Source organism: Muscardinus avellanarius, assembly GCF_963383645.1.
Source record: "Muscardinus avellanarius genome assembly, chromosome: 8".
Taxonomy (NCBI): domain Eukaryota; kingdom Metazoa; phylum Chordata; class Mammalia; order Rodentia; family Gliridae; genus Muscardinus; species Muscardinus avellanarius.
Window position 1 is genome coordinate 54,783,671 of NC_137794.1, and position 576,716 is coordinate 55,360,386.

At 36.4% G+C, this 576,716-nt stretch overlaps 2 protein-coding genes and 1 pseudogene across 3 annotated transcripts; all 3 read right to left on the reverse strand.

The window, feature by feature from the left end:
* Nucleotides 1-3,212: 3,212 nt before the first annotated feature.
* On the reverse strand, nt 3,213-79,383 carry SIM1 (SIM bHLH transcription factor 1; the record flags this gene model as incomplete). Its single annotated transcript, XM_080700198.1, has 11 exons — nt 3,213-3,943; nt 6,192-6,594; nt 32,063-32,231; nt 63,776-63,923; nt 64,970-65,076; nt 65,252-65,451; nt 66,099-66,184; nt 66,281-66,389; nt 66,896-66,985; nt 70,332-70,414; nt 79,209-79,383. The coding sequence occupies 11 exons, from the start codon at nt 79,381-79,383 to the stop codon at nt 3,213-3,215; spliced, it is 2,301 nt and encodes a 766-aa protein (XP_080556324.1).
* Nucleotides 79,384-127,218: 47,835 nt separating this feature from the next.
* On the reverse strand, nt 127,219-449,190 carry ASCC3 (activating signal cointegrator 1 complex subunit 3; the record flags this gene model as incomplete). The annotated part of the gene is made up of 41 exons (XM_080700024.1): nt 449,046-449,190; nt 445,707-445,857; nt 429,044-429,603; nt 411,428-411,545; nt 407,718-407,919; nt 406,717-406,855; nt 405,987-406,112; nt 378,974-379,174; nt 378,377-378,517; nt 348,362-348,526; nt 339,676-339,852; nt 336,693-336,764; nt 295,852-295,986; nt 281,150-281,341; nt 280,619-280,843; nt 274,307-274,426; nt 270,396-270,560; nt 269,064-269,150; nt 268,043-268,219; nt 264,783-265,008; nt 262,993-263,147; nt 259,985-260,083; nt 258,740-258,908; nt 255,756-255,976; nt 253,460-253,545; nt 251,625-251,791; nt 250,758-250,903; nt 248,869-248,989; nt 246,481-246,623; nt 225,966-226,103; nt 225,766-225,886; nt 223,697-223,829; nt 222,614-222,739; nt 209,021-209,132; nt 208,693-208,827; nt 158,133-158,357; nt 135,865-136,016; nt 133,749-133,896; nt 130,073-130,282; nt 127,460-127,635; nt 127,219-127,366 (listed from the first exon to the last, which is right to left on the reverse strand). The coding sequence occupies exons 1-41, from the start codon at nt 449,133-449,135 to the stop codon at nt 127,219-127,221; spliced, it is 6,600 nt and encodes a 2,199-aa protein (XP_080556150.1). The 5' UTR covers nt 449,136-449,190.
* On the reverse strand, nt 368,511-369,893 carry LOC308266529 (elongation factor 1-alpha 1-like; annotated as a pseudogene). Its single transcript has one exon. The product of its transcript is annotated as an elongation factor 1-alpha 1-like (transcript).
* Nucleotides 449,191-576,716: the final 127,526 nt, after the last annotated feature.

A 576,716-nucleotide genomic window follows, 5' to 3' on the forward strand; every position in this document is an offset into this window, starting at 1 on the left:
TGGCCTGTAATGTCTGGGCCCTTAACATTATGCATCCAAAAATAACACTTCAAATCTTTATTCTCAATAATAGTTTTAACAGAATTTTCCCAAGAAGTATTGTGAAGATGTTCATTTGTCTCTTTGGTTATCCAAATGGTTTAACTGGGTAAAGCAGGTACAATGAGCAATAAAGATATTCTTACTATTACTATAAAGCGTGATCTCTGAGTAAGCTAATGAACCGGTACCTATTGTAACAATATAATTGGATATAAGAATCCCAAGGAGATATTTTTTTTTAAAAAATCATACTTCTCTACTATGATCAAGTTATGGTTTTCAGCATTATAGCAAAGTTATAGAAATCAAGGATTAAAACTAAAATCAATTTGTTTAATTATAACTGGTTAAAATTATGGGGAACATATTTATTTTATATCCCATATTTTCAAAACAACACAGATGACATCTTCTGTATGAATAAATATGCTCCTGCACACAACAAAATAATGTAGATTATAAATACATTTTATACACCTATGTGAGTAGTAAGAAGTTGCCTGGTCATAAAATATCAACTTACTTTAGATCACTCTGTAATAATCATGACATATTATAAAAAGAAATATAAGCCATATAATTCTGTGAGCCTATAGGACATCATATCTAATGGAATAAAATTGCTACCATAAAATTGTTGTCATCCAATAAATTAAATAAGTGGTTATATATTTAAAACTGTGTCAATCTACCAGAATTTTTAATTGGTGTATAATTTAGTTAATTTTGTCTTCCTTTAAAAATAACAGTCATAATCTTTTAAGGAGCATAATCCCTCCTGATTACTCCCTATCTGTAAAGTTCAAATTTATTCCTTCTACTAAGTAACTATTTTTCACATAAAAATTCCACTGAAATCTCCTTAATGCCAATATTTTCTTTAGTATCAGTTCATTTTCCTTGGTTCTTAAGTTTCCATTTCTCTCATAATATCTGTCCCTGACATGTTTGGTAGAATACATAACCACAGAATATCTGTACAGATTTCCCTTACAAAACACACAATATTTGCCAGATATCTGTGTCTTTGAAACATTTGATCATCTACAAAATCTTTCACATTCCCAAAATCTTACTTCATGTTTCAAATTTATCAAAATTCATTTTAAATATTCCAGGGAGTTCTCACAAATATTTTTTTCAAAATTAATGAATCCTTTCCTGTATAGTTAAAAATTTAGTTTTTATTATACTTTTAAAATTTTTAAAGTAAATATGATAACTACTACTTCTCACTTTTGCCTTTGTTTGCATTTAGAGTGGCCACTGTTGCTCTGTCATACCCAAGAAACAGTTTAATGTAGCTTTCTCTCTCATGTACAAACAACCCAGTATTTATCTCTCAGATTATCATACAGATTGTCACCAACCTATGAACTGCCAAATAACTGCCTTAAATGGTGAAAGTATAGTACTAATCCCTGAGTGTCCATTGTTATGTTCTGTTTTCAAAATGGCAAATTGAGTTCGTTCAGTATATTCCCCTCCTTGAATATAGCAAGAGATACAGGTATGAGACTCCTATGAAAGATTATCTATGAAACTTCTCTATCACTTATGTCATTTTGCTTTGATTACTAGAGAATATAGTGCATTAAGTGAATCTTACTATGTTTCCTCTCTCTCATAAATTTCTACCATCTACCTTTTGGCTGCATCTAAGAGAAAGTTGACTATAACTATACCTCCTAAAAGAGCCCTACATACCTGCTGAAGTTACAAAGCTTCTATCCCTCTGCATGTGTGCAGAAAAACTGGAACAAGTAGATTTGACCGCTCAGGGCTGAAAGTTAACTGCTTCAGCAGTTCAGTTCTGTTGCGCCAATGGACCACAGAACCATGGAAGAGTGGAGCCGCCTCGCAGAACGGGGAAGTGAGGCTTAGGCACAGTGACGATACGTGTGTGGTCACAAAATTTTTACAGGCAGGGTCAGAACGTAAACCCAGAGATCTCAGCATCTGGTCTACTTCTTTTCCCAGTACACGGATGTAAGAGAAAGCTTGTTGTTTTTGTTATTTATAAACAATAGGGAAAGTGAACATTTTGCCTGTTCCTTCAACCAGATTACTCCACTGTCCCTTTAACCATGAGTCGATTTGCCTCTGCTTTCATCTTAGACTCTCTCTTGAGGCTTTCCACACACTGGCACGTTGGCACATCTGTCTTTGAATTGTTTAAAGCACTTACACTGCTGTCACGTAGCACTTCACTGGTTTTCCTTAGTTATCTTTGCACTTACTCTTTTTTCTCGGTGAATGGGTTTTAATTTTCCTTATTTGGTTACAGTTACAAACAAGCTCCAAAGATGTGGTTTACCTGTTCTGAGCCTTAAACTGTTTTGAGATATAATTTTATTCTACTCTGCCTCTGGCACCTCCATCTTCACTAAACTACTTCCGATTGAGCACACCAAGTTTTTGATGTGCCTTCCAACATCTCAATGCGGTTACTTAGAAAACCCTTACTATTAATGTCAGTGCAATTCTGGTCCTTGTCTAGCCCAAAAGTAAGGTGAAAAATCACCTCTTCCTGATTGCTTATAATGGATGCCAAGTGAGACTCATTCTTGCCCCATACCCAGAGCGATTCCTCTAATTTATGCCTGAAACAAATGAGCTGACTGGTCTCAAAACACGAAGAAATCAGTTTAGGAGGCATGAGATTTATCTCTCTATTCCTTAGTTATTTGGGGAACATAAATTTCTTTAAGAAGCTTAATATGATATAGTTAAGAAAGGGTGCCCATTTGGGGTATACTTATGATTTATAGTCTCTATTTCTGCATGTAGAATGCACACAGAAGTTTGTGGATATTGTTCTGTGTGTATGAGTTTCACTGGGTCCTCACAATGCAATGTTGATGTTCATCAGCCTTTCCATTGTAAATATATGCTTACTGGATTTACATGAGTGTTTGTCAATTCAAAATGCATCTATTCTCAGTGTCATATAATTCGAGGGGCAATATTTGTGTTCACTTTAGTTCCATTATCTGTGGATAGCCCTGAATGCTAGTGCTATTTTTTCTTTAACTTCACAGAAATACATTATACTCAGTAACTTAAATTATCCTCTGTAACAATCTGCGGCATAGTAGATGCTGGTAATTAAACTATAAATATGTTTCAGAGACCCTTGAAGAACAAAATATTTTAGAAAAAAAAAAACATCAGCTTCCATTGGTTATTATAACAGATGTTCCCTTGTGTCCTTGTGCCGGATCTGGCTGCATCCTTAGATGGGAGGTTACATCAAAGTGTGAGCCATTACAGCCCAAGGAATAGTTTCTAATGGTTTCACTGTCATATAAGTGCTCCAGGGCATATCCAGTTAATGTGTAAGCATGCTTATCAAAATACTGCCTGTGAGAGCCAAAGCAGTTTGGAGAGACAGCAGGATGGTCTCCTGCTGTCTGATGAGGAGACATATCCGAATGTAGATAGTCTTTAGCTAGGATCAAACTGGATTTTGAAATGCGATCAGAATTGGGACTACTTATCCGAGACAGTGCAGTGGGACTGTTGTCATAGTCATTTTCATGGGGGCTCAGCATCTTTCCCTCTCTCTGCTGGATGTGGTCACATGGAGAAGTGTTGGCAAGAGCCGAGCCATGGCAAGCTTCACCTGCCGGTGGGGGCTGTTGATAGTTTGCAAAACAGAGGGAGTGTTTTTTCCCAGCTCCATTAATGGAAGCCAGTTGGTCTGGGGGTACTTTCCGTAGCTGCAATCTGTTCTCCTCTTCTTTAATCATTTGCTGAGTGGCTCTTATCAGAGTTTCAATTTTGCTAGGTTCATGTGGGCTACTTTGATACTGTTCAGTGCGATATCGGTCACCCGATTCACTGGCTGACCCAGGGTCTGGGGAGCTGACCACACTATCTTCATCCCAATGACCTCGCCCTAGAAATCAAAAACAGTAAAAGAGAGTAAGTAGTCTTTGAGTTAATCAAAACAAAAATAAAACTTAAGTGTATTTATTTTCCTATTTCAAGAAATTCTGTGGCCTGCATTTTAAATATACGTACCAATATTTGAACCAAGGCATTGACTTAGTGCATCAGAATTCACATGTGTATGAAATTAATATAAAATCAGTGGATTTAAAGTGTAGACAAAGTTTATAATAAGTTTCTTAGAAGATAAATCTTATTTGTGGGTAGTAAACACCAGTTAATAAAATAATAGTGTGTTTATATCCATTTATACATGTTATTAGACCTGCCCAACTGCAAATAATAAAAGGAAGGTGCATAGAATTTAGCTTATGCTATTTACTGGAGTATTGTCATGTTTGATTAATACTTATAAAATTCTTTCCATTGAGATTGAAGAAGATAGTAACATAAGATGAATTATTCTCAATTCTAAATAAATCAGCAAAAAATGTTAATATTATCCAGTTTATCTTAAGTAGGATTACAATAAAGCTCTAATGTCTGTTTTTAGACAACTGAAGGTCAATATATATATAGTTCACATATATGTTTATATATGTATATGTCTATATGCATGCATGGATGAATATAGTTGTAGCTATATCTTGTCCTAATCATACATATAAATACTGTTTTATCAAACAGGAAGTAAGTATCTCAGCATCAGAGGTAATCAAACAGAAACTCAAGCCAATTGTTTCTGAAATAAGGTAAAGAACAAATAAATATTAACAATGCTGACAGCAACCTGCTCTGAACCAAGGACAGAGATACAATATGGAGGCACAGCGCATCCAGACTATATCCCATAAACTAAATTATTCTCACAATAGTCTGAAGACAGTATAAAAGGCAAGAAGAAAAATAGGAACATATGAAAGCTGCAAACTGTTTAATGCTACAGAGAAGCCCTGGATCACACTGCTCACATGCTTTCATCTTCTCTCTTCTTATTATTTTATTTCTAATATTTTCTTCCAGACTGTGTAGGTTAAGCCAGGATTTTCACTTCACTCCTTTGGTAAGCAATTGCCCTTTGCCCTGGGTTTCCATTACCAGAGTACTGAAATGTTCCTTGGTTCAGCACAGGTTGTTTACTCAAAGTAAAGAAAAAAAAAAAAACAAGCAAAAATTGAAGCAAATTAAAAATATTCATAAAAGGCCATCGGTGTCTGGGTGGTATCTGACAGCAGACTCTGTGGATGGGGACAACACTGTCTAGCACCTTTCTCACCCTAAAGACAAGAAGAGTAATATCAGGGCCTTCAGATCAATCCTAATGCCACTGACTTTTAATGAAATATTGAGTTTCAATGCCCTGCCCAAACCCAAGATCAGAAGTTCTCTTTAGCCAGTTTACTTTGAAATGAACATTAAAATAGTATTAGCAATGGTCAAAGTTTTAACTGCAGTGCTCATGTCTGCATGCTCATAAAGCTATGTAACAATCCAAGGTTAAAAACCTCAGAGGTTTCTATGTGTGACTCCATTCTCTCAAACGGGGGGCATTATGGTGCCATAATGATGAGGTAAGACTAGCATTTAATGTCCAGAGAGGCTAAACCTATGATATGAGTGACCATCTATGAAACAGACTGGCCTCTCCAACTTGAATAGCACCCACGTTGGGAAACTCTGGCCTAACTGAATAAACCCACTCACTAGTCACGTTTGCTTTTGAAGATGGGGATACAGAAAAGAATACATATGAAATTTAAATGTGTATACAAATAGATTTAGTAATTTCCCTTAACCTCTATTCTTTTTCTCTCTCTTTTTTATTTATGTGTTTGTTTGTTTGTTTGTTTGTTTGTTTGTTTGTTTTGTACTGCAGATTGAACCCAAGGGCATTTTACCTCCAAGTCACACCCCTATCCCTTTTCATTTGAAACAGGGTCTTGCTAAATTGTTAAGGCTGGCCTTGAACCCTCAATCCTCCAGTCTCAGCCTCCCAAGTACTTGGATTACAGGCATGCATGCACCACTGTGCCCGGCTATGAGTTTTTAAATGGAAATTATTTTTTCTCATCTGCCATAAATATATTCTGCAAACATTACCTAAATCAATACACTTAAACTGAGTGGACCACTTGGTGTGTTTCTGGTTTGTAAGTCAAAGAAGGAAACATTTGGGTGAGCCACTCCAATTGCATATAGCATGCTCTAAACCTACCCCGGTGCTGTGTTCGAAGTCCTTCCGCCCTCCCTCTTACCGTGTATTCTGTGGACAGAAGCGATGTGCGGCATGCTGTTTTCGTAGGCTTCTCTGCTTTCGGGGGAGGCCTTGGTCAGCGGCAAGGATGCCCGAGAGCCCCACCAGGGCTCCCTCCCCGCCTGCGGGGCTCCCAGGAAGTACCTGCCTGCCTCGCACCTGCCCCCCTCGCAGGCCTGGGTGTGGAAGTGCCGCTCCTCCATCAGCCTGGAGTGGTCCAGCGCGAAGCCATAGCAGAGCGAGCCGCGGTCGGAGAACTGTCTGTAGGCGCACGCGGCATCGTGCTGGGAGCCCGGCCGGTCCGCGGGGTCCAGCAACTGCGGGGAGGCCGTGTCAGTCAGGGGGCTGCCGCCCCACTGGCTGTCATGATCCGATTCTGATCTCTCCGTTGGAAAGCCCGAGTACTGCCACAAAGAGAGGGAGAGAGGGCCATTTGAAAGTAAATAAATTCGCTCTCAATAAACAAATACAGCCTTTATTCTGAGGCTGGGCACACTAACTTGGAATCGGCTAAGTGATGCCCCTTATACACTGTTGGTGGGATTGTAAGTTAGTGGGTATCAGTGTGGAAGTTCCTTAGAAGACTAGAAACAGAACCACCATATGACCCAGCTATACCACTCCTGAGCATCTTTCTGAAGGAACTGAAATCAGAATATGATGTTACATGCATATCCATGTTGATAGCAACACAATTCACAATAGCCAAATTATGGAACTAACCTGTGCATCTTATCAAAAGAAAAATGGAAACTGTGGTATATCCACACAATATAATTTTATTCAGCTATAAAGAAGAACAAATTATGTCATTTGCAGAAAAATGGAAGAACTGGAGAATAGTAGGCTGAGATTTGATAGTCTCAGAAAGTAAAGAGTTGAGCTGGGCAAGCTCATCATAATCCCAGCATTTGGGAGGCTGAGACGGGAGGATCACAGTTGCGGCCAGCCTCAGCTACTTAGTGAGGCCCTATGCAACTTAGAGAGACCTGTTTCAAAAACAAAAAATAGGGCTGGGAATTTAGCTTGGCAGTAGAACACCCCTGGGTTCCATCCCCAGTACTGCAACAACAACAGCCAAAAAGTAAAGAGTTGTATGTTTTTTCTCATATGTGGGAGCTATAGAGAAATAGAAAACATAAGGGACTGTGGATAAAAGAGGAGAAACTTCAGTGGAGAGATGGAGGGGGTCGTAAGGAGGCAGGGTAGAGGCGACTTGATGAAGGAAACAGTTAAAACAATTCTACGTACATACACAGAATTATCAGTGCCAAGCTCCGTACCATGTAAGGGGAGAGGGAGAGCAGGATGGGATCAGGGAGGAAATGCACCCAAGTTCTAGGTGCATGCATGTTCCAATCACTCTAAACTCATTACGACGGATAGCTACAGTGCACACATAGAAGTATGTTTAAAAATGATGCCCCCACAGAAATACTTTTGGCTGTTGAAAGGAGATTTAAAACACATAGTAAAAAACATTTGCTGAAGCGCTAGGCACAGAATGAGGTGCTTCATATGAATATACCAGGTCGTTTCTAGGAAACCATTAACAGATACAGTAACGCTAACCACCTCGCCCTTGTAGGGTAGCAAAACTAAGAATCAATAAGGGGACATGATTTTACAGGGCTAGCAGGTAATGGAACCAAAATTCAAACCCAAGCTCTTCATCACTACCCAAAATGATATTGCCAGAAAAGGATTCCAAGAAAGCGCCATCATTTATTTCAATTTACTTTCTATATTACTCTTTTGTTTGTTGTGGCTTGATTTTCATTTTTTATTATCAGTATGTTATGGTCATATATAATAATGGGATTTCATACATATTTGTACATGCACATACATAGTTTCTTCATTAGAAAAACAAAACAAAAATTAAGGCTTAAAGCACTAACCTGCTGAACTTTAATCTTTTTTTTTTTTTTTTTGGTGGTACTGAGGATGGAATCCTTCTACATCCAGGCTATACTCCCAGACCTATTTTATATTTTTTATTTGGAAACAGGGTCTCTTAAGCCAGTGAGGCTGGCTTCAAACCTGCGCGATCCTCCTGTCTCCGCGTGGATTACAAGCGTGTGACACCACGCCTGGCTTGAATCTTAATCTTTATATTGGCTGTTAACTCCAAATGCCATACTGGGTACATGGCAGAATAGTTAATATTTGCCTGATTAAATTGCAATATAATTTAAAGTCTTGCACCATATGAGGTGGGTTTATTCACTAGGACATGCTCCTCTCTAAAATGAAACTTCAATTACTCACAGGATCATGGAGGTAGGCGGGACAAGCCACAGCCCTGGTGTCTTAGAATTACACTGCTCCTCCACTCCCTAAATATTTGGTCCCATGTGAGAGGAAAATGGAAAATGCTCTGCAGATCTCTCTGAGAACTATACTCATTTTGAGGGCCCTCATATGAGCCACTAAACTTGGTAATAGAATAATTTCTACAATTTTGGTTTCCTAATGCCAAACACAGTGCTGGGTAATACACAGAGGTTATCCACCATGAGATGCCATTTACTGAGAGCTTACTGTGCACCTGGTGATATTCTGTTTTGTATGTATTAGATAGTTTAATCATAACTTATCTAATTGGGGGTTCCAATGTTAAAGAGACATACAGTTAAGGAACAACAATTTCTTTACAGTCCCTGGAACCAACACATAAAAGTCCACTGTACATTTTCTTTCTTAGCTCAGAAGAAAGAGGAGCAGGTGTATGTGGTGTATCAGGGCTAATGTCCTGCCTTCCTCATATGCTGGTTGAGCAAATTTTATTGGTGCTGAGACCTTGGCGGGACAAGGCAAACTCCCCAAATCCTACTATGCCCATCCTGAGCAGGAGAAAGAACCCTGATTCTTCCCACCTCAATGCAAACAGGCAACTGAGCCTCAAACTCTTAGTAATGAGTTGCAGGGGTACTTCTTAGACAGCCCCAAAGTATGATGATGAATGTAGCTGGCTTTGGACAAAATTCTGTATAAATTCCAGGTTCAAAATTTCCCCATCACCATTTTTAATCATTAATTATTTTTGAAATGTACATACATACTATCAGCATATTCCATCAAAAAAAAAAAAAAAACAAATAGGAACTCCAACTTTCCTTCCAGGGGGACTGTAGGATGGAAAACAGTGACGCACCCTGAGTTCTAACTCCTCGTACCATACCTTCCACATGCTACCAGCCTTTTCTCCCAGTGAACAGCAGCCTCTTCTCAGACAAAGCCTTCACTTTATCAGAGCAAGAGCTGCCCCCCTGCCCACCTCATTGACTGGGGATCCGAGTGCTATGCATATGTCCATCGGTGGCACCATCTATCAGAGAAACTCAGACCATCAGTGTTGTTCCAAGATAGGAGTTGCCCACACTCTGCTTGTTTTTATAAAAGTATAAATCAGACCTATTTCTGAAGTACTCCAGTCAAGACTTTTGAGCCCTGTTGAGAGGGGAAAAAAGCTTTGCCTGAGTGTATATGGGCAAGTGTTATTGGCGCAGCGGAGAAGAACATTCTGTCCTTCACTTACAAAGAAAATTCAACACAAGGCAACCCTGGCATATATGCGGTACATGTTTCAAGAGTACCCAAAGAAGAATTTGAAGGATAAAGCTCTTGTCAATAGCCTGGAAACTACAAGAGTAAGTACAGGGCCCCGAGATACTCGATCAGGCAGAAGTTGCTGGGACAGTTAAACCAAGACCTTGAACTGCTCTGAAGTTCCAGATAAAAAGCCTAGCAATAAATTTGTGTTTTCTTAAAAAAAACTATAAGTTTTCACCAATGTGTACCATCAAAATTGAATGAGTTGCATTCAGTCCTTTAAAAAATATAAACTTCTTTTGGTGCATTGTAATCTCACATCATACCGAAGTTCAGAGTGATAGGGACATACAAGCACAGCACACATGGAGCTTCCCCCGGCTCCCTCCCCACTCCCTCCCCTTCTCTGTGCATGCTACTGAGATTGGCATTAGTTATTTCCTATATGTACACAGTATCAGTGGAAGGGCTTCCTTCATCAAGTCTTCCCCCTTCCGCCTCCCTTATCTGGAATCCCTCTTGTATCCCGTTTTCTATGTAGCGTCCACATAAGAGAGAAAACATGACCCTACACTTTTGTGATTGTGTACTCTCACTTAGCATAATATTCTCTAATAGCATCCATTTTCCTACAAATGACATAATTTTGTTCTTCTTTATGGCTGAGTAAAATTCTCGTGTGTATATATTCCATAATTTCATAATCCATTTATCTGTTGAAGGACGTCTAGACTGGCTGATTCTATAAGTTGGCTATCATGAATTGTTCTCCTATACACATGGATTTGGATATGTTACTATAATATTTTTATTGTAATCCCTTTAGAAAGACACCCAGGAGTGATATAGCTGGATCATATGGTGGTTCCATTCCCAGTTTTCTGAGGAATCTTCACACTGATCTCCATAGCAACTGCACCAATTTGCAATCCCACCAACAGTGTATAAGGTTCCTATTTTTCCCACGTCCTTGTTTAAAATGAACCATCCAGGGTGTAAATTCTGTTGAGAACACTAAAACCCCATTATTCAATTTAAAATAATTTAAGTGTTCATTAAATATTTGAGAAAAGAAAAGAAGCCAGCCAACCAATATATACAGTGAACGCAGCATAATGAATGACCACTGCCTAAGAAGGCTTCCATCCTCCTTACACTAACGCCAGGTACTCATTCCACCTCTTAGGCAAATGACTTTATTTCTTTTAACAGGGAAATGGAGGGATAATACCAACCAACCAAAGGCTGAACCAGAAGTGGAGCTATGTGATGAAAGAAAGAGCCAGGACAACTTACAGTAACCTTGGGTAAATTACTTCATCTCTTTTAGACTCATCTGTAAAATTCAATATTGGGTTAAATTAGACTTTCTCTAACTTTTCCTGCAGTTCCATTATTCTATGTGTTATGGAAATTATTTGATATCCTTTTCAGTGTTGAAACATATCATTTCTATACTTTTTCCTATGTTTCACCTATTTAAATAAGATTATTGAGGATAAACCAAGCCCAATAATTTTTACTGCCGTGGTTATAAGAAGAAAGTTGTAATTTTAGTATAATACCAATTTTCCTCCAAGTATTCCATATGACACAAGTTTATTAGGAATTACATGATGCCTTTAGATCAATAAAATATAGCATTATGGAATCCAAAATATATTTTATGGAGTATGAAGGATGATGGCAACCATTTGAATCTGAATTTCTCCACAAATCCTTCTTTCAAAATCTATGAATTCATTGAAAAGCACAAATTACATCACACATGACCAACATCATCATCAAAGGGGACAGAAAATATGACTAATTTCAAATGGCTTTCATGTTTGAAAATAAATTACAAGTCCAACAGTAGTTACTATGAACCTGCAAATGTAGTTGGAAAGAGAAGAGTTAAGACTTTAAAAACATAAAGAGTTTAGGACATAGACAAAGCATTAGACAAAATCACTCTCAGAAAAAGTACATCAAATGCCAAAATATGAATAGAAGTCAGTGGGGGTCACAGCACTGGCCACAGCAAAGGACCTCAAAAGTGTGCAAAGTCTCAAGTAGCAGCCCCCCAAAAATGAGTCATTTCCATAAGGGAAGAGTATAGATTGAGAAATGGGCTTGCTCCTCAGAGACTTAACAGTAAAAAGAAAGAGGAGGGAGAAAATCAGGAATCAGTAGACCTGGAAAAAAAAATACACCACGAGGCAGGTTAAACCCATCCTCGCACCTTCTCCTCCACCACATTCACCACACTGTCATCCACTCAAGAAACTGTATTTTACAAACTGAAAGGAAAGGGTGCCCTTGAAATAATATCATATCCCATGAAATGCCAAGGAATAGGGAAAAATTAAACTTCATATAAAACCCCCTATAGGAAGAAAACACACACATAGAAATTCAAAGACCTCAGTTAGTAAATATTCTCATCAAATAACTAACCATTAAAAAGAAAATTGAATTAAATATTCTAACAAGCATTTGGAGATATACATATACCTAAACACATATATGCACACATCAGTGCATAACTGGAAATGGGAATCAGAAGTTTAAAAAAAAAACAGGCTATAAACCAAAAAGATAAAAAAGAAAAAGAAAAAAAGAACCACCACGGGGCTGGGGATGTACTCAGTGGTAGAGCACTTGCCTAGCATGTGCAAAGCCCTTGGGTTGACTGTTAGTACTGCAAAAGACAAACAAACAATGCCAGGCGTGGTGACACACTCCTCTAATCCCAATATTTGGGAGACTGAGACAGAGAGATTGGAAGTTCATGGCTAGCCTCAGCAACTTAGCAAGACACTGTCTCAAAATAAAAAATTAAAAGGGTTAAAGGTGTGGTTCAGTAATAGAACACCCCTTGGTTCAATCCCCACTACCACAACAAACAAACAAAACCCCACCAAAAAAGAACAAGTGCAACAAAACTGACCAAACCCAAAGAAAGCAAATAACTGAAGAATTAATTGCAAGTTTTAAATAAAATAATTTCTCTGAAAATTTAATAAGAGAAGTTGAAACAAGGCTAGAAAACATCTAAAAGAACATAATTACAGAAATTACAATGTTCAGAGAGAAAATGGTAAAGAGAAGATTTTTTTAAAGTTTTGATATACGCACATTTATATTAAAAGCAAAGGCACTGGAATTGTTAAGACAATTTTCAAAAGAAGAATAAACTAAGAGGATCTATCTACCCAACTTTGTGAGTTATTATGTAGCTGTATAATGAAGATGATATTGTAGTTATGGACAGAGATAGGCAGATCAATATAACAGAATAGAGAAGCCAAAAGAGAAACTCACAAAAATCATCCCAGTCTATTTTTGACAATTTAATGAAGGAAAGTTGAGCTTCTCAAGAAATGGTTTCAGAATAATTGGATATTCATAAGCAAAAAACAAATGGACCTCAACCTAAGTGGTCCATTAATGGTTATTTAAAAAATAATAATACAAAATAGAAAAAATCTGATAAATTGGACTTGATTAAAATTGTGAATTTTTGTTTTGCAAAAGACCCTGTTCAAAGAATAAAAAAAAAAAAGCAACAGACAGGGAGAAAACATTTACAAACCATATATTTGGCAAAGAATTAAATATCGAGAATACATAAAGAACTCCTAAAACTCAACAATAAAAAATGGGTAAAAGATATGAAGTGGAATTTATCAGATAGGACATACAGATGGCAAATAATCACATGAAAAGATGTTCAACAACATGAGTGACTCGGGAGATGCAAAAGAAAACCACAGTGAAAAATCACAACACGCCCAACAAGCTGACTAAAATAAAAAATAGTTACACCGTCCAATGCTGACAAAGATGCAAGGAAACTAGATCATTCACACAATGCTGGTGGGAATGTTAAAGGGTACAGCCACTCTGGAACGTTTTCCAGCTTCTTAAAAATGTGCAATTACCATATGCAATCCATATGAGCTGTCATGTGGCTTTTCATAGTATCTGTATCACTTTACATTCCTGCCAACACGACACAAAGGTTCGAATTTCTCTGCACCCTCATTGCAGCACTTATTTTCTCAGTGAGTGAGTGAGTCTATGTTCATGTGTGTTTTTAGCGGCCGTGCTAATGGGTGTGAGATGGTGTCTCATTGTGGATTTTATTTGTATTTTCATAATGATTAGTGACCTTGAGGATCTTCTCATAAATTTATAGCCATTTGTATGTGTTATTTGAATAAATGTTTATTGAAGTCTTTTGCCCAATTTTCACAATAATTTGTATTTGTTGTTGAGTTGTTACCGGTGATGTGTGTGTGTGTGTGTGTGTGTGTGTGTGTGTGTGTGTGTGTGTGTGTGGTACTGGTGCTAGGCAAGTGCTTTAACACTGAGCTAAGCCCTTCACTCAGCTTTATTTTTAATATCCTCAAACTAGAAACTACCCAGATGTCTTTCAAAATGTGAAAGGTTAAATAAAATGTGGCATATTCATACTATGGAACACGACACAACAATAAAAATAAGGAAGTATTGATCCATGCAACAACCTGGATAAATTATTAGAGAATTATGCTGAGTGGAGGGGAGAAGCCAACCCTTAAAGTTTGTATGATTCCATTTTATAACATTCTTGATGACAGACCAAAGATAAAGAAAACAGATAAGTGCTTGCTTGCTAGGGGTGAACAAAAGTAGGCACAGGAAGTTTTGAAAAAGGCATGGCTATTAAAATACAACATAATGATGGAGCGCAATGATGAAATTGTTCTGACTCTTGACAGTAACAATAACATATCATAGTTTAATCCTGTCCTGAAGCTTTGCAAGATGTTATCATTGGAAGAAACCAGTTAAAAGAGTATGTGGGATTGCCCTACTGTGTGTAAATTTATAACTTAATCAAATAGTATGCTAAAACTGCATATTCATTTATAATTATAGCAAAATTAAAAATTCAAAAAATAGCAAAGAACATAAATCAGTAAAACAAGCCAGATCTGGTTGCACATACCTGTAATCACGGTGCTTGATAGGCTGAGACAGGAGGAACACAGGTTGGAGGCCAGCCTCAGCAAATTAGTGAGGTCCTCAACAATTTAGTAAGACCCTGTTTCAAATTAAAAAATAAAATAGGAGTGAGGGGTGCAGCTTGGAGGTAGAATGCCCCCGGGTTCAATCCCTAATACCACAAAAAATTAAATAAAAACATTCTTAAAAGTCAATCGGTCAAATTTTATGGCTACATACTTTACATACTGATAATAAAGACTACTACTGGGTGGACAGATCTAATTACCAAAACTGACCACATGTTAGGTCATAAAGAAAACTTTAGTAAATATCATGAAACAGAAACATTATAAACAAAGCACTCCAAAAGTTGTGTGCATGTGTGTTTCTCTCACTCTGTACCCCTATATGATGTATAATTACAATGCACCAAATTAAAAAGAAATGTTATAAGCAACACTATCTAATAACAATGAAGAAAAATGGAAATTAAAAAAATTTTAAGCCCTCTTCCACCTGAAAATAAAAAATAACTATTAAATAGTTCTTGGGGAAAATAGGCAAACACAATTTACATAAACAAAATTACAGAATATCTAGGAAAACAAGAATGAAAATGCTGTATATTCAGACCTATGGCATATATAGCTTTAAACATGTAAATCAACAAAAATAAAATAAAAAATGAATTCTCAATTCGAAAATCTTAAAAATTAATCAAAATAAATTACCATGAAAAATCTTCAAATATATAGACTCACTAGTCATAAGAAATATAAAATTAGCTATTAAACATGTTTCAAAGTATTTAATTAAGAAATATGCAAACTAAAACAATATCGAAATGCCATTATTCAGCCATCAGATCTGCAAAAATTCATATATATTGTTTGGCATGTATGGAAAAACAGGTATTCCTATATATAGTTAATGGAAATACAAACTCATATAACCAATTTGGAAGAGAATTTGACAATACCAAACAAAAGCACATTCATACTTTGATTAAGGAGTTTCCTACTTCTAAGAAGTTATTCCCAAAATGTACCTCTAATAATAGAAAATAACTATATGTAAGATACTTCATTGTAGCAACATTTATAGCTACAAAATATTAGAAATCGCCCCAAAGTTCAAACACAAGATATTAGTTGAATAAACTTAGTATATACACAGAATGGAGTAGTAGGCAATTGTTGTTGCTGTTTTTTTTAAAAGAGAATATACACCAAGAAAAGAAAACTAAGAATACAGAGGAATATATATATATATATATATATATATATATATATATATTCCTCTGTATATATAATATAATATAATATATAATATATAATATATAATATATAATATATAATATATAATATATATAAAATATATAAAATATAATATACAATATATATAATATATAATATATATAATATATATAATATATAATATATAATATATAATATATAATATATAATATATATAATGCTGCATTTCCTGTAAATAAATGGGAAGTAAAACCTACTTTTGCAAAAAAAATAAACACAAGAAGGATAAACCAGAAAACAAACAAATTGATTACCTAAGTGAGAAGTGAGGGTAGAAAGTGGGCCAAAAGGAAGCCAGAAGTGGTGGTGCACCTTTATAATCCCAGCGCTTGGGAAGCTGAGACAGGAGGATCACACAGCTTCAAAGCCAGCTTCAGCTACTTAGTGAGGCTCTCAGCAACTCAGTGAGGCCCTGTTTCCAAATAAAATATAAAATAGGTCTGGAAGTATAGCCCAGAGGTAGAAAAGTCTCTGGGTTCCACCCCCAGTACCAGTACAAAAAAAAAAGAAAGAGAAAGAAAAGAAAAGAAAGAGAGAAATATGAAAAAAACAGAAGAGAGAAATATGAACATACTTTCTAGTCCTATCTGCTGAAAGGAACTAGAAGGAATTACATGCCCGTGGTAAAAACAAACTTAATATATGGATCTTTGTTTCCAGATACCATTCTTCATTAAAAAGAACAAGAGCTCCTTGGAGAAATACTAATCCCAGGGACAGGGCAAGGAAGATACAATGAGAGCCTGAAACATCTGGGTGAGCCAAGGAGTAAGAAAGTGCTCAAAAATGATGGGAATATGTCAAAAGACGTATATAGGAGTCAACCTGAAGGAATTCTGACTGGCCAAGTATGGGAAACCTCAGCACAAGTAAATAAGAACAGCAGTGAATAATGTGCTAAACAAAATAAAAATGCAGGAATCCATGCTGATAAATGAACTGATAACTGGGAGAGAAGAGAGGGACCTCCCTCACCGTAGAGTATCACTGATAAGGGTAGAGGGAGTAGTTACGGAGTAAACATTCTGCAATCATTCTAATAAAGATTTCTTTGAGCACAAATTATCATGCAGACAGGTTCAGAGGCAGGACATGGCCTTAGCAACTGTATCTGTCCCTGGATGGTCAGTCAGTCTCTGTCTGTCTGTCTGTCTGTCTGTCTCTCTTCGTACCACAATGAGTTGAGCACTGTGCTTCTGCCATGCCTAGCCAAGGTGGTTCCTGCCCTTGGAGACTGTTGACTATGGACTAAATCTCTGACACCTGTGACCTTATGAACCGTAAATCTCCCTCTGAGTTGTGCTTGTCAGGTGTTCTGGTCACAGCAACAAAAAAGCTGAGTAAAATGTGGCTGCTCCCATGGTCTTAAAGAATCTCTACTTTGGATTACTTTTCAATTGAAATAAAAAAGAACAATAATTACACAGTAAACAAACAAACCCAGATGACACCTTGACCAAGTAATCAAAATTAATCTCTCCAGTCAATTCAGAACACATGGACACCATGCTCCTCTGGATGGGACAGATACTCTGAAGAGACAATCTTGCTCACAAAGCATTCCAAAAAATCAGGTATAATCAGAATTTAGCCGGGAGGAAGCTGCACACAAACTTAAATAAAAATCTATAAAATATCTGGACTGTATTCTTTAAAAATGACAATGATGTGAAAGAATTAGTAAAGATAAAGAAGTATCCAGATTAAAGGAAACTAAAGAGACATGATAGCTAAGTGCAATATAAAATTTTGATTGGATCCTGCTCTGGAGGGGAAACGACAAATATTATAAGAGATATCACACCAGGGAAATCTTACATCTAGGTGGTAAAATGAGATTAGAAGCCAGGCATAATGGCATACACATGTAATTCCAATACATGGAAGCCGGAGACAGGAGGATCACAGGTTCAAGGACAACTGCAACAAGCAGTGAGACTCTCATCAATCTAGTGAGACCTTGTTCCAAAATAAAAATAAAATAGGGCCAGGCATGGTGGCACACGCTTCTAATCCCCGCGCTTGGGAGGCGGAGACAGGAGGATTGTGCAGGTTTGAAGCCAGCCTTGCTGGCTTAAGAGACCCTGTTTCAAAAAAAAAAAAAAAAATATATATATATATATATATATATATTAGGTCTGGGAGTGTAGCCTGGAGGTTGAAGGGTTTCCAGGAACCCCAATACCACCAAAAATAAATAAATAAATAAATAAATAAATAAATAAATAAAATAGGGCTGGGGGTGTATCTCAGAGGTAGGATACCCCTAAATTCAATCCCCAGTACCACACACACACACACAAAAAAAAAAAAAAAGAAAAAAGAGTAGTATGTTTTTTTCTCATATTGGGGAAGCTAGAGAAACAATAGAAACCAAAAGAGATTTCAAATAAATGAGGATAGAGATCAGTAAGATAGTGGAAGGGATCGGGGGAGAGAGAATTGATGAAGGAAATAGTTCAAAAAAATATGCTTGGAGCTGGGCGTGGTAGCACACGCTTGTAATCCCCGCTCTTGGGAGGATGAGACAGGAGGATCGCACAGGTTCGAAGCCAGTCTCAGCTACTTAGTGAGGCTCTCAGCAACTTAGTGAGACCCTGTTTCCAAAAAAAGTATAAAATAGGTCTGGGAGTATAGGCTGGAGGTAGAAAGCCTCTGGGTTCCACCCCCAGTACCACACAAAAAAAATATGCTCATATATATATGAAGATATCACCACAAATAAGGTCTGGTGGGATCTGGAGGGAAACACACCATGTGTTTGCAAGGTTATGTTTGTATCACTTTGAACCTCACTATGATATATAATTACAGTACATCAATAAAAGCATTTTTAAAAGAAACTATTAAATAGATTAAGAAATATTGTATGATTTGAACCACATTTCATTTTTAAGAACTGCTTTGGATTATATTTTAAGCCATTTCTTACTGAGGACTGGATTTTCCTATTTTTTTTCTTTTGTGGCTACCAACAAAGTCTTAGAGAACAATAAATTTTAGTTTAATTTCTCTTCATTATTATCCACTTCATCATTCAAATTAAAAACTTAAAAATTTGGCCGGGCGTGGTGGCGCACGCTTGTAATCCTCGCGCTTGAGGCAGAGACAGGAGGATTGTGCAGGTTCGAAGCCAGCCTTGCTGGCTTAAGAGACCCTGTTTCCAAATATAAAATAGATCTGGGAGTATAGCCTGGAGATAGAAGGGTTCCATCCCCAATACCACACACACACACACAAAAAAAAAAAAACTTAAAAATTTAAGACAAAGCCCTTTGTAAAAATGACATTTTTTCTAAAGAAATAGAAACTTCTCTAATACAGATATAATTTGATTGTTCAAATATCTTTTTTCTTTTTTTCTTTTTTCTTTTTTGCAGTACTGGGGATAGAACTCAGAGGCATTCTACCTCCAAGCTACTCCCCCCACCATTCCTGTTTCTTTATTCTTTATTTTTGAAACAGGGTCTCACTGAGTTGCAAAAGGGCCTCACTAAGCAGTTGAGGCTGTTCATGAACCACGATCCTCCTGTCTCAGCCTTCTGAATGCTGGGATTACAAGTTTGAGCCACCATCCTCGGCTTGTTTTTGTTTCTAATTGTTAAAATTTTACATGTAAAATTTTAATTCAAAGTTACCAAAGGGATTACAGTAGAAACAAGCACTGTACTTAGATATAAGAAGACCCTGATCTACTAACTTTCAATGTGATTTCTACAAAAGATCCCTATCCATGAGCCTGGGTTTTATCATTTAAGAAAAGCAACAGACTATTTTACAGGATCCCAATAAGAACCAAATAATACATATCACGCACTCTTAAAAATGCAAACATGTCACAGATGCATATAGCATGTAAAGGTCCTTGATTAAGCTCTTTCACTTAAACAAACAGGAATGGTTACCATAAAGCCATCCTGTAAAAGCGATGTTTTCCCCTAGACTGTATTATCTGGGGGCCATATTATCTGCTCAGTCTTAAAGACATGTACAAGGTAATATATATTAAAGGCTAAAGAAATCAGTATTCCCCACTACAAAAATAAGACCACTAGCCCCATGTAATCATGAAGATCTTTTCTTACAAATATTCCAATTGTCCAATGTAGAATGGACTTTTGTTGCCAATGTTTCTTTTTGCTTACACTTTGATAAAACCTAAGCATACATTATTAGGACAGAGAGGAGGGAGAATCATGGTGGTTTACGTCCTGTGCAAGCCTGTAGATAACTCTACTGACCATTCTTGGCAGTTATACTATTTTCGAGAAAAATAAGCTTGTGTTTTATGATCTTTGGGGCACTGCTCTTCTTCCTTTGAAAAGTAAGCAGTTCAAATGATTCTATGGCAGTATGTGGAGGTATCAGAACCAGGGTGACACGTGGAGGGAAATACACTTGTATATGTATGTTTGTATCACATTGAACCTCACTATAATGTACAAATTGCCATGTAAAATAAGATCATCCAAAAATAAACAATTTTTAAAAAATAAAAAGTAATATTTTCTCCTGTATTTAAAAGTGAGAAATGGAATGATTTAATAGCCTCTTTTAATTCGTTTATATACATCAAATCAAGTTCACTAAAAGTTAATTTTCGATTAATGTTGCTGAAACCTCTGCTTTACTTTCTTAGAAAATCTATTGTCATTCTGAGTTCTCTGTACTTTAATTAACCCCAATTTCTCATTTAAAATTCAATTTTCAAAACAAGCATACATGTTTGCAAATGTTTGCAAATTTAAAGGTGAGTCAGATGAAGACTGCCCTGATTCTCATAGGACATGAAACTAAATGCCACCCACCAGCTCCCCTTTGGGATTTATCTCATGAAGGAGTCATTCCTTCTAGAAAAGACTGATACCTCATCAGGTTAAAGGTCTGAGACACCAGTTGGGGCTTAATGTGCATCCAACGGGAACTATGTGCAATGATTCATTCTAATACTTCTTAAGCTTCTATGATTTCCAAGGTAGCGGGCTACAGATAAGAAAAACACAGCCCCGCCATCAAGTGGTCACACTACGTGGGGCATAAATAATGCACAGAATGTAACTGAAATGCAAGTTAGAAAATGGTGAGAACTTGAAAGAAAAGCAAGATAATTCAGTAGTTCAAAGTAGGGAAATGTTATTCCCTCTTTTAACACATTAAGTTGTTCAGGAATCAGAAATAAAATACAACTAAGAGGCAATTACTCTATGATTTGCACATGCTAAATAATACCTATAACCATAACCTTAGTTATCCTTATGAAATACCTCCTCGTTGTTACTCACTATGCTGAAATACCACAGACATTATTTTACTAAATGCTAACAACATTTTAAAAGTGTTAAGTCTCTTTACAATCAGAATAAATGTGGCTTAAAAAAAACACTCAATGTCTCATGATTATAAAGTTTAGGAGGGAAATATGCAATTCCAGAACCCTTGCTCTTTCCACTCTCCCATAGTGAGATCTGTTTAGAAAACGAAGGCAGAATCCTTCCTCTACGCAGTGAGGACCCCAGGTCCCCCAACCATGTTTTTACAAAGAGAACTTTCTAGCCTCTCCACCTCTGTGAGCTGTCTCCACCCATCCTTGGGTGGCGTCCTTTAATCACCAAAGCAGCCTTCTAACACAGTCACACCCATAGACATTCCTCTTTTGATAATCATCCTAAGATTCCTTCCTGTTTTAATAGCATGTTCCAGACAGGTGCTCTGCATTCATCTGGATATGGCAGCAGCGATGAGCTCGGGAAAGATGCCAGATGTTCCAACAATAGATGGTACAGTTATCTGTTTTTATTCTGGCAGCTCGTTGAGGTTTTTATCATTTTTAGCTGTAAAATATATAAAGAGACCCTCTTATGGTAAGGTCCTGTTTTCTATGAAAAACTTTCACTCTATCAGGCGTGAGCAGCTTTGCTCTTGATTTGTGTCTGAACCATGAGAAAAAACATCACAGATGCGGACTGCCTTGTACCAAGAACATATGCATGCTTTTAAATCACTTTTATCTTACTTTTTACTAATGTAACCCTGAAACATAAAATATGTTCTTTTTTTCATTCACTGTTATGGGAAGCACAGATGGCAAAAGAGTTAGATTAAAGTAATACAGCATGTCCATTAAGTAACCCCCACTTCTGGGGATCTTCCCTCAAACAGGAGCCATGTTTACTATAAGAAATGGCTTTGGCTGACACACACTAGAAACTGCCAGCGGGTTCTTGAGGATAAACACAAGGATCAGAGAAAAACTAATGTCAAAATCAAATGTGTTTTAAAATGGCAATAATGCAAGTTATTTTGCTAATCTGAGAGGCTGACTGAAACCATGTGCCTATGATAATGTAATGGAACAGCAGACAAATAAAAAAAAGTTCATTTCTAACTTCAAAACTTTAAGACCTAAAAAGCATAATTAACTGAAACTAGAAAGATAATATAGCGCAGAAATTGTTTTCTCTTTTCCTTTACTCCTACTAGTAATACATAGAGATGATCGGCTTCTACTTCATCTCTAATTTGTTGTCTTATTAATAAACTACAAGAATAATTCTGTATCTGTTCCACATTAAGAAATGCTAAATCTAATATTTCTACACAAGCCTCAGAAATATTTCACCTTGGAAAAGAACTCTCATGAGATGTACTTATGAAATTTGGTTTAATTATACATAGTGGCAAAAGAGTAAATATTTTTTAAAGAACTTCAAGCCAGGCACGGTAGTGCGTGCCTATATTCCCTACTTGGGAGGATGAGACAGGAGGATCACAGGTTTGAGACCAGCCTCGGCAATTTAATGAGACTCAGCAAACTATTTTGAGACCCTGTTTCAAAATAGAAAATAAAAAGTTCAGGATGTAGTTAAAAAGTAGAATGTTCCTGGATTCAATCTCTAGTACCACAAAATAAAATAAATTTTAAGGCAAATTATAAAATATATTTTAAAAGAAAAATATATCAATCCTGAGTTACATTTCAGAGATGAGGATGATTTACAAGAGAAATTGAGCAGTAAATATATCCATCTATTCTAAATAATTAGAAAGCAAATGCTGAAAGCAAAATTCAATTGTTAGACATTTTAAATATGTTCTTCCATTTTAGAAAATAGTATAAATTATCAGCTTCCCAAAATCAATATTTAAAAATATGTTCACAGCCGAGCATGGTGGCACACACTTGTAATCCCAGCGCATGGGAGACTGAGACAGGAGGATCGTGTAGGTTTGAATCCAGCCTCAGCTACTTAGTGAGGCTTTCAGCAATTTACTGAGACTCTGTTTCCAAATAAAAGGTGTAGGAGTATAGCCTGGAGGTAGAAAAGCCTCTGGGTTCTACCCCCAGTACCACAAAAAAATATGGTCACAAAATTTTAACTCATTATTTTATTATTTTATCCATTTAAAGTATAATCTATTATTTACTGGACATTGTGTTTAAACCATATTCCAGTTATTTTAGCTAAAATACACTGTTAAAAAATCTTCATATCTGTAAATTCCCTGATCTACTTCACAAAATAGAAACAGGGTCAGTTTTTTTTTTAAATATGCCTCAACTGTGATTTGAAATGTCATAAGCCTTCTCTTAATCCACCCCCCACAATCACAAAAGATGTTCCTGGGTCAGTTCACTCATTTTCTCACAGAAAAGTAACCACAGTCGACATCTCATTAGCTGTCATAGTGATATGCAGCTGGAAAGGAATCAGCGCACCATACCAGGGGCCAGGTTTCCTCCAGTGTAATTCTATAAGGAATCTCCTATAAGGTTCCATATGGAGAGAGCTGTTCCCAGACCATGAAATCCATGAAATTCTTAACCCATCACTTTTGTAAATCCCAAGGTGAAGTCCTAAAGACTCAGGAATTTTCATTGCACTGAAGATTTTAAACAGATAATAACAAACATGGAATAAAACAAATCTTTTACGTCTTAGCATCTATCACTATAAATAATCAAGAATATTCTAACTTGCATAGATAATACAGAAATAGCTCTAGCCCATTTGGATAAGTATTGGGTTTCCAGTAGCACTAATTTTAATGATAATCCTCTTCCACGATGGGCTTCGGGCATGAGCCAGAACCACTTCGATCCTTCCACTGATGCTCTGACTGGCTTTCTGATTTTCCGCATATAAGTGGCAGATTAAATGGGCTTGAATTAGATGGGTACAGGTGGTGCCACCTGCTCCAACCCCTTGCTGCAGCTTTGTTTGGTCTCTACTGCTTTATTCTGGATCTGAACAAAGGACAGGCCACCCACAGTGCTTTTGCATTGTCTTAGAACCGGACTGACATATTCCTGCCCTTCCACAGGCTGAAAGAGAAAGGCTATCCAATTTTTAATTTAAAAAATAAGATAAAACTGAAACTTGAAGGTCTTCTACCAGGTTAATTCATTTCAGAGTGATAGCTGTAAGTGGAACAGTGATAGGCCTACCTTTTGTTTAAGCAAAGCATGGTAAAATGAGGAAAATTAAAAAGGTATAAACTATGTATCAAAGAATATACCTTAGAACCTTTTTAAAAAAGAAAGGAAGACCTCTCTCTTAATCCCAGCTTTATTGAGATATAATTATCAAATAAAACTGCTATATGATTAATGTGTTCAACATAACAATTTGGCATAAGTATACATTGCAAAAGTATTACCACAATCTAGTTAATACATCCATCACTGTCAAGAATGTGTGTGTGTGTGTGTGTGTGTGTGTGTGTGTGTGTGTGTGTTGAAATTTAAGATTGCTTTCAGCATTTCTGAAGTGCGCTCATAGTATTATTGCCTATGGTCACCATGCTCTTCATTAGATTCCCAGAACTGACCCATCTTGTAATAGAAATTTTTTGACAAATATCTCTCCATTCCCCTCACCCTCCAGCCAGAAGCAACCACCATCACACTCTATTTCTATAAGCTTGGCATAGTTTTCCTAGTGTGATAAACTATAAGCGCATCTACTTTGTCAAAATAGCAATATTTTCTTATAATGGATCATTGATATTCCATTAAATATATTTTCTTTATTGATTCACCTATCGATAGACACTCAGGCTATTTCAATAGTGCTTCAATGAATATGGGAGTACAGACATCTCTTCTCTTTGAGATATTGACTTCATTTCCTTCATGTATATACCAAGAAATGGGACTGCTACATCTTATTGTAGTTCCATTTTAACTTTTTGAAGAGCTCCCATACTATTTTCCATAATGGCTATACCAATTTATATTCTACTAACAGCACAGAAGGGTGCTCTTTTCTCCACATCTTCACCAACATTCATTCTGTCTTGTCTTTTATAACTGTCTTCCTAAAAGATGTGAGCTTTAATTAGCATTTCTCTGATAATTAGTGATGTTGACTATCTTTCCATGTGCCTGTTTGCCACGTTTAAGTCTTCTCTGGGGGAAAAAAAAGTCCATTGAGGTCCTTTGATTTATTTTTTCAAGTGAGTTGTATGAATTCCTTATATATTTTGAATATCAACTCCCTTATTAACTATATGGTTTGCGAATCTTTTCTCCCATTCCAAAGGTTACCTTTTCATTATATTGAATGTTTCCTTTGCTGCGCAAAAGCATTTAGGTTGATAGAGTCCTACTTCCTTATTTCTGCTTTGGTGCCCGTGCTTTTGGTCATATATCTATATATCTACACATCTACATATTTCTGTGGTAACTTCTCCTTTACTTCTAATTTTATTTGTGTCATTTCTTTTGGTTAGCCAACTAAATGTTTGTCAATTCTGTTGATAGTTTCAAAAAATGTTGTTTTATTTTCACTATTATTTTCTATTCTCTATTTTGTTTACTTCTGCTCTAACCTGTATTATCTCCTCCTTTCTGCTAACTTTGTACTTGGTTGACTCTTTGTTTTATAATCCCTTTAGATGTAAAGGTAGACTGTGTGGGTTGTCTGTGTTGATTTTCATTCGTGTAGCACTGAGCCTCAAACCCAGTGGCAAGCACTCTACTCCTGAGGTGTACCCCTACCCCTTATTTCCTTTTCTTAAAATGCTTACATTTATATGTTTTGCTTTTAAAGTTGTTTTTGCTGCATCTCATAAGTTTTGGTATGTTGTGTTTTCATTTTCATTTGTCTGAAGATTTTTTTCCCTTTTATTTTTACTTTGACCTACTGGTTAAAAAGGAGTGTGTTGTTTAATTTCCACATATTTGTGAATTTTTCCATGTTCCTCCTGTTACTAATTTTTAGCTTCATACCACTGTGGCAAAAAAAGATGCTTGATATAGTTCCAACCTTCTTGGATTTATTAAGGGAAGAAGGGGTAAAAGCCAACACCCGCTGGATACCACTGTCTTCTCCTCCCCCTGACCATTTGCCAAGGAAGTGAGAAGCCAGAAGCTGTGGCCTTGAGGCCCCATGACCTTATAATTTCTCTCTAAAAGGTTGGTTTTGCCTCCCCACTAGACTATGGTATGGTTCCTTTAGTACTCATCTGTAGCACTTTATTGCACATCAGACATAAACACAAGAGTTACTAAAAACCAAAGCACAAACCTAAAACACAACAGTCTCACTTTACTGAGCAAAATGTTTTCTAAAATACTCAGAGGTTCATATATGAAGATAATATAAAGCAATCAAAGGTATGTACTCTAATTATCTCCTGCTGTTTCTATGGAAATCCTGGATGCTTTAAGACTTCCTGGGAAGGTAGTGATTTTTTTTTTTTTTTGCAGAATGCATCAAAAATTTGTTACAAGTGGTCAAGCATTACATGTTTTCCTGTTACATAAAATGAAAGTACTATGTGTGGCAAAGGGACAACTTGGCTTGAGAAATTATTGATCCTTCTTTTCTCTGTAAGTTAAAAAGTCAGGTTCTCAGTTTAGTGGCCACTGATGTATTTTGGAAGCCAGAAAAAAAGTTTCTACCTTCACCAAAAGGAAACCAGATTGCTGGCAATGGAAATTAAGAGGGTTCTGTGGGATCCTTTAAGGTAACAGATGTGGAAGTGTATCTGTAGCAAGCGATTAAATACTTTCAGATTTCAGAAGCATGCAGAGCCTTATGCAAGCACTGTTACTAGGGAATGATCACTGTATTGTTTACAACTGATTAGGGGAAATGCAAGAGGAGAACAGGATGATAAATGCAATGAGACGGCATGTACTGTATCATTAAATAGAACTATAAGCACAGCGACATAAGGAATTTTAAAAGAAACTCTGAAATCAGGAGGCAATTTATTCATGATTGACATGACTAAACCATACCAAGATAACTTCCAAATGGCATTACAGTAGTCATGACGACTTGCATAAAAATAGGTGAAAAATATTATAGCAATCTCTAGTAGATAAGGACTGAAAAATAAATTCTACAAACTCAACACTTCTAATTCAATGGAGCTATAAAAAATACATTGCTATTTTCATGAATATAAACCCAGGAGCAATAAAATACAGGGGTCATCATGGTAAGACAGCTGCTGTACAGCAGCCCAGTAACTATGTGCAAAATCTTTAAAAAATAACTATGATATTTCTTGTAACAATTTTTCCCAAACCATTCAAAACAATTCTATTTTGACCTCTTCTGTCTTGAGTAATACAGAGAGATGTTCAAAGGAGACTGAGTCATTCATTAAGTGGCCCTAATACAATCAAGTGTAAAATCATTCCCAGGGGCATCATACCAAGAAGGGACCTGAGGGTTCATCTACCATTCCAGATAAACTGGGTGGTAGTAGTGATTATAATTTGTGCAGATCTCCAATGTTCATACAAGACTGCATAAATAATTCCAAAAAGCATTGTCGCTGTTTGTCATTCATCAGACATCTGCTAGAAATTTCTAGATGTGCCTAATATACAATAGAACAAAGAACATAATGAAATATTGTTAGAATCATTAAATCTCCATTTATTAAATAATAATGGTCATAAGATGTTACCATATGAACTCAGTTTTTCTTGGGGAACTTTTGAAAAATATCTATGAGCATTCACATGTTAAAACATGTAAATATAAAAACAACAGAAAACATTACTTTGGAAAAATGGGGCAGAGGTATTTAAAATCAAATATAGTTAAAGTCCTCATCATTCAGTTATTATAAGGGAATGTATATTACCTATATTAATACATAAGGGGAATTCAATATGTTTGTCTTTCACTACTGAAAGTAAGCCTTAAAAGTAGACTTTCAAAGTAAACCTATAATGGTCAAAACATATCTATAACAAGAAGCCACGTAAGAAGAAGCCAAGGATAAAAAGAATTCCATTCATCTTTTCCTAGAATACCCTTTACTTCAGTACTGAAGTAGTTAGTATCTTCATAGACTCACATTAAAACTACAAAATTAGTCCTTAAACAGTTTCCCTTGCTTTAACCATATTAATTTTCTCATTCAAAAACCTTCATTAGTTCTCTCATTCATAAACATTATTTGTCTTTATAAGAAAAACTCTCAAGGCCTTGGCCTAGCCTATTTTTGGCACATCTATATTTCCAAACTTACCACTCCCAGTCCTCATTCAGAGATCAACCCTGTCCTACTTCACCTCAGGCCCAATCATAATAACATTGTGTCCCTGTATTACTTCATATTTTTTTTTTAGGTACTGGGGATGGAACTCAGGAGAATTCCTCTGAGTTATACTCCCAGCTTTATTTTTATTCTTTATTTTGAAATAGGGTCTTACTAAGTTGCAAAGGGCTCGCTAAGTAGCTGAGGCTGGCCAAGAACCACAATCCTTCTGTCTCAGCCTCCCAAATCCTGGGATTACAAGCGTGTGCCACCCTCCCCAGCTCTTCATAATCTTAACCTTCCTAAAGTCCCCTGTATTTTCCCTTACTCCCATATGTCTGAATCCTACCCTCAAAGCCAGGAAAGCTCTAACAGTCTCCAACAGAGTCCATGTACCTGGCACCATTCACAAAGCTCTCTGAACATATCATCTCTTAACTCTCCTTATTCTATGATATAGTTTACCACTTTGACTGTACTGCACTTTTTTATATTCTAGCACATTTTGCTCGACCCATATCAGTCAGCTCTCACAATGACCATCGTAACATCTATGAATGGATTTCTAAGTTGTTTTCTTCCAGGAGAAACAGTGGTGAGTTTGCCAGGGAGGCCATACTTTTCCAATGCACCCCCAGAGGACACGCGCAAACCATGACGATTCACTGCAAATGCCAGTTCGATTGTCTATCTTTGGCAGTGGTTTCTCAAAAGCAAAGAAAGTGTGTTCCATTTCTGATCTGTGTATGTTAGCAACCCACATAGTAGAACTCAGTCAATGACTGATCTAATGCCATAATTATCTAAAGTAAACTCAACTGAAGAATAACTTTTACTAGTCATATAACTGTTAAGTAAGCTCAATTTGTGACTATAATTTATTGAATGAGGTATATGGTCAAAATTCTACATATTGTTAACTATAGCGTTAACTATAAAAATGTTATTTTTGTTAGTTAAATGTTATCTTTATAGTTAACACAACAAAAATGAATAACGTGAAAAACTTAAAGGAGGCAAGATTTGTTTTGGCATCTGGTTTCAGAGGTTTCGGTTCATGGTTAGCTGGCTCCAATGCTTTGGTATGGAGATGAGGCAGAGCATCATGGCATAGCAGCATGGAAGAGGAAAGTGTCTCAGCTCAAGGAGCTAGGGAGCAGAGAAAACACAAGGGACTGGGGAGAAGAGACAGTCCCCAAGCAATGCACCAGGACCCACTGCCTTCAACTGGATTCCTCCTTCTGGCTTCCATCACCTCCCATGAGTTCCCTCAGTTTATGTACTCATCAGTGCATTAATCTATAGATAAGATCGGTGTCCTCATAATCCAATTCACTTCTCCAAATCCCCACCTCCGAACACTGCTCGCTGGGTCAAGCCTTCAGCATGTGTGCATTTGGAGGATATTCTAGATCCAAACCATGATAAACTTCAAAGAGAAACCCTAAGTGAACACAGGCATGCGTGTGTGTGACTTTTATACATGATTATATATATGACTTAATCAATTTAAAGTATTCATTATCACAATCACTTCACTGAATGAAAGATACTGCTAATTTTGATGTATATCTTTCTGCATCTGTATACATGCAAACAGTAGAATGTTGTAGATGACATAATTTTTTTTTTTTTGGTGGTACTGGGGTTCCTGGAATCCCTTCTACCTCCAGGCTACACTCCCAGACCTATTTTATACTTTTTATTTGGAAACGGGGTCTCTTAAGCCAACGAGGCTGGCTCCGAACCAGCGCGATCCTCCTGTCTCCACCTCCCAAGCGCGGGGATTACAAGCGTGCGCCACCACGCCCGGCTAGATGACATAATTTTGATGAAGGAAAAATGATAAAGAGGAATTGTATTCTTTCCATGCTTCTATATTGTTGGTTTCTTCCTTAAACTACAGAACATGTGTAACTTTCAAATTCACTCTTTCCATACACACACACACACACACACAGTAGTGTAGTGGCATTAAAACATTTCTTTCAAATGAGCAGTCCACTGTCAGAGTGAACTAATACAAATGTGTACCTCGAGAGCTGAGCATGAGCACTGCTGTTTTGGATATTCAGCAGACAGACTTGTTGCTGTGGTTTTGATTTTTGTATAACAAAGAGCAAACTCCTCCTTAGCTTCATGTTTTCTAATTGCAACTCCCGTTTCTCGTGTGTATCAAAAAATCCTTTATAGGAAGGAATAGAACTACACAAAGGCATAATCTAGCCTTCCAAATAGTAAAAGGGGACAGTAAAATTCTCTTCCCAAGATACAAGATGGTAAGGAGAAAAGCTTCTTATTAGATGTTCTGTAGAAAGAAGCAGCCGCCCCTCTACAGTGACTTTGACTGTGTCTTTCTTAAAGTGCTCAGCACTCTTAACAGAAGAAAACTGAAAGCCATCCAGTCCTCACACAGGTATCCTTGTTGTCAGAGTAAGGACATATGGTCTTCTGTGGAAGATTTCAAACCTTGGGAAGTAAGTCTCTTTGGAGACGAAGATTTGCACATACTTACCCATTCAAGTAATCTAGCCAATAACAGCTTTTCAGTGACCGTTGGGACAATTAACGTTTCCTCAAACAGTAGATACACTTGTAGATAACAGGATAACACAGACTTAACAAGTTTTATACCTCCTGAATTACCATTTTTACTTTAAAAATCAAAACACAAATGATAGACTTCGAGAAATAAATGAATCCAAAGCCACTTTGGTTGTCCACTATCCCAGTAAAGTGCCCAGAGTTCGATATGGTGCTCTTAAGAAGAAATGTGGAGATGAGGCAGCCACAGAACACTGGGAGTGGGAAGCCCCCAACCCTGTCCTACTTCCTGTAGCCCAGAAGAGCCACACATACCCCGACACAATGCAGTCTCTATATCTCTGCAATTAATCATAAAAAAAATCTTTTTCCTTCCAAGAACCAGAATTCTCCTTTGTATTCCAATGCTCTTGGAATAGCTGCTTTGGGTGCCATCATCTCTGCACATCAGCAAGATGAGAAGAGAGTGGCTTTTCCTACCATCACTGCCATCTGGACAGTCCTTTCTATTTCATTTGTCCATATAAGTCATCATTGTGTGTTAAAGTTGAAATGCACCCTTCATCTTTTGTCTCTACCTCGTAATTCTCTTTTTCAGTCTCAGTCCTAAGATTCAATTTTCTATATCTAGGTCTTATTTTCCATATTTTGTTATCCTGGATGTATCTTTCTAGTTAATCATTGTGAGGGAAAATTTTAAGATCAAGATTCTTAAAACAATGGAGAACTTATGATTCTGACCATGAGACTCTCATGACCTTTATATAAATGCAGTAAACCATAAAATCACTTCAAAATTTTTACTAGCACAGTTGTTTTAAAGGAAGAAGAAGATAGTTTAGAAACCCTTCTAGGTTTATAGAAGTTTTAAAGTTATTAAACCCAGATGATTAATTCCAAACAAGTTTTAATACTTCTTCAAGATCAAACCAAGTCACAAGAACAGAAGGCTGCAAAACAGCAATGCACTTACCTGAGGGTACGGCGATGTCCTGGATTTGGACTTTGAGCTGGACAGTCGGGACTTGGCCCCCTTCCTGCCGTCAGTCATGGTGGGGGTGGAGCTGCTGGCATAGGAGAAGGCTGGCTTGGAGGCTGAGATCTGATCCAGGGAGAGCTGCAGCCCTTTGTACTCAGTGTCTCTGAAGAGTGGGAGAACAAAGCCCTTAATCAGCACCAAAGGCAAAGGATTCATGCATTTTCTCATCAGGAATGGCAGTAACCCACATGTGGAAAAGAAAGCAATTCAAATAATGTTATGTACAGATACAAAGTTATCAAAACCAACCTCAATAATATGCAAGGTGGGATGGGGTGGTATCCAGAGGGAAAGCAACCAAGTGCCCTGTACATGTTTCTGTCACTCTAAACCTTAATGTGATGCATAATTACAGTGTGCCAATAAAAGTATATTTTTAAAAGTTAATCATATAACTGGTTTCCACAAACAGTTGGACTACCCAGAAAAGGCTAACATTAACTAATGTGTGTGAATGTGGTTGCCACAGATACCATAGTCAAATTATATGACATGCTCGTAAAAATTTATTAATTTTTCTTTTTTGATATTAGTTAAGTAGAAAATAAAACCATAATTAAATTATCTGATCTTTCATGTCTCATTGGTGAAATATATATTTTAAAGCATTCTCTGAAGATTTCTTATGTGGGGTGAACTCAACAGACAACCAACCAACTGATGCTGCCTGATTATTGGCAAGAATGTCTCCTATCAGCTGTTATATGATCAATCATTTTGGAAAACATTGTAAACATTTTGATAGCTAGCTAACTAGTGTAATCAGGCTTATAAATAGCTAAAAATTCCTTTCAACAGACTAATTCAATTTCCTGAGGGTACATGTTACCAAAAGTTCTTTCCATTTCTTCTTTTATTCAATAAATATTTATTGAGCTTTTAAAATATAGCACACTTTGTACTGTGGAGGGAAATGTGAGAATAAATGTCTAGAACTTTTACCCTGAATAGATTCTATTTGAGAAAAGAAACAGTAAACAAATAAATATGCATAATAACTGAAGACCGTGACATGAAAGAATGAGGCGTTTGTGTTAGGAAGTTCATGACAAGGTGTTGCTTGGATTTTAGGGGCTAAAGATAACAACCTTGGCTGGGCCCCCATCTAGAGGTACAATCTCAGCTCCCTTCTAGGCAGCAGTGGACTCTTAACTGAAACCCCAAGTTTTCTTAAAAGGATATCAACCTTTCCTGCTGGCCACCAAAATAGAATGTTTCCTCCTTGGCACTAAAAGTAAAAAATCCTTGAGCCCCAAGTCTACCTTGCAATCACCTGTAACAAGTATACAAAGTCCTCATGACAAGCATTTCTCCAACAAACTCCACCAGTTTCCAGTATCTTTCTAATCTTATATTTCCTTTCCTCTAATACTCTAGTGAGTTCACCTTTTCAAAAAAATTCTATGCCTTTTAATACTATTTGGAATAAGGTGGGTATGTATAACAATAAATTATTGAAATCTTTGCATAAAAGTAACTGGCACATTTCATAAATAAGCAAATATTCATCAAACACATAGTTGTTCACCTTTTTCTTTTCCTTTTAATTTTAATAGCAATATCAGACAAAAAGAAAAATATAATTCAGAACTCTAAAATTGCTAAGAAAGTAATTTTAAGTGTTCTTACCACAGAAAAAAATTATAATTGCATATGCTAAATAACTTGATTTAGGTATGGTACAATGTGTGTGTATATACATATATATATATACACACACATTGTATACACACACATATATATGTTAAATACATACATATGTTATGTATCCATTAACATATACAATTTTAATAATCAATTTAAAAGAGAAAAATATGTAATTCTTGAAGGGAGTCCCTCAAGTGTGCAGGAACAGAAAACAGATAAAGCGGTTCCAATATCATTGTCACTAACTATACTGCAGTGACATACATGGCCAAACCAGAACAGCTTTGTATCAAATTCAGTTGGCATCCTTATCTCCAGGTTCCACATCTGTGCATTCAATCAACCTTGGATTGAAAATAGTTTTTAAAATTGCATCTGTACTGAACATGGACAGACTTTGCTTTTTGTCATTATCCCCTAAATAATACAACTATTTACCCTGGATTTTCATTGTTTTAGGTATTGGATGTTTCTGGAGATTATTTAAAGTATATGGGAGAACATATGTAGGTTCTGTGGAAATACTATGTCATTTTATATAAGGAACTTCAGATTTGGGTATCCATGGGAATGGAGGTCCTGGAACCAATCCTCTACAGATGGAAAGAAATGACAATATTGCCTTTATTCAGTTCAAGTTGTTATTTTTTTAAGTCTTCTACAAGAGTATAAAAAAAGAAAGAAAGAAATTGGAAAATGGACCACACTCCCTGTCTCACAGTCATGGGAAGTCTGACCACATCACCTGTCTGCTTCACTGTTCTAGTCACCTGTTGCTGAGACAAGACCGTGGGCACTTCTCAGTTAGAAAGGCAACCCCTCCTATCATGTAGCTCCTACCTGTTTTCTTGATAATTTCTCAAAATTTGCCTTCATCATCCCCTCACTTTATCTAAATAGTATATCCCAAACTGATCTTGGCTCTCTCCCTCCTCAAACTGATCCCAAACTGATCTTATACTTCCTAGGCTCTCTCCCTCCTCAAATACATACCTATAAACACTCCTCTTCTAAAGAACCAGGGGCATTCTACCTCCAACCTATATCCTAGCCCTATTTTTTATTCTTTATTTTGAAACAGGTCTCGCTGAGTTGCAAAGAGCCTCACTAAGTAGCTGAGGCTGTCCGAGAACTGCGATCCTCCTGTCTCAGCTTCCCAAATGCTTAGATGACAAGTGTGAGCTACCAAGCCCAGCTCTAAAGAACCATCTTAAACCTCAGATGCCTCAATGGAGCTGTTCCTGGTTGCTAACATCAGGACTCCATTCAATTTGTGTTTACTGAGCATCTCATCAGTGTGGGCTAAGAAGACATTAGTGAAGAGGAAGTCTAAGTCTCTTTCTTACTCTGAAGAAAGCATCAGAGTGCCTCCCTCTCAGAGTGCTAGTTACTCCTCAAACAGAGAACTAAAATCTAGAATATATAAGGAACTCAAAAAACTTAACATCAAAAAATAATTTAAAATGGAAAATTGTTTTTAAAGAGAAAAAAGTTTAATGTCTGAATACATTCAGATATAATATTAGTAATAATTAAAGAAATATGCATAACCTTTACAGAGATACTACTCATCTGTCAACTTAATTAAAAAATTATAAATTTCTTACTTCAAGCAACTTAAGCAACCAATATAAAATTATAAAAATGGTGAGAGACCCATGTAATGATATTACCTATTAAAAGATTTAAGTTATTGACCCAAGAAAATATTTAGAAAAATGTTAACAGAAAAGAGAGAATAAACGTCATTCACAAGAAGATGGAAAGACCTGGAGAGCATTATGTTAAGTGAGATCAGCCAAGTACAGAAAGAGAAGGGACATATGTTTTCTCTAATGTGCCCAAACTAGGGAGCATTGGGGATACCAGAGGGACTCTAGCTAATGGAAGGGAAATCTCAGCAAAGTTTGAATGGAAGGATAGGAGAGGAAGAAGGCTGAGCTTGATTAATGAGGGGCTACATCCAAATACGTGTAAAAGTATGAACATAGCACGGTTACCCTGGACACTCATTGTTGGGAGGTGGGAGGGAAGACAGGTGTGGGGGGTAGAGGGCACCAAGCACAGTGTAAATGTATACCATTTATTCAATAAAGAGAGATTAATATATATGCATATATATGTGTGTATGTATACATGAGCTTACATATGTAAAACAAAATGTATAGAAAAAAGAAAAGAAAAATACAAACTTCTAGGTATAGAAATTTAGTTATTTCCATCTTCCCATTTAGATTTTTCTTTGATAATTGAAGCTTTTATAGTTAGAATTTTACAATGATCAAATGGATTTATCATAACTCAAAAATTTATCAAAAATTAAATATAGAGCCAGACGGCCTCACCAAGTAGCTGAGGCTGGCTGCAATGTGCAATCCTCTTGTCTCAGCTTCCCAAGCACTGTGACTGTGGGCATACACCACCATGTCCAGCTACATTTTTTATAATAAAATGTTTTATTACAAACATTTTTTTAAATACCAGCTAATCTTTTGAGAAGCAACAGCCTGAAACCATGCTAGGTAAGTGAGAAAAAAAATTACTGAGATCCTTTTTAAAAATAAATAAAAGTTGTCTGTAAAACAAAACAAAAACCAAAAACTCAAGATGATTATGATTACATCAAGAAAACGCATAAGGCACTATACCTGAACTGAACAGACACTTCTCAAAAGAACAAATACAAATGGCCAATGAATGAAATAATGTTCAACACCATTAGCAATCAGGGAAATACAAATGAAAACTGCCCTGAGATTCCCTCTAACTTCAATTAAGATGGCAATCATCAAAAACACAAGCAATAACAAATGTTGGTGAGAAAGTGGAGAAGTAGGAACTCTTACACACTGTTGGTGGGATTTTAAATTAGTATAACTAGCCGGGCGTGGTGGCGCATGCTTGTAATCCCCGCGCTTGGGAGGCAGAGACAGGAGGATCGCTCAGGTTCGAAGCCAGCCGCGCGCGCGCTGGTTTAGGAGACCCTGTTTCCAAATAAAAATGTAAAAATAGGTCTGGGAGTGTAGTCCGGAGATAGAAGGGCTTCCAGGAACCCCAGTACCACCAAAAAAATAAAAAATAAAAAAAAATAAATTAGTATAACTACTATGGAGATCAGTGTGGAGGTTCCTCAAAAGACTGAGAAGGTAACCACCATATGACCCAGCTATACACTTTTCGGTATCTTTCCAAATGAACTAAAGTTAGAATCCTATAGTAGTACATGCATACCCAAGATTATAGCAGCACAATTCACAATAGCCAAATTATGGAGTCTAGATGTCCATCAACAGATGGATGTAAAAGTAAAATGTGGAGCCAGGAGCGGTGGCGCACGCTTGTAATCCCAGCATTTGGGAGGCTAAGACAGGAAGATTGCGGTTTGTGGACAGCCTCAGCTACTTAGCGAGGCCCTTTGCAACTCAGTAAGACCCTGTTTCAAAATAAAGAATAAAAAATAGGGCTAGTAGTATAGCTCAGAAATAGAATGCCCCTGGATTCCATCCCCAGCACCACAAAAAAAAAGAAAAGAAAAGAAAAGAAAAGAAAAGAAAAGAAAAGGAAAGGAAAGGAAATGTGGTACGTACACACAATGGAATTTTTATGCAGTCATTTTGTTCAAAGAGTAATAAAATTATGTCACTTGCAAGAAAATGGTTGAACAAAACAGTAAAGGTCTATGTGAGATTAGCCAGTCTCAGAAAATGAAGGGTTACATTATCTCTCTTAAGTGGAAGCTAGAGAAGAAAACAGGAAACAAAAGAGACTTCAATTAAATGAGAAGAGAGATTAGTAGAATAATAATGGGTGCATGTCTGTCTCTACCATCTTTTATCCCATTAAGATGTATGACTACAATGCACCAATAAAAATTTAAAAAATAAAAAATAAAAAGTAAAAAGTAAAAGAGTAAGAGGGAAGAAGAATAATGGAAGACGATTGGGAAAGGGAAGTGGGCAGAAAAAATTAGGATTGAGGAAGGGAATAATTCAAGTAATATTATGTCTATATATGAAAGTATCACTAAGAATCTAACCAATATGTATGGGGAGAGACCAAAGGGAGGGAGTGAGATGGAGGGACATACACAAGGGCTGTGTGCATGTATAAATGTATCACTTTGGATCTCACTATGATGTGTAACTGCTGGGCACCAATAAAATTATTTTTCCAAGGAAGGAAACTATTACAAACACATACTATGAAGCTATCATTATCCTTGTTCCAAAATCAGAAAGAGAAACAACAACAAAAAGAAACTGCAGCCAATAACACTGATAAGCATAAATGTAGACATACATACATTGACTCTAACTTCACATCAAAAAGATCATACATCATGATCAAATGGGATTTATTTCAAGGATACAAGTATGGTTGAATAAATATAATACATCACAGAATGAAGGACAAAAACCATACAATCATCTCAGTCATGCAGAAAAAGAGCATTTGATAAGATTAAATACTGCTTCATTTAAAAACCTCTTAACTAGGTAGAGAAGAACTATCCTCAATACATGGGCTACATATGACAAACCTACGGCCAGTATCATACTGATGGGCAAAAAGTAGAAGGCATTTTCTCTAAGATACAGAACAAGGCAATGATGTCCACTTTCACCACTCTTAATTCAGTACAGTAGTAGGAGTCTTATCCAGAACAATAGGCAAGGAAAAGAAATAAAAAGCATAAAGAGGGAAGGAGAAAGTTAAATTATTCCTATTTGTAGACCATATGATTCCACCCAGAGACGAATAGAACTGATAAGTGAATTCAGTAAAGTTGCAGAATACAAAACTGGTCATTTTACTCAAAAATAATGAACTTGCTGAAAAGGAAATCAAGAACTCAATTTCATTCACAATAGTTAAGTAAAGTAAAATATCTAGGAATAAATTTAACCAGAGAAGAGAAGGGCCTTCACAATGAAAAGTATAAAATACTGATAAAAGAAACTGAGGACATACATACAAAATGAAAAGACCTTCCATGTTCATAGATTGAGATAATTAATAGTTTTAATTTTTTTCTGTTTCTCTGAAGAATGCCATTTCTATCAAAATACCAATGGCATTCTTCAGAGAAACAGAAAAAAATCCTATAACTCAAAAAGCCAAATCAATCTTGATCAAAAAGAACAAAGCTAAAAGCACCACAATACCTTACCTCCAGATGTGCTACAGGGCTGTAGCAATTAAGACAGCATGGTACTGATACAAATTCAACTCATACACCAATGGAACAGAACAGAGAGCCTAGAAGCAAAGCCATGCATCTATAGCCAACTGATTTTCAACAAAAAGGCAGGTAACATGTTGGCCCACTCTTGTAAACCCTGCTACTCAGGGAGCTGAGGCAGTCTCCTGCAAGACTGAGGCCAGCCTGAGCAAGTTAGCAAGACCATGTCTAAAAAAATAATAATAAATAAAAGGGCTGTCGGGAATTTGGCTCAATGTTAGAGCACTTGTCAGGCATGGTTGAGGTCCTGGGTTCAATCCCTGGTACTGAAAAAAATGCTAAGAACATGCATTGGAGAAAGAACAGCTTCTTCAATAAATAGTTCTGGGAAAACCAGATATCCATGTGCAGAAAGTTGAAATAAAGCCTCCTATCTCTCACCATATACAAATATCAGTTAAAAGTACATCAGAGACCTAAAACTATTAGAAGAACACATAGAAGAAATGCTTAAGCAGCAGAATGAGCAATTTTTTTAAAAGATCCCAAAAGCACAGGTGGCAGAAGCAAAAATAAATAAATAGAATTATATCCAACTAAGAAGTTTTTGCTCAGGAAAGAAAACTATCAACATAATGAAGAGACAACATACAGAATGGGAGAAAATATTTGCAAATTATTTATGCGACAGGGTTCAATGCCTAGAATATATGGGGAATTCAAAAACTTAACAAAAATCCAAAATAATCCAATTTAAAAATGGGCCAATGAGCCGGGTGTGGTGGCGCATGCTTGTAATCCCCATGTTTGGGAGGCAGAGACAGGAGGATCGTGCAAGTTTGAAGCCAGCCTCGCTGGCTTAAGAGACCCTGTTTCCAAATTTTAAAAAAATATATAAAATAGGTCTGGGAATGTAGCCCAAGAAGGGTTCCATCTCCAGTACCACCAAAAAAAAAGGGGGGGGGGGCCAATGATCTGAACAGACACTTCTCAAAAGAAGAAAGACAAATGGCCATAAGTCACATTTTTTTTTGTGTGTGTGTGGTACTAGGGGTGGAACCCAGGAGCTTTTCTACCTCAGATCTATACTCCCAGACCTATTTTGTATATTTTATTTGGAAACAGGGCCTCATAAAGTTGCTGAGAGCCTCGCTAAATAGCTGAGGCTGGCTTTGAACCTGTGCGATCCTCCTGTCTCAGCCTCCCAAGCGCTGGGATTACAAGCATGTGCCACCACGCCCAGCCATAAATCACATTTTAAAATGTTCAACATCACTAGCCCTCAGGGAAATGCAAATCAAAGTCACCATATGATGTCATCTAACCATGGTCAGAATGGGTATTATGTAAAAAGCAAAAACAGAAATGCTACTGAGCATGTGGAGGAAAGAGAATTGTCCAATGCAAATAGGGTAGCCATTGAGAAGAACAGTATGGAGGCTCCACAAAAAACTAAAAGGAGATCAACCTTATAACACAGCTAACCCACTTCTGAGTGTAGATCCAAAGCAAATGAAATCAGCACAAAGAAATACTTGGCTCCTGTTTACTGAAGCACTACTCAGAGTATCTGAGCTGTGGAAATAACGTAGGTGTGAGTCCACAGAGGAATGTGTAAGGAAAATGTGACAGACATCCATATGTGTGTGTGCATGTGTACATGTGTGTGTGATATACATATACGTGTGTGGCACGTTATACATATATGTGGTATATTATCTATGTGGCACATTATATATGGGATATTTTCAGCCATAAGAAAGAGTAAAATCAGCCGGGCGTGGTGGCGCACGCTTGTAATCCCTGCGCTTGGGAGGCTGAGACAGGAGGATCGCACAGGTTCAAAGCCAGCCTCAGCTATTTAGCGAGGCTTTCAGCAACTTACTGAGACCCTGTTTCCAAATAAAATATAAAATGGGTCTGGGAGTATAGCCCAGAGGTAGAAAAGCCCCTGGGTTCCACCCCCAGTACCACCAAAAAAAAAGAGAAGAAAGAAAGAAAGAAAGAAAGAAAGAAAGAAAGAAAGAAGGAAGGAAGGAAGGAAGGAAGGAAGGAAGGAAGGAAGGAAGGAGAGAAAGAGTAAATCTCCTTGTGGCAACTTGCATTAAACTGAAAGATGCTACAAGGAAAACAAGCTAGACACAGAAAGACAAATACCACATGTTCTCTCTCATATGTGGAATTTTTTAAATTTTTATTTCACAGTAGAAGAGAGTAGAATAGTTATTACTCAGGTCTAGGAAGAGGAAGGAGGAGTGGAATAAAAGGGAGATAACAGGTACTAAATTACAGTTAGTAGGAGGAGTAAGTTCTAGGGTTGGGTAGCACAGCAAGGTGACTACAGTTGATTAAAAAAAAAAAACACTTTTATGACCTGGAAAAGAAGAGCTAGTTCAAAGGATCCAAACATAAGGAAATCATAAGGAGATATAATTCCTAATTACTATGATTTGGTCATTGCATATTTTATCTATGTATTGAAATGTCACATTGTAGCCCGTAAATATTTGCAATTATTACATGTTAATGGAAAAGAGAAAAATAGTACTTCTAAAACTTTATATGGTTTCCAGTAACAGTAATAGTACAAATTAATTGATTAATTAATAAGTCTAAATGGCATGCTAAAGCCAATAAAATATTTAAATCCTATATATTCACGTGAAAATTCTGTTAACTATAAGAATAGTTGCACAGAATGAAATTGACCAAATTATGAATGTGCATGTCCAAATATTTAACAATGAATCCCATTACCATGTGCAATCATAATGTACCAATAAAAATCCTGATAAAAAGTTACAGAAATCCTCATGATAAAGTAATAAAATTGTTAATGTACACGTCAAAAACGTTTAAAAATCTACCAAAATTTTGCAGACCATGAAATCAGAAGTCAGATAGATAGATAGATAGATAGATAGATAGATAGATAGATAGATAGACAGAATCTCTGCCTCTTACTGTTAAACCATCCGTCTAGGCTTCCATCTCAGTTTTGTAACTCTTGAAGAGAGATTTTGAGGACATAATATGTAAAAACGTCTCATAGCACGGTGGCTAGAACATGATAAATATTCAATAAACGGTACTGTTTCTTAGCTTTCAAACTAGGGCATTTTTTATAAAAGAGTCTCCTGATTTCCCCAGGACAATAGTTTCACTTTGGCAGCCATTAGAATACTTTTCAATATAAACACCTCCTCGTGCTGTATTTCTTTCCTTTTTCCCCAAACTAATTTCCATTTGCTCTGTTATTTTTTTAGCTTCTAAACTCTAAAGCAATGTGGTCAAGTAGTTATTAAGGTAAGTTCTGTATCGCACAGTCAGCAAATGGGGACCTCAGAGCAGCAAGCCACTCAGAGGAATTTTGCCTTTCTGTTTCTCTGTTCAAAACTCCAAACACTCAAAAGATGTGTGAGGATGAAAAGCACAATAAAAAATACCCACTTAAAGACATTTCAAGTGTGGTTGATGTGCTGCCAAGAGCAGCTCCAAATGGCAGATTCACTGAGAACAAAGCATTTGTTTTACTTTTAGAATTCTATGAAATTGAGCATTTCGTTTGTATAGCTTAAAGGGCGATATGCTGATGGGAATCACATTACGAGTTCCATTTCCCTCTTCCACGCTCAGACACAAAGTCTGGCTCTGCTTCTCTCTGCCTTTCCTTTGGCAAGGCACATTCTAGTATCACATGTGCCCTCAAAGTCACACGCATGCTTAGTGAAGCCATATATTTAATATCTCCCCCATGAAGTGGGACAAAATAAAATACTCAGACTTGGACTCTGAAATGAGGGCAGTAAGTAACCTAACCTGGCAGATTTTAATAAATAAAAGCATACAACATGGGTCTACCTCTGAAGCTTTCTTGAGCATTGCCACATAGACCTGATTTAGGGCTCTATAACTAACCTTTGTAAGGGCGAGGAAAACTATGGCATATGCCATTTGGCATATCCTTCAAAAGGCAATTGAGAATGATTTACATTTAGTTTTCTCTCCTTTTAATGATTTGTACAAGAGCTACAGACATCCTCAGGTACCTCAGCTCTGAAAGCAATATGAGATGGGTAATTTGCAATCACTAGGACTAGCAGCATGTCAATCTCACCTATATTTGCACAGACCAAAGTAATCCTCTTATTCCATTGTGGACAGTCAGAAGCCATTCAATTTGCAGAATTAACCATCTGAGTCTACTTTAAACTTTATAATAGTCATGTACATATTTGGAATAACTCAAATTCCAATAGAAAAAAATGGGGCCATTCTTGCATCCATTGGCCTTCCCCAGCCTTCCCTTAAACAATATGCCACACCACTCAGAGGTCAATGCCAGCGTGCCGTATGAAAAGCTCAGTGTAATACCCCTGCAAAGCTCATGGAATAAAAGAGTTTTCGCCACCAGAAGGTACTGTCGGCTTCAGAGAAACACATTAGTATCATTTCTATCATTTCATCGGGAAGATGGGGCCTTCTGAATGCCAACATCCACACTAACATATTTATAACCTTCAAGAATTGGGAATGCAGGTACTGAGAAGCAGTCGACAGTATTTTATCAGTTTGTGTGGTTTAAAGGTTCTTTGTAAGAATCTATCTTGTCCACACCACACTCCATTCCACTTTCATTTTAGACAACTGGATTTTGGCTTGTTGTGTCAGTTGGGGATCTGCTGGTCACTCCAGAGCTTCTTTGCAGATATTACGTTATGTGGCTCTTCTTCGAAGATGTTTGCCAGATTTCCCAACTGAGCTATTTTTTTAAACAGCTGAAGATGATCAAATTACAGAGGCAAAACGTGGAAACAAAGACATACAACTGATTTGGCTCCAGAGGCACTGATTGAAATAAGCGGAGGATTGCATTAAACCGTGATCGGATTAAGTGGGGATGGCTGTGCCTTACGCTAAACTTTTTAATTGGATTCTAGAGTCACTGTTACATGAAGTGCATGACCTTCTTTATATTCTGGCAGAGTTACCACCTAGCCACTGGGTAAACCTCGGCAGCAGAGAGACCTACTTTATGTTTCATTTTCAGGCTTCTATGGAGCCCAGCAGAGAAAGATGATAAGGAGGGTTCCATACCGTGAGGAACTCACAGACTAAGACAATCTGCTGGGAAATTAGGCTAAGGCTCCCTTGGAGATGTAATAGTCTCATACTAATAAGTGGATTTGCGTTGGCTCCTTCTAGTTGTCCCCCACCCCGCTTTTTTTTTATCTTACATAAACAATGCCTATGCCTAAAAACCACCTTTGTCCTCCATTTTGAAGGTCTCACCCAACATGCTATGGAGGGGATGCTATGGAGGGGATGCTATGGAGTGAGTGCACCACCAGAGTAAGAAATGGCTTAGGCACAACATTTACTATCACGTTGTGATTTCAAGAAGGAAAGACATGAGTGTAATCAGTAGGCAAACAATGACAACCAAAAAGTAAAGCCAAAAAAAAAAAAAAAACTATAGTGTGTGGATAAAAGGAGTCCTCACCACGGAGATTAGATCATTCCTTCTTATCAGTCTATGAAGCCAGCTGGAATATAGCTAAATCCAGATCTGCCACCACTGCTTTGCGTTTGTTCCCATCCCCTGCAGGTGGCAGTGATTCCTCCCTGCTCCTTCCTCTGAGGGCATTCTCTGCCTCTTCACTCATTGGTTCCCCTCGCAGTATGGTGAAAGCTTATCTTGACAACCTTCTCCTATAACAGCTTTTGTTATAGATGCTGTGACTAGAACAGATGCTCCTTTGCAAGTGATTAACAAAATAATTCTGATTGCAATAAACTTATACTCGTCTCAAATCCAAAAGAACAAAAACAAAAAAAAAACCTGTCAAACCTTTTTTATACAAATGAGAAAGAGATCTACTTAGTAAGCAAGGTTATATGAGAGCTTTTTTTTCAAATTCACAAATTAATAATTATTTTAGCATCTCTGAATTTCTGCAAGATCCTAGGTCAAAGAAGCAAAACAGTTTATTATTTTTGTGTTACGCAAATTAATAAAAGTGCACTTATTTATCAAATTTAATTCAGACACAGAATATGTGATAGGCAAATTAGAATACTAAATTAATTTCATCCTTAACCACTTATTAGGAACAATAGCCACTGTATTGAAGGAGTTAGTAAGGACAGTGTTTTAAACCCCTAGAGAAATAGCCTCTGAAAATCAATAATGAAAACAGTATCTCCACAGTACAAAAATAAGGAAAGGATGTGAACAACTCACAAATTGCTGAGAAATAGTTTTAAAAGATTTAGCCTCGTGAGTAATAATCTATATGAATTAAAGCAGCTAAGAAATGTCATTTCTGAATTTCAGACTGGCAGAGATTTTTTTTAATGACAATAAATATCAGTGAGATACATTCAAATAAATGAGCCTTTATATGTGCTACTGATGGGAGAGAAAAACCATATTTTTATCAGAAGAGTTAAGAATGTGCATATTCTAAATTCAGTTAATTCTACTTCTAGGAATATAAAAACACTCCTAGAAAATAGAAAATAATTTTATAAAAACAATCAAAGATAAGCATAAAAATCTGTATCCCATGGTGCTTATTAGTATCATTTCTTATTTTTAACTAAAAATCATGAAATAAAAAAACAAAAATAAAGAAATTACTAAGTTATATAAATAATATTAATGTGATAAAATGCTATACATAAATTAGATATTTTAGCCTGTAAAAGAGATTACAGATGTCTTTTACCTTCTTTTTATATGCCTCTGCATTACCTTTTTTTTTCTATAATTTTATAATCAGGAAAAAATATTTCCATTAAAAAACACTAATTGAGGCAAATTTCAGGCATCCCCACCTCATACTGAAATGGTTCTCCAACTTCTTATCTCCAGGGTTTCTTCTTTGCATATAGTCAATGCACAAAAGAAAGCAATAAGGAATTTCTTTCCTCACAGGTTCAATTTTTCAGGCATACTATTTATAATTTTCAAATGTCCAAATGTCCATATGCGTTCTTGGTGCCTATACATTTCACTTACATTCCGATCTATTTTCCACCCTTACTACTGCATAGAATTGTCTGTCTCTGAGGCATTCAAATGAATGAAAATATGACTTTATATCTAGTCATTGAAGAATAAAATTTAAATTATTACTTGTAGTTCAAAAAAAGAAACTCCATGTGGTTTCTTAAAATAATTCAAGTTCATGTGAGTTTAAAATGGTATGTTAAATCATTGCTCAAATAAAGTCTTAAGGGCTACAGTTCACAGTCTAAGAAACTTCATTTTTGTGCTCAAAAACATTCTGTATTTAGCTACCAAAGTTTTAAATATATTTGTGAATCCTTAAGATCTAGGTTATCCTATTTCTTATTTGGGGGGAGATAAAAGAGGATTTTGGTCACTAAAAGTCATATCAAGTGTGGGGGGGCACCCGCTTGTAATCCCCGCACCTGGGAGGCAGAAACAGGAGGATGGTGTAGGCTTTAAGCCAGCCTCGCTGGCTTAAGAGACCCTGTTTCCAAATAAAAATATAAAATAGGTCTGGGAGTGTAGCCCAGAGGTAGAAGGGCTTCCAGGAACCCCAGTACCACATACACACACAAAAAAAAGTCAGATCAGAACAACTTAAGCACAAAATATGCTGCCTCTTCCAAAAAAAATGGGGGATATATTAAAAACCATTATTCTCCTTTTTCATAATCTGAAACCCTAACTTAACCCCATTCTAGAAAGGAGTCAAATACCAAGAAAAAGTAATAATAACATCAATCAAGTATGGCTTACTTTTTAAATTATTTTCAACAGAGTAAGCAAAATGTATGTACAGTATTGTCCCTTCTTCTCCATCTTCTTCCATCCCTTCCCAGCCACCCATCCTTTGTGTCCATCCATCACAACAGTACTTCCCAGTCATTTATTAAGCTAATGTTTTTCAAGCATATGTGCTCTTTATTATTCTTTCAATACCTGAGAGATAAAATGGGGGATCCCATCACTTAATAGCCTTTATTTGGTTGAGGCTCTAGTCTCACAGGAATGGCTTTCTTACCTAGTTCTCCTGATCCTCAGGAAAGCTGATTTCTAAACACTAAAAATATCCTCTGGCAGGGTGTGTAAAAGTAACACACCTTTTATTTTCAGCTTCGTACAAACTTCAGAAACAAGAAAGCTATCTGTAATTAAAATGAAGTAATAGTCTACACTGGGAATTTGGGCCTGATATTCAAGACCACAGTGCCCCCAAATTCCCCAGGGCCTGACTGGGGGAGATACCACAAAGCCAAACCTCATGACACTGTTGGAGGCTCTGTCCTTTACTGCAGGATAGAAATGCACTAGGACTTCTATAGATTATAGGCAAGTGAAATCTGAGACTTTGAACTCCCTGGGAAAAAGCACAGCAAAACTGATGTCCTGATGCATGTTTTCAAACGCACAAGTCTTCATTTGTTTAACTTAAATATTTTAAAATATATCCTATAACATTTGTTCTTGATTAAACCTCTTCTGGATAGTTAATCATTAATGGTTTCTTTACAGTTGCTATGCAAACAGTTCATTCATATCTATGACATATCAAATCTCAGAGACATGCTCTTTAATTGGATTCATTTATTTCTAATCTCCTTAAGCCCGTACTACTGTAATGCTTGACTAAATATACACTAAACTCTATTATTTAAATAGCTAAAATAAATTTGAGATGTATTTTATGAATAAAAATTTAGCACTCAACAATGTTCTGCCATCATTATTATTATTATGCGCCTCAGGCATTATTTAAAATTGCCTGGTATATAAGTTGTGTTAACATTGCCTGGTAGGTAAGCAAAATAAGTTCTGAAGAGTCATTAAAGATATTGGATTGCCTAATAAAATGTCAAATTTTTCATTGTGTCTACAGCTGGGGTCAGAGAGCTTTTTCTATACTATATGAAATACATAGTTATCAACAGATCCCATCACCTAAGAAAGGACAGATAGCTGTTGGGTATAATACCCAGCATATACTACCGTAATATGGTAGGACGTGAGAACCTTCTCTGGCCCCATGAAAATGTGTCAATAGCATCTGCTGGTTGAGGTTTAACAATTTATTTATTTCTTTGCCTTTAGATAGTTGTCCCAGAAAGCAGTAAAAGCTATGCCTCAAACCTCATCTTTCCTTGACTCAGTTAAGCAATTCCTTTCCCCAAAGCACTGGATCCCATTCTACAGCAGCATCAGGAGCACAGCTTGCTGGGCTCACCCTTTAGCATTGCCCTTTTGTAGGTCTAAGGTAGAGCCCAAAGTTTGCATTTTTAACAAGCTCCCAGGAAGTACTGGTACTGCCAATCAAGAGGCCATATTTTGACAACTAGAACAGGTGTTATCCAAGGTGAGAAAAAACAAAGGAATCAGATGAAAGAAAGGGGACCACAGAGAAGATGGGAACCCACTGAAAAAGGACGGAACATTCCAAAGACAAAAGTCAAGCTCCAGGCTTTCTTCAAAACCCAACCACACCACATGGCCTTCACTGAACTACTCCCCGACTCCAACTGCACCCTCTCAACCTCCTGTCCCTGCAGGCCCCGAACCACTGAAGAGCTGCAGGGGCTCCGTCTTTAGGCTGCTTCTCTTCTCTCTTAACACCCTGTCTCTGATTATCTCACCCACTTCGATAGCTTTAAATTCCTACACTGATGACCTTTATCACTAGCCAGACCTTCCCACTCCACAGACACTCAAGTCCAGCCTCCGTGTGACATTTCCACTTTAACCAATGACAGTAATCTCAAAGCCAGACATATCCATACACAAGCTGAATCCTGCCACAGCATGCAAAGCTGCTTTCTCCACCACTGGCCCAAGTTGCTCAGGCTAAAATTCTATGCGCTGTTCTTGACTTTTCTCATTTCTCACACCCCTATACCCAACCTTTCTGCAAACCCCACTGAGTCTCCCTTCAAAATGAACTCTGAATCTGATCTTCACACTGTGTCCCTTTTTCAAGCCATCCTCTTTTCTTACCTCGGCGATTATAATTGTTCACCTATTCTTCCTGCCTCCACTGTCTACCCTTCCCAAAGCTTATTCTCCACACCAGCCAGAAAGCTCTTCATGTTATACATTAGGCCATGCTATGTCTTTGCTCTGAATTGATGGATGGCTTCCCAAAGCCTTCAGGACCCAATGTGATCTGACCCTGACTATTCTTCTAGCATCCTTCCCTTCTACTCTCTTCCACCCCATACTCTGTGACAGCCCCAGTGACCTTTACTTTTCCTCAACATGCCAACCGGGTTTCTACCTAATGACCTTTCGTGTGCTTTAGAAATGCTCTTCCTTAGTCGGGCGTGGTGATGCATACTTGTAATCCCAGTACTTGGGAGGCTGAGACAGGAGGATCACACAGGTTTGAAGCCAGCCTCAGCTACTTAGTGAGGCTCTCAGCAACTTAGTGAGACCCTGTTTCAAAATGAAATATAAAATAGGCCGGGGGCGTAGCCTGGAGGTAGAGGTTCCATTCTCAGGATCACAAAAACAAAAAAGAAAAAAAGAAATTTTCCTGCAGGTCTGACCACGGCTGGTTCCCATCCTTCATTCTTGAGTCTCTGAGAAACCTCTTACTCCCATCTCACTGACCTCCTTGATTCTTTTCTATTACTTCCTAATACTAAATGACATTTTATTTGCTTGTAAATACTATCTATTTCTTACCACTAAAATAGATGCTCCATTAGGGCAAGAACTTTGTCTCCCTTGGCCACACTGTAACCCAACCACAAAGTCTGACACACAGAAAGCACTGGGGAAGCAGTTGCTGATTGGACTCACCAATCATTACTGGCTTGCCATAAAGAAGACTACACTCTAAAACATTTCTTATCATCCCCTTAATTATTGCAACAGAAATTAAGCTGATTCTAATGATGGAAAATTTGTTTATAATGAAAGTCCTATTGAGTTAACGTAGAAGACACAGAAACAGAAAAAAAGATTATGTTGTAAAATGCCACGTAATGTCTCTAAATATTTCCCCTTGGTTTTCAATTAGCCTTCACAATAAAATGCTACCCTGCACTTGACTATTAATCTTTAACTGTTCTAATTGGAGGAATAAAATTGACACCCAGTCTGCCCTCCCCTTTGTGGGCTTCAATCTTTCAGCATTCCTGAGCCGTTGCCCTGCAGGGGTCCATTACACAAATACAGCGCTGCAAATGCTTTACTGTGCCAGGACTGTAGTCAGATTTCCACAGTGAATATCAATGTTGTCACTTCCAACCTATCGGTCCCTTAATGGCTTGTAAAAATTAAAATAAAGAGCTTTGAGTTGAATTTTGTGCAATGGGGGGGTGGCTCTTCCCTGCTGCATATTTGGACAGTGATATCAATTAATGCAGGGTGTGGAAAGAAGTGCATCTCCTGGGTCCTTACCTTCAGTCACCAGAACATATTATAGTCATCCAGAGCTTGGGGAGTAAAATGAATAACTGAAGAGAGCAGCAAGCCACAAACCCCTAGGAATGCTCAAGACTAAGGATTCTGCTTTTGTGATGGTTTTCAGTAGGAGAAGATAGATGGAAGCCAGCACATGCTAAGGTTGCATTACCAGAGAATGTTGCTATTCTTGGCAAGATGTTTTTTTGTAAAAAAGTGGCAAGGGACTTGGGTTTAAAAGTACAAACACAGAGAGAATCCCACCTTAATGGGTACCATTATGACATCCAGTTCAATATAATGAGGCTATTTCCAAGATCTGGCCAGAAGCCCATATTAGCACGGCTTTACTGATGTGGATACAACAAATTTTGTTTGAACAAGAAATCCCCGGGAAAAAAAAAGATCCTTTCACAGGCTCTATCCATTTAGCAATCAATCAAAGGAGGAAAAAAAAAGGTCCTTCTGGTAAAGACAGCAGCTCCCATTTGAATCCTGGTAAAATATTAGATGTTCTAAATAAAATAACGTTCACTGGGACATACTTATTGATTGCTATTTTATGAAAAGGCTATACTGTTGGTGCTTAAACTGATAAAGGGGAGATGGGATCAGATATAGGGGACAAGGATATCACTGAATGAGAGATGACCAGGTCCCAAGAACATTCAAATTGTGAAGAAATTGGTCACTTTGTGGAGAACCCATATTAAACAGGGGGATAAACTAGTTGGGAACCTTTGCAAAATTTCTGCAAGATGTTATGAATTACTTCATAAATGTTATATAGAGCCAAATTTTCTGACACACGCCTAAAATCACAGTGACACAGGAGGCTAAAGCAGTAGGGTCACAAGTTTGAGGCCAGCCTGGGAAACTTAGCAAGACCCTGTCTCAAAATAAATAAAAAGGGCTGAGATGTTGTTCCATGGTATAGCACTCATGGGTTCAATCCCCAGTATTGCAATTAAATAATAGGGGGAATCCTATGAAATTCCCAATATTGGACTGTTTTACCATACGGAAATAGCAGTTTGTATAGTTCACCTTAAGGTAACAGCACTGTTTTAAAGAGAACGTGTCAAAGAGGACTTGGTGAGCACTGGAGTCCAGGCCCTGGGTTGGTATGCCTGCTGGACCACTCACTAGTTGAATCGCATTGGCTAAGTCATTCAAGTCACTTGGGTGTTCTCATACACAAGGCAGCAGCCTCTCAAATGCAAGTCCTTCTTATGACGCCACCTTCTTAGGCACAATGAGCAGAGCAACCTGCCACCCCTCCTTCAAATTAGTTGACAGTCATCCTCCAGTCTCTCCAGACATAGCAGCAATGCCTGGGAATCACCCAAAAAAAAATAAGTTTGTAAACAAGCAAACAAAAAATATCATCAACACCTAAAAATTACATTTTAAATGTAATAAATCTACAAAGGCTATTTTGAATCTAGAATGACTCTTAATTTAAAAATTCACTGAGAGTCTTAATCCTATCCAATCATGCAAATATTAGAAAAAAATCTCATTAAAAGCAGAACAACATAAATGAACTCAGCATCACTGTAACAAGACAAAAATCAACTCAGGTATAACTGGTCTTTGTGAGGTGATGAGATTCACAGGTACCACCATGAGCAACATCCCATGAGAGTTAAAGTTGGAGTCTCTAGCTTGTAGCCAGTTAGTTTTTTGTCAATTATAAAATCCCTTACAATACACACACTCACACACACATACATACACACTCACACATACTTCAGAGAGGAGTGTGACCATACCCGTGAACTAGAGGTAACCCACCTTCATGGTGCCAGAGGCACTCTGGGCTCTCGACCTTCTTTCTAATTGTGAATGGAAGAACTTCCCCCCAATGAAAGTATCTTAGTCATCAGCAAACCTACAGGGAAATCAAGCCAGGACAGAGCCTGGACTTAGGTTTATTTCTTTTTCCTACAGAAATGGTCATTCATTTTGATGTCCCTCAAATTTGGCACAGCACCTACACCATAATAGGTGCTCAATAAATTTTTATGAGTGCTTAAAGACCTATTGATCCTGAACAACTGAAGGAGGACCCAACGGTCACTTCCCGATATGTCAGAATGACTGCTGGCTTCTTATTCTTGGGAAAACACCTGTCTTCCTAAGTCTCTTGCTTTCCCTCCTTTAGCCCAGAGACTCACACATTTTTATTTTGTGCTTAGAATTTGCCAGCTAAAAATTACTTCATTTAATTTCACTAAAATAACCAGGCTAATAGTTAAATTTACTCAATGTTTCTTTGTGCTGGGCACAGTGCCAAAGAACCTCATATGTTATTTCACTTAATATTCATGATGACTCTATGAGACAGAATCTGTTATTATCTGCATTTTACAGATTAGAAAAAGGTCAAGTAAGGTCAAGCAATTTTCCCATAGTCACAGAGATAGTGAGTGGCAGCACTAGTAATAGTCAATAGAGTCTTAACTAATGTGTTATGTTGCATGATAATATGCAGTGACCTTTCATAACAGATATTCTTCAGATATCTTATAATGCTTCCTATGTTGTTCAGGGTTTGAAATGTCTAAGAAGCCTATAGTTTGGCTGGGCATGATGGTACACACCTATAATCTCAGCAACTAGAGAGATTGAGGTAGGAATCACATGTTCAAGGCTAGCTTGGGCAACTTAGATTCTGAGTCAAAATTTTTAAAACAAGAACTGGGGATGTGCTCAGTGGTAATGGTAGAGTGCTTGCCTATCATATGTCAAGTCTTGCGTTCAATGCCCCATATCAAAAATTTTTTAAAAAAAGCCTAGGGATTAGAGTGAATCATATTCTAATAGCAGCATCATCGCAATGTCAAATGAGGCCAACTGACCCTGCAGATCTGGAAAAAGTCATGTAGAGACTCCACACTTCTCTACCCTCCAATCTGCTGTTTGCTATCCTAATAGAGACTAGACATTTTTGTTCTGAAAATAATTTTAAAAATACAAATATTACACATGTGGTAATACTACATATTCATTTCAATAAGGTTTATATTCAATTTAGAATACTGATATCCCTAAAAGCTTTTTATATTGTGTTCTATGCATAAGCACTAAATTTTTATTACTAAAATCAGGCGAACATTTATTTATTTATTTATTTATTTATTTATTTATTTTTGGAGGCTGGGGATGGAATCCAGGGGCAATTGACCTCTGAGCTACACCTCCTGCCCTGTTTTTTATTCTTTATTTTGAAACAGGGTCTCACTAAGCTGCAGAGGGCCTCACTAGGTAGCTAAGGCTGTTCATGAACTGCGATCCTCCGGGTCTCAGCCTCCCAAATGCTGGAATTACAAGCGTGTGCCACCATGCCTAGCTCAGGTGAACATTTTATGGATACACCGGTCATAATTTGAGGAAGGCAAGAACATTGAGGAAAATAGTTCCCAGTCCTGGTAAAACATTCTCAATTCCAACAACAGAGTTCTGAGAGAAAAAAGTAAAGGAAGGAAAGAAAACCCCACTCATTGAGAGTGGTGGGACAAACACTATCAAATCTAAGGAGTCGGGGGAATGCTTCCTGGGAAAAGAACAACGTGGCAAATGGGCAGACCACTGGCCTGTTCAAAGATCCCACCTCTGCTTCCACCTTAAATCCCATTCCTGTCCTGAGAGCTCCCCACGGCCTCACTTTCGGCTCCTAGAATTTTCTGTGCCATTAGCAAACAGTGCAAGGACATCATATCATTTCAAACTGGGTTGACCTGATTTCTTATTTATTTATAAAAGGATCCAAGGGGAATTCTACCTCTTAGATACACCCCCAGTCCTATTTTTTTATTCTTTATTTTGAAGCAGGGTCTCACTGAGTTGCAAAGGGCCTCACTAAGTAGTTCAGGCTGGCTGCGAACCACAATTCTCCTGTCTCAGACTCCCAAATGCTGGGATTACAAGTGTGCACCACCACACCCGGCTGATTTCCATATATTTAAATGGGGCTCTTCTACTTTGCCAACTCAACTGTAAAACTGCTTGAGAGAGGCCAAGATTTCTGCTTCATATATCCTAGTAATTAATCACTGCAATCTGCCATACCCTGTGGGACAGTGGTAATATAGCTATGCCCACTCCACAAAGAACAATGAGAAGTATGGGAATGACTCCACCACACACCACTGAAAAGGCCAATGTTTCCTGTTGAATGCACTTTACATTATAGAATTAAAGATTTGGTGGAAGCTTTGCTTCTTAGAAACTTTTTTTCCACTGGGAAAGTAACCTACATAAATAAAGCGCTTCCAATGTCCCTGGAACAAAGAAGCAGTTGATAAATTCTAACTATCTCCTTCCAAGCAGAATTCTCTGCTCCCCTTAAAGTATCTGCAGGCAGCAGCAAAACACAGGTTGAGCCTAACCCAACTGCAGAAACCACCCCACACACTCACAAACAGCATGATACATGGAGTCTTGGGTACCGCAGGAGCAGGGAAGAAGAAAATAAACACTTAAATTTGTGAAGTGGAAGATTTAGCAATTCAAGTTAAAGAGGAACTCATTTCTTTCAAAGTATTTTAGTTAATGTCACATAATTAGAAAAATCTAATCACAATAGCTCTTTTGCCAGATTCTCTGCTCTGTTCTCTCATCTAATCCTCCCAAAATCTCTAAAAGATGGATACAAATACCCCCACTTCACAGATATGAAGACAGGGAGTTAAATGTGTTCACGTGGGATGGAGCCTGGGTTCTCTCCCAGACCTGCCTGACTCTGAGGCTCCTGGCTTTCCTGCACAAATTGCTTAAAATGATAGTATGGGTCTTTATGAAAAGGAAATCACAATCACACTGCAGTATCACCACCTGGAATAAAAGTCATAGAGGGTAAACAGATGGCCCAACCTCAGTAAACCCCAAATATGAATGTTCTAAATAGGGAGTTTCCTTTTGTGCCTCTCAGCTCTGCCATCACCATGAACAAGTCCTCTCTGCCACCAGCTCCCTGCACCTCAGAGTAACTGAGCTAAGAGAAATGGAGCTGAGGTGGTACATCACTAATCCAGGCAAGGCAGAATGTTAATGTCTCCATTAATATCTACTCAAGTATCCCAGGTTTTGTCTAAATTCCAGCCAATCATTTTTGCATGATAGCTTAAGCACAGACACTAGCACTTTAACCCAATGAACTTTCTAATATCACCTGCTCCTCTGGAACAACATCACAAGCCCATGAAAAAAGAATAGAAGGAAGACACTGCATAAGGGAAAAGCAGCTGTAGCAGCCTATTACTGTTTGGATGTAGCATGGCCCCAGGAAAAGCTCATGCATGACAATACAACAATGTTCATAAGTGAGAGGATTGGATCATAAGAGTCTAAACTCTTCAGTGGATGCGTACCTGGATGGACAAATGGATTTATTGGGTGGTAATGAAAGCAGGTAGGGTGTGGCTGGAAGGGGAGAGTGACTCGAGCCCTGGCCTTGGGGATTGTATATGTCCTTCAACCCTGCACCCCCCTCTCTGCTTCCTGCCTCCATACCCTGAGCTCCATTGACGTGACTCAATCTAAAATGGACTGAAATCTCCAGAACTGTGAGCAAATAGATCTTCCTTCCTATAAATTGGTATTGTCAAGTATTTTGGATCACAGTGGTGAGAGTGCTGACTGAACTACAACCTTTTATTAAAATTATCAAGCTATGCACAGCTTCCTCCACTACAAACACATACACACACACACACACACACACACACACACAATCTTATTTCAAACATAACATAATAGCATTCCTCAAATGAGTAAACTAAATCAGAAGAAAAAACATACTTTTCTAGAGTTCAAGTAAACCTTGACTGAATTTTCCCATACACTCATAGCACACAAGTCCCTGTCTTCAATTAAGGCAATGATCCTTGATGTCCATGATGTAACAAAGACCAAAATCCTTTTCTCCTCACAGTCAGACTAATAAAAAACCATAGAAAGATGGTCAGACTGGTCCACCTAGCACATACCAAATGGCCAACACCCAGGAGCAATGGGGAAGGTTCTGTGAGACAGTGGCCTTTAGGTCAGGGCAGCAACAAAGAAAGAAATGAAGGCCAGAGAAACCTGGGGAGGAGGAAGCAGACAAGCAGTAGTGTCAAAAGGCAGACAACTACATGTCAGCCAGAGGATGCTGGGGAGTTATCATTTCTACAAATATCTGAACAAAAAAAATGTTCATCATCTTTAGCTATCTAATACAAATTAAAATTACAATGAGATTCCATCTCACTCCAGATAGGATGGCAATCACCAGGAACACAAATAATAATAAATATTGGTGAGGATATGGGGAAATAGAAACACCATTACACTGTTGGTGGGACTGGAAACTAGTACAGCTGCTTCAGAAATCAGTGTGGAGGTTTCTCAGAAGATTGGGAATAAAACTATCATATGACCCAGCAATAGCACTCATGGGTATCTCTCCAAAGGAAGTGGCATTAGAATATTAAAATCATACATGCATATTCTTGTTCATAGAAACATAATCTACAATAGCCAAACTATGGAATCAGCCATCAGTCCATCAATGGATGAATGGATCACAAAACTTTGATATATACACAGTGGAATTTTACTCAATCATAAAGAACAAAATCACACCATTTGCAAGAAAGTGATTTAAATTCAAGAATATTATACTGAGAACACCCAGTCCCAAAGAATGAGTAGATGTATGTTCTCTCTTATATGTGAAAGCTAGACTGATATTCAGGAATAAGAGTAACATCAGATAGATGAGTAGAGACTCCAGGAGAATGATGGGGGGGGGTGATTAAGGAGAGATGAAGTCATAAAGAATGAATAGTAGAAGTAATTCCATGAACAATTACAAAATTGCCAATTCCAATCTCAAAGACTTGAGGGGGAGGAAGGAGAGACCCAGTGGGGAGGACTACAAGAGTTGTGTGCATTTGTATGCATGTATTTTTCTAATACTCTGTACCTCGATATGATGTTAAATTACAATGCACTCAGTAAAAAAGAACCCCAGGAAGCAACCCCTGCTGCCATCAAATTTGTTCATTTTCCCTCAAAGACAAAAAATGGCCAACACACACACACACACACACACACACACACTAGGAAATACTCCACTGCCACAGCAGGCAATTTATGTCAAATATAATCAAAATATTGACTCTACTTACCAATCCACTGACATTTGGTTTAACATTTCTGTTTAACAAGAACATAAAATGTTAAGCCTGGTTGCAGAAATATAATAATTAGTAATATAAGTAATGTATCTGAATAATCTAGAGGCAATTATCAATTAAAAACTAAAATGTATACATGCCATATTTTTCCATAGAAAATAAAAAGGTCCTGAATAAGATTTGTGGAGAAAATTTATATATTCTTAATTAAATGTCATGGAAAAGATATTACTGATAAATTTTAGTCTGTAAAATGTCAGTATCTGAACACACTTGTGAAGCGGCAGTGTTAAAGCAGCTTTCTAATCTTTCCCTCATAAATTTAAAGCAAAGCCCATCTTGAAGCAGGGTGGGCTGAACACTACAGGCCTCACTCACTTAAATCTAGCCCTCTGTCCCTGACCCTTTCCTCAAACCACCCTCATCCACAGAGAAGGGCAGGATGCCCTAACTGACACATCAGCCTCTAACTCTGGCTTCAGGAGGAACAGAGAGATGAGGACATGTTAGTCTACCAATGCATATATAGTTACAATTGGGATGAAGGAGTAAGTTTTGATGTTTTATTATACAATAGTCATAGTATAATACATATTTCAAAAAAACTAGAAGAAGGGATTTCAAATGGTCTCAGCATGAAAAAATGGTGAATGTTTGAGGTGATGGATACCCTGATTACCCTGATTTGATCATTGCATAATATATACATGCACTAAAGCAACACAGTATACCTCTTAAATATATACAATTATGTGTCCATCATAAAAAAAATTCCTGGCATCATTACATACTCGGTATATCTGAGCCTCAGTTTCTTCACCTAGAAAATGAGATGTGTGATTCCAGACCCAAACACAGAACTGTCAAAAAGCACACCAGGCAAATAAGGTGATGGTGCTTGAAAAGAAATGGGCATTTGGCATTTGTTTTTTCAAACACCAAGTTTGTGGTGTATAAAAGATGAATTCAAACCAAATAAAAACTATTTTAATTAATAAACTATAATAAATATTGTATGAGAATAAGACTAAATTGAGTACTGATGCTGTGTATGTCAAAAGAAGCTAAATTCCTAGCTCTTTTAATAAAGTGTCATAGTAGTTAAAAGTTACTATTAATACAAATATGTCTCAAATTTTTTCTATAATCATTAAGGGTACACAAAATATCATCTAAAAAGGAAAACTGGAACTTTGATATTCAATATTATCCTGATAATGATTTAAAACAATTAAGGATTGAATATAATTTATTGGTACACATTAGTGCGTGGTTTTCTTTTTGCAATGTTGGAAATGGATTCTTATTTTAAATTATCAAAAAGATTAAATAAATACAGTAAGTGTTCCACAGGTCTGAGGCATGAAAGTAAGTTATGTTATAGTTTTTGTTTCTTGGTATGTCAAAAGATGTTTCATTTGATATCATTTGTAATAGAAGAGAGTAATTTTGTCAACCAGGAAAAGGAATCTATTTATTATAATTTATATTATTGACCAATTTTTAACATATTTTCTAAAATTTACTACTAATAATAGTGTCACTGGCCTCTAAATAAATTCTAACAAATTTAAATTTGAACATACATGAAAAAAGAAGCCAATATAAGCACTTTAGTGTTTGCTGCTTATGGTGAGAATGTGTAAAGTTTTATCATTACCGAATATGCTAACATTTTTAAATCCTCTTTAATTGTAAAAACTACAAAGGTTCTTAAACTGGAGAACTGTGGTTAACTGTAAAAACATACACTAGTGTGCAAACAAAAATAAAAAGTAGGGGACCTTCCATGATTATGATGTAGAGGTCTCCTTCTCTTTTTGACCTGAAGAAAGTATATTTCCTTTGGTATGTGCCCTATCTTTTCCACCCATATAAAAGGATATTTCATATAGTGAATGTTATACACACAACTAATATATATTTTCTCTATTTGTTTGGATTTTAGTAACACATAAATAATTTTTTTTTTGGTGGTACTGGAGTTCCTGGAAGCCCTTCTACCTCGGGGCTACACTCCCAGACCTATTTTTACATTTTCATTTTGGAAACAGGGTCTCCTAAGCCAGCGCGCGGCTGGCTTCGAACCTGAGCGATCCTCCTGTCTCCGCCTCCCAAGCGCAGGGATTACAAGCGTGCGCCACCACGCCCGGCCACATAAATAAAAATTTTCACACAGAAAAACTATTTCTTCCTATATGCTCTGTAAATCACTCTAAAACATCATATGAGATTTTCCACTAAAGCTGTGTTCCATCCTAAACTTAGTAAATAAGCACAAAAAATGCTTGAAAATATTAAATCTGTCTGATTCCACACTTACCAAATCACTCATTAATTCTCTTTACTTTCCAGGCACAATATCAAAGTATCATTAGCTAATGCTAAGAAATCTAGTTAAAGATATGTTAACATTTTGAGCTACATTCTACCAAAATCCCCTCATAAAAGTAGCATCTCAAAATCAGCCAAACTGAGGTCATACAGCAATGAGTATTTCATGAATATTAGTGATAGATTGTTTTTAATGGCACCAGTAAACTAGCTCTCATTTATATTTTTGCAAGTTTCTAAACACAGTAATTTTGAACACTATAAACAAGTCATAAATTGCACAGTTGCTAGGTAGGAGAATGCTATGTAAGGATGAATTATCTTAATCTCTGTAGCTTACATTAAAATTATTTAGCATGAAAAAACAAAAATAAAAAATAGACATACATGTAAGTAGAGAGAAATATCAAGTGAATAAGAAAATGTTAGCATTTGCTAAATCTAAATGATGTACATGCGGATATTCATTGTACTATAATTTCAATTTTTATAATTGAAAAGTTTATAAGTTTAAGATATTTTTAATGGAATTATATTTCATTGGTTTATCCTTAAAAGTAAAAGTATATTTCTTGAGTTTTTAAATATATAAAATCTGAAAACATAAGGAGAACCAAATACTCTTCATTTTCATAGAAATTACTTTCATGGTTTATTGGGTATTTCATATTTTCAATTCTCTTCACATCAAGTACTAACTGATTTGAAAAATTGCTGTAACCAATTAAACTCAAGGAAAAATGAGTTCAGGAGAGTCACTCAAATCTGTGCATAGTATATGTTCTGTTTACTCTTCATAGTCTCTGGACTTTTTCCAATATTCACTATTACTAGTCACTTTCCCCATTCACCTCAAAAATAAGAGCAGGCCCTATCATACTTAACATTTATTTAAAAGCCTATGGGCACTCATAATTTATAAGAAATATTTTAATGTGGAAGATAAAGATACTAGAATATATAGGTTTATAGAAAATTATGAACTGGTCAGTTTTTGTTTTATGTTTTTGGGGCTAAGCACTAATGAAGAACTATAGAAGCATCATTGAACCTCAGAGGCCAGAGAAACTAAGAGAATTAAAAAAAATTATTCATAGTCTTGTCACTCTCCACTCCAGATTTTCAAAATACATAGTGGTCATACATGGTTGTCAAAAGCCACTGAAAAGCACCAGGACATTTATCACCTGCCTCTAAAATCGTCCCATTTTGCTACATGCACTATAGTAGGTGCTTATTAAAACAGATGAATCTTTCCATTTACTGTTACTTTTGTTAGATAATAATGACTGATTTCTCTAGGTATACTTAAACTTCAACAATAAAAATACCAGAAGAAAATTAGAAAAACAGAGCCTCTCATTAGTTTCTCTTCAAATATCACACTTCCGTTTGATCAAAGCTTACTTTAAATCCTCTCTACTTTCATGACACGAAAATTCCTTCAAAATACATACTATTAAAATGTTTACATTTTGAAGCTATCTTGCTCATCAAATTATTTGGGAGGTTCCAGTTTTCAGTCCATTGTTTTAGGTGATGTATTTGGAAAGAATTTGCTTATCATTCTTCAGCTCCATGGAGAAGTATCCCTAAAAACAAATGTATGTGGTAGTTCACTACGACCATGGAGAATCAATAGCCATCTATTTAATTTGCTAAGACAATGTAAATTAGTAACTTCCAGCCAGATGTGTGATATACACATCAAACAAACTGCAACCTGTTCATTATGAAAATCCTGTCAACACACAGGAAGCCACTTGATGACATCTGATCTAAGGCAGTTTCTACGTTTGCAGCTATAAAAAAAATTGTTCTAAGAATTTTTATACAAGGAACTGGAGCTGAGGCTCATAAAAAGGTAATCAATTTCAGCTTCTCATCTTGTGTGCTTGTGTATACATGCTTCTGTGTGTTTATTTCTAATTTCATTTGGAAGTACAAAATGTTCAAAAATGTGTTTTGTGCTATTTTTCCTTCTATAAATTGTTTATTTAACTTTGTTACATCTTTTTTAATCTGATATAAAGTTGATTGTATAATCCTGCAGCTCTGAAGAAATGTGTAAAGAATAACATAGTCTATAGAAGAAAAAGAACACTTACACACTGGAAAACAAAACAGAATATTTCAAAATGACTTCAAACATAAATTAAGTTTACCCATTGGGAGGTCTAACTTGCATTCAGATCATTTATAGGGGTCTGTGTGACTATAGACCCTGCTGTTTGATAAAGAATGATTACTAACCACAGGTACCCACCAGAGAACAGAGTGTATGTATAATGCTTGTGATGTCTCAGACATACAAAGCACCTTCTTAAAGAATGTCCGTTTCCATTCCATGGAAAGCAGACATAATTTTTCACCCTTTAATACTCCTGCTACATGGAGTGGCTTATTTTATGAGTAATGCTTTGCCATTTTCTCCTATGTTTGTTTTAACAATATGAAAAACTGCAGTCATAAAATAGATGGTTTGTTTCATATATCCAAAACAGTGGTGTGTTTTCTGCTGTGTATCAAAATACTCAGCCTCCTTGCTATACAAAAACCTAACAATATTTATTGTATGCTCTTTACTAAAATGAGGGTAATTAAAAGATTCTTCTTAATAACCAGGTACTATTATTGAACACTGAATCCTCACCTAAACTGAATTCATTTTTCTAAATCTATTGAATTAACTTTTCTTATTAAACAGGGAACAGAGTAAATAGCCTTATTGCCAAGCATAATATCTCCAACTACTACATTTTTAATATGGCAATTTAAAACTATGTGGAATGAAAAAATCCTTTCTGATTGAATTCCAAGGAGCACCCATTAACCAACTTCCTAATGGCAAACCAGCATATCTACTGTATGGTATGTCAATGCTTTCAAAGTAAATAGCTTCTGAGTTCCCCCGAAATCTCAAGAATGTCGAATGTCGATGTCTACAAAACAAAACAAACAACAACAAAAAAAGAGCCCGGCAACAGCGCACACTGCTGAACGCTTTTAAAAAGGTTCAGCCTTACTCCACTGAACTTCCACAAACATTATAAGAATTGGACCTAGCTTTCTTCACCAGTGGCACCCCAGGCCATGTGATCTGACGGCGGGGCAAGCAGAAAGGATTATGGTTTGCAGAAATAAAAAGACTCAAATGTGGCTGCTGCAGCCGCCCAGTCGGTGGTGCCCGGAGCTTGGACCTCACCTAGTAAGGAGGCCCTGAGAGTAGGTAGGGCTCAGGCCAAGACCTGCAGCTTTGCTTGGGTCCCTTTGCTTACTGACGGTCAGTGTCAGATCCTCCTGGTCACTTAAGCCCCTTTTGTGGTTCAGGGAGAGAAACACTCTCTCAGAACTCTTAACTTTGATTGGAGATTCTGTTTAAAATTAAGAACTTCAAACCCCAGATCTGAAAAAGTGAAACAGATGTCCTGTTTGTTAACCATAAATAGCTCCGTAAGTTGGATCCTCCTTGCTAGCACTCGCTCCCGCTCTTGCGCTAGTGTGCTCTCTCTCTCTCTCTCTCTCTCTCTCTCTCTCTCTCTCTCTCTCTCTCTCACTCTCTCCCTCTCCCTCCCTCTCTCTCTCCTCTCCAGCATTAAATTTTATTTAATCCAGAGTTCACTTAAAAGGTTGAAAGAGAAAAGAAAGCAAATATGGGCTGTGATGGGAAAACTTCTAAGTCTTTTTCTAGAATATAAGGAAGAAAGTACTCCACTGGCCTATTTCTACCTCAGCTAGCACTTGGGATTCAAGCCTGCATCCCCAGTGCACCGTAGCTTCAGCTTCGCCTAACAAGGTGGTGCCCACCACTCGCATCCTCCCCGAGACCAGGAGACCAGAGGTTCCCGATGCGGGCGAAGGGGTCCCAGGCTGGCACTCACGTGAGGACATAGTTGACGCTGACTATGCAGTGCGGCCTGGAGGAGCGGCTGTTGTGCACGATGGTCGCGTAACTCTGTACCCATACCCAGCCGCCATGCTTCGCCAGGAACCTATAGTACTTGGTGGTCACCTGGCCCTTCACCAGCACTGATGGAGAGAACAGAAGCAGTTCGTGGTGAATCAGCCTGCCCCCAGACTAGTCCCATGCCTGGTGATGGGAATGTGACCCCCTGAGGGCCCTCATAACTGAGCCAGGCAGGAGGGAGAAACAGGCAAAGTCCCAATCCAGTTGATTACCCTTTCAAATTGTTGAGAGTCCTGTGGTTCCCCTTATAGGAACGCTAATTGGGATAGGCCCTCTCTGGGCCAGGTTTTCACCAATAGCAATGTGCATGGGGGAAGGGAGACACCTAAAGTTGGGGATTTCCCTCCAGATTTGCTTTTATAACCACCTAAGGAAGTGTCTGGACACCTGAAGTTTGGGTTCAAATGCCCAGTCTTGGGAGACTGGGCTTCCAAACATAGCTATATAAAAAGTGTGTAAACTGGGTACGGTGGTGCACTTGTAATCCCAGTTTACACACCCAAAAATAAAAAGGGCTAGGGGAGTAGCTTGGAGGTAGTGCACCCCTGGATTCAATCTCCAGTACCACATACACCAAGACATGTTTAGGTGGGGATTGGGGATGTAGCTTAGTTTGTAAAGTGGTAAAGCATTTGCCTAGAGTGCTGAGCCCCCCCTCTGTTCTTTCCATCCCCTGCATCTGGGAGGAGAAGGAGGGGGAGGGGAGGGGAAGAAGGGGGAGGGAAGGAGGGGAAGGGGAAGGAGGGGAGGGGAGGGGAGAGGGAGCAGCCAAAGTAAGTTGGTGCACATTATTAAAGTTGAATCTCAGTTTTGTTAGCATCTTTATTGAGGTTTGCAAGTGGGAAAGCATAGCAATAGAGAATAAAACCCCTCTGGGGGGGGGATTTCATCCAGAAATGCCCCTCCACCAGTATTATTGGGCCTGTAAGAGAAGCCAAATGGGGTGGAGTTTGGGAGCTCTCCCCCCTACCCAGGGTAGGCTGACCTTTCACCAGTGCCACCACCCTGCTTCCAAGGGCCCCATCGGTTTGCTCAGGTGGACTTAAATCCCCCTCCCCCGCCATCCCAGAGGCGCGCCCAGCTCTGTGAGGGCAGGGAGGTGCCTTACACAGGTGGTGCGCGCAGCGTAGGTGGAAGGTGTCGCAGCCATGCACATGGTGGTACAGGGTCTTCTCTATCAGGTCCTGAGGTTCATACCCCGTCAGCTCCGCCACCCTGAGGAGAGGAATGTGGACGGGATGAGCGCCCCATTCCCACCTGGGTGCCTGCCCGCACTTCACAGAACCTGGCCAGCTCCCTCCTCTAGCCAAATGGGCTCTTAAGGGAGAAGGGCTCCTGCGCTGAGCTGGGCCATTACCTAGGAGCAGCCATCTCCACCCTGCACACCCACCTGGAGTCCAGGAAGATGAGCTTCATGTCCAGGCTGGCGCGGAACATGAACATGTTGCTGTGCAGCTTGATCTCCGTGACGGCGCTGGGGGGCAGAGAGTGGCCCACGGCCACCAGGCCCACGTTCTGGTAGCAGCCATCGAAGGGGGACATGTCCAGGCTGTACTGGCGGATCTTCAGGTAGCCACTACAGTGAATGACCTGTGTGTGGCAGAGTTGGAGAAGGTGAGAGCCTGCCCCTTGCAGTCAGGAAGTGCCCCCCAAAAAAGATGGGGAAGGGGTTGACACTACAATTGCTGTGCGGCTCACATCCCTCCAAGAGGTCCAGGTTTACTGGGTGCTCTAAGGTGTTTCAGAAGAGCAACGGCACCTTCACAGTGAACTTGCCTGGGAGCTTGTAAAAATGCAGGTGCCTGGACCCCACCTATCCTATTTCATCTCTGGAACCTGCTTTTTAACAGCATTCAATAGCATTCAACTTGAAGTCCGCTGCTTCCAATTAAAGCTCTGGTTCTTACCCTCCGGGGAGATGGGTCAAACTCTGACGTTCTGACTTACTCCTAGGAATCCTCCAGTCACCCGCCACGTTAGAGGTTTAACTGGCTCCCCAACCCAATGGCTCAGAGATCTGGCCAGGCAGTGCCAGGGACCTCGTCTGATTCGGTCTTTATGTATAGTCCCCACGTTTAAACAAAATTCAGTGAGGGGGAAGTGTGGCCCTGAGGGCTTTGCGGCATCCTGCAGGTGAGTTTCTGCGGGAAGACCCTCGTTCTGCAGAAGCCTGGCGTCTGGCCTCTGGGAAGCCACACAGCTGCTGCTCACTCTGACCTTCCAGCTCCACCACGCACCTTGTATCCTCCGCAGGTGAGGCCGGCATTCCGCTTAGCTAAGACGCACTTCATCCTCAGGAAGAAGGAGCGCTCGATCTCGTACTCTGGGGAATAGAAGTGAGTGGAGGGAGACTCAGAAAAACCTCAAACTGCATGTCACCGGCCCCGGTGTCAGTGTCGCAGGCACGCGTCCGCCTTACCCTGTACGAAGTGAGAGTGGTAGGGCTGGTGGGCGGTGAGTACAGCGGTCATCTCGTCATGGTCTGCGGGATGGATGTACTCGTAAATGCTATTTCCGGTCAGCTCTACCTGTAAAGAAGAGAGTATCAGCGACTCTGAGGCAGTAGAATGCCCCATACAGGAGCTGCAAGTTTGACCAGGGGGTCTGTGGAACTGTGAGGACAGGAGCTGGAAACGTCCGAGTTTTAATTCCACCTCAGGGTCCTCATCTAAACCACATCTTCCTTATCTGTGAAATAATAATGGTAGTATTATTTGGTACCATAGTAATGGTTCCCTGGCAATGTTCTGGTAAGGACATCATATGTATGTAATCCCCACAGTTCTACCTTGGTTAGGACTCAAAGACCAAAACCAAAAAAAAAAAAAAAAAAAAGCAATTTCTTGGCTCTAGGGTGGAAACTAAAGAGAAAGGAAGCCCAAGAATGGGCAGATCCATACCTGTTAAACACTCCTCTTGCCCAATGAGAGTTTTCCAGCCCCAGAAATCCGGATATAAAGGGATTGGGTAAGCTCCGCCCCCTCCTGCTTCCAGCTCTGGCTGTAAACACTGCCGGCTGGAAGTGTGGACCTACCTGAGAAAGACCCAGGTGAACGGAGGCTGTCTCTGAGATGTACATGATCTTCCCATCTGGGGCCACCACGAAGATGAAGCCATCCAGGGTCTGGGGAGGCAGAAATAGAGTGAATGGAGAAGCCTCTGAGGCCTCTGAAGAAATGGAGGAAGGGGACAAAAGTTAGACTTTCAGCCAGAAGTGCAGAGAGTGAAGTAGAGAGAGATCTTTAGGAAACAGGACACAGAACCAGCCACAAGAGTCCCCCTCTTCTATTCATTCCAATTTTGTAAGCATCTGGGGCATATTAGCACACTGGGAGAGATCCAGAGGAAGTGGCATCCAAGGCCAATGCCCTATAAGACTTGGGATCCAACAAAATGGACATAGAAGACACATCAGGAATAGACATACACAGATGCTGTAGGAGGGTGACAGCCTCCGATAAGAGGTAGGCTAGGTTCGTGGGGTGCTGGTTCCCAGGTCAGTCTTGAAGGGCTCAAAGTGGCATGAAGGGTATTCAGAGGGTTGGGAAAGACTCAGTACAATAGGCAGGCACTGGTCAAAATGAAGAACTAGCAGTCTGAAGTTTATAGAGAGAATCAAGCTGACCTGTGGCTCTGGAAAGGGTCCAGAAAAGGAGGATTTATGAGATAAGAGGCTTTGAGAGCAACTATTATGTTAAAATACATTTATGTATGTTTATGTTCATACCACAGACTGACAGGCTGTTCATGAAGGAAAGTCTTGACCTTTTCCCTGTACCTTTATTTTTTGTGAGTGAGTCCTCAGCCTGGGCAATGAAGACCTAGGAGGATTCAAATTCTGCTCTCAAAGAGCTGGATGTTCTACATGGGGCAGTTGGCCTGAGGGTAGTTATAATGGCCACACAACTGAATCTGCAGTGCTGGAGAAGCAGAAGTCTCAAATCTGAGCAACCAGAGGCCCTAAAGAAATTTTAGTAGGCTTGGAGAAGAAGCTTGGACTGGACGAGGGAGGAAGAGCATTTTAGGCAGAAGGAATAATGTTTGTTGCAAAGGCCAGGGACTTTGGGTGAGAATGAATTTGATGTCATCAAAGGTGATGAGTTTGATGTGCCAGAGATGGAACTGAGGAAATACATCCACAGTGGCTCTTGGGAATTTTGAATGTCAGTCTGAGGAGAAATCTGGAGTTGTTCCTGTACACTTTAGAGTTCCAACAAAGATTTCTAAGCAGGAAAATAGCATCCTTAGCTTTTTGGAGTTTTGTTTTGTTTTTCCTGGCAGAATGTGCACAGTGACCTATAAGAAGAAGTAAGGCTGAGGTAGGCAGCTGCAGCAGAGATAGTCAAGCCTGGAACAGGTGGTCATAAAAGGGATGAAGAAAGGTAAGTTTCTAATTAAAGAATAATGCAAGCTATGGACAAGATGCTAATTGGTGGTAAAGAAAGTAGTTAAGGATGACTTCCAGGTTTCAGTAAAACCATTAAGCGGAGGTTTACATTATTAACCAAGAGTTAAAATTTGGAGAAACATAGTGAAATTACAAGTCTGGGTAAGGACAATAATGCGTTCTTATCTTGAAGATGGTCTATGTGGGGTACATGCAGAGTTCCAGTTAGATGTGTCCTGTTGGCAGTGAGAAATAAAGTGGTACTCAAGAGAGAATCTAGACTGGAGAAAACAACTGGGACCATGTGGAGAAAAGAGGTGAGGTGAGGGTGTTCCCTGAGATGACCTAGGATTCCTTGGAGCTTTGAGAGAAGGACCAGAGCTAGAAGCTCCTGCTAGTCATCTGCAGAACAGCCTGTAGTGGAAAAATCAAAGAGGAATATGCAGCGAAGGGGAACAATTTGGGAAACAGTGTATTTTAGAAACAGAAGAAAGAGGAAAATGTTAAGCCATCAGTAGTACTTCTTTCCAGTCTTTGCCCAAACATCATGTACTCAATGAGTTCCTTTGAATCCATCTCCACTTTTAATTACAGCACCGAAGAGGACTCCCCATCCCCCCTTCTCATTTTCTTCCTACTATGTGTGCCACCTGATATACCATGCATTGCACTTGTGAAGGCTTCTAAGGCTCCTCTCCTTAGAATGTAAACATTATGAGGGCAGAGCTTTCTATCTGACATACAACTGACCCTCCTTTATTTGTGGGATGAACAAGGTGCAGTCGGATATGAGAAGAGTGTCCATTTCTTGATATCAAAATGTGGTGGAGCTGGAGCCAAACACCAATGGTGGAAGAGATGGCAGAATGCAAGGATGTGGAAGTGCATAGGGAGGAGTGGTAGCCACTGAAATTAGTGATGTATATCTGTTTGGTGATATAAAAGAAAAAGTTATAAAAAAAGAAGTTTGGGGATATAAAAGAAAATATTCTGGGCAAGAACTAGAAGGTATATAAGATTGTTTGGGGGCTTTTCTCTTGTTTACATTGCTATAAGAGATTAGTTGGGAATATGGAAGGATGGGTTGGGGGCATCAAAAAGTCATCTGCTGGAAGGCAGTTTAGTAACAGAGTCAAAGAAATTCAAAAGTATGGAGGCCAGGTCAATAAGGAAATTCTCACCCACACCCTTTCTTTGTTCTGAGAAACTAAAATCCCTGGTCTCCGGGAGGAAGAGAACAGGTGCCAACAGGACATGAAAGCTGGTTTCCATGTGCCTCTTAATTTCCAAGCTGCTATCAAGGAGCTGCCAGTAGAGTTGATGATTACAAGGAGGGTGCAGGGTGCCGAACAAGTGTCAACCCTAAAAATGCCACTGGGAGTTTTACTATTTAAAATATTTGTTCTGTGACTGAAGGCCGTTAACAGGCAATCTAAAATGGTGTGCACTGCAAACAACAAGGTAATGGGCACCTCACATTGGTTAAACTCATTACCTGTGGGTGTGTATGTGTGTACCCCAGGGTTTGTTCAGAGCCTGGGCTGGTCTGGGGTGAGGGGCATGTGCGGAAAGAGGAGAGAGGCTGGAAACTACAGGGAAGACATGAAATGAGTTGCAGATGCAGCTGGATCTGGAATGTGTGGATTTAAAGCCCTGACGGGCATTTCTACCAGATTCCTGTTGTTTCCTTTTCAATCCTTCCTTTCAGGTGGTTCTTTGGCTGCCTGGCCCGGGTTTTTCCAGTGCTCTCAGCCTAAAGATGAGGAATGGCGCCAGGGACCTGATGGGGTCTTATGCAGCTATTTTACAGACACAAAGTCCTAGTTGTCATTTTGCCTCTTTCTTGACCAGACATGATTGGTCTGTTCTGCACCAATCAAAGAACTAAAGTTTTGACTTTGGAGGATCTGTCAGGCTTTAGGGAGAGCCACACATCCAGGTGGGGTCCCTCCACTTTATTTTTTTTCTGAGAAACGAAAAGCCTGGTGAAGCCCCCCACCCACCCACCCAGCCTCCCTGCCAGGCCAGGCACCTCTATAGGAGACCTGGACAGAAGAGAACTACGGGGGACCTGTGGCTGTACCTGGAGAAGGTGGGAGCCCAGCTCTCGGCCTACATTGTCCAGTGGGCTGGTCCGACTCGAGTGGCCCCATGCCTCACCCAACCCTGTGGAGACACAGAAACAGCCTTGAGCTAACAACCCAGAGCTGGCAGTTTAGCACCAGTGTGTGGTTATCATTTGTTACACACAGAGTAAGCACCACAGACACCCTCTCCTGGTCACCCTCCACAAAGGGGGCTATTTTGCTCCTGCTCCCTTATCTTCCTAGCAGAAATCAAACTCTGTCCCTAACCACCACCAAACCCAGTTTCTCAGAGAGGACAGGACCCTCCTCCAGGACCCTCCTAGCATCAACCAAGTGGCCTCTGGTTAGAGAAGTCCCCCACACCACATTCCGCTATAACTGTGGATTGGGTTCACTAGTATTTTTATGGCATTGCAGAGCACTTTTTTGAGGCTGAACTTTTCAAGGTCTTCCTCACCAAAAGGCAGAGAATATCTCATCCCCAGAGCGATCTTGAGTCAACTGGCAGGGTCAACCAGGTTCCTGACAGACTTTCTGATTGGCTGCAGGGCTTTCTAAACATTCTCCACCCCTCCACCACTGACTTTAATCCCCTCCATAGGAAAAATCCCTTCCCTTGCAGTCGACTTCACCCTCAGCCCACCAGCATCCCTGTGCAACCTTTTTTCCTGTCCCCTTCCCGTCGTAGCCCCAGCCTTTCACATCCCTTGCACTCTCAATTTCTTAGCAACACTTTTGTTCTGTACTGTACATAGAGAATCACTCTGTTTCTCCACCTGTCAGGCACCATCTCTTATTAACAATCATAGTCCAGTCATCTTGAAATTTCCACTTGATTTCTAGGCTTGGCCAAAATAATAAAAGAAAAGAAGATTCTCATGTAGATATATAGTCTGCTGTATTACCCGAGTACAGAAAGAAAATAAAAATAAAGCAGAAGGAACCTGCGCCAACCTTTGTTAAACTATTTATGAGTAATATGTTTTAACAGTGCTGCTGGTAGAATAATTTCAGCTAGCTAAGTGGTTTCATTCTTACACCATTGAACTAGGTTTAACATGGTGTGTGTGTGTGTGTGTGTGTGTGTGTGTGTGTGCGCGCAAAGACACCTTAGAGCACACAACTACAAATGCAGGGACTTTGTACCATGGGGCCAGACCAGGAAGAACCTTCCACAATACAACATGGGGTTAGACTTCTTAAAGGTGTTGGTCAGAAGCTGCTTCCTAAGCAAGCGATCAAGCCCCTGGCAAGGAGTAACAGTGATCCCCTTAAGCTCCTATAGGGTCTTTCAGGGTGTTTGCACATCTAAATAAATCTAACGATTTCCCCACTGCTCTGCAAACAGTGATGCTTCCCACCTGCCACTGGACTCCTCTCTCTCCCTAGCTTGACTGGTAGCCCGCCCCAGCTTCCCTCCCTCCCTGCAGCGAACCCACTGTCGTCCTCCTGAACAGGTCCAGGAGGTCCCCATCACAGCCACCTGTAAACACTCCTCCATGTTGTCACCTGCCCTTCGCTCCTGATTCGGCCAACCAATATGCCTTGTTTTCTAGCACTATATGTTCATTTTTAAAGAATCTCGCTTCAGACACACCCACCCAGCACGACCAAAGGGAGATTCTGGCTGCACCAGAGAAAAGGGAAAGGGTCTCTGCTGAGAGTGCCCTTGACGTCCTTGGGCCCAGCGGAGAACTGAAACCCCAAAGCTCCAGAGCCTCTGGCCTTGACAGTGTGTCCCGAGTGGACTGAGGCTGCCTGGGTCGGGAGACCCGTGTCCTCTCAGCCCCAGACAATGTGAGAAACCTTCGCTGGGGGCCAACAAAGGTCTTTAAGCTTTAGGGTCTCCTGGGAAGGCCACCTAGCCCAAATCATCTGAAAACTGCCTGGGCTCAACTCGGAAAAATACTGGTTCAGAAATCCGAGCGCCAGCCTCGACTGCTCCTGGTGTCGGGTTGCGGCCTTATTAGTCAGAGCCTACCAGAAAAATAAGACTTCCCCGCAGGTTAATCAACAGCCCGTCCGCGGCGGGCTAACAGGGCCTCCCTCGCCCTCCTCCGCCCCCCACCTTTTAAGGAACCTTTTACTTTCACGGAGCGCTGCCTTCTCTCTTTCTTCCCGGTTGAAATCTCCGTCACACGGTTGGATCTGGGTTAATATTCTATAAGGAACCGGCTGCCCCTTGTCTACCTGTCGGGCTTGCCTGGTGTAATGCCCGGGGTGAGCTCGCCCTTCGGGGTGCCAAGAACACCACCGTAGCCCGCCTGCATCAGGGGTCCCCCATCCCCAACGTCTCCCAGTGGGCCGGAAACCTCTCTCCCCGGACCTCCTCCCGCCTGGCCTTCGGGGACGCTCAGCACCCGATTTCAGTGGCGGGGGTAAGCAGGAGATTTCGTTTCTGCACTTGACCTACCGCAGAACATTCGCAAATCCTTTGATTGTCTGTTTAAAATGAGGAGGAAACCGGCTCCCTTTGCGGCGGGATTACAGTGGGAACAAGATCTAAAGATTCTCTTGCAATTCGGTGAGGCCGAGGGAATGGGGTTTTGCAAAAGAAAAAAAAAAAAAAGGAGCTCTGTGAGGGAGGCGATAACTAAATCGGGTTTTAGACAAAAGGATTTTTTTTCCCAGCTAAAGTGGCCGAAGACAAAGGAAAACATAATCTATTTTGGAAGATTTCCAAGATATGCCACATTAACCTTAGCAGATAAATTTTGCTTCTCCCAGCCCCCCCCTCTTCCCTTAAAGTCTGGTTTATCATATTTACATAAGTAGCATTAGAAGGGATGTATCTATTATGGATCTAAAGGGCTAGCTCACATTTCATGTGAGAACCCGGGGAAGTTTCACTGTTGCTTTACCCTCGGTGCACGGTGGAGCCATTTCCATTTAAATACCCCCTGACCCAAGGATTACCTCAATGGACTGACTGCATGGGTTTTGTAATTTCCTGAAAATGAGATTTCGATTTATAAAACAAGAAACCAATTAGTAACCAAATGAGGCGAAGTAGATCCACTAAAATTGACCTAATCCCACAGGCACCATTTAGGCCCGTTCTTGGCGAATGAATGATGAGCCTCGGTCTAGCGTGAGCTCAAAGCATCATCCAGCTGTGTTATTGCAAGCAGCAAAAATAAATTGATCGAGCTTTTCCTTTAGAATGAATTTCATACCCTTGACAAAATATAGATTACAGATCCGGCACCCGGGCCTCCTTCACTTAGCAGGAGGAGGGAGAGAAAGGCGTGTTCTATCGCTCCTTTCTCTTAACCTGTAAATATTGTATCTCAAAAAAAAAAAAAATGCCTTCATGTGGTCCTTCCCCGGACCATTATCTCCTCCAGCGATCAAGATTCGCCTTTTCGGCAACCCGGGAGGCGGAAGCTGGAGACGGTGCCGCTAGACTCGACCACAACTCGGAGACTGAGGCGGGAAAAGTCCTAGTTGGCCCAGCTCCTTCCTAACTTCGGGTCCTGGAGCGGCTCGTCCCAGCTGCCTGCGTCTCTCGTGGGCCGAGGGTGTAGGGGAGGAGGCTGGCTCGGGGAAGTGATCCCGAAACCCTGCTCCCCACGCAGGGCCTGCCTGCGGCTGCGTAACCTTCAGCGCCCGGGCGGCCATCCGAGGCGCCCCGCGCCCTGCGCCCACCTCCCTGGGGAAGACGGGGACGGAGACTGGGCGCTTCCCGTAGGGATCCAGCCCCCGGCGGAGTCGGAGAGCCGGAGGCCGCTGGGGCGTCTCGGGCCGCCCGGCGAGTGTGGCCGAGCTCTCCAGGGTGTCCGCCCGCGCCCGGCCAGGCCCGGTCCCTCCGCTCCGCGGGGGCCCCAGGGCGTGCGCCCGCCCTCTGCGCGGGAGTCCGCTACGCTTAGCGTAAATCTGGGACGGAGCCCAATGGTCACAGCGCTGACCCTGTCGGTGTCCTCGTGGGGTGCGCGCGGCTCCGGAGTCGAGGTTCCCCGTTGGGGGCCAAGCCTGCCAGCCAAGCTATCGACGCGCGCCCGACCCCGCTGCGAACCAGGGAGAACAGGGCAGGACCGGGTTCCACCCCACCACGTCCAACTAAAACTCTGGACAAATGCACGGGCCGGGGGAGTGTGTCCCGCAGGGCGGCAGAAAAGTGTCCAGCGACGCTGCCCAGGATCTGGGGGCTCGGAGCGCGGCCGGGATTTGGTGATGCCGCCTCCCCACGGAAGGGGAGCCCGCAACCGCGCCGAGCCTTCACCCCGGGAGTGGACAGGTGTGGCCCGATCTGGGCTTGAGGTGTAGACAAACGCGGGTCCTGGGAGCCGCGGAGGGAGCGGCCGGGCGCTCAGCGGCGCCGCCTGGGGTCTGCGCTCCAGGTGGCCGGGGCGGCCTGGAGGTCCGGAGCCCAGGGCAGGTGCGGCCGAGGTCCGGAGGCTTACAGTCCGGCCTGGCCTCAGCGACGTCGCAGGGAAGCCCGCCGTGTGGGAGGGTCTGGGGGAGAAAGTTCGCCCTACCCTAGACACTATTTAGCATTCTCAGAGAAGCAGGGCCATTCCTAAATAATCAGACCCCCTCCCTTACTCACGACAAATTTAAAATTCAACGAATCAGAAACTGGCACCGGGTGACCCTCTAAAATTATCATTATTGCAGCCCAAACCTCTTTTTCTTCGAAAAATACCTGGGCCGACGGACAACTGCGGCAAGATGCCCTGAGCTTCTATTTTGTGTTCCTATATTTGTCAATTAAAACTCCAACTGCCTAGGCTCTCCTAGAATGGATGAATGACTCTCCTAGAAATAGGTTTGTCTTCTGCAAATTTGGACTGGTTTTAGCTTAAGGCGAGTGACTGTACCCTGCCTGAAAGCATCTACCACAGCTTATGATATCTGGTTTTGATTTTTTATTATTATTTTTATTAGTGCTCCTCTTTACAGAAAAAAAGTATTTTTCGTTGATCAGATCTACAATTTCAGCACATAAATCCTTGCAAACGCTCTGAACAGAATTTAGCTCTGCACTCCACACTTTAGGTCAACATCAAAACTGGAATTAAACAGAGGAAACCAGCGTGGAGCGTAAACTGTGCTTAAAGGCTTTTAAATGAGAAAAACTTCTGTAAGAAAATAAACAGGGAAACCTAATGCTCAATCATTTCCCCGAGCAGCAAGGAAAACAGCCTTAAATCACCAGTGCACGTGGGAAATGAGGCTCTTTCAGTTCTCTGTACATATACGCACGCATATATGTGTGTCTATGTATGTGTGTATATTAAGGATTTCAATCTGGAGGTGATTATTAAGGAAGGGTCTGAGGAGGTTTGTTTAATCACCCTCAACTTTTGTAGAGACTCTGAGAAGTTACTATTTTTAATTCTGCGATTACTTTTATTTTCCTAGGACATCTTGACAATGAAATAGCAGGGCAGTGTGACCAAATTCTGAGCAGCTATAAACTTAAGAACATGCCGGATCCTTTCAAAGTTTATTCTGCATGCCTCTATAGCCCCAGCCAAAACCAAATTATAGCTGGCTAACAAATATGCATTTCTTTTTAGCTGAATTTGTCCTATTTTGTACACAAATAAGACTATGCCGTCTCTTTGTTAATCCTGTTTTCCTAGTTTTGATAGCACCAAAGATGTATATATGTCTACATACTTTAACCTTTCCTCTGCAAGACTATTTTGGAATAAACTATATTATCAATCAGGAGATGTGCAGTTTTGATGGCTTTGCAGAATCTTACCTGATTCGTTTTCACTTGCTTGTCTCACTATCAAATCTCAAACCCACTGCCAATCTAATACTTATTCTTAAGTATTCTTGATACCATATACCATTCCTTCACTTGCAGGCTCTCCCACCCTCCCTCTCTCTCCCTCTCCCTTTCTCTCTCTCTCTCTCCTTTCTCCCTCAACAGTTCAATATTAACTACTTGGGTAAAATAAATTTAAAAGCCGAAGCATGCCCCCTGGACACAAGCCACTAGATTCTGGAGGGGGAAACTATTCAGCAAGTAAGATACTAAAGGAAAGGACCTACAATTTAGTGTTTTCCCCCCTTCTTTCAAATATAAGTATGGACAAATTTCTTTTTTTAATTCATTAATTAAATTTAGTATCATGGGGTAGTATAGATATTATGTCTATAGCTATGTCACTAGATTTACAATTACTTGACAATACATGTCTTGTAAAAATCCATGATAAATGTGACAGGATATTTACCATAATAAAAGGCCTCTCCTTAGAATAAAATTTTATTGAAGACCTACTATGTGCTAGGATGGTTTCAAGATAGGTATAAGGATGGATTTCATCTTCTGATTCCATTTAGCATCACTAAAATATACATCCATATAAAGTACTCAACACACCCCCCACTGCCTTGGACCCCCAGTCTTGTCCACCCGCTGCCTTGAGTCAAGGCTGAGCCCAAATTTTGCGCCCCCTGGAGGTTGAGCCTGCCTCTGAGGCTCGTCGCTCCTTTCGAGTGTTTCTTTGGGAACTATTTTTGTTTGTTGTTATTGTTGGGCTTGTTGATAATGTTTCCTGATAGGTTAGAAGTTTTTAAAGCTCACACATTCTCAAAATTAAAGCTTCATCCCTAGGAGCCAACTGTTCCGATGACCCTGTCTAACTCATCGGGTGGAGGCGGCTGGTGAGTTATGATCTCGACAGTAGCGGGAGAAATAAATGATGTGCCCAGAGTTCACACATCGTCCATCCCCATCCCTCCCCCCACAAACTCACACTCACCCGGAGAGGAAGGGAGCGGTGGGAGGGGCCCTAGGCTCAGGAAGGTGGGGGTAGTGGTGGCTGCAGAAAGCACAATTGCCCTTTAAAGTAGCCAGCAGGGACTGGCCTGGCCACCAAGCCCACTCCGGTGCTCTCTTACAAAATAAGTTGGCTATGAGAGTTTACTTTTTGTTCTTCCTGTTTCCTTATAATGCATTTTATATCTGTAGAGATAGGACTTAATTAACCAAGGAAGGTTGCTCTCTTCAAAAACAGAAACAAAAAACAGCATCAGAAGAGGAGGACAAATCCTGCCCAGTTCCTCCGTGCCGGCCTGTCCTGCCCCGGCTGTGCACTGAGCGGACCAGCGTCTCTGGGCCCCGGCTCCCCGGCCCTCCACCAGCGTCGTCGCCCTGCCCGGGAAGGCCGACCCGCTATTCTTCTCCTGCGATTACTCGAAGCCCCACTAGCAGCACCATATGCTGCTTTTGATCAAACAGCCAGCGACATCGGCATTGATAATTGACGAGACCGGCTAGAAATCACGCAGAAAGGGAGCCCACTGAGACCGCAGGGGCTGACAAATCACTGCTAATAATCCTGTTAGGAATAGCACGGCCAGCGGAGTTCGCAATAGCTTTGGTTTTATAAAGTAGGCGCTGACAGTATAAAAGACAACAGGATCTCTCTTTTTTAAATAGAAAGCAGTGTAGCATAATGGTCATTTTCCCATCAGCAATGCTAGGTGACGTTGGAATGGGAAATGTGGCTTTGGGCATATAGGTCCTTTCTTTTCTCTCTTAAAAATAAATACAGGTACTTTAAGCTTTGATACTCTCCTCTGTGGTGTCCAGGGTCACAAGAGGAGAATTGTTCAAGGGACCCCTTTAAGAGGAACTAACTACAATGCCACTTGTAATTTGAAAATAGAGTTGAACTTTAATTTGGAAGTTTCCCTGTAGTGCCTCTGACAAATGTGGGGCGTGCTTTGCAAGCTTTTACGCCAGGCTCAAGCAAAGTGAAACTCCAACCCCATAATGACTACTTCCTCTCCCCCACCCACCATTTCTTTAAAGTAACAAACCCCAAACATACAAAACACCAAAAACATAAATCTCTACAGGTTAAACAATACATTTTCATTTGTAAATAAACAGGGGCTCTTTCTCTCATATTTGTGTTTGCATGTCTAATATCTCATCTTTTACATTTCCAACTCTTTCTTTTCCAGCAAAAACATGTCTAAAATATTTTTAAAACCTGTTTATTGTTTGAATGCCAGTAAAGGAAGTATGGGTACATGGAAGAGAGAAGTGTCTTTTCCCTAGTGAGTCTAAGTAGTTTTAAAGGACAGTGTTTTCTATGAAGACTGCTCTGTTTTTACACAGTGAATTTTGATCATCTAAAATCTGAGGTTTAAATCATTCAACACCCGATTTATTCTAACTTTTAGGCCTTATAAGACAATTTTCCCAGGATTTGTTTGCCAGCCTGACACTTAGAAGATATTTTTTAAAGTGGACTAGTTTAATCATTTATATTTGGGGAGCAGATTAGTATCTTACAGATAATATCTGGGCAGAGTTGCAAATCACCAAGTCCCAGAATGTTTCATACTCAGAATATCTTGAGAACTCAGAACCAATTTGTTATATGCGACCAAGAGATTCTGCAAATTTAGGACACATTTGATCATGAATACACCTGCTCCTCACTTGTTGAAACACAGAGATATAGAGAAATTGTTATCTGGCTTAGCTAGCTAGCTCTGTGTACCTGGGTCTACCCATACCTAGCAAAAATACGGAATCAGCAGTGCTCCTGTTTTCTACTGGACACAATTCAAACAAGAGGAATAAAAAAGAAAGTCATGTTTGGATTAGTAGTACTTTCAATTGAGCCCAGTATCTGAAGTGTTGACAAAAGCCTGTTGGGCTGCTTCCCAACCAAACATATCGGATGGACTGAAGGGAAACTATTCATGGGCAAGAAAGAGGAGCCGAGAAAAGGAAACAGGGATTCCGAGCTCAGAAAGAACCTCCTCAAGCCGTGAACTAACCTTCCCTTTGCAGCCAGTATATATGAAAATGGGTACGTCCCTGCTCGCTGGGGTAGGCTTTCTGCCCTTCCCTCACGGCTTTGACATTCCATCCAGGCAAAGTCACTCACCTTCTGGAAACACCACTCTCATTTTGAGATAGCTGGTCGTGAGTCTGATTATAGATGCTTTGTCCAGCTGCGAGGTGATAGCCGAGGGCAAAGGCAGTAATTTAGCCAGTTCATAAAACTCGCTGTTTTCCTTCTCCCTCCTAGTCCGGGCAGCATTTTTGGACTTTTCTTTCATTGTGTCTCGTTCCCCTTTTCTTCTTACAACGTAAGCTCCAGAGATTCATCCAAAACCAGAAATTAACTTTCAATCGGAGATCATATTTGGCGAAAACACGAAGCGCACTTGGCACCAAGAGGACGGTACGCGGACCCGTGCAGCGAACAGAAGAGATTTTCTTTGAAATTGCAGGATGCAAGTACAGGAAAGTTGATCTGGGCCAATGAAGACAATCTTGGCGGCTCCTAGGTATCAAATACTGGCGGGACCCCTAACGAGTCAGCCTTTTCTTCTATTCGGCGCGGCGAACCCGGTTCCTCGGAAAATCGGCATAATAATCCCCGACGTCTGTTCCTGGGATTCCGCGTCACCCGAGCCTCCTCCGAGCCCCTCTGAGCGGAACAGCAAATCGGGGTAACTCTCTCAGACCACTGCGAAGACAACCGCATCAGACATAAGAAATCTGGGGCTCCACCAACACTCGCACCCTCGCCCCGCCACGAAAATCGAAAAACGTCTGAAAAGGGCCTCTGCTTTCCTCGAAAGGACCCGAGTGTCCGGTTTGTTTGTGGTTTTTTTTTTTTATTTTTATTTTTATGATTTTTTTACGATGGGGAGAAATCTGTGGGACTGAGCCCCCTGGAAATACTGTTCTCATTCCAGCACCCACGCCAGCCACATCCTCCAGCCCCCTGGGCAGCCGCCCCACGCGACGCGTAGAGTCGAAGACCCCCCAGGAGACCTGGGGGGGGGGGGTGCCGGCGGACGCCCGGCCCGGACCGCAGGTTCCCGCAGGTGAGACTTTCTCCACCGCGCCCGCTGCGGGCTCCTTTCGGCCCGGACCTAGGCGGAGCCCGGGTCCCCCCAGCGGGAGCCTCCGTCTGCGGGCGTCCTCGGAAGGCGCGGACACCCCGGCCCCGCCGAGCCGGCTCCCCGCGGGGGCGCAGCGCCGGGTTAACAGGTGGCGCCTCCGCCGCAGCCGGCGCCGGCCTCACCTACCTTCGCCCCTCGCGGGCTGCCGAGGGTGCGCGGACGCCCACCGCCCGCCCGCACGCATCCCAGCGCCCCCTAACCGCGCGGCTCCCCGCTCCCGCCGCCGGAGGAGACGCGCCGGTCCTCGGCCCGCGGTGCCCGGGCCGGTGCGAGGCCGGAGAGCAGGAGGAGGAGGAGGAGGATGCGGGCTTGGGACGGGGAGGTGGTTTAGAGTCCTTCTCCCGAGTTGCTACGGAGCCAGTATTATTCCTAATTGGAAGCCGAAGGCGCCCCCCCCCCCCTGCTCTTAACTTCTTTACGGCTTACGGGGTTCAGCTTCAACTTCACTCCCGGGCTCCCTTTCGCCCGCCCTCCCTCAATGCCACTCACCGGTCTGCCCGCCTCCTATTGGCCCCACGCGCCCCGCGGCGCGGCGCTCATTGGCCAATCCGGGTGAGTGACGGGAGTCCGCCCCGCCCCCGCCCTGGGCCTGCGGTCCTACTACCCGCGCGGCCGCCGCGCTCCTCCCGGGGTCCGCATTTCGGGGCCGTGGTGTGCGGCGCTCCCGGGTCCTGGGCTGGCCAGGCCGGGCTCGTGCGGGCCGGGCTGCAGTCCCCGGGCCCTAGCCGACCCGACGGCGAGCACAAGGCCTCCGCAGGGTTAGATTTTTTCCTTCTTGTTTCTCTGAAACCAAACTGACGCCGATTCTGTTGCTAGAGGAGATAAATACAGTATGTCTTTTATTCCAATACGAGAGAGTCCTTTTCGAAATGGGACGGGTGTGGGGCTGATTTGTTCACCATGGATAGCTCGGCTGAGGACATTTTCCTTTGACAAGCACCGAGTGGACACTAGGGGAAAGAGGTTATATCTGGGGCCAGAATAGAATGATTGGTATACAGATAGCGCACAGTGATCCGTTATCTGAAACTTCAGCCGAGACTTTGTTAGTTTTTGTTTCAGGAAACAAACGAAAAATCCAGCATGAATATTCTTTACAAAAAGGATACAGTTTGCAAGATCGAACTCACGTTTGAATTTCCCACTAGTTTTTTTTTTTTCCTAACGAACGCTCGCAAGTATGATTATAGAGACCCTCTGATTTGAATCGCCCTCTCTTTCTGTCATCTGAGGAAAGCAAGGATATAGCAAATAGAAAAATATGAAGTTGTCCGGAAGACTATTTCTGCTCACAAATCACCCCCTACTGACGTAATTCCTTGCTCGGTTTTGGTTCTACGCCTAGAGGTGTATTTGGAGGCGGTTGCTTCCTCAACCATAAAAGTCAGTAAGAACTCCAATAGCGGAGCACTGGCCCTCTAGCTCTGGTGCTAATTTCCCAAGAAAATAAATACTCTAAAGAGGTTTTGCCGATATTCGGAACGCCTTTAAAAGTGCTCAAAAATACATCTGCCATCTCCCTGCCACCTGACTGCAGTGGGTTCTCAAGGCAGTGAGTTATTTACATATCTGGGCGACACCTGTCAAGAGGAGGTGAACATTTTCGAGAGAAAGAAAAAGAGAAAAGAACTAAACAGAGGTGTTGTAGGTGTTTCAAAGCTGGAGCTAGCCCATGGGCTCTTATCAGGAAGGAGAGGTCATTTCCCCAGTGGCTGGAGCCACTTAGAGACCCGGCTGCGGGAGCGTTCAGACCAGAGAAAGACACACCAAGAGGTGGGCGGGAAGACAGAGATGCGCTTCCCTGGGCTGACACACTAGATCCCAGAAAGACCAGGTAAAGCTCGGACAGTCAGCTCGGACATGTAAGGTCAGGGGGAGAGCAAGAACTTGAAATGATCTCTCCTGACCCTCTTCTCTCGGCCAGTGTAGACTGATCTCGGGCAAAGACAGGTAAGCAATGGCATTTTAGGATTAAGAAGCAGTTTCTAATCTGTGTTCTAGAAAACCCCTTCTCTACTTCAGACAACACGCAGGTGTAGATGTGCCTTTCTGGGATCTGAAATCCGTGTCCACTACAGAGACTCTCTGGGTTAAGGATGAAGGATTGGGAGGGGTGTCCGACTTTTGGTACATACAGGGTGTGCTTTAAGCAGAAGAAATGGAGTGTTTTTTGCCCTCAGAAGCAAGCATGGAAGTCCTCACACCAAAGGGCGTTGTCCTTGGGGGACCCGGCGGGCTATTCTTACGCCCCCCAGGAATCTCAGTTGTCTGTCGATGGATCGAGTAGATGTCCTTTAATAAGCAAAGTGGGTGCACAGGCCTGACTGATCACCCCTCGCTAAGTCCTCGGCACACAACTCTCTGCGCCGCGTTTACCCAGCGAGTGAATTAGCACCGCGACGCAACACCTGTTTTTCTAATCTTTGAACTCAGGTTGGCGCCTGAACTGGGCTCCTCCACCCCGCCCGGCCCAGCGCTGGCCGCACCCACCCCCCACCCCGCCGACCCCGCCCGCGGGCAGGGCGCGGGCCGCGAACCCCTGCTCAGGTGCCTCCCACGTGTTCCAAGAATTCGCCATCGCCTCTAGCGTGGGGACTTTTAAATAAGTTTCTTGATGCAGGGAGGCTAACCCTGCCCAGGTGTGTGCCAACGTAAGAGTAATGGAAAGTGACGGGCACCCAGGAGCCACCGACACCGAGCAGGGACCAGTACTGTCGATCCGCCGCCCTCTTGCGCCAGTGTATTTCAATTTACCCTTCTGGCCCCAGAGCACAGTCTACAACGCCCCCGATCGCGATCCGATTGCGTGAGTAAAGGGATGCTGGTCTGTCTATACACACACATTTCCTTCCTTCCCCGACCAAGGAAGAGAAACGGCCTTGAAGGATGACGCTAGTGTTTCGCTGAGCGCCCCCTCTGCTCTGCTCGGGGGCGACCTCGGTGCTGCCCCCGGGAGCCTGGAGGCCGCCTTCGTCCCGGCACAGACAGAGGCCCGTCGGGGCCCGGGCCCGGTGGGCGCCGCCAGCTCCCGGAGGCGGATTCGGGAACTAAAACGCCCAGCAAGAGGAGGCGGGCTTCGAAGGCTGTCTTCCAAGTGACATTTCCCGACCTTAGGGGAAGCCCGGACTGAAGATGCTGAACCTTGGGCTGTAAATGCACAAGTGAACCCGAGCAGAATCCAGCACAAACTGCCAAGCGAGTCTCAATGCAGTGCCACGGACCTGGGTGCATCGCGGTGCGGACCCCTGCTCCAGCGTAGACCTCCACCCTTCCTTCGAAGTCCTCTCGGCTTCTGGCTATTCGAGGGTTTTGTAAAGGCGAGAGTGATTTCCGCCCTTTCTCTCCTTTTAAGACCACCAGAGTGGCATACACACACGTTTACGCGTTCAAACATCACATATGCACAGGTGTAGAAAAAACACAAGAGATTTTACTCACTAGCCAAACTCAGGATTAAGGGTATATATATTTATAATCAAGATGTGGAAACCAAAGCACCTTAGTATTACTGAATAGTGCAACTTAAGGAAACATTAAGGTCTTAGAAAAATTAACATTTTTCTTCCGTGTATAAAAGTCAATGTAGGGTTTTCATGTTCTTTTTGTTTGTTTGTTTGTGCTGTGCTGGGGATTAAACCTAACAAGTTAATGTTAATTTTGTCGCAGACCCAATTTATAACTATATTCAGACTTTGACATCTTTTGTGAGGTTGTGACATTGACGCAAAAACAAGGACCCCTTGCAACTTAGACAGCCTGGAGTGAGCCTGCCAGAAAACCAAGGGTAGGAGAAACCTAGAAACACATGGGTCATATTTAGTATTTTATACACTACTGTAAATTCAATTCTCTGATCAGAACGTTTTAGGAAGTATATTTTATGCAAAAAGAAAAATGTACACACTTTTCTGGGGTACTGTTTCTCAGTCTGCCTGAATCAATGACTCTTGAAATATTAAAAAAGGATTAGCTCTAGTGACCTCATACTGAAAATGACAGTGATGAGTACAAGTAAGAATTTTCTAGTTTCTCTAAATTTTCTGGGCAATATTTCCCATTCAGATTTTGAAACCAGGGTCTTTAACATAACCTTGAATTGGCTGCTGAGAAATGAGTGCTTCTTAAATTGTACATTACTGTATTGGCTGACACAATTTTTTTTTTTTTTTGGCAGTCCTGGGAATGGAACCCAGGGGCATTCTACCTCTGAACTACACCCTCAGCCCCAGTTTTTAGTCTTTTTTTTTAATTTTTAAACAGGGTCTCACTGAGTTACCAAGGGCCTCGCTAAGTAGCTGAGGCTGTCCATGAGCCAAGATCCTCTGGTCTCAGCCTCCTGAATGCTGGGATTACAAGTGTGGGCCACCATACCTGGCCCACAAATTTTAATTAAAATACAACATAGTTATTAAAAATAGCAGTAGCTGCAAAGAAAACTCTGATTCTGTGCACTCCAAAAATGGAAGTCGGTAGGCATCTGTCGCTCTGTGGGGGTGGGCCCTTTTCACATTTCTTCCCAGTAATCGAGAGTGAGGAATGAATGATGTGTGCACATAATTCAAAAAAGCTGGACACAGGAACGCTACTGGGATGTTCAGAAGCTGATGGGTATTGGCTACCAACTTCTGATTGAAAGACTCTTTGGTTACTAAATTGGTTCCTGAATTTCAGGGCATGCCATACTCTTAATAAAAGTGTCCGGCGCAGAGCCCTGGTAGGCAACCAGGGAGAACTGAGCAAGGTCTGTGTCCTCAAAAAGGATGAGGGCTTTGAAAATGGCCTGGATCCTGGAAGGCATGTGTCTAATTATCTCCAGGTCCCTAACAGGAACCCTCACCCCCTCTGGCTTGTGGTACAGGGGATGGAACCCAGGGTATTTTACACCCCTAGCCTTATTTTTTTAGTCTTTTTATTTTTTGAAACCGGTTCTCACTGAGTTGCAAAGGGCCTCATCAAGTAGCTGAAGCTGTCAGTGAACTGAGATCCTCCGGTCTCCACCTCCCAAATGCTGGGATTACAAGCATACGCCACCATGCCTGGCCTTGGGGAAACTTTTGACTAGGTTTCAAGAGGATTTTCTTCTTCTTTGAGCATCAGCTTTCTTCTAGCTTCTGGCACCAGCACACCCTCAAACTCTGTCTCCAGCACCCCTTAAAGTGGGTAGGGAATTCTGGTGAGGTGAGTCCCTTTAATCCATAAACAGATGGCCCATTTCCAGACCTGGCAGATTCTTGGGATCACTTGGGATGGAGTGGGGGGAAAAGGGAGGCTTTTAAAATCTGGGCCTTCAGGTCAGGCCCTGACTTAGGAATCAGAAATCTGGAATCTATAAGGTGGGAAGGTAGGATGTCAGAGGAATTTGCCCTCGAGGCAGCTCCATTTGTCCAGGAAGCTGGAGAAAAGGGTGATAGCTCCAGGCCACCAGTGGCTCAGTGAGGAGGCAGGGACCTTCTGGAGTCTCTGAGATCCTAGCAGCCTAACCTGACTAGGACCCATCCCAACCAAGCACCTTGTATCCCCAGGCCCAGAGCCCAAGTAGCTACTGACCCCATGGCCCTTGTGGTGTCACCCAGGGGCCCTAGGGAAGCACCTCTGAGCTCACCCAGGTGTGGGATGGAGTGCCTAGGGTTGAGGAGCACATGTCTGGGTCTACCTTCCACTCTTCACCTCTGGTCCGGAAGGTAGGATTATTTGCTCTTGAAAACCTGGGCACTTAGCACCATAGCTTGAAACTATCCTGTGAGTCACTGGAGGGTTGGTTTAGTCAGTTAAAATAGAGATTGCTGGGCCCCACATCTGAGTTTAAGATACAGTAGGTCAGCCAGGAGGCATGGTGATGCACACTTGTCATCTCAGTACTTGTGAAGCTGAGACAGGAGGATCTCAGGTTCACAGCCAGCCATAGCTACATAGGCCCTCCAAAACTTAGTGAGAACTTGTTTCAAAATAAAAAGGGATAGAGGCATAGCTAAGAGGTAGAATGTGCCTAGGTTTAATCTCCAGTACCACACACACACAAAAAAAAAAAAAAAAAAAAAAAAAGGATTCAGAAGATCTAGTGTGGAATCCAAGGATTGGCATTTTCCAGGTACTGCTGCTACTGGTATGGGAACCACACATCAATAGCTATTTTGTAAGCCCTGCACAGTGGCACACACTTGTAATCCCAGTACTTGGGAGGCTGAGACTAAAGGATTGTACAGGTTCAAAGCCAGCCTCAGCTACTTAGTGAGGCTCTCAACAACTAAGTGAAACCTTGTCTCCAAATAAAATATAAAATAGGTCTGAGAGTATAGCTTGGAGGTAGAAAGCCCCTGGGTTGCACCCCAAGTACCACAATAAAAGAGCTATTTTATTTTGAAACAGTTTCTAAGTTGTGGCATGCTGCTGGCTTCCTGGGATCCTCCTGTCTCAGCCTCCCAAGTACTGAGATTACATATGTGCACCATCCTGCCTGGCTGGCTTGAAGGAACCTTTTACAATTGTCCATTCTTGACTTCTTAGGAAAGGGGGTGACTCAAGATGACAGACAGGTAACTGGGACTTCTGTGGGGAATTAGGTCTCAGGAAAGCAGAAAGGTGCTCAGCACCTGGAGAATGGGCCAGGGTACAGAGTTCAGCTACGTTGCAAGGATGAACGTCAGAGATTTAGGGGCAGGACTGGGCACACACTGCAAAGATAGTGGATAGACACTGATTAGCCTATTGGCCTCAATTCTGTTCCTGGGTTAAAAAATTTAAATATTTTATGTGTGGCATTTATAATATTTAAATATTTAAATGTGTGGCACTGTGTTGGTGCTGGGATCTGTAGAGAGGAAGAGGCCACCTGGGTGCTGTGGTCCTAGGAGGTCTAGGCCTGCCTGGAGGTGAGTGCTCTCCCAGTGCTTGGCCACAGTGGGAAGTGGGTAGGTCAGCATTGCTCCTGGGCATACCTGGACAGATGGGGATACAGATGAGGATACAGATGGCCAAACATGCCTCTTTCCATCTATGGCTCCTAAGCTTCTTCAGGAAATCTAGAGAAGAGTTTGGGATCAGGGTATCTGTCACACTCTACTCCTGGTATGAAACTGGCTGGTGTCTCAGTTCATTCCTACAGGATCCCTTAATCCTAAAACCTGGTGGAAAATCCAGCCAAATTAGTCACCAGCATCATTTCTTAGCACCTTGCCTGCTTCATCTGTTTTCCTTTTCTGAGAATCCAGATTATTAAGTGAAATCCAATTTTGAAATAGTTAGCAAACCAAGTAAGTGCATCTTTTGGGCTCTCAGTTCTGTGTCTGCTGCTATTCAACTTCTTATCTTCTTAATATCTTTCTGGAGATTTATTTATTTATTTATTTATTTATTTATTTATTTATTTATTTATTGTGCTGGGGATAGAACTCAGAGGCATTATACCTCCAATCTACACTCCCAGCCCTATTTTTCATTCTTTATTTTGAAACAGGGTCTCTCTAAGTTTTGGAGGGCCTCACTAAGTAACTGAGGCTGGCCACAAATTTGTGATCCTCCTGCCTCAGCCTCCCAAGTAAGTACTGGAATTACAAATTTGCACCACCACACCTGGTTTGGAGTCTCTTTAAAAAAAAATTAAGATTGATATTTTGTGCACTCTCCTGCATCCTGGTGTGTGTGTGTGTGGGGGGGTGGGTGTGTGTGTGTGTATGGAACCTAGGGGTATTCAACCTCCCAGCTACACCCTTAGTCCTATATTTTTATTCTTTTATTTTTGAAACAGGGTCTCACTAAGTTGTGGAGGGCCTCACTAAGTAGCTGAGGCTGTGTGTGAACCACGATCCTCTGGTCTCAGCCTCCCAAATGCTGGGATTACAAGCATGCGCCTCCACGCCCAGCTGTGACTTAAAAAAAAAAAAAACTTTCCAATATACAATATACAGGGAACTTCTTCATCATTTCCTTCCTAAACATTCACATAGCATTCCATTTTAAGGATATATCAGTACAGTTTATTTGGTTTCCAACTGAGGACATTTAGATTTATTGCCTTTTATCGTTATCACCAATAACGCTGCAGTGAATCACAACACTGTATATATGTCATTTACCTGTGTATAAGTACACCCACAGGGAAAGTTCTCAAAAGTGGAGTTGCTGGATCAAAGGGTACATGGATTTGTATTTCTGACACACATTGCTAAATTGCCCTCTGTGAGAGTTATGCCAGTTAACACTCAAACCAGCAATGGGAAAGGTTGACTGCTTCCTCACAGCCTTGGTGTGGAGCACATTATAATCTTTTCCCCAGTCTGATGGGTGAGAAACCTTAGTCTGCTTTTAATTCATTTTTATTTTATTTGGGTGCTTCAGACAGGGAGCCATTTGAATTTCTTTCCTTCTGTGAACTATCCACTCAGAAACATTTGAAGATGGGTCTTTCTTGGCTTTCAAATGGCTTAATGTCCTGGGGTAGGAAAATGAGGTGGGACCTGGTTTTAAATACAGAAGAGGCTTTTTGAACCCAGCAGGTAAATTGGCAAAGTGTAGCCAATCAGGAACACAGATTCAAAGTTTCGGAGCCATCGGCTGGGCGTGGTGGCGCACGCTTGTAATCTCCGTGCTTGGGAGGCTGAGACAGAAGGATCACATAGGTTCGAAGCCAGCTCAACTACTTAGTGAGGGCCTCAGCAATTTAGTGAGACCCTGTTTTCAAATAATATATAAAATAGGTCTGGGAGTGTAGCCTGGGGGGAGAAAGCCTCTGGGTTCCATCCTCAGTACCACGAAAAAAAAAAAAAGACTAAAATATAGGGCTGGGGATGTATCTCAGAGGTAGAATGCCTCTGGGTTCCATCCCCAGTACCACACACACACACACACACACACACACACACACACACACACACACACAACAAACAAAGTTTCAGAGCCATCTACCAACACCTTTTTTAAAAAAAATATAAAGCATTTAATACTCTCTAATACAAAACACAGAATAAAATAAATATGCAAATATAATTCCAATGTTTCTTCATCTACTAGACCTCCTGACTAATTATAATCAATTATATTTACATATGTTAAAATACTGTTTAATTTCTGGTTTCTGCATGTTTTGAAATTCAGTTTTCCCAAGTTGATATTTGATCAACCTGTTTCTGTACTTTACTTACAAACACATGGGGACTTTACCATAAAACGGCTCAAGTATTAACATATGCCAGCCAATCAGTTCTCCTGATTTGAACAAATAACTTGGAGGAAACGAGGGGATAGATTCATGCTAGCAGCCGTTCCGCGGGAAGAAAAGCCATAATGCTCTGGTTAAGAATCTAAATAAAAATGATACATAAGAGAGAGCGGAGGGAAAGGTGAGCTGCACATATGCAGCCGATCGCAGTTTAGATCTGCTCTGATCTCTATTTTTCACTCCTGGAGATTCAATAACTTGTTTGTGATGATAACTGTTATACCATAAGCCATCATGCATTCTTCCTGAATAATCCAAAGTCACAGGAAAGAAACCTAGATGACAAGGTTTTGCTTTGTTTTTACTACAAACCAGACAACAATTAAAATGGGCTTTAAAATTTTATATTAACTCTCAAGAAAATTTTTAATATTTTATTGATTCGGGGTCCTAAGCGTCTTGAAATTATAACTCGGTTCTCTATTAGATGACACACTCTTTCTCCCTCTCCTGTCTCCCACCTCCTCCCGTCAGAAAGACATGATAATGAGAAAGTATTCCAGCAGGAGGAGCTGGTTTAGAAACAAATGGATTCCATGGCAACTCCTGACTCCACATGACTTCTAATAACTGGCATTTCAGTTGAAAATTGTCTGTCTGATATTCTGCCCAACACTGGTGCTTTATGTGGGGGTTTCCCTAGTTTACATCTCAGAAACAGAGTCTTAACCTCCAGTTTCATGAATAAGCAGCAGCAATAGCAGAGATATGTCACCACCTGTAACCATGATGTAGCCAGTGATTTGTCAAGTGTTGCTGGCTTCAATTTCCAGACTGGCTGGCAAAGATGAACACTGAATGAGAAATGTCCAGAGCTGGTACCGCACAGTGTAGAAAATCTGGGAGCTGCATTCCACTGCAAACTGACAGAGAGAGTCAGATGTTCTCATTTAGCTCCAGCCCGAGCAGGGACCAGGCCTTTGATGGCTGCTAGTCATAGACCACTGCACTAGGAGGGGCAAACTAAATAAGGACACCAAGCACCACTTTCAACTTTCTGACATTGTCCTTGAGAGGGGTGATCTACTGGTTTCCCAGAGAGAACTGGCACCACTGTGGTGATAAAAAGAAATGTATACCAGGACAAGTCTGTAAAACCTCATGTCTAATGATTTCATAATTCTTTACAGTGAGTGACCCAAGGAAAATAACTGTCACAAATGAGTCAAAGGATCCTTCTTGGAAACACTGCAAGTCAATGATGGGACCTGGTTCAAAGTTGTTGAGGAACTTAGTTTGTGTTCCTGAGCCAGAACTCCGGGTCCAATTAGGAAGGTTGAGTCTCACCAGCACAGGAAAAGACCAAAATTTAGCCTGGCCTGGCATGGTCCAATGTCCGACCCACAGGGTGTACCTTGTTTCTAATCTGCACGAAGGCTCTGTGTATTCTAGTACCAGCACTGCTGATTCTACCTTCCTTGTTGATTCAAGGCTTGCATGAAACATGTCTAAGTGCATTTATCCTGATGCATTGGAAACAGTCATGCAGCACTTTCAGTAACTACTGGGTCATCAGCAAATAACTTTTTCTCCTGGGGGATTGAAAGAATAGAAGCGGCATAGCAAGTTTGATTAGTGAGGATATACTCCTGAGAAAGTGATGAAATAAACACAAGTGTTACTGTGTTGGATAAAATAAATGTTACTGCGATGTGGAGGTGGGAAGGACTCACTGTGGAGAGAATTTGACAAACGGTTTGACAGCAGCAAGGTGTGGTGGCTCACTCCTGGAATTTTAGGACTTGGGAGGCGGAGACAAGGGCATCACTCAGTAACATACACTCTATTTCAGAATAAAAAGTAAAAGGGGCTGGGATGTAGCTCAATGGTGGAATGCCCCTGTACCAGGAAAAAGGAATAAAGGAAGGAAGAAAGAAAAAAAGGAAGACTTGACATCAACATGCATGAAATGGCTCATAAAATTATTGGCCAAATTCAAAGGAAAATGCTTTTAAAGTAGCTGGATATGGCCCAGCGTGGTGGCGCACGCTTGTAATCCCTGGGTTTAGGTTAGGCAGAGACAGGAGGATCGTGCAGGTTCGAAGCCAGCCTTGCTGGCTTAAGAGACCCTGTTTCCAAAATAAAAATATAAAAAATAGGTCTGGGAGTGTAGCCCGGAGGTAGAAGGGTTTCCAGGAACCCCAATACCACCAAAAAAAAAAAAAAAAAGCTGGATATGCTGATTTTTGAAAACCCTATTAAACAACTAGCTTATACATTTTTTTTTTTTTGCAGGTCTGGGGATGGAACCCAGGAGCATTTGACCTCCGAGCTACACCCCCTCCCCTATTTTTTATTCTTTTTTTGAAACAGGATCTCACTAAGTTGCAGAGGGCCTCGCTAAGTAGTAGCTGAGGCTGTCCGCGAACTGCGATCCTCCAGTGTCAACCTCCCGAATGCTGGGATTACAAGTGTGCACTAGTTTATACAATTTTGAAAAGTAACTTTTTAAAAATTCAATCTTGCATTGGCTTATTGGAAAAAAATAGGAGAGGTATGAACCTAGGGTGGACCCCATAATACGTAATAATGTTATCAGCAATCAGGTCTCCAGTGGTCAGCAATGCAGGACCTTCACAGATTTTTCAAATGAACTGAAATCTGACCAGTGAGATGGTGTTTTGAGGAACCTGTGCAGTGACCCAAATGTGGTGGTTGCTCAGTGGAAGTTAAGAGTGCTCACCTCGATTCCTACTTGCTCTATGATGTCAACATGGAAGGAGTTAATAAAAACTCCACTGAATTTGTAGTCCTCCGCATGCTGATAGGAAGGAGACAGTGATATTTCTCAAGTTTCTAAAGGAGGGCTGGAGAACAGAGAGCTGAGAAGCTTTCTGAGAACCATACGGGAATAATGTCGCTCAATGAGCAGTCCCAACTTTTCCCTTAAATCGTGAAAAAGGCCAAGCAAAAAGAAGTTAGATGTATTGAAAACAGGGAGTAGCCAAGGAGGAGATATCCCAACTGAGGTCAAGGAAGGAGAACTATCTTCTCTGAAAGATCTCACCAGCTGGCCTGGATTTATTAACGTTTCATCCAGAAATAATGATAGATTTTCAGGGAGTTGCAAAGAAATGTTCAGGGAAGTCCAAAAATCCACGTGTAAGCCAGCCTGATCCAATGTTAACATCTTGCATATCTAGAGTGCATGCAAATACCAGGAAGTTGACATTGGTACAGATAGCAGGACATATTCAGGTTTCGCCAGGTATATTTGCACGCCTGTGTGTGTGTGGGGGCTTGTGTACAACGCAGCTCATGCACCCACAAGGCTCCCTCATGCCGCCCTTCTGCAGCCACACTGGCACCTTTTGCTCTGTCCCTGTCTCTAACCCCTGGCAGTCACTAATCTGCTTCCCATCTCCATAATTGTGTTATTTCAAGAATGAACTATATATAAGTGGAATTGTTTAATATGTAACTTTTTCAGATTGGAGTTTTCTCTTAGCACAACCCTCATGAGATTCAGTGTGTTACCTGTTATTGATAGTTGTTCCTTTTTATTGCCAAATAGTATTCAAAGGCATGGATGTTCACAATTTTTTTAACCATTTGCCCATTGAAGGGTGTGTGGGTGGTTTCCAGTTTTGTTTATTATACATAAAGCCACTATGAACATTGGTGTGCATGTTTTTGTACGAATTTCAATTTTCATTTTTCTGGGGCAAATGCCAAAAAGTGCTGGATTGTATGGGAAGTCCATTTTTTTTTGTTTTGTTTTGTTTAAGGAAAAGGGCCAAATTCTTTTCACCACGAAGCCATTTAACATCTTCACCAGCATGTATGAATAACACAGTCTCTCCACATCTTCACCAGCATTTTTGACGCTGTTTTTTGTTATCCATTCTGATGTCTAACATCACTGTAGTATTATTTTGCATCTCCCCAATGACTAGTGATATTAGATATCTTTTCCTGTCCTTATTTGCCAAATCTATAACCCTTTGGTAAATTATCTATTCATTTTTTGCATATTATAATTGGATCATTTAAAATTTTTTACTATTGAAATTTGGTATTTTTCCCCTTGCGGTACTGGGGGTTGAGCCCTGGAGTATCATCTGAGCGACACCCCCACCAGCAATTTTATTTTTTATTTTGAAACAAGGACTCACTAAGTTTTCCAGGCTAGCCTAGAACCTGCAATAATTCTATCTCAGCCTCTCAAGGACTGGGATTACAAGCATGCATCATCATGCCCAGTTGTTTAGAGATTCACTATATAATGTGCCCTTGGTTGAATTTGTGAATTGCAAATATTTCCTCCCAGTATATAGTTTATCTTTTTATTTACTACACTGTCTTTCAGGCAACCAAAGTTTTTAACTTTGATGATGTCTTATTTTTCTATTTTTCCTTTTTTGAAACTTACTATTTTAAAGTCTTAGGACAACATCACTCACAAAAGGCACACCCCCAGTATAAAGCCACAGCTCTTTGAAGCTGTTTCCATAACTGTATCAGGGAAAGGAAGGGAATTCCAATTGATCAACATCTATTAAGCATATACTATGAACAAAGTACTACTCTGGGCATTTGGGATTTTTCATGAACAAAACAGCAAAGTCTATCCACATGCCATTAAATTCAAATGGGGGAGCTAGACAATGAACATGATATAAAAAGTTAATCATGGAGCAGGTAAGAGGGTCCTAAATGCTGCAGGAAAAAAGAATGACCACAAGGCACAGGGTGCTGGTAGGAAAGTTTTCAGTATTATATAAGTGTCACAGTGGCTTTAGTAAGAAGGTGCAATTTGGAGCAACCTGAAGGAAGTGAAGACGTTAGTCAGGTGGCTATCAGAATAAGGGCATGCTGGAGCAAAGACCCTGAGGTGAAGGTGAGCTTGGAGTGCTCAAAAATAGCAGCCAGATGAGTGTCTGGCTTGGAGTGGATAGGGGGAGTGGGAGGCTATAGGAAAAGAGGTAAGGCTGAGGACCATCGAGAAGGTTCCATCCAGAATAAAATGAGGACTTACCACGGGATGTTGGATGGGCCAGGAAGACTTTACTTGGCCAGGAAGACTTTAGTGGTTGCAGTGTGAAGAGTCTGAAGGAAGGAAGGGCAGCAGGGGCCGCCAGCAGGCCTGGACAGAGCTCCAGCCTGGGCATCGCTGTGGAGGTGGTGAGAAGTGGCTGGATTTCAGGCATATTTGAAAGTAAATTCAACACAGGTTTCTGACAAATTGGATGTGGTTTGAGAAAAAGTGAAAGAAAGAAGACTACAGGTTAAAATGAAAAGTTAATGAGAAAGAGAGAAAGAGGGAGGGAGGGGGGAGAGAGAGAAGAGAGGAGAGAGAGAGAGAGAGAGAGAGAGAGAGAGAGAGAGAGAGAGAGAGAGAGAGAGAGAGAAGGTGCCAAAATGGGGAGCAGTTCAGCCTTTGTAAGGGGCAATATGATGGTATTGATTGATTGATTGATTGATTGATTGATTTAGGTATCAGAAACTGAGCCCAGCTCTTTTTATTTATTCATTTTTATTTTGAAACAGGGTCTCCCTAATCGGTTGAGGCTGGCCTCCAATCTGTGATCCTTCGGTCTCAGCATCCCAAGTACTGAGACTATAGGTGGATGCCACCGTATTTGGTAATTTAATAGTATTTATTAAAAGTTAAAATGAATATATGCTTTGGTTCAACACTTATTTAAAGAAATTTCTTCTCCAGAGATTCTTGCACATGTGAACAGTCATACGTAGAAGAACTTAACTGGCGAACTGTCGGTAATAGTGAGACAAAGGATCACTACCCACCAATAGGAGAATGGTTTACATGTTGCAGGACATGCAAACTATAAGCCACTGTGCTACACTAAACCAAGTGATATATGTCTACAGAATGATGTCTAAGCTACACTGTTAAAAAAAAAAAAGCGCAAGGGTGGCATAATATATGAAGCGGTGAGAAGACTCAGGGAGCCTTTGCATATTCCCAGATGTGTAAGCACTAAGGAGAGGTCTGAAACGATACATAAGAAACTCCTCAAAGAACCAAGAATGGATGAAAGAAGACATCCACTATAATTCTCTTTATATGTTCAAACATACTTAATGCCACTTTAATTAAATACTTTAACAAGATTACTATATCCAAACCATTTTTTAAAGTAAGATGGAAGGCTTTTTTTCTTGTTAATAAGCTGAATTCCTTACTCCCTCCCTGAGAGGTCATCTCAGGAGGGCCTGCCCCTGGCCCTGGGCAGCACCCCTTCCCTGGTGGGCTGCCAGGGAGGAGGCAGGGCCTCAGGCAGGCCAAGGACATTCTAGTCAGGAAGGCTCTAGAAGAAACACTTGGACTTTTTGTGAGTGTTATATCCCCAGAGAATTTCTTACTCCTACTTTCAAATGCTGGGCCACTCCTGGCATGGTGGCTCACACCTGTAATCGCAGTTCTTAGGAGGCTGAGACAGGACAGAATGGCAGGTTCCAGTCCATCCTCAGCAACTAATCAAGACCCTGTTTCAAACTAATACTAAAAAAAAGGCTGGGTATATAGCTTGGAGGTAGAACCAACCCCTCTGGGTTCAGTTCCCAGTACAAAAAATAAATAAATAAATAAAATGAAAAATTCTGACCCACTTTGTCACTTTCTGCCTTGGTGGCAGGTCTAGAAAAACTTGGAATCCAAAGAGCTGGGTTCCAGTCTGCCTCTCCACGCCGGGTCCTGACTCGGTTTTCTCATCTGTGAAATCAGGACCAACAGCGCTTGTGGAAGGGGAGGTGGCACTGGGGATGCTTTGCAGGGAAATTATTTGGGAAATTATTGTGTTTTTTTATTTTAAATTTGTGCAAGACTGTTATTTTTCAGATACATTTAGGTTTCTTCTTTTTATTCTTCAAATTTCAATTTCATAGCTGGGTGTGGTAGCATATACCTGTAATCCCAAAACTTGGGAGGCTGAGAGAGGAGGGATTGCAGGTTCAGTTTGAAGCCAGGTTTGGCACTTTACTGAGACCCTGTCTCAAAATAAAAAAATGAAAAGGGATGGGGTGTAGCTCCGAGATAACATGGCCCAGGGTGAAATCACTTTCATCTCCATCCCTCCTGGCATTAGTTTGCAAGGGCACTCAAGGACAGAATGCCAGTAGTACAAGCTTGCCACCTGTAGGCAGACATTTTCATTACAAGTGTTTTTCTGTGACACAGTGGTCTAAAAAGGCGAACAAAATTCAAAAACAAGCAAGGTCATGACAAAACACTTCTATGACTTCTACTGAAACTTTACTCTCCGCATATTTCCTCTCACTATTCAGATAAGAACAGGTATTAATTAGCATCACTAGCAATGATTGTTCTGACTACAACCCTTATAATGTTTACTATGTAAAAAGCTTTGTTATTATATTTTCCTTTTTGACCGACATAGTTTAAATTTTATAATTCAGATACTCATTCCTTCCTTCCTTTTTTTCTTCCTCCTTCCCACCTTTCCTTCATTTCTATCTTTTTCTTTTTGGTACTGGGAATTGAACCCAAAAGCAGTCTATCTCCAGGCTATACCCCCAGCTGTGTGTGTGTGTGTGTGTGTGTGTGTGTGTGTGTGTGTGACTGAAGATTAAACCTGGGGCATTCTGCCTCTGACATACACTCCAGACCTATTTTATTTATTTATTTATTTATTTATTTATTTATTTATTCATTCATTCATTCATTCATTCATTCATTCATTTATGTATTGGTGGTGCTTGGGGTGGAACCCAGAGTCTTTCTACCTCCGGGCTGTATGCTCAGACCTATTTTATATTTTATTTGGAAACAGGGTTTCACTAAGTTGCTGAGAGCCTCACTAAGTAGCTGAGGCTGGCTTCGAACCTGTGCGATCCTCCTGTCTCAGCCTCCCAAGCGTGGGGATTACAAGCATGCATGACCATGCCCAGCTGTTTTTTATTTTGAAAAAAGGTCTCACTAAGTTGCAGAGGGCCTCACTATATTGCTGAGGCTGGCCACAAATCTATGATCCTCCTGTCTCAGCTTCTCAAGTATCTCCCATGTGCCACCACCCTGGGTTCCCCCAGCCCCTTTTTACTATTTGTTTTGAAACAAACTCTTGCGAGGTTGCTGAGTCTCCCTACATTGCTAAGGCTGTCCTTGAACCTGAGATCTTCCTGTCTCAGACTCCCAAGTACTAGAATGATAGGTGTGTGCCACCATTCCTGGCCCCAGATGTTCTACTTCTTTATTTAAAAAAATCTGGAGAAGTCTGCCTTATTGCTTTATAATACAGGTGAAAGTATGGGTCTTTGCAGAAATAAATGTCATTCACCTGCCCCAGTGGTACTAGTCAGCAGAGGGAAGAACACAGGCCTTGTTTTATTTCTGGGCTTCACCGTGGCCTGACTCCCAAGTGGACATCTCCTCATCTGTTTTGTGGTTTCTATGGGCTAGAAGTAATTAGATCACACAATACTGGCATTTATTTATTGAAGCCTTTTTATTTATCAAGTTCTGGGCTAAGGGTAATCTCATTTAATGTTTGATGCCACTATCAAAAAACAGCAGACATAGAGATACAGAATCTCCCCCCAAATGATAAGGAAATATGTTTTATGTAGGGCCAGAATTTAAACATAGATGATCTGACGACTGAGCCCGCTGTGCCGATAGCCACTCTAATGTGTATCCCGTAAGCCCCATCTCTTTCCATATATTTCCTGTAGAAGTCTACTCACATGTTCCAATAATTCTGCCATTACTCTTGGAGTACTGTTTTGAAATAACAGAGTAGCAGCCGGGTATGGAGACACATGCTTGTAGTCCTAGTACTTGGGACGCTGAGACAGGAGGATCATAGGTTCACCTCCAGCCTCAGCTACTTAGTGAGGCCCTCCACAATTTAGTGAAACCCTGTTTCAAACTAAAGAATAAAAATAGGGCTGGGAGTGTAGCTCAGAGGTAGAAGGCATCCAGGTTCAATCCCCAGTTTCTCTCTTTCACACACACACACACACACACACACACACACACACACACACACACACTAGAAATAATAGAGTAGCCTAAACTGGTGAGTTAATTTGAATCAAATAAGAAAGTTTGTTTTACGTATGTTTGGCCACCTCCAACATAAGATAGCAATTGAACCAACTAATCATTTCTCTCTTTTTTTTTCTTTTTTGTTTATTTGTTTACTTTTGTGGCTCTGGGGATTGAATTAAGAAGCATCTACCTGAGCTATATATCCCCAGGCCTTTAAAAGAAATTTACTTTTGCTTTTAAACATGGTCTTGCTAGGTTACTGAGACTCTTTCTGCATTGCTGAGGCTGTCCACAAGCCTGTGATCCTCCTGTCTCAGACTCCTAAGTACCGGAATTAATGGTGTGTACCACCATGCCTGACCCTTTAATTAAAAGCTGTTTTGGGCTGGGCGTGGTGGTGCATGCATGTAATCCCTGCACTTGGGAGGCAGAGACAGGAGGATCGCACAGGTTCGAAACCAGCCTCGTTGGCTTAAGAGACCCTGTTTCCAAATAAAATATAAAATAGATCTGGGAATGTAGCCCGGAGGTAGAAGGGTTCCATCCCCAGTACCACCAAATAAATAAATAAATAAATAAATAAATAAATAAATAAATAAATGCTGTTTTGGGGGTTAAACCCAGTTTCAACTAATGTTTTCTGATTTATATACACCCAACATATATCGAGCCCTACTTTTCCATCTAGAAGAAGACAGAAGACACGGAGTCTATGTGACAGCAAGCAAGTAGAGATGTGGAAAGGACACATGCACACACGCGCACACGCACACATGCGCACACACACACGCACACACACTCACACACACACATGTCAAGGTGGTTATGAAGGAGGGGTGGAGTACGGGCAGAGAGTGCGGCACGCTGGAAAAGCCGAAAAATTGGGGAAGTACAGAGAGGTGTAACCGGAGAGCAGGGCTGGGCTCTGCAATCAGCGAGAAGGAATGTTGAAGTATGGGGTTGTGTGAAGGCGGCCCAGAGCGCCAGGCTGGGCAGAGCAGGATTCCCTCCGTCATGAGGAACTTAGACAGGGGTCTTGGCGGCTCTGCTTGGGTCGTCTCATCTCTGCACACTGAGCTCTGAGGTAATCTCCTGTAGCCTCGAGGCGTTAGCCTTCAGCCTGTTCCCATGGCTAGCTATGTTTTTTTTGGCTCAGAACCTTCCAGATAATGTGACCTGCACTCACACTGCATTCTACACACATGCACCTGCCGGTAGTTCACTTCAGGGGCTCAGATTCAGCATGTGCACACAGAACTAGCCTGTCCCTCCAGGGCTTCCCAACACCGTTCATGGCCTTCCTAACAGCATCAGCAGGATCAGCTGCAGAAGGACGTCATCAGATCTCTGTTCATCCTGCTTCTGCAGACCCGACCCCGAGCCGTCCCCACACAGGTGCCTCTTCCCTGGTGAGGTACTCAGACTTCAGGGACAGACAGACTTGGATTGGATCCTGACTGTTTGTCGTGAGGCCTTGGCCAAGATACTTAATCTGATTTAGCCTCATTTCCAACCATCTATTAAATGCAATAAAATGTCCATCTACATTCTCACCATAGAAATTAAATGAGCTAATATACTAATAAAGGTAGCAGAAAATTTGCATCATTGATACTCAGTAAATGTCCATTACATTGAAAGGTTTTTTTTTTTTTAAAAAAAAAAAACTGGGGACTGAACTCAGGGGCATTCTATCTATAACCTATACCCCCAGCCTTTTATGTTTTTTCTTAATTTTTTGCTTTGAAACAAAGCCTTGCTACATTGCTGAGGCTGTCCTCGAACCTGTGGTCCTTCTGTCTCAGTCTCCTGAGTCCTGGGATTATAGGCATGTACCGCCACGCCTGGCTTAGATTGAAGGTTTCTGAACAATCTCTTGGTAGCTATTTGATATCCCCCCCACTATCTTCTTCATATCCATTTTCTACCCTTTCCAACCCTGCTCTGTGCTCCAGACCTAAACCCAGAGTCCCAAGAGGAAAGAGATGCTTCCTTTAGCTTCCGTTTGGGTTTAACCAGTGGACATCTGGGGAAGAGGGGGCAGCCCTTGATTGTTGCTAGTCCCTATTTTTTGCCATCCTTTGGGGGAGGTGCCCATAACTCTGTACTTCTGTACATAATTCATTCACTAAATTGTTTTCAGTGTGTATGCCCATCTATTTCTATTGGAATCTGGCTAGAATAAGGCGCAAATGGCCTTTGGGAAAGACCAGTCTTGTGGTGGCCACAGGGTGGGTCACAGGGATGGACTCTGGAGCGTGCTGATGAGGGGCTGGGATAGAAGAGGCAGCAGAGGGAGGAGGAAGCAAGGCAGGTGTTACTGCCCTCTTGCTGTGCAGTGCGCCTGCCTCTACTCCTGGCTGCATTGTTTAGATAGCAAATACGTTCATCACATGCTCTGAAAGCCAAATGTTATTTTTAGGTGACTGCATGAAAGATAAATCCAAGGATCTGAGCATCTGATAGGCTCCCATAGTGCCAATGAAACCTTAACCCTGTGTTTCTGTTTATTTGTTTTTTGGTGCTGGGGATTAAACCTAGGAGGTTCTACCTCTGAGCTACACATCCAACTCTATTTTATTTTTAATTTTGCATCAGGGTCTTGCTAAATTGCTGAAGCTGGCCCAGAACCTGTGATCCTCCTGTCTCAGCCTCCTAGTACCACCATGCCCTGACCCTGCTCTAAATCCGGTTTTGTCTGATCGAGCCCTGGTTCAGGGCCAGTTATAGTTGTTTCTGTATTTAACAGGGGTCATAAAAGTCATTCTTTCTCTCCCACTATAATCAAACACTTACCTTTCATGTTCTCATAGCGCTTCACAGATACACTCAATTAAGACTGACCACGTTGACTTTGAGGATAGGGACAAATGACGTGGGTTAGGCTTTGGTACTGTGGATTTGGGAAAGTCCGGCTCCAAACAGACTTTTAAATTTGCCCTGTCAAGCACCTAGCCTCAGATCCATTTGCCAGAGGGATATAAAAAGCATATCATGAGTCTCAAGAAGTAGATGGAAAAAATTTAACCCAAGTAGGTTGGAAAAGTGGGTATCTTGGTCAGTGCTCAGAAGCATCTACATTCCATCAAAGATACTACCCCTCGATGGGCGTGGTGGTGCACACTTGTAATCCTAGTACTTGGGAGGGCGAGATAGGAGGATTGCAGGTTTGAGGGCAGCCTCCTCAACTTAGAAAGACCCCGTTTTAAAACCAAAAAAAAAAAAAAATCAAGAAGGGCTGGGGGATGTAGCTTGGAAGTAGAATCCCCCTGGTTCAATCCCTCAGTATCACAAAAAAAAAAAAAAAAAAAAGCCACCTCCCTTTCATGGTCACCTTTCTCATTGTAAATATGAGATTTGGTTTAAATGGCACTTTCCTAACTGAGGCATGCTTTGCACGCTGCTCTCTTCCTGCTGGAAGCAGAAACTGCTTCGGGAAATGTGTGACCCCAGCAGGAGCCTCCAGGCTGTACCACCTTTGTGTCCTCCATGCCCAGCACAGATCTCCCCTCTTGTCTTCTCCCCTGGCACTCACCCACTGTAGCTCAGGATTAGGAAATGCATTACAAAGACTGCTCTAATCGATTCCTGGATTACAAGGGACGGTGTGACAATGCCGTGGTAATCTCAAAAGGAGAGTGGGACCCTGTCCCAAGTAAACGCTTTCCTTTTTGTTTTTCATGTTTTGATCTTATGAGCCTTGACTAGGCTCAATTAAAAACAATGGCAACCTCTTCAAAGGAGAGCTTGAAGCCCTCCAAATGGGCTAATTCTGCTCCAGGTTCCCGCCATCTCTCCGCCCTTGACAAGCCCCAGTAGAAGTCAACAGGTGGCTGTCCAAATATAAATGAAAAGGCTTAGCTCTGAAACATCGCCGTCTGAGGGGGCTTTAGAGGACTTTACCCTGTGGTTTTGGCAGTGACTGTGGGTTTCTTTGCCAGCATCCAGAGAAATTTGACCTGTTGTCTCTCAGGAGTTAGAGATTTTCATCACTACTGTCTCCAAACAAGACCTATTCAACCCTTCTCCTCCCCAAAAGATCAGCAGTCAAAAATAAAAAGTGAGAGAGAGAGAGAGAGAGAGAGAGAGAGAGAGAGAGAGAGAGAGAGAGAGAGCCCACAGAGGAGAGAAGCTGAGGAACAAAGGAATGGTACGGTGATGCTTGAGTCTGTATTTTATCCCATTATTAAAGATACACTTCTAAATATCAAAAACTGAGGGGTTTTGATGTGTCAGTGACATGAGAAGAGAGGAGTTCGGCAAGCAGATTTGTCTCAATAAAATTTTCCCCATGCTGACAATGCTGTCACAAATTAGAGACACATATATGTAAGTTACAACCAGCTTCTCAAGTAAGGATTGAGAAACAGAGCAACAAGAAGCCATAAGAGGGCTGGACCACGGGGTAGTTTATCCTTAATTTTCTTGGTAATTTCCCATTCTTTGCATCTCTTTGGCAGCAACCATCAGAGATGGGTAAGAAGACCTGCCAGAAAAAGTTGAGTCCAGGCAAAATCTCCTTTCCAAAGCAGATTCTGTTGTTTCAAAGTTGCAGCCAACTCGTCAATAGAATGGGGCACATACTGGCGAGAATTTAGGGATTCCGTTTGAGATCTAACTTCATATTATTTTACTTTTCTAGCAAGCGGTTCACTTGAGACTAGTTAGAAGAATAGCTTGTTTTCATTCTCAATTTTCATGCTTAGTAATCTCAAATACCCACTGAAAAACTTAAATAGGACACCTTTTTCTAACCTAGAGGCACAAAGTTTGATTATATAAATAAAACAATATAAACATCTGAGTTCAATTGTGACATTTATAAGAAAGTTATATAAATCAAATAAAGACCCCCAGTTAGACATCAGTAACAAAGGTTAAAAAAAAAAAAACTCACATTAATAGTATTCTAGCGTGGAGCCCTTCATCCTCCTTTGTGTCCAGAAGGTGGAAAATCTTGACCCTCAGCCCCCAAATATTAGGTTAGGTTAGAAGGCAGAACACCTGCCCTTAGGCGCTGCTATCCAAAAGACCATGTGCAGGTAGGTCCTTGTGTCTCTTGGAGTTTTCTAAGATGCCCGAGGCTCCTCCTCCAAGAGCTCTCTGGTGATATGGCTTAAGTGAATACACACCCTGCTTCAGCCTGATGCCAATTTCAGCTGGGCTCATGACAGCTGACCACTGTACAACAGGAACCCCTGGTAGCCTGGGTAACTCCAGTGTGTTCCCAAACACCAGCCTTCTGTGGCTGGAGTCTCAGCTTGGAGCAGAGGATGCTCGCAGGCTTTCTTCTCAATCGTATGGAAGGGGGCAGACTTGAACCACAGCAAGGAACACAGATGCCTGAAATGAGTCCTGAGAGTACTCTGTTAGAAATGACTTTATCCTGTTTTCTTCCCATATACACCAGTCTTTATCTTTCCTTGGAATATGGAGAAATTGCCACAGGAACTGAGCCAAAGGCATGGATAGACACCGTGCGTATAGAAAGGTTTTGTTCCTCGGCCATTGCGATGGCATGGCAGAGAAGAACACGTGGTAACCTTGATGGCTGTGCACTTGTGAAGTAGGTAAAAGTCTCCTAATGAGCTCCTAAATTAGAGAAGGGAGGAGGCCCGCTAACCTCCACATGCTATTGGCAACAGAAACATGGTAACGCTACAGTTTAGCACTCATCTTAACAGCTTATGAATGCCAGAAAATGTTGTAAACTAAAGAACAAGTCTACTGAGTAAATTCACAGCATCCCCTTTAATAGCTAATTAGTTCTGTGAGCTCTCATTTTCTACACCAGAAAAAAATAAATTACTGATTCCAGGTGAAAGGAGAAAAATTTACCACCAAGCCATATATGCTGAATTAAAGCCTTGTGAAGAACAGTTAACGGAAACCGAAGACTGTGATTTAGGCCCCAAAAGAGAACAGAATAACTTCTTATACAGCTAAGCCACACCAGTCACTTTGGGAAGGTCTCTCTTCTTGGAACTGGGCCGCCACTGTGTAAAACACAGTTTCAAACTGCTTGTTGGGAACTGGTTTCAGAACCACTTACTATGGCAAATGCTGTTTTTACCTAAATTGATCATGTCAGTTTGGGGCCATTTTCCCAAACTAAGTTCTCTCTCATAGGGTAAATGTTTGCCACACGAAGGAGGAACATCAGGTTCAAAAGGAAATTCAGAAAGGAAGTTTCAAAAATGAGAGGGTAAGTTGGGTGAGGGGGCCCATACCTGTAATCCTCACTACCCAGGCTCTCAGGGGGAGATGGGAAGTCTTATGCCAGCGTGGGAAAATTGGCAAGACCCTGTCTCAGAATAAAAAATAAAAAGAGATGAGGGTGTAGCTCAGTGATAGAGTACATGCCTAACATGTGGTAGGCGCTGGGTTTGAGCTCTAGCACTGGGGGGAAAATAAGAGTGGGTAATAACTGCACTGCTGAAATGAGAACAGCGTACGGAAATGATCGCTTTGAAGAAAATAAAATTCATTTAGTGATATTTCAGACATTTACTAAAGGTCAAATTGCTTTATAACTATCCCTTATAAAACTAAGTTATCTATAAAACCTAATTCATGAAAGTCTTTTTAACAAAGGAACACTGTTGAAATCTGTACGTGTGTGTGTGTGTGTGTGTGTGTGTGTGTGTGTGTGTGTGTATGGTGCTGGGGATGGAACCCAGGGGCATTCTACTTTTGAGCTACACCCCTGGCACATTTCTTTTATTCTTTAGTTTGAAGCAGGGTCTCACTGAGTTGCAAAGGGCCTCACTGAGTAGCTGAGGCTGTCCTCCTGTCTTAGCCTCCCAAATGCTGAGATTACAAGCATGTGTCACCATGCCTGGCTTAAAATTGTACATTTTTTTTTTTTTTTTTGCAGGTCTGGGGATGGAACGCAGGGGCATTTGACCTCCAAGCTACAACCCCTGCCCTATTTTTTATTCTTTATTTTGAAACCAGGTTTCACTGAGTTGCAAAGGGCCTCACTAAGTAGCTGAAGCTGTCCATGAACCGACAATCCTCCAGTTTCAGCCTCCCAGATGCTGGGATTACAAGCTAAATTGTACATTTCTTTAAGATACAAGATAAAAAGAAAAATATTTCTACTTCTCCTTTAAAACACAATGGCATTTTAAGGCTCTGCTTTTGATTTTTTTTAATTTGTATGAAATAATTTATTACTTGCCATGTCTATAATTACAAAGAAAAATTATTTCCCTGTACTTATTTATTTTATTCATTCTACACTGTATCTTCCACAGCCTATTGGAATATTTGATGTCTAAATTTTAAAGATTTTAACCCATTTTGTCTCTCTTGAAATTCTTTCATTTTATTTTCTTCTCTTTTTTTGAGGAGGAGGTGGTGCTAGGGATTTGAATCCAAGGATATTCTACCTCTGAGGTACATTCTCAGGCATTTTTATTTGTTATTCTGAAACAAGGTCTCATTAGGTTGCTGAGAGTCTCTGTACATTGTTAAGGTTGTCTTGGAACCTGTGATCCTGTCTCAGCCTTCCAAGTACTGGGATTACAGGAGTGCACCATCAGACTGGCCTTTGAAGTTCTTTCCTTAATGATGGCTTTTAGGTAGTTGGGGCCTAAGGTGAGGTCTTTTGAGGCAAGTATAAATAACAAGCCCTAAAAGGAAACAAGGAAAGTCTGAAGTCCTGTAAGATTCTACTATTTTCAAGATCTTTTCTTTTTAATTAATTCATTAATTTTGCAGTACTTGGGATTGAACCCAGGAGCATTCTACCTCCGAGAAACACCCTCAGCCCTATTTTATTCTTTATTTTGAAACAGGGTCTCACTAAGTTATGGAGGGCATAAGTAAGTAGCTGAGGCTGTCGGCAACCTGCGATCCTCCTGTCTCAGCCTCCCGAATGCTGGGATTACAAGCGTGCGTCACCACACCTGGCTTTTAAGATCTTTTCTCATAGAATGTCCCAGGTATCTGCCAGTTGTAGTTATGTGGAAGCACAACTGGCTTCAGCTCACTATCCTCCCCGCTTCCTGTCTCCACCAAACAAACATTGTCCTGTTTCTGAAAGTCACACCGACATCTCTGGAATCACTGGAAATTTTTCAGATTCCCAAAGTTTTCCAAAGTGCTGACTTAGGAAGCTAGCTTGCTTGGTGTGCATTTATAGGACTTTCCCACAGTTTTTCTATTCATGTGGTGAACAATCGATATGGATAAAAAGACTGCAAAAAGTTCTGGTTCTTGCTTCACTCTGAAGTCACCACCTCAGCCACATGCACACATACCCTAGGACCTCACAGGGTATTTGGGAGGAGGAGGTAGGCTGGAGGTGGGAGGGTAGATAGTGGTGATTTCTTGGAAATAAATATCACCCACCTGCCAAGGTATTTGCACATCTCTTTAGAAGCCAAGGTGCTGGGCAGGTAAGTCTGTGACCGCAGTGAGGGGCGATAGAGTGGCAGGCAGGGAGGAGATCCTGGCTGCCCCATCCTCCCCTCTGAACTCACTTGTGTGAACCTGTGCTTAATGCTGGAATTTTTGAATATGAGACTTTTCCACATATAAGTCTGAAGCAGTCAGTCTTCAAGATCAACCTGCTTGGGTGGACAGTTTATCCAAATTGAATACTTTGGGGTCAAAATTCCAAATCTTGGCCTTACTATACATATATTCTGGAGAGACTTAACCTAGCTTCTCTTGGTATCTTAGTGCAGAATGGGCAGGCGCCGCTGAGACAGAAAGGAAACAGCATAGGCAGCTGCTTGTTATCAATGCACCACCTTTGTGCTTTACCTCCATGAAAAGAGGGGTTAATGATTTCATCGTACAACTGGGATCCACGATTCAGGGAACTAAGCCACACCGGCAATGAGTATGGAGACGAGGCCCAGCAGCAGGCCAGCTCCACATCCTTTTCTGCTACTGTGGGTAAATGTTAATTTTTCTTTAAGAAGATCCCTTAAAGCTAGAGACGGGGGGGGGGGGGGGGAGCAGAAAAGCAGGGGAGAAGACAACTCAGTGATGGTCTGGAAAGCGCTGGTGCTTTCTGGAGACGTGCTGGCAAAGGAAAGATGTGTTTTCAAACCCCTGTCCTTAATACCAGCCAAGGTCAACCCGAGAACAATTTGCAGTGGAAAATTACACCCGGCAAATTCTGCAGCCTGATCCTAATTAGGATCTAACCTCTTTTATTAGGTGAACTTTTTCTTTATTCCTTCTCTGTGGAAAATGGACTGTAATTTGTTAATAAAATAGCATATTAATACATGTAGTCTTATAATTCGTGCATAATCAAGAGAAAGTGGTCATTTCATTAGAAAAACTGGGCTTTTATTTCTAACTTTATATTCCTTCGAAATCATTAGTGCTTTAAATATGTTCTCTTGGTCTTATAATAAAGGAGTCAGGACCGAGACCACCTACTTCTCCTAGAACCTTCTTTCACATCTATCTATTGGTATAATCATGATTTTGTAGTCTCAATTCAGCAATCATTTATTCATTTCTCGGAGGACACTGAATGGCTGTTCCTGAGGTGGAGGTTTCAGCCCTGAAGAAACTTAGAACTGAATAAAATTAGGGCAGATGCACGTGTGGATGGATGAGATGAGGTGGGATGAAGGTCCCCTGGGCGTGCGGACTGCGGACCGGGCGCCCGACTCCATGCTGGGGCCTCATTTGTTGCCCTAGACTCTTTTCTCTCTTGGGGCCTCTGAGTTGGAAAGAGCAATCATTCTAGACATGCTAGATACAGACCAGATACCCTAGTTTCTCCTTGTGGCGACTTCTCTCCTCCCTAATCCACCACGGGACACGCGGATTCGGGCCTTGGCTCTGACTCTGGGGCTGGTTGGAGATGGCTTCGCCTCCGCCTTCTACCAACAGTACAGAGAAGGCGGGTCCACTAAGGAACGATTCCTGGAGCATATCTGCGCCAGGCTTTGGGAGTAAAGATGAAGAAAACATTGTGCCCACCTGGGGAGGGGTGACCCCCACCGGGCCAGGAACACCCTGACACTCTTTCAGCTTCACTATGTGCACACCGGAGTTAGGGCCAAAGTGTGGGAGAGAAGGGGATGAGCGCCTAACCAGCTGAGCAGATGATTCAGGGCTTAGACTTGAGAATGAGAAGATGTCCACGGCCTAGATGTGGCCACGGGACTTGCAAACACGGACACTGGAGGCGCTGGGTCTGGGTGTGGGGAGCAGGAGGAAACTAAGTCAGGAAGCAAAATGAGAGGCGGCAAGTCTGAGGCAGAAGGCTGCAGACATGAACCTCACGGGGTCACTGAGGGCCTGTGAAACCCAGAAGATAAAGGGGAGGATACTACTAGCTCCCAGGGCTCCCATAATTATATATATATGCACACCAATCTGGATGGCTAGAACAACAGAAGTTAGCTACTGCCCCTCAGCTCTGGAGGTTAGGAGTCTGAAATCAGTGTGTCAGCTGGGGGCACACTTCCTGTGAACTCTGAGGAGAAAGAGCCCTTCCTTGTCTCTTCTGGTTTATTCTAGGGCCATGTTCTCTTGGCTCCTGGCAGCAGCATATCTCCAGCCTCTGCCTCCTCGTTCACTGGTCCCTCCCTGTATCTCCTTATATCATCGTCTGCTGTCTGTATGCGCCTGTCCCTCTCTCCAAATTTTCCCTTTTAGTAAGGATACCAGTCACAGTGGTCCAGTGCCTCCCTAGGGACTCACTTTGATGACCTACACTCTGTACAGGATGTGAAGACTGTAACACATCTCTTTTTGAACAGAAATAAAACATAATGCAAACTGTAGCAGAGATCAAAGGAGTAACTGCAGATAGTTATTTTTATTCTGTGTGTGTGTGTGTGTGTGTGTGTGTGTGTGTGTGTGTGTGTGTGTTACTAGGGATTCTACCTCTGAGCTACAACCCCAGCCCTTTTTATTTTGAAACAGGATTTCACTGGTTGCTGAGAATTTCACTAAGTAGCTGAGGCTAGCTTCGAATCTGTGATCTTCCTGTCTCAGCCTCCCGAGGACTGGGACTAGAGGTGTGTGTCACAACTCCTGGCTACCTGAGAATTTTTAAATCATAAAACAGTAGAAAGTTAGCCTTTTTCCACCCTCCAAAATCTTCAATTTTTCTCTCTAAAGCAAAACATGAAATCTGCCTTTGTTTGAATCATGCTTTACTATAGACTCAGCCCTGTGACTCGAGCAAGGGCTTTGAGCATCAGCTATGCCATTTCCACAAACTACAAACATTGCAGAGAGCCGTCGCTGCCCCTGGGAGGGTCCTTTCACAAGCGTGAAGGAAAAGTCACCCTTCCCTCAGAGTTGTCCTTGGCAAGAAATTAAAGCTTTTGCCTCAGCTTTTCATGGACCCCTGTCCATGAAGATGTACAACTAGCAAACTAGTTCATAAAGGAAACATTACATACAATCTTTTTGTTTTGTTTATGATTCTGAATATCTTACTCTTTTTTTTTTTTTTTTTTTTTTTTTGCGGGTCTGGAGATGGAACCCAGGGGCATTCGACCTCCGAGCTACACCTCCTGCCCTATTTTTATTCTTTATTTTGAAACCGGGTCTCACTGAGTTGCAGAGGGCCTCACTAAATAGCTGAGGCTGTCCGCAAACTGCGATCCTCCAGTCTCAGCCTCCCGGATGCTGGGATTACAAGCATGCGCCACCACGCCCGGCGAATATCTTATTCTTTTATCCAACCCTTGAAACTAACCATTTTCCTCTTGTGGTGAGGGGACTGAGCCCAGGTCTTAGGACACACTAGGTAACTGTTCTACCACTGAGATATTCTCTCAGCCCTGAAACCAGCTATTTTCAATGGAAAATTACTGGGTAACTACAAGGTTACCAAAAAAAAAAAATCATCAAATGGCACAAAACATTAAGCCTCTCCTTCCAGTCCCCTCCTCAGAAGCCACTGCCCATAAATTTTCTGTATAGCCTCACAGAATTATTCTATGGAGAGCATTGAGTTCTTTAGACAATACACATTTAGTATGGAATATGTTGTTAAATGAATAGCAGTCTGGGGGGCAGGCTGTAAAGTTTTCTCCAGCAGGGTCTGCTAGACATCAGGGACCAACTATCACCACTGAATTCATCACCTGAAAAATACCTCTAATTTCCTAGGTTCTGTTCACACTTTGATTTCTTCATATAGGCTTTCCCTCCACAGGAAGGCATTTGTCTGCCTAATGACCTGCAGGCAGGAAGGACGTTCTGCGACCTCACTTTGTTCTGCTGACCTTTAGCCAGGAAGCTTCTCAAGAGAAGAGGGACAAGGAGCCCAACGGGCACTCACGAGAGAGCGGCATGAAGCTCATTTGCTTCGTTAATTTGATTGTCTATTTCCTAAGATTATTTATTTATTTATTGTTGTTGGGGGTCACTGAGCTACAAACCAAGAATAAGAATTCGTTTCTTTTTTTTGGTGGTGGTGGTGGGGGGAAGCGTGGTACTGAGGATTGAATCCAGGGACATTCTACCTCTGAGCTACACTCCCAGCTTTTTTTATTTTTTATTTTGAAACCGGGTCTCACTAAGTTGCTGAGGCTGGCCTTGAACCTCCTGTCTCAGCTCCTCTGCTGTCTCAGCCCCCCAAGTACTAGAATTCCAGGGTTGTGCCATTAACCCCGGGTACGTTTATTATTTTAAGTTTGTATTTGTTCCACAGATCTTTCATGCACTTCTTGGGTATGAGGCTGTGTCGACAGGTGTGGACAGGTGTCGACACGAGGCGAACCTGGGGCTTGAATGAGACTCCTGTGGGGGATGGGCGCCTGTGTCAGAGGGGCAGGAAGGGCCAGAGACCTTCCCTGGCTGACTCGCCCTGCCTTCTCTGTTCTGAGGCATCCGCGCCGCGGTTCAATTTTGGTTGAAGGCTGCTATGCTTAGTATGTATTTCTTTTGTTGATGCATATGAGCTGAAATATATTCTGAGAGAGATACGGATTGCTTCCAGAAATGATTCAAATGATGGAGGAATTTTATACGTGATCTTTTTGTTTTTTCTTGAATAAATCTTGAGTTGTGGTGAAATGGTTACTGAGGTGCTTGACAGATCTGACATCCCCTTAAATAGATCACCCATTTGGGTGTGCATCGGAACAACAGTCATTTTCACGGCGGTTCATTGTGGGGTGTTGCTATATTTGCGTCTCTCACCAAAGCCAGCTCTTCTTTATTTAGCACTTTTATGTTTTGATGGGGGTGGTGGTGATGTTGGAAGCAGTCTGCTTCAACGCTGTCGCTAAAACTGGGAGGTAATAACTTGCTGGATTCTATCAATATTTGATAGAAAAATATACAAACCTAAATAAATATGGCTAATAGGAATGACCAGGTCTGCCCCTCCCCTCACAAAGCCTACCATTTGATACCAAATATACTCTAAGGGAGAAATAATTTTTAATGGCAGCTTTAAGCATCTATAAATCAAAAACAGAAGAGAATCTTTTAAGACCTTTGTCACACTAGGAAGCGTGGAGGCACGCTTGTTAATTCACAATGGCATTTTAACCAGTCCTGTTTTGCCAGGAAGGCTAATACAGGGCATATTCCCATTTCTTAGGAGGTTTAAGAGTCACCACAGCGCAGCGGCTCCACCGTGCACCTTCTGGAAGACCCCACCGTGCTGGGCTGGGAGAACAAGAGAAAGGAAGCCTCTGCTCTTTTACTGGTCTCCAGGTGACCCCTGGAGAGCCCTTCTGGGAGCAAAGCTCCCACAGAGTCAAAAAGGAGCAGCTACTGGAAAACTTTGCAGTTAAACCCATGCATAGAACATCAGAAAAGGGAAGAGAGCTTTAAGCAGTTCCACCTGGGGGCATTCAGGACTAGTCACGAGAAGCTGCTCACCAGCTACCTGTCTGTGTGCCTCCACCTGGCTCTGAGCCTTTATTCTCCAATCTCAGAATCACCTACTGAGGTCTGCCTCTGCAAAGAAATCATGGTTTCACCTTGTAGGTTAAGTCTTGTCTTAAAATAGGCCTTGGGTTCGACCCCAGCAACCCCTCCCCCAAAGTCATAATAGTCTAAGTAAATCAATAATTCCTTGTGTCTAATTTCTTTTGATTTCTAAACTGAAATCTGAACTCAAATATTATGTGCATTTTAATTTTTATTTATTTATTCGCTGCTGGGGGTTGAACCCAGAGCTTTCTGCATGCTAAGCATGCCCTCGGCCACTGGGCAACACCCTAACACCTACCTATGTGTGGTTTTATAAAATTAACATGCCGGGCGTGGTGGCGCACGCTTGTAATCCCCGTGCTTGGGAGGCAGAAACAGGAGGATCGCGCAGGTTCGAAGCCATCAGTGCGTGCTGGCTTAGGAGACCCTGTTTCCAAATAAAAATGTAAAAATAGGTCTGGGAGTGTAGCCCGGAGGTAGAAGGGCTTCCAGGAACCTCAGTACCACCAAAAAATAAAAATAAAAATAACAAATAAAATTAACATGACTAGAGGAGGAGCAGGAGAAATATTTTTTTGCAGCAATTATTTGTAATAGCACATACATAAGAGCCCATTAACTTAAAAATGAATATTCATACTACATAATAAACTACAGCTATGTGTGTCAACATGGGTGTATCTGAAAAATGATATTTCATGTACACATTTAAAAGCATGTTAGACACTGCTGTATTAGTTATATATTTCTGTGTATTAAAATACTCCCAAATACATCATCTTAAAGCAAATTATTAAGCCAGCTGTGGTGGCACCGGCCTGTAATCCCAGTATTGGGAGGCTGAGACAAGAAGGATCATAAGTTCAAGGTCAACTCAGCAATTTAGAGAGACTCTGCTTCAAAACTGAAGAAGAACATAGGGTTGGAATGTAGTTCAAAGGCAGAACTCCCCTGGGCTCAGTCCCCAATGCCAAGAGAAAAATAAATTATTACCTTGTAGTTTATATTGGTCTGGATCCAGAAGGGCTTTATTTAGCTGGTCATTCTGGTTCTGGATCTTTGATGGAACTGCTTCCAAGCTCTTTTCCATGGTTGCGGGTGGATTCCAGTAGATCCATTTCCCCAGCTACCCGGTGACATAGTGTGGCATAGCATCTGGCTTCCCCCATGGATGATCAGTCCAAGAGAGAGTAAGACAGAGGATCCATGCAGTGCAAATGCAAGTTAGTCTTTTTATAAGTTAACATTTGAAGTGACACCACGTTGCATAATCTATTTGGTCCTGTGATTCTCTAAGTACCGCTGTCAGTAGAGGGCGCCACTCAAGGGTGTGACAAGCAAGAGGCAGGTCATTGGGCCAAGGTGGAAGCTGCCTACCACAAATACTACATTTTATTTTTTAATATATTAAGATAGATGAAGGAAATAGTATAAAACAAGAAATAAAATTATATATTAACACCAATAACAATATTAAACATATACATGAAAGATTATAATTTAGGGTGAGGATTGACTCTTGGAAGAGGAGGGAGCAGGACTGGGGAAGGGTGGTAGTACCTCTAATGTTCTATTTTTTTTTCAAAGAATAAATATAAAGAAGCTACAATTCAATAAATTGCAGAGACAATGAAGAAATGTACATTATGTTGTTTGCAAAGTTTTAACAGGAGTGAAATATTTCCTAATAAAAAGAAATAATCAAAATGCAAATAAGTGAAACCCTTCATCTGGGGTTCAGATACTTGGCAGAGCTGTGAGAGATGGTGGAAGAGAGAAGTCCTAACTCCTCTATTTTGCATGGATTTCACTCTCTTGGTGGTCTGGGTGTCACAAAGGGGCCGCTGTTCAGGCAAGCAGTAACTTTTTAGTATGTAGCAGGTAGGCCGAGACAGCATGCTGAGGCTGCTAACTCACTTTTGTGCTCTAAGAACCTGACTCTAACCTAAGTCAGGGATGCAGGTACTGGAAGGTAAGGGAGTAATAAAGTGTGCATGAATGGAAATTAGTTCCCATACCTTCTTTTAAAAATATATAGAAGCCGGGCATTATGGCACACACTTGTAATCTCATTATTTGGGACGTTGAGACAGGAGTATTGAAGGTTCACTGCCAGCCTCAGCAACTTAGTGAGACTGTGTTTCATAATAAAAAATAAATTAAGGGTGGGGGTATAGCTCAAAGGTAGAATGATCCTGGGTTCAATCCCTAGTAATACACACACACACACACACACACACACACACACACGACAATTCAGATAGATGATAGATAGATAGATAGATAGATAGATAGATGATGGATAGATAGATGATATGAAGATATAGAAATGACAGTTTTCACCTCTAGCATTTAATAGGTGATTGAAATATATTTCCAGTGACATAAACTGATAAAGTGGTCTGGAAAGTCTTCCGTTCAGAAAGTTTACTTTTGCCAAGATGACTCTGGATGCAAGGTGAATTGTCCTGGACCCTTTAATAAACATTTGGGTGCCATATTTTGTAGCCCATCATCTTTGATTCAAGATATTTGAATCTTTTAAATTCACTTTTTAAAAATGTATTAAGTTAAAATGTACATGACATGTAAAAGTGTACGGCTCATGGTATGAGGTACATTCACCTTCATATGCAACCATTGCCACCGTCCATTCCAGAATGCTACACCTTGCCAAACTGGAGCTCTGCGTCTGTTAAACATTAACTCCCTTTTCCCTCTCCCAGCAGCTCCTGGCACCATCATTGTACTTTCTGTCTCAGTAAATTCAACTACTTTGGGTACCTCCTATCGGTGAGTGGAATTGTACAGCATTTTACTTTGCAAATGACTTATTTCATTTAGCATAACATCCTCAAGGTTCACCTGTGTCCTTCCACATGTCAGATGATATTCTCTTGTATACATTTGTCACATTTTGCTTACTTTTGACGGAAACTTGAGTTGCTTCTAAGGTTTATTTTCAACAATGCTGCTATGAACCTGGGTGTTTGAATATCTCTTCAATACCTAGCCTTCAATGTGGGGGTCATATGGTAATTCCATTTTAATGTTTTCTAGGAACTGCCAACGTTTTCCACAGTGGCTGTGCCATTGAACATTCCCATCAATAGTGCAAAAGAACTCCGATTTTTCTAAATCCTCACTAACACATTTTCTGGATTTTTAAAAGAGTAACTACCCTAAAGGGTATGCAGTGGTATCTCATTGTGGCTTTTATTTGTATTTCTCTGATGGCTAGAGATGTTAAGCATTTATTCATGTGCTTATTTGCCATTTGTATATTTTTGTTGGAAAAATGACCATGTAAGTTCTATATCCATTGTTATTATTATCATTATTATTATTATAACTTATTATTGTTATTAATTTTATTACTTTTGGTACTGGGAATTGAACCCAGAAGCATTCTACCTCCAAGTTATACCCTAAGCTCTTTTTATTGTTTTGTTTTGACACAGGGTCTTATAGGTTGCTGAGAGTCTTGTTAAGTCACTGAGGCTGGCCTTAAACATGTCATCTTTCCCTTTCAGCCTCCCAAGAACTGGGATTATGGAACTGCAGCGCCAAGGCCAGCTCTTTGTCCATTTTGTAATCAAGTTGTTTTTTTCTTTTGAATTTCAAGAGTTCTCTATGAAGCCTGAATATGACTTGTAAATAATTTCTCTGGTCGTGTAGGTTTCCTTTTTATTCTGTTGATAGTTTTTTGACACAATTTTTTAAAATTTTCATGAAGTCCAATAATCTACTTTTCTCTTATCGCCTGTACCTTTGTGTCAAGCTCTCAAAACCATCCCAAGTCCAATGTAAGGCATTTGACTATTAGTTACAGTTGCCTCTTGCCTTATTTCTGACTGCTGACTCTACAAATTATATATATATAATTATTACTTGTGTATACTTCACATTTCCCTTTATTATTTGAACATCTCATCATTGTTATATTCATTATCAGATTTTATTAAAACTTTTTTGCTCTTAAGATTTTTTTTATTTCTGTAACTGATACCATTTTCCTGACTCCTTCTTAGCTGTTTCTCAGCATCTTAATTCATGCATTTCCTTTCTGATTGCTGATTCATGGATTTGTTGGAATGCACATGCAGACTGCATCCCTGTGAACAGTTAGTTATTTTAAATATGTCAGGATTGTCCCTAGAAAATTTCCTAAATAAAAGCTGATTCCAATCAACTTACTTAAATTCCTTCTGAATTACCTCAGACTCTGTCTTTAACACATTCAATATTTATGCAATGCATCCTCATGAGTGTCTCAAAAATATTGTTTGGGGATGGGTTGAAGCATCCAAAAATAATTAACACAGTGGGCCAGGATAACGAAATGACAAAAAGGAAATAGAAGATGCAGATGTACAATCATTTCCAGCATGAAAAGTAATAATCAATTGAGAGTAAATCTTTCTGGGCTGGGTGGTTGCAAACGGCAGCAGGTTTGATGTTTATGAGTCGCAGCATATTATAAGATGGACAGAAGCCAGGATCATCAGTGTGGTGTATTACACGATCTGGGTACAGTTATGTTTCTATAATTGATTAGAATTGTCCATGGAGAATGTTCTTTGGTGCAATCCAAGGATTTCCTCAATGTTTCAGTTTCTCCAAAGGCCACTTGTAGGGTAATGTGTTTTTAGAGGAATGCATTTTCTAAAGGATCAGAAAATAAGATTGAGGTTCTATAAAAATGTCTATATCATTCGCATTGCTTTTGCTAACAGCAGCACTTTATTGGAAACCAGAGGCATAATTTGTTCCTACCTATTTTTTTTTTGGTTAGACTTATTTTTCAGAAGTTGGATAAAATAGTGTGAAAACCGTTGCTTCTGAAAGGAAAGCCAAATATTTGCTCTTAGAAAGCAAGGATTTAGGTTTTTAGTGAATACTTAAGTTGATTTTCATGCTTATGCAAGCAGGGGAGGAACACAACTCCTAGGAAGACAGAGTGGTATCACTTGCAATACTGAGGAAAGGACATACATAATTTTCAGGACATTATAGAATTTGCTTAACAATTCCTTTCTACACTAGATGCAACGTATCTTACGATCACATCTCTCAGTGGAAGTGTGAGTTATTGCACACTCTTGTTCTGAAATGCTGTTCTGCTTCCGGAGTGACCTCTGTTTCTACCAATTTGTACATCAGAAGTAGCCCTTAAAGTCAGTGTGGTGGCTCATACTTGTAATCCCAGTACATGGGAAGCTGAGAGAAGAGGATCACAGATTTGAGGCCAGCCTCAGCTATGTATTGAGATCCTGTTTCAAGATAAAATAAAATAGGGCTGGGGGTGTAACTCAGAGGTAGAATGCTCCTGGGTCCAATCTCTAGTAAAACAAACAACAAAACAAAGAAGTAGCCCTTGGCAAGTTGTGAAATGGTGTCATTTGTCATCTGAGCGTCCAACAGAGCTCCTTTTAGGAAGCCCCGGGAGAAACACTCCCATGAGCGAATTCACATTCTCAGGCATCTGTGAGCAACACTGAAAGTGAGAATTCATCTGCATTTTGAGAGGTGGAAATCCTGTCATAAAAAAAAAAAAAAAAAAAGAACAGCAGCAAATCCCTCTCTGGGTACAAAGATTTTATTGTTTTTGGTAAAAGTGGACATAGCCAGGTTGTTCTTAGCCTACTGCCTCAAGACAGGTAAAATTAAGAATGAATTTATTTGCAGTTTATCTGCAATAAACTTTTTTTTAACCTTTTATAGTTTCTTATAACTTTCTAAGCATTTTCAAATAAATGATTCATCTGATGAAGTTGGTTTAACACGCTGTGTGCTGGGTACCATGTGAGCAGCCGTGAAGGTCACTGTTCTTTACATTATCCTTACTGTCTTGGTAAAGCCCAGCAGGTTTTACCTCTGTGTTTTGTTTTGTTTGTGGTGCTGATGTTGGGGCTTGAACACCAAATCCACAACTGGCAAGTACTGAGCATCCCCAGCCTCAACAGAAGGGAGTTGACTGGATATGTTGGCCTAAATCTTCAGCATGTGGTTAGATAACCAAATACAAGTGGTGAGGTAGCCTTATAGTGGCTCATTAAAAAACAAACAAAGCCGGGCGTGGTGGCGCAGTCTTGTAATCCCCTCGCTTGGGAGGCGGAGACAGGAGGATCGCGCTGGTTTGAAGCTGGCAGCGCTGGCTTAAGAGACCCTGTTTCCAAATAAAAAGGTATAAAATGGGTCTGGGAGTGTAGCCCGGAGGTAGAAGTGTTTCCAGGAACCCCAGTACCACCAATCCCCCCTCAAAACCCCAAACAAAAGGAATTATGCAAAAATACAGCTTCTCTTGATACAGCAAACCCAGCTTTTTTATACTTATTACTTCTAGATTCCTATGAAATCATGCTGTTACTGGAACATAACTTCTGATAATAATGATGAGCTAAAGTAACACGAGTAGAGACACATTCCTGATAGACTAACCACAATCAGGCCATTTTTGTGTTGTAATTAGAAGAGCTTATTTGAAGACACAGTTGAAGTTAAGAGCATTCTTTCTTAGAATGTTTATTCAACACTTTCATGCAGTATTAATTTCAGACATTTAAGTCATTATGCAACGACTGGTTGTCAGTGTGTCCTGGAGTTTTGTGGGAAGTCATCAATGCTAAGGAAGATAATGTTTGATTAAGATCTCCGCTGATAGTGTGCTTTTTATAAAATTTATATTTCTTTTTTCTTTTTTTGGAGTGGTACTGGAGATTGAACCCAAGGCCGTTCTGCCTCTGAGTAAGATATCAAAGGCTGGCCTTGACCTGAAATTCTCCTGTCTCAGCTTCCCAAGTACTGGGATTACAGTTGTGTGCCAGCATATCCTGCAAGGCCTAGAATTAAAAAAAAAACTTCATTTTTCAGAAATAGGCTAAAATTATGAGAATAAATCTTTCCAGAAGTCATTAATATCCTAAACTACTTAAAAATAGGCTTTCAGAACAACCTGAAATCAACCATCATTCTCAATATTTTTGAGGCCCTAAAAATAAGATAATTAAACTTGTTAAACTCAAAACTTTTATTTCTTATGTTGCTTAGATTAATAAATTTTATTTCTGAAAGCTGAAAAGGTGATCTAATACATATATTTGAAGCCAATGATTATATTCAATAATAGTTGATTAAAAGATAAAAAACAACCAGGTGTGGTGGTTGTAATCCCAGCATTTGGGAGGCTGAGACAGGAGGATTGCGGTTTGTGGCCAGCCTCAGCTACTTAGGCCCTCCGCAACTTAGTGAGACCTTGTTTCAAAATAAAAAATAAAAAATAGAGTTGAGGCTGTAGCTCAGAGGTAGAATGCCCCTGGGTTCAATTCCCAGTACTATCCTCACAGAAAAAAAAAAAAAAAACAATTTAAATTTTTCTTCTTAAAAAGTAATTCATGATGTGCCAGGTGTGGTGGTGCACACTTGTAATCCCACGCTTGGGAAGCAGAGACAGGAGGATCGCTCAGGTTCGAAGCCAGCCTTGCTGGCTTAAGAGACCCTGTTTCCAAATAAAATATAGAATAGGTCGGGGAGCGTAGCCCGGAGGTAGAAGGGTTCCATCCCCAGTACCGCACACACACAAAAAAGTAATTGATGACATAAATTTTACCAACTCACTTTGGATCATTTCTGAAAGACAGATGACCCAATATTATTATCAATACATATTCTTCAAAGATATGGTGTTCCTGTTTGGGGGTTCCTTCCACTGTAAATAGTAATAGTGATGGGGGAGGGGAGGAACGGGTTGGTGAGAGAAGAGAGAGATAAAACTTCAGACTAAAAAGGTTTTGTTATCATTTGAAATTTTAGAACACCTGTAACATCTAAGCTCTATTGCTATATGAAAACTTTCCATGCTCATTCCCCACAATCCTCCACCTCTTCATCAAACTACTGATTAATATTGATATACCTTTCCTCGACAGAAGATACAAGCGAATCGGGTTAGTACTTAGGTTTTGGTGAGCCTCTGAGAGCAGCTGGAATCTCTAGAAGAGTAAGTGTCAACTGAAGTGTTTTTTTGTGATATTTTAGAATCCAAGTGTGTGCCTGTGTTCATTTAGTAATTTGAGAAATATTTATTGAGCTACCATGTGCTAGGACATGTTGTAGGCTCTGGACAAATGTGACAAAAATCTCTGCTTTCTTGAAGCTTGGTCAGGAGAGACTAAGAATAAGACAATAGGTTTTTTTTTTTTTTTTAATTGAGGGTCTGGGGATGGAACCCAGGGACATTTTACCTCCGAGCTACACACCCCAGTCCTATTTGTTATTCTTTATTTTGAAACAGGGTCTCACTAAATTGCAGAGAGCCTCACTGAGTAGTTGAGGCTGTCCATGAACTGTGATCCTCCTGTCTCAGCCTCCCAAATGCTGGGATTACAAGGGGATGGCAATGTTTGTGAGAGGATTAATTTGTATATTTTGAGTGTGATGTAATTTGTGTGTGTGTATAGGGAAGAGGAGACAAGATTTTGGAGATCAAAATATCTTATGTCACTGTATCCTCTTCCCACCACAGCTACCAGGAGGAATTTGAAAGAACTAGAAAAAGAAGGCTTGACAGACTTCTTATCCCTGTCAAGAAAATAGGTATGTTCCCCTTTAAATGCTGTAACTCTGATAGTTGGGTTGGAAGATGTCCATACTTAAAGTTTCTTGTGTCCTTATTATAGGAGTTAAGAGATGTGCAAATGACTTCAGACAATGGAAATCCTGTTGGTCTTCAGTGTAACAAGAAAGAGGAGGGTCTGTTTACAAGGGAACTGGAATCTACCTTGCCGGGAAGAGATAACAGGGGTAAGAATGGAGGGCAGCAAAAGTATTTCTGGGGACGGGTGGGGAATTTTAGTTTTCCGCTCATTGGTGGTAATGGAGGTGTCCTGGAACGGCTGTCACGGGGGAAGATGCTGCATGGGAACAGAGGCTGGCTCTGAGCAATTAGTGTCTACCTATCATGGCCCTCAGCTTTGCAGCTGATCGCACGGTCTCTTTGTGGACTGAAACCAGAATGGTGTCTCCATTCACTGCTCTCCTTTCTTGTCCACTCAGGTCCTCACCTTACCTCCTAATCTTTTTCTTTTCCCATTTTGCTGAAATCCCTCTCTTGACGGTTATCACTGACCCGCGACCCTCAAAGTCAGGACCCTCGTTTCTCACTTTCCTGACCTCGTATTTCAACTCCCCCTCCAGACTAGGATGTACACTTCCCCGGGCTCCTGGCTGTCTCCTCTGGCCACTGGCTCTCTGTTCTACTCTCAGAATGGTCTTTGTCAGTAACTTCTGTGGCCCCTCATGACTCCTCACTATAGTTATAATCTGATTGTTTTTTTCTTCCTTGGTCATATCATCTCTGCATCTATACCAGATCATTTTTTCTGAAAGAATACTTCCACAAAATCAAGCCTGGGCTTTTGGTGACTTTGTAAGAAATTCCATTGCACATGTATATGATCTGCAGATTCACTCTTTGATTCAAGGTTACTTCATAGACTTAATTCTTGCTTGTTGAACCTCTCCATGTCTTTGAAAATGCAAACTAACTGGCCACTAGGCTGGACTATCTCAGTCTTATTATGCTGTTCTAACTGGAATGTTCTCTGCCTTCCCAATTTTAACTATCTTGAAAATTTGGCCTAATTGGATTTTTTTTTTTTTGCTATTTAGATTTTTGAGTTTTTTAAAATATATTTTGGGTTTCTATCCCTTGTTGGAAAAATGGTTTGTAAATATTTTCTTCCAATCTGTAGGTTCTATTCATTATTTCTTTTGCTGCACAGAAGCCTTTAGGTTTGATGCAATTCCATTTTTCATTTTTTGTTGCCTGTGCTGTGCTTTTTTCTTGTTCAAAAAAACATTGCCCAGACCAATGTCAGGGAGTGTTTCTCCTGTTTTTTTTTTTTTTTTCTCCTAATAATTCTACAGTATCAGGTTCTACAGTCTTTAATCCCCTCTGAGCTGATTTTTATATATGGTGAGATATAGGGATCGAGTCTCATTCTTCTACATGTGGACATCCTGTTTCCCAGCACCATTTATTGAATAAAGTGGTTGCCCAAATGTGTTTGTCAAATATCATTTGCCTATAAGTACATGGGTTTACTTCTATTTTTTTTTTAAATTCTACTCCATTGGGCTATATGTCAGTTTTGATGCCAGTCTCATCCAGTTTTGGTCACTGTACTTTAATTAATTAATTAATTAATTAACTTATTTATTTTTTGTGTATGGTGCTGGGTATGGAACCCAGGGGCATTCTACCTCTGGGCTACAAAGCTACATCCCATCCCTATTTTTTATTCTGTATTTTGAAACAAGGGCTCAGTAGGTTGCAAAAGGCCTAAGTAGCTGAGGCTATCTGTAACCATGATCCTCCTGTCTCAGCCTCCTAAGTACTGGGATTACAAGTGTGTGCCAGCTGTCACTGTATTTTTATATTTTGAAGTTAGGTACCGTCACGCCTCCAGCTTTGTTCTTTTTGCTCAAGATTTCTTTGGCTATTTGAGGGTTTTTTTTTTGTGTGTGTATGTGTAGTGGTTCCATACAGATCTTAGGATTTTTTTTCCTATTCCAATGAAATATGACTTTGGCATTTTTGTTAAATTAAATGTGTAGATCACTTGGGGTAGTATGGATATTTGAACAATTTTTTCTAGTACATGAATGTGAAATATTCCCATTTATTTGTGTCTTTTAAAATTTCTTTCAGAGCTGGGTGTGGTGGCACACACTTGTAATCCCAGCATTTGGGAGGCTGAGACATGAGGATTGTGGTTTGTGAACATACCCAGCTACTTGGTGAGGTCCTTTGCAACTCAGTGAGACCCTGTTTCAAAAATAAAGAATAAAAATAGGGGTGGGGTATACCTCGGAGGTAGAATGCCCTTGGGTTCTATCCCTAGTACTGCAAAAAAAAAAAAAAAAAATCTTTCACCAATGTTTACAATTTTCATTGAAGAGATCTTCTATTTCCTGGTTAAACTTATCCCCAGGTATTTTTATGTGTAGCTCCTAAACACTGGCAAATGATATGAACAGATATATCTCAAAAGAAGATATAAAAATGGCTAAGAAGTCTATGAAAATTTTCTCAACATCACTAATTATTAGAGATATGCAAATCAAAGTCACAATGAAATATCTTACTCTAGTTCAAATGGCTATAATAAAAAAGACAAAAATGATAAATGCTGTTAAGGTTTAATGAAAAATGGAACTATTAAACATTGCTGGTGAGAATGTGGATTAGTATGTCCACTATGGAAAACAGTATGGAGGTTCCTCCAAAAATTAAAAATAGAATTATCATATGATATAATAATCCCACTACTGGGTATACATCCAAAGGAAAAAAAATTAGTATATCAAAGAGATACCTGCACTTCTATTTTATTGCAGCACTGCTTACAGTAGTCAAAGTGTGGATCAGTTGAGGCATCTATTACTGGATGAACTGATAAAAGGAGGAAATCCTGTTATTTGTGGCAACATAGGTGCACCTAGAGATCTTAATGTTAACTGAAATAAACCAGGCACAGAAAGAGAAATATTGCATGATTTCACTCACACAGAGAATCTTAAAAGGATGAACTCATAAAGATAGAGAGCAGAATGGTGGTTACCAGAGGCCGGGGAGAGGACGGAAGGTAGGGATGGAAAGAGCTCTGTTAATGTGTACAATGTCACCCCAAACACGAGAGAAGGTTCTAGTGTTCTATTAAATGGAAGGGTGATTATAGTCAATGATATTGTGTCATATAATTCAAAATAGCTGAGAGAAAGGATTTCAGATGTTCTTTCACAAAGGAAGAGTAAATATTTGAGATGATAATAAACTAAATATCCTAAATTGATTCAGTACACAATGTATAAATGCATCAGAATAGGGCAGGGGGGTGTAACTCGGAGGTCAAATGTCCCTGGTTCCATCCCCAGACCCGCAAACAAAAAACAAAAAAACAACCATCATGGTGTAGCCTATAAAAATGTACAATTATCTATCAATCACTATAAATAACAAAATTATTTTACAACCAAAATCCCTCAGTCTAAATGTCCCTTTGTAGCTGGGCGTGGTGGCGCACGCTTGTAATCCCTGCACTTGGGAGGCAGAGACAGGAGGATCGCGCAGGTTTGAAGCCAGTTGCGGTGGCTTAAGAGACCCTGTTTCCAAATAAAAATATAAAAAGTAGGTCTGGGAGTGTAGCCTGGAGGTAGAAGGGCTTCCAGGAACCCCAGTACTACACACACACACACACACACACACACACACACACACACACATAAAATAAATAAATGTCCCTTTGTGATTTTTCTTTTTGATACTGGGAATTGAACCCAAGGGTGCTCTACCACCGATCTACATCCCTAACCCTTCTTATTTTGAAACAAGTTCTCTCTAAATTGACGAGGTTGGTTTTGAGCTTGTAATTCTCCAGTCTCAGCTTCCTAAGTACTGGGATTACAGGTATGTGCCACTGTGCCCGTCTCCTTTGTAATTTTTCTATGTGATCTTTTATCTCCCAACTCCTATAGCATCTTCTATCACAACTACAATCACTCTTAATAATTATGTACATCTTGTTTTCATCACCAGGTTACCTTATTTGAAGGCAAGCTATGCCTCTAGATCATGTGGCTATCAGTATTCAATATAGTACATAGAACAAATAGGTGATTGGCACTTCAATTATTTTGAATTGATAAAACCCAGAGGAATATGAAATGACTCACCATAAAATCAGTTGTACAGTATAAAAGCCAGCCCAGAGATGATGCATCATTTGAGATGAAGTGGGCTGTGGGTATTCTAGTTAAGAAACCACTATGGCAATCCATTGAAATATTTTCATCATTTCCCCCCCAAGAAAACAAAATAGCTCTCACTAATTTTAGGTTAAATAAATTCTTTCAATCTATATCTGACTCATTTTAAATATTGGTGAAAATATAAGATAATAACATACTTTTCAAAATAGTACTGCTAGGTGTGGTGACATACATCTGTAATCCCAGTTCTTCAGAGCCTGAGACAGGAGAATCACAGGTTCAAGGCCAGCTTCAGTGATTCAGCAAGACCCTCTGCAATTTAGTGAGATCATGTTTCAAAATAAAAAATTAAAAAAGAGACTGAGCAGGAGGATTGCGCAGGTTTGAAGCCCGCTTCAGTTACTTAGTGAGGCTCTCAGCAACTTAGTGAGACTCTGTTTCAAAATAAAAAATAGGGCTGGGGGTGTTGCTGGAGGTAAAACGCCCCTTGGTTCCACCTCCAGTACTGAAAAAAAAAAAAAAAAAAAAAAAGACTGAGAATTTAAAACTCAGAGTTGTTTAAGCCCCCGTCTGTCTGTCTCTAACACACACACACACACACACACACACACACCACAAACACACCAAAAAACAAGTATCGCAGTACTTAAGAGGCTAAGACAGGAGATTGCAGGTTTGAGGCCAACTTCTGCAATTTAATGAAACCCTGTTTCAAATTAAAAAAGAAAGAAAGAAAAAATGGTCTGGGGGTATAGCTTAGAGATAGAATACTTCTGAGTGCAATCTCCATTAACACACACACACACACACACACACACACACACACACTGCTATTTTGATCACGTGTTCTATTACAAGACACACTTAACACTAAACGAGTGAGTAATTTGTACAGATAAAATCATAAACTCAGCTGGGCGTGGTGGCGCACGCTTGTAATCCCCACGCTTGGGAGGCGGAGACAGGAGGATCACGCAGGTTCGAAGCCAGTCTCGCGGGCTTAGGAGACCCTGTTTCCAGATAAAAATATAAAATAGGTCTGGGAGTGTAGTCCGGAGGTAGAAGGGCTTCCAGGAACCCCAGAACCACCAAAAAAAAAAAAAAAAAATCATAAACATAAACTCATTGGAATAAGATTAATTTTTCCATCCAAGTACACCTTTCTTTATTAATAATCCTACTATGTGATAAAATTTTAACAAATTTTAGTTTGAGACAGTATTTTTCAAGAGGGAACTTATTTAGACATAGAAATATTTCCTTTACCATAGATGAAAGCCTATCAACAGAAGTTGAGGATTAAGGCAAAAATAGTAATATATATATTTATTGCTATATAAATTAGGACAGTACTTCTCTTCTTATATAAATAGACATATGAGAGACAGAATGAAAATAATCTTGAAGTAGAAGACAAAGTCTAGAAGAGGAAAAGGGGATATAAAGGAAAGGAAGCAGGAGAAAAAATTGAGCCAGCTTGTCTTTAAGTGGCACTCTATAAATTTTATTTCACCAGGTACAGTATCCATATTTTGTAAGATCAATATATTCCATTTTCTTTTTTATCATCATTGGACTCTGTAATATAATTTTATATCATATATTAACATTCATGACTATAAGAAATTCTTGAAACTATTTCTACATGTGATTAGATCAAAGTATACATTTTGCTAACAAGACATATTGTGATCGCCTTAGAGATTTAAGTTTTATGCTGCAGAGTTAAAAATCCAACAATGTCACACCTCAATGTAGTTTTTCTTAAAAAAAAAAGGAGAAACTAGTACTCATGTAAACAGTACACTGTGAGATGTGAAGACTGGATTGATAACACCTATGTATCACCTCAAAAAAAAAAAAAACAAATTAAAAGATTACCCTACATGCTCACTCATTTTAAATGTAAAGAAACTCATGAAGACAACATTATAAAAGGCAACGTTTGTTAAAAAGGCCACTGCGGCTAACTTTGTGTTGCTGGAGTCAATACTGGAGCCACTTCAATTTCCTGGATGTCTTGAGGTTAGGAGTTGATTCTGTCAAGGCAAACATCAAGTAATTCAACTTTGTCCAGAAGGCTGAACAGCCAGGTTTCTTAACCACCTCTTTGGAATGGATTGTGCAGGTCAGGTTACTTCACTGCCAGGTCCGTGAAGGCATCAGAGACCTCTGTGTTGACCTGTGTGGAAATGCTTGCTTCTGTGACATGGAGATAAATGTCATACTGCTGGTCCAGGCCGAGGTAGCAGTCACTCATGAGATACAGTGTGAAGATATACCTGAAATAGAAAAAAAGAATGCAAATGTGAAACTGCTTTTTGTTCATAGTCGGACTGAATTCTTCTAGAACTTTAGTGTCAGATTCTGCTCACCTTCCAGGTATTTCTGGGGTATAAAAAGAAAGGGAAACGACCTGTTGATGTCGAACATATCCTACTCGCTTTAAAGCAATAAGCTCTCTTTTATCCACTTCTCCTAATATCAAAAACCATCCTTCATCTTTTGATTTAGGAAATCGAGGGGTAACTGCACAGCTCTCTTGCTTTCCCTGTAAACCAGAAGAAAAAAAAAGAAAATTTAAAACATTAACAGTGTTTGCACTTTCTGCATGGGCTTGGTTGTACAGTTAAAAGCTGGTGTGTGTGTGTGTGTGTGTGTGTGTGTGTGTGTGTGTGTGGTATTGAGGATAGAACCAAGGGATTTTCTACCTCTGGGCTACACTCCCTGAACTATTTTATATTTTATTTGAATATAGGGTCTCACTAAATTGCTGAGAGCCTCACTAAGTAACTGAGGCTGGCTTTGAACCTGCATGATCCTCCTATCTTAGTCTTAAAAGGCTGAGTTATTTTACCTGAAGGCCATATATCTGTATAGTCAGTACTTCTATATGTGATGTTTTAAATTTTCTTCTTTCCTGGTCTGATGAAGTTTAATATAGTTTTACATATCTTTATTCAAGATACTTAAGGAACTTACAGACACCATTTGGTGGCCATCATTACCAGAATATTTGTGTCAGAATATAACGCTCTGAATCTTCATACCAATTTAGTTAATTCTCATGCCATTCCTACAATTAATATTAACACCCAAATCACAGATGAAGAGTTGAGATACACCAAGTCTTCCAAGGTCTTATTCACAAGGAGCTGAGGCTTAGGAAAACAAACAAAAGCCAGTCCAGGATAACTTTGGACATCAAGGCAATGAGCACTACATTATATAAATACCTTCTTCCCACTCAAGAATAGAGTCCATGTAAAAAGCACATGTTCTAATATGGTATATTAAAGAACCCTTTCTCTGAGGAGTGGAGAATTCAAATCAAGGAATTTGTAGTATATATTAATCACCACAATCCAAGATTAGATATAAACAATGATGGCCTTGAAATCTTTATTTTAGATTGATTTTATTTTATAAAAGCAAAATTCTTCTTATGCTTGAGATAATTACATTATGGGATAAAATATACTAATAATGACATTTTCTTAATCAAATTTCACTTAGTATTCTAGAGCGAGGTATGCTTTGCATGGCTGTGTGTATGTGTAGTACTGGGGGCTGAACTCGGGCATTTTACCTCTGACTTAAACCCTCAGCCTTTTTTATTTTTAAACTGAGTCTTGCTAGGTTATGAGAACCTCACTAAGTTGCTGAGGCTGTTCTCAAACCTGTGATCCTTCTGTCTCAGCCTCCCAAGTACTGGGATTACAGGTGAGCACTACCATGCCTGGCCATTTATGGCTTTTTAAAAAAGGGTCAGAGAGCAATGTATTTTTCTCAGTCCTTAGAAATGAAACCTATAGTTTTTCTACCATGATTAAATCTCATTTTTTCAAATGGATTATTATATTTAAAATCCTAGTTTTCCTCCATGATTTTATCTTTATGATCATTACTATTTATAGTTTATGATTATTATAATTTTCTACATTGGGATATACTAACTCATTTAAAAGTGCCTCTGAAATTTTAGAGGCAAGTAAGTTCTTATTTACTTGGGTGACTTTTCGTATTAGAAATCAGAGAAGGTAAGACTTGAAGCCATAGTACTGAAAGGACATTATAACAATACAAAATCACTGATCATTTTGTGTGTGAAAACAGAGGGTAACACCAACAAGCTAGAGCCTCATTCTTAAGGGTTTGTTCTAGATCTTAGAAAGCTCTGAATCTGCTGGGCTAAAAAGAAGACAAATTCTTTTCTTTTTCAATTACTAAAGCACTAAAAACCAATCTGTCCACACTGTGTGTACTGATATTCTTAAAGGAATAAATAATTAATTTTGGTGACAGAGGCTGTAGAAAAGAGCATAGTAATTTTAAGTAAAACTACTGTACATTTTTGGTCTGTATGAAATTGACAAATCTCCCTCATATGCACCACAATGAAGGAAGCAGCCAGATGTGGCGATCGAGGCTCAGAAAAGCTTAGTATCTTATTCATATTCACAGAGCAGAGTGGAATAGCTTCTATCTCAGCTCCATCCAGCTCATTGTGGTGCCCGTATACCAAGTGCCACTAGTAGGTGGGTGGGGTAGCGCAGTAATAGAACATTTGCCTAATGTGTGAGGCCACTAGGTTTGGTCCATAGGACTGTTAAAAAAAATCATGTGGGGTGCTGAGAAGAGTCTCAGTTTTGAGATCCCTCAGATCCTGAGGTTCTGATTGGATCAGTGTGGAGTGGGGCCAAGGACTCTGTAGTTTACAAGGCACTCCAGGAAATTCTGCTAGACTTAGTCTGTGAACCATACTTTGAGGACAGCACTCTGGTATTATTATGTAAGATGGATATTCTGTGGCTGCAAAATAGCAGATGAAAACTGGCTAATTTCAAGAGACTGACTTGCTGGTTAAGGCCTGTTGAGAAAGTGGGATTTATGAATGACACGGACACATTCGTAATATAAAAGATATGTGTGTAGTGCATGCTGGTATTTGGTGTGAAATATTTGAGAATGGAAACAAAATCCTATACCTTGTGGAGCCCAAAGTGGACTCTCTGCAAGCTGACTTGAAGCACATACTGTTGGTCAGCATGCAACTTGATCCACTTGTTGTCATCCCGTTTGTCTGCAGTCAGAGTCGAGACAGAGAGTTCATTATGTCCTTCAACTAAGTCATCCCATGAGCCTTTAACACTTATGCCAACATCTATCACTGGCAAGCGAGATAAGAAATTCCATGCCTGAATAAAAACAGAAAGGGAAAATAATAAAGGAAAGGTTAATGTGAAATGGGGCAATTGACTAAGAGAAAGTATGTTTTAGGAATAAATCCACCTTTTAATTTTGAGATTAACTCTGAATTCAATGCAGTTGTAAGAAATAACACAGAGAGATCCTTTGTAACATTAATCCAATTCTATCCAGTGATAGCATTTTTCATAACTATAGTACAATTCTACAATAAGGATATTGACATTTATGCAATCCACTGAATTATTCAGATTTCCTTAGTTTTCTTGCATGTGTAAAATAGAGTAATCATTATCTAAACTTATGATTCATTATAAATCCTTTTGATATTGAGTAGCTGTTGACTATGCTAAAAATGAGATTACATTTTTATTGAGTTTTTTTAAAAGAAGCATCTATTCTCATTTGTCACTTTTAACTGAAAAAAACTTGTAATTGTTAATGTCAGTGTCATCCACTGACTGCCTATAGTACAACTCTTTGTTCATATACCAAATTTATTCTATTTATTTTGAAAGAAAAACATTTCTACATGTTCATATAAGATAGGGAAAACTATAAGACTAGTGTTCCTTCTAGAAATAATGTATTTTTGGCTGTAACATGTTGGGAACACCAATTAAAAGAAGACATATTAAAAGAGTAGGGCTAAATAAGTGATGTGTATATATATACCTCTACCATCTTGTACTCCATGAAGAGGTATGACTACAGTGCATCAATAAAAAAATTAAAAAAGAGTAGAAATATTTTACCAATTCTATTCTTGCTCTTTAAAATCAAAAGACATTTGTGAGTTATCAGTATTCAGATAGTAAGTGCTTAACAATGTTCAATGGATGAATGCATTCCTAGAGGCACAGAAAGCATGAAACAAAATGAACTTAAGGTCCTTAGGTAATTGTCATCTTTCTCTAACATAATTCTGTGGCAGTATTACTATTAGTCAGCTGTACCTTTTAAGGTAATTCTTTTTCTTTTTTTGTGATGCTGGGGATTGAACCCAGTGGCATTACCTGCAGACTTTTTTTTTTTTTAATTTGGAAATTTGGATTTGCTAAGTTTGAGAGCCTCACTAAGCTATCCAGGCTGGATTCAAACCTATGATTATTCTGTCTCAGTTTCCCAAGTACTGGAATTACAGGTGTGTGCCACCATGCCCAGCCTAATGTAGTTTTTAAAGGTACACGAGGACTTTTAGTTTTCCTCATGTACCTTCTTATAGCTTTGATTTCCTGTTGGCTAAGACTTTAGTGCTACTGACTCTATGTAACTACAATGAAGTTGGTCCAGTGAACTAAACTACCCCTTAGGAATAAAAAAAAAAATTCAATGCAAATTTTGAACTCAACTCCAATCCTGTAACTTGTTTTGTGACTTTGAAATTATGCCTGGAACTAGGTTTTTAAATAGTCAAACTACAAAATACACGTTAGTACAAATGATGGCTTATCTCCTACCAGAACCGTAGTCACTGAGTATAGAAGATAATATTTCATGCCTTCCTAAGACAGGCCAACATGGAAGAGTAGTCAAGGAAATAATTCAATTCACGAATTTTTGTAACCATTTAATTTTGTGAGACAACACAAATTACATTTACCACATAAAAGCAAGACTTCCTCTTCATATGCCTTTGTACTTGCACCATTAAATTAGTTACCAATATGTTTTCTGATATTAGCAACACATTGAAATTTTGCTTTACAAAGCTCCCAAATCTGGCATGCATATATATATATATATATATATATATATATATATATATATATATTTATATATATATACACACACACACATATATATTTATACATATATATACACACATACACATATATAAATATACATACATACATATATATGTATATAAATTTTTTGTAGGACTTAATATTATTATTTTTCTACTTACAATGTGTACACATATTTATTGGGTATATATGTATATTTATGTATATAAAACCTGAGCTATTTTTAAAGAAACTGCTAAGACATTTCAATACCAGCCAAACATATTTATCTGAGGATTAATCTTCATCTATTGAATCAGGCAAGAGCACTGCCATGCATACAATTATTTAATTAGCAGCCAAATCCTCTGCCAGTCAGCAGCCGTTCCAGGCATACTGATGGGGTAGAAGATGCAAATCTCACAGTCGTACTGCTTTTTCTCATTACTACTGCAATTAGCACTTAAATTGATGCTTTAAACATACTAATTTCTGGAATAATTCAGGATTTGTATGTTACCTGGGATCGCCTCACTGCAGAGCCGACACCAGATTGCTCTGCAAATTGAAGCACTTTTGAGCCAAATAACCATCATCATATCAGACAGAGCCAATTTGCATTCAGTTTTAAAGATAACAGAATGGCAATTTATGCAAATAAATTAAGTAAGTTTACTTCTGAGTTCTCCCTGAACTAATTACAACAATGTTCTAATTTTTCATCGCATCTAAAACTTGGCCTAAAATCAATGCATGTTAGAAATCTGTTGTTGCTAACAGAAACCTTGTTTCGACTTAAATTTGTTTTTATTCATAATTTTGATGGTAATTTAGTTAGAAAGGTAGACATTTATTATGAATATTTAAATGACATTTTGTGCCAATTTTAGGTTCAACAGAAACTGAACAGTCAACCAGACGTTAATGCCTGCTATACTTTTCTAAGTCTTGTTTCAACATAAGTTTCACTTGAAAAAAAAGAGACATGGTTTAAAAGCTGCTTTATTATGTGCATATGTGAATCAATATATATTAATCATATTATAAATCCTGAATATTTACTTTGACATGTTTAGGGTAAAACTACTTAAGGCTAAAAAGTCTGGATAGCCAAATATTTCTGGCATCGTTCATTCATGCTTTTGGCCTTCCCAAAGACTGTTTGGACAGATGATTCATGTTGGCTTTTACAACACAGATATAACTTTCCATATAAGTTATATGATTCAAAAATAAGAGGTTTATTTGAAAGAATATCTTAGAATATAGACACAATGAAGTGATTAAAATAAGAGGGAAGTATAAACAAGTAGCTGAGGGAATTACATGAAAAAATAACCATGCATAAAAAATGCAAAACTACCCTGAAGAGGGAGCAGACAGGCTCCTGACTACTGCAGCCTCGTGATGGAAAGCTCCATAGGGCCTTTCAAATCTGCTTGATAGCAGTATTGAAACAACTTCTAATAATGCTAATACTACTAATTAGTGTCATTATTTTTAATATCATCTATTGAGTTATTTTGTGTCAAGAACTATATAAAGCAGTTTACATAGTAATATTTTTACTTTTACAGGAACTGCATAGGCAGATGAAATATTTTCATGGTTAACAAACTGCAGAGACAGACTTCAAACTCAGGTGAGCCTGATTCTAAAACTCATTCCCAAGTTAGAAAACTCTGGGGAACAATTACATTCCTTTAGAACAGGTCAGAGAAGACCTTACCTGCTTTGTTTTTGCTGTCGGTAGCTCCTTCTCCACCATGGAGCTGAACACATGGTCGTTCCCTCTGCAGGCATGCATCAGCTCAGGAAGGCTCTCAATGGTTACTCGGCACCGCCCATGCGACCTCTTCTTCACTGGTCTCCATTTCCTAAAAAATTAGATCCACACCAGAACAATTATTCCTTTAGGGCACAAATGAGATTTCCTGACAACAGTGGTGTGTATGATTTTTAACACTGAAAAAATTAAACTTGGGTGCAGTGGTGCATGCCTGTAATCCTTGGGAGATAGGAGGATCACAGGTTTGTGGCCAGTGCCAGGTAACTTAGTGAGAACCTGCTTAAATAGAAAAGGCCAGGGTATAGCTTAGAGGTAGACCTCCTCTGGTTTCAATCACTAGCACTAAAAATAAAGTATATAAGATATAATATATAACTTTTTAAGTTTTAAATATCAGGCAGCATACTCTGTGATAACAACCCAATGAGGTATCACTATTACAGCATGGAATGTGTCAATTGTAAATCGTACATCAGTTCACTAAATACTTAGGGTCCACACAGTGTATGTCTTTCTGCAGGAAGGCACTGATGTGAAGCAATACTTCCATGTAGATAAAGTAGTGATGTGGAGCTCTGACATGACTTTAATGGATTTGGGTAAATGGCTCCAGTATAATTATTTGAATAAAGTTTTAGATTATAAGTTTGGGAAACATAAACTTTAAAGTACAGTTTGGAAATCCTTGAGATATATAGCGTAAGTTTTGCCAGATCTCAGGAACACAACCACCTAAATCTTACATTAAGAAGAAAATATAGTTGAAATTGTATTAATACCAAGCTCTTAAGTGCAATAGGAAAACTAGTCTCAATCTCCTAGGCTGCAAGCAGCTTCCATAACAGACCTGTATGTGCTGTCTTTACTGTTCAAACTCAGGTCTCATGTTCAGTAAATGCTAGAAGAGCTCCTAAAACAGCCGCAGATACATGGAGTATCTGCCTTCTCCCTATACCACCTGTTGCTGGTATGGCTCACTCTCTGCATGTGTCTGTTAGTTTCCAGAGACATTCCATGGTAGAGACCCAAGCTCATGAGATAACTACTCTGAGCCCAGTACACTTGAATCAAATGATAGACTTTCCTGAAGGGATCCAATGTAGCTTTGGTGTCTGTATCTAGATACCTCAAATAACTGACGTCCCTTACCCAGCTGACAAGAGGTATAGGGAGCATGATGGCATGCAATAACCAGGCAGTTCTGCTTCTCTATGTGAACCAGAGTTTTGGCTGCAAACTATCTTTCAACTGGTGTGATACACTGGTGTGAAACAAACATTTTTATTTAAATATTGCTGACGCTGCCTGTATCATGTACTGTTCTTTACTTTATGGAATGATCTGCAGTCATGTACATGAGATCTAAGGGCTAAATAATTTGAAGACAATATAAACTCTTTTAAGTACAGGCTGCATTTAAAATTCCTAGTACATATAACTATCTAGTTTTGGACATTTTGCAGGTGCACAATTTACTTTTGAGAATGGAATTCAGACCTTGCAATTCTTTCCTACAATGAAATTTATATTGCTTTGAATCACAGATAAATTAACACTTTTTAAAGTGAAGGCTCATAATGTAAAGAAATAAATGCAGTTAAAATAGAAATGTATCCATTGCTGCAAATGGAAAACACTTTAGATAGAAGGTTAAAATGAATTGTGGTTCAACTTGAAACTGAGGCCATGTACAATTGATATTCTAGGACCCACATGGAACTCCACTGGGAATATATATTTATTTTATTTTTGGTGGTACTAGGGATGGAACCCAGGGGCATTCTATACCTCCAACTCTTATTTTTTGAAATAGGGTTTTTCTAGGTTTCTGAGAGTCTTGTTACATTACTGAGGGTGTCTTTGAACCTGCAATCCTCCTTCATAGCCTCCCAAGTACTGGCATTACAGACATGAGCCACCATGCTTGGCTGGTAATCTATATTTTTAAGAAATTTATTGGCATGAGCTGGGGGTGAAGCCAAGTGGTAGAATATCTACCTAGCATGTATGAGGTACTGGGTTTAATCTTCCCCCCACAAAAAATTAAAACAATTACCTGAAAAGGTGAAGATGGTGCTGTTCTATGTTTGGTAGTGTAAGAAGAGAAGAGTCTTTTAGCCATCGGCCCTGGACCACCATCTGGACCAAGGTGGTGATGTTCAGGGCAGTCACCAGCCAGCCCTGGTTTGCAGCCACATCCAGCATTGCCTGAATAAGGAAAACACATATGTTACAAGAACATCACAGCTTTTGCCCTCTCCACTGGGAATGTGATATTAGCCTTCACAAAACAACAGAAAAATCAAGCATTATATTTCTTCATTAGTATTCATCAAAACAGAAATAAATCACAGTTCAATAAGGGAGCAAAGAGAATATCCTGTAACATTTACTGTATATTACTTCCTGCGAACAGTCAAATACTAAGCTTTGTTAGGGCAGCAAAGATAGCTGGATAATACTGATATCTAGTAAAGAAACTAAGATAAAAATTCAGAGTACTCTGAGAGCAAATGCCTACATAATTCACTGTATCCAGGACATTAACAGCTGCATTTGCAAAGTAAATCTCACGCAATCTTTCAAATGCAAGAGCAATAATGGTAAGGAGATTGAAGGTTTTCTTGCCAAAAATTTATTTTCCCCAAAGACCAGCCTACAGGTAGAGCCCTGATTTTCAGTGACAGTAAGACACCAGACAGTAGGCAAAGGGGGCCACTGCCAGTGGTACGTGTGGGGTGACGAGAAGCTATTCATATTAGTCTATACATTTAATCTAATGTTTTATGGACAAACAAAAGGCTGCATTTGCTTAAGGCAAAACTAAACAGTGAAATCTTATTTAAACAAAGGAGAAGTTTACACAGGCAAAGCTATTTCAATTAAATTAGATTCCGGAGAATGCTGACTTAAAGACATATAAGTTAATATCATGATCCTAGGCAGCTATTTCTTACAGGTTGAGGACTATACTCTCTTGTTTTGAGATGTATCTAGTAAATTATTACAATACTGCTTTAATAGTAAATATTTCACTAGGAGTATTTATAAAATTTTGCAAAAATCTTATTTGAGTTTTAGAAATGACTTTAAAGACAGTGCTAGTAAAATTAATTTGCCACACTACTTAGTACTATTGACACAGACATATTCTTCTTTTAAGATATGAATTCCAATTTCGTATTCTCTGAATTTACAAAAAGTAAAATAGTTTAATAAGCATCTGGCTAGTGATCTCTTTATACACATTACAGGGAAGTGGATCAAGGTTTTGGGTAGCTCCATTAATGTGCCAGAATGGTCAAAGTGGTCTTTAGCACCCATTAACTGTCTATGTATCATAAGGCTTGAATGTTGGTATAGTAGATATAGATGTGTGTGTGTGTGTGTGTATGGATGAATACATTTGTATGAATGTACATGTTTGTCTAGGGAAAATATACTTTTTTTTCTGCAAAGCAGAAAATACATGTTTTCTTTGAAGTACAGGAGACAAGCAGGTTACGATGAATGAACTCTGCTCATAGACAAAATAAATAAATAAATAAATAAATAAATAAATAAATAAATGTTGTTCACAAGTCATAACTCTGAGAGCTGCTATGGGAAGAGAAAAGAAGAGAAATGAATAATTATACCTAGTTCAGTATCATGATGATGTTAGAACTTGTAATGTGGAATAACAATGGCAATTTTACATTACAACTTGACTGGAAATAAATTCCAGACCCAAAGTTCACATACTAGAAGAGTTGAATGGATGAACCATATGTTTTGAACTTTGAAGTTTTCATGATGAAGTTGAAAGATTTCATAAAATTTATGAGACTTCCCCACAATTTTTCTTTGTATGATCCAGATGTGAAAATGTAAAAAAGAAATCATGCAAAGTAAATGCTTACACAAAGTAAATGAAAAGCCACATCATGGATTGAAAATTATTGTTTTTTTTAATTTACAAAAAAGGCAGGCAGGGAGATCAGGATCTGGGGTGGTATGAGGTTTTGCAGCTTCCGAGTGTGGTGAGGCCGATGTCGCTCTCAGTTTCTGTGCTCAGTCACTCCTTTGTCCTCCCTAGTCCTCCTTCTGTCTCTGCTCCTCTGTCTCGAGCAGACCCTCACTCTCATCCGAAACATCATAATTATCCCTTTATTCTCATTCTCAAATATTTTTTCCACCTAGTACTTTAAATTACCCAACAATAAATCCAAAGAGGTAAAACAGATCATGACATCCTCTGGTTAAATGTTTTAAAGGCATCAACAATGTGAAAAACACAAAAAACTAACAATTTTCTGCATGACAGTCAACATCCTGTGATCCATCTGGTCCTTGCTCTCCTCTCTGGCCGCTTCTCCCTCTCTGTTCTTAGTGGAACAACACAAAATCACTGGTGTTTCCCTACATTTACCCTTGCTCTTAATTTTGTTTGATTTTTTAAAACAAATATCATTCTTTCTGACCATCTAAAAGATTCCTATTCATCCTTCAAGTCTAGCTTGAATGCTACTTTAACTGTGAAGCCTTTCTGATTCTTCCAGAACGGAGTAAGTTCTTTCCAGATGCAGATTCTGCTCTTGAGGTAACCCACCATTATTCTGTAAGTTTTTCTTAAAAATTTTATTTATATGTCTGCCTTTAAATGAAAGGCTTCCTGACAGCAAGAATCTGAAATTATTCTTCGTAACTTCAACCCTAGCAGCATGCACTCAAGAAATACTTTTAAAAATTAAATAATATGAACAAATGTCCAATAACAATGATTATATCTATCATTCTGTACAAGTTACTGCACAAGTAGAAGATAGAATACAAGCTTTGATGTCATACAGACATCACTTTGAATTCTCATTTTCCCCATTTACAATGTAGACATTTGGGGAGATCATTTTATCCTACTGAACTTATGTTTCTCACTTAAGAAGTACTGCATTTCCTTTTAAGGGTTCTAGAAGGATAAAAGGAGATAATGTACTGTGTGAGATACCTAATATGCTGCCAGCTACACATTTGATAAAAACATGCCTATTTTAAAGTTCTTTTAGGATAAGATGAAAAGAACCCCCTAAAACAACCCATTCGTTCTAACAGGGTTTCCTCTGGTCTTTTTGGTGTTGATTTCTACACTGGGCAACAGTAGAAGGGCAGAGTGTGCAAGGTCAGGAGCAGATGCATGGGACTGACACACGCTTTGTCAGGAGAGGTATGCAATTACAAGAAAGCCATGGGACAAGACCTCAGATGAATCCTGCAGCTTAGAACACACTGCAGGATGTGGACCTATTCTCAATTTGAGTGGACAAGGCCGTGTTACTATTTAGTGCTTCATAACTGACAGGGGCTAAGGATAGGGATGGTCCAGGTATGTGGGCTCCAGGATCCTGGCAGTTTGCACTGACCCACTTGTGTTTTAGTGAGCCAAAGAAGGACTCTTTGCATCTCACTATTATTTGTAGTAGTCTTTCTGGCAGATAAAGACTAATATGTCTATGTTCCTTTCCAGACACTGGCTTTGGTAAAAGCTGGAGAATCTGGCTGAACTTCCCAAGTCACTTCAAAGCCCTTTACAGAGATCTAACACCCAACAAGTAAGGTTGCTTTAGTACATAGAGGAGAAATAACCTTGGACATCTTTTAACAGCTTAGCATTACCATTAGGCAAATATCGAGCCCCCCTTTATCTCATATCCACTTGCAATGTTACCTACCTGACAAAGATAGGATGACTCTAGGTATATTGGAAAAATAGATGCGGCTGAATCTGTATGAGGCTTTCTCCTCACAGGGTGGAACTGATTTAAACTGATTACTGATTCGATTCAGAATTATTTTTCATCTCCATTCATGGTAGAACAGAAATGTAATTTTTAGTGCTGTATTCATCTATAAAATTACATTATAACTAAAACCTTACAATTAACAGAAACAGTGGGGCTGACTTTTACTGAAGAGGGAAGGGTTGAAAAGGAAATGATGACTGTTTTGAACACATTTATGTTTGCTTATACTGGGGATTGGTTGAATCCAGGGGTGCTCTACCTTTGAGCTATTTTTAAACTTTGGATACAGGGTCTTGCTAAGTTAGTATATGCTAGTCTTGCACCTCTGATCCTCCTGTCTCAATTTCCCAAGTACTGGCATTACAGGTGTGTGCCACTAGGCACAACTTTGAACACATTTTAATTAAGGTGCTACCATAATGTTCAGGTGAAAATGAGCTCCAGGAGAGTACAGGCTATAGCTCTGGACTCAAAAATCCTGGATATAAAATGGGCAGCCAAGAGTTCTAATGAGCAGCTTTGCAGCAGAGGTAGGCATAGGGATTCCCAGGAAATGAGATCTGGAAAGGTATGAAAAGACAAGGGAGCTGGACACGGTGACACAGGCCTGTAACCCTGGCACTTGGAAGGTATAGACAGGAGGAGCACAGGTTCAAGGACAGTCTCAGAACACAGTGAGACTTTTAGCAACCTAGCAAGACTGTTTCAAAACAAAAATATGAAAAGGACACTTGGGAAGCAGAGACAGAAGGATCCAGGTTTATGGCCAGCCGCAGCTACTAAGTGAGGCACTCTGCAACTTAGTGAGACCCTCTTTCCAAATAAAGAATAAAAAAAAAAATCAGGCTGGGGGTGTAGCTTGGAGGTAGAATGCCCGTGGGTTCAATCCCCAGCACCACCACACACACACACACACACAAAAAAAAAAAAAAAAAAAAAAAAAAAAAAACAGAAAAAAAATAAAAAAGAAAAGAAAAGGGCTGGGGAATAACTTGGAGGTAGAATGTGATCTTTGGTTCAATCGCTGGTGTGTGTACATACACACACATACACACAGTTGGGGAGGGCATATAAGGGACTTTCAAGGACAATAGTGAAATAATCATGATTAGAAAAGATGTTTGTTAACTGTCTATTTTATAGATTATGACACTATGTAATCAAGAGAGGTGAAGAAGTATGTCTATGGTTGTATGACTCTGGCAAATGGGTATATCTGGGATTCAAAGTTTTGGGAACCCTAGCTCTAGAAGCTTTACTCTAACCAGAATGGTGTATTGCCTATGACATTCAGGGTAATGTGGAAAGTGAGAATTTTATTTATATTTTTTGGTAGTACTGGGGATGGAACCCAGTGGCACTGTACCAATGAGCTATACCCAGCCCTATTTTTTTTTTTTTTATTTTGAAACAGGGTCTCACTGCATTGCAAAGGGCCTCACTAAGTAGCTGAGGCTGTCTGCGAACTACGATCCTCCTGTCTCAGCCTCCCAAAGACTGGAATTACAAGCATGAACCACCACGCCCAGCAGGTGTCTAGAATTTGAAAGTGGCTGTAAATAAGAATTATGAATTTTATAATAAATGGGCATACTAGGTAAAATGGGACTTTGAGAAGGTTTGAGAAGGTTTACTGGAAAGACAGAAGGCAGTCATCCTTCAGTGTCTGTGATGGATTGGTTCTAGGATCTCAGCAGATGCCAAAATTTATGGATGCTCAAGCCTCTTATTTAAATCCTCTTTAGATTACTTATAACACCTAACATGATATAAATGTTATATAAATAGATGCTATATTGTTTAGGAAATAATGAGAAAAAAGGCTACACCTGTTCAGAGCAGATGTAATTTTTTTCCTTAATATTTTTAATCCACCAGTGAGTTGAATCTTCCCATGTGAAATTGAAAATATGGAGGGATGACTGTTTTTAGATGAAGTGTGGACAACAGTGTAACTCATGAATACTTGATCCTACCTTGAAGTGTGGCATACTAGAAAGAAACTTAGCATGAGAGTTTAGAGTTTTGTGCCCCTAAATTATCTATAAAACAATGGGCATATCTCTTAGCTACTGGTATTCCTTTTCCTCATCTGAAAAATCTAGTTTGATTGGTACTTTATAAGCCTTCTATCTTTAGTGTAAGCTTTAATCTTTTAGCAGTAAAATGCCAATAGACTCTTACTGTATGATTGTTTTTAAAAAGTATGCTTTTTATCTTTTCATGTGGACTATAATATCCTTGTAATATTCTTCAGGTCAGGGTTGCATATACTAAATGCAATAGAGAAAAGACCCTCCTGTGTCAAAAGATGAGAGTTTTTACTGCCCAGAAACGGACAGTACTAATAGTAGAAGGTCTCAGTAATTTCTGTAAGTTGAAGGTGATGTCTCCAGCTGGGACAGAGGACCATAAAAGAGTACAAAAATGTCTAGATTGAGTACTGAGGAGAACTAATGATGTGAATAAAAACTAGAAAGGAAATATGCCAAGAGTTGTGTGCATGCATATTTGTGTCACAGTGAACCTCACTATCATGTATAATTGCAATGTACTAATAGAATTATTAAAAATCAAGGCTATCTGTGAGTTTCAACAATGACTTTGCAGTATAAACAAGTAGCAGTGGCTTTGATATTGCTTTCAACAATAATGATTATATGAATGTAAAAGCAGAGAATTCAGATGTTGATAGTTTTCCAGAAAGGTTCTAGAGAACTCTGTTATTGCTGTTGAGATGGCCAACTCTGGGACCAATGTGATTTAAGGTGGTAAGTGAAGCTAAAAGGGGACTGAGGACTAAACTAAGGGAACAAGAAGGGGAAGAAGAGATTTCAGATGATAATATTGAAAATTAGAAGTGTTCAGTCAATCTGATTGACAAAGATTCTGGGCTAGGAAGTTGACTCACAGGGCAATATTATGGAGATGGCAGTTGAAGTGGTTTGGATATAACAGCTCTTAGAGTAAAGAAGTTTGGGATGCATGTGATTATGATACTTATAAGATCATTTGTTGAAGCCACTATAATGAAAGTAAAGGTACAGAAAGTGATCTAAAATTTGTGAGAGTTGCAAAAGAAATCTTATGGACATAACATGGATAGAAGAAGAAGCAGGAATCTGAGAAGAAAGAAGTGTATGGAGAGACCTAAAGAGGTAGACTCTTAGAATTAGGGAACTAAAAAAAAATTGGCCAACTCAAAGCTTCAGAAGAAAAGGCAAAATGAAGATGGCATTTGTGTCTTCTTATATCTAAGTGAGAAAGCAAGAGATGGAAGAGAGGAGGAAGGAGGGAGAGAAGAACAAGGTAAAAGAAAGAGAAAAAATAAGACATTTGATTAAAAAATGAGCAACAGAACTGAACAGACACTTCTCAAAAGAAGAAATACAGTTGACCAATAAGTATATGAAAAATGTTCAGCATCACTAGCAATCAGAGAAATGCAAATCAAAGCTACACCAAGATTCCACTTAACTCTACTTAGAATGGCAATCATCAAGAATACAAATAGCTGCGCGTGGCAGTGCACGCTTGTAATCCCAGCATCCAGGAGGCTGAGACAGGAGGATCGCGGTTCGCAGACTATCTCAGCTACTTAGTGAGGCCCTCTCCAACTTAATGAGACCCTGTTTCAAAATAAAGAATACAAAATAGGGCAGGATGTGTAGCTCTGAGGTCCACTGCCCCTGGGTTCTATATCAGGAGCCCCCCAAAAGAATACAAATAATAACAAATGCTGGTAAGGAATTAGGGGAAAGGTAACTCTTACACACTGTTGGGGGAATTGTAAATTAGTACAATCACTATTGAAATCAGTTTGGAGGATCCTCAAAAAACTAGGAATGGAACTATAAGACCCAGCCATACTACTACTTGGTAACTTTCTTAAAGAATTAAAGTCAGAAAACTATAGTTATACATGCATACCCATGTTGACAGCAGCACAATTCACAATAGCCAAATAACTGAACCTGAGTTTCAGTAATTCAGAAGTCTGTCAGCAGATAACAGATAAAATGTGATACACACACACACACACACACACACACACACACACACACACAATGGGATTTTAGTCAGCCATAAAAATAACAAAATTATGCCATTTGCAGGGAAATGGATAGAACTGGAGAATATTAAGCTAAGTATGGTAAGTCTGTCTCAGAAAGTCAAGGGTGGGATGTTTTCTCTCATTTGTGAAAGCTAGGGTTGAAATTTAGGGAGGGGGGTAAGGGAGGACTGGTGAAGAAAACAGTTCAAATAATACTGTAGCGACATGTGAAGGTATTACTACCAATCTCAATAACTCTGGGGGGAAGGAAGGAGTTGGGAAGCATGGAGGGAAAATTACAAAGACCTTGTGTGTGCGTGTGTGTGTGTGTGTGTGTGTGTGTGTGTGTTTTAACACATTTTGAACCTTACTATGATGTATAACTACAGTGCACCAATAAAACTACAATAATAGCAACAACAAAAACTCAATAAGAGACATAAACCATATTTCCTCAAATGAAAAACTCAAGAACTTCTGAAGCACTTGGCTATATGTAAAAGTAAAATAAAGCTAAACTAAACTAAAAACCTCAAAAAAATTTAGGAAATAAACAATTATTAGAAGGAAATTTGGTCTGGGTGTCAGGTTCCTAATGTCAAAGCATCCTTTATAACTTGGATCCACCTCATTTCCTCAACATATATTTTGTATATCTATTTCAAGAATTCCCTAAACTTATCAGGCTTAGTCTTATCAGGTACCATTCCATAATGGTATAACTATTTCTGCAAAGGACAGATGTATCCAAATCTAATAATATTTTTCTTCTTGTCCTCTGAGACTGCATATTATACTTTAAACAGCTAACAATTTAAGCCTGAGAATCCTTCTCTCTCTATATATATATGTACATATATTATATATATGTATGTGTGTGTATGTATGTGTGTGTGTATATATATTATATATATTATATATGTGTGTATGTGTGTGTGTATGTGTGTGTATATATATATTATATATTATATATGTGTGTGTATGTATGTGTGTGTGTATGTGTGTGTGTGTGTGTGTGTGTGTGTGTGTGTATATAGGCACTGGGGATTGAACCCAGGGGAATTCTTCTAACTCTGGACTACACACCCAGCCCAATTTTATTTTTTATTTGAAAAAAGGGTCTCACTAAGTTGTGGAGGACCTTGATAAATTACAGGGGCAGGCTTTGAACCTATGATTCTCCTGTCTCAGCCTCCCTCTCCTTATATTTTATATTAAGTATGTGAATTTAATCATGCAATTTTTGTGAAGACTGACACAGTGAATTACATAAAGTCAGATTACGTAGACAGTATGCATATATAGTGTGATGAAAATACTTGTATAGTAGTGCACAGATTATAAAGCACTTTTACAAATAGCTCTTATATCATTGTTAACAATACCAGTTATGGGGCAGTCATCAACTCTACCTGTTTTTCACAGATAGGAAAACTGAAGTTCAGAGAAGTTCGTGGCTATGTAATCAGACAAGTAAAAAAGGAGCAGTGTTAAGGATTAATCTTGGTTTTCCAATTTGAATTTGTGTGCACTGCATTATATTACCTCTGCTGATTTATATCCTTATTTCAAAAAGAATTCTAGGTGGCTTATATCTGTTCTTTTTCCTGTTACATATCAGAAGAATACAATTTCTAAAATTATGTATTTAATCAATTATTGTCTCTATGAGTGAATTTTGTCAATACAAGTTTTTTTTTTTTTTGGTGGTACTGGGGTTTCTGGAAACCCTTCTACCTCTGGGCTACACTCCCAGACCTATTTATACTTTTATTTGGAAACAGGGTCTATTAAACCAGCACGATCATCCTGTATCCACCTCCCAAGTGCAGGGATTACAAGGGTGCACCACCATGTCTGGCCCAATAGAAGTTTTTACCACTTAAGATTTTAATTTATTTTTTAAATTTTTTTTGGTGGTACTGGGGTTCCTGGAAGCCCTTCTTCCTCTGGGCTACACTCCCAGACCTATTTTATATATTTTTTTATTTGGAAACAGGGTCTCCTAAGCCAGCACACGCGGCTGGCTTTGAACCTGCGCGATCCTCCTGTCTCCGCCTCCCAAGCGCGGGGATTACAAGCGTGCGCCACCACACCCGGCCTTTAAATTAACTTAAATCCACATTTGGTTATAACTACATCTCAATATTTGATCTTCAGGCATTTACTTTCAGAGCACAACTAATTCTGAAGTTAAATAATCTATTGGTAAAATAGGCATACAGAACACTGTGATTAAACTAAGTCAGCCTCATTGCAAGGAAACAGAATCACTGACCTAAGCTACTAAAAGAAAAATGACATCATTAAATTAATAGATGGACAATACGATCCAGTTCTAAGGCTCTGCTATTAAAAGTTTCTCCTAAAATCTAAACTTCAATTTAAGTAATCTGTCAATTTAACCATCAGCATGGTCAAGATTCTCGCTGTAGGATGCACGTAGAGAGCTGAAGAGATGATGTTTTTTGTCTTTCTCTCCCTAATTAGCATTCTATAGATTTTCCCCCTCCCTCCCTCAATTTTTGATATTTCCTCCTTTTAAAAGAACAATTCCGCCAGGCGTGGTAGTGCACACTTGTAATCCCCGTGCTTGGGAGGTGGAGACAGGAGGATCGCGCAGGTTCGAAGCCAGCCATGCTGGCTTAAGAGACCCTGTTTCAAAATTTAAAAAATAGTATAAAATAGGTCTGGGAGTGTAGCCTGGAAATAGAAGGGTTTCCAGGAACCCCAGTACCACACACACACAAAATAAATAAAAATAAAAATAAAAATAAAAAAGACCAGTTCCAACCCTATCTATATCTCTTGGTGGCCATCTTACTGTACCTAGAGATTTTATAGGGAGTAAAACAAGCATATGAAAATAACATCCCAACAAAAGATGAAATGGCAGATGATATTGTAGCTACTTTTGTTCAAGTTAAGGGATATAAAGATAATATACACTGCTATCAGGTTAATTTAGTATAGAATGAGAGAAAAAATGCATTAATTTATCAAAACCAAGTTGTTAATAAAGGGATGTCATGGGACTGTAAGACCCTACAGGTAGACCATCAGAAACAATGCTTGAGAAACTGTCACAGCTAAAAGGAACCTAAGGAGACATGAGGACTAAAGCTAATTAATGTGGTATCCTGAATGAGATTCCTGAATAGAAAAAGGATACTAGGTAAAAATTAAAGAATTTGGAATAAATATGGGCTTGGGTAAGAATTATGTATCAATATTATTTTATTAATTATAACAAATATACCGTTAGTATATATAAATTGATAATACTGGAAGAAGAGAAACAGGTTTAGGGTATATGGGAACTCTGTTCTATTTTGCAACTTTCCTGGAAATCTAAAAATAATCTCAAATGAAAAGTTCATTTAAAAAACTATGGAAGTTCATCCTAGGCAGCTTATTAAAACATTAGTTGTTAGACATCTGTTAGCAAATGTACTCTTTTAGTTCAAGAGCTCCCCAAAGTTTTATGGTGTTGGAAAGACCTGACAAAAGCTTTCATGATAAAAAGGCACACTCTTTTAAAGGTTCAGGTCAGCTGCAAGTAATGACACAATATTTTGTCAATAATTAAAATGCTATAAGTACATTTATAAGAATCTTTTCCAATAGCAACAGTTGTTCATAGTAACTTTCTCCTGAACTTTTCCCCCCAGAAGGTTAGCATTCAGGAAGCTCAGCTGCTGTCTAACAAACTTAATTAATCAAAAAGTCATTTCCGAGCTGTAACTATGAGTAAAAGCGCTTCAAGTGTGCTAGCAAGCCTACAAGTTAATCAAAATGCTAATGCAGTACAAATTAAAGTTGTGATTAACATTTCACAGTAGCTGCTTAAGTGAATTGATCACACAAATGGGTTAAGCATTACTCATTTCCTACAGCCCCAACCGGGAAAAGAGTTGTTATGTGGGTAGGAGGAAAGGAGCTGCGGGTAGGAGGATTCTTCATAATAGCATCATATCATCAATAAACCATCACTGGATTGTCATACAAAAGCTTACAGGTAAAATCACCCAGGAGGAAATAGCCTTCCAAATTATATTACAGTCCTTGAAGGGAGATTGCTTGAAAATCCACAAGAATAAGTAAAGGTGTTTAACACTGCAAAACCCACACGTTTGTGTTAGTTTTGGACATGCTAAATGTGTCAGCTCTGTGTTGCTTCCCTACTGGGGACTGACTCTTTGTTTTAGGTGGTGTTTTGGTCATTCTCCTGTGGAGTTAAATATAGCTGTAAAGATCCAGGACTATTATTCTCCCTCACAGTGGAGATTTTGCATTTGGAAGAATAAAGCACTCAAAAGTAAGTTTGCTTAGAAGCATTTACTTTTAAATACTTATACATTAAAATTTTAGCAGATTTCTATGGCAAGATATGAGCTCCTTGGCAGTCTGGCCAGGAAAGCAGCCTGAATTAGACTTCATACTCATCTCTGATTTTGATAATATTAGGCAAATATTTATATAACAAACAGATACATTTGTTGGTAGACAATTCAGATTTGGTAGAAAAATCTTAAAAATGTAGTGAAATACATGCATACAATAAATCTGCTTTTTCTATCTTCTCTGATGATGAAGGAACTAGAAAGGAAAAAGTGAAATACTTCATTCATTTATAATATACTGATATCTACAACAAGCCAAACACTGTGCTCAAGTTATCTTTACAGTTAGTGATGTTACAGTCACTGATAAGTTTCCAAAATAGCTTGGATGATATGAAAACCTTCAAATGTATGCTCATAGTATCCTTGAAACATATCCATGACCCAGACCTATTATCATTATTATTGAAAATTAAACCTAAAGCAGAGATGGTCTACTTCCAAGTTAAACCCCCAGTTCTTTTCACTTCTTAATTTTGAAACAGGTTCTTACTATGTTACTGAGGATGGCCTTGAACTTGTGATCCTCCTGTCTCAGCTTCCCAAATATCAAACTGATTTGAAGAAGCTTTCCAGAGTCTATTGTGCTATACTGTCTACTTAAAGAAAATATTTTCATTTAAAAATTTGAAATGGCTCTAAGAATAGTACAGAAGATTTCATCCACATCAAAATATTTTACTATATCAAATATCATTATTTTGTTATTTTCTATATCAAAACATTTTTTACAAGTATCAGATTAAGGATTTGATCAAGTACTTCTTTGGTTAAGCTTGGAAATACCTGCACGGTTTTCACTGCTACCTGTATTTGTATTAACTGCAATTATTAAAATTTATTCATTCAAATGACACTGATGTTCTTCAATACATTGCCAATCCACTGCACCTATGTTCAGTGCACTGGTGTAAACACTCCTCAGAGTTACATTAGGCTTGCTCTGTGGTAGTAATGCTTCCTGGAATCTTCAAACATTTTTATGCTTCTTAATCTACTATTAATGGAAGCTATTTGTTAATGAAATAAAGACAGCATAAAGTCATAGTATCTTTCTGATAAAAGACTTTTTTCTTTTTGTTTTATCTTCATTTTTTTTGAAGCTTGTTTCTATGTCTCATTCTTTCCTATTCTAGGACTCTAATATGTATATACACATGTGCATACACATATCTTAAGATTATTAATTACTGTGGGCTGTAGAAAAAATATAACATTGGTTATATGAAATGTAATATACATTTTAATTTATCAGAAATTATTGCAGAGATGAAAAGGTTAAATCATTGTTTTGAAGTTTGGACTAAATAAACTCTACCAATACACTTAGTTTTTTTTTTTTTTTTTTTGGTACTGGGGATTTGAACCCAGGGTATTCTACCTCTGAGGATTACTCCCAGCCCTATTTTATTTTTTGTTTTAAAAGAGGGTCTCATCAGTTTGCTGAGAGTCTGCTTACATTGCTGACATTGTTCTTGAATCTGCAATTCTCCTGTCAAAGCCTCCCAAGTATTAGGATTACAGGTATGCACCATCATGCCTGGATACAATTTTAAAGATTTGTTTTGCAAAATCGAAAAGGTGCTCAGAATAGAGGAAGGTATACCACTCCAATTCATATACTTCCCCATTTCCTCTATTTATGTAGATGATTAAAGTTATTTTTTGGTTAGCATATTTATGATAATTGATAAAGCCTATTAGAATATTTTGATTTTAATTTGGGTTACATATAATCTACAAATTAGCTCACATGTGAAAGAGGAGAAAGGTTGGAAACTCAGTTCAAAAAGATTTGATGTTAAGGAAAAGGATGTAAAATGAGAGATCCTATATTAAAATTAGATGCAAGAGTATACAAAACAATGAAAACCTGTCCACCAGAATACAGCTCCCTAAAGGTATTCCTTTTAGGCACTGAATCACCTAGAATATTTTCAAAGCAGCTGCCTAGGTTACCTTTTCCTACTTCCTTAAGGCAAAGGAACAGGAATTCAGTCCTATTGACATGGGCCTCAGTATACAGAAGACAGAACTTTATGATCTTCCTCAAGAGGAGTAAAGAGGAACTTCTGAGTTGTCTATTATTACTATCAGAAGTTTGAAGTTTCCAAAATGAACCAGTAGAAGGGAGTGAAGAGGACCAGTGATAAAAAATGGTTTTATCCAGGAGAGCCCTCATTAGTGGTGATTAGGTACTGACAGATGATAGAAGCTAAGAACTTAACCTAAGCAGCCATATCTTAAACTAAAAGAGGAAAACAAATGTGTATATATTTAGTAATAAAGCTCTGCAGATATTCAGAGGATATTCTTGTGTGCATATATTTTTTACTATAAGTTTCTCTTATAATTATGATGGCATTCCTCCCTGCCCCTATTGTTGTATCAGTATTCTGATGTTTCTCTCATTATTTTCAATTTTGTGGTTTTAGGGGAGAATACGAGGAAACAAATGGTTAATTCCGTGGTCTATGTAGAATTACATAAAAACTTTAGAAGGATCATAAGCAATTGATACAAAAAAGGCAAACAGCATATCAGCTGGACACTGTAGAGTGATATAATTAAAGCAGTTACAAATATTCAATCATATTAACAAGTCCCTCTTAGAAAATGGTTAAAGTAATTATAGGCAGACTGTTGAAAAGGGAACCAGAGTAATTAAAGAGAGGTGATTTAGTACACATTGAAAAGAAAGGATTAATTAAAAAATATTCATGGTCTAGTGGGAATTCTTGGTTGAAAAGAAAACAACATACTAATTTCTGTGAAGTTCTCACATTTTAAAACAAATTCTCACTAGACCCTAAGTATGATTTTTTCTAAATATGAATTTTAAATCCATCTTTAGAGAACAAAGGGAACCTAGTGAAACACACTTTTGTAATGTATTATCTTGTGTTGAAGGTAGTTTTTGCTTTCTGATGTGATTTGGGAAAATTAATTTAGTATTCATTTGTAAAATGAGGATAATTAATATCATTGGACTATGACTGCAAATTAGTCAATACAAGCAAAGCAAATACAACCGAGCCTGGTATAGACTGCCCCCCATGACCCCCATTACTGCTGTTGTTATGATGACCTACGTATGGACCATTATTAAAAATTGAAGCTTCTGATAGGAGGTAGGAAGTTATGCTGTTCTCCAAAGAGTCTGGAGATTGAAGATTGAACCTATGGCCTTAAGCATGCTAGGCAAGTGCTCTGCCACTGAACTAATCCCCCGGCCCTTTTTGTTTATCTCTTTACTTCTGAGGCAGGGTTTTGCTAAGTTGTCTAGGCTGGTCTTGTACTTAAAATCTTCCTGACTCACCCTCCTGGGTAGCAAGGATTACAGGCCTGCACCACTATGATCAGCTCAACATTTGGAATTTAACACACACTGATTCCAATTTAAATTAGAGAGTATAGGTTTCTAGAGTTATCGATAATCAGAATACACTGATATATTTCTTTGTGCATGTGTGAGTATGTGTTCTTTCATGAACTAACATGATTATCATATAGTCTTTATGAGTATTGCTACTAAAATCCTTTAAATAAATCTTAAAATATACAAAAATGTTTTGCTCTATTAAAATGCAGGACACAGGCTTGATAACTTTAGCTGGCCACTACTGCTTCTGAAAGAAAATTTCTCAAATTAAACCAGCAATTAATAGCCAAATTAAACTCTGAATCACATAGCCTTCCAGTTCTCAGCTCACCGAGTGGGCTCCATGAACTGCAGTCTCTCTTTTTACACTCAACATCCACAAGCTCAGAGAGTAGGAAGTTTTTCACTCCACCACTGGTCCTGAGGATCGAACCTCAGGCCTCCTGAGGTTAGGCAAGCCACTGAGCTACATCACCAGCCCAGCCGAACCCGGAATGCTTTGGATGTAAAGTGGGAATAACTAAGATATCACTGTGTATTCTTATACTATTTGGCATAGTATTGTATTTAGATGTCTTCTATTCAAATAAAGATGATTTTAACTTAAAGACTTGTGACATTTCTTAGAAAGGATCAGAGATTTTAGAGCAGTAATAAAAGTCTTGGGATCTCCATTTGGTTTCAACATGGATCACCTCAACAGATCACCTTTAAGAGTTGCTGAATGTCTTTGAACACTGATTTCTTTCAAAGCACCAGATACTATCAGTTCTGCTTCTGTCATTATATTTGAAAAATTTTGGTAAGTCACTTTAATTTTTTTTTTTTTTGTGGTACTAGGGCTAGAACCTAGGGACATTTTACCTTTGTGCTATACCCCCAACCCTATTTTTTATTTTGAAACAGGGTCTCACTGAGTTGCAAAGGGCCTCATTAAGTACCTGAGGCTGTTCTCGAACTGCAATCCTGTCTCAGCCTCCCAAATGATGGGATTACAAGTATGCACCACCATGCCTGGCTGGTCACTTTAATTTTTGATACTTCTTATTTGTAATGTTCCTGAAAGTCTAACAGAAAGCCTTTCATACAGCTGGCACAGAAAGGATATCACATCATTTATAACATTTTACAAATACATTTTACAATTGCATGATCAAGAAGAGTATTTCAAGGCCGGGCATGGTGGCGCACACTTGTAATCCCAGCATTTGGGAGGTTGAGACCGGAGGAACATGGTTCATGGACAGCCTCAGCTACTAAGCGAGGTCCTTCACAACTCAGTGAGACCCTGTTTCAAAAGAATAAAAAGACTACAAAATAGGACTGGGAGTGTAGCTCACAGGTACAATGCCCCTGGGTTTCATCCCCATTAACGAAAAAAAAAAAAAAAAGAGGATTCCAAGAGTGAAGAACATGGGCAAGCAACCCCATAATTACAGAATTTACAAATTAAAATACTCTAAGCAGAATAAAATTTATGATGTTTAGTAATTTTTACTTTTATTTTTTTTAGAGGGATAGAAATGGAAATGCTAGTAATGGTAAAACAGCAAAAGAAACTATGACAGAAAACACCTCAAACTAAAAATGACAAAGGTGATCCTGGCACATATTTTAATAGAATCAGAGAAGCAAAGGAGCTGTACATTCTGACTTCAAGCACAGCTATGGTCTCCTTTTGTAAAAGACTGCCCAGAAAATGGGTAGTTAGTTAAGACTATACTTTTCATTATCTAAATGATGGCTCACATAAAGGTATGCCTCTAAAATAAATGGAATAAAAAACCTTTAGTATTAAGTTACTATGATAAAATAAATAAGTAAAAAAAAAACCTACTAAGAGTAAGAATACTAAGACCTATTTCCTTGAGTTCTCAACTTGCTGGTTTACTTTATAATCAATAATGCCCAACCTTATAAAGTGTTATTTGTACTCAGACACCAAGGGGAAGTGACTTCCCCAAGGCCTTATACTAAAATAGCAAAGGAGACTTCAAAGAGCTGATGATCCTGAGCCCCATTCATAGACAACATGATCATACTGGTGTGTCCCATGAGGGTGGCAGTATAATTTTCAGTCAGCTATGAGGGATGCAGCTTGGAAACGGTTGAGCCAGTTTTATAAGATCAAGGTACTTGAGACATGACCATAAAACAAGTACTTGGGAAGCTGAGACAGGGTGGGCGGTGGGGGCGGCGGGGGGGGTGTTGCAGGTTCGTGGCCAGTTTCAGTAATGTAGTGAGACCCCTTTACAAAATAAAAAGGAGCTGGAAGTGTAGCTTGGGTGCAGAATGTTCTTGATTTTAATTCTTGGTACAAAAAAGGGAAAGAAAACAAATGACTTTTTCTCCAAGTTTTTAATTGGCAATTCTAATAGTCTTTCCTCTTCCTGAATTGTTTATTTTTATCAAAATACTGCAAAGAAGTGGTAAAAATGAGAGGATTAAGGTAAAAAGCTATTTGTCAATTCCTTTCTAGGTGGCTTCTGAAAAGCCAAGTGATACATTTAAGAGGGTGAAAGTAAATACTTATAATTGATAGTAAAGGAAAACTGCACATGTGAATGCCTAACAAGAGGGGACTCAGGCATTTCAAATAAAGGAAAACGGTTCACCCACTAGAAATAATGCTTTAGACAATATTTAATGCTAGAAATTATTACATTAAGAGAGGCTATAAGAAAAGATGAAAAGAATTTTGTAGGAGAAGTGAGAGAGCAAGTGTGCATTTACATGTGTGTAAATGTACAAAGAAAAGTCTCCAAAGACAAAAGAGAATTGCATATGATTATACATTAATTAGTAAAATTGGTTTTGCTGGGGTAAAGGCTAGTAGTTCTAATCTACGCCATGAGTATTCTATGCTCTTTCTTTTGTTCTTATTCTTTAAGTTTTCTTATTATAAAAGTAATTAATCTCCTAACTAAAAAAAAAAAAAAACAACTAAATGCAATGTGGGATCCTGGGACAGAGAAAGGATAGTGAGATAAAATTCATACTAACAGAATAAATAGCATCAAAATGGCCATACTTCCAAAAGTGATATACAGATTCATCATAATACCCATTAAATTATCAAGATAATTTCTCCCAGACATAGAAAAATCAGTCTTTAAATTCATTTGGAACAACAAAAAACCCAGAATAGCCAAAGTAGTTCTCATAGTTCTTAGCAACAAAAACCATGCAGAAGGAATTACAATACCTGACTTTAAACTATACTTCAAAGCCACTGTAGTAAAAAATAGCATGGTACTGATACAAAAACAGATATACAGACCAGTGGAGCAGAACTGAAGACTCAGAAACAAATCTGCACACTTACAGTCAATTGATTTTTGACAAAGAAACCAAAAACATACACTGGAAAAAAATAGCCTGTTCAACAAATGGTGTTGGCAAAACTGGTTAACCATATGCAGAAAAATGGAAATAAATGCCAGTTTCTCACCCTGTACAAGAGTCAATTCAAGATGGATCAAAGACTTGGAAATCAAACCAGAGACCTTGAGGGCATAGGTCCAATACTGCAGCACATAGGCACAGATAAAAACTTTCTTGACAAGACCCCAAAGGAACAAGAAACTAAAAGGTGGATCAATACATGGAATTGCATTAAACCGAAGAGCTTCTGTACAGCAAAGGAAACTATCAAGAACCTCAGCCAAAAGCCAACAGAATGGGAGAAGATTTTTGCCACCTACTCCTCTTATAAAGGACCAATATCTAGAATGTACAGGGAACTCAAGAAACTCAGTACTAAGAAAACAAATAACCCAATCAAAAAATGGGCAAGGGAAAGAAAATTTTCAAATGGCCAATAAATGCATAAAAAAAAAAAAGCTCAGCATCATTAGCAATCAGGGAGATGCAAATCAAAACTACCCTGGAATTTCACCTAACTCTAACTAGAATGGCAATCATTCAAAACACAAACAACAACAAATGCTAGCGAGGATGTGGAGTAATAGAAACGACTACATTATTGGTGGGCTGAAAATTAGTGAAACCACTTTGGAAAAATGTAAAGGATCCTCAGAAGAATGGGAATGAACTTACCATATGATCCAGCAATACCCCCTCTGGGTGTCTACCCAATAGAATGGAAACCAAACTACCAAACTAATGCATGTGTATCTATGTTCATAGCTACACAATTCACAATTGCCAAACTATGGAACCAGCCAAGATGTCCATCAACAGATGGATTACAAAAGTATGGGATATGTACACAATGGAATTTTACTCACCCATAAAGAAAAACACAATTACATTATTTACAGGGAAATGGATGGAATTGGAGAACATTATGCTAAGTAAAATTAGTCACAAAAAATAAGAAATCAGATGCTCTCTCTAATACACGAAAGTTAGGGAGAAAATGGGCTTTAGGGGGAACTCTAGATAAAGGAGATACTATAGATAAGCAAATAAGGTGACCTAATTGAGGGGATGGGAGGGGAGAAGAAGAAAACTCTCTAATGTTCATGATGTACATTAACAAACATATCAAAGTCAATCACTAAGCTAAACATGAGGAGGGAGGGGGAGGGAATGAGGTGGGAATTGAGTAAGTGCTAATTGGGTGATGTGTGTATGTATGGCCTTCACCATCTTGTACTCCATTAAAAAGTATGCCTACAATGCACCAATAAAAAGGTTAAAAAAAAAAAAGGGAAAATAACAAACAAATATTCAGAATCTAACCAATTCTCATCAGCCTCACCCATACTAAACTGAGTTAAGAAGATAAAGAAAATTTAACCTAACCAATAGCAACCAAAGAGATTGAAACAGCAATAAAGAGCCTACCATTAAAGAATAGCCCAGGACCAGATGGTTTCCCAAGTGAATTTTATAAAACCTTTATAGAAGAGGTAATCCCGTTACTCCTCAGTCTATTTAGTGGAATAGAAACAAAAAACAACACCCAAAAAAGTGACTCTCCCAAATACATTCTATGAAGTCAACAGCACATTAATACCCAAACCAAATAAAGATAGCTCAAGGAAGGAAAACTATGGGCCTTTATCTTTCATAAACTTGCATGCAAAACTACTAAACAAAATACTAGCAACATGCATTCAAAACCATCTCAAGAAAATCACACATCATGACCAGGTAGGGTTCATCCCAGGGATGCAAGGCTGGTTCAACATACGAAAATCAATTCATGTTAGCCTCAGCCATACTAACCTGGGCCACCCACCAGCATTTTTGCCTTGTACTAGAATTTTCAAGGTTTGAAAACTTCATTGATATGGTTTCACATTCCACATTGCAATTCACCTTCAAGAAATGCCACTTGTCAAGTTTTCAGGTAGCATCAAAGAAGAATATTAACAATTACCTGAAAAGGCTATGAAGATGTTCTTCCCTTTTTAAATTACCTATTTCCGTTAGGCTAGATTTTCTTCCTATATGCACACTAAAACAATATACCATAATAGACATTTTGTGTTGTTTTCAAAGGAGATAATATCTATAATGAGCTTATTATTATCTCTTAGTGAAGTAATAAATATTTAAAAATTTTCAGTTCTAACTAATATGCAAAATACTGATAGGCATAACTAACATAGCCATGAGTGAACTAATGCTTCCTTTCTATTCAGAGTAAACTCCAAAATCTCTCTAACGGTTCACAAACCTTCCATACAGTTTGACCTCTCTAACCGTCTCTTTCCATCTTTTGTACAGTGGTCTCTTTGATTGTCTTTGAACTTCCTACACGAGTAACTTGTCATTTGCTTTTCTTAGTGTTTGGAACCCACTCTTCCTGAAGCCCTCACCCTTTCTTTACTTCTCTCTTAAATGCCATCTTATCAGTAAGTCAGTTCCTGAATATCATATAAAAATAGAACATTTATGAAGGTATCACTACCAATTTCATTTACATGTGTGGGGAGTGGGGAGGGATCCAGAGGGAATTATACCAAGAGCTGTGTGCATGTATGTTTATATTACACTGAACCTCATCTTGATATATTACAATGCACCAATAAAAGTACATATATAAAAACTGATATAGAACAATACCTCCCTCTTTCTCTATATTTCTTTCAATGTGCCTTATTACTTTTTAAAATACTAGTCATTACCTCTTGATACATACATATATATAAATATATGTATGTATATGCATAGATACATACATGTATATGCATGTATATATGTGGATATAAACATGTTTTGTTTTATTTTGTTTTTATGGTATTGGGGCCTCATGCATGCTAGACAAATGCTCTACCATTGAGATTTAATTTGTTTTTAATTTTTTTGAGACATAGTCTCCCTAGTTTGCCTAGGCTAGCCTCAAATTTGCCAACCTCCAGCCTTAGCCTCCAGAGTAGCTGGGATTATAGGCATGTGCAATATACCTGGTGTGATTTATATTTTTAATTGTTGTTCTTGAGTGAAAGTTCATCTTGAGTGAAAGTCTATATCAGCAAGGACTCTTCTGTCTTGTTCTTTACTATATGCTTAATGCATAGAAAAATACTTGCCACATATTTTGTCTTCAATAGATTTTGGTTGAATGGGTGACCAAAAATAGTGTCTTCCTATATTTATATAAGTGTTTCCTTCAGAAATGTTTGATTTGATTCACTAGGTATTTCTCAACAATGGTACAATAAAAAAGTTTTAAACACAAGTGCATTTTATCATAAACCAAGAAATGATGGGCAGAAATAACATCCATACCTGACATACTCTGAGAGCTTGGTCCAAGACTGTTTTGGTATCAGTGTCGTAGTCTGGGCAGGGCAGCATGGCTCGGCTGAGATGTGCCTGTAGCAGGAGGTGTGCTTTGGTGTGAGGGCTATCAAATGAATGTGGATTTAAGTCAACAGGAAGACATTTGGCCAGTTCACTGTTCATATGATCTTCATTGTGTCTTACTGGCAAATCTGTGTATTCTTCTGCATCCTGAAAAGTAAAACAACCCATATGTGTTAGATCAAAAGTATACTTAATGTACTTCTCAGTTTCCTCTACTTTTAAAACATGGCTTTAAAACAACTATAAATCACCATATCCCTTATAATTCTGCTTTTTTCAATACTATCATTAACATATAAGCAAAAGCTAGTAGTGTACATACAGTATCTGAAATTCATGAATGCTCTTTTGTATTTACTTAGTCACAAAAATAATAGAGGGCCTGGGAGGCATGACACATTACGATGACAGTGGGGCCACAGCAGTGAACTACAAACGTGGATCCCACCAGGGAAGATTGACAAATACATTCTAAAAAGTGTAGTGGATGTTATGATATGCTAAGGACAGAGTACTGAAGGGACATTTAGTTTAGGGAACCTACTTATTTTAGATAAGAAAAAGGTATTTAGAAATAGTGCTGTTAAGATCTGGAAAATGATCAAAGGAAGTAAGGCAAGACTAGAGAAAGGGGCAAGAATAGGATTTGTGAGAAAAGGGTGAGGAACAGAATCCTTAACTTAAAAATGTATTGTGAATCAATTAGATTATATCAAATTGTTTTGGAATAAGTGTTATGTTTAGATTTTTTCATCTTATAGGGTTCAGTGTGCATTCACTGACTGATACTGTAGAGGTTATATGAGCCCTACTAACCTAAAAGAAAATAAACTGTTCCAATAAAAATAGACTGACCTACTTTATGAGTGTTTCTTGCAAAAGAAATACTTAATTTTTCAAGGTACATAGTTATTTGAGATTCAGCCAACTGCTGTTGATATGAACATCCTACATCAATCATAACATTATTTTGTGTTAATGCTCAAGAATTGTCTGATAGCATTTGCTTGAGTAATAGGAGCAGGATATATCCTCCTCTGGCACCCCCCCATATACATGCAAAAGGGAACACAAAACATATAAATTGGTCACCTTTAAGATACCAAAGATAAGAGACCCTTGAGGTATAGAAAACAATCCAGGCAAGCCCTCATGTTGCCCCAGCTAACTGCAGGGAGAATTTTCCAGGATGTGGTACAGAGAGGGAGAATTCAATTAGAAATGGAGGACTACCTGAGCTGAGATGAAGCTGAGTAGCCCAAGATATGAGGGTGGCTAAAGTTTCCCTAATGGAGTGCTAGAGAAGGGACTGGGGAGAGGGAGGAAATGAGCACAGGTTTCCTAGAGAGATCTTCAGTGGGTCATCCTTGAGTCTTCAGTAGAGTACTGAATAGCGAGCGCATGCTTATAAAGAAATTACCCCAAGTTGGAGAGAGAGAATCATGCAAAACAACTACAGGGAAGTGTCCAGAGGTCTGTGTGAGGAATAAATAATGTCTATTCCTACCACAAAGACCAGAGATAGTCATAATTCATTGGGCACAGAATAGAGAAGATCTTGCCTAAGGACTGGGGGAAAAGTTAGCTCTACAGTAATTACTACCCTGAACCAGCATAATAAATGATAAAAGTGAGACTTAAAAGGATCAAATGCTTCTAAGTAAATTAACTGTATTCCAAAACAAAGCCTAGGATGACTTATGGAAATATAAATAAATACAGCACTCAAGAAAGCAAAATTCTCAAAGTATGGCATTCAACTAATGGTTACCAGCAATGTAAAAAACCAGGGAAACTGTACCTGTAGTGTAGAGAATAATCAATCCATAGAAACTGACCTATAACTGACTTAGAATTTTGAGATAAGAACATTAAAATACTTACCACAACTCTGATCTATATGTTAAAAAAGAGACAACGACTCAACTCAAATTTCTTGAGGTAAAAACATTTAAGAAAATGCACTAGATTTTATTAATGGAATAATACACACTGAAGAAGAAAAGATTATCAAACTTAAAGATATCAGTAGACACTATGAGAAATGAACATTAAGAAAAAATAATTCAAAAAGAATGACCACATTATCAGTGAACTGTAAGACAGGTCCAAGTGGCCGATGGCAGACTGTGAGAGGAAAGGCACAACAACATTTGAAGGGATGGGTGGAGAATTTCAAATTTCATGTAAACTATGAAACTATTGATTCAAGAAGGTCAATGAATCCCAAGCAAAGAAAGATGAAGAAAACTACACCAATCATAATTAATCACAATTGAATTGCTCAAAACCTCTGGGTAAAAAGAAAGTATGAAATGCAGGCAGAAAAAAACCTATATTATGGACAAAAGAACAAAGAAGTCCACAGATATCTCACCTAGAAACAGTTGTATGAGGCAAGAGTGGAGAAACATCTTTACTGTATGGAAAGAAATGTATGTCAGGGTAGAATACTATATACACTGAGAAGAAACCCTTCAACAATGAAGCCATGTATAGTGGCCTGTGACTGTAGTTCTATTTCCACATTTTCTGCATTTTTGCATTGCTGGTAATCATTAATTGGATGCCATATATTGTTAACTTCACATTCTTGAGCACTGTATGTTTGTAGTCTCATAAGTCATTCTGAGCTTTTTTTTTTTTTTTTCAAAATGTAGTTAAATTTATTGGCCCAAGAATTTAGGGCCAGCCTGGGCAACACAGAGGGACTCTGTTTCTTAAGAAAGGAAGCACTGCCAGGCGTGGTGGTGCACGCTTGTAATCCCTGCGCTTGGGAGACTGAGACAGGAGGATTGCACAGGTTCGAAGCCAGCCTCAGCTACTGAGTGAGGCTCTCGGGAACATAGTGAGACCCTGTTTCCAAATAAAGTATAAAAAATAGGGCTGGGAGTATAGCCCAGAGGTAGAAAAAGCCCCTGGGTTCCACCCCCAGTATCACCGAAAAAAAAAAAAAAAAAAGGAAGCACTTTCAGATGCACAAAAGCTGAAATAATTTAGCAGACGTGTATTATGAAAAAAATGTTAAAAGATATTGCTCAGGCAGAAGACAAAAGATAACAAAAGAACATATGGATCTACACAAAGGAATGGAAACTGTAACTGCATAAATAAATACATAAAATTTATTTTACATTACTGAGTAACAACTGTTTAAACAAAAGTAATAAGAAATGCATTGTGGAGTCTGAACACATGTGAAAGTAAAATATATGACAATGACAACCCTATGTAGGGGAAGAATGGAGGGATAATATGGTAAGGTCCTTTATGATATAAGAAGTAGTATATCATTTGAAGATAGACTGTGATCAGTTAAAAAGTATCCTAAAATCCCAAAGCAACCACTAAAACAGCAAAACAAAGACACAGCCAATAACAAATAATCTAAAAAGGGCAAACACACACACACACACACACACACACACACACACACACACACACACACACACTCCAAACCCCAAAATACCCCAGAACAAAGAAAGAACAAAAAGGAACAAGGAATAAAAAAGGTATATAAATGAGGTTTTCATAACATAATAAAATTAAAAACCAATAAAAAGAGTCTTTGGAAAACAAATAGCAAGATTTTATACTTAAACATAAAATATCCACAATCACATTAAATTTAAATGTTTTTTTAATCCCAAGGGAAGTCGGAGATTGTCTGTATAATAAAGCATGACTCAGTATATACTGCTTATATGAAACACACAATATATATAAACAGACAAATATGTTAAAAGTAAAAGAGAAAAAGATAAACTAACACTAGTAAAAGAAAGGGGAAGGGCCACATCAATTTCCAACATAGATTTCAGAGCAAAAATATTATCAAGGGTAAAGATGAGAGCCAGGCATGGTGGCAAATGCTTGTAATTCTGGCATTCGGGAGGTGGAGACCAAAGGATCATAGTTCATGGACAGACTCTAGAGCTACTTAGCAAGGCCCTTCCAATTCAGTAAGACCCTGTTTCCAAAAAAAGACTAAAATATAGGGCTGGGGGTATAGCTCAGAGGTAGAATGCCCCTGGATTTCATCCCCAGTACTGCAAAAAAAAAAAAAAAAAGATAAATATTGTCATTTTATAAGGTAGTCAGTCAGAAGGATATAATACTCTGAAATGTGTTAAAATCAGATGTCATCAAGGGATAAGAAAACCTTAGACTAAAGAGTTCCTCTTTCCACACATCCTCGCCAGCAACTGTAGTTATTTGATTTCTTTATGCCTGCCACTCTGATTGGGGTTAGATGGACTCTTAGAGTAGTTTTGATTTGCATCTCCCTGATGGCTAATGATGTAGAACATCTTTTCATGCATCTATTGGCCATTTGTATCTCTTCCTTTATGAAGTGTCTATTCAGTCCAGTTGCCCAGTTCTTAGTTGAGTTATGTGTTTTGCTAGTGTAGAGTCTTTTGAGTTCTTTGTATATTCTGGATATTAGCCCTCTATCAGAGTGGTGGCTAGTAAAGATCTTCTCACATTCTGTAGGCCTCCTCTAGAGGTTCTTGGTGGTATCCTTTGATGAGAAGAAACTTTTTAGTTTGATGCCATCCCACTTGTTAATTCTTGCTTTAATTTCCTGTGCTTTGGAGGTCTCTTTTACACTGTTGGTGGGAGTGCAAAGTAGTTCAGCCGCTATGGAGATCAGTGTGGAGATTCCTTAGAAAACTGGGAATAGATCCACCATATGGTCCAGCTCTACCACCCTTGGGTATTTTTCCAAAGGAGTTGAAATCAGAGAACTACAGTAACATATGCATACCTATGTTCACAGCAGCACAATTTGTAATAGCCAAAATATGGAACCAATCTAGGTCTCCATCAACAGATGAATGAATTGCAAAATTATGGGAAATACACACAATGGAATTCTATTCAGCTATAAAGAAGAACAAAATTATGACATTCGCAAGACTCTGGAAAGATCTGGAGAGCATTATGGTAAGTGAGATCAGCCAAGTACAGAAAGAGAAGGGACATATGTTTTCTCTAATATGCCCAAACTAGGGAGCATTGGGGAATACCAGAGTGACTCCAGATAATGGAAGGGAAATGTCAGCAAAGCTAGAATGGAAGGATAGGAGAGGAAGAAGGCTGAGGTTGATTAATGGAGGAGCTACATTCAAATATGTGTAAAAGTATGATTATAGTATGAATATGAAGGACATTCACTGTTGTGGGGGAGGGGAATGGGGGGCGGAGAAAAAAGGCACAAGGCACCGTCTAAATGTATACCATTTCCAATATGTTCCACATATAAATAAAATAAAAAAAACCAATAAAAGAAAACCTTAGACTAATATTGTCCATAAACATGCAAAAAAATCAAAATAAAATTTTAGTAAATACAGCAATACTATACGAAAAATAACACACTATATTATATCCAGAAAATGGAGTTCTACTCAGAAACAAAAATAATTTACCACTAATGCTTTCTACAATATGGACCAGTCTCAAAATAATTATGCTGAATGAAAGAAGCCACAATATACAAAAAAGTTATATACTTTACTCTTGGATTTCATTTTTATAAATCTCTAGAAAACACAAACGAATCTATAATGTCAGGAAGCAGACTAGTAGTTGCCTAGGAGTAGTTAGAGTGGGAAGGATGGGTGCTAAAATTCCATCAGGGGCCGGGCGTGGTGGCGCACGCTAGTAATCCCCGCGCTTGGGAGGCAGAGACAGGAGGATCGCGCAGGTTCGAAGCCAGCCATGTGCGCTGGCTTAGAAGACCCTGTTTCCAAATAAAAAAATGTAAAAATAGGTCTTGGAGTGTAGCCTGGAGATAGAAGGGCTTCTAGGAACCCCAGTACCACCAAAATAAATAAATAAATAAATAAATAAATAAATAAATAAATAAATAAATTCCAACGGGGGCTGGGTGGATGCCTGCAATCTTGGTATGTGGGAAGCTAAGAGAGGATATTCACAGGTGTGAGACACTGTTGCAAAAAAAAAAATTGGGATTAGATATGTAGCTCAGAGATAGAAAGACTGAGTTCAATCCCCAGTACAAAGAAAGGAAAAAAAATAGAATTATACAGGAGATTAAGACAACTTTTAACTTGTACTTCTGAATTCTTATCTATGAAATAAAACGGAACGATGGGACCTGTAGAAATCCATTATTTGGAATTTGGTAATATGAAACAATTAGAGTATTATATATATGAATAGTATCTATATATAACACGATATTTGTGTTTGAGAATTTTGGAAGCCTGTCCATTACATGCTAGTTATAAAAATATTAAAGAAGAGTTCAATGACAGTTATGTTCTTACAAAAAATTCAGATTATATTAATAAGAGAATTCCTATTTCAAAACTTTGAGTGAAATAAATTAATTCAAGTAAGTATGTGCTGAATACTTAGCATATGCCATGGCAGCCTCTTGGGGCACACAAGTTCACTGGTGGGATCTGTGGACATTATTCAATCAGCCACACACATATAAATGCAAATTTGATATAGGGGCAAGTGGCATAAAGAGAAGATATGTAGAAATATGAAAAAGGTTAGCAAAGAAACTTGACCAAGCTAGAAAGGTTGAGAAGCTTTCTGAAGAAAAACACAGTTTAGCAAGTAGACACAGAATGTGCAGAAAAGGACAAGATGAAGGCAGAAGTTTGTTCTAGGAGCACTTCCCTGGAGCAGGAAAGAAATGGTGAGCCCATGATAGTGAAAATGGGTAAAAACACTTGCAATGAACTAAATATAGAATCCTGAAAGATATCTTGAATATTATTAGGAATACTCTGTTTAACCAAACTAGATATGTATTTGTTAATTAAGTCTCTTGTAAAACTGTTTTGTAATACTCAAAAATACCAAGGCTATTCTATAGTATTATCTATTTGGACTTCTTCATGTAAGAAGGGTATTCTGACATATTAGCGGCTAATGGTTTGCTCCTATATGTCATCCTGGTTTTCTTTTTAAATGACATTTTAGCTATTTTCCCCTTTAAAGTCATCTGCCAAAAAGAGGGGACAATTGTATATGACAATGTCTTATTTTTGGATTTCAGATGAGTTTCGGGACTGAAGCATTTTCACCTGATGATTGACCCATCTCAACCTCATGTTTATCTCTCAATAATCACACTGAATATAAATGGCCTCAATTCCCCAGTAAAAAGACATAAGGTGGCAAGTTGGATTAAAAACCAGAATCCATCTATATGCTGCCTACAAAAGCCATACCTTACAAGTAAAGGGAGTCACAAACTAAAGGTGAAGGCCTAGAGCAAAGTATTCCATACCAACAGAATGTGAAGACATGCAGGGGTAGCAACTATGCTATCAGGTAATCAAGACTTTAGGCCTATGCTTATCAGAAAAGACAAAGCAGGTGAGTTTTTTTTTAATTGGTAAAAGAAACCATTCAGCAAGAGAAAGTAATGATAGTCAACATTTATGCCTCAAACATAGGGGTAGCCAATTTCATAAAACAAACTTAGTGACATTAAGTCACATATAGATTCTAATACAAATACTGGGAGACTTCAATACTCCTTTCACACCACTAGACCAATCTTCTAGACAAAAGGTCAGTAACGATGCCTTAAATCTAAAGAACACCATAAACCAAATGGATCTATTAGACCCATACAGTATATTCCACTTAACTACAGTTGAATTCACATTTTTCTCAGCTGCTCATAGAACCTTCTCAGAAAACAGATGAGATTGGAATGGCCAATAAATGCATGAAAAAATGATCAACATCAATAGCAATCAGAGAGATGCAAATCAAAACCATCCTGAGATTTCACCTAACTCCAACTAGAATGGCAACCATTCAAAACACAAACAACATATGCTAGTGAGGATGTGGAGAAGTGGAAACTCTAAAACACTGCTGAAAAACAGAAACAGTCTAACCCCAAAGCCAGTAAAAATAGGAGATTATTAAAATCAAAGCAGAAATGAAGTATAGAATAAGAAAACAATGCAGACAAAACCAAAAGCTTGTTTCTAAAAACAAACAAACAAAACCCAAGATAGATAAACCACTAGCCAACCCAAGAGATAATCAACCCCCAAATTACTAAAATAAAAGATGAAAAAGGTGATATTACCACCGACAGCATGGACATCCAGAGGATTATCAGAAACTACTTTGAAAAACTATACTACAACAAAATGGAAAATCTGGAAGAAACTGACAAATTTCTGATGCATACAACTTTCCTAAAATGAGTCAAGAAGATAGAGAAAATGTAAACTAATCAAAGGGATTGAAGCAGCAATAAAGAGCCTACCTTGAACAACAACAAAAAAAAGCCCAGGACCAGATGGTTTCCTAGCCTTTTATATAACTTTTATAGAAGAGCTAATTTCAATACTCCTCAATTCATTCCATGAAATAGAAACGGGACTCTCCCAAAAGCCAACATTACATTACTAATAAAACCAGATAAAGAAAGCTCAAGAAGAGAAAACTATAGGCCTATATTACTGATGAACTTAGACACAAAACTGCTAAACAAAATACTAGCAATGCACATTCAAAACCACGTCAAGAAGATAATACACCATGACCAAGTCAGGTTCATCTCAGAGACAGAAGGCTGGTTCAAGATACCTAAAGCAATCTATGTAATTCACCACATAAACAGAACCAAAGATGAAAATCACACGATCATTTCAATAGATGCTGAAAAAGCATGAAATCTAACACCCATTCATGCTAAAAGCACTGCAGAGAATCAGAATGAAAGGAACATACTTCAACATAATAAAGGCAATACAATAGGCCCAGAGCCAACATCATATTAAATAGGGAAAACTGAGAGTCCCCCCTAAAACAAGAAAAAAAAAAACCCAAAGATATCCACTATTACCACTTCTTTTCAATACAGTACATGTCTGGCTTCCATCCAAATTCTGATAGGAAGTCTATCTATATTCTCAACCTTGCCAACTGGTTTAAGAAAAACTGAACAGCACATAAGGGAGATGATGGCTAAGAAATCAAGGCATGATCTGTTCCTTCAAGAAAACTAAAATCATATAAAACAATTTATATAAATGAATAACTATTTTAAGTGTAAAGTGCCATTATTCAGAGAAAAGCAATGAAGATAATTGGATATCTTGGAAAGTTTCTCAGAAGAGATAGTATCTGTTCTAGGTTTAAAAAAATTTGTAGAAGAAGAGAGAGGGACAGAGATTCCCTGCATTTCAGACCAAGAAACTAGTGTGAGCAGGTTCATAAAAACAGTTAAGGAGGTTCTAAAGTTTAAGCCTCAGAAATAAGGAAAATTATGATGCTATTAATGGAAGAGAAGCTGGGACTTCTCAGTGAGCAGGGGCTTTCTGTCAAGCATGCAAAACACTCAAATAGAGAGCAGACATTTGGGTGGAGGTGGTGGAGGAAAAAATAAATCAGCGTTAAATCTGTTTAACAGTCTAAAAATTTTATTCAGAATTTAGGCTTCTTTCTCCTGTTCATAGACTACAACTCTTTCTGGTAGCTTACTGAAGAAAGTTTTGTTTTCTGTGGTACTTGGAATTGAACTCAGGGGCATTTTATCTCTGAGCTGCAACCCCAGCTCTATTTTATTTATTTTGTTTTGAAACAGGGTCTTGTTAAATTGAAGGTCTTGGTAAGTTGCTGAGGCTGGCTGTGAACCTGTGATCTTCCTGTCGAAGCCCTCCTCGTACTGGTATTACAGGCATGTACCACAATGCCCAGATGCAATAGTTCTTTTAATATTCTAAACTGAACTGACTCTCCAGGTTTCATATTTGTGGAAAATAGGATTATTGTTAGAAATTATATAAAATTTTTAATAAAATTTAAAAATGGAAAGCAGGAATTTGACTGAAGGCACTGACAGTATTTTCTAAATATAGCAATGTATTTTCTCCAGTACAATCTTGCTAAAATTTACTTGTATGCACTACAGCTCCCTCCTTCTTCCAACAGAGTGAGATGGGTTGGAGGGATCCAGTAATGAGTTGTAGTTTTTATATACCCTGAACGTCCAATATATTTCTGAGGTAAGTATAATTCTAGTATTAAAAGATGTAGGGTGTGTGTGTGTGTGTGTGTGTGTGTGTGTGTGAGTGAGTGTGTGTTACTGGGATCTGAACCCAGTAGCATTCTACTTCTGAATTACACCACTCCCATGAGTTCTCTCCATTTATTTATTTATTTAGTTGTTTGTTTTTTATTTGTTTGTTTGGAAGCAGGGTCAGGCTGAGAGTTGTGCTACATTGCTGATGTGGTCCTCAAACCTACAGCCGTCCTGTCTCAGCCTCCCAGGTACTGGGGTTTCAAGTATGCATCACCATGCTTGGCTAAATGTACAGTTATGACATAGCATGAATCTCTAAATGCAAGGCAACTACTACACATCTGATGCTAAAGAAGTAAACTCCCATGTGAGAGGAAAGAATGGTGGCTCTGAATTCCCTAAGAAGCAGCAAAATTGAACAGGGATGACTATATATAATCATGAATATTATACCTGTGGGGTTATTCAGGTAATCAACTTCGTGATCAACTTTGATCACAGGCATTTTTTGTTTTATTATTCTCCTAAAGAGTCCCAGCTCCATGTTCTTCTCTAAACTGTGCCAACTCTGATTGAATTACTTGACTTACTGCTTTAATCTCCTTCTTCACTAGGATTTGGAATCTGCTCACTAGCAGTAGTATCATTCTTAGATGAGTCTAACAGCTGAATACATTTTAGGTTAGCAAAATTGCTCTGTAGCAGAGTCATTTCAGTTTATAAAGGGCCACCAGACTTTTAACGGAAGTTACACAGACAGGAATCTCACTAAAAAATTTAACTCAGTGATGTGTCTTAACAGTGCATAAACAATCTTTCTAAACTAAGGGTTCCTTGATTTCTTTGCAAAAATCTGTTTGCAAAAGTAAAAATTACTTTATTTTTCATTACTGGGGATGGAACCCAGGGGCATTCTGCCTCTGAGCTATACTCCCAGACCTATTTTTTATTCTTTATTTTGAAAGAGGGTCTCACTGAGTTGTAAAGGGCCTCACAAAGTAGCTGAGGCTGTCCTCTAACCTTGATCCTCCTGTCTCAGCCTCCCAAATGCTGGGATTACAAGCGTGTGCCACCATGCCCGGCTTCTAAAAATTACTTTAATATCCATGATGGGTAAGGTCTTGGTCTGCTTGGTAATTTTTTTTAACCAAAATGCTTATTCAGAATATGTTATTGGTGGTTATACACAATGGTAAACAAAATCAGATGAAGCTCTATAGTCTAGTGGAGTAACCAGACCTTAATAAAAATTGAGCATAGATAAATATGAAATGGCAACTGGATAAGTACAATGAGGGAGAGAGACAAATAATAATAACAATGGGTCAGGAATGTATCTTTGAAGAGGCTATGATTGAACAGGCACACAGTAAAAAAATTTTTAAAGCTAAAATGTGGTAGTAACGGATATGTTAAGGTATAAATCTGAATAGAAAAAAGGGAGTAATGTTTATTAAGAGAAAATACTCAATAAGGTTTAACATTACCATTACTTTTTAAATAAGTTAAAGATACATGCATACTTGATAATAAAACATAATCCACAAGTACTTGCATCATCATCATCATCATCATCATCATCATCATCATTATTATTATTATATTGCAGAACTGGGGATTGAACCATTGAACCCAAGGACATTCTACCTCCGAGCTACACCTTCAACCCTATTTTAAAAAATCCTTTATTTTGAACAGGGTCTCACTAAGTTGTGGAAAGCCTCACTAAGTAACTGAGGTGGCCGAGAACCAGTGATCCTCCTTTCTCAGCCTCCCAAGTACTGGGATTACAAGCATGCACTACTATGCCTGGTTCATTAATATTATTTTTAAATATATGTTTTTTTAAGTAACATATTTTCCAGTATCCAGTTTGACAAAGGCAACACTTAAAAAGAGTTTTTTTTAATTGGTGCATTATAGTCATACATCTTAATGAAGTAAAAGATGGTGGGGATACACTTGCACACATCACCCAATTAGCCCTTACCCAATTCCTACTCCATTCCCTCCCCCTCCCTCTTTCTCATGTTTGGCTTGGTCATTGACACTGAATGTTTGTTAAAGTACATAATGTGCATTAGAGAATTTCCCTCTTCCCCTCGCCCATCCCCTCTGGTCTCCTTATTTGCTTATCCATTGAATCTCCTTCATTTAGAGTCCCACCTACGACCCATTTTCTCCCTAGCTTCTACATATTAGGGAGAGCACCAATTTCTTATTTTTTGTGACTGACTAATCTCACTTAGCATAATGTCCTCCAGTTCTATCCATTTCCCTGTGAATGATATAATTGTGATTTTTTATGGCTTAGTAAAATTCTGTACAGCAAAGGAAACTATCAAGAACCTCAACCGAGAGCCAATAGAATGGGAGAAGATTTTTGCCACCTACTCCTCTGATAGAAGACTAATATCTAGAATATACAGAGAATGTAAGAAACTTAGCACTAAGAAAAAAAATAACCCAATCAAAAATGGGCAAGGGAACTAAATAGACACTTGAAGGAAGAAAATTCAAGTGGTCAATAAATGCATGAAAAAATGCTCAACATCATTAGCAATTAGGGAGATGTAAATCAAAATTTCTCTGTGATTTCACCTAGCTCCAACTAGAATGGCAATTATTCAAAACACAAACAACAGCAAATGTTGGTGAGGATGTGGAGAAGTGGGAAATCTAAAACATTGTTGGTGGAATTGCCAATTAGTGTAACCACTTTGGAAAACAGTATGGAGGATTCTCAGCAGAATGGGAATGAACTTGCCATATGATCCAGCAATACCACTTCTGGGTATTTACCCAAAAAGAACGGAAACCAAACTACCAAGCCAATGCATATGTATCTGTATTCATAGTTGCACAATTCACCATTGCTAAACTATGGAACCAGCCAAGATGTCCATCAACAGATGAATAGATTACAAAACTATGGGATATGTACACAAAGGCAACACTTTTGAGATCAATAGGGTTGACATTTGTTTTATAAATGTTTACAAAGTATCAAATTATACCAGTATCAAAGTATCATAATATACTGGTTCAAAAAACTCTATTACTTCTTTGGAGGATCCTTTCTTTTTTGCTTCCAGTGTTTAAGTTAAAGGGAACTCAAAGAATGTGATAAGTACTTCATCCTGTTAGAGAAATCACAGATCACTAGGGTGTATGGTATGGTGTGAAGTGTTACAGTGAATGAGGGACATGAAAACTGATACGACAGTTGGATCTTCAGCTTTGCCATTTATAAGCTACGTGACCTTCTAAGAGTAACTGCCTCCTCAAGTCCCAAATTCCTTGTCTTAAATTGGGGTTTGGTGTGAAGATTCAATGTGATGGTGTTTATAAAACATTTAAACATAGAAAGTCTTGGTATAAATGTCATGTATTATAATAGTAACACTAATCCCCACATCAAATATCAAATGGAATGTTAACTGATTTTTAAGTTTCAGTTAATTGAGTTTTGGACTATAGTTTTCACTTATAAATTTTTGTTTATAATTATACAAGTATACTTCATTTCTGAAATAAAAAATTAAAGATTCATGGATCTTAAAATATTAAATATAAGTATTTTATTTATGCTTTACCAGTGGTTGTATATTCAATTTATTCAAGTAATTATACAATTTTTATGTAACTGTATCACTGAAAATATTGATTTTTTTGAAAGACGGTGTGCTTGTAATACAAGAGACAGTCGAATTAAAGATAAAATATTCAGGAATTGTATCCTCTTGAACTACAGATTTGATACTGTGGGCTTTAGTCTACAATCTCCAATTAGGTTTCTTTTAAATCCACATTAATTAAATGTTCAAAAAAGTACTATATTGGGTGATAAAGAAATATGCTCTTTTCTGTGCACCTAAGAGAACTAACTTAAAATTCTGTGAAAAGATATGATAAAGATTTTTCTGTGGAAAAATAACATACTACACATTTCATACAACTTTCCTGAAGGAAAAGTTATATTACTTTGAAACCTTCTGGTGTCTTCTAATTAAAAAATCAAATGCTGGGTACTATAAGAATGAAACATAGGTTGGGCGTGGTGGCGCATGCTTGTAATCCCAGCATTTGAGAGGCTGAGACCGGAGGATCGCAGTTCGCAGACAGCCTCAGTTACTTAGTGAGGCCTTCTGCAACTCAGTGAGACCCGGTTTCAAAATAAAGAATAAAAATAGGGTAGGAGGTGTAGCTCAGAGGTCGAATGCCCCTGGGTTCCATCCCCAGACCCGCAAAAAAAAAAAAAAAAAAAAGAATGAAACATAGTATTTATTTTAAATCAGTGATTAAAATATTATGAAGTTTTTTGTTTGTTTATTTGTTTTGGTTGTTGTTGCTGTTGGTGGTAGGGGTGGCTTGGCTATGGGCTCCAGAAGCAGATTCAAAAAGAAGACTGACTTAAGACAACTGCTTTTCAATCCTCAACTGCTCTGCAGGCCCTCCTGTGAAGACCCATAGCCGTTTATTCCTGGAATTCCATTTCACAATTTTTCTAAGCTCTTCCGAATGTGACATGCTTGTGCTTTACTCAGCTCTTACATCTCTCAAGTATTTTACTCTGGATGCCTTAGACTACATAGGAGTTTTTTGCTTAGTGTAGATTGATTAGAAAAGAGGCAATTCGAGGATCAGCAAAGAGATCTAGCAAAATAATCAGAATCCTTGGTTAAAAACAAACAGGCAAACAAAAACCCTTTCTAGCCACTTCTTCCTCAGTAGGACACTCTATTTGCCTCCAAATTACTCTTCTAATTTTAAACAACTTGTCTGGTTAATTTCCTGTGTGTGATCACTAACTATAAGTGAGGTTCATTTTCTTATCTACATCATGTAGGTAATTAAAGGAAATTGAAAGTGGGTAGTGAAGCTTTTATGCAAGTGGGATTGAAGCTGAATGGAGGGCAGGAGGTCAGGGGACTCCATTATATTTTCATGTGAGAGGCTGGTGTGTCGCCCCGTCCTTGTTTATTTAGTGTAGGCTGGATAGACTATGAACTGCAAATCTGTGTCTCTGATTTGCCCAGCTGTCCTTGAATAAAGACATCTTCCCCTGCAAATGCTAAATGACAGTGATTGACAACCTATGATGAACTCTGCTTGTAACCCCCTGCTACTGTTTTTAGATTACAAAAGAAGAAAGCAGAATAAAGAAACATCTTTCATAATCACATCAAATGGTCCCTGCTGTTCACTCAATACTTTTCATTTTGTTTCCCTTTTCATTACAAACCTCAATCTGTTCTATAAATGCCATAAACGCGGCAGTTCCACCTAAAGTAATAAATAAGAAAGTATGCTACTACATTTTGCTTGTGTATTTACACTGATTTTCAGTTTATTGAAGATACACATTCCTACACAATGGTTTATTCACATCACATCACATAACTTACTTGTTTGTTCTAAGAGCAACTTGGCAAATCTGTTCTGCTGAGTTCCGTCTTTCAGTGATTAGCTGGCGCTTGGGTTAGTTAGGGTGCCAGTAGCTTTATTTGCTATATAAATCTTATATGGATGTGTAGCCCTTAAGTATGTTGATGTAATTTATATTTCAGAATTGTTAAAATAAAAATTAATGATTAAATACTTATATTCTTTCTTATTGGTGTATTGTAGTCATAATCTTAATGGTAAATACTTATATTCTACTTAGGCTATTCCTTTATTGAAAAAGTACAAATGTTCGTGGAAACCTTGTCAAAAATAACTTGACAATATATGGAAGAATTTAGCTCTAGGCTTTTACTTAACTCCAATGGTTTATATATTTGTCTTTAGAACAGTACTACACTGTTTCAATTATTGTAGCTTTATATGGTTTGAAATCAGAAAATATATATCTTCTATCTTTGTTCTTTTTCAAGATCGTTTTGGGTATCTAGAGTCCATATTCCATATTAGGATAGATTTTTTTTCTGAAAAATAAATATATAAATATATGATAGTTTCACCTAAAAAAAAAAAAAGAAAAAAATAGTCTCTGGTAAGAAAGAAAGCAAAAAGAAATATTAAAATGTTATCTTTAAGTGATCAAAAGCTTGGTACCAGACAAATGAAACTGTTATGTGAGATTATCATTTTTAATTTTGGATAAATTGCTATAATACTAGATGTCAACCACTAAGCCAAGCATGGGAAGGAGGGATGGGAGGGAATGGGGTGGGGATCGGGTGGGGGCTGACTGGGTGATGTGTGCATGTATGTCTACAGAAGTTTTTTTTTGTATCCCACTATGATGTATGAATACAGTGCACCAATAAAAAAATAAATAAATAAAAAAAAGTACAAACGAATGTTGTTTGAATGTGTGTGTTTACACGCAGACAATGTTTTTCTCCTAAGTGCAGTAACTATATTGGCCGGCTTTACCTAAAGCCAAGTCACTGAGAGGAAAGACAATTAGAGTGTGCTCGTGCTTGGTTTCCTGCAAGAATTACGGAAGGAGAATCAAGTCCTTCTATGTCACTGTCCACATCATTGCCTACACTGAACTCACTAACCAGCAGACAAGAGGGCACTTGTCCAGTGGGGATGGCAGCCTGACTGGTTTGAGAGACTGAAGACACTTTATGCTATAACTTAATCTCTGTCATGGGAAGAGTAAAACTTATAAAGTTAATGAGTTCTAGACTTTAAGTAGCACTTGATTAATTTGTAACATTCTGAGGTGTTAAAACAAACCAAAATTAGTTTCTCACATTCCAGTGCTGTCTTTTGGCTACTGAAGCTTTAGAAAAAGCATTTCAGTAAATTTCCCTGATAGGAAAACCATTCAATTTCTGTGCTTGCTGAAGTACTAAATTAATGGGGTGTTATGTATTTTATAACATTTTAAAAAGAATCTGGCATTTACCAAGCAAAGTCCAGATAAGAAGGATAAGAAAATAAGCTTCAATATATGTAATTGATATTACCTTATCACATATGATTTTTAATTTTATTAAAGTGATCTATTCAAACTGAATAAATCACACACTACTGTACTGAACTAAATAAACTTCTAAAATAAAAGCAGTGTAAACTAGACCTACATGGTGTTTATACTGATTAAAAAACCCAGTTTAAGTTATATGAAGAATGAACTTAGTATTCCAGTTTTAAGACAAAAGTAAAAATGACTTAGGTTAGGGAATATTTATTTCAAAATGATAAGACTAGATTTAGTTAATTAAATAGTAATTCTTTATTTTACCATATGCAAACAATTTATTTCACTATACTAAAACATCAAAATAGTTTTATTATATGCAGATGGCAAAAACATGAATATTGATAGATATAATTGTAATTTCTCTTAAGATCTATGTGTGTTTCTTTCAGGGCCTATGTGACTATATGTGTCTGATTTGTATCAGTGTCTTAAACTTATGGGCATATGTTTGGCCTTCAACCGATTTAGGGCAAGCACAGAGTCATTTGCCAAAAATAAATATGAACAAGAAATAATACCTTATTCTTTCCATTGTAAGAAAGACCACCTGGTTGACAGCTGGATTTTAAGGGATCTTACAATAGAGGATACCAGCAGGTCTGTGGTACTTAAAATAATTTCTGTGGTAAGAATTCCATCAGAAACTTCTATTTCCCAGGATTTATAGCTAAGTCCTTAAAAAATTGCTCTTTGATGAGACTTGAAAAAAATTCTTCAGTTTTCAAGGATATAATAAAAATGCCTTATAGCTTAACAATGTTTAGATACTTTTAAGAAATAAAAATCTTGAGGCTATCAGCTTTGAATCCTAAAAGGAAATACTGAGATTAACAGCAGTATATAATAATTGTATAGGGTTAAAAGTCACCCTTTGCTTCCTATCTCTAAAAGAGATATATGCTTTTTTTCTTATCACCTTGCTTCTGCTTTTAAAACTTCACATATTTATTGGAGGTGACTTTTTATAACCTGCATTTCTACAGGCTATGAAAAGATATCAGACATAAAACAACTAAAATAAAAAATTAAACCAAAGGAAAGGATTAAGGTATGCCAGTAAAACACCTCTAATCTATTTAACATTTACTGAATTTTATTCTAGGAGGTAAGAAATACATGTAAACATGTTAAAGAAATCTAAAAGTGAAATATCAAAACAGGCTGATATACAAGAAAATTATAAGATAATACAGGAGCAACTGCCAAATAAATAAAACAAATATGGATGTTGAGAATTTAGAAAATAATCACCAAGACTGAATTAAAGAATATTTTAATAGGGTGCTGTGCTGAGCTGAGCCAAGGTAGATGGATGTTAGACACATCTTTTAGTGGGAATTATAAGCAAAGGTATGAAGTTGACTATATGCACAGCATGGTTAAAGGTGAAGGTAAGAAGATTAATCAAGGGAAAGGGGAGGAAGTAATTTGTAGGGGTCTAATGGAAGCTATAGGTAAAAATGGAAGGCTGTGGAGGGCCTTAACAAATAGGTTAAGGAAATAGTGCTTTATTGTGTACATAATTTTAGCTTATGGAGAGGAGAAATAATATTGCGAAACAGACTAATTGGCAGGAGTGAGTTAGGTAGGTTAATGAAGAGAGAGAAACTCAAGTTGGAAGATCTCTAAGGACAATATTTAGCACAGTTGTTTGGGAATGGGGTGATGAGAATCTAAGAGACAAGCTGAAAAGTAAAAGAAAATTATTTTTTTTTGCAGGTCTGGGGATGGAACCTAGGGGCATTTGACCTGGCTCATGAAAATTTTTTTAAGGAAGGAATTTGAGAAAAAAAATTATAAAGAAAGGACTAAATGAATTTGGCAATCAGTTTAATATATGCCATTGGGGAGGAGAGATGGAGAAATCAAGAATTAACTCAAGGAATTTATCTCAAACATATGAAAGATAGAGACTTCAACTGACAGAATAATAACAGAAACCATCAATCTGCTGAGCATGATGTAGAATAAGACTTTAGACTGTCTGAGCTTGGGTCAGAAAGGAATGAAGCTTGGAGGTCAAATGCCTCTTGGTTCAAATCCCAAAACACTACATACCCACACCCACACATCTCTTTTTTTTTTCCCTTAAAAAAACACTTCAGAGTATTACAAATTTTAGCTCTTACAGTAAGGTCTAGATAGATGTGTATGGTATAAGGCAAAGGTCTAGCTTTATTGTTTTCTATGCAAATATCCATTTATCTTGGTAGCATTTGTTGAAAGACTATTTTTATCCATGGTATTGTCTAGGCACTCTTTTTTTTGTGTGTGTGGTACTGGGGTTCCTGGAAGCCCTTCTACCTTAGGGCTACACTTCCAGACTTATTTTATATTTTTATTTGGAAACAGGGGTCTCTTAAGCCAGCGCGGCTGGCTTCTAACCTGCGCGATCCTCCTGTCTCTGCCTCCCAAGTGCGGGGATTATAAGCATGCGCCACCACGCCCAGTTAGACACTCTTTTTTAAAACCTATTGACTGTAACCGTGTTCATTTTGGACTTATTAGTTATTACATAATTGATAAATATGTCCATATGTTACTAACACATAGTTTTAATGACTATAGCTTTATAGTAAGCTTTGAATTCAGAAAATGTGAATCCCTTAAATTTGCTCTTCTTTTTCAAGATATTTTTTAAATATATCTGATTTGGGGTGTTTTTATTCCGTTTAAATTTTAATAATATCTTTTCAATATCTGTACAAGTTCTATTTCTACAGGGATTGTGTTAACTATGTATGTAAATATGGGGAGATTGTTATTTAACAATATTAAGTCTTCTGATCCATGGGCACAGGGATACCTATTTATTTAGATCTTTAGATTAAAAATGTTTTAGAGTTTTTAGTATATAAGTATATAACCTTTTGGTTAAATTCATTCAAAAGCATTTTATTCTTTTGATACTACTAAAAGGAGAATTGTTTTCTTTAGGATTTTCTATATAAGTTGTCATCTACAAATGGCATAACTTACTACTTCTTCTCCAGTTTGGATGCTTTTAATTTTCCTCCTCCCTAGTTGTTGAAGGTAGAGCCTACAGTATAATATAGGGTAGAAATGGTGAAAATGAGCATCATGTCTTGTTTTTGATTATAGGGGAAAGCATCCTGTCTCCTACCATTTAGCATGATGCTAGCTGTGGATTCATACCTTTTGCCAGGTTGAAAAAGTTCCCTTTTGTTCTTAGTTTGAAGAGTGTTTTCATTATGAAATAGTTTTGGATTTTATCAAATGCCTTTTCTGCATCTACTGAGTAACCATATGATTGCCTTTTATTATATTTTTATGTTGATTACATTAATTGCTTTTCAGCTTTTAAATAAACCAAATAAAACTTGAATTAACTGGCTAGATAACACTTGGGATTTTTTTTCTTTGACGTACTGGGGATAGAACCCAGAGGCATTCTACCTCCAAGCTACACCCCAAACCCTATTTTTTTATTCTTTATTTTTTTGAAACAGGGTCTCAGTTGCAAAAGACCTCACAAAGTAGTTGAGGCTGGCCATGAACCATGATCCTCCTATCTCAGCCTCCTGAATGCTGGGATTACAAGCGTGCACCACCATACTCGGCTCTAAATATGCTGGTATCAGCCGGGCGTGGTGGTGCACGCTTGTAATCCCTGCGCTTGGGAGGCTGAGACAGGAGGATCACGCAGGTTCGAAGCCAGCCTCAGCTACTTAGTGAGGCTTTCAGCAACTTAGTGAGACCCTGTTTCCAAATAAAATATAAAACAGGTCTGGGAGTACAGCCCAGAAGTAGAAAGCCTCTGGGTTCCACTCCCAGTACCACCAAAACCAACCAACCAACCAACCAACCAACCAAACCACCAACCAACCAACCAAACAAACAAACAAACATGCTGGTATCTTAATCTTGAATTTCTTGGTCCCCAAAAACTGTAAGAAGTAATTTCTTAGTGTTTAAAGCCTCGGGATTTAGTATTTTTTTTGGTGGTACTGGGGTTCCTGGAAGCCCGTCTATCTCCAGGCTACACTCCCAGACCTATTTTATTTTTGGAAACAGGGTTTCCTAAGCCAGCGCGGCTGGCTTCGAACCTGCGCGATCCTCCTGTCTCTGCCTCCCAAGCGCGGGGATTACAAGCGTGCGCCACCATGCCCGGCCTAATATTTTTTTTTTTATAGTAGTATGAATGAAATAAGACATTCTTGTCATTCCCTTTTTATTTTTTTAATATTTTTTATTGGTACACTGTATTCATACATCATAATGGGATAAAAAAAGTTGTGCAGACATACATGCACACATCGCCCAGTTAGTCCCTACTAAATCCCACCCCATTCCCTCCCCATCTCTCCTTCCCATGCTTGGCTTAGTGGTTGACTTCAATATGTTTAAGTATATCCTGTGCTTTAGAGAGTTTCCTTCTTCCCCCTCCCATCCCCTCAGTTAGGCTGCCTTATTTGCTCCTGTATAGGATCTCCTTTTTCATCCAGTGTTCCTCCTATGATCCATTTCTCCTTAGCTTTTGCATATCAGGGAAAGCATCTGATTTCTTATTTTTGTGACTGACTAATCTCACTTAGCATAATGTCCTCTAGTTCCATCCATTTCCCTGTAAATAATGTAACTGTGATTTTTTTTTTTCACAGCCCTTTGAAACAGGTTTTTGCTAGGTTGATGAGAGTCTCACTACTTGATCTCAAACCTGCAAGTTTCCTGTCTCAGTGTCCCAAATACTGGGGTTACAGGTATACACCACCACACCCAGCTACTCTTTTTTTAAATTTTTTAAATTTATTTTTTTATTGGTGCACTGTATTCATACATCATAGTGGGATACAAACTTTTGTAGACATACATGCACACATCGCCCAGTCAGCCCCCACCCGATCCCCACCCCATTCTCTCCCCATCCCTCCCTTCCATGCTTGGCTTAGTGGTTGACATCTAGTATTATAGCAATTTATCCAAAATTAAAAATGATAATCTCACATAACAGTTTCATTTGTCTGATACCAAGCTTTTGATGACTTAAAGATAACATTTCAATATTTCTTTTTACTTTCTTTCTTACCAGAGAATATTTTTTTTCTATTTTTTTTAGGTGAAACTATCATATATTTATATATTTATTTTTCAGAAAAAAATCTATCCTAATATGGAATATGGACTCTAGATACCCAAAACGATCTTGAAAAAGAACAAAGCTAGAAGATATATATTTTCTGATTTCAAACCATATAAAGCTACAATAATTGTAACAGTGTAGCACTATTCTAAAGGCAGATATATAAACCATTGGAGTTAAATAAAAGCCTAGAGCTAAATTCTTCCCTATATTGTCAAGTTTTTTTATGGCTGAGTAAGCTTCCATTGTGTACATTGTGTACATATCTCACAGTTTTGTAATCCATTCATCTGTTGATGGACATCTTGGCTGGTTCCATAGTTTGGCTATGGTGAATTGTGTAGCTATGAACATAGATACGCATGCATTAGTTTGGTAGTTTGGTTTCCTTTCTTTTGGGTAGATACCCAGAAGTGGTATTGCTGAATCAAATGGTAAATTTGTTCCCATTTTTCTGAGGATCCTCCATACTGTTTTCCTAAGTGGTTTCACTAATTTGAAATTCTACCAACAATGTTTTAAGAGATTTCACTTCTCCACATCCTCGCCAGCATTTGTTTTATATTTTTTCTTTCACTAATACTTTTTAAAATTTATTTATTTATTTATTTTTTTGAGTTCTGGGGATCAGACCTGGGCCTAGTGCATGGTAGGCAAGCACTCTACCACAGAGCTGCATCCCTAGCCCAACACTAATCTTTATTACATGCTTCACTGTGATTATTAGTATTTTTTCTAGCTTCTCATGGTGTTAAGTTAGGTTATTGATTTGAGATGTTTCTTAAATATAGGTATTTACAGTTATAAATTTGTCTTTGGCTGCTTTAGCTACATCTCATAAATTCTGGTATTAAATTCTTTCAGTATTTAAGAGCATTTTCTAATTTCTCTTATGATTTTTCCTTTGACCCATTGGTTATTTTTTGTTTAATTTTATTTTTTAAAAAAATTTTTATTGTGAGCTGGGCGTGATGGTGCACGCTTGTAATCCCTGCGCTTGAGAGGTGGAGACAGGCGGATCACGCAGGTTTGAAGCCAGCTGCGCTGGTTTAAGAGACCCTGTTTCCAAATAAAATATAAAATAGGTCTGGGAGTGTAGCCCTAAGGTAGAAGGACTTCCAGGAACCCCAGTACCACCAAAAAAAAAAAAAAATAAAAATTTTGTTGTGCATTGTAGTCATACATCTTAATGGAGTATGAGATGGCAAAGGCACATATGCACACATCATTCGGCCTTTTCCCATTTCCTTCCCCATTCCCCCTCCCTCCCTCCTTCTCATGTTTGGCTTAGTGATTGGCTTTGATATGCTTGTGAATGAACATCATGTACATTAGGGAATTTCCCTCTTCCTCTCTCCTATCCACCTCAGTTAGGAGTTATCCACCTTATTTGATTATCTATGGTTTCTACTTCCTAGAGTTCCTCTTATGACCCTTGTTCTCTCCCTAATATGTTATTTATTTTTCACATTTTTGAAATTTCTAAATGTCTTTTTGTTATTGGTTTAAAATTTAATTTCATTCTGGTTAGAGAACATACTTTTAATGAATTCAATTGTTTTTACTTTATTGAGGCTTGTTTTACAAGCCCTGCTTATGGTCTAGTCTATGCAATGTTCTCAAAAGTGTATCCTTTTATTGTTGGGTTCTAAGAACTCTGTTAGGTCTAGTTTTATAGTATTTGAATCTTCTGTAATCTTGTTAATCTTCTGTCCAGTTGTTCTACCCATTTTTTTTTTTTTTTTTTGGTGGTACTGGGGTTCCTGGAAGCCCTTCTACCTTAGGGCTACACTCCCAGACACCTATTTTATATTTTTATTTGGAAACAGGGTCTCTTAAGCCAGCGTGGCTGGCTTCGAACCTGTACGATCCTCCTGTCTCCGCCTCCCAAGCGTGGGGATTACAAGCGTGTGCCACCACGCCGGGCTGTCTACCCATTTTTTTAAATGCAGTTTTAGCTGTGTGTGGTGGCGCACGCTTGTAATCCCAGTTCTTGGGAGGCTGAGACAGAAGGATCACAGGATTGAGGACAGCTCAGCAAGTGGTAAGACTCTCATCCACCTAGTGAGACTGTTTCTAAATAAGAAATAAAATCAGACTGGGGATGTAGCTCAAAGGTAGAATGCCTCTGGGTCCAGTATCTAATACCAACCCCTCCCCCCAAAAAAAATAGTTTTTGAAGTCTCCAACTGTGATTATTAAATTTTCTCCTTCTTCTGTTCATTTTTGAGGCACACATTTGGAAATCTGACTTTATATGTAAATATGTTTAAAATTATTATACCTTCTTGATTGATATTTTTATTCTTATGAATTATTCTATTAAACATTTCTATTTAAATTAATAGAAACATTAAAGCTCTTTAATAGGCATCTAATAGAAATGTTCTATTAAAACGTCCCCATTAAAATTTTTAAAGCTGTTTTTTAATTTAGTCCTGAAGTTTGTTTCGTCTGATATCGGCACAGCCACTGACAGCGTAGCATAGTCTAGCTTGTTCATATTCTCTATTCATATGGATCTTTTCTTATTCTTTCACTTTTAACTTAATTATATCTTTGGACATAAAGTATGTCTTATAGTTTGGTCTTGGTATTTCTTTCTATTGACAGTTTCTGGCTGTTGACTTTAGTGTTTGGCTCATTCACACTTGCTCTTATTATTGATATGGTTAGATTACCCTGCCATCTTTTTTTTATGTCCCACTTTTTCTGGGGGGGAGGTGTGGTACTAGGGATTGAACTTGGAGGCAATCCAAGTTCTACTTCTGAGCTATGCCCCCAGGCAAACTTTATTTTTAAATTTTGTAGAATTTATTTTTAAATTTTACTCTAGGTAAACGAGAGTCTCTGTATTTGCTGAGTTTGCATTTGAACCTGTGATCCTTCTTCTTTTTTTTTTTTTTTTGTGGTACTGGGGATGGAACCCAGGGGCTTTCTACCTCCAGGCTATACTCCCAGACCTATTTTATATTTTATTTGGAAATAAGGTCTCACTAGGTTGCTGAGAGCCTCACTAAGTAGCTGAGGCCGGCTTCAAACCTGCGCGATCCTCCTGTCTCAGCCTCCCAAGTGCTGGGATTACAGGTGTGCGCCACCATGACAGGCTCCTATGATCCTTCTTGTCTCAACCTCTCAAGCGCAGGGATTTACAGGTGTGTGACACTACACCCAGCTCCCACATCTTTTTTATTCCTCTCTTCTTTCTTTATTAATTTTTACATTAAATGAATATTTTCTAGCATAAATTTTAATTCATTTAATAACTTAATTCCCTTTCTATGTTTTAATTTTCTCAATTATTACTTTGGGGCTGAACTATGCATCCCAGTTTACCAATATCAAATTCATATTTATACAAACAAGTTCAATAAGATACATAAATGCTATTCCTATATATCTCTATTCCCTCTTTTCTCCTTTTCATTGCTATCACTGTTATACAAATTATGATTATATGTTATACACTCAAAAATTCTATGTAATTATTATTGTACATAATTATATATTTTATAGGACTTGAGAGAAAAATAACAAAAATAAATGCATATAGCTTTTACAAAAAATTTTTAGGTATGAATTTTTCTATGTCTCTATTCCAAATAAAACCAATTCCCTTATCCAGAGCTCTGGAGTTCTTTCTTCTTAAGGCCTGCCTCTTCTCAGCAGGACTACTGCACAGAAATTACTAGAGATGGCCTACTTTGAAAATAATACCCCTGCTCTATGAATCGAGGACTCTGGGCAGGAACAGTAGCTCCTGGTATTCTCAGCTTCCCTCTCCCAGAGTGGAACTTCACCTTTTAAGTGAGCTAGGATGGGAGTGATTAGCCTCAATATTCTTTACTGATTTATTTATTTATTTATTTATTTATTTATTTATTTATTTATTTATTTATTTTTGCAGGTCTGGGGATGGAACCCAGGAGCATTCGACCTCTGAGCTACAGCCCCTGCCCTATTTTTTATTCTTTATTTTGAAACTGGGTCTCACTGAGTAGCTGAGGTTGTTCGGGAACCACGATGGGAACTCCTAGGGATGGAACCCAGGAGCATTTGACCTCTGAGCTACAGCCCCTGCCCTATTTTTTATTCTTTATTTTGAAACCGGGTCTCACTAAGTAGCTGAGGCTGTTCGGGAACCACGATCTTCTGGTCTCAGCCTCCTGGATGCTGGGATTACAAGCGTGGGCCACCATGCCCGGCCTACTGATTTATTTATTTTTAAAGATTTTCAACATCCTAAAGGCAATTTACAATAGGCCCACAGCCAACATCATATTAAATGAGAAAAAACTGCAAGAATTCCTCCTGAAAACAGGAACAAGACAAGAATGTCCATTATCATCACTTCTTTTAAATATAGATTATAGCCAGAGCAATAAGGCAGGAAAAGGAAATCAAAAGAGTACATATAGGAAAAGAAGAACTCAAACTTTCACTATTTGCAGGTGACATGGTAGTAAACTTAGAAAACCCAACAAACTCAATCAAAAGGCTTATAGAACTGATCAACAAATTCAGCATTGTTTGGATACATAATCAATCTTAAAAAATTGGAAGCTTTTCTGTATACCAACCATATATCCACTGAAAAGAAATCCAGAAAACACTTACACTAAGGATATCCCACAAAAAAATAAAATACTTAGAAATAAACTTAACCAAGTAGGTAAAAGATCTCTATAAAGAAAATCATAAAACATTGAAAAAAGAAATAAAAAAGCCCCAGTATTCTTGATCTGCCAAATTTGGGTAAAACTTCCACTCTGAATAAGGGCTGGGGATGAAAAATGAAACTTGTTTGCTTAGCTAAGGCTGCTTAGATGAGAACTTCTGGAAGAGTCTGAGGGAGGGTAATGATGAGAGGTATAATGAGATGCTGACTGCCTATACAGCTGGGATACTTTCAAGTGTACTTTATTGTCTATATAATCAGAAGAGGATAGATACATTACTCACTACTTTAGTCCCTTTCTCTCTCCTTCCCTCCCTCCCTCCAAAGAGGATCTTTAGAAAGCATGGCCTACAGTTTGGATTATCATAGAAATATGAGATACATTGCTTTTTGATACATAAGCTAAGAATAACAATCAAAGTATAAAGGGAGGTTATTGGGAAAACTGATGATATTTTAAAGTGTATTTTTAGAAAAAATAATTTTCTACAGGATTGTGTGCTAAAAGTTCACAAGTAAAAAATATAATCTGATTCAGCTTTTAAGAGTTAGCAGCCAGGTGTGGTGGCACACACTTGTAATCCCAGCATTTGGGAGACTGAGACCAGAGGATCTCAGTTCGTGGACAGCCTCAGCTACTACTTAGTGAGACCCCCTGCAACTTAGTGAGACCCTGTTTCAAAATAAAGAATAAAAAACAGGGCAGGGGGTATAGCTTGGAGGTCAAATGTCCCTGGGTTCCATCCCCAAACTCGGAAAAAAAAAAAAAAAGAGCAAATACATGAGATAAAAGTCTAAGTTTTGATGAACATAAAAATAAGAAAACTCTTCCTCATAGTTTTTAGTTTCATTTTGCAACATAAAACTTCCTAAACTCTCCTCTTTGTCTCTTGCACTTATAACAAAGATTTCAATTAGCTAGGTTGAGAATGTGATATAAATTCTATGCCTTAGTAAAAATATGGCTACTTAATAGATAGCTCCCAATTCACAAACAAGTGAGCAGTTTCATACATCTGTTTTAATTCTATATATCTATTATGTTAGTCTTCATTTCAATGACCTAAAAGTTTTACTAAAGTTTTCTAGGAGGGAGAACATGACATCCTTGGCAAAAATTTGAATTTTAAGATATAATGAGGTATGTCAATCTGCATATTTGAATATATGGTGAATGCACAGATTCAGCTGCATCTCAGAACTCTAATAAGACAGTATTTTGTTTATTAATACAAGTATTAGCTCTACTTTTTAAAAATAACTGATTGTTCCTTAGGATACTTTGCTTATATTAATAAATCCAAAAACTAAGAATACAGTAAAACCGGTAAAAGAGGTCAATGATTTTAAGGCTCATAGCTTTCATAAATTCTCCTCCTAGATATCTAAACAAAAAAATATATCTTTGAGGTCAAGAGTATATCAGATGAGAAACCTATGCTATAGTACCCAAAGGAGGGTACCAGGTAAATTGGCTGGCTTCTACTGGTCCTGGAAAAACAGCCAAGGGTACTTCTTTTGTGTAGTTTTGTAACCATGGATTGGTCAATGACAGAGATGATGACTTGAAATAAATGATTTCTCCAAATATATTAGATTGTAATGCTTTTTACTGAATGACTGCAAAGCATCTTTTCTAAATATATTTACACATTCTAAAGAAGCTCTGACATAAAAGAAAAACTAAGATCTCAAAAGAAACTAATACCTATGAGTATGTGTATTCAGAAGCAAAGTCTGTTTTGATTAGGAAAAAAACTGGATGGCCCTAAAATTTCTGAAAAACATTCTGATTCCCTATTTTGATTGGGGAATCTATTGCTCAAAACAAAGAATTGATTTAATAAGTATTTTCTGTCCTATCTTAAGATAATGTTCCATATTAAGATAGAAGGTCAGATAGCGCCACAGAAGTAATCACATAATTTGTAAGCCATTTCTGAAAAAGTTAACTTTGAGAAAGTTATAGTGGATATGTGTAGCATGAGGTGACAAGAGTTGTGGGGGTTTTGTTCCTTACTTAGGTTAGGTATAGTCCTTAAAGATGCCATAGTTTTCTTCTAAGAGGGACAGAAAGCTACAAGAGCTGGCTTAGATAGCTGGTATAAATCGAGGAAATTATTATCTAAATTTATTAGAAATTGTTATTGCTTCAAAAATGATTTGCCAAACTGCTCTAATCTTCTAACTCCTCAGTCCTCTCTAGCCTCTGTGGAACTTGTTTGCATTTTTCCACTTTATGTCCTCTGGTTACTTCTTCATGACCACACAGCCTTTCTGATCTTCTGTTTTCTTGGGAGTTTCTCCTAGGAAGTGTTAATCTTTGAATAAAACTTAACGCTCTAAAATATTTATTGCTTATTGATAAAAAGTGTTCTTGGTAAAACATGATTTTGACTTGGAATTAATAAAAATCCCAAGTTTAGCCAAAAGAAATATTTGCTTCATTATTTACAGTATGACTAGAGTCATGGAAGAGGATGATTTTAAATAACATACCAGAACCTATGTAGATCATGTTATTCAAAATAAATACCTTTGGAGGTTATACATTCATTTTAATAGAACTTTCATTACTCAAAACAGAAAAACTTCTCTTTTGGCATTGTAAGAATAACTTTAGGAATTATGCATTATCTTGTAGTCATAACAAATCTCAGAAGCAACCCCAAATTACCTGGCCTAACTTAATCAATGACCTTATTCACTTCATCTTGCTTCAAATAACTTCCTATTATTTTCTTAAAACAAAAACAAAAGCAAAATTCCAAAACACTACTACCAACAAGAACACCTACAACTAATATATGGCACTTTGTTTTTAAAATACTCCAAAAAATATTGTTTCAAATATGCCATAAAGCCTGGAAGAAGTCAGCAGTTTTTGTAATGATAGAACCTAAAAACACAAAAGAATAGTGTTTTAAGATAAATAATCTATATTAGTAATCAGATGTACAAACTATTTGTTAAAAAGTCACCCAAATTTACCTGGAAACCTATATTCATTGCTCAAAAAAGTGAATATGCTGATAGACTGTGCAATAAGATAAAGGAAACAGGTACAGCAAAATCAAACACAGTGAAAATCAAATTGGGAAAAGAAAAATAAAAACACTGGAAAATATACTGGATACATACTTAAAAACAAAACAAACAACTGCCAATCAGAGAGCTAAAGCTTGTATTTCTGGTAATATACCCAAATGAGTACTTAGGGCATCCAACTTAAAGTCAGTTTAGGCAGGAAGTTTTAGTTTTAGTTTGTGCTTGTAAAAAGAAAATGTTAAAAGTTATTACCTTATAAAATTAATGACTTCCTACTATTTAGAGTTATCAATATCTTGGCTACAGCATAAAGATTTAATAAGTTTTATTTAAAGACAACAAAGAAAAATAGAGATTTTCAATGCCAGATGTCTGGGAAGATCCCATTTGGATTTGAGCTACTTAAATTTGCAATCATGTATTTATACATCTAACAGAGCTTCTGTTTCCCCCAGAATCAGAAAATTAACTAGCTTTGTAGCATCTTCCTTGATCTGCCACCCGTGCCCTGAGGATTAGAGACTCCACCTGAGCTTGTTTTACAAGCATAACAGAAAAAATTAATCTCTGCTGGCAGCGCTCCCACTGGGATACTGATGAATAATGATATCCCTCTTTTGCTGCCCTCTCAGTCCACTAGAAAAGCCACTCTAACCCGGCAACGTGGAAACTGCTGAAACCATTCCAGCTGTGGATTAGCAGGCAGTCAAGCATCCATCTGCTCTGTGTGAATCAAGAGAAAGCAAACAGGCATTCTATAGCTAAAGTCATATTCAAACCCCCAAACATCTTAGAGGAACATATAGACTATGTATGTATAGCACACACATTTGTGCACACACACACTGTAAGCTGAATTAACCTAATTCCTCTTATTTATTTTGCTTTTCCTTTATGCTTCAAACATTAGTAAAGAAACATTTATTTAGAGCTCATAAAATATAACTCAAGTTTGGTATTTGTTTGGAGCTGATTAACTAGAAAATAAAATATGAAAGTAAAATATAGAAAGTAAAATATGAGAATAAATCAGGCACATATACATACAGTTTCAGTTTCTCAAATGTAGCAACCAAGTACTTGTTTGGTTAAGCAAGACTTTTAATCAGTGCCTTTATTTTACCGATCCATTGATATGGTGGATATCTTTGGATTTTGCCTTGTTCAAAAAGAAAGAAAGCATTACTTTTGGTTTACAAGTACCAAAAATGCATTTATCAGGTCTCTTTTAACTTACTATTTATTTTATTTATTTTGGTGCTGGGGATTGAATCGAGGGCCTCTTAGATGCTAAGCACATAATCTACCACTGAGCTATATACCTCCAGCCCCATCACCTTTTTATTAATAAGCTCTCTAGCATTTTAATGTACCTATAATATAAAGATGATTGATGTCTGTAATAACCTCAAAACTCTGAAAGATCTTTATTGACCTTCTGAATCAAAGAAATTTATATGTACATATATGTCTGTTTATCTAACACCATTGTATTTCATTGTGCTAAATTCTTTGAATTATGAAATCCATATATAATATGTGTGCAGAAGCTTAGTAATATATTTCAAATAAGCATCATTTCATATTTCCAGTCAACAATTAAAAAAAACCACCCTACTTTTAAGTTTTAGTTTAGTATCACCCACATCACTTTGGTGTGGATGTCGAGTAACAGTTTATTCATCTTTTGTTTTTCTATAATTTTAGGTGCATTCACTGGTTAGTTTGATGTCTTACTGACAGTTTATATGACCCTCCTTTGCCTCCCTCTTCACTACTTAGAAAAGTAAAAGTGGTTCAAGGTCACAACACTTTCTATGCTTTCATTCCAGCACAGCAATGCTGTCAATCCAGTCACTAGATCTGAAAAATAGTTTATTCATATGTCAGAATATGACACCTGTTTGGCATTTATCTTATAATATGCTGGCAGTGTTTAATAAATAATAGAAAACACCTACAATTTGTGGTACAGTTCATACTACAAGATGATATGGAGAACCTAAAACTAGTAAGTCTATGTGAGTACACAAAGAAGAATAATTATTGCTTACCAATGGAAATACTTTAAAACTGAGATTATAGTCATCTGCTAAAATGCATTATCCTTCTGAGTTACATATAAAATAAATAATAGAGCACAAAAACATAAAATTTTGTTTCCAAGGAACATGACATTTGGAAATCCTTTTTTTGTGTGTGTGGTTCTGGAGTTCCTGGAGGCCCTTTTAACTTAGGGCTACACTCCCAAACCTATTTTTATATTACTTTTTAATTTGGAAACAGGGTCTCTTAAGCCAGCGTGGCTGGCTTCGAACCTGAGCGATCCTCCTGTCTCTGCCTCCCAAGTGCAGGGATTACAAGTGTGTGCTACCACGCCTGGCTTGGAAATCCTTTTAATCTCCATTCCCCCCTCCCCCACTGTGGTACTGGGGTTGAACCCAGGGGCTTTCTACCTCCAAGCTACACGTTCAGTCCTATTTTTTTATTCTTTATTTTGAAACAGGGCCTCACTAAGTAGCTGAGGCTGGCTGAGAACCTGCGATTTCCCCTGTCTCAGGCTCCCAAGTACTGGGATTATAAGCATGCTGCACCATGACCAGCCAATTATTATTTTTTAAAGCAAAGTTGAAATAACTTTCTGCAATCAAATTTTGGAGACCTGCTTATATTCTCTTGGAGAGTCAGCTGGAAATCACTGTTCAAAAAATAAACAAAGCTCATTTAGGAGAATGTAATATTATTGTGAAAAAGATCATTTCTATGTATTTTATTTGGTATTAAAGTATTTCAGAGTCTGTCCAAGTATGAGAGTGGATCATAATTTCTCTGAGTTTAGAAAAAATATTTATATATTTTTCTAATTATATTTATATGCTATATAAATATATTTTATGTATTTTTTCTATATATTTTTTAATATTTAAAAAAATACCTTCAATTTACAACACATCCATGAAGAGTTCCGCTAGGCTTCTGTCATATGTAATAACTCAACATAAAAATATTCAAAAATTTATTTTAGTTCTTTTCATGGTGGGAAGATTTTGGACTGCATGTGTCTTCTAAGAGCTCATGTGCTGGAAACCTAACCCCCAAATTCCTGCTAATGGCATTAGAGATGAGGTCCCTGGGAGGTAATTAGGATTAGAGGAAGTCCTGAGAGTGGGCCTCTGTGATGGCACTGGTGGTGCAAAACTGAGGCTTGCACAATTGCCATCTCCTTGTGCTGCCTTCTGCTATGTTAAGATGCAGTAAGAAGGCCCTCACCAGATGCTAAGCAGATTTTGGCCTAGACTTTCACCCCATGAGGCAAATATACTTCTATATTTTATCAATCACTTGGTCTCAGTTATTTTGTGATAGCAACACGAAATGGGCTAAGATAGATTATTTGTAATATGCATTCTGTAGAACCCATAGTTTAGAGTTTGATCTTTTCTCAGGGTAGTAATGTGCAGCATGATACTATTGTGATACTTGGGCAATTAGTGAGCTATAGTTCCCAGTCAAATACATAGTCATGAGGGGGAAAAAAAACCCTAATCCTGTACAGTGTACTCTATGGTTAAACTATGATACCTGGTAATTAGGTTCAGCCGGGCATGGGCACGCTTGTAATCCCCGTGCTTGGGAGGCGGAAACAGGAGGATGGCGCAGGTTTGAAGCCAGCCGTACTGATTTAAGAGACCCTATTTCCAAATTAAAAAAAAAAAAAAGTATATATATATATATATATATATATATATATATATATATATAGATGGTTGGGAGTGTAGCCTGGAAGTAGAAGGGTTTCCAGGAACACAAAACACAAAACAACAAAAAAACCATTTTCAAGTTATGATAGGTTTATTAGGATATAACCTATTGTAAGTTGATGAGAATCTGTATTATAAAAGAGAAATATTGGGATTAATAGTGTTTTAGGGTTTATTTACTTAAATAATACATCTTGATTATATATTTGTTTCCTTAGGAGTCTTAGAAATAAAATTATAAGGCAAGAAGTGAAAATTCCCTAATGCGTATGACATACATTCACAAGCGTATCAAAATCAATCGATACACCAGACTTAAAAAGAAGGAAGGGAGGAGGGAATGGAGTAGGATTTGGGAAAGGGCTAAATGAGTGATGTGTGTATGCATGCCTCTGCCTTCTTGTACCCCATTAAGATGTATGACGAGAAGATACCAAATAAAAAAATACTTGGAAGTTGGGCATGCTGGCACACGCTTGTAATCCCAGCATTTGGGAGCCTGAAACAGGTGGACTGCAATTCCCAGCCAGCCTCAGCTACTTAGTGAGGCCCTCTGCAACTCAGTGAAACCCTGTTTCAAAATAAAAGAATAAAAAATAGGGCTGGGCACTTGGAGGTACAATGCCCCTGGGTTCTAACCCCAGTACCACAACAAAACAAAGCAAAACAAAACAAAAAAACTTGGATAGATATTATTAAATTTCTTTCTAGAGTGATAGTCAGTGAAGACTACAAAGCAGAGTTTGGGACTGTCCAATTAATTCACAGTGCTATTAAAATCATTGAGTATTACATTTTTGAGTTTTTAATGATTAACAGACTAAAAAGATTAATAATTTTAGTTTTAATTCACATTTCCTTGATCAGAGCTTTTTATTTTTCCTTCTTTTCATTTCTTTTTTCTTTCCTACCTCTAAGCTATACCCCCAGGTCTTTTTAAAGTTTTTTGTTTTGAAACAGTCACGCTAGGTTGCTGTGAGTCTGGTTAGATTCCTGGGGCTGTGGCTGGGCGTGGTGGCGCACGTTTATAATCCCCGCGCTTGGGAGGCAGAGATAGGAGGATCCCGCAGGTTCGAAGCCAGCCCTGCTGGCTTAAGAGACCCTGTTTCCAAATAAAAATATATATAAAAAAATAAGTCTGGGAGTGTAGCCTGGAGGTAGAAGGGCTTCCAGGAACCCCAGTACCACAAAAAAAAAAAAAAAAAAGAAAAAGAAAAATTTCTGGGCTGTCATCAAAGCTCTGACCCAATGGTCTCAGCCTCCCAAATACTGGAATTTTAGGCATGTGCCATCATGCCTGGCAGCTTTTTCTTTACATTTGTTAAAAATGAATTTCTTCTTGTATACAGTATTTAACGCCTTCTTTTATTTTACCACTGAAGTGTTAGTGGCTATTTTTCAGTTTTATAGTTAAATATAATTAAAATTTCTGTTTATCATAATCATGACAAATAATGCTTTACAAATTACATATATAGACATTAATAAATTTTATGTTCTTCTGTAAGCACATCTATCCATTGGTGTTTTATTTAATCCTTTATGCCTTTTATGTTTCCTTTCTTCTCCCCCCTTTACAAATTTAACATCATGCTTTCCTTTCACTTTTAACCTGATGGAGTTTATTTTGGTATATACCATGAAATTAGAATCTAACTGGAATATTTCGAAAAAAGTTACACAATCTGCCTAATAGCATTTGTTGAATTAAGCCATCCCTTAACTAATAACTTATGATTTTTCCTTTCTATTTGGTTAGATTCATCTTACAGAAACACAAGTGGGATTGATGAACTATCCTGTTTAAGGCGGAAAAGGAGGCCTTCTTGGTACATGGGTTAGCATGGAGAAGCAAACAAAAAGAGCAGCTAAAGACAGAAGCTGTTTTCACTTCAACTTGTATTGCAGCCAGACTCAGGACAAATTGCATATGGCAGTCTAAAAATCTGATTTTAAACTGTAAATTGCTTCTTTTTTTTTTAAAGAATGCTAATTGTCCTATGTAGATATGTCTTTTATTAATTTTTATTTAAAGTATATTTTAAATGCCATTATATGGCTACTCCTGCTTCATTTGACTCCCATTTGCATTGAATATATTGCTCTATCCCTTCATTTGATGCCTGTGTCCCTTCAGAGATGAAATGAGTTTCTAGTGAGCAACATAAAGTTGAGTCTTTTAAAAATAAATCAGTCAGTCACTCTTTGTATTTGGAAAATTTTGCAAAGTGCTATTTGTTTTTTGTTTTGTTTTGTTTTTTGGTGGTACTGGGGTTCCTGGAAACCCTTCTACCTCCGGGCTACACTCCCAGATACACACACACACACACACACACACACACACACACATATATTTTTTTGGTGGTACTGGGGTTCCTGGAGGCCCTTCTACCTCCGGGCTACACTCCCACACCTATTTTTACATATTTTATTTGGAAACAGGGTCTCCTAAGCCAGCATGCGTGGCTGGCTTCGAACCTGCGCGATCCTCCTGTCTCTGCCTACCAAGTGCAGGGATTACAAGCGTGCGCCACCACGCCCAGCCCTATTTTTATATTTTTATTTGGAAACAGGGTCTCTTAAAGCCAGCAAAGCTGGCTTCAAACCTGCGTGATCCTCCTGTCTCTGCCTCCCGAGCACGGGGATTACGAGTGTGCCACCATGCCTGGCAAGTGCTATGATTTGGATCTGGATTGTTGCCCAAATCTCATTGGTCCCTGCCTGTGGTACCATTGGGAGGTGGTGTAAACTTTAGGAAGTGGGGCCTAGCTAGAGAAAGATGGTCACTGAAGGCATGTCCTTTGAAGGTTATCTCTTGTACCCTGCCCCTTCTATGTGTGCTTGACGTAAGCAGTTCTGTGCTCCCATGTGCTCTCTGATGTGATGTTCTGTCTTACTATTAACTCACAACAATGGGGCCAACTAACCATGAACTGAAGCCAAAATATATCTTTCTTCCTTTAAGTTGATTATCTTAGATATTTTGTCACAGTGACAAAAAATGAACACATTTAGACTTTAAGTATTATTCATATTAAACAATACTTCATTTATTATTCAGAAAAATAAATGACTAAATATCACAGTTCAACTCAGAGCTGGCATTACTAAAGAACTAAATTAAGTTGACCAGAGCTTTAACTGCAATCAAATCAAGAGAATTTTTCCAGATGAATATATGCCTAATAAAAGAGCCAATTTGATTTGTCTGATTTGTTTTCTCTGCCAGATTCACAATGGTTTCCTGGTTGCTTGGCAGATTATGGCTTAGTCCCCAAAGAAGGAACATTTTTCTAACTAATAAAGCTTCTTCATAGCTTTTAAGCCCAAATTCCTAATTCAAAGAAGTGCTAATCCATTTGCAAAGCATTTTAGCGAAGAAGTAATCATCCAGCCATAATCAGTATTACTAATCATAATTACTTTATGATTTCTTATAATTACTAAGTGGTTTTCAACAAATATAAATAGATGAGCACTCTTAGAAGCACAATCATTGGTCTGAAAATCAGGGTAATAGCTCATTTGAGAGTCTTAGTGATTTTTATTTGGAGGTAGAATGATGCAGCAGTGGAGAATTACCACTTTTGCAGACTTTTGTCGGTACCCTGTGGTAATCTAAGACCCAGAACCATGGCCTTTAGTAAAATATTAATCAGCATGAAAGAAAAAGGGGAATCAGGAGTAAAGGCAGAACAATCTGAAAGAGAAATATCAGAAAATGCCACCGGGTAGGGGAGGGAAGTACAACTATGTGACATGATAGATGTATTAATTTGCTTTACTATCCATCTATAGTAATCATAATATTATACATGCACAATAAAATTTATTTTTTAAAATGCCACTGCAATCAAGGATACCAAGAACACACAAACAAAGTTATAATATATTATGAATAACTAAGAATTTATATGCTAAGGTAAAAGGAAAGATTACTTGCGCTCATAAGGGAAATAATACCCTATAGTTTTTGTTATTCCTCAAAGCTACTAATAATGAAATAAAAATTTCTTAGTGTGAGCCTAAATGGGCTACCTTCTGTGTAGAAAGAGACTGTTTTGAATTTCTAAAAACTATGAAGGGACCTAGAGTAGATAGCTTTGAATGCAAAACAGAAGCAAAACACAAGTATCTAAACCAAAACACAAAACCCTAACCTAAAAAAACACACCTATCTTAAACAAGGTCAGATATGTTCTAAAAATTATCCTTTAAAATTGTATGACGATTTAACGCCGGGCGTGGTGGCGCACGCTTGTAATCCCCGCGCTTGGGAGGCGGAGACAGGAGGATCGCGCAGGTTCGAAGCCAGCCGCGCTGGCGTAAGAGACCCTGTTTCAAAAATATAAAATAAGTCTGGGAGCGTAGCCCGGAGGTAGAAGGGCTTCCAGGAACCCCAGTACCAAAAAAAAAAAAAAAAAAAAAAAAAAAATTGTATGACGATTTATAAGCATTTACATATTAATTATCTAAATTATCTCATTAGACCCTCATATTAATCCTAAAAAAGTAGGACAGGTATTACTACATTTTTTTTTTTTTTAGTGAACAAGGAAACAGGCTCAGAGAAATTAAGTGACTTGCTACTTACACAAAGAAGTTAAAATGGTGATGCTGAGATCTGAACCTATGTTTCTAAAATTCAAAAGCCATATTAGTTGTATTACTCTATGGCCACCTCAATCTATCGATTACCTTTCTTATATTTACATGTTTTTCCTCACCTTAGTCTCAGCGGATGACCTGGCTTTGTAGTTTATGAAAAAAGAAACAGAGGAAACAGAAAGTATGCCTTCATTATCCCACCACCCAATGAGTAATTTGTCTTTACTTGTACTTAGTTAAGACTAATTCTCAATTTATACATTGAATATCATTTTCCTTTTTTCTTAAGGACAGTGTTCCCTTCTGTATTATCATTCTCTCCCATCTTTCTTTAGGATAATTTCTATCAGCATACAAATATGCTGCAATTTCTATAAAAACAAAATAAACAAAAGCACAATAATAGGAAAACATTCTATATCATCCTCCCAGTAAACCTCCATGTAATAGTAGCTGTATTTACTGTCTCTGCTTCCTTAAATTTCATTCTCTCTTGAGTCCTCTCAAATGGGCTTTTGTTTCTACCACTCTACTGAAATTACTCATTAAAAACATCTAGGATCTCCATCTTAAGCTGAATCTCAGGTGTCATCAACTTCATGTCTTAACAGTTTTGGTTTTTTTTTTTTTGGTAGTGGGGATATAACAGAAGGGCATTCTACTTCCAAGCTGTACCCTCAAACCTATTTTATTCTTCATTTTCAAACAGGGTCTCATTAAGTTGCAGAGGGCCTCACAAATTGCTGAGGCTGGCTGCAAACCTGTCTTCCTCCTGTACAAGTACTAGAATTATAAGTGTGTTTCATCATGCATGTCTCTATCTCAACAGTCTTTAACTCAGCTAAACCTCATCCATTTTTTGAGACACTTTTTTTCCATTTAGATTCCAGGACAATGCATTATTCTGAAATTTTTCTTTTTTTTTTGCTTATCTTTTCTCACTCAGTTTTTCTTTGTGGACTCTCTTTTCTTCTCTCCCAACCTCTACATGCTCCACTTTGTTAACTCAATCTTCAGATTTCTTATCAGTATTCACTGCCCAGATGATGTTAACCAACTCTGTGACTTTGAAATTCTGAATACCATCCATATGACTATCATCATTCCTCCCAAAATAGCTAAATCATGCTCCTTACCCAGTGTTCTTCACCTCACTAAATGTCATTCTCTTATGGAGTTGTTCTGGCCAAAATCTATGTGTCATCTTTATTTCTTTTCTTTACTTATAACATCACTAATTCCTGTTGGTTCTATCTTCAAAATATCCAGAATCTGATCACTACAAACCATTTCAACTTCTAACCATTCTGCCCAAGCTACCATCTTCTCTTAGATGTACTTTTTATAACAGCAAATTCTCAACTAAGAAGCCAGAGAGGCTTATTTTCAGTATAAGTAGCACCTACCATTCATCTGATCAAAATCTTTCCATTTTCCCCAAACACTTAGGATAAAATCCAAACTCCATGCCAGGCGTGGTGGCACATACTTGTAATCCCCATGCTTGGGAGGCGGAGACAGGAGGATCATGCAGGTTCAAAGTCAGCCGTCCTGGCTTAAGAGACCCTGTTTCCATATATATATATATATATATATATATATATATATATATATATATATATATATATATATATATATATATGTGTGTGTGTGTTATAAAAAATAGGTCCGGTAGTGTAGCCCGGACATAGAAGGGTTTCCAGGAACGCCAGTACCACCAAAAAAAAAAAAAAAAAATCCAAACTCCTTATCATGGCCCTCAATGACCCAGCCTGTGCATGTCATGCTGTCCCAGTACTCACTCCTGGGATTTCTGTTTTCCTTTGAAATTACCCAGCTCTTCCTTCTTTTATATATATATTTTTTATTCTCTGCCTGAGATGTCTTCCTTAAGGCCTCCTCATGACTTGCTCCTTCATATCATTTAGTTCTCTGTTTAAATGTTTTTGCTTCAGAACAGCTTTCCCTTACCACCCTATTAAGAACAGTTTCCTCTAGTAACCATCAGATTCCTCACTTTTTTTCATCTCACTAATATTCACTTGAAATTACTTAACATGTTTGTTTACTGCACATTGTGGACACATGAGTGCTAGAAACATCAGCTTAGTTTTCTGCTATATCCAGAATATTTGAAATATCATTAAATAAAATTATAGCAAATATTAGCTCCACAGGCAGACACTTGTATAACTTAACATAGTTTTAAATGAAGGACTAATTAATGTGGGGGGGCATAAAATTAGTGTTGATATTTCAAAGGTCATTGTATACCTGGACCATCTGCTCTTCCTTACTCTCTCCCTCCTCTTCTCCCTTTCTTCCTCTTTTTAAACCCAGAGTGTTCTACCTTCGAGCTATGCCCCCAGCCCTTTTTACTTTTTAAACAAGGTCTTGCTAAGTTAGTTACAGGCATGTGCCACCACACCTGGCTCTATCTGCTTTTCTTCTTTAAAGTAGACTATAAAAAGCACGAGTCAGAAGGAGTTATATATAAGAAACTTGTGAAAAAATGAACAAGAGCTATTTCTTCGTATAGATTGTGCTATTGACTAAATGTTTGCCACCTTCCCCCAAATTAATACTAAATCCTGACTGTTAATATGATGGCATTTGGAGCTAGGTCTCTATGAGGTTATTCGGTCATGAGTGAAGAGCTCTTTTGTAGGATTAGTTCCCTTAACATTAAGTCCTCAAAGAGCTCTCTCACCACTTCTGCCAGTTGAGGGCAGAGTGGGAAGATGGGTATGTAAAGAACCAGGAAGTAGGCCTTCACCAGACACTGAATTTGCTGTTGCCTTAATGTTGGCCTTCCCAATCTCTAAAACTCTGAGAAATATTTGTTTTTAGCTTATTTTTTAAAAAAGGGTTCTTTTTTTTTTTTTTTTTTGTCTTTTTGGAAATGGGGATTGAACCCAGAGTGCCACCCCTGCAAAGCAGGCTCTTTGCCACTGAGCTACATCCCGGCCCCTAAATTTTTGTTTTTAAACCCACATAATCTAAAGTATTTTTGTTATAGCAGGCTGAATGAACTAAGATAGAATGAATAATGGCTAAGGTGCAAAGATTATTGGTGGTCTAAAGTAAAAGTAAGGTGGGAGAATGATACATATATATATTTGTGGTACTGGAGATGGAACCCAGGGGCATTCTACCTCTGAGCTACACCCTCAGCCCCATTTTTTATTCTTTATTTTGAAACTGGGTCTCACTGATTTGCAAAGGATCTCACTAGGTAGCTGAGGCTATCCGCGAACCATGATCCTCCAATCTCAGTCTCCTGAATGCTGGGATTACAAGCGCGCACCACCACACCCAGCCTGTGATATATTATTTATTATATACAAGAAATGTAGCTAAGAATAGGAGACTAATTAGTTAAGGGTAACTTCATTTCTAAAAAATTATAAAAGTAGCATTATATATAAAATGAGATTTGATAAAGATGACTAAGCAAATGACTTTTAAACTATAAGGATAAATTTCACAAAAGAATTAACAAAACTTTTGCCCCAAACTGTGTTAAGACATTATTAAAATAGGAATTGTGTTGTATTTCTCTACATTGTTACATAACAAAAACCATGGAACATTATGTAGCATAAAGATTAACTTTCCCTAAATACCAAAGAATATTTTCCTTTTAAAATTCCATGTTTCCAAAATAATATATTACAGTACTCTGCTATACTACCTGAGAGTTAAAAGAATGTTAAAATGTTTATTCTTTTGCTTTATTATCCAAAAATGATACTTAAACATTCTGTTGAATTAGATATTGGTAATAATCATATCTATTTACCTACTTGACTGCACTCTGAGGAAAAAAGGCAGGATGGCAAGTTTTATAATTCAAACAGCATTTTTATGTTATTTGTACTGGCATGATGTTTCTGAAAAATTCTAATCACTATTATTAATAAAGGAAGAAGTTAATTACCATGGATTTCTGAACTACTCCACCTGCTGGACTAAACACTAATTTTAGTGTACTTCAATTTTATTGGGATGAAATTAGAAAGAGTAAACAGAAGCCAATTTTTAGCACATGAAAATTAGATTAAAATGTTTTATTCAATATTGATATTTATATTTGTGGTTCATGTATTTAAAAAAAATCAACAATGCTTGTTTAACCAAAGTAGACTGAAAAAGGATTAAAATTGTGTGAGAGGTTTCATTCTTGGCAAGATAATATTCTTCAATGTAATTTTTTTACAAAATGACTTGTATTACCCCAGTATGATTGTATGTGTACTGATAATCTTAAATAGTTATTATAACATTAAGAAGACATTGGTAATATATAAAATTAGCTTCTCATATATATTTTCATATGACATGGGTATTTAAAATTAAATTAGTTGATTATCCTGCTGGGCGTGGTGGTGCACGCTTGTAATCCCCGCGCTTGGGGGGTGAAGACAGGAGGATCGCATAGGTTTGAAGCCAGCCTCGCTGGGTTAAGAAACCCTGTTTCCAAATAAAAGTATAAAATAGGTCTGGGAGTATAGCCCGGGGGTAGAAGGGTTTCCAGGGACCCCAATACCACCAAAAAAAAAAGTTGATTATCCTCAAAAAGAGTTATTATTAATGATAAAATATTTTCAAAAAAGGATATCCACTTTTGCCATTTCTATTCAATATAGTACTCTGAAAACCAGGAAGACCTGGTCAGAGTGATCAGGCAAGAGGAAAAGGTATAAAGCATCTAAATTGGAAAGGAAGAAATTAAAGTGTCACTATTCCAAGTGACACAATCTCATATAGAGAAAATTCTAATGATTTCAGACACACACACACACACACACACACACACACACACACACAGAGCCAAACCCTGTTAGATCTAATAAACAAAATTAGTAAAATGTCAAGATAAAAATCAGTAGTATTTCCATACACTATTAGAAAATTATCTGGAAAAATCAAGAAAACAATCCAATTAATACATTTTTGGTGAGAATATAAATTACTATGACCATTATGGAAAACAGTATAGAAGTTCCTCAAAATATTAAAACAGAATTACCATTTAATATAGAACTCCACTATCAGGTATATTTCCAAAGAAATTCAAATCGCCATGTCAAAGAGATACCTACACTCTCATGTTTATTGCAGCACTATACACAATAGCCAAACAGAGAACCAACATAGATGTCTAACCAATAAAAAAAAAGAATAAAGAAAGTGTGTTATACACACAATGGATATTTACCATTCAGCTTTAACATCACAGAAGAGCCTGGAGAACACAGTTAAACATATCAATCACTAAGTTAAACATGAGAAGAAGGGAGGAGGAGGAAATGGGTGGGAACTGGGTAAGGGCTCATTGGGTGATGTGTACATGTATGCCTCTGCCATCTTGTACTCCACTAAGATGTATAACTACAATGCACCAATAAAAAGTTAAAAAAGAAAAATAGAAGTAAACCAGGCAAAGAAAGATGAATACTGCTTTATTTCACTCATATATAAAATCTAAAAAGGCTGATCTCATAAAGTAAAGAGTAGAATGTTGGTTACCAGAAGTTTAGGTAGTTGAGGGTGGGTGGATGGGAAAATGTTGGTCAAAGGATAAATAATTACACTTATAAAAGAGTGATAGGTAAATCCAGAATAGGTAACTACAAAGAGGCAGATAGTATAATGCCTAGGGCTTAGGGGAGGAGACAATGAAAAGAGAGAAATTGGGAATGACTACTGTGAAGCTTTTTTTGTTTTTGAGTGATGAGAAAATTCTAAAATTGACTGTAGTAATGATTGTACAACTTAGTGAACATACTTTAAATGAGTGAACTAAATTGTATTAAATGAGTGAGATAAATTGTAACCCAATAAACTTGATTTATAGAAGACAAGTTTTGAAAAGGTTCCCTAGAAAGCAATTATTACAGTTTTATAAATATACTTAATTCATCTGAAATCATTTAAGATATTTGTAATTTGAAATGTTTAATCAGTCTACCTTTGCAAATGCTTTCATGGGAACCCAGGTGCTTGTTGATCTAATCCAGCCAGGCTGGTAAGTGACTTCTGGTATGGACAATGACAGAAAATCTCCAGCCTTAGTGCTGCAAGTATACTAAGTACTTCCCAGACACAAGTAAAACAATGATAATCAGCAAGTATAGAGAGACAGACGCAGGCTTATGCCTTTGTGTTCATTAGGATGTTTGGCCTCTAGTAAAATTATCCTTAAAAGCTATGAATTTGTTTTCTGTTTCTTTGGTATTTCCCAAGTACACTAAGTACTAGTAGTAGACAGAGCCGTAATAAATCTTAATAAACCATGACAAGCTACACATATTTTGTATGGACAGTTTAGCCTGAGAAGAACATGAGTGTACCTTGCTTTGTGAATTTGGATAAAAGGGCAAAATAAAATTAAAAAAAGAAAAATAAATAAAATATCAAGATATAAGAAGACAAATTTCTGGAAGATACTAATTCTAATTTCAACTCTATTTTTTTCCCTGTTGGGAACATAGTTGGAACTTAGAATTTTAAGTTGTTTTTCTATACTGTGTTATATTTGACAAGGCTGTATTTTTTAAAATTAAAATGGTAAACTAGGTGATAATGAAAGAAATATCAAGGCTATTCATACTTTAGTATCTAATTTCTTAATTAACAACCCTTTTTTAATAGTTACTTTAGAAATTGCTTTTATTCAGTGGGACAATTTAGGAAACCAAAAATGATTAGGAAAAAGGAAAAATTAAAATAATAAAAATTCCAGATAATATCACAAATGTATTTTACATCCATCAGAACATAACAGTTTTAAATCCTTTAGAATAAATTTCTAAACTGTAACAGATTCTTCTGAGAGTGAGGCCTTTTACCAGAAAATATTTTACCTTTCTCTTTTCTGAGGAAAGCTTGTCAGTGCAGAATGCTGGGAGAAGCTAAGAAATAATGGAGAATAAGAAAAGTCTCAAGGGAAAGGAACCAAAAGAAGTAGAAAGATACTTTTTATTTCAAGACATTTGCCATCTGTGCCTCTCCAGAAGATGCCAGGCAGCCCCCGAGTCTGAGGGTTAGGGAAGCTCTTCTCACAAACCCTGCAAGATATCCCATTAGGTTCCCCCAATCGGAGGATAAAGAGTAGCAGATGGGATCCTATGATTGTCATGAGGTTATTTGGAAATGGCAGGTTGGTGGTGTTCACTGTTACTCTGTTAACCTCTCTCTCTTTTTTTTTTCATTTTCCTTTTAATGAACTCTTTAATTTTACATGCTGAGTCTCTAACCAATACCATTTAAAACTAGCTTGTTCTTTTCACTTATTGAGTTTTAAATTTTTCTCTTTAAAAAAATTTCTTGCTTATTTTTCCAATGTCATATGTAAAAGATACTTTTGCAGGTTTGCTATACCAAAAGATTTATAGTTGTGCCCAAACATGACAAAATTCTAGTATTAAGAATGCTTGATATTATTAAATAGTAAAGAATGATTTCCATTATTAAATAGTAAAGAATCAGTGTATTTTCAAAAAAAGCAGTGCTACCAAGTTTGAAATTTATTGACATATTGGGTATATCAATAATTGGATGATGTGTGCATGTATGTCTCTACAAGTCTTTTATCCCATTAAGATGTATTACTATAGTGCACCAATAAAAAATTAAATATAAATAAATATCTAATTAAAAAACATATTGCTTGGATACTCTTCTAAGTTTGGATTCATTCACTTTATATAACACATGAAATCCATTTTTTAGAATATCCAAATGTTATAAAATCAGTATTTCAACTTCTCAACCTAGATATTTGATAGGTAACTATAATCTCATATTTCTGTATAGTCAGAAGAACTGTAACAAAAATTATTGAGAATTCTAAAGACAAAATACATATTTGCTTTCTTTAAAAGTTATTAGCACTGTAGTAGGTATATTCTGAAATATATTTCCAACAGATTTTTCCTAGCTTTGAAAGCTTTTCATTTCTATTACTGTTTTAAAATATGCTACCTTCTTCAAGTTTACTGATCATATCAAAAGTCATGAGAAAAGACACTTTCTGCTTTAGAACTTGGGCTTTCAGTGCCAACATCATTAAGAGATTCTTCAAATTACTTTCTAAATATCCTTTTCCCTCAGGATTTTCACTTATGTCTAATTAGACTACTAATTCCAAGCCATGTAATTCCTGTTGCCAAAACTGCTAAATGGTTTAATAGGTATGAGGAGGGCATCCATGGAGCAAGACAGATGTAATGTCACTGGTCAACAATGGAGGTGTGAAGCAGCTGCCTTAATTAGGAAGCTTATTAATTCATAGTGTTTTTTAAAAAAAAGAGCTTGGCAAGAGTTCTCATAAAATACCTAACCTTTACAAAATAGCATCAGATTGTTTAAAACATAAAATATATGTCCTCAACAAGGAATGAATGCTGAAATAATTATTTTGCCCATAATTAATATCTACATTTAATGCTTGTAATTTTAGGTTATAATGTCACATATAATTTTCATTGGTGTATTATGATTATACATAATAGTGGATTCATTGTTACATATCTGTATATGTACATAATTTGGTCAGTTTAATTCCCCAGCATCTTCCCTTCTCCCACCCCAACCCTATGCTTTTCTTCTACTCTACTGGTCTCCCTTTTATTCTCATGAGATTCCCCTCCCTTGCTTTCTTTCCTTTTTTCTCTCTAGCTTCCACATGTAAGAGAAAACATAGAACCTTTGGCTTTTTTTGTTGTTGTTGGTACTGGGGTTCTGAGAAACCCTTCTACTTCCGGGCTATACTCCCAAACCTATTTTATATATATATTTATATATATTTCATATATATTTATATATATAATTATATTTGGAAACAGGTTCTTATATATATATAATTATATTTGGAAACAGGTTCATATATATATATATGGAAATATATATATTATATATAAATATATATAAAATATATATTTATATATATAATTATATTTGGAAACAGGTTCTTATATATATAATTATATTTGGAAACAGGTTCATATATATATGGAAATATATATATAATTATATATGGAAACAGGTTCTCTTAAGCCAGTGAGGCTGGCTTGGAGCCTGTGCGATCCTCCTGTCTCCACCTCCCAAGCCTGGGGATTACAAAGGTGCATCATGATGCCCAGCATCAGCCCTATTTTTTATCCTTTATTTTGAAACACAGTCTCACTAAGTTGTGGAGGGCCACACTAAGAATCTGAGGATGGAAGCAAACCTGTAATCCTCTTGTTTCAGCCTTTCAAGTACTGGGATTACAAGCATGTGTCACCATGCCCAGCTTAGTATAATTATAAAAAAATAGTAAGAAGAGTCCTCAAGAAACTAAAAGTAGAACTACCATATAATCCAGAAATTCTACTGGTGGATATATATCTACAAAATATGAAATCACTATACCAAAAAGATACTTGCACTCCCATGTTTATTGTAGCACTATTTACAACAGCTAAAATATGGAATCATATGTCAATGATTGGATGAACAAATACAGAAAATGTCATATATTTACATAATGGATACTACTCAGCCATCAAATGAATGAAGTCCTGTAATCTATAGTAACATAGATAGAATTTAAGGTTGTTATGTTAAATGAAATAAGCCAGACACAGAAAGGCAAATACCACATGTTCTCATCCATTTGTGTAAACAAATAAATCAGTCTTTTAAAAGAACACAGTGAAGAGCCGGGTGTGGTGGTGCATGCTTGTAATCCCAGTTTTTGAGAGGCTGACACAGGAGGATCTGGGTTTGTGGCCAACCTCAGCTACTTAGTGAGGCCCTCCACAACTTAGTGAGACCCTGTTTCAAAATAAAGAATAAAACCAAAATTGGGCTAGGGGGTATAGCTCAGAGGTAGAATGCCCCTGGGTTCAATCCCTAGTACTGTAAACAACAACAACAACAACAACAACAACAACAACAACAACAACAAGGTCAGAGTGGAATAGTGGTCACTAGAGATGAAAAGGGTCAAAGGAAAGGGGAACACAAAAATTTCAATAGGGGCATTAAGAACAATTACAGTGAAGGAATCACTCATTCTTCTTTAGGACAGTAGGATTAAAACAACTGATGAAGCCGAAGCCGGGCGTGGTGGCACATGCTTGTAATCCCCGCGTTTGGGAGGCGGAGACAGGAGGATTGCGCAGGTTCGTAGCCAGCCACGCTGGCTTAAGAGACCCTGTTTCAAAAATATAAAATAGGTCTGGGAGTGTAGCCAGGTGGTAGAAAGTCGACCAGGAACCCCAGTACCACCAAAACCAAACCAAACCAAACCAAACCAAACAAACAAACAAAAACAATTGATGAAGTATTTCAAAATAATATAATACTATTGAAATGTGGTGGGACTTTTAAGAGGTGAGGCTTAGTGGGAGGAAATCACATCATGGGGAACCACTCGTAGAAATGAATGCCTGACTGACAGGAGTCACTTACGTGTCACAGGAACTGGATTAAGCTGTTGTAAGAGGAGTTTGCTATAAAGTGAGGCTACCCCATATGTTTAGTTCTTCTATAAGTCACATACTCTTACACATTTTCTAACCATGTGTGTCATTTGCCTTGGAATGATGGAAAATTGGGAACTTCAAGATGTGGCTGCCCAAACTGAGAACTTTTAGGTCCTAAACCTTGAGTCCAAATAAATGTCTTTTCCTTATAAAGGACCCAGACTTGGGGATTTGTCATAGCAACACAAAAGAGCAAGAGACTATGAAGTAAAATTTTATTATTAAACTAACAAAATAATTTCAGATGTATGCCCACATTTATTAACAGTTACTTTACAGCCTGTGCTAACAGTCATTCTCCCAGAGAAACCTGATTGTTATGAATCTTTACCTAGGAGATGATAGTCTCATCCTTAGGGATTTAAACAAATTCATTATATTTAAAAATATTCTCTTAGAAATGAATTTTACTTCTAAAAATATTTTTGATAGCTGCCTAACATACTTTAATTATATATTCTTTTTTTTTTTTACAGAGCAAATAGTGAACAACTCATTAATACAAGATCCATCCATACATCCTCTATCTATCAAGTGATTCATTAATAATCATTTCTGACTCACTAAAATGTTCTTGGCCTATGCTGGGCACAAAATCTATAGAGAAGTTTCTCAGACAGAAAGACCTAAGAAATTAAAAATCTGTGAGTATGATATAAAAGTTTGTTGAGAAAAATAAAGGGAAAAAATCTAGTAAGTGAATTACCACAGAATAGCAGAAAGACTTATGAGAAAGACTATGAGAAAGACCTTAAAAACAGTATAGTCTAATGATTCTTCACTCTTTTTAAAAGCACCATAACACCCCAAGGGTAAAATAATAGATGATATATTTCTGTTTATCTTGACTATTATGTCAATTAAGTTTTATAGAATATTACTCCACAGACTCAACAAAGTATAATAAATAAATGAATGTGTAAAGTATATAGCATGTGGAAAGGCAGATGGAGAAGATATTTCTAATAGTAACTTTAATTTCAATATTAAATTTAGTTCTTACCTTCCTGGCAAAAAAGTAAAAATGTGCATAGGATAGTGTTTTACCATATGATACACCTGTTTTTGTTCCTGAGAGAGAGTATGCAGGGTTGGGAGTGGAGATTAAACAACTTCTTGGTATTAATAGGAGAACTAAATCAATGTGGATCCTTAAGTAAAGAAACTTCAGTAGCATCAACATAGTTAAATATTCAACCATCCAGAAGCATTAAGAAATGTCTTCAATCATAATTCTGAAAGGTGACTATATGTAAGGGCAATCACTTGGCTTGCTCAGGATAATCCAGCTTCTATATTTTATCCTGGTTTAAATATTAATAATATACCACCCCACCATCAGAAGGATCCAATTCTGGATGATAAATTATGTGTGTTAAACTTTTATTTATTTGGAACTTGGTCTAAATATGAAATTTCTTTTTTTTTTTTTTTTGGTGGTACTGGGGTTCCTGGAAGCCCTTCTTCCTCCGGGCTTCACTCCCAGACCTATTTTATATTTTTGAAACAGGGTCTCTTACGCCAGCAGGGCTGGCTTCGAACCTGCGCGATCCTCCTGTCTCTGCCTCCCAAGCGCGGGGATTACAAGCGTGCGCCACCACGCCCGGCTTAAATATGAAATTTCCTAGTAATCTTATTGACAGAGCTAACTTCGTAAATAGTTTTTGTTAAATTTCAGGAACTGGATGGCAACAATTTAAGACAAATTAAAAGAGAAGGTATGAAATATAGATTCAAATATAATGTACTAATATGAAACTCACACTCAGAATTGATAGCAGTTCTTCAGTAGTGCATTCAGGTTTTAAGCGGTCCTTGAACATTTTAACTGTCTGGTGCTTCAAGTAGTAATAGGAAGCAATTCGGCCATATGTCAGAGGCTCAATGCTCCGATTATCCTATTTCAAGAGAACAACAACAACAAAATGATATATTTAAAAAGTACAAAGGAAGTAGATATTTTTATAAAATCAGTAATTGATACTACAGGTTGCTAGTACAACAATTTTTGTTACAAATTTTGATATCATTAGAACCAAAGACCTACTAGTAAAAAGCTGGGCAATTAAAATACATGTAACTAAGTCATACCTCTCCAATTTCAATGCAGTAGGAAAGTTCCAATTCAATCAGGGATTTCTCAATCAGATGGGACAGGAACCTGTTCACAGAATCATGGCTCACATCTCCCAAATTGTAGTAGCTAGAAAACAAGCAAGGTTATTATGTGATTCAAAATATTTTCTACTAAAACTATTACTTCAGTTTCACAGTTCTTTTCAGGATTTAAAAATTACATTTATAGTAAATCAAAGAAATAAAGCAACTACAATTACCATTTCCTCCTTACAGATCAAAGCCCTCATATTAAAATTTTATGACACCAATGAAATGGTATTACATTAAAAATAAATAAGATAAAAAAGTTCTGCATCCCATTAAAAACACTAGGTCTCCTATGTAAAAACTTATATAAACAGATATTATTTCAGTTTTCCCATGTATACCAAACTAAACTTATGCACTCAATTAATGAAGTATGAAATTTGAAATGTGTATAAATATATTTATCTATATAAATATAAAAAAACTATCCTCAGTAACTTTACAATACTTTTAGAACAATCAATTTGGGTAGTAGTTTTCCCATGTATACCAAACTAAACTTATGCACTCAATTAATGAAGTATAAAATTTGAAATGTGTATAATTATATTTATCTATATAAATATAAAAAAACTATCCTCAGTAACTTTACAATACTTTTAGAACAATCAATTTGGGTAGTAGTTCTTTTAGGAAATATAGCCAATTATTGTTTCATTAGTGCTGAAGAAACAAGTGCCATCCTGACTTAAAGGTATATGATCAACCAAAAATAAAAACACTGTGAGTTTCAATATACATAAATATATAGGTCCAGCTTCGTTTATTTTCCAAATAAAATGTCCAAGGACATGCAATTCATGTGAATGCTCTTCCCTGCCACTCAGAGGTTCTTGGCAAATCTCTGTGATCACTAAGAATGTGCCTGTCAAAGATCAAAAGGTCAAGATCGATATCTACAATCATGCCAGTTTTCTAATTCATACTGGATGAACCCTGTATCCTAGTTAGCATGGAGAATTCATGTGGTCTTTCCTCCTTCAAATCAAGAAACAGGAGTGGAAAGTAGTCTTAGAAGGTATGAAATATAGGTTCTGATCACTAAAACCCCAACATGGCAGCTTCACATGTGTAGAGGACTGGGAAGGGTAAAGGGTGTTAATCTCAAATAGAAGAGGCCTACAAGAAATCATAGCCTGAGAGGGTAAGAGAAACACTGTTCACATGACTATTTGGGGGCTTTTCTTTTTATATATGAAGTCAGGCCTCAAATCACATTAGGAGATATTTTCTTTAAAAAAAGAGTAGTGCAATAGCTAAGTACACTCAACTATGAGTCTCCAATGAATAAGGATTAGTAAGATACTAGAATTTATCTGGCTATAGAACCTTTCTTAAAAAAAATGGTTACTTTTAGTCCGCGGAAAAATTATTGTTTTTTCTAAAAAAAATAAACCAACTCTTGTCATAAACCAAAATAAAGCAGTATTTGTCAATGAAGAGATAAATAGGTATTGAATCCAGTGCTATTATTAATCTAAAAAAAGTTTAAATTTGTGTCCAACGGGCATACACAAAAATGAAAGACCAACATTAGAAAAAGTTAAAAAATATTTCCTTTACCCTGCAAAATGACTAAGCTGGAGGATTTAGTTAGAATAATGCTTTCTACTTTAGAGGTAAAAATAATTCTGAACATTCATAGTTCCATATAAGAGAGATCCCCCAAAGTCATTCTAAATTATTAAAATATTTTTCTCTTTAAAATTTTCCAAGAAATGAAATCCATCAGTCAAATTTCAGCAATACAAGTGCTTGCTTTGTATTTCACATTTTTTTTTTTTTTGGCTTGCTGAGCCAATAAATTTTCCAATACTATTTGTAGATGTCTAGACTAATACATACTTGATAAAGGTATTTCTAAGTTGGAAACACTAGCAAAAGTATGCTGAAGATAATGTATAAGTAGTATCATTTGGCTGGGTGTGGTGGCGCACACTTGTAATCCCTGTGCTTGGGAGGCTGAGACAAGAGGATTGTGGAGGTTTGAAGCCAGCCTCAGCTACTAAGTGAGGCTCTCAGCAACTTAGTGAGATCTTGTTTCCAAATAAAATATAAAATGGGTCTGGTAGTATAGCCCAGAAGTAGAAGGTCTCTGGGTTCCACCCCCATTACCACCAAAAAAAAAAAAGTAGTATCATTTGTAGAATAGGAATAAAAAATTAACCATGTAATTAAAATTATAAAAATATTACCATAAATAAAAAGATACAGTTTTATTTTTCTTTATAAACTGATTAGGACATTTGAAAAAAAGTTCATGGATGTTGCTACAGATTACCATAATCAATTATCCTATAGATATGACTAGAATGCTAACTTTGCCACTTTATTTATTTTTTTTATTTCTGATGGATCCCAGGGGTCTTCTACCTCCAGGCTACACTCCCAGACCTATTTTATATTTTTAATTGGAAACTAAGTAGCTGAGGCTGGCTTCGAACCTGCACAATCCTTCTGTCTCAGCCTCCCAAGTACTGGGATTACAAATGTGCGCCACCATGCCCGGCCCTGATTTTGCCACTTTATGCTTTAATAAGCAAATGTGGTATACTTGTATACTATTTCACTATACCAATAATAAAAACTTTCCTTCGAAACTTATAGATTCTCAAAAAATTATTCACTATATTCGGTTTTATTTTATTCTTTGTACACACAGTATATGTGGATAGGCTAACATCTAAAGTTTGCTTATTTTGAAAAGACTAAATTTGTTTTTTTCATCCAGATAAAATACAGTATAATTATTTCTAAAATGCTTAAAATAAGTTGCCAAAAAGAAAAAATAAATCAATTAAAATTAATATCTCTGGGTCTATAAAAATTATCTGATGACCTCATTTAAATACTACTCATAAATGAACTTGCTAAAAATTAACAGTTATTTGAGCGGAAACACACAAAAACTTGGCACTGTTATTCATTCTTAATTTTCCCCCTAGAATCCCTATTGACTTATAAGACAGATGAGATACAAAATTTAATTCAGGTAATGGAACATCATTCATCTTTTCTAAATATTATTCATTGTTAGTATTTGGTTCAGGTTGCTTAAGACATTTTAAAATTCTTGTATAAGTAAGATTGCTGCATCTTAGATATATAATTTGCAAGACATTGTAAAATAATATAATTAAATATAAATAGGATTATTTTTATGTTACATAAAATTTAGAGTTAAAATGTTTTGATACTTTTCTGTGAATAAAGAATGGAGTTTAGATTTTCATGGTCTCAGTAGCATAATATGGCTTTCATGTCTATGAATGAACTTTTCAGTCATTGTGCTATTTCTAGCCTGAGCAAGTCTAACCATTTAGCTTAAAACATTACTCACCATTAATTTCAATAATCTCTTTACCAACTTGAAAAAGCATGCAATGGCTAAGTAAAAAGGTCTGTTTTCATAGTGCACTCTCCACAGTACAAAATTTATAATTTACTGGTTATTTAAACAGAAATTTTCCACAACTGTTTAATTACAGATAAAGGATACAATGTAGTTTCATGCTCACTGCTTCGAATCATCAAGTCATTATCTTCTCTTTGCTATAAACAGACAGCCTACCTTTTTGTCAGCATGCTATTTCATTTATTTCACAGAGAAACCCAGTTTCACAATAATTGACTTGTCAGAAGCTCTAATTTATGAGACTGAGCTCGGCAAGATTTCTCTATATTGGACTCAACCTGCACACAAGCGGGGTTGAATATTTACAATGCTGTTAACAGGTGCTGAGTTGTTTAATGATTCTAATAGCCAGAAGCGTACTGAGAAAGCCAGCGGGATCACAATTACAGGCTGTTTGAACACAACAATTACTAGTCCCCCGAGAGGTGTGAAAGTCAAAGGCAGTTTGATACTGACAGCATCTAGCACACGGCTAGGCAAGCTAACTTCTATTAGCAGTCTGCTGGGACCAAGTCATAGCAAACCTCTCACTACCATATACTTTTTAAGTTCATACAATTTAGTAAAAAACTAAACCAGCTTTACAGCTTTTCAACAATTATCTTTATGAGAGCTTATCAAAGGACAAGCGAGACGAATACAATATGAAACCTCAAGTTGTTTTTTTTTCAACTTTAATATGGATGAAATTTCACCAATTGGGAATCAAAGAGATTTTGTAACAATATAAAACACAGATAAAGTTACACTGCACAGTTTAGATTTAATGTGAATAGTGGCAGCCATTTCCTGTTTGGTTTATGTAAACCTGGCCAGATATCTTGCTGGGAAATTTTTCATCAATATTGAAATGCCACTGCTATAACTGTCAGTACTGGGAAGTCGTTTGTTACGGCACCATGCTTTTTTTATGTTCAGATTATGCAGCAGTAATAATGACACAAATAATGACAGTGGTCGCAGGGACAGCTGAAACTACCACAGCATTTCTGCCCCAGAAATATCTAAAAGCTTTTTCTGGTGAAAAACAGGGAGTAAAACTGAAAATAAAAATTGAATACAGAACTCAATTTGGAATATATTATATTTTATGAAAGCACCAGTACATGTGTTTATCTATATTTGAACAAGAGAATATACATATATACATATACATATAATATGCATATATACATATATGTGTGTACATATATATTTATATATAATCATATATCTCTACTCATATTTGTGTACCTGTGGCTATGCACGCACATGAAAATATAAACAGTCATATAGTGAGCAACCTAAGAACAACAGGTGAAATCTTTGTTATATAAGTTTTTCTTTTGGTGTAGTACCAAAAGAAATAGTATGATTAACTTTTAAATAGCATGATTAACTGAAGGGGGCTGGAGAATGAAACTGACCATTTTGGGGGGAGGGAGTAGCATCAAAGAAACACAACTGTCATATATTGAGAATTAGCATGGTTGGAAAATCAGGTCATCTTTACATATCTATGTATGACCATATTTTGAAAGTAGTCTCCTTTTCAATGGCTAAATAAGCCCATCTCTTTGTTACCTACATATGTAGGCAGAAACACTTGCATATACATGCCACCCACTCAAGAAAATTCAAGTCTCAGTTAATGGTAATGGGTGACAGAGAATATTGAGAAACAATTAAAACTACACTTAGTATGAACTCTAGATTTGAGGCAATGATTTGGCTATCTTAAAATGTTTAGGTTTTTTTTTGTGGTACTTGGGGTTGAACCCAGAGGCTTTCTACCTCCGGGATATACTCCCAGACCAATTTTATATTTTATTTGGAAACAGGGTCTCAATACGTTGCTGAGAGCCTCACTAAGTAGCTGAGGCTGGCTTTGATCCTCCTGTCTCAGCCTCTCAAGAGCGGCGATTACAAGCCTGCACCACCACGCCCAGCTTATCTTAAAATGTTTAGCAGATTGGAAAATAAGTAGGAAAAATTGACCAGTTTCCTGAACTCCTGTGTCTTTATTTGCTTTCAGCTTTGGGAAAAGGTGATTTTAACACAGACAAAAAATATCTATCTATCTATCTATCTATCTATCTATCTACCTACCTACCTACCTACCTACCTACCTACCTATCATCAAGAGCCATTCATGAGGGTGTTAAGAAAAATAAATTCTCATAAATTATTGATTGGAATGTAAATTAGTAAAGCCATTTTGGAAAACAGTATGAAGATTTCTCACAAAACTAAAAACAAAATTACCATATGATCCAGCAACTCTACTGCCAGTTATATACAAAGGAAATGAAGTCAGTATGTTGAAGAGATATCTGTATCCCCTTATCCACTGCAGCATTACTCAGAACAGCAAACATAGGGAAACAATCTAAAAGCCCATCAATAGATAAATGTATTAAAAAGCTGTGTGTATATACATATATATGTATGTACATATGTATATATACATACTAATAATTATTAAAGAACAAAGCTGCATATTGCTACAACATAGTGAATTTAAAGCATATTATGTTAAAAGAAACAAGCCAGGTACTTAGATGAATATTGCACAATCTCACTTGCATGTGGAATCACAAATAAAAAAAACTAAACTTGAAAAAAATGTTGGTTAGAGCCGGGTGTGGTGGCGCACGCTTGTAATCCCAGCATTCGGGAGGCTGACACCTGGAGGATCGCGGTTCGCGGACAGCGTCAGCTACTTAGTGAGGCCCTCTGCAACTCAGTGAGACCCGGTTTCAAAATAAAGAATAAAAAATAGGGCAGGGGCTGTAGCTCGGAGGTCAAATGCCCCTGGGTTCCATCCCCAGACCCGCAAAAAAAAAAAAAAAAAAAAAAGTTGGTTACCAGAGATAGATGGAGCAGGCAAGATGACAAGGAAAAGGGAAAATTAGGATTAAATGTTGATCAAGTAATGCAAAGTTTGAGTTAGACAGGAGGAATAAACTCCAGTGATCTATTGAACAAGTAGTGATTACAGCTAATAGTAATGTGTTACACATCACACAATTTCTAAAAAATGGACTTTAAAGTTCTTAGTACAAAGCAGCTATAATTATGCAATTTGATGAGTATTAATCTGCTTGATATGTTCTTTTTATACTTTATATAGGTATTGAAACGTCACATTTTACTCCACGATACTGACACTCTTTGTCAATTAAAACTGAAAAAAAAGGAAATCTATATTCGTTCAAATGTCTCCCCACTGATGATTTAGAGCAATTTTGTTAAAAAAAAATGTTGATTAGAAAGAGTGTCAGAAATCTTGACTACAGCTGATTAAAACATGTAAGTTGTTAAACTTATTTAGGTACATTTTCCACTTTTATCTACATGTAGAGGTATAGATATTAAAACTAACCATTTGGTTTTCTGGGATGGCACCAAATGAACACAATTTCATACATTAAGAATTAGTATGGAATAATTTCCTCCTTCAAAACGACATGTTTCAGCATAGCACTGAAAAGAGCCATGGACAGGGCGGAGGGACTTTTGAGTTCCGGACCTGATGGTGAGCCTGGTGATGGAGAATGTGAAGGAATCCCAGTGTTGCTCTGCTACTCATGTGCTATTGTGGCTAAGTTGCTTTATCTCCCTGTGTTCCATTTTCTTCAATTATAAAAGAGAGATCCTAGCAATACTAGAAGTGTTAAGCTCTTGGAATAGCATTTCAAATATAGTATATACTCCATAAACATTACTATAAATTTTTGTTTGCCATTTTATAAATTAAAATTTTTATCCTTCAAATTCCTTTGATGTACTTGTGTTTTGTTGCTGTTCTTTAATGTTTAGTTATTTTAGTTTTGAACATTCTTTTTTTTAGGTCTTTAAGGATAAAAATATTCCTTGGAATTCTGCTTTGGTTTGAATCCACAGGGTTTGTTTGCTATGTAATGCTTTTGTTTTTGTATATTGCTAGTTTAGTTTTTGTATGCATTTCACCTTTTACTAGAATAAAGTTTTTTTAAAAATTTCTAGCAATTATAGTTTGTGTCCTGGTTATTTTTAAAGTTTATTTCTGGGTTTACAGAAGAAGTACCCTTTATCATTATTGGTGCATTGTAGTCATATATCTTAATGAGGTACAAGATGGTAGAGGCATACCCTTAACCTAAAATCTAAAGTGTGAAATGCTTCAAAATCTGAAATGCTTTTAGCACTGATACAGTGTGACAAGTAGAAAATTCTACACCTGATCTCATGTGAAGAGTCGTCATCAAAATGCAGGCACCCTAAAAATACTAAATAAAATAACCTCAAGCTATGTGTACTGGTATAATCTGTGTTTAGACTTGGAACTTATTCAGTAGATAAATATTACAAAACTTTCAAACATCTGAAATCCTAAACACTTTTGTTCCTGAGCATTTTAGTATAGGGGATACTCAATCTGTGTTACATTACACACTGAAAATGCAGCCCTATGATCTCTATGTTTTGAAATATGTTGAGATGCTCTTTGTGGTCTAGTTCAGGGAAAATTTTTATAAATAAAATTTTCCATGAGTACTGCATATTTTTTAGGGGCAAACTTACAAAGATACACATAATTCAAGGCTGTCACTTGTTATTCAAAACCTCTGTTTCATGAAATACTGATCTCCTTGACATGCTAATTTTGGGAGGAGATGTGTTAAAAGTCTTCCAATACAACCATAATTTAGTTGGATTTTAATTTGCTTTAGATTTCTGTTAGCTTTTGCTTTATGTATTTTGATGCTGTTTTTAGTTACTTAAACATTTGTAAACTACTAAAACTTCTTAGTGACTGCTGTCCTTTAAATTTTTTTTTTGGCCTTCAATTTCATTTTGTGTGATATTAATCCTGCAGCTATTGCTTTTTCTTTCTTTTCTTTTAACAGTACTGGGGATGGAACCCAGGGGCATTCTACCTCCAAGCTATACCCCCCAATCTTTTATTTTTTATTTTGAAACAGAGTCTCATTAAATTGGGGAGGGCCTCATTAAGTAGCTGAGGCTGGCCATGAACCTTTGATCCTGTCTCAGCCTCTCAAGTACTGAGAGTACAAGTATGCGCCACACCAAGCCCAGCTTTTTTTCTTTTTTATTATTCTCTCTCTTTCAACTTTTCTATATTATTTTGGTATGTTGCTTGTAAATCATGTTTAATTTGGTTTTAAAAATTGAACCTGAGAAGTTTTGTTTTACATTAGGGAAATTGGTAATAGTAAATATTATAGTCGATCTGATTTAATAATAATAGTGATAGTTTTAATCTAGTCAGTTGATTTTGCTTAGCATTCTCACTGCTGTGACCCAAAATACCTGACAACCACAACTTAGAGGAAGCAAGATTTATTTGCCCATAGTTCTGGATGTTTCAGTCTTCGTTAGGCCAGGTCACATTCGGGAATCTCAGGACATGGCAACAGAAAGCAGAGAGAGGATAGGGGTCCTATATTTTTTTATATATTTAATATATAAATCCCCTTAGTCCCAGTGACCAACCTCCTCCAGCCACACCCTATCTGCCTACCTTGCCACCCAAATAATAATTAATCAATAAATAAATCTATGGATTTATTTACTGCTGAGATTAGAACCCCCAGGATTCAATTATATCACTTTTGAAATACATGAGCTCTTGTAGGAGACATTCTATAACCAATCCATAATATAAGGTTATCCCAAGACAATGAGCACAAACAATATAGAAAGAGTGGGTAAGCTTTCACCCCCTGAAAATCAAATGAAGTTGCATTTACCAGTGTGTGATTGGCTTTGTAAGAAGATCAGGGCTTGGCTGGCTAGATGGGCTGGGGAGGGTATTGCAGCAGGAGTGACAGCAAAAGCGCCAAGTGAGAGAAAACTCTTACCCAATGGACGTGGGAGCTGAGGTCTCCTTTGATCTATCCGGCTTTTAGTGGTGGGGATACCTAATCTTGCTGTAGCAGCAAGGAGGCAAGGAAAACAGCTGCCCCAAGTGCTAAGTGCTTGGAACAAATAAAATCATTGAGATGACATACCTTCTGATTCCCACTCCCCAAATTTCCTCTTAGGCAAAGATAAACATCAGATCAAGTAAGTGAAGCAATGTGAACCCAGGAACACCTGATTATTTACATGGAGTATACCAGTCACAACCGTGAGTGAGCAGGAATGATACAAGATGCCAATACCCAAGAAGTTTCCTGGATCAGAGGCTTAGTCTAATTTCCCCTCAAAATGTCATCCTTTGTCCACTGTGATAAGCCTCTCCTCTGAGCTTCTTGTTCTGACGCAAATTACTACTGTTTATTACAGGAGCATGTGGATTTCCTCAGTATAATATTATTAAATAGAAGGCAGTTTGTGCCCAGAGCAACAGGGAGTGATGTCTACTCCAGGTCCTTCTCTGTGGGAGCCCTATTCTGCATGGTGTCTCCAGCTGTGTTCTTGGCTCATCTCACTCTCATGGTTGAAAAAAATGTAAACACTGGACAGTATCCTACTCATTATCTGAAATTTAAAGGAAACAACCTCATCTAGCTTCTACCTCCTGTATAATTCATTTAATTTCTGATCAATACTAACAGTTTTCAAATTAGGCTAGATTAGGGATAGACTAAAAATTAAGCAGTTGAAGAACTATGGGAAGCAAGCAAGAGGGAAAATTCAAAAGCAAATTCAAATTTGAAGTGAATGTAAATAGATGCAGTGATCATTTTAACAAAAGCAAGATAGAATAAAGAAAGATTTTGATAGTTTTATGATTCAGCCTTAGACATGGGCCACTTGAAATGCTGGTGGGAAGTCCACATGGCAGTATTCAGAGGCTGGGTAGAAAAATACAACTGCAACCTGATCAAGGGCAAAGTGTGGTATCACATTCTGGGGTATCTTACATGTAAATGAAAATTTAAAATACAGAAAGGCACTCTAGTGGAGAATTTTAAAATTATGGGCTGAGAGAGCACAGAATCACTTCTGCAATATTCTTGCCCCAAATGTCTAACTCGAATTTAGAAATGAAGAAAACCTCAACCAAACCAAAACTGAAGGACAGTCAGCAAAATAACTGCCAGCATTCTTCAAAAGAGCCAAGGTTATGACAGACAAAGAAAGACTGAGGAAATATCACAGACTAAACTGACAAGACAACTAAGTGCAACCTAGGATATTAAACAGAAACTAAGGAAAGTAGAGGATAAGGAAATGAAGGCAACTAAGCAGAACAGGATCCTGGAAGAGATGTTAATAGGACAAATGAGAAATCTGTAAAAAAAAAATGAGAAATCTGTAAAAAAGCCTGTAGACTTGTTAATAGTATTGTATAAATGTTAACTTCCTGAATTTGTTATTGTATCATGGCTATGGAAAATGTGAACATGGGGAAGTTGGGTGAAAGGTAAACAGCATTTCTTGCACTATTTTTTATTTTTTTCTTCAATTCTTCCAAAATGAAAATGAATTTTCTCTTCTCAAATACTTTTAAAGATTAAAAAAAGTTTTTTAAAATGGAGAGATTCCTGTGCAATGTTTCTGTGTATTCATTCAATAAGAAACTTTACTTTGATAAATAACTCAATTGGCCTCCCAGAGAATTACACAATTGTGTGCTAATCACACAAAACTTACTAAAATGATTAGAATCTTAGTCTTCTTTAGAATGGTACAAACCAACCAAGCCACTGTCAAGGAGTGTAGGATAACAGCTATTAATTAGGCTCTTTACAATTAGTACAGAACTAGAAAGGCTTTAACTCATTTACTTGATTCTCAACAGGACCCAGTGAGGGAGGTAGGCTATTACTAATTTTCCAGATGAAGAAATTGAAGCTCTACGAGGTGAAGTGCCTCAGAGTCACACAGTGAATACCAGGTAGTGCTAAAACAAGGATCAGTGTTCTGGTTCTTAGCCCTGGTTTTATTACAACAATGTAGTTATAGCATATGAGCTCAGTTAATTTAAGAATCAACTGCCATTACTCAAATATCAAACAAGAAGGCTGGATTAAAATACATGTGAGGTCTACTTCACAGTTCTACTCCTATAATGTACTTAGTGCAGTAAAGGTGTAGTTCTAGTTGGCTACCTCATTAATTTTATATCCATGTCCCAAATGGTCTGTCTGTCTCTCTCTCCCTCTCCCCCTCCCCCCTTTCTCTTTCTCTCTGTACTGGAGATTGGACCCAGAGGCATTCTACATCTGACCCACACCCCAACCCTATTTAACTTTTTGATTTTTTTTTTTTTTTTTTTGGTGGTACTGGGGTTCCTGGAAGCCCTTCTACCTCGGGGCTACACTCCCAGACCTATTTTTACATTTTCATTTTGGAAACAGGGTCTCCTAAGCCAGCGCGCGGCTGGCTTCGAACCTGCGCGATCCTCCTGTCTCCGCCTCCCAAGCGCGGGGATTACAATCGTGCGCCACCACGCCCGGCAACTTTTTGATTTTAAAACAAGGTCTTGCTGCATTTCTGAGACTGGCCTCAAACCTGTGATCTTCTGTCTCAGCCTCACATGTATTAGGATTACAGTGATATTTCGTATCTGATTCAGGTATACCAACAGTTGAGGAAACTCTGAGCAAAGTGTCAACATATTTTCAAATTCCTTTTTATGTAAGGACTGAAATGTTGGCTGAAAATAAAGTTTGTAAGGTACCAATAGGTAAGATTTAGTAGCAAAATTTTTATCATAACTTCTCTGTTAAAGACCTTACAACAGTTTAATATTTCCTCTTACTTACATGAGGAAAGTCCCTCAAATTTGACCTGGCTCCATTTCCACTGCATCTATTAATAAAGTACTCATCATCTTTCCCTAATTACTAACAACTTCCTAACCGGGCTTGTGTAACTATTTACTCATTTTGGGTGATCCCCTACCATAGTTCAATAAATACTGAAAAAGGACAAAATTTAATGGGGTGAGGTTATTCCACACTTAAAAATTTCCGATGGCTCATTTCATTAAGGTTCCAACAGAATCATACACAAACTCCTTAGCGCCACAGAGAGGCCACCCAAGACCTCTACTCTCTGGTGCTTGGCCTACTTTCTGGATGGTTTAATCTCCATACTCTTTTTAAAAAATGTATTTATTTTGGTGGTACTGGGGGTGGAACCCAGGGGCTTTCTACCTCTGGGGTATATTCCCAGACCTGTTTTATACTTTATTTGGAAACAGGGTCTCACTAAGTTGCTGAGAGCCTCACTAAGTAGCTGAGGCTGGCTTTGAACCTGTGTGACCCTCCTGTCTCAGCCTCCCAAACGCTGGGATTACAAGCGTGCACCACCACACCGGGCTAATCTCCATAATCTTTTTTTAAGTTCTGGCTACATCAATCTTGTTCATATTCTCTAAACTCTTTGACTCTTTCAAGCTCTGTGACTTTTTGCTCTTCAAGTATTTTTCTACTGAATGCTTCCACGTTTTCTATTACTGTTCAAGATTTGGATAAAGTGTCACCTCTTCTGTGAAGCTGTCACTCTCATATACTTAAATACAACTGTGTTAGAATACTTATCATTTACATGGTAATGACTTCCATGTATTTTTCCCACATTAAATCATAACCCCTGAAGACAGGGGTTGGTATATGCATTTTTATACCTGAGTGTTTAATATCCTACCTGACAATTAGTAGGTGCTAAATAAAAAATAGATCATCCTGCCAACAATGAAAATAACCTATCATAACCCCAATTTATTTTTTCTCTTGCAGGATTCTTACTAACTCTTACAAATGCCTCAAGAATTAATCCCCATGCATCATCACAAGCCTCTCTTTTCTGAATCTTAACTGCAGTCACTACCATATAGTCAGTCACTACCATATAGTTTAGCTCATTTTTTTTTTAATGACTTCAAGTGTCTTCTCTCCCAAATACAGAACAAAATCCTCAGAATAGCCTTAAGGTAATTAAAATAAGTACCGAATGCATACAATTAATCTAAATTTCTAACATAATACACTGTGATCATATCAGAGACATCACCTGATTCTCTGGACAAATTAATATACTTAGTCCAAAGTTTTTACTTTTATATATGTACTTGAATTTGGAGTTTATTACACACAAACATATCTCTCAGTGTAAAACAGAAAGATAATTTCTTTAAAAAAAAAAAAAAACTCCACACTTACCTGGGATTCATGATAAGACGTCGAAAAAAGTAAGTCCAGGTAATGTAATCCAATGCATCCTGCTTAGATGTGATTGTACCACCAGCAATCTCTGCGTTTAAGTGGTCAGATAGCACTCCTAATAAGCTATATGATGGGCAAAAAATAGGAATAAATACATTCATATATAAGTATATATATATGTATATATCAAAGAACATTAACCAAAACATACCTGAGTTTATCTCACATAGTCAAAATTTCATGCTCATATAAGGTATGAAATTGAAAAACTTTAGTTAACTTTTCATGGACATATATCGAGGGAAAATACAAAAATTATAAATCCCTTACTGGATTAATTTTTATAGTTGAATACAGTTGTGTAACCAACACTAAAATCAAGCACTGCTAATGACCCAGAAAGCTCTTCTGATATGTATGCTTTTACTATGCAATGCAGTTAGAATATAGTAAAGGAGATATAGTTTACGGAAAAGGACTATGATAAAATAAAGCATTAAGTGTTATAAGTAAAAGAGCATAAATTTGAGGGAAAAAAGGTTATTTTTGTTGAGAAAAAGAGAGACAACTTTATGGCAGAGGTAGTAGTTACTGGGTCCACAAAAGAGTATGAAATAATTGTGAAATAAGCCAGCAATCTAAATTATTGATTACATACCTCCTTATTTAGATATTAATTTATTAACTATACTATAAAAACTCTCATCAAACTAATCATTAAGCATACACTGTGAGAAAGCAGGCATTGTTAAGTTCTACTTTATAGATGGGTTCATGAAGGCCCTGAGGAGTTAAAGTACTTGCTCAATAAGAAGAAATTAAGTGGCAGAGCTTGCATTTCAATTCAAGTTATCTGCTCTAGAGTACTACAACTGAAAACTGTACTACACTGCTTCATTAAAAAATATTATTTTTAAAAAGAAAAATTATAATTTAGTGTTGTCTTACAGGGATAATTATATTGTTTCACACTGAATGAGTCTCTTATTTGACAAGTTTTACTGATTATCTAATAAAACATAACTCAAAAAGCACCAACTTGCTATGAAATGAATCCATTTAAATGAATTAAAATTTTACCTTGATTCTACTGGGAAAGGTTCATAAAGAAACTTTTTGTAAAAGTCTTTTTTTATATCATGAACAAGAATTACAGCTTTGCCTTGGTCATCAAACTGAGGCCTCCCAGCCCGTCCCATCATTTGGAGCACGTCTATAAAAGAGATAAGAGGTGATATCTGCAATGTAGTGAATAGCACAAGGTAGAATTACTGATTAGGGCATGCTTTATAAACAACAAAACTTAAAAAAATAGTATTATAAGAACATATATGCTACCTCTGATGGCTACTATTAAGTTCCCTAATTATTATAATTTACTTGAAAAATTATAATTAAACTTGCAAGTCAGTATGATGAAAATGGAATTTGCAAAACGGCATCTCATGCTAGTCATAAAAGATGAAAGTACTCTTTAAATAATTAAAAGTGTTGTATAAGCCTGAAGTGGTGACTGACACCTGTAATCCCAGTAACTTGGAAGGCTGACAGAGGAGGATCACAGGTTCCAGGTCAGCCTCAGTAACTTAGTGAGATCTTGTTTTAAATAAAAAATAAAATAGGGCTGGGAGTGTAGCTCAAAGGTTGAATGTCCCTGGATTCAATCCCCAGTACTGTACACATGCGCACGCGTGCGCGTGCACGCACACACACACACACACACACACACACACACACATGCACAAATGTTGCATAATAGACACTATTATTTTAATTGAACAAAAAAGTAAAAATTATACAGAAAAATCTCTTTGGTGGAGTCATTTGATCATTTTCTTCATGAATAATGAGTCAATTTAGGCCTTGTTTTCCTCCTAGGTATTATATAAAAATTCTTTCTTTTAAACTGCAGGAAAATCTGAGGTAAATAATGGCTTGAAAATGACTTATGTGTATTCACTGAATAAAATTATATACTCAATATATTCACTGCATTTTCTTCTTCAGAACCCACTAAAAATGGTTTTATTAAGTTTTGAAGTACCTTTTTAGCTGGGCGTGGTGGCACATGCTTATAACCCCAGCATTTGGGAGGCTGAGACAGAAGGATTGTGGTTCAGAGACAGCCTCAGCTACTACTTAGTAAGACCCTTTGCAACTCAGTGAGACCCTGTTTCAAAATAAAGAATAAAAAATAGGTCTGGGGGTGTAGCTCAGAGATAGAATGCCCCTATGTTCCATCCCTAATAACACACACACACAACACACACACACACACACACACACACACACACACACACACACACACACTTTTTTTGTGGTACTGGGGATTAAACCCAGGGGCATTACCTCTGAGCTGAACTTCTAGCCCTATTTTTTTTTTTTTTTTAATTTTGAAACAGTGTCTCACTAAGTGGCTGAGGCTGTCCTGGAGAGCCTGGGATCCTCTTGTCTCAGCTTCCCATATACTGGGATTACAGGCATGTGCCTCCATGCTTGGCCAGATTTAAAACATCTTAATAGGCTTAATATGACAAATGCTCATGTACACTTAAAGCAACAAATACTTTGGTTCTGGAAACCCTATGAAAGTATCATTTCTACTAAAATACACTTAAAATTAAACAATGTGATGTTTAACTTTGTTGCTAATATTTACCAATTTATACTTTTACTTATTTATGAATATAAACCATCAGTTATGTTTCTGGTGTTCATTAATAAACTGAGTAAGTTAAAGTAAATAAAACAGTTTCGTATAATATTTGGATTGGAAACAAAAAAATTAAAACTTGCTCCTCATATATTTAAGTGTGACCAGTTCTCAAATTATTAAATTCATGCAGCTAAATTAATAATTAAAAATTATATCAAGTCAATGTAGCTTACATCTGTAATTCCAGTGATTTGGGAGACTGAGGTAGGAGGATTGTAAGTTTGAGGCCAACCTGGGCAACTTATCTAGACTCTGTCTCAAAGTGAAATGAAAATGGCTGGGCATTTTACTCAGTGCTAGATTGCCTGCCTAACGTGTGAGGCCCTGCATTCAACCCTCAGTATCTCCTAAGGGAAACAATTCATAGATGCAAATTTAAATTTTTAAGACTAAAACTGGAGCTGAATGTATGTCTACAAATTTAAAAATTTACCTGTAATGGGAAAATCCACATAACGTCTTGTTTTTCCATCATAATATTCTGTTCCCTTAATAATTACTAAATGAGCTGGGAAGTTCACACCCCAGGCTAATGTGCTTGTCGCAATAAGAACCTAAAAAAAAAAAAGATAATATCTTATGTCTAAGTAATACATAACTTTCATACAGGTGTTCATGGGGCAGGAAAATTACCTGAATTTTACAGTTCACAAACAGCTCCTCTACTGTTTTTCGGTCCCTTTCATGGAGTCCAGCATGATGCATTCCTATTCCAAAAGCAAGTGTCAGCTTCAGGTTGGAATCTCTTACTGTTCCAATGATGTTCTCCATCTGCAAGCAAAAACAATTACAATATGTAGGTGCATCAACTCTATGAATTTCAAATTAAGACTGTGTTTGATTAATTTTGTTCATTTTTTGCTTTTTATGAAATTATATGGGTATAAATACACACTCCATTTATAGTTATAATTAAAACTACATTAAAAGAATTCTTGGTGAGAATATATATTCTAAATGAACTGAAATGTAAATTCTATTCATTTTATTTTGATACATCAAGGAAAAAGATCTGTAAATACATAGACAATTCCCTTAATGAGTAAAAACTATTGTAAGGGATGTAGTTTTGCCTAAACTGTAGTGCTTCTGTTTATCTTTTGTTATGAAAAAGACTTTTATCTTTCTGGTTCATTGTCAAGAATTTAAAAAATACAAACAAGAAGCGTTGCACACCAGACTCCTGGAGAAACTGGGCCCAGTGCCCTGGGTCCCAGATGGGGGTCGTGTGGGGCACGCCAGCCGAGGCCCAGGTCCCGGGACTCTGGGCCCCGGGCCAGACCATACATAGCACGCGAGATCCCTGGAGAAATCGGGCCCAGAGCCCTGGGTCCCGGGTGGGGGTCACGCAGGGCATGCCAGCCGGGGCCCGGGTCGCAGGACTCTGGGCCCCACGCGGAGTAGTACGGAGCACGCTGGACCCATGGGGATACTGGGCTGGGTCACAGTGCTACTGAGTGCCTGATCCCACTACCTCCTCAAACCACACATACTGTCTTCTCTTATTGAGAAAAAAAAAAAGAAAGAAAAGAAAAAGGAAAAGAAAAATATCAGAGAGGGGTTAAGAAGGCCATTGCAGATGCCAGGATACTGGAGATGCAGACAAAACTTATCCAAATGCACTGGAACTTATGGGAAAATTCCCGGTAAAGGAGAACTGCTGTTTCTCTATATTGTTAAGAATCTTGGATATCACCTGTAAGGAGAGAGTTTAGTGGAGACCAAGGAGAAAGGTGGTATTGAAAGTGGTCTCCACGATGGCGGTGAAGACTTGTATTCAGGAGAAGCAGAAATCAGATCCTACTAACCTTATTTTTTTTTTTTTTGAAATTATACCAAATGTCAAATGCTACCATCACACATGCTTAGAACACTGGACAACATTCAGAGTGGAAAAAGAGCTTGGGAAAGATTTGAAATGGTGGAGGCAATTGCAATGGCAGTGGCCAGGACTCAGGGGAGGCAGAGATCTGATGTATTACACCTGGAACCTTTGAAATAATAACCCCAGAGGCAGAATGCTACCACCACACACCCTCGAGAATGTGGGACAATTGGTTGGGCGAAGATGGTGCTTGGATTGGAGTCTGCTGAGGGGTGAGGCCGGCAATGGACACAGCAAAGCTGGGATTGGAGCCTGCCGTGAGGCAAGGCTGGTGCTGGAGCCTCCGAGGCCAGGATCGGAGCCTGCCGAGGGGTTAGGCCGGTGCTGGGGCCAGTAATGCCGGGATTGGAGCCTGCTGTGAGGCAAGGCTGGTGCTGGGGCCTTCGAGGCCAGGATCGGAGCCTGCCGAGGGGTTAGGCTGGTGCCGGGGCCAGCAAGGCTGGAATGGGAGCCTGCCGTGAGGCAAGGCTGGTGCTGGAGCTTCGAGGCAGTGACCGGAGCCTGATGAGGGGATAGGCCAGTGCGGGGCCAATGGCTGACATCGGAGCCTGCCGTGAGGCAAGGCCACTACTGGGGCCTCCGAGGCCGAGATCGGAGCCTGTCGAGGGGTTAGGCCGATGCTGGGGCCAGTGAGGCCAGGATCGGAGCCTGCTGTAAGGCAAGGCCGGTGCTGGGGCCTTCGAGGCCTGGATTGGAGCCTGCCGAGGGGTTAGGCTGGTGCCAGGGTCAGCGGCTGGCATCAGAGCCTTCTGTGAGGCAAGGCTGCTACTGAGGCTTCCGAGGCCAGGATCGGAGCCTGCCGAGGGTTTAGGACGGTGTTGGGGCCAGTGAGGCCGGCATTGGAGTCTGCCCTGAGGCAAGGCCGGCGCTGGGGACTCTGAGGCCAGGATAAGAGCCTGCCAAGGGGTTAGGCTGGTGTCGGGGCCAATGGCCGGCATTGGAGCCTGCCATGAGGCAAGGCCGGTGCTGGGGCCTCCGAGGCTGGGATAAGAGACTGCCGAGGGGTTAGGCCGTGCTGGGGCCAATGGCCGGCATTGAGCCTGCCGTGAGGCAAGGACGGTGCTGGGGCCTCCGAGGCTGGGATCGGAGCCTGCCGAGGGATTTGGCAGGTGCTGGGACCAGCAGCTGGCATCGGAGCCTTCCATGAGGCAAGGCCGTTACTGAGGTCTCCGAGGCTGGATTGGAGCCTGCCGAGGGGTTAGACTGGTGCTGGGGCCAGCGAGGGCATCATAAGAGCCTGCCGTGAGGCAAGGCCGGTGCTGGGGCTTCCGAGGCAGGGATCGGAGCCTGCCGAGGGGTTAGGCCGGTGCCAGGGCCAGCAAGGCCAGGATCGGAGCTCACCGTGAAGCAAGGCCGGTGCTGGGGCCTCTGAGGCCAGGATCGGAGGCTGCCGAGGGGTTAGGCCGATGCCTGGGCCAACGGCTGGCATTGGAGCCTGACAGGAGGCAAGGCCGCTACTGGGGCCTCCGAGGCTGGGATCAGAGCCTGCTGAGGGGTTAGGTCAGTGCTGAGGCCAGTGAGACTGGGATCGGACCCTCTGTGAGGCTAGGCCGGTTCTGGGGCCTCTAAGGCCGGGATCGGAGCTTGCCGAGGGGTTAGGCTGGTGCCGGGGCCAATGGCTGGCATCGGAGCCTGCCGTGAGGCAAGGCTACTACTGGGGCCTCCGAGGCCAGGATCGGAGCCAGCTGAGGGTTTAGGCTGGTGTCGGGGCCAGTGAGACCAGAATCGGGGCCTCCCATGAGGCAAGGCCACTGCTTGAGCCAGTGAAGTCTGGATCAGTCCACCAGGTAGCCAGGCCACTACTGGGGCCGTCAAGAGTGGGATTGGTACTTGCAATGCGGCATGCACAGAGAAATATTGCAGAAAATAAAAATCAGATGCTTCCCCTAATCAGCAAAAACTAGGAGGAAAGGGGCAACAGGAAGAGGTCGAGCTATAGAAAGGGCCCTATAGTGAAGCAACTAAGGTGACCAATCAGAGGGTATGGAAAAGGGGAGGATGGAGCCTCTTTAAAACACAGGAGGTACATAAACAAATGTATCAAAGTGAATCACCAAACAAGCATGGGATCCAGGGAGAGGGAGGGAATGGGATGGGGGCTGGGTGAGGGCTAATTGGATGATGTGTGCTTGTATATCCTCTCAAGTCTTGTATTCCAATGTGATATATGATTACAATGCACCAATTCAAAAAAAAACTAAAAAAAAAAATACAAACAAAAATTCCTACTAGACAGATAGGAATCATTCCGCATTTGCTCTCTTACTAAAATTAGTGATGCTGAACAAGTCATGCAACCTCTGAGCCTCAATCTATCTATAAATTATAAAAACAATAGTAATCCTATATATGCATTTAATCATCCCTAAATCCCTCTCTGTAATAGTAGATCCTATTCACCTTATTTGTAAATTAGTAATGGGTAAAAGGGTGTGAATATGTCTAAGAACATATACCTTTTCTTTTCTTTCTTTCTTTCTCTCTCTCCTTCCTTCCTTCCTTCCTTCCTTCCTTCCTTCCTTCCTTCCTTCCTTCCTTCCTTCTTCATTTTGGTTGTAGTGGGGTTCCTGAAAGCCCTTCTACTTTCGGGCTACACTCCCAGACCTATTTTATATTTTTATTTGGAAACAGGGTCTCTTAGGCCAGTGAGGCTGGCTTCAAACCTGTGCGATCCTCCTGTCTCCGCTTCCCAAGCACAGGGATTACAAGGGTGCGCCACCACGCCCGGCAGAACATATACCTTTTAAAAGACTATTTTCTAGAAAGTATGCAACTATAAACTTTTTACAGTTTGTATGTTACTATACATAAAAATTCCGATCAGTAGTGTAGATATTAAATTTCTATGTTTAATGTCTGTCTTCTTTTGTACATTACTTTTTCACATTTCAGTGAATGTGATCGCTTTTTTTTTATTGGCTTGTGATAGTGTTCTCCCTCCCTCTCTCTCTATGTGTGTGTGTGTGTGTGTGTGTGTATGTGTGTATGTGTGTGCGCGTGCGCTACGTTAATTATCATATTATTTATATACAAAGTGTATTATCCCTTTGTCTATAATTTGTTATATATCTTTATCCAGTTTAATGCTTTATTTTGTTTATGCTTTTTAAAACACTGCATAAGTTTTAAGTTGCTCATTTATGTTTTATTGCTTAAGTTCCTCAAAAACATAATACATATTCACCTATTTCTTCAACTTCTGTTAATTTTTTTTTTTTTTTTTTGGTGGTATTGGGTTCCTGGAAACCCTTCTACCTCCGGGCTACACTCCCAGACACCTATTTTATACTCTTTTTTTCTTTGGAAACAGGGTCTCTTAAGCTAGCGTGGCTGGCTTCGAACCTGCACAATCCTCCTGTCTCCACCCCCCAAGTGCGGGGATTACAAGCATGCGCCACCACGCCCGGCTACTTTGTTTTTAATTTAAACAGTTACTTGTACTTTCCTCTTACATAAATATATATTGAAAATCAAAATTTATTTTTCCTAATAATTAACCAATTATACTAGACACACTGGTAACATTCCTTAACTCACTTATTTTAAATGCTAACTTCATTATATTCAAAATTTTTACATTCTCCATTTTGCATCTTTAAACAAGTTTCATTTCCAGCTTTAATGTAGCTCACTAAATTATGATATGTATAAATATTTTTGAAACTCATATTTTATAAATACCCTCTAAACAATCTATCACTGTCCATTTTTTTTAAGGTACTGGGGATGGAACCCAGGGGCATTCTACCTCCAAGCCACATACTCAGCCTTACTTTTTTTTATTTATTTTGAAAGAGGGTCTTATTGAGTTGTGGAAGACCTCACTAAGTAGTAGCTGAGGCTGTCCGTGAATCACGATCCTCCTATCTCAGACTCCCAAGTGTTGAGATTACAATGTGCACCAACACACCTGGCTTATCACTTTCCATTTTACATGAAAAATATTTACTGCAACACATACTTGATGATTGTCAATAAGCAGCAAATCTTACTTTCTTACAAAACTTACTCCTTGTGAAGAACTAAGTCGAATTGTCTCATGATAGCTCTCTGTTTGCCCTTAAAACAGAGAACAACCCAAGTAGAGTGCTTTGGGGTAACTCCATGAGGAAGGTAATGCAAAGAAAAAGTGATTTAAAAATACATGAGCATTTAAAAGGACATATTTCAGTTATCTCTATAGCTTTATCACCACACTCAACAGTACTCAACAAAAAAGGGAACTTGGAATAAGTACCTGTATAATTTTTATATGCCTGAGTAAGAACTATGGAAAACTGACACTGTCTTCAGATATCATTTCCTTTCTTTCTTCTACTGTATACAAGAGGACCTGCAACATATTTAATTTACTGGCTATGCAAAAACCAATTAAGTAGCTCAAAATCTCTAACTAAGAAACTAGCTGGTAGATGCAGTTAGGTGATAATACATAAGACCAAATTATTTAATGAAGTAGTTTTCATTCTTACTCATTTTATTTTTAATAATAATAGAAAGTTTTTTATGTGTGAAAAAGTTGTTTCATGCAAATAATCCATAAAATAGGAAGATGAAGTTTGGCATAATAATAATTATTAGTATAAATGGTACACTGTACAGACTAGGTAATACTTCGACGACATACACATCACAAATGTTACTTATCATCTTCTATTGAATTAAATGCAACATATAAAAAGCTCATTCTCTTTCAAAATATATCAGGGCCAATTGATATTTCATTATTTATTTTATGAACTCTTAAACAGGAAAATGAAAATATATTAACATAAATTCCCTTTACCATACAATTAGCACAGAATATGTAAGCTATCTTCAAATGTATACTATAAAGAAGGTACTTGTCTGGTATCCTAAAATATATGTTAGCAATTCTCATGGGACAGTTTTTTTTATTCAATGGTTCACTGTATAAAATATATCCAATTTATACTATCAGGAAGTATTCACTGATGTTCTTGCTCTAAAAACTACTTTCAGGGATTTTTTTCAGTTTTATAATTCAAATAAGTATATGTGACTTGTGTTATTTGCAGTGTCCCATGGCAATGCCCATCATACCTAAAATGTAATGTGCTATTTGCCACAGGGCAAGTGAAAGGATCCTATGGCCAGAGGTCTATCTAGTGAGGCATTAACACCTGCCTTTTGTAGTAGGGAGGGCTACTTGTTTCTCACTATCCTACCTCCACTTTTACATAAATCAATGCATTAGAAAGAACTATTTGCCTATCTGTACTGGCAAAGACTTAAATCCTCATGAGGGCAATCACAAAAAAACAATACTTCATTTATTACATGGTTTCTGTGGATGAATTCTAAATTCTCCCAATTTTTAAATTTATATTTAATTTATATTTCTTAGTTTCGAGGCCAGCCTCAGCAACTTAGCAAGACCCTGGGCAACAGAAGACTTTTTTTTTTTTTTTTAAAGAAAAGGATTGGATGTACAGCTGGGAGATAAAATGTGCCCGATTTCAATCCCCAGTACAAAAATACCTTTTATTAAAAAAGCTGATTTTTCTAGAAGGGAGACAGGTTGAATAGAGGAAGAAGAAGATTAGGGGGAGGGAGGAAGAGAAGAAATGGACAGGTACTGGGATATGAGATTGATCATAATATGTAATATGGCCATGAACAAATTTGTCAAAACAAATTCCACTATTACATATAATCATAATGTGCCAACTAAAAAAAGACTGAGTTCCAAAAAATTTATAGTTGTTATTCATTAAGCATAAAATACTACTAAGACAGTCTGCATACATTTGAGCATATGTATTTCTGGATTAAGGCATATATATGTTACTGTGATTAAAAATACATTTCAACTTGATCATTATTTCATAATACGAACATAACGTTTCAGGTAATGAAAGCTTAAAACATGACAACAAGATATTATTTTTGAACACTTATTATGTGCCTGGCATTGCATTTATCACTTTACACAGATTATTACATTTAATTATTTATATAAAGTAATATAGCTTTAATGTAACTTTGGGTTCATTTATTCAATTCAGTATGTTTCAAATTAAAAGTATGGGTGATTTTTAATAGTATCAATCCTACTCATTAAAATAATTAAGATCATAAAATGTTTGAGTTACCACCTCAACCATTCCAAGAATAGCTAATACCATTCTAGATGAATAGAAAACATGTCGGTTTATTACATGAAATGGATGTCTTAGGACATTAAGGCTTAATTCTTAAGAAAGGTTGCTAGAGAATTAAAAATAGCCATATTACAATATAAAAACATTTCAACAGAGGAACTTTTAATTCCATAACTCCTTTCTGCTCAATAAATTTGGGCCGTAATATATAGGTATTTTTCCAATAAATAGTCTTTGAAGTGTACCTGGCCACCTGATAGTTAAAAAAATTATTCAATATTGTACATAAAAAATATGGATCTATGTTCTTCGAGGTAATGGTCTTTTTTTTTAGGGTGGTGGGGCAAGAGGCACATATGTAAACTGTTGAACCATTTACTTTAACTTAATAGATTTTTTATATTTTAAATTTATTATACTTAAAAAGCTTTTGTAGAAAGATAGGATTCCATTTAAGTAGATGCATTACTCTGTGCCTGAAATACATTCCAGTCAGAATATAATTCAGTGAGCTGATGACAATGCTGGCTCCAAAAGAAAGGAGGAGACCAGATTGGACAAGAATGAGCTAGCAGATTGCGCAGCCCTGTTCTGTCCCTTTGAGTGTGATATATTGTTTCAAGATGCTAAAAACCCATACTTTCTCAGAGCGTATCTGTTGTGCTGGTTTTCCCATTTTCGCAGAATCCTCATTATCAGAACTCTGTAGTCTTTTCAAAGCATGTCAGAGTCAGACCATATGCCACTGAATAATGCTTATCAATTGTTTAAGATGCTCAATAAAAGATACACCATGGAGAAAAATCATAAAAGTTACAAAGCTTTTTCTAAAAAAATAATTAAATATGTCACATCTGGTACAGATGTTAAATAAAGTTAAAACATTTCCTTATAATTGCTTTACTAATAATTTCCTTACTAATTTCTTATAATACACAGCTGTATGATAAACCCTGTAGACTGAAGGGGAAAAATAGCAGCAAAGAAACACTTTAGGGTATTCTATTGATCTACTAATAAAAAAAGAATTTAGGAAACAGTAAATGAATTGAAAACGTTACCAAACCTTACCAATACTCTATAATTATTTTATCTTTCTGCCTCCCTCTGAAACCCAGACAGCTATACTTCAAAATGGTTCACCAGTGTTCATATATAAGTATATATGTTACATGTGAAGTAGATATACAAATAAAATGTGAATTAAATGTAAAATATAATCTAAATAATAACAGATATATAGGCTTATCTTTGCTGTGTCCCCTAAGTAAACACAATACCATTTTCAATGTTTGCTTTATAGGTGGGCCTAATTCTTAATGATAGCTTTATCATATGTAGTATTTTTTTTTTTTTTTTGGTGGTACTGGGGGTAGAATCCAGGCTTTCTACTCCCAAGTTATATTTCCAGAAATATAGCTATATATAGCTATATTTCTTTTATTTGAAAACAGGGTCTCACTAAGTTGCTGAGAGCCTCACTAAGTAGCCGAGGCTGGCTTCAAACTTGTGCAATCCTCCTGTCTTAGCCTCCCAAATGCGGAATTACCAGCGTGGGCCACCACACCGGGCTTAGTTTTTTGATTTTCTAAAGCAGCATACTTATACTTTATTAACATGAATTAAATTTGTGAAAGATCACAAGCAAAAGGGTCTAAATATAAGAACATATTTTACCACATAGGTTTCAGCAAAAGGATCCATTTATAAGATATTTCTTCAGTATCTCTGTACCATCATATTAGTATTATGAGTATTCCTCCCCTCCGTATCCTTATGTAAAGTGCTCAGGACTAGTAGTAGTTCAGTTTGGGGAGTTTTCAGATTTTGGAATATTTATATGGTGTTTACCAACTGAGCATCCCCAATCCCAAATGCTTAAAATTTAATATTTTTTGAGTGCTGACACAATCTATAACGGTTAACATTCATTACTTTTTTTTTTGTGGTACTGGGTATGGAACACTTCTACCACCGGGCTACACTCCCAGACCTATTTTATATTTTATTTGAAAACAGGGTCTCTTAAGCCAGCTGAGGCTGGCTTCAAACCTGCATGATCCTCCTGTTTCAGCCTCCCAAGCCTGAGGACCACAAGTGTGCCCCATCACGACCGGACATTCATTAAATTTTTAACTGTGTTTCAGTATCTTAAATGTTTCAAAACATTTAATCCTCACAACATACATTCCTGTGAGGATGGAGTTATTATTATTTCTTTTTCTTTTTTTTTTCTTTTGTGGTACTATTGATTGAACCCAGCAGTGTTCTACTTCCTAGCTATACCCTTAGCTCTTTTAATTTAAATTTTGAAAAAAGGTCTCCTAAGTTGCTGAGATTCTCACTATACTGCTGATGCCATAATTGAACCTGTGATCTTTCTGTCTCAGCCTCCCAAGTACTGTGATTATAGGAATGCACCACCAAAGCCAGCTTATTATTTCTTTTATAGATGAAGATAACAGGCTCATACGTTAAACAGCCTACCAAGGTCATAGTTGGTACTGAACCTAGGAAATCTGGTCCCAGTCCATGCTCTCAACAAAAACGGCGCCCTCTAATCAGTACATAAATAAGAAAGACCTCAAATAATTACTTAATTATATTATTCACCAGGCTTAAGACTAGACACCCCACATTGTTTTTGACTATATGCAAAAACTAGGTAAGATTTGTAATGATAAGTAATAAATTGGATACGAAAAGCTAGAGAACTCTCTGTAGATGATTTGCAAATTTGTTCTTTATTGTTTGAGCATTTCCATCCCCATGCCTGAAAATGAAGAACATGCAAAATGATTTTCTTTTCTAAACTAAAATATTACCTCTTTCAATTTCTTCATGAATGAGAATAACACAGTGTCTTGTGGTTTAGTTCTGGTTGACATTTTAGGTCCCTCCCTCTCTCTTCCTCCCCGCCACCCCCGTTTTTATGGCACTGAGGTAGAATGTCCAATACTCAGCAAATCTATAGATAATGTCTGACCTTAATGTTCTTAGCCTAATAGTTTAAGACTTTCCTCAGCTATTAAAATGTCTGAGACCTAACCCCAGCTCTATTTGTTTATTCTTTATTTTATTTATTTATTTTTGTGGTACTGGGGTTCCTGGAAGCTCTTCTACCTCAGGGCTACATTCACAGACCTATTTTATAGTTTTTTTATTTGGAAACAGGGTCTCTTAAGCCAGCGCAGCTGGCTTCGAACCTGCGTGATGCTCCTGTCTCTGCCTCCCAAGCGTGGGGATTACAAGCTTGCACCACCACACTTGGCTATTCTTTATTTTGAAACAGTGTCTCAAATTAGTGAGGGCCTCACTAAGGAGCTGAGGCTGGCCATGAACTGCGATCCGCCTATCTCAGCCTCCTAAGTACTGGGATTACAAGCATGCACCACCATGCCTGGCTTTCTCCCTTCTCTTTTTTGTGGACCTGGGAATTGCACCTGGAGGCCTTCTACCACTGAGCTACACCTCTAGCCCTATTTTATGTTTTTACTTTGAAACAGGGCCTCAATGAGTTACTGATGGTCTCGCTGAATTGCTGAGAGTATCCTCGATGCTTTAATCCTCCTGTTTCAGCTTCCCAAGTACTAGGAGTACAGGTCTGTGCCATGATGCATGGTTTGCTTTCTCTTTACCCACCTCTCCTTCCCTCCCCTCTCTCCTTTTTTCTTCTCCCTCTCCTTCTCTTTCTTAGATGGGGTTTCACTATTTTCCCTAGTCTGGACTTAAGTTCAAGCTACTCCTCCTTCTGCCTTCTGAGTAGGCGTGCACCACCATGTCAGGCTTGATTTTTCTTTATTGCACTTTCATCCCCATCAGATACTCCCATCCCACCCTGCCATTCCATCTTCTCTAGTCAGGCAGTGATCCCAGTTACCATATGGGCTAATTGGGTGATGTGTGCATGTATGCCTCCACCAACTTGTACTCCATTGAGATGTATCGCTACAATGCACTAATAAAAAATTTAAAAAAGAACACAGGTTCTGAATTAGCTATAATTTTTATTCCCAAGCTGCTAGTTACTTTGTGCTATTTGGAAAAATTATATAATTCTTCTGTTTTACTTTCTACCCCTGTAAAACTGGAATATCAAGAACTATCCTTCCAGAATTCATGATTAAATATAATAATATAAACCTTTAACAAACTATAAAGTGCTCCATAAATACATTCATTATTACTAAACATAATATGAGTTTTGGCTTCTTCTTCAGTAGCACAGGCATGATGCCAACAAAGAGAAAATAAAATTGTACAGGCCTTTCCTTTAGCTTAGGATCTTAAATAGTTGTTCTCAATTATACAAAAATTCCATGAGGCTTAACTGAGCTCAAATGTCCAATACTCAGCAAATCTATAGATGTCTGACCTTAATGTTCTTAGCCTAATAGTTTAAGATTTTCCTCAGCGATTAAAAGGTTGGAGACCTAACAAAAACAAAAGATACTTGGAATGGAGTATTTGTATCAAGAGCTAAATTTATTTTAGTTTGATAAAACACACACAAAGAAAACAAAAAAAAACAGGTTGTGTGGAATCAAGAGGGAAACACTAAATGCTATGTGCATGAATGTTCCTAGCACTCTGAATGTCATTATGATGTATAATTACAATGTACCAATAAAAGTGTGTGTGTGTGTGTGTATGTATGTATGTATGTGTGTGTGTATATGTATATGTATATGTATATGTATATGTATATGTATATGTATTTGTGTATTTGGTGGTACTGGGCTTCCTGGAAACCCTTCTACCTCCGGGCTACACTCCCAGGCACCTATTTTTTATATTTTTATTTGAAAACAGGGTCTCTTAAGCCAGCGAGGCTGGCTTCGAACCTGCGTGATCCTCCTGTCCCTGCCTCCCAAGCGTGGGGATTACAAGCATGCACCACCACGCCTGGCTACAAGTATATATTTTTTTTAAAAAAAAGTTGTTTGAGTTGAAATTGACAATTTCTGATTTTTAGCAAATTCTATCTTTATGCTAAATTGCTATTTATAAGAAGAGATCAACATATACATATAAAAAATGAAGAGTCAATAGCTACTTATATGTTGAATGTAAAAGCAAATGAATTAAAGAGAACTATAATCTAATGTCACTAGTAGAAGCCCTATCAAACTTGAACTTGTAATGGTTTTGAGTATAGCTAGATTACAGTTCATCTTTGTAAGCCTAACACTGCTTATAACAAAGGTTGGATGAATGATATTTAGCCTAAAATTCTACACTTTTTAATGATCTAAAAACACCCTTCATGAGAGCCTGTAAAAAATAATACCAATATTATTTTTCATGAAAGAGATTTTCCTACAAACTTATATCACAGTTTCTCATAAATTAACTTTGAAGCAGTATATAAAATTATAATAGGCAAATCTCTTTATTTATGTCTTCATGGTACTGGGGATTGAACCCATGAGCATTCTGCCTTTGAGCTATACCCCTAGCCCTATTTTATTCTTTATTTTGAAAAAGGGTTTCACTAAGTCACTATACACTGCTGGCTTCAAACTTAAGATCTTCCTGTCTCAGCCTCGCAGGAACTGGGATTACAGAAGTGTACCTCTATGCCCAGTTGGCAAATTTCTTTAATAAAGTTCTGTATTATATAACCTTTTAGTCAACTGATCTGAATTAACCAGATTTAGCTATACTGTTACGCCAAGGAACTCATTTTCTATAACTTCTCTCCTTTCTTCAAGATTCTTAAGTTGCTCAATCAGGAAAGACACTCCTTTCCCCGCTTCTGATGCCTCCGCCCCATGCACGCCCACCATCCAACCTCTGGTGATGCTTAGATTTCAGAGCACAACTTTAGGGCAAAAGATGGTACAGCAATCTAACTTACCTCCCTTTGTGAGGACTAAAGTGAATGACTAGTTCTCTTAGTTGTATTCTTTTAGCTACCTATATTTTACTTATCAGTGTGGAGGAAGAAAGTGCTATCCTGCTGCCAACTCACAAGAAGGAATTGGAAGGAAGACACAAGAATAAGGTCTAGTCTTTGGCCAGCATTCTGCTTTCTCACTCCAGACATGAAGTCTTATTCAAGGTGTAAGAGATAAAGTAAGAGCAATATTTTGAGTTTTCAACCAGTAAACTCACTCAGAAGGAAGGGCCTTTTCTCTGCTCTTTCGCCTTATAGTGATGGTTGGCAACTATCTAGATCCTGTCACAATTCAACCTTACATGTGGATCTAAACTGTGGAATACCTCATGGAGGCTGACAGACTACACTTGCTAAGTGCTAAATTATAACATTAGATGAATTACATAGGAAACTTCTAGAAGAGTTGTGTAATGGCTTCCATTACTTCCCCTTCCTTGTATTTGCTTCTCATTCCATTCTGAACTGGCATTTGCTTGCCAAGTTCTGTTTGCAAGTTCATAAAGGACCTCCAGTGTTAAATCTCACAAGTATTTCTCTGCTGTCAACCCACTGGACTCCTTTAATGTTTGATGTAGGCAAGTCTTCCTTCCTTCATGGAATCCTCTCTTCTTGGCATCATCTACCCTGAGCCTCTGCCAACTCCTCATTTGCTATCTATGCTCAAACTGAGAGAACTTTTGAGACCCTCTGTCGCTCAACACTTTCTGACATGTGCCTACCAGGATTTAAAGGCTCCCTCTCTGCTGATTTTCCCAAGTTCATAGGCTCATCTCATATCATTTGTGGATTCACAAAATTCTTGTCTAATTGCCTTAAAATGATACTTTGAAAGTCTTGGATATACAAACAGACACATCCCAAATATAAACTTTTAAAGCTCAAATCTGTTTCCTTTCCCTGCTCTATCCTTCAATCTCAGCATTCCTCATTTCAGTTACAGAGCATTGTTAATTATTTGGATGTTTGAGTTAATAACTGAGGAATCATTCTGGATTCCTTTATTCTTCGTAACCTCCATTTCTCATCTGACAGAAAGTCCTATTTTTTTCTAGTTCCAAGCATATCTTTTCATTCCCATTACTACCAGCCTAGGTGGCCCATGGACGTCCATGGTAATTTCAGCCATAACTCTATCTATTTTCTAATAAGTAATAAAAGTGATTTAAAGTATAAATTTGGGCATGTACTTTTCCCAGTTTAAAATCTTTTAATGGGCTGGACTAGTCCTCCGTTGGGTCTCTTTTTGGTTTGTTTCCTTCAGTTTTCTGTTCAGAGGTTACTTCCTCAGAGACGCCTTTCTGCCTGCATGACTGTGTAATATTTTCTCACTACCCTGAGCACTCTATGCCTTTTACCTCATTTATTATTATTTTTCCATAAGAATCATCATGATTTCATGCATTTGTTTATTATCATTCCCACTAATAAGTTAATTCCATAAGTGTAGAAAATTTACTAGACACAGAAAAAGAGCTCAATGAATATTTGATTCCCTATATACATGATGTACATTCACAAACATATCCAAGTCAATCACTAAGCCAAACATGAGAAGGAGGGAGAGGGAGGGAATGGAGTGGAGTTGGGGAAGTGCTAATTGAGTGATGTGCGCATGTATGCCATTAAGATGTTTGACTACAATGCACCAATTAAAAAATTAAAAAATAAAACAATAAAAATAAATGAATGACTATCATCCCAGAGTACTTGGAATAAAATTCAAACTGTTTAACTAAGGGCCTACAACCTTATAGAAAATGGCCTCTTTCTAGCTCAGCTATGCCAACACTCTCTAGCTGACTCTGCTTCAGCAGATCCTATCTCTTCTCCTGAAAGCTGCTCTTTCTTTTCTTGAAATAGTTCAAGCTCGTCATTTGGTTCTTAGCTTTAATGTCACCTTTGGTTATATATCCAGTAGTAGCATTTTTATCTTTTTGCTATTGGGATTTGGGGTTTCTTATGTAATCTGGAAAACAACCATTTGTCAGATGTATACATTGCATACTTTATCCCATTTTTTAGGTGTTCTTGTACTCTGTTGGGTGTTTCTTGTGCTGTGCAGAGCTTTTTAATTTTATGTAATTTATATTTCTATTTTTGCTTTGATTTCCTATGTTTTTGGGGTATTGAATAAAAAGTACTCGCTCATTCCAATGTTCTGAAGCATTTCCCCTATGTCTTCTTCAAATAGTCAGTTTCAGTTCTTACATTTAAGTCTTTAATCCATTTTGAGTTTATCTTTATAAATAGTGAAAAACAGGGGTCTAGCTTCTTCTCCATTTGAATACTCTATTTTCCCAGCACCATTTATTGAAAATACTATCCTCTCAAATGAGTGTTCTTAGCACTCTATTGAAAAATTAGATGGCTGTAGACGCATGGATTTAAAACTAGACTCTACTGTTTCTTTTGTCTATTTGTCTGCTTTTATGCCAATACCAAACTGTTTTGATTAGTACAACTTTGTAGTATGTTTTAAAGTCAGCATAATCCCTTCTGCTTTGTTCTGATTGCTCATGATGGCTTTGGCTAGTTAGGGTTTATTCATTCATTTATTTTTTGTACTTCCATATAATTTTAAAATTTTTTCTAGTTCTGTGAATAATATCATCGGTGTTTTAGTAAGAATTGCATTTTGAGGGGACAATGGGGATTCAAAAACTGAGACAGCTGTCTTCTAGTAGGTTTAGGCGTAATCATTTTTTTTTTTTTTTGGTGGTACTGGGGTTCCTGGAAGCCCTTCTACCTCCGGGCTACACTCCCGGACCTATTTTATTTTTGGAAACAGGGTCTCTTAAGCCAGCACGGCTGGCTACAAACCTGTGCGATCCTCCTGTCTCCACCTCCCAAGCGCAGGGATTACAAGCCTGTGCCATCACGCCCGGCTTAGGCATAATCATTTTGAATTTATGTGGTTATCTGTTGCAAACTCTGAAACTTTTAAAAGTGATTTCTTTTAGAGGCAGGAATACATTGTTGGTGGGATTCCAAATTAGTGCAACCACTTTGGAAACAGTATGAAGGAACCTCAAAAGAATAGGAATGAACCTACCATATGACCCAGGAATACCACCTCTGGTTATCTATCAAAAAGAATGAAAATCAAATAGCCAAACTAATGCATGCATATCTATGTTCATAGATGCACAATTTATAATTGCCAAATTATGGAACCAGCCAAGATGTTCATCAACAGATGAACAGATTACAAAACTATGGGATATATACACAATTTTACTCAGCTATAAAGAGAAACAAAATTATGTCATTTATGGGGAAATGGATGGAACTGGGGAATATTATGAATATAAGTGAAATTAATCAGTCACAAAAAGTAAGAAATTGAATGCTCTCCCTAATATGTGGAAGCTAGGGAGAAAAAGGGTCATAGGGGGAACTCTAGAAGAAGAAGGAGAAACTATAGATGAGCAAATAAGGTGACCTAACTCAGGGGTATAGGAGGGGAAAAGAGGGGAATTCCCTAATGTACTTTCACAAATATATCAAAGACAGTCACTAAGCTGAACATGAGAAGAAGAGAGGGGGGAGAAAAATGGGATGGAAACTGGGGAAGGGAGAATTAAGTAATGTGTGCATGTATTCCTCTACTATCTTGCATTCCATTAAGATGCATGACCACAATGCACCAATAAAAATTTTAAAAAATAATCAGTACAAATGGCTCAGCCTTCAAAGCACACACATACACATACACAAACCAAAAATATAACTAAGATGCACCAATAAAAAATTAAAAACAAAAAAAGCCTGGATTGCCTTGTTCTTTGAGATGGACATGGTTAAACAAAATAGGTGGAAATGGCATAATTCTAGCTGCTTTATTTTTAGCAGTGAAAAAAAATCTATAAAAACTGCAAACAAATTGTTTTCTACTTAGGCTTAGTAACAACTTTTTGTGCTGATAAAAAAATACAAAACAGAGAAATGATTCTATTCAATGGTTGGGCTATTTAAAGTTCCGTAGGTCCTTTTATCATTAAAATAAAGGAATTAATAGAAGTGTATGATAGCAGAAAAAAACACATGAGGTTCACATTTGAAGTTAATGTGAGTCACATATGTGCTAAATGCACAGTGCCTATACACTTTGAGCAAATATCCCAATATGTGTTCAGTAGGTATGTCCTTTGTACCTGACTTCAAAGAACAGTCTCCATTTGTAAGATTTTAGGGATAAAGTAGAATTAAGCTTAGATAGATGCTGCACATAAACTAAATCATCAATATCCTATATATCTATCTCAGGATTTGTCTCCTAAGCTACAATATTGTTTTAGACAAAACAGCACAATTATTTAGTCATACAAATTAAATACCCAAAAGTAATTTTTTGAAAAAACTATTCACTTTATCTTGAATAAATATTTGGTGTAACATTAATAAAGTAACGATGCAACTTTAAAGATAAAATGACATTTTTCACTGTACTTACTAAAATACAGGGATACCTTTTATATTAGACTAATATTAGGGTCTGCTTATGAATACAGTGGAACAAAGTAAGAATAGTTTGAAGTAGCAGTGTATTATTACATATCAATATAATATTAATGGTACTACTCAAGAGATCTATTAACCCTAATCATGAGAAATAGAAAGAAAGATAGATACAAAGATTGGATGCATATGGGTTTAGAATATTGTCTTTTGCTGATGCTGACTGATACTATATTCAGGCTGCCTGAGATCACAAAGGGGTAATGAGGGAGAGATGGCAAATGCAACAATTATGTTGCTGTTCTCATCGTAATTCTATCAAGAAAATTAATGTTTAAAACTGCAAAAGTATAAGGAAGGAAAATCACTATATATTAAATCTAGGGAGCCGGGGAAAAATGTCTACTTTAGAAGTAGTAAAAAGCTGGGGAGGGGGTGCACACTTGTAATCCCAGTGGTTGAGAGGCTGAGACAGGAGGATTGCACAGGTTCGAAGCTAGCCTCAGCTATTGACTGAGGCTCTCAGCAACTAAGTGAGACTCTGTTTCCAAATAAAGTATAAAATAGGCCTGGGAGTGCAGACCATAGGTAGAAAAGCCCCTGAGTTCTACCCACAGTACCATCAAAAAATAAAATAAAATATTAAAAAAGAAAAAAGTAGTAGCAAAATAAAACAAATAACAATACTATTGGACTGCATCATATAGAATGCAAAACCTATTTGTAAAAAGATACCACAATAAAAATATAAGTAATTAACTACCAAATTAACTGAGTATATGGTTAGCAAAACTAATTATATAAAGTTTTATAAATATATCACTTTAAAATTTGGTAAGGTCATAAAAATCTATAAATGTACTAAAAGAGATGAAAGACCAAAGAAAATGGAAAGATGACAACAAAAACAAAAGATAATATCTATTACACAAATATATTAAAATGCTCAATCATGATAAAAAATGATATTAATTAGTGCTATATTTTTGGAAAGTAATTTGCAGTAAGTAGGAAAATCTGTAAAAAAGATTTACATTATTTGACCTATTCATTTTATTTTTAGAACTCTATACTTAGAAAATAATTCTAAAAAAAAGAATAGCCTATAATAAAGATGCATGATTAATTATAGGCGAAAAACACCATGGAATAGCTGCATAGTAGAGTAAAATTATGCAATTTTAATGACAGTTTAAAATTATTACATATAATTTAGTGTTTTCTATTTATTTTTCTTGTGTGGTGCTGGGGATTGAACCCAGAAGCACTTATACCTCCCAGCTATACCCCTAGCCCCATTTTTATTTTTTATTTGGAAAAAGAATCTTGGTAAGTTACTGATAGCTTCACTAAGTTGCTGAGGCTGGCTTCAAGTAATGAAATTAAAGGCATTTGCCCCCATGCCTAGCTAGTGTTTTCTAAATTTTGAACACTAATTATATTAGGTATTTTTAAGAAGTTAATTTTATAAAACTGACCATAAGTTACATGAGGGCAAGAATGTTCAAAATTCTGGAAACTTAGTTGAATATAAATCACAAATATGAATAGATAATGAAATATTTAGTAGGACAATTCTGGAAGAAAATACACTAGAATATTAGTAGTATTGTGTTAAGGTGTTAGTATTATACATTCTTTCCTATATTATTTTTTCCAAATTTCTATTATTTTATTCTCTCTCTCTCTCTCTCTCTCTCTCTCTCTCTCTCTCTCTCTCTCTCCCCCCCACCCCCTCTCTCTTTCTCTCCTTTCTCTCTTTTTTGTGGTACTGGGGTTCCTGGAAGCCCTTCTACCTCCAAGCTACACTCCCAGACTTATTTTATGTTATTTTTATTTTTGGAAACAGGGTCTCTTAAGCCAGCGCGGCTGGCTTCGAACCTGCGCGATCCTCCTGTCTCCACCTCCCAAGCACAGGGATTACATTACAGGCATGCACCACTCCGCCTGGCTATTTTATACTTTTTAATTGGTACATTATAGCATAGTTAGCATAGTGAGTGACAGAAACATGCACAACAGCACAGAATTCATTGTGTTTCCCTCTAAGCCCCCCAACCCCATAGATAATATTAACTTCTTGTATGAACAAAGGATTCTTTGAAGTTTCCATCATCAGATCTCCCTTTTCTTCTTCCCACCTACCTCCCCAAATCTCCCTCCCCTATTCCACTATTGTCTCCCCTTGTTTATCTGAAATTCTCATTGTTTTCCAGTTTCTCTCTAGCTCCCACACATAAGTGAAAACACATGGTCCTTCACTTTCTGTGACTGGCTAATTTACTTAGCATAATACTCTTGAGTTACATCCACTTTCCTGCAAATGATGTGATTATGTTCTTTTATGGCCAAGTAAAATTCCATTGTGTGTATATACCTTAATTTCATAATCTATTGTCTACCGATGGACACCTAGGCTGGTTTCATAGTTTGCTGTGTATTATGCTGCAATAAACATGGATATGAATATATCCCAATAGTAATCTGAGTTCAATTCTTTTGGGAAGATCCTCAAGAGTGATATGGCTGTGTCATTTGGTGGCTCCATTCCCAGTCTTTTAAAGAACCTATATACTGATCTCCATAGCAACAGCACAAATACATAATTCCACCAACAGTGTGTAAGGGTTCCTATCCCCATATCCTCACCAATGTTTATTATTGTTTGTATATCTTTGTCATATAAAAAGACTAAATAAAATTGAAAATGTAATTTCTATTATAATACATGTATAATTTGACATGTATAAGAAGTAGAAGATAATATATAATGCTTACCTCTCTTTCATCCATGTTTAGCCACTGCTTTGGATCTTCCTCAGTAGCCAGAAAGGCTATCAATTCCAAAGCAGTAAGTCGAGTTTGACGTCTTGATGAGACAAATATCAAAACAGGTTTAGCTGGAGAATGACTTCTAATTGCTGTTGAAATGTTGTAGAAAACTGAATGTTAAACCTCAGACTAAGAATTTCATTAGGATATCAAATAGATACATGAAAATTAATCTTGCAAACAGTTTAGCTGAATTCTTAATATGGTCATAAAATTTAGTATTAGTCAAACTCTACATGGATCTCTCAACATGTTGGATGGAAGATGAGAAGACAGAGATTGCTGGCTCTTCCTTGGGAAGATATTGACTAAGACAGGGAGAGTTTAATTATGTCAGCTCCAAATCTCAAACTGAGCTACCAAGGAAGGAGAAACTTAAATGCTTAAACCTCCCTTAAAAGCTGTATACAGAAACTGAATCTTGGAATTGAGTTTTTTATTCCTATTATTTTTCTAAGATATTTCTGTTTATGTAGTGACATTACATAGTTAATTGGTCCTAGGATCTGAGAAGAGTCAAGTCCTATAGTGTGATGAAAAATGTCTAAAGAAAGACCACAAAAAATTCTTTTTGTTTTTGCCTTGTTACAAGAAGACTGTAAACATAGGAGAGACTGTACCAATAAACAAATGAAAGATAAATCAGAAGAATATTTTCCTTCTGTATTAAAAACATGTGTGAGTTTTGAGTGGAAAAATAAGAGGATAGAGAAAAAAGCTGAAGAGAATGCTATGCCATAATGTGTATCTGAGAAATGGCACAGTCAACACACAAAGGATGAGATGAGCACTTTGAAACCTGAGTAAAGACTGAAGGAAATATTGTAAATCAAATCTATACAAAATTACATAAGGAGCCACATAAATTATTTGCCCTCAGGGAAATGAGATTTCCTTGCTCCAAAATGTTGATGGCACAAGTATATATTTATGTCTGTATAGATTTCTTAGAAATAGACAAAGTTTACACATTTGTAAGTAAAAAAAAGTCCAACTTCACTGTAATTTCTTGTTTGAAATGTGAGCTGCAAAATTTCTTTTTATGGGCTGACATATAAGGTTTATTATGGAAATGTTGACATGACCTTGGCTATATTTATAGTCTAACAGTGAGAAATAAAGCTATCATAAATTCATATTTCTAAACTCAAAGAAATATAGTAATCACTACAGGTACAATAAATAGTTTAAGGAGAGCAGCTATGCTGATACCATATCTTAAGAAGTGCAAGTATTCTGGTTATTTACTATTGGCTTACAAAATATAAAATGTTTCATTTCCATCAATGGTATGCAATTGGCCATTCCTTACACAGATATAGGCAATTTCAACAATACATACTGTGAAAAATAAACTCATTTATCTTTTTTCCTATTCTTTTGACATCTTTCAGAATATTATGCCATGTAAATGATAAATCTCTGGCAAACCATATTAGAAATAGAATGCTTAAAACTCACATATTATTACAATATTGGTGTCATTTGTACACACAATCATGAATGGATCTGTCTCTTTTTTAAACCTCAACATTTAATGGATTTTTGCTGCTGCAAGAACAGGTGTGGCTGAACAGCTCATGGCAGATTTATTGTTCATTAGTGATTTTGTACAATGCTTCTGTGGAGGTGTAAATAATCTGAACTGCCAAGATTGGTCTCTAGTTCACAATCAATACTTTGCTTCTGTCATAAGGCTAATTACAGCAGCTAAAAAGTCACCTCACAACTGTCACCTCAAAATCAACAGCAGTTCACATTAGAGAATTTATTTTGGAGGTTATTTTTAATAGATACAATAAATATTCCTTATACAGTTTAAATAAAACATGTTTCAAAAGAATAGGAGTATTATTCTCAAAACTTTTCTGCTTGCCTAATTTTTTAGAAAAGGAAAAATGAAAAACTAAACAAAGCACACACAAAAAATGGATTATTATAAAAAAGAACTAAAATTTCTAATTTCCAAGCTTTATGGTTTCTGGTAAAAATTAAGATTGTGATTTTTTTTTTTTACTTTCTCACCCTATCATTTGTTTATGCTACTAATTATCATATAAAAATCTTAATAGGTTAACATTATGAGTTATTTGATTACTTTTAAAATTATATTCTTTTATTCTACTACAAAAGCATTACTCATTTATGATCTCTCCAATTTTGGAAAGGTAACTTAACATATACTTATATCCTTAACAGTTGAGGAAAATAGACTTAGATGTTTGTAGAATTGGGCCAACATTATCCCATCAAAGAAACCCAAACCATGTGGAATATATTAAATAGCTACAATACAGAATCGCTGTTATTTCACTAAAAGAACATAAAGCTTACCTTGAAATGCAGGCTTGTTCATACTCGCCATGCGAGGGCAGTAGTGCTGACCTGGAAAGCCTTGAATGTGAACTTCTAGTGGAACAGGGCGGACTGATGGTCGAAAGTTGAACAGTCCCATCTACAGTAATTATGAGAGAGAAACCATGTTCAATTTTTAAAAAATTTATTGGTGCATTGTAATCATGTATCTTGATGAAGTACAGGATGTAGAGGTATACATGCACAGGCACTCATATAGCCCTTCCCCAATTCCTACCCCCCCCCCCATAATCCTGTTAAATCTGTGAATGAGATCATATGCATTAGGGTACTTTGCTCTTCCCCCTTATATCTCCCTGAGTTAATTCGCCTTCTTTACTCATCTAAGGTTTCTCCTTCTTTGTCTTAAGTCCCTTTTATGTCACATTTTCTTCCTAGCTTATGCATATTATGGAGAACATCTGACTTTTCACTTTTTGTGACTGACTAATTTCACTTAGCATAATGTTTTCCAATTCCATCCATTTCCCTGTAAATGACATAATTTTTTCTTCTTTATGGCTGAGTAAAATTCCATTGTGTACATATTCCATAGTTTTGTAATCCATTTATCTGTTGATGGACATCTTGGCTGGTTCCATAGTTTGGCAATTGGGAATAGTGTGGCTATAAACAGAGATACTAATGCATTAGAGTCTGGTAGTTTGGTTTCCATTCTTTTGGGAAGATAACCAGAAGTGGTATTACTGGGTCATATGGTAGCTTCATTACCATTCTTCTGAAGATCTTCCATACTGTTTTCCAAAGTGGTTTCACTAACTTGCAATACCCTCAACAATATATTAGAGTTCCCATTTCCACACATCCTTGCCAACATTTGTTATTGTTTGTGTTTTTCTTTTCTTTTCTTTTTTGGTGGTACTGGGGTTCCTGGAAACCCTTCTACCTCCGGGCTATAATCCCAGACTCATTTTATACTTTTTTATTTGGAAACAGGGTCTCTTAAGCCAGTGAGGCTGGCTTCCAACCTGCGCGATCCTCCTGTCTCCGCCTCCCAAGTGCAGGGATTACAAACTGCGTCACCATGCCCGGCATTGTTTGTGTTTTTAATGATTGACATTTTAATTTCATTTAGGTGAAATCCCAAGGTAGTTTTGATTTGCATCTCTCTGATTGCTAATGTTGAGCACTTTTCCATACATTTATTGGCCATTTGAATTTCTTTTTTTGTGAAATATCTCCTTAGTTCATTTGCCTACTTTCAGATTGGGTTGTTTTCTTAGTGAGTTTCTTGAGTTCTCTGTATATTCTAGATATTAGTTCTTTATCGGAGGAGATGCTGGCAAAAATCTCCCATTTTGTTGGCTCTCTGTTGAGGTTCTTGATAGTTTCCTTTGCTGCACAGAAGCTCTTCAGTTTAAAACAATCCCACATATTGATCATCCTTTTAATTTCGTATGCCTTTAGAGTCTTGTTGAGAAAGTTTTTAACTATGTCTGTGGCTGAAATATTGGACCTATGCCCTCTCAAGTAGCTACATGGTCTCTGGTCTCCTAGATACATCCTATGAAGCCAACATCACACGACCACCAAAATAAAATAAAGACAGCTTACACACACACACACACACACACACACACACACACACACACACACACACAGGAAAACTACAGGCATATGTCATTGGTGAACTTAAGAGGCAAAACTGCTAAACAAAATATTAGCAAAGCACATTCAAAATCACATTAAGAAAATTATATACCATGCCCGAGTTGTGTTCATCCCAGGGATGCAAGGCTGGTTCAACATATGAAAATAAGTTTTTATATTTAAGTTTATAAAGTTATGGTGCCTCTTTAATGTGGCCACTTATGCTACATTGCTAGATTTATCAATCTTCCACATACCTGCTTAATATTGAGCCAGTCAGCAAGGTCTCTAGCATTAGCTAATGCAGTCGACAGTCCAACAATTCTAACAGGCTTTTCTGTGTGTGATGAGATGAAATTTGTTCGAGAGACAATGACCTCTAGAACAGGACCTCTTTCTTCCCCTAAGAAGTAAGAATAATGAATATTAATCCTTTAACAAATCCATGTTTGCTCCTGCAGATATGAAGGCAAAGTTTGCAGTTTTTTTAAAAACTAAAAATAGGATATCAGGTGATCCAGCAATTCCACTTCTGAGTATATATATATCCAAATGAATTGTAATCAATATCCCACAGAAACGAATGTGTTCTCACATTCATTATCACATTATTTTCAATATACAAGAAATGGAATTAAGCTAAATATCCACTAGTAGATGGCTCAAAAAATATACAATGAAATGCTATTAAGCAATTTAAAAAGATGAAATCCCGTCATTTGCAACAATACCGATGGACATAGAGGGCATTATGCAAAGAAAAGTAAGTTGGGCACAGAAAAACAAACACTGCTTGACCTCATCTCTATATGAAATCCCCAAAGAGTCAATACATACCTACGTAAAGAATAGAATGATGGCTGCCAGAGGTTTGAGGAGTGGTTGGAAGGATATAGGGAGATATTGGCCAAAGAGTACAAAGTTTCAGTCAGACAGGAGGAATAAGTATGTGAGATCTACTATATAGCAGGGTGACTATAGTTAATAATAATATATATTCCAAAATTGCTAAGAAAGAACATTTTAGATGCATTACCATAAAAATTATAATTAAATGAGGTGACATACATGCTAAGAAAAGAAAGTCAAAGTTTATAAAATGAATTAGATACAGTGATACTCACCAAGCAGATGGATCTCATCTATGATGAGAATTGTGACTTGCCGAACATAGTTTCTATTTTGCCAGCTTCTGCTGACTCCATCCCACTTCTCTGGTGTAGTGACGATAAGGTCAGCCTGGGCAATGGATTTCATATCAGGAGTCACATCTCCTGTTAGTTCAATAACTCTGGAAGGAAATAAAAATGGTCCTCACGTAGCAAGCACATGATCTTAGAAAGGCAAAGATATAATCTAATTCAAAATAAAATTTATAGTGCTTAAAACTATTTTTCTTCTCTTTTAATGTCTGAAATTTTCTGAACTGAATCTAAAACATGTCTCTTAAGAATTCTAACATCATTTCTTGCTGTAAAATGGACATTTAAATTCAAATCATTCACACATCTTTTATACAAATATGCCAGGGTGTTAGACTTAGATTATGCTTAAAAAAATCTCTGCTAGATATGATTCCATCAAGCCAAACTTCTATGTCCTTCTCTACATATTGGAACAAACATCACTTTTGGAAACACATCTTTTTAATAAGGGAAAATATTAACATGAGGATTATTAATGTTATGTGTAAGTTTTATTTCTTTTCAGGCTGAAATTTTATATGAGTAATAGAAACAACTAAAAACATATAAGGACATAAATGAACCAAGGATAATATGTACTCCCTCTTTCTGATCAGATCTATCTTACAGAGGAGAAGAGGACAAAGAAAACCTATGTAAGTGTTAAAGAGTCAGGTAATATGCAGGAAAATCTGGAGACTACCCAAATTTCAGGTGATCACTAAGTAATGTGTATATCTGGGTTAAGACTCAGAAAACTAAATGAGGGGCAAAATTTGTATAACATCCTCAAAGTATTTTTTCATTTTGTTATTGGTGCATTGTAATTATACATCATAATGAGGGTCACCATGATAGAATACATGTTCACATAGCATTTGGTGTGCTTCCCTCCACATCTTGCCCTGTTCCCTCACCCTCCCTGTACAAATATTAAAATTGATATTGATAACTTAATATACAAATATAACATTATTTGAATTGTTTCCATCATTAATTTTCCCCTTCATTTCCTTGTTTCCCAATGTTTCCCAAGTTTCCACATATGAGAGAAAAATAAATATGACCCTTAGCTTCCTGAAAGTAGTTAATCTTCCTTAGCATAACATTCTCTGGTTCCATCCACTTTCCTGCTATGAAATAATTTTGTTCTTATATATCATACTAAATATGTAACATGTTCATATTACTCAAATAATATGTAACGAATCATTTCCATAACATTCCTATAGTATTTCTACTGAGTTTTCATTTTGAAGCATCTACATATTTATCATTTTTGAAAAAAAGATAGTTTACTTTTAATTTTTTTGTATTACCTATGAATAACATTTTTTATTATATAAAGAGCTCATTCCTTAATGGTTACATGATAGTTTACATTGTGTAAACACACTGTAATTTAGTTAGCAATGCTCAATTGGACATTCAGGTTATCTGTAATCTTTTACTATAAAAATAATACTATAATGAATAGCCTCATGATAAAGTAAGATATCAAATAAAACATTGTATTCTTCAAAGAATCTCTATTTTTCACAAGCAATTTATATTTAAAATGTTTTAAATGGTTTCTGAAATATACTCCTGTCTCAGCCTCCCAAGTACTAGGATTTCAAGTATGCACCACCATGTGAAGCTTAAATAGTTATAAGTTTAAATAGTAGATTATAAAAATCACTGAAAACACATTTGACCATTTTATGCAACGATTTTATCTGTTGGTCCATTCAAACTATTTAAAGCATATCTGTTGAATAAAAGTAAGAACTTACTTTTTACCAAGCTTTTCTTCTATTCTAACTTTCCAGTCATCCATTCTTTCACGCACTAAGGCTTTTAGGGGTGCAATATATACTGCCTAAAAAGGAAAGAAAGAAGAAAAGACTCTCATGAAAACACTGACAGAATCTTAAAACAAAAGTAAACACAAAATTGGTCAAAATAGGGCAGTGTGGTTTTAAAATTTATCATTAAATACATAATACTGAAAACTTGTATTGGAAAAACGTCATTAACAAACTAAAAAATACTAACCTAAATTAATTTAAGGTATTTTTAAAAAGCACCACTTAAAGTATTTTAAAGTTTTTTTTTTTTTTTTTTTTTTTTTTTTTTTTGCGGGTCTGGGAATGGGAATGGAACCCAGGGGCATTTTTTTTTATTCTTTATTTTGAAACAGGGTCTCACCGAGTTGCAGCAGGCCTCACTAGGTAGCTAAGGCTGTCCGTGAACTCGATTCCCTGGTCTCAGCCTCCCGAATGATGGGATTTACAAGCATGCACCACCATGCCGGCTCGATTTTAAAGAGCACCACTTAAACATTTTATATTAAAATTATATTCTAACATAATGTGGACACATACAAAACTTGACATAATATATTATGCAGGAAAATTAGGGTTTGATTAAAATAAAAATGTGTTCCTTCCTGATATGTTCAAGATTTATCTGAGCTGTAACTAATGAAAAGTTTATTAATTTTGAAGTTTAAAAAATAAAGTAGTTGTTCTAACTTAATTCAGATTTTATGAACATACTAGTCATTTAGCTGTTCTACTTTTAAAAGAACTGCATTATTCCCTAAAAAATTTTCCAAGCAAATGTTTATAAAATGTTTCAAATTTCAGTAGAGCGCTTCTGTTATATTAACATGTCTTAATGGTTCAATAATTGAAAAGTAGGAAAACTTAGTTGAGCATTAAAAAAAGCCACTAAGTGGAAATCACTGAAAAAATTTGAACATTTCTGAAATCAAAAAAGATGATGAAAATGCCACATACCAATAAAAATATTTATAAACTACCTCAATTTTAAATGTAAAGCATTCACACAACTCAAAAATGAGAAAGCCCTAAAGACTTCAGGGAAAAATAAAACTGTTAAAATTAATAAGCAAGCCAGTCATGGTGGTACACACCCATAATCCTGCAACCCCAGTACTTAAGAGGCTAAGAAAGGGGTTCCAAAGGTTGGAGGACAGCCTCAGCAATTTAGAAATACCCTCAGCAACTTAGCAGGACCCCATTAAAAAATAGGGCTGGGAGTGTAGTTCAAAAGTAGAATGCTCCTGGGGTTCAATTCCTAGTACTACTAAATCAAATAAACAAAAAAACCTAAATTTAATAAAGTTGCAGGATATAAAATAAAAATATAAAAACTGTTAGTTTTTTTCTATTTATTATTTAGTTTATTATTACACACTAATAAGAAACTAAAACTATATATAGAAAGAAAAAAATCAACCAAAGTCTCATTCATAACAGCAGCAAAAAATACTAAGTAGATGAAAATCTGTACAGAGAAAACTATACAATGAAAGACACCAAGGCAGATAAAACCAAATGGAAAGATATCATGTGTTAATGGAGTGAAATAAATCTACAGATTCACGGTAATCATTAAAATGCCAACAGCATTTTTCCTAGACAGAGTCAATAGTGAATCTATAGAACTGCAGAGACCCCAAATAACCAAAGCAATCTTGAGGAAAGAGGCATCATATTTCTGCCTTCAAATTATATTTTAAATCTATAGTAATCAAAACAGTAAGGCATTGGCAAAAAAAGGACACATAGGCCAATAAAACAAAATAGAATCCAGAAACCAACCTACATATATACATTCTACTAATCCTTGGAAAGGATATCAAGAATACACAGTGGAAAAAATAGTCTTCAATAAATGTTGTTAAGAAAATTGAATCTTCACATGTAACAGAATGAAAATGTACCCTTGTCTCATGTCATATGCAAAAATTAACTTGAAATAGATTAAAAACTTACATGTAAGATCTGAAACTAAAAATCCTAGAAGAAAACACAGGGAAAAGGCTATGTGGCAATGTGTTTTGGATGGCACCAAAATAATAGAAAGCAAAAGCAAAAATAAAGTTTGAGGTAAATTTTGTTGCCGCAAATTATACTAATATTGATCTAACCCTATGGAAAATTTACTAAGTGTGTAACAAAATCTACTCATTGGGTTCTTCCAGGATATTTAGTGGGTGAGGTTAGAAATTAAGAACTGCCTTTTCTAACTAAAAGTAAACATATGATTCTTTCAACAGACCTTTGAAGTGGGATACTTGTTGAAGACTCTGAAGATAGCTAATTCAGCTGCCACAGTCTTGCCTGATCCAGTGGGTGCCCCAAGTAGGACGTTACAGTCATTGTGATACAGTGTATGGAAAATTTGTGTCTGCACAGGGTTAAAGTGGCTGAAGTTGTAGAGGGCTTCATATGCTTTACATCCCAAAGCCGTAATTGGTAAAGGCTGAAGATCCAATAATTCTGAAAAGATCCAATAGGTACTGCTATATAACATGCACAATACTGTATACTGCAATTTAAAGAATAAATTATAACATAATTCTTTAAAAAATGACCAACGTAAGTTCTTATATACCAGTAACACATCTTTTATTCTCTGCCACCACATTTATCATGTTAACATACTGATCACTCTTCTGGGGGAGTTCTCTACAAACTAACTAAATCTTTCTCTTCCAATCAGGAAAACAACAAGCTTATGAAAATATGCAAAGAATTGGAACAAAACTAATTTGACTCTAATTTGTAAAACAATGAAAACCATTTGCAAATGTCAGTTATGGAATAATTAATAACAACAACTTACTTTTGAGCTGTCAGTAACCAAGCCAGAGTAATTGAGTAATAAGGTGTTGCTACAGGCAGTGGAGGCTAAAATGAAACAGGCTGATTCAAGGAAGAAACTTGGGTAGGAGTTTTAAAGCAGAGAATGACTGAGTAAACAAAAACTTCTCTGAGAAAACCCTGAAAGAAACTAGGTTTGGTTATTTCTGATTATACAGAAGGGAGGCCTAATGAATAAGAAAATTAAAGTGATTTAGAGATAGGGATGCATATAGATCCTTGAGCATAGGCTCTAGTAATCCTGACAACTATCAGCTGAAAAAGCAGAAGGCAGCTTTATTCTCCAAGTTACTATATGGAAGATGCATACTCATTTGAAATTTTCAAAAGATTTTAAAAAATCAGTAAAAGCCGGGTGTGGTGACGCATGCTTGTAATCCCAGCATTCAGGAGGCTGAGACCTGGAGGATCACGGTTTGTGGACAGCCTCAGCTACTTAGTGAGGCCCTCTGCAACTCAGTGAGACCCGGTTTCAAAATAAAGAATAAAAAATAGGGCAGGGGGTGTAGCTTGGAGGTCAAATGCCCCTGGGTTCCATCCCCAGACCCGCAAAAAAAAAAAAAAAAAAAAAAAAAAAAATCAGTAAGAGGGCACAGTGGTCTAAACCTTGAGGTAGAGCTTCAAAATATGGTTTCAAAATGAAAACTATAGTCTATGAATTTTCTTAGAAATAAAATAGCTTAATTTTTATTATTTTTGCTCCACTGTTCTATTCTATCACACGGGTATCTCAGAGCTAACTACATACTTTCTATGCCAGAATATAATATTGCTTAAATTTTCTGTAGCACTGGAAATCAAGAAAGGAGTGGGAAGACATTGTATTGTTAAGGCTTGCAATGCTGATCAAGAATAAATATTTTGAATAAAAATGAAAACTTAACATTGCACAGTCAAATGTACAATTACTGAAAATGTTAAAGTAAGATGGTTTATTTCAGTTAAAGAGTTTTCTTGGTTGATTTGAATTCAATGGTATGCTTATATATACTTTCAGCCAAATTGACTCTGAAATAATTGAGATTATTTTGTGCATTTCAAATATCAATTGAGAAGTCATGGTGGTAAACTTTCTGCTTCTTCAAATATAGCCAGAAATAAGTTAATTATATAAGTAGGGTGCTATATGCTTACTTGCTTAACAGAGAAATGATTAAATGGGCACTAAGATATAATGCTAATGTATGTAAAATCAAATACATTAGTCACAGAAATCTAGTAGTGACATTGGTAGTACATAATTTAAATTAAAACACTAAAAATCTTGTGAATTTTATTATGCAATTCTAGATATCACACATAAACACATTTGATGAAAGAAGACCAGAAAGATACTTATCAATAAGTGGGCTACTAGATAATACAATCTCATTATTTTTCCATTTTGATAAACCTTTTAGTTCTGCTATAAAAATATATCATAGAAAAACTGAGCTGCAGTATAAAGAATCTCTCCTGATGATAAGCTAACATAAAGAATAAGATACATTTTTGACAAAAATGGCAGGAAAAGTAACATTAAGGCCTTCTTTCACTTTCCAAAGGCCTAATATTGTGTTCATTAGCAGTAGTTAGAACTAACATTTTTATTGTGAAAAGTCAAAATGTTTGTCTTTGGAAGAAGTATACGGAAAATAAAATTTGATACCTGTCTATAAAGTAAATTAAGGCTTCTAGAAATTATTAATCATCAATTATGAATTCTCAATGAAAATAAACTAAAGATTAAAGGTATTTTTGAATTTTCGGGGCACTTGGAAGTTATCACTACAAAGATTTATTTATGAAAATTTCCTTATATTACAAATCAAAACAGAAAGGTATTTGTGTAAGTTATGAAAATCTAAAATGTAGTTTTGCAAGTTAGGATAATAAAAATGTCATTATAGGCTATTACCACATACCCCTTTTTAAGTAATAGAACCAATTACCACACACCCCTTTATGAAGTAATAGAACCAATATAAAGGCTACATATTATTTGCAGGATACAAACACTTGAGGCATATGTAAGCCCATTCTGTAGTAAGAAAAAAAATATGATTCCTTAGTATTAGCATATCAAATGGAGAAATTATAATGATTATATGTAGAAATAGAGATGAAGGACTACACAGAAATAGTAAGCTGGCCTAAGCCCAGCTTAATGCTACTGAAACTCAAATAAATAAAAATTAAAGGTCTACAATTAAGCTCTGCACTCTCTCATACCCCCCCCCCCACATATGACTTTGAAAAGTCTCTTTTTGAGCTATATTTTATCAAACAGGTTGCATTCAGGATGAAATAACTTTAACTTTAACACACAGACACTGCTCAATATTAAGTAAAACAAAAAATACTGGAAAGAGTGATTCAAATTAGTATTCCATATGTTACCTGTATGGGGAGGATGTCTCTCTGGTAGAATCAGATGTTGAAAGTTGATGATACACACAGCCTCAGCTCCTAGCCATCTATCAGACACTGCTCGGATGTAGTATTGAGAAGGCAAAGGCTCAAAAATAGGGATTGTAAATACCAATAGTTGAGCTTCTTTACTAATAACCTAATGTGAAATAAAGTCTAAGATAAATATGGGTATTCTAATATATCTCAGTAGTCTATTGCTATAAAACAGTATCTATATAAGATATATTTTAAAAAGGTATCATGTATTTTCTCAGTAGCTGAGACATTTAGGTACTTGAGAGACTTGTATGTAGTTTCCTTCTGAGGGTATCTAATATAGCAAAAGACAAAATTTATACTTACTTTATATTATTTACATGTGTATTCCATCATATATTAACAGGTCATGATTGTGACTCATCAGCAGAATTTCCCAAATACAATTCAATTACTAAACTTCATGATTTTTGCTAATCTAATCAGCCTTATTATCACTTACTCAATATTTTCCTTAAGGTCCTATCAGTACTTTAAGTGGAATACTAGAATTACTTGGAATAAATAAATGGTTACCATGAAGATAAATGCAATGAAAAAAAAACACATTGATATAATATTCTACTAATGTCCATTCAGGACTTTCAGCCTGAAGCTTGCTTTTCGCCTTGACAAAAAGAGAAATTACAAATGAGGCATGAGTTAGGTAGTAACAATTAAGTCTTTCTCTTGTGATTTATAGAGAATTTTTTTAAAGAAACTATCTTTTCACTATGTGAAGAAATATGCTTGAGCTCTATGTGCATATAACAGTTAAAATTACTATTTAGTGCTTGCTTCAGCAGCATGTATACTAAAATTGGAATGATACAGAGAAGATTAGCATGGCCCCTGAACAAAGATGACACATAAATTCATGAAGTGTTCCATATTTTTATAAATAAATAAAATAAAAAGACTAAAAAATTACATTTATCCCACTTATTATTCTATATGTCTAGAGGTTATGCCTTAAGACATGGTAAATATTATAATTGAATTTCTCAAATAATCATATTGAATTATCAATACATACATTTAAACTATGTCCTTTTGAGAACAAATAGAAATGTAAAATATAATAGAGCATTAAAAGCACTATGATACCACAAAAATAAAGTAAAAAAGAGAAATTATTAGTTCATAGTTTTTTCTATATCAAAACAGTTAAGATTATATTCAAATGTATATATTTACCTGTTTTTTAAGAGCTAGAAAATACTCTGAATGATAAATATGATCATTTGTAGGATCTTCTACCCAAATCCACCAGGGTTCTCCTACTGTTCCATGGACCTAGAAGAAAAAGTATCCTAGTACTATGACTACCATAATTCAAGGGATAGTGCTATTTATATACTCAGCATCTATTCCTGTTTAGAAACTTTACTGATATATATTTTACAAAACTTTTACCCATTTAAAGTATATAGTTTAATGGTATTAACATATTTATGAAGTTGCACAATCAGAAACATAATTTTAGAACATTTTCATCACCTCCAAAAGAACACTTGTTATTCATTAGCAGTAACTATCAATTTACTATAAATTTGCATGTTCTAGACACTTCTTATATATGGACTCATTGACAATTGTGGTCTTTTGTGATTAGCTTCTTTAACATTCTACTTTTATAGTTTATTCATGCTTTAGCATGCATCAGTACCTTATTCCTTTTTATTATCAAATAATATTCCAATGGAAAGTTAGACCATATTTTGTTTACACATTGTAATCTTTTTCCTTATAAGACCCAATACTGTGCAGTATTCCTTTCTTCCTCATGTGACCTTAGGGAAGGTGACCATATCCATGGGGGTAATTTTGATTCACACCAATCAGTTCATGGCATTTTTCTGACAACATTAATAGTAAAGGAGAGGCCCATGATGAATACTGGCTTAATTAGACTAGGAAAAAAGGGAGGGGGTTTGCATTCTATGCTCTGGGTTGAGGAGTGGGGATATGTTCCCCTTACGTTGTTAAATGTAACAACAGAAGCATAAAAAACACTTGGGAAGTACCCAATAGTGTTAGCTAGCTGAACAAAGAGATGAAAAGATTCTCAGTCCTGAAGACACAACCATCCTAGGGCTTAGTCTACCTGTGTACGTTTTACTGTACATGATAACATAATATCTTGCTTATATCAGGTTGATGCAAGTTAAGTTTGCTGTTCCTCAAGACAACAGTTTTGTACCTGAAAAAGTTAACTATAAAAACAACTAAGTATTCTTACTAATGAATCAAATTGTGAGAGATTTATTATGGATAATTATAGAAAACAATATAAAATTTCCATTCATTTCAAACAGTAACTTAAATAAAAATTTAAATAATAAGATTATGGCTAACTATAATTTTATATTTTATATAAAACTTTACATTTCTAGAAATAGTAAATATATTGGGAGCTGAGACAGGAAGATTGCAGGTTCACAGCCAGCCTCGGTTACTTAGTGAGGCCCTCTACAAGTTAGTGAGCTCCTGATTCAAAATTAAAAATAAGAGCCAGGCGTGGTAGTGCACGCTTGTAATCCCTGCACTTTGGAGGCTGAGAGAGGAGGATCTCACAGGTTCAAAGCCAGCCTCAGCTACTTAGTGGGGCTCTCAGCAATTTATTGAGACCCTGTTTCTAAATAAAATATAAAATAGGCCTGGGAGTATAGCCTGGAGGTAAAAAGCCCCTGGGTTCTACCCCCAGTACCATCAAAATAAATAAATAAATAAATAAATAAATAAATAAATAAAATAAAAATAAAAATAGGACTGGCAGTGTAGCTCAGAGATAGAATGCCCCTGGATTCAATCCCTGGTACTGGTATATATATATATATTAATTTATTATATATATATTAAATGTAATTTAATATATATAAATGTATTTTATTAAATGTAATTTTGTATTGTCACCTAGTCCTCAAGGAAATTCTGTGAGAAAATAGCAATAATTAGTATTATACAAGTTTACAGATGAAGAATTTTTAGGAATTAAAGGTCTTGACACTTCAACACCAATGCAGAATTAAGTCAGGATCACGGTTGGGTGATTTTACAGCACACTGCTAAGCAAAACTCATTCACGTTAAAGATATAAAAATATTAGGGTAATGCAGAAAGTACTCACCTACATTTAACTAGAGCCTTACACCAACTATGGGGAGCAAGTTTTGTTATACTACAATTTCTGATTTACTTGTCTTCCTCCACTGTCTTCTTGAAAACATGCCTGAGTCCAATTGCCTTTGTATCTATAATATCTAACACAGACTAATGTGAAGATAGATTTTTTTTTTTTTGGTGGTGGTACTGGGGTTCCTGGAAACCCTTCTACCTTCGGGCTACACTCCCAGACCTATTTTCTTATATTTTTTATTTGGAAACAGGGTGTCTTAAGCCAGCGCGGCTGGCTTCGAACCTGTGCGATCCTCCAGTCTCCGCCTCCCAAGCGAGGGGATTACAGGTGTGGGCCACCACGCCCGGCTGATCTTAAAACTGTTGATAGAATGATCATAGTACACAGAATGGAGCTTTCCATTTGTGTTTGTCATTATGTTTTAACGTAATATAGTAACAGTGAAGGTATTTAAGGAGGAAAAGAAAAGAAATAAAAACAAACAAATATGTAAGGAACTAAGAAAAGACATTTTGAAGAAGACCTATATACACAATACTAAATGTTCAAAGAAATAATTGGAATAACAAAAATATATTTATTAAGGCAACCAGCTAGTTGCTGGATGTCACTGAGGAAGTATCTTAACAGGAAAGAAACTGGTAATAAGAAAAATTTAGAATGTTTTTCCTACAATCCAAATGTTTAAAAATTGGAGAAAATGGCAATTTGAGAGATATCAAGACTTAAAAACGGCTCCTTTACCACAAAGAATCTTAAATTTTTGGCAAGCCAAAATGACAGAGTGAGTAGAGATTGCAAAAAATGATAGCAGAAAATGAAAATATCCAGAACTAATGTGGCAAAGGCTTTATGGAGCTGATTCCACTAAAATATTGTTCAATATTGAAATGCTAAGTTTCCTAAATGTTCTGAAGCAATATCTCTTAGGTTGACATATTAATATACTTTTTCTTAAGGATGGGAGTAAAAAAATCTACCTTGGGAACTGATGTAAGGAGGTGCAGTGGAACCTGAAGGACAGACATTTTTAAAACAAATAGATACAGGTATTTTCCACTTTTACCTGATCATTCCAAGTGAAATCAGGATAAATGCTCAGTGTCACTCGGAGGACAGTCCGTGTGATGGGCTGAATAGATGCTTCCATCATAACAGAAGGAATCTGATGAACACATTGTTTAACCTTCAGTCCAATATTCACATGATGCAAAATGTGACCTGAAAGGAAAATCTCACATAGAAGAAATGTGTCCAGAGAGGGGAAAAAAGCAATATAATCTGACTTGTAAATGGGATTTCAGAGAAGGTGATTTTATTGCTTGTTTTATGATTTGCTATGTAGAATAGCTGACATTCTTGACCTGGCATGTTTGAATATTTTGTAATAGTTAACTTGAATTAGCAATTCGTAGCTCTGAAAAACAGTATCAAGGTTTCCTTAGGTATTAATAGTGCTCTTAAAATTACTGAGACTTCCTAATGTTTCAACTACTACAAACACACACACACATTTTTTTCTGAATTATTTTATTACATAGTATAAAAATATTTAGTATTTTGTGAAAATAGTCATTGACTTATTCTGGGTCTATTACAGAACTCAGATTGTGTCAGGAAATGCTTTAGTAACTAAGTATACCTTACCCACCCATATCCATTTCCAGAAAACATATAAATATAATGTAAAATATGACCAATCTGGCACAAAATTAACTATTTAAAACATATTTTCCCTAACACAAACATGAGGAGGGAAGGGGAAGGAGGGGGAGGGAATGGGGTGGGAATTGGGGAAGGGCTAAATGAGTGATATGTCCATGTATGCCCCTACCATCTTGTACTCCATTAAGATGTATGACTACAATGCACCAATAAAAAATAAATAATAAAACATATTTTCCTAAGTAATCAGATTCTGGAACACAGACACGTATGAAAGAGAGTGAGGTTGTCACAAATGTTACTACTAACTAGTTCAAGAAACTAAGTGGAAATAGATTTATATGTCAACATAATTTTTAAAGCATACATTAATGTTTTATGCTTAATCAAATGTAAAATAAGTTTTACCTTTCTTATTTATTTATTTATTTATTTATTTATTTATTTATTTATTTTGGTGGTACTGGGGTTCCTGGAAACACCTGGCTACCTTTCTTATTGTGATAAAATATTTAAATGTTAACCCAATAAATGTACCCTCAACTCCCTTTATTAAGAATCTCCATTTTTTATAGTGATAGTTTCCTTCATCTACTCTAATTTAGAAAAAAATATTCTTCATCTCATACAAATGTAATAACTCCTACTTGCCAGCAATAATCCTCCCTCTAATTTGTTTAAAATCTGACTCTGTCCTATTGAGAACTGAAATGCTGCCTACTCAGTGCATTATATATTTGTCCAACAAAATGTTAGGGATAGTTGAAATGTATGTAGCAACAACTTTTCAATATTATATGAATAAAGTAGAATACCAACTATTATACAAACACTGATAGCAACTGAGTTTAAATGTGTGTGTGTGTGTGTGTGTGTGTGTGTGTGTGTGTAATGTTTAGAAACTCTATAGATCTTACTGTTCACATAATTATTCTCATCATTTGTGGCTAAAAGTCTATGCATAAACCCCTTAAGGGTGTGAAAATATGCTCTATTTTAATTGCTAATTCTGTCAATAACTTCATAAAAATTTGGAGTGATTTTTGCTTTTTTACTTGAGTTTAGATAAAATAAATTTTATAAGTATGGTAAAAATCTATATTGAGTCATGTGAAAATTCACAATATTTTATATCTAGTAAAATATTTTATTAGCATAGAAAAATTCATTTAAATATTTTTGTTTCTTTACCTATTTCATCTTTCCTCATGTCCTTTAGTTTATCCACAGTGAGGTTTTTTTCTTCTAGTCTTGTTAGAATGTGTGGTGGTAACACTGAAAATTGTCTCAAAGGGCTAGCCCAACCCCAAAGCCTCTTGTCGATGATTTTACTCAGATTCAGGAGCCTGTAGGTCATGGTAGGCCAACGTTTCCTTAGAGCAATTTCAAAAAGAGCACGGACAATTCTAGCTGCATTCTGAAAAACAAAAAGGGGAGATCGGTTGTTAGATCCAATGTGCTGTTATACTTGTCAGTAAATTTTTTTATTCAAAATCAGACTCAAAAGATGCATTCTTGAATTGCGGCAAATCTTTTCTCATACAACCCCAGTTATCTACTCTTATACATATACGTAACCACATCCTTTATATGTGGATGTCACTTGCTAACCTCTCAGAGGGCAGCTCTAGTTCTGGGTTCTTAAGAGCTCTGTCTTCTAAACAGGAATGAAGTAGGAAAAGACAGAAGGCATGCAAAGTATCTAGGAGGTGGTTGAGGCATCTAAAATATAAGGCAGGTAAAGATCCCTCTTGTTAGAGACTGGAAGTATTAAATTTATAAGGCTACTGAGAGGAAAATTAAGGAAGACTTTGGGATTCAGCCAGGGTAAAAAATTAGTGAAGAAAAAGGTGACAGGAAATAATAAAAAGTGTAGCTATCTGTATCAATGGGTCTCTATAAATCAAGTAAAGGAATTAGTTTTTCTTACACTGTTTCATTTCATTTCTCCAACAATTGCATTTGATTGCTATTGGTACCAAGATGTTACGGATGGACACACTAAAGCTTGGAGAAGTTGAAAATATGACCAAGGTCATATAGCTAGTTGATGTCAGAGCATCTATTCAATGCCAGGTCTAAATAACGTCAGACTTATCATTAAGACCTAAACTCAGTGGTCAGAGGAAAACTTTGTTAATAGACACACAGAAAGAAAAAATAAATTAATCCCTTAAAAGACTCCATTTGTTTTGCCCTCTTCCCTTTGTTATTCATTTTGTAGATTATTTTATTGAAGATTGTTTTTATTTAAAATTTTATATCATTTTTTGTTTTGGGTGGTACTGGAGATTGAACCCAGGTTCATTCTACTTCTCAGCTATACTCTCAGCCTTATTTTATTTTTTAGTTTGAAAGGGGGTTTTGCTAAGTTATTGTGTTAGCATCGAACTTGCAATCCTCCTTTCTTAGCCTCCCAAGTATGGGGATCCCAGGTTTGTGTTTTTATAATCATGAAATTAGAGATACCTTCCATTAACTAGTGATATGCATTTGAAATTAAAGAATGTTATATCTAGACAATATTATAATAAAAGATGAAAAATAGTAAAGATTCCAAATGGCAAACAGATGATCCAGCTTAAAACTGTGAAGTTAACAAAATGACCAGATGAGTAAAAAGTTTTGTTTTTACATTTGTAGAAAATGTATATTTGTCTTTTGACAATCTAGATTAGAATTTTTTCAGTACTAGAAACTTAAAAACAAAAATGGGACTTAGAAGTCTGAGAATAACTCTGATACTCATTAAGAATGACAAATATGTCTTATTACAGCCCAGAAAATGATAAAATAAACATTTTGATTATCATAGCTACCAAAAAGGATTATTAAAAAAATTTCCACTTGTTTCTGTTAAAAAAAAGTAAGGCGAATCTTCCTCAATTATCTTTAAAAGCAAGTTATTTTTTATGTTTTAGAACCCATACTTATTCCCTACAGGCTAAAAGAAGTGGAAAAAGAAATTCCATGACAAACTACAAAACAAATAGGACCACCAAGCACAGTCTGAATGTGTGTCATTTTCAATATGATCCACATTAAAAAAAAACAAACCAAATAGGACATTTAAATTCAGAGCAATGTAAACTGGGTGGGACTCATGATCAAACTCTAAAATATGTACAGTGTGGAGAAGCAAAACATAGCTTTTAAAATAAGCCTACAGTAGTGAAGATAAGGGTTTATCTAAGGTAGTGAGAGAAGAATTTATAAAATACCACTTTCAAAGCTGAAAGAACCTATGAAATTACTAATGACTTAAAATATAATAAACTCAAGTAGAGTTTATATAATATATTCAAGGATGATAAATCCATAATAGCTATTTAAGAAAACCAGGACTACTTTGAGATATATCCCTAATCTGAGGTTGACTTCCTGGGCACCAATCATGAAGGAAATGTTAAATTTTATATTATAAAACAATTCTTAAGTTCGTCTCTGAAATCTTCATAAACTTGAATTGTAGAAGCATGGACAGACTATTCATCCAGAAAACAGTAAAACTTTGTCTTTTATTTAAATGATTAAATAAAATCATTAGAAAATATAAAATGACAGTACATTATTTTTCAGAAAATGGCGATAATACAGTTAGAAATAAAGATTCTTATAAAACCTATAGGGTGTAGGGAATATATAAATATTTTATTACATCTACATTCACTTTATATAATTTGTGAAATTATCATGATTTCTTGGTTATGCTGATTAAATTGCTACATTCATTCAAATTGTTTACCAATATATGTGAGTTCATGTTTGTAATAGTTTACAACTATTTCAAAGATTTCCTGCATATTCATGGCTGCTAATAATTATTTAACATAAACATACCTCTCCTATATTGTCTTTAAACAAAATTATAAATTAGTGGCAGCATAATTATATATTCTAATATGTTAAAATTTATTTTCTCCTTAATTTAAGAGAGGCATTGCTCAATAAAAATGAATAAAAAATGCATATTTAAGAGGTAAAATTCTTTTCTTAAAGAGTACATATAAAAAAAACCTTTCATTTGAAAGATATGATAAAAAATAAGCTACATTACTTCAAATGAGGGTTTGAATATAAAAACATACATATATAAGCATTTATAAAAAGCTGTAAAATACATTAGCTATACTTTAGGGAATTATTTTTCTTTCAGCCCTCAATTCATAATTATGAATAGGAGAAATTTATTTCATTAAAATCAGAACATATTTATTAAGCTTTATTTAATGGTCAGTTTGTTACAGGTCAAACTGAACATCAAGTTTCATCTTCAGTCCTGATTTACTAATATAAATTACATAAAAGATGTATAAATGAAAAGAACCAGTTCAAGATAAAATGGTAATTTGAAAGTATTTTAAAAAAGTAATACATTCACAACATTGTGGAATTAATTTCTTAGTCCTAAAGATAAACAAAGAAGAGAAAATGAGGAGTAAGATTCTTACCTGAGCAACGTATGCAGAATCTGATATAAGGGAGAAACTATCCATCTCTCCTCGGCTGATATAAGTTTGAAGTAAGATGTTTATTTTCCCATAACTATTTTCTACACCACCAGGAGCCGAGAGTTCACAGAAATTATTTAATAAGGCATCTAACTCCTCTATTTCTTCTTCTCTGACCTAGAAGAGTCAATGGATTTATAGTTATATTTTGGCTGATTTTCTGATATTAAACCACATTGTATGTTTTAAAAAGTTTTCATTTAGTATAATGCAACATTTTCCTTTTGAATAGTTAAAATAGCTAATTTTCCTACAGATATTTATAAAATACAATATGAAACTATCCTGAGACTGATACAATTACATTTTATTATTCATCACCAATATTAAAGTTGCCATTGACATATAAAAATTTGATATGCCACAGATATTAAATCATCTGACCTCACCATCCTTCAATTGATGAGTTTTCATTTTTTATTTGACCAGAGTAAAACCTCTGCCCAATTGGATTAGGAAAAACTTGATTATCTTCAAATGCATTCACTTCAGTCATATACTTTTATATGGTATAATACAGTCATAGCTTAAAGCTGTGAAGTATTATGTTTCAGAGTATTAAACTTTTTACTGTTAATAAGATTAAATTGAAATATGGGTATAGAAATATTCATTTCTATATAAGTTTAGATCATGCATATATTTTATATTTTCTTTGGTGAACTCTATATTGCAAATAACTCAAAATCTCTATACTATATCCTTCAGTAGTTTCATTACTGCAAAACTATATAAATTACTTGATTTAAAGTTGAAAGCCAAGATTGATGTCAGATATGATTATAATATAGTCTAGGATAGTGGATATTATTTATAAATGGAAGAACATTGCTGATACTCCAAATATTATGTCCCATGTAACTTAAATTGTATCAGAAATAACAATTAATTAAAACTTTTAATAAATGAATTAATGTATCAGTGTTGTACACATTTGACTCAAACTTTGAGTAATACCTACCTTGATTTGATCGAATTCTTCAGCTTTGGAGACTATAGCAAAGATATCACCTTCGGTTTTGTGAGCATCAAAGAGTTCATTAAAGGTCTACCAAAGTAAGTGTCATATTTGATTAAAATTGAAAGCCTAATAAGATATTTTAAATTTAAAACATTACTATAAATCTCACATTCTTAAATAACACTAGAGCCTTAGAAAATGCAGTTGTCTGTAGCATAGTGCTCCAAATCCTTGCTTTATAAACATCATACAATTCATCAAAGGTTGCTCAGTGTGATGCTACATGTATGTAATCCCAGTACTTGGAAGGCTGGGATAGGTTTGAGGCCAGCATCAACATTCTAGCAAAACCCTGTTTCAAAATAAAAATAAAAAAGACCGGGATGTAGCTGAAAGGTACAATGCCCCTAGGTTCTATCCCCAGTACCACCCTCTCCCCCCAAAAAATTAATAACTGAAAAACACCCCAAACAAAATCAGCTACAAAATACCTTCAGAAGTATAGATCAACATAGGCATAGTTAGTACAATTTATATTAGAGGTCTACAGAGTTTATCATTAACATTCTGGTCTTTGCCTCGGCATAAGCATATGGAAATTTGTACTATTCACCAAATAAACTGATAATCTATCATAAAATTCAGAGGAAAGTAACTAGAAAATATATAATCTGAAGATTCTCACATTACTAATAGCAAGGAAATATAAAAGTCAAGAACTAGGGTGGAAAAAAAAATCAAAGGCCATACAGAATGAAGGCAGAGTTGTCAAGTAGGGAGAGCTCCTGTAAAGATGTGCATACAGCTTTAGGGTACAGTTTTGCAATCATAAACTAGAAATTAGACACATGAGTAAGGTTATGAAGTAGAGAAATGAGGGGTGTGAGAGCAGGTGATGGAAGGAGTGGAGGTCTAGGCGTTGCATCAAATTAACAGATTACATTTGTGAGATAATGCCCATCACACGGTTTTAAAGACATCTTAGTGTTATTACAAATATAAGGTTATCTTGGAAAAGATGGAAAAAACTAGTAAGTACCTGAAAGTGTCTTCAGAAAAGTATCATATGCATAAGCAAATGATAGATAAGTTCAAAACATAGATTTACTATAAGCTGAGCCTTTTGTATTACTGAAGAAATCTCATTGCTATCTAAAGTCTTATTTTTTTCTTGTTTAATTGAGCATATATTGATGAGTTCATATAAACTGAATATATTTTGTTCTATATGTTGCTTTTGTTATTTTGCATTATTGATATATTTTGAAGTTTGGAAGGTATTTGCATGTAGAAACACATATATTTTTGCATTTGTTCCTCTCGGTATAATACCTCAATGGTGTTGTATTTAATATAGTAGTGGCTGGCAGTTCTACCCAAATCAGTTGAGGAAAAATATCCAGTACGTTCTTCAAAACGAATCATCTGAGCCTTGTCTAGTTTTCGTCCAACTTCAATGACTAACTGTTCTCGATGCTTTCTTAATGTTGGGTCAATCTACAAAAAAGAAATATAAATATTTGAATTCTAAAGAATCCTCACTTGCAAACAGATTTATATAAATTTAACTTTTTTTCTTGATGTTTTAGTTATACTTTTTAAAAATTAAATTTATTTTAACTGGTACAAAGAAATATGAAAATTATATGTATTAGTGGGGTAATGTGATGTTTTGATAATGTATACCTTCGTTAATGTTAAACATCTCTGTCTCCTAAAACATCTCTCATATCTTACAGTAAAAACTTTGAAAATCCTTCTTTACAACATTTGAAATACGACACATTATTGTTATCTATAGCCACCCTATTATAAAATTGTACACTGGAACTACTTATGCCTCAACTGTAAGTTATATCAATCTCTCCCGATCCCTCTCTCACCTCGTTCCCTCCAGCTTTTGGTAGGTACCATTCTAATCTCAGCTTCTATGAGATAATTTTTGAGATTCCGTATATGGGTAAGGTCAGTTGGTACTTGCATTTCTGTCCTTGATTGATTTCAGTTATCATAATGATCTCTACTTCCATTCATACTGCTGCAAACAACAGCATTTCATTCTTGTTTATGGCTGACTAGTACAGCATTGTGTATATGTGTCACATTTTCTTTATCCATTCATCAGTTGATGGACACTTAGGTTCCTTCTATTTCTTGGCAATCATAAACAATGCCATATTAACATTGCAGTACAAATGTTGGACACACTATTTCTTTTGGATTTCATTTCTTTTCTCAAACTCAGAATTGTGATTGCTGGATCATTGGCTTTTTAATTTTTTAATTTTTTATTTTTTTTTGGCGATACTGGGGTTGGAACCAGGGGCTTTCTACTTTCGGTCTACACTCCCAGACCTCTTATTTGGAAACCAGGTCTCACTAAGTTTCCGAGAGCCTCACTAAGTAGCTATGTAGTTGAGGCTAACTTCAAACCAGCAGGATCCTCCTGTCTCAGCCACCCAAATATTGGGATTACAAATGTGCCCCACCATGCCTGGCTGACTTTTTATAATTTTCAAAGAACATTTTTTTACATTTAAGAAATAATGAGAAGCTGGGATAGTGGAATATGCCTATAATCTCAGTACTTGTAAGGCTGAGACAGGAAGATCACAGCTTCAGGTACAGCCTCAGTAATATAGAGACATTCAGCAACCTAGTAAGACCTTGTTTCAATAAAACAAAACACAAGAAGAGCTGAGTGTGTAGCTCAGAGGTAGAATGCTTCTGGGTTCAATACCCAGTACAACAAAATAAAATAAAATAAATAAATAAATAAATAAATAAATAAATAAGGAAAATAAGGAGAGAGAGAGAGAGAGAGAGAGAGAGAGAGAGAGAGAGAGAGAGAGAGAGAGAACAAACTAAAAAAGATTTTATTCCATTAAAGAAAATTTTAAAATTTATTAAAATCACCAATCTCTCTAAATACCAATATTCTAGAATCTAAAATTCTTACATAGTCTTATAATCTTTAAGATTATAAAGACTGGGAATCGGGGGGGGGGGGGAGGGAGACAGCCAATATTGTAGTTTCCTTCCAACTATAAATACATAGCAATTTTAAACTATATTCCTATTTCATCAGATTTAGGCCATATTCTTATTTTATCAGTTATTTGAAGACAAGATGACAAGAATGCTTTCCCTGTCAAAGTCAAGGTACAAAAAATACATGCAGTTATATTCTTAAAAACAGAGTTTCTTTGTTTTGCAGTTTTCACAACTGTCTATGTGAGAAACCATTTTCCCAGCAAAGAGTGAAATGAAGTTAGCAATGAATTTTTATATTTTGAAACTATTACTTAAGTTATAGTCTTTTTCTACTTAGAAATTATGTTATTTAACACAAGATATTAACAAATATTCTTGTTGTTATGATGTCTGTGTGTCTAAGTATATTTGTATACACACACACACACACACCATCATATATGTACATATCCAAGACTTGAAGATTAATCTCTAGTCATGAGCAATAAGGTAAAATAAGACTTTTAATAAAGAGTGGAGGGAGTATAAAACACTTCAGAAATCTAATGAGTTAATATTTCTACCATTTGTTTTAACTTAAATCTTTATGGCAAATAAAATAAATTTTAAAGTAGGAAAAATGAAGTAAAGGAAAATCAACTGCAGATGATTATAGTGGCATCAGGAGTCCTATCAGCATATATAAAATCTTAAATGTTTGCTACAAGTGATATCTTATATGTATCAGGTCCATCTTAGGAAAGCAACCACACATTAAAAAGATCATTTAAATATGCTAAACTACCTGATCTGTGAGGGTCCTTAAGAGTTCTGTGGCTACAAATTTATATTGTGCAATAAAATAAAAATATATGTTAAAAAAGGTTAAGGCACTGAAATATGAAAATAGTAAAATTATATATCTTAGAAAAAAATCACTTTCTTGTATTGAAAACCCACATAAAAGTTTTTTAAATACTATAAAACTATTACATTACATAAAATGACTTAAGATATCAACCTAGTACTTAAAAATCAACTGATATATTTATCTTATTCTAAGAATCAAGATGGCTTAACCCTATAAAAAAATATATGTTGTGTGGTTTTTCTTATCTCTTCAGAAAATTTTCAAGTGCCCTTGACAACTGTCAAAATGCCCATATTGTTAGTAAGAATAGTTAGTGCCATACTGTTTAAAAATATGTGAGATTACCTGTTATAATGCAACAATATTTTATAGCAGAACAATCTGGCTGTAAAACAAGATATCCATTTGATGATTAGCACCAAGTTCACCTGACCAGGGTAGCTGAATTCTATCTAGGGAAATCCTAAAATGAAAACCTAATGATTTCAGATCATTAGCTTCAAAACTTATTGTTGTTACTGTTCTTATTTTTATCCTTTAAGTTTTAAGTTCCAACTTTATCACTGTAAAATTTACTATATAAGAAATGAAAGTGAAAGAAAACCCCCAAAAGATTGGCCTCTCTCTCCTCCGTTTCTCTCTAGTAGTAAATGCAGAAAAACTATAATTTTTAGTTAAATTTAATGCTTTAATAATTTTGACTTTAAACAAGTGGATATCCATATGATGATAGTGAAATAATGTTTTCATTAGACCACAACTGCATTTTATCTATAATTAGGAAGCATTTACAATATATAAAACAGAGTCCTAAAGAAAAGACAAGATCTCATAGAATCTGTAACGCACATGGACCACATACCTCTAAAGTTCAGGGGAAGAGCTGCTATCATGTGTATCTAATTCTCAGTCAAGGCATACACATAGATTACTGAAACAGATCCCAAACTCATTAATGTTACCTTTTAAGTTCAAAATAGGGTACAGAAGGGATGTGATAAGAGGTGGTTTTATAACATAAGTTTATTACAAGAAAATAAATTATAAATTTCCTCATGACTGGTTTATTCTAAAACTAATTTATCATAGCTTAAGGAAACGTCAAAATATTAGTATCAAATGGAAATAGTCCTAAAAAATAAATAGATGTTAATATAAATATTAACTTAGTATCAATGAAAAAAAGACTCAAATAAAGCACAATAAATGCAGGGGACCAATTTAAATTTTCCTTACTGTTTTTAAAAAAAGATCAATGTTCTTTATTTTTCTTCCAGGTCCCTAACTCTTTTCAGATGAGGTAAGAGTAGCAAATATTTATCCTCATATCATAAAAAGATTACAGAACCCAAAAGATCGTGCAGGTGTCTCTTTTTATATATATAAATGAGTTTCCTACCTGATAAGCTTTGTGACTGATGCCATACACTAATGGATTTGCTCTCATCCGTACATAAAGATAAGTGTAACTTATCCACTTCACTGCTTCTTCTACATTAGTGACGGTTCCCAGAGCAATCTGCAAATCAAAAATACAACATAAATTAAAGTAATGCATTATAGTCAAACATAAACATTACATCAAGAACTATTTTGCCAGAGGTTAAGTTTTTAAAACAGAACACTTTGCTGCATTTAAAAGCAGTCAAGCACAATCAATGAAAATGACTTCCCCAAATAATTAAAAATCAATCCTGACTATTTAACTGAGAAAATACATTAGAAATGCTGTCTTCCAAAACTGAACTTACTTAATATTATGGCATCTGATTGTTTTTTTTCCTCTTTATGGAGTCTCGTTCTACATAGCATTAAGGACTTTTAAAGCATATGTTATTTTTTCTTATTCAGTAAACATTGTGTTTTAGTTTTATTTGTTAAAACTTTTAAATGTAAGTTTATGAGACTAAAAATAACACAATATTATTAATTTTATCTCACTTTATCATGATTCTGTGCTATATCATCAAAAGCACAGAAGGTACAATATTAGTTTTACCGCTAAAGATAATCATTCAGAGGCTTGCTAGTGTAAATATACGATATAAATACAATGAAAAATGCAATTTTCTGCAAAGCAAAGCAGATTTCATTGGGATTTATATATATCAGTACATAAACTTATAGAAGTCATACAACAAGAAAAAGTGGGTTTTTCTATATAAACAACCAATAGAAAAAACAGGTATTTACACATTTGAACCAAAAAACACAGTGGACAATTCTTTAGATTATGTGAAAAAAGAAGTATGTTTAATATAGACTCTTAATGAAGCTGTGTGATATATTAATTGAATGTAACAAAAGGTTTAAAAACAAACAAAAGGTTTAAAACATGATTTAAAACATGATTTAAAAACATGAAAATAAAGCCAGGTGTGGTGGCGCACACTTGTAATCCCAGCAATTTGGGAGGCTGAGACTAGAGGATCCTGGTTCACAGACAGCCTCAGCTACTTAGTGAGGCCCTCTCCAACTCAATGAGACCTTGTTTCAAAAATAAGAATAAAAAATTGGGCAGGGGATGTAGTTTGGAGGTCAAATGCCTCTGGGTTCCATCCCCAGACCCACACACAAAAAAAAGAAAAGAAATATAACATCTGTGTAATAAAAATAATTATTAGACAATGATATAATAAAATTTTAATGAGATATTTTCTTAAAAATGTATTCCATCAACCAGTGAATTTATAGCAAGTAATTGCTTTTACTTAAGGTGTTCATTTTACTTTAAAAATTCACTCAAGTTGAAAAACTTTACAGTTGTAAAGTTTTACTTGAACCCTTAGCTGAAAAAATTCCTCATGTTCATTTTAATTTATATTACATTTTTAATTCTATAAAACTAATTTTGTGAAATATATGGATAGACTGGGGGTAGTTCAGTGTTATGATCATGCACAAGGTTCCAGGTTCAGTCCTAAGCAACAAACAAAACTAAACATAACATAACAAAGAGTGGATGCTTAGCTGTGTTTAATTAATTAAAAATGAGATAGTGCAATATATACATTTCACCACAGTATTCCATCATACTACTTGTTACACAAAAGAGTTAAGGGTCAATGCCAAAATAAATATACAATGAAGGAGATTCTATGTATCTACTTCTAAATTTCCAGTAGTTTATTTACAAATGACTAAGCCATCTGCAATATAGGTAAATATGTACATTTCCTACAATATGTACATTTCCTACAATTTCCACAAAATAAAAAGCAGCAAGAACAAAAAGGATTGAAAAAGGGAGTTGTTTTTAGCAATTCCTAAAGATTTACAATAGAACAGTTAAGCATTTTTCAGTATGCTTAGGTAAATAAAACTAGTTTGATGATATGGTTAATAGTTGATAGTATTTTCTGTTGTGATTCCATTATTTGACAGCTAAATTTGTATCAAGTCATATGACATATGACCTATATCCTATATGACCTCATGATTACTTTGAAATGTTCCTTTATGACCTTTTTATGTTATTTTAAAAATAACCAATAAGTGTAGAATACTTTATAAGCACTAATAATTACCTAATGCTACTAGTGATGAGATTAAAATAAAGGAGGAAGTAGGTATCAAAAACTAAATGGAGAAATGCAAGTCACCTGGGCATGGTGATGCACACCTGAATCATAGGACTTGGGAGGCTGAGATAGAAGGAGTCCAGTTTCAAGGTCAGCACCAGCAATTTAGCTAGACTCTCAGCAACCTAGCAAAGCCCTGATTTAAAATAAAACTAACTAAATAAGGGTGGGGCGTAGCCGAGAGATAGATTGCCCCTGCATTCAATCCCTAGTACCACACACACACCTAAAAAAATTCTTAATAAAACAAGTCATCTAACCAAAAGGGAAGAGATTATGAAGAAAAAAAATGTAAATTTATGTTTGCACATCATTTTTTGAGACTAATCTTTGAATGCCACCTAGTGACAAAAATAAAGATTTCCTTGTAAATGTAAATGTTTGCTGTCCCCTAGTGGCTACTTAATTAGAGGAGTCTTTTTTTTTTTTCAAAAAAAAAAAAAAAAACAAGTATTTTTTCATATTATCTGTCTGAAATTTGTTCATTCATCTCAGTAATTATAGTAAGTCTAAATCCTGTATACTACATACAGCACAATAGATATGCTGATAATAGCATAGTACGGACTCAAAAAGTTTCCTTGTCTTGGAGGTGAGACATAGGTAGCTAATTAGGATGATTTTTCTGGTCCAATATCCACAGTGCCTGTACATAACATGCATTAAAAAGTGGCTTTAAAGAAAACATTTAACATGTGAAACTTATAAAAGTGGAATTAGTGTATAGTGTGATAGAGCTTTCTGTTCCATTAAGAAAAATAAAATTCCCCTTAGACTCAAGTATCACTTTATATCTAGTTCATGTATTTAAATTTTAGTCTTTAAGGTTGTTGTTTATGTGCAGTACAGTGTGTTTTTAAAACTGGTTGAAACCACATAAAATTAAACAGAGTCATGATGAACGTGTATGTGCATAGTTACATTTATGTATATCTATATGTAAACTACATTAGTAAATGAGTGAAAAACACATGTACTACCACTTATTTATTTATACAGCTGTTTCAATGCTGATAGTAAGCCAGGGTGGAGCTGAGTATCAAGGTACTATCATAAAACAGTATCATTATAAAATTTATTGGATACCAACTAGGTATAGACATTTGTTAAATTATCATAACAATCCAATGAGACTATCCTTATAAGTGAGAAACTTGGGATTTCATAGGTAAAGTGAGTACAGTAATAGTCTTCTAGGGTAGCAGACCCATGTCCAGAAGAATTGGGAAGGCTGGTCAGACTGTGGAGGCCTTAAAACCAAGAACAAAATTTTTGTACAATATCACCTCTCAACATCCTGAGAGACAGAGGAACTCTGTAGAAAATGTATGTTAGGGTACAGAATAGTGAACATAATTTTAAAGTATGGATCATAAGGTCTAGCACAGAGTAGGACTCCAGTAATGTCTAATGAACACATTTTAATAGGCATCACACATACCTCAGTGTTTCTCACAGTGCCAAATCAAGTGGCTTTATGTAGGAGAGGGATTGGTGACCTTTAGGATAACAGAATCAGCCCTATTAGGCATCAGTGAGCAAAGGCATCTCATAAAATGTTTGCATTAAAACTATACTGAATATAATAATTTCTCTGGTTCTTCTAAACTAATGGTCAAAATTGATATTCATAAAATGAAATATTTTAATAGAGGCAACACTCCTAACCTAATATGACCTTTATGTTGATTACTACCAGTGTAGGGTCTTGAAAGATTTTGGGAGTCTAAAGAATTAAGAAACAATTACCTTCAGAACACAGTATAGATTCATGTTATAAACTAATTTCACACTTGGTTTCCACAGATTACCAAATTTAATTTCATATTCAATTATAGCTTAAGGGAGTTTGTTTCATTAACAGAAAAATGTACTTCACTAGGGAGCTATTCTAGTAGACCAAGATATGAGAAAGTTCAGCAATGGATACATTTCATGATATTAGCAAAAAATTTTCAAACTATATGCTTCCTTATTTGAATGCCCATTATATCACTAAATAAAAATATGCTTTTTTTTTTCTTTAGGCACGGAGGATTCAAGTCAGGGGTATTCTATCCTTGAGCTAAACCCCATTTCTTTTTCTTTTCTTAAAACAGGGTCTTGCTAAATTGCTGAAGCTGTCCTTGAATCTATGATCCTCCTCTTTCAGCTTCTGAAGTATTGGGATTATAGTCGTGTGCCACTATGCTTGGCTAATAGAATTATGCTTTTGATTAGTTGAGTTTTCTAAAAATGACATATCTAGTAAATATTTTATGAATATAAAATTAACTTATGAGCTGTGATTTATTTTTATTTAGACGAAAGTTTCATTGATTTTATTTTATTGTCCCTAAGAGTTTCTTGAGTACAAGAGCATTATTTCCCTGAGTTTGTGTGCTCTGCATAATATCACATTGTACTTAACACCTATGGAAACCACTCAAGAAATTAATTCTAACTAGTAAGATTTAGTACTCTCTGACTTGATTTTTTAGAAAAGTTTTATAAGAGAATCTTGCTTTTGTACTGTAAAAGTTATAAAAATTCTGGCCATTTTTAGGTAATGTTTAGTCCAGGCCTTAGAAGAAGGCAAAGTACTAATGTAGAAAAATATATTCTTGTATAACTTACTGTATTTTATATAAGATAGTAGTAATCTAAACTACAATAAAGAGAAAAGGTTTAAAACTAGAGTTGAGTTTGAATATTAATTCCAAAAATTATAGCTTAGGAACGGTGGGTCAGTTACACATCTCTGATGATAATATCTCCTTCACCTTAGTACTGAGAAAAGTAAACATATACAAAGTACCCAGCAGAGTCTAATTGTGGTCCCTCAGTTCTCTGTTACTAGTACTATCATTTTACAATAATAGACATAAATATTCCCCTTATTGTAAATGCTGTTGACAGAAGACCTAATTATTTTAACCATGAAATCATGGTAGACAACAAGGACTGAAAATGAACTACAAGAGAAATATTTTCTTTGGAGTCAAATTTTATTTCCCAGTCTTTTTTAGTGTCCTATAATTTTGTGAAGAGAAGTCATTGCTTTTCATGCTATTTCCTCTAACTTCCAATCACATATTCTAAAATTTATCTATCTTTCTGAACTTAGATTAAGTTTTATCATCTTCAAGAATAAAGTCTTTCTTGGTAGAGTGGGGTCAAATGTATTTTTTCCTACTGTCAAACCTTTCTATAGAACTTAACAAGTTGCTTCCAGTACTACTGCACAGTGTTTTCATGACTTTTTTCTCCCCTTTTGGGTTACCTGCTTTTTGAGGGAACTGCATAGTGAGTTTGCTCTTCATTTTCTAAAGACACTTGTGAATACATGAAGAGAATGTGAGTGAAATCTCTATAAGCTGTTTAAGAAGTAGCCAATATAGACTTGCACACAGGTAATATGACTGTCAGTATTTCCTTTTATATCCTACCTACTTTCAAAACTTATTTGAGTCAACTTTAAAGAAAGGGTACTCACGTAGAAAAGTGTCAAATACTTAAAATAATTACAAACGTTAGAAAAAAAAAGAAACATTATTTGAATGTTTGACATATATATTCTAAATTTTAAGAATGCTTATTTTATTTGCCAGTTAAGATCTAGGCTTTCCAGGTCTTTTATTTAAATCTTGACATGATGTGAGACTGTAAGGCACCAGTAAAAGCATATAAAATACTATATACTATCATAAAAGACAAACACACATCAAATTATATTCTAGCTAAATTTAAGCAATCAAACTTTACATAACAAAGTTTATCAAATGAACTAAGGAAGATACACATGCTTTATAAACCTCATAAAAACACCACAAAAGTGTAATACAAATATTGGTTGTTATTGCTATTTCTGTTTCTCTGGTTTGTATAGTTTGGTTTGGACTTCTAATCAGTTCTGAAACTTCATGAATAAAATGTATGGTCACTTAGCAGTGAGTTCTTGTCTGTTGTGTTGCCCACATTTCATATTGCTGTGAGTTAACAACAATATTGCTATTTTGCTTATTTCATCTTATGACTATATAGCATAAGCTATATTCCTTAATATTACAAAATAGCAACCACCTCAACCTCTATTTTATTCTAATTAAAGCTGATGATTCTATTACAACATTTTACTGATTAGGTCTTACCTCTGCATTTAGGTTATCTGCAAGGCTTTCCAAAAACTGACTCTCAATTGGGTTTTGCTGAGTAAGCAAAGTGAGGTAATGGCTGAGTTTATCATGTGTTGTTATAATGATTCCTTCCCCAAATTTGTCAAATTGTGGTCGTCCAGCCCGGCCAAATATCTGCATGACATCTAGAATTCCAAGGTCAACAAAAGAGCCTCTTTTTGCAGCATATATTTGTGTTCCCTAGGTGAGGAAAAGTTAATAAAAATTTACATAAACACACACAAATATAATCCTGAAGAGCCGAATACTGAAATTAGGCAAATATGGCAAGATCTCAAAAGCATACTTTAACTAATCCCTTCATCATCTGTGATAGTTAAATTTTCACAATATAAATTAAATTCTTATTGGAGAAAATAATTCTGACTTTGTATAAATAATATTCAAAGTCAACAAAACAGCCAAATAAAAATATTTTTCTAAATAAATCAATCCAGAGGTTTAAGACACACACAAATCCATGAGCAAAGGAAGGTAAGCTCCTACCTTAATAATAACAGCATGAGCAGGAAGATTGACACCCCAGGCTAACGTAGCTGTACAGACTAGGACTTTGATATGCCCATTAGAAAACAAGTTTTCAACCAGATTTCGGTCCTGTCGGAGCATTCCTGCATGATGAATACTAAAACCATCTGGGAATAATTCTCGTACTTGCTTATTTCTTGACTTTTGCACCTAGCAAAAACACCAAGAAAGCACCAAAGAATTATTAGAATTAGTATTAGAACAAATTATTATTTAACTTGTCTGTTGAATGAGTTTATCAAAAAAAACATAAAATTATTTTTCAGTATCTCAGAGTATGACTAAATCATAGTATGTAATGCTTTATACAGAAATCATTTTTCTGTCATCAATCGAAAAAGTAATACCAGAACATGACACTAATTCAAAAGGAATAAAGTGAAAAGCAAGTATCTCTTTTGTCCAGCTGTCCCTTCTAACAATCAGTAATTATTATCATTTTCATATCCTTCCAAAAATACTCTTAAAAATATGGATAATGCTGGGCATGGTGCTGCAAGCTTGTAATCCCAGTTCTTCAGAAGCTGACACAGAAAGATCCTGTAGGTTCAAAGTCAACCTCAGTTACTAGTGAGATTCTGTTTACAAATAAAATATAAAATAGGTCTGAGAGTATAGCCCAGAGGAAGAATGCCCCTGGGTTCCATCCCCAGTAACACACACACACACACACACACACACACACACACACACACACACACACACACAGAGATAAATCTATGTCCCAAAGGAAAGTTCAGAGACAGCCACAATAGCTCACTTTTTCCTTTTTTTTCTGAGTCTTTTCTCTATTTTTTTTTTCTAGTACCAGGGATAGAACCCATGGGCATTCTACCTCTGAGGTACACCCCAGCACTATTTTTTATTCTTTATTTTGAAACAGGGTCTCACTGAGTTGTAAAGGGCCTAAGTAGCTAAGGCTGTCCAATATCTGAGATTCTCCTGTCTCAGCCTCCCAAATGCTGGGATTACAAGCTTGCACTACCATGTCCAGCTTCCTTGGAGTCTCTTCTGACAAATTCATACCTACTTAGGGTTTTATATTTTCTATTCCATACCCACTGCCTGAAAATCTTTTGCTCCTCTTCCTAAATTCATCAGGATTCCTCATTGCAATGCAGCAGCATATCTGGCATTGTTCTTCTTGAGATAAATTCACAGTGAATTTGATGAGAAGGCACTGACCACATGTCTTGGCTCACTTTACAACCAGCCTGTGTACCAGTGTCTGCTCTTTAACCTTGTCTGGGCCTAGACATAGCAGTTAGTACCTATACCTGCAATCTAAAGAAGTGCCACAGCAAGAGAATTTATACAATTCACGGAAGACTCACTGTACAATAGATAAAATGTTTCTGAAAAATCAAAGATCTGAGACTAACATTTCAAAGGATTGTATAGTCAAAACTTCCATCAGGGCATCACATTATGTGTTTATTTGTTAATATTCTTTGAAAAAGCTCATTATCAATAACTTAAGAGTTTTTTTTATAAATTTCCCCATATTTTTATGTAAGAACCATTACATTGGTAGAAAGTGAGAGTTCAGGGACTCAGAGTTCTAGCCCAGACTATACACAGTAGTTAACTAAGAAACTAACTCTCTAGAATCTACAACTGAAGGTAAAAAATTTAGCAAACACCACCATCTAGTGGCCAACTAAGTAAACAACAATTTATACATTGTGTGTGTGTGTGTGTGTGTGTGTGTGTGTGTGTGTGTGTGTGTGTGTCTGTCTGTCTTTTACTGGAGACTGAACCCATGAGCATTCTATCCCCAAGCTACATGCTCAAACCTTTTTATTTATTATTTTGAAACAGAGTCTCACTAGGTTGCTGAGAATCTAGGTATGTGTCACCATGCTGGATTCATTTTGAGCCTTTTAAAAGTACAAACAAATTACACATATAGTTCACAAAAGACTACCTTCTTCCAATTTCAATGGGAAATTGATATATTTAATGGAAACTTGATATTTCTACAAAATCAAAGACCTGAGCCAAACATTAGCCAAGCACAGAAAGAGAAGGGACATATGTTTTCTCTAATATGGTCAAGCTAAGGAGTATTAGGAATACCAGAAGGACTCCAGATAATGGAGGGGAAACCTCAGTGAAGCCAGGAAGGAAGGGTAGGGGAGGACGAATGCTGAGGTTTATTCATGGAAAAGCTACATGTGACTATGTGCATACACGTGAATATAACATTGTTGACCTGGACACTCAGTATTGAGAGGGAAAAGGAGAAGCTGGGGGGGGGTATGTACTGTGTGAATATATGCCATTGTCAACATGATCTATATTATGATGTGAGACTATAGTGCACCAATTAAAAAAATGTATCTTCAAAGCTTCCATTTGGAAGTCACATGATGTGTTTATTTGTTAATAATCTTGAAAAAGCTCATTATCAACAACTTAACAAGATTATCTAAAAATTTCCCCATATTTTTATGTACAAACCACTATATTGGCAGGAAGTGAGATTTCAGGGAACCAGAGTTCTAGCTTTTGTTTGAATTTTGTGTAGTGTGGTTAGCTTGCAGAAGTTTTTCCTTTCTTTCTTTCTTTCTTTTTTTTTTTTGCGGTACTGGGGATGGAACTCAGAGGCATTATACCTTCAAGTTACACCCTCAGCCCTATTGTTTATTCTTTATTTTGAAACAGGGTCTCACTGAGTTGCAAAGGGCCTAAGTAGCTGAGGCTCGCTGTATACCTCAATCCACCTGTCTCAGCCTCCCCAAATCCTGGGATTACAAGTGTGTGCCACCATGCCCGGCTGTAGAAATCATTTATAACACACATTATCACTAACTATATTTGTACAGTATTGCCTTAACTTTTTTCTTGGTAGGCAAGAGATAAAACTATGTTCAGTCTTCTTAAAAGTGCTGGTGAATAGGGGGAGACTTAGCGATAAAGTCTATTGAGTATTTGCTAAAACAAAAGGGAGCTCTTTCAGAGGCTAAAAGTAGGGAAAGAACAGTTTACCTACTTCATTTCTTTTCTAATATTCAAGAGTAGACACCTGGAATCTAAAACCTTGTTTAGAGAAAGTCTGTACGAATCATACTGCTGGACTACTGTTTGTTTCAGGCAAAGTCTGTTCTCTGTGGGCCCCCCTACAATGAAATAGTAGATTACTTGGATGACCCCAACTAAGGAAGGACTTGGGCATGCCGGCTGTGGCACCAATGATGCAGGAAAAATTAAACAAAGGAAGTACATAACTGCAGCCAGACTTTTCCAGAAGGCAACAAGTGGAGATGGAGTGCTGACATAGCACTTTCTACTCTAACCACGCAGGTTCCACACTCAGCCAGCTGCAGTGGCCACCAAGTGCATCCTTCTGGTCCTTGTCAGCATCCAGGAGGCGCCTGCAGGTCATTTCTTTTTTTTGTTTGTTTGTTACTGAGGATGGAACCCAAGGGCCTTCTACCTCTGGGTTATACTATCGCTCTATTTTATTTTTTTCGTTTGAAAATAGGGTCTCACTAAGTTGCTGTGAGCCTCATTAAGTTGCTGAGGCAAGCCACAAACCTGAAATCCTCCTTTCTTCCTCCCAGGTACTGGGATTACAAGGGTGCATCACCACACGGGAGTAAAGGTCACTTTTTTTATCTTTATTCTTGAATATTCTGTAAATTGCTTTTTAAGTAGTTCAGTAGAAACATGACATATGACAGCAACCCTAAAATCTGTCTGGATTATTCATTCTTAATCTTTGAATTTTCCATTTGTGATCTGACCTAGCTCACAATACATTGGAGCTGAAATTTTGGGGGACAAAACACAGGGATTTGCAATTTAAAAAATCTTACTTAAAATTTTTCATATAGTAAAGTTAAATATTTTTATATTTTGGTGAACATTTCTATGAATTTTAACACATGTTAATTTGCACAATCAACACCATTATCACGCCACAGAACACTTCCTTCATAAAAAAAAGTCTCTTGTGCCATTTCTTTAACCTTTCCTACCTACAGCCTCTGGCATCTACTGATCTGTTTTTTTCACCACTTCAAGAATGTTTTATAAATAGAATGAAACAGTATATACTTTTCAGAGGGTTTTCCTTCACCCTGCTTCATGCCTTTAAGAATCATCAAAGTTGTTATTAGTAATTTTATTAGTAATTCATTCTCTTTTATTGCCATATAGTATTCCACGGTATGGATGGGCATATCACATTGCTAATCTAATCTCCCACAGAATAACATCTGGGTTGTTTCCAGTTTGGATAATTATAAATAGAGACTTTATGGTAAATGTGTATTTTACTTTATGAAAACTAGAAAACCATTTCCAGGGTGGCTGAAACGTTGTATTTACATCAGCAATAGTTCCAGTTGCTTCCTATGCTTGCCTGCAGTTAAAATTGTCATTAATTTTTTTAATTTTAGTCATTGTTATAAGTGTGTGGCAGTATCTAGTCATGGTTTCAATTTTTTTCTCAAATAGTTAATGATATTAAATATATTTCTATGTTCCTGAATGTATATCTAATGAATGTTTCAAACTATTTTAATATACACATAAGTTTAAGGGTCAAAGTTTTTACAGAAAAATACAGCAATATTTTTATCCATCTATATACAATTTAACTATAAAATTGGCCTTATGATATTATTTCATGCTACACATGATCATTACTATACTAAATAAGTTATATTCTGAAGAAAAGTACCTTCTAAAAATTTATGAAACATGAGAATGAGCTTTAAAGAATCAAAGAGAAGGTCAGTTAAGTAAAAACATACATTTATTATATGCAAGATCCTAGGAATACAAAGAAATTTATGATTTAAGACAAAAGCACAGCATTAGATAATTCACTGACTGGTATATAAGGCAGACTAACAAACTATTTCTTTAAAATATGATATTTATAATAAAGCCATATAAACCAAGCGTTGTGACACACATTTGTAATCCCAGTACTTGGGAAGCTGAGTCAGAAGGATTGCAGGTCCATGGCCAGCCTCAGCTATTTAGTCCCTCTGCAACTTAGTGAGACCCTGTTTCAAAATTAATAATAAAAAATAGGATGGGATTATAGCTTGGAGGTAGAATGCCCTGGGTTCAATCCCCAGTAACACACACACATGAACAGAGACAGACAGACAGACAGACAGACAGACACACACACACACACACACACACACACACACACACACACACACACACAAGCTCTATACGCTCAATTGTGACATTTATGATACTGTCACATAAGACAATGGCACCATGGTTTATTTGAATTTCTAGCACCTAACCAGAGAAGAAACAGCAAGATCAGGAAGAGAGAACAGAAAGCTCATAAACTGACTCAGGTAAATGAGTCATATCCATTCAAATTTAGGATCAACAGGAAGAAACTGGGCATACTTAGAAAGAGATGATGGGCGCAGTATTATCTGTAGTAAGTACCAGGTAGATTTAATAGTAAAAGAGTTTAATAGTAAAAATAAAACAATTTAAAAATGTTCAAAGAAATCATGGATAATGTAGGTATGGCTTTTATGTGTAAGACATCAAATGCAGAGACCATAAATAAATTGATAGAACTTCTACATGGTGAAAACTCACAAATAAACAAATAGAAATAAAAAACTAATTAGAAAAAATTACCCTGATATAATGTGAAATCTAATACACAATGAACCAAAAAGATGAAAAAATAATTTATAGAAAAGGAAATACAAGCTAGGCGCGGTGGTGTATGCTTGTAATCCCAGCATTTGTGAGGCTGAGACAGAAGGATTGTGCAGGTTCCAAGCAAGCCTCAGCAACTCAGTGAGACCCTGTTTCAAAATAAAGAATAAAAAATAGGGCTGGAGGTGTTGCTCAGAGGTAGAATGCCCCTGGGTTCCACCCCGAGTACCACAATAAATAAATAAATAAATAAATAAATAAATAAATAAATAAATAAATAAATAAATAAATTTTAACAATGAAAAAAAGAAAAAGAGAAAAAGAAAAGAAAAAGAAATACAAATGGCCAAATACAGAAAATGCCCCATGTCATGTCACTCATAATTTAAATGTCTGAACTACACCCTCTCTCAATTTTATTTTTTATTTTAAAACAGGATCTTCCCAAGATGGCCTCAAATCTGTAACTCTCTTCTGCCTCCCAAGCAATGGGATTACAGGTATGTGCCACCACACCTAATCCTACAATTTCTTTAGTCATTTTGTTCTTACAGGTCACACAATGTTTCTAGTAGAAAATGTCTACTTCTTCTCTAAAGCACATGATGTACTTAAACAATCATATCTACTGAAGTCAATCACTAAGCCAATCATGGGAAGGAGGGAGCAGGAAGGAATGGGGCTGGAATTGAGTAAAGGCTAATTGGGTGATGTGTGCATGTATGTCTCGACCATCTTTTATCCCATTAAGATGTATGACTACAATGCACCAATAAAATATATATATAAAAGAAAATGTCTACTTCTCCCCAACTATGACCATCTCATTTACCCTCAACTCTCATAGAATGACCTTCATATCTACTTCATAAAAGATACAAGACATCAGAGAAAACTTCCACAAAAATAAATTTTATAGAGAAATCTTTCCATCATGCACCTAATAAACTCATTTGCACCAAATCAGACCTATCATTTCAACTTTCCTTTAGTTATAACACAAGTACCTTTCCTCATATAGAATAAAAATCTCTTCACTGGTTCTTTGGATTCCAGTGCTTCTTGACTTCTCTAGACTCTTCTATTATCTATGGTCACTTCTCCTTCTTATATGTATAACTAATGAATGTTATTTTCTTCTCTCTGTCTGTCTGTCTGTCTGTCTGTCTCTTGAAGAGTTCCCACAGAATATTAACATATCACCTCCACCTTGAAAAGAAAAGAATGTGTTAACCTTTCTGGATATTATTTCCTACATATTATTCATTTTCTTTTTGTATATAAATTCACTTCTCAAAAATGATAGTTATACTTGAATTTTTAATCTCTATACTCATTGATCAACCTGATTTAGGTTTTAGGTTTTGCTCCTCCCCATGTGAATAATATAGTTTTTTTTCTTTTTTTTTTTTGTGGTACCAGGGATGGAAACCAAGGGCATTATACCTGTGAGCTACATCTCCAGATGGACTTTTAAAATTCTTTATTATGATACCAGTTCTCACAAAGTTGTGAAGGACCTCACCAAGTAGCTGAGGAAGGCTCCAAGTAGCTAAGGCTGGCTTCGAACCTGTGATCCTCCTATCTCACCCTCCCGAGTACTGGGATTACAAGCCTGTACCACCACATCTGGCTATGATACAACTTCTATATCAGGTTACCAACATCTTCTATGCTGCCAAACAGCTACTCTGTAGCTCTCACTGTGTAACCACTTGCAGCAGCACTGAGTATGCATGATGTCTCCCTTCTCCTTGAAACACTTTTTCTTTGGCCTCTCTGACATTGTACTCCCTGGAATTTACCTCAGCGTTCTGGAGGCTCCCTTTTTGCTTTTTGGCTCATCTTGCTGTATCCAATCTTTAACTAGTTCAGCTCTTAAAACTTGCTCATGGGTTCTTTTACCATTCATTTCCACTCCCGTGGTTTCCCCTCTCCAAACCAGAATGCTGTACTATTTTATACTCAAATCCACCCAGATGCTTACTCAGCATCTCTAAGTATCACAGGCTCAACCCTAGCACGTCCCAATGAAAGTCACAGTCTACGTGCTTCCCTCCAATTAATCCCTCTACTATTCTTTTTCCTTCATGACCCAACTATCCACTTAGCAATGTAAGCAAGAAACAAGTGAGAAACTTCTATATCATTCTTCCTCAGTCCTCTATAACCTGTTAACCAACTAAGTTCTAGTGATATCTTTTACAAGTCAGAAACTTCTAGATCTTTCTTCCTCAGTCTTCCATATTCCATTAACCAAGTCCTAGTAATATTTCACTAATATTCCCCAATAAACTCAGATCTAATTGGTCTTGTCCTATTTGTTTATAGAGATCTGTTTTACAAACACTATTTTGATCATTCCATGCCCTTGCTCTCTAATCATTACTCCTTTGAAGTCAAAACACTGAATCTGTAATGTAATATACAAGACCTTTATGGTCTGTCCTCCCCTGCAACAGTAGGCTCACCTTCAGCCACACAGTGGCCATCAGCCACTCTCTTCCATCATTCTCTTCATTTTGACTTTAATATTATCCTTCATTTCTTTCAATGTTTTACTATTTTTCTAATGTCAGGCCTTTTCCTTACATACCTTTCTATCTTCTTTACTTTCTCCACCCATTCAGATCCAAGCTTACATGTCCCTTTGTTGGTGAGCAAACACCATCCTCTAACACTATCAGTCTAGATCAGATCCCACAAATTTACTTTTTCTTAGCACTTTATTCCTATTTATTATAAAGGAAATTAAATTCAATGAAAGTAGTCACTTAATCTCTGTCCTTCTAGGATGTAAATCCATAAGAGTAAAGGAACAATTATTTTTTCTTCCTGAAAATTCTTCCGTTCCCTACTAAAGCAAAGAATGTTAATCAGTACACAAAACCTACTCTCACCGCCTATATGAGTCTCCCTGTATTGCATGAACTGCAAGTAAAAATGCTATTTTTTAGATCTCTTGTAGTCAAGGCAGTAGATACAGAAGTTTGCTTAGCTAATTAAAAGCACTCATGTAAGATTCGGATAATGGAAATAAAGAGATAACCATCTTCCTGCTTCATTTTCTGGCAAGCAAGATCTTGGAGACATGAGAGTTTGAAGTTATAATGGAAGCACCATACACTCAAAATTTGGTTTTCTAGTGTGCTCGTGCATACTAGAAGGCATCTATATTGACTGCTGTGGCTTTGTAACTTCTGATCACCATTATGGTGACTAATGTTTAAATTAAAAAATTCTAGTGGTAGCCCCAATATACTCTCCAAATCATAACAAATTTTCTGGTCAGTACCTAATTTCTAGTTATTTTTCTATTGAAAGTGTACATAGAATGGCTTTTGTTTCCTTTATTGAATTCGTACTGTATAAAACATGTCTTCTTCAATCTACTATAAATACATTGTCAGCAGAGTCTATTTATCTTGATACCTATTGATCTGGTAAATATTTACTAAGTGTCCACCATGAAAAAGCAGTTTAAGGCTTATATGTATACAATCAATTCACAATGACACAGACTAGCTGAATCCCCACAAACAATTTCCTTCTGTTGACCTGGCTGTGTTAATTATTCACATTAATTCAGGAGAAAGGAGGTACTATATGCTCTGTTCCATGATATATCCCTTGATGTTCTTAGTTCCCACAAAGGCTTGTCCTGATTGTGTATTATTGTGTCCTACAGCACATTAATACAGAAACAAGTTAGTATTCCAAAGAGAACCCTGGTTAGCAAAAGATAAATGTCAACTAAAGCTGTATTCTCTTTATGCATTAGCTGTCTTTAAATAAGAAAGAGAATTAAAAAAGTCAAACTGTGGAATGATTTTGAATTAAACTTTATCAGTATACATTTCTGTAGCCCTATGAATTTATAATAATGCTCATTTACAAAATAATTAAGAATATTCCAGTGTTACTTACTATGTTCTTTAAAAAAAGAGACTCATTTGTTCAAAGACAGCTATATGCTAGACTACACTAACATGAATACCTGGGTTAGAGAACGTCCCCTGCTTAGAAGAAAATGAAACTTATTTTATAGCACTTGAATTCTGGTCATCCAATTTGGCTCTTTAACAGTCTTCAATGGCTTTGTGCTGCCCATAAATTCTAAAAGCCTAACCACAGAATTTAAGACTTTCATATTCTGATCCAAACCTGCATGCCTAGCCCTTACATTCCAGTAAATAAAGATATTCTCAATCTCCAAATATATCTGGTGCTTTCTTTTACTAATGGTCTCTTTCTTCTCTCCTCAGAATACCCTTCAGATATTTATCACGGCCTATTAAAATCTTCTGGATTAATTAATCTGCTTCTCTTCTGTGATGGCAATGAATTACTTATTTTCTTATCCTATATACTGTGTTTTGCTTTAAGTTTGCATATCATTATTTATTTATCTATAATATTTATTAATATTTATTTACCTGTAATATTTATTAATATTTATTTATCTATATTATTATTTTTTTTTGCGGGTCTGGGGATGGAACCCAGGGATATTCGACCTCCGAGCTACACCCCCTGCCCTATTTTTTATTCTTTATTTTGAAACCAGGTCTCATTGAGTTGCAGAGGGCCTCACTAAGTAGCTGAGGCTGTCTGCAAACCATGATCCTCTGGTCTCAGCCTCCTGAATGCTGGGATTACAAACGTGCACCACCACGCCTGGCTTATGTATATTATTTATTTCTAAATCCTGTGTCAGTTGCCTGGGTCTCAAGGCCTTCCTTTGTTCAGTTAGTTATCATCTACAATGGCATCTGGGATATAATATTTTAATTAAAACTGACGTGTTAATTTAGAACCAAATGTTGTGTTATATAAACACTCTTAATAAAGTACATAATATTTAATTGTTGTCTATATCTAAAATTTACCATTGTTGTGTATGTGTGATGACTGTACATTTTCTTATTTTAAACAATATACTGAACTAAAGTCTTAGTGTGGAGTAATTCTGTCTTTTAATCTGTCCTTGAAAAATATTCTGAAGTTAAAGGCTCTGAAAAAAGAATGGCTATGAAAATACACTACCAAGCCAAGCCGGGCGTGGTGGCACACGCTTGTAATACTCGCATTTGGGAGGCTGAGACAGGAGGATCACACATGTTCGAAGCCAGCCTCAGCTGGCTTAAGAGAGCCCGTTTCCAAATAAAATATAAAATAGGTCTGGGAGTGTAGCCCGGAGGTAGAAGGCCCCTGGGTTCCATCCCCAGTACCACCACCACCAAAAATAAATAAATAAATTAATTAATTAGTTAATTAATTAAATATACTACCAGAATGGTTTTTAATGAAACTGAGCTTATGAATGCCATAGAAACCCTAGGAGTATGCCAATCCTCAACTTATCTCCAGCATTGGACATTATCATGTTAAGTTTTCCATGATTAATTGGGTTTAAGCACATATAATCTACTAATTTGCTTAATTTCATTTAATTCCTTTTAATCTAAGGTCTGTTTACTCATTTTGTTTCTTCTTAACTCATTTGCTTACTGGAAATGGCATGCTTTAGTTATTCAATTTAACAAGTGTACACATAAAGATGAAGATATTAGTCTATTGTAGCTGACACCAATATTTCTACCAACCTGTTTGCTGATTGCCTTTTCCAATTCATTATTATTTCTTACTGTTCCAAAGCTTTAAATTTAAATGTTTTCACATCTATCGTTCCTTAAAGGTATTAATCTATCTTCTTCCTTTTGAAAAGTCACAGATAGCCAGATAGTCAGATGAGGTATATATTACCTTATTTAATACAAAAATCTAATGGTATAGCATCATTGTCACCTTGTGATGAAACTATGGCTTAAGGAAGTTTGAAAAAAATATGATAGATATTGTAAGTCAAAACCAAAAATTCAAATTTACCTAGATCCAAGACCTTTAGTCTATGAGTTTGGGTATGTTCCACTGAAAGAGTCATGATTCAAAAAATCCAATTAAAAAGTAATTTTCTTTGACTTTATGGGCCTTGAGCTCCATGCCTACAGCCCAAGCTACTATTTGGCCACTTTACTTTCCCTGCCTTTGTGTTCTGGTGCGCAATTTGGAAATATAGGGGTTTTTCATGTGGGGCTGACTTGGACATTAAAGATTGGAATAGAATAAGGAACCAAGAGGAGGGTAGGGAAGAAGAGAGGGGATTTCTTAGTGGAGTTTTATTATTTATACAAATAAAGTTACATTATATTGAATAAAACTGCAAAGACTGGCTGGGGATGTAGTTCAGTGGTAAAACATTTGCTTGGCATGAGCAAGGCCCTGTGTTCAATCTCCAACACTGCCCCAAACCCAAAACAAACTAAACTGTAAAGAAGTGCTGTTAAAAGTCTTAGTTGGCAAGTCAGGTATTGAGATGCTTATGTTACATGAAGGGGTAAAATGCCACTGTGGCATGATTAAAGATTTAGTAATATTTACATTATCAGAGGTCATGAGGCTAAGATACTAAGTACAACATGACAAGTTTATCTTCTCAATTTTATTTTAATGCTTTGAGTACCTAATTTCCTGTTTTATAAAACATGGGAAGAAATACCTATCATTACAATTAAAATAATAGTTTCCTTAAAATTACTAGAAAGTTAATATCATTTAAGCTCAAAAGGCACTTTAGAAATGTATGACTAACACTAAAATAATAATCATAAAGAAAACATTTAGAAAGAGGAGTGTGTGTGAGTGCACGTATGTGCCAAGTTCTATCATAGATTCATATCTCTAGCCCACCTCTTGTTAAATTTTTATTTTTAAACAGTCTTCCTAAATTGCTGGCCTTGATTTTTATATCTGCCTAAGCCTGCTGAGTAACTGGGATTAAAGGTGTTTACCATCACACTCTTCAAGATTATTTTATTACAGTGTGTTCTGTGAAGAGGCTCAGTTTTTAAAATTTCTCTTTATAAGATGTGGCACACACTTGTAATCCCATATGTGGGAGGATGAGTCAGGAGAAAAGAAGGTTTGAAGACCACCTTAGCTATTTAGTGAAGCCCTCTGTAATTTAGTGAGATCCTGTTTCAAAAATAAAGAATAAAAAAGAGGGCTGAAGGTGTAGCTAGGAGATAGAATGTCCTTGAGTTCAATCCCTAGTACTGCCAAAAAAAAAAAAAAAAAAAGTTTTCCATTTTATTAAAAAAAAAAAAAATCAGTGCCCTAAGGGCTTTAGGAAGTCCAAGATTAGACTTGATCTGTTTGCTGTTTGTTTCACAGTATAGTGAAAAAGGAAGACTCAGAGTCAGACTGGTCAACTCATCATTAGATAGAAGTATCTAGGAAAAATATTTATGAATATTTGTAAAATGGAGAGAAGAAACTGTAAAGAGAAGAATAGTGGTGTAGATCAAACAAGAAAATAAAAATAAAATAATCTTTTATAATGCCTGTCTTAGAAGAAAAAAAAATTGGGGAGGTACTCACTATCAAATACTAAATGAAGGGTTGAGAATATAATGGTAAACATAGGGATTTTCCCTAAAAACATGTACTCAATAAATGTGTGGAATTCATTCTTACTATAAAAATTCCTGATAATAGCTGGATCAGGATAAAAGCAAGTATAATAAAAATGCAAAAAATATAATAAAATGTGATAAAAATGACTAGAGGTTTTCAAGTCCACCCCAACTATATTTAGAATTTACTTTTATTCATATTTCTTTTTCAATATAGTGATCTATGAATCTGTTTAGCGACACTGCTTTAAATAAACAGCTATATTACATAACATAAATTTTAACTGTATGCATTTCATACTATTTTGAATTACTTACAGATAGCCACATCAAAGGGCTAATACTAGTACAAACCTCCACTGCAGGTTGTTGTGATGATTAAGTGAATTATATAAAGCAATACATACACTGTTTGGCACTAGTAAACACTCAGTACATGTTAAACATTGCTATAACAAGTAATAAATACTGAATTATCTAGACTAGCAAAAGCTCTCAGAATTGAGAGGTATGAAGTAACCAGTAATCCACAAGGTGGCTCTCAAGGCTTGGCTTTCAAACACAATAGTCTGCTTCTTTCTTCCAGAGACATGAAACAAGACTTATGAATACCCAGTTGGCTCTGCAAAGACTTTCATAAAATCATGACTGTATATAACCAGAAGAATAACTGGAAACAATATAAAGTAAAAAATGAAGAAAATGAATATATTTTATCATTCTAACTTTATTTTCATTTCTTAAAGTTATGGTCAGTGTATCTTTTCTATAAAATGACAGAGTGTAACTTTTACTCTATCACATTTCTTTCCTTATAGTTCAAGGAAGCAGCCATAGGTAATAAAGGAATAGGTTTGGCTGTGTTCTAATACAACTTTAATTACAAAAATTAGGAGGTGGGCAACCTCCTAATCTTGATGTAAATTACTGAATTGACATACCACCACTGCAGGTTGTTGTGAGGATTGAATGAATTATATAAAGCAATACATACACTGTTTGGCACTAGTAAACACTCAATACATGTTAAACATTATTATAACTATTAAATAATAAACACTGAATTATCTAGACTAGCAAAGGCTCTCAGAATTGAGAAGTATGAAGTAACCAGTAATGAATATAACCAGTACATTCTTAAAAAGACCTGTTGTTTATTTAGGTTATATCTGTCACTGTTAACTTTTGAAGTTAAACTGAGAAATTTAAAAAGTATTTATTAACTTTTTAAAGGTGATAATATAGATGTTAATATATTTTATGCAATTGAAATGTATTTTATATATCAACTATACTTTAAAAAGAAGGAATAAGCATGTTATTATAACTATAGAGACAGAAGTAAAAAGTAAATACATTATGCAGTGAGAATCTTTCAAAAGATTAATAAATCAAGAAAAAAGGCAATACATCTGCAAAACCGACTTCTTGGAACTTACAGATGCCGTATCTTTTGTATATAAAGTATCACATAAACTGGCACAGTATTGTGCTTTAGTTCTTGTCTTCTTGCTGTGATTTGTGCCCTACCTGTTTTTCTGCATGTCCATAGTCAGGTCCTTGAGTGGATAAAAAGCAGGAAATCTGACCACAATTTTTTGCTCTTTCTATAAGAGACATGGCTGTTCTTACAGTGGCATTTCGAGCATGTACAAACACCATCACCTAAAATTAAAAAAAATAATTACTCCAGTTCATTAAATGACAGCTTAATATTACACCTGGAAATCATCCTATATGAACAGTTATTACCTTTCAAAGCAAGTCTCTCATTTATGAATTTTTAAACACTTCTGTAGCTTAAAACAAAGGGTATATAAAATAAAGTCAAATAATATTTACTGATGTGGCTCTTTATTATTAGCCTATAAATTGTCTTATATGTTAATTGATAGATTTTATAAGATATATAATTTAATTTGTGCACTTCTCTTCTGAAGACATGATACTTATGCTTTTTTCATACCATATAATAGTAAAGGTCATTTGTCCATATGAAAAAATAAAATTATGTTTCTCATAGTAATCGCTCTTTGAGAAGGGTGAAGTACACATAATTGTGGGGTAGGTGGAGGCCAAAGGAGAACTACCAAGGAGGAGAGAAGACACACTGATGGGCAGCAAACGCAGACTGCTAATCGACACTCCTTACTGTGTTTTCTTCCAGTGCATTCACACTCGGCCTGTTAGTGTCCCTGCTGAGGGCAGCCTACAAGCTCCATGTGAAGGAGAAACTTTGGGCTGCAACTAGCAAAGCCCTGGGGTGAGGCTGCCCCAGCCCTTAGGAGCCCACGACCTGCCAGACTTGGGGAGGTAGGACTTCACGGTTGCCCTTGTTTGACTCAGTGGATCCTTCATTGTTTTCCGGTTCCTCCCTTTTAGAATGGGAATGTTTACCTTATTCTACTGGATACTGAAAGTATGTAATTTGCAGCTTTTGTTTTTATAGGGATTTATGGCTGAGTTCACCTTGAGACTTGGATTTCTGAGCAAGCTATCATGGTTAAAACACTGAGGAGTCTTGGAGAGGAACTGAATGCATGTTGCATGCTGAGATGAATGTGGGCGTTTGGGGGCAAGAGATAGGATACTGTAGTTTGGACTTTAAGTGCCCCCTAAAGGCCCATATGTTAAAAGGGTTAATCTTCAGCTTGATATTAAGAGGTAGTGAAAACTTTAAGAGCTGGAACCTAGTGGGAGGTTTCAGTTCATTGGAGGCATAACCTTGGAGGGGAATGTGGGAAGCTGGTCTTTAATTTTCTCTTTTTATTTCCCAGCCAACACAAAGCAAGACACTTGTTCTACCATAGGTTCCCCAATGGTGTTCTGCCTCACCTAAGGCCCAAAAGCAACAGCGCCTACCAAACATGGCCCAGTAATTCTGAATCTGTGACACAAAATAAGCCTTTTCTCTTTTTAGGATGATTATCTTAAGCATTTTGTTACAGTAATGGAAAGTCAACACAGATAAACTTGTCATGAAAAATGTTTGCATATATGTGACACTGACTGAAATTCACATTGGAGTAAACTCTCATATAACAATCATTCACAAAACTGGGATGCAAAAATAACTAATATTTTTAGGGTATATTCAACATAAAAAAAAACCCCAAAGAGTTGAGAAAAGAAAAAAAGTATTGCCAGTCATAGTCAGTTATCACAGGTATAAAAGCTTGAGATTTCATACTTTATCACAGCACTAACTTATTTGTTGATACTAATATATTTTGAAACACACACACACACACACACACACACACACGAATGATCATTTGATGGTGCTGGGGATGGAACCTATAGCCTTGCACATGCTAAGCATGTGCTCTACCACAGAGCTACATACCCAGCCTATAAGTTTTTAGAATACATTAATATATTTTATTTCAGAAAGTTTTGCAGGTACATGAACGTGTCTTCTGCTTTCCTTATTTTCAATGAAAGAAAATAAATCTGATTTTGTTAGGCTCTATAGATTACATGGGGATATAACCTTATGTCATAAGACATTAAGAGACTGCAACACAGGCTCCAATTGTGATATTCTCATAAATACTGATATAAGCTATTTCAAATGAAGATGGAAAATTCTGTTAATTATAATGCCCTGCTGAAGTTTCATCAGTTCAGAATCTGTGAAATTCTACAATTTTATTTCTTGCAAAAGGCAGGCATATTTTGACTGTGAATTTGGCAAGGCAGATTTTTTCTCTCATACAAAAATAAAATTTATTACCTATAAACCTCATTAGCTCTTAACATTAAATTTTAAGAAAACCCAAATCAAATGAAGTTACTTGTTACTTTATTAATTTACTTATTCATTCAATGATCCCAAGCCTCAAGAAAATTGAAAAACAGAGATAGAATAGTTGTTTTGGCAGAGGCAAGAATCCAGTATAGAAGCCTAAATAAAAATAAAATATTTTCACTTGGTAAACACTTACTGACCATGTTTGTGTCAGATAGTTAAAAGGAGAGTTATGAACATAGACAAGACATAGTTTCTTTCTTGGAAGATATGTATAATTTAAGGACAAAGATAAATCTGAACACATAATTGACACTACTGAATTAAAGGAAAGATGAAGTGTGGATGACACAGGAACTCTAAACATGGAGCTGGTGTGTCTCCTTCATTTATCCTTCCCAAGGTATTTATATAGTACCTACTATGGTAAACACTGTACTAAGCACGAGGTATACAATGATAACTATGCTCCAAGGCTATAAGCTGGCATATTATATTTAAGGGTAGGAAGACAAACTATGATAATTATCCCTACCTGACTATAATGTTTGGAATATTTAACTTTAGTATAAATTGTATTAGCTTGAAGAACTATGTTCTCTTTCAAGAGTTTTTATACTGAGACCCAGATTCAAATGATTCACTGCTGGTACCTGTTCACATGGATTTCTGGGTCCTCTCCTATAACCAGCCAAGAGAGACTCTTCAGGGGTGGGGCCTAGCAATTAAATTATTAATAACTACTAAGATAATCATTGCTCTATTGTGTGAAATTACTTAATAATAACGAATAATATGGATTTTTCTCTCCAAAGTCAAAGAAGTTTAAATGAAAAAAAAAAGCACCATTACAAAGGTGTTTTTTTTAAAATTCCCCTCCCAATTACCTATCTTTTTAACCTATACATATTAACTACCAGAAAATGTTAAGGTATTATAACCAGTAGAGCCCCAAGATCATTTCCCAGATGAGCCAGGGTCTTATAATGGGACCAGATTTTTATTCTCCATAAATCAAATGCTACATTATGTAAATCCGGTTGAAATAACAGATACAGAGAACATAAGGGAAAATAAAATATGACCCTAAATCTTCACTAATTATTTCAGTCTGACTTGTCAACTTATCATTTTCCAAATTATTTTCTACTGCAGCCAAGAGAAATATTAGTTACAACTTAAAATAGCAATTTCTTTTTATTAAAGGATCTATCATGTCTTGTTCAGTAAAATAAACTATTTTTCTTATTCCGAATTGTCTGTCTAAAGGCTTCGACAGAAGTCAGTACAAGGTTCTGGGTCTCTATAAACATACTTGCTTTTATGGTTTATTAATTTTGTTAATTAATTTAAATAGACTCATGAAAATTATATGTAGCAGACAGTAACATTGTTTCATTTGGCAGAAATAACTCCAAGTTAATCTTAGAAATACTTTTAGTAATTGAGAAGCAGTTAAATGGGCATGTGTCACTAAAATAAGATTAGAATAGTAGACAAGTCAATAAATAGTAAGTTTAAATTATTTGCTCAAACTTATTTTTATTTCAGGTTTGTTAGGTAATGCATTTCAACAATTTTGCATAGTTGGGATTTTTTTATTTTAAAGCCATTTCAATTTACATGTGTGATAGAAACAGTCCTGTACTATGCATGTGAATCTGAATCCTATTCTTGCTGACTTCTCAAAGAATGAATTTTTCCTATGAGATGCTGATTAAAAGTGAAGAATAAAAATTTCAGGGAATAATTACTACAAAAAGTAGAATGCTTAGATAATTAATTTCAGAATATATTAAAAGAAGAAAAAGGCATAATTGGAAAAAACACAAAATTCTATTCTGAGATATTACTGAATAGCAGTATGATTTAGAATTACTCAATCTTTTCAATTCTTATTTCTCTAAGAACATAGATAAAGAGTTACTACATATCACAGGATTACTGTATGGATCAAGGAATGTAATTTAAGTGAAAACATAATTTTAGAAAGCTTCAAACTTACCTAGTAGGCTTCTTAAAAAATACAGATTGTTACTCTTTCTCTCCAGCACCCTTTCTGATAAAGAACGTCTACAGCAAGCCAAGAAATTTAATTTTTGATAAGTTCCAAGGAGATTCTTACTACTCTTGTCCAGGAACTTTAAGAACTTCGTCACAGTTCATATATATCTTAGCACCATTATTAGAGTAAGGAAAATAAGTAAAATTAATCTAGCCTAAATGGCTTAAACAATGTATGACTATAAATTGACATATTAATATTTACTCCTCCTGATGTGCGTATGTGTGGGTGTATGTAGCTAAAACAACACAAAATAATTTAAAACACTTAAATTCAATAATCTTTGTAGGGGGTATTGCAAAATGAACTAGGAATTAAAATTTTAATAGAAATAGTAGCTGTCATCTAAATCCCTCTTCCTGTTATTTAAAAACTCCATGCACTTGTATGTTTCTAGGCCTTTGGCCATGTTTTCCACTTAGTCCTCCTGCCAACTCCATCTGTGTAAATTCTACAGAACTTCAAGGCCCAGTTCTAATAATCTTTCTCTAATTTCCCCAAGGAAAATTAATCATTCCTGCTGCCCTTTGTTCATATTTATGCCTCATGTAACAAGATGTACAAAGGTTTTTCCACTATTAGCACTAATAATAAAAAGGCACCACTTATTGAGTGCTAAATACACGCAGGGCCCAGAACTAGCTAGAGTATAAATTTATCTTACTTATAAAAGCACAATGAAGTAGGTAATTTTATTAGAATGTTATAGGTGAGAAACTGAAATTCAGAGATCTTTAATAATTTCCCACTCACACAAGTGCAAAAGAGGGAATTAGCTTTGGATTTGACATCCCAAAGCCTACTTTTTTCCTCTCAAGTTATATTCCTTCTGTGGGTGCTACATGATGCTTGGGCTTACATGTCACTAATTTTGAGGTCTCCTTGTAATCCTCCACTCCACTCTTGATTCAATCACTGGGTACTCAAAAAATGATTGCTGACACTCTAATGCTAAAGATAGTTAGGTTTCAATAATCATTTTTTTAGTAGAGATTTGAATTTAAATGTCTACAAATTATAGTAGGTTATTTTTCACTGACATCTTTAAAAATGGAATATCAATTGGAGTTGGTGGTACATGTCTGTAATCCTAGTACAAAAATAACGAACTATTGATGAACAGGGAAAAAGAAAGCACTTTAAACAGTCCACCAAAAAAACTATGAGAACCAGTAGACAAATTCAGTAACAATGCAGAGAACAAACTTAAAAAATCAGTAGCATTTTTGTATACTAATAGTGAACTTGTTGGGAAAGAAATCATGAAAGCAATCCCATTCACAATAGCTACCAAACAAACAAACAAACAAACAAAAACACTCAACTCAAACCAACCAACCCATTAAAATAAAAAAGCCTAGGAATAAATTTTACAAAAGTGAAAGACCTCTTTAATGAAAATTATAAAATTAAAGAAGATGCATAAAATAAAAAGCCTCCATGTTCATTGATTAGAAGAATTAAAGTGCTAAAATGTCCATTTTATCCAAGTTGATTTATAGATTCAAGGTAACTATCATCAAGATACAAATAATATTCTTCACAAAAATGTATAGAAATAATCCTTCAATTCATAGAGAAGCACAAGAGACCTCAAACAGCCAAAGCAATTGTGAACAAACAGAACACAACTACAAGTGCCAAAACACCCAAATATCAAGACATGCTCCAGAGCCATAGTAAGCCAAACAGCATGGTAACAACAAAAACACAGATACATAGACCAATGGGCCAGAAAAGAGATCCCAGAAACATATCCAGGCATCTAAGGCCAACTGATTCTTGACAAAAGAGTCTAAAACATATATTGCAGAAAGGCCAGCATCTCTGGTACACCATGCTGAGAAAACAAGATATCCATATACATAAAATAAAATTAGAACTGTTAACATATGTAGAAACCTACTCAAAATGAATTAAAGATCTAAATATATAATATAAAATTATGAAACTACTAGAAGGAAGCTTAGGGGAAACATTTCAAGACACTGGGATAGGCAATTACTTTCTGGATAGGGCCCCCAAAGAACAGGAAATAAAATAAAAAAAATGACATAAGGGTCTAACTCAAACTAAAAAGCTTCTCTACAACAATGGAAAAAAAATCAACACAGTTCACAGACAACTTGTAGAATGGTTGAAAATTTGCCTACTATTCATATGGCCAATGATTAGTAACCAGAGTAAGAAACTGAATAGATACTTCCCAAAAGAAAAACAATTGGCCAAGAAAATATTATTAGCCATCAATGAAATGCAAATCAAAACTGAGATGTTATTTCACCCAGTGAGAATGATTATTCTCAAAACAAAGACAAACAAACAAACAAAAACCCCCAGTAATAACTAATGGTGGTGAGGATGTGGAGAAAAAGGAATTCTCATGCTATTTCCATTCCTACAAATAGAAATATAGCCATTATGGAGAGTAGTATGGTGGGTTCTTAAAAACCTAAAAATAGATCTACTATGTAATACAACTATCCTACTTCCTAATGCACATATACAGAAGAAATAAAATCAGCAGACAAAACAGATAGCTGCACATCATGTTTATTGTGGCATATTCACAATTGTTATGGTAGAAATAAACCTAGGTGCTCATCAGAATGAATAAATAATGGAAAGAAAAATTCATCGGGATGAATAAATAATGAAAATAATGAAGTAATGAATAATAAAAATAAAACACAATGAAACATAATTCACCTATAAAAAGAATAATATCTTGTCTTTTGCAAGAAAATGTAAGGAACCGAAGGACATTATGTCAAATGAAATAAGCCTGACAAAGAATGACTAGTACCACATATTTTCTCTCATATGTGGAAGTTAAGAGAGTTGACCTGAGTATAGAATAGGGATCACTAGCCATTGGGTAATGGTGAGGGGGAAGATGGGTAAAGAAAAGTTGAATATTATCAGTATATTTGTATGTATTTGGAGAAATACTATACTGAACCCATATATATATATATATATATATATATATATATATATATATATATAATTAGTACATGTTAGCGAAAAATAAATTTTAAGAATGTCCTTACTTCTATTGTTTAATACTATTATTGATGCACTGTAACAATATACTATAGTGAGGTTCAAAACTACACAAACAAACATGCACAGTCTTGGTGTGTTTTCCTTCAGGTCCCGCCCTCACCCTCCCCATACATAAGAGGGAGATTGACAGTGATAGCATGATTGAGTTGCATTATTTCTTTCATCACTTTCTCCTTTTCTCCTCCTTATCTCTCTTCCCCTATTAGATACTAACTGCACTTGAAGTACACCAATAGTTATTATTACTAAAAAATGGAAATGAGATTACAATTTTAAAATATTCAATTTTATTAATTATGAGTATAATATTTAGCATTTAACAAACAGCATTCATTTTGAGACATTTCCTGGCAATCAGCTAAACTATAAAGCATAATTTTTCCTTAAAGACTTGGTCAAACATTATTTGACATACCATGAAAATATAAACGAACCCAAATAGGGTTAATTTATCCTGTCCTAGCTATATGAGAAAATTGTATGATTCACTGATTAGTTCTCATGCATTAAATTATGTAAATAAGCCAAGGAAAGCAATCTGCAGTAGAGAGAAGTGGTTCCGCAGCTCCAAGTTGTGTAATTAGATCTATACACGGCAGCTCAGAGCCAGTTTCTGGACTCTCATGCTGAGAATCTCTAGTTTTCTCAAGAAACCTAAGCTTTTAAGTGATAAATAGATTTGAGTTATCATTACTGAATTATGTTTAGGGCACTACCCTGCGTGTGAAACATACTGCTCACAAATTTCTCTAGAGAAGTCATTTTAAGATTTATAAGTTTGTGTGTTTTAAGATGTGGAAAGCTTTAACTTCTATATTCGATGAAAACAAATCAATAATACATCTTCTAATATCTAAAGGTAATTGCTGATAAAATATATAATTAAAAAAACTAAGAGGAAACTTCCGGGAAGATGGCGACAGAGAAAAGCGGCGTTTATGAGTCCTGTTAACAATCGATCTCTATTACCACAAAATCAGCGCTTTTCATAGCCGAAAAACACCATCAGCAGAGAAATAAAAACTGCAAATACAAGGGACAGAGAAAAAGAGGGCTGGAGGAAAAACCAGACACAAGAAAAGAAACCAGCCTGCAGTGCCGCAGTGCAGAGCCATGCCGGCGTCATCTTCCCTCACAGCACCAGGCTCCAGAGAGGAGGGGGACTCAGAACTGAGCTCAAAACCAGAGAGGAGATATGTCGGCCTCACGGCTGAGGATGCAGCAGCAGTGTCATACTGCCAGCGGCAGCAGCAAGTTCACCGGACAGCTCCAGATCAGCGCACTCAACTAGCCACCAGGCTCCAGAGAGGAGTGGTGGACAGCTGCGGAACAGCCTGGTAGAATACAGCAGTTTTTTCGGTGCAAGGAGTGTCTAAAGCTACCAGGGGCCGGGTTCGGCACACCCTGAAGAGACTCAGAGCAGAGCTCAAAACCAGAGAAGAAATACGCCACCCTCATGGCTGAGGGCGTGGCAGTGGCGCCATATTGCCAGGTGCAGCAGCAGCGAGTTCACCGAGTCCACTACAGCTCTATCAGCACACTCAACAACCGTGAGTCAAATTGCGGCCCCAAGAGGAGAAATCCCAGTACTTCAATCCTAAGGACTTGCGCAGATAGTCTCCCTGGGTCGGAGATTTTTGTAGTCCAACCCAGTGGGGGAGTAGCGGTAGCAGAGATATCACACCATAGTCGAAGCTCCCCGTGGGAGAACGCCCAGTCTGGCACCCCCATGGTCTAAAGCAGCTTCGATTGACTCCCTGGGTCTGAGACATTGTGATACAACCCAGTAAAGGAGTAGTGGTGACTGAGATACCACAGACTCGAGATCCAGAGCACCTTAAGTGAAGTTGTAGTGACCCAGGGAAGGCATAAACCTCCGAAATCATGGGAAAGAGGAATAACAATAAAGCAATGAATGCTTACAACCCCACAACATCAGAACCTGATAAAACAGAAATTCAGAGATCTCTAGAAGATCAAATCAGAAAAATAACTGTAGAAATAATAGAGGGCTTTCAAAAAGAATTCAGAAAGCCTAAAAGAGATAAAGGATGCAGTCATTGAAGTAAAGGCCTCAACTCAAAGTATAAACAATCGATTAGACGACATGGAGAATAGAATCTCGCTCCTAGAAGATGATCACTCCAAAAATGAACGCATAATCTCTAATTTAGGGGAAAAAAAGCCGACAGCAGAAATTTGACATTGAAAAAAAATAGGCCCATATTAAGAGAGCTAACCTAAGAATAATTGGAATAGAGTTGGGAAAAGAAGGTGAAACCATAAGGATCAATAATCTCTTCAAGGAAGTGATAGCAGAAAAATTTCCAAACATAGAGCAAGAGGTCAATACAGAGGTCCAGGAAACTTATAGAATTCCCTTTAGACAGGATCAGAGAAGAGGATACTCATGCCACATAATTGTCAAAATGCCTAATGTGGAGGCCAAAAAGAGAATCTTAAAGGCAACAAAAACAAAAGGCCATGTGACATTCAGAGGCAAACCACTTAGAATCACTCCAGACTTCCCAAACCAAGTCATGAAAGCCAGAAGGGCTTGGAGTAACATATTCCAAACTCTGAAAGAAAACAACTTCCAGCCAAAAATTTCCTACCCAGCAAAACTATCTATCAAATTAGATGGGGAAATAAGAAGCTTCCATGACAAATAGAAACTGAAGGAATTTATGTCTTCAAAACCAGCGCTAAAGAAAATACTCAAGGAGATTAACTGCAAAGAAGAAATAGGTAATACACGCCAGAACCAAAGAAACAAGAATTCCCATCAAGCAGACAACTAAGCAAAGAAGAATAAACAGTATCTCAGAAATAAAATTGCAACATGTTAGGAAATAAAAATTATCTCTCTATAATCACACTGAATGTAAACGGCCTCAACTCCCCAATAAAAAGACATAAAGTGGCAAAATGGATTAAAAATAAGAATCCATCCATCTGCTGCTTACAAGAAACACACCTTACAAGTAAAGATAGGAACAAACTCAAGGTAAAGGGCTGGAGCAAGGTAATCCATGGTAAAGGAACTCGAAGACAAGCAGGAGTAGCAACTATGATATCAGACAAGTTAGACTGCAAACCCAAACTTATTAGAAGAGACAAAGAAGGTCATATTTTACTGGTAAAAGGAATAATCCAGCAAGAGGAAATAACAATAATCAACATTTATGCCCCAAACATAGGTGCAGCTACTTTCATAAATCAAACTCTTTGTGACATGAAGTCACACATAAATCCCAATACAATAATACTGAGAGACTTCAACACATCTCTCACAACACTAGACTGATCTTCCAGACAAAGGGTAAGTAAAGATGCCTCAAAACTAAAGAATACCATTAACCAAATGGACCTGTTGGACACATATAGAATATTTCACCCAACTACAACAGAATTTACATTTTTCTCAGCTGCTCATGGAACCTTCTCCAAAATAGATCACATCCTGGGATACAAAATGAGCACTAGCAAATTTAAAAAATGATATATACTTCCCTGTGTCATTTCAGACCATAATGGAATGAAACTAGAAATCAACTATAAGAAGACCCAGAGAAACAACATAAATATGTGGAGACTGAACACCACACTTCTGAATGAAGAATGGGTCATAGAAGATGTTAAGAGGTGAAATCAAGAAATTTCTAGAAATAAATGAAAATAAAGATACAGCATATCAAAACCTCTGGGACACTTTGAAGGCAGTAATTAAGAGGAAAATTTATAGCACTGAGTGCTCACATAAGAAAAACAGAAAATCTTCAAATAAATAACCTAACGACAAACCTCAAAGCCCTTGAAAAGCAGGAACAATTGAACCCCAAACCAGTAGAAGACAGGGAATTATTAAAATTAGAGCAGAAATTAATGAAATAGAGAATAAAAAAAATACAGAAAATCAACAAAACCAAAAGCTGGTTTCTTGAAAAAATTAACAAGATAGATAAAACACTATCCAATCTAACTAAAAAAAGAGAGAAGCAACCCAAATTGTGAAGATAAGGGATGAAAAAGGAGAAATTAACACTGACAGTGTAGAAATCCAGAGGAGTATCAGGAACTACTTTGAAAAAAAATACTCCAACAAAATGGAAAATCTGGAGGAAATCGACAACTTCCTAGATAAATACAACCTTCCTAAACTGAGTCAAGAAGATATAGAACACTTAAACCAACCAATAACAATCAAGGAGTTTGAAACAGCAATGAAGAGCTTACCATCGAAAAAAAGCCCAGGACCAGATGGTTTCCCAAGTGAATTCTATAAAACCTTTACAAAAGAGCTAATCCCAATACTCCTCAAACTATTTCATGAAATAGAAAATACAGGGACTCTCCCAAATACATTCTATGAAGCCAACATCACACTAATACCCAAACCGAATAAAGACAGTTCAAGGAAGGAAAACTACAGGCCTATGTCTCTGATGAACTTGGATGCAAAATTATTAAACAAAATACTAGCAACACACATTCAAAACCACATCAAGAAAATCATACATCATGACCAGGTAGGGTTCATCCCAGGGATGCAAGGCTGGTTCAACATACGAAAATTATCCATGTAATTCACCATATAAACAGAATCAAGGACAAAAAAATCACATGATCATTTCAATAGTTGCTGAAAAAGCTTTAATAAAATTCGACATCCATTTGTGATAAAAACACTGCAGAGAACTGGAATAGAAGGAACAAATCTCAACATTATTAAGGCAATCTACAATTAGCCCACCACAAACATCATATTAAATGGGGAAAAACTTCAAGAATTCCCCCTAAAAACAGGAACGAGACAAGGATGTCCATTATCACCACTTATCTTCAATATAGTACTAGAGACTCTAGGCAGAGAAATAAGGCAAGAAAAGGAAATCGGAGGAGAACAAATAGGAAAAGAAGAACTCAAACTTTCACTATTTGCAGATGACATGATTCTATATTTAGAAAACCCAACAAACTCAACCAAAAGGCTTATAGAACTGATCAACAAATTCAGCTAAGTATCTGGATACAAAATCAATCTTAAAACATCAAAAGCTTTCCTGTACACCAACCATAAATTCACTGAAAAAGAAATTCAGAAAACACTTCCAACTCAGGATCTCCCACAAAAAAAAAAGTACTTAGGAATAAACTTAACCAAAGAGGTAAAAGATCTCTACAAAGAAAATTATAAAACACTGAAAGAAGAAATCGAAGAAGATCTTAGAAGATGGAAGGATCTTCCATGTTCATGGATTGGCAGAATAAGTATCATTAAAATGGCCATCCTTCTAAAAGTGATCTATAGATTTAACGCAATGCCCATTAAACTACCAAGATCATTCCTCACAGACATAGAAAAATCAGTCCTTAAATTTATCTGGAATAACAGCAAGCCCAGAATAGCCAAGGTAGTTCTCAGGAACAAAAAACATGCAGTAGGAATCACAATACCTGACTTTAAACTATACTACAAAGCCATTGTAATAAAAACAGCATGGTACTGGCACAAAAACAGATACATAGGCCAATGGAGCAGAACAGAAGACCCAGAAACAAGTCCACACACTTTCAGCCAATTGATTTTTGACAAAGGGGCCAAAAACATACACTGGGGAAAAAAATAGCCTCTTCAACAAATGGTGTTGGCAAAACTGGTTAACCATATGCAGAAAATTGGAAATTAATCCCACTTTCTCACCCTGTACAAAAGTCATTTCAAGATGGATCAAAGACTTGGAAATCAAACCAGAGACCTTGAAGCTCCCTGAAGAGCATAGGTCCAACACTGCAACACATAGGCACAGATAAACACTTTCTCAACAAGATCGCGAAGGCACAACAAATTAAATAGTGAATCAATACGTGGGATTGCATGAAACTAAAGAGCTTCTGTTCAGCAAAGGAAACTATCAAGAACCTCAATCGAGAGCCAACAGAATGGGAGAAGATTTTTGCCACCTTCACCACCGATAGAGGACTAATATCTAGAATATACAGAGAACACAAGAAACAAAATACTAAGAAAACAAAGCATCCAATAACAAAATGGGCAAATGAACTAAATAGACACTTCACAAAAGAAGAAATTCAAATGGCCAATAAATGCATGAAAAAATGCTCAACATCACTGGCAATCAGAGAGATGCAAATCAAAACTACCCTGAGATTTCACCTTACTCCAACTAGAATGGCAATCATTCAAAACACAAACAACAGATGGTGGCAAGGATGTGGAGAAGTGGGAACTCTAAGACATTGTTGGTGGGATTGCAAATTAGTGTAACCACTTTGTAAAACAGTATGGAGAATCCTCAAAAGAATGGGAACAAACCTACCATTTGATCCAGCAATACCACTTCTGGGTATCTACCCAAAAGAAAGGAAACCAAACTACCAAACTAATGCATGTGTATCTATGTTCATAGCTGCACAATTCACCATAGCCAAACTATAGAACCAGCCAAGATGTCCATCAAGAGATGAATGGATTATAATACTGTGGGATATGTACACAATGGAATTTTACTCAGCCATTAAAAAAAACTCAGTTACATCATTTTCAGGGAAATGGATGGAACTGGAGGACATTATGCTAAGTGAGATTAGTCACTCACAAAAAACAAGAAATCAGATGCTTTCCCTAATATGTGAGAGTTAGAGAGAAATGGGTCATAGGAGGAACTCTATATGAAAAAGGAAATCCTATAGAGGAGCAAACAAGGCAACCTAAAGGAGGAGACAGGAGGGGAGAAGAGAAAAATCTCTAAAACACACAATGTTCTTAAAAATATCGAAGTCAACCACTAAGCCAAGCAAGGGAAGGAGGGACGCAGAGGGAATGGTGTGGGAATTGTGTAGGGGTTAAATCAGTGATGTGTACATGTATGTTCACACAACTTTCTTACCCCAATATGATTTATGAATATAATGTACCAATAAAAAAATTTGAAAAAAATAAATAAAAAATTAAAAAAATGGAGAAACAACAACAACAACAAAAACAACAACAAAAACAAAAACAAATTATACTACAGGGCAATAGTAGTTAAAAAAAAAAGATCTTGTTGACCCATGGTCACAGTGTGGAACAAAGCAGGCAGCTTGAATCAATTTGACTGATTGTTGTTGTAAAAGTAGGGATATAATTTTACAGCTGGTCCTACTCCTGACTTACAATCAAAGTAAAGATTCACTTTAAAGACTTTTGGGGAACAATTTTCTTCACTAATTAAAATTCTACTTAAAAGATTATAGATTTTAAATGAAGTTTTAATATTTATAAGGATATATAATATATTTTATAAGAATAGATAGATAGATAGATGTATAGTGTTTTATGAACCAAATTAGCATAGGTGAAAACAGGAAATGGAAGTTTAGCATTAATGTTTGAGGGTTTTAACAATTATTAATTCATTTATTTTAAACATTATTTTTCAAGAATGTTAAATGTTTATTAGACTTCAGGACACAATTAAAACAAATTAAATTTAAAAAACTAAGAGGATATAGTGCTTATTATGTATAATAGCAAAAATATAAATCATATTTCTGGTTAAGCACACTGTAAAAAAATGAGACTTAACAATAAATTCACCATTTATCAGAACATTGCACAACATACTCAAACATTAAAATAGGTATAATTCTGTAGAGTTCCTGAAATATTAAAATCACCTGATATAATGTAAAATGTACTTTATTAAATAATTAGAATATTTTATTTTCCATTTACTATAAACATTTTCTTAAAGTGAAAAAATGTTTTTTAATATATGTATGTCAAGAACTCCAACATCTTAAGCAACTTAGCACCATGCTTCAGGGACTCAGAAGAAGATCCAAAAGCTCATGCACTCACCAGAGGTGGCACCCCAATGGCGCACTGTGCCCTCCAGAGACCTGTCCTGCAGGACAGTAAGGTAACCACTTGTGTTTTTTGATACTCGGAGGAGGCAGAGGACCACCTAGAGCAGCTGTGGAAACCTGGTGGACTAAGACCTAAAGGCCCATCCTAGAGGGAGTCCAGGTAGAAACTCCAGAGACACAGGAAAGGAATAGTGCTCAAGGCATGATGCCTGCACAGGATCACAGGGCTTCGCTCCAAGACTACCCTGGACACCCTCTGCCAGTGTGGGTAGGGAGGTGCAGGCCCAGGACAGAAAGGCAAAGTGTACACGGCCTGAAATCATAAAACCCAGGGAAGAGAGCCCAGAGCCAGGGCAGGAGAGTACAGAGCACAAACACTCATAAAGGGGGTCCAAAGCTGACTATTGGCTACAGAGCAAATGAGAGACATTTGAATATACTCCAGAATCTACCATAGTGAAAAGGCATAAAGATATTACATGGGTCTGGGATATATATATATGCACAACTGCTGTTTTTTGGAGGGTTTTTTTTTTTCCTCTTACACTGTCACTAATTCTTTTTATTCCTTTTTAAATTTTTTTGTTCTTTCTTTTTTTCTTATACCTTTTTTCTTTTGGTTGTATTTTTTTGTATTTGATTTATAATTGTTAGTTTGTGTAACTTGTTTTGTTACTTTATACATGTTTGTTTGCTCCTTTCCCCAATTCCTTTTACAAACTTCTTTACTCTAGACTATCTGCTCTCTTCTCTCAAAACTTGTTTTTTCTACTTGTTTTATATTCAAGCTATTTCATTTCTCCATACCTAAATACTCTACTAATTAAAAGAATCCTACTATCTAACCTCTCATTCTGAAATAGATACTACCTTATTATTCAACTTAATCATATCCTTTACCCAACTCCTGTACACATTACTCCAGCACCTCCCCTCTTACCAACCCTCACAATTGAAAAAAGCACTGGTTATTCATGCATGAACCTGCTGACAACTCTAAATTCCCACTACTAAGATTGGATCAGACAAATTACCCACAGAATCACACGCAAAAAAACATGCCAAGACATCAGAAAAAAAAGCCTGAGAACCCTGAAAATATTAAAAATAGAAACAGTGAGAAAATAAGAAAAATCATGAATTCTGACTTGCAAGAATTCCAAGAAGGAGAATTTTGAATCCTGATCTTCAATATGATGAAAGGCCTCATAGCAAGTGTACAGGAAATAAAAGAGAAAATACAGACATTAAGAAAGAATCAGAAAGAAGTCTGGAATGAAATGAATGAGACAATAAATGAAGTAAGCAATAGAAAAATATCTGAAAGATTAAACAAAAGGGAAAATAGAATATCACTGTTAGAAGACAATTCATTCAAAACCGAAAGCACAGTCAAAAGCATACAGAAGTCATTACAGTCATAAAACCTAAACATCTAAGAACTATGAAACCTCATTAAGTGTCCTAACTTACAGATAAAGGCATTGGAGAATTGATACAGGTACAGACCAAGGGTATTTATAATCTTTTCAGGGAAATAATTTCAGAGAATTTTCCAAACATGGAAAGAGACTTGGACTTACATGTTCAAGAGACATACAAAACACCATTAAGACAAGATCAAAGAGGAACCTCCTCGTGCCATGTAATAATCAAAATGACCAACATAAAGGGTAAGAAAAGAATCTTAAAAGCAGTGAGAACAAAAGAATGGGTGACATACAGGGGCAAAAGAATAAAATTCACTCCAGACTTTACAACACAAGTCATGAATGCCAGGAGAGACTGGTATGATGCAATCCAGACCCTAAAGAAAACAACTTACAACCAAAATGGCTATATCCAGCAAGGTTACTATTCAAAATTGATGGAGAAACAAAAATGTTTCAAGACAAGCAGAATCTCAAAAAATTCATAAATATAAAGCCAATACTAGAAAAAATTCTTAAAGAAATAAATCATAAAAAAGAAAGAAGAAGCAAATTTCATAACCAGAGAAAAGAGGAAGTTGATCAGCAGATCAACTAAGCAAAAAAGAAATAATATTATATCAAAAAGAAGATAGAACATAAAATGGCAGGAAATGAAAATCCTATTTCAATGATAGCCCTGAAAGTCAAAGGACTTAACTCACCAATTAAAAGACATAGACTGGCAATGTGGATTATAAAACATAATCCAAATATATGCTGCTTGCAAGAAACTTACTTTACCGCCAAAGACATTCATAGGCTGAAAGTGAAAGGATGGAAAAAAATTAAAAATGCACAGGGGTAGCAACGCTGATACTCAACAAAACAGCCTTTAAGCTAAAACACATTAGAAGAGGCAAGGCAGGGCACTTCCTTTTATTAAAAAGAACAATTCACCAAGAAGATATAATGATAGTAAATGTTTATGCCCCCAAGTGTGGGTGCATGCACATTTGTAAAACAAACCCTCCTGGACATCAGATCTCAAATAGACCCAAAAACAATAATACTGGGAGACTTCAACAGACCACTCCTGCCACTAGATCAATCTTCTAGGCAAAAGTTGAATATGGAACCTTCTCCAAAATAGATCACATCCTGGGCCACAAAGCAACATTAGCAAACTCAAAAGATGTAATATAGTACCTGTATCTTTTCAGATCAAAATGGAATGGAAGTAGAAATCAACAACAGGAAGACCAAAAGAAACTGTTTAAATACATGGAGATTGAATAATATACAATTGAATGATGAGTGGGTAAGATCAGAAATAAGGTGAGAAATAAAGAAATAAATGGAACTAAACGAAAATAAAGACAAAACTTACCAAAATCTATGGGATGCTTTGAAGGCAGTGTTAAGAGAAAAGTCCCTAAGATATCTTGTTATTCACACACTAATATCTTCAAATCCAAAAAAATATAAATTTCGAAACATTTCTAGTCCCGAGTATAGACACTATACATAAGATTCAGGTAATATAGGCATAAAGGTATTGTCATCCCAAGATGTGTGTGTGTGTGTGTGTGTGTGTGTGTGTGTGTGTGTGCACGCGCTAAGAGGAAAGATTTTAGCATTGAGTGCCCACATAAGAACAACAGAGAGTCGCCAAATAAACAATCTAATGACACATCTCAAGGGCCTAGAAAAATTACAACAGTCTAATCCCAAATCCAGCAAAAGGCAGAAAATAATTAAAATCAGAGCAGAAATAAGTGAAATAGAGAATGAAAAAAATTCAAAGAATCAACAAAACAAAAAGCTGGTTCTGCCTGGCGTGGTGGCACACACTTGTAATCCCTGTGCTTGGGAGGCAGAGAAAAGAGGATCCCCCAGGTTTGAAGCTAGTCTTGCTGGCTAAAGAGACCCTGTTTCCAAATTTAAAAAAAATACATACAAATAGGTCTGGGAGCGTAACCCAGAGGTAGAAGGGTTTCCAGGAACCCCAGTACCACCAAAAAAAAAAAAAAGAAAAAAAAAAAGCCGGTTCTCTGAAATGATTAATAAGATTGACAAACTTCTGACAAACCTAACCAAAAGAACGAAAGAATCAATTCAAATCATTAAATTCAGATGAGAAAAAGGAGACATCACCACAGACAGTGGGGAAATTGAGAGGATTATCAGAAACTATTTTTAAAATTTATACTCCAAAAGACTGCAAAACATGGAAGAAATCAATAAATATATAAGCATATATAACCTACCTAAATTGAACCAAGGGGACATAGAAAGCCTAAACCAACCAAGAGCAAGCAATGAAACTGAAACAGCAATAAAAAATTCTGCAATCAAAGAAAAGCCCAGTCCCTGTCAGCTTTCCAGTTGAATTCTACAAAACCTTTAGTGAAGAACTAACCTCAATACTTGACAATGTTTCAGGAAATTAAAAGAGATGGAATTCTACCAAACTCCTTCTATAAGACCAATATCACATTAATCCCAAAACCAAATAAAGATATCTCAAGAAAAGGAAATTACAGACTAATACCATTGATGAACACAGATGCAAAAATTCTAAACAAAACACTAGCTATTAGCATTCAAAATCATATCAAGAGAATTGTACATCAAGAACAAGTTGGTTCTATCCCCAGAAAGGAAGGCTGCTTCAACATACACAAATCAATACATGTTAGTCACTACATAAAGAGAACTAAGAACAAAAACCACATGATCATATCAAGAGATGCTGATAAAGCATTTGACAAAATCCAACACCCATTCATGTTAAAAGACTGCAGAAAACTGAATTGAAGGAACAAATTTTAACTTCATTAAGACAATATACAATAAACCCAAAGCCAACATCATATTAAATGGGGAAAAACTGCAATAATTTTCTCTAAAGTCTGGAACAAGACAAGGATATCCACTATCACCACTTGTTTCATTATAGTCCTGGAGACTCTTCCACAGCAGTAAGAGAAGGATATCAAAGGAATTCAAATAGAAAAGGAGGAATAATATTATTCCCTTTTTTTTTTTTTGGCAGACTACATGATCCTTTATCTAGAACACCCAAAGAACTCAACCAAAAGACTACTGGAGCTGATTAACCAATTCAGTAAAGATGCAGGATACAAAATCAACCTAAAGAAATCAGTTGCTAGCCAGGTGGGGTGGCGCACGCTTGTAATCCCAGCATTTGGGAGGCTAAGACCAGAGGATCACGGTTTGCAGACAGCCCCAGCTACTTAGTGAGGGCCTTCACAATTCGCTGAGCCTGTTTAAAAAAATAGAAAGACGCTGGGCGTGGCGGTGCACACTTGTAATCCCCGCGCTTGGGAGGCGGAGACAGGAGGATCACGCAGGTTCAAAGCCAGTGTCACTGACTTAAGAGACCCTGTTTCCAAATAAAAAATATAAAAATAGGTCTGGGAGTGTAGCCTGGAGGTAGCAGGGTTTCCAGAAACCCTAGTACCAACAAAACAAAACAAAATAAAAAAAGAGACAAAAAAAAAAAAAAACAGGGCTGAGGGTGTAGCTTGGAGATAGAATGCCCCTGGGGTTTCATCCCCAGTACTAAAAAAATTAAAAAATAAAAAACAAGGAAATCAGTATGCCAAGAATGGAACCACGATGAAAGAAATAAAGAAAACAATTCCATTCATAATAACCTCAAAACCAATAAAATATGTAGGGATAAACCTAACCAAAGATGTAAAAGGTTTCTACAGTGAAAAACTATAAAACAGTAAGGACTGAAATTGAAGAAGATCTTGAAAGATAGAAAGATCTCCCTTGCTCATGGATAGGCAGAATAAATATCATCAAAATGGCCATCCTGCCAAAAGTGATCTATAGATTCAAGGCAATTCATATCAAAATACTAATGACATTCTTCACAGATCTAGAAAAATCAGTCATGGATTTTATATGGCGAAAGAAAAGACCCAGAATAGCCAAAGCAATCCTCAGCAATAAGACCCATACAGGTGGCATCACAATCCCTGACTTTACATTTTACTACAGAGCAATAGTAGTAAAAACAGCATGGTATTGCCACAACAACAGGAACACAAACCAATGGAACAGAATAGAAGCTACAGGAAAAAACAAACAAACAAACAAACAAACAAAAAAACTCTACACACTTAGAGTCGATTGATCTTTGACAAAGGGGCCAAACTCACAGGCTGGAGAAAAGACAGCCTTTTCAACAAATGGTGCGGGGAGAACTAGCTATCCATTTGTTGAAAGATGGAACTAAATCCTTATCTCTCACCATGTACAGGAATCAACTCAAGATGGATCAAAGACTTAGAAATTAATCCAGAGATTGTAAAAATTAAACAAGAGACTGTGAAGTTATTAGAGGAGGATATAGGCTCAACACTCTAACATATAGGCATAGGCAATAACTTTCTCATCAAGACCTCCAAAGCTCAGTAAATTAAAGCAAGAATTAACAAGTGAGTTTGCATCAAAATAAAAAGTTTCTGCTCATCAATGAAAACCATCAAGAACCTAAAAAGAAAGCCTACAAAATGGAAGAAGATCTTTGCCACAATAACAGATAGAGTGTATACAAAGAGTTCAAAAGACTCTACACTAGCAAAAGAAATAACTCAATCAAGAAATGGGCAACTGAATTGAAAAGACACTTCATAAAAGAAGAGATACAAACAGCCAATAAATACATGAAAAAATAACATCAATAGCCATCAGGGAGATGCAAATAAAAACTACACTGAGATTCCATCTAATCCCAGTCAGAGTGGCAAGCATAAAGAAGTCAAATAACAACAAATGCTGGTGAGGATGTGGGGAAATATGAACTCTTTTCCACTGATGGTGGGAGTGCAAACTAGTTCAGCCGCTATGAAGATCAGTGTAAAAATTCCTTACAAAACTGGGAATGGATCCACCATATGATCTAGCTATACCAGTCCTAGGTATCTTTCCAAAGGGGTTGAAATCAGAGAATTACAGTAACATATGCATACCCATGTTCATAGCAGCACAATTTGTAATAGCCAAAATATGGAACCAAAGTAGGTCTCCATCAACAGATGAATGGATTGCAAAATTATGGGAAATGCACACAATAGAATTCTACTCAGCAATAAAGAAGAACAAAATCATGTCATTCACAAGAAGATGGAAAGACCTTGAGAACATTATGTTAAGGTCAGTCAAGCAAAGAAAAAGAAGGAACATATGTTTTCTCTAATTTGTCCAAACAAGGGAGTATTGGGGATACCAGAGGGACTCCACATAATGGAGTGGAAACCTTAGCAAAGCTAGAAAGGAAGGGTAGGAGAGGAAGAAGTTTGAGGTTAATTCATGAAGGAGCTACATTTGAATATGTGTGTAAGTGTGAATGTAGCATGGTCAACCTGGACACCCACTGTTTGGAGGGGAGGAATGGGGAAGCGGTGGTGGGGAGGGCACCAAGCCCTGTGTGAATGCATGCCATTTTCAATATGATCCACATAAAAATTTTAAAAAATATATGTCTTCTAGAGGTAAAATAATTTAATATAATTTATGCAATGAAACTGATGATTAAATAAATCATACATTTTTAAGCAGGACCTATTTTACATGTGTACTGTATGCATTTATGCATTTATTTAACCTGATATCTGAGTTATTTTCTTATTATTTATTATATTTATAAACATAAACCTTTCTCTAAAGAGAAAAGTTTTTGTTTATAATTATAATAAATATATTTGTATAGTAATCTCAGATATTTCATTATAATGATGGGAACATGATTATCACTTGATTAATAAAGATAGTATTTATATATATAAATATAAAAATCTTAAAAATTAAGACTATCTGCATTCTGAAGAAGATAAACAACAAGTATAAGTATACAAACACAAAGTATTAAAATATTGGTAAGGACTGTAGAAAGTGATGTAGGGGAGGGTGGTGCAATTTAGTCCTAGTGATAAAAGACTATTTCAGATATGTATAATCTTTAAGATCATCTGCTTAGTAAATCAATACTACTTGAATATCCCAACTAAAATGTTCTGCAATTATCAGAAAAAGAAATTATTAGGGAATGAAGAAAAAGGATACAAATTTCAATACAGCAAAAGGACCAATAAAACCTTTAAAATTCTTCCTATTATGTATTTTTCTAGCACATTTCCTTTGTAAAGACTATCAAATCTATACATTTACATTTTAAGCACACTTAAATTTAGTAAATTTTTTCCCTCATCAAATTATAAGCAGTATACTCATGTTTACAGCACCACAATTTACAATAGCCAAATTATGGAACCAACCTAGTTGTCCATTCAGAGATGAATGGGTAAAGAAAATGTGGGATATACACGCAATGAAATTTTACTCTGCCACAAAGAACAAAATTATGTCATCAGCAGAAAAATGAATAAAACTAGAGAATATTATCCTAAGTGAGATCGGTAAGTCCCAGAAAGTCAAGGGTCATATGTTTTCACTCACATGCAGAAGCTAGAGAGAAAATAGGAAACAAAAGAGTTATCAGATAAATGAAGAGAGAGAGATTGAGAGAGAAAGAGAGAGAGACAGACAGACAGACAGACAGACAGACAGACAGACAGAGCAACCCATAGGATATTGGAAGAGGGCTGGGACTAAGAGGAAAGGAGTACTGAGGAAGAGAAAAGGTCAAATAATGTTATGTCCACATATGAAGATATCACTACAAATCTCAATAAATATATGAAGTTGGGGAGTAGGGATATGAAAAGAGAAATACACTAAGTGATACATTCATGTAAGTTGGTATCACTTTGACTCTCATGAAATATATTTACAATGCACCAACAAAAGTATAAAAATGATAAACAACACAATGCCGGAAGTGTCTCTGCTTTCTGCCTTCAGCACACAATGGGTAGTTAAAAATATTTGCTGAGCACTGGTCTTATTTAACTTTACTTTTTAAAATCACGTGTATACTGATCAATACCTAGAATTAAGATAGAGGATTCAAATGTAGTTAACATGTCACAAGGGGACCTAGGAGTATCTATTTTGGCATTCAACCAACCCTACCTCTTACTTAAGACAAATAGACTACAGAGAGAACCCCAATTATAAACCATCACCAGTACATTAGAAAGCTGTTAAGTCTAGAAATATAATTTGATTTTTAAATTTCAATTTATATAGATTATATATATTATAAATTAATATTTAAAAAAATAAAAGTTCATGTAGATACATAAATGTAGGTTCTAAGGGATATATATCAAAGCTAATGTACTTATAATGATAAACTTAGTGATGAAGGAAAAATAATGCTCCAGTTTTAAAATTCTAGGTACTCCAAGTCCATGCTTTGTTAACATATTCTCCAATATGACTAAAATTTTAAATCTGTAACCCAAACTATAATGAATGCTCATAGTTAGTCCCCATCATACAAATATGAATACATTTAATTCATTGCTAAACCTGGGTCAATCCAATAAAGTAATAAACAGACTCCAATAAACATTCCTTCCCATTATATTATAGTATCATATGCAGAAAAAATTAACTGACCTCCACAACAATCCAGGTTTCATTTACATTTGTTACTTATGACCCCAAAATAGTCACATTTATTCTACAGAACAAATCAAGCAACAGGGCTACTCTATTACTATGTAAATAAAATTCATTAGTGATCTATTAACAATTTTACTCCTACAGATGACACTGGATTTGAAGGTCTATTATTTCTAAACATTAGAAAATGTTCTTGTTGAATCAGATTGCTGTAAAATAACAGCATAAGATGTCTTTTAAGACTCATATCAGTATTTTCCATTCATTTTCTTAGCTAATGATAGCTATTTATAAGTCCTGAGCACTCAACTATCCTTTTCTCAAATGACACCCTACTAAGCTAATAAATGCTAAACCAACTTTGTTATCTGGACTAATTAAAACTAAATTGCTAAAAAGGAATGTCACAAAATCTTAATTTCTCTTAGATGAACTTTTGATTGTCTTCTTCAGATTTTTGGGCAATTTTCATAAACAGAAATGAAAAATATTTTAATTCTCTACAAAATATGTGTTGTACTCTTCAACTAACCCTCTTCATTAAAAAAAGAAGGAACAAGAAGAAAAATGATAGTTATCAGCAATCCCACAGTTGAAACAATTATAGAATATATAACGAAACAAAAACTCATTGCCATTTGACTGTCCATTAAGTTATTTAAACTTGTTTGGCTTTGTCCATATGGTTTAAAAAACATATCTGGGATACAGGGTAAATAAAAAAACCATAGTCCAAAAAAGAAGATTAGGGTCCATGAACAATAGGACAAAAGAACTATTGGAGAGAATATGAGGTATAGGTATGGCTAGAAAACTTTTTCTGATTCTTAAATAAAATACTATTTTACTGAGATAGCATAGTAGAGTACATATCCTTTCTATATACTTTTTGGGCATGCTGGAAGATAATTCTTCCTTAAGTTTCGGTGTTCCTATAAGGTCAGAGCCTTCTGAGTAATGTGAACCATAGTGCTGTGATGATGCAGAATGTCTCTACTCCCACAGAGTTCTAAACCCTCTTCTATATCTCCAAAGGAGCCAAATGCTCACAATCCAGGGTCCAGGCTTTTCTCATTTCTTAAGAGAAGCTGTGTTTACAGATAGTTTTTTTTTTTTTAAGTAGGAAAAGTCAGTCTATTCTTTATCTCTTTTTTTAGCTTTCTCTTTCCAGAGAGGAAAATACACATATATACCTACTTTAAAAAGCTCAATGTTGCTGGGCATGGCGATACACACTTGAAATCCTAGCATTCAGGAGGCTGAGACAGGGGATTGTGGTTTCTGGATAACCTCAGCTATTTAGTGAGGCCCTCTGCAACTTAGTGAGAACCTGTTTCAAAATAAAGAATAAAAAATAGGGCATGGGGTATAGCTCGGAGTCCGAATGTCCCTGGGTTCCATCCCCAGACCCGCAAAATAAATATATAAGTAAAATAAAAAGCTCAAAGTTTCATAATTTTAGACCTGCTCACCTGTGGTAAAATCCATGCACATTTAGGTAAGTCACTTCTGCCGTGTTGTACTCTATGGAGCTAGGGAGGGCTAACACAAGATGCTTTACAAAAAATACAAGATCTGTCCCCTAATCTAGTTTCTTGCATTTGGTGTGTGTGTAATATGTAGAATTAAGGTAACTAAGGCAAGCTAACTTTTAGTGTACAAGTAAGGCACTACCAAGACCCTTCACAATTTCAGACTTAACAATTCTCTGACATTATTTCTGGAGGAGCAGTCACTAACTTGAGGAATGCTGTGTAATATGGAAATGCCCACTTTATTTGCCATAATATAGCTATAGCTGTACTGCAAATTTACTTATTTATAAAATCAAGAAAAAATAAGATGGAATTAAGACAACTACCTCATTCTCTTAAAGAAGGAAACAGATTTACAATGATAACTATAATTTCTTTCTTCTGACACCTCACACTTAAATAAAATACTATGAAAACAAATACTATGAAAACAAAGTGACAAAAACTGTGGCTGTAAAGAGAGTATAAATCTGTAAAACATATATTGCTTTTAGGTATACGCCCCTATTTTTGGCACTTTGAGAAAATACATGGATAATTGTACCTGATTTCCTTGGGACACAAAATTTACACTCAGCTTTCATAAAATAGTTTGTACAATTTTATCAAAAGATTTCTATAACAGTGTGGTCCACAAATGCTTACAGTGTCAACTATGCTTATAAATTTCATATGTATTATGAAATATATTCATCTAAATATCAGATAGAAACCAACTGCAAAATGATTCAATATATCAGTATTTTCTCCAGTGTTATGTTTTCGGAATCTCCATAGAACATCAATTACCTATAAGTGTGTAGATATGTTTCTGTTCCATTGCTCCATGCGTCTGTTTTTGTACCAATACCATGCTGCATTTCTTACTATAGCTCTGTAGTATCATTTGAAGTAAGGAATTGTGATGCTTCCTATATGGTTTTCATTGCTGAGAAATGCTTTGGCTATTCTGGCTCTTGTTTTTCCATGTAAAATTTAGGACTGCTTTTTTCTAGGTCTATGAATAATGACATCAGTATTCTGATAGGGATTGTACGGACTTTGTAGATCACTCTTGATAGAATGGTCATTTTGGTATTTATTCCATCTATCCAAGAGCAGGGGAAATCTTTCTGTTTTCTGATATCTAGAATATACAAAGTACTTAAAAGACAACACTAATGAAATCAAGAAATGGGCAATTGAGCTAACTGGCATTTCACACAAGAAGAAATACAATGGCCAGTAAATAAATGAAAATGTTAAATCATTAGCAATTAGGGAGATGCAAACCAAAACTACCTAAGATTCCATGTAACCCTAATTAGAATGGCAATCATCAAGAAGCCAAACAACAATAAATGCTGGTGAGGATGTGAGGAAATAGAAAATCTTCTATAATGCTGGTCAGATTGTGAATTAACGCTACCACTATGGAGATTAGTGTGGAGATTCCTGAGAAAATTGGGAATAGATCCACCATATTACCCAGCTATGCCTTTCTTGAGTATCTTTCCAAAGGAACTGAAACAAGAATATTATAGTAATATATGTATATCCATATTTATAGCAACATAGTTCACAATAGCCAAATTATGGAACTAATCTAGGTGTCCATCAATAAATAAATGGATTATGAACATATAGGATATACATACAATGGAATTCTACTCAACAATAGAAGATAACATCATTTACAGGAAAATGGATGGACTTCTAGAATGAATTTCACTTCATTATATTAAATGAAATTAGCCAGTCACAGAAAGCAAAGGGTCATATATTTTTTCTGGTATGTGGAAACTAGGGAGTAATCAGCATATCAGAGAGACTTCAGATAATGGAGGAGATGCTCCAGTGGAGTGAGGGAGGGGGTTTAGGGGAAGGGCCTGGGGAGTGAGAAAATCAAGGAAGGAATCACTTCAATTGATAGTATATACATAGGTGAGAATACCAATCCCAATCTTAATACCCTCTATGGGGAAGGAGGGACTGGGGAGGGAACTGGGGGAAAGCCTACCAAGTGCTGTGTGCATGTATGTCATTATCACCATGAACAGCATGCATTATTATGTGAAAATATAATGCACAAATGAAGGTATAAAAGATATAAGTCCAGTTTTATATAAGATCCTAGGTGTTGGACAATATATATAAAGAAAACCAGCTTCCCCAAAATAAAAGTATTTACTTCAGTTTTATACCCCCAAGTTTATGTATAGCATTTTCTCCCTTTGATTTAAAACTTAATATGGGAAGATAAGACGGAGAAGAGAACTGCTCTTGCATGTTTCCCTAACTAGGATATGCAGTCCACATCAGTGTGACAAGTAGAACTGAGGTAAACAAGCAGTGAAAAGAACGGTTACTTGCCATCATCACAAAGGCTGTTAAAGAAGGGATTTTTCCATATAAACTTTCGTTTGTCTTAAGAAATTTTATAAAAATGTTCCTAGCCACACACTATTATCAACAAAACACCTGATAATAGATCCATGGGTTGTATAAGGATAGGAAAGAAAGTTTATGTCCTTACAATTCCCAAATATTACTTTGAGAAAAACTGTCTACAGTATTCTGTGCTGTAATTTTATAAACTGCTGATTAATTATTTAAAAGACATTTTATTTATTTATTTATTTATTTGTTTGTTTATTAGTGGTACTGGGAGGGGGGTGGAACCCAGGGGCTTTCTACCTCCAGGCTATACTCATAGACCTATTTTAGATTTTATTTGGAAACAGGGTCTCACTAAGTTGCTGAGAGCCTCACTAAGTAGCTGAGGCTGGTTTCAAACATGTGCAATCCTCCTGTCTCAGCCTCCCAAGCACAGAGATTACAAGCATGCACCACCACACCCATCTTTAAAAGCCATTTTAAATGTTCAAATGCTTAAATACATGCCCCCCCTCTCTCTATATATATGTATGTATATATATATATATCTTTATATATATTTATCTTCTGATAAAGACATATATGTCTTTATATATATATATGTCTTTATATATATATATATGTCTTTATCAGAAGAAAACTGAATATACTTGAGGCATAAAAGTGCTGAAAGTGAGGCAATATAGGGGAAAGTATCCCATAAGCTTATTATTTTTACATTTTTGCACTGACTTCCTTGCAATAAGAATTTATTAATTAAGTAAGTTGAAAGTCCTCACTGACTTAGGGTAACATAATGTCAACAGTACTGAAGAAAAATGTTATACTAATATTCCCCAATGAAAAGCATTTCCCATTAAAAATGAGAAGAACATTACAAGGTTAATAAAGAAACTGTTGAATATAAAATTTCCAGAGTCTAATTGAATGATCTTATGATATATTTAAGAAAAATGAAAATTTGTACTCTTAAAAATGTGCATTTTTAAAAGAACACAAAAGTCACCCCTCAAGGGCTTAATAAAAATAAAAGAAAGATATTAACTTATAATAACTTGTGGCATAAATAACAAGTCTGTATCATAAAAATCACTATGTCAGGTAGATATCTTAAATTAGGAGAATTGAGAAAATTTAATACTTCTAATAGAACTATAACAGGATAAAATAATAATAAAGAAAAAATTACATAATGTCATACTTTTAAGGAGGAAATTGACATTCTTTTATTATACTTTACAGCCTATGGGGAAAATTAAATTCCTTAAGAAGGTATTCAAAACCACCTTCCATGTTGCTCCACATCTTCAGGTTGTTCTCTCTTATCACAGAACTTAATGATTAGCTTCCTGAGCTTACTGAAGTTGTTCTGCTCTCTAATTCTTTAACAATAAGTTTAGACTTAAAAAAGAATAGTTCACCTTTTATGCCCTTACTCATCAAACACTACCTGAGCAATACCGGTGAGGCCTGAGAATACAATGGTGAACCAAACCCAGAGATCGCATCTTTACAAATGAAATATCAATCAAAACAAGTATAAAACGCAACAACTATAGCTAGCAGGAGGAAGGTAATAACAGTGTTATATCGTATATAACAAGCCAAAAAAGTCAAGGAACTTGAAAAAGGCTTCTTAAAGAAAGATGAAATCTAAAGATTTAGTAGAAGATAACTAAGGAAAACACATAAAGATGCCTGAAGCAGGGAACAAGTTGTGAATGAGTGCAGAGGTACGTGAAAGAGCACTGCCATGATGAGGGATGAAAGAAGGTTTGGGATGTATGAGGGGTGGAAGTGAGGAGGAGAGAGGTACAGGATGAAGATGGAAGCAGGTAATAGCCAAACCACATGGGGACACCTGGGCCCTTCTGAAGGAGCTTTAAGCATTCTAATGTCATGCTGAAGCTGTGTTTTGAAAGAATCTTTCTAGTAACTGCAGTGTTCAGAGCAAGACAGAAGCGGGCCAAAATGTATGCAGACAGAGCAGTTGGGAAGTGACTAGAGTAATAAAGAAGGCCTGGCGGTTGCTTGGATTAGGCAATAGTGGTAATGTTGTAGGAAACAAGAGGGGATGGAGTGAAATGGGCATTTTTGAGAATAGTTAGGAGGTAAAAGGGGCAGACTTTGGAGAGGGTTTACAAATGAGATTGAGAAAGAATTGACAGAGTTAGCTTTTAGGGTTTGCCTTTATACAACTAAATTTATATAGTCATGTCATTGATTAAAAAAGAAATAGTAGAACCCCACTAGTTTGAGAGGAAGATTATGAATTTGGTTCAGATGTACTGCCTTTGAGATACGCAAGAGGAAAAGACACACAAGATCACTTGGGCCTAGAGCTCAGGTTTGTGTTAGGAATATAAATGTGTAAGTCACTTCTATATGACAATAGGATAATCAGGACAGAAAAAGTGATAAATTTGAAAAGAGTCTAGGACTCAAAAAATAAAAATGGATACTGCTAATAAGAGAAGTACAGCTGGGCATGGTGGTACATACTTGTAATTCCAGCATTCAGGAGGTGGAGACGGGAGAACTGTGGTTCACGGACAGCCTCAGCTACTTAGTGAGGCCCTTTGCAACTCAGTGAGACCCTGTTTCAAAAATATTTTTAAAAATATTAAAAATAGGACTAGGGGTGTAGCTCAAAGGTACGATGCCCCCAAGTTCATCCCCCGTATCATAAAAAAAGAGAAGCACATACAAAAGTATAGACTATTTTTATATATTAGTTATACAGAGATGTACTGAAGAAATTCTCTTATACAGAGCAAAATTTCTAAGCAGATAATTGTACCATCAATGAAAAATAAACTAAAAAATTCAGGGGTAACAAAAGATTACTTTTACCTGTGAAACATGAAGGATAAGGATGCTTTAGTTTGATATAAGACTTAATAAAGCTTTTCATAAAAGGCTTTTTCAAAAGTAAAGATTTAGGAAATGCTTCATTTTTATTTTTCTTGTGGCTAAAAACTGAAGTATTTGTTTAGTAGTACTGTCTTTAGTGGTAAAGATGAAAGAGAAGTATCTTTAGTTCTTGTGCTTATAAATAAAATGTCTTCTTAGCAATCTTGCTTTTATATTCCTTTGGGGTTACACCTCATGGGACTGAAGGAATAGAGAGCAGAATGAAAGATGCATGTATTTAAAAGATAAAAACTTTTTAAAAGGCCAACAGGCCAATGGAAATTTTCACTTTAAAGTTAGCATGGTAGGATTTGCTTTGTACACAATTCAGGATTTTAATATACCTTAAGAACCAATGCTAAGAAGTGAAAATCATTTCCTTCAGATAATAGTAAATTATGATTGCCTCTGATTGTCAGTAAACTTTTTAAATGGTTTCTTATTAGAAACAGAAATATTTACTAATAACTTATGAATAAGGAAAGAGAAAATAAATACGTCTAAATAAATAAAGGCTGATGTTTAGCATTACTGAAAGGCTGAAGACTTTTTTCTTCAATATCACAAATCCTTTTATTCCTTTAAATCAGAGGTCCATTTTGAATCAGAAGCTACTAAATAAAGAGCTTAATGTTTTTAACAATGTGAAAAAAGAATAAATTAACTTACTACATATGCTGTAATCTAAGGAAGTTCCTCATTTCTTTTCCTATTACTGTAACAAAGTTTGTGTAACAAGAAAAATCTCAATAGAGTTAAGGCATCAATTATTTTCCCATTCTGCAAGTTACACAGGAGGAGGGGAATTATTAACAGGAATGATAAAGCTGTACTTGCATTTGGTAACACAAAGAGAAGCTTACAAATGAGACGTCTCATTAGTTTGAGCAGATGGATCAAAATTAAAGGCTGAATCGCCAACTTTTAATTTCCCAGTAGCCAAGAAGAGCTTGAAGTCTTGCAGAGAAGGACTGTTGAAAAATCAACATGAAAAGATTTTCTCCATCTGTCATCACACATGCCTGAGTGGAACACAACTGCCTCCTACTGTTTTTAATACTTTTAAGGCAAAGCTGTACATAAAATCTATTAAGTACATGAGCACACAAGTTTAGATGATTGGTATACTGAAACCCATGGAATAGTATGATCAGAGCATATCAGGATGGCTTTTGAACAAAAAATTCCTGTGTTCTAATTTAGCCCAAATTGGAGGGGGTAACAAATATATTAATATGTACATTTAAGAGAAAATTATTAATTTCTTAGCATAAAAACTGTTCAGTTGCCTGAGAGACAAGAAGTTTTTTTTTAATGAATATATATTTCACTCAATAGTGATGTGAAAAGTAGCTGCTCTGATAAACCAAAGTACTTAAATCAAAGTACCAAACCAGAGAGAAATCCAAGATACTGAACACCTGAAGACCAGAAAACAAACAAACAAACAAACAAACAGGCAAACAAACATAAGGTCAGGAGTACTCACTGAAGGGATTTTTTTTTTAAACTAGAAGAATGATGTGGTGATGGGAAATTCAATTAGTTTTCTTGTAACAGAATAGACTGACATTATAAATATGTATATACTAATGACTAAAATAAAGGTAAAAAATGCATCTAAAGATCAAGCATATAACCTCCTAAGAAATAACTAAATTTTCTTAATAACAAAAAAGCACATTTATCAACTATGTTCTCAGCTGCTTAATTAACATTGTTAGTTTTAACTATAAGTGAATTGCAAAAGCAAATCTGTTTCTCTCTCTCCACACACACACACTATACATAACTTACTGTATTTATATGTACAATGAAATATTTAAACAGAAAGCTTCTTAGAATGAAGCACAGATGGTTAAACTTTTCAGTCAACAGAGAATTCGATTCTGTAATCGAAAAGCTAATTTCGATGTCAGTTTTTTCAATAAGGTAAAAAGATTGTTAAACTAGTTTTCTCCTTTTCTGACAGATGGATGCATACAAATACATTTATTTAAAATAATCATTTGGAACCTTATACAAAGACAGCCAGAAACTGGGATAACATTATCTTCAACCTCAGATATGAGTGGAAAAAAAATGCAATTCAGAGATACCTTTGCACTGGGAAGTTCTTTGTTAATCTGCTAACAAAAGCAGAATATAATACCAAAGCTTAGTTAAGATGTCTCTTCAAGAAGATGGAAAAAAAGAAAAAAAGAAAAATTAACACTCTGAGTGGTTCTCAATCCTGAAAACAAACCCCTATATGAGTCTGAGTATCAGTGACTAATATGAAGTACTAACAAAGTACTTTTTTTTTTTGGTGGTACTAGGGGTGGAACCCAGAGGCTTTCTACCTCCGGGCTATACTCCCAGACCTTTTTAATATTTTATTTGGAAACAGGGTCTCACTAAGTTGCTGAAAGCCTCACTAAGTAGATGAGGCCGGCTTTGAACCTGTGTGATCCTCCTGTCTCAGCCTCCCAAGCGCGGGGATTACAAGCGTGCGCCATCACGCCCGACCGAAGTACTAACTCTTGTGTGATGGAATCAATCAAGGACTGCAATCTTTTTGAAAGAGAAACTACCCCAACTTTAAAATCAAATGAGTAATAAAAGACTTGCTTTCCAAGTGCCTATACCATAATTTTCAGTGCTGAACATATTACAAAGCCATTAGCAGGAACTGGCACTTACCAAGCCAAACAATCTTATAGGGCAAATAGTACTTGGTAGATCAACGTGCTAATAGAGGACTTAGAGCAATCTTTCAGAAAAGACAGACACAGGTAAAGATTGAAGTTTGGGACAACTTTTCCAAAGGTACTCACACAATGTAGGGAGTAAAAAAAATAAAAATGATAGCTTTGTTCTTAGATTATGTTGTTAAAAAAAAATCTTAACTGCCTTAATGTAAAAGACCCATTGCCTTATAAGAGTAGTATGATAATTGAAGGCACTGGCCTGTGCTTCTTAATACTATCAGCACTAGAGGCAAATTTCAACTAGTGGGTTGTAGAACCCTGCATTTCATATTTCCCATGATTCTTATCTTGCTAAGAGTGTTAAGTGTCTAGAGACAGGGCAAGTCATCATAATCAAATACTATTTAACACAGACTTCATGTCCATACTATACTAGAAGCTAACACCAAAAGTATTCCCTTGGAACCCATCTTTCATGGTAGGACCTGTGCTACTGGAACACAAAATTTAAAAGGGTGACACTGTGTAGAGTACAGTGATTATTTATTTTATTTTATTTTTTGCGGGTCTGCTGATGGAACCCAGGGACATTCGACCTTCGATTATACCCGTAACCTATTTTTTATTTTTTATTTTGAAACAGGGTCTCACTAAGTAGCTGGGGCTGTCCGCAACCGTAATCCTCCGGTCTCAGCCTCCAAATGCTGGGATTACAAGTGTGCACCACCATGCCAGGCTAGTGACTGTGATTTTTAAATATACCATCTGTAGGCAAAGCATATATTTACACTTTAATGTTACTGATTTCTTGTGTGGTTCTGTCACATTTTTTAATAGGAAAAATACAATAGAGAAAGTATGGGGAAAAATACCCCCCAAAAAGGATGGAAAATTAAGAAGATAAAATGTTCTAAAAAAAAATGAAAGGACACACACCAACAGAAGCTACCTCTGAGTAGTAAAATTAGCAGTGACTGTTTTTTTGTCCATCATTATTGCTTTCTGGCATGCCCAACAACTAAAACACTTTCTTTATTCAGTCTCGTTGTTATATCATTTATGCTGAAATCACATTTTAAAAATACGAATACAGGTAGGCATAGTGGTACACTCTTGTAATCCCAGCATTTGGGAGGCTAAGACAGGAGGATTGTGGCTCGAGGACAGCCTCTGCTACTTAGTGAGACCCTGTTCCATAATAAAGAATAAAAAATAGGGCTGGGAGTGTAGCTTGAAGGTAGAATGCCCCTGAGTTCCATCCCCATTGCAGAAAAACAAATAAATAAATGAATAAATGAAAAAATAAAAAATAAAAATACAAGTATAGAGGGCAAGATAATAACGTTGCATTAGGGAAGAATAGGTTTTTCTAACTGAAAAATAAATATACACCCAGCACATGGAAAAACAGTATGTACCGCATGTATTATTATAATCATGCTTTAGATGTAATAGTTGCCAATTGTAAGAAAAATTTACTAGTATGGCTCCATCCCATTTTACATGCCTCAATATAAAAAATTTTAAAATGGCAAGTTCACATTAGGATGCAACTTTACATCAAACTACACTGATATCATTATTCAGGAGAAATAACTTAAGTTTATTAAATCTAATATAAATCTGCTGTAACAACAAAATGTTATAATCATTTGGAATCTATTATAGGGTTGTGTAGCAAGACCACAAAGATGTGGTCATTTGTGCCATAAGTCCATTTTAGCAAATTTATCCTAAGTTAAAAATCTTTTTGATAGTAGTGGGATTGATCCCAAAGTTTCATGCATACTGAGTAAAGGCTCTAGCATGATGCTATATCTCTAGCCCTTTAAGAAATGATTTTATGATTAAAATTAAGCTTAAGACAGAAAATTAAAAGCTACATGTGTAAATGGATAAAAGACTACAGGGAAGCCAGGCGTAGTGGCGCATGCTTGTAATCCCAGCATTTGGGAGGCTGATACTGACTGGAAGATTGTGGTTCGTGGACAGCCTCAGCTACTTAATGAGGTGCTTTGCAACTTAGTAAGACCCTGTTTCAAAATAAAGAATTAAAAAACAGGGCAGGGAGTGTAGCTCAGAGGTCGAATGCCCCTGGGTTCCATCCCCAGACCCGCCAAAAAAAAAAAAAAAAAAAAAAGAAGGAAAAAGACTACAGGGAAATGTATAAACTTATAATAAAGGAGGTAAAATAATATGGAAGCTACACTTTATTTTTATAATTAAAGTCCAATAACTATGTAGCTATTTCTAAAAAACTTAAGAAAATCCTACTTTTAGGAAAAACAAATATCATTCTAATAGTTCACAAACAGAACTTATGAATCCATAGCCTAAACCTTGCTCGTTAGGACATATAGTCTAAAGAAGGGTCATAGTTATTCTGCTTTAATTCTTGTTTGTAGCAGCACAGATCTGGATGTTATCTCAGATAAGAGGGTCTGTCCCAGGCTCTCAAATAGTGTAATAAAGTGAGCCTAGGCCTTAGCTTCAGTAATGCCATGATGTTACCCTAGGTGACCCCAAGGCACTAATGTTCATCAACAGGTACCTCGCCGGCATGCAAAACTGCCTGTTTGGCTTCTGTAACTCCTACTTCGCTTATACCTATATAAAGGCTGTTAGGAACTTTCTATCCTTAAAACAATCAAAAGAGACAGACATGGGTTGTTGAGCTCCTGCACAATGCTGTTCCTGGTTTCTGTACTTTCTGCCTGACTTGCACACTCACACACATATAGAGAAAACAACAACTGTTGATTGTTCATTCTGTGAGAACCTAAACTCTTCACTCCTGAGCTTGTGATTTTGATGTATAAAAAGAGCACTGAAAAATGTCTCAGGGCTGCACTCAGGACTAAACACCCTGAGGTGCAGTCACTGGCCAGCTAATAGAGACTTTCTATTAGGCTTAAACTAAGTCTGATTGGTCTTCTCTGGTGATCACCCTATAACAATAGTGATCATACTTTACACAATCACCCACAGTGCATTTTCAGCCAGATGTGAATATGGAGAAGAAAACCTGAAGGTCACAACTTCTTAAAGAGCTGGCACTCGTGTCTTACGAAACAAAAGGTACAGAGGTAATTCTGACCTACCCTTGCCTCAGCTGTGTGCATTTTGAATAACTAGGTTCCTCATGTCCTAGAAACACCAGCTCCTAGTCACCTCAGGCATCCCATTTAAGTTTGTCCTTTCTAACTAGGCACCAGATTTATTATAGTATACATTTACTATAATAGGAGCCTGCCCTTACTCAGTTTTCAGTCTGAAAAGCAATGCAACAGATGGGTTTACACTAAGAAAAAAACAGCTGACAGTTGAGACTTTATCTGTACTGACTAGACATTTCCAGTCAGCACCTATATTTGAAATATCTTGATTTCCAAGGAGACATATTAGACCCTATTATAGTGAGAGACCTATGTCACAATAGAAGAGGACAGTTTTCCTGGAATCCCTTAAGTTACATTTATTTGAATTTTTATCCAGCTACAAAAGAAAATATAATTACTAACTTCCCTAACATTTAGAGTTAAGGCTGTATTTTATTTTTCAAAAAATGATAAGATCATATTTTAAAAACTTGAGGTATAATAAATATATTTAAAAACAATTTTGCTAGGAATGGTGGTATACCTATAATTCCAGCACTTGGAAGCCTGAGATATGAGGATCCCAACTTTGAGGCCAGGCCTGACAACTTAGTGAGACTCTGTTTCAAAATAAAAAATAAAATAGGGCTGGGGTATAGCTCAGAGGTAGAAACCTCCTGGCCTCAGTCTCCAGTAAAACACACACACACACACACACACACACACACACACACACACACAGCATAATTAAGGCTATAACCCAATAAAAACGAATAATCCATATGTTCAAAGTCTTCAAAATAACTATCTTGTTCTACTGGCAGTAAATGAATTATTAAACTATTTACTTACATTGCTTAGAATTTACAATGATGTATATTTTACATGTATGTTTATACATGGATATGTGTTTTTATCAGTTTCACTTAAAAAGATCTTGGTAAACTGCCTTTTAGCCCCTCCCTCAAGCAATTTATTCTGATGAGAGGAAATCCTATGTTCCACAATAATGTAACAAGTACCAGCAGCTCTCTGATTGCATAAGGATCCATGGGTTCCTAATCCACAGGTTCTGCATTGTAGATTCAATTAAATGACAGAAAATATTCAAAACAAAACCAAATATTGCACTTTTACTGAATATATACAGATATTTTTAACTCATTGTTCCCTAAACAATACAGTATAACAACAATTTACATAAAATTTATACTGTATTAGGTATTAAGAAATCTAGAGATGGATATAAAATATATGGAAGAATGTATATATAGGTTTGACGCATATATTATAGCATTTTATGAAACTCAAGTATACATGGATTTTGATATCAGTGCTGTGTGTGTATGTGTGTGTGTGTGTGTGTGTGTGTGTGTGTTTGTGTATGTCCTAAAATCAGTTCTCTATGATCTATTTTTCTCGTCTTTAGGTGCTATGATGCAAAATGAATGGTTAATTTCTTTAATTCTAATATAACATAATAATATTTCTACTAGTGGCTTCTTAAAATTATTCATATTTCCCAATCTGTTCAATTACAAAAAATATTGAGAGGAGTGACAGGTGTTTTCCTGAAAAAAGTAAACAGATAAAACATCTATTATATATTACATAATAAAGTATTTACATTTAAATTTTCATTATTTGAAAAGAGAAAAAATTCAACAGTATGCATTTGTAATAAAATCTATCATAGATTTTAAAAGAGTATCATGTGATAGAAGAAATGCAATCATGACTAAAAATTCTGATGAAAAATGTCATTGATTCACAGTTCAAAGTAAAAGGGAGACCTAGAATAGGCAATACAATATTGAAAGAGAAGCATGTTGTAATCCCAGCATTTGGGAGGCTGAGACCAGAGGATCACGGTTTGCAGACAACCTCAACTACTTAGTGAGGCCCTCTGCAACTTAGTGAGACCCTGGTTCAAAATAAATAAAAATACAAAATAGGGCAGAGGGTGTAGCTCGAAGGTTGAATGCCCCTGGGTTCCATCTCCAGACCCACAAACTAATATATATATATACAAATTTATAGGACCTAAACGTTACTTTTTTTGCACAGAACCTCAATTTCCCCTGTCAAGTGAGGATTATAGTTCCTACCTCATAGATTGCAGAAACAATTAAATGAGATAATAAATTTAAGATAATTTTTGAGCTGGGCATGGTAGTGCATGTTTGTAATCCCAGCATTTAGGGGGGCTAAGACAGGAGAATCACGATTCGCAGAAAGCCTCAGCTACTTAGTGAGGCCCTTTGAAATCCAGTAAGACCCTGTTTTAAAAATAAAGAATAAAAAATAAGGCTGAGTGGCATTTTGAGATTGGAGGCAGAATGCCCCTGAGTTCCATCCCCAGTACCGCATAAATAAGTAAACAAACAAACAAACAAACAAACAATATTTTTTATCAGCTTCAGATACTTATTCAGAGCTAAGGAAGAAAAAGAGCTAAAAAAAAAAGAACAGATACTATTATTCTTAATAATTTTAAATCACTTTAATATAAAATTGGGATAGAGGAGGGACTCCAGATGATGGAGGAGAAACCTCAGTGGAGCCAGGAAGGATGTCTAAGGGAAGGAGAGGAAGAAGACTGCAGTTCATTAATAGAATTACTACCATCGACTATGTGTACATATGTGAATATAGTAACACCAATCTCAGTACTCTGTATTGGGAAAGGGGGAAACAGGAGGCTGGAGGGGGGCACCAAGTGATGGGTACATGTATATCACTGTCAACATGATTTTTTTATGATGTGAGACTATAATGTACCAACTAAAGCACATAAAAATGATCAGGGTTCCTTAATTTTTCAATTAAATGGTTAATGAAATATCAAAATTTAAATTTAAAATGGTTTAAACTAAACAGGGAAAGGAAATCCCAAATAAAGATAAACTGATAAAACCAAGCACTTTTTGTTAAGATTAGTTGCAAAATGGATTTTAAAACTGTTTCCTAAAAAAGATCTAAAGTCTCAAGGACACTTAGTAAGTGGTATCCCATGTTTTCAAGTGTAATGCATCTTTGATTTGTTTTATATATTGAACCTACAAATGAGATTTGGTCTGGTGGGAAAAAAAGACTCATGCACTTAAGGAATTCATAAGCACCATCAAATAATACAAAGTGTTATGTATTTCAATTAATACTGCTTCACAAAAACAGTAAAAATAATGTAATATTAAAATTTTTTACATATGTAAGAAAATATGAATTAAAATTATGGTATAAGAGCAGGGTGTTTTTCTTTAAAAAATTAAAAGAAGCCAGGTGTGGTGGCACACCCTTGTAATCCCAGCATTCAGGAGGCTGAGATAGGAGGATGGAGGTTTGCAGCCAGCCTCAGCTACTTAGTGAGGCCCTCTGCAACTCATTGAGATCTGGTTTCAAAATAAAGAATAAAAAATAGGGAAGGGGGTGTAGCTCGGGGATAGAATGCCCCTGGGCTCCACCCCCAGTACCACACACACAAAAAAAGATGAAAAGAAACGTGTCGAGAAAAAATCTTTTTCTTTTCACAAATATTTAATAAGATGATGGCAAACAAAGTAGCATGACCTATCAATACTATCAATATTATCTGTAAATATTTTTATGAGTTACATGTCTACTTATTTTACTCATTGGGCTTAAACACTTATTCAGGAATACAACTTGAGACACTCTCTCAGAATTATAGAAGAATTTTACATGGAGGACCTGAAAATTAATAATTTTTATCATTAAGCACTCTTTTAAAATAGGTAAAATAAGTCGGGTGTGGTGGCGCACGCTAGTAGTCCCCATGCTTGGGAGGTGGAGACAGGAGGGTCATGCAGGTTCAAAGCCAGCCTCACTGGCTTAAGAGACCCTGTTTCCAAATAAAAAAAATACATAAAAATAGGTCTGGGAGTGTAGCCCAGAGGTAGAAGGGTTTCCAGGAACCTCAGTACCACCAAAATAAATAAATAAATAAATAAATAAATAAATAAATAAATAAATAAATAAATAAATAAATTAAGTGTACCTGGTGTCCAGCCTTTACTTGCTTCAAAACACTTTCATAGCATACTTCATCCATGTTATTCAACTGCTGCATCTTAAAAAATTTAAAACATAAAAAAATTATAAACTGTTTAATTACAAATAAAATCATGCCAACTATAATACATCCTTTTAATTTTCAGTCTAATTAGTATATAGAAGCAACAAACACAATACAAACACAATAGAAATATCTAACACAGAACAATCCATAAGAAGCAAACACAATGCATTTAAGAAACACTTTAGTAAAGTACCTCAAACCTTACTTTGAGAGTATTATTTAATAGGGCCAAGTTTTAAAAGGACAATATATTTAAAGATAATATACAAGTGAGTTAAGTATATTTTAGAATATAATTTTAAAGTCCTCTCTGCTTTCCCTAGAAAAACCAACTCTTTAGGCTGTTTTTATTTTATTTTATCCCATAGACTATACACCTTCCCTGTATAAGACTCAAAGTTTCAAGGATTCTATAGGTAGATGCCAAAAGATATTTAGAGCTGGAACCTAAGGAAAGTACTATTTTATTTTCATCTTCCCTGTTTATGATGAGAAAGCTTCTAATCAAAAAGGTAAGACAGCTAAGTTAAAAACGTAGACCAAACATATGTCACTTAACATTTATCCACAAGCATTTGGAGGGGATAACAAGGGTCAGGTATATCTGAAATGACTATGATTTGAATTTTTTTGTTTCACTAGAGTAAAAACCTAAAAATTCTTAGTCTGACAGTGGCTAAATACGATGAGATTATCATAAAATAATTTATGCCTTTCACTTTCCCCTGATAAATCCCAATCACTTTTTCAATATACCTGGGGTTGAGTTCTGGCCAAACCATTTTTTCGAATTAGAAAGACTTACTAAAAAGTAAGTAATTAAGTGCATTAGTTAAAAGCACTTTCTCATACTCTCTCATAATAACTGAATCATATTGAGTTTCTGAATGAAACAGAAATCTAAAAAAATTCTTTTCATAATAAATGACACAATAACTGGTTACAAAATATGTTGGCAACACCCTGGAGAAATGCTTACTGATTACCAACTGCAGTTTTCAACCAAGAATAAAACTAATAAATTTTAATAAGATAAAAATCTACATTTATAACAAACATAATATACTGTTTATAATCTACATGAATGTAACTTTTTAATTTCTAAATCTTCAAAAAAATGGCAGTTTATCATCTAACACCAAGACTTTCATGAATGTAATGCTAATATGCTGTGATGAAAACTACTTTAATTTAAATAGCTTTAAGGGATTTATCAATTTATATGATGCAACTGCAAGAAAATATGGCTTAAAATGGCTGACAAACATCTGAAATTATTTTTTCTTAACATCTCTCTGTGATAAGCAGCTGCTGTCATTTAAGTTATAAAGCTAAAACAATATAAAGCTATAAACAGTTCTACATTTGTTGTAATGATACATTAAAATGAACTAAGTAATCAATTATTTATCAATACATGACCAATGACCAAAAAGAAAAAGAATAAAACCAAGCAGCAAATAAAAAGAACACTTAAAACAATTCATGAGGGTTGAAATACACATATCATAACTATTATCATATCATAAATTACATACTTTTGTGCATAAATTTGAAAAGGCTCTCTACAATTTAAAAGCTATCCCACTTTTATGCAATGCAGCTAAAAACATTATTTATTGTAATAATGCCATTTCTGATATTTATGAGTTGGATATTTTACTTATAGTAGTATAAAGATGGCTCAATTTTATTATTAAAATTTTTTTTAGACAAGAAATAACAGAAAACAAGACCAGTTGGACATAACAATACATGATTTCCTTTTGTTTTCTTTGTGTGTGTGTGTGTGTGTGTATGTGTGTGTGTGGTGTTGGGGATTGAACCTAGGAGCATTCTACCTCTGAGCTACACCTCCAGCCCTATGTATGTATGTATGTGTGTATGTATGTATGTATTTTACATAGAAACAGACTCTTGGTAAGTTGCTAAGAGCCTCACTAATTTGTTGAGGCTGACTTTTAGCATGTGTGCTTCTCTTGTCTCAGCCTCCAAGTATGGGGATTATAGGCATGTACCAATACACCCTCTAACGCTATTTCTTTTAAAGAAAAATATGTTACTGGACAGACTAATAAATAATAAATTTTAAACAAAGTAGTTCCTTTATATTATAAAGTAGGTCTATAGTAAATACCATAGTAGTGCAAAAAGTTCCAGATGTACTACTTAAGGAATTAGATAAACAAAAATTTTTAAATACTATATAGAACTTTAGAAATGCCATTTATATACACAATTCATATGGCAATTCAGTTATAGAATATTGTAAAGCAGGGTATATCCCCTATGGTCGCTACAGTGAATTTCTTTTTCCTTTTTTATTTGTTTGTTTTTTGTGATACTGGAGATTGAACCCAGAGGCATTTTATTACTAGCTATACCCCAGCCCTATTTTATTCTTATTTTGGAACAGAGAGTCACTATGTTACAGAGGGCCTTACCAAGCTGTTTCAGGATGACTCTGAATCTAGAATCCTCCTGCCTCAACCTCCCAAGTACTAAAATGATAGGTATGCACTACAACTAAGAGCTTATAAAATTATTTTTCAATTGCTTAAAAAATTGTGAGGTCTTATTATTTGTTTTAAGTGAATATTATATCAAAACGTGTATGGTTAGTTAAATTAGAGCTTTTATTATTTTAAAATAGGTTTTAATCAAATCAAAGTAACTTTTTGAAACTTAACAGCTGAGAGCACAAAACATACATTGAAAGCAGCAATGCAAACTATATCAACTTTCTATGAGGACTTATTCTAAGACCAACCATCAGGAAGTATGCTTTTGTCTAGAATATCGCTGATATCATATTTTATAGTCTCTAATTCTAGACTATTAATCCTTAGTAAGTCAACAGAAACATTAGTAGAAAAGAAGAATTATTAAAATGAGTATTTACCTTATTTGCACTTTTAATTCCCAAAAAGGTCTGTCCAAGAGGTACTGGTCGAAAACGGCCATCAAAGTAGAAAAGTCCAATGTAAGGGTTAACATGTAGAAACGTGGCAACATCGAGGTAGTTGGGTAAGGTTGCAGATAACCCAAGAATTCTTATCATACTCTGTGTAGATTCAACCTATATGGATTATTTAAATTAGAAATTATTTTAATTATGAGATATTTAAATTAATTTAAATAAAAACTATATCATATGGCCTATTAATTGGACTTTCTAAATACCAGAGAAGTAAATGAATTCAGATATCAACTGGGGGTCTTCTCATGTGAACATTTGTAGTTCATAATTTACAGTGTTGATTCAATAGAATCTGTAACCACTCTAATTAAAAATAGACATAAGAATTTATATTAGATAGCTATAAGAACTTTCTAGCCATGGACTACATAATTAGGTCACAGAAATATTAATAAATTCCCCAAACTAATAGTCATATAAGACAAATTCTGACTACAAATAATATAACTAAAAAGATAAAAACAAGGTTTATCCCATGATGCAGTTATCAACTTCAGAGAAGTTTTCTGAAAAGCTGTTGATAAATTTGTATAGATTAGGAAATTTAATGAGTATAAACAAAAAAGTCCAATTTGAATTATATTAATACTTCCAGAATCAACATCCATCAACACCAGGTTAGTATCTAACCTGTACATACTGGGGATGTGGCACTGAATGAAACACAGAACCACATGTGCAGAGACTATTTGTAGAGTTATAAAAAGGGAGAATCAAAAACTGAGATAGTGGAGTGAAAACTAAAATATATACACATATGCAACATCTTATTAGTGAAATTGTTTCAACTGAAGAAATATTAATTAGAAAAACCCCAATAAAACCTCACCAAAAGCAAAGAACTCTAAATAATGGGATATATAATCATCATTATACCTACTTAAGATACTTCCATCATAGCATATAGTAATTAGAATAATATTTGTAATTATACTATAGTTCCATATAGTGCCGTAGGGATTTGAAAAGAAATCAGTGATATTTGGTATTAAAGTGATTTAAAACACAGAATTTACTGGTTATAATTTAAAGCTCTTTTGATACGAAGCATGTGATACTCTGGCAAACATCAGAGGCATTTTTTTCTGCTAAAATTCAATTTTTTGTGCCAAAACCTATAATTTAATGCTAAAGTATATCTCAGCACTTAATATAATTAAGCTCTTTAAAAAATGCTTTTTAAAAATTTTATGTCTAAGCCAAATCTCAAAGTTCTTTATACACCAGAGATATTTATCTAAAAAGTACTCATTGTTGAACACAATAAAAATTAATATTTTTAAGATTCCTCTTTCTTATTAGCACAAATATCAGGGAGTAAACTTTTATGATGTTACCCTTGTTTGTACAGTGTTTTATGTTTATGATGTTACCCTTGTTTGTACAGTGTTTCTACTCACTGAAAGCAAAATCACTTAGGAAGCCAATCAGCATTAGTTCAACATTGTTAAATACAACAAACTCAGGATTTCTTATAATTTTATCTTTCCCCAAACTTTCCCCACCACTTTAAATGTATTGTAAATTTAATCTCTAATTTAGGATATAATTTCAAATAATTAGCCGAATTCACATTGCACTGGAATGTCACAGTGCTATTAGTTACAAATGTTGAAGTATGATGTGAAACACTGCCATCTACTGGGAACATCTCATAATCACAAATAGAAACTGCTTTTTATTAAAAGAGGACTGCACTAGTACTTCGTAAAGAATCACATACACTTATGTCAAGAAAATGGGAAAGATCAAATAGTTTTGTGTGGCTGGAACCTTTAGTAGTGTATAAATATATAAAAGTTAAAATTAGATAAATCAGGCTTTAATAGTCTTCAATATCCAACTAAAGAATTCAACATTTTTTTAGGGTAATAATATGGTGGAAAAGACTTACATAGCAGTTGGAAAGTACAAAATAAGAATTTTATTACACTATGGATAAAATGTGAACCAGAAATTAACATATTATAACATTATAATTATCAATTATATAATTAACATATTCTATATTGATATCACATACTATATATTTTATTTATAAGTAATTGTTATACAATAAGCAACAAACCTAAAATATATAACTTTATAACTTGTAATATGTATAAGTTATAAACAGAAAATTATACTATTTACACACTTAAAATTTATAAAAAATTATGAATATATGATTGCTCTGTGTGTGTGTATGTGTATGTACAGAAAGGATAAGCAGCAACAATGCATTTTATTTTTCCTTCTATGAGGGTGTGCTCAGGAAGTCCTGGTTAAATCCCTTTATATACATGTAAATGACAGTATGGCTTCCTGGAAAACATTACCAAGTTATTTAAGTATCAAAGTAAAAAAATCAAAGCATTTCATGATCAAAACAATTTTCTTTTGTATAGAAGATGTCCTGAATGCTTCTATTTGGGATCTTATATATAACATTTGGGCCAAAGCACATCCTCTGTAGCAAGAAAAGATCTAGAGAATAGAGATGGAAATTTCAGACTACTCTGTGTCTCATAATCATCTGTATCCTAGAAATTATACTTAAATTGAATATTAGCTAAAATCTTTGAGTTTTATAAATCTGCTTTTGAACATTTCAAGTCTTTATATTTTATGTATGTGAGTGCATATATACTTTAAATTTATATAGTAAAAAGTGATCCCAACATCTCTCCAATTCCAAACATTTCTCCAATTCCATGTCTACTTTAAGAAACAGCTTTTCTAGCTTGCTGCATTTCCTTTTATGTATATGCTCTTCATTCTACACTAGCTAAAATCTAAATATAAGGGAGAACTTTGTCTTGTTTACTAATGTACCAGGTATTGGGAATGGTCTAGGAAGATTTGAGAAAGCTATGATTATTAATATATTCCAAAAATTGGGTGAGGGGCAAATCTGTGAAAGGACTTGGTTTCTGCCTAGAAGCAGGCAATTATTCCCATGTAAATTAACCTAGCTAAAGGTAATTAGCAGGTCTATAGGAGAGGGGAACTAGGACTTCCTCATCCTCATTCTAAAGACAGGTTTACATAATAATTGGAAAATCTAGCTAGGATAGGAGGAGGGGTCGACCTTCAAGACAGGAGACACCTTGCCAAACCTTGCTGGGGGAGGAACCTTACAGAGACATTTATTAAGTCAGAATTACATAAACAAGATGGAGGTCATGGGTATAAAAAGTCAGGTCCACATGTTGTATCTTTGGTAAGGCATTCATTTGAACCCCCCCCCCCCCCACAATGCCATTCTGGCATGGGGCTGTTAACTATCTTCTGTATTTCTATCTTTTTAATCAACTTCTTTAAATCTCCAGTAAGAGTCCAGGCTAATGTGTAGCTCAGGACAAGAACCTGCGCTTTTTTCTGTTTTTCTGTTTTTTGGGTTTTGTGGTGGTTTGAGGGAAATTGTGTCCAGGACCCTAACAGGGGTCCCCAGGGACAGTTTCCCCAAAACCATAACATTCCCAAACCATAACACTACTATATCTAAAGTACCTAGAACTATGTATCTGGAACATGATAGGTGCTTAATTAATACTTATTAAATGAAATAATGTATATATTGCACAAAAATGGGGTTATATTATATAAATAGGACAGCTTGCTTTTTCAGTGAAAAATGTAACATGAATATTGCCCTGTTACTTCATTCTTCTTAAGCACAGTAAAGTGGAATGTCATTATATGAATACATTATAATTTAATAAAAAGCTTTTTCTACTGTTGAACATTTGGGTTGTTTTCAAAATATTTTATTTTAAAAGAGAGCTTTGGGCTCAGTGGTAAACCACTTGCCTAGCAGCCCAAGGAAGGAAAGGAGGAAGGAAGGAAAAGGGAGGAGAGGAAAGGGTAGGGAGGGGAGGGGGAGCTTCAATGAATACCAGTATTTATGAATAATAGTATTAATATGTCTCTTCAATTTTATGCTATAATTTCCATAGGTTAGATTTCTGTAAGTAAGAATACAGGGTTAATTGTAGTGGATGTCCTTAAATTGCATTCTATTTTCATTTCTGCTCATCTCATAGAAATATTGATTTGGATTCATTTTAAGCATCTTTCCTATACTTCTCCCTGTTCTTATTTCTACTATAAAATTGTTTTGTAGTTTTAAAGGTTATTTTCTCATTGATTTATAAAAATTTGTTAAATACAAATGATACTAAAGATTTATGTGTTATAAATAATATCTGCTATTTGGTCTCTTTCATTTTAAGTTTTGGGGCCAATAATCCTTACTAGTCAGAATATTTTAATATTTGCCTATTCAAATGTGGCATAGGAATGTTTCATGTTGTTTATAGATTTTTACCCCAAGGTTACAAAAATAAAATCAAAACCCCTCTCCTATATTTTCTTCAATGCAGTGAGAGTTTTGTTTGATATAATTAAACCATTAATCTGCCTAGAACTGTGTGGTAAATTTACCAGAGGGAATATAAACTAATATTTCAAAACTTGTTTTATACTATAAAACTTTCTAAAAGTTTTGTATCTGCCTTTTATATATTAAAGTCCCATGCCTATAAATCAGATACTTACAAAATATGAAATAGCTGTTAATCAAAGTAGATATTGGGATTGGAAAGAATGTTAGGAAATAGAAAAAGTTTGCCTACAACTTCCAGGATTTTAGCTTGAGCACAGATGGAATGCAACTCCATACCTAAGTATGCAGAAATGTGACAGTTCTAAAATGGTTGGCAAGAGATATTTATGGGCAATCAAGGTAGAAACATACAACTGAATGTCGATGTTGATGTGGCTAGAAGTCTGCAGGAACACACACACACACACACACACACACACACACACACACACACATACACACACACACACACACACACCATCCCTAATATGAAAGTCTTAAATGGAAAACACTAACAAATTTTAACTCTTTTGAATATCAACGTGCTATCATGAATGGAAGATTCCACACCTAAACTTATAGGTCACAGTCAAAATGCAGGAACATTAAAAATACATAAGATGTATGTGAAAAGTAAATATATTTTGTGTTTAGATGTAGGTACCAAAGATATCTTGTTATTCAGATGAAAATATTCTCAAATCCAAAACTATAAATTTTGAAACATTTCTAGTCCCTGACAGAGGACATGGAGGAAGCCTGAAAAAGGAAAAGTCCTGAAAGAGTTAAAGGAAATTCTAGGAAAGGTGGAATCCTCCAAAAACTCTGGGTGTGACTCAGGTCCTAGAATTTGCCCTCCAAGGCCAACCAGTGAGAACAGGGGGATGATCTTAATCAGGAGTCCTAAAATGTCTCAGGAGGTCCTTTTGTCTTGCTTATGATCTATTCCCTACCTAGTACCCACCCCCCATTGTATTTTGGTGTTTACTCTTTCCCATGTGGATTTGAGAATTTACCTAACTGGAGAAGGGGATAAAAAAAACTTAGTTTTAGAGAATAAAATTGTCAGTTGCAAGAGAGGTAATTATCCCAGTCATTAATTCAGGTCTCTCCCTCCCATTCCCTGGAGAGGAATCTCTGACGAGTCCCAAGTTTAGACACTATACCTAAAGATTCAGGTAATATAGGCATAAAGGTATTGTCCCAAGATAGTGTGTGTGTGTGTGTGTGTGTGTGTGTGTGTGTGTGTGTGTGTTTCACCAGGGATTAAATACAGAGACATTCGACCTCCAAGATATACCCCTAGCATTATTTTATTTTTTGTATTTGAAACAGGGTCTTGCTATGTTGCTGAGAGTCCTGCTAAGTTTGTTAAAGCTGTACACATCCATATGTATAAGAAGATATCTTAGGGATGGATGGGACCTAAGTTTAAACATAAAATTGATTTACTTAAGATCCTCCTCTCTCAACCTCCCAAGTACTGGGATTATAGGCATGCACCACCATGCCCAGCTTCTAGGATAAATGTTTAGAATGAAAAGAAAAGATGGAAAGTCACAGTCTTGGAAATAGTAAACATTTCAAGGGTGAAAACAGAAAACAAGCAAGGGAACCTGAGAAAGTGAAAAAAAGTTGCAAGATTGATGAAATGATGAGTAGTATCAAATATCAAAAATTAGTAATCTAAAAGTTTTTAAAAATAGGCTTAAGAGCTATCTTTTGGTATTTCGTTTTCTTATGTTCAAGCATTGACCAGGCTATAGTGGTTGAAAATTAAAAGGGAAACAGTAACTATAGGTTAACGTTACAGTTTGGGAGAATATGGTTGTGGGGAAACTGTTCCCTGGGAACCTCTGCAAGGGTCCTGGACACACTTTCCCCCAACTCATAACAAAACACAAAATGACAAAAAAACAGAAAAACTGCAGGTTCTTGTCCTAAGCTAAGAATAAATGTGCATAGCTTGGACAGTTGCTGAAGATTTAAAGAAGTTTATTAAAAAGATAGAAATACAGAAAATAGTTACAGCCCCATGCCAAAATGGCATGGGGGGGTGGCCCTGGCCAACTCACCACTCCCAAGATACAGCACATGAACCTGACTTTTTATACCCATGACCTCCATCTTGTTTACTTAATTCTGACATCATGAACGTCCCTGTAAGGTACCTCCCTTTATCCTGTAAGGTACCTCCCCCAGCAAGGTGTGGCAAGGTGTCTCCTTTCATGAAGGGCAAGATCAAACCCTGCTCCAACCTCCCTAGATTATCATGTAGATCTGTCTTTAGATAAAGGCCTAGTTCTCTTCTCCAAAGATCTGTCTTTAGATAGAGAAAGGCCTAGTTCTCCTCTCCTAGGAACTTGTTAATCACCTTTAACTAGGTTAATTTACATTGGAATAGTTGCCTGCTTTTAGGCAGAAACCAAGTCCTTGCACACATTTGCCCCTCACCCAATTTTTGAAATATATTAATAATCATAGCTTTCTCAAATCTTCCTAGGCCATTCCCAATACTGGTACAATTGATATTTCAAAAATTCAAGTAGTAGAGAACTTTATTATACATACATTATTGGAAAACGATATTTTAAGGCAGATTTTTTGGTAAAGGTGAAAGGGATTTGCAATTCTTTTAAGCCAAGGAGACAGTTTCCACTGAGAAGAATAAATTAAAGATAGAGAAAAAAGAAAAGGGGCAACTTGCAAGACTGAAAGAAATGGGGTCCTCGGCAAGGAGAGAAAGTACCTCAGAAAACAGTGTAGAGATGGGTATGCTCATGAGGGTGAGAGGAGAGGTGGGTTTTTTATTTTTACTTTTTTCTGGTAAAGTTGAGAAAAGGAAGAAATGGAAATTGAGGGAGTTCAAGCATGAAGGACTCAATTTCCTTTTGGTAAAAAGTGCTGCAATGGAAGAATGAGGCAAGATAGGTTAAGAAAGAGTGATAAAGGAGAATGATGAAATTTAGAAATGATCCTATTAGGGAAAAGAATAGAAACTACTTAGTAGTTACAGAGTAATCCCAGAAATTTAGGCAATTTCAGAGTCCATGCATGTATAGTGCACATCATGGTCTGAAGGTATACAGACACAGTCTACATCACTGTGTGATTTTCCCCAGGAGCGATCAGCAGTGTGGCTAAGGTACAGAAATTGTTTCAGTTGATTCACTTTGTCATTTTGCCAGGTTAGTTAAGGTTACTGATGACAGTACTTGGCAAAGAAATTTTCGTTATTTCAGATAAAAATAAAGGCAGGGGAATATAAGAGCAAAGACATCAACTTATGGGAGTCAAGAAAGCAGATATCTTGATGTTGAAAAACTTACGTTCAACTAACATACATATGTATAAATACACATTCCAAAACTCATGAGTATTTTAAGAGATTGTATCCTTTACTTACTGAAAAGAAGCACTGAAAGAAAATATCATGATTGGTGAATTTAGTAATTCTGGTTTAGACTATTTAATAAACTATCAGAAAAGCCCTAAACTAGAAAAAACAAGTTCATGTCCCCTATTAAAAATATTAGTTAAAATTATACCTACAATGCCGGGCGTGGTGGCGCACACTTGTAATCCCCCGCACTTGGGGAGGTGGAGACAGGAGGATTGCACAGGTTCGAAGCCAACCTCACTGGCTTAAGAGGCCCTGTTTCCGGAAAAAAAAAAAAAAAAAAAAAGTTTGGGAGTGTAGCCCGGAGGTAGATGGGTTTCCAGGAACCCCAGTACCAAAAAAAAAAAAAAAAAAAAAAAAAAAAAAATATATATATATATATATATGTATATACACACAGAACAATCATATTTCATTTTCTCTAATATATTTAAAATATAAAACGTGCAGATTTGGGGCATTAGGAGAGATCAAACTAGTAACATTCACCTATGTTCTATTATGTTTTAATTTTGATTAGTCAATTAGATCTAGCTTTACAACACTAATTTAGTTATTACGAAGCTTTCCTGTATTTATTATGGTTAAAGTGACATCAATAAAAAAGATTTGGAAGAACAGAGAAATCTTAATATGAAAATAAAGGTTTATAATAAAAACTACTTAGTAGTCACAGAGTATTCCCAGAAATCCAGGAAAATTCGGAGTCCAAGCATGTATAGTGCACATCATGGTGTCCCATACTAAAGGTTTCCCATAATGTGCATTACTACTTCCTTTGAATGCTACATTTTAAGTTTAGAACTTCTTTATGCCTCCACAATTGCTAATGGATAACTTACCTGCCGTAAAGTACGTGCAACTATGCTTTCTAACACTGGCCCTCTGTCTTCATGCAGCAAATGAACTTCATCAAGTATGAGGAGCTTCACAATTTGTGAAAGAGCAACATCCCCAACACTCTTTCTTGTCACTACATCCCATTTTTCTGGTGTGGTCACAAGCATCTATAAAACAGGAAAAGAAAATCAAATTGAAACGTGAAAAAAGTGACAGATTATTTCAACTGCATCATCCAAAAAATATTTAGCCACTTCTGTATAGATCAGATCAAATAGGATGTGTTTAAAATATCTCAGAATAACATCTAATCTAATTCACTGTAGACAATAGTGAATTCAAGAAGATCATTCCTTACAGTATGATTTTAAACAAAAAGATCCTGAAGATAGGATATCAGTAAACTGCAGTATGAAATGTACACACTACACTTTAAAAAAAAAAAACTCTTACAATGTCTTTTAAAGCAATATATTTTGGTAATGGTCTTTATTTAGAAAAGGATTAGAAAATGACAGCTTTAAAAGGAAAATAAAGAAACAAGAATTCACTGCTCATCAGTATTAGGCCTATTCAAATCTGGATAAACTACTATTGATACACAGTTTTTAACTCTCACATTTAGTAACATTTTTTTAGTAAAAACATTTTATATGAAAGCTAATATTTTATTATCAAAAACTGATATAAAATATAACTGGCACATAGAGGAAGCCAAACAGTGGGTCTCTGAAGATCAGGGAATTCAGAGCACGAAGTTGGCCCAAGGTATTTATGTAAACTTCATAGAAGCATACCATTTAGAATGAAGCTGGTATTATAAATATATTTACTTTTTATATAATGAATTGTTTGGATCCTCTAAAAGCACACTGTGGCTGAAAAGGATGGGAAGTTTACCATCCTTGTAGGCAGTTGATTAGGAAATAAGCCAATTAATCTGAGGATGGCTCAAAAAATGCAGGAAGGGGACACTTGAAGCAAACACTTCAAAAAACCCCATGTACATTCGTGAAGATAGCAATACCAATTTCAAACTTATGAACAGGGAGGGAGAAGAAAAGGACATGATCCTGAGGAAAGTGTACCAGGTGTTATGTGCACATATGTTTCTATCACACTAAACTTCAATATGATATATGGTTACAATGCATCAATAAAAGTATATTTATACATTTATAATTTTTTTTGGTACATTATAGACTCACATTATAATGTAGTTCACAGTGATAGGGACAGAAATGCATACAGCACTTGGTAAGCTTAAAAGTACATTTTCGAAATCAAAGCCAAAGTTTCTCTTAGCCAGTATCACATTATGTAGATAGATAATCAACAATTCAACCATGCTCTGCAGGGTTAACTGAGATGGAATTCAAATTGTTCTCCAAATTTTAATGTTATTTCACATTGGTTATAAAGTCACTTTATAAAGATAATAATCTTACTTTCTAGATTACAAATGATAATTAAATTCTTAACAAGTATATATATTTATCAATATAACCTGCTGCATTATTAGAGTTTTTTTTAATGAGCTATGTAAAATGCAAACTTTAGCAGTTGCATAGCACATTAATTAACACAGTGGAATGAAACAGATTAAGCAATGTATATCTGAGGTGTGAAATACTACAAATCCAAGACAGCCAATTTACTAAAGCTTTAACATGACAATATTAAAATCACATCAACTTTTACAAAAAAAGTTATGCTCCTAGAATTAAGTATAAACATATGAATAGTAAATTTTGAGATTTAAATTCACTGAAACATTCACTATGCATTAATAGCTTTTATCATATTATAATTTTAAACTGAATTTCTACTCTGAATAATGACAGATACAAAACAATCCAAAGTGTTTATTTTCATAAACACACACACACAAATAACTTACTAATAAATCTTTTATTTAAAATTCCTTGACAAACAAAAACCTATGTTAATAAGGGAGCAATTCTCCTAAACTATAAATTAATGGCACATTAAAATACAAAATAAAAAACTATTTCATTAGTAATAAATATTAACAAAGCTATTCTATTACATTGTACTAAAAAGTACACTTTTTAATAATAAATACACAGCTACCTCACTATAAACTCAAAATAATATTGGAGCACTTTCTTACACTTGAAAATAATATAACAATTAAATTGTAAAATAAAAATTTTCTGAAATCAGAAAGCTATAACACCAAATCTTAAAAATCCTTTCTAGTGATTTTTCTATACTTTGCATTTGGCACATGAAGAAGTGGCTTCAGCTGGGCGTGGTGGCGCACGCTTGTAATCCCCGTGCTTGGGAGGTGGAGATAGGAGGATCATGCAGGTTCGAAGCCAGCCGTGCTGGCTTAAGAAACCCTGTTTCCAAAAAATAAAAAAGTATAAAATAGGTCTGGGAGTGTAGCCCGGAGGTAGAAGGGCTTCCAGGAACCCCTGAACTACCAAATAAAAAAAAAAGAAGTGGCTTCATTTATATTACTATTTTACTATTTCAGTCCTATGAACTACAATTCCTAGAAAATAAAGTGTCACATTTGCTTAATGAATTGGAACTCATGCAAGACATATCCATCTGCTCTTGTATTAGGCCATAAGTTAACTGTCAATATTTTTACTGTCAACTTAAATCTCTCTCAGTACATGTACTTATTCCCTCAGTAGTATAAAAATCATCATTTGAAACTATTCCAATTTAAGCCTGTACACTAGGAAAATGGCATAACTGAAATGCTTATATACCAATATTATACTAAAAATTTGGTGTATTCAATTTTAAAGTTTGCACCAATTTGAAAAAAATAAAAAATAAAAAACCTAAAAACCTAAGACTTGCCTGAACCAGCTTATCTCATAATTCACTTAAACATTACTCTAAAAAATTTTCTTATTGAATTTGTATATAGTAAAATCATAATAATTAGTTTTCCATGAAAGTTTAATGACTATTCAATTATTTTCTAAAGATGAAATATTTCTCCTTCAGACAAAAGAAAAAATACAGCAACATTTTAAATCTGAACTTTTCATAATTATTTGCATAATCTAATAATTGGACACTACACTAAAACCTTTATCAAAACACACCAGACAGGAAGTACTTCATTGAATGAAGAATGTGGTGTTTGGATTCAAGAATTCATAGACTTGTCCCAAATAGAATTCTTTGAATTTTGAACTAAAAATTATGAGAGAAATTGCAAAGCTTCTTACCAAATAATGCCTGCAAGAGGAATGAGTGTTTATTTTACATTCTGCTTTTTCTACCCCTTTATTAACAGACTAATCTAAAGCTCCTTAAAAAGCAAAAAATGCAAACATTCGACAGGTAAAAAAGCTGTCACTGTATCAACCAGCTAGCAATTAGTCAGATGATGGGCTCCAATGTAAGAATGCAGAACTACCAGTCAAACCTTTTCTGGGTTTGCAAGATGAAATTACATTCTTCCTAAATGTATTTTTATATGGAGATAGTTATTTGAGACAAAGATGAAGAAAAATGAATTGTGTTACCAGAGTAGCTTGACAAGGAGCCAAATGATAAGAAGATACCTATATAGTGTTTGGAGGAGAAAGGATAGGAAAAAAAAAAAAAAAGGACAGGGGGGATCAATTGAAGAGCTCAGAATTTTTCTATACTTTCTCAGGAGAGTGGTTTATACATTTACCAAAATCACTGGACTAGATATTATGATTATCTGTTGTTTTATGTAAAGTGAATTCCAACTTGAAAAAGAAAGGTAAAAAGAGAGAACACTAAGAGACAAATCAAATCAAATATGTTGTGTGAATTCCAACTAAAACAAAAAGCGAATGTAGATGGGGGGTAGACTAACTCAATCTAAGACAATATTAAGAAAATTCTATAAAAATCTTTAGTAGAATATAAGTATAAGTAGTATGGATATATTTTTTCAAAGAGGTTATTATCTTTTAAAAATAAACTTCTATTTATAAGTGAAAAATTGACAAGACTATAAAACTAAAAAAAGTAGTTTAAAAAGTAACTTCCTGTTTTAGCAGGAACAAAAGCAGACTGCTACTTTAATATACATTATACAAAATAAATATCAATAAATACTATTTTTTTTGGCAGTACTAGGGATGGAACCCATGAGCATTCTACCTCTGAGCTACACTTCCAGCCCTACTTTTTTATTCTTTATTTCAAAACAGGTTCTTACTAAGTTGCTGAGTGTCTCACTAAGTAGCTAGGGCTTGCTGTGAACCTGAGATACTCTTCTAGCCTCCCAAGTACTAGGATTACAAGCATCTGTTACCATGTCTGGCTCAATAAATATTCCTTTGAAATAAGATAGTAAGCTTTAAAATTTTATTACCTACTAAATAATTCTATCATTCATTTACTTTTTATTTTTATAACATTTTGTATCAGCATGGTGTTTGGATAAAAAAAAACCTTAATAAATCGGAAGCTTTAGTATACCAACAATAAATCCACCAAGAAAGAAATACAGAAAACACTTCCACTCAGGATATCCCACAAAAAAATAAAATACACAGGAATAAACATAACCAAGGAAGTAAAAGACCTCTACAAAGAAAATTATAAAACACTGAAAAAAGAAATCAAAGAAGACCTTAGAAGATGGAAAGATCTTCCATGTTCATGGATAGGCAGAATAAATATCATCAAAATGGCCATATTTCCAAAAGTGATCTACTGATTCAACACAATATCTATTAAATTACCAAGGTCATTCATTCCTTACAGAGACAGAAAAAAAAGTCTTTAAAATACATTTGGAACATCATTTACTTATTTTAAATGCTAAGGCTGAAATTTACAGGTGTGTTCTATTAAACAAACTAATTGCTTCTACCTTCCCAGGCAAGTAGGCTTGAAATCTATGGCTTCTAGGTTTCTTAACCACATGCTACACACACACACACACACACACACACACACACACACACACACCTGCATACTAATGACATTCTCTCAAATTTCATCTTCACATCCCAGACTATTGTCTTGGTGGCTTCAAAATAAATTTCCCAACCTAAATGTATGTGTCAAAGTTTTGTTCACAACATTCAAAGCCATCCTAATGAAAACTCACAACTCTTCACTGTGCATTTAGAATTCAAGATTTTTAAATTTCCTCCCTATCACGTAGTTCTCTAAAATTTTACAAAAATTCTACTTGTAATTCAATTCAAAGTGCAAATCAAATTGTTACATCCTTATCAGTAAACACCTTTCAATTTACCTCAAACAAATAAGTCTCCTCCATTCTTCTATAGGCACTAGATTATTCTGCATAATTTTTTAACAGGTTAATACACTCTATTCTATTTTAATTACAAGTTGAGAAAGATCTAAACATAACTATTTGTCACCTCAACATAGTCATCTGTAGTACATCATCATTCTCTGTGAGTCAAAGTAATTTCCTAAGTATATGCAAATTTACAAATGCAATTGCTTTCTATGCACTAAGAAGGTAAAACATCACTATCAAATACATCTTCAAAATGTATCTTGCAACTGATGAAAATATGGTATATTTAGTTGAAAATATTAGGTATTTACTAACTATGCTATTCAAGACTACTTGCTCAATACATCCTCTGTAGTAAAAATGTCACTCTGAAATTGTTATAAATCACATTATAGGGGTAGGCCAGGCAAAGCTTGCAGGATTTAAGAAGTCTATCTTTTAAAAATAGATAATCATATAACTATCTATTAACTATCTATTAACTATATAACTATCATATAACTAACTAATCATATAATTATCTATTGATCCTTTTGAAAATAGATAATCATATAACGAGTTGGCCAAAAAGCTTACAAATTATATGAATGTTTTAATTTAAAAATTAAATCTAAAATGTCACAAGGTTTAGAGTCCATAAGTATTCATATAATTACAGTTATAACCTCTGATATACAAATGTCAGTTCTGATTGATGGCAACAACCCCTGTAATGGATTCTGACAGTTGGTAGATTATACCTGCCCCCGGGACACTACAACAAATCAGTTAGTTCCAACTACTGCTATTTCTGTATATTTTTATGTTCTCTCTTCTCCCATCAATTCACATGCATAAGTGCATGTACAGCACAGAGTCCTCTCAAGGATGTAGTTATATATTCATCTTACTTAAAATTTGTATTAATTTTAAATATCTTCAAATCTTTTTTAGAACTTTTTAATGTATATTTTAAATTTTTATCTATTTTTTATTATTTCTTTCTTTTTCTTTTTTTAAAATTTTCTTCTCATTTAATAAATACTTACATTTACTTCTCTGTTACTGGTAGTGTTTGAGGGTCTCTCTTCTGGTTTTACCATTATGATTGTTAGATTGATCTCTACTCCTCCCCTTTTATATGCTCTTTCACTAGCTAACATTCATTTTTTAACCACTTAGTTTGGTTTTGTGCTATTGGTTTTTTGTTTTTTATTTGTTTTGTTTTATTTCATTTTTGTTTTTCTTTTTTGTTGTCCTATTTGTTTATTTGCGGTTAGTTTTCTCTAAGATTTCTTGTTATAAATAAGGCCATCTATCCATGTGGTTGTATCTATCAACAGGCTAATCTGGATCCAGTTTCCATTTAATTCTTTATCTTTCCTCGTACATTTGTTCTATCTCCCTCATTTTTTTCTTGAGCTTTTATCTCTTTATAGAATACACCCCAGCAATTTTCCTCTTCCCCTCAGATTCTTCTGTCTTGTACTGTCCCTACTAGATTACCTTTCCTAACCCACACTCTACAAAATAATAGTTTCAACCTGGATTTATACCTTTCAACCTAGAGTAAAAATTCTGAACTTCAAAGATAGCACATCAAAGAACACTCTGCAGCCATTTCCCCAAATAGAGAACAGACCAGAGGATAACCCACCAAATTTCATTCATATACCCCCAGTATACTGACATTGTGCACTGGAGAAAGAGGCACATCTCCCTACAAATTGGAAAGAAGACTTGAAAAGAACAGAGACTTGAGACAACATACTCAATATCAACAAAACAACCAAAATGAAGACAGACCACCCTCCTGACCAGTTAATAAATCCTGTACAATAAGACAACAGCCTAGAGAGGGTAAGCAGGCAAAGACTCTAAAATAACACAGTCATGCCAGATGATATAGCCATTTTAAGAAAGTAGGAAAGACTGAGGTAAAATACCCAATTATAAGAATCAGGTGATGGGGTGTGTCCATACAGCGCCTAAGGAGATGCAGCCTTCCTCGGCGTGAGCGGCCTACGGCCTAAAAAGTGATTCAGTAAAGTGATTCAGCAGAAAATGGGCTAAAGATGGCGCCTGGAGGAAGCTACGAAGGCGTGGTTTCCCCATTCATTATGGGTGGGGAGACTGAGCAGTTTTTCCCTTTCTACCTTTAAAGGAGCTTTCTGCACACATGAATGGCTCATGTACTGGCCTGGGATTGGCTGTGAACTACGTGCTAGTGATCTTTATCCCGGATAGGGTAGGCTATTTCTCATGGAAATTCCCCTCGTGGCTTGGTGCTATATATAGGACTGATTGGAGAGAAATAAATGAGATCTTGCTTGACTTGACTCCCGGCTCGTGGGTTTGTGTTCGAGTCGTCGGTACTCATCATCTCGCCAAGCCCCGCCGCTGTTGGGCTGGATTCCGACAATCAGGCATTTAGAAACTAATCCAAACTTCATCAATAAACACTTAAGACTCCTTGAAAATATAGGGAAAAAAATCCCCCCAAACTATATCCAATCTACACAATCTCACAACAGAACCCACTGAAACAAAGGTGCAGAGGATGCCAGACAAAGAATTCAGAATTTTAATAATTCAATTTGCTAAGTGACCTCAAAAAATAAATCAGAGAGAGCATTCAGGAAAATAAAAACTATTCCATAAATAAGTAACAGAAAATCTGAATGAATTGAGAGAATCAACAAATAATACTATCTAAACTATAGCCAATAGAATAGACCAAATGAAAAACAGGGTCTACATTCAAAACTGAAAATGTAGTCATGAATTTGTTAAAAAATAAGAAGCAGGATCAGAACACGCAAGGACTTTGGGATAATTTTAAAAGACCGAATCTCAGCAGGGCAGCGTGGTGGCGCACCCTTATAATCCCCCCCCCACCCCCCGCTTGGGAGGTGGAGACAGGAGAATAGCGCTGGTTTGGAGCCAGCCTTGCTGGCCTTGCTGGCTTAAGAAACCCAGTTTCCAAATTAAAAAAAATAAATAAAATAGGTCTGGGAGTGTAGCCCAGAGATAGAAGGGCTTCCAGGAACCCCAGTAACACAAAAAAAAAAAAAAAAAAAAAAAAAAAGAATCTAAAAATAATGGGCATTGAAGAAGGCATAGAAGCCAAGAAAGGGAATTAAGAACATCTTTAGAGACATAAGAACAGAAAATTTTCCAAACTTGGAGGAAGATGAGAACATACAAGTATAGGTGGCACCCAGAATCCCAATCAGACAGGGAACAAAGAAGAACATTTTTATTTATTTATTTTTTTTTTTTGGTGGTACTGGGGTTCCTGGAAGCCCTTCTACCTCCCAGCTACACTCCCATGGGCTACACTCCCAGACCTATTTTTTAACTTTTTTATGTGGAAACAGGGTCTCTTAAACCAGCGAGGCTGGCTCCGAACCAGCGCTATCCTCCTGTCTCCACCTCCAAAGCGCGGGGATTACAAGCATGCGCCACCACGCCTGGCGAGGAAGAACATTTTTTATTATCAAAATGTGCAACATTGAGATAAAGGAAAGAATTCTAAAAAAAGTCAAAAGCAAAAAAGCCAACTGACATTTAGAGGTAAAACAATAAGAATTACTCCAGATTTCTCCATTCAAGTACTGAAAGCCAGGAGGGCACAGAGTGATGCACTTCAAACTCTTAATGAAGACAACTTCCAACCAAGACTACTATATCTAGCAAATCTATTCTTCAAAATTGATAGAAAAATAAAAATTTTCCAAGATAAACAAGTTAAGATAATTTATGATGCTCAAACTGGTACTTAAGAAAACACTCACAAAAATGAAGCACAAGGAAGAAATGAATCACATTCAAACCAAAGAAGAAAAGAATATCACCATATGACTAAGCCAAGGAGAATCACTATTGCCCCAAATAAAAAAACTTTATTCAAAATGAAAGGACACAAAAATCATCTCTCCATAGTAACACTAAACATCAGTGGTCTCAACTCCCCAGTTAAAAGACAGTGACTAGAAAATTAGATTAAAACTCATAATCCTACTATAAACTGCTTGCAAGAAATATACCTTATAGGGAAAGAGATTCATAACCCGAAAGTAAAAGAATGGAAATAAGTTTTCTATGGAAATGAAGACACAAGAAAAGCAGGGGTGGCTACTCCCATATCTGACAGAGCAGAAAAAACTATTCCTAAAACAAAGAGAAGGCAGGAAAAAATCAAAATCAGAGCAGAAATTAATGAAATAGAAAACAAACAAAAAATTCCAAAAGATCAACAAAACAAAAAGTTGTTTTTAAAAGGACTAATCAGATTCACAAACCCTTAGCCAACCTAATAAAAAAGGAACAGACCCAAATTTCAAGGATAAAAGATGAAATGAAGATATCACCACAGATAATGTGAAAATCCAAAACATTATTAGAAAGTACTTTGAAAACATATACTCTAATATAATAGAAAACCCAGAGGAAATTGACAAATTCTTAGACAGCTGCAACTTACCTAAACTAGATCAAGTGGACAGAAAAATCTAACCAAATCAATTGGAAGCAAAGAAATGGAACCAGCAATAAAGGGTAACGAAGAGTAGAGGCCCAGATAAATTTCCAGCTGAATCCAAGACCTTCGTAGAAGAACTTCAATGTTCCTAAAGGTATTTTGTGAAATAGAAAAAGGACTACTACCAAATTCATCCTATGAAGCCAGCATCAACTTATTCTCCCAAACAAATAAAGATATTTCAAGAAAAGAAAATTACAGACTAATATCATTGATGAACATAGTTGTAAAATTTCTCAACAAAATATTAGCAACTTGCACTCAGAGGTACAAGAAAATAGTCCACCATGACCAATTAGGCTTTATCCCAGGGATGCAAGGCTAGTTCAACATTCATAAATCAATAAATATAATTTATCACATTAATAGAGTTAAAGGCAAAAATCTCATGATTATATTAATAGATGCAAAAAAGTATAGGACAAAATCCAGCATGGTTTCATTATAAAAAAAAAAACACTAAAAAAATTAAGAATAGAAGGAACCTACATCACAAATGCTATATACAATAAATCCAAAGCCTGAATCATTATGAATGGGGAAAAATTGACAGAATTTCCTTTAAGAACAGGAACAAGATGAGGATGCCCATGAACACCATTCCTATTAGACACAAAACTCAAAACTCTAGGCTCAGCAATAAGACAGGAAAATGGAATCATAGGGATACAAATAGGGAAAGAAGAACTGAAACTACCTTTGTTTGCAGAGGACATTATCCTTTACAAATAAGAGCAAAAAAACTCATCAAGAAGACTTTTAGAAATGAAAAAGTTTTTAGCAAAGTGGAGGATACAAAAAAAATCAACCTAAAAATAATTAATATTTTACACCAATTATGAATCTACTGAAAAAGAATTAAAGAAAACAATTCGATTCAAAATGACCTCAAAAATGATAAAATGCAGCTGCGTGTGGTAGCGCATGCTTGTAATCCCAGCATTTTGAGGCTGACACAAGAGAATCACAGTTCATGGACAGCCTCAGTTACTTAGTGAGGCCCTTAACAACTCAGTGAGACCCTGTTTCAAAATAAAGAATAAAAAATAAGGCTGGGGGTGTAGTTCAGAGTTAGAATGCCCCTTCCTCAGTACCTAAAAAAAAAAAAAGATAAATTGCCTAGGAATAAATTTAAACCAAGAAAATGAAAGTGCTCTATAATAAGATTAAAAATTACTATAGAAAGAGAGTGAAGATTTCAGAAGATGGAAAGACTTCTCAGGCTCTTAGATAGGCAGAATAAATATAGTCAAAATGGCCATACTTCCAAAAGCTATTTATACATTTAACATAATTCTTATCAAAATACTATTGTCATTTTTCATAGACCTAGGGAAATTAGTTAAAAAATAAAATTAATATGGAAAAAGAAAACACCCAAGAATAGCCAAAGCAATTATTAGCAACAAGAATAATACACAGTACATGAATTTAGAGTGTACTAGAAAGCAATAGTAATAAAAACAGCATGGTTTAAGCACAAAAACAGACACATGGACCAAAGGAACAGAATACAAGACTCAGAAACAAAGCCTCATATCTCTAGGTAGTTGACATTTTCTGTATGTGTGTGGTATTGGGGATGGAACCCAGGGGCTTTCTACCTCCTGGCAACCCTACCACAGAAGACAGAGTCTCACCAAGTTGCTGAAAGCCTCACTAAGTAGCTGAGTGACGCTGGCTTTGAACCTGCGCGATCCTTCAGTCTCAGCCTCCCAAGTACTGGGATTACAAGCGTGTGCCACCACGCTCGTCTTAGGTGGTTGACCTTTGATAAAGGTACAAAGACATATACTGGAGAAATGATAGCCATTTCATCAAATGCTATTGAGAGAACTAGCTATCGATATGTAGAAAAATGGAACTAAACCCTAACCTCTCACCCTGCAGAAAAGTCAACTCAAGATGGATCAAAGAACTAGAATTTATACCAAAAACATAGAAACTGCTAGAAGAGCATATAGAATCAACATTCCAACATTTAGGCTCCAAGGGAATTACTGAAGATGATTGGGGGAGGAAGGGAAGGGAACAAAGTCATAAAGAATGCAAGAGTAGAAATAATGCTGTGAACATATTCAACATTGCAAATTACAATGTCAAAGACTTATGGGGTGGGGGTTGGGGATCCAGTGGGGAGAACAAAAGAGTGTGCATGTATTTTTCTAACACTCTGTACCCCAATATGATGTAAAATTACATTGTATTCAATAATAAAGGAAGCACTTTAAAGTGTTATACTGTAATGCCAAAAATGAGTTGATATAAATGTATTTTGTGACTATTCACAATAATAACCAAAATAATACCAATTTCATTTCTTCAAATGAATATCAAACATTCAATATTAAAAGAATGAACTTACTCAAGAACAATTAAAAGTTTATTTGGGTTCTACTTTTGGGAAAGCAAGACAGAATAAAGGAGGAGTCTAAAACCTTAACAAATGGGTGTATTCATTCGAGTCACCCCTCCATGCCAGTCTGGTATGGAGCTGTACCTATCCTCTGGATTTCTATCTTTTAATAAACCTCTTTAAATCTTCAAAAAAAAAAACCCAATAAATAAGCCTTAACAAATGTCAGTATATAAGTTGATAAAATTGATGGCAATTTAAATAACTATTTTCAGTTTATTATTTTTATTATATGAACCATTTTAACTTTAAAAAAGAGAAAGGCAGAATGTATGCATTTAATCATAACTTGTCATGATCCACAGAATAGAAGTTTGTGACTGATTTATTTAATGTTCTGGAGTACCTGTCTATGATTAAGAATACAAAGATAAAGGCGGGCATGGTGGCGCACGCTTGTAATCCCGACATTTGGGAGACTGAGACAGGAGGATCACGGTTAGTGGACAGCCTCAGCTCCTCAATGAGGCCCTCCACAACTTAGTGAGACCCTGTTTCAAATTAAAAATAATAAAAAATAGGGAAAGGGGTTTAGCTCAGCGGCTGAATGCCCAAGTTTCATCCCCAGATCCACACACACAAGAAAAAGAATACAAAGATAACAAAAATGTTAGAAGCCGTACTTGAAGGAGATAAAGCAGAAGAGCAATGCAGTTCCAACTTTCATACAATGTTATGAAATGCAGTGGTCATCTCCTGAGCTTGAGCAGCAGCCTCATCCTCAGGGTTCAAATCACTCATACAGCACCAATATTACTTCAGCACAGAGCAAAGTTATAACAATTTCTGCATTTTTCTCTATTTCCCACAACCTAACAAACTTACAATACTAAAAAAACATATTGAACAATTGTTATGTTTTTAGTTTAGAAAAATGCATAGCAGAAACATATACATTTTAGTTTAGAAAAAAAACATAGCAGAAAATTACACTAAAAGTAAAGTTTAGAAAAATGATTTTGTGGTACTATTAAAAACAAACTGCAAAGCCAGACAAATGAAGTCAATGAGGAGTTTAAGAAGCAGGATCATAAATAACATAAAAACCATGTTAATTTTTAAACTACATCAGTGTCTCAGAATATCAGAAAATTTCATCATTAAGACTTTGGACTTTCAAATGACTTAAAAACTTGTACCTATGCTTAATAGCTTAGTGAAAGATCCTCCTGTCTCCACCTCCCAAGCGCAGGGATCACAATCATGAGCCACCACGCCCAGCCATGTCCACTTTTTGGTCTTTCCAATAGAAAGATCTGGAGACACTATCTATGACCAAACATCTAAGCAAAAGCTAAATAAAATATGAAACATTCACAGAATGCAGAGAGTATTCTGCAGGATCTTGAGAATTTTGAAATAGAGAGTACTCAAGGAAAGCCTGAAATTTGTCAACTGAAGCCCAGAAACTATAAGTGTAAGCAGTACAGAAGAGGAATGGAGTGCTTATCAACAACTAAGTGTTTTCTCAAAACTAAGGCAAAACCTTCTGCATCCTGGCAGTTGTGTGTTCCACAACAAAGAAAAACATATGTTCAAGCCTAAACCCTGGCTCTGCTCATCTGTAATGCTGGTACGCTCTCTGTGAGCCCTATATTAGCATTGTTCAACATAACTTTCTGTGAGAATCATGTTCTATATCTGCACTATCCATGTCCGCACACCAGAGGTAACCACTAAATAGTTATAATAAAGCAAGTGAAAATGAGAACAAGAATTTTCAATTTTGTTTAATTTTAATTTAAATAGTCATATATGGCCAGTAAGTAGTGACTGTATCGATCAGCACTGTTTTATATTCCTATTTTAATAAATAAGAAATACATGGCAGGTTTGTATGTGTAGTCTTTTCCACCAATCAGTGCAACCTACTTGTTGGTTTAGTTAATGTCTTTAAAACTGTAGATATATATCTACTGGCAAAAATGAATGTTTGTAATATATTGTTAAAGAATTTTAAATGCAGGATATAGAGCAGCTTATATATATGGTTTTATTAGAAGATAGCTAATGCTTCCTAAAAATTTGTTGTATCTCATATACTGTTCTAAATACTTCAAAAGTATAAAGTCAATTAACTTTCAGTAAAATTATCAGCCTAAGTGTTAAAAATAATTTTTAAAATAAAGAAACTAAGATATGCAAATTCCAATAACTTGACCATTCCAATAACTAGCAAGTGAGGATTTCAAACCCCAGTGATGTCTTCAGAGACTGGAGTGTTTTAACCACTACGATACACCACTTCCCATTAAAGACATGAATACTCCGGGCATGGTGTTGAATGTATGTAATCCCAGTACCTAGGATGCTGAGATGGGAAGATCAGAGATTTGAGGCCAGCCACAACAACTTAGTGAGATCCTCTGCAATTTAGTGAGAGCCTGTCTCAAAATATAAAATAAAATAGGACTAGTAGCTCAGAGGCAGAATGCTCCTGAGTTCAATTCCCAATTCAAAAAGAGAGAGAGAGAGAGAGAGAGAGAGAGAGAGAGAGAGAGAGAGATCAATACAATTACCTCAGTACTAAAAAGAGAAATGGAAAATTAAATCTTGCCATATACTTGCAATAACTTGGGTTTAGGCATATTATATTATTTTTGTTCATCTACTTCTTATTTCTTATAATTAAAAACATGCATGAAAATGAGAAGGAAAATTAAAAACTAAAAGTATTTTAAAAAATTAAATATGCACTTCAAAAAAACTAACATTCTTGCCAAAAGAGTGTGACAAGGAAAGAAGTGTGAGCTCAAGAAATAAAGGTTAAAGATATAAACCTACAGATTCAAGAAGCTGAAAAAAGTCCTAACAGTGTAAGATCAAAGACATCTATAACTAGGCACACCACGTAAAATCTTCTAGAAAATAAAGACAAAGGAAATCTTAAAAGCAGCCTAAGAATAACAAGATGTTACATATGAAAGAACAACAGCTTGAATGGAGTGGGATTCTCTTTACAAAGTGTTAAGACAAGATTTTTAAAAATTGCAGTGCATTATTTCAAAGACTGAAAGAAAAGAACTGACAATTCACAACTCTAAAACTAGCAAAAATATCCTTCAGGAATGGAGTCAAAACAAAGACTTTTTGAGATATTTTGCAGAAAGTCATAATGAGTTAGGCATATGATACACAGATAAAAGGTGCAACCTGAGCACATGTAGTATCTAACCTGTTGGCTCTCCATTTCTACTTTCCTCACATCTTTCATCTCTAAGTATATAAAGGTAGAAAGCCCCTGGGTTCCACCCCCAATACCACAAAAAGAAGAAGAAGAAATCAGTAAGCCAGTTGTGGTGGTACATTCTTGTTACCCCAGCATTTGGGAGGCTGAGACAGGAGGATCTGGTTCGTGGCCAGCTTCAGCTACTTAGTGAGGCCCTTTGCAACTCAGTGAGGCCCTGTTTCAAAATAAAGAATAATTAAAAAAATAGGGCTGGGGGTTTAGCTCAGAGGTAGAATACCCCTGGGTTCCATCCCCAGTTAAAAAAAAAAAATCAGTACTAAGTTCCCATGAGAAAAGAACAAATGCAGGCAGTATGAAATGGACAGAGTGACCTGGGCTTGTGTACACTAATACTGGCCACAGCCTCCCAACAAAGACTACTGAAGCTCTATCTACTTCAGTGATAATAAAGAAAGAAACTCAGGTTTCCCTTTCCTTCCCTGTTGCTGGGGCCTAAGAGATATGAAAATAAACTCTCTCAATTTCCAATCAAAATAGAAAGAAAAGTAACACCTAAAATAACCCAAAACTGCAGAGATAAACCTCTCCACCTACAAAGGATAAACAAATGCAAAAGAAGAACAATTTCACAACTCAGAGCAATGTCTTGCTTTACACAGGGATACCTCCAGAACAGAAACGATCTTTATTCTAAAGCAGTGTTTTCACTGAGGTACAAAAGAAGCATTGCTCGATGCAACCAATGGAAAACAGAGGGAGCAGTATAAACAGTAACTGGTCATAAAAAGTACATTTAAGGAAAGGTGTTTGAAATTAATGGTTCATATAAAAAATGAAAAGTAAGGGTGAAAAATTAGGTAAATGTTTTGACCAATGACAAACTTACTGAGTTTTCCCCAACTTGTACAAAATTGCTTTTTAGCTGAATGCCAAAGAAGTATTTATTGTCTATAAGGAGTAGTTCTCCTGACAACAAATCTTAGAATATTCTATCATTCTGTCTTGTAAAAGGAAATTTTACACTCAAATCTCAATAAAATCATAACTGGTACTATATCTGATAGTCCTTGTTGAACCAAGAAATACATGACATCTAGTCTTATACTTAATTTATACAAGATTCTTAACAAGCTAGGATGTTGGACTTTATTCAATAAGCAATAAAGAACCAGTGTAAATTTATGAGCAAGGGAATAATCTGATCAGAATAGCATGACAGAAAATTTGCAAGTGAGATTACTTTGCCTTCCCATATTTAAAAAAAAAAAAATGAGAAAGTACCTGTACTGAGAGACTTAGGGAAAAATAGAAAGAGTAACTGGAGATTATGTTTAACTTAATCATTAACTATAGAAAACTTACTTATCAAAAACATAATAGAAATACTTTAAAAAGCTATAATACATTTTAAAATTTGAAATAAATTAGGATACCAGAAAACTTCAAAAATAAAGGTAAATGTGCTTATTACATGCTTTGCTCTCTTAACAGCACAATCCAAAAGGCTGTGACAGAAACACTGTCTATAAGTTTGTGAAATGGATAAAGGAAGGGCAGAGTAAAGAGATTAGCAACTATATATTTTCAAGTATGAAAAATCAGTGCTACTGGTGCCAGGAATGATGGCATACATTTGTAATCCTAGTATTTAGAAGGCTGACATAGGCTGACATGTTCATGGTCAGACTCAGCTACTTAGGCCCTCCACAATTTAGTGAGATACTGTTTCAAAGTAATAATTAAAAAAAAATAGGACTGAGGGTGTAGATTGGAGGTACCTGGGTTCAATCACCAGTATTGAGAGAAAGAGAGGGGGAGGGAGGGAGGGAAGGAAGGAAATAAATAAATTAGTAATACTGGTTTAATAGGAGGAAAATATAAAACAAAAATAAGACAGGTGATTCAGTCCATAAAGTATTGGTCAGGCCAAGCATATGACTGCTGTTCTTTCAGAGTCAACAAACTTTGACAAAGGAGATAGAGTGTATCTACCAAAGGGCAAAAAAACAGGTGTTCATAAACCTTTAAATATACTTAAATGTAGACAGAATTTCATTGAGTTTTACTTTCTGCATCTATAAGATGAAGACATAACCCAAAAAGGGTTTCGTGAGGACTGAGGGAGGATATACATTGGCATTTAGCATAATGCCTGGCACATAACTCGAAATCAAATGTTACTTTTCTTCTCTTCTCATAAACATTCTTTCATTAGCATTGGTAACATAGCTGGATACAGTACAAAAGCAATCAAAATTTTATTTGATTGTAGAAATCCAAATTTTGAAGACAAATCAGATCCAAAAGCACAGACTGTGCATTAGGTATTATGAATATAAATGAATGGTGTTATAGGCAAGAAAGAAATAGAGTGTTCATGAGGTTTGAAATGAGTTTTGCAAAATAAGTAAGATCTGGACAAATATCCGTAGTTAAAGGAGGATATGCAAAGAGAAAATGCATGAGAAAAGTTACTAAAGAATGATGTTCTTTTCAGAAAATGCCATTTGAGTAATATTATTTTATGAAAAGAAAAGTTATTCTGGCTATGATTTATTTTGGGAAGTAGTTTAGAGATAAAAGTTGAAAGATAGGCTGGATGCAGGCTCCAAAGGGAGTTTTTCTGTATAGTAGTTCTCAAAATATTTTGGCTTTGAGATTCCTTTGTACTCTTTTTTAAAATAGAATAATGTAAAGTGCTCATTCCATTCGCTACTAGTGATAACATCATTACATGTTTGTGTAACCTCAGTAAAACTTCTATACATTGGTGAAAAAATGAGAATGAAAAAACTCAACCTCAGAGGGCTTGGGAGGCAGTTAGTGCAATGAAAGTGAACTTGTCTAGAATGCACAAGGGCCTAAATTCAATCCCCAGTATGGAGGAGGGAGGAAAATAAAAAAGAAGGAAGAAAACAAACATAAACCACATCATAAGGTTATTATAAAAATAATTTTTTAACTTTGCAGAACCTCTTGAATTCATCTCAAGAAACTGAATACTTCAGACTACGTTTAAAGAACTGCTACTCCATAGCAACAGGAATTACCAAATAAATGAAGGGTTTTAAAAATGAGTTTGTTAATGGTGTACAGGAAGACTAAAGCAAGAAGCATCAGAATAACCCTGAACCTATTACTATGATTTCCTAAGCAATAAGAGTTACATTCAAGAAGTTGTTGCCTGTGTCTACATGTAGACATTTTCCCCTGTTTTCTTCTAGCAGTTGCAAAATTTCTGTCACATACTTAAAAAGTCTCTAATCCATTTTGAATTGACTTTTGTGCAGGGTATCAAGTAATTCTTCAATACATAAATATCCAGTTTTACCAGCACTTTTTATTACAAAGACAGTCCAATATGTGATTCTGAAATCTCTATTAAGAATCAAATGACTGTAGTTGTATATACTTATCTCTGTGCCTTTAAAAAAATTTTTATTGGTGCATTGTAGCCATATGTCTTAATGGGATAAAAACATGTGTCTTTTATTCCACTGACCCACATATATTTTTTGACACCAATACCATGATTTTTTTACTATGGCTCTGTAGTATAATATGAAATGAATATGTGTGATGCCTCCAGCACTGCCGTTTTTGTTAAGGACTGATATGGCTATACTGGTCTTTTGTTCTTTCGTATGAATTTTAGGACTGCTTTTTCTAATTCTGTGAAGAATGTCATTGGCATTTTGATGAGAATTGCATAAAATCTGTAGATGATTTTATTCATTTTGAATTTCTTTTTTCAATGTTCTGTAATTTTCCTGGTAAATTTTTTTTTCCTTCTTGGTTAAATTTATTCCTTGGTTTTTTGTTTTTGTTTATTTTTGCATTGTGGCTCTTCTAATTGGAATTGTCTTACTGATTTCTACCAGTGTATAAAAAAATCTATTGATCTTTATAGACTCATTTCTTATCCTACTATTTCCTTGAATTTGTCTATCAGATCTAGAAATCTTGGGGGTTTTCTAATTATAGTATTATAATCATTCTGCAACACAGATAATTTGAGTACTTCCTTTTCTATTTGTATCAGTTTTGTTTCTTTTCCTTGCCTAACTGCTATGGCTAAAACTTAAAGTACTAGTTTGAACAGCACTAATGAGAGCAGACCTTTGTTTCATATATTAGAAAAAATATTTTTCATTTTTCTTCATTAAGTGTGAAGTTGGCTTTGGGTTTGTCATATATAATTTATGTTAAAGTTTCTTTTACCTCTAGCTTATTTAGGGTTTTTACCATGAAAGGCATTGAATTTTTAAAAAACATTTTTTGCATCTACTGAGATGATCATATAGATTCTGTCCTTTATTCTATTTATGCAGTCAGTATATTAGTTTATTCATTTGTATACAGTGAACCATCCTTGCATTCATGTCATGAAACCAACTTGATCATGCTGTGTGATATTTTCAGTGTGTTGTTGAATTCAATTTCTGAAAATATTATTAAAGATTTCTGAATCTATGTTTATTTTTTTTCTCATTAAACTTTTGTTTTAATGGGTCTCAAAATTGTGACAGATTTTTGGTCAAGGTGTTTCCATTAAAAAGTACTGATTTTAAAAATTAATAACTTGAAACTGCCACACAAAAAAACAAATGGTCCACAAAACATTTTCCTTTCCTTCTGAAGGTTTTACGATGCACTGTTATCATTAACCAGTCTTTTACTATTAAACTTAAATGGCCAATTGAGACAAACAGTTCTGAGACCATTCTTCCACCACTGATTAAGACTGGGGTGGTAGGTGTTAGGGATAATATTCATTTAGCCTTCTGAGCTTTGTGGTCAGACTTGGTGACCTTGCCAGCTCCAGCGGCCTTCTTGTCCATTGCTTTGATGACGCCCACAGCAATTGCATGTCTCATATCACAAACACCAAAACGACCCAGAGGAGGATAGTTGGAGAAGCTCTCAACACACATAGGCTTGCCTGGAACCATATCAACAATGGCAGCATCGCTGAACATCAAGAATTTAGGGCCATCTTCCAGCTTCTTATCAGAATGGTGGTCAATCTTCTCTTTCAGCTCAGCAAACTTGCAAGCAATGTGAGCTGTGTGACAATCCAGTACAGGAGCATAGCCAGCACTGATTTGGCCTGGATGGTTCAGGATGATCACCTGAGCAGTGAAACCAGCTTATTCCATTGGTGGGTCATTTTTGCTGTCACCAGCCACGTTGCCACGATGAACATCTTTCACAAACATGTTCTTAACATTGAAGCCCACATTGTCTCCAGGAAGAGCTTCACTCAGAGCTTCATGGTGCATTTTAAGACTTCACTTCAGTTGTGACGTTAACTGTAGCAAAGGTGACCACCATGCCAGGCTTGAGAACACCAGTCTCCACTCTGCCCACAGGGACAGTACCAGTACCTCCAATTTTGTAGACATCCTGGAGGGGCAGCCGCAGAGGCTTGTCAGTCAGATGAGTTGATGGCAGGATGCAATCCAAAGCTTCAAGCAGTGTGGTTCCACTGGCACTGCCATCTTTACGGGTGACTTTCCATCCTTTGAACCAGGGCATATTAGCACTTGGCTCCAGCATGTTGTCACCATTCCAAACAGAAATTGGCACAAATGCTACTGTGTCAGGGTTGTAGCCAATTTTCTTAATGTAGGTGCTGATTTCTTTAACGATTTCCTCCTATCTCTTCTGGCTGTAAGGTGGCTCAGTGGAATCCATTTTGTTAACACCAACAATCAGTTGTTTCACACCTAGTGTGTAGGCCAGAAGGGCATGCTCACAGGTCTGTCCATTGTTAGATACCAGCTTCAAATTCACCAACACCAGCAACAATCAAGACAGCATAGTCAGCCTGAGATGTGCCTGTAATCATGTTTTTGATAAAGTCTCTGTGTCCAGAGGCATCGATGATAGTCACATAATACTTGCTGGTCTCAAATTTCCACAGGGACATATCAATGGTGATACCACACTCATGCTCAGCTTTCAATTTATCCAAGACCCAGGCATACTTGAAAGAGCCCTTTCCCATCTCGGCAGCCTCCTTTTTCAAACCTCTCAATGGTTCTTTTGTCGATCCCACCACATTAGTAGATGAGATGGCTGGTAGCGGTGGACTTGCTGGAATCTATGTGTCCAATGACAACGATGCTGATGTGAGTCTTTTCTTTTCCCATTTTGGCTTTGATTTAGCCGTGGTTTTCACGACACCTGTGTTCTGGCGGTAAACCCATTGTGGAAAAAAAAAAAGCGAATCTATGTTTAACAAGGATATACTGATTCTTCCCTTGTGTCCTGATCTGGTTTAGGTATCAGAGTGATACTAGCTTTGTAGAATAGATTTGGAAGTGTTTTACCCTATTTCAAGGAATTATCTTAAGAGTATGAGTGTTAGCTCCTCTTTAAAGGCCTAGAAAATTCAGCATGAATCTGTTAGGTTCTGGGCTATTCTTGTGGGAAGCTTTATATTACTGCTTCAATCCCATCGCTTGTTAATGGTCTGTTTAGGTTTTCCATACTCTCTTTGTTCAATTTCGGTAGCTTATTTGTAGTTAAAAATGTATCCATTTCTTGACTTTATCAATTTATCAGATCAAAATAGTCCCTAATAATCCTATGGCTTTCAGTCATGTTTGTTGTATTATATCCATTTTTATCACTAATTTTATTAATTTCGGTCTTACTGTAATTATTTTGTTAATTTCACGGAGGGCTTATGAATCTTGTTTATCATTTGAATGAACAAATTCTTTGTTCCACTGATCTTTATATTGTTCTTTTAGTTACTATTTTGCTAATTTCAGTTCTGATTTCTATTATTTTTCCTTCTACTGATTTTTGGATTGTTTTTTTTTATTTTATAAGATATTAAAATGCATTATTTATTTGAGACATATGTTTTTAAATGGGCACTTATTTCAATTTGTATTCCGTTAAGAACTGCCTTTACTATATCTGACAGATTCTCTTATGTTGTATTTCCGTTTTCCTTTCATCCTAAGAATTTCTAAAACTTCATCTGACTTACTCAAGGACCCATTCATAATTCAAAAGCACAATGTTTAATCTTATGTGTTTGTATATTTTTCTTTTTATTTTTTTTTCAGTGCTGGGCATCAAACCCAGGGCTTTGTGCATGCTAGGCAAGCACTGTACCACTGCCCCGCATTTCCAAAATTCATATATTTTTAATAGCTCTTTTGCTGTTGATTTCTAGTTTCAATCTATTTTGATCAGATATGGTTCAAGAAATTATTTCAGTTTTTCTGTATTTACTAAGACTCACGTTATGGCCTAACATATAACCTGTTTGAAAGTTCCATGAGCAATTCAAAGGACAATATATTCAGCTGTTGAGAAATGATAAATTCTTTAAATGTATATTAAGTCCATTTGATCTACAGTGTTGACTGACTTTCTGTCTAGATGACATATCTATTAGGGAAAGTGTTACAATAAAATCAGCCACTATTTTTATATCAGGGCTATTATTTAGCTTTATATTGATTAGTATTTATATTATAAAAATGAGTAAAACAATATTTGGGGTATAGATATTTACAATTATTACAGTTTCTTGTTGAGTTGTGCCTTTACCAATATGTGATGCCCTTATTTGTCTCTTCTATTGAATTTTGACTTGAAGTTTGTTTTGTCAAATATTAAGAATAGCTACTCCTGACTGTGAGATATGTTTCCTACAGACAATACAAAAATGGAGGTCTTGTTCTTTAATCTAATTTGCCATTCTATGTCTTTTCAATGGAGAATTAAGATAATTGAGTTTCAGCATTATTACTTTCTGTCATTTTGTTTTATTTTTAATGTTTAATTTATTCCTAATTCTTCTTTGCTTATTTTTTTCTAATATTTATTCTTTCCTATGCTCTCTCTTTTGGTTGTTTTAATCTTCTGTGTATAGAATTCTTTTAAATATCTTCTCTAATGCTGGTTTAGAATGTTGGTCCTGAATTACTTTGGGTTTTGAAGGTTTTTACTCCTTTGATTTTGAAAGACCGCATTGCTTGGCATATTAATTTATGTTGGCAGTTATTTTCCTCCAGGGCTTGAAATAGATCATCCCATGCCCTCCAGACCTTTAGAGTTTCTGATAAAAAAAAAAAACTGCTGTTATTTTGATAGGTTTGTCTTTACAAGTTGCTTGACAATTATCTCTTGAAGCTTGTAAAGTGTTTTCTTTATTCTACATTTTTGGCATTTTAACTATAATATATGATACACTGGTTCTTTTCTTTTCTTGTTATGTCTATTTGGCATTCTAAATACCTCCAATACCTCCATGCCGGTTTTACTTCTAAGATTAAAGAAAGATCCTGCTACTGTTTCACAAAATAATTTTTGCAACATTATCCTGTATTTCCACTGTCCCCTCAAGACCCAAGTCTTAAATTTTGTCTTTTAATGTTGTCCCAGAGCTCTTGTATATTCTGTTCATAATTATATAGGCGCAGGGGAGATTTCTGGGGACCTGGTGAAAAAGCAATAACAAGAAGCAAGAGTAATAGGCATGAGTAGCTACATGCTACATAGAAAGCAATGATGAACTCAAGCAAATTCAATGCCTGTTTAAAAAAAAAAAAGAGAAACATCATGCAGAAGAACAAAATGGAATACAGAGTTGTTAAAATTTACTACTTTCAACCAAAATTTACTAGGAAAGAAAGAGTAGAACTGGTGTACAACCCATTCTCAGGAAAGAAGACAGTCAATAAAATTTGACTGTAAGGTGAAATGTTGGATTTTCCAATGATGTTAACATAGTTATTACAAATATGGTGAAAGAATTTTTTTTTAATTGAAGGAAAAATGTCACTAACACATAGATTGGAACTATTCAATATAAAAAGAAATCCTAGACCTGAAAACAAAACAAGTAAAAATATTACTGGATTGAACACAAAAGCAGACTGAAAAATATCTATGGATGTGAAAATAGTAAATCTTAACCACAGAAAGAAAATGACAGTACGGAACTTCCGGAAAACTAAGAAATTATGAAACAATCCACTATGCATGTAATTAGGATCATAGAATAAAAAGAAAAAGATAAAAGGCAGAAAAATATTTGCAGAAATAATGGTCAAAAACTTTATGAATTTGAGATTCAGAAAGATCTGTTGAAGGATCTTTGTGTTTTTTTTTATTTTGCTTAAATTTTTAATTATAAAGTTGTATAACTACTTCAAACGCCATCACTGAGCAAAATAAACCATTATGCTACTTACTTAAAGTCTCAGTACATGCAAAACCAAGTTATGGTGATAAAAATAAGAACAATGCTTGCCTCTTAAGGGGCAAGAGAATAGAACAAAAGAAAAGAAAGCATTCTGAGATAAAATAAGTTAACTGTAATGTGATTATGAAGATAATATGAATATATGAGGATAACATGAATATATATGATCTGTCAATGATCCTCAAAATATAGACTTAAAAATCTATTATTACTTGCATATAACTTATACCTTGATTAAAAATTATTTAAAGTTAAAAAGTCTTTATCATATAAAGAAGAAATTAGCCAGGTAAGATACTGTATGCCTATAATCCCAGGTACTCAGAAGGCTGATAAAGAACCAACACCAAATTCAAGGCCAATGTAGGCAAGTTAATGATGCCCTATCTAAAAACAAAACAGAACAGAACAGATGTAGTTCAGTGGTAGAGCACTTATTTAGTATACAAGCATACTGAGTTCAATCCCTAGCACTGCAAAGGAGAAAGAAGGAAAGGAAAAAATAAATGGGGGAAAAGAAAGAAGGAAGGATTAGGGTAACGAAGATGTAGGAGGAGGAAGGAGAAGATCCATTAAGCCAAATTAAATAAAGCAAAAAGGTTAAGTGTGATAAGTTTACAATACTACAAATATTGATAACTTCCACAATATCAAAGCAGATGAACATAGTTGCTACTAGATATGCCAGCTCATGTCTTTGCAAACACTTCTCTTCAAGCAAACTACAGGGGAAAGTGCATAATAGTGGCATCAAAATGTGTAAAGGGAGTGGTTTCCCTGAAGAAAACAGGAGGCATTCCTTGAAGCACCATTTATATTACACTTCATAAAAAATTGAGAAACATCAATCCCACACTAAGAACAAATGAAGGGAAAAGAGGAAATAAAGTTCATGTCAAGCCATCATCAAATATCCTTCTATACTCCAACATCTATTCATGTGTTTAGGACACTACTCAGCAACACCTTCCAGAACCAATTCTTAAATGTAAGTATGGAATACAAATATCATAAATATCTGTGCCTTTTCATTCCCCTTTCCTATACCAGAAACTTATCCTGTTTCTTATACTCTCTTAAGATCTATGCCACCCCAAGAATCTGGTAAACTCTAGTTCCAGAATAACCATCATTAAACCACTAACAAAACTAACAAGAGGAGTCATATCCCTTGATATTCCTCAGGTAAAATAAGATCTGAAAATTACTACATTACCTTTTGCCAAAATAATTAATGAAGACCAAATGATTCCAGTCTTGATTTAAAAATTTAAATATATTCACAAGCTAATTCATAGTATAAGCCAAAACTTTTGATGATTAAATAACAAAAGTAGTAATTCATTTCATTTTTTTGCTGTTATCTACTGAAGTTATTCTAATAATGAAAAGGTATTTAAACATATCAAAATTATTATTCATTAATAGTATCTCAGAATTAGAAATCAGTGTGGGGTAAAGTGGTGTATACCTGTAACATCAGTACTTAGAAGACTGAGACATCAGAATTGCAGGTTTAAAGCCAGTCTTGGCAACTTAGTAAAACTCTTAACATCCTAGCAAGAGCCAAAAAAAAAAAAGTAAAGGGCTGGGGCTGTAGATAATAGGTAGAATGCCTCTAAGTTCAATTCCCAGTACTACAATTAAAAAAAAATTATAATTTGGCAAGTTAAAAGACACAAATTATAGCAATAAAACTATATTGTACATTTTTAATGAATTTTTAAAAAATTCAAATTCCTAAGGTTCTATTACATGAGCCTATGACTAAATAATCAAATTCAAATATACTTTGCTTTAGGTTTGCTCATTTTCAGCAGTTAAAAATTCAAGCCGGGCATGGTGACGCACACTTGTAATCCCAGCATTTGAGAGGCTGAGACTGGAGGATCACGGTTTGCTGACAGTCTAAGCTACTTAGTGAGGCCCTTTGCAACTCAGTGAGACTCTGTTTGAAAATAAAGAATAAAAAATAGGGATTGGGGTGTCACTTGGAGGTAGAACATCCCTGGGTTTAATCCCCAGTACCACACACACACACAAAAATCATTTTATGGTTAAAGAAAAAAATCAGTTTACAATTTTGGTATCATAAAATGAAAGGATTGCCAGGCACGGTGGCGCATGCTTGTAATCCCCACACTTGGGAGGCTGAGACAGGAGAATGACACAGGTTTTAAGCCAGCCTACACTACTTAGTGAGGCTCTTAGCAACTTAGTGAGACCCTGTTTCCAAAGTATAAAAAATAGGTCTGGGGGTATAGCCTAGAGGTAGAAAAGCCCCTGGGTTTCACCCCCAGTACCACCAAAAAAAAAAAAAAAAAGGATTAAAAATAAAAGCTTTTTCATAGCTCTACTGAAATTTTCTTTCAGCAATTTCTTTTAAAAATACAAAGCTGTTTGTCATTTGTAGATTAAAAAAAAAACACCCTCAGTGACAAACTTCTAACACTATATTATTTTTTTCAGTGTTATTTGCCAATTTTATTTTTTATTTAATTTTTATTTTTTTAATAAGTGTAACGGAACATATTAAGAGTGGTATACATTTACATTGTGCTTCATGCCCTTGTCCCTTTCTCCCCCCCCCCATAAAGAGTGTCCAGGTTAACATGTTGTATTTATGCTATTACACATATTCGTATGTAGCTCTCCTCCATTGAACAACCTCAGCTTTCTTCCTCTCCTATCCTTCCATTTGAGCTTTGCTGAGATTTCCCCTCCATCATCTGGAGTCCCTCTGGTATTACCACTACTCCCTAGCTTGAACATATTAGAGAAAGCATATGTCCCTTCTCTTTCTGTGCGTGACTAATCTCACTTAACGTAATGTTCTCTAGTTCCTTCCATCTTCTTGCAAATGCTATTATTTTATTTTTCTTTATAGCTGAATAGAATTCCATTGTGTATATTTCCCATAATTTTGCAATCCATTCATCTATTGATGGAGATCTAGGTTGGTTCCATATTTTGGCTATTACAAACTGTGCTGCTATGAACATGGGTATAGGTACAGGGAGTAACTTCCTCAATAAGACTTCCAAAGCGTAGGAAATTAAAGCAAGAATTAATAAGTGGAATCTCTTCAAACTAAAAAGTTTCTTCTCATCAAAGGAAACCATCAGGAACCTAAAGAGGAAGTCTACAGAATGGGAGAAGATCTTTACCAGTCACCAATCTGATAGGGGGCTAATATCCCGAATATACAAAGAGCTCAAAAGACTCTACACTAGCAAAACAACCCAATCAAGAAATGAGCAACTGAAATGAATAGACATTTCACAAAAGAAGAGATACGAATGGCCAATAGATATATAAAAAGATGTTCAACATCACTAGCCATCAGGGAGATGCAAATCAAAACTATGCTGAGATTCCATCTAACCCTAATCAGAGTAGCAAACATAAAGAAATCAAACAACAATAACTGCTGGCGAGGATGTGGGGAAAGAGGAACTCTTTTACACTGTTGGTGGGAGTGCAAAGTAGTTCAGCCCCTATGGAGATCAGTATGGAGATTCCTTAGAAAACTGGGAATAGATCCACCATTTGATCTGGCTATACCACTCATGGGGTATCTTTCCAAAGGGGTTGAAATCAGAGAACTACATTAACACTATATTATTTAATTAAATAAAATACATATTTACAATAACCAGAGCATGATTATTCATAATACTTTTAGTTAATTCTTACTGGACAGGTAATTGATCTTTACTAACAAATCTTTTGATTCCAGTAGTATTAATTATGTATCAGAGATAATGTTAAAATTTAACAGCCATAGGGACAAGCAATTGTCCAAATATGGCTGGCAGAGATTCTTTGCTGGCAGGCTAGGATGGTATCTCATTTCCACTTTAGACCACTCTTGAAGTTGGTTAGAGGCAATTCATAGTACTAAAGTAAAATGGAAGAGAACAGTTTAGTAATGGATATGAAAACCCACCAATAGGTACAAATGCCTGTGCTACCTAAAGAGTCTTAGAGGCCTCCTATTATGTCAAGAACTGTTTAGTGGCTAGAGTATGAGTAGTTAGGATATACACATAGAGCACTTTTGGCACTGTTTATTTTATTGTTTATTATTTTATTTATTTCTTTATTTATTGTTATTTATTAATATTTTAGCAATTATTAGCCAGTTCAAAAGCATTACAAAAACTTTTTGTGTGTGTGTGGTATTAGAGGTGGAACCCCGGGGCATTCTCCCTCTGAGCTACACCCCCAGTCCTATTTTTTTTTTTTTTTTTTATTCTTTATTTTGAAACAGTGTCTCACTGAGTTGCAAAGGACCTCAGCATCACAGCTGAAGCTGTCATGAACCTCAATCCTCCTGTATTAGCTTCTCAAATGCTGAGATTACAAGCATGTGTCACCACACCCGGCTTTTCAAAAACTTTTAACTAGTATTGTCTTCTATCTTAGATACCAATATCAGTCATAAAATAAGTAATAAAAACTACTACTGCCATCTATGTGATAAAAATAAATTTTATAATTTAGAATTAAAAGTCTTGTTTTTATCATTCTGAAAGCAAAATCTACTAAATATATGAAAGTAAATACTTCATTAAACTAATGCTCCACTATCTCCTTATCCTGAGAAAATTTCTGAACTTTCAAATATTCAACTAAGAAAGAATCTTAGAGTCCCAAACAACCCCTCATTATTTATCACTAGGTCCTAAAACACTGGCAATTTTGCTATTTCTCCATAAAAAAAGATTAATGTTCCTTTACTTTTTCATGTTTGATATCTTTAAATATGGATTTTGCTATTTTCATACTTTTGAAAATGATTCACCCCTATACCTGTCATATACATTATAATGCACTGAAAACTATAATCTACAGATTTTTCCCTTATACATACAAAGCATCATTTTAGCAAGTTCCTTTCAAATAAAGCTAAGTTTTCCTTTAGTTTACTGGTTATTAAAAACAAAATGAAAAAAACTTATAGCTAGAAAATATGGAAAGAAGTAATCTATTAGAATGGAAACTAAAAATTTTTACTAAATCTTAAGCAATCCTTATAAAATGGTTTACAATACTAGTTGGCCCATTTTGAGATCTACATATTTCCCCCTCTTAAAATTTAACTATAGTCTTATCCATATTCTTATTAACTACTGGTCTAAAAGAACAAGAAAGACTTAAAATTTATGCTAGAAACCTAACAACATTTAAAACCCAGTAAGAATCACAGAAGAGATACAATAGGCAAACCACTAGCAAAACCTCTTTTGTAGTTTACAGGAAATATGTGCTTATGAACAAAACCAGTTCATTATGCTACATTTCTATTCTATAGTATATTTTTCTTAAGAAATAGCTATTTAATAATTTTAATAATTACCTTAAACAGATAGCATTAAATAAACAGTAAAAACAACTTACCTGAGTTCGTAAAATTTCATTTTTTGACAACTGCATATCACCAGTCAATTCTTTCACAACGATGCCCAGGGGCTCTAGGCGTCTGCTGAAGTAATTTGTCATTTCAGCCGCCAACGCTTTCATTGGAGCAACGTATATAATCTGTACCAAAAAAACAGTAGTTTGATGAATGAGCAAAAGCTACAATGTCATTTGCTTTACAGTAGCCAATATAAGTCACAATTTATTGTGAAATATGATTCGTTACTTCCTATGAAAAAATCTTAATAATGATATATGGAAAGTACTTGTCTTTGTTAGATAAGTGTTCAGCTATTTAAAGGGCAATGGAATTTGTTTACACAGCCTTATCACTTTGAAAATTGGTTCTGCTTCAAAGCCAAATGCATTTTCATAGCTTTTCACAGGGGTAATGGAATTTTCATAGCACGAATAGGGACTGTCTTAATAATGAAGTAACTTAATAGCATTCTTTACGTGACTTCAAGTACAATAAATATCCTTAAAACTTGAAGATTTCATATAACATATGCAACAACAAGCTTATTTTAATTATTGCAATTTAAAAAGTTGCTGCCTGGTTTGTTATTTTCCTACCTTGAATTCATTCTTTTTGATAACACCTTGTTGGAAATGTTGGCGAATTTCATGCAAGATTGTAAGCATTGCGATGTTGGTCTTTCCAGCTCCTGTAGGGGCACAAATCAGCATGTTCTCATTGGTGTTGTAGGCAGTCTCAAACACTATTGATTGGATTCTATTGAGTCTTCTCATTCCTTGAAAGGCCAGCTGTCCAATCTAAAAAAAAAAACATGACTCATTGAAAAGGATGATAATGTGCCAGATTCATATACAACATTAAATGCAAACATTAATTCTTTTTGGTTTAAAAAAAAAAGACTAATTTGTTTGGTTTCTCAATGTGTCCTAAACTAAAACGTGTCTAAGTAAGAATTTACTATTGTCTAATTCTAATGCATATGGAAATTATAAATCACTCAAAATAAATATGATAAGACTATACCTGCATCTTTGAAGTATATACAATAATAAGTTAATAATGTGAGGAAAAGAATTAATATTTTAAGTTCACATTAATTTATAAATTTCATGATGATTTTCTACTTTAAATTGAAGATGACTAATGATTGAAGGAGCATATTAGAAGTTTTCTAAAGACAAAAAACAATAAAAAGTTCTATTTCAGTCTTATACAGTAAGAAAACTTTTATAAAACACAGTAGGGATATTAGAATAAATAACCCCAGATTATACTTTATACTGCCACAGATACAGTTGTAGGCACTTTGCTATTATTTCCTCACTTAATCCTCAAATCAATTCTATGGTAGCTATTATAATGTCCCATTAGCCTAAAACACAGAGTGACTAAGTAGTTTTCTTTTTTTTTTTTTTTTTCTTGATACTGGGGATTGAACACAGGAACATTCTACCTCTGAGCTAAACTCCAAGCTCTTTTTTAAGTTTTAGGTTTGAAACAGGTCTCACTAAGTTCCTGAGGCTGGCCACCAACCTGCAATCCTTCAGTGTCAGTCTCCAAATACTGGAATTAAAGCCATGTGCCAACAAGCCTGGCTGGTTAAATAATAGTTCCTAAAATCTTTCTATGTGGAAAATCCTAACAGATGAAAACTAAACTATTTTAAGAGTAAACAAAATACTGGTTAGGATTAATGGCAGAAAACTGAAATGACTATATTAATGTCAGAAAAAAATAAATTTTAGAAAAAGGACTTCCGGGAAGATGGCGACTGAGAAAAGCGGGGCTTAAGAGCCCCGCTAACAACCAATCTCCATTACCACAAAATCAGTGTCTTTCATGGCCAGAAAACACCATCACCAGAGAAACAAAAAAATCACCAGGCTCCAGAGAGAAAGCGGACTGAGAACAGAGCTCAGAGCCACAGAGGAGATACACCGGCCTCACGCCCGAGGACACGGCAGCAGCGCCATACTGCCGGCGGCAGCAGCGAATTCACCAGACGGCTACAGCAAGCCAAGGTGAGCCGCTGCAGAACAGCCAGGCGGGATTTTTCAGCGCAGGGAGCATCTAAAGCTCCCAGTGGCTGAGCTCAGTACACGCTGCAGGGACTCAGAGTGGAACTCAAAACCAAGAAGAAATAAGCCAGCCTCACGGCCGAGGGCATAGCAGCGGCGCCATATTGCCACCGGCGCCAGCAGCAGCGAATTCACCGAGTGCAGTACAGCTACATCTGTGAACTCAAGAACAGTGAGTCAAATTGCGGGCCACAGAGGAGAAATCCCAGTACTGTACGTCCTGGGACTTGACCCAGTGGGGGAGTGGCGGTGGCAGAGATATCACACCATAGGAGAACGTGCAACCTGGCACCCCCCATAGTGTAAAGTAGCCTCTATCGACTCCCTGGGTCAGAGACTCTGTGATACAACCCAGTAAAGGAGTAGTGGGGTCTGAGATACTACAGACTCGAGATCCAGAGCACCTTAAGTGAAGTCATAGTGACCCAAGGGAAGAACCCAGAGAAGGCACAAACTTCCGAAATCATGGGAAAGAAGAATAACATTGGAGCAATGAATGCCCACAACCCCACAACATCAGAACCCGATAAAACAGAAAATCAGAGATTTCTAGAAGATCAAATCAGGAAAATAACTGTAGAAATAATAGAGGTGCTTTGAAAAGAACTCAGAGAGAGCCAAAAAGAGATAAAGGATGAAATTAATGAAGTAAAGGCCTCAATTCAAAGCACAAACATCCGATTAGAACACATGGAGAACAGAATCTCGCTCTTAAAAGATGATCATTCCAAAAATGAACGCATAGTTTCTAATCTAGAAAAAAATGTCCAACAGCAGGAATCTGACATTGAAGAAATATGGGTCCATTTTAAGAGAGCTAACCTAAGACTAATTGGAATAGAGGAGGGAAAAGAAAGTGAAACCAAAGGGATCAACAATCTCTTCAAGGAAGTAATAGCTTCCAAACATAGAGCAAGAGGTTGATACACAGATCCAGGAAACTTATAGAACTCCCTTTAGACAGGATCGGAGAAGAGGATCCCCAGGCCACATAATTGTCAAAATGACCAATGTGGAAGCCAAGCAGAGAATCTTAAAGGCAACAAAAACAAAGGGCCAAGTGACATTCAGAGGCAAACCAATTAGAATCACTCCAGACTTCCCAAACCAAGTCATGAGGGCCAGAAGGGCTTGGAGTAACATATTCCAAACTCTGAAAGAAAACAACTTCCAGCCAAAAATTTCCTACCCAGAAAAACTTTCTATCAAATTAGATGAAAAAATAAGAAGCTTCCATGACAAACAGAAACTGAAAGAATTTATGTCTTCAAAACCAGCGCTAGAGAAAATATTCAAAGAGATTAACTACAAAGAAGAAATAGGTAACACACACCAGAACCAGAGAAACAAGATTTTCCATCCAACAGACAACTAAGATTGGTTATCTGTGGAGATTCATTATTTATGTTAGTTTTTTACCTATCTCTAAATTGTATTGTTTGCCTTTATTGTTGTTAATTTTTAGGATGTCTAGTTGGAATATTAATATACCTTCAGATATAGCATTTGGAAATATTTTATCCAATTCTATCAGTAACTTTTAACTCTGTTTACATTGTCTTTGGATATGTTATCTTTAAGTCATCAAAAGCTTGGTATCAGACAAATGAAACTGTTATGTGAGATTATCATTTTTAATTTTGGATAAATTGCTATAATACTAGATGTCCACCACTAAGCCAAGCATGGGAAAGAGGGATGGGGAGGGAATGGGGTGGGGATCGGGTGGGGGCTGACTGGGTGATGTGTGCATGTATGTCTACAAAAGTTTGTATCCCACTATGATGTATGAATACAGTGCACCAATAAAAAATAAATAAAATAAAAATAAATAAAAAGAAAAATAAATTTTAGAGTGAAAAATATTGTCAGCAATAAAGTCATTTTTCAGTGAGACCCTGTTTCAAAATAAAGAATAAAAAGTAGGGCTATGGGTGTGCCTCAATGCCTCTGGGTTCCATTCCCAGTAACTAACACACACACACACACACACACACACACACACACACATATTGTCTTTAAAAATACTCATATACAGATTAGGTGTCCCTAATCAGTAAATTCAAAATGCTCCCAAATCCCAAACATATTCAGTGCCAATACAAGTGGAAATTTCATAGCATGAAACTTTGTTTCATGCACAAAATTATTAAAATATTATATAAAATTACTTCAATCTATGTGCATAAGATATATATGAAATATAAAATATTTTGTGTTCAGACTTACATCCATCCCCAAGGTATCTCATTATGTACAAGCAAATATTACAAAATTTAAAAAAGATAAAAAATCTAAAATATTTGTGGTCTCAAGAATTGTGGAAAATTTATACTCAAGCTTTATTTGAAACTGAATAATATGCTTCCTAAATTTGCCCCTGATGAAGAAGAAAACAAAAAGGAAATTAATATATATTCTAAGTTGAAGAAAAATAAAAATATTTTAAAATTTATAATAAAAGTATTACTGCTTATGATACTATTACATGACTTATTTTGCCAGTCAATTAATGCTCTACATAATTTTCAAAACAAAACCATGAAAAGAACCCTCATAATACTGTTGCATATATATGCATTGCTATTAACAGAACATGTGACTAGAAAAAACAAGTGTTTTAAAATATCCTGCAAAATTTCATGCATTGCTTCCAATAACTCATATTCTACACTACAAAACAGAGTGGTATATCAACTATGTAGTAATAATACTGATTGTTTTTATTTCATACACATATAGTGTATAATTAAATGAAGTTATCAAACATTGCTTCTTCACTATAGTCTTCTAACTTCTAAAAAACCTTAAGTATTGATTTTATACATTAATCAATATATGATGCAAAACTAAAACTGTTTTCCTTATCATGTTAGCATTTGCCTTTAAAAAGAAACCCTTCTTATGGTTTATTTATCCTCAGTGCTTTATGGTCAGCCCTGAAATCCATTCCAAACATAGGCCATTTTCATTTTGAACTGATTTAAGTCAAGCATTTTTAAAACATATCATCCTCAGCAGAGCGGAAATATGTTCAATGTTACAAGTTCAGGCTAAATCCACTTTATATAATGTTTCATACACCAAACTACCAATCTTACAGAAATAACATGACTCATTTATGCAATTCATAGGAAGTGCATATTTTAAATAACCCTTTATCAAATATTGGCTGTATAGGTTATTCTCAAATGCACAGTCAATTTTTAAAAATAATTTGGATGATATTAAGCTGAAACATACTTCACTTACTATTTCTAATAATCATATAGATTTATTTTGCTAATGAACTATTTTTTGCCTCTTACTCTGCCAGTTAATACCCAGTACTAACTAGAGATCTAAGATATACCCAAGTATGATGTCCTTCCAGATGCCATATGTGTTATAAGCTCAAATTTAAACTATGTGAATAGTACAGTTCAAATTTCAGCATATATATATAGGGAAAATCATACAGATGCCAAGGACATACACTATATAATTTTCATAGTTTAAGTTTTCTTGGAGTGTATATATCATTGACTCAGACTCAACACTTCAGAAACAGAGATAATTGCAACTCAGCACAACCAGTCCAAGGTTTCTATGCAACAATTCCACCACTAATATTTCTCACAACCCAGGCCAACACAACAACTTACTTAAGTCATGGGGTTAAAAATATAACATGGGCTGGAAGTGTAGCTCAGTGGCAGAATTTTTGCCAAGCATGTACAAGTTCCTGGGCTCAATCCTCAGTAAAAAAAAAAAAAAAGAAAAAAAAATATATATAATAAAGAAAATGAAAATTACATACATATACTATTTAACTACTTGAGTATTCACTATGTTAGTAGATAATTTTCTTTTAGATAACTGTATAATTTCTTCATACTTCACCTAATCAAATAAAATCACTTGTGTTCTAATTACTTGTGCTAAATGATAAGTAGAAGGAGTCATTTTCCTCTAGAATAGACTACTATGGAATTGGAATTACAGTTTTTACCTTTTTCTCCTTAATTTTTAGCATAGTACAATGTACAAAGTAATAATCAATGATGCTGTTTTTTTTCTGTAGTAACTTTAGCTAAATCATTTCAAATAAGTCAAAATTGTCATATGTGAACTACATCATTTATATATTTTTAGAATTTAAAAAATGCTAATATACTCCATAATAAGCACAACGACTATGTCTAGAACAGGAGCTTTATACAAATTTTTCTGCTTATATCATTTATTAATTTTCACAAATGCTTCATCAAATATCATAAATACTAGCTAATCTTTTACTATACTCATTCACTGCAAATCTAAGGAATCTAAGTGTTAGCTTGAATTGCACCAGGTTTGCTGCATTTTTTATGAAAATAACAAAAAAAAGAGAAAAATATATATTGCCTGAGAAGATACGTTTTACAGTTTTGTAATCTTCTAGACAGTAAGAATATATTGAAAACCTTAATGATACTTATTACATTACAGAATTTCCCACACTACTAAAAATACATAATTATGAATAGTAAGAGATATAATATTCTCTTTCCTGTTTACCCATAAGAAGTTAATGGCTTAAATGGTTTCTACTCAATCTAAATCTTCATATCTATATATTTCTCTATTTCTTTCTATATGTAGATATTATAATAATTTTTGAAGTTTCTATAACAATATTTGCAAGGTTTTTGTGTTACTGGGGATGGAACCCAGGGACACTGTACCTCTGAACTACACTCCCAGCCCTATTTTTTAGTCTTTTTTATTTTTGAGACAGAGTCTCACTGAGTTGTGAAGGGCCTTTCTAAGTAGCTGAGGCTGTTGGTGAACCATGATCCTCTAGTTTCAGGCCTCCTGAATACTGGGATTACAAGTGTGTGCCATGCCCCGCCTTTTGCAGTTCTTTTTATTTTTTTATTTTTTATTTTTTATTTTTTTGGTGGGTCTGGGATGAAACGTAGGGCATTTGACCTCTGAGCCCTTTCCCTATTTTTTATTCTTTACTTTGAAACTGGGTCTAATTAAGTTGCGGAGGGCCTAAGTAGGTGAGGCTGTTCAACGAACTGCAATCCTCCAGTTTCAGCCTCTCGAATGTTGAGATTACAAGCTTGTATCACCATGCCCGGCTTTTTGCAGTTATTTTAAAACATCATAACACAATTTTTCTGAAGGACTTTTTAGCAAAAAAAAAAAAATGCTTGTTTGTCTCAACTATCAACTATAGAAAAATTATAGGAAATTCTTTGGAGACTACAAAACTGAATTAGGGATTCCCCTATTTCCTCATATAACTGAGTTAGTAACCTAAACTCTAAATCAGTGTAATTCACAAAAGATATATGTCCTACTGGTGATCAATGAAATAACCTTAGTAGACTGTGCACAGAACTTGTAAAGAATGCAATATAAAATTTTTTTTTCAGTACATCATATTTGATAAAAGTGAGTATGGTTTTATGAGAGTTTGTTTTAATTGTATTTGACTATATTGATGACAATTTAAAATAAATTTTTATATGGCCCATAACAAAAAAAGTTTGAAAATCAATGTTATAAACACTTTCCAGTGAATGCAAATGCATTCTTTCACATCCAAAACGTGTTCATTTTGGTACCACAAAAATATTTCTTTTATAATGCATGTCTTTGGACCTAGTGATTTTACATTTTTAGAATTTATTGAAAAAATATACTTGTGCACATGCAAAATCTGCTTATATAAAATTATTCAGAAAATTATTTGTGATACTAAAAACTAAGAAATAATTCAAATGTCATCAATAAATTATGGCATATCAATATTCCAAATATTTATAAAACAAAATTTATTATGGTATTATAACCGTATTCTATATATTTATAAAACAGAAATAAGAAAGTTTTTTATTTTCTAAAAATGGGATGATCTTGTTATGGAAAAAAGCAAAATGAAGAGTAGTATTATAATATGTATGTTACTGTTCAAAGTCAGAAACAGGAGATCAGGGAATAAGAATCCATATTTGTAGTAATTTGAAGAATATATAAATTCAACACAGTGGTGATTAATGGGAGGGGAAGGGGACCTGGATGAGTAGAAGACATAGATAAATAAAAAACTTTTTATAATATAAAGATTATAGAAAATTCTATAAAATAAAAGTGAGATGAAATTCTATAAAACTGAAAAAAACTAAAGAAATTCCTGATTAAAAGGAGAAGCATCCAAAAAAAGTCTCAACAATAACAATCAATTCATATTTTAAAATTTCTTATTTCTATAAGTCCTACCCTTCAGCACAAGAAGATAAATGAATTATCCTTCTAATGGCCCTTCAAGTTATTTTGAATCATATGTTCCTCATTCGATATTTTCCCCCAACATTTTCATTTTAGGTCTTAACATCCCTTGTTCCTTAAAGGCTTAATTAAGAGTTCAGGGATAGAAGAAAACAGCATGTATTACTCCTACCTCCAATTCCTTGATATTAGACTGTGACCTCATCCAAGACTCTATGGCTATATCAGAGGACCAGATTCATTATTAAATGCCCCCTAAACTATATCCTAATGTTATCTGAAATGTACCTTCCTACCTGTTCAACAAGAACTGAAACTACCTACCAAGAATCAGACTGTGAAAACTGCTCTGTCCACAGGAGCTATTACTGCAGCAGGTGAATCAGAAACCTGTTAAATGGGCCATAACTATACCTTTAACTAATACACTTCTTCACCCTAACATTAAAAAGGAACTAGGGATGATTTTGACATGCTATTTGACTAAATATGCCAAAACCAAACTAGATAATATGCAATAAGATTAATAAACTAATTCAATGCAAAAACTAAAGTGCTAAGGCATCTTTGTTATTGAATTACAGATAAATAATTGAAACAATATATCATTTATTATGTAACGTGTGCAAGTAAACTGATCACTAGTCAAGTTAGCTAACATTTCTATTAAGCATTAAATCTTTGTTTTAGGTAAATTGTGTCATTTGACATCCAAAGTATTCTATGAGACTGGTTTTTTTCATCATCTGTCTAAAGGTGTGTAAAATGGATCATGGAGAGTTAAAGAATTTGCACAAGGATAAATGGCCAGTAAGTGGCACAGCAAGAGTTACAACTCAAGTATCCAACAGCAGAGTCCAGTACTGATATTTAACCAAGTGATTTAATTTCTAAAAACAAATACAAAAATATAAAGTTAATAATATTTAATTTATTAATAATCAAACAGATAAAATATTATCCTGTTGGATATTTAAAAATTTATTCTTGATAATGTTTATTCCTTCACAGATGTCACATATATAAATCAACATTATAAATATGTACATATAATTTAACCTAAAAATTTCAAGTAAAGAATTTATCCAATTAGAATAACTAAACAAGAATATTAGATATATAAATAAATCTAAAGATGTTTGCTATAACACCATTTAAAATAAGGTAAAAAAAAACAGATGTAAGCAGAATGCCTTAAGTAGGGAACTGAAATAAATAATTTATGATACTTTCTCCATGAATTGTAGTAATTAATTTTCTATAACTACTATTAGTAGTTAATTTTCTACAATTACTAACATTGTATAAAAATGTGCCAAGAGTGATAAAAAAAGAAAAAAAATGTGCCTAAGAATGATAAGAAAGCATGCCACAAAAGAATAACATAACTAAATAAATATCATTTATTAATGCAAAAAACATTCTGGAAAAATATATGTTAAATTATTTTACTGAAGTTGGTATTATAAAGAAACTTTATCTTATAAATTTATATATTATATTTCAAATGTTACTTTTTAAGTAATGAACATATTATATAACCAGTCCCACAGATAGACTTTTCTATTAAGATACAAATATTTACATGAAAACAGGAAAGGATTTTAGTGTGTGTGTGGGGGGGGGTCTGGGAATGGAACCCAGGGGTATTTGACCTTCGAGCTATACCCCTTGCCCTATTTTTTATTCTTTATTTTGAAACAGGGTCTCACAAAGTTGCAGAGGGCCTCACTGAGTAGCTGAGGCTGTCTGCAAACCACGATCCTCTGGTCTCAGCCACCCCATGCTGGGGTTACAAGTGTGCGCCACCACGTCTGGCTAACCTTAATACATTTAAAATAACAATATTCTATTTCTTCAAGATATAAATAGTGTTTTTATGATACGACAAAATAGTCGATTCATCCTTTTTCATTTGATATAGAATCTTTACAAAATACTAAAATTTTAATTCATTTTGAACCAGACTATCTGAACAGAGGAAATTAAATCCTCATAGGGAAAAAAAAAAAAAAAAAACCTCAAAAGAGTAATCTCCTAGTAAAGCTCTGATGGAAGTGAATTTGTAAGATTTTGTGAAAACCAAGTTAGTTATTTTTTAAGATAAAACTATGTCAAATTTTATTTCATACCAAAAAAGCAATACAAAATCCCTGCTAAATTAATTAAAAATTACAACACACAATTTATAATCCTTTTATATTACTTAACTGAATGCATTCACAATGTTTAAACACTAAGTGAAAATACTTGACGCCCTAAATGTCAAATCCTAAAATTCCCTCATACTGAAAAAAATCCATCTGCTTGTAATCCTAGTACTTAGGAGGATCACAGGTTCCGGGCCAGCCTCAGTTACTTAGTGAGTCCCTCCACAACTTAGTGAGACTCAGTTTCAAAATAAAGAATAAAAAATAAGACTGGGGGTGTAGATCAGAAGTAGAAAGTTGCTGGGTTCCATCCTCAGTACCAAAAAAAGAAAAAAAAATAGAAAAAGAAAAAGAAAAAAGTAAAAAGAAAACAGTCCATTTTAGAAAGATATTTTTTAAAAAGTGAGATTGGTAAATAGATGAGCCTTTTAAGTATATTCTAACTCCTGATGACAAAATAATGAAACAGAAACTATTATAGCCCTTGAAGAAAAAAACACTAAGATTAGGAAAAAACACACACACAAAAATATTTAACAAGAACTTAAGGTATAATGGGAGTCAGAGAAGAAATTAATCTATTTTGGTAGGGTAAAATATTCTCCTTATTCTAAGCTAAATCTGAAAGCTAGGGAAAATTGAAGAAAATGGTCTCAAGAGGGAATCATAAAAGACAAAAGCTTGGCTACCCAATCATAACATGTTTCCACTGAAAAACCACCCAGGGTTTTAACTCTTATACTAATATGTCATTTCCAGGTAAATGGATGGGACTGGAGAACATTATACTAAGTGAGATCAGTCAATCACATAAAGTAAGAAATCGGAAGCTCTCCCTAATAGTGGAAGCTAGGGAGAAAAAGGGTCATAGGAGGAACTCTAGCCAAAGGAAGAGAAACTACTGATGAGAAAATAAGGCGACCTAACTGAGGGGAATAGAAGGGGGGAAGAGGAAAATTCCCTAATGTACATGATGGACGTTCACAAGCATATCAGTCAATCACTAAGCAAAACATGAGAAAAAGGGAGGGGGGAGAAAATGGGGTTGGGAATAGGGTAAAGGCTAATTGAGTGATGTGTGCATGTATGCCTCTACTATCTTGTACTTCATTAAGATGTATGACTACAATGTACCAACAAGAAAAAATTTTTAAAAGAAACAAAAAATGTGCTTTTTCCTTGTTGAAGGGGGCCTCAAGCTAATTCAAATTCTGTTATCATGGACCTGGTTTTTGAGAAATATAACATTTATACTGTTTTATATACAATGAAGCCCAGTTGTTTATTTTAATTTACTTTTTATTATTTATTCTCCTCTAACTCCCCTGAAGGTAAAACTAAACAAAAATACAATTCCAACCAAACAAATGAAAAATCCATCAAGTCAGATGTCACTCTGAAACACCACTAACAGTCATGTTTCTAGTACATCAGTCAACAGAAACTTTATGAGTCTCACGTGTTAGGTTTGGTTGGTTTGTCTTTAAACAGAACCACCATAAAAAGTAAGAGCTACTTTCAAAAAAATCAGTATTATAATTAAAGTATACTAACCTCAGAGACTTAAAGTAGAAATAAACTTGAAGACTAAAAATCTGGTGTTTCCTATAAAGTTAATATATTATTTTTATAAGAGATGAACTGATACTGGCTGTATGTATACTATATCCCTTGAGGATGTCATTTAAAAGAAACTTAAATGTGTTGTAGCTTACAATCATTTAACTGCTATTCCAAAGAGTGTAGTTGGCCCAAATTGTAAGGTCTGCCTTCTGATAAACAGCTGTGCGTCTTATAATGGCAAAAAAAAAAAAAAAGAAGCAAAAGAGTCTCTGTCAAATTCTGTTGAATCCCACAATGAAAATGTCATTTTCAGTTTCTTGGCTGATATTTATGCTAATAATTAGTTTCAGCACTGATTTTAACCTTTAAATTACTTCCACTAGCTTGCTCAAAATCTCTAAAAATGGCAAAGAATTTGAGCACTTATATGGTCAAGTCTATAAAATGTTACACATGTTGAATTGTGGGTAATTAACTCATTAAATTTTATAGTAAATAGACTTTAAACTTCCCAAAACAAAGAATTTTAAATTTTATTTCATTTATTCATTCAACCAAGGGCTTTGTACATGCTAGGCAAAGATATCATTTTAAATATACATCTCTTTAAAAAACTTATTATTAAGGAATTCTCAATAGAATCTTCTTGAAAATTAGAAACTATTCCCATCATTTTTAATCTGACGATGTTTAAATAATTTATTATTTCAATTCATGAATTAAATGAATAACAATGGTATATCAAAAATATAATATAAATAAAAGAATTAGTAATAAGAATGGTCAGACCAAAATATAGATGTATATGTATATATGTGTGTATGTGTCAACATACTTGGTACTGATTTAAAAAATTTGCACTTAAACTGTTGCTTTTTAATTAATTTAGTTTTTTAAATATTCAATGTAAGAAAATGTTTTTCATATATTTTATATAAATGAATTAAAGGTTTTATTTGAATATTAAAATGATGTTAGAAGAGCAAAACACAAAACATTTTCATCAAAACATTGTTCTTTAAAAAAATTCAGAATTTTTATTTGAAAGACAATTTTAAGAAGTTCTTTTCCCAATATTACAAAGGAAGACATAGTGAATGCCTTTAAATCAAGGTGATTGGTTTTAAAAGAGTAATCTAATATAAATTTTGAAGCAGGATAAAATTTTTTTTTCAAGAACACCGGGCGTGGTGGCACACACTTGTAATCCCCAAGCTTGGAAGGCTAATATAGGAGGATCACACAGTTTCGAAGCCAGCCTCAGCTACTTAGTGAGGCTCTGAACAATTTAGTGAGACCCTGTTTCCAAATAAAATATGAAATAGGTCTGGGAGAACAGTCCGGAGGTAGAAAGCCTCTAGGTTCCACCCCAGTACCACCAAAATAAATAAATAAATAAATAAATAAATAAATAAATAAATAAAATCAAGAGAGAAAAAAAAATAAACATTCCCTTAGAACCCAGTGCCTCACTAGCAGAGAAAAAATACAAAAAAAAAAAAAATTCTGGAACCTTATATTTAAATCTTAAAAAAAAATTGTTAAAGATTCATTACTTCTAGTCAACATCCTATAGATCTTAAGTAAGATCTATCTTATTACATCCTATCTTATTACATAAAATAAGAAATAGAAGATACAAATTTTAGAAAGCAAAAGACACATACCATTATTCATAAATCATGATAAAAACATAAAGTCCTCCTCATATTAATTTATGGGATTCAATCTACTTTTAGTCTAAAATATCAACAAATATTTTTAAATAGTTTATAACATTTTCCTAAAATTTATTTATACATACAAAACTAGCCACGCCAAATTACTGGTAAAGGTGAAGGGTCTTGATCTAATAGATATACTATTTATTATAAAGATGTGGTAAATAAGACAACTAATATAGTATAGGCACAGAGAAAATAGAAGAATCTCTCACATACAGAAAGCTGATTTCAGACAGGAATAAACTGAAGCCAAGGAATACTGCTAAGGTAAATTACTATCTTTACAGCAAGACAAAGTATTTAAAATTTTACCTCACATCATATTTAAGCCTCAGTTTTAGATGGCATAAAAGCCTGCATTTACAAAGAACACTAGCGTCTGTGGGTAGATAGGCACTAAGGTGACTCCAAATGACTGAAGATCCCTGCCACCTGGTATACATGCCCTTGGATAACTTCTTACTCTTAAATGTGGGCAACCTGTAACTTCTCACCCACTGAATATGGCAAAGATTGTCCTTCCCATGATTACTGTATGCTATATAAGATTACATCTTGTACAATTTGCCTCTGACAAGCAATTTACAGCTTTTATAACAGCAATGAACAATTAATTAGAAAGTGAATACACTGTTGGTGGGAGTGTAAACTAGTACAGACACTATGGAGGCCAGGGTGAAGGTTTCAAAGAAGATTGGGAATGAAATCACTGTATGATCTAGCTATACATTCCTTGGGCATCTTTCCAAAAAAGATAAAGTCGGAATATTATATAGCAGCATACTTCAACGTAGCCAAATTATGAAATCAGCTTAGTTGTCCATAAAGAGAGGAAGAGATAACAAAATGGTATAAACACACAATGGAATTTTACTCAGCCATAAAGAAGAACAAAATTATGTAATTCTTGGAAAACTGGATGGAAGTCGAGAATGTTATCTAAGCAAAATTAGCTAGTCTCAAAAAATATAGTTATGTTTTCTCTCATATGTGGAAGCTAGATAGAAATTGAGAAACAAGGATTACACTGAATAGACAAGCAGAGACTCCAAAGGAGTGATGGGGGGATTAGAGAAGGGAGGAGGGAGGACAGAAACATGAAGAATGCAACAGTTGAAATAAAACTATGTATGTACATTAAATTACCAATTTCCATAGACATGGACAGGGAAGGGAGGGGAGGGCGTAGGGCCCTGAGGGAAATGCTCCAAGAGTTGTATGCATATATGTTCCTATCAGTATGATATATAATTACAATAAATCAATAGAGTATATAAAAATTATATGATCAGCCTGTTTACATATGAATAAATGGTGGCAAAGTAAAAGAGTCAATTAAAAATTTTAAATAATTTGAGGTAGCATATACACAAAATACAATATATATTCCTAACAAAACACTTGCAAATTATATGCTGAAAATTATGAGTTAAAAAAATAAAAGAACACTTAACTAAATGAAAACATATTCATAATATTCATGGTTTGGAAGGATTGATATTATGAAGATTTAAACCCTCACTACAATGAACTATAGATTAAACAGAATCCCAATTAAAATTTCAGAAGAACATTTTGTTTAAAAAAGCAAATGACTCAATATACAGAAAGACATTGAGACAGAAAATCTAAAACTGTTTGGTTGAAAAATAAATATATTTTCCAAGGCTTAGTACAAAGCTGAAGTAAGGTAAACAGTGTGGTAAAGGCCAGACATACAGAGTCAAAAATAGACTCAACCTTGTTCAACTGACTTTTTAACAAAAAAGAAAAATTAGTAGAGAATAAAGTCTTTTACCCTTTCAGTAGATACTTCAAAAATTGGATATCTATATATAAACAAATAATACCAGTAACCAAAATCATCCTGAGCAGTACCTTTCACCATATATATAAAACTTAATTCAAAAGAGATATTATATGTACATGTAAGAGCTAAAACCTTAAAATTTCTAGAAGACAATGATTGAGAAAATTTTAATGACCATGCATAATATAAAAAACTCTTAAATATAACAAAAATGATAACCAATTTTTAAGTTTATAAAATGGCCTTCAGCAGTAGATATTCCTGCTGCTAAAAACACATTTTGTGAAATAAAAATATATTTATAAAAAGCAAATATTGCTAATATATAAAATATGTATATATAGGTTATATTTATAATATATTTAAAAGTCTCAAAACTTAATAGTGAGAAGACAATTTCCCAACAATAAACTGTACTATTTACCTAGAAACTCTAACAAATAACAAATGAGAAGAAAATGAAAAGATGCTTAACATTATTAGTCATTTGAGAAATATAAATTAAAATCACAATATGGAACTCATACAGACCTAAGTAAACTGAATGAAATTAAAAAGACTGAAAATAGAAAGTGTTGATAAGGATGTAGAATAAGTAGAATGCTCTTATACTGCCAGAAAAAAACACACAACATTGTATTTGCTTTGGAAATGTTTGCTAGTTTCTTATAAAAAGTAAAGTATGTTTACTTTAAAATTTAGCAATCCTATTTCTAACGATTTATCCCAGGTGAATAGAAAATATGTTCAAACAAAAATCTGTATAAGAATGATTATAGCAGTTTAATTTGTAATCAGCAAAAAAACTGGAACTTAGCTAAATATCTTTCAAATGAAGAATAGACAAACATTCACGAGAGAATAGTTTTCAGCCATAAAGAGAAAAAAAAGTACATATACATAAAACAGTAAACATAAATCTTAAATATACTGAGCCAAGTGACAAATTGAAGGTAGAATGCCCTGGTTTCAATACCAAGTGTCACAAACAAAACTAAAATAAGTCAACCTATCTTTACTTAGGCACTCATTGATATTTGTACCACTGGATCAAATTTAAACTTGTGCTACATAAGTACTTATTTTAAGGGTTTATTTTTTATTTTATTTATTGGCATTTTATTTATTTTTAAATAAATTTTATTGTTACATTGTAGTCATACTTATTAATAGGATAAAAAAAAACTTGAGATATACATGCACACATCACCCAATCAGCCCTTACCCTCCTTACCCTCCCCCTCCCTCCTTCCCATGCTTGGTTTACTGATTAACTTTGATATGTTTGTTTAAGTACATCATTTACTTTAAAGAATTTCCCTCTTCCCCCCTCCCATCCCCTCAGATAGGGAACTTTAATTGCTCCTCTATAGGATCTCTTCTTCATCTAGAGTTCCTCCTGTCACCCATTTCTCCCTATTTTTTGCACATTAGGGAAAGCATCTGATTTCTTATTTTTTGTGACATTTCACTGCAAATGCCATAATTTTGTTCTCCTTTATGGCTGGGCAAATTCCATTGTGTACACATCCCAGGGTTTTGTAATCCACTCATTTGTTGAAAGACATCTTGGCTGGTTCCACAGTTTGGCAAGGTGAATTGTGCATCTATGAACATGGTTGCTCATGCATTAGTATGGTATTTTGGTTTTCATTCTTTTTGGTAGATACCCAGAGGTGGTATTGCTGGGTCATATGGTAAGTTTGTTTTTCTTCTTCTGAGGATATTCCATACTGTTTTCCAAAGTGAATGCATTAATTTTTTTTTTTTTTTGGTGTTCAATTCCAATTTTTTTTAACTTTATTTTTATTTTATTTTTTATACATTTACTTATTTTCAGAAAAAAATCTATCCTAACATGAAATATGAACTCTAAACACCCAAAAAAATCTCAAAAAAAAGCTAGAAGATGTACAATTTCTAATTTCAAACCTTATAAAGCAACAATTATTGAAACAGTGTAGTACTGCTATAAAGGCAGATATATAAACCAGTGGAGTAAAATAAAAAGTCTAGAAATAAATTCTTCCATGTATGGTCAAGTTATTTTTGACAAGGTTTCCAAGAACATTTGGTAAAGGAAATAATCTTTTCTCTAAATATTGTTGAAAAAATAAAAATTACATGAAAAGGCATAAAATTGGACCCTTACCGAACACCATATACAAATATTAACTCAAAATAGATAAAAGACCTAAATGTAAATCTTAAGACTATAAACTTTTAGAAGAAAACTTGGGTCATAAAACATCACAACATTGAAATTGGCAGTGATTTCTTAGTTATGATTCCAAAGGCACAAGCAACAAAAGAATAAACAAACTTCATAAAAAATAAAAAAAACATTGTACATCCAAAGACAATGCAAACAGAATTAAAAGTTACTGATAGAATGGGATAAAATATTTCCAAATGCTATATCTGAAGATATATTAATATTCCAAATATAAATTCTAAAAATTAGCAACAATAAAAGCAAACAATACATTTAGAAATAGGTAAAAGACTAAAACAGGTAATGAATCTCCAAAGATTTTTATATGACCAATAAACACATGACTATCACTTGTCATTATCATAATATAACTAATCATTAAGGAAATATAAATAAAAACTATAGTGAAATACTACTTTGCATTTGTTAGGATGGCTACTTAACATGAATTACCTTGCTCCAGCCCTTTACCTTGAATTTCTTACTATCTTTATTTGTAAAGTGTGTTTTTTGTAAGCAGCAGATGGATGGATTCTGGTTTTTAATCCATTTTACCACTTTATGTCTTCTTATTGGGAAATTGAGGCCATTTACATTCAGTCTGTTTATTGAGAGCTAACTTTTCATTCCTAACATGTTAAGATTTCATTTCTGTTTGAAATACTGTTTATTCTTCTTTGCTTAGTTGTCTGCTGGATGGAAAATCTTGTTTCTCTGGTTCTGGTGTGTGTTACCTATTTCTTCTTTGTAGTTAATCTCTTTGAATATTTTCTCTAGCGCTGGTTTTGAAGACATAAATCCCTTCAGTTTATGTTTGTCATGGAAGCTTCTTATTTCCCCATCTAATTTGATAGATAGTTGTGCTGGGTAGGAAATTTTGGACTGGAAATTGTTTTCTTTCAGAGTTTGGAATATGTTACTCCAAGCCCTTCTGGCTCTCATGACTTGGTTTGGGAAGTCTGGAGTGATTGTAATTGGTTTGCCTTTCAATGTCACTTGGCCTTTTGTTTATGTTGCCTTTCAGATTCTCTCTTTGGCTTCTACATTGGTCATTTTGACAATTATGTGGCATGGGGAACCTTTTTTCTGATCCTGTCTAAAGGGAGTTCTATACATTTCCTGGACCTGTGTATCGACCTCTTGCTCTATGTTTGGAAAATTATCTGCTATTATTTCTTTAAAAAGATTATTGATCCCTTTGGTTTCACCTTCTTTTCCCTCCTCTATTCCGATTATTCTTAGGTTAGCTCTCTTAAAATGGGCCCATATTTCTTCAATGTTAGATATTCCTGCTGTCTGATTTATTTTTTCTAAGTTATAAATTAAGAGTTCATTTTTGGAGTGATCATCTTCTAGGAGCGAGATTCTATTCTCCATATGGTCCAATTGATTGTTTATAGTTTGAAATGATGCCTTTACTTCAGTGATTGCATCCTTTGTTTCTTTTAGACTCCTCTAAATTCTTTTCAAAAGTCCTGTATTATTTCTACAGTTATATTCCTGATTTGATCTTCTGGAGATCTCTGAATTTCTGTCTCATCAGGTTCTGATATTTTGGGGTTGTGGGCATTCATTGCTCTATTTCAGAAGTTTGTGCCTTCTCTGGGTTCTTCCCTGGGTCACCGCGACTTCACTTGGGGTGCTCTGAATCTAGAGTTTGTGGTAATCTCAGCTGCCAGTACTCCTTTACTGGGTTGTATCATAAAGTCTCAGACCCAGGGAGTTAATCAAGGCTGCACAAGACCATGGGGGTGCTGGGCTAGGCGTTTTCCCACAGGGAGCTGCAACTAGGGTGTGGTATCTCTGCCACTGCTACTCCTTCACTGGGATGGTCTGTAAAATTTCACACCCAGGGAGATTATCAAAGCTGCGCAAGTCCCTGGGCATGCAGTGTTGTGATTTCTCATGTAGGGGCCACAATTTCACTTACGGTTATTGTGCACGCCTATCTGGAGCTGTCGCAGGCCTAGTGAACTCGCCGCCACTGCTGGCAATATGGAGTCGCTGTCATGCCCTCGGCCGTGAGGCTGGCATATTTCTTTTCTGGTTTTGAGCTCCGTTTAGAGTCCCTGGAGGCGTGATGATCTTGTCCACTGGGAATTTTAGACGCTCTTTGCGTTGGAAGAACTGCTGAATTACACCCAAATGATCTGCAGCAGCTCAATTCAGCTCCTTGTTTACTTTTCTTCTCTGGAGCCTGGTGCTGTGAGGGAAGATGGCGCTGGCATGGCTCCGCCACCCCATTGCAGGCTTGTTTCTCTTCTGGTCTCTGGTTGTTCTTCTAGACTTCTTTTTCTCTGTCCCTTGTGCTTACAATTTTTATTTCTCTGCTGATAGTGTTTTCTGGCTATGAAAAGTGCTGATTTTGTAGCAATAGAGATCGAGTGTTAGCAGGACTCGTAAACGCTAATTTTCTAGGTCACCATCTTCCCAGAGTCCATCGTTTTAAAGGTTTATATAAGGGGATTAAGTTAATGAAATATAACCCAATGAAGTACATAGTATTAGTTAAAGAAACACACGTTTCTTAGCTTTATTCATTTAAAGCAGTTTTCTAACATTAATGCTTATTTTGCATAAACTAAAAATTATTTATAGCAAAGTAATTCCACCTATCAACAATTCCTACAAAAAAATTAAAGTGTGACCAGGTTAAACAGCAAAATTCACTTACCAATTTGAGAAAGTAACTGCAGGAACAATTTATATAAGCATTCAAGAATCTTGGAATTGACTCTGATCACATTGAATATACCAGAGAGTGCTATAGATTTTCTATGTGTTATCTTATGTAGCCATCAAAAAAGTCTGACAAGGAAACTAAAACTCAAAGGCATTATTTTGATGATCTATGTCACAAAGCACAAAAATGATGAAGCTGGAAATTAACATCAATTCTACTTAACTGAATAGCAAGGTCCGCAAAGGCAGGATCATAAATCTACACTTCTATACCAACCATATTTTCCTAGCACAGTGTCTTGCATCAACAATGTGCTCAAGAAGTGATTACTAATCCACATATATGTTTAGACTCAATAAGTAGAAAACCCATCAATGCCAATGCAATCATACCATGTATTTGTTTATTATAACAGGCCTGTGCAACCACAACACAGATATATTGGCTGATAAGAACTCAATCCATTTATAAAGCAAAGTACAAGTTAAATTCACCTAATTTTCAGACACTGAATTCATTTACATCCTAAAATTATAATTCTAGAACCTTTTAATCTTCTCTATTCTAATTTCCTGTGATAAAATCAATAAAGTGTAGATAGTAAAAAGAAAAGTTATTTTGTTTGATTATTCCTAGCTTGAGGCAGATGTTAGTTACAATTCTCTCTATAGTTTAGCAGATATTTTTCAAAGCATCTGGTGCCCTATTCCTAGTTACTGCTTGCAAGTATTTCCAGTAGAACTTATAGTACTGTAATCCTGAAAAGGTCTGAATCATATGATAAAACTTAATTTTTGTTTAGGAAAGAAAACATAGTATTATTCTTCAAATGAGACTAAGACGTCTCATATTTTAAAACTACAGTGTACTAACAAACACAACCTTTTATATATAACATGTTTACATGTAACATGTTTATATGTAATTTAAATAATTGATAGAAAAACAAATTATCTTCTTTATGCTTTTATAAAAAGCTTATCTGATAGCTGGGTGTGGTGGCACACGCTTGTAATCCATGAGCTTGGGAGGTGGAGACAGGAGGATCACGCAGGTTCGAAGCCAGCCGCTCTGGCTTAAGAGACCCTGTTTCCAAATTAAAAAAAACCTATAAAACAGGTCTGGGAGTGTAGCCTGGAGCTAGAAGGGCTTCCAGGAACCCCAATACCACCAAAAAAAAAAGCTTATCTGATAGATGAAATATTTATATGTTTATATTTACTAAAAAAAATTTTCACATGTAACAGACTGGATGGATTAAAGTCCTCACATTTAAAAGCATCCTGACAACATGAAGTTTTTCTTTTTAGTTTCCACAGTAATACCTATATACTTTACAGTAACTCATTCTTTATATTTTACTTATTTATCTATGTATTTATTTTATTTTGCAGCAATGAGGATTAAACCCAGGGGCATTCTACTTCTGAGCTATACCTCCAGACCTATTTTTATTCTTTATTTTGAAATAGGCACTAACTAAATTGGGGAGGGCCTAAGTAGCTGAGGATGACAACAAAACTGCAATATTTAACATGTCTGCCAAGGTGCATCAAAATTTTAAAGATCTCTTTTCTTCCCTACTTCTATTAGTTGTTGATATTAGCATTTCAATATAATGAGAAAATAAATAGGAAGTAAAAAAGAAAGTGGTAGCTAGAATCATGATTTTGTAGTAAACTATAAAATCCTAAGGTCCAAGGAAAGATCTGAAAAGCAGAGAGAAAAATTTACCTAAAAATAAATATAATAAATGTATATAAATATATATAAATAAGTATAATAAATATATTTAGGCTACAAATCTCTTAAAAGAAAAACTAAATGCATATAATGACAGAATATCTTAAATGTGCTAAGAAAAAATAACTGTAAACTTATATACATTTCAAGAACAATGGTAAAATAAAGGCAATTTAGATCAACAATATTTAAGAGATTTTTATATACCACCACATTCCAAAAAAAGTTTGGGAGATAAGAAGTTATTAAGGGCTGGGATGTAGCTCAGTAGCAAAGGGCTTGACTGGCAAGTGCACCACCCTGGGTTCAATCCCTAGTCCAAAAAGACAAAAAAAAGTGATTAATGTGAAAGCACTGGATAAAAAGGGAAAATTCAAATAAAATGATAGTGAATACACTATCATTTAATAATTAATAACTAACAATGCCTGGTATAAAAACTAAAAGAACATACAGAATTAAAATACATGATAAGAGTATCTAAGAAACCAAAAAGGAATAAGAGTCAAAAACCATGGAAAACTTTATTTTGTAATATTTTAGATCTACTCAATACATAAAGAAGAAAGAAAAATCAGGAGAAACAAGTTCCAGATATCTATCAAATGTCTAATACTCAATAATGGAGAAAAGACAACTTATACATATTTCCCATTGGACATGTCCTATTTTATATTCATAGGGTATTAATTAATTACTAAAAGAATTATCTCCAGATACTTAAGAAAAAATGAAACTTTTATAGAGAAAAAGAACTATTCATTCTCTTAATTTCTAATAGTTCAAATATACCTTAAAATTATTTTTTCCAGAAATGTAATTACCTGACTTCCTAGAGCAATTTATATTTTACAAGCATTCAGTTTCCAAACTATTCATTTTCATTGCTTTTAAAACAAGAGTCTATTTTAGTTCTTTCATGTGAAGTGATGTATTCAAGGTTATAAGAAATGAATACTTTACTGGGATTTTAATCAACCAATGAATCTATGAGCACTAAAACTAAGAATATACATTCTGTCACATAACTACTCAACTATTTGGCATTACTCTTATCATAGGTATTACTTAAATAGTCAGCAAACTTCCTAATCCAACACACATTTTGTTGTATGTAGTTTTCCCCTCAAAAAGTTTTATTGGTGCATTATAGTCTCACATTTATGTAGTTTAGAGTGATAGGACATACATGCACACATTACTTGGTGAGCTACAGCCCCCGAACCTGCTTCCTTCTCACTCCCTCCCCTTCCCCATACATGATATAGAGATTATCATTGGTAATTTCACATATGTATATAACTTCAGTGACAGTGTTTCCTTCATTGATTTTCCCTTCTCTCCAACACCACCCTACAGTAGATCCCCTCCTTCACTCCACTGGAGTTTCTACTCCCTTATCTAATGTTCCTCTAGTGTTCAAGTAATTCCCTAGCTTCCACACATGAGAGAAAACATATGACCCTTCAGTTTTTGTGACTGGCTAATCTCACTTAACATAATGTTCTCCAGGTCTATTCATTTTCCTGCAAATGACATAATTTTGTTCTTTATTGCTGAGTAGGATCCCACTGTGTGTATATCCCATAATTTTGTAATTGATTCATCTGTTGATGGGTACTTAGTTTGGTTCCATAATTTAGCTATTGTAAACTGTGCTAATATGACCATGGATATGTATGCATCCCTATAATATTGTGATCTCAATTCCTTGAGAAAGATACCGAGGAGTGATATAGATGAATTATATGGTGGATCCTTTTCAATTTTCTGAGGAATCTCCACAAAGCTACATTTGCAATACTACCAACAGTATAGAAGTTTTCCAATTCCTTCCACATTATCACAAGCATTTACTGTTGTCTGATGATTGTCATTATAATTGGGGTTAGATGGAATCTCAGTGTACTTTTGGTTTGCATCTATCTGATTGCTAATGACATTGAACGTTTTCCATATATTTATTGACTATTTGTATATTTTTATTTTGTGAAGTATCTATTAAATTCCATTGCCCATTTATTGATTGGGTTGAATTTTTTAGTGTTTAGTTTTTTAAGATATTTATATATTCTGAATATTATTTACCAGAGGAATAGCTGGCAAATATCTTCTCCCATTCTGTAGGCTCTCTCTTTAGACTGTTGGGGCGCAATTTTGCACAAGTGAGGCAAAATGGACTGAATAATGTATAATTTAAGTAAGATGAAAGACTAACAATGTCAGAATAAAACTTCAAAATTCCTATGTCCGATTCAGAATTGAATTTATTTTTTCATGAAAAAATACTAGGACCTGAAAACAATTGTCAAATTCATATATAAGCTGTTATACAGACCGAATAATCTCTAAAACAAGTTATATTCTCAGAGTTATGTGAATTGATCTAAAGGAATTTCCCTAGATAATTAACTTGAAAAATAAATCCCTCATCTGTTTGACTTAATTATACTACAATATTAAAAGACAACTCACTCATGTAAGCATGTACCTCATCAAAAAGTATTAAAATGTCTAAAAATTATCACTGAGGGTTGAGCATGGTGCCTCACACTTGTAATCCTAATACTTTGTAGGCGAGACAGAAGGATAGCAGGTTTGTTGCCAGCCTCAGCAACTTGTGAGGTCCTCCGCAACTTAGTGAGATCCAGCTTCAAAATAAAGAATAAAATATGTCTGGGGGTGTAGCTCAGAGGTAGAATGTTCCTGGGGTTCAATTCCCAGTAATAAAAAAAAATATTATCACTCAGGCACTCTAGAGCCTATTATAGTTCATGTTTTAATTATCAAAAGAGATATTAAGCAAAGAAGAACAACCAGTGTTAAGGGTGAGAAAAGAGAAATCTAAATAGAAAGAAACTAAACAATCATTTGCAGGAAAATAAAAATGTTATTAATAAATTTGCCATTCATAATATTAATGTCATTGCAAATCACTAGATGTGCAATGCAAATATAGAAAGGGCAGAATAGAATAAAGAGAAATAATGCCCCAATGAAATCATTAAAAAGACTCACTTTGGTTTATTTGTAGTAAAATATCTCCCCTAAATGAAGAAACTCAGCTCAAAAGTACTGGGATTATAAGCATGCACCACCACACACCTAGCTAAATTTGGTAATTTCTTACAAAAATAAAAATGAAACTAAAATGCAATCCAGCAAATCCATTCCTGAGCATTTATGGCAGAAAAAGGAAAATTTGTGTTCACACCAAAACCTGGATAACAATATTCATAATGTCTTTCTTGGTGGTATAGACAGAACTGTGCCCCTGAACCCTCAGATTCATATGCAGAAGCCCTAGCCATCATTGTGCCTCTAATGGACATAGGATCTTTATGGATGTAATTATGCTTAAATGAGGCCATAAAAGTGAGGTCCTCCTAATTCAATAAGACTAGTTTCCTTTTAAGACAAAGAGATGCATGAATCCTATCTCCATGAATGAACAGAGAAAAGCCTATGAGGGGACACAGGAAAAATGCCCTTACCAGAAACCAAATCCACCACCACACCACCTTGGAACTTACAGCCTCCAGAACTTTTAGAAAATAAATTTCTGTTGTTTCGACCAGCTGGTCTGTGGTATTTTGTTATGGCAAGCCAAGTAGACAAATAAAATGCATAACCGCCAGAAAATGTAGACAAAACAAATGTCTTTCAATAGATAAATCGTTAAATTGTGGTTATCTACATCACATGTTGTAGGCTGAATAATGAATGATTCACAAAGATGTCCATGGCCTAATCCAGAGGATGTATGAATAGATCAGGTTTTGGCAAAAGCTGCAGATGGAATGAACCCATTCAGAAAAACTCCTTCACTTTAATCCAAATAAATATGAGATTTAATATAATATAAAACTAAATAAATCTTGATACTGTTATAATTATTGGTAAAAACTGTTCTAATTTTTTTTTTCCAGAGTCTGGGGATGGAACCCAGGGGAATTCGACCTCCGAGCTACCCCCTCCCCTATTTTTTTCATTCTTTATTTTGAAACAGGGTCTCACTAAATTGCAGAGGGCTTCACTAATTTTTGAGGCTGTCTATGAACCGAGATCCTCCAATCTCAGCCTCCTGAATGCTGGGATTACAAGTGTGTGCCACCACACCTGGCTTTGTCATGATTTTCTAATTCTAGCTGTCTTTCAAAATTACCTAGAAGTATAAAAATTAACTTCAAAATATTGATATCTGGATTCCTTCCTAAAGATTATGTTTTAATTAGGGCATAAGACATTGAGATTTTGAAAAATTTCTACAGGTAATTCTGATGCATAGGACGAAAACTACTGATACAAGATATAATTAGAATGATATTCTACTATAAAAACTTATTCTAGAAAACAACTTAAAAGTGTATTAGTAAGGAATTGGCTTAAATGCAACACTGTGTGGTAATTTAAAAATCTGATACTGTGGTACTATGTCCATGAACACAAAAAGATGTAAGTATATGTATATACACATAAAGTAATATGAAGCACATAAAATTGGGTTAATTTTTGTTATTCTGTAGGTATTATTTATGTTGCTTTATGCTGCTTCTTTTTTGCCTGTACTATTTGATATTTTTTAATGACTACATATTATTCGTGTATTTTAAAAATCCAAGAACTTGGTTTTGATAATGGAAAACATTAACTTTAAATACTATACATACTTTAAATTAACAGAGATTTTATTTTGAGATAGATTAAGTATGGGAGAATATTACCAAATGGTGAATATAAGCAAATACAATTTTTACATAGGTTTGGACCTACTCAGAATTTAAAAGTCATGGGAAAATAAGCTGAACAAACTAGTTAGGTCAGATGAGATGGCCCATACCCATAATCCCAGTATTTGGAAGCTATAGCAGAAGGACTGCAGGGTTGAGGCCACCCTTAGCAATTTAGTGAAACTGTACTTCTAAGTAATAAAACACAGTTGGCCTCTAGCTCAGAGGTAGAGCACTCCTTTGTTCAATCCTTATCACGACATATACACAAAAAAGTAATTAAGAATTTGATTCCCCCCAGAAAACTTTTAATATAGGTTGAACATGTGACTAATATATGAATCATTTCAAACATTTTATTTAAGTCAATTTTTAAGTTAAATGAAAAAATAAATGAAATAAACAAAATAAATAGGAAATATAAAGATATATATCCAAAAGTATAAATGTATATATGTATGGAAAAGGTTATATATGCAGTTTTTAAATTTAAACTCCCCTCAAGTTTTTCTTTAGTAACCTACTATTTATGTCTTAATACCTACTACATGTCAGGAATTAGCCAATTATTTTTTAAATTATTTTTCAAAAATGTCTATTTATAACATATACCAACCCTCAAAAAAATCAACTCTATAAAAGGTCATCTCACCTCATCCAAATCTTGAATATAAACTGGCTTCTCCTCAAAGCCTACTGGCATTGGTTCACTATAGGGAATCCTTACTTCTTCATAAAGCTTGTTATTTTCTCTTTGGATTCCTTCTGGTAAAATCATCTGTAAAAACAAAAATATAAATCCCATAATAACAAAAAAATAAACAACTATTGTGCTAAACATTTTTTAATTACAGAGAGAAACAGAATGCTACTGGTTTTATGATATAGCACAGGCAAATAAATTTAACTAATTTAAAGAAAAGGAAACCTCAACAAAACAAAAATAAATAAAACCCATATACATATGTAATATTCATGTGTCAAGTATTTCATATGATATATAGACCACAGTATGTTGATAAACTTTAAAGTACACATCAATTACATAGCATCCCTGAAGAAAAATGTACTGAAATAATAGAAAAATGTGGGATATATAGTGTAAAGTTTAGTCAAATACTGATACCACTGAAAAAACACAAAATTATAAACTGTAACAATAATATACTTGAAATGAAAAAATGCGTTCTTAATACCTACTACATGTCAGAAATTTTATATACAACACAATATCTCATTTCCCCCACTACTTTAAAATACAATTTAGCATAGTCTATTCAGCTAGTACTGTGCTCACAAAGAAACACAGAAATCTATGTTTCATTGCCTTAGAATAGATCTATTTTCAATAATGGTTACTGGTTATATAACCAATAGCATACCTTTGCACCAGCAATGAATGCGGATGTTTTCCTGGCTTCAGCCTGGGAATCATAAACGTGGGGATAACGTATTTTTTCAACATCTCCTCTCTGCCTGCTCAGAATTGGAGCACTTCTAGCATTCAGAAGTTCCTGTTCTCTGCAAACACAAAAATAACAACCAATTCTGATATTTTTACATTGAAAAAGAAATCATATACTAAAACAAGTTCATTATAGTAATTATTTAAGGGGCTTTCCATTATGTATGAGGAGAAATTAAGCAATACAAAGGAAGATATTGGCAATCCAGACATTTTGGGAGTAACCAAAGAAGATTCAATACCTTTGAGATACTATTTTTAGATAATATCATTCAATAAGTTTGGCTTAATATTTTTTACTTAAAATTTTGTTTTCTCACAATTCAAAGATGTTTAACAAGGTATATATTCCTTATTTGTTTTAAATGTTTCAATATTTAGAAAATTAAATGCATGTAACAGGTGTATTCATTTCGAGTCACCCCCCCATGCCATTTTGGCATGGGGCTGTATTTCTAATTTCTGTATTTCTATCTTTCTAATAAACTTCTTTAAATCTTCAAAAAAATGCAATGTAACTTTATTTCATTTTCCTCCTTTCCTCTAAATAGGGAAAATAAATATCATTAAAATGGGAAATAAATATCATTAAAATGGGAAAGAAAACAAAAGTCTCAAAATAAATTTACCTAGTTTTTTGATAACTTAAATGGTATGTTTACAGCACCTAAACATAGCTTACCTCAACAATTTAAATATCCCACCTAAGTGAACACAACCAAAAATGTTCTAATTAAGCAGGTGATTTCTTTTAATGCCCCCAAATTAGATTTTCATATAATAAAGTTCTATTCTTATATAAAAATTGGACTGCAAGTAAAAATCCACTAAACTGATAAAAACTAAGATAAAAAATGAAAATGATACATAAAAGTAGCAATTATAACAGGTACATTTTTCAGCTTCTGGCTTTATTACCTGTGTATCCGTAATTCCTTAGGATCAAAGCAAATTTCTCCAGAATTGTTTCCATCTTCTCCAGACCTTTTTTCTCGTCCGGCAATTCTTTTTCCTTCACGGCGATATTGTTTCATTAACTGCTTTTCTTGTTCAGACTGAATAGTAACTTGACAACCATAATTAGGTTTAGCATTCTCTCCTAAAATTTTTTTGCAATTCTCTAGAAGGCAAGTTTTTAAAATATAATGAACTACACATCTCAGAAATTATCTAACCTTTATGAAAACCATTATTCCAAAACATACAATACAGTGCTTCAACAATTCACTTTTTAAAACTGGTACATTCAATTATATATTTTACATTCTTTTTTATTCACTTATTTATCTTAATACATTTATTGGTACATTATAATCTCATATTATAATGTCATTCATAGTGATAGTAATATATATGCACAACACTTGGTGGGCTTTTCCCCAGCTCTCTCCCCACTTCATCCATTCCCCATATAAGATATCAAGGTTAGCAATGATATCCTCACATATATTCATAATACGTATTTTAAGAACAGTTTTTTTATATCACAATATCTCAATAATACATAGTGGCTTAAGAAAAGTCAACAATATTTTCTTACTACATATTCAATGGTTTAATGTTATTACTATCAATTCTTACATATAACATTAGGAACCTAAAAATTCAATTTATAATTCTGAAATTGTTGGTTTAATAATTTAAAAAATACAATAATTCAATACTAACACTGTTGATATAATAAAAAATAAAAATTCTTAACACATTATATAAAACTTTTCCCTATAAATAGGCCTTACTCTGTTACGTTTTATATATGCTACTATTTATTCTTACTGAGAACTAGATTTACTAATATTATCTCAGGACACATTTATACAGAATGACCAAAAAATTAAATAAATAAAACAAGAACACGGTCTATTTTTTCATGGAAACACAATTTTTAAAAACAGAAGAAAACCAGAACCACTAAAGGAAACAAGGCTATTAAATCTTAATGGTTAAAAAGTATTACTTAGGTTTGTGCTAACTCAGAGGTAAGAATGCCCCTGGGTCCAATTCCCAGTACTGTTAAAAAAAAAAAAAAGCAAGCATTATTCTGTTGAAGAGCTAATATGTCCTAAGTACTGCCACTAGGTTATGAAGAAGAAAATGAAATTTGGTCCAAACTCTGGCATAGCACAGTTAGATTATTTTATCAAATGCCAAGATTTAATACAGAACAGGGATGGAATTAAACATATCATCACAGAAAAAATATTTTCTAATTTTTTTATTTGAATATTCATAAGAGGAATTAGTCACTGCCTCGTTACATGATTTTAAATAAGTCACTTCACTCTCATTCACATGAAATAAAATACCCTATATAATGGCTTTCTAGCTGTACAAAGAAAATCTTCCAGATGACCCAAAAAGAAAAATATGGCTCAAAATAATAAAAAATAAGCTCTGATCTCATCTATATTAGGATTAAATTTTACAATTGTGAAAAAAGTATTTTACTATTTAAGTTACATAATTTACTTTGTAAGTAAGTCTTATACGCTTTATTATAATATTTGAATTTCTGATCAACATTTAGTGTCAGAAAAATAATGCAGAGTTCTGGCAGTTTTTACATGTACTCTGAATAAAAGATCTGTCTGCAAAATCATAAAATCAGCAATACAGATACTAAACAGAATGTATAAAATTTGAATAATATCCTTTACTTATCAGAAATAAGTGTTAAATATTTTAAAGTGTGAAATTACTTTGGATGACAGATTAAATGCTATATACTACTGTCATTAACATTTTAAGCAAATGTAACAGTAGTATGCATAGTTGTGATCATCCAAATATCGAATTTAAAATATAAGAAGAAAATGTGACTGCCTAATTTAAAGATTTATAAGGTTTCAACTAGAATATACTAAAGTCCTTTAAAACTAAATGTAATAGCCAGGCGTGATGGCGTACACTTGTAATCCCCGCGCTTGGGAGGAAGAGACAGGAGGATCGATCACGCAGGTTTGAAGCCAGCCTTGCGGGCTTAAGAGACCCTGTTTCCAAATTTAAAAAAAATAAAAATAAAAAATAGGTCTGGGAGTGTAGCCTGGAGATAGAAGGGTTCCATCACTAGTACCACCAAAAAAACAAAAAAACAAAAAACTGAACATAATATATTTTATCAAGTTAAATTTTAAAGCAGCAAATGCTTCAATGTATGGAAGTTTCTGGGTTAGACTAACTGTAGAAATTGACAAGCACTAGTGAGATTATATTAATTTTGATTCTAACAAATGATTACTAAAAATAATATAGAAGTTTATATTCTTGTAGAGTATAATTATGACCAAAAAATTCTATATAACTACTCAACATATTGTCACTTGACAGCAAGAACTAACTTTGAATTTATAACATACTCCATACTAAATATACAGCCCTGAAGACAGAATTTAATTCAAAACTATCCTCAACTTAGAGGTCAGTAAACAGTACCCTGTCATTTCTCACTCATCTTACACTTCCTGGTTGTAAAAAGAGAAGCAGATTAGGCTATATATATATATATATATATATATATATATATATATATATACACACACACACACACACATACATACATATATACACACACATATACATACATACATACACACACACACTATATGTATGTACATATATTTATATATGTTTTGGTCCATATATATGTGTGTGTGTGTGTGTGTGTATATATATATATATATATATGGATTTAAAAGACTTAAAGAAAATCTGTATGAAAGTAAAAAAATGCTAAACAACAAAAAAAAGCCATTGTTCTCTCAGACAGTAATTTTGGAAAACAAAAAGGATAGGGTGTGATTAGAAACTTGCTAAGAGAGCTTAAAAAAATAAAAATACAATTTGGTAGTTGGCAGAATTACATGTTTACCCAAATATATAGATTGATGGGAACAGAATAAGTAACAACAGCATAAACATTCTTTTGATCCTTTCCCCTCAAAATATTTTAAGGAAAATAATTTTTCATGCATATGCAATAAAAACCTAGTAAAAGCTTTTGAAAAATACACTAGTTACCAAGCTCTTTATTGAAATTCTTAGAAAATCCTAATTTTTTCATTTAAATGCCTCAAATTCTCTAAGTATAATTATCATTCTTTTATAGTAGTAACATTAATAATAATCCAATATGAAACAAAAAAGTAAAATACTTTAAAAAAAAACAATATCTATTAAAAGTAGTTTAAGCCGGGTGTGGTGGCACACACTTGTAATCCCAGTGCTTGGGAGGTGGAGACAGGAGGATCTCGCAGGTTAGAAGCCAGCCCTGCTGGTTTAAGAGACCCTGTTTCCAAATTTTTAAAAAAAATTATAAAAAAATAGGTCTGGGAATATAGCCCGGAAATAGAAGGGTTTCCAGGAACCCCAATACCACCACCACCAAAAAAAAAAAAAATGTAGTTTAGCCAGTTACAAAAAAAAACTCATGTCCAAACACTGCCATGTTCCCCTATTTGGGTCACTTATACTTATTTAAAAATCTGCCATATAGAAAATCATGACATCATTGATTTTACAATAAATTACATAACAGACCAAAGACTATAAAAAGTAAAATTATAATAAAAAGATGTATTAACTAATTAATCTTTCCTTTACATTAGAATCACTACTGTATACTTTCTTACCTTGAAGAACCTGAAACTTATGATCACTTGAATTAAGAAATCTGTCCACAATTGAAATTCTGTTCTGGAGAAGCTTCTCAATAAGATCAAGTCCTTCAGGTCCCAGCAATTCAAATAACTTAAAAAAGAAAAAAACAACAACAAAAATAGCTGTTACCTCAAAACATTTCAAGACATACTCTATGCCAAAGTATGAAGTCAAACTAATATAGAAGTACCCAAATTGGTTTAATAAATTTAATAACCTTATAGTGATACCCTGTGTCCAAATAAAAAGTAAAATAGTGCTGGGCATATATAGCTTCCCAAGGAAGAAAGGGAGGAAGGGAGGGGATTAAAAAAAATGGTATGCCTAAATTGCTGAGGTTGTCCCTGAACCTGAGACCCTCCTGTCTCAGCCCCCGAGTACTAGTATTACAGGGATGTACGACCATCAGCTAAAAAATATAATATCTTAAAAGAGAAAGTTAAATCTTCACATTAAGAAACTTTCAGCTTTATAAAGGCTGCCTGCAATTATAAAATTAAATATAAAGATTCAATTCTTTAAAATAATGACTTGGATAACTCTGAATCACAAGATAACAAATACTTGTGCTTGTTTTTTTCTTCATATAACGAAATGAATGGCCTCAGCTACTACTTACTGAGGCCCTTTGCAATTCAGTGAGACCCTGTTTTAAAATAAAATAGGGCTAGGGGTGTAGCTCAGAGGCCCATTAAACTACCAAGATCATTCCTCACAGACATAGAAAAATCAGTCCTTAAATTGATTTGGAATAACAAAAAGCCCAGAATAGCCAAAGTAGTTCTCAGCAACAAAAAACATGCAGGAGGAATCACAATACCTGACTTTAAACTATGTACTAAGCCATCGTAATAAAAACAGCATGGTACTGGCACAAAAACAGATACATAGACCAATGGAGCAGAATAGAAGACCCAGAAAAAAGCTCACACACTTTCAGCCAATTGATTTTTGATAAAGGGGCAAAAAACATACACTGGAAAAAAGATAGCCTTTTCAACAAATGGTGTTGGCAAAACTGGTTAACCATATGCAAAAAAATTGAAAATGAATCCCACTTTCTCACCCTGCACAAGAGTCAATTCAAGATGAATCAAAGACTTGGAAATTAAACCAGAGACCTTGAAGCTCCTTGAAGAGGGCATAGGTCCAATACTGCAACACACAGGCACAGAGAAACACTTTCTCAACAAGACCCCAAAGGCACAACAAATTAAAAGGAGAATCAATACGTGGGATTGCATGAAATTGAAGAGCTTCTGTTCAGCAAAGGAAACTGTCAAGAACCTCAACTGAGAGCCAACAGAATGGGAGATTTTTGCCACTTACCCCTCCGATAGAGGACTAATACCTAGAATATACAGAGAACACAAGAAACTCAACACTAAAAAAGACAAATCATCCAATCAAAAATGGGCAAGCAAACTAAATAGACACAACACGAAAGAAGAAATTCAGATGGCCAATAAATGCATGAAAAAAATGCTCAACATCATTGGCAATCAGAGATTCAAATCGAAACTACCCTGAGATTTCACCTAACTCCAACTAGAATGGCAATCATTCAAAACACAACAACAGATGCTGGCAAGGATGTGGAGAAGTGGGAACTCTAAAACATTGTTGGTGGGATTGCAAATTAATGCAACCACTTTGGAAAACAGTGTGGAGAATCCTCAGAAAAATGGGAACAAATCTATCATTCGATCCAGCAATACCACTTCTGGGTATCTACCCAAAAGAAAGGAAACCAAACTATCAAACTAATGCATGTGTACCTATGTTCATAGCTGCACAATTTACCATAGCCAAACTATGGAACCAGCCAAGATATCCATCAACAGATTAATGAATTACAAAACTGTGGGATATGTACACAATGGAATTTTACTCAGCCATCAAAAAAAAAAAACTCAATTACATCATTTTCAGGAAAATGGATGGAACTGGAGGACATTATGCTAAGCGAGATTTGTCAGTCACAAAATTTAAGAAATTGGATGCTTTCCCTAATATGTGAATGCTAAGGAGAAATGGGTCGTAGGAAGATCTCTAGTTGAAAAAGGAAATCCTATAGAGGAGCAAACAAGACAACCTAAATGAGGGGATGGGAGGGGGGAAGAAGGAAATTCTCTAAAACACACAATGTACTTAAACATATCGAAGTCAATCACTAAGCCAAGCAAGGGAAGGAGGGACGGGGAGGGAATGGGGTGGGAATTGGGTAGGGGCTAAATGGGTGATGTGTACATGTATGTTCACACAAGTTTTTTATCCCAATATGATATATGAATATAATATACCAATAAAATATTTAAAAAAGAAACAAAAATAAAATCATAAGCTAGAACTTAAGTATATATGAGATATTATGAGATATTAAATTGGTGAAAGATATTTTCTCTTGTCAATTTATGTACACAAAAGGACAATAAATGAAAGAAAATGAATTATTAAGAATACTCCTGTAGCCAGGCATGATGGCGCACACTTGTAATCCCAGCATTTGGAAGGCTGAGACAAGAGGATTGCGGTTCACGGACAGTCTCATCTACTTAATGAAGCCCTTTGCAACTCAGTGAGACCCTGTTTCAAAATAAAGAATTAAAAATAAAGAAAAAGAAATAGGGCTGGGGTGTAGCTCAGAGGTAGAATGACCCTGGGTTCCATCCCCAGTACCGCAACAACAAAAAAAAGAATACTCCTGTACTAACAATTTTTAATATATCAATATCTATGAAACATTTATTATATGCCAGGTACTATACAAAGCACTTACTAGTCCTAACATATCTTTCTAACAGATTTTTCACATTAAAGTATTATTATTGCTTTTCTTAACTTAAGAAAATTAAACTAAAAATATCATAAATTGCCTAACATTAAACAGCTAATAGTAGAGTTTTGAAATACCATCTGAATCCAAACATAAGGAAAATTTTCACTATAATACTTTTTTCCAGAAAGCTGTTGTGACATGAAAATGAACATGAATATATTACACTAAAAAATACTAAATGAGAAATATTAAAGGTGTTGATTGAGGTTAAGAAATTTTTGTTAAAGGAAATGGTAGAAATGGTGGCGCTGAGTTCATCTCCAGCAACAAAACGTGGGGGGGAGAGCAAGACAATGAAAAAAAAAAAAAAGAAATACGAATGAAAGATATATCTTGTGATATAATTCCTCCCTCCAAGTAAAAATATGATATGTAACAAAAAGAGTTTAAGATAATTGAGGATAAAGACTATCTTAAGGGCATAAAGGTGCACGCTTGTAATCCCAGTACTTGGGAGGCTGTAACAGGAGGATCACAGATTCATGGTCAGCCTCTGCTACTTAGCGAGGCCTTTTGCAACTTAGTAAGACCCTGTTTCAAAATAAAGAATAAACCATAGTGCTGGGGATATATATAGCTTGGAGGCAGAATGTTCCTGGGTTCAATCCCCAGTACCACACACACACAAAAGGGAAAAAAAAAGTGAGAATACTAACACTTATTTGTGTGTGTATGTGGTACTGGTCTCTTAAGCCCGCTAGGCTGGCTTCCAAACTGAGTGAGCCTCCTGTCTCTGCCTCCCAAGCGCGGAGATCACAAGCGTACGCCACCACGCCTGGCGATACTAACACATTTTAATGAGACAAATGATGAAAAGTTCCTTGACATACTTCCAGATTTTCACTGGAAATTTTAACTAACTTCTAAGAGGTGTCTGTTTCTCAAGTTTTCATGTATAAAAAGAAATATCAGTAATTATTTGAAAAATTGCAATATTATTTTTTGTACTGGAGATGTTGCTAATTTGTGGAGTACTTACCTAGGACACATAGGTCCTAGGTTCAATCACCAGCACCAAAAACAAAAAAAGAAAGAAGTAAGATACTATTTCCTTTTCTGAATATATACTTTATCTTTGTGAGGATGGATTTTCTTCACTCTAAATACACAGTACAGCAAATTGATGCAGAACAAGGTAAGAGAGTATACGTATTGTCTATTAAACCAGACATTAGTGAATATTAGAATCATATCTCAAAATCCCACTGAATCTATAGATTCAACTGAATCACTATCAGAATCCTTGATGACTGCTTTATAAAAATTAACAATCTGTCTCAAAAATTAATATGAATTTTGAAGAACCCCATATTAATCTAAACAATCTTGAAAAAAATATTTAGGACTCACACTTTCCTATTTCTAAACTTATGACAAAGCAACAGTAATCAAAACAGTGTAGTGCTGGCACAAGAATAAACATACAGATCAATTAAATCAACCAAAAGTCCAAAAATAAAACCATGTGTCTATGGCCAATCAATTTTTGAAACATGTACCAAGATTAAACAATGGAAAAGGAAGAACTTTTCCATAAATAACACCGAGACAACTACCTCGTCATATGAAAATAAAATGAAACTACAACCATACCTCATACTATAAACAAAAACTAACTCAAAATCAATCAATGACCTAAATATAAAGATTAAAACTACAAACTCTTAGAAGAAAATGCAAGAGTAAATTTGCATACTAATGATTTTGAGGAAAGATTCCTAAATTCAACATCAAAACATGAACAAAAAACATAGACAACGTGGATTTCATAAAAATAAGAGACTTTAGCTTCAAATGAGACCTTCAAAAAAGTAAAAAAAAAAAGCCCACAAAATGGTAGAAAATACTTAGAAGTCATATATCAGACTTATATCCATAATGTAAAAAGAACTCTTAGAATTAAATAAAAAATTACTCTGAACAAAGAATCCAAATTTCTCCATGTAATATATATGAATGGCCACTAAGCATAATGATACACAGCATCATTCATTAATCATCAGGGAAAAAGAAACCAAAATTATAATGAGATATCACTGACACCCACAAAAAAGGCAATAAAACATAGACAATAACAAGCATTGTGAAAAATGTGATAAAAACTGGAAGCCACATACAATGTCTGTGGAAATATAAAAGTGTATATCTACCATGGAAAATAGTGTGTTGACTGTTCAGTAAGTTAGACATAAAATTACTATATGATTCAACAATTCCACTTCCAGCTATATCCCCAAAAAACTGAAATATGTCCAAACAAAAATACATGTAGAAATTTGGCTATTCTAATAATCCAAAGGTAGAAACAACCCAAACATTAATAAACTTATGAATGGATAAAAGGATAGCACATCCCTCTAATAGAATATTAAAAGATCCATTAAACACAAAGTCCTGTAAAAACAGAGTTTGAAAACATTTTGCTAAGTGAAGAAAATAAGTCACAAAATAATAGTTTGTATGATTCCATTTTCATGAAATTTCCAAAACAGAGAAATCCCCAGAGATAGAATTAGATTAGTCATTTTTAGTGGGAGAAAAGGGAAGGGGTAGTGACAGGATGGAGGTTAACAATTAAAGGCCTAAAACTTCTTTTTAGGTGATTTAAGTATATTAAAATTGTGGTAATGACTTGGCAATAAAAGTAACAACTTATATACTTTACATGGGTGCATTATATGGTTTATGGATTATGTATCAATAAAGCTATTAAATAAATTTATGGCTGGGCATGGTGGTACATGCTTGTAATCCCAGTACTTGGGAGACTGAGACAAGAGGATTGCAAGTTGGAGGGACAGCCTCAGCAAGTAGTAAGACTCTCTCATCAACCTAGTGAGACCCTGTTTAAAAATAATAAAAGCTGGGTATGGTAGCCCGGCTTGTAACCCCCGCGCTTGGGAGGTGGAGACAGGAGGATGGTGCTGGTTCGAAGGCAGCCGTGCTGGCTTAAGAGACCCTGTTTCCAAATAAAAAAGTATAAAATAGGTCTGGGAGTGTAGCCCTGAGGTAGAAGGGTTTCCAGGAACCCCAGAAGGAGGAGGAGGAGGAGGATAAGGAGGAGGAGGAGGAGGAGGAGGAGGAGGAGGAGGAGGAGGAGGAGGAGGAGGAGGAGGAGGAGGAGGAGGAGAAAATAGGGCAGGGGATATAGCTTGGAAGTAGAATGTCTTTGTGTTCAATCCCCAGAACCCCCCCCACACACACACACACAAATAAAAGGCTAAAAGTAGAAAAGAAAACTGCCTAAGGGTTGAAAGATAAAAAATTAAGTAGAATTTTCCCAGAAAGTACTTTTGAAACTATTTAACCGCTATGTATTAATTGTACATATTAGTGGAATTCTATATATTTTAACATAGTATGCACTGATCAAATCCAGCCTGCCTTTATCACATACCCCCTACCACCACCAAACTCTAGTAATCATTCTACATTTAGGTTAGCTTTTCTAAAAGCAATTTAAATGAAAAATGTTTTGATTATTAGTCAAACACAAAGTGGTTTGAATTGATAGACACAAGCCCTGTCCTTACGGTTAAAGATACCTATGTATATAACAACTCCCCCTCCCACATCCACATTGAGAACAGGTACAGTTCTCATTCAAGATTTGCAATACAAACAAATTTGGCACTCAGACTGACTGTTTATAAAGGTACATCATTCTGGATCACTTTTCTGTATACTAGTACATGTTCCCAATGCTTTCAACTTGAGAAAGAGAAGAGAAGGGGGGAAGATATTAGCTATGGATATAAAAAGAATTATGTATTCAGAGATTTAAGAAATAAAAGAATGCAGCTCACAAATAACAAAAAAGCAAGTTTCACAATTCTAGCGATACAATATAATAGATATAACATAGATAACATCCTTTTCCTAGTGAATACTGTTAAAGCCATATTAGCCATTAAAGTATTTTCCAATGGTTACTATAAGTATTCATAGTATATATAATATATACCATTTATATCAGTGTTGTATGTAATATATGTATATATGTATTCTTTATAGATGCTATCCATATAAGTATTATATATAATATATAACATTACTGACATATCAGTAATATGATATAAAATATAGTATTTTAGAAAGTAATGTTTTTAATAATTATTATAAAACTTTTTATTACACTATTAGATTAAGGTAGTTCCTCAGTAAATTAATAAATGGAAACAATCAAAAATTAACCAGCAGACCATTTCTGAGATGCCAAATAAAAATTATTTCAGAAAAAGCATAGATTAACTTTAAAACAGCATTTTTTGTTTCTTGATAAGGCAGTGTTTTAACAGATAAATGTAGTTTTTTAATCTTTTAAGAAAGGTAAACCCTACTTGCCATTATATGCTTAATTAGATCATTGTTATTCTAATAGGAGCAATGCTACACTGGATGCTATATTCCCAGCACAATTATCAAATGTATCACAGACATTATATTGCCATAAAAGGCTCATAAAAAGTAATGTTAAACCTTTCAAATAATATACCATGGGAAATTATAGTATAAATCCTATGAAAATTGGTAACTAGAAATATAATGAGCCTAAAAAAATCTATAAATGTGTTTTGAAATTGAGTTATGCAGAGATAAGTTGCGGGTTTCAGAATTTGCTTTTTCAATAGCAAATCTTTTATAGATTCAGCATGCTTTATCCAAAATGCCTGGAACCAAAAGTGTTTGGGATAACACATATTTACACATTTTAGAATACTTGCATATACATACTAACGCATCCTGGGAATTGGACCCAAGTCTATACACAAAATTCACTTGCGGCATATACACTGTAAATGCATAGATTGAAGGTTATATAGTATGTTTAGTGCACCTTCATTTGGTTGCAACCTATCACCTAGAAGTCAGGTATAGAACTTTCCTTTTGTGGTGTCATGTTGGTGCTCACAAAGTTTTAGATTTTGGAGCATTTTGGATTTCAGATTTCAGGTTAGGGATGCTCAACTTGTATTACCTAATAACATTCATTCAGTTAAAGGATACTCATTCATCCATTTGATAAAGGTAATGAATCTTTTCTGATTCCATCATACTTGATCTTTCTCAATACATTATCCCACATTGTTAAATACTCCTTATCCTTCTTGAAGGCTGCTTTCCTTTTTATAGACACATATCCTACCACTCTGGCTTCACTGTCCTCCTCAAGCTCATCCTCAATTCTTTGAATATTAAATGTCAAAGTTCCTTATGACTCCCCATCTTCTCTCTAGCTGTTCACAACCAAGCTTGTGATGTAGCTTGAAGGCAGAATGGCCCTGGGTTCAATATCCAGTGCCTTACCTCTTCCCCACCTCCCTTCAAAAAAAAAAAAAAAAAAGAAAAAGAAAAGGAATCAAAAGTGTGATTAAACCAACTACTGAAAAATATGAACTGGCAATCAAAGTCAGTGCTCCAAAAAAGCAGACCATACCGTTTTAGAGGCATGCTAGTACTAAACCTCTATGGGATAAATAATGTCTTTCTTATAAAAACAAAAAAGTTTTAGAAAGTTCCAGAAGCTGGTTTTATGAAGCTGGAATAATGTTAGGTATTAAAAGAGGACAATTTACAAAGTCTCTACTTAGGCTAAGATTCTAAGCAAAGTATAAAAACCATATAAAGCACCATCAGTGCAGAACCAGAAATGCCGCAAGACATAGAGAAGTGGAATTCTGAGTCTCACAAATTAAACTAAAGAAAACCCACACATTTCCTTTTCATTATACAGAAACATGCATTTTAAGAATTAGGGTTGTTCTATATATTAAAATATAAACAGTACATGTCATATATTATAAAAAGCACGATATGCAAAGAAAAACTGTATTTGATACAGAGTCCTTTCTTTGAGATAATTAGCAATTTTAGATTTGCATGTGATATAAAGTATATAGCAAAAGCTAAAAATAATGAAGTATAACAAAAGAAACTAGAAGCTTAAGCAACTCTAAAAAAGCTTTGAATTGACAATTCATGTATTATATATTGGATAATTACAAAAAGCAGATATTATTTAGAACTCTATAATTTCTTCTTAGTTTGCTCTTGGCATTTAAAATTACTAAGTATTCATACATTCTAAAATAAAGTCATAAATAAAACAAGAAATGTGAAAATTAGGACAATATTTATCTTGAGGAAAAATGTGCTATGCATATTGTTGCTTTTAGAGAATTAGATAAATTATATTTTCATAATAAATAATGCTCATTATTTACAGGTACTTAATCTAAGATAACAACTTAACAGAGCTAAAACCAAGGAAGGCTACTTATCATTTAATTAAGAAACATGAAATGTGAACACTATTTATTCCCCAAATACTATACTTAATTAAATAAGTAATTAAGTTTAAGTTAGAACCCACCGTATATTTAAAGGCTTACTTTATATTTTCATATACATGGCAAATTGATATCTTACTTCATTCTTAGAAAAAAGATATACTAATTTTAACTGCCTGAGAAGAAAACAAGTTTACAAAGATACATGAATATATAAAAAATTAAAGTCAAACGAATTAAGTCTTAAATGCTTCCACTTCTAAACCTAATAATAATGTTTATGTGAAGTGTCTGCCCAATTCAGTTGCCCGTTTCTTAATTGGGTTATTTCTTTTGCTAGTCTTTTGAGATCTTTATATATTCTGGATATTAAGTCCTCTATCAGAGTAGTAGCTGATAAAGATCTTCTCCCATTCTATATGCTTTCTCTTTAGATTCTAAAACCCATTCTTACAAATAAGAATGAAAAACTTAAAATAACAGACAATGTGAAAGTAATAAGAACCTTTGGAGAAAGCAGCCATATCATTTTGGAGAAGAGTGAAACATTCAGAAATATATAAAGAAAATAAATTTAAAAAAAGACACATCTGATCCAAGTAACATTCTACCCAAAACCGCTAAGACTAAAAAGAAAAAAGAAAAAAAAGCTCAATAAAGATGTGAGGTTCAGTAACATATTAGGTATTGCCTTTTTAAGCAAAAGACCAAAAGAAGATTCTCACATGAAAAGATGAATTGAATGCTTGCTGGAAACAAACAAAGCCTTCTTCAAATCTCAATATAAATAAAAAAAACTAACTCTATTTCATCAAATGAAAAATGGGCTATTCGTACAAGTTTATAAAAAATTTTAACTACAGTGTAATAAAAATATAACAAAAAACTAAAAAATGTTGGGAACAGTGGCACACTTCCAGCTTTTCAGGAAAATTAAAGCAAGAGGATTTGAGGTACAATGCCAGCCTGGACAATTTAGCAAAAACCTGTCTCAGAAAATAAAAAGGGCTCAGGGTACAGCTCAGTGTTACAACACTTGCCTAACATGAGTAAGGCCCTGATTTCAATCCCCATTATAAAAAGAAAGAAAAAAATCCTTTGATAAATAGGTAAGTTTTTTTCCAAGTATAATATATAGGTTTGTCAAAAATATAAGGCCGGGCGTGGTGGCGCACGCTTGTAATCTCCGCGCTTGGAAGGCGGAGACAGGAGGATCACGCAGGTTCGAAGTCAGGCTCGCTGGCTTAAGAGACCCTGTTTCCAAATAAAAATATAAAAATAGGTCTGGGAGTGTAGCCTGGAGGTAGAAGGATTTCCAGGAACCCCAGTACCACTAAAAAAAAAAAAAAAAAAAAAAAAAAAAAAAAAAAAGTAAAAAATGTAAGTATAAGGACACTCCTATATATTACAGGTATAAAGGTAAACTAGTAGATTTGAGAAAGTATTTTGTTAGCACAATCAGCCCTCCATAGCCAGTGGCTATCATCTATGAATTTAACATACGAGAGGATCAAAAATACTTGAGGAAAAATACTAATCTTTCCCGAATATGTACAGACTTTTCATCACCACGATGGTGTAAACAGTACTGTATAACAACTACTTATGCAACATTTACATGATTTACATGTATGAAATAATACAAGTAATCTAACATGATTTAAAGTAGACAGGAAGATGTGTATATGTTATATGCAAATATGATCCCATTTTACATAACAAACGAGCATCCTTGGATTTTGGTATCCATGAGCAATTCTGAAGACAATCCCTCACAGGTAGCAAAGGGCAAATGTATTTATGAATGTAAAATTTTCACTGGTGGTAATACATTTAAGGAGAAACTATATGTGCGTAATTATTTAGCATAAGAGTTTTTGGTACAGTGTTAATTATAATAGTGAAAAGCCAAATATAACGCTTCAATAGTAGATAACTTAGCCAGGCACAGTGATATGTGCCTAAAGTCTCATCTACTTGGGAGGAAGAGAAAAGATCATTGTAGCCCAGAAATTTGAGGCCAGCCTGAGCAACATAGCAAGCCACATTGGTGTGGGGGGGACAAAAAAGGAAAATTAAGATATAATGACAAATCTAATATTCTGCAACATACATAAAAATGTTAAGTTGATAAAAAGCAGATTTGAAATTATATAGACTATATGATGCAATTTTAAAAGTATTTATATGTTAAAAATACATATTCCAAAATATGGTAGTTACAGATGTACAATGGTGAGATTACAGCCAACTTAGATGCCCCAGTTTATAAATGCTCTGAAATTTCTATGATGATATATTTTTAATTAGAAAAATAATCTATTTTAATATGGTGGCATTAAAAACTGAAATGCCATTAAAAATTAAATTTCCCTCCTAAAAAAAAGAAGAAAACACTAATTGGTACCTAACTCAAAAACAATATAGCTACATACTATTAGGCATAAAAGAAAAGAAAAGAAAAAAAAGAAAGGAGGGGGATGTGATAGAAAAAACAGTAGCAAAATCACAATAGAAAACAATCTCATATATACATTTTTAAAACTATCAAACTATCTCTACAATGTTAAATCTATTTAAAAATCCAGACACACAAATATTTGAAATAGAACAGTTCTTTTAGTAATGTTTGAACCAACCAATGAAGCCAGAAAATGTTCTTCCTTGGGGAACATGAGAGAAATAATCAATTCTCAAGTGGCTTGCATCTTCTCTTACAGAGAATATTAGCATGAAACAGGAAAAAGCAGAACAAACCCATTAAATATTGAATACTACCAATGGTAAGGAAGAAAGTAGTAGCAATATCCTGACCTCTTCAAATAGTTTAGATTTTCAGGCCTCAAAAAGTTCTGGAACCACATACAAATTTGATCTGAGTCATTACTATCTCTAGAAATAATGAGGAAAAATATAAGACAGATGATAGAAAAAAATCTCCAATTTAAAAAAAGAAAACATAAAATTGAAGGACTGTGAAAACTACTTAATGGTGAGCTTAACATGAAACCTGGTAATGTAACAGAACAGATGATGAGATACTCAAGTATTCATGACAAAATAATCTTAATTATTTTCCTATAGATTGTTAGGACAGTTATACTTAAAAGGGAAAAAGAACTAATAGCATAACATCTTTAAAGATGAGATGACAAAAAGTATCTTACATGTCAGTACTATTAGAACACTGAAGAACTGTATCCAAGTTGTATTGATAATGATTTGATGCGAACATGGAGGACAAGTAAAGGGAGTTTTGCCCTTCGTGAAAAACATTAAGGCATGGAAAATCAAGTGTCATATAAATCTCTATGTAAGTACAGTCATGTAAGAGTAGCTGAATATGACATTGTTATCCCACTGTATGCAAATAGGACTGAATGACTGACATGATCATTTTATTAGTTCACCAAAACAAATAATTTACAAGAGAACTACTTTATAACATGTTTAGAAACAAGGAAACACTAAAAATAAGTACACCTTATTATATGGTGACATCATTTGAACAGAATGCTAGACACTCATATACTACATTGGGTGGAGAAATTCGATGATTCTAAACACTCTTTCAAAGTATAATTTTTAACTAGGAGGTGGGAGAATAGAGGCTCATTAGATTATTTGATACAAAACTATAGAGAAGGCAATACATAGTAGGTCCTACTCATTGAAGGTGCAAATTTTTAATCCAACCTAATTGATATTCTCCTTATTGATCAGCAGTACTAAGGCTACCAAAAAGAATGTGCAGCACCCAAATAAATGAAGAACCTTTTCATAAAGAAATAACAATAACATCAATGCTGTGTTTCAGCACAGTAATTATCAATAGGGCTAAATAACACAAAGAAAAGCTCTAAAAGGTCCCCCAAAATTTTTATGAGTATAAAAGAGCTCTGAAATCAAAATTTGAAGACCATTGCACTGAGCATGCTAGTTATTCTACATCAAAATTTCTAGGACACTAGAATCTTTGTAATGTGAATGAGGGAAAATAGTCTTTCCTCAGAAGATAATCTGACCAAATAACTACCATTTCTTGGAATCAGGCACATATCTGGAACAGGGTTAGGTTCAGAAATGAACTTTCCTGGGTCAAGTAACAGCATCTCCATAGAGACTAGAGATAATGCTGACAGCAAATGTCAAATAGTAAATGCTATGAAGAAGTCCCATCTGTACAAAAACAGACCATGACAACAATAAAATGTAATATTCACTTTTTCTAAGAACTGGTTACAAAATAGCTCCATCAATATGTACAAAGGCATTAAAAGCTCTGCAAATAGCATTTAATGTTGAAATACTAAGAAATATGCATGCTCTAATACATCTACACTATGCCAGCCTTTCATATTTCACTTTATTTCTTAAGACCTAGCCCTCAACCATCTTTTTTTTTTTTTTTTTTTTTTGCGGGACTAGGGATGGAACCCAGGGGCATTTTACCTCCGAGCTACACCTGCAGCCTTTTTATTTTTTGAAACAGGCTCTCACTGAGTTGCAAAGGGCCTTGCTAAGTATCTGAGGCTATCCACAAACTGCAATCCTCCAATATCTGCCTCCCGAATGCTGGGATTACAAGCTTGCACTACCACTCCCGACCTTCAACCATCCAACCATCTTTTTCTTTTTTTTTTTTTTTTTGGTAGTACTGGGGATGGAAGCCAGGGGCATACTATCTCCGAGCTGCACACTCAGCCCTATTTTTTATTTTGAAACAGGGTCTCACTGAGTTGCAAAGGGCCTCACTAAGTAGCTGAGGCTGTCCGTGAACCGTGATCCTACTGTCTCAGCCTCCCAAATGCTGGGATTACAAGCGTGCACCACCACACCCAGCATCAACCATCATTTTAATAATTACTTTTAATATTCTTATATAAGACTTAGAAAAAATATGCTCTAATCTTTAAAGAATATCATCAAAACTAATATGTACAAATATATATGGTGTAAACATTTGAAAGTCTACAGTTGGTTAAACCTTACGCTAGGTGTTTCAAATATATTACCTCACAAGTTCCCACAGCAACACTGTGAAGAGAGGATTTTACAGTATTAGGGAACTGAGGCTAACAAGGGCTTAGTATCTGCCCACCAAAATGCACTGGCAGAGATAGAATGTAACCCAGCTTTATAAAAAAGTGACTCCTCAAAGAGCCTTTTCAGTTCATTCAAAAACTCTCATGCCATGCTGACAATAATGGTAGGTCTATGCTGCGGAAATGTCCCCCAATTCCTAACATCATCCTCCTTTGTGGCTTTAATAAATCACTAGGCTTCAGTATTTTTTATTTTTATACAGAGGATAAGACTCCTATACTTTGCAAAACTGTAAGGAAACTGGTTGTTCAGGGAAACAGTCTAGATTAGGTTCACACACAGGTACTCAAAACATGGTAATTTTACTGTTACTAATACTACTACTTTCTAGGGGGAAAGTTAGTGTTACAAGTCCACTGACTACACTATCCCTATAGAACTAACCCTACTGCCACAATTCTGGTTATGTTACAAAAATAGCAGGAAGATGTTTGTACCTAGAATGCAGAGGTCTTGATTAAGAAAATATGGAATGTTCAAATCTTATTTACTTCAGGAAGCTAAAATGCACTAACTTTTTTTTTTTTTTTTAATGGTACTGGGTTCCTGGAAACCCTTTTACCTCCGGACTACACTCCCAGACCTATTTTATACTTTTTATTTGGAAACAGAGTCTCTTAAGCCAGTGCGACTGGCTTCGAACCTGCACGATTCTCCTGTCTCTGCCTCCCAAGCGCAGGGATTACAAATGTGCGCTACCATGCCCGGCAAAATGTACTAACTTTAATAAATATTTTAAAGTAATTAATTTCAAAAGCTTAAAGAAACTTAAAGATTTTCCAGTCAATCTGATTGTAAGGTTTAATCAAAATGAATATTGTCTTGGCAGACTATTATCAGAGGACCAAAGAAAAAAATGCCCTGAGAAGAAAGTAACTTAGAGGCTCAAAGTAGAGAAAGAAAAGAGTATAAATCAGGTTGTTTTATTAGTTCAATACCCTTTAATACACAGAAATATGACTGGCCCTTGAAACAATGTAGGGCCTGGGGGGCCTACCACCCCCAAAGTCAAAACTTTGCATATAACCTCTTTTAAAAATGATTTTAAGACTTTTATTAACAAGTGCTTACAGTTAGTTTTTATTCTTTGTGTGTGTGGGGGGGGGGGCACTGGGGATAGAACCCAGGGGCATTCTACCTCCAAACTACACCCCAGCCCTATTTTTTATTCTTTATTTTGAAATAGGGTCTCACTGAGTTGCAAAGGGCCTCACTAAGTAGCTGAGGCTGTCCACGAACCGCGATCCTTCTGTCTCAGTCTCCCGAATGCTGGGATTACAAGTGTGCGCCACCACGCCTGGCTGGTTTACTGAGTTTTTAACAAATATCAAGTTGTAAAATTTAATTAGACATTAAGAATGAAATTCTTAAAAATCTCAACTTGACCATAAATGAATAATTTAAAAACCTTTAAAGGTGTATTGAGAAAAAGCAGGCTTTAAATATATAACAAATATATATGCATGTATGGATGTATGTATATCATATGTATGTATGTATATCATATGTATGTATATATATCATAACCAAAAAGACATGTTTCACAGATAACGCAGACAGATCTAGTTATCTGGTCAACAGCAAATACTTTAAAGTCTTTAGTTCCAATCTTCTTTCCATTTGTAATTGCTGGAAGTTCACATTCATGTCTTCTTGCTGGATGGTAGAGTGATAAAATTATACTCACTCAGCCCTGCCCTATTCAACCTTGAAAGCAGATGAATTCTCAACTGATAGCCAACTGCTACATATAATTAAAAATTTCACAACTAGCAAACTAAAGAAAGCATAAGAAGAAAGTCAAACAGAAGTTCATTTATTATTATAGTGGCAAACTTGATGTCTTTTTCAAACATGAAGTTCTTTTTTAAAAATTTGACTTTTATTAGCAACCTTGCTTTGCTGATACCTACCTTGGTGATGTTTTTTTGGATTCATGAATTATTGTAAGTAGGTATTTTATAAATTAGCAAATTGAGTTTAGAGATGCTGGGAAATTTGCTTGAGGTTACAGAAATGAGTAGTGAATCCAAAATTTAACTTCAGACATTCTGACTCTAGTGTGTACTTCCTTTGCTGGAGGTAGATCTGTATTTTTCCCATATTTTGTGCTTTGGAACATCAAGCATCTTAGATATTTAGGGAAATCATTGGCATTTACTCTTAATTCACAGTATCTTTAGAAACAATGCTCCTTTTCTTTTCCTTTTAAAGTACCAAAAAAGAAACTGATTGAAATTCCTCTTAATCCTTCATCAAATATATTACTCAATTTGCCCAGTATTAAAGTTTAATTGACATCATTTTAGATTTGGGAAAAACATATTAATGTTAGCACTGAGTAAAAAACTAAAACCTTCAAGATAAACTTTTCACATGCCTATAGGAGTAATTTATCAACTTTGGATAATATGATCAAATCATGGCCCAAAAAGGAATGAAAATAATTCTTTCCTTTCTATGACAGAAAAAAAAACTTGTAAAGATACAATTATTTTTATTGAACAAGTGATCTAAAATGACAAATAATCCAATTATTTCAGATCAATCTATTTTTCAATAGTTACTATTTTTTTGTTTGTTTTTTTGGTGGTACTGGGGATGGAACCCAGGGGCCTTCTACCTCCGGGCTACACTCCCAGATCTATTTTATATATTTTATTTGGCAACAGGGTCTCTTAAGCCAGCTGAGGCTGGCTTTGAACCTGCGAGATCCTCCTGTCTCAGCCTCCCAAGCACGGGGATTACAAGAGTGCGCCACCACTCCTGGCTCAATAGTTACTGTTTAAAACATAAAAATTGGCCAAAATTTTTTCTAATTCAGTAAGTCACTTAATATCTTAATATATAGATTAAATTTCTAATATTTTAACACTTATCATACTTTTAGCACAAAACTTAACAGTTATTACTAGAGTGACCATATAACATCATTCAAATCTATATTCTTTTCAGAGTAAGAGTACTAATTATTTCAATGGAACAACAGATTTTAAGCAATACTATCCCAGTAAATGGCACATGAGTACCCTTAAATATTGCCTTGTGATTCATCATTTCTCTTTATTCTTACAGCCTTCCTATAACTACCCTCTGAAAAAGTATAAACAAGCCTGCCATGTAAAACCATTTGGCTTTATAATTGGGTATGATAGCATAATGCTAAAGGAGTACACTGCTAACTACCTATGTTTAATCAGGCTGTTCTGAGCTCAGCTCAGTGGGAGAACGTGTTCTTGGTATGCCCTAAGCCCCAGGGTCAATTCCCAGCACTACAAAATAAACAAGTTTTTAAGATTATTTCATTGAGATAGTTGCCCTTTACATAAAAATTCAATAACTTTCAACTATACCTCATCCTGAAGTTCATCACCACTTTTAACAGAAGCAAGCATATCATATAAGGTACAGCAAAGATCTTCTATTCTTGGTGCTTCTCTCATTTCCTTCAAAGATGCTTTCAAGTACTTCTCAACTTCACACCACAAAAAGGAACCATTGGTTTTCTCCACAGGCTTGAGCTCTGGGGTGGAATGCTCCTGAGTATGTTCATTCAGAAACTTCTTATAGTCTAGGCTTATAGTTTTCTGGGATTCATCATTTGTTGGCAGTTCATCAAAGTGGTCCAGATCATGCATGTCAAATGAAAATGGTAAATTTTTACCAAAAAATACTCTATCGCTATATTCCTTCTCTGTCATCTGGCCAAGAGCAATAAGATTATCTTGACTAAAATGAGAAATAATTCGATTAGTGGCATTACAAGCTGCGGTGGCAGATGAGGATGGGAAGGGACCAAACATCCGTTTGATAGCCTTTGTTTCCATGTGGCCAACAGAGTCTTTCAAGCGAAATGTCATAAAGAGAAATGCAGCCCCACTTTCAATTGCTTCTTTCCCATTATCCGTTCCAACTAAAGACAAAAGAAACAGCATTAGCTCCATTGAATAATGGTTCAACTTACCATTTTCAAAACAAAACCACTATAAAAATTTTCTTTTTAGTTAAATCCAATACCTAAGACATTCAATTTAGGAGCAAAACAAATAATTTCTCAAATCTAATATGTTAGATAAATAAAACACTATCAGTAAATATTCTATACATAAGTACAGAAATTATCTAATAACCCTTCTTTCTAAAACCACTTTGAGACATTAGATAAAACTTATTTAAAAACAAATTTGTGTGTATGTGTGTGGTACTGGGGGTGGAACCCAGGGGCTCTTTTACCTTCAGGCTATACTCCCAGACCTATTTTTTATACTTTTTATTTGGAAACAGGTTCTCACTAAGTTCCCGAAAGCCTCACTAAGTAGCTGAGGCTGGCTTCAAACCTGTACAATCCTCTTGTCTCAGCCTCCCAAATGCAGGGATTACAAGCATGTGTCACCACGCCTGGCTAAAAACAAATTTTAAAGCTGATTTGATGAAGGTACATAAATCATAAGGTGAAAAAAAAACTGAATTATAGACTTTGGGAGCTGGAAAGAAACCTCAAGGATCTGTAACTTTCCTTTCAATTTCACCATAAACCTATATGGCAAGATACAAATATACATAGATTTATATAGCTCTCATTCAGAAAGATTTAATACTATCGGGGTGTACATAATTAAACTTTTCCATGTTATAAAACATAAAAGAAAGTGGCTGTTTAAAAGGGAAACACACCAAGAGATGCTGTGTATGTATGCATGGATCACTTTGGATTTTAATATAATTTTTATTATAAAAATATTCTAATAAATACAATTTTATATAATGAAAAAAATTTAAATAATAAGAGATCAAAGGAAATTCCTTATCAGCCCCTAATTCATTTTTGTGTGTGTGTGATTCTGGGTATTGAACCCAGGGTATTCTATCTCCAAGCTACACCCCCAGCCCAATGTTTTTATTCTTTATTTTGAAACAGGATCTCACTAAGTTGCAGAGCACCTCACTAAGTAGCTGAGGCTGGTTGGGAACCACGATCCTCCTGTCTCTGCCTCCAAGTACTGGGATTACAAGTGTGCACCACCACGCCCAGCAGCCCCTAGTTTCTTTAAGACTGAACTTCTTATATCCAACATCATCAAAAAGAAGGAAAGAACCGCTATTTGTGACACATATTTCAGAGAATATACTTATAGCAGGAAAATAGTACTGAAACCTTTGAGGGGCCCAAAAATTTATGTGACTACCTAATGTGATACTGGTAAAGTTAGTAATAAAATTAACACTAACACCTTCCTGAAACCATGGCTTTGACATTATTATTCACAAATTCTTATCAGCTTATACAGGTGGATCCAGTTTCCTACATAGCTGGGAACTGACCCCATCATATTTTTCCAGCCAGAATAGCTACCATACATTTTCTACTCCAGCCAAAAAGGACTTAATATTCAAAAACACCAGGTCCTGCCAAGTCACTGCCGTGACTCAGGAGATAGATGAAGGAGGATCACATGAACCAAGGAGTTCAAAGCCAGCCTGGGCAACATATAAAGAGTAGTGACTGGAAAAACAAAAAAATAAAAAGACCCAGATCCAATTCTGTATCTATTTTCATATTCATGTTTGTTTTTCTCCAGGGCCTCTGTCTATTCAAATCCTGTCCATGTTTCAGAATCTACCTCTCAGCTGCCTCTTTCAAGAAAAGCATTATATTTCTTCACTGTATCATGCCACAAATGAATCGTTAAACAAAAATTAGTTGAGGCCGGGCGTGGTGGCGCACGCTTGTAAGCCCCGCGCTTGGGAGGCGGAGACAGGAGGATCGTGCAGGTTCAAAGCCAGCCACGCGCGCTGGCTTAAGAGACCCTGTTTCTAAGTAAAAAAAAAAAAATAGTTGATTTACATTAAACCCAGGCCTGCTTGATACCAGTTCAGTATTTTTATAATACACCATGATGACTCAGTAACTTTTTCATCTATCTGATGTTTATACATCTAAAGAAGGTTAACAGTTTATATGTGTGAAAATAAGCAATTTTGCAATGTTTATTCACTAATCAAGCAATAAGTCTACTTGTGTTATGATAAATAATTTCCAAAACAATGTCTGGTAAGCAATTATACTTCTAATACTTAGAAAACACATGACAAAAACCTTCTACAAATCAGTACATCTACAGATAATTTAATAAGGCTGATACTATTGATACTAAATTCTAGGCAAAATGAAATTTACATTTATAAATTCATTCTATATTTAACATTGTAAATATAAACTTTTGTACAGACAGTATTATCATAACTTTGCAAATTGAGATGTCTTTATAAAACAAAAAATGCACTAAAAACCTTTCACAATTAATTATCCCACTCTGTATTATCATCTCCAGTTCAGAGATGCTAAAATGTAAGCTGAAGTTTGAAAATTTGGGTAAAATCAAACAGCTATTAAGTCACTAAATGAGATAGATTCACAGCAGTCTTTCAATTTGTAAACAAAATTTCTTTTACTATACCATGCTGATTTCCCTGTAAATTTCTAAAAAGTAGATTTGTCTTATTTGCTAAATTTTGAAAATAAGTAAATTCCCTTTAGAAATAAAAGGAAAAAATGAAATAAAGTCTTACTATATTACCCCCTGTGAAATTACCTTAAATATCCACCACTGGGTTACTATTTAAGTTATGCTACAGTAGTCATATGTCACTTCATTAAATAACAGAGGATTCATATACCATGCTGCAAAAAAATCCATTAATATACTAAGCTGGGAAAATAAATCAAGAGTCCATTCTCTAATAAGAAAAAATAACTCTAGACTCAGGAATATCAGCAAAGCTCAAAACAACTTTTTCAGATTTTTTGGGGGGGTACTAGAGATTGAAATCAGGGCCATTCAGCTTAAATATTAACACACCCCCAGCCCTTTTTAATTTAACTTTTTGAAACTGGATCTCTCAAGCTGTACGTATTGGCATATACCTATAGTCTCAGTATTTGGGAGACTGAGACAGGAGGATTAAGGTTCGAGACCAGCCTCAGCAATTTAGGTAGGGCACCATGACTTCCTAGAACCTGTGATCTTTGTCTCAGCCTCCCAACTACTTGGGATTATAAAAAAAACACCACCGCATTAGGCTCACAATTTCATTTCTAATAAGCACTGGCTTTTATTTGTAGTTTCAAAAATAACAAGTACTTTAAGTTTTTAAACTTAGTTGAGTTCACATTAGTTCTTAGTTCAGTCTTGCCTAAGAACTAATCTTTCTTCTTCACAACCTCTTCAACTAAATGTTCAAGTTGGGCTACAAACAGATGCACGTTTATATCGCACAGTAGTTTCCCAAAAATGAATGTGCGCAGCATCATTCCACTCCATGCCCTCAAACACCGATCACCCAGGAGCAGCCGCGGTGGCTGCGCGGCCGCGATGACGTCTTCCAGTCGCGCCGCCTCCCAGAACCCCAGGTGTCTTACGCGCCACCCTAGACCCTCATCCCAGGCCTGTCCACACATTATGACGTAGATGGCACGGTGGCTGCAGTCAGCGAACTGCCCGGATGCGAGGCCGGCTCGGGACTGGAGGAGCCGCGACCCACCCTCAAGCCCTGGATCGCCCTTTAGAGGACCGAAACGTATGACTTGTTCATAAACATAGGTGTCTGAACAGCCTAAACGCGGCCACCTGCCAAAGCTCTGGCAGGCACTATATTCCCTCAACAACAACAAAAAAAGGAATCTGATGGGAAATTTATGCGCTTAATTATCAACAGAGGAAGCACCGAAACGCCCCGACAGGAAAAGAGGGTCTGAAAGGGGCAGCCTCAGAAATGGCGTAGGCGGCATTTCCAGAGTACAAATTTCTAATTAGTCAGGTCTTGTTTTCTAAGCTACATCCAGAATTGAACATGTTACATCTAACTGTGAGAATCTTACTCCCAAATGACTTTTTTAAATTTTTGCCTCTGCAACTTAGCATGACGTTCAACAACCTAGTGAGAACCCATTTCAAAACAAAATAAAATAGGGCTGGGGATATAGCTCAGATGTAGAATGCCCCCTGGGTTCAATCCCTAGTGCCAAAGGAAATAAAATTAGAGATATCTTTTATGCTTATATTTAATACCAAAGTATTCAAAACATTCAAATTTATTTTTTCATGTTATATCCAAACTTTAAATTTCAGTTTTACTCCAACACTTGATTCGTAGCTGTGAAAAACAAAATATTACAATTCTACATTTTTACTTAAGTTCATTCCATTTATTAAAAATATCAGCAAGACAGAGAAGCTGATATAAATGTACTATATATGAATAGAAAATAGATAAAATATTTACATGAAAATTACAATGTTGTCTTCTAAAAGCATATGGAATTTTTGAACCAGCATCTTTCCTACATTACATATAAAGCAAAGTGTATTATACATAAAAGTATGTAAAAATAATTCAAATTGAATATATGCCATTCCATGTCTCCATAGTTATTCTCTTCATATTTACCTCTATAATGTTAGTATATTTTTAAACAAGTACAGTATGTAAAATGTCTAATGAATCTTGCTAGTATTTTCCTCATTTTACAGAGAAATGCAGAAACATGAATATACAACATACTGAGACTACAAGACCAAACCAGGTAAAATATGGGCAAGGAAGAGACCTGCCACCTTTTGAATGATCATCAAATTAAACACTTATCAAGCTTTATGATAAAGCTTACATAATACAAATAAGCTTTTTGGGGGGTATGCTTACTTAAGGTGGAACCCAGGGAGGTATTCTATCACCTAGCTCTACCCCATCCCTATTTTAATTTTGAAACAGGGTCTCACTAGGTTGATGAGTCTCCCAACTTGCCGAGGTTGTCCTCAAACCTGCAATCTCTCTGTTTCATCCTCCCAAATACTGGGATTATAAGCATGCACCACCACACCTGGCTACAGGTAAGCTTTATCATGTAGCTCTTTAAGAAATAAACTAAACCTTTTAGGTGATAAAAATTTAAAATTGCCTAAATAACGATATTTAACATAGTGAACTTCTTTTATTTTAGAATATGTTATACTTTCTGTGCACCCAGCAATACCTTGCTTTAAAGAGGCAAAATGTTCAGTATAGAGTCCTTAAAAGTTTATTCCTACATTTATACAGAAACTGTTGGCATTAGGGTAAGCCAATAAAAGCAAGCAAAAAAAAATACTTGGTACAAAAAAAGAGAATAAAACAGAAGATTAAGTTAAAATTAGTATAAGGCACTTCCCTATGTTTTAAAAACAGCCATTTAACTTTATGTGTATTCATTATAAAATGTGAACACTCATATTACAACTTGAAGGTAGCATCCAACCACAATATGACTGTTTCTAGTACTATAAAATCCTGCATCTAACTGCATCTTGACTTCCCAAGTAACCAAACAGCTAACATAAAAGTCTGAATTCGACTTCATATAAAATCTTCCTAAAATAAAACCATTATTATGAACATCACTAAGCAAATAAACTATAACACTAAACAAATCACATAACTCATTGAAACATAACTGCAATTTCAGTTTAATGTCCAAGATAAAGAATTTTTAAAAGATTTAGTGTATACTTCAATTTTATATTCATATATTAGATGTTTAGCAATATACTTATAACAATATAAAACCCCAACATTAAAATATCTCTACTAAAGAATACCATGTAATTTTTTTTATAGTTAGAAAATATTTGAGTGAAGAGTAAGCTATCACTAAAATAAAGCAAACTGTCCAGAAACTAACCTCACAACTCAGGCACTGATATAATATCCATTCAAGTTATGGTTCTTTTTCTTTTTTTCTTTTAGTACTGGGAGTTGAACCCAGGGACATTACATCCTCACAACCTTCTTTTTCTTTTTTTCATTTTGAAACATCCTCACTAAATTGAGGAAGCTGACACCTCAAACCCATGATTCTCTTGTCTCAACTTCCCAAATCCCAAATACTGAGATTATAGGCCTGCTACACCACTCCTGGCAAATTTATGTTTTTTTTTTTTTTTTTTGGCAGATCTCCAAGTTATCTGAATTGCCTCTTTATACAGCTGATACATTTTCAAAGTCCTCTTTTTATTAATCTCTATTTGTATATTCTTTTTGGAAATGGATAGTCAAAACACACTATCCAAAGTTTCCTACCCTATGAATTCTTTTATGTTTTACCCAATAGTTTCCCTACCTTTTCAATCACTAGATTACTATATTATATAACATTTAACCCAAACAAACTATTTGTTGATTAATGTTTACTAGAACATCTGTTACAATAAAATTACCCTTAACAGTCCTTTATCAGGGTTATTTAAGCACTTTGTAGTACTAATGCTTCACCTCATAACTATAAAAAATATCATCATCATTTATATAAGGAAGCAGGTTTAATAGTATTAGCTGTTAAAAGAATTTAATTTATGCCCCCATATATTGACTGATAATCTAAAATTATCCTTGAATACAAAAATAATTTTATAAAAACCTAAAAGTTAAAAACAGAGACAGTACAAAAAATATAGCAATAAATTTTCCAACAGAACTTAGTTTACTAGATACGTGCCTGTATCTAAAAGTAAACTATAAGTAGAGTTTATCCTAGGAATTCCAAAATAGTTCAATTATCTGTAAGTTAGAAACAATACTCTAAACATAATGTTTTTAAAACTACCTTTTAAAGCTACTTTTTAAACTACTTTTTTTTTTTGCAAGTCTGGGGGATGGAACCCAGGAACATTTGACCTCTGAGCTAAACCCCCTGCCCTATTTTGTATTTATTTTGAAACCAGGTCTCATTGAATTGCAAAGGGCCTCACTAAGTAGCCTAGGCTGTCCATGAACCTGGATCCTCTGGTCGCATCCTCCCAAATGCTGGGATTACAAGTGTGCGCCACCACGCCCAGCTTTTAAACTACTTTTTAAAACTAAAAACTCTTTAAAACTTAAAAAATAAAAAAACCAGCAAGTACACGGATATGATAACTAGAAGTGGAGCAGATATCTGGTGAATAAAGATAATAAATGTGAAGAAAAAGCCAAATCACGGGGCCCTAACATTTATCTAGCTTTTGTAAGATAAAACTAACCCATTTGGTCTATCATTATACTATGTTGTGATATTTGAACTGAATGCATTCTTACTATATTTATTATGCATAAATATATAATAAAAATATAAAGATAGATATAAAATTAATATTGATTTATATTTGACACTAGTTACCAAGGGATAAGCAGGGTTCACAGGAATTCTAACTATAGATAGCCAAGTGATGAATACACAGGCATTTGTTATTTTAAATAATCTCAAACATTCAATTAAAATGTTAATATTAAAAACAACAATTTATATAGACCTGGTTCTCAGTTTCATATATACATACATACACACACACACACACACACACACACACACACACATACACACACACACACACACACACACATCATCATCATCATCATCATCATCATCATCCTAGTTTGGCTGCTTTTGTCAACATAAGATTAATATTACAGGTAGCTGTAGTTCATTTCTGCTATAATATAATCTACACCGCAACTGATCCATGCCACTATTTAATTGGAAATTGTTTCCCCTTTCAGGCTATCACTAATAATGTTGTCATGAATGTACATGGCTTTTCAGTACACATGAACAAGCATTTTTATTGGATATTTTTATACCAAGATTTAAATTTCATTTGTCCAACCACAGTAGATACTGTCAGCTATACCAATTTCAACTCTAGGAGCAGTGCATGAGAATTCTTGTTTCACATTCTTGATCCTCACCAACAACTGATTTGTATGTCAGTCTTTTTAATTTTAACAATTCTGATGGACACATGGTGGCATCTCCCTGATTAACAATGAGGTAGAGTGTTTTTCCTCTGTATTGGCTGTTTATCTTCTGTGAAATGCTTATACAAGATTCTTAATTTTTTATGCGATTACATCTTTATTTGTAGTTTTTATTTAATCTGGATATAAGCTTTCTCTTTTTGTGTATATATGCATGTGGTACTGGGGACTGAACACAAGGGGGTAAAATCTGAGCTATACTACACACACTCTCAGTATTTTTTTTAATTTTTTTAAAATTTTGTTGGTGTTGGTACTAGGGATTGAGCCCCTAGGGGCATTTTATCTCTGAGGTACACCCTCTGCCCTTTTATTAATTAAAAAAAATTTTTTTTAACTTCAAACAGGGTGTTAGTGGATTGCGGAGAGTTTTGCTACTTATTGAGATATCTTTGAACCTAAGATACTCCTGTCTTTTCCTCCTAAGCACTGGGATTACAGGAATATGCCACCACTCCAGGCTCACAATATATTTTTAAACAGGGTCTCACTAAGTTTCTGAGGATGACCTCAAACCTAGGATCTCCCACTTCAGCCTCCCAAATGCTGGAATCACATACATGTCTCACCATACCCAATTAAGCTCTTATTTATATTACATATTTTGAAGCAAAGTTAAGCTCTTATTTATATTACATATTTTGAAGCAAAGTTCTCCCATTCCATACCCTGCATTTTTATTCTTAAAAAGTATAAGTTTAATGGAATACAACTTACCAATCATTCCCATGACTGTGCTTTTTGTTTTAATGGTTTACTAGGTACCAATATTATGATTATCTACTAGAAGATTTATTATTTTGTGCTTGATGTTTAATTCTATACACTGCTTAGAATTATTATTGCTTAGATTTTTATCTGTATACTCAGTTGACCCAAAATCATATATTGAAAAACAACCTTGTCTTACTCCTTCATGGCCTCTGCTATAAATAAAATGTCCTAATACTGGTGGGTTAGTTTCTGGATTCTGTTCCATCCCTCTGGTCTGTTTGTGTACACATTCCTAAACCAGTATCACAGTCTAAAGTGCTCATCTTCCTAAATTGTAATATCCAATAGAGTAAGCTCTCCCTCTTTATTCTTCATCTAAGTTGTAATATCCAGTAAGGTAAGCTCTCCCTCTTCATTTTTTCCAGGTTGATTGAGTTGTGCCCTTTGCCTCTGAATCCCACGATAACTTTCAAATTACCTTGTCAATTTACACACACACACACACACACACACACACACACACACACACAAATACATAACCTCAAGCACAAACCTGCTGAGATTTTTATTGAGATAAAACTGAAACTGTCGATCAATTTAGATTAAAACAATATATTTCTAGTAGTGAAATTTTCAATCCTTCATATCTTCAATTTACTTAGGTCTCCATTAATTCTCTTAATAATATTTCAGTTCTCCATGAAGAAGTTTTGCTCGTTTTTTGTTAAATTTACTCCTAGGTCTTTGATGCTGATACTTTTATAAATGAAAGCAAATTAAGCTTTCAAAAACTATATAAATTGTATAAAAAAGTTTGCTTCTTATAAAAAGAAAGTTTTTATTTTTATTTATCTTGATAAAATTTCCACAGATACAACTATGTGACTGATGGCAGCTTTTTTTTCAATCTTTATACTCTTTTTTTTTTTTTTTTTGCCATATCATACGAGCAAGGATTTTCAGTGTGTTAGAAACATAAGCAGTGGTGGCGCATGCTTGTAATCCCTGCGCTTGGGAGGCGGAGACAGGAGAACCATGCAGGTTCGAAGACAGCCACACTGGCTTAAGAGACCCTGTTTCCAAATAAAAAAAAGTATAAAAATTGGTCTGGGAGTATAGCCCAGAGGTAGAAGGGCTTCCAGGAACCCGAGTACCACAAGAAAGAAAGAAAGAAAGAAAGAAAGAAAGAAAGAAAGAAAGAAAGAAGGGAGGGAGGGAGGGAGGGAGGGAGGGAGGGAGGGAGGGAAGCAGTGATAGGCATTCTTAGTTTATTACCTATCTCAGAAGGAAAGCTTTCTTAAAATGTATTTTTTTCTTTTTCTGCAGTACTGGAGATGGAACCCAGGGACATTCTACCTCTGAGCCACACCCTTGGCCCTATTTTTTATTCTTTATTTTGAAACAGAATCTCACTGAGTTGCAAAGGGCCTCACTAAGTAGCTAAGGCTGTCCGCGAGCCATGATCCTCATGTCTCAGCCTCCCAAATGCTGATATTACAAGCATGCACCACCACACCAGGCTTAATATGTATTTTTAACTGATAAATAATAATTGTACCTATGTATGGGTACAGCATGATAATGCAATACATGTATACAATAGGAAATTATCAAATCAAGGTACTTAACATATCCATTTCTTTAAATGTTTTTTAGAGTCTATAAATTCCTCTCCTCCAGTTAGATAAAATATCCAAGTTATCATAAACTAAAGTCACCCTTATAAGGTGACTTATAGAATTTATTTCTCCTGTCTAACAATATTTTGGTATCCATTCTCCAACCTTTCTCTCTCTCTTCTCCTACTTTTCTAGAAATCACTACTCCTAGAGATGATAACACTGCACCATTATGTTTGATTTATGCTGTAGTTTTTGTACAGATATTCATCATCAGATTAAATAATTTCTTTTTATCATAAATAGATGTTAAATATTCCTAAAATGCTATTTTTTCATCTACTAAATACATTCTACTGAATATTAGAATTTTTAAACCTTTATTATGTTAACAAACCACATTACTTTTCTCATTACTGATCCAACGATTTTAACATTTTATATATAATATGAGCTTGCACTCGTCATCTTATAGCACATATATATCAGTGTTCCTCCTCCCACAAATCCATTTCACAGTTTAATGCAGTCTTCATTACAAGTCACTATAAATACTACAGTATCCAGCTCCTTAGATTTAGGATTTCCTCTTACATGACCATAATACCATTATCATAACATTTAAGACCTAATATCTCATGATGCCCAGCCCACATTCAAATTTCTCTGATGACTACAAATATACCTTCATAATTTTTTCTCATTCTAGAGTCAACCAAAGGTTTTACATTGCATTTGATTATTATGCCTTTAACCTCTTTTAAACTACAACAGAACTTTATCATCTTTAAAATGAAAAAGCCATCAAGGCATATAAATTTTTTAAGCTTTTGAATTAACAGATTCAATATGTTAGCCAAATATTCAGAGTTTCTAGTTCTTTTGTCCATTTTAGTCACTTTTGACATCTTAGTCCTTTGAATCTGCCAGAAGCTCTGTATATCTTCTCCTCCTCTTTTCCATCCAGCCTCCTCTTCTGGAATGGACAGTCACCTCTAGGAAAAAGCCAGTATCATGTTTTCTGAGTTTCTGTTTGCAGATCTTGGCCCCTTGTTTCTTCATTGCTTTGATAATTCTCAGATTTAAATAATCTTATCCTTTATAGCTTTTCCAATTCTCAGCAGAGGGTTGCTCCAAATCAACTTATCTGCCATTTTACAATTAATAAAAAAGTCTATAATATTAAAAACCTATATTTTATAAATAATCCCAAAAAAACTGCCTACCATATTCTCCAAAAAATATACCTTTATAACTTGAAATCTCTCCCCTTCAAGAAAGAACTGTCAGCTGGGCGTGGTGGCACACGCTTGTAATCCCCGCGCTTGGGAGGCAGAGATAGGAGGATCGTGCTGGTTCGAAGCCAGCTGCATTGGCTTAAAAGACCCTGTTTCAAAAAATATAAAATAGGTCTGGGAGTGTAGCCCAGAGGTAGAAGGGCTTCCAGGAACTCCAGTATCACCAAAGGAAAAAAAAAAAAGAAAGAAAGAAAGAACTGTCAAATCATGCTAATATATTGTTTTCGGGTTTTTGGTTGTTTTTTTTTTTTTTTTTTTGCAGTACCGGGAAGCTAATATTTTATATTTCCTTTTCTAAATCATTGCTTTATAAGTTGCTTTTTACCAAAAGTTTGATTAGTCAATTTTCTAACAGTAAAATCTTATTTTCCTGCTAATTCACAAACTATAACAAATTTATGTAAACTACCCTTTGTAAGCCATTCCTATCTAAACTACCTTTAAATTAATTTTTTTCTTAAACTTATTAAACGTAAGATGTACAACAATGTCAGACCCCAAATAAATACACGCTTATAAATTACAAAAGGAAAAACAAATATGTCTTTGTGTGACAAAATAATTTGAATAGTAAGGAATAAAATCAATTCTGAATGGATCTGAATCCATACAGGAGTAAAATCACTAGATCACTACACTCTGGGATAACCTTAAACATTCTATTCTGGCTATGGGGAAGATATTCAGTTACAGAATTGATTAGGAAACTGTAGTCTTTCTACCCACCTGCTTACCATTCTTAACTCCCATATGTTAGTCTCTATACTTTATAAATCTAAATCTTATTAGCCTTCTGAAAAGATTTAAAGCTCAGGAAAGAGATGTATGCTTTAAATGATGTATTTTATTGTAACTCTATTAACTTACTATTTTCAAAAATATGTTTAATTAGAGTGCATAAAATGCATTTACAAAGTTTCATTGCCAACAAGAACTTAGGTTTAATCTGGCTATGCTTACCCTTCAAAATTCATGGACATAACTTTGCCTATTATGAACATCTAGATATACTAAGAATAAGAGCCAAGAGTATTACTTTTAAATAATTAATAAATTTTCTCCCTCAAACATATTATTAAAACAATCTTGAAGGGAAAACTAATTAAAAACAAATTACATGTAAATGGTGGGAGGAGAGACTCTTCAAAATAACAGAATTGAGAAAAGCTGCCAGTTGTACAGCAGCATCAGTGTTACTGGTAATCAGGACCACAGAGGACTCTGAGTTGGCTTCTCAATACTTCATATGTTTATGGAGAATATCAACTGTATTCTTGCAGCACAGTTTGCACTAGAGTATAAAGATGCTGTGCTTTCTGCAATCCTGTATGTTGTCAAGTATTCATAATGCATCAGGGAGAAGAAATAAGTAATTCAAATAATGAGAACAGTACTCCTAAAAATGTATACTAGATGACAGAATAATGGCGCACTAAGATCAGTGGACATGAAGGAATCCCTAAGTACATGAATGAATGATGCCTAATCAATTTCTTCAGGGAAGAGAAACATTCACCAGTTGAACACAATAAAGGAAGTTGTTTTAACATGTGAAAAAACAGTAAGCAGTGTTCACAAAATCAAGACGGTAAACTCTGCTTAAGTTGGAGGAAAGGTTGTATATGATACTATGGCAAAGAGATGCAAAAGTAAATTGTGTCAATTCATAAAGGAACTTTTCTTCTGTGTCATATTAAGGAATTTGATCTAAAGGATAAAGTAGGAATAAAAGTGATCTTCCTTTTACAAAGGTCAGTCTAGTTATAGTAAAGAGAAGTTGGAGGAGAAAACAAGCTGAAGCAACAGACAACTGCAATAGTTGAGAGATAGTAAAAGTGCGAAACAAGCCAAAGAATAGCTGAACAGTAGACTTGAGTGGACATGATCTCTGACTACAAAAAAAGAAAGATAAGAATCTAGAATTTCTATCATGTTTCTATTTCAGACTTGCTCAAGGCCTACATTAACCACATACCTATAATGGAATTCACTTAATCTTCTTGGGCCCCATTTCTTCACATAAAAAATGAATGAATTAGAGAAGATATTCCCTGATGTCTCCTCCAGCCTAAAATAACTATTACTCTGAGAAGTCAATAAACAGTCTTAAACAAGTGATATATACTTTATATCATACTCAAATTATTCTTTTGCTCATCATACCTTTTATTCTTTTGCTCTATCTTAACATAATTGCCATCAAAATTATCTGTACTAATAGAGAAATCATACAGATATTTCCCCATGATACCTATCTTTTCAAAACTGCTAATTTGCATTACATTTCTAGGATCATTAGCATTTTCATTCAGAAAAAGTAAATAACTACTAACCACATATTAATGTCACAAAACATAATAGTTACACAACATAAGCAAAACATTTAAAAAGTAGATCACAGGGCATTTGCCTATCAAAATTTTATCTGTCAGCCAGGTATAATGGCACATACCAGTGATCCTAGTACTGGGGAGGCTCAGACAGGAAGACTGTAGGTTTAACACCAGCCTCCACAACTTAGTGAGACCCGCAGCTACTTGACAAGACCCTGTTTCAAAATATAAAGGACTGAGGCTATAGCTCAGAAGTAGGATCCCCTTGGGTTCAATCCCCAGTACAAAAAAAAAAAAGGATTTTGTCTTCTGTCTTGAAAATACTCTTTTGAGATCTCACATCTCAAAATAGTCAACCCCTAAATATAGTCAGTTATTAGTTTCTAAATATGAATCAACTGTTGCTTCAACAGAATTTATCTTATTAACTGATATTTAACTGATATTTTTAAAATCTTTACTTGTACACAGAGGTGTTTGGGGAAGTACCCTAAATAGTAACTTATTTTTTAATCTTTTATGCATAATTTATATAAAGAAATAATTTAACTGTAGCTAATAAGCTTAATATCTCATTACTGGTTTTTTTTTTAGTATTCTGAGGCATTTTTTAATAGAACTAAGGAATAGAAAGAATACTCTGTACAGATTCTAATAAGTACTTTTGTCAGATCCTGATGACACCAACATCTTAACAAATGAAGACAGCAAAGACCAAGGGGATCAAGTCAGAGTGGACAAGAGATTTTGCATTTACACTATTGGGGGAAAAAAGACTTGTACCTAGATTATTAAAATATAAAGTAGGATTTTTATGTCAAGAACTACCACAAATCTCATCAAAGTATGTTCTATTTTCCCAAGGCTTAAGTAAACTAAGCTTTTTCTAACACTTTTGAACTTAAAAAGTTCATCTAACTGCAAAAGCATAGGGCATTTAATTTGTACTTCCACAACCTAAACCAATGAGAACACTCAATTCAATATTATACTAGATCACAGACCAATAATAGTTAAATGACATACCAAAAACAAGTCAAGATGCTTTAAAACTCTCAAGATGTGATGATCATAAGTCTTCAAGTCTTATAAACATCCACCAAAGCTGGTGTAAGGAAGAAAATCACCAACCAGTATATAGTAAGGACTTGAGTTTTCTCTATACCAAAAAATTACCCCCCAAATTTTTTTATTTACTTATCAAGTAAATCTTTAAGACCCTAAAATATGTACTACTCTAGTACACAGGGTGAATCATTAAGAAGAAAAATAAGATCCTACTATCATTAAACTTATATCCTGGTGACAATAAACAAATAGGTATAGCATCAGATAATGATATATGTCATGGAGGGTTTTATGGCAGTGACTGGATGATGACTAGACAGTGGATGGTCAATGAAGGTTTGATTAAAGAAATACATTTTTAACTGAGTTCAGAACAAGAAAAGATCTAGAATGACAAGATCTAGAATGACAAGAAAAGATCTACCTGCAGGCAGTAATGTGGGCTTGAGAAATTTAGAGAAACCCACGGGTCTGAAACACAACTGGTGAAAGTAAAGATTATAAGGGACTAGAGAATGAGTTTGGACTTTCTGTAGGTACAAACCTGCCAAATTTGAGAAATTAACAACTACAGCAGTGTTAACCATGCCTTTTAGTTATGATGTATTTCAGTGTATAAACTAGGGTTATTTTTACCAGAGAATCATTTATTTTGTTCCACTTACTCTGAGTTTTAGAAAAAAAAAGCCATCTTTTGAGAAAGTAACCTGTATTAAGTATAAAGTACTACAACTTCAAATTATAATTTCCTTCAAATACAAACCATTATTAAGAATATTAGTATGGGCTGGGAACGAAAGCAAAGTATAGATTAAGCACCACCATCAATAGTGTACTAAGAGGATAATTCATAATAGGAGATCGGGCTCCCAGGCTTTTAAGGTTCTTTCAAGCTAGATTAAAATTTTAATTTACCTAATCCTTATTTCAATCAAGGCAGTGATTTCTATACCCTAGATTTATCTAAATCTCTTATATCTGAGTATAATAAAATTTTAATTTATTTCCATCCCTACCATTCTATACTAAATGACTTTATAGAAAAGACTGTCAAAATTAGGAATACTTGCTGGAAAATGTTAGGCTTTAACTATCTAGTGTGTAGTTTATAAAAAATGTAGTTATAAACCTTATTGGTTCTTAAAAAAACTATACCTATTTGTTTTGCAGCTTGTAATATTTCTTTTAAGTCTTCATTTACACTTTGCATTTGACTCTTCTCCAGATTTTCATTCAAAAATGTTACTATCTTCGTCCATGTCAGGCCCAAATCTAAAACTTGTTCATGAAGTCTAGATCGCTTCACCTGAAATAGAGAGCATAATATAAATACTGGTTAAAGTTTTTCACCAATTCATCACATACCTTACATTATATAATATAATATGGGATCACCCATAAAAATTCAAAATTGATATCTATCCATATCCAAATTGCTCTTAAAAGGAGCTTTATTTAAATGTGACTTCAGAGAATCTCCTACATCTAAAAGATATGTTTAATAAAAGTTTCCTTTTTAGTTTTAATTACAATGTACTCATGAAATTTTCATACAGCATTTTAAAAAGCAAAGCAAATACTTCAACACTGAGAAGATAGCAACAAATGGTTTCATCCCTCAAACCTCTTTCCAATTTTCTGCTTGTTTTTAAACATCACTTAGATTACAATGTATATAAGAGCTTTCTGATGAAAAGTATTTAAAGATAGATTCCAATGATAACTTCAACATATTCAAGTCAGCATTACTTTCCTAAGTGCAATCTTAAAACAGGTTAGGCATGTAGGAGATTCTTTTCTATATAACACTCTTTTCTTAATATTATAAATCTTTTCATTCTCAAGAACTGACCACAAAAAGTAATAAAAATTTTATGTCAGATCCACAGACAAAAGTCATGAAGTACTCTAATGAAAAACTGGTAAGGTAGAAAACTGTAATTTTATTCTTGGTTGTACAGACGGCATTCATAATTCATCATTACTTTCCTGCTCTTGATTTTCTACTTTAAAATGGGACAGGAAGATCTGAGTTTAGAGGGAAGAGAATGAGTAAGGGTACAGATGAACTAGACTAGCTGTAAACGTTGTTAAAATTGGGGCCAGAGGTCCACAGTGATTCATCTTAAAAATGTGAAAAACCTACTTTTGTAAGAAGGTTTACTGTTTTGTGTCTAATAAAATTCTGTATCCCAAGAAGAAAAATAACCTAAAGATGTTGTTCCTAGAATTAATTTAAAGGACCTGTTGTTTTTTAAAAATAGCATAAGACTACCTTCATAAACTCTATTATATGGCTCATTTTCTCCATATGTATAGTTCATACAGATTCAGGACTATAAAGTTCACAAGAGTATGGCTAAACTTTCAAAACATTCACCCTTTCCTAACAAAAAGCCAATCTATCATTTATGAATTTAAATTTCTCCATATGTTTCACCCATAATATAAAAACTATTAATATTTTAATTTTTTAATTTAAGATTCCTGCAGTATTGGAGATTGAACCCAGGGGCATTTTACCTCTGAGCTACACCCCCAGCCATATTTTATTTTTTTATTTTGAAACAGGGTCTCACTAAGTGCAGAGAGCCTCACTAAGTAGCTGAGGCTGACCTTGAACCTGTGACCGTCCTGTCTCAGCCTCCCAAGTACTGGAATTACAAGCTTGTGATACACCAAGTCCAGCTAGTAGTTTATTTTTTATAATTTCAAAGATATCCAAATAATATGTTGATATAAATGGCTATAGCTTTTGCCCTAGTTTCTTTTGCCTTTTGAAACAGAAGATGCTTACAGTACAAATCACATTCAGTAAGAAACTATAGTAAGTTAGACACTAAAAATAAGCTCAGTGTGATGGTGCACACCTGTAATCCCAGTATTTTGGAGGTTAAGACTGGAGGATCACAAACGTAAAGCCAGTGTGAGCAAATTAGCAATACCCTTTCAAAATAAAAAGGGCTAAGCATAGGTGTGGTGGTACATGCTTGTAATCCCAGTACTATGGAGACTAAGACAGGAGGATGGAAGATTCAAAACTAGCTTCAGCATCTTAATGAGGCTCTCTGCAATTTAGCAATACCCTATTTTCAAATAAAAAATAAAATAAGTCTGGGGGTGTAACCTGAAGGTAAAAGGCCCCTGGATTCCATCCTCAGTACCACAAAACAAACAAAATAGTAATAATAAATGAATGAGAAGGGCTACAGGTACAGCTTTAAGGTAGATTGTCATTGGGTTGAATCCCCATTACTCCTTCCAAAAATATTTAAAAAATAAATATATTCATCATAGTAATAAAAGTATATTCACATTTGCCAATTGATCAGAATCTCTAAGTTATAGGCTGAACTATGTCCCAATCAACATTCATATCCCGAAGTCCTAACTCCTAGTACTTAACATTGTGTATTTTGAGACATGATCTTTACAAGAGTGATTAAGTTAAAATAGGGCCCTTAAAATGTACCCTAATCTCCAAGATCCAGGATCTCCCTGGTATCTGTACAAGAAGGCAAAAATCGGGCACTGAAGGAGACATCAAAGATGTGCTCATACAGAAGGAAGATCATGTCAGGCAGGACACAGTGAAAGAGGCTGCCATCTGAAAGTCAAGGAGAGAATCCTCAGAAGAAATCAAGCCTGCCAACACCTTATCTGGGACTTCTAGCTCCACATGTATGACACACAAAATTTTATTGTTTAAGTCACCCAATCGATAGTATTTTGTTAAAACTAATAGACCATATGTCAGAAACATTTCTAAGAATCTTCTCTTTATCTTATAATTATATATACAGAACTTCCTATAAGTCTAGATATCATATACTTTTTTCTTTAATATTAAATTTATAACTATATGTATTTTGTGTACTTCATAAAACTTACATAAATAATTTTATCAGAAAAATAATTTGTTAAATCATATGTCCTAATATGTACTTCAGGAAATATAGTCATTGAATCCAATAAGATAGAGACTAAAGAAGTTCATTCCATAAGACAAAAGTAACATTTCAAAGTGAACCACTTTGCCTTAACTATGACTCAGTATCAGATTAACAATACAATAATAGGTGCCTGACATTAAGAATTTCCATAGAAAACATCAATACTCCCATTTTCCTTAGTCTCACACCAAATAAGACAGAACTTAACTTTTTTTCTGGGTTTTTTTGTGTGTGTGTCTGCGGTCCTGGGGATTGAACCCAGGGGCATTCTACCTCTGAGTTACACCCCCAGCCCTATTTTTTACTTTTTATTTTGAAACAAGGTCTCACTAAGTTGCGAAGCACCTCACCAAGTAGCTGAGCCTTGCCACGAACCTGTGATTTTTTTTTTTTTTGTCTCAGCCTCCTGAGTAAAGGGATTATAAGCATGCACCACCATGCCTGGCTCAAAATTTACATTTAAAGCACAAAGAACTGAAAAAGAAAAGTCAAGTATTTGTCCATATTCCATACTCTGCTTGTCTTCATCCAAAAGATTTACCTTCAAGTCAGCCACATCTTCAATATAATTATCTTTCTTAGTAACAGTTGAAAAGGAGCGCAAAGCTCCTGTGAGGCGAGGTAAAGCCATCTGTTAATCAGTGATCCATACAATGAGAAATCTGAAACTGAAACATAACAAGATGATATTTATCTGTTCAGAGAAAGGCAGGGTAAACGAAATGAACAAACTGGGCTGTACAAGAAAAAAAAAAAAAGTCCAAAACAGCAGTTGCTACCAATATTAAAAATTATCCTAGCTAGGTGTGGTGGTGCACGCTTGTAATCCCAGCATTGGGGAGGCTGAGACCAGAGCATCGTAGTTTGCAGAAATCCTCAGCTACTTAGTGAGGCCCTCTGCAACTTAGTGAGACCCTGTTTCAAAATAAAGAATAAAAAATAGGGCAGAGAGTGTGTAGCTCGGAGGTCAAATGTCCCTGGGTTCCATCCCCAAACCCGCAAAAAAAAAAAAAAAAAAAAATTAGCCTTATATTTTCTACACCTGAAGTAATTTTTATAGCAACATTAGTAATGGTTGGAGAAAGAAAAATGGAGCAAAGGAAAAATATTTGTTTCTGAATATTACTATATTCCCTCAAAATGAGCTCCCCACATTCCTGAAAACAAGCTTCAAATTTGTGTTACTTATACAAATAATATTAAGAGATGAAGATACATCCCAAATTTTCCCCAATTTTATTTTATGTTCACTGATTTCAAATTACACAATTTTTCAGTGGCTCCCTCTGCTTGTAATGTTCTTCCATATAACTGGCTTCTTAATAAGCAGTATCTTTGGTACTCAACAATGATTTGTTAAATGAATAAAAGGTAGAAAAATGGTGGAATAATAGGAATAGGGAGACTGGAGAGAAAAAAATAATTAAAGCAACTGATAAGGGAGATAGCTAACAGAGAAAGAAATCAGATAACCAGGTCTAATCTTTTCATTAACATGCTCACAACGAAACAACTAACCTCCAGGTAAACAAACAATATTTACTACTAAGAGAGTATTTATCTATGGAAAGCTCTTTTAAGACTGTCCTGACTTCAGTGTTTATGATAACAAAACTACAATTTATAGTTTTAAGGCACAGCAAACCATACAAGTTTTAAAGCAGTTCTCAATAGGGATGATTCTCCCCCACACCCCCTATAGGATATTTGGCAATATCCAAGATATTTGAAGTTATAACTAGAAAAGAAGTGGGAAGAGTCTACTGGCTTCTGGTGAGTAAAGGCCAATTATACTGTTAAACAATCTACGATACACAGGACAACCTCCCCACAACAGTTATCTAACCCAGAATGAGAAGGAATAAACTAGGGCATGGGGGATAGGGGATATATAAGATGTCCAAACTACCCCCTGATTATGCTGTTCCTCTCAATCATTGCTGTCTTTCTAAAGTCACTACAAAGCTTAGTACTTGTGAAAATCTGACTCATATTAGAATAATTAAATATAAAATAACCATGAAAGGTTTGACAAAATGAAGGAATTTAAAAATACTGAAGAATAAATAAAACTAAAGAGTTGAAAATATAACTTTTAGAAATAAAAGTATATACTTGTTAAATTCAATAATCAATAATTGCATTAAAGAACAGATAAAAGTAATAACTTGAGACAGTTGAAGAAATAATCCAGCATAAACAGTATAAATAGAAAAATGCCCAAATTTATCAATTATCACAAAGATAAATTAATAAAACATCTTACTCAAAATGTTAGGAGTTAACCAGCAGTGAGCAGGGCAGGGAAAGAAATAGGACAAGGAGACTTCCAACCCATTATGTTGAAATTGTAATCTTCCTATCTTAGCCTTCAGAGAACTGGGATTATTACATTTCTTGTTTACTATATACATTCATTTGAGTCTTGACTTATGAAACTTTTGTGTCCAGTTATCTATGCTTAAGAGATATAGAGGTAGATATTTCATTCACTATCACTGAGTACATGTCAACCTCTTTTATATGATGTCAACATTAGGGCCCTTTTCATTAGGCACAAAACAATAACAAATGAGCTTGGCATACACTTTGACTTTTTTTTTTTTTTTGCTTTGGAACATGTTACACTAATTGTTGACTTGTAAAAATGAACCAAATTTCCAAAAGCTCAACAGTTGTCCTCCTATTCAGGAATAGAATTGATGTTATAATTGTGGTCCAGGGCACCAAGTATACAAACCTTTTTTTCCAAACATCTGGGGCTGAGTCTAGAGCATAGCTAGAGATTTGGTATAGAATATGAGTGCATCTCTTGAGAAGATGTATATAGGACTTCAGTTGAAATCAGTCTTGTCAGGGCATAAAGAAACAGGCATAAATTCCTCAAGTTTTCTTTTAGAGGCTTATGGGTTAGAGTAAAACAAACATTTAGCATTTCTAACATAATTTATCAGGTCTTTTTCCTTGTTTGGTGGAAGTTATGAATTAAATTACCCTTGAAAGGTTGGCACAGTATACTATCTTCCAGTGTATACAGTACATCTGCTTTTTCTCTAGACTTGAAACATACTTTTCTTCAGATGAACTCCAGATGAAAAAGTTGGCTTGAGTTTAATGACTATATTGGTTATTTTTATTTATTTATTTTTTGGTGGTACTGGGGTTCCTGAAAACCCTTCTACCTCCGGGCTACACTCCCAGATACCTATTTTTTTTTATATTTTTATTTGGAAACAGGGTCTCTTAACCCAGAGAGGCTGGCTTCGAACCTGCGTGATACTCCTGTCTTCACCTCCCAAACGCATGGATTACAAGCTTGGGCCACGCCCAGCTGGTAACAAGTATTAAACACTGGAGCCATGCAGTGCAGCAAGATACAATTTGAGATGCATGTGATGATTGAAATAGACTTAAGAGACCAAGAGATTCTTGTTTGAAGTTTCCTGTTACTGTAGTGTATAACAGTGTGATCTCATTACCATGCCAACTAGCTGATCTCTTCTTAGAGATTGAATGTATTATTTCTTAGTATTTTCTAGGTTTGTGAATTAAAGTAGGATAGAGTCATGATAGTACTGTGAAATCTATTCCAAATTATATAAATAGTGGTCCCAAGCACTTGTTTATGTGACTATGCCTGAGGCAGAATATTCTATGTATCATGTCTCTTGTTTTGATCTGGTGCTACATTTTGAAAGCATTCACTCACTTTTTACTAAAGGGTAAATTCTGAGGCAGAATATGTTCAGTTTAGTGTCAGGACCTTTCTTTAAAGACTTCTGACTTCTGTCCTCAAATCTTTAAACAGTAATGTTATGTATTTTTCTAAAGATTACTGGTTAACTTTTTTTTTTTGGTGGTACTGGCATGGTTAACATTTTGACAGTGAAGATATTAAAATCATGGTACTGAATCATGCATTCCATTCTTAAAAGTGCATTTAGGAAAATTATCTGTATTTTCTAATGAAAGTTATCAAACCCAAGCACTCTTTCACATGAGTGACTTTTAATAGCTAAAGACATTTGTCAGCCTACTCCAAGTCTTCTCACCAAGCTAATCAGTCCCATTTCTTTCCTTCAGTTCCCTTCATTATGCCTCTCTTTAAAACCTGTCATACAGAAATGTGTAGAAACACACATAAAAATCATACACAGCTTCAAGGTAGCAAACCGAGGAGGGAAGTGACAAAAAAATTGCTCTATTTTTTTTTTAAACAGATCAGCTACAAATAGAGACAAAAAATATTTGTTAAATATGTGTTAAGAGTAAAGTATGTTACATTCTTTTTTGAAAATTTCCATATTCTTAAAATATTCCAAGCCGAGCATGGTAGCACATGCTTGTAATCCCAGCATTCAGGAGGCTGAGACCAGAGGATCACGGTTTGCAGACGGCCTCAGCTACTTAGTAAGGCCCTCTGCAACTCAGTGAGACCCGGTTTCAAAATAAAGAATAAAAAATGGGGCAGAGGATGTAGCCTGAAGGTCAAATGCCCCTAGGTTCCATCCCTAGACCCCCCCACACACACACACAAATCCACAATTAAGTTTTAAGTAAACAGACTTAAAATAGAGATAATGGTTATAAAAGTGGTTATAAAAGTATCAAACTAAATGTGTGGCAACCTGTAGGTTCAGTAAACACTATCTGAAAATTCTCAGGCTTATGAGAAACTAAATATCTAAATGTTGATCATCTGGGGGCTCTTTTAATCTCCCCACCCATAATGCTTCAATTCTATTTTACTGAAATCAATTCTGCCATTTTCAATCCAGAATCCATTCTCCATTCTCCTTAGTATAAAATATTTTTAATATCTTAGTACTTGCTCAAAGGAACAGACTGGTAAGAGTAGCTAAAAAACTTTTTTTGCTAACCTTAATATTTCCTCAAGAATACATACCCAAGTCTTACAAATTGTTTATTTGGCCTGTATATACTTTTCTCTCTTTTGTTTCAGTTCATACATTTAAGTATCCAGGCCCAACAACATCATTCTTGTGAGATCTCCCCTTCTTGATTATCAGTTATATGTGATTTCACTGTCAGGCATATACCTTTGCACTCAGACTAAAAATCATATAAACCTTTCCTCTAAACTACAATTGCCAGACTTTGCAAATAAAAAATACAAGATAAGGAGTTAAAATTGAATTTCACGCAAACTTTTTTTAGTAAATTTTAAAATACTTTTTTCTATATTTGCTAAATTTTTAGTTTAAAAAGTATGTGTTGTTAACCTGAAGCAAAGTTAACTTCATATACTACATTTTATTTGAACATTTAAAAATCTTTCTTCACTCTACTAATAAATATATCCACTACATCTTAGATAATAATCCACGAGAGGTTTTCAGATTTTTGAACTTTAAAAGCTTATAAGGAAAGAACAAAAACAAAGCAAAGGTTAGACTAGTATATAGTAGTCTCACACCTAACACACTGTTTAGAAACACCAAGTTCACCATGATGAAAAAGTAAACTCAAGATGGTAAATCAAAAAAGAAAAACTGTAACTTATTATATCAATCTGAAGAAGGTGGTACCAAAATGTTCTTTATTCTACTTCTTATTTAGCACTGATCTAAAAAATATGTATCTAGTGATTGCTTTATCAATGAATTTGTTATTTCATTCAAGAAAATTTTATCCAAGCCCTGGGAATGCATTGATAAAGAGATGCTGGAGTGAAATTTCCCTCTCTCATCAGTAATATATTTTTTCCATTAGATAATTTCTAATACCTAAGAACATGCTTTAGCAGCCCCCATATTTTAAAAATCTCTGTTCACACCTCTCTAATGACTACTCTACTTTTCTACTTCATATCTCCAGCAAAAATTCAACTTTGATAAGGCTTTTATATCTTCTAACCAAGGAGTTTTTAAGGTCAAAACCTCAACATTGTTAAATCCAATGCTACTTCTCAATCTCTTATCTGTCATTTATTTATTTATTTATTTATTTATTTATTTATTTTTGTGAAACTGGGGTTCCTGGAAACCCTTCTACCTATGGGTTATACTCCCAGACCTATTTTTTAATATATATATATTTTTTTTTAAATTTGGAAACAGGGTCTCTTAAGCCAGAGTGGCTGGCTTCGAACCAGCACAATCCTCCTGTCTCCGCCTCCCAAGCGCAGGGATTACAAGTGTGCGCCACCATGCCCGGCTTGTCTGTCAATTTTTGACCCAGTCCTCCTGATATAGCCGCTTCACTTGGTATCTTAGACATTCGTATTTATTTTGTTTTGCTTTTTTCCAATTATTACCAGCACTTTTCCCTTTTGGATCCTTCGCAGCCTGCTGTCCTTTAATCAAAATCCTAATGACAGACCACCAAGCTCGGAACTCAAACTTCTCCATCTACACTCATTCCGAAGTGATCCCATCCATTCTCATGGTGTTAAATATCTTGTATATGCTAATTACAAATTCCTATCTCCATCCTGAACATCTCAGCTATATTCCACATTTTCATGTCCATGCCTCTTCCACATTTCCACTTGGATACCCCATAGCTCAAATTTTAAATTTTCAAAATTCACTTCTCAGTACAAACTACCTCACTATAAATAAATCATAAATACATTCTGCCTGTTGCTGACACAAAAGTTCATGTTCAACTTTACTCCATTCATCAGCAAATTTTCCCAACTCTGCCTTCAAAACACATCCAGAATCTAAATGTGTTTCACCATTATTATCCCTAATGGCTTCTGTGGTATTTGTTCTTTGTCCCAGGCTCTTAGCACAGATCACCTAAAACCCAGGGAATTTCCCTCTCTTTAGGAATTATTTCAGTATTTTTAGGAATCTCTTTCAGTATTTATAACAAGCCCCTACAGATCATATCAGAGTTTATGCTAATAATGTGACATGGTAAGTCTAACACCTAAGAGACCAAGTGATTAGAGGGCTACAGTTTTCAGGCCTACCCACTAATTACTGAGAGAAGGGAGTTGAGAGCCTATAAAAGCTCTTGAATATTTAATGAGCTTCTCTGGTCAAAGCATCTACTTGCCCATAGGTAGGACACTCCAACTCCATGGGAGACAGAAGCCCTTGAGATTGGGACCCTCACTTTGACCTAGGTATCTTTTCATCAGTATCATCTACAATAGTCTTTATAATAAACCAACAAATGTATTTCCCTGAGTTCTGTGAGTCATTCTTGCAAATTACTGAACACAAGCATGTTGTAATGGGAACCTTGAATTTATAAAACATCAGTCAGAAGCTTAGAAAGCCCAGACTGTGGGATCTGAATTTGGGGCAGTCTTGTGGGACTTTAGTGGGATATGACACTTTTTTTTTTTTCATGGTACTGGGGATAGAACCTAGGGGCATTCTACCTCCAAGCTACACCTCCAGACCTGTTTTTTATATTTTATTTGGAAAGAGTCTCAGTAAGTTGCTAAGAGCCTCACTAAGCTGCTGAGACTGGCTTCAAACCTGTGATCCTCCTGTGTCAGCCTTTCAAGTACTGGAATTACAAGTATGTGCCACCACATCTGGCTTCTGACACTAATTCTAAGAGGTCAGTGTCAGGATTAAATTTAATTGTAGGAGACTGCTGCTGAGAATTGGTCAATGTGACTTAAAAAAAAAAAAAAACTCCACATCTGGTATCAAAAGAATTATGTGAAAATATAGAGAAATACTGTATTTTAGTCTCCAATGTAGTCTTCTTGTTTTTACCCTTTATCTCAAACATCTAGTTTCCACACATAAATGATTTCTGTCTTCTTTTTCTTGTTAGATTTTCTTAAATTTTGTTTTGCAATACAGGAGATTGAACTCTGGAATGCTCTAGCACTGAATTATACCCCTGATTCTCTCATGTTTTGGGGGCAAGTAGTACTGGGGATTGAACCCAAGGGCATTCTACCTCTAAGCTACACCCCTCACCCTGTTTTATTTTTTACTTTGGGGGTCTAAGTTGAAGAGGGCTTTGCTAAATTGCTGAGGCTGGCCACAAACCTGCAATCCTCCAGTTTCAGACTCTCAAGTACTGGGAATCTGGATGTCCACTACCACGCCCAGTTTATTTTTTATTTTGAGACACAGTGTCACTAAGTTGCTCAAGCTGGCCTCAAACTTGTGATCCTCTCTTCTCAGTTTCCCAAATACATGGATTATCACACCTGACTAAAAGATTCTTAAAATGAGCTACCTGTTTCTTTGCTCACTATCTCCTTAACAGAGAAGCCTTCCCTTTATCTAAAAATAATACTTGGTTCCTCTGATCATTCTCTTATTCCCAACCCACTTTACTATACATGACACATTTTCTGTGTTTATGTTGGCCTCATCCATTACAATTATAAACACTGTTCCTATAATATCCATAGTATGTAAAATAGTGTCTAGGGCATAGCAGGTTCTCAAAAAACATGTGTAATAGATTCACAGGAAACACACACACAAAAAAAAAAGACAAAATTGCAGGAGGTGATGGTACCCATCTGAAATTCTAGTACTTGGGAGGCTGAAATAGGAGGTTCTCAGGTTTAAGGCCAGCCTCAGCAACTTAGCACAAGATCTTTTTTTAAATGAAAATTAAAAAGGGCTGGGAGTTATAGCTCAGAAGAATAAAAAACCCTATATTCAATTACCAATAACCAAAAAAAAAAAAAGACAAGACAAAGTTGCCACATAAAGGGAGCAGTATTTACAGGTCTAGATTCTAATACATTCATTTATATTTATATCATCTTTATTTCAAGACCTCAAAAATACTATTTTAATAGAAATTCCATTCATTTCTTTCAATTTTTTATATTTTTACTGGTGCATTGTAGTTATACATCTTAGTGGAGTACAAGATGCTAGAGGCATACATGCACACATCACTCATTTAGCCTTTCCCCAATTCCCATCTCAATCCATCCCACCTTCCTCCTTCTCATGCTTGGATTAGTGATTAACTTTGATAAGTTTATGAATGTACATCATGTACATTAGGGAATTTCCCTCATCCCCTCTTCTAATTTATTTGAATTTTAAGATATGAGATGTTCTACAAACTAATAAATCTATACATATATGGAAAGCTTTTATGTCTTTCCCAAGATCTAACATGTTGTAACTTATTCAATTCATGATGTTATTCTTCCTAAGAACTCAAAATTATACATGTGGAAGTTAATTCTAAAACTAATATTTAGGTAACCATTTTCTAAGTCTCGAACTAATAAAGCAGAAAAGAAAATGCAAGGCTAAAAGAAAAGCCAATTATTGACTAGAAACCCTAAGACAACAGTGGACTAGGAAGGAAAAGTCACATCAGATGAATGTAGCAACAGCTTCCACTTATTTAGCCAATACATGCTGTACACCATGCTAGGAAGACCAAGTAAGCAAAATTAAACTAGTGTCTTCCATTATGCATCACAGCCTGAGGTGGAAGAGAAGCCAATTAAATAAGTTAACTCAACATAAAATAAAAAGATTGCTATAAAAAGTGGCAATAAAGAGTGTTGTTGGAACACAGAACATGCATGTCTAGACTGCAAGAAAGGAGGTCAAGAGAAGCTTTCTAAAAGTAGTATTTCAAGGATGAAGAGTTAGGTAGAGAAGGCAACATGTACCATCATGACACATTTAAGAAACTGAAAAGATGGCTGAAGAATAGAGGTCAAGAACTGATGTGACAAAAAAAGATAATAAAGCATGAGAAACTGGTAGGAGGCAGGTTATAAAGGGCTTAATTAGCCAAGTTAAGTGTAGAAATTGTTTTAATAGTAAAGGAAATCTCCAGAGACTTTTGACTTGAACAGTGTTAATCAGGATTACTATCATTCTAGTGAAGGAAATGGACCACAGAAAGGCCAGATAGGAAGCAGAAAGATAGTAAATTACTGTAATAATCTAGATGAAAGATGAAGAGATGATGGTTCCTACAATAAAGCAAGGACAATAGTTTAGGGAAAAAAGGATTAATCCAATTGTGTAAGTCATATCTATATGATTTACTGATTATCTGTATTGGTATGGGGGAGGTAAAGAGAGATGGAGGCATTTACGTTTACAGATTAGATTGATAGAACAATTTAGAGCTAAAACAAAAAGATTAGTTTTGTTTTGTAAGTGCATATCATAAATTTAATACCAACATGCTGAGTCTGAGACACCTGTATGACATTCAAGTATAGTCAAGAAACACTGGATATTCTGTGGAATATAGCATAGAAATCTGGTTTCAAGATATAAATATGACAATCACAAACAATAACACAAAAATAGATTTTAAAACCACCTATATACATGTGTATAGACCAAGAAGAAAAGACAGAAGGCAGAAGAGCACTGCCTTCAAGGAATAAACAGGTATAAAAGATCTATAAAGGAAATTTTGAACAAGAGGAAAAAAAAAAAAAACACACACACAGGAGCCAGAAATGTGATGTCACTAAAACCAAACCAACTACCAACAGTAAAAATGAATTTCCTCTCTTGAAATGGAATTTGCTCCGATCAATTTTATATGCTGGATTTATTAACTACCCACAACTGCTTACCCTACTAGCCATTCACTACATTTAAAATGACTAAGCAAGTCTTTGAAAATGGTGTAAAATATTAGCAACTGCTTCCCTAACTCCTCCATAATCCTCAGATAAATTAATTTTGAAATGCAGGTTTAATGTAACAGATATTATCCAAAAGTAAGACAGGTTCTTGAGTATCATAGGTTTAAAGTAGAAGTTTCATCAACAATATGAATTTCTTGCATTGAAATCACCGGGAAGTTTCTTGAAAGCACATATTTTCAGATACCATCCCCAAAATTGATTCAGTACTTCGGCAATCTTTGGTTTAGTCATTAAATAAATAGGCATAAACTTTCTCTTCTTCAAACATAAATATTCATCAATCAGCAATTACTAAAACATAACCTGAGCCGGGCATGGTGGCACACGCTTGTAATCCCAGCATTTGGGAGCCTGAGACCTGAGGATCACGGTTTGTGGACAGCCTCAGCTACTTAGTGAGGCCCTCTGCAACTCAGTAAGACCCTGTTTCAAAATAAAGAATAAAAAACAGGGCAGGGGGTGTAGCTCGGAGGTTGAATGCCCCTGGGTTCCATCCCCAGACTCGCAAGAAAAAAAAAAAAAATCCTGAGAATCCATAGTAACTATAAATTTCTTACTTATTACTAGGAGTTCTAATTATGTAGCTTTCCTAATTCCACAATAATTTTCCATGTCAGTACAAACCTTTGATACTATCCAAAACTTAGGAAAACCAGGAAGATAAAGAGAACTCTTGATTAATAAAGCTATCCAAGAGTTAGTATTGTCAAATAACAATAAGGCAGAATTATACAGAAGATAAAATAAAAATAAAGAGAACTAAGGTTAGATGCCAGTTTTTGTTTCAGCTAATATCTCTGGTATCAATTTTCTAAATAAAATGAAAAGGGTTTAAAAATTATTCTAATGCCCTTTCGGGTTAAAAAATCTGACTTAAACAAAAAATTCAAGCATGAATTAAACCACATTATCTCTGAATCAAAGACAGTGTCAAAATTAAGACAACTTCTCAGCTAAACATAGTGGCACATGCCTGTAATCCCAGGACTCAGGAGGCTGAGACAGGATGAACTCAGGTTTAAGGCCAGCCTCAGAAACCTAGCAAGGCCCTCAACAACTTAGTGAAACTGTGTCAAATAAAATTGGACTATGGGTACAGCTCAGAGGTAGAACACCCCAGGGTTCAATTCCCAGCACAGGGAGAGAGGAAGAAAGGGAAGGAGGAAACGAAAGAGGAAAAACAAAGGGAGGAAAAACATTATAGAAACAGAAAAGTTAAGCTAAATGATAGATTTTTCACACTCATATGTACATCTACATGAAAAATGGAGTACCTAATGAGATCTTCTGTTTTGTTTTGTTTTTGTTGTTTTAGTGATACTGGGGATTGAATCCAGGAGCACTGTACCATTGAACGCATCCATTCTTTTATTTTTTATTTTATGGCAGGTATTGGTAATTTGCCAAGGCTGGCCCTGAATTTGTGATCCTCCTGCCTCAGCCTCCCAAGTAGTTGGGATTACAGGTGTACACCACCATGCCTGGCTTGAGTGAATTTATACATTTAAAATTAATTAGTCCATAAAATTTGTTTCATGGAGTGAAATTTTCCACTTGTGTTGTTCATGTCAGAGTTGAAAAAATGTTTAGATTCTGAAGTATTTTGGATTTTGGAAGTTTGGATTAGGAATGCTCAACATGCACCTCACTCTCTCCAGCTTGGTAATTGTATACTTTTTCTTTCCATAGTGTTTCCTCAAATTTCAATTTCAGGTATATACCTTATCAAAGTTGAAAAGCATGCCAAATTATAGTGACATATTTTGAACTTAAAAGGGCTAATGCTAACTACTTCCCCAAGGAAGGTATTATGGGGTAATAAACTTACTTTGGTCAATAAGTGCCAGACACATTCCTAATGAATAAGCTTTGTCCATAGAATTAATGAATTATGTCATTAATTAACACGTGGGAAGCAATATACAAACTGGAATAAAGACTTTTTTTCAGGTAAACTGATTTCCAACAAATTTTGTAAGAAGAAAACCTCACCCTCTTAACTGGCAAACAATTGATATGTATACTATTTTTTTTTGGTGGATCAAAGGCAATATCAAGTCATGTTGTTCAAATAAGATATTCTGTTTCTCTTTAAATGGTAGTTACACATAACACTGACAATGATCTATACTTGTAAAAAGCTTTGCCCTGATCAACTAAACATCGATGATAGAAAGAGAACTCTAGTCAAGATTCTCTTAAATGGGTGCCAGTGGACTCATGGAAAGCTCTGTGAGCACAGAGACTGAATATTTCCTAGGCTTGAAGACGGAGGGAGGGAAGGAAAGAAGGAAACTATTCAACAGAGATCAAGAAATCTAAGAAATTCACTTAAAAAATAGTTTTAGCCTACACTTCATTGTCATCCTTTTGGATTATTCCTCATGCAAGAGTAGTATTTTAACTAGTCATACCATTAAAAATTCTTTTGTCATTAAAGATATAACATGAATTGGAGCGCAATCCAGTTTAGATTCAAAGCCGAATTCTCAACTTTTGCGAACACTCTAATAATCAGAAAAAATAATAGTTTCAATTTATGAAACAAAAATCTGGTGATGGAGATATCCCCTAATAAATCTATCCTTAGCTTGGGAAAAGAAAATATGATTATCAATTAGAATTGTACATGTGATATCACTCACATCAAACCTTTAGCTTAAACCAAAGAATAACAAATACGCATACACATCCCGTTACTAAGTTAATTTATGATAAGAATCTCTTTGGAAACCGCCCATCCGTCCGTAGCAAACAGCACACCCATGCACTTTTACTCAATCACCCACGATCCATCCTAGTGAACCCCATCCAGTCTATTTACTTTTCAGTGTGTGGGGGGGAGGATTACGGGAAGCCAGATTTCCCTTGAAGAAAATGATGTCACCACTTTATAACAACTTAATAAAAACAAATCACCCACGCACAGAGAAGACAAACCACCCTCCGGCCGCGGCGTGCCCAACACCTGGGCGTGCGCGGCTCGGGCTCCAGCCTAGCGACCCGCAGCGCGCTCTCCAGGTGAGCGGGCCCAGGCCGGGTGACAGCTCCGCCGGCCCGTCCCGCCCCGCCGCCCTCACCTCTCCGCGCTTCCGCGCTGCCCCGCGCGCTCCTCCGGTTTGACTCTGCCGCCGGCAAAGGGCTGGGGGCGCAGGGCGGAGCGAGGCGCCGGCTCGGCCGCGGCCCCGCCTCCTCCGCGCCCACGCGGGCCGCGGGGGTCGCCGGCCGCCGGAGCCACGCGCGAAGACGCCCGACGACGACAGACCGCGGACCCGCGAGGAGCGACCGGCACTGCGGGCGCCGGCTACACGTCACACGCCCGCCCCGGCGCGGCGTTGACACGTCGCCGCCCGGGCCCCGCCCCCCGGCACTGCGTGCGCGCGCCCGTCCCCGCCCGCGCGCTCCCGAGAGCCCAGGCCAAGTGAGCCTTCCATTCTGGGCCGGCCTGCGCTGCTTGCCACCTGTGCCCCCTTCCCTGAAGTACTTCTTTCAGCATAGTTTTGTCCCCGCGCATCTCTAGTGGTCACATGGAGGAATTAATTTCTATTACCAGTAAGGGAAAAAGAGCAATGTGAATGGAGAACTGGGTGACTGCCTCCCTGGTCACAAACCAGAGAGCCGGCTGGCTGCTGGACACTTCTCTACAAGGTCCTCTGGCCTCAAGTCCCACTTTCCCTACTTTTTATGGACCTTCAGCTTAGTTTTTCTCACGTTATATCTGCCTGCCTATTCTTTGGTCTTAGACCTCTGCCCAAAACAAAACAACAAAAAAACCCAAAGATTCCTTAGGTCAACTGAAAAGACAGCAAGGGACAGTAAGAAAAACTAACCTAAAGAACTGCGTGGTGTGTGTGTGCAGTTCTGGGTTAAAAGCCAAGGATGCAGAGATGGTATGAGTTAATAATGTGCTGTGATTCTCCCACTCCATTCCCCTTTCCTCCTAAGGTAATTGCCCTCATGCCTGGCTGAACTGTTGCATAGACGCAGCGGCTACTGATTGACCTGCTTCACTCATCAGACCACATCTGAAATCCTGTATCCAGTTCTAGATTGGACACTTTAAAAGGACTTCAAACAAGTTGGGATTATGTCAGAGAAGAGGAAAAGACCACACAAAGGCATGAGGGATAAAGAAGTATTGGTCCAACTTGTAAGATTCCCTTAGAAGAGAGAAAAGCTACTGGACTATCTCCAAATATGAAAAGACAGAGGCATGTGAAATACATTTGTTTCATGTGATGTAAAGTTCAGGAAAACAGATTTCAGATTCTGAGAAGAGCTCCTTCCAACACAAGCCAAAAAAAGAAAAAATATATACTATATATACCATGGGTGGTGTGAATACCACCACCACTGAATTTGTCCTCAAGTAGATTCTGAATGCTCACTTAAATGGTGATTTGGTGCAGGGGAGCTACTTGTCAAGAGAAAAATTTGTTGATGGTTTTGTTAAATTTACTTTTGACCATAAGATTTAGTAAGTTTATGCTTTGGGACTTCAAAGACATTATAAGTTAGCTTATGAAACAAATATATCAAAAGTAATTAATGAAAGGTCACATGATAGAGGTGCTTAACAGTTTTAAGGGAGAAGGAAACTGAAAATAGACTACCTAGAACTGCCACTATTCAGTGAAGTCACCACTAGACAAATGTGGCTATTGACACCGGAAATGTGACATGTCCACTGAGCAATAAGTATGAAATATTTCACATGTCAAAGACTTGGTAGGAAAACAAATAATATTTGGAATATGTGAGCCAAATGAAGCATGTTAAAATTAATTTCATCTGTTTAGTTTTCACTTTGAGTGTGGGGGAACATACTAGGGACTGAACCCATACTAGGGACATTCTACCTCTGAGCTATACCCCCAGCCCTAATTTACTTTTATTTTGAAACAGGGTCTCTCAAAGTTCTGGAGAGCCTTGCTAAGTTGTTGAGGCTGGCCTCAAACCTGTGCTCTTCCTTTCTCAGCCTGCCAAGAACTGGGATTAAAAGTATGCACCACCGATTTAAAATATAACTTCTAGAAATTTTAAAATTACATAAGTCATTTGTGTCACATTTATTTTAGACACTCCTGCCCTAGAAGAAAACAAACTTCAGTGAACTCTAAGAAACACTTCTGGCCTCTTTTGAGTCTCAGAAGGTTAATGAACATGGCCTTAACTAAGAGGAGGCAGTCCAGATGGTATGCATGAGCAAAACCAAGAAACAAGACTGTAGATGTATTTTATGATAACAAGTAAACTATTTGTCCATATGGAAAGCTTTTTATTAATATTCTTTAAATTCTTTAACTTGTATTATGTAAATACTAATGGGGTTCAGGGCACTTCTACAGGCATACAGTGTGCACTAATCATACCCAAACTCCCTTGATCCACCCTTACCACTCACCTTCCCTGACTTGTATTATTCACTGCTTCACATACAGACTGGCTATTTTTAGCTTCTTCCTATGAGACAACATATGGCTATTATCTGGCTATTCACCTAACATAATTGTAAAGTGGGGGCAGGGCCGAGAGCTAGGAGGTGGAGCCTGCAATTCCGGGGACCTCCCGCCCCGGAAGAGAGAGTTCAGAGAGGACCCGGGAGAGGGAGGGAGGTATTCTCCCGCCGGCCACCGGCCCCCGCGGCCACGCGGGGGCTGGGGGTTGACCCCCCACGAATAAAGCCTCTCGTAATTTATTATGGATCTCAGCGTGTCTCTATGCTAGTGGGGCACCCCGCATTTTTCTACAATCTTACATTTGGTGTCGAAACTCGTATCGGACTTATGGGACCTGGCTTGAATCTGCGCTTACTGGACTCGGACTTTCCATCCCCTCTCTGCACGCCGCCCGCCCGCCCGGCCCGCGGACTTCTGCAAACTGCTGAAAAAAGGTACACGGCTCCGCTGGGATGGGCCGGGATGCCCGCCCGCCCGCCCGCGGCACGCCGAGCCGCCTCTGGGCGCTCACGCCGCCCGCCCCGAGCCGCGCCACGGCTGCACCCCGGCTGCGCTCGGCCCGAGCTGCGCGGCGAGCACGCCCGCGGCCCCGAGCGTCCGCGGACCCCACCGCACTGTGCCACTTGGCGCGCCTTGGCTTTCTCTGCGCCTGGCGCCGCGCCCACCACGCCCGCGGAGGATGGGGCCGCACTGCTGGCGCGCGCGCGCTCCCATCACCGGGGCAGGCCCGCGGCCCCGCGGACCTCTCTCCCACCGGCCCGCCAACTCCAGCCTGTGCTGCACATTCCTTCTCTGCGCCTGGAGTGCTTAGACCCGCCCGCCCCTGCCTGCCACGCGGCGCAGGCCCCTGCGCCGGCTCTCTGCTGATTGCGCCCTTCACCCTCTGCCCGCCCACCCCGCTGCCCGGACCCGGCCATTTCGGTAAGCACCCACAGGGCATCACTGTGGGGGGAAAGCCCGCCATCTTTGATCCACGTGTAATCACTGAGGAGCCGCCATGTTTCTTTAACCCCCCCCCCTCACGGCCTCGCTGGAGGTTCGCCATGTTTCTTTAACCCCTCCCCCCTCATGGCCTCACTGGAGGCCCCGCCATATTTGACCCCTCCCACGTCATGGCCTCGCTGGAGGCCCCGCCATCTTTATTCCCGCCCACTTTCCATTCCTAACCAATCCTAGGAGTCGGCGGCCATTTTTAAAAAAAACTTTTCGCAGCCATCTTCAGGCCAGATCTCCACAGCAGCCTCTCTCAGCGGTAAGCTTCCTCTTAAGGAACTAAGTGGGTTCTGCCTAACTCGGAGGGTTCTGACTGACTGACTGCTGTAAAATCCGGTACCGGTGTCCTCCAGTTCTCCGACCGTCCAGGACGGTTGCGAGGTGTGAAAGAGACAAGAGACGTCTGTTCTCGGTCACACCTACTCTGTACCGAACTAGGCAGGGCCCTGGGACGCTGGAGTTTCCTGCCTTTGTTCTCGCTCGCCCACTTACAACTCATGGGAGGAAGTCAGCCATCTAAGATTGAGATCGATTCTCAATCCCCGCTGGGCTGTGTGTTATCTAATCTGCAGGCTCTGGGATTCTCAGGGGAACTGTCCCCAGAGAGACTTATTTCTCTTTGTACTAAGATCTGGCCGACATATAATTTGGCCAATGACATTCGATGGCCTGCCGTGGGCACGCTAGACTCTAGGACGCTGATGGCTCTCAGTGAATATTGCACCCGGTCAGCAAAATGGTGTGACCTCGAATATTTACAGCCCTTCTGGCGGCTGCATTTTTTGTTTCCTCCCTCTACCGGCTCTACTGCTGCCCAGGGCATGCAGGCTGGAGTATCCCGCCAGTCACAGCCGACATCTTGGACACCACGTGGCAACTCACAGGCGCCACCTGGTGGCCATTCTGGGTCACAGGCTTACAATTCTGCAGACCCACAGCAGCCATCTTGCAATAAAACATGGGGGCCGGGGTCTGACCCAGCTGGGTTACAAGCCCCATCTTCCTCTCTCCTGGCCCCACTTCGCGAAGTGGCTGGAGCAGAAGGGGTGATACGGGTCCATGTTCCTTTTTCCCTTCCTGACCTCACTCAACTAGAAAAGAGATTGGGGTCCTTTTCTTCCAATCCTTCTGGTTTTATCAAGGAATTCCAGCATATTGTGCAGGCATATGATCTAACTTGGCGGGATTTGCATGTCATTCTAACCTCTTCTCTAACTCCAGACGAACGTGATCGGATCCTGAAGGCAGCCAGAGAGAGGGCTGACCAGAGTCATTTAACAGATCCAGGGCTTCCTATTGGTACGGCTGCAATTCCATCTGAGGAGCCCCACTGGAATTATAATGTAAAGGAGGGAATAGAAATGAGAAATTATATGATACAATGTCTTCTTGATGGTATGCGAGATGCTTCCCATAAGGCGGTTAATTATGATAAGCTCAGGGAAATCACCCAGGGTCCAAATGAAAACCCAGCAGTTTTTCTTAATCGGTTGCAAGAGGCCCTTACGCGCTATACCCGTCTAGATCCATCCTCTGAGGCAGGCTCGATCATATTGGCCACCCATTTCATTGGGCAAGCGGCTCCTGATATAAGAAAAAAGCTAAAAAAAGTTGAGGATGGCCCACAGACTCCTATTCGAGACTTGATGAACATGGCATTTAAAGTCTTTAATTCCAGAGAGGAACAGGCCGAAGCAGAGCGCACTCTCCATCTTCGTCAGATGGCGGACTTACAGTCCCAGGCCCTGATTGCAGCCCTGAGGCCGGAGGAGGGAGGTCAGCCCTCCGGGTGGCAAGCGCCACCCAGGAGAGGACGACAATAAAGACAACCACCTCCAGGAGCCTGCTTCAGGTGTGGAGTATATGGCCATTGAAAGGCGAATGTCCTTTAAAAAGCGGTGGACCTCAGGTACCTCACTACAGGGGGTCTACCCTTCTGGACAAGGACCCGCCGCTGGCCCTATCTGGTCTGACCAAGGACTGACAGCTCCTGGAATTCCTCGTCCTCCTTCCTCCATCTTCCTTGCTGGCCCAGGGTAACTGCAGGTACAGGGTAAGCCAGTTTCCTCTTTGGTGGCCTGCTTGATCTTTCAGGCCTTAGTTTCCTTCTCAAGTCTCTGTTCAGGATGATGAGGCAAGCCCTCCAGCCTCTGCCCACAGCTTAGGCCATATCTAAAAGGGCTCTGTTACAACAGCTCCAGGGACAAATTCTCTTGCACGGTGTTGGGATCCACTAAACTTTATTTCTCTCGACATAACTCTCTTTGATGTTTATATTTTAGCAGGTCCACTTGTTTACATACTATGGTGCTCTCCCTCCTCGGATGCCAAATTGCCTAAGTATTAAACTTCTAAAATGGGTAACTGATGCTCCCAAGGCAGTGACAGGTGTTTAACCAGACATATCCATACTCACTCAATGCTGAAAAGAGTGGTGTGGGTCTGCTTCGGGAGTTGCTGCTATTAATAACTCTGATCTAATAAAAAACTGCTAAAGGGGCGATAGACGTTCTCCTCAGGAAAATGTTGCTATTTAAGTTAGTAGATCTAGTGACTGCCTTGTGTCTAAAAGGGCTTCTGCCCAGCCTGGGTTCCGTTCTCACAATTTTCTTTTTCTTTAATAGCACCTTGCCTGTTAGTCTCCTCAAAGCAAACCGGCCACCGAGCTCTCCAGGGTAACCTCCAACTCCAACAGCCACCTGCTCCCTTCCGGCGGCTCAAATTCCGACCTCTCCCGACCTGGGGCCTTTGACTGGGGCCCTTGATTGACGTCGCCCAATATCAGCATGAAGCCGCTAGATGAGCAAAAACCACGCCCTTCTGCAACCCCTTAGTCAAAGCCCTTCTGCACCCCTGAGTCAAAGAGGTCGGAATGTAAAGTGGGGGCAGGGCCGAGAGCTAGGAGGTGGAGCCTGCAATTCCGGGGACCTCCCGCCCCGGAAGAGAGAGTTCAGAGAGGACCCGGGAGAGGGAGGGAGGTATTCTCCCGCCGGCCACCGGCCCCCGCGGCCACGCGGGGGCTGGGGGTTGACCCCCCACGAATAAAGCCTCTCGTAATTTATTATGGATCTCAGCGTGTCTCTATGCTAGTGGGGCACCCCGCATTTTTCTACAATCTTACAATAATGTCCATCACTTCCATCCAGTTTACTGCCAATACAAGGAGTTCATTGTTCTTGATGGATGAATAATATTCCATTATGCAAATATGGAACATTTTCTTTATCCATTTAACTGTTGATGGGCACCTATGCTGGTTCCATATCTTAGCCATTGTGAAAAGGAACATAATAAACTTGGGTGTGAAGGTATCACTGTGGAATGTTGATTTTGTATCCAGAAGTAGGATAGCTGAATCACATGATAGTTTTTTTTTTTTTTTTACAATTTTGAGAAACTTCCATATTGTTCTACATAATGGCTGTACTAGTTTACATTCCTATCAACCATGTACACAAGTTCCATTTTCTCCACATCCTCACCAGCATTTTTTTTTTACATTTTTAAAAATAGCCATTCTAATTAGGTTGAGATGCTACCTCATTGTGGTTTCGACTTGCAGTTCTATGATGGCTCATGATAGTAAGTAAGCATTTTAAAAATGTACTTGTTGGCCATTTGCATTTCTTTTGAGAAGTTTCGATCCAGACCATTTGCCCGTTTTTTAAATTGAAACATTTTTTTCTCTTCATTAAGTTTTTTGAGTTTCTTACATATTCTGGATATTGACCTATTGTTAGATGAATACTTGGTGAATATTTTCTCCCATTTTGTAGATTCTCTTCACTCTGTTTATTGTTTCCTTTGCTGTGCAGAAGCTTTTCAATTTGATGTAATTGTACTTGACAGTTTTACTTTTGTTTTCTTTAACTTTTGGAGTCCTATCCAGAAAATCATCGCCTGTCAATATCTTAAAGTGTTTCACCTGTGTTTTCTTCTAGTAATTTCAGTTTGGGGCCTTACATTTAGGTCTTTGCTCCATGCTAAGTTCATTTTCTACACCATAAGAAATAGAGATCGTGACTTCCGGGAAGATGGCGACCGAGAAAAATGGGGCTTAAGAGCCCCGCTAACAACCAATCTCCATTACCACAAAATCAGCGCCTTTCATAGCCAGAAAACACCATCGCCAGAGAAACAAAAAAATCACCAGGCTCCAGAGAGAAAGCAGACTGAGAACAGAGCTCAGAGACACAGAGGAGATACACCGGCCTCACGCCCGAGGACGCGGCAGCAGCGCTTTACTGCTGGCAGCAGCGGCGAATTCACCAGATGGCTACAGCAAGCCGAGGTGAGCCGCTGAGGAACAGCCAGGCGGGATTTCTCGGTGCAGGGAGCATCTAAAGCTCCCAGTGGCTGAGCTCAGCACACGCTGCAGGGATTCAGAGTGGAACTCAAAACCAAGAAGAAATACACCAGCCTCACGGCCGAGGGCGTAGCAGTGGCGCCATATTGCCACCGGCAGCAGCAGCAGCAGCAAATTCACCAAGTCCAGTACAGCTACATCTGCGTACTCAAGAACAGTGAGTCAAATTGCGGGCCACAGAGGAGAAATCCCAGTACTGTACTCCCTGGGACTTGACCCAGTGGGGGAGGGGCAGTGGCAGAGATATCACACCATAGGAGAACATGCAACCTGGCAACCCCCACAGTCTAAAGCAGCCTCTATCGACTCTCTGGGTCAGAGACTCTGTGATACAACCCAGTAAAGGAGTAGTGGGGTCTGAGATACTACAGACTCGAGATCCAGAGCACCTTAAGTGAAATCACAGTGACCCAAAGGAAGAACCCAGAGAAGGCACAAACTTCCTAAATCATGGGAAAGAGGAATAATACTGGAGCAATGAATGCCCACAACCCCACAACATCAGAACCCGATAAAACAGAAAATCAGAGATTTCTAGAAGATCAAATCAGGAAAATAACTGTAGAAATAATAGAGGTGCTTCGGAAAGAATTCAGAGAGAGCCAAAAAGAGATAAAGGATGCAATTAATGAAGAAAAAGCCTCAATTCAAAGCACAAACAACCGATTAGACCACATGGAGAACAGAATCTCCCTCTTAGAAGATGATCATTCCAAAAATGAACACATAGTTTCTAATCTAGAAAAAAATATCTGACAGCAGGAATCTGATATTGAAGAAATATGGTCCCATTTTAAGAGAGATAACCTAAGAATATTTGGAATAGAGGAGGGAAAAGAAAGTGAAACCAAAGGGATCAACAATCTCTTCAAGGAACTAATAGCAGAAAATTTTCCAAACAGAGCAAGAGGTTGATACACAGGTCCAGGAAACTTATAGAACTCCCTTTAGACAGGATGGGAGAAGAGGATCCCCACGCCACATAATTGTCAAAATGACCAATGTGGAAGCCAAGCAGAGAATCTTAAAGGCAACAAAAACAAAGGACCAAGTGACATTCAGAGGCAAACCAATTAGAATCACTCCAGACTTCCCAAACCAAGTCATGAGAGCCAGAAGGGCTTGGAGTAACATATTCCAAACTCTGAAAGAAAACAACTTCCAGCCAAAAATTTCCTACCCAGAAAAACTTTCTATCAAATTAGATGGAGAAATAAGAAGCTTCCATGACAAACAGAAACTGAAGGAATTTATGTCTTCAAAACCAGCGCTAGAGAAAATACTTAAAGAGATTAACTACAAAGAAGAAATAGGTAACACACACCAGAACCAGAGAAACAAGATTTTCCATCCAACAGACAACTAAGATTGGTTATCTGTGGAGATTCATTATTTATGTTCGTCTTTTACCTATCTCTAAATTGTATTGTTTGCCTTTATTGTTGTTAATTTTTAGGATTTCTAGTTGGAATATTAATATACCTTCAGATATAGCATTTGGAAATATTTTATCCCATTCTATCAGTAATTTTTAACTCTGTTTACATTGTCTTTGGATATACAATATTTTTTTTATTTTTTAGGGAGTTTGTATACTCTTCTGTTGCCTGTGCCATTGAAATCATATCCAAGAAATCACTACCAATTTCAATGTTGTGAGGTTTTATGACCCAGATTTTCTCCTAAAAGTTTATAGTCTTAAGATTTATATTTAGGTTTTTTATCTAATTTGAGTTAATATTTGTATATGGGATTAGGTAAGGGTCCAATTTTATTCCTTTCCATGTAATTATTATTTTTCAACAATATTTAGTTAAAAGATTATTATTTCCACCAATAAATGTTCGTGGAAACCTTGTCAAAAATAACTTGACAATATAGGGAAGAATTTAGCTCTAGGCTTTTATTTAACTCCAATGGTTTATATATCTGCCTTTAGAATAGTACTACACTGTTTCAATTATTGTAGCTTTATATGGTTTGAAATCAGAAAATATATATCTTCTAGCTTTGTTCTTTTTCAAGATTATTTTGGGTATCTAGAGTCCATATTCCATATTAGGATAGATTTTTTTTTCTGAAAAATAAATATATAAATATATGATAGTTTCACCTAAAAAAATAGAAAAAAAATATTCTCTGGTAGGAAAGAAAGCAAAAAGAAATATTGAAATGTTATCTTTAAGTCATCAAAAGCTTGGTATCAGACAAATGAAACTGTTATGTGAGATTATCATTTTTAATTTTGGATAAATTGCTATAATACTAGATGTCAACCACTAAGCCAAGCATGGGAGGGAGGGATGGGGAGAGAATGGGGTGGGGATCGGGTGGGGGCTGACTGGGCGATGTGTGCATGTATGTCTACAAAAGTTTGTATCCCACTATGATGTATGAATACAGTGCACCAATAAAAAAATAAAATAACATAAAGAAATAGAGATAAGTTTCAATATTCTGCAAGGGATATCCATTTTTCCCAGGACTGTCGACTGTCTGTTTTGTGGTACTTGGGATTAAACTAGGGCCTCATGCAGGCTAGGCAAGTAAGTACTCTACCACTAGATATCCCCAGGCCTTTTGATTTATTATTATTATTATTATTATTATTATTATTATTATCATTGTGTGTGTGTGTGTGTGTGTATGTGTGTGTCTGTGTGTGTGTGTGTGTTACTGAGAATTAAACCCAGGGGACTTTTACCTTGAAGCAAAATCCCCAACCCTATTTATTTATTTATTTTTGGTGGTACTGGGGTTCCTGGAAGCCCTTCTATCTCCGGGCTACACTCCCAGACCTATTTTATATTTTTTATTTGGAAACAGGGTCTCTTAAGCCAGCAAGGCTGGCTCTGAACCAGCTAGATCCTCCAGTCTCCACCTCCCAAGCATGGGGATTACAAGTGTGCGCCACCACACCCGGCTCCCCAACCCTTTTAAAAAAATTATTGTTATCATGATTATTTTGGAAACAGGGTCTCCCTAGGTTACTGAGGGTCTTGCTAAGTTTCTGAGACTGGCCTCCTGTCTCATCCTCCCAAATACTTCCATTACAAGTGTATGCCATCATGTGTGGCTTATTTTTTTGTTTTGAGACAGGGTCATGCTAAATTGCCCAATGTGTTCTCAAACTTGCCATCCTCTTGTCTCAGTCTCCTGTGTAGCTGGGATTACAGATGTGTACCTGGCAAAAATACAGAGAAAGTATTGCCTGGCACCAACCTGGCAATAATACAGAGAAAGTGAAAGCATTTGTGTTGCTAACATGCACAGGCCCATTCTCATTCTGGTATTCAGGTCCAGCATTCTTAGAACTGGCGACTCGCCCATTCATCCTTAAGTAAAACCTGATATTTGGCATTCCTGGCCCTGCCCTACACAATCCAGCCATTATTTACAATTACTACATATGAGAGAGACATGACAGACATCTTATGCACTAAAAACAAAGGTAAATTGCATCAAGTACCAGTTGATTCTTAATATATATGAACACACGATGAAGAATTAACCAAAAAATTGGTATCATGAAAAAGACAAAAACTAATTCTAAAGAAAGCAGATATAATTCATGAAAACAAAAGAGAACATTTTAAAGAAGCATTCCAATCGATACAGTCTGTACTGAAGATTAAAACAAAAAACTCTATTAGATCATAGCATTCAAAGACAAACAAAAGATGAGAGAAAAGATGAATCAGGCATAGCCAATCCAACAGATCTTTTGGTATAAGAGAAAAAGATTTTAAAAAATGGAATAAGGTAGTCATGAGATATTTTTTAGAATGTGGAAGAAAATGTTTTCAGTTTTAGAAGACTTCACAGAGTACCAGAAAAATAGATAAAAAAGGTTTATACCTGGAGATATTATGATGTACTACTACTACTACTACTACTACTACTACTACTAATAATAATAATAATAATATATTCTAAGTTTCTAAAAATAAAAGACATCAACAAAAGAATGAGCATCAGTCTTATTTGTAGCAATGTATACCAGAAGACACTGACAAAAATACTTTCAAAAATTTAATGAAACATATTTTTCTGTCTAGATTTCTATACTCATTCAAATTATCAACTAACTTTGAAAGCAAAAAAAGCTATTTTCAAACTAGGAAGGATGTAGGGCCGGGCGTGGTGGTGCACACTTGTAATCCCAGCATTCGGGAGGCAGAGACCTGAGGATCTGATTTGCAGATGGCCTCAGCTACTTAGCAAGGCCCTTCGCAACTCAGTGAGACCTGTTTAAAAAAAATAAAAAGAATAAAAAAATAGGGCTGGGGGGTGTAGCTCTAAAGTAGGATGTCCCTGGGTTCCATCCCTAGTACCACCAAAAGAAATTAAAAAAAAATATATATATATATTTTATATATATATATATATATATATATAATATATATATATATATATATATATATATAAATGTGGCGGTACTGGGGGTGGAATCCAGAGGCTTTCTACCTCTGGGCTATACTCCCAGACCCGTTTTATATTTTATTTGGAAACAGGGTCTCACTAAGTTGCTGAGAGCCTCACTAGCTAAAGCTGGCTTCGAACCTGCACAATCCTCCTGTCTCAGCCTCCCAAGCATGGGGATTACAAGCATGCGCCACCGTGCCCAGCTTATATATATATATATATTTTAAGTGAAAACTAGGAAGGATGTAGAATATTTTCTTCCCAGATAATTTTTATAATATCATTAAGCCATATGCTCCAGATAAACTAGGAGAAGCATGAAATTTGGCAAAAGTTATACCACAACTCCAGAAAAACTCAAAGAAAAATGTCTGCAAGATGACCGCATAGCAAGTTTAGAAAGCAAGCAGTGTAGACTACAGCAAGAAAAATGGAGGTTCAAGCTCAACCGGGCATGGTAGCCCTTGCCTGTAATCCTAGTACTTGGGAATCTGAGACAGAAGGATCACAGGTTTGAGGCCAGCCTCAGCAACTTAGCAAGGTTCCTCAGCAACTTAGAAGGAACTTGTTTCAAAATAAAGTAAAAATAAGGCTGGGGTGTAGTATAGAGTTAGAACCTTTCTGAATTCAACCTCCAGTCTCCAAAATACAGAGGAGAGTCAGGTACTTTTTGGTGGGGAGGGAGAGGAAGTCAGTAGAGTAGATAGTATAACAGGGGATTAGAAAAAATTAAGTTGTTGTAAATCAAATAGTAGCAGGGTAAAATGGAGAAAGGGGTAGCTCCTCAAAGGAAATTCAGGGAAAAAATTAGCATGAACCATGGAAAGGCTAAAATAATATATATTTATGACTCCTATTACTGAAAAAGGAAACAGGAGCCAAAAAAGAAAAAGAGAAATAGCAGCCAAAAGAAGTAGGAGGTACTCAGGGTATATATTTAAAAACAAAAAGTTAGCCGGGCGTGGTAGCACACGCTTGTAATCCTGGTGCTTGGGAGGCAGAGACAGGAGGATTGCGCAGGTTCGAAGCTAGCGGCCCTGGCTTCAGAGACCCTGTTTCCAAATAAAAATATAAAATAGGTCTGGGAGTGTAGCCTGGAGGTATAAGGGCTTCCAGGAACCTCAATACCACAAAAAAAAGAATAAAAAATAGGGCAGGGTGTTGCTCAGAGGTCAAATGACCCTCAGTTCCATCCCCAGACCTGCAAAAAAAAAAAAAAAAAAAAGATTTAGAAGCAATTTTAGTGACCTGGAAGAGTGAAATTAGATGGCCATATTAGCTTTCTATCACTATAACAAAATCCCTGAGATAAGCAACCAAAAGGAAGAAAGGTTTGTTTGGATTCACAGTTTTAGAGGTTTCTGTCATAATCACTGTTGCTTTGAGGCCTGTGGTGAGGTAATGTATTGTGGTGAGGAGCTTGTGGCAAAAAAAGCTGCTCATCTCATGTCAGCTGAGAGAGAGAGAGAGAGAGAGGAAGAAGAAGAAGAAGAAGAAGAAGAAGAAGAAGAAGAAGAAGAAGAAGGAGGAGGAGGAGGAGGAGGAGGAGGAGGAGGAGGAGGAGGAGGAGGAGAATTATTTGGTCTTGCCTCCAAAATAAATGAAAAAATCAGGGCAACACATGAAGAAAATACCAGGTTATGATGAAAGGGAACTTTGTGTGTTTGTTTTTTAGGATAGAATTGAATTTTTAATAAATACAAAAAAAATAAGTTCATGGGTGAAACTCTTCTTGACCTTGGTAAAGGATTGTTTTCCTGTGACATAGAAAGGAAGAAGCAGAGGATGCCTGAGAATATAGAAAAAACTTAAGGTATTGAGGAATGTATAGCTATAAAAGTTTTGGAGTTGAATATGCATTATGAAAGTTATATTTCTTTTGGCGGCCTTGAAATTATGAATTGCTCAGTGCATAAATATTTTAAATTACTTCCTACGAGATGGTAAGACAGACACATTAAATTTTCATAAAATATTAAAATACAGTAAAAAGTGAATTTCAAGGATGTAGTCAAAGGTTAGGTTTTAAAAAGCAACACTACTCACAGCTGACATTATTATATGAAGTGAAAACCATAAGTCACACAGTTCTCACTGGCTAAGTTAATTTCCAATTGGTTGCCCAATGCCAAGTGATGTGCTGGAAGTGTGAATATAAGTATGAATATATTTTGTGTGTGTCAGTGAGACTCCTTGAAGGAAAGCTGGGGGACGATTGACCTTAAGGCTAATCACTTTTGCTAGTCTTTTAATAGCAAACTTGGATTATGCAAACAAATAATCTTTCTTATGCAAACAAATAATCCACCAAAATTGGGGGCTGAACCACATCTATTCTTTAAAGTAGTATGTGGGAAAGAAAGGATAATTCCATGACAGCTATTGTCATTCTATGATTTCCCCAATGAATTTTAGGATTTGGGTTAAGCTGTAATAAGACCCAAAACACAGCTTAAAGAAACAGAGTTTTCTTCTCATATTACAAACTAGTAATGGAAAATCCTGAAATGGTATAGTTGCCTCCTTAATTTAGTTACCTAGAAACCCAGGCACCTTCTCTCTTATGATTAGGGTGTTGTTCTCATGTAGAAGTGACTCATATCCATGACCTTATTTAAAGTAGCAATTCAAAAAAAGAGGAGAAAAGGAAAAGTTCTTATCTTTGGAACAAATTGAAAGCACACCTATCACAGCCACATTTGACTTACCAGACTAAACACATGGCAGACTACATGGTTGCAAGAGATGATACAAGCAGTAGTTTTAATTTGGGTAGCTAATACAGTACAGTTGACCCTTTATATCTGTTGGTTCTACATTGTTGATTCAGTCAATAGCAATAGAAAATATGTAGAAAAATTATACCTTTACTGAACATGTAAAGACTTTTTATTCTTGTCCTTATTCCCTAAGCAATAGAGCATAATAACTATATTGCATTTACATTTTTAGGTATAAGTGATTTAGAGTTGATTTAAAAGTACATGGGATGATGTGCATAGGTTATATGCAAACACTTTACCATTTTACATAAAGACTTGAACATTTGCAGATTTCATTATCTATGGGGATCCTGGAACCAATCCTCCCCTGATATCAAGGGACAGCTGTACTCAGTTAAAAGCAGGGGTTCTATCACTTGAGAGATAATGAGATACTTGAAGACAAATGTTTCACTCAGAATGCTTCCCTTCTCAATTAAAGCAAACATATATAAAGCAAACAGATAATGGCAGCCTCTCTTCAATCCCTATCAGAACTGAGCCTTGGGGAACAACAGAACAGAATGTCAAAAATAACTTTTATCTCTTTTAAGAATGTGAAAAGTGAGCTGGTAGAAAATGGTAAATTAAATGCTGGATATTAATTATTTTAAGGACCAATTTTTCCTGAAGTTTATTCTTATGCAGGTTTAATATGGCCAAGTGAAGTTTTAATTCATACTACCCACGGCTAATTAACCGTATATCACATACCCCACAGTTTGATAGGCATTGTGAAACATTCCAAAGAAGAAGTATGATTTTATTTTCTCAAAGAACTTAAAGGTACTTAAGAAAGTGGGAGACAAATTAACACTCACAAGACTAGTAAAAACAGTAAAGTGCTGAGTTGTATAACATTTTTTTTCATACAAACAAATGGAGTCTAAATTAAAGACAAGCCACTGTAGGCTGCAGGGGATTAAAAGCCTTTGTTTTAAAAAAAGTGAAAGTTGAATTTGGCATGTAAGAACAGAAAGAATTTATTTATAAAACCCTTCATATGTAAAATCATGAAATGTTTAATTGTACAATTGATTCTAGATAATAAAGACATGTTGGATATTAAAATTACAAGTTGTTTGAGGTAAAAATAACTAAAAATGGCTACAGTGGTAGCCTACAAGTAGATTTCATTTTCTTATTTTTGCTTTATGTTTTATCCACAAGTACTACCGAAACGGGGGGTTTCTTGAGAAGAAACTCGGCATTTCCTTACCAGGTTCTTGTCTACGATGAGCGAAGAATAACACCCGCAGACCGCAGGAAGGGGAGTAAAAGGTTTATTGGAAGCAGCAGGGAATAGGGAAAAGTGGCCGACCACCCCTAAGGGGCTGTTGGAACTCTGAAGTCCAGCAGCTGCCTTCAGGACAATACTTGAGGGTATCCCAAGCGGAATGCCTTCAGTTGCAAGCTGCTTTCTCCCAAAGTCTGCGCGATCTGCCAGAAAGGAATAGGGAAAGTGGCAGAACACCTCTAGGGCTATCAGGGCTCTGGTGTCCAGCAGCTGCCTTCAGGACAATACTTGAGGGTATCCCAAGCCAAATGCCTTCAGTTGCAAACTGCTTTCTCCCAAAGTCCACATGATCTGCCAGAAAAGAAATGCAGGTCACCCCCTAGGGGCCCTGGTCGGCCTTGATGTCCAGCAGAGGCCTTTAGGTCATTAACCGAGTATAGCCTGGGCCAAGTGCCGTCAGTTGTACTTCACCTTCTCTCAAGGCTAACACAACTTGCAAGAGAGAGAGAAAAGCTCCCCATAGGGGATGGGTTCCCAGAGTGGGTAAAAACCGGCCTGGTGACTGTGCTAGGGGTTTATATATGTCTGCATGTCCTCTGTTGGTTGGAGTTTTGGATTCTGGGAAGCAGCTCCCAGAATTTGCATAGGGTATTTGCATGTCCTTTGAGGGGTCTCCTTTCAGTAGGAGTGTCAGACTTGCTCCAGTGATGTCTCCTGGGTTTGTTGATTAATAAACAGATGGTTTTGTGAAGGTTTGGTCATTCTTATCTCTGAACCTTTTGGAAGAGCTGATATTCATTGCCCCTCAGGAAATTAAGCTTTTCTACCGAGGCCTCTTCTCTATCTGCCTATTTCCTTTCTTCCTCCTCACTACCAAATGCCTGACATGTAGCAGACAGAGTGGCTTGTCAAATAATTTCCTTGTACACTAAATAGGTTAGGGTTTCCTTTATTATGTGACCAAGGATTTGCCTTTAAAAAAAAAAAAACAAACTGAAATAGTGCTGGGCATGGTGGCGCACACTTGTAATCCCCGCGCTTGGGAGGCAGAGACAGGAGGATGGTGCAGGTTCGAAGCCAGCCTCACTGGCTTAAGAAACCCTGTTTCTAAATAAAAATATAAAATAGGTCTGGGAGTGTAGCCCGGAGGTAGAAGGGTTTCCAGGAACCGAAATATAGCTTTTAAAAAATTTAGGTATATCAAAGTATAGAAACCATAAACAAACTATGCTATATACCACCTCATACAACCACCACCCAAATCAGAATTTAGAACTCCATCATTCTTCCTTATGGCTCTTCCTAATCAATACCCAAATCCCCATCCCATTCCTGCCACCCCAGTGTTGCTAGTATTCTGACTTCTATAAGGATAGATTAGTACTTCTTGTTTTGAACTTTATACAAAGGTAATCATAGAGCATGTCACTCTATATTTGTTTTATTTTGGTGGTGCCATCTTGTTTTTAATTTCTGAGACTTGTTGATTCTTGAAAGAAATATTTTCCAGCCTCCATTTTAAAAGTCCTTTCTTAAGGGAGAAACCAATAAAAGTGTGAAACAGATTTTTTATTACATAGTAATATGCAATAGAAATGCCACTGATATTTAAACTTCAAAGTCACCCTGTACCTTCAGGATAAGCAAAGTCAGCCTAACTTTCATTTTGCATCTTCATTGTACAGCTTTATACTTCCATAATGACAGTCAAGCTAGATTGCTTAGGCTTTTTACTCAAAAGAATCTGGAAATATATCTGAGTGTTGTGGTGCACGCTTGTAATCCCAGCATTTGGGAGGCTGAATCTGGAGGATCGTGGTTTGCGGAGAGCTGCAGCTATTTAGTGAGGCCCTCTGCAACTTAGTGAGACCCTGTTTCAAAATGAAGAGTAAAAATAGGGTAGAGGGAGTAGCTTGGAGGTCGAATGTCCCTGGGTTCCATCCCTAGATGGCCAAAAAAAAAAAAAAAAAAAAAAAAAATCTGGAAATACCCTATAAGGATTTGAAACAATTATGAAGTTAGAAGTATAGTTCCCATTCCCATTTTGACACCAACTACAAGTTTGATGGGCTCCCAGAAGCAGCCCAGGATTGATAATTTGCTAGAAAGACACTCACTGAAAACGGTTATACTTATATAGGCATAATTGATTGATTGACTGCGGACTTAATCTCAGACCCCAGGACCACTTGTACTGCGTGATCCCAAATTCCCATCCTCGGTTACATTGTGGGTCTTTTGGGTGAGCCAGCCCCCACCTAAAACTATAGGGTTGTGGCTAGTCTTTACCCTAAATCACATCATTAAACTACTCAGTTTAACCCAAGGCATCCAGGGAGTTGTAAGGCAAGGAGAAAAGTCAGGCCTTCACTTTGAGCAAGCCCAAATTATTTACTACAATTTCTCTAAGTCTTTACTTCTTCAACTGGGCAATTTGTTTCTTCCAAACTGAGCAATTAAATTGATTCTTCAAAATATTATTCAATGATTACTTTCATTAGTTTATATTTTTTAAAAATGCTGAATGATGATGAAGCATTTCAACATATTAGATGAGAGAATTAAGATCAAGTAAGAGTACTCACATTTTCTTTTTTCCCCTAATTGTTTAAAGTGTAAAAGCATGACAATTCTTACTAACCTGCAATATTCTTTTTAAAGAATAGTTATAAATAAAATTAAATTAGCTGGGTGCACTGGCATGAGCCTGCAATCCTGAGTACCTAGGAGGCTAGGGCAGGAGGATTGCTTGAGTGCAAACATTATAGAGCAGCCTGGGCAACTTGGTAAGACCCCTTTCAAAACAACAAGCTTGGCACAGTGGCATATACCTGTAATTTCAATACTTGAGAGGCCGAGACAGGAGCCTCAGCAACTTAGTGAGACATTCAGCAACTTAGCAAGACTCTGTTTCAAAATAAAAAATAAAAAATAAAAAATAGGGTTGGGGTGTAGCTTAGAGGTAGCATGTTCCTAGTTTCAATACCTAGTACCAACAACAAAAACAACAAAAATATTTAAAGTTGTATTATTCATGTAAATTTTCTATCAAAATAATTTTCTACTTATCTTTTTGATGGATTCAATGTTCGAAGTCTGAATATAAGTTACAGGTTTTTTTTTTTATTTCCCCTCTTATTGAGATAAAGTGGAGAGACAGGCCTTAAGTTGAATGAAATAGGTTTGAGATTGAAGCACCACCTTAGAAGCTTTACCATGTAGGAAGGATCACAGCAGTTGGTATCAATCAAATCACAGGTCAGGCAGGCAGGCAGCTATTAAGGATTCATGGGTCAGAAAGTGCAAGGTTCAAGTCAGGCATAAGATTTTGATCTCATAAACCTAAGAGGCTTAGATTAAAAACTATATTTAGCTAACACTGTTGATTGATTTGAATGTTCAATCATCTGTTCATGCAATTGCTTGTATATTGAACACCTACTAGGAATCAGTACAACAGCAGACAACACAACACTGTTCTGGGTTTTCCAGATGATAGCTAACTCACAAGAGGTGCACCCCCCTGCTGTTTGTCAGGCATCGTCCGGATCATATCCTACAGGAACTCTAGGAGAGCTTAGGGGTTATTCTCTAGATTTCACAGAGGAAAGAGCTGAGTCTCAGAGAGGTTTGCCATCTAGCTGGGAAAGAACATCTCAGGGCCACTTGGCCCATCTTCTGAAGTGAAACTTTCTTGCTGTCAAAAGGTGACTGCCACAGTTTCTCTGCCTCTAAAAAAATCCCTTATGTTTACTTACTTTCAGTTTCTGTGTTGGGTACAAGAGCCCCATCTTTTGGCCAGATGTGGAGTTTCATAAAGAAGAGCTCAAAACAACAAACTAAGGAAGCATTACCTTCTTTTCTTCTTTATAAAATGTATTTTTTTCCCTAGGATTTTTAAGTCCAAGAGAAGGGGTTCAGTTTGATTACAACTCTGTCACTTGGTGTTTATTTGCTATTATGCAGAAGATAGAAAAATAGAAACAATTTAATATTAGTTCCTAAAATATATGTTCAAGTTTACATTAAAATAACTTTCTCCTTAAGAGTGTAGTATTGAGTTCATCAACATATCATTTTAAAATTTAAACTAGATTTAATTAAAGAATAAAGAGAAAAAATGCTCTTGTCTGAAAATAAAGTCTTGGAATTTATAAACTCTGAACAGGCCTGTTAATATTTAACAACCACTAAAGGGAATCTTTATAAGTAAGTGCTGCCATATGCCCTTTGGAAGAACTTCCCTTTTTAAGTTTTCACAAAGGCATGACAAGGAATTATATGAATATATGCAAAACAATACTAGGCATTACTCTTTTATGTGTGTAGCATTAGTTATACTGTTTTATGAAATTAGATATAGTAAAATATCCTCTTCTAGTTTAAAAATAAGGAATAGACAATTATAGTCTAACAATAAAAAGCTTGTGGATTGAGTCTGCCTTCCCCTGGATATGAATGGGGGCCGCTAAAGCCCACAACTAATATCGGTCTTATATATTTTTTTGTTTAGCCATCTTCTGCTCTAACAAAACCAGTTCAACTTTGCAGAGCTTGCAAGATCAAAAGACAACATCATCTTAAAAAGCAATAAATTTATTATAAATTTTTAGAAAATATTTACTCTAATTTTTTAGTAAAATTTAATTTTTTTTTTAAACAGGGTCTCTTAAGCCAGTGTGGCTGTCTTTGAGCCTATACGATCCTCCTGTCTCTTCCTCCCAAGCTCAGGGATTACAAGTGTGCGCCACCATGCCTGGCAAAATGTCACTCTTTAAGCCAGGAATGGGGGCACAGTACTTGGGAGGCTGAGACAGGAGGATCACGCAAGTTCAAAGCCAACCTCAGCTACTTAGTAAGGTGCTCAGAAACTTAGTGAGACCCTGTTTCTCAATAAAATATAAGGGCTTGGTAATGCATACTTGTAATCCCAGCATTTGGGAGGATGAGACAGAAGGATCACAGTTTCAGGGCAGCCTCAGCTACTACTTACTGAGGCCCTTTGCAACTCAGTGAGACCCTGTTTCAAAATAAAGAATAAAAAATAGGGCTGGAGGTGTAGCATGGAGGTAGAATGCCCCTGGGGTTCCACCCCCCATACAGCAAATGAATGAATGAATGGATGAATGAATGAATAAATAAATAAAATATAAAATAGTTCTGGGAATGTAGCTCAGAAGTAGAAGGCCCCTGGGTTCCATTCCCAGTACAACACACACACACACACACACACACACACACACACACACACACACACAGATGTCATTCTTTAAAATGTTATCTTTTAGTTACACATAGTTGTAATCCCAGTACTTGGTAGGCTGAGACAGGAGGATCATGGGTTACGGCCAGCCTCAGCTACTTAGTGAGGCCCTCTACAGCCTAGCAAGACTCTGTTTCAAACTGAATAAGAAAAAAAAATAGGACTTGAGGGTATGAGGGTATAGCTCAAAGATAGAATGCCTCTGAGTTAAATCTTCAGCACCAAAATAAAAATAAAATAAATAAATAAAATAAAATGTTAGCCTTTTGACAGGTGTGGTGGCAGTAATTCCAATACTTGAGATGCTGAGACAGGTACACTAAAGGTTGAAGGCCAGCCTCAGAAACTTAGCAATATCCTGAGTAACTTAGTAAGATCCCATTTTATTGTTTTTTGGGTTTTTTTTTTTTTGTGGTACTGGGGTTCCTGGAGGCCCTTCTACCTCTGGGCTACACTCCCAGACCTATTTTTTGTTTTTGTTTTTTTTGGAAACAGGGTCTCTTAAGCCAGCGCGGCTGGCTTCGAACCTGCGTAAGATCCCATTTTAAAATAAAAATAAAGTAGAAGCCGGGTGTGGTGGCGATCTTATACTACTTATCTTATTGAATGACCCTAGCTCCAAATAAAGATCTATACAGACAACATTCATCTGTTTTTTTCATAGCAAATTAACCTCAAGGGCACAGGTCTGCCAAAAAAAAAAAAAAAAAAATCTCTGGTTACATGCTCCAAATAAGAAAATATGAATTTTCAGTAATACGTCCATAGGAAGAAAATCGGCAACAAGCAGGAAGCATAGAGCACCTTTGTGATGGTTGATTTTATGTCAACTTGATTGGTCCTTGGGAACACCCAGATTAAACATTGTTTTATTTTCCTATTTGAGTTGGTGAAAACTCAGTAAAGTTGATTGCCCTCTCCAATTTGCTCTCTCCTACCCACCCAAGGCCTGAATAAAACAAAAGACAGAAGAAGGAGGAAATTAACCCTTTTTGTATTCTGTGTTGCTGCTAAAGGGGGACATCTTATCTTCTCCTGCCTTAGGCTGGGATTTATACCATCAGCTTCCCTGAGCCTCAGGCCCATGGGGGTTTGAACTGAATTACACTGCAGGCTCTCCTGGGTTTCCAGCTTTCCAAATGACACTTTATAGGACTTGTTAACCTCCATAATTATATGGGCCAATTTCTTATAATAAATTAACAAACAATAAACAAACATCTCTTACTAATTCCATTTATCTGGAGGACCCTGACATATTTTAGTGGGAATGAGCTTGAAGAAACAGCTGAGTGAAACATCCCAGGTTCAAGATCTTCCCACCTTCACATTCCTTTCTCTAGCACAGAATAACCATCCTGAAAACACAGAACAGAATTTTCTCTCTTAGTTTGAGGTTCAGAAGGAAAATGGGAAGACCCATCAGACCTCCCATACAGAGACATCCCATCTTTTTAAAATTGTTTTATTGCTACAGTTGAATCTTTAAGTAAAATAGGGCACATGAGTGGTATATTTTCTAAACTCTTAAAGTTCTAAGGTGTTTTTAAGTTGCTTTCAAATAAAAGTCAATTTTTTTTTTAGGTTTTTAAATACTTGGCTTAAACAAAGCCTTTGTGTTTCCCCAGAGCTCTGTAGACATCTCTCTTGTCTCCTGATATTTATTCTTCAGTAGAGAACCTGGAAGTTACCTAATTGTCCCTTTGATGGGAAGCTTTTTTCCTCACCTGGTGTTTATATGGAAATTTTACTTTAATATTGTCCCCATATATCTATACTTAGTATATAAATTTATTTTGTGCTTTTTCTGGTAGATCTCTGAGCATCTATATATTTAGATGTCTTCTCAAATGCTATTCCTGCAGTTATAGCTTTAGTTATTCTCCAACTTATTCTAGTTTCTATTGGACATCACCTAATATTCATATAGTGTATCTTTATTCTTGTCCATATCATCAACTCCTATCTTATAGCTCCCCCCCACACACATATATTGGTATAGTTTGGATCTGGGATGATTCCAAGGTCCTTAGCTTTATGCTATTGGAAAGTAATAAAAACTTTAAGAAGTAGGGCGCACTGGTATGTTTTAGGTCATTTTTGGACAGGTATTTGAAGGGAATGTTAGGACCCTACCCAATCTTCTTTTGTTCCAGCCATGAGGTGAACAGCTTTGGTATTCTGTGTGCTCTCCACCATGATATTCTGCCTTGGTACAGGGCTAAAAGCAGAAAATCTGCATGACCATGGACTGAAGCCTCCAAAACTGCTAGTTACATACAATTTTCCTCTTAGTAAGTTTATTATGTCAAAAATTTCTTTTTCTACAGTAGGGGAATGCACACACATACACACATACACACAAATACACACTGATAGTTAATCTGGAGTGTCTTGAGTGGACTGATAGATGCCTAGAACTGAGAGACTTTGGGGTTTATTGAGATGATTGTCATATAGAACAGCAAACTGTGGGGGAATTCCTGCCATGAGAGTGGGTAGCACCATCCCTTAGGCTGGGAGCCCGGATGGAGCAAAGGGCAGAGGGAGGAGAAACCAGCTTTAATACGAGCTGGATCATTCCTGAGGGTGTCTACTGCTGCTGCTGCTGCTCTCCCTGAGGATCAAGCTCTAGCTTCTCTTTTCCAGCTTGGTCTTCCCCCAGGATTCTAGGGAGTTTCTAGGCCTCTCTGTCTTGGATTGGGGTCACAATTTCTCTGACTGGGTAGCTGCTGGTTTCCACAGCTCTCCCATGTTCATGCAGCCACTTGAGACTAGAGCTTCAGATGGTGTAAGCCACTTTGATAAATCTTTCAAAATATACATATCCTGTGGGTTCCATGCTTGTATACTGGAAGAGTTTAGACATTCCATTGTGTCTTTTCTGCTCTTCATTGTACATGTTAATATTTCTGTTATATTATTTATTCCCTTGTATTTCTTCCTTAACAACTTTAAATCATTCTTTTATTAACTTACTTTGATGCACCCTGTTTTCTCCTAATGATCATCTTTTTATGTGTGTGTGGTACTAGCGATGGAACCCAGGGGCTTTCTACCTCTGAGCTACACCCCCAGCTCTATTCTTTATTTTGAAGCACGGTCTCACTGAGTTGCAGAGGGCCTCACTAAGTAGCCGAGGCTGTCTGTGAACCGCGATCCTCCTGTCTCAGCCTCTCAAATGCTGGGATTACAAGCATGCACCACCACGCCCGGCTCTCAGTTTCTCTTTTTAGATATAGGTCAGGGATATAGTGTCAGAATAATGATCCCAAATGCTTTACTAATATCTCAACTCTTTTATGAGGGTAACAAGAAAATTTTATGAGAAAAAATTTTTAGTATATATTGAAAATTCATATGCAAAAAGATAACTTTGGTCCCCTATCTCACACCATAAACAAAAAGTACATCAAAGGTAGAAGTGTAGCTTAGTGGTAGAGCATGTGCTTAGCATACATGAAGCCTAGCATGATACACACACACACAATTGTACATGAATGCTCACAACATTATTCACAACAGCCAAAAATGGAAACAACTCAAATATTTACCAACTGATAATGGGTAAGCACAATACAATAGAATATTATTCATCAATAAGAGGTGATAAAAAGGAAGTACTGATATGTGCTTTATTTTTTGTTGTTGTTGTATAAAATTTATTTAAATTTTTGCAAAAAATCTTGTTAACTATAGATTAGTTTAGAATTATTTATCACTAATGATGATCTTCTTAGTTTTCCACAAACAAGTGCTTGTTTATAAGTAAATGTTTCAAATTATTCACTAAGGTTAAATGTACTCACGTTAGGAGTAGGAGGATGGAGATGGGAAGTGAGTGTACATGAACATGTGGTTTAGCGAAGAATGTGTTCTAAAATTAGATTGTGGTGATGGCTGTATAACTCTGTAAATAATAAATGCTTATTCATTCATTTTAATCAATAATTTTATGATATACAAATTTGATTTTAATAAAATGATTAAAGCATTCATATTCTTTTTTGAAATGAACAGGAATTGAATCTAGAGCATTGTGCATGCTATGCAAGGGATCTACCTACTAAGCTATAACCCCAGTAATTTTATGTGGTAGTTTTCAGTGATCACTAGTCAATTAGATATTTGTCCCTTTGTCCTGAATTTCCCCTCAAAAACACTATGTTGATTTTTTTTAACCCTCATCTTCAAGTAGACAATGTACAAGACTTACCATTGATTCTTTATCTAGTAAAGTAGTAGCCAATTCCTCTTCTCAATTCATACCTAGATATCAGACTGACATACACATTTCTTCTAGAAAAACACTCAAGGCAACATGTGTAGAAAATGTGTTGGTGCCCTGCTCAGAAAATCTTTGTTGGGTAGGAACATCCATTCCCAACTGTTACGGTTTTGGCTACTAAGGGCTCCCAGATGCTTCTTTCTTTGAAGAACTGCCCCAGTTAAGTGTAGTTGGCTTATCTAGGAGGTTACCTCTACCCACATTACCCCAGGGATGGTCAGTGGACACTTACATATTAAAGTATGGCCACATTGTCACAAGACAAGATTCAATCTGTGACATGAGTCATGCTCTGGAGTTCCAGGCTGATGTTTGTCCCCAGGTAAGACCATTCACTGAACTTTTTTTCCTCCTCTGTTCTCTTTCCCTCACTCATCTGATAGCACTTTCTGAGTAAATCATTCCAAATATCCTAGAATATAATAGCTTCTGACCTTCATAGACTATGATTCCTACCACCTGAGTGAGACTCTTTCCTTAGTGATAGATTAAAAAATCCTGCGAAAGATTTTGAATGTCAGCTGCCTTTTCTTGGATCAAACATCTGTGGCATGTGGTTTAGGACTAGACCATATATCTATCCATCATCACCTTTCAATCAAGTACCTATAACTACACTCACTAAATGAAAACCTCAGAGCTCTAAATATCATTTATATGTTGATTACTTCCAAACATTTGAGACCTAACCTGACCCAAACTCTAGGATTCTAGATCCAAATATCTACTTACCATTTATTTTTAGATATCTAATGATGGCTTGAGACAGGTTAGTCATCCAGCAACTCCAAATCTCAGTGAATTAATAGAACTGTTTATTGGTTTGTGCAAAGTTAGCTGTTGGTCTGAACAATTCTCTACGGCAACGGTATTGCTGAAACTCATATAACCCATTAACCAGAATTGGATCACATAGCCTCAGATAGCTATAAAGCGATGTGGAAGTATGCTTCAGTGTGTCCAAGAGGAGAACCAGATATTGGTGAGCTAGAAATCTCTATCAAAAGGAGTCACTTTTTTCAGTGGTTTTTACTCCTAATACTTGTTCCCTGTCTTTATTATATTAGTTGTCACAACAAATGTAATCTATTTATTAAGTCATTCTTAATTCCTTTTAAACCCACATCAAAATCATCTATATAAGGACATAGTTGTATCAGTTGGTTCTACCTTAAATATACCCATACAAGACAAAAGAGGTTTGTTGAAATGCCCCATATTTAAGGAGCCTAAGAAGACATGCCAACTCAATAGAATACTGGATCTCATACTAGAGGGCAACAAGTTTATGAAAGATATTACTATGCTAACTGGCAAGATTGAAATATAAATGATAAATTAAATAAAACATTTTATCAATTTTAAGTTTACTGAAGGTAATAATTAGACTTTGGTTAGGTTAAGAGATGATCTTATTCTTAGGAAATATAGAAAGAATTTGGAAGACTTTGTGATATATGTTGAGTACATTTTACTTTTAAATATTACAAATAAACACATACACATGCACACACATTTTATTTATTTTATTTTTATGGGAAACATATTGAAAATGGCATACATTTAGACTATGCTTGGTGCCCTCTCTTCTCCCCGGGAAGAGTCCCCCCCCAACAATGACTGTCCAGGCCAACTATGCTATATTCATACTTCTTCCTCTCCTGTCCTTCCATTCCAGCATTGCTGAGATTACCCCTCCATTATCTGGAGTCCCTCTGGTATGCCTACCTAGTTTGGGCATATTAGAGAAAACATAGGTCCCTTCTCTTTCTGTGCTTGGCTGATCTCACTTAACATAATGTTCTCCAGATCTTTCCATCTCCTTGCGATTGACATGGTTTTGTTCTTCTTTATAGCTGAATAGAATTCCATTGTGTTTATTTCCCATAATAAATTTGCAACACACACTTTTTTTTTTTTTTTTTTTTTTTTTTTTTTTTTTTTTGCGGGTCAGGGGAGGGAACCCAAGGGCATTCTACCTCTGAACTAAACCCCCTGCCCTGTTTTTATTCTTTATTTTTGAAATAGGGTCTCACTAAGTTGCAGAGGGCCTCACTAAGTAGCTGAGGCTGTCTGTGAACAGGGATCCTATGGTCTCAGTCTCCCAAATGCTGGGATTACAAGCATACAATGCCACACCAGGCTCCAACACAGACATTTTGAGAGAGAGAGAGAGGAGAAAAGGAGGAGAGAGAGAGAGAGAGAGAGAGAGAGAGAGAGAGAGAGAGAGAGAGAGAGAGAGAAGAGAATAAATGATAAAAATAGATAAGGTAGGATACAATACTAATAGGTGAAAATGGACAAAGGGTTTATTTCGATATCCGTTTCTTTTCTTCTTTTTTTTCCTTTGGTGGTACTGGGGTTCCTGGAAGCCCGTCTACCTCCGGGCTACACTCCCAGACCTATTTTATAGGTTTTATTTGGAAACAGGGTCTCTTAAGCCAGCGCGGCTGGCTTCCAACCTGCGCGATCCTCCTGTCTCCGCCTCCCAAGTGCGGGGATTACAAGCGTGCGCCACCACGCCCCGCGATATCCGTTTATTTTCGATATCCGTAGCTCCAGAATCTGACCACACCTACCACCCAGTGCAAAAGAACTCTGATTCCACTCTTGTTCATTATATACTCTAGTCTCCATATAGCACCCAGACTGAGCCTTTAAAATGTAACTAAGATCATGTCTCTCCCTGCTGAATTTCCCTCCATTGCATATATAATAGAGTCTAATGACCTTTGCAGCCCTATTTTTTGTGTCCTGGTTCTTTTATGCTACCTCTTAACACTCATTCCCTCCCTCCCTTCCTCCTTCTCTCCTTCCTTCCTTCCTTCCTTCCTTCCTTCCTTCCTTCCTTCCTTCCTTCCTTTCCTCCCTTCTTCCTTCTCTCTCTCTCTCCTTTTGCCCCAACTAGCCTGCTTCTTTGCTATTATTAAATATACTAAGTATGCTTCTGCCTTAGAGTCACTATCCTAAATTGATATTCATTAAAACTCAAACAGTTTCTAGTATGATTGACATAAAAATCTTTGGTGCTTTTTTTTTTTTTTTTTAAAATAGTGTTTTCCATGGGAATAAAAAAAAAACAATAAAGCATAAAAATAAATGAAAACTAGGTCATAGCTAGCAGCCAAAACAATACAGTGGCAATAAATCTGAGGCTACAAACAATAAAAAGTAAACATTTTCATATCAAAATCTTATTTTAGTTTAAGCCACCACAAATTTTAATACTATTTTAACAATGCCTTCATATCATCTAAAATAACTGATGTTTAAGAAGCTCTTGTGGGGAAAATCCATATTTTAATAAGCATTTTTATTTCCTAATAATGAAAAGAGTCTATCCTTGTAGTCAATCATTTGGTATTGTACTTTATTGAAGTTATTTGTTGAAAGAATTAAAGTTTCCCCAAAGGAAGCAAATTATATATTAGGAATTGCAAAGTAATCATATCTGAATGTTTCTATTGAATGTGTATTAATTTAATAAAATTGTACATGTAAGCAGGCCTTTATCAGACCGCTCCTATAGACTCAAGAGAAGGAAAAGTATTTTAAAGGATAAAAGTAAGTGAATGCACAGTCAGAATTTAATACTGTGCAAGATTTAAGCGTATTAAAGTTAGAAACCAAAAATAACAAATCAGAAAGCTAAAGAAGGGCAAAAAGCTAGTCTTTGCATGTTCTTGTCCCTGATAAGTTGCCTGGTTCCCCTGAGCCTGGGTCTCTGCCTTGTTTCTAAGGCAGGGTATGCACAACCCTATGAAGCTGCACTTCTTTCTTTTTTTCTTCTGTCCTCTAAGTAGATTTTTCTGATCAATGGGGGGGGGGGTTCTTTTGAGTAGTTCTTCTACTGATTCTTCTGTTACTGTGTTTTGTTTGCCCACGGGACGCCGCTCCTATGATTGAATTTTCCTCATATTCTCACTGACACTGACCTTTGCTGAGCATGTCTGAGATGCTCAGCTCCAGCCCACCCACCTGCCTTGCTGCTGGATGGAAGTTCATTTACTTTTTCAGTTGTAGATCATCTCAGTCTGGTCCATCTCACTACCAACCAGCCCAGCAAAACTCTTCATTAAGTGGGATCCCAACTCTTCACTGACTACCCTAAATATTTTTTAAATGTTCAATAGGCAAAATTGTAAATCATTTTCTTTTAATGATATTGGAGATTGAACCCAGGCATTCTCTATCACTGAGCTACGTTCTTAGCCCTTTTTATTTTTTTATGTTGAGACAGGGTCTTCTCACTAAATTGCCCAGAATGGGCTCACACTTGCAATCCTCCTCTTTTAGACGCCTAAGTATTGGAATGTCAGGTGTGTATCAACTTTTCCAACTTAATAATAATGATTTACAACATTAACCTTACTGTTTAACAAAAAGTCAAATGTAAATGTTCCAGGACTGAATATGATAGTTCAATATTCATCTGCTTTGCTTTATAAGTAGAATCATTTTACAGAGTGTTCCATAATCTTTGTTTACCACCTAACAGCGTAGCTATTTCCTAACTTGAAATGACTCAACCTATGATTTTTTTTTTGCTTTACAATGCTATGAAAGTCATCATATCCAGTAGAAATCTTACTACAAATTCTGAATTTTGACATTTTCTCAGTCTAGCCTCATGTGAAATAATACTCTTTTCTGATGCTGGGCAGAGGTGATGAGCTGCAGCTCCCACTAAGTCACACAATCAGAACCCACACTCTACAGTGTTGCTAAGCTATAATGTTCCAGAGGTCAGGCATTGCTACAGTTTATTTTGAATATCTCCAGAGACCCATGAGTGATACTTTTAGTTCCCTAAGAGATACTACTTGGGAGGTGGTGTAATTTTTGAGAAATGGGATCTACTGGGAGTTCTTTAGGAATTAGTGCTATAGCCATGAAGGGGATTGTAGGATCCCAGGCCCTTCCTCTTTCTCTTTCACTCCCTGGCCATAAGATGAGCGATTTTGCTTTTCCACGTGTTCCTTCCCTACTGTGCTCCCTTGACACAGGTCTAAAACAGTGGGTCAGTCATTTACCAAATAAACCTTTGAAAAAACTTGAATATCAGTTTCTCAAAATACTAGGCATTGGAACCACCATATGACCAAGTTACATCACTCCTCTGTATTGTTCCAAAATAATTAAAATTATAATACAATAATGACATAAGCATAATTATGTTTATAGCAGCACAATTCACAATAGCCAACTTATGAAACCAACTTAACAACAGAGGTGCCCATCAGCAGAGGACTGGATAAAGACAATATATATAAAACTCAGCCATAAAGAAGAACAATATTATGTCATTTTTCAGGAAAATTGATGGACCTAGAGAACATTATGCTTTGTGACATCAGCCAGACATACAAAAAAAATCACAGGCCACCCACATATTTTACCTCATATATGGAAGTTAGAGATAAAATAGGAAAGGAAAAGGACTTCATAAAATTGAGGAGAGAGGCTACTAGAATAGGTGAAAAGGGTTGGGGGAGGGATGCAGTGAAGCTCAAGGGAGGAAACGGGCCAAATAATGTTATGTTCATACACGAGGGTATCACTATTAATCACATTAGCATATATGGGGAAGGAGCAAATGGGAGGGGTAGAAATGGAAACATATCAAGAGATGCTGTGTGCATATATGAACATATCACTTTGAATCTCACTATGCTGTCTAATTACAATGCACCAATTAAAAAAAGAATTCTTAGCAAGATGATGGCATCTACTTGGCCTCTGACGATGGAAGAGCAAATGGGCCCATGTGGAACAGAAGCCACATAGCAAGAGAGGAAGCAGGAGAAAGTAGAAGTCGAACTCAGAGTACAACAATCTACTCTTGCAGTAACTAATCCAGTTCACCAAGAGGGAGAATTCATTTCCTCCTAAGAATTAATCTATTCATGAGGGTTCTGCCTCCATCATGCCTCCATAATCTAAACATCTCCCACTAGAGTGTACCTCATAAGCTTTTGGGGGGAAAACCATATGTAAGCCATAGCAGTCATCATTGCCACAATATTGTGTTGGTTATTCAAGCAGCTCTATTCAATGTGGGGAAGTTTTACACAAGCATATAGTTGCAAGAAGGTGAGATTCACAGAGAATGAGCATCTTGGATACTACCACAGTCCTTTAGGGAAGAAGTTAGGCCTTTTTTTTTTTTTTTTTTTTTGTTCCTGGAAGCCCTTCTACCTCCAGGCTACACTCCCAGACCTATTTTTACATTTTTATTTGGAAACAGGGTCTCCTAAACCAGCGTGCGCGGCTGGCTTCGAACCTGCACGATCCCCCTGTCTCTGCCTCCCAAGCACTGGGATTACAAGCGTGCGCCACCATGCCCGGCTGAAGTTAGGCCTTTTCTATGTTTCCTTATCCTTTTTATGAGAAATCAGACATGGAACCTCATACTAGACTCTGAAGATGACGGCAAGTTCTCAGGATTTGCAGAGCCACAAGATGAAATAAATCGTATTGCTGAATCAGATTTCTCTAATCAAATGAGAAGAGGCCTGAGCATCCTCTAGGCAATATTGCTGTCATGACAATGCCTCTTGATACAGCAGCCAGTATATTTTGGAATGTCCTCTCTCTAGAGACAGGAGTTGATTGTGTTTGCAATAGGATGTATGATAATTGGTGTCAGCAGACAATTAACTGTAAGTATTTTTACATTTCAGCAGGGCTCAAGTCTTCAAGGAAGCAAAGGGCCATGTTTGATTTGCAATGGTCTTGGAAGCATGACAGAGACTTGTATCCTCTGGAAACTATTATTTATACCTCAAGATAATAAAAATCTTTTATTTCCTTTCCTGGAGAGAATCTGTTTATATTTCAGAATAAAACACAATCTTTTTTTCAAGAAGAGAGAAAAAGTCTATGTATCAATAGCCCATATTTAAGCTTCAAGTCTCAGAATCATCTTCTTTGATTCATCCTTGGTAAATGTACAAGTAATATCTAGCTCTCATTTATAATTCCCCAAAGGGACTGGGGTGGGGTAATTGGTGCTAAGAAGTGGCTCTGGCTCAGTTTTGCTATAAGTAATACATTGTTTCTTATAGCCAGAAAACCTAGTTTCTTCTGCCCAAATATCTATGTATATCTATCTATGGAACTATGGCAGACTAACTTGTTAGCTGGCAAGTAGGATAAAATTTCTAGCTTTTGACAATTACTAACTTAACAATTATGAATATGATACCAATCAACTAAACAACTTAGATTAAATGAACAAACTTTAAAGCCACAAATCACAAAGCCCATTAAAGAAGTAAGAGGTAAACCTAACAAACCTAAATCTATGAAAGAAAGAAAGAAATACAATTTGTAGTTAACAACCTTCCTACAATAAAACTTTAGTCCCAGATGGCTCCACTGCTGAATTCTATCAAAAGTTTAAGGAAGAAATAATACCAATTCTCCACAAACACTTCTAGAAAATTGAAGAGAAGACTTACTTCCTAATTCATTCTATGAGCACTCTTTTTAAAATTGGATTTTATTTTTAATTGACACCTAAAAATTATACAAATTTATGGGGTAAAACATGTGTCATTCCAGCTGTGCTGCTTGGACCTGAGGGTGGTGGTGGTGAAGTGGCTAATGACTGTATCCTTCCTACCCTCTTCAGAGCACGTTTTCTCATTATTATGTGAAAAACAGGTATTCTCATCTCTTACCTGGTTTCCCTAACTCTCATGAAGGAAATTTTGAGCGTGGATAGTTGTTTGAATTGATGTTTATGTACACACATGAATGTTGGAGGGTCTTATTTTGATATGTTGCTCTTTCAAATAAGATACTATAAGAAAAGAAAACACATGGATTACTATTTTTTCTCTTTTTTGTGGTATTGGTGGTTGAACCCAGGGACATTCTACCTCTGAGCTGTACCCCTAGTCCTATTTTCTTTTGAAACAGGTTCTAAACTGCTAAGGCTATCCTTGAACCTGCATTCCTCCAATCTCAGCTTCCCAAGTACCAGGATTACAGGCATGTGTCACTATGCCTGGCCACAAACAACTACTTTTTATTTTTCAAAATTTTATTTATTTGTTTATTTATTTATTTATTTATTTATTTGCTTACTTATTGTTGCGTTATTAGAGATGGAACCCAGAAGCATTCTACCTTCAAGCTATAACCCCAGTTCTACTTTTTATTCTTTATTTTTATATAGGGTCTCACTGACTTGCAAAGGACCTCACTAAGTAGTAGCTGAGGCTGTCCTCGAACCATGATCCTCCTGTCTCAGCCTTCCAAATGCTGGGATTACAAACATGAGCCATCATGTTCAGCCATAGGTCACTATTTTTTATAAACATAAATTTTTAAAAAATTAAACAAGAGATAGGGAAGATGGCAACCAAGTAAAGCAGCATCTACAAGTATGGCTGACATTCGAGCTCCATAGCTTCAAAAAGAACACCTTACATACCCAGAAAATACTATCAACAGAGAAATAAAAGCTATAAATACAAGGGACAGAGAACAAAGAAGACCAGAAGAACAACCAGAGAGCAGAAAAGAAACCTGCCCACTTTGAGGCGGTGGCCGCTGTGCGATACCACTTGCCTCGCAGATCCAGATTCCAGATTGTAATTCAGCCGTTCTTTCAGCACAAAGACGGGCTAAAATTTCCAGCAGCCAAGCCCATCATGCCCTCTGGGGATACAGAGCAGAGCAGAAGAGAAATTAACCAGCCTCATGGCCGAGGGCGTGACATCAGCGCCATATTGCCAGCAGTGGCAGTGAGTTCACCATACATGCAAGCGCTCCAGCCCAGTCCAGCATGCACCACAATTGTAAGTGAAATTGCGGCCTCTACAGAAAAAATCCCAGCACTGTACCCCCAGGGACTCGCGCAGCTTTGATAAACTCTCTGAGTCTGAGATATTGCACTTCAACCCAGTGAAGAAGTAGGGGTGGCAGAAATTACTATGCCCTAGTTGCAGTGCCCTCAGGATCTTGCGCAGCTATGACTAACTCCCTGGGTCTGAGACTTTGTGATACAACCCAGGGAAGGAGTGGTGGTGGCTGAGATTACCACACCCTACAGAGATCCAGAGCACAATAAGTGAAATCGTGGTGATCCGGAGAAGAACCCAGAAAAGGTGGGAGTGGGATCTACTGTTGATCATATCAGAAGCTCAGACAGACTCAGGCTTTGATCAGTGGAAAGTGTGGGGGGAGTCTTATGCTTAACACTAAATCTAATGAGTAGGATCTATGGGAATACCATACACATTCCAATTGTGGTGAACAGGGAGAAATCAGACTAGTCCAGCCCTAGCTGTGTAGAACAGAGACTCATACATTGAGTTTGGTCTCAGAGGCATATGCTACCAACAGAGGCAGGGAGAGGCCTAGACTCCAAATCTGTGGAAAGTGTGGAGGGTGACCTTCACTCTATTAAATCCAGCCCTACTGATAGTGACCATCGGCATAGACTGAGAAGACTCAGAACCAGACTCACAGAGGGAAAGGTGCCGGTGGCATTCGGTATCTACACAGAGAGAGAGACTACAAAGAATGTATCTGCTAAATAGTTAGTCATTTATTTGTAGAATCACTTTAATTCATTGTTGGGGTTGTTTTGGTTATTTTGTTCTTGTTTTGTATGTGACAGTGTATGCCTGGGCTGTTTTTTTTTTTTTTCTTTTTTTGAGGGAGGTGTTTTATGGTTTTTTTATGTTTTATTTTTTGGTTTTTTTTTTGGGGTTTGTTTTTTTTTTAGTTTTTTTACCCTCTTCCCAAATCTTCTCCCAAGCTTCTTCCCTTGTACATACCTACTCTCTCCTCTCTATGCCTTTTCTATATTTTCTCTTCTTTTTATTGCTCCCTTATCTTGTATTAAATACTTCAGAAGTTATCTACAGATTCAACACAATGCCCATTTTTCATTTTTCACAGTCATAGAAAAATAAGTTCTCATATTTATTTGGAACAACAAAAAACCCAGAATAGCAAAAGTAGTTCTCAGCAACAAAAACCATGCAGCAGGAATCATAACACCTGACTCTCAACTATATACAAAGCCATTGTAATAAAAACAGCATGGTACTGGCACAAAAACAGATACATAGACCAATGGAGCAGAATAGAAGACAAATCCACACACAGCCAATTGATTTTTTACAAAGGAGCCAAAAACATACACTGGAAAAAAAGATAGCCTGTTCAACAAATGATGTTGGCAAAACTGGCTCACCATATGTAGAAAATTGGAAATTGATCCCACTTTCTCACCCTGCACAAGAGTCAATTCAAAATGGATCAAAGACTTGGAAATTAGACCAGAGACCTTGAGGCTCCTTGAAACATAGGTCCAACACTACAATACATAGGCACAGATAAAAACTTTTTCAACAAGACCCCAAAGGCACAACAAATTAAAAGGCGAATCAATACATCGGATTTCATGAAACAGAAGAGCTTCTGTACAGCAAAGGAAACTGTCAGAACCTCAATCGAGAGCCGACGGAATAGGAGAAGATTTTTGCCACCTATTCCTCCGATAGAGGACTAATATCTAGAATATACAGAGAACTCAAGAAACTCAACACTAAAAAAATCAAATAATCCAATAAAAAATGGGGAAGTGAACTAAATAAACACTTCCTGAAAGGAGAAATTCAAATGGCCAATAAATGCATGAAAAAATGCTCAACATCACTGGCAATCAGAGAAATGCAAATCAAAACTAACTTGAGATTTCACCTAACTCTAACTAGAATGGCAATCATTCAAAACACAAACAATACCACTTCTGAGTATCTACCCAAAAGAAAGGAAACCAAACTACCAAACTAATGCATGTATATCTATGTTCACAGCTGCACAATTCACCATAGCCAAACTATGGAGCCAGTTAAGATGTTCATCAACAGATGAATAGATTACAAAACTGTGGGATATGTACGCAATGGAATTTTACTCAGCCATAAAAACACACACACACATACAATTTCAGCATTTACAGGGAAATGGATGGAACTGGAGGACATTATGCTAAGTGAGATTAGTCAATCACAAAAAATAAGAAAGTGGAAGCTTTTCCTAATATGCAAAAGCTAAGGAGAAATGGCTCATAGGAGGAACTCTAGATGAAAAAGGAAATCCTATAGAGGAGCAAATAAGACATTTTAACTGTGGGGATGGGAGGGGGAAGAAGAAAACTCTCTAAAACACAGGATGTACTTATTCATATTGTAGTTAACCACTAAGCCAAGCATGGGAGGAAGGGATGGGGAAGGAGAGTGGGGACTGGGTGGGGACTAACTGGGCGATGTGTGCATGTATGTATACACAAGTTTTTTAACCCTATTATGATGTATGAATACAAGGCACCAACAAAAAAATTTAAAAAATTGAAACAAATCTAGTCAAATGTGGAAAAAAGTATTACATAATGACTACATGGGTTTATTTTAATAATTCAAGATTGATTTAATATTTGAAAATCAGTCTAATTGTGCTAGTCAGCTTTTGTTCACTGTAATACATACCTGAGAAAAGCAACTTGGAAGAGAAAAGATGTATTTTGGTTCATGGGTTAGAGGTTTCAGTCCATGGTTGGCTGACTCCATTGCTCTGGACCCGAGTTGAGGCAGAGCATCATGTGGAGGAAAATGGTGGAGGAGGGCTGCTCAGCTCATGGAAGCTGGGAAGCAGAAAGATAGAGAAAAGAAAGAGCTGGGAATAAGATATATCCTTTGAGGGCACACAGTCCCCATTGGTGACCTCCTTTCTTCTACTAGCCCACATCTCTCAGTATCTCATTCAGCTATCAGAGAATTAATCCAGTTAATGGAACAGTGTAATGTTCTCCAAAAAGCACCAATTCAATGTAGGAAAGGGGCAGGAAGCCAGCAGAGGTTATTGAGAATGTACCTTTCATAGTTTTTTAGCATCTCAATAAAATGGCTATAATACCTGTACTCTAGGAAGACCATTCTGTGGTAGTATAGAAGATGGATTGCATCATAAAGTAAATAACAAAATAGTTAAATAACACTTCAAGAGAACAATTGGTTTGTCACAAAGCAGCACATGATTAATTGCCAAAAGAATTCTACAGACCATAATTGCTATTGGAATTTTTAAAAGTAAATTTGGATAATGATGATTAGTGAAACTGTTCCTAATGAGGCCAAGGACATGAATTTGATTTCTTTGTGGGTCAGAATATTTTATGAGTTAAACATTTAATCACAAGCAATCATTTTGCAAAGGTTGGGGGTGGAAGAGGCATAAAGGAAATAAAGTAAGACAGCAAGCTAGAGTAATATTAACATTCCATTTGTAATGAAAAAATTTTAGCATTCATATCCTTCTGATGATAAGTTTGTACTTTATATAATGAAGGTGGTACTTTACTCATATGATTATACATAATAAACCTTCCTTATAAGATTCATACCTTTGTAGCTACAGTACTATTTTTTATCATAGACATGATATTTCTGAGAACTATACTGTTACCGTAGTATGCAGTTTTTTTCTCTGAAGATAAAATTTATGCACGATGAAGTATAATAATACAAAGTCTCTTTATGAGCATGAATTTAGAGGAAGAGAAATTGGGAGAAGTCCGTGGTGTAATATATGGAGTATGGACTTTGGAGTCTGACAGTGGATCTAAGTCCTACTTCCTCTTTGTTGTTGCTATTTGGGTATAGGATTGAATCCAGGAGCACTCTATCTCTGAGCTATATCCTTCACCCTATTTTACTTTCTATTTTGAAACTATATCTCACTAAGTTACCAAGCACTGTTGTCTTCCAACCTGCAGTTCTCCTGTCTCCGCCTCCCAAGTAACGGGGTTACAGGTGTGCACCATTGTACCTGGCTCTAGCTTTGGTTTTTATTAACTGCATGGTTTTATGTAACTTTACTTCCCTGAGACTTTTGTTCCATTTTATAAAACAAAGATAATAATGCCCATTTTGAGGACTTTTTTTTGAGGATTAGAAATGATATGTTGAGAGTTCGTGTGTTACAAACGCTATTTTTATTAGTCATTATTCTAATTTATATGTTCAGTATCAGTAACCTGATATATTCATTGTAATATTTTGGATTTATAATGTCCCCTGAGATCTCATGGAAAGTAAGCAGCCATGTCCGAGGTAGGACTTGGTTGCTGAGGAGGGGCACCTGAGGGTGTGGCCTTGGTAATTATAGCCTTTCCTCTCCTTGCTCTCTCTATTGCTTCCAGCCTCCATAATGTAAGAAGAGAACCTTACTCTCCATCTTTTTTCTTCCTGCTGTCATACTCTGAGCTCTGTAGACTTGGCTTGACATGAACTGAACACCGAAATCTCAAAAAATGTGAGCAAATAAATCTACCTTTCCCTAATTTGGGTGTGGTCAGGCTTACTGTGTCACAGCAGTGGGAATGCAGACTGGACCAAAACAGTCATCTTCATAACAAGGACACAATTGTTACTAGGATCAGATGAATTAAGTTTAAGATGTGCTTTCAATCTTGTGATTGTGGTTGATAGCTCTTTTCTCTTATGACTTTGAGTGTATTTTCCACCTTCTGCTGTTACTGTTAAGATAGCTGTCTATCCACTTGTTTTTTTTTTTAATTGTTAGTTACAAGGCTTTTTGTCTCTGTTGAATAAGAGTAAATCACAAATGTCACGTAAATAATGCAAACAGTTTTACAAGTCATGGTTTTTATATGTGCTGCCGAAGTAAGCACAAGTCATGGCTTTTAAATGGTAAAATTAACCCAGTTGTTCAAAAAAGAACATAGAATTATTGACAATGCTGGAGAAAAAATATTTCCTTGAATTTATAGAAAAACATATAATGAACAAAATTCTCAATACTTAGTTCCTTAACTACTCTAAAATAGGTCTTCAACCTCCATCACTATATTTTTTTATATTCATTTTGCTTTCTTCATTGACTTTTTTTGTGGTACTAAAAATTGAACCCAGGGGCATTCTATATCTGAGATACACCCCCAGCCCTAATTTTTATTCTTTAAAGTTGCAAAGGACCTCATTAAGTAGCTGAGGCTGGCTGTGACCTGCAATCCTCCTCTCTCAGCCTCCCAAATGCTGGGCTTGATTGACTTTTTTTGACATTAAATTTTATGTGTGTGTGTGTGTGTGTGTGTGTGTGTGTGTGTGTGTGTTGTTTGCCGCATCCTTGCTGTCATGTTAGCTGCTTATAAAATTGCTCCACAGTTCACCATATCAACCATTAGGGTGTTTTTTTTTGTGTGTGTGTGTATGTTCAAAATAAAAATTGTGGGTATGTTAGTTTATTAAAATGACCATCATAACTGGGTGTGGTGGTGCTCGCTTGTGATCCTAGTACTTGGGAGGCTGAGACACTGTAAATCCCAGTTTACAGCCAGCCTTGGCTACTTAGTGAGGCCCTCCGCAACTTAGTGAGACCTGTTTCAAAATAAAAATATAAGGGCTGGGGGTGTAGCTCAGATGTAGAATACAGCTGGGTTCAATCTCTGGTAACACTAAACAAACAAACAACAACAACAACAATAAAAATCTACCATAATAAAACATGAGAGGAACGGTGGCTTTTGCTCCTCAGCGTTCTGGAGGCTAGAAGTTTAAGATGTGGATAAATTTGGTTTCTACTGAGATCTCTCTCTTTTGCTTACAGTCTTCCTTCTGTGTCTTCACAGGGGCCTTCTTCTGTGCATGCACATTTCACTTATAGGAAAACCACTTATACTGGATGAGAGCCCACTTTAACAGTCATATACTAACTTAGTTATAGCTAAAAGGTCCAATCTCCAAATATAACCACATCCCAAAGTACCAGGAGTGACGGCTTCAACAGAGCAGGATGAGGAGATGCAATTCAGCCCAGAACACTGTAAAAGAGACTCTGGTTGATTGAGTCCAAGCTCTGACTATAGAAATCAGAACACCAGGCCGGGAATGGTGACGCATGTTATAATCCCCGTGCTTGGGAGGCGGAAACAGGAGGATCGCGCAGGTTCAAAGCCAGGCTTGCTGGCTTAAGAGACCCTGTTTTCAAATAAAATAGGTCTGGGAGTATAGCCCAGAGGTAGAAGGTTTCCAGGAACCCCCGTACCACAAAAAAAAAAAAAAAAAAAAAAAAAATCAGAACACTGAGAAATGAAGAACCCAGAAGAAACCAGGAGAAAAGGAACTAAGTATTTTAAAATCCTAAGAGCTGCTATGTGTTATCTAAGGAGAAAGTAAAAGGCAGCTATTCTGGCTATGTCACTAACTCCTTGCCAAGACAAAAGTTTTAGCTACTGTTTCATTGTGGTGAAAAAGCATAACAAAATAGAACATCTTAACCATTTTAAGTGTACTGTACTATTAACTACATGAACCTAGGTGTGCAATAGGCTTTTAGAACATTTTTTTGTCTTGCCACATTGAAGCTCTTTTCCCATTAACAATGACTCCTCATCTCCTTCCACTCAGTCCTGAGCAATCACAATTTTACTTCCTAAGAGTTTGACTACTTTAGATATCTCATACAAGTAGAATCACGAGAAATTTGTCTCTTTTTGACTAGCTTATTTCACTTGCTTTAAGGTTCATCCATTTTATAGCATACATATTTTTAAAGGCCAAATTAATTTCAGATATTTAAAAAAGGCAACAGTAAACTTTATACACACTCACGCATATGTGCACGCATGTGCATGCTCAAGATTGAATTCAAGGTCTTCACATGCTAAGCATATAATTTACCAAGGACCTATACACTCATCCTTCTTAAGTTACTTTATTTCATATTTCTCTTGAAACATTTTGTTGTTGTTGTTAAGGACTGAACCCGGGACCCATCCATGCTAGACAAGCCCTGTCCAACTGAACTATATCCTCCTCCTCACCTCATCCCCAAAACATCTATTTAATTTGTTTTTCCTCTTATAAAAAAAATCCAATGTTGTTAATTCAGTGTAGGTCTTTGTGTAGCAAATCCTGTCAACCACATATGAAAGAGTGGTTTTTTTTTCTGTTTTCATGAAACTCATTATGTGCTTACTTTAGGATTTTCTTCCCTTTTCACTTTTTTTTTATTGTAAACTTATTGTAAACCTTGTATAAGCCATTGTGTAAAAGTTCAGAATTCAAGAGTAATTCTGTTGTAGTAAAGTTTTTGAGGTCTTACATATATATTTTATCATAAATTCATATTTGTTATTATATAGCATATTCTAGATTAAGTTCATATTCTTTAATACACTGGATATTTTATTCCATTGTTTTTGAATATTTAGTATGCTATTGACAAATTTAATTAGTCTAATTCTTTTTCTTTTGTATGCAAATGTTCTATTTCTCTATATACACTTCAAAAAATATAATCATTGTTCCTGGTATTTATAAATTACCTTTTTATGTGTCCTGGGGGGGTTCCTTTTTGGCACTTTGTGGAACTTTTCAATCCTTTATTTTAAATTCTGGAAAATATAACTTTATTCTTTCTTCAGTTATTTGATCCCTAGTAAAGGGTGTAAACACTGGTTAAGTACATTGTGAGCATCTATTTGACCCACACTCTTGGAGCAATTTATTCACATAGTTCAATTTTATGGCTTAGATTTAGTTTTTTTTACATTCGATAATATGACATGATTTTATAATTAATAATAATGTAAATACTTTGATTAACTTTCAGTTCAGAATAACCTATAGACACAGAATGAAATAACTTATCATTACTGAAGTATAAGTTCTACAATCCTTGACAGTAAAATCATGATATAATTTACTAAGATTAGGAGGCAGAAGGAGAAAGGAGAGGCAGAATAAAGTATAGAAATACTCACTCCTTCATATTTGTAGTGAAGAGTTAAGTGTGATCAAAAGTTGCAGAGATGTTTAAGTGGGCTACTTACAGTTTTAAAACTAAAACTGTAACATAATAAAGATTGAAGAGGGAGGGGAAATTAAGAGGGAATACATTGATGTCCTTTTTTCTGGTAAGAGCATAGTTGAATTAGAAAAATAGAATTAGAGCTGTAAAGATAACCTCTAGAAGAACAAATGCCAGAAATCATAGTAATAAAAGGTCTATGGGGCCAGGTGTGGTGGCTCACGCTTGTAATCCCAGCATTCAGGAGGCTGAGACAGGATGATCTCGGTTCGCAGACAGCCTCAGCTACTTAGTGAGGCTTTTTGCAACTCAGTGAGACGCTGTTTCAAAAAAAAAAGAATAAAAAATAGGGCTTGGGGTGTAGCTAGGAGGTCAGATGTCCCTGGGTTCCATCCCCAGTACTGAAAAAAAAAAATTTATGGGGAGTAAAAATGGGAGTGAGAAGCAGGACGAAATACTCATTTTTATTTTAAACTTTTTTATACTTTCTGAAAAATTTCCATGTGCATTTATTTCTTTTAAGATAAAAATAAAAGACTTTACATTTAGAAAGAAATGCTTGCACTTCTGAAGAAACAATATCTTCAGAGTATTCATACCGAGAATATTTATTATCTTTTTTTAAGATAACTCCATTGTCTAGTCATGATAGAAGGCTTATTACTATTTAAAAAAATGAATGTTGGATTCATCTGCTCAATTAGGTTCAGAATTTGTGGACATTTACTCTTTCTGTCGAACCTATGGGTCTTAATTTTAATTTTCCATCTGAATTACCCTGGATTGTTACTATGGGGACAATTATGGAAGTTCTAAAATAAAATTTAAGCTGGGCATGGTGGCGCACGCTTGTAATCCCTGTGCTTGGGAGGCTGAGACAGGAGGATCACACAGGTTCGAAGCCAGCCTCACCTACTTAGTGAGGCTCTCAGCAACTTAGTGAGACCCTGTTTCCAAAAAAATAGAAAATACATCTGGGAGAGTGACCTGGAGGTAAAAAGCCCCTGGGTTCTACCCCCAGTACCACACACACACACACACACACACACACACACACACACATACACACACAAATAATAATAATAATAATAATAATAATAATAATAATAAATAAAATTTAATACATCATTATATTTTGAACCCTAGTAGTGGGGATTTATTTTCAAGTATCTTCTGTCAGGATATTTACTTTTACCTTGGGTTCCTTTGCAATTTATCTTTGTTCCTAATAATATTCAGCACATTTATTTTTTGTAGCAGTATTTGACTAGTTGTACTTAAAACTAATTGCTTGAGTCTAGAGGTGAACAGTTTTTCTATTCTATTTGTCCTTGTTTCATTGAATAAATGTTAGCTGTTTTTTTTTTAAGATAGTTCCAAGTCAGCAGGTTAATGTGCTTTGGATAGTACTGATCCATGTGTTTTCTTGAACTTATATTAAAATAGAATATATTTTTAAAGATTATTTTTCTCATTAAAGCTTAAGCAAGTTAAGTGAAGAAAGAAAATAACACAGAATTGTAAAATTCAAATAACTAATCACATAAATACATAGTTATTTCCTCCCTAATCTTGGATTCCATTCCTTATTGTTTTCTGATAGTGCTTACAATGATTTATGTTCTCTCTTGTATTTAGGGCTGGGGCATTTAAATTAAATCACCAAAGAGAATATACATTTACATTTGAAGATCATTACTTTCATATCTCAAATCTCAAATTATCCTAGTGCTATACGTCAAATTCACTCACATCTTTGAGTTTCTAAAAGTCTAATCTGTGTCCACTATTTTGCAAAGCATTACAGAGAATAAGAAAGATAGTAATTTCTGTCTTTGGAATGCTAGTTATGCAGTGGTAGAGACAGAATTTAGATAAATGAAACAAATACGAGGTAAGAAATTGCCATACAATACCTATATTCCAGTGTCGAAAATGGAAATATCCTAACAACTCAAAAATGGCAAATATCAAAGAGAGCCAAGGAAATGAACCTTAGTGATGGACAAATTACTTTTAACTTAGGCTTAAAGAAGGTTCAGGAAAATTATCCTGAGAAGAAAATGTGCATCCAGGAGAAAACAAAGAAGACTCTGGGCATTTCTCCTTTGCTAATTAGAATAAATGCTGGTGCAGGGGAAATAGAGTAGTGTGGCTAGTGGTGATGCATGCATATGTGTTAAAAATTCATTGGCTCTACTTTTGTATGATATGCTTAAATGATGGTTATGGGTCTCTTTAGGTTCTCTTATGATTTTTTCTTTCTGTTGTCCTTGATCCTTCAATAAAGATATGTTACAAATTCCAATTTCCTATGTAACTATGGGGCTGGTGGCATGCTATAGGGACTAAAATAAACATCAAATTGCAGGATTTGTTTTCCCCAGGTCAGATAGTGGTAGTGGAAGCAGCCACTGGACAAGGACAGTTTTGATCAGTGGTCTGATGTTCTTTGGAGGGTCATTAGAATCAAAAGGCCTCAGGAGGAAGCTGCTCATAAGACAGGAGAGCGCTTGTAAGTAGCACCTATGGAGAGGATCTAGGTCTGAACTGAAAGAGAGGTAGTTTCTAGCAATAAAACCAGCAGGGATTCATTCCAGAGGCTTCTTTCACCACACTTGGGGCCAATCTTTTATTATTCTATACATTGTCTTTGCATCCCTATTTCTCTTTCACCACAACACATCAGGTGTCCTAAGTCTCACTGAAATTCTGAGTAATGCTTAGTATTTTGAATTTGGGGATAGAAAACATTAATCAGCTAGAATTAATAGCCTTTTTTTTCTCCTTCAGTACTGGGGATGGAACCCAGGGGGCATTCTACCTCCAAGCTACACCCCCAGCCCTATTTTTTTGTCTTTTTATTTTTGTGAAACAGGGTCTCACTGAGTTGAGAAGGGCCTCGCTAAGTAGCGGAGGCAGTCCACCAACTGCAATCCTCTGGTCACAGCTTCCAGAATGCTGGGATTTCAAGCGTGCGCCACCATGCCTGGCATTAAAAATCTTTTAGTGGTACCCTATTACTCAGTCACATGTGTTTCATCCATCCTCCAATGTCAAAGGAAAGATCTTTGATTTACTCTGCCTGCCTGCCCTCCACTCCCAAAAGCAACTTTAAAAATGTATTCACATAAAGTTTTGGAAATTGAGTCACTTCGTTTTCAAAATACATGTTTAATGTACTTTTGAAACACCTTGCAAACTAAAGCATAAAGAAGAGAAAAACTATTCAAAATCTAAATAAATTATCCAGAATTCTGTTTTATAAATCACATAAGAAAACATTTTCTATACTTTGTTCTGTTTTTTTATGCTGAGGTAGGTAAATCATATTAACACCCTTCAGCAAATATATACATTTTACTTAACATTAAATATAAGTGTTTTCTCATGTTAGACAATATTCTTGGTGGGTGCTATCTATTGTATCTTTGTACCATATTTTACACAATTATTTTTTAATTATTTCACTGTTTTTAGTTCATTTTTATTCTTGGTATCTTGGAAAAAGCTATAAAGTATGTTTTTCATATATAAATATTTATATTCTTGACTACATGTGCAATATTTCTTCATTTTAGATTCTTAAAGGGTACTATTGGGTTAAAAACAATGAACATATTTAATGTTTTATAATGAATAATCCCAAATTTTCCTTCCAGAAAAGTTTTGCCAGTTTCTACAAAAGTATGGATACTTGTTTTCATGTTTTCTTTAAAATGTGGAGCAAGTCATTTTTCTTTTTAATATATAAAAGTATTTTGTTATAATTGTGTTCTGTATTTCTTTGTTTATAGTATTATGTTTTGCTCATTAAAATTGGGCTAATTTTCTTTATTATTAGGTTTTTAGAGTTCTTTGTATGTTTGGAATACAAGTCCTTTATTAAATATGTGACTTGCTAATGTCTTCCCAATTCATGGCTTTTATTTTTATTCTCTTAATAGCATATTTTAAGAGCCTTATAATTATGCTAGCATTTACTACTTTTGAATACCTTTAGTTAAAGTTAAGAGATGAGAGGAAGATGAAGAAGGAGAGGAAGAGGAAGGACAAGACACCATATTTTCATAAAGAGGGCACATAATGGGCAATCATGAAAAATAACAAGAAAAGGTTAATGGCTATTGTTTAGCTTCATATGATTAAAGCAATGGGATCTTTCAAAGGAAAAGGTACAACTGCAGTGCATAATAAATTTTTAGTGCATATTGGTTATACAGAATAATCGGTTTATTGTGGCACATTCATACATGCACAGAACATACTTCAACTATTCAGACCTCCTGTTACCCCCCCCCTTCACCCTCTCCTCTTCTTTTTCCCTGCTGTCCTTCCTCCTCTAATCACATGCCTTCTACTTTCATGTCATCTTTTCCACCCTGGGGTTTCATAAGAGAGAAAACGCATCACTTATCTTTCTGATTATGGCTTATTTTGCTTAATATTATGATCTCTAGTTCCACCTATTTTTTCTGTGAATGATGCAATTTCATTCACAAATAAGGATATGATCAGGATAAAAATGATGGTTTGAAAATTCTGAAAGTACAAAGCCATGGCTCATAACTTGTTTTATTATAATTGAGAAATATGACAGTATCCTAATTTTGAATCAGTTGAAAATATTTTTTCTTTAGAAGCTTTCAAAAGCTTGGAGAATTCTTTCTTAATATTTAAACCTCTGATTAGGCTATGTTTTTTTTTTTTTTTCTTTTTTGGTGGTCCTGGGGTTCCTGGAAGCACTTCTACCTCCGGGCTACACTCCCAGACCCATATTTTTATTTGGAAACAGGGTCTCTTAAGCAAGCACAGCTGGCTTCGAGCCTGCGCGATCCTCCTGTCTCCGCCTCCTAAGCGCGGGGATTACAAGCGTGCGCCACCATGCCAGGCTTAGGCTATGTTTTAGCATGACTCCTGCCTTTTATTTTTACTTGGAGACGTAAGGTCTGCCAGGTTTCAGGTACCTTTTTCTGCATATGTGTGTGTTTGGGGGGGACGAGTGTACTGTGGATCACCCCTAAAGGCATTCTACCCCTGAGCTACATTCTAGCCTAATTTTATTTTTATTTTGAAACAGAGCCTCATTAAATTTCCAAGGCTGGCCTCAAACCTGCAATTCTCTTATCCCGGTCTCCAAAGTACTGGGACTTCAGGTGTGTACCACCATGCCCACCTAGGCTTCAGGTACTTTAAAAATATTTCTAGATAGCTTGTATATATGTATTAGTGTATGTATGTATTATGTATGTATGGATGTATGTCTGTCCTTGATTCTGGGTCTTTGGTCTCAGAATGAACTGCACTATTGACTATTTTGGGTTTTTAACTTGCACAGTACATACAGTAGAACTTTTCAACCTCCATAATTGTGTGAGCCAGTTACCATAATAAATCTCTCTATATTTATATGTATTCCATTAATTATTCTCTGGAAAACCATGACTAATATAATATATTAAGTCTAATATTACTCCTCTTATTCTCTATTCTAGTCTTAACAATTTTGTGTAGTAGAACTCCATCATATCTTATCTTCCATATATCACACTTAAAAGTGTTCTCTCCCTTTTGCGTCTTTACTCTACAAAATGCTAATAAATAAAGTGACAAAAATTATTCTTGAGAAAAAGTGACTATCTTCACATACTTCTTTTAGGAGATCTATTTTGGAGTAAGATGAATTTCCTCTCTTTTACTTTCTTTTTCTATTTATATTATTTTTATTTATATTATATTACTATTTTTCTTCATTTATATTAAATGGAGTATTTTCTCAGTAGTGTCATTTTATTATTAAATTATTTTCCCAAGTCAGGTGTGGTGGCGCACACTTGTACTCCCAGCACTCAGGAGGCTGAGACCAGAGGATCGCGGTTCACGGACAGCCTCAGCTACTTAGTGAGGCCCTCTGCAACTCAGTGAGACCCGGTTTCAAAATAAAGAATAAAAAATAGGGCAGGGGGTGTAGCTCAGAGGTCAAATGCCCCTGGGTTCCATCCCCAGACCCGCAAAAAATATATACATACATATATATATATTTTTTCCAGTATCCGTTTGGAATTTGTCTGTAAAGACTTTACCCTATTGAATATTATTGAAAAATTATTTTCTGACATTTTCTTGCAGATTACACTTTGAGTTAATGATGAGCCTCATGATGATATTGTTAAAGAAGTACAACTTTTGGGAAGCTGTTAGTTTGCCTAAATTACAGAAAGTTGATTGAATTGATTGGGATTCCCTTAAATGTTTAATTTATATTTACTTGAATCCTGAGTTGTGACCTGTCAAAATTACAGTCTCTAGAAATAGTGTCTGCTTCTGCAAGAGGCATACATATTTTGTTATTGTTATTATTTTAGATTATATTATAGATTTTTCCAGACGCATTCACAGTATTACTTTATTAACTATTTTTTTTGTGTGTGGTGCTAGAGATGGAACTCAGAGACTTTCTACCCCCCAGCCTACACTCTCAGACCTGTTTTATATTTTATTTGGAAACAGGGTCTCACTAAGTTGCTGAGAGTTTCACCAAGTAGCTGAGGTTGTCTTTGAACCTGCACAATCCTCCTGTCTCAGCCTCCCAAGTGCTGGGATTACAAGTGTGCACTATCACGCCTGGCTTTATTAACTTATTTTTACAAAATGATATTTTTGGGTATAGTTTTAATTATTTCGTGGTACTGGTGATTGAACCCAGGTGCATTCTACCTCTCAGCTACATCCCCAGCCTTATTTTATTCTTTATTTTGAAGCAGGGACTTACTGAGTTGTGGAGGGCCTCACTAAGTAGCTGAGCCTGGCAGTTAACCTCTGATTCTTCTGTCTGAGCCTCCCAAGTACAAGTGTGAGTCTCTACAGCCGGTTTAATATTTTTATTCTTAAAGAAAAATAAAATAAGCTTCTGTTCTCATGTAATTTTTTTTTCCTTTGTGGTACTGGGGCTGGAACTCAGGGACATTCTATCTCTGAACTATACCACCAGCCCTATTTTTTATTCTTTATTTTGAAACAAGGTTTTACTGAGTTTCAGAGGGCCTTACTAAGCAGCTGAGGCTGTCCGTGAACCTCCATCCTCCTGTTTCAGCCTCCCAAATGCTGGAATTACAAGCATGGGTCACCATGCCCAGCTTCTCATGTAAATTTTAAAGTGCTTTTTGTGCTTATGTTTAGAAAGCATGACCACTCTGTGAACATCACTTAATTGACCTTGCTTCAGTTTACTTTGCCTTGTAAGAATAAGGATGCACACCAGAAATAATTTTAGCATTTACTGCTAGATATTTTTATTGATCAATTTTAGCAGAGACAATAGTCTGCTCATTGGTGAGAAACAGTTTGCTTATTAAGCAAACATTTACTTACCAGTGTTCATTTCAAGAACCTCATATACTTTATCTACTAAGTTGGGACCATTAAATTACAAACTGCTCAATTCTAATCAATTTCTCCTCAAAATACTCTTTGACACTTAGTTGCTCCCAGACTTCTCTTTTTTTGGGACATGAAATTTCTGTGAAGGAAGGGTTCTTCTTATTATGGTGACTTCAAATACTTGTTATTAAGTTCTTTGGTGAGTTCAACAATTTAAAAGAGTGATATCTAAGAAACCTTTATATTATTATAGAAATATTCAATATACTAGCCACTATAACATGTACACTTAAATTGTGGCTAGTGAGATTAAGAAGATAATTTTATATTTTATTTAATTTTATTCACTTTAAATAACCTTGTATGGCTAGGGGATGGCATATTGGATAGAGCAGAACTAGAGAGGCCAGTGAGTTTCAGTTGGATTCTTATCTTACTATGAAGCTGAGATGCTTGATTTGGAAACAGCACCCTTCCCTGAGATTCTTTCACTGAGCCTCTTGCTTGGTGGTATCTTCGTGATAGTGGAAGTGGAGATCTCATCCACTTCTTTTTTTCTTGTGGTTTGAAATTCTAAGCTTATTTTCTTCTCTGGGAAATAAAATTCCTTTTTATGAATGACTTTATCATCTGATCAAATTTGAAAGTTTTCCATTATTGAAAATCTAGTTAATTACTAACAAACAACTCTGTTATTTGTCTTTTTTTGGTCATGTATTGTGTGTGTGTGTGTGTGTGTGTGTGTGTGTGTGTGTGTGTGTGTACAGTCTATAAGAATAAAATTATTAGGCCTAATTCCCAATAAATCTGTTTCTTAAATTGGTCTCAGGTCCTGATAATTAAGAAAAATTTTTACTTATGCCAGCTTTCTTTGGAGAAATTTTGCCTTGGGTTACTTCTCAATTAGTTCTTATGAGGATTTTCCTCAGTTACATACCTTTTATCCATGAAAAGTTGATTCTGAAAGATATCTTCTGCCCAAAGGTTTCATCTGCTCTTACAGACTTTTAGGTCTGTGTAGTTGACTGACTCTGAAAGAGAAGTTGTGTTATGTATCAGAGTGAAGATCATTTTTTCCACTTTATGTACAAGAAATAAGGTGCATCAATAACATTTTTAATGAATTTATGCTAGACTCTTATGAGTTTATATCACTCTAAAATTAAGCCAAGACTTTATCCTGGTCCAATTATTCTGACCCTTGAATATCTTTACACTTTAATTTATGTGACTACTTTCTAAATGGCATCATTTCCCTAAGGATTATTTATGGTGGCCACTTTGAGGAACTTCTTTTTTGGTGCATTGTAGTTACATACAGTAATGAGATTCAAAGTGATATATTCATATACAACATCTCTTGGTATATTTCCTCCATATTCCACTCTCTCCCTAGTGGAAATGGTAATGATATATTCATATACAAATGTAAGATTATTTCATTTTTTTCTTACTCAAGTCTCCTATTTTTCCTCTCTTCCTCCGTCCCCCAATCCCTTTCTGTTGTTCTACTGGTCTCTTCTCTCATTTTCATGAAGTCCATTTTCTTGTTTATTTTCTCTCTAGCATCTATATATGAGGGAAAACACATGATCCTTGATTTTCTGGGTCTAGCTGATCTCACTGAGGATAGTATTTTGTAGTTCCACCCATTTTTTCTGAAAATTACATAATTGTGTCCTTTATTTTGAGTAAACTTTCATTGTGTGTATATTACTACATTTTCTTTATCCATTCATCTGTTGATGGACATCTATGTTGGTTCTATGATTTGTCTTTTATGAATTGTGCTGCTATAAATGTGGTATGCATGTGCCAATATAGTATTCTAACATTAATTCTTTTGGAAAGATACCAAGGAATGGTGAAGCTGGGTCATAATGTGGTTCCATTTCTTTTCTTATGAGGAGCTTCCATACTGATCTTAAACCAAGATTGCTATGTTCAGAAAAGCTGTCTTTCAAAATTTACAGAAAAGTAAAATCTTTCTAGATAAGCATCAGCTAATTAGGAAAGCACTAACACACCTGTATATACTTCCTTTTCAGGGAACACCATGTGAAGGAAGAGGCAGGCTCATATCAAGACTAGTATGAGATGAAAGCTATTGTCAAAGACTTTGAAAGCCTAGAAAAGATGAGAGTTCACAGAGTCATTTATAATAGTTCTAAGAATATAAAACGCCTCTGGATCAATATCAGTTCTGTCATATGTTTAATGTAATTATATATACAAAAATTTAGTGAAAAAGAAAGTTGATAACCATAAAGATTAAGAATAGCCCTAATTTCACTTTTAACAAAAAGGATTTAGAAAAGTTGTGGAACTGATAAAGTGAATGTTCTCCCAATAGCCTTTTTCTTCAGATATCTTGAATTACTTATTGATAATCAGATCACAGGTTTCTAGCAAAATTGAACTTTGAACTCTCCGGTATTTTTGTATCTAAATAAAGCCCAGATTGAACACTATGGATATGGGCAGAGTTACTAGGGGTAAATTCTTCAAGGATTAGATTGATCCTAGGCTTTTACAGTATTCTCTAAAGCCAGAAGCTAAGAATCTCAAGTCAATAGTTGAAACACAAATAGACAAATAATATTAGTTATACATTTACTTGGCTACCCTGTACAAACTCCAGTTATCCTAGTTAAAAACAAAACAAAACAAAACAAACAAAAACAAAAAACCTGATGGGGGAGGATTCAGATTGTTCAGGACTTTAAGCTTACCAAATTAAAAAGTCAGCCTCTTAAGGTAGAATGGAATAATACAAGAATTCCATGAGACAAATTTATTCTGAGGCCCTGTTTTAGGTTAAAATGAATTTCTAGAGTACAGGGTCGCTTTTATTAATAAGAGTTCAATTAAAAAATCAATGCTGCAATTTGGGGGGGAGTTGATTTTTTTCCTTAATGTAACCAGAAACACTATCTTTTATAATGTTTTGAAAATACTTTTATTGGTGTATTAAACTAAAAATTCTAGTGAGTTTGAAGTGATATAGGCAAACATACATACATATAGATCTTGGTTTTCCTCTTAATTTTAAACCATCCTTTTTGTGTGTGTACGTATGTGTGTGGTACTAGGGATTAAACCCAGGTGCATTCTACCTCCAAGCTACTCCCCTCACCCTATTTTAATTTTAATTAATTATTTTATTTATTTTGGTGGTACTGGGGTTCCTGGAAACCCTTCTATTTCTGGGCTACACTCTCAGACATACATACATACATACATACATATATATATATATATATATATATATATATATATATATATATATTTTTTTTTTTTTTTAAAACAGGGTCTCCTAAACCAGCAAGTCTGGCTTAGAACCTGCGTGATCCTCCTGTCTCAGCCTCTCAAGTGCGGGGATTACAAGCGTGTGCCACCACGCCCAGGTAATTTTTACTTTAAAACAGACTTTCTATAGGTTGATGGGATTGCATGTATGTGCTACCATGCCTGGCTAAATCATTCTTTTTCTTTCTTTTATTTATTTATTTTTTGTGTGGTACTGGGGTTCCTGGAAGCCCTTCTACCTCCGGGCTACACTCCCAGACCAATTTTTATATTTTTTATTTGGAAACAGGGTCTCTTAAACCAGCGCGGCTGGCTTTGAACCTGCGCGATCCTCCTGTCTCAGCTTCCCTAGTGCGGGGATTACAAGCGTGTGCCACCACACTCGGCGCTTAAATTAAAAAAAAAAAAAAAAAAAAATATATATATATATATATATATATATATATATATATATATATATATATAATTTGTGAAGCCAGATATTGAACCAGGGGGAATTTTTCTTCTGAGCTATAACCCCAAGTCCTATTTTACTTTTTAATTTGAAAGAGTCTCATTAAGTTACTGAGGGCCTTGCTGAGTTGCTGAGGCTGGCCTCAAACCTGTAATTCTCCTGTCTTAGCCTCTCAAGTATTAGGATTACAAGCATGAGCCAATAAACCTAGGAACTTTAAATCATTCTTAATTTACAGAGATAACTATTTACGAATATTTTTCTGTACTGTTTATATTTTGGAACAAAAATAAAATATATTTTGGAAGGAAAATTTGCTTGGAAAAGTTGAGGGTACTCAATTTATTAGAGATTTTTTTTTTAAATGAGTGTTTGACTTAAACTAAAACACAAGTGCCTGTATATAGAAAGGTTTATATTTCAATATAAAATAAAATATACATTTATAAGTAAAATAAATTTCTACGTGAAGAAAGATGAGACCTGAAGGTGTGTTGATTTTAAGAGGGATTTTTAAAAATTTGAAATAAGCGCCGGGCATGGTGGCACACGCTTGTAATCCCCGTGCTTGGGAGGCGGAGACAGGAGGATCGCGCAGGTTCGAAGCCAGTCTTGCTGGCTTAGGAGACTCTGTTTCCAGATAAAAATATAAAAAATAGGGCTGGGAGTGTAGCCTGGAGGTAGAAGGGCTTCCAGCAACCCCAGTATCACCAAAAAATAAAAATAAAAAAAAATTGAAATAAAAAAATACTTCTAATTGTCAAGAGGAATAAAAAACAGGACACTTTTAAATAATTTTATTTTCTGAAAAAGTAGAAATAAGTATTTCTCCAAAATACTTAACAGTTATATATGTTTCAATCAGGTATATAAAATGAGGTAAATATGAAATATTTTTATTTATAGAAGTTTACAAGTGTGTAAATACGCTAATGATATGTATCATGTATCAAATATTTCCAATGAACAAAAACACTAATTAAAGTCAGCCTCTGTTTCCCTAGCACACTAAATTCTGATACTACTTAATCTTAATGCCATTTATAATTTTTTCTGCTTTCTTTAGTATTCATTTAGATCAAAGTAGTCAATATGTTTTTCCCCTGGTAAATTTAACAACTTACCAGGACATTTATACTTTGAAGTATATGAAGGCATCCTCTTATTTTTCACATTTACTTAATTAGGATCATCTTGTGCATTTTTCTTATTCAATATGTAGATGACTTCCTGCTATGTTCTAAAGGTGAATTCAACTTGAAGAATAATTCCTATTTACTTTCTTTTACCTCAGAAAGGTGATATCATTTTTAAAGGAGAATTATAACTGTCAGAACACAGCGCTTTATCTGGGACATAAGTTATTTTAATGGCTATTAATTTTTTACCACTGATGAATTACAAGTCACTTGAATTTTCCCCAGATAACTAAGAAACAAGAGATTTTATGGTTTTTTTTTTTATTGGATCTTTCAAGCAATGGGTTCCAAACTTTCAAAAATTCATCATAATTCTTGGTAGTTGAATCACTTTCCTGAATATTTAGTTCTTGATAATTGAATCACTTTCCTGATAATCTAATATTAACAAATATTTTGTGATAAAAAATTACCTCATCAAATAATTGATACTCATGCCAGGCATGGTGGTACACGTTTGTAATTCCTGCGCTTGGGAGGCTGAGACAAGAGCATTGCACTGCTTCGAAGCCAGCCTCAGCTACTTAGTGAGGCTCTCAGCAACTTAGTGAGACCCTGTTTCCAAATAAAATATAAAATAGATCTGGGAGTGTAGCCCGGAGGTAGAAAAGCCCCTGGGTTTCACTCTCAGTACCATCCTCTCTCTCTCTCTCTCTCTCTCTCTCTCTCTCTCTCTCTCTCTCTCTCTCTCTCTCTCTCTCTCTCTCTCACACACACACACACACACACACACACACAAATAAAATAAATGAATAAAATTAAAAATAATTGATACTCTTTCTAATTTTAAACTTTTCTATCTATTTGTATAGGAATGCTCTGGACAATTCTTTAATGTTTACATGCTAAATCATGATTATCATTACAGACAGATTCTTTTGTTCAGGTCCTCCACCTCCTTCTTCTCCTTTCAGAGACTGAACAACCCAGAGGTGTTCATTCACAGAGCTATATCCCCAGCCTTTCAAAAATTATTTTAAAAAATTTTGAAACAAGGTTTCACTAAGTTACTGTGTGCTAGCCTGAAATCTTTGATACTCCTGTTTTTGCTTCCCAAGTACTGGGATTACAGGTCTGTGCTACTGTGTCTGGCTTTTTCAGACTTTCTCTAGACCCATAAACCAGTCTAAGCAGCAGAAGCCAAACAGGTAAAAGTTTCTATTGATTTTGTTTTAGGTCTTCCCTACACTTAAAAAAAAAATCTATACTTTTATTGGTAAATTGAACTACAACATAATGTAGTTCAAAGTGATAGTGACATACTTGCATATACTTGGTGAGCTTCCCTCTGGGTACCTCCCCACTCCATCTCCTTCTCCATTCATGATACTGAGATTGGCATTAGTGTTCTCACATATCTACATATCACCAATGAAAGTGTTTTCCTAAACCTGATGTTGTTTCCTGCTGTGTAATTTTTGTTACTTAATGAAAACACATGCCATTTCTCAGTAGAAATGCTTACCTCCTATGAAATGTTATTTTCCTCCTTCACAAATTCTATCCATCATTGTAATATTTTAAATCCTAACTTTCTTTCTTTACACAAAGAAAGGGAACTCTATGCTGTGTCTAGCTTCGGTTCAAAATCTGACTATTCCTTGAAAAGATTTATTATAAATCTCCTTAGAAAAAAAGATCCAGTTTAATATTGTTTGTTGATGGGTCATCTTTTATTTCTAAAGCTTGAAAATATTAGGTTGCATATGCCATGACAGATCACAAATCACTCTAAGAATATGACTCTTTATCAGAAGTAAACTTAGTCAGTGGTAGAAATCTTTTGCACTTACCAGAGCTTGCCAATAGGCAAGAGATAAGAGTTACCTGTATATTTATAGCATTTAGGCCATTGGAGACACCTATGATTTTGTGGTGCTTTGAAATCAAAAGATGTATATCTACGAGATATGATGATTTTATTCCATCCTAACCATTTTTTTTTGTGGTAGTGGGGATGGAACCCAGGGGCATTCTATCTTTTTTATAATAACCATTCTGACCAGAATCAGATGATATCTTATTGTGGTTTTGATTTGCATTTTTCTGATAATTGTCATGTTGAGCATTTTTTCACATCCTTGGTCATTTGTATTTCTCCTTTCAAGAAATGTCTATTCAAAATTTTTTATTGGTGCATTGTAATCATATGTCATGATGAGACTCAGATGCAGAGACATACATCTATACAGAACTCAATGAGCCTCCCCCATAACTCCCATCCTACTCCCTCACCCTCCTCATGTGTGAAATTGAGATTGGTGCTCATAATTTTGTGTATGTCAATTTAATTATTTGGTATAATCAAATTATTGGGTTTTTTTTTTGGTCCTTAAGTTGAGTCCCTTATATATTTGGAATAGTAATCCCTTGTCAGATAAATAGTTTGCACATGATTTCTGTTATTCTGCAGGCAATCTCCTAACTTGATTGATTGTTTCCTTTGCTGTGCAGAAAGTTTTAATTTATTGTAATCCCATTTGTCAAATTTTGCTTCTCTCATTGTGCTTTAGGTCTTATCACAAAAGCTTTTTTTCCAGACTAATGTATTGAAGCATTTTCACAATGTCTTTTTCTAGTAGTTTAACAGGTTGAAACCTTCCATTTAAGTCCGTGATTCATTTGTAGTTGATTTTTGTATGTGATGTGAAATAAGTGTCTTGTTCTATTTTCCTATATATGGATATCCAGTTTTTCCAGAACTATTTATTAAAGAGATAGCTCTTTCTCTAACACGTGTTCATGGTACATTTGTTAAAATCAGTTTGGTGTAAATATGTGGATTTAATACTTCAGAGTATTTGATGATGCTAGAATGCCTTCCATAGAATTTGGCCAAAAACTTTACACAAAATTATCTACTACAACAAGGACTAATGGATCACTATCCTTGTATTAGTCAGTTTTTCATTACCATAATGAACTTCCCCAGACAGACTAACTGTATAAAGAAAAGAGGTTTATTTAGATGACATTTTGGAGGTTTGAGGAGTTGGCACTTGCATCTGCCAAGTTCTGGTGAGGCCCTCATGATGGCATCCCATCATGGTGGATGGCGATGGTGGAGTGCGTGTAGCATGAATGATCACATTGCCAGACAGGAGGCAGACAGCTGAGTAGGGGGTAGGTTCAGGCTTTGGTAACGATCCTCTGTGAAAAACTAATCAGGGTCCTATGAGACGTGACTTAACACTTTTTCAGGGTACCATCCTCAACAAATCAGTGTATACCAACTGGAGTGACTGATGAAGGATGCTGAAGAGCAGTAGAGAAGTGATGAGATCCCTATGGAATGCGGAACACAATGACAGTATCATGGGGAGAAAAAGGAAGGATCTTGCCTCTCCTATGTTTTCTCCCCCGCTTGGATTGACCTGAAGCCAAGTCAATTCTGGTTTCTCCTTATAAAGTAAAAATAAACATTCAGTGGTCCCTACTGATAGTGAAAATGACTGTAGTCTTTACCACAAAAGACTCCCACCACACTCACAGACCTGAAACACAGTTTAGAGAGTTTCCCATAAGTAAATCACAGAGTTCACGTAGCTATGCTGCACCAGAGAAGGGGCCCACATTGTCTATCTCCCATCCACCATGATCTATGCTGCTACGGTGCAGTGTCATCTTGAAATTGAACCCTCAGTTACAGTGGGATTTGCAGCCACACGTTCTTGGATGGAGTTGTCAATCTACCATGTTCCCATGGGTGGCGGCGGCACGATGACCCCGACTGCTCAGAGCGCAGGGCCTGCAGAAATGATAAAGGAAATTCTAATGCATATACAAGTTATTTAATCTGTTAATCACTTTTAACTGATTATTTTGTCTGCTTAGGCTGTTATAACAAAATGCCAACAGACTGGGTGGTTTATTTATTTTTTTATTTATGTATTTGTTTGTTTGTTTGTTTGTTGGTACTGGGGTTCCTGGAAGCCCTTCTACCTCCGGGCTACACTCCCAGACCTATTTTATACTTTTTTATTTTTGGAAACAGGGTCTCTTAAGCCAGCGCATCTGGCTTCGAACCTGCGGGATCCTCCTGTCTCTGCCTCCCAAGCACGGGGATTAAAAGCGTGCGCCACCACTCCCGGCCAGACTGGGTGGTTTAAACAACATAACTTTTTCCTTTCTTGGTGTATTGTAATAAAAAATCATGATGAAGTATGAAGATTTGGATGTCTTCCAAATCCATGTAGTGTCCAATCCCCAGGGAAAAAGTGAATTTTCACAGAAAAAAAAGCAAAAACACAGTGTGGGCAGCCCATCACAATTGTGCATACCAGCATCTGACCCAATGGCCGGCCAGGTGGCCAGCCAGGTGTTGCTCCTCTAATCCTGAAGATTCCATCATACAGTTTGTCAATGCATAGTGCTCACATGCTCCTGAACTTGGCCTACAAGCCGTATAAGAAGCTGAACCCTGCTTCCAAAATGCATCACAGCTGGCCAACCTAACATATATCCATGCAGAAAGATATTAAAAAAATGTAAGTATATGTACAAACAATACCTGATATTAAAACACAGTATATACTTATAGTAACCCAAACAGGATGATAGTGGGGGTAAAAATAGACACGTAGACTAATGAAACATAGTAGCAAACCCATAAGTAAATCCACATATTTACACCAAACTGATTTTAACAAATGTACCATGAATATGTGTTAGAGAAAGAGCTATCTCTTTAATAAATAGTTCTGGAAAAACTGGATATCCATATATAGGAAAATAGAACAAGACACTTATTTCACATCACATAGAAAAATCAACTGCAAATCAATCATGGACTTAAATGGAAGGTTTCAACTTGTTAAACTACTAGAAAAAGACATTGTGAAAATGCTTCAATACATTAGTCTGGAAAAAAGGCTTTTGTGATAGGACCTAAGTACAATGAGAGAAGCAAAAATTGAGAAATGGGATTACAGTATGTGAAAAAATGCTCGCCATGACAATTATCAGAAAAATGCAAATCAAAACCACAATGAGATATCATCTGATTCTGGTCAGAATGATTATTATCAAAAAGAAAAAAATACGCTGGCAAAGATGCAGAGAAAGGGGAACTCTCAGACACCATTAGTGAGAATATAAATTAGTATAGCCATTTTGAAAAAACATGGGTGTTCCTCAAAAACCTAGAAATAGAACTACCATATGCTCCAACAATTCCAGTACTTGATATATATCTAAAGGAAATGAAATATATGTCAAAGGGATATATGTACTTCCTTATATATTGCAGTACTATTCACAATAGGATCAACCTAGGTGTCCACTGATGGATATATGGATAAAGTAAATATGGTATCTATACACAGTGGAATATTATTCATCCACAAATATAATGAAATTTGCAGCTACATGGATGAGCCCAGAGTACATTGTGCTTAATGAAATAAGTTAGGTACAGACAGACAAATAACTGATGTTCTTACTTGTGATTGTTCTCCTAATATGCATTCCTTGCACCCCTATGAGTTAGGAGATAATAACATACATTTTAGGAATGAGTCCTATGAAAACCCAGCAATCAGGGCAATTCTATCATTCTCTCCATAGTTATTTGGCTAGACTGTCAATGCCTAAGTTAATATGTGGGCCGATTTTCTTCTCATTTTTAAAGTGTAAGGTAGATACCTTGTCAATTATATGTGCAAACTAAAAAGTGGATCTAATAGAAATGTAGAGTTGTAGTTACCAGGGGCCAAAAGTAGAGGCATGGAGAGAGGATGGTTAAAGATGTAGTTGGACAGGGGAGATGACTTCGAATGTTCTGCAGCACAGCAGGATAACTGTGGTTATCAACATTTAAGTATATATTTCATATAGCTAGTGGGAAGGATTTTGAATGTTCTCAACACAAAATGATAAGCCAGACATGGTGGCATACACCTATAATCCTAGTACTTGGGAGGCTGAGAAAGAAAGAACACAGATTCAAGTCTAGCCTCAGCAAGTCAGACTCTCAGCAACCTAGCGAGACCCTGTTTCAAAAGAAAAAGTTAAATGGGTTGGGAGTGTAGTTCAGAGATAGAATGTTTCTGGGTTCAATCCCAAGTACCACACACACACACACACACACACACACACACACACACAGTAAAGAAATGATAAATGTTTCAGGTGATAGATACACCAACCACCCTGATCTGATCATTATACATTGAATATATGTATTGAAATATCACAGTCTTCCATGAGTATGCATAATTATGAGACAATTAAAATAAAATTATAGAAAAATAAGAAAACTGGCCACACTATTGTTTGAAATGTGAAGAGATGTGCTGAGAACAAAATGAAAAGAACGTTAAGACAATAGTAATATAGGGCACTTAAAATAAAGATAACATTTGGAATACAGTTTGATGGAGATAATGTTTGTTTAAATTAGTCCTCTATCTATCAAATTGAGTATTGATTTTGTGTATTTATATATTGTGCTGACCGAAAGTGAAATGATACAACTTAGAGATTTTGAAACTAAAATAGGAGAAAAAAAGAGGACAGTTGGGTGACCTAAATTTCACTTAAACACTGACTTCAAGTAATGAAAGAGCCGTTTAGATTTCAAGGGGAAAAATAAGAAACACCTATAATAATAATCACATTGAAATGGACTTTAAAGGCATGTGATTCAGTTGCATTGTACTCATATTTATTTGAAATGGGAATTATATTGTTAATATTTTTTTTGGTACTGGGGATTGAACCCAGGGGCATTCTATCTCCAACTTATTCCCCAACCCTATTTTATTTTTATTTTGAAGTAGGGTCTTGCCAGGTTGATGACAGTCTCATTACTTACTGAAACTGTCCTTGAAACTGGTCCTCCTGTCTCAGCCTCCCAGATACTGAGATTACAGATATTCACCACCATGCCCAGCTATAAAGTCACTTTTATTTTTACTGTTCTCTATACTGTTCCATTCCAAATGTTTCAACTGTGTTAAAAATGATTCGAGGAAGTCTGATTTACTAAACAAGCTTTATGACTGCTACTAATGGATGTTTTAGAAACTAGAACACATTAATAAAACTTATTTCTTGGAAAGGAATATAAATTTGGCCATGAGCTGGCTTAGTAGTGGTTTTCATTTTAGTACAATTATGCTTATATTTTTCCTAAAATGTTATTATAAATTATTATGACATACTCCTTTTAGAATTTTTTTTGGTGGTACTGGGGTTCCTAGAAGCCCTTCTATCTCTGGGCTACACTCCCAGACCTATTTTTACATTTTTATTTGGAAAGGGTCTCCTAAGCCAGCATGCGCGGCTGGTTTCGAACCTGCGCCATCCTCCTGTCTCTGCCTCCCAAGCGCGGGGATTACAAGCATGCGCCACCATGCCCGGCTCCTTTTAGAATTTTTGACTCAAAATATCTTTGATATAGAGGTATAGAAAATTAAGTTTTACTTTTAAGGCAGTGTTAATCATTGAAGTCAAGTAGGTTGGGAGGTATCATATATGTTAGAAATATTTTGCAAATCTCCCTATATATTTTCTTTATGTTTATATGTTATATACAAAAGTATTATGCAGCTAGAAAATACTCAACAATACCAGCGACCAATGCTCTTTTTTTCATATCTGTTCGTTTGTTCTTCCTCACTGTCTTGTCAAAGGGTGGTTGTCTATTCCTTGAAGGGCCACACACTGATTCATGAATGGCATTCATTGTGACAGAAAGCATTCCTTTCCACATGAAAATCAAGTATCTTCCCTTGAGCCACTCAGTGGACGATATAGGCCCATTGATTTTAGTTGTGGATAATCTGATCTAGTGACTGTGCACAGAAAGATGAGACTATTTGGATTGCCTTGTCTCCTTCAAGACTCATTGCTAGAATTGGGACCATTATATTCTAACCCATAAAGTGGCAGGAATGAATACTGGGAAAACAATCACCATATAATACTATCTGTCTCAAAACTGATGTTTCTGATGCTTCTCTCAAATTAAATACTGACCCTCTTCCTTTTTCTGATTATCAAAATACTTCTCATTGAGCTAGGATGTAGCTAGTGTCAAAGTGCTTGCCTTGCAAGTATAATGAGTTTGATCCCCAGTACCCAAAGAAAAAGATGACGTTTCCAAAACAAATAACCTAAAAACAAGAACTCCCTCCTTTCTCATCTTGTCAGAATGAGATAAAGATATATTTTCTTACAAGAGATCTTTTTTGACTGGAGTGTCCCATTTTCTTCTTTCTTTGTTAGACTTTCATTTTATGCCCCATGCTAAATGGTTAGATTTATGCTACTATTTCAAGGTGACTAGGAGCTTTTTTTTTTTTTTTAATAGATTGAGGACATAAAGAAGTAACAAAAAATATTCTCACATCACTCTGCACTTGTTTCACTTGGGTAATTTTTGTCTTCCAAGCCAATTTGTAGTAGATATTTTGCCCTTTATTTCTCTACAGTTTCACAGAGCTTACACTCAGAGTGTAAACAGTAGAGACTGTTACTGCCTAATTCTTAATGATCCAAAACACAGCATTACTTATTATTGTTATGTTCTTGGTCATTAACATTTTAAGATATTATATTTGACTTTTCTTAACCTGTATTGGTTTTAGTAAAAAGAAAATGTCAGAAGTTTCAATTTAACCATACAATCATCTTAGCGTCCTATGTCTTAAGTAAATATATGTTACAGAAGAATGAAGGCGATATACAAACTTATTTTAAACTGTGAAGAGATTCAGCTGTTCAAGAACCGTTACTCCAGCTCCAGAGTGCTTAATAAATATTTGGTCTTATTACTCTCTAGTTCATGTTTGGTTATTCACTGGAAAATTAAAATAAATCTCCTAGTTTTCATAATGATTTTATCATATATCAACCTTCCTTGTAACTATTCTCAGAAAGAATGGTCAATGAGGCATACCATAAAAGAAGGTTAAAGATTTTATAGTTTCAAATCTGCATACCAAACTCATAATTCCAAATGGCTTGAAATCATGTTTTTTTGGGTTGTTTTTCATGTTTTATACTGTTTTGTTTACTCTATTTAATGTAAATTCTAAATAAATAATGAATTATCATAAACCTTCTCTAAAATGTAATCATTTTATTTTATTTTGGTGGTACTGAGGGTGGAGCCCAGGAGCTTTCTAACTTTGGGCTATACTCCCAGACCTATTTTGCATTTTTATTTGGAAACAGGGTCTCACTAAGTTGCTGAGAGCCTCACTTAGTAGCTGAGGCCGGCTTTGAACCTGCACAATCCTCCTGTCTCAGCCTCCTGAGCTCAGGGATTATAAGCGTGAGCCACCACACCTGGCCAAATTATTTTAAATTATGGAAAAATGATTGATATGCTGTGAGTTATGATCTTTAAGAGCATGGATGCTGGACCTAACTGAATGACATTATTTACAAGTTGAATGGCACTGAGCCTCAGTTTTCTCAGTTTTTAGAACAGTGATAATAACAGTACCTATATTATAGGATCCTTATGGGGGTAAAAGTTTGGTTTAACTTTTCTACATGAATTGGATGTAGAATGTCATTATATAGGAAGAGAGACGGCAAAATCTTCACTGAAAGATGACAGCTCTTAGATGCTCATAAGGGGGCTGCTGAGCTCCTATTTCCTATAACAGACAAGATGGACAGGGAAGTAGACTAGCAGGTACCTGTTAGATCTATTTTGAAGATAGACTTGAAAATGTAATGAAAGCCACATTCTCTTGTTTCTAGTCTTGCCTAATCCTTAGGTCGAGGATTTGTGGAACTTCCTTGCTGACCTCTCGTGAAGCATTTCTTTGACCAAATCCATCCCTCCTCCCTCTCCAATCTTTTATTTGGCAGTACTCCACAGCATTATGCTGCTGGTCACCCTCTGGGGATGCTGTAACTTAAAGAAGGTTTTAGTTGGGTCATATTTGCAGTGTCTTTCTGGTTTATGGGGACCCACTCCTTGTGTATTTTTCCCTTCCCTTGATATCTGGGTACTTTAGCCAGACTTTGGCATCACAGATTTTTTTTGGCAAGAAACAAATATGTTTATGTTTAAAAAATGTCCCCTGGTCTTGGAGGACCCCCTGCCAAGTTCTTCCAATACCAGCCTAATCATTCTTCACCCAGGTGGCAGCCCACTTCAGGGTATATGAGCATCTGCCTCTCAGCAAATACCCAGCCAGGTAATGAGATGCTGGTGCCTTCCCCAGAGTCTCCTTGTGTAGTTGTCTTGAAGCCCCTTGAAGCACTTCCACCATGACTTCCAAAGAGAAAGGAGTTTTGCATTTCTATGGAATATGCAGGATAAACTTTATTTAAATTAATTTGTATGGTGAAGGAATGTATACCAGGACTGTTTTGCTATTTTAAACAGGTGTTTTGAATCTTTACTGTCTGCATTATGTATCTTTGGTTTGAGGCTTTCAGCCAAAATTCTGAGAAACATAAGAAGTCACTTTGAGTAGCCTATCATTCCTGCTATCTAGTTTGCTTTCCATGATGAATATTTGCATTTATTTTCATTCATTGAATGATACTAATGTTTCCACTTGACAGACAAGTAAATGACTGCTCAGAAGTTTAGGGTTTGGCTCCACTGTAGACAACTAAAGGTTTATTTTGGAGGAGAGCCCTTTCTTTCAACAACTACAGATTTAAAGACCTAACTCTCTACCAAACTATTTACCTTGAAAATCCATTTCCTTCTGGAATAAATGAGCCTATCTGTTTCCTGGATATCTAAGACTTAAATATAAGAAGAAGTAAATCAGAATAAATAACTTAAATATTTTTGAATATTTAATAAATATTTAAGAATAAACATTTTTGTTTTTATTTTTAGAAGTTTTGCTAGTTAGCCAGGTATGGTGGGCTTATAATCCCGATACTAGGGCAGTTTAGACAGAAAGATCTTAGGTTTAAGGCAAGCACATGGTTTCAAAATAAAAAATAAAAAAGGCTGGGATTTATCAGAGATAGAATGCCTTTCAGTTTAATCCCCAGCACAGGAGCACGCACACACACACACGCACACACACACACACACACACACGCACACACACACGCACGCACACACACACGCACACACGCACACACACACACGCACACACACGCACACACACACACGTGCACACACACACACACACACACACACACTTTTAGTAGTCAGCTTTTCTTCATTATGACAAAGTACCTGAGACAGTCATCTTAGAGGAGACAAGATTTATTTGAGATCAGAGTTTCAGGGCCTTCCGTCCATGGGCAGAGGCTTTGAGTCCTCTGGCCTGAGGCAAGGCAGAACATTCTGGTGATGTGAATGTATGGTGGAAGAGGGTGCTCACCTCATGGTGGCCAGGAAGCAGAGAGAAGGGAAAAGTGAGCAGGGACAAGGGAAACTCTCCCACGGCATACCCCCGGTGACCTCCAGTCCTCTGGCCAGGCCTTTTCTCCTGCAGTTCTCACACCTTCCTAGACTCTGTTCAATTATAAACCATCAATTGATTAGTCCATTGATGAGAGCAGAGCCTTCATGATCTAATTACTTCCTTAAAGCCCCACATTTGAATGTTGGTGCATTTCAAACAATTCTTTAACACATGAGCTTCTAGGGACTAATCAAAATCCAAGCCACAATAAAAGTCTTTTTTAGAAAGTGGTTGGGGAATGGCCAATAAATGCATGAAAAAATGCTCAACATCATTAGCAATTAGAGTGATGCAAATCAAAACTACCCTGAGATTTCACTTAACTCCAAATAGAATAGCAATCATTCAAAACACAGATAACAACAAATGCTGGTGAGGATGTGGAAAAGTGGGAACTCTAATACATCCTTGGTAGGATTGCAAATTAGTGTAACTACTTTGGAAAACTGTATGGAGGATCCTCAGAAGAATGGGAGTGAACTTACCATATGATCCAGCAATACCACTTCTGGGTATCTACCCCAAAGAATGGAAACTAAACTGCCAAACTAATTGTTCATAGTTGCACAATCCACCATTGCCAAACTATGGAACCAGCCACAATGTCCATCAACTATGGAATATGTACACAATGGAATTCTACTCAGCCATAAAGAAAAACACAATTACGTCATTTGCAGGGAAATGGATGGAACTGGAGGACATTATGTTAAGTGAGATTAGTCAGTCACAAAAATTAAAAAATCAGATGCTCTCCCTAATATGCAGAAGCTTAGGGAAATGGGGCATAAAAGGAACTCTAGATGAAGGAGATACTATAGATGAGCAAATAAAGCAACCTAATTGAGGGGATGGGAGGGGGAAAGAAGGAAATTCTCTAATGTGCATGATGTATATTTACAAACATATCAAAGTCAATCACTAAGCCAAACATGAAAAGGCGGGAGGGGGAAGGAATAGGTGGGAATTGGGTAAGGTCTAATTGGGCGATGTGTGCATGTATGCCTCTACCATCTTGTACCTCATTAAGATGTATGACTACAATGCACCAATAAATAATTTTAAAAAAAGAAAGTTGCTGGGGGAAAGGGAATCTGGCCTAGTTCATTTGGTTTCTGTGTTTGCCCTGCTTACTTTTCAGAGCTATGACAGAGCTGCCTTTTAAATTGTGATATAAACACTCTCTCCACAGTTAGTAAGAAATTAGGAAAAACCTCATTTATTTTTTCCAGGTTCCATTAGCAAGCCTATATTTTAATTTGTCTTTCCTCTTCATTTTCTGCTGCACTTTGCTAATAAGAGAAGCTAACTTTTTTATAGCAATCAAAATCCATTCACAATACTGACTTCCAATTATTTAAAGAGCAAATTGCATTTTGCAATTTGAGGTGGTTTAAAAAGTGGATTCAGTAAATATCTTGCCTGGAAAATGAGATAATAGGTTAATTGTGGGTATTGTCCCTTAAGTCAGAGTCACACAACAGTAGTTTGTTTAATCCTTTCCTGTTCCTTGCTCCTGGTAAAGACTTTTCATTAACATTCAACTTCTATGCAAAAAAGTTATTTCAGTTTAGAACTTTAATAACGTACCTAGGGTATATTTTCTGTGAGTCTGCACTTAAAAACTAGATTTGCTAGGATTTTAACATTACCTTTCACTTTGAATTCTTAACAGTTTCTTTTGACTCTCTGAAAGTTTCAATACTGAGTTTGAGTCATATTTATTGATGTGAAGAAAGACCAAACCAAAATGCATTGGCTTAAAATACAAAATAAATAGACCTATGAACAAGGTTTCTACTCTCTTTATATAGTAAAAGACTATTGTTCAAATACTAATTATAATATACACCCTCCAAATTTAACATGTAATACTTCTATTTCCTTTGATGGGTACAGGGATACATGCTTATGCACAGACTTTCTGGTATCAGCCCTTATCATGGTAATTTAAGCCAATTTCATAATTAGAAAAATATAAATGAATGGTCTTTTAAAATTTAGGGGACTTTACTAATCTTCTTTAAAATTAGCTTTAAAATGTATTTTTTCTTGTGCATTCCCTTGTTAGTAATTTTGGATGGTTCTATGTAATAACAAGAAAGTTAGCTTTTTTGTGTGTGTGTGGGTCTGGAGATGGAACCCAGTGGCATTCGACCTCCAAGCTACCCCCTGCCCTATTTTTATTTTTTTATTCTTCATTCTGAAACAGGGTCTCACTGAGTTGCAGAGGGCCTCACTAAGTAGCTAAGGCTGTCTGCAAACTGCGATCCTCCAGTTTCAGCCTCCTGAATGCTGGGATTACAAGTGTGCACCACCACTCCGGGCTCTGAGAGTTACCTTTAAAAATAAGAAATGAGCCGGGTGTGGCGGCACACGCTTGTAATCCCTGAGCTTGGGAGGCTGAGACAGGAGGATCACACAGTTTTGAAGCCAGCCTCAGCTACTTAGTGAGGCTCTTAGCAACTTAGTGAGACCCTGTTTACAAATAAAATATAAAATAGCTCTGGGAGGATAGCCTGGAGGTAGAAAGCCTCTGGGTTTCACCCTGAGTACCATAAAATAAATAAATTAATAAATAAGTAAATAAAATAAAAAAATGAACTGAATTTTTGAGGAAGCTCAATCAATCATCAATAGCATCACAATGTACAACTATGCATTTAGCTTTGCCTCCTAGATGAGGACAGCCGCCTCAGCCTTTGTCTCCATTACTTGCATTCTTCCCACATATTTTTATATGAAGCAGCCCAGAGTAGGCTTAATGCTCAGTTATGTAACTGGAGTTTCCTTCTCTGGGTACAGACTGGCATGTGTTCATTTTCTATCTTCTGCAATTGCTGTAATTGTTAACTTTCTCTTTTCTGCTTCATTTTTTCATCCTTTATGCCTTATTTTTTTTCTTTCTTTCCTTTTCAGTACTAGGGATGGAACCCAGGGGCATTCTACCTCCAAGCTACACTCCCAGTCCTATTTTTTATTCTTTATTTTGAAACAGGGTCTCACTGAATTGTAAAGGACCTCACTAAGTATCTGAGGCTGTCCTTTAACCGGAATCCTCCTGTCTCAGCCTCCCAAATGGTGGGATTATAAGCGTGTGTCACCAGCCTGCCCTTTATTCCTTATTTTAAATGAATCGCTGCCCCCTTGTTATTTGGTGGCCACACTGTTTATTCACTCTGCTCCCCCCTTTCAGGGCCCCTTTCACAATTTCACCCTCATGTCTGTCAAGCTGCACAGGCTGTTCCTGAGCCCTCTGGGTGTCTCCTCTCTGCTGCTCATCTGGTCCCAGAGGTCACATGCTTTGGGGCCACCTGCCCTTGATTGCTCATTCATTCAGCAAATATTAAGAATTATTATGTAGCATTATAATTGCTGAACATGTAGTGTTGAATAAAATAGTTACTCTTTGTCTTCTTGTAGTTTACATGATAGCTGGGGAGACAGGCAGTAAACTAATTACATATGATGTAATGTTAATTCATGAATATATGCAGTAAGAAGAAAAGATTATATTAAAATCTTCTGACTGATACATAAAACATAAAATTTTATATATGAGTACCATGTAATGTTTTGATAGGTGCATACATTACATAATGCTTAAATCAGGCTGTCTTCTTAAACACATCAATTCTTTTCAGTGTATCAATGAAAGTCCTTGTGTCTAGTTTTTGAAATATGCAGTATAATATTTTTATCTACAGTCACCTTATAGTGCAATAGAAACACCAGTATTCCTTACTTCTACATTGATCAACACATTGATCAACCTCTATCTCTTCTGAGAAACACCTACTTTCCCAGCCTCTGGTACCACTATTCTCTCAACTTCAGATATCAATATGTTTAGATTCCATATACGAGTGAGATTAGTCCATTGTCTTTTGGTGTCTGGCCTTTTTTTTTTTTTTGCTTAACATAATGATGTTCAATTTTATCCATGGTACAACATCTATGTTTCTGCAAATATAGGAAGAAAAAGATAATTTGATGTTGATCAAAACAATTTGTTTTGAGGTTTGAATTTCTATTTGCAACTGATGACCATTAGTGGCCATTAGTGGTTATTGATTCTTTCATTTAAACTTTATTTGACTTTCAAACCCACTGAACATTACAATAAGTCCTCAATAATTACATCTGTTAAGCAACTTGTACAAAATGGGCAATAAGTAATTAAGAATTTTAACATTTTGAAAGATAACTCCTTAATCTTGCTTCCTAGCTACAATGAAGACACTATCAGTAGAAGATCATAAAACAATATTATTGCCCAGCATGGTGACACACGCTTGTAATCTCTGCTCTTGGGAGGCGGAGACAGGAGGATCACGCAGGTTTGAAGCCAGCCTCGCTCGCTTAAGAGACCCTGTTTCCAAGTAAAAATATAAAATAGGTCTGGGAGTGTAGCCCTGAGGTAGAAGAGTTTCCAGGAAACCCAATACTACCAAATAAATAAATAAATAAATAAATAACAATATTATCTTTTGGTTCGAGGATGTTGCTTGCCAGCTGAGCCTCCTCTACAAGTTTTGTCTACCAGATCTACCAGATCTCCAAATGCAACATTTATGAATTATTCATAAGACATAAATATTGTGTTGTCATGTGATATGTAATGGGATTTTCAGAGGATAAACTTTATGCCAAAATATATAAACCAACCATATGTACACAACTCAGTGAAATTATTTATTAATGAACACCGTGATCAAAACACTGCTGATATCAAGAAATAGGGTAATTACCAGCAACCCATAATTCTCTCTTATGCCCTTCCCAGTCACTAACATTCCTTACCAACTTTGTACGATCAATTAATTAGATACTCTTGTATTTTATTTTTATATTTTGATGCTGGGGATTGCACCCAGAGCCTTATGCATGCTAGTCAAGTGCTCAACCACTGAGCTACACCCTAGCCTTGTTTTAAACTTTAAATAAAGGAAGGTGTATAGTCCCTTAAATTAACTTTGTTTCTTTCACTGAAATTATCAGTGTAATTGTGTACAACAGTATTTCTGCCTTCTTACTATTTTGTATGGTTATAGTATAATTTATAAATCCATTTTGCTATTAAAATATATTTGTTTTGTTTCCATTTTGGGGTAAGCCATTTTTATAAATGTCTTTTGGCAAACATATTCTTACATCTTTGCAGTGTAGAAATGATTGATCATAGATTATGCATGTATTTAGTTTTGGCAGATAATGCCAAGCAGTGCTTGGATTATTTGTTGAGATTACTGAATAGTATATGGAGAGTATGAGTTCATATTCTCATTTTTTTTGATCGTAGGTAATCTCGTGTTATCTCATTGTAGTTTTGTTCTGAATTATGGGTATGTATTCATGTTTATTACCTATTTCATGTCCTTGCTTATAAAATGGACAAATCTTTTGTCCATTTTAAATACTGGGTTGTCTGTTTTTTTCCCTTTTTTTGTGGTATTGGGGATTGAACCCAGCGACACTCTAACTCTGAGCTATACTCTCAGACCTTTTAAATTTATTTCTTTAAAAATTTTGAAACAGAGTTTGTCTAAGTTAACATTCACTCATCTTGAACCTATGATTCTCCTGTCTCAGCCTCCCAAGCACTAGGATTACAGGTGTACACCACCAATCCCAGCATTTTTGATACATGCTTTTTGTTCAACATGTGAGTGGAGAATGTCTTCTCTCCCTCTGGAACTGGCCTTTTTTAAAAAAAAAACTGTTTTAAAGGTGTCTTTTTTGGGGGAAAATGTGTCTTTTGAATAAAAAGTTTTTAATTTAATGTAACACAATTGATCAGTCTTTTTTAATGGTTAGTGTTTTTGAAAGCCTTTTTAACATTTTCCCTATCTTAATATAATTGCCAGTTACCTTTTTAGAAGCTTTTAGTTTTATGCTTTCCATTAAAGCTTAAAATGCACCTGAAAGTTATTTTTTTATTGTGTTGTGGTAAAAAGGTTATAAAATTTTTCTCATGTAGGTATGCCATGCCTTCAACAATATTTATCAAACATCCTTTCCTCACTACATTGTAATGACTTTTGTCATAAATCAGATGATCATATTAGCTTTGGTTGGTTTCTGGGTTCTATTATATTTAATTGGTTTCTATATTTATCCTTGGGTCAATATCACACTGTTTGCATATGCAACTCTACCAATTTTGATCCTTTTCAAAAATGTCTATTTGCTTTTATTTTATATTTTTGTGCACCCATGGTCTTATGATACTAGGCAAGTGTTCTATGACTGAGCTATACTCTCATCCCTATGTTTTAATTTAAATATCAGAGTAAGTTTATGCACAGACACACATGTACTCTAGAGGGATTTTGACTAGTATTGAATTTATAGATTTATTTGTGAATTTATAGAATCATTGTGAAGAAATGATATATTTATAAAAATAAATCTTTAAATCCATAAATAAACATGGTATATTTCTCCATTTATTTAGGTCTTTATTCAGTCTCAATTCCCCCCCTTCCTCCCCCTCCTCCCCTCCCCCTCCCCTCCTCCTCCTCCTCCTCCTCCCCTCTTCCTCCTCCTCCTCCTCCTCCTCCTCCTCCTCCTCCTCCTCCTCCTCCTCCTCCTCCTCCTCTTCTTCTTCTTCTTCTTCTTCTTCTTCTTCTTCTTCTTCTTCTTCTTCTTCTTCTTCTTCTTCTTCTTCTCTCTTCTTCTTCTTCTTCTTCTTCTTCTTCTTCTTCTTCTTCTTCATCTTCTTCTTCTCTTCCTTCTTTCTTCTTCTTCTTCTTCTTCTTCTTCTTCTTCTTCTTCTTCTTCTTCTTCTTCTTCTTCTTCTTCTTCTTCTTCTTCTTCTTCTTCTTGGTACTGGGGTTCCTGGAAGCCCTTCTACCTCCGGGCTACACTCCCAGACCTATTTTATATTTTTTAAAATTTGGAAACAGGGTCTCTTAAGCCAGCACAGCTGGCTTTGAACCTGCGTGATCTTCCTGTCTCCGCCTCCCAAGCATGGGGATTACAAGTGTGCGCCACCACGCCCAACATTCAATTATTTTCTGTATAGACATTTGGATAACTTTTGTCAGATTGTTCCTATGTTTTGGAGTTTTTTTTTTTATGAATGCTTGTATTGTTCTTATTTGTAAAAATGCTGTTTTATATTTTTGTTTTCTAATTACTTATTTCTAGTATATAATTCTTAATTAAATTTTTATATTGTCCTTGCTAAATCCATTTATTAAGTTTAAGAGTTTTTCTACATAATATTTTGGATTTTTGACACATGTAATTATGCCATAAGGGAGTTTTGTTTTCTCCTTTATAATTCTCTTTCTTTCTTTCTTTCTTTCTTTCTTTCTTTCTTTCTTTCTTTCTTTCTTTTGTGGTACTGGGGGTGGAACCCAGAGGCTTTCTACCTCCGGGCTATACTCCCAGACCTATTTTATATTTTATTTGGAAACAGGGTCTCACTAAGAGAGCCTCACTAAGTAGCAGAGGCTGGCTTTGAACCTGCGCAATCCTCCTGTCTCAGCCTCCCAAGTGCGGGGATTACAAGCGTGCGCCACCATGCCCGGCTTCTCCTTTATAATTCTTATACCATTTTATTTACTGAGCATACTAGGCTCTTTGAAATATGTGTTCATAGTTTGTAAGAGTTCACTGTGAAACACAGTATTTTCTGTAGGTTTCTTTAAAAAATGCATAGCTACAGGCCAGGCGTGGTGGCACATGCTTCTAATCCCAGTACTTGGGAGGTTGAGACAGGCGGATTGTGGTTCGCAGACAGCCTCATCTACTTAGTGAGGTCCTTTGCAAATCAATGAGATCCTGCTTCAAAATAAGGAAAAAAAAAAAACAGGGCTTGGGGTGTAGCTTGCTCAGAGGTAGATTGCCCCGGGGTTCCATCTCTAGTAACACACACACACACACACACACACACACACACACACACACACTAAATGCATAACTAATCTAATTACTTTAGAACATTAGCAAACACTTGAAAATTATGCATGAATTTTGAATTTTATTAAATCTTGTTTTAGCATCCCCTGAGATAATTATATTTAATTTTCCACTGTTCTCTTAAAATGTGGGAGTCACATTGATTTCTAAATGTTAAACTAAACTTTCATTCCTAGAATAAATCCAATGTGGTATAGAACTAAGGACTAAAATCACATGATCGTTTCAATAGATACTGAAAAAGCATTTGACAATATCACTTATTTATTGCTACAAATTTTTCATGTTACTTAGCTCAGCAGATCCTTGCTGAATAAGACTCAACTAATATTTTGAGTTCTAAAATTACTTTTTATTTTCTATTCATATTGAGGTATAATAGAAGAAATAAAAATCTAGGTAGAAAGGAGATAGATTGGAAATAAAAGGAAAATATGGTTATAAAGTATGAAAATCTTCATAATCTTTAGTTTTGTTTTAACAGATCTTGGTTATTCTTAAAAAGTAAAAGACAGGCCCATACTTTAAAATCAGAATGGAGTGGCTCCATATCAGAAAATTCAGAGGCAATTAAACCTGAGAGAGCTTCACTTTTTGTCTGAGTTCCATTTTGCTCCAGGAAGAAATCCCAGAAAATGTCACACCTTTTGCTGAAGATCCTTGCATCCCAGTGCCCTGACTTCTCCACTTTGGGGAGTCCTTTCTCAAGGGAATCTCCACTTAAAGCTTCAAAGAGAGGAGGCCACCATCCCATGTGCTCTGGCCACTCCCTCTCTAGTGGGTCTTATCAAAAGGGATAGATTAGATGTAAGGGGCTCTTTGCTGCTCTTGGCCACTCTTTGCCTCTTGCTCCTCTCAGCAGCTGCTCTCATGCTCTCAAGATGGCCTGCATTTACCCTCAACGTGTATCTTTACTTGCATTACACCTCTATCTTTTTCTTTGGCTGGTGCATGTTGAAATTCTTTTTTGCCACAGAAGCCAAGAACCAACAGCAATTTTCATGCTGACCCAAGACAAAATGAAAATACCTTTCCTATACTTCTTTACTTCCTGGGTTGAGTGGCCCCTATGTCTTCTATCAGCTATTATTCCCTAAACTTGCCTGCCAGACTGGAAAATGTGTCTCTATTTGTATGCTTATTAGATGGTAACCTTCCATCAGCCTTAGATATCTTTACATCTTGCTCCCTGTGTATATAAAGCAGTTTTTAAAGAAACTATTAAAGAATTTGCAAATAAATACTTGGAACTTGGTGACTTACTGACCTCTCACTTCTGGGAAAGCACAAATTTTCTTTAGTCCTATACCTTACAGAACATGCAGCCTGAGAAGATTGACAGCCAGGAGAAGGTAACATCATCCAGGTGGAATAAAGCCAAGCTCCTGATGTAGAATACTATTTTCTATTTTTATATTATGTAAACCTGTAATAGGCCATCCTGTATATAACAGCTGACCCTGCTCAAGTCTTTTTTTTCAAATTCACATTGTTTCCTATTGAGGTTTTAAATTTATTTTTTATCTGCCCTTCATAGGTCCAAAAAAGCATGTTGCCAAATCTGATGTCAGGACACTGCAGTAGGGACTTTCCTGTTTTATTTATTTATTTTTTTGGGGGGGGGTTCAGAAGTATAATTCAGCATTCCCATGAGAACTTGCTCCAGATAACATTGTCATTTTTGTCATTAAAAAGAGGTAAAATGGGATCACTGGCCATAAGCAGTAGTTCTTGTTCAAGAGCTAGAAAGTAAAAATCTTTCTTAAAAGTCTTGAAAAGCTGGGTGTGGTGGTGCATGCCTATAATCTTAGTACTTGGGAAGCTAAAACAGAAGGAACCCAGGTTTGAAACTAGCCGCAGCAACTTAAGCGAGGCTCTCAGCAACTAATGGGACCCTGTTTACAAATAAAAAATAAAATAGGGTTGAGGGTGTAGCTCAGAGGTAGAATGCCCCTGCATTCAATCCCAGCACTGAACATACAAGAAAGAAAGAAAGAAAGAAAGAAAGAAAGAAAGAAAGAAAGAGAAAGAAAGAAAGAAAGGAAGGAAGAATGGGCATGGAAAAATCAGTCAAATTTGATTGGGTTAATAATAACCTACTCAATCTGTTTTTATTAATGTTTATATTTGATAGCATCTGGTATTCTAAAAATGGGGGAATAATGATAATCTTCATACCCTCATTTTTTTATGAATCATATCCTGTAGTGCCCTTTTCTTAGTATAATATCTAAGTCTTTCTTAGGCCATCTAGTCCTTCTTTTTGGTTAAAGATTGTTATTTCTCCTGTTTTTTTTTTTTTAACATTCCATTACAAAAAATGCTACTAAAACATCCACTTAAAACCATGGCAAAGGCAAAGTGTCTACTAGCCAATCAACACACTAAACATGAAAAAAAAAAACCAGGATAAAATACAAAATAAAAGTCATTTTGGAGTTTCCAATTTTGCAGACCTTCCAATCAGCCAGGATGTAAAGTGCCAAGAGCCTCAGTGACGATTCTATTAGCATCAGGTCAATGTCTGGTGCGCATGCTTCTCTCTTTGCAACATCTGCCAAGTCTTTAAGACTTTAGCACCAGAAACAATGGGCTGGTCAGTTAAAGAAGTAGAAATAAGCACATGAGTATTCATATTCTCAGAAGCTAAGGCAATAAAAATATGAGTTCTACTTTAATCAGGTAGCCAGGACTTTAGGGGCCAAGAACCTGAAGAGAAAAAGTGAATCGAACCTGCTACACTGTAGATATTTGTAGATATTTGCCCAATCTTATGCTATACAAGGTGAGAGGCTAAAAATCTGAGAGTCATTAAAAAGCAGAGCAAAGCTTTTTTAGAGTGTACTAAAGATAAAGTTCTAGCAACAATCACAGGCTTCATTTGGAGACTCCTGGAGTGCTCTGTCCCAGAAGTCAGTGTAACAAGAAATAGAACCTCCCCCAAAGTAAGCAAACGATACTACAAAGCCATAGTAATAAAAACAGCTTGGTAGCCGGGCATGGTGGTGCACGCTTGTAATCCCCGTGCTTGGGAGGCTGAGACAGGAGGATCACACAGGTTCAAAGCCAGCCTCAGCTGGTTTAAGAGACCCTGTTTCTAAATACAATATAAAATAGGTCTGGGAGTGTAGCCCAGAGGTAGAAGGCCCCTGGGTTCCATCCCCAGTACCACCAAAGAAAACAAAACAAAACAAAACAAAACAAAACAAAACAACAACAACAACAACAGCTTGGTATTGCACAAAAACAGACAAATAGACCAATGGAGCAGAATAGAAGATTCAGAAACAAATCCAAACACAGCCAATCAGTTTTTGAAAAGGGAGCTAAAACATTCACTGGAAAAAGCCTTTTACCACAGAGATAAAAGACCTAAGGTTCAATACTTCAATACATTGGCATAGGTAAAAACTTTCTCAATAAGATCCCAAAGGCACAAGAAATTAAAGAGGATTAATATATGGGATTGCATTAAACCGAAGAGATTCTGTTAAACAAAGGAAAACCATCAAGAACCTCAACAGAGAGCTGACAGAATTGGAGAAAATTTTTGCCAACTACTCCTCTGATAAAAGATTAATATCTAGAATCTATAGAGAACTCAAGAAACTCACCCTAAAAAAATAACCTAATAAAAATGGGAAGTTAGCTAAAGAAACACTTCACAAGATAAGAAATTCAAATGGCCAGCAGATGTACAAAAAGTTCAATATTCTTATCAGAGAGATGCAAATTAAAATTACTCTGAGAGTTTACCCAACCCCAATTAGAATGGAAATTGTTAAAATTTCAAACACAAAATGCTGGTGAGGGTTTGGAGAAGTGGGGACTCTAATACATTGTTGGTAAGATTGCAAATTAATGCAACTACTTTGAAAACAGTATGGAGAATCTTCAGAAGAATGGAAATGAACCTACCCTATCACCCAGAAATACTACTGGGTATCTACCCCAAAGAATGGAATCCAAATTACCAAATTAGTGCATGCATATCCATGTTCATAGCTGCACAATTCACAATTGCCAGACTATGGAACCAGCCAAGATGTCCATCAACAAATGAATGGATTACAAATCTATGGGATATGTACACAATGGAATTTTACTCAGCCATAAAGAAGAACAAAATTGTCATTTGCAGGGAAATGGATGGAATTAGAGAACATTATATTAAGTGAGATTAGTTACAAAAAGTAAAAAACTGGATGCTCTTCGTAATATGCAGAAGCTAGGGAGAAAAAAGGTCATGAAGAAGGAAAAAATCATAGATGAGCAAATAAGGTCTAACTGAGGGAGATGGGAGGGGAGAAGAGAAGAGGGAAATTCCCTAAGGCACATCATGTACATTCATAAAACAACAATGTCAATCACTAAGCCTAACATGAGAAGGAGGGAGAGAGGAGGGGATTGGGTGGGAATTGGGGAAGGGCTTAATGAGTGATGTGTGCATGTATGCCTCTACCATTCTGTACCCCATTAAGATGCATGACTACAATTCACCAACAAAAAAAGAAACTGAAGATATTAGAGGTTAGAAAGATATCCTTTGCCCTTGAATAGGCAGAATAAATATAATCTGAATGTTCATTCTATCAAAAGTGATCTACAGAGTCAATATATTACCTATCAAAATACAACTGTCATTCTTCCAATACCTAGAAAAATCAGTCATTTTATATGAAGAAACAAAAGACTCAGAATAGCTAAAGCAATTCTCAGCTATAAAAGCCATGCAGGAGGTTCATAATTTTTTTTTTTTGTGGTACTGGGGTTCCTGGAAGCCCTTCTACCTCTGGGCTACACTCCCAGACCTATTTTTATATTTTTATTTGGAAACAGGGTCTCTTACGCCAGCGTGGCTGGCTTCAAACCTGCGCGATCCTCCTGTCTCCGCTTCCCAAGTGCGGGGATTACAAGCGTGAGCCATCACTCCCGGCAAGGTTCATAATTTTTTACTTCAAATCATACTATAGAGATATAGTAATAAAAGCAGCATGGTATTTTCACAAAAATAGAGACAGAGGCCAATGGGACAGTATAGAAAATAAAGAAAGAATCCACACACTTAGAGAAAATTAATTTTTGACAAAGCTGCCAAACACATACAGTGGAGAAAAGACAGACTTTTCAACAAATGGTGTTGGCGAAATTAGTTATTCATTTGTAGAAAAATGGAACTAACCTCTTACTTCTCACCCTTCACAGGAGTCAACTAGAGATGGATCAGAGACTTGGAAATTAGATCAGAGACTTTGAAGTTACTATAGGAGAGCATAGGTTCAGTGCTCCAACATATAGGCACAGGTAGAAACTTTCTTAATAAGATCCCCAAAACTCAAGACATTAAAACATTTTTGCATATATTTTCAAAAGAACTGAAATCAGAAAATCATAGTAATATATGCATATTCATGTTTAAGGCAGCAGAATTCACAATAGCCAAATTATAGAACCAACCTAGGTATCCATCAGCAGATGAATGGATTACAAAATAATGGTATATACACACAGTGGAATTCTACTCAACAACCAAAAAGAGCAAAATTAACATCATTTGCGGGAAAATGGATGGACATGGAGAACATTATGTTAAATGGGATTCGCCAGTAACAGAAAGTGAAGGAACATATGTTTTCTCTCATATGTAAAAACTAGGGAGTAATTGGAATACCAGAGGGACTTCAGATAGTGGAGGAGAAAGTCCAATGGAGTCAAGAAGATGGTCTAGGAGAAGAGGGGGAGAAAGATGGAGGATTCAAGGAAGGATTCACTTTCATTGACATTATGTACCTATGTGAGACTACCAATGTCAATCTCAATACCCTGTTTAGAGAAGTGGGGGGAGGGGGATGGAGCCAGGGAAAAGCCCACCAAGTGCTGTGTGCGTGAATATCAGTATTACTATGAACTTCATGATGATATGAGACTATTATGCACTAATAAAATATAAAAATAAATAAATGACATGATATATGATATCTAGAAACATGCCCTTTGGATTAGTGGATTTTTATAAGCAGGGGGTACTCTCTTTTACTGTTTAGAGTTCTAAGATTTTGGTTTTACCTCTATTTATAGTAGTAAAGTATATGGATTACTTTTCAATAACTGGCATGATTCTATTAAACATGGCTGGCCCATTAGAAAAATGATCTTTATCAGTTTGAATATGATTTCCACTGATGGCTTGTTGGGTCAATTACTTCAAAAGATTAGAAATCTTGCATTTGGTAGCTTGTTTATCTTCTAGACCAATTAAGTTTTGGCAAGAGCCAGAAAAAGAGCAGTACCGCAAAAAAAATGCATTAATTAAATGCTTTAGATATTAACAATATCGGCCTATGGTGTGACAGACAAGATTGCCAAAAACTAACCCTGGAAGGTCACAAGGGGCTGTACCCAAACTCACCTTTGTATTGTTAAGTTTCCCAAGGGAATGATGACTTTCTATCCCCTGCCAGAGAGACTATAACCTCCTACAATGTCCAGATCCCTAGGTGCTGGCTTTCCTAGAGAACTGCATACACACCTGATGTGGGCTGGTTTAGGCCTGTGCTGTTCAGTGTGTAAGCCATTGGTCACATTAAGGTTGTGCATGACTTGAGGGTTGTTTAAATTGAGATTGCTGAAAAGAAAAATATACACTGAAGTTCAAAAACTGCATGAAAAATGTGAAATACCTCAATGAGTATTTTAAATTGGATACATGCTGAAATGATACTCTTTTGGATATGAGTTAAATAGGATATATTGTTAAAATTTTTACTATATTTATTGAAAATTCAACATTGTGTGTCTGTGTCTTGTGTTAAATTTCTGCTGGTATTAGTGCTCTAAGCAGTATGTTTGCCACTGATAATAATTGCTCTCACTTTGCCCTAGAAGAAGAAGAGAGAGCAATAGAAGTCATTATCCTGTAAGAGCCTGCCGAGGGGTTAGGCCAGTGCTGGGGCCAGCGAGACCGGCATCGGAGCCTGCCTTGATGCATGACCAGTGCTGGGGCCTCCAAATCCGGGATCGGAGCCTGCCAAGGGGTTAGGCCGGTGCTGGGGCCAGCGAGGCTGGCATCGGAGCCTGCCTTGAGGAAAGGCCGGTACTGGGGCCTCTGAGGCCAGGATAAGAGCCTGCCGAGGGGTTAGGCCGGTGCTGGGGCCAGCGAGGCCGGCATCGGAGCCTGCCGTGAGGCATGACCAGTGCTGGGCCCTTGAGGCCGGGATCAGAGCCTGCCGATGGGTTAGGCCGCTGCTGGGGCCAGTGAGGCCGGCATAGGAGCCTGCCGTGAGGCAAAGCCGGTTCTGGGGCCTCGAGGCCCTGGATAAGAGCCTGCCGAGGGGTTAGACCGGTGCTGGAGCCAGCGAGGCCGGCATCGGAGCCTGCCTTGAGGCATGACCAATGCTGGGGCCTCCGAGGCCGGGATCGGAGCCTGCCGAGGGGTTAGGCTGGTGCTGGGGCCAACGAGGCCGGCATTGGAGCCTGCCATGAGGCTAGGCCGGTGCTGGGGCCTCTGAGGCCGGGATTGGAATCCTGCCAAGGGGTTAGACCAGTGCAGGGGCCAATGGCCAGCATCGGAGCCTGGAGTGAGGCAAGTTCACTCCTGCGGCCTCCAAGGCCGGGACCAAAGCCAGCTTGGGGTTAGACCGGTTCAGGGGCCAGCGAGACCAGAACCGGGGCCTCCCATGAGGCAAGGCCACTGCTTGAGCCAGCGAGGTCTGGATCAGTCCACTGAGTAGCCAGGCCACTACTGGGACCATCAAGAGTGGGATTGGTACTTGCAACACAGCATGCACAGAGAAATATCGCAGAAAATATAAATCAGACGCTTCTCTTAATCAGCAATAACTAGGAGGAAAAGGGCAACAGGAAGAGGTTGAGCTATAGAAAGGGCCCTATAGTGAAGCAACTAATGTGACCAGTCAGAGGGTATGTAATACTGAAGGACGGAGCCTCTTTAAAACGCAGGAGGTACATAAACAAATGTATCAAAGTAAATCACCAAAGAAGTGTGGGATGGAGGGAGGGGGAGGGAATGGGATGGGGGCTGGAGGAGGGCTGATTGGATGATGTGTGCTTGTATATCCTCTCAAGTCTTGTACTCCAATGTGATTGATATATGACTACAATGCACCAATTTAAAAAATAAATTAATTAAAAAAAAGAAGTCATTATCCTGAACATCTGTGTGTTAAACAGAAAGCCTTGTGTTGATAGGTGAAATTCACACCTGAGTAGATTTGTACCTTCTCTTGTGCTTATTTTTGTGGATCATACTGATTCTTTTAAGGCTCCCCTCTTCCTATAGAGAGACTATCTGGAGTAGCTTTCATTTTAGGGTCAGTTTAGCTCTACTACTAAGGCATGATCCTTCAGGAACTTTATTGAATCCTCCACACATTCAAGAAAACTCCTCCACACTGACTTCTTGAAACTGGAATGTCTCCTGGGCTTGCATAATCTTTAGGAACTGTTCAGTTGGATACTGATAGCTCTTTCGCCTGTCTGGTAGAGTTTAACCCTGTGCACACACAGCATACTTTTTAGCAGCAGACTCAAAGAATCTCTATACAAATATCAGGATTCTTTTTCTGCATATTTTCCTGCTGTGGGATAGTTGTTCAGTAAATTCTAGCCCTCTTAGTCTCCTTTAACTCTAATTTCTACTTGATAATTCAGTGTGTTATCTGCTACATGGTAGTTGAACCTCATCACACAAAGGGTTTGAGTAAATTCTTCCTGTATTTTGGCCTTAAAAGTTACTCCAAAGGGAAAGATGAGACAATAGCTGGTCATACCTCATCTGTTTCTTTTCTCAGAGATTGCAGACCTATGCTGCCTTTATGCCAATGTCTGAAAATGCTTGTTTCATATAATTTGCACAAGTTTTTAGGTGTTTATGGTGGCAGGTGAGTTTTGTGCTTAATATCATTGAAGTCAATTAAGGATTTTAATTTAATATTTTCATCATTTTTGTTACTTATTCACTTTATAGTAGTTGTCATATATTTTACAACATGTGGCCTTAATTTACAACATGAGGTATAAATTTCTAATTTTGTCACTTCTTGGATAGTACATGAACCTTAGAACTTTATCTTTAGCCTTTCCTATAGTTATGTGCCTTTTTTGTTCTCTGTGTGTGTGTGTGTATGTATATATATGTATATATGTATACATATATATGTACATATGTATATATATGTATATATACATATACATATATATATATATATATATATATATATATATATATATATGAGCATACACATACACACACACTTACCATGAAAACAATTTTTGTTTACTGTAGCCATTAGATTTTCTTCATCTTTATCCTTTTCACTCATGTTCACTTTTTTGTTGTTTCCTTACCTCCATCTTCCTCTGTATGAACATGGTATCTCTTTTTCTGTATGGGAATGATAGAGCAAAATTCTCTCAGTTTTTATTTATTTGAACATGCTTTTACTTCACCTTTATTTTTTTAGTAAAAATTTTTGGCTGAATATAGTATTTTATTTTGGAAGTTATTTCTTTTTACATTTTGAAGATACTTTTGGCTTCTACTTACATTTTTGGGAAGTCAGCTTTTAATCTTATGTGGGTTCTTCAGAGGCAGTGCTTCCTGTTCTTTCTGGCTCTTTTTATGCTTGTCCATTTATCTTTTGTTCTCTATAGTTTTGCAATGAAATGTGTAAGTGTGAATTTCTTTGTATTTATTCTTCTTGGGAATTATAATGAATCTTATATCTGTGGCCTAATATTTTTCATGAGTTTTAGAAAATGTGTGTCCCTTAACTCTTGAAATACAGCTTTGTTCCATTTCTTGCTTCTCTGTGTTGAGACTTCAAGGTCAAAGTATATTAGACAATTTTACCAAGCCTCACATGTTTCTTAAGCAGTGTTTTGTATTTTCTATATTTTTTCAGTTTTCTCCTTCAGTCTGAGTCCTTTCTTTTAACTTATATAGATTTGTAATGTGAGTTACAATTTGTAGCAATGATTTTAGACTCGAAATAGTTGTCTCTTCCTTTTGACAGAATTACTTTTTTAATTTATTTTTTGTTGGCAGTTAGGGCAGAATAGACCACTGTAGTCTAAACAAAGATTGAATAGATTTAAGCAGGGCTTAGCCTTGAGTCAGAGCTCACTTTAGTCAGAGGCTATGCTTTGATTTTCTCAACTAAAGGTTTTCTTTAGGTCCTTTGATTTTCTTACCTGAAGGACTTCAACATTTTAACCTGTATCCCTATTACTGGGCCAGCTCTCTAGGTAATTTTTGCCCCTACACTAACTCTGTGAATCTTTTGGGTATCATACTAAACTTCTCAGTCTCTCAACTGAAGCCTTTAAATATACTAATGCCTCAAAAGAAGCCCCCAACATTTTCCTTACCTCTCAGGGCTCCCCCCTTTTTTCTAGAATCCTGTTCCTTTAGGTTATGATGGCTTTGGTGGTTTTCTAATGCCTTCAAAGTAATAATTTTATTTATTCCTGCTTTTCAAGTTTTGTTTTGTTTTTTTTTTTTTTTTTTTTTTGGTGGCACTGGGGTTCCTGGAAGCCCTTCTACCTCCGGGCTACACTCCCAGACCTATTTTTAAAAAAATACTTTTTATTTGAAAACAGGATCTCTTAGCTTCGAAACTGCACGATCCTCCTGTCTTGGCCTCCCAAGTGCTGGGATTACAAGTGTGCGCCACCACGCCCAGCTCAAGTTATTGTTAGTGGATTTATCAATCTTAAGTAGCTACTTTGCCATTGAATGGAAAAAGACATTCCTCATGGTTTGGAATTAGAAAAGTGAAAATTAGAACCTGTCTTCAACTAGAAAGTGTGCTCCATGAGGCTGCTTTCCTGCTCTTCAGCTCCATTGGTTTGTTATTCATCACTGTGATGGACCATTCTTTCTCCTGCCTTAGACTCAGTGGATTTACTATTTATTACCTGAGATGCTCTTGTTGACCTAAGAAACTCATGTTGTCTTGTAGGACTTAAGTATAGAGAAGCTTAAATACAGAGAAGAGCCTTTCTTCATTTCCTGGACTAGGTTAGGTGCCCCTAAATTTTTCTTTTAGAGTAATTTGCACATTTACAGTTATGGAGTTAATTACCACTTAATGTCTGTCTTTACCAGACAGGAATTCAGTCGGCTTTGCAGATTATACTAACATGATGCCAATCACATATTAGATTCTCCAGAAATGAATGAAATCTATGCAGGAATGCTTTAAGGTAGACTAATATTTCTTAAAATATGTTTGGTGAAAAGGTGTTCTAAGGTCAAATGGCTTTTGGAAAAACTTTATGGTACATCTGCCTTAGGGAAAATTACAATAGGCATTAACATATTTTTAAAATCTTGGAAATTTCTATAGTAAATAAAGCTTTTAACTTTGCTTATCCCTGAGTTTTAACACTTAAAACATATAGTCTACAGAATGTACTTTAGAAATTCTTCAGTTAGAGACTCTTTAGAAATTGCATATTTTTGTGTATTGAAATAAAAGTCAGAAAATATTAAAGGACAATTCCATTATAGCAATATTTACATGATTGGCATTCAGCTGACATGGACAGATTTCTACCTTCAGTTTACTACATTCTTGATAGCTCCACAAGTATACAAAGCAGGAAGTTTGTGAACAGTGGTCTCAAGAGACTGTTATCATGAGATGAATTAATTTATATCAAGTTGACTGTTTCAAACACACATGATTTTCTGTAGTCAAGCAGACCCAGAAAACAAGTTGCAGTTGTCAGACTTTTATAACCAGTTAACTATTCTTTGCATCAAAGAAAAATGATAAAGGTAAAATCAAATGGAAGCATCATTTCAACTGAAAAATAAAAAAATATTTTTAGACAATTCCCAATAGCTAATTATAAATTGAAGATTGTTTTATCATTAAGCAAATAATAAGTACTTTACATTTGTTCAAGAGATGGAAGCAAATACATAGAGGAACTCATCCTACTCTTCTCTCAGAGGGGAAGAGCTTGGGGAGATGAACAGGGGAATGCACAGGTCAAGATGGGCCATTAGTATTAAATTAAGAGGTAGAGTCTTACAGGAAGAATATCTATGAATAGTGAGAGTTGAGCAGGGATATGTGGTTGTTTCTGGCCAATTGTCAGTGAGCAAGGATGACAGCACAGAGGCATTGACTGTGCTTCTTTCTAGCTTTTCTTTTCCTGCCACACAAGTTGAAGAAGTGTCTGAGATGATGCAGTAGCAGGAGGGTGGAGACATCAACAGCCTGTGTCACTGAATTCATATGAATGTTGGTTTACCAGGAAGGATGATTTTGATTAAGAGCAGACAGCACAACTAAGATCTTGGGGTTACTTGCCACCACAGCAGAATATTGATGGTCTTCAGTGATACACATCATAAAAAGATCTTTTCCTATCTCTAGTCTAAAGCTGCCACCCCTACCCTTAGTTCTCATCATGTAATTCATTGTAATTATCACTGTAGAAAATCTTCATTTGTTTATTATTTGCTACTTATATTTCTTTTTTTAATTTTTATTTTATTTTTATTTTTATTTTTTTTAATTTTATTTTATTGGTGCACTGTATTCATATATCATAGTGGGATACAAACTTTTGTAGACATACATGCACACATCGCCCAGTCAGCCCCCACCCGATCCCCACCCCATTCTCTCCCCATCCCTCCTTCCCATGCTTGGCTTAGTGGTTGACATCTAGTATTATAGCAATTTATCCAAAATTAAAAACGATAATCTCACATAACAGTTTCATTTGTCTGATACCAAGCGTTTGATGATTTAAAGATAGCATTTCAATATTTCTTTTTGCTTTCTTTCTTACTAGAGCATATTTTTTTCTGTTTTTTTAGGTGAAACTATCATATATTTATGTATTTATTTTTCAGAAAAAAATCTATCCTAATATGGAATATGAATTCGAGATACCCAAAATGATGTTGAAAAAGAACAAAGCTAGCAGATATATATTTTCTGATTTCAAACCATATAAAGCTACAATAATTGAAACAGTGTAGTACTGTTCTAAAGGAAGATATATAGACCATTGGAGTTAAATACAAGCCTAGAGCTAAATTATTCCCTATATTGTCAAGTTATTTTTGACAAGGTTTCCACGAACATTTGGTGGTGGAAATAATAATCTTTTACTAAATATTGTTGAAAAATAATAATTACATGGAAAAGAATAAAATTGGACCTTTACCTAATCCCATATACAAGTATTAACTCAAAATAGATAAAAGACCTAAATGTAAATCTTAAGACTATAAACTTTTAGGAGAAAATCTGGGTCATAAAACCTCACAACATTGAAATTGGCAGTGATTTCTTGGATATGATTTCAATGGCACAGGCAACAGAAGAATATACAAACTCCCTAAAAAATAAAAGAAAATATTGTATATCCAAAGACAATGTAAACAGAGTTAAAAGTTACTAATAGAATTGGATAAAATATTTCCAAATGCTATATCTGAAGGTATATTAATATTCCAACTAGAAATCCTAAAAATTAACAACAATAAAGGCAAACAATACAACTTAGAGATAGGTAAAAGACTAACATAAATAATGAATCTCCACAGATAACCAATCTTAGTTGTCTGTTGGATGGAAACTCTTGTTTCTCTGGTTCTGGTGAGTGTTACCTATTTCTTCTTTGTAGTTAATCTCTTTGAGTATTTTCTCTAGCGCTGGTTTTGAAGACATAAATTCCTTCAGTTTCTGTTTGTCATGGAAGCTTCTTATTTCTCCATCTAATTTGATAGAAAGTTTTGCTGGATAGGAAATTTTTGTCTGGAAGTTGTTTTCTTCCACAGTTTGGAATATGTTACTCCAAGCCCTTCTGGCTCTCATGACTTGGTTTGGGAAGTCTGGAGTGATTCTAATTGGTTTGCCTCTGAATGTCAGTTGGCCCTTTGTTTTTGTTGCCTTTAAGATTCTCTGCTTGGCTTCCACATTGGTCATTTTGACAATTATATGGCGTGGGGATCCTCTTCTCCGATCCTGTCTAAAGGGAGTTCTATAAGTTTCCTGGATCTGTGTATCAACCTCTTGCTCTATATTTGGAAAATTTTCTGCTATTAGTTCCTTGAAGAGATTGTTGATCCCTTTGGTATCACTTTCTTTTCCCTCCTCTATTCCAATTATTCTTTGGTTAGCTCTCTTAAGATGGGCCCATATTTCTTCAGTGTCAGATTCCTGCTGTTGGATATTTTTTTCTAGATTAGAAACTATGCATTCATTTTTGGATTGCTTATCTTCTAAGAGCGAGATTCTGTTCCCCATGTGGTCTAATCGGTTGTTTGTGCTTTGAATTGAGGCCTTTACTTCATTAATTGCATCCTTTATCTCTTTTTGGCTCTCTCTGAGTTCTTTTCGAAGCACCTCTATTATTTCTACAGTTATTTTCCTGATTTGATCTTCTAGAAATCTCTGTTTTTCTGTTTTATCAGGTTCTGATATTGTGGGGTTGTGCACATTCATTACTCCAGTGTTATTCCTCTTTCCCATGATTTCGGAGGTTTGTGCCTTCTCTGGGTTCTTCCCTTGGGTCACTATGGCTTCACTTAAGGTGCTCTGGATCTCGAGTCTGTATTATCTCAGACCCCACTACTCATTTACTGGGTTGTATCACTGAGTCTCCGACCCAGGGAGTCGATAGAGGCTGCTTTAAACTATGGGGGGTGCCAGGTTGCACGTTCTCCTATGGTGTGATATCTCTGCCACCACCACTCCCTCACTGGGTCAAGTCCCAGGAGGCCCAATACTGCGATTTCTCCTCTGTGGCCCGCAATTTGACTCACTGTTCTTGAGTATGCAGATGTAGCTGTACTGGACTCGGTGGATTCACTGCTGCTGCCGCCGCCGGTGGCAATATGGCGCCTCTGCCACGCCCTCGGCCATGAGGCTGGCGTATTTTTTCTTCTCTGGTTTTGATTTCCACTCTGAATCCCTGCAGCGTGTGCTGAGCTCAGCCACTGGGAGCTTTAAATGCTGTCTGCGCCGAAAGATCCTGCCTGGCTGTTCCGCAGCGGCTCACCTGGCTTGCTGTAGCCGTCCGTTGAGTTCGCCGCTGCCGCCGGCAGTATGGCGCTGCTGCCGCGTCCTCGGGCGCGTGTGTCTCCTCTGTGGCCCTGAGCTCTGTTCTCAGTCCGCTTTCTCTCTGGAGCCTGGTGGTTTTTTTTGTTTTTCTGGTGATGGTGCTTTCTGGCTATGAAAGGCGCTCTTTTTGTGGTAATGGAGATTGGTTGTTAGCGGGACTCTTAAGCCCCGCTTTTCTCGGTCGCCATCTTCCCGGAAGTCCCCCTATATTTCTTTTCTAAAATGTGAGCTCTGCAAAGCAATAGTCTGTTTCTCTTGTTCATCTTTATATCTCAAAACCTAAAGCAGTTCTCACTTCTAATACAAGGACCATTTTGAACTGAAAATAGTTTTATTATTTTCAGAGAAAAAGAAAGCAAAGGGCACAGGACCCACTCATCTGTTTTATAAACTGCTTGTAGGAAGAGAAATTTGAGTTTACTTCTTGCATATTATGCAAGATATAGAAGGAAAGAGTGGAAAGTTTTATATAGATGGTTTCAATCAGAGAAAGAAAGGCCTGGCCACCAATTTGAGTGGGAAGATAACAATAAGGGAGCTCAGAATTCAATTAACTTGAATCATTGCTGTTGTCATTACTTATTTTACACCTTGTGATAGTAATAACTTATGGTGGCAGATCTGGGGACTTCCCTTGGTATTTTGTGGTTTATGTGTGTGTCCTTGTTTTTGGTATGTGGCCCTTTTGTTATTTGTTTCACACAAGTATATTTTCATCCTTGATCTGTGTTACCGATAGGACTACTGTCCCTGTTGCTCTTATTGATTTTCCCAAATTAAGATATAAAGTTACCATGACAGATAGCAGTGCCTTGTATCTGGAAATTCGAGGATGCTAAATAAAGAAATGTCCTAGTTTCTGAATCATAGGCCATGAATTTTGGAGCAAAATATAAGGTCACTAAGCAAAACAAATTAGTGGCATGTCAATGACCATTACAACAGGATGATGAATACTCATCTAAACAGTAAGTCCATAGAAAATGTTACAATCTTGTCATTAAAGTCTAACAAACTTAAATTCTTGAATCATACAAAATTTGCTTTGAGTTCTGTTTCTCTCATTAATGTGGGGAACTTAGAGCAAGTTTCTAAATTTGACCATCGTTTGTAGTTGTGAAATAAAAATGAATAAATTGTAACATTGCGTCATGGTAAGAATGAAATGATTTGGACAAGTAAAAGACTTACCACAAGTTTAGACTAAATGATATTAGCAGTTTTGATAACATATTTGAAATACTACCCAATATCCTTTCTGTTCTTAGTAACTCAAAAGAGTACTTTGATGGGAAAGTCAATGTCACATGACCTATTGTGTTCTTATTCTTTCTTTTGTCTAATAGGAAGAAAGAGTACTTTGATGGGAAGGTCAATGTCCTATCAGACAAAAGAAAGAATAGAAGAATTTTCTGGTGCTGGGAGGAATATGATCTCTTAGATTATTGTTCACTTATATTCACTTTTTCTGTGAGTGGAGTCATGTTGAATTTGGTCATGTGACTTAATCTGACTTTGTAGTAAGTGAACTTTGTTCAATGAGAGGCTAACAAGTGCAAGCTTCATTTGTACATGCATTTGGGTTTGATATCTTGTACTTCTGCCATGGCCATAAGAAGAACATGGCCCAGGCGTTCACTGGGCCAAGGAGGATAGGAAACATCATTGATTGAGATCTAAACTTTAGCTCGGTGGTAAGCTGACCAAATCTGCGTAGGTTTATGACCTCCAGCTCTCAGCCTGCAGATACGTACATGAGAATATATGATGGCTTTTTAAAGCCACTTGGCCTTTGGGCTGACTCTTTACATGGCATTACTGTGACCGTAGATTAATTAAAAGAGCCAAGGAGAAAGAGAGAAAAAACAAGCAATAAGAATCAAAGTCTTGGCCATCCTTGTTTTCGGAAGAGAAACCTGGGAAGGGAGCAGGGCAGGTAGAAATGCCAGGTATTTTGGTATTTCATGTGAAGCAAAAATTTTCAGATCAATACTTTACTTTCTCACATGTCTCCTAGGAAGATTGCATGCCTCATCCACATCATCTGGCTGGTGCAACAGAGTACAGCACTACGGAAGCACTGGTGAACAGAGGTGTGTTTAGAGAGGCCTACAGTTATATTTTTGGTTTCTCTCAGATTGCATGTGACATGAAGGAAACTGGAATTCCCATATATTTCAGGATAGATAAGAAGTTCAGGTTTTAAAAATACTTTTATTGATGCATTATAATTGTACGTCATAGTCAGCATCAAAGTGATACAAACATACAGGCACACATCACTTGGTGTATTTCTCTCCACAAATCACTCTGTCCCCCTCTTTCCCCTCCCCATATGTTTTGAAAGAAGAACTGGTGGACACTCAGAGGACTGGATCAAGGATGGAGATTGCAGAATGTCAGGACAATGTGACAAGCACCACAGATTCCAACCTTTGGCTTCTTGAGAGTGCACATTTGCAATCCCTACCTTCCAAGCTAGAAGGGGTCAACCACACATTAGCCGATGGCTATTGTGGACATCTGGTAACTTGACAGAACTGCTGACCTCCTAGCACAGCCCAGTAAGAATTGGGACGATAGCACAGAAAGAATCTCCCTACCCCCCACTGTCTTGCCTATTTATATGCTCAGCTATGTTTCCAGATACCATTTTTTAAAATGAAGGAAATCGCGAATCCTTTTGAAAGAGAATGAGAATTTGTCAGAAAGATAGAAGATATTTCTATAAAAGTGGAAGAAGCTATATTTTCCATTGCATTCAGCAGGAATTTTAGCTATAGAACAAGATAATATCAAATTAAAGTAAATAATGATTTTATCTTTTTCACATCTTAATAATAGTATATATTTTGGTCTTAGTGTACTATAGAGAATTATTTTTATTGAAAAGATATAAAGATATCTGGTCTAATTGTTCCAACAATGCCTTTTTCCTTTTAAGCACAATCAGAGAAAGCACATATACTACTACCTCACTCCAGTTTTGTATAGCTACAAATGCTAGAAAGGCTTTATATACAGCTAAAATATCTTTTCCTGTCACTCACATCCATCTTGTTTTTACTGTATGAAATCATGTAGAAATTTCTATCCCATTTTTCACATAAAATATCATAAAAGAAAAAAATAACCAACTATGAAACCCTTTACTTAGTCTATACTTTTAATCATGTATTTCATACACAGTCATAATTCACAATTTTTTAAACAAAAGCATCAAAACTAAGAATTGCCACAAATTGGAATAGTGACTTAAAAACTAGAATTGGCAAGTGTTAGAAGTGTATATAAAATGGAAAACCTGGCAATTTAATTGGTCAAAAGATTAGTGTAATATTGAAAGAACAACTGTCTTAAGCTGCTTTGATGGAAAGGTAATATCTCACACAATCTAAAGTAATATTTCTGTTCTGACAAAATGATACATAAATTATTTTAGTATCCAATCATCATCCTTAACTCTTTACTTTCCTTTAACCTCTATATACAATCAATTACCAAATTCTATGGAGTTTATTTCCTTAACGACACTCAAATAGTTATTTCTCTCCACCTCCAGTGTTTCTATGTGAAATTACGCTATTATAATTTTTCCATCTGGAGTTTTACAATAGTATTTGTACTGGTTTTCTTCCTCTCAATTGTTTTCCACACTGAAACAAGAATGATCTTTCTAATATGCCAATATAATTTTGTTTCTTTCATGTTAATTCTTAGGCTCATTAAATTTCTTCTAACCACAATTGATCCTAATTTATTCACACTTCTCGCATGTGTCTTGCTGTGTTGAGTGTGATTTTACTGCTTAAATGTATATTTTTTATACATGACTTCTTAAAAACAAATCCAATATTCCAAGGTGCTCAATCAAAGAGAGTAGTATTCTCCAGGGCTAGAGGAAGATCCGATTGTGCTGAACTTATTAAAATATGGATTGAATGTTAGTTTCAGTGGGTATCTGGTGAATTTTTAAAGGTAATTTTGGCTTTACCTAATTTTTGTTTAATGCCTTAGTGTAATGATATTCCACTGTACAGATGAGAAAGCACATATTCTACTAGCTCACTATTTTTGTCTAGCTACAAAATGGAGTTTAGTATGCTGTTCTTTGTCATTTTTGTTTTGATCATTAGTTTAGAAATATAAAAATTATATTACCTTAAGAGCACAAAAAATTTCTTTCAGAGAGATAATTATCTTAATTTGAAAAATCCTTTGATAAGTGTTTAGGCCTGAAAGTAAGCTCTTTGGGAAGCAGGCTAAAGCTAGCAGGAAGAATGAAGAACAGATGGAATCTATAAAACAATAAAAGGAATTTAGAGTTGCATTTGAGAGGAATCTATGAGGAACAGATTCCAGAGCTGATTTGTTACTGCAGCATAATCTAGCCTATATTGACTAATATAATCAGTTTTATTAACATCAAGCTTAAAGATCATGAAGGAAAAAAGTATGATTTAAAGAAAAAAATAGGTCATCAGTAAAATAAATCTTCTCTTCACAAAATTACCATCACAAATATGTAGGATAGTGATACCTTCGCAATTGGAAAGCTGATAGGGTTAATTAATGATTACTACAATGTAAAAGTTATGAATTTGGGTTGATAAATTTTTAATAATTAATTTCTAATAACCATTTAAACTTTTATAATAATATTTAAAATATACCCATATCACAGACATTCAATCTGTCTGTGATGGTAACATTTGTTTTTGGTAAAATATTAATTTTAACTTTTAAATTTTTTTATTAACACTTTATTCATCAAGATGTGCTCAGTTTATCTCTTTATCAAATACCGTGTCTTAACCAAAGTTATTATCTGTACTCTAAAATATATATTTTAAAATGATTTAAAATTCATATTTAATATGTACATAAATCTGTGTGTGTAATCTGTGTGTGTATATATATTTATCTCTATCTATCCATATACCTGTACTTGGATACGGAGGAATTTATTGATGGCTGTTTCATATTCACTATGTGTTAGATGCTATATGGAATACTCTCTGCATAATTTGTTCTTAGAACTAGTCTATGAAGTAGGTATTATCTTTATTTCCAGTGGAATGAACTGAGGTTTTTTTGTTTTTTTGTTTTTTGTTTTTTTTGGTGGTGGTACTGGGGTTCCTGGAATCCCTTCTACTACCTCCAGGCTACACTCCCAGACCTATTTTTACATTTTCATTTGGAAACAGGCTCTCCTAAGCCAGGGCGCGCGGCTGGCTTCGAACCTTCCGATCCTCCTGTCTCTGCCTCCCAAGCGTGGGGATTACAAGCATGCGCTACCACATGCAGCTGAACTGAGGTTTTGAAAAGTTAAATCATGATAATTATGCATGTAGGCATTGCACTTGAGTTACATTAAGGGCCCACAACTTTCTAGTGGTAGAATTTGGGAAATTCACTTAACTTATCTAATCTTTACAACAGCATAGAGATCCCAGGTTGCTTATGGGAGATAAAATGAGATATTCCATTTGAAGCACTCAGAACCATGACTGGCACTTAGTCCATACTCTCTAAGAGTCTTCATTTATCTTTTCTTCCTTTTTCTTTTCCTCTTTTATCTTTGCCTAAGTTCCCAGTGTTAAAGAAAAAGGTTTACAGTCTTAATTAATTTATTCTAAATCCAAATTTGAGTGCTCTTTTAATATTATGCACCTCTGGAGATACCTTGTGACAGTAGTCCCATGTAACAAAGCAGAGACTTGTTTTTCTCTTACCACGGGATCCTAGTCTCTTTATTAAAATATGGTGTTACTGTTTTGTTTTGCTCCTGTTTTTTTCTCTGCTCAGCATGCTACCTCAACTTCTTTCAGCAGGAGCAAAACTCTTTTTCTTGGAGGACTATTTTCTCATCTGCCATTACATTTGATCTGGTGGGGTTGCCAGTTTCAGCATTGTGGCCCATTGTGGCCGCTGCGTGAGCATATGAGAGGAAGATTTCTCATAGAAGTGTAAGCTGCTAGAAGCAGTGGTGATTCCAAGAGCTGGATATGTAACTTGAGTTGAGTTGTTGAAATCGAAGTTTGACTCTGTTTTCTTTGGTGTTACACTGTGACAGCTATGCAGCCTCACTTTATCCCCTTCCATTCTTTTTCTGGGAAAAATGATTTTTACAAAAGCCAGTGTTCTCTCCTTTGGTGCTGGTGCCAGATTCAAGCCACACAAGCCTTTGCCCATGCATAGGAACCCTCATCCAGACTCACCTCCTAACTACAATAAAAGTATCTAGGCAGTTTCCTTTCTTGCTGTCTCAAACCACCATGGCAAGTCTGCCTTGCTCTACCTAGAAAGCACCATTATGTAGGTGATAAAATTTTTCCATTCCCCCATGGTGTATATGTGTGTGGTGTCACTAGTCTTTTTTTAAAATAATTTTTTATTGGTGCATTGTAGTCATACATCTCAATGGGATAAAAAAAACTTGTGGAGATATACATGCATACATCACCCAATTAGCCCCTACCCAATCTCTAACCCCTTCCTCCCCCTCCTTCCTACCCATGCTTGGCTTCCTGATAGACTTTGATATGTTTAAGTACATCATGTGCTTTAAAGAGTTTCCCTTATCCTCCCTCTATCCCCTCAGATATGTCACCTTTATGGCTCCTCTATAGGGTCCCTTCTTCATCTAGAGTTCCTCCTGTTACCCATTTCTCCCTAATATTTTGAAAATTAAGAAAAGCATCTCATTTCTGATCTTTCTGTGACATTTCACTGTAAATGCCATAATTTTGCTCTCCTTTATGGCTGGGCAAAGTTCCATTGTGAACATATCCCATAGTTTTGAAATCCACTCATTCATTGAAGGACATCTTGGCTGGTTCCACAGTCTGGCAATGGTGAACTGTGCAGCTATGAACATGGTTGCTCATGCATTAGTTTGGTATTTTGGGTTTCATTCTTTTTGGTAGATACACAAAGGTGGTATTGCTGGATCATATGGTAAGTTTGTTTTCTTTCTTCTGAAAATCTTCTATACTATTCTCCAAAGTGGTTGCACCAACTTACAGTCCTACCAACAATGTATTAGAGCTTCTATTTCACCCCACTTATTGCCACTTACTGAAAACCTGAAAGCAGAAGGTGAGTAACTGACAGGATGGTCCACTCACCACCATTTTTTTTTAAATAGAGGTCACTTGGATCTGGAAATCTGCTAAATGATTAGGTGAGGTGAGGCAGCGGCAGCTTCTATTGCTTTCTGGCTACACAGTTGAAGAAACCCACTGGCCCTTTGCTGTGAAGCAGGCCCCAGTTCCAGGCCTACCATGCAACAGGCTCCAGGCCTAGCCCACTGGCTCCTGACCTGGCCTCGCTGCATGGCAGGCTCTGGTTCCTGTCACTGTGGGCATGATGTTTACAGAGGTTCCCATTTTTCCCTCCACATATATTTTAGTAGGAGAAAACAGCATGTGTCATTTGCAGAAGCTGAGAGCCCAATTCTCTACCAGCAATAGATTTTATCTCCCCATTAAAAGCGGAGGCTCACAGCCTCACCATGGAGAGTGAAATATGCTGCTCCAAGCACGCCCGGACCCTCACTGCAGCGCAGAGGAACACAGCGGCCATGAGCTGAGGTCTCCAGGGACACCTGGGGCAGCGAATTGACCCAGTAATATGGGCGGGGCTCCCTCCAACTTGCCCTAGACATTTTTCTTACATAGTGTGTTGTCTAGAATTCCTGCACATGTGCGGCAAAAGTAGTCTACTTTGGGGGAGATTATATATATATATATATATATATATATATATATATATATATATTTTTTTTTTTTTTTTTTTTTTAGTGGTACTGGGGTTCCTGGAAGCCCTTCTACCTCCAGGCTACACTCCCAGACCTATTTTATATTTTTGAAACAGGGTCTCTAACGCCAGCGCGGCTGGCTTCGAACCTGCGCGATCCTCCTGTCTCTGCCTCCCAAGCACGGGGATTATAAGCGTGCGCCACCACGCCCGGCTTGGGGGAGATATTTTTAAAAATTCAAGGTGGATTGGATGGGATCTGTCTGCCTCTCTTGAATACTGGCTGCCACTGCTACCGCCATTTTGGTTCATCTCCGCAAAACTTTTTCTTACATAGTATGTTGTTCAGAGTTCCTGAGCATGTGGGGCAGGAACAGTCTACTTCTGGAGAGATTTCTTCAAAAATTCATGGTGGATTTGATTGGCTCTGTCTGCCTCTCCTGAATACTAGCCACCTCTGCCACCTTCTTGGTCTCTCCTAGAGTATATTGTTGTTAAGTATTCCTGTGACTGTGTGGCAGAAGCAGTCTGCTTTCTTCTGGGATATCTCTCCAAAAATCACTTTTCTTGCAGTGGCGGGCGCTGTGCTGCAGTCTTGCCTCTAATTCTGCCATTTTCCACTCTCTCTCCTATATTTCAGATAGGAATTCATGACTGGAAATGTTTCTGTGTGTTGTCCCAATCAGCTATTAAATCAAAATCTGTTGTCCAGGTTTTCTCAGGAGGATGTATGTCCTATTCGGCTATTGCTAACCATGGCCGCTGCGTTCAAGAAACTGCAGCTGCCACCATCTTCCTCCCTCTTCAATATTTTTTAATAAAAGAAAACAGTATATGTCTTTTGCAGGAGTTGGGGGCCCAATACTTAGTAGCAATGTGTTTTGTCTCCCCGCCAAGAGTGGAGGCCCACAGCTTCACCATGGAGAGCAGGTTCTGCTGCTCGGCGGCCAGGAACGCCCTTGGCTCTCGGGACGTGTGGTGCAGGCTGACCCGACTATGCAGGGCTCCTTCTGATGCTCCCTGAACATTTTTCCTACATGGTATGTTGTCCAGAGTTCCTGAGCATGTGGGGCAGGTGCGGCCTACTTTCCGGGAGATTTCCTCAAAAGTTCAGGGTGGATTAGAATAAATTTACCTGCCTCTCAATACTGGCTGCTGCCATCACCACCATCTTGGTTCTCCTCCCAAGTATTTTTCTTACATAGTATGTTGTCCAGAATTCCTGAGTGTGTGGGGCAGAAGCAGTCTTTTTTTGCAGGGGGGAAGGGGGCACTTCTCCAACAGTTCAAGGCGGGTTGAATTGGGTTTATCTAGCCTTCCTGAATATTGGCCGCCGCTGCTGCCATCTCCGCTATCTTGGTTCGATTCTTCTCTCTTATATTTTAGGTAAGGAGTCATGGCTATAAATGTATATGTTGTCCCAATCAGATATTAAACCAAAATCTGATGTCCGGGGTTTCTCAGAGGAATACCTGTCCTATTTGGCCGCTGTCAGCTATTGTTGCTGCGGCTGCCATCTTCCAGTATTCTCTGGTGTCACTAGTCTTGACATTCAATCTAAATATTGTGTAAGGGGGCCAGTTGTGGCGGCACAGGCTTGTAATCCCAGCATTCGGGAGGCTGAGATAGGAGGATCACGGTTCACGGACAGCCTCAGCTACTTAGTGAGGCCCTTTGCAATTCAGTGAGACACTGTTTCTGTAGGACCAAAGCAGAGCCATGATAGACTTCATCATTGCAACAAATACACTAGGCCCAAGTTTCAGTTTCCCAGAAATACAACTAACAGTTAAATGCCGGTGTCGACACCCTGGCCAGGGTGAGAGTTCCCTAACAACCCCAGGTGGAACAAACCAATCAGGAGCCACCAAGTAACCTGTCTGTTGCTTGAGATAACAGCAGTAAAAATTCCTTTGGTGTAAGATAACTCCTTTGTAAATCACAGCCCCAGTGACTGAAATGTATAAAACTGCCTTGAACAAAGCCTCGGGTCCTTGTCAAGACTCCACTGTGTTGGATGAGACTCGGACCCTAGCTCGAGCTAGTTTCTCAATAAACCCCTTCCTGTTGTTACATTATTGTGTGTGGTGGTGGTTTCTGTCACCCTTGGGTCCAGGACTCAGAGTACAACAGTTAAAAATAATGAATAAAATATAGGGCTGGGGGTTTAGCTCAGAAGTAGAATGCCCCTGGGTTTTATCCCTAGTAGCGCACACACACACACACACACACACACACACACACACACACTAAATATATATATATAATTATATTATATATAATTATATAATATAATATAATATATATCTATAATTATATAATATAATATATAATATATAATTTATATATATAGTGTAAGGATCTGTAATGCTTCTGAGGAATGCCAATAACAGACATTATTTATTTCACTTGACTTGTGAGCTATAATGATATGATCAAGAGCTGACAGTCACTATATCCCCCACAATATAAACATATCTGAGTAAACAGAACAGCTGAAGTTGTCTCTGGGGACAAGAAATGTGCAGTAAGGATCCCAATGTTTCTATGGGATTCTTCCTTGTGATCCCTGATCTTCAGTAAGATGTTTTATTCTCATTAATGCTCAAGCTCTCGTTTGAAAATGTATCCTCACTTTCCTTAATAAATCTGTTTCTTCCCTAATCAGCATGTGCTAAAATACTTCTCTGCCACTTAAGCCAAGAACCCTACAGAATTATCCTGTTTTCCCTGTGACATTTTGTTGTTTATGTGAAAATGCAAGGAGTGCTTACTGAGTTTCACATTTATTTTGCTGAGGAATGAAATGAAAATTCCACCTATAGAATGCAGGAGAATGCAGAGGAGGCATCAGCTAGTTCACAGAAAACTAGAAGAGGGCTTTGGGATTGCACAAACTATAGAACCAGGGATGTGACTTTGGGGACAATTTTTACTTAGAAATTTCAAGGGGAAGAGATTTCATGCTGACGGCTGAGTTATATACAGTTTATAGTGAATAAGTAAAGATTTAATTTGTAGGTAGCATTATTGGAATATCACTGTGAAAGCTTCCCCCTAAGTGATACCTCAAATGAGTATCATTTAGCAATTCGTTTCCTCTATGCACAAAATAGTGACGCTGTGGGTAGAAAAGGTTCATTTTATTTATGTGCTTAATTTATGTGCATGTCATAATCTAGGTACTGGGGAATGCTCACTCATATGCTTAAAATGGATTTTTTAAAAAGCAATACAGGCAAAAACTATTACAAACGATTCTAAAAAAATAGTATTTTATTATTTTAATTTTGCTATAATTCATTGATTCTGACTTCAAAAGGTAGAGCTACCAGGAGTCTTGGTCACATGGCTCAGACAGAGGCTGCCATAAGGGCTGAACCCTCTCAGAGTGCCCCACTAGGGTGATGTCTAGTGAGGCTCTAAGGGTAAGGTGTCCTAGAGAGCCCCAGTTAGGGAAGTGCCTGGCAAAGTCATGAGGGCCAGGCTTCCCAGAGAATCCGGAACTGTAGAGCTATCAGTGTGCGGTGTACACTCGGGAAACTGCCTTTAACTGATTGTCTCATGAGAGCTGAGTGTGGGCTGGATGGGCTGCCTGGAATCTTGGAGTCATAGCTCCCATCCCACTGTCTGGAAGGTGGGCTGTGGAGCCAAAGATGATTATTCTGGAGTCTTAAGATTTAATGATTGTCCTGTTGGGCTTTGTACTTAGATGAGACTTGTTATCCCTTTCTTATCTCTACGTTTCCCTTTTAGAATGAAATTGTATATCTTGTGTCCATCCTGACATTGAATTTTGGAAGCATATAACTTTAATTTCATGCTCATAGCTGGTGATAAATTTGCTTCAAGGTGAATCATACTTTGTCTCACCTTTTTAGAGAAATTATATATACATATATTTTTTTCTTTTTTCAGTACTGATGACTGAACCTAGGGGTATTCTACCTCTGAGTCCCACTCCTAGCCCTATTTTTTATTCTTTACTTTGAAACAGGATCTCACTAAGTTGTGAACGGCCTCATTAAGTAGCTAAGGCTGGCCACGAACCTGTGATCCTCCTATCTCAGCCTCTTAAGTACTGGGAATTACAAGCATATATCACCATGCTCAGCTGAGACTTTATATTTTTTGAGTTAAAGCTGGAATGAGTTAAGGCTTCAGGATATTGGGAAGAAATAAATGCATTTTGCATGTGAGGATGAAATAAATTTTGGGAGCAGAATCCTGTGGTCTAAATGTTTGTGTCTTCCCAAAATTCACGTATTGAAATCTAATTCACAAGATGGTGGTACAAAGAGAGTAGGGTCTGTTAAGAGTGATTAGTTCACAATGATTTTACCTTCATTAATAATATCAGTATCCTTATAAAATAGGGTCAAGGAAACCTACTTGCATCTTCTGCCATAGGAGGATGCAGCAAGAAGACCCCGTTTATGAGGAATGAGCCCTTTTCAGACACCAGATCTATTGACTTGATCTTGGACTTCTCAGCCTGCATAACTGTGAGAAATAAATGTTTATGAATTATCAAATCTAATGGACTAAAACACAGAGCTTTCCATGGATGGGGTGATTCACTTTTTAGATAACTCTAAGGGAGAAGGTGAACTCTAACATAGACTATAGAAATGTCAAAAAGAAGAGTGATTGCTTCAGCTGCACAAAAGCCATAAAGGGCTGCAATCAGGTCATATCCAATCTTGCTAGCTTTCCAGTACAGAATCTAGGCACTTATAAATGGTGGGGTCCTTGAATGATGAGATGATGCTGGCTAGGAGAAGATACATGATCAGAAACCCAGTTTTGGGTGCTAGAGTTCACTACACAATCAGGGTTAGTGAGCAGGTCACATCAGCAGACAATGTAGGAGCAAAAAAGCTACATCAGCACCTCAGACACTTTGTGGGAAAATCCTATCAGTGAAGAGTGGTATTATAAGTACCCCTTAACTGCCTATGTGAAAAGATTTTCTTCTCATTGAGGGCTGTGAGAAACTGAATTTAATTCCTCCAAAATTTATATACAGTCATTCTTTTGTTATGGGAGACTGGTTCCAAGACAATATAGATACCAAAAACCATGGATGCTCAAGTCTGATATAAATTGGTATAGCATTTGCATTTAGCCTATGCACATCCTCCAACATACTTTATTTTTTATTTTTGTTACCAGGGATTAAACCCAGGGACATTCTATCTCTGAGCTACACTTCCAGGCCTACTTTTTAATTTTAAAACTAAGTTTTAATTTTTATTTATTTATTTACTTATTTATTTATTTTCATGTGGAACATATTGAAAATGGCATACATTCAGACTGTGCTTGGACCCTCCTCCCCCTCCCCCTCCAAACAATGAGTGTCCAGGTTAACCATGCTATATTCATACTTTTACACACATTCAGATGTAGCTCCTCCATCAATCAACCTCAACCTTCTTCCTTTCCTATCCTTCCATTCTAGTTTTGCTGAGGGTTCCCCTCCATTATCTGGAGTCCCTCTGGCTAAGTTGCTGAGGCTGGCTTCAAACCTGCAATCCTCCTGTCTCAGCCTCCCAGGTGCTGGGATTACAGGCATGCACCAGCATGTCTGAGTCTCTGATATACTCTAATCCTCTTAGTATTATAACATGTAATACAAATGCTGTGTGCATAGTTGTTATACTGTATAGTTTAGGGGTCAGTACAGATGCAACCATCACAGGCCTGTGTACATTGCCAATCTGTGGTTGGCTGAATCCACCAACTTAGAACACATGGATGCAGAGGGTCCACTGTATTGAAGTGCTAATTCCTAAGGTCATTCTAAATATTACCTTATTTGGAAATAGGGTCATTGTTAATGTAATTAGTTAAGAGGATAGGCTCCTGATCTAATATAACTTGTGTTCTTATAAAAAGGAAATGTTTAGCCATAGACATGCATACAGAAACACCACCACATGAAAATGAGAGAAGAAACCATGGTGATGCATCAGAAGCTAAAGAATGGCAAAACAGTTAGCAGATCACCAGAAGCCAGATGGAAGGCCAGAGACAGAGTTTTCTTCAGAAGGAACCCTGAGGGACAGTTTTGAATGAACTGATCCTTTCAACATTTTGATCTCAGACTTATAGCCTCCAGAACTGAGAAGCAATGGATCTCGACTGTTCTAAGGAACCCAGTTGTGATACTTTCTTAAAACACTCCTGGCAAAGTAATACAGAAACTAGACATGACAATGAGAAAAATAAAAATAAAAATCCCTGTGAAGTTAGTAGAGGAGAGCATAGGTTCAACACTACAACATATTGGCACAGGCAGTAACTTTCTCAACAAAACCCCCAAAGCTCAGGAAATTAAAGCAAGAATAAACAAGTGGGATAACATCAAACTAAAAAGTTTCTTCTCATGAAAGGAAACTATCAATAACCTAAAGAGGAAGCCGACAGAATGGGAAAGGATCTTTACCAGCCACCATTCTGATAGGGGGCTAATATCCAGAGTATACAAAGAGCTCAAAAGACTCTACACTAGCAAAACAAACAACCCAATCAAGAAATGGGCAAATGAACTAAATAGACACTTCACAAAAGACGAGATACAAAGGGCCAATAGATACATGAAAAGATGTTCTTCATCACTGGCCATCAGGGAGATGCAAATCAAAACTACACTGAGATTCCATCTAACCCCAGTCAGAGTGGCAAGCATAAAGAAATCAAATAACAACAAATGCTGGCAAGGATGTGGGGAAAGAGGAACTCTTTTACACTGTTGGTGGGAATGCAAACTAGTTCAACCACTATGGAGATCTGTGTGGAGATTCCTAAGAAAGGTGGGAATAGATCCACCATATGATCCAGCTATACCACTCCTGGGTATCTTTCCAAAGGGGTTGAATTCAGAGAACCACAGCAACATATGCATACCTATGTTCATAGCAGCACAATTTGTAATAGCCAAAATATGGAACCAACCCAGACCACCATCAACAGATGAATGGATAGCAAAACTGTGGGAAATACATACAATGGAATTCTATTCAGCCATAAAGAACAAAATTATATCATTTGCAAGAAGATGGAAAGCCCTGGAGAACATTATGTTAAGTGAGATCAGCCAAGCACAAAAGGAGAAGGTACATATGTTTCCTCTAATATGCCCAAACTAGGAAACACAAAGGATACCAGTGGGACTCCAGATAATGGAGGGGAAATACCAGCAAAGTTTGAATGGAAAGATAGGAGAGGAGGAAGGCTGATCTTGATTAATAAGGGTCTACATCTGAACATATGTAAAATTATGAATAAGACATGGTTAACCTAGACAACCATTGGTGGGAGGGGGGAAGGGAAAACAGGGGCTGGGGGGAGAGGGCGCCAAATATAGTTTAAATGTATACTATTTATGTTCAATAAAAATTGTTAAAAAAATCCCTTCCTTGAGGGATTGTGAGACTTATAAAATATATCTGGTAGTTTGGTATACATAAAAAATTTGATAGATCTGGATTCAAATATTAGCTTTACTAAATGGCATGCTGGACTTTGAGTGATCATCTCTGTGTGGAATATCACTTCCAGTCCTGGGATTTCACATGAAAGGAAGCAATGCATTGGTTCCCCAATGTTGTATGAGAGCTAGAATTTGAATCCAGATATGTGTAATTTTTCACTTATATCTGTCTGGATAGATATCCCTAAGCAAGTAATTTAGCTTATTGAATGAATTTGTTTGGTTGTTGTGATAATTAAATAATACCTCTACTCTTTTGCCTACTGATTCAAAATGTAATTGCTATCCTTCACTGCTTCGTATGCATTATTTCAAAACCAAAGCATTTCTGAATTTTTCTCCACTTATGGGAAAGAGGTTAGGCTCATGGGTTTTTCATTTAACAAGAGATCTTTTTATACTTAGGCTTATTATCATCCAGGAACAAGGTCACAAATATTATATTGCCCACTTCCCTGGGTTCTCTGCCCAGTTCTCTAATATATATATATATATATATATATATTCATAATTTATATATTTTTGTTATATTCTGACTTGAAATTATTTGCTGTGCTACTTTTTTGGTTTAGGAAGTTTCAACTTAAATAAGTATAACTCTTTGTCACTAAGATATCTTTAGGAAAATATTTAGGTAAGGATTAATATGGAATTATCAGAATTTTCCCTAATGCATAAATATTTAAAAAATGGAAAAATGCATCAAGTATATTTTACAAAAAAATTTTTTTCTCAAAATGCAACAAGTTATGGGATGCCAGGCACCTTATGATTTAAAATTTGGATTTGTGTTTGTCATCTCACTATCATACTTGAACAATATTTTGTTGGAGTTTGTACTTCAAATTAATTACCATTCTAAAGAATAAAAGTGTAAAAATTAAAAAAATAGCTTTTCTGCCTAAAGAGATCTTTGTGTGTGTATGTATAAAATTTCATAAAACTATGATGCTAATGATTTAATCTATAGATTATAATCTCTTGAAAGTGTTATTGTCATGAGAAAATATGGTAACTTCTCTGGGTTCTTGGCTTTCTTGGTGAAAAGAATTTCACACGGGACAGTCAGAGATTTTAATGCAGGTAAATTCAGGTAATTTGGGTAAAGATACACTTTCAGGGGAAAACTTGACTATTTTGAAAGCATGAGAAGTGCAAGAGTGTGAGAGGCTTGAGAGACGGGCCCTTGGGGTCTTCAGGATCCTTCCTTTAGAGGGTTCCAAGATCCAAGGATGACTAGGGACATGCGACTGGACTGGAGTTTGGACTTTCATCACCTGGAATCCTTGGGTGGTGGTATCCTACCTTGTCACTCCTAATGAATCCTTTGTTTACTGGGCCTCTCAGGAATTCCAGATGGGGTAAAGGGTCAGTGTGATTAAGGGTGTGGGCTCACAGTTTCTGCCCTAGGAGTTAGAGATTATGGCCTTTCCATATTTTATTTTATTTTATTTTATTTTATTTTATTTTATTTTATTTTATTTTATTTTATTTTTTGCGGTACCGGGGATGGGACCCAGGGGCATTCTACCTCTGAGCGACATCCCCTGCCCTATTTTTTATTCTTTATTTTGAAACAGGGTCTCACTAATTTGCGGAGAGCTTCACTAAGTAGCTGAGGCTGTCCCCGAACCGCTATGCTCCTGTCTCAGCCTCCCAATGCTGGAATTACAAACATACGCCACCACACCCAGCTCCATATTTTTTTCCGTCCCTTCCAATTTGTCTCCTTTCCACCTAAAATTTTATTTCTTCTATTCTACCTCATTATCATATACTAATTGCCTTTTAGTGGAGCTTTAAACAGAGACTTAAAAAATTACAGACATGCCAGGCGTGGTGGCGCAGGTTTGTAATCCCCGCGCAGGTTCGAAACCAGCTGTGCTGGCTTAAGAGACCCTGTTTAAAAAAAAAAAAAAATATATATATATATATATATATATATATATATATAAAATATATAAAAAATATAAAAATATATAAATATATAAAATATATAAAATTATATATATGTATATATATGTATATTATATAATAGGTCTGGGAGTGTAGCTTGGAGGTAGCAGGGCTTCCAGGAGCCCCAGTACCACACACACACACAAAAAAATTGCAGACACGATGAGGTTTTCTGATAGTGCAGGTCATTCACTTAATTTGAAAATATCTTCACAAATAATGTATTTTTCATTGCTTCTGTAATTCTTACTTTGAAGATGTAAATGTATTACTTAGCAAATTGGAAAAAATATCCCAGTAGATTTATTCTTACACTGTGATCGTAATTTAATACTAACCCCTTAAATTTATCTATACTAAGTAAAATTTATCTATTGCACAGAAAATAAGTGGTTCTATATTTTGTGAGAAGTTCTGAGAACTCAGCAGGAGTTGAATTAAATGGCATGATGAAATATGGGTGATCATCTCTATCTGTCAGGTATCATTCCTAGTCCCAGGATTTCTGGACCTATTTAAAATGAAGAAGGGAGGTATGTGCTCATCTGTTGGTTCTCCTGTATTACATGAAATTCTGTGAGATGTGGATTGGATGTTTTTAATACTACATTTGGAAGCTGTATGGGGAAATTTATCTATGATGCATTTCGCGAGTTCAGTTTCTAGCTTCATCTAGCCTGCTATGTCCTACAAAATTCTCATGAGAAATTTAAACACTTAGTTTTACATTCTGCTTTTAGAGCATTCAAACCAGGGCATTTGAACCATGACTCGTTATTTGGTAGTCTTTCGATTACTGAGAATACTTTATCTCCTCTAAATAGCAGCCAACCTTCAAGAGAATAGTTTCTATGAAAAATAATAGTAAGCGAAACAGTAGTAGTTTTCTGTCATTTTTTGCCTTTGTAAATGATTAACTTTAAAACTGACTCCTGTCTGAGGAAGAGTGATGAGAACTGGCTTGTGGGTTTGGGAGAAGAGGACCCAGAGTCCGAGAGACACCGGGTTAACATTATCACTGAGTACTTGTCAGGTCTGGGTTTATGGGCTATCAGATAGGTTCTGCCTTTCTTTTTATAAACGACTTGGCATTTAGGAAAAATGAACATAAAATAAATTTGGATCTTGAGAAATGTGCTCTGATGGTCACATTTTTGAAAGTAGAACATACTTCTATAATCATTCCATTTGGGAAATTAACATTTAATAACAAAAAAAGTTCTTTTGATAGCTCAGTAAATGGCATGTTGTATAAGAGGAAAGGAAGACTTGGAGTCTTCAAATGCCTCATATTAAAGTGTGCTTGGTGGTATATGTACGTGCAGCATTTTGTAATACTTTATAAAGCTGTATCTTTCAGCCATTTTGGTGTTAAGGACCAGAGAGAAAGTCTACTCACTTCTCTGGACTTTGAGTGGCAATTTTTGCAAATTAATCTATTTACCACTCTTTTGATAGTAGGACATCAGATTTTGAACACTGACCATGGACTTACCCTGCCTAGGTTTGAATCCTAATTAACTCATTATAGGCTATACGAACTTATTTGCTGTATGAAAATCACCATATCTCTTTTGTCATCTCTCCTATAAAAATGAGGCCTATTTCACAAAGTTTTTGTGAAAATTATATGAGTATAAAGCATAGAAACAAGGTTCTCAGCATAGTGCTTGGCATATAGTAAGCATTCACACATACGCCTGATCGTCCCTCTTTCAAGCCAGGGAGCAAAAACTGATCAGGGTGTACAGAGTGTGGCAGGCAGTCCCTGGGGTCTTTATTTTCATTTGCTTCTCTTCTGCTTATCAATAGCTCAGGGAGCTGCTCAGAAAGCCACAGGAGAGATGACCAGAGATACCATCCAGAGCTGGAAACGTATTCAGAAAGACCAGAGTACTGCTTTTATGTGTCAGTAACCACAAACGCAACACTGCTCTTGTTTGCATAAAAATAGGTAATGTCACCTAGGCTCCCCAGTAGTTAAATGATACAATTAGCAAAACTGTTGAACATACCTTTTACAAAAAGGAAAAGAACTTCATATATTATCTAGCAGAGCTAAAATTTAAATACCCAGCTCTAGTAATGTGCTTCTAAATAGAGCTCACTTTCTCACAATCTGCATGGCTCATCTTCCAGCATGGAGATTAGCATGTGCTTATATCCATAAAATTGGCAGATATTTAATTTATGGTAACTGGGTTTTTTAATTTAAATGTTAGATTTAATAGGCTAGATAAAATGTAACAATTATGTATGAAAAAATTAATTGAGTCTGTTGTAATTCATTCAAATAATGTTCAACAATACAGGATAAATGGGGAAGTAAATCTTTCAAAAGCTCATACTTTACCTTTTATAAATAGTTATACCATCCTTTAGTATAGTTTTATGGCACAGTTCTTATTTAATAGACATATGTATTTAAGCACCCTCTGTCAAAGATATCATAGAAAATAATAAAAAAACTTATTATCAGGATGTTGAGATCTGTTTAGTTCTTGATATTTGAGTACTTCACTTATGAAAAATTAATTCCTTAAACCAAGCTTAGAGGGAGACATCTTAATCCAGGCCCCTCTTCTAGACTTTGACTTATCTCTTATTAAAAACTGTGAAGCAAAAAACCAGAAAATTCACTTTTAAAAACCACTGTAGCAGATCTTCTTGGTGTTTCATATCATATCATCTGAGCCAGTCTTTGGGTTCAGTATGGAGCAGACAGAATTCTAGGATGCTTCTCAAGCTCCTGATCCCTGATATACACACTCCTCTCAATAAGTAAGGTGATACTGAGAAGGGATTTTGCAGATGCAATTGCAGTCCTCATCAGTTGACTGTAAGACTGGGAGATTATTTTACCTAGCTCCATGAACCCTTCATTTATTCATTCATTCATCTTTTTTCATTGGTATTAGGTATTACACCCAGGAGTGTTGTACCTCTGAGCTATACTCTTAGCCCTTTTTATTTTATTTTTTTTAATTTTGAAACAGAGGCTCACTAAATTGCTGAAGCTGGCCTCAAACCTGTGATCCTCCTTCTCACCCTCCTAAGGACTAGAATTACTGATGTGCGCCACTGCACCCAGCTTCCTGAACTCTTAAAATGCTGAGGATTTTTTTCGCCCCACTGGTGGCATAAGAAGAAGACAAGGAGATTTACCTCTCCTGGCCTGGAAGAAAGCAAATATCTATCTTTTGAATGTTCTTCGGTTGTGAGGTGGAGGTGGAGGGATGTGGTAAAGAATCAAAGGCAGGATCTAGGAACTGAGAGCAGTTTCCAGGTGCCAGTCAGCAGGAAAATGGGACTTCATCCTGAACCACAAAGAAATGGATTCTACCAACAACCAATGAATGCACTTGGAAGTTACGCAGATTTCAGATAACTACAGCCCTTCCTTACTCTTTAAATTCAGTCCAATGAGACCCTGAGCATAGAATCTAGTTATGCTAAGCCTGGACTTCTGACTTCCAGAAACTGTCAGTTAATAAATGAGTATTATTTTTAAGCTGCTGGTTTTGGGTAATTTATTATGCATCAATAGAAGATGTATATACTAATACTTAACTGCTTCTGACAGTTCTGTGTGAGCTCAGACTCACCTCATAGTGGCATCATCCTACCTCAATGATTTACAATATGCCCATTCTCTTTCTACCCTAGGATCTTCTCCCACGTGGTAGAAGCCTCTTTGGCTCTGCAGAATCACAGGCTGAAAATATGAGGTGCTCTTGGGAACCACTAACCCAGTGGAGGCTAGAGACTCTAGTTATAAGTTCCAAATTAGGGATCTTCAAGTGGACAATTGCAATGTTCCACAGACATCTTAGTAGAATTGAGCCTTTATTATCTATAGCAGTGACCAAACAAACCTATCTTTTTAATAACTGACTCTTTTTCTACATTCAGATTCTCTCTGCAACAAACTCTCCTGCACACAAGTTCTCATCTCTAATTCTGATTTCAGGGAAATCCAATGTAAGAGACTGTCAAGTCTTTTTAGATGATCTAGATAAGAAGCAAATAGATTTACCCATCCTCCTCATCCCAGTATGTCTTCTTAAAATGTTCCCAAGAGATGTAATACTCAAACTTAAAAGAAATTGTGTGTGTGTGTGTATGTGTGTGTGTGTGTTTTAAACAAATCACAAGAAAAAACATTTTTGGATTGAAAGTCAAAATTTGGACTGTTTTAAATATATTCTAAAAATTCCTAGAATCTGCATGTGTGATCACTGTGTCAACCCGAAAAACAGTGATTATCATAATCCCTTTTATGCAAAGAATGCTTTATAAAGTACTTTCTTATGTGTTAACTCTCATTCCCACAAAAAATAGATTTTTTTTAGTGTCCTTTTTATCTTGGGATACTTGATAGCATGGATGGCATTAAAATTTATTTTAAGCAATATTATTAATTTGAGATTTTTTTTAACTAATGATTTAATAATGTCATCACCTAGGCAAGCACTCTACCACTGAACCTCAGCCCCTCAATAGTGTCACCATCTAAACATCGTTTACATACTCTTCAAAATTGTTTCATCTTTTGTTTATGGAAAAACGTTTTGTTCTCTAGTCTGCCAATTTCATGATTGTTAAAACTTCTTTCAATGTACAATGTACAGAGGCAGCATGTAATTTAATGGAGAATGATAACTTGTTTCTACTTTTTGTAGTGTATTTTCTTCATGTTCACCTCACATCCTATTTTATTCAATAGAAATTAGTAGTTTTTTTTCATGAGATTTCTGTTTGAAGTAATGAGAGTCTTTACAACTCTGAATCATAAACAGTTCTGGGACCCTAAATTCTTTGCATTCTAAAGCTTTGACATTATTTCCAAGATGAATCCTGGCTGATTGTATTTTGTAAAAGTGCCCTAACAAAACCCAGAAAATCTCTTTGGAAAAATTAGACATTCTCTGGAAGGTCATTTCTCTTTCTATGTTGTATTCTCCAAATTTCTACTGTTTAGTTCTTTGCTAGGATTAAAAAAGGAGATAGTCATTTCCTGCTGCTTTTTCAAATCTCAAAGAGTAGCCCTCTGTTTGAGGTATCACAGCTGGTTGTTATGAGAAAGGTTTTTTTTATGTTACAATTGGAAGATTATGACTTCAGGCAGGTGAAAGTAGCAAAGGAAATAGAACTCAAACTAAAAATCTTTACTAGAGAAAACTATAAGAAAACATATAGAATTGGTCCAAAGTTTTCAATTATGTTTTCAGAATTTCCCCATAAGCCATCACTATCCTTCAGAGACATATCAAAACACATGGCTTAAGATGACCTTTTTCACCTTTACTTTAATATTTTTATTTTTAGGGATTCTTTTTAACTATTTCTCAATGGCTTTCTCATTACTACTTTTTTATGTCACTAGTGTTAACAAGATAATTAAATTTTGAAAATTTCATTTTCAAAAGTAATGAATCTATACGAATGTATACCCATATTAACTTCAGGCAGTTAAAAGTTAATATGGAGATTCAAAATTTAATCAGCAATTTTCTTTCCCATTTGTGCATTTAAAATAAGCCAGTAGTATTGAAAGCTAAAATTATGCCTTTGTATTCCTACACAGACAGCAGTTCCGTTGTCTTGTGAGTGAACGATCACACAACTGGAAGAGCCCTTCTTGGGGACTGAACTCTTTAATGTCCTAATCCTGGTGCATCTCACTCATTAAAGAATTGTGTCTGATTTCAGATACGTAGTTTATTAACAAGAGACCATTTTCTTATGATCTGAGGTCGATTTTGTCTGCCTAAATCACATTACCTTAGTATATCTCTATTTGTACTAGTCATCTTTTCATCACTATGGCCAAGATGCCTGGCAAGAACAATTTAGAGGAGGAAAAATTTATTTTAGCTCACAGCTTCAGTCCATGGTCAGCCAGATCCATTGCTTCAGGCTCAAGATAAGGCAGAGCATCATGGTGCAAGGGCATGGCAGAGAAAAACTGCTCTACTAACGAAAGCTATAGTAACTGAAATGAATAAAATTCAAGGGTCAAACTTAATCTAAGAATTATAAACAGTATTATTAAATCTTGAAATATACATCACCATGTCAAAATGAGGCAAAAGTTCAACTACCAAGTGTTATTTGACTTGAGAAGATTAATAGAAGTGTTGCTAATAACTACATTTTGTGGGATGGGTCTCTTTGGATGCTCTATTTCTCTATTGTGCAAATTCATGATTATATTTCGCAATTATCCCAGACACTGTTGTTGTTTTCCTTTTCTGGGGGGATTAATGCTTTAATTATTGGCATTACTTATACCATAAGTTACTTAATAAGATAAATATAAATACATTTTTTTCCTTAGGGATAGCAACATAATTCTGTTCTTTTTTTCCTATTCCAAGCTAACTTTTATTACATTAACTTTTGAAAGAAATTTTTTCTCTGTATCTTATCAAGTACATGAAAAGATATTTAATGTAATCCATAAACATTTAGTGAGTATTTACTATGTATGAAGTAGGGTGCTAAGGTGAAGGGAAGTATCGGATATTTGGGTATTACTGGGTCACTTGTAATGAAGAGAGGTTTATTTATCTCATGGTGTTAGAGTTCCCAGAGCATAGACCTGGCTTCCACTGTGCTCTGGTGAGGTTCCTCTATTAGCTGAAAAGGGCAAAAAAGGTGAAGGGACAGAGTGGAATACAGTATACCATGAAAAAGACATTGACAAGGTGGCTTTGAAGCACCGAGGACATTCATTTCTATCTACAATATTTTTACCTGACATTCATTGATAGGATTTTATTTTAGGTAGACATTGAAGAATGAGTAGAAGCTATACTGATGAAAAGAGAGAAAAAATTGTCTATGCAGAAAAAAATATAGCACAAATAAGGGAAATATGGTAATTTTTAGAGGGAAGTATAGAGGAGAGAGAACTGTATTAGGGAAGCCTATTTCCATACCTGCTAAATTCTTATATGCCTGAAGATAAATGCAATAATAAGTAAATAACTTTTGAAAGTGCTCTCAGTGTAATCCTGAAATGAGTCTTCTTACTCCCATCTTACTCCCATCTGGCATCAAACCGAGAACAAATTGTACAATAGGAAGATCATAGACTTTGAAATCATAGATTTTTTTTCCAAAATTCAAATCTATCATGTGCTAGTTGTGTAGCATCAAGAAATCTAAACTTCTGTGCCAAAGTGTTCAAATCTATAAAATGGATATAACTACAACTTTATAGGGTGACTTGGCTGTTTTCTGCTGAGATAACAAAACACCGGTGTCTGGGTAATTTGTAATGAAAAGAGGTTTATTTAGCTCATGCTGTTAGAGGTCCCGGAGCATGGACCTGGCTTCCACTGTGCTCTGATGAGGTTACTCTTGGCTATATTACAAGATGGTAAATGGGAGAAGAGACCAATTGTGAGGCAGGAAGCCAGAGTGAAGAGGAGCCAGTCTTACCCTTGAGAGCAGCATTCATCCCTTCCAACGGCAGCATTCCCAGTGACTATTACCTCGCACTAAACCTTACCTTTGAAAAGTTTCACTATCTCTTAATGCCACCACACAGAGGAACATGCCCCCAACATATGCACCTTTGGGGGGCAAACCACATCCAACCATAGCACAGCATTACTGTGAGGGGATAATGCACTATATGTAATAATCTTGGGACATTCTTGGTACGCAACACATTTTAGTTTAACTCTCCTTTTCTGTCCTGCAACTTACGTGCAAAGCACAGAGGTGTGAAGATATAAATTATTTACAGAGCACTGATCAGACTTTTAGGGCAAACTAGAACATAGACAGGGTTAGAGGTAAGAGTAAATGATTGAGTATTTCAACTAGGCTTTATTAAGAACCCTATTAACATTTGAGAAATTCAGATTTTAAATATTGTGTGCAGTGAGAATTATATCAGTTAAACATTGTTATGTAACAATCATAAAACATTGTAGCCTAAAATA